Here is a 576,716-nt window from a genome sequence, read left to right on the forward strand (position 1 = left end):
ATATTTGCAGATTTATCTCACGGGAAGGGTCCTGATGGACATATTTCGAGATATTTCTTCTTCTTGTTGTTCTTCTTCTGCACAGCTAAGCTCGAAGTGGCATTTGCAGCTCGCAATAGTGCAGACTTATCTCAAAGAAAGAGGCCACGGTGTTTCTGTATCTCTATTATGTTGGTGCGGCTTCGGATCTTTTAAATATCTCGATATATCTCGAAAACTACGCTTCTGATCAAAAAATATCATAGAACATAAATTGTAGGAAACATAATTCTCTACAAAAAAGCTCTCTGAACATTTTGCCATAGGTCGCTTCGTTTCCGAGATATTTGCAGATTTATCTCAAGGGAAGGGGTCTGACGGACATATTTCGAGATATTTCTTCTTCCTGTTGTTCTTCTTCTGCACAGCTAAGCTCGAAGTGGCATTTGCAGCTCGCAATAGTGCAGAGTTATCTCAAAGAAAGAGGCCACGGTGTTTCTGTACCTCTATTATGTTGGTGCAGCTTCGGAACTTTTAAATATCTTGATATATCTCGAGAACTACGCATCTGACCAAAAAATATCATAGAACATAAAAAGTAGGAAACTTAATTCTTTACAAAAAAGGTCTCTTAACATTTTGCCATAGCTCGCTTCCTTTCCGAGATATTTGCAGATTTATCTCCAGGGAAGTGGCCTGACGGACATATTTCGAGATATTTCTTCTTCTTGTTGTTCTTCTTCTGCACAGCTAAGCTGGAAGCGGCATTTGCAGCTCGCAATAGTGCAGAGTTATCTCAAAGAAAGAGGCCACGGTGTTTCTGTACCTCTGTTATGTTGGTGCAGCTTCGGAACTTTTAAATATCTTGATATATCTCGAGAACTACGCATCTGATCAAAGAATATCATAGAACATAAAAAGTAGGAAACTTAATTCTCTACAAAAAAGGTCTCTTAACATTTTGCCATAGCTCGCTTCGTTTCCGAGATATTTGCAGATTTATCTCAAGGGAAGTGGCCTGACGGACATATTTCGAGATATTTCTTCTTCTTGTTGTTCTTCTTCTGCACAGCTAAGCTGGAAGTGGCATTTGCAGCTCGCAATGGTGCAGAGTTATCTCAAAGAAAGCGGCCACGGTGTTTCTGTACCTCTATTATGTTGGTGCAGCTTCGGAACTTTTAAATATCTTGATATATCTCGAGAACTACGCATCTGATCAAAAAATATCATAGACGGTAAATTGTAGAAAACATAATTCTCTACAAAAAAGGTCTCTGAACATTTTGCCATAGGTCGCTTCGTTTCCGAGATATTTGCAGATTTATCTCAAGGGAAGGGGTCTGACGGACATATTTCGAGATATTTCTTCTTCCTGTTGTTCTTCTTCTGCACAGCTAAGCTCGAAGTGGCATTTGCAGCTCGCAATAGTGCAGAGTTATCTCAAAGAAAGGGGCCACGGTGTTTCTGTATCTCTATTGTGTTGGTGCGGCTTCGGAACTTTTAAATATCTTGATATATCTCGAGAACTACGCATCTGATCAAAAAATATCATAGAACATAAAAAGTAGGAAACTTAATTCTCTACAAAAAAGGTCTCTTAACATTTTGCCATAGCTCGCTTCGTTTCCGAGATATTTGCAGATTTATCTCAAGGGAAGGGGCCTGACGGATATATTTCGAGATATTTCTTCTTCTTGTTGTTCTTCTTCTGCACAGCTAAGCTGGAAGTGGCATTTGCAGCTCGCAATAGTGCAGAGTTATCTCAAAGAAAGGGGCCACGGTGTTTCTGTGTCTCTATTATGTTGGTGCGGCTTCGGAACTTTTAAATATCTCGATATATCTCGAAAACTACGCTTCTGATCAAAAAATATCATAGAACGTAAATTGTAGGAAACATAATTCTCTACAAAAAAGGTATCTCAGCATTTTGCCATACTCCGCTTCGTTTCCGAGATATTTGCAGATTTATCTCAAGGGAAGGGGCCTTACGGACATATTTCGAGATATTTCTTCTTCTTGTTGTTCTTCTTCTGCACAGCTAAGCTGGAAGTGGCATTTGCAGCTCGCAATAGTGCAGAGTTATCTCAAAGAAAGGGGCCACGGTGTTTCTGTATCTCTATTATGTTGGTGCGGCTTCGGAACTTTTAAATATCTCGATATATCTCGAGAACTACGCATCTGATCAAAAAATATCATAGAACATAAAAAGTAGGAAACTTAATTCTCTACAAATAAGGTCTCTTAACATTTTGCCATAGCTCGCTTCGTTTCCGAGATATTTGCAGATTTATCTCAAGGGAAGGGGCCTTACGGACATATTTCGAGATATTTCTTCTTCTTGTTGTTCTTCTTCTGCACAGCTGAGCTCGAAGTGGCATTTGCAGCTCGCAATAGTGCAGAGTTATCGCAAAGAAAGGGGCCACGGTGTTTCTGTATCTCTATTATGTTGGTGCGGCTTGGGAACTTTTAAATATCTTGATATATCTCGAGAACTACGCATCTGATCAAAAAATATCATACAACATAAAAAGTAGGAAACTTAATTCTCTACAAAAAAGGTCTCTTAACATTTTGCCATAGCTCGCTTTGTTTCCGAGATATTTGCAGATTTATCTCAAGGGAAGGGGCCTGACGGACATATTTCGAGATATTTCTTCTTCTTGTTGTTCTTCTTCTGCACAGCTAAGCTGGAAGTGGCATTTGCAGCTCGCAATAGTGCAGGGTTATCTCAAAGAAAGAGGCCACGGTGTTTCTGTACCTCTATTATGTTGGTGCAGCTTCGGAACTTTTAAATATCTTGATATATCTCGAGAACTACGCATCTGATCAAAAAATACGATAGAACGTAAATTGTAGGAAACATAATTCTCTACAAAAAAGGTTTCTTAAGATTTTGCCATAGCTCGCTTCGTTTCCGAGATATTTGCAGATTTATCTCAAGGGAAGGGGTCTGACGGACATACTTCGAGATATTTCTTCTTCTTTTTGTTCTTCTTCTGCACAGCTAAGCTCGAAGTGGCATTTGCAGCTCGCAATAGTGCAGGGTTATCTCAAAGAAAGAGGCCACGGTGTTTCTGTACCTCTATTATGTTGGTGCGGCTTCGGAACTTTTAAATATCTTGATATATCTCGAGAACTACGCATCTGATCAAAAAATATCATAGAACATAAAAAGTAGGAAACTTAATTCTCTACAAAAAAGGTATCTCAACATTTTGCCATACTCCGCTTCGTTTCCGAGATATTTGCAGATTTATCTCAAGGGAAGGGGCCTGACGGATATATTTCGAGATATTTCTTCTTCTTGTTGTTCTTCTTCTGCACAGCTAAGCTGGAAGTGGCATTTGCAGGTCGCAATAGTGCAGAGTTATCTCAAAGAAAGGGGCCACGGTGTTTCTGTGTCTCTATTATGTTGGTGCGGCTTCGGAACTTTTAAATATCTCGATATATCTCGAAAACTACGCTTCTGATCAAAAAATATCATAGAACGTAAATTGTAGGAAACATAATTCTCTACAAAAAAGGTTTCTTAAGATTTTGCCATAGCTCGCTTCGTTTCCGAGATATTTGCAGATTTATCTCAAGGGAAGGGGTCTGACGGACATACTTCGAGATATTTCTTCTTCTTTTTGTTCTTCTTCTGCACACCTAAGCTCGAAGTGGCATTTGCAGCTCGCAATAGTGCAGGGTTATCTCAAAGAGAGAGGCCACGGTGTTTCTGTACCTCTATTATGTTGGTGCGGCTTCGGAACTTTTAAATATCTTGATATATCTCGAGAACTACGCATCTGATCAAAAAATATCATAGAACATAAAAAGTAGGAAACTTAATTCTCTACAAAAAAGGTATCTCAGCATTTTGCCATACTCCGCTTCGTTTCCGAGATATTTGCCGATTTATCTCAAGGGAGGGGTCCTGACGGACATATTTCGGGATGTTTCTTCTTCTTGTTGTTCTTCTTCTGCACAGCTAAACTGGAAGTGGCATTTCCAGCTCGCAATAGTGCAGAGTTATCTCAAAGAAAGGGGCCACGGTGTTTCTGTATTTCTATTATGTTGGTGCGGCTTCGGAACTTTTAAATATCTTGATATATCTCGAGAACTACGCATCTGATCGAAAAATATCATAGAACATAAAAAGTAGGAAACTTAATTCTCTACAAATAAGGTCTCTTACCATTTTGCCATAGCTCGCTTCGTTTCCCAGATATTTGCAGATTTATCTCAAGGGAAGGGGCCTGACGGACATATTTCGAGATATTTCTTCTTCTTGTTGTTCTTCTTCTGCACAGCTAAGCTGGAAGTGGCATTTGCAGCTCGCAATAGTGCAGAGTTATCTCAAAGAAAGGGGCCACGGTGTTTCTGTATCTCTATTATGTTGGTGCGGCTTCGGAACTTTTAAATATCTCGATATATCTCGAAAACTACGCTTCTGATCAAAAAATATCATAGAACATAAATTGTAGGAAACATAATTCTCTACAAAAAAGGTCTCTTAACGTTTTGCCATAGCTCGCTTCGTTTCCGAGATATTTGCCGATTTATCTCAAGGGAGGGGTCCTGACGGACATATTCCGGGATGTTTCTTCTTCTTGTTGTTCTTCTTCTGCACAGCTAAACTGGAAGTGGCATTTCCAGCTCGCAATAGTGCAGAGTTATCTCAAAGAAAGGGGCCACGGTGTTTCTGTATTTCTATTATGTTGGTGCGGCTTCGGAACTTTTAAATATCTTGATATATCTCGAGAACTACGCATCTGATCGAAAAATATCATAGAACATAAACAGTAGGAAACTTAATTCTCTACAAATAAGGTCTCTTAACATTTTGCCATAGCTCGCTTCGTTTCCCAGATATTTGCAGATTTATCTCAAGGGAAGGGGCCTGACGGACATATTTCGAGATATTTCTTCTTCTTGTTGTTCTTCTTCTGCACAGCTAAGCTGGAAGTGGCATTTGCAGCTCGCAATAGTGCAGAGTTATCTCAAAGAAAGGGGCCACGGTGTTTCTGTATCTCTATTATGTTGGTGCGGCTTCGGAACTTTTAAATATCTCGATATATCTCGAAAACTACGCTTCTGATCAAAAAATATCATAGAACATAAATTGTAGGAAACATAATTCTCTACAAAAAAGGTCTCTTAACGTTTTGCCATAGCTCGCTTCGTTTCCGAGATATTTGCAGATTTATCTCAAGGGAAGGGTCCTGACGGACATATTTCGAGATACTTCTTCTTCTTGTTGTTCTTCTTCTGCACAGCTAAACTGGAAGTGCCATTTCCAGCTCGCAATAGTGCAGAGTTATCCCGAAGAAAGGGGCCACGGTGTTTCTGTATCTCTATTATGTTGGTGCGGCTTCGGAACTTTTAAATATCTCGATATATCTCGAAAACTACGCTTCTGATGAAAAAATATCATAGAACATAAATTGTAGGAAACATAATTCTCTACAAAAAAGGTCTCTTAACATTTTGCCATAGCTCGCTTCGTTTCCGAGATATTTGCAGATTTATCTCAAGGGAAGGGTCCTGACGGACATATTTCGAGATATTTCTTCTTCTTGTTGTTCTTCTTCTGCACAGCTAAGCTGGAAGTGGCATTTGCGGCTCGCACTAGTGCAGAGTTATCTCAAAGAAAGGGGCCACGGTGTTTCTGTATCTCTATTATGTTGGTGGGGCTTCGGAACTTTTAAATATCTTGATATATCTCGAGCACTACGCATCTGATCAAAAAATATCAAAGAACATAAAACGTAGGAAACTTAATTCTCTACAAAAAAGGTCTCTTAACATTTTGCCATAGCTCGCTTCGTTTCCGAGATATTTGCAGATTTATCTCAAGGGAAGGGGCCTGACGGACATATTTCGAGATATTTCTTCTTCTTGTTGTTCTTCTTCTGCACAGCTAAGCTGGAAGAGGCATTTGCGGCTCGCACTAGTGCAGAGTTATCTCAAAGAAAGGGGCCACGGTGTTTCTGTACCTCTATTATGTTGGTGCGGCTTCGGAACTTTTAAATATCTCGATATATCTCGAAAACTACGTTTCTGATCAAAAAATATCATAGAACGTAAATTGTAGGAAACATAATTCTCTACAAAAAAGGTCTCTTAACATTTTGCCATAGCTCGCTTCGTTTCCGAGATATTTGCAGATTTATCTCAAGGGAAGGGGCCTGACGGACATATTTCGAGATATTTCTTCTTCTTGTTGTTCTTCTTCCGCACAGCTAAGCTGGAAGTGGCATTTGCAGGTCGCAATAGTGCAGAGTTATCTCAAAGAAAGGGCCACGGTGTTTCTGTATCTCTATTATGTTGGTGCGGCTTCGGAACTTTTAAATATCTTGATATATCTCGAGAACTACGCATCTGATCAAAAAATATCATAGAATATAAAAAGTAGGAAACCTAATTCTCTACAAAAAAGGTCTCTTAACATTTTGCCATAGCTCGCTTCGTTTCCGAGATATTTGCAGATTTATCTCAAGGGAAGGGGCCTGACGGACATATTTCGAGATATTTCTTCTTCTTGTTGTTCTTCTTCTGCACAGCTAAGCTGGAAGTGGCATTTGCAGCTCGCAATAGTGCAGAGTTATCTCAAAGAAAGAGGCCACGGTGTTTCTGTACCTCTATTATGTTGGTGCAGCTTCGGAACTTTTAAATATCTTGATATATCTCGAGAACTACGCATCTGATAAAAAAATATCATAGAACATAAAAAGTAGGAAACCTAATTTTCTACAAAAAAGGTCTGTTAACATTTTGCCGTAGCTCGCTTCGTTTCCGAGATATTTGCAGATTTATCTCAAGGGAAGGGGCCTGACGGACATATTTCGAAATATTTCTTATTCTTGTTGTTCTTCTTCTGCACAGCTAAGCTGGAAGTGGCATTTGCAGCTCGCAATAGTGCAGAGTTATCTCAAAGAAAGAGGCCACGGTGTTTCTGTATCTCTATTATGTTGGTGCGGCTTCGGTACTTTTAAATATCTTGATATATCTCGAGAACTACGCATCTGATCAAAAATATCATACTACATAAAAAGTAGGAAACCTAATTTTCTACAAAAAAGGTCTCTTATCATTTTGCCGTAGCTCGCTTCGTTTCCGAGATATTTGCAGATTTATCTCAAGGGAAGGGGCCTGACGGACATATTTCGAAATATTTCTTATTCTTGTTGTTCTTCTTCTGCACAGCTAAGCTGGAAGTGGCATCTGCAGCTCGCAATAGTGCAGGGTTATCTCAAAGAAAGAGGCCACGGTGTTTCTGTACCTCTATTATGTTGGTGCAGCTTCGGAACTTTTAAATATCTTGATATATCTCGAGAACTACGCATCTGATCAAAAAATATCACCGAACATAAAAAGTAGGAAACCTAGTTTTCTACAAAAAAGGTTTCTCAACATTTTGCCGTAGCTCGCTTCGTTGCCGAGATATTTGCAGATTTATCTCAAGGGAAGGGGCCTGACGGACATATTTCGAAATATTTCTTATTCTTGTTGTTCTTCTTCTACACAGCTAAGCTGGAAGTGGCATTTGCAGCTCGCAATAGTGCAGGGTTATCTCAAAGAAAGAGGCCACGGTGTTTCTGTATCTCTATTATGTTGGTGCGGCTTCGGAACTTTTAAATATCTCGATATATCTCGAAAACTACGCTTCTGATCAAAAAATATCATAGAACATAAATTGTAGGAAACATAATTCTCTACAAAAAAGGTCTCTTAACATTTTGCCATAGCTCGCTTCGTTTCCGAGATATTTGCAGATTTATCTCAAGGGAAGGGGTCTGACGGACATATTTCGAGATATTTCTTCTTCTTGTTGTTCTTCTTCTGCACAGCTAAGCTCGAAGTGGCATTTGCAGCTCGCAATAGTGCAGAGTTATCTCAAAGAAAGAGGCCACGGTGTTTCTGTACCTCTATTATGTTGGTGCAGCTTCGGAACTTTTAAATATCTTGATATATCTTGACAACTACGCATCTGATCAAAAAATATCATAGAAGATAAAAAGTAGGAAACTTAATTCTCTACAAAAAAGGTCTCTTAACATTTTGCCATAGCTCGCTTCGTTTCCGAGATATTTGCAGATTTATCTCAAGGGAAGGGGCCTAACGGACATATTTCGAGATATTTCTTCTTCTTGTTGTTCTTCTTCTGCACAGCTAAGCTGGAAGTGGCATTTGCAGCTCGCAATAGTGCAGAGTTATCTCAAAGAAAGGGGCCCCGGTGTCTCTGTATCTCTATTATGTTGGTGCGGCTTCGGAACTTTTAAATATCTCGATATATCTCGAAAACTACGCTTCTGATCAAAAAATATCATAGAACATAAATTGTAGGAAACATAATTCTCTACAAAAAAGGTCTCTTAACCTTTTGCGATAGCTCGCTTCGTTTCCGAGATATTTGCAGATATATCTCAAGGGAAGGGTCCTGACGGACATATTTCGAGATATTTCTTCTTCTTGTTGTTCTTCTTCTGCACAGCTAAACTGGAAGTGGCATTTCCAGCTCGCAATAGTGCAGAGTTATCCCAAAGAAAGGGGCCACGGTGTTTCTGTATCTCTATTATGTTGGTGCGGCTTCGGAACTTTTAAATATCTCGATATATCTCGAAAACTACGCTTCTGATCAAAAAAGATCATAGAAGGTAAATTGTAGAAAACATAATTCTCTACAAAAAAGGTCTCTTAACATTTTGCCATAGGTCGCTTCGTTTCCGAGATATTTGCAGATTTATCTCAAGGGAAGGGGTCTGACGGACATATTTCGAGATATTTCTTCTTCCTGTTGTTCTTCTTCTGCACAGCTAAGCTCGAAGTGGCATTTGCAGCTCGCAATAGTGCAGAGTTATCTCAAAGAAAGAGGCCACGGTGTTTCTGTATCTCTATTATGTTGGTGCAGCTTCGGAACTTTTAAATATCTTGATATATCTCGAGAACTACGCATCTGACCAAAAAATATCATAGAACATAAAAAGTAGGAAACTTAATTCTCTACAAAAAAGGTCTCTTAACATTTTGCCATAGCTCGCTTCCTTTCCGAGATATTTGCAGATTTATCTCAAGGGAAGTGGCCTGACGGACATATTTCGAGATATTTCTTCTTCTTGTTGTTCTTCTTCTGCACAGCTAAGCTCGAAGTGGCATTTGCAGCTCGCAATAGTGCAGAGTTATCTCAAAGAAAGAGGCCACGGTGTTTCTGTATCTCTATTATGTTGGTGCGGCTTCGGATCTTTTAAATATCTCGATATATCTCGAAAACTACGCTTCTGATCAAAAAATATCATAGAACATAAATTGTAGGAAACATAATTCTCTACAAAAAAGGTCTCTTAACGTTTTGCCATAGCTCGCTTCGTTTCCGAGATGTTTGCAGATTTATCTCAAGGGATGGGTCCTGACGGACATATTTCGAGGTATTTCTTCTTCTTGTTGTTCTTCTTCTGCACAGCTAAACTGGAAGTGGCATTTGCGGCTCGCACTAGTGCAGAGTTATCCCAAAGAAAGGGGCCACGGTGTTTCTGTATCTCTATTATGTTGGTGCGGCTTCGGAACTTTTAAATATCTCGATATATCTCGAAAACTACGCTTCTGATCAAAAAAGATCATAGAAGGTAAATTGTAGAAAACATAATTCTCTACAAAAAAGGTCTCTTAACATTTTGCCATAGGTCGCTTCGTTTCCGAGATATTTGCAGATTTATCTCAAGGGAAGGGGTCTGACGGACATATTTCGAGATATTTCTTCTTCCTGTTGTTCTTCTTCTGCACAGCTAAGCTCGAAGTGGCATTTGCAGCTCGCAATAGTGCAGAGTTATCTCAAAGAAAGAGGCCACGGTGTTTCTGTATCTCTATTATGTTGGTGCAGCTTCGGAACTTTTAAATATCTTGATATATCTCGAGAACTACGCATCTGACCAAAAAATATCATAGAACATAAAAAGTAGGAAACTTAATTCTCTACAAAAAAGGTCTCTTAACATTTTGCCATAGCTCGCTTCCTTTCCGAGATATTTGCAGATTTATCTCAAGGGAAGTGGCCTGACGGACATATTTCGAGATATTTCTTCTTCTTGTTGTTCTTCTTCTTCACAGCTAAGCTGGAAGTGGCATTTGCAGCTCGCAATAGTGCAGAGTTATCTCAAAGAAAGGGGCCACGGTGTTTCTGTATCTCTATTATGTTGGTGCGGCTTCGGAACTTTTAAATATCTCGATATATCTCGAAAACTACGCTTCTGATCAAAAAATATCATAGAACATAAAAAGTAGGAAACTTAATTCTCTACAAAAAAGGTATCTTAACATTTTGCCATACTCCGCTTCGTTTCCGAGATATTTGCAGATTTATCTCAAGGGAAGGGGCCTGACGGACATATTTCGAGATATTTCTTCTTCTTGTTGTTCTTCTTCTGCACAGCTAAGCTGGAAGTGGCATTTGCAGGTCGCAATAGTGTAGAGTTATCTCAAAGAAAGGGGCCACGGTGTTTCTGTATCTCTATTATGTTGGTGCGGCTTCGGAACTTTTAAATATCTTGATATATCTCGAGAACTACGCATCTGATCAAAAAATATCATAGAACATAAAAAGTAGAAAACTTAATTCTCTACAAAAAAGGTCTCTTAACATTTTGCCATAGCTCGCTTCGTTTCCGAGATATTTGCAGATTTATCTCAAGGGAAGGGGCCTGACGGACATATTTCGAGATATTTCTTCTTCTTGTTGTTCTTCTTCTGCACAGCTAAACTGGAAGTGGCATTTCCAGCTCGCAATAGTGCAGAGTTATCTCAAAGAAAGGGGCCACGGTGTTTCTGTATCTCTATTATGTTGGTGCGGCTTCGGAACTTTTAAATATCTTCATATATCTCGAGAACTACGCATCTGATCAAAAAATATTATAGAACATAAAAAGTAGGAAACTTAATTCTCTACAAAAAAGGTCTCTTAACATTTTGCCATAGCTCGCTTCGTTTCCGAGATATTTGCAGATTTATCTCAAGGGAAGGGGCCTGACGGACATATTTCGAGATATTTCTTCTTCTTGTTGTTCTTCTTCTGCACAGCTAAACTGGAAGTTGCATTTCCAGCTGGCAATAGTGCAGAGCTATCTCAAAGAAAGGGGCCACGGTGTTTCTGTATCTCTATTATGTTGGTGCGGCTTCGGAACTTTTAAATATCTTCATATATCTCGAGAACTACGCATCTGATCAAAAAATATCATAGAACATAAAAAGTAGCAAACTTAATTCTCTACAAAAAAGGTCTCTTAACATTTTGCCATAGCTCGCTTCGTTTCCGAGATATTTGCAGATTTATCTCAAGGGAAGGGGCCTAACGGACATATTTCGAGATATTTCTTCTTCTTGTTGTTCTTCTTCTGCACAGCGAAGCTAGAAGTGGCCTTTGCAGCTCGCAATAGTGCAGAGTTATCTCAAAGAAAGGGGCCACGGTGTTTCTGTATCTCTATTATGTTGGTGCGGCTTCGGAACTTTTAAATATCTTGATATATCTCGAGAACTACGCATCTGATCAAAAAATATTATAGAACATAAAAAGTAGGAAACTTAATTCTCTACAAAAAAGGTCTCTTAACATTTTGCCATAGCTCGCTTCGTTTCCGAGATATTTGCAGATTTATCACAAGGGAAGGGGCCTCACGGACATATTTCGAGATATTTCTTCTTCTTGTTGTTCTTCTTCTGCACAGCTAAGCTGGAAGTGGCATTTGCAGCTCGCAATAGTGCAGAGTTATCTCAAAGAAGGGGGCCACGGTGTTTCTGTATCTCTATTATGTTGGTGCGGCTTCGGAACTTTTAAATATCTTGATATATCTCGAGAACTACGCATCTGATCAAAAAATATCATAGAACATAAAAAGTAGCAAACTTAATTCTCTACAAAAAAGGTCTCTTAACATTTTGCCATAGCTCGCTTCGTTTCCGAGATATTTGCGGATTTATCTCAAGGGAAGGGGCCTGACGGACATATCTCGAGATATTTCTTCTTCTTGTTGTTCTTCTTCTGCACAGCTAAACTGGAAGTGGCATTTCCAGCTCGCAATAGTGCAGAGTTATCTCAAAGAAAGGGGCCACGGTGTTTCTCTATCTCTATTATGTTGGTGCGGCTTCGGAACTTTTAAATATCTTGATATATCTCGAGAACTACGCATCTGATCACAAAATATCATAGAACATAAAAAGTAGGAAACTTAATTCTCTACAAAAAAGGTCTCTTAACATTTTGCCATAGCTCGCTTCGTTTCCGAGATATTTGCGGATTTATCTCAAGGGAAGGGGCCTGACGGACATATTTCGAGATATTTCTTCTTCTTGTTGTTCTTCATCTGCACAGCTAAGCTGGAAGTGGCATTTACAGCTCGCAATAGTGCAGAGTTATCTCAAAGAAAGGGGCCACGGTGTTTCTGTATCTCTATTATGTTGGTGCGGCTTCGGAACTTTTAAATATCTTGATATATCTCGAGAACTACGCATCTGATCAAAAAATATCATACAACATAAAAAGTAGGAAACTTAATTCTCTACAAAAAAGGTCTCTTAACATTTTGCCATAGCTCGCTTCGTTTCCGAGATATTTGCAGATTTATCTCAAAGGAAGGGGCCTGACGGACATATTTCGAGATATTTCTTCTTCTTGTTGTTCTTCTTCTGCACAGCGAAGCTGGAACTGGCATTTGCAGCTCGCAGTAGTGCAGAGTTATCTCAAAGAAAGGGGCCACGGTGTTTCTGTATCTCTATTATGTTGGTGCGGCTTCGGAACTTTTAAATATCTTGATATATCTCGAGAACTACGCATCTGATCAAAAAATATCATAGAACATAAAAAGTAGGAAACTTAATTCTCTACAAATAAAGTCTCTTAACATTTTGCCATAGCTCGCTTCGTTTCCGAGATATTTGCGGATTTATCTCAAGGGAAGGGGCCTGACGGACATATTCCGAGATATTTCTTCTTCTTGTTGTTCTTCTTCTGCACAGCTAAGCTGGAAGTGGCATTTGCAGCTCGCAATAGTGCAGAGTTATCTCAAAGAAAGGGGCCACGGTGTTTCTGTATCTCTATTAAGTTGGTGCGGCTTCGGAACTTTTAAATATCTTGATATATCTCGAGAACTACGCATCTGATCAAAAAATATCATGGAACATAAAAAGTAGGAAACTTAATTCTCTACAAAAAAGGTCTCTTAACATTTTGCCATAGCTCGCTTCGTTTCCGAGATATTTGCAGATATATCCCAAGGGAAGGGGCCTGACGGACATATTTCGAGATATTTCTTCTTCTTGTTGTTCTTCTTCTGCACAGCTAAGCTGGAAGTGGCATTTACAGCTCGCAATAGTGCAGAGTTATCTCAAAGAAAGGGGCCACGGTGTTTCTGTATCTCTATTATGTTGGTGCGGCTTCGGAACTTTTAAATATCTTGATATATCTCGAGAACTACGCATCTGATCAAAAAATATTATAGAACGTAAAAAGTAGGAAACTTAATTCTCTACAAAAAAGGTCTCTTAACATTTTGCCATAGCTCGCTTCGTTTCCGAGATATTTGCAGATTTATCTCAAGGGAAGGGGCCTCACGGACATATTTCGAGATATTTCTTCTTCTTGTTGTTCTTCTTCTGCACAGCTAAACTGGAAGTGGCATTTCCAGCTCGCAATAGTGCAGAGTTATCTCAAAGAAAGGGGCCACGGTGTTTCTGTATCTCTATTATGTTGGTGCGGCTTCGGAACTTTTAAATATCTTGATATATCTCGAGAACTACGCATCTGATCAAAAAATATTATAGAACATAAAAAGTAGGAAACTTAATTCTCTACAAAAAAGGTCTCTTAACATTTTGCCATAGCTCGCTTCGTTTCCGAGATATTTGCAGATTTATCTCAAGGGAAGGGGCCTCACGGACATATTTCGAGATATTTCTTCTTCTTGTTGTTCTTCTTCTGCACAGCTAAGCTGGAAGTGGCATTTGCAGCTCGCAATAGTGCAGAGTTATCTCAAAGAAGGGGGCCACGGTGTTTCTGTATCTCTATTATGTTGGTGCGGCTTCGGAACTTTTAAATATCTTGATATATCTCGAGAACTACGCATCTGATCAAAAAATATCATAGAACATAAAAAGTAGCAAACTTAATTCTCTACAAAAAAGGTCTCTTAACATTTTGCCATAGCTCGCTTCGTTTCCGAGATATTTGCGGATTTATCTAAAGGGAAGGGGCCTGACGGACATATCTCGAGATATTTCTTCTTCTTGTTGTTCTTCTTCTGCACAGCTAAAGTGGAAGTGGCATTTCCAGCTCGCAATAGTGCAGAGTTATCTCAAAGAAAGGGGCCACGGTGTTTCTCTATCTCTATTATGTTGGTGCGGCTTCGGAACTTTTAAATATCTTGATATATCTCGAGAACTACGCATCTGATCACAAAATATCATAGAACATAAAAAGTAGGAAACTTAATTCTCTACAAAAAAGGTCTCTTAACATTTTGCCATAGCTCGCTTCCTTTCCGAGATATTTGCGGATTTATCTCAAGGGAAGGGGCCTGACGGACATATTTCGAGATATTTCTTCTTCTTGTTGTTCTTCATCTGCACAGCTAAGCTGGAAGTGGCATTTACAGCTCGCAATAGTGCAGAGTTATCTCAAAGAAAGGGGCCACGGTGTTTCTGTATCTCTATTATGTTGGTGCGGCTTCGGAACTTTTAAATATCTTGATATATCTCGAGAACTACGCATCTGATCAAAAAATATCATACAACATAAAAAGTAGGAAACTTAATTCTCTACAAAAAAGGTCTCTTAACATTTTGCCATAGCTCGCTTCGTTTCCGAGATATTTGCAGATTTATCTCAAAGGAAGGGGCCTGACGGACATATTTCGAGATATTTCTTCTTCTTGTTGTTCTTCTTCTGCACAGCGAAGCTGGAACTGTCATTTGCAGCTCGCAGTAGTGCAGAGTTATCTCAAAGAAAGGGGCAACGGTGTTTCTGTATCTCTATTATGTTGGTGCGGCTTCGGAACTTTTAAATATCTTGATATATCTCGAGAACTACGCATCTGATCAAAAAATATCATAGAACATAAAAAGTAGGAAACTTAATTCTCTACAAATAAAGTCTCTTAACATTTTGCCATAGCTCGCTTCGTTTCCGAGATATTTGCGGATTTATCTCAAGGGAAGGGGCCTGACGGACATATTCCGAGATATTTCTTCTTCTTGTTGTTCTTCTTCTGCACAGCTAAGCTGGAAGTGGCATTTGCAGCTCGCAATAGTGCAGAGTTATCTCAAAGAAAGGGGCCACGGTGTTTCTGTATCTCTATTAAGTTGGTGCGGCTTCGGAACTTTTAAATATCTTGATATATCTCGAGAACTACGCATCTGATCAAAAAATATCATGGAACATAAAAAGTAGGAAACTTAATTCTCTACAAAAAAGGTCTCTTAACATTTTGCCATAGCTCGCTTCGTTTCCGAGATATTTGCAGATATATCCCAAGGGAAGGGGCCTGACGGACATATTTCGAGATATTTCTTCTTCTTGTTGTTCTTCTTCTGCACAGCTAAGCTGGAAGTGGCATTTACAGCTCGCAATAGTGCAGAGTTATCTCAAAGAAAGGGGCCACGGTGTTTCTGTATCTCTATTATGTTGGTGCGGCTTCGGAACTTTTAAATATCTTGATATATCTCGAGAACTACGCATCTGATCAAAAAATATTATAGAACGTAAAAAGTAGGAAACTTAATTCTCTACAAAAAAGGTCTCTTAACATTTTGCCATAGCTCGCTTCGTTTCCGAGATATTTGCAGATTTATCTCAAGGGAAGGGGCCTCACGGACATATTTCGAGATATTTCTTCTTCTTGTTGTTCTTCTTCTGCACAGCTAAACTGGAAGTGGCATTTCCAGCTCGCAATAGTGCAGAGTTATCTCAAAGAAAGGGGCCACGGTGTTTCTGTATCTCTATTATGTTGGTGCGGCTTCGGAACTTTTAAATATCTTGATATATCTCGAGAACTACGCATCTGATCAAAAAATATTATAGAACGTAAAAAGTAGGAAACTTAATTCTCTACAAAAAAGGTCTCTTAACATTTTGCCATAGCTCGCTTCGTTTCCGAGATATTTGCAGATTTATCTCAAGGGAAGGGGCCTCACGGACATATTTCGAGATATTTCTTCTTCTTGTTGTTCTTCTTCTGCACAGTTAAACTGGAAGTGGCATTTCCAGCTCGCAATAGTGCAGAGTTATCTCAAAGAAAGGGGCCACGGTGTTTCTGTATCTCTATTATGTTGGTGCGGCTTCGGAACTTTTAAATATCTTGATATATCTCGAGAACTACGCATCTGATCAAAAAATATCATAGAACATGAAAAGTAGGAAACTTAATTCTCTACAAAAAAGGTCTCTTAACATTTTGCCATAGCTCGCTTCGTTTCCGAGATATTTGCAGATGTATCTCAAGGGAAGGAGCCTGACGGACATATTTCGAGATATTTCTTCTTCTTGTTGTTCTTCTTCTGCACAGCTAAGCTGGAAGTGGCATTTGCGGCTCGCGCTAGTGCAGAGTTATCTCAAAGAAAGGGGCCACGGTGTTTCTGTATCTCTATTATGTTGGTGCGGCTTCGGAACTTTTAAATATCTTGATATATCTCGAGAACTACGCATCTGATCAAAAAATATCATAGAACATAAAAAGTAGCAAACTTAATTCTCTACAAAAAAGGTCTCTTAACATTTTGCCATAGCTCGCTTCGTTTCCGAGATATTTGCGGATTTATCTCAAGGGAAGGGGCCTGACGGACATATCTCGAGATATTTCTTCTTCTTGTTGTTCTTCTTCTGCACAGCTAAACTGGAAGTGGCATTTCCAGCTCGCAATAGTGCAGAGTTATCTCAAAGAAAGGGGCCACGGTGTTTCTGTATCTCTATTATGTTGGTGCGGCTTCGGAACTTTTAAATATCTTGATATATCTCGAGAACTACGCATCTGATCAAAAAATATCATGGAACATAAAAAGTAGAAAACCTAATTCTCTACAAAAAAGGTCTCTTAACATTTTGCCATAGCTCGCTTCGTTTCCGAGATATTTGCGGATTTATCTCAAGGGAAGGGGCCTGACGGACATATTTCGAGATATTTCTTCTTCTTGTTGTTCTTCATCTGCACAGCTAAGCTGGAAGTGGCATTTACAGCTCGCAATAGTGCAGAGTTATCTCAAAGAAAGGGGCCACGGTGTTTCTGTATCTCTATTATGTTGGTGCGGCTTCGGAACTTTTAAATATCTTGATATATCTCGAGAACTACGCATCTGATCAAAAAATATCATACAACATAAAAAGTAGGAAACTTAATTCTCTACAAAAAAGGTCTCTTAACATTTTGCCATAGCTCGCTTCGTTTCCGAGATATTTGCAGATTTATCTCAAAGGAAGGGGCCTGACGGACATATTTCGAGATATTTCTTCTTCTTGTTGTTCTTCTTCTGCACAGCGAAGCTGGAACTGGCATTTGCAGCTCGCAGTAGTGCAGAGTTATCTCAAAGAAAGGGGCAACGGTGTTTCTGTATCTCTATTATGTTGGTGCGGCTTCGGAACTTTTAAATATCTTGATATATCTCGAGAACTACGCATCTGATCAAAAAATATCATAGAACATAAAAAGTAGGAAACTTAATTCTCTACAAATAAAGTCTCTTAACATTTTGCCATAGCTCGCTTCGTTTCCGAGATATTTGCGGATTTATCTCAAGGGAAGGGGCCTGACGGACATATTCCGAGATATTTCTTCTTCTTGTTGTTCTTCTTCTGCACAGCTAAGCTGGAAGTGGCATTTGCAGCTCGCAATAGTGCAGAGTTATCTCAAAGAAAGGGGCCACGGTGTTTCTGTATCTCTATTAAGTTGGTGCGGCTTCGGAACTTTTAAATATCTTGATATATCTCGAGAACTACGCATCTGATCAAAAAATATCATGGAACATAAAAAGTAGGAAACTTAATTCTCTACAAAAAAGGTCTCTTAACATTTTGCCATAGCTCGCTTCGTTTCCGAGATATTTGCAGATATATCCCAAGGGAAGGGGCCTGACGGACATATTTCGAGATATTTCTTCTTCTTGTTGTTCTTCTTCTGCACAGCTAAGCTGGAAGTGGCATTTACAGCTCGCAATAGTGCAGAGTTATCTCAAAGAAAGGGGCCACGGTGTTTCTGTATCTCTATTATGTTGGTGCGGCTTCGGAACTTTTAAATATCTTGATATATCTCGAGAACTACGCATCTGATCAAAAAATATTATAGAACGTAAAAAGTAGGAAACTTAATTCTCTACAAAAAAGGTCTCTTAACATTTTGCCATAGCTCGCTTCGTTTCCGAGATATTTGCAGATTTATCTCAAGGGAAGGGGCCTCACGGACATATTTCGAGATATTTCTTCTTCTTGTTGTTCTTCTTCTGCACAGCTAAACTGGAAGTGGCATTTCCAGCTCGCAATAGTGCAGAGTTATCTCAAAGAAAGGGGCCACGGTGTTTCTGTATCTCTATTATGTTGGTGCGGCTTCGGAACTTTTAAATATCTTGATATATCTCGAGAACTACGCATCTGATCAAAAAATATCATAGAACATAAAAAGTAGGAAACTTAATTCTCTACAAAAAAGGTCTCTTAACATTTTGCCATAGCTCGCTTCGTTTCCGAGATATTTGCAGATGTATCTCAAGGGAAGGAGCCTGACGGACATATTTCGAGATATTTCTTCTTCTTGTTGTTCTTCTTCTGCACAGCTAAGCTGGAAGTGGCATTTGCGGCTCGCGCTAGTGCAGAGTTATCTCAAAGAAAGGGGCCACGGTGTTTCTGTATCTCTATTATGTTGGTGCGGCTTCGGAACTTTTAAATATCTTGATATATCTCGAGAACTACGCATCTGATCAAAAAATATCATAGAACATAAAAAGTAGCAAACTTAATTCTCTACAAAAAAGGTCTCTTAACATTTTGCCATAGCTCGCTTCGTTTCCGAGATATTTGCGGATTTATCTCAAGGGAAGGGGCCTGACGGACATATCTCGAGATATTTCTTCTTCTTGTTGTTCTTCTTCTGCACAGCTAAGCTGGAAGTGGCATTTACAGCTCGCAATAGTGCAGAGTTATCTCAAAGAAAGGGGCCACGGTGTTTCTGTATCTCTATTATGTTGGTGCGGCTTCGGAACTTTTAAATATCTTGATATATCTCGAGAACTACGCATCTGATCAAAAAATATTATAGAACGTAAAAAGTAGGAAACTTAATTCTCTACAAAAAAGGTCTCTTAACATTTTGCCATAGCTCGCTTCGTTTCCGAGATATTTGCAGATTTATCTCAAGGGAAGGGGCCTCACGGACATATTTCGAGATATTTCTTCTTCTTGTTGTTCTTCTTCTGCACAGTTAAACTGGAAGTGGCATTTCCAGCTCGCAATAGTGCAGAGTTATCTCAAAGAAAGGGGCCACGGTGTTTCTGTATCTCTATTATGTTGGTGCGGCTTCGGAACTTTTAAATATCTTGATATATCTCGAGAACTACGCATCTGATCAAAAAATATCATAGAACATGAAAAGTAGGAAACTTAATTCTCTACAAAAAAGGTCTCTTAACATTTTGCCATAGCTCGCTTCGTTTCCGAGATATTTGCAGATGTATCTCAAGGGAAGGAGCCTGACGGACATATTTCGAGATATTTCTTCTTCTTGTTGTTCTTCTTCTGCACAGCTAAGCTGGAAGTGGCATTTGCGGCTCGCGCTAGTGCAGAGTTATCTCAAAGAAAGGGGCCACGGTGTTTCTGTATCTCTATTATGTTGGTGCGGCTTCGGAACTTTTAAATATCTTGATATATCTCGAGAACTACGCATCTGATCAAAAAATATCATAGAACATAAAAAGTAGCAAACTTAATTCTCTACAAAAAAGGTCTCTTAACATTTTGCCATAGCTCGCTTCGTTTCCGAGATATTTGCGGATTTATCTCAAGGGAAGGGGCCTGACGGACATATCTCGAGATATTTCTTCTTCTTGTTGTTCTTCTTCTGCACAGCTAAACTGGAAGTGGCATTTCCAGCTCGCAATAGTGCAGAGTTATCTCAAAGAAAGGGGCCACGGTGTTTCTGTATCTCTATTATGTTGGTGCGGCTTCGGAACTTTTAAATATCTTGATATATCTCGAGAACTACGCATCTGATCAAAAAATATCATGGAACATAAAAAGTAGAAAACCTAATTCTCTACAAAAAAGGTCTCTTAACATTTTGCCATAGCTCGCTTCGTTTCCGAGATATTTGCAGATTTATCTCAAGAGAAGGGGCCTGACGGACATATTTCGAGATATTTCTTCTTCTTGTTGTTCTTCTTCTGCACAGCAAAGCTGGAAGTGGCATTTGCGGCTCGCATTAGTGCAGAGTTATCTCACAGAAAGGGGCCACGGTGTTTCTGTATCTCTATTATGTTGGTCCGGCTTCGGAACTTTTAAATATCTTGATATATCTCGAGAACTACGCATCTGATCAAAAAATATCATAGAACATAAAACGTAGGAAACTTAATTCTCTACAAAAGACGTCTCTTAACATTTTGCCATAGCTCGCTTCGTTTCCGAGATATTTGCAGATTTATCTCAAGGGAAGGGGCCTGACAGACATATTTCGAGATATTTCTTCTTCTTGTTGTTCTTCTTCTGCACAGCAAAGCTGGAAGTGGCATTTGCGGCTCGCATTAGTGCAGAGTTATCTCACAGAAAGGGGCCACGGTGTTTCTGTATCTCTATTATGTTGGTCCGGCTTCGGAACTTTTAAATATCTTGATATATCTCGAGAACTACGCATCTGATCAAAAAATATCATAGAACATAAAACGTAGGAAACTTAATTCTCTACAAAAAAGGTCTCTTAACATTTTGCCATAGCTCGCTTCGTTTCCGAGATATTTGCAGATTTATCTCAAGGGAAGGGGCCTGACAGACATATTTCGAGATATTTCTTCTTCTTGTTGTTCTTCTTCTGCACAGCTAAGCTGGAAGTGGCATTTGCGGATCGCACTAGTGCAGAGTTATCTCAAAGAAAGGGGCCACGGTGTTTCTGTACCTCTATTATGTTGGTGCGGCTTCGGAACTTTTAAATATCTCGCTATATCTCGAAAACTACGCTTCTGATCAAAAAATATCATAGAACATAAATTGTAGGAAACATAATTCTCTACAAAAAAGGTCTCTTAACATTTTGCCATAGCTCGCTTCGTTTCCGAGATATTTGCAGATTTATCTCAAGGGAAGGGGCCTGACGGACATATTTCGAGATATTTCTTCTTCTTGTTGTTCTTCTTCTGCACAGCTAAGCTGGAAGTGGCATTTGCGGTTCGCACTAGTGCAGAGTTATCTCAAAGAAAAGGGCCACGGTGTTTCTGTATCTCTATTATGTTGGTGCGGCTTCGGAACTTTTAAATATCTTGATATATCTCGAGAACTACGCATCTGATCAAAAAATATCATGGAACATAAAAAGTAGAAAACCTAATTCTCTACAAAAAAGGTCTCTTAACATTTTGCCATAGCTCGCTTCGTTTCCGAGATATTTGCAGATTTATCTCAAGGGAAGGGGCCTGACGGACATATTTCGAGATATTTCTTCTTCTTGTTGTTCTTCTTCTGCACAGCTAAGCTGGAAGTGGCATTTGCAGCTCGCAATAGTGCAGAGTTATCTCAAAGAAGGGGGCCACGGTGTTTCTGTATCTCTATTATGTTGGTGCGGCGTCGGAACTTTTAAATATCTTGATATATCTCGAGAACTACGCATCTGATCAAAAAATATCATAGAACATAAAAAGTAGGAAACTTAATTCTCTAGAAAAAAGGTCTCCTAACATTTTGCCATAGCTCGCTTCGTTTCCGAGATATTTGCGGATTTATCTCAAGGGAAGGGGCCTGACGGACATATCTCGAGATATTTCTTCTTCTTGTTGTTCTTCTTCTGCACAGCTAAACTGGAAGTGGCATTTCCAGCTCGCAATAGTGCAGAGTTATCTCAAAGAAAGGGGCCACGGTGTTTCTGTATCTCTATTATGTTGGTGCGGCTTCGGAACTTTTAAATATCTTGATATATCTCGAGAACTACGCATCTGATCACAAAATATCATAGAACATAAATTGTAGGAAACATAATTCTCTACAAAAAAGGTCTCTTAACATTTTGCCATAGCTCGCTTCGTTTCCGAGATATTTGCAGATTTATCTCAAGGGAAGGGGCCTAACGGACATATTTCGAGATATTTCTTCTTCTTGTTGTTCTTCTTCTGCACAGCTAAGCTGGAAGTGGCATTTGCGGCTCGCACTAGTGCAGAGTTATCTCAAAGAAAGGGGCCACGGTGTTTCTGTATCTCTATTATGTTGGTGCAGCTTCGGAACTTTTCAATATCTCGATATATCTCGAAAACTACGCGTCTGATCAAAAAATATCATAGAACATAGATTGTAGGAAACATAATTCTCTACAAAAAAGGTCTCTTAACATTTTGCCATAGCTCGCTTCGTTTCCGAGATATTGGCAGATTTATCTCAAGGGAAGGGGCCTGACGGACATATTTCGAGATATTTCTTCTTCTTGTTGTTCTTCTTCTGCACAGCTAAGCTGGAAGTGGCATTTGCAGCTCGCAATAGTGCAGAGTTATCTCAAAGAAAGGGGCCACGGTGTTTCTGTATCTCTATTATGTTGGTGCGGCTTCGGAACTTTTAAATATCTTGATATATCTCGAGAACTACGCATCTGATCAAAAAATATCATAGAACATGAAAAGTAGGAAACTTAATTCTCTACAAAAAAGGTCTCTTAACATTTTGCCATAGCTCGCTTCGTTTCCGAGATATTTGCAGATGTATCTCAAGGGAAGGAGCCTGACGGACATATTTCGAGATATTTCTTCTTCTTGTTGTTCTTCTTCTGCACAGCTAAGCTGGAAGTGGCATTTGCGGCTCGCGCTAGTGCAGAGTTATCTCAAAGAAAGGGGCAACGGTGTTTCTGTATCTCTATTATGTTGGTGCGGCTTCGGAACTTTTAAATATCTTGATATATCTCGAGAACTACGCATCTGATCAAAAAATATCATAGAACATAAAAAGTAGCAAACTTAATTCTCTACAAAAAAGGTCTCTTAACATTTTGCCATAGCTCGCTTCGTTTCCGAGATATTTGCGGATTTATCTCAAGGGAAGGGGCCTGACGGACATATCTCGAGATATTTCTTCTTCTTGTTGTTCTTCTTCTGCACAGCTAAACTGGAAGTGGCATTTCCAGCTCGCAATAGTGCAGAGTTATCTCAAAGAAAGGGGCCACGGTGTTTCTGTATCTCTATTATGTTGGTGCGGCTTCGGAACTTTTAAATATCTTGATATATCTCGAGAACTACGCATCTGATCAAAAAATATCATGGAACATAAAAAGTAGAAAACCTAATTCTCTACAAAAAAGGTCTCTTAACATTTTGCCATAGCTCGCTTCGTTTCCGAGATATTTGCAGATTTATCTCAAGAGAAGGGGCCTGACGGACATATTTCGAGATATTTCTTCTTCTTGTTGTTCTTCTTCTGCACAGCAAAGCTGGAAGTGGCATTTGCGGCTCGCATTAGTGCAGAGTTATCTCACAGAAAGGGGCCACGGTGTTTCTGTATCTCTATTATGTTGGTCCGGCTTCGGAACTTTTAAATATCTTGATATATCTCGAGAACTACGCATCTGATCAAAAAATATCATAGAACATAAAACGTAGGAAACTTAATTCTCTACAAAAAAGGTCTCTTAACATTTTGCCATAGCTCGCTTCGTTTCCGAGATATTTGCAGATTTATCTCAAGGGAAGGGGCCTGACAGACATATTTCGAGATATTTCTTCTTCTTGTTGTTCTTCTTCTGCACAGCTAAGCTGGAAGTGGCATTTGCGGATCGCACTAGTGCAGAGTTATCTCAAAGAAAGGGGCCACGGTGTTTCTGTACCTCTATTATGTTGGTGCGGCTTCGGAACTTTTAAATATCTCGCTATATCTCGAAAACTACGCTTCTGATCAAAAAATATCATAGAACATAAATTGTAGGAAACATAATTCTCTACAAAAAAGGTCTCTTAACATTTTGCCATAGCTCGCTTCGTTTCCGAGATATTTGCAGATTTATCTCAAGGGAAGGGGCCTGACGGACATATTTCGAGATATTTCTTCTTCTTGTTGTTCTTCTTCTGCACAGCTAAGCTGGAAGTGGCATTTGCGGTTCGCACTAGTGCAGAGTTATCTCAAAGAAAAGGGCCACGGTGTTTCTGTATCTCTATTATGTTGGTGCGGCTTCGGAACTTTTAAATATCTTGATATATCTCGAGAACTACGCATCTGATCAAAAAATATCATGGAACATAAAAAGTAGAAAACCTAATTCTCTACAAAAAAGGTCTCTTAACATTTTGCCATAGCTCGCTTCGTTTCCGAGATATTTGCAGATTTATCTCAAGGGAAGGGGCCTGACGGACATATTTCGAGATATTTCTTCTTCTTGTTGTTCTTCTTCTGCACAGCTAAGCTGGAAGTGGCATTTGCAGCTCGCAATAGTGCAGAGTTATCTCAAAGAAGGGGGCCACGGTGTTTCTGTATCTCTATTATGTTGGTGCGGCGTCGGAACTTTTAAATATCTTGATATATCTCGAGAACTACGCATCTGATCAAAAAATATCATAGAACATAAAAAGTAGGAAACTTAATTCTCTAGAAAAAAGGTCTCCTAACATTTTGCCATAGCTCGCTTCGTTTCCGAGATATTTGCGGATTTATCTCAAGGGAAGGGGCCTGACGGACATATCTCGAGATATTTCTTCTTCTTGTTGTTCTTCTTCTGCACAGCTAAACTGGAAGTGGCATTTCCAGCTCGCAATAGTGCAGAGTTATCTCAAAGAAAGGGGCCACGGTGTTTCTGTATCTCTATTATGTTGGTGCGGCTTCGGAACTTTTAAATATCTTGATATATCTCGAGAACTACGCATCTGATCACAAAATATCATAGAACATAAATTGTAGGAAACATAATTCTCTACAAAAAAGGTCTCTTAACATTTTGCCATAGCTCGCTTCGTTTCCGAGATATTTGCAGATTTATCTCAAGGGAAGGGGCCTAACGGACATATTTCGAGATATTTCTTCTTCTTGTTGTTCTTCTTCTGCACAGCTAAGCTGGAAGTGGCATTTGCGGCTCGCACTAGTGCAGAGTTATCTCAAAGAAAGGGGCCACGGTGTTTCTGTATCTCTATTATGTTGGTGCAGCTTCGGAACTTTTCAATATCTCGATATATCTCGAAAACTACGCGTCTGATCAAAAAATATCATAGAACATAGATTGTAGGAAACATAATTCTCTACAAAAAAGGTCTCTTAACATTTTGCCATAGCTCGCTTCGTTTCCGAGATATTGGCAGATTTATCTCAAGGGAAGGGGCCTGACGGACATATTTCGAGATATTTCTTCTTCTTGTTGTTCTTCTTCTGCACAGCTAAACTGGAAGTGGCATTTCCAGCTCGCGATAGTGCAGAGTTATCTCAAAGAAAGGGGCCACGGTGTTTCTGTATCTCTATTATGTTGGTGCGGCTTCGGAACTTTTAAATATCTTGATATATCTAGAGAACTACGCATCTGATCAAAAAATATCATAGAACATAAAAAGTAGGAAACTTAATTCGCTACAAAAAAGGTCTCTTAACATTTTGCCATAGCTCGCTTCGTTTCCGAGATATTTGCAGATTTATCTCAAGGGAAGGGGCCTGACGGACATATTTCGAGATATTTCTTCTTCTTGTTGTTCTTCTTCTGCACAGCTAAGCTGGAAGTGGCATTTGCGGCTCGCACTAGTGCAGAGTTATCTCAAAGAAAGGGGCAACGGTGTTTCTGTATCTCTATTATGTTGGTGCGGCTTCGGAACTTTTAAATATCTCGATATATCTCGAAAACTACGCTTCTGATCAAAAAATATCATAGAACATAAAAAGTAGGAAACTCAATTCTCTACAAAAAAGGTCTCTTAACATTTTGCAATAGCTCGCTTCGTTTCCGAGATATTTGCAGATTTATCTCAAGGGATGGGGCCTGACGGACATATTTCGAGATATATCTTCTTCCTGTTGTTCTTCTTCTGCACAGCTAAGCTGGAAGTGGCATTTGCAGCTCGCAATAGTGCAGAGTTATCTCAAAGAAAGAGGCCACGGTGTTTCTGTACCTCTAATATGTTGGTGCAGCTTCGGAACTTTTAAATATCTTGATATATCTCGAGAACTACGCATCTGATCAAAAAATATCATACAAGATAAAAAGTAGGAAACTTAATTCTCTACAAAAAAGGTCTCTTAACATTTTGCCATAGCTCGCTTCGTTTCCGAGATATTTGCAGATTTATCTCAAGGGAAGGGGCCTTACGGACATATTTCGAGATATTTCATCTTCTTGTTGTTCTTCTTCTGCACAGCTAAGCTGGAAGTGGCATTTGCAGCTCGCAATAGTGCAGAGTTATCTCAAAGAAAGGGGCCACGGTGTTTCTGTATCTCTATTATGTTGGTGCGGCTTCGGAACTTTTAAATATCTCGATATATCTCGAAAACTACGCTTCTGATCAAAAAATATTATAGAACATAAATTGTAGGAAACATAATTCTCTACAAAAAAGGTCTCTTAACGTTTTGCCATAGCTCGCTTCGTTTCCGAGATATTTGCAGATTTATCTCAAGGGAAGGGTCCTGACGGACATATTTCGAGATATTTCTTCTTCTTGTTGTTCTTCTTCTGCACAGCTAAACTGGGAGTGGCATTTCCAGCTCGCAATAGTGCAGAGTTATCCCAAACAAAGGGGCCACAGTGTTTCTGTATCTCTATTATGTTGGTGCGGCTTCGGAACTTTTAAATATCTTGGTATATCTCGAGAACTACGCATCTGATCAAAAAATATCATAGAAGATAAAAAGTAGGAAACTTAATTCTCTACAAAAAAGGTCTCTTAACATTTTGCCATAGCTCGCTTCGTTTCCGAGATATTTGCAGATTTATCTCAAGGGAAGGGGCCTGACGGACATATTTCGAGATATTTCTTCTTCTTGTTGTTGTTCTTCTGCACAGCTAAGCTGGAAGTGGCATTTGCAGCTCGCAATAGTGCAGAGTTATCTCAAAGAAAGGGGCCACGGTGTTTCTGTATCTCTATTATGTTGGTGCGGCTTCGGAACTTTTAAATATCTTGATATATCTCGAGAACTACGCATCTGATCAAAAAATATCATAGAACATAAATAGTAGGAAACTTAATTCTCTACAAAAAAGGTCTCTTAACATTTTGCCATAGCTCGCTTCGTTTCCGAGATATTTGCAGATTCATCTCAAGGGAAGGGGCCTGACGGACATATTTCGAGATATTTCTTCTTCTTGTTGTTCTTCTTCTGCACAGCTAAGCTGGAAGTGGCATTTGCAGCTCGCAATAGTGCAGAGTTATCTCAAAGAAAGGGGCCACGGTGTTTCTGTATCTCTATTATGTTGGTGCGGCTTCGGAACTTTTAAATATCTTGATATATCTCGAGAACTACGCATCTGATCAAAAAATATCATAGAACATAAATAGTAGGAAACTTAATTCTCTACAAAAAAGGTCTCTTAACATTTTGCCATAGCTCGCTTCGTTTCCGAGATATTTGCAGATTTATCTCAAGGGAAGGGGCCTGACGGACATATTTCGAGATATTTCTTCTTCTTGTTGTTCTTCTTCTGCACAGCTAAGCTGGAAGTGGCATTTGCGGCTCGCACTAGTGCAGAGTTATCTCAAAGAAAGGGGCAACGGTGTTTCTGTATCTCTATTATGTTGGTGCGGCTTCGGAACTTTTAAATATCTCGATATATCTCGAAAACTACGCTTCTGATCAAAAAATATCATAGAACATAAAAAGTAGGAAACTCAATTCTCTACAAAAAAGGTCTCTTAACATTTTGCAATAGCTCGCTTCGTTTCCGAGATATTTGCAGATTTAGCTCAAGGGATGGGGCCTGACGGACATATTTCGAGATATATCTTCTTCTTGTTGTTCTTCTTCTGCACAGCTAAGCTGGAAGTGGCATTTGCAGCTCGCAATAGTGCAGAGTTATCTCAAAGAAAGAGGCCACGGTGTTTCTGTACCTCTATTATGTTGGTGCAGCTTCGGAACTTTTAAATATCTTGATATATCTCGAGAACTACGCATCTGATCAAAAAATATCATACAAGATAAAAAGTAGGAAACTTAATTCTCTACAAAAAAGGTCTCTTAACATTTTGCCATAGCTCGCTTCGTTTCCGAGATATTTGCAGATTTATCTCAAGGGAAGGGGCCTTACGGACATATTTCGAGATATTTCATCTTCTTGTTGTTCTTCTTCTGCACAGCTAAGCTGGAAGTGGCATTTGCAGCTCGCAATAGTGCAGAGTTATCTCAAAGAAAGGGGCCACGGTGTTTCTGTATCTCTATTATGTTGGTGCGGCTTCGGAACTTTTAAATATCTCGATATATCTCGAAAACTACGCTTCTGATCAAAAAATATTATAGAACATAAATTGTAGGAAACATAATTCTCTACAAAAAAGGTCTCTCAACGTTTTGCCATAGCTCGCTTCGTTTCCGAGATATTTGCAGATTTATCTCAAGGGAAGGGTCCTGACGGACATATTTCGAGATATTTCTTCTTCTTGTTGTTCTTCTTCTGCACAGCTAAACTGGGAGTGGCATTTCCAGCTCGCAATAGTGCAGAGTTATCCCAAAGAAAGGGGCCACAGTGTTTCTGTATCTCTATTATGTTGGTGCGGCTTCGGAACTTTTAAATATCTCGATATATCTCGAAAACTACGTCTCTGATCAAAAAATATGATAGAACATAAATTGTAGGAAACATAATTCTCTACAAAAAATGTCTCTTAACGTTTTGCCATAGCTCGCTTCGTTTCCGAGATATTTGCAGATTTATCTCAAGGGAAGGGTCCTGACGGACATATTTCGAGATATTTCTTCTTCTTGTTGTTCTTCTTCTGCACAGCTAAACTGGGAGTGGCATTTCCAGCTCGCAATAGTGCAGAGTTATCCCAAAGAAAGGGGCCACGGTGTTTCTGTATCTCTATTATGTTGGTGCGGCTTCGGAACTTTTAAATATCTTGGTATATCTCGACAATTACGCATCTGATCAAAAAATATCATACAACATAAAAAGTAGGAAACTTAATTCTCTACAAAAAAGGTCTCTTAACATTTTGCCATAGCTCGCTTCGTTTCCGAGATATTTGCAGATATATCTCAAGGGAAGGGGCCTAACGGACATATTTCGAGATATTTCTTCTTCTTGTTGTTCTTCTTCTGCACAGCTAAACTGGAAGTGGCATTTCCAGCTCGCGATAGTGCAGAGTTATCTCAAAGAAAGGGGCCACGGTGTTTCTGTATCTCTATTATGTTGGTGCGGCTTCGGAACTTTTAAATATCTTGATATATCTAGAGAACTACGCATCTGATCAAAAAATATCATAGAACATAAAAAGTAGGAAACTTAAATCTCTACAAAAAAGGTCTCTTAACATTTTGCCATAGCTCTCTTCGTTTCCGAGATATTTGCAGATTTATCTCAAGGGAAGGGGCCTGACGGACATATTTCGAGATATTTCTTCTTCTTGTTGTTCTTCTTCTGCACAGCTAAGCTGGAAGTGGCATTTGCAGCTCGCAATAGTGCAGAGTTATCTCAAAGAAAGGGGCCACGGTGTTTCTGTATCTCTATTATGTTGGTGCGGTTTCGGAACTTTCAAATATCTTGATATATCTCGAGAACTACGCATCTGATCAAAAAATATCATAGAACATAAAAAGTAGGAAACTTAATTCGCTACAAAAAAGGTCTCTTAACATTTTGCCATAGCTCGCTTCGTTTCCGAGATATTTGCAGATTTATCTCAAGGGAAGGGGCCTAACGGACATATTTCGAGATATTTCTTCTTCTTGTTGTTCTTCTTCTGCACAGCTAAACTGGAAGTGGCATTTCCAGCTCGCAATAGTGCAGAGTTATCTCAAAGAGAGGGGCCACGGTGTTTCTGTATCTCTATTATGTTGGTGCGGCTTCGGAACTTTTACATATCTTGATATATCTCGAGAACTACGCATCTGATCAAAAAATATCATAGAACATAAATAGTAGGAAACTTAATTCTCTACAAAAAAGGTCTCTTAACATTTTGCCATAGCTCGCTTCGTTTCCGAGATATTTGCAGATTTATCTCAAGGGAAGGGGCCTTACGGACATATTTCGAGATATTTCTTCTTCTTGTTGTTCTTCTTCTGCACAGCTAAGCTGGAAGTGGCATTTGCAGCTCGCAATAGTGCAGAGTTATCTCAAAGAAAGGGGCCACGGTGTTTCTGTATCTCTATTATGTTGGTGCGGCTTCGGAACTTTTAAATATCTCGATATATCTCGAAAACTACGTCTCTGATCAAAAAATATGATAGAACATAAATTGTAGGAAACATAATTCTCTACAAAAAATGTCTCTTAACGTTTTGCCATAGCTCGCTTCGTTTCCGAGATATTTGCAGATTCAGCTCAAAGGAACTGGCCTGACGGACATATTTCGAGATATTTCTTCTTCTTGTTGTTCTTCTTCTGCACAGCTAAGCTGGAAGTGGCATTTGGAGCTCGCAATAGTGCAGAGTTATCTCAAAGAAAGGGGCCACGGTGTTTCCGTATCTCTATTATGTTGGTGCGGCTTCGGAACTTTTAAATATCTCGATATATCTCGAAAACTACGCTTCTGATCAAAAAATATCATAGAACATAAATTGTAGGAAACATAATTCTCTACAAAAAAGGTCTCTTAACGTTTTGCCATAGCTCGCTTCGTTTCCGAGATATTTGCAGATTTATCTCAAGGGAAGGGTCCTGACGGACATATTTCGAGATATTTCTTCTTCTTGTTGTTCTTCTTCTGCACAGCTAAACTGGGAGTGGCATTTCCAGCTCGCAGTAGTGCAGAGTTATCCCAAAGAAAGGGGCCACAGTGTTTCTGTATCTCTATTATGTTGGTGCGGCTTCGGAACTTTTAAATATCTTGGTATATCTCGAGAACTACGCATCTGATCAAAAAATATCATAGAAGATAAAAAGTAGGAAACTTAATTCTCTACAAAAAAGGTCTCTTAACATTTTGCCATAGCTCGCTTCGTTTCCGAGATATTTGCAGATTTATCTCAAGGGAAGGGGCCTGACGGACATATTTCGAGATATTTCTTCTTCTTGTTGTTGTTCTTCTGCACAGCTAAGCTGGAAGTGGCATTTGCAGCTCGCAATAGTGCAGAGTTATCTCAAAGAAAGGGGCCACGGTGTTTCTGTATCTCTATTATGTTGGTGCGGCTTCGGAACTTTTAAATATCTTGATATATCTCGAGAACTACGCATCTGATCAAAAAATATCATAGAACATAAATAGTAGGAAACTTAATTCTCTACAAAAAAGGTCTCTTAACATTTTGCCATAGCTCGCTTCGTTTCCGAGATATTTGCAGATTCATCTCAAGGGAAGGGGCCTGACGGACATATTTCGAGATATTTCTTCTTCTTGTTGTTCTTCTTCTGCACAGCTAAGCTGGAAGTGGCATTTGCAGCTCGCAATAGTGCAGAGTTATCTCAAAGAAAGGGGCCACGGTGTTTCTGTATCTCTATTATGTTGGTGCGGCTTCGGAACTTTTAAATATCTTGATATATCTCGAGAACTACGCATCTGATAAAAAAATATCATAGAACATAAAAAGTAGGAAACTTAAATCTCTACAAAAAAGGTCTCTTAACATTTTGCCATAGCTCTCATCGTTTCCGAGATATTTGCAGATTTATCTCAAGGGAAGGGGCTTGACGGACATATTTCGAGATATTTCTTCTTCTTGTTGTTCTTCTTCTGCACAGCTAAGCTGGAAGTGGCATTTGCAGCTCGCAATAGTGCAGAGTTATCTCAAAGAAAGGGGCCACGGTGTTTCTGTATCTCTATTATGTTGGTGCGGCTTCGGAACTTTTAAATATCTCGATATATCTCGAAAACTACGTCTCTGATCAAAAAATATGATAGAACATAAATTGTAGGAAACATAATTCTCTACAAAAAATGTCTCTTAACGTTTTGCCATAGCTCGCTTCGTTTCCGAGATATTTGCAGATTTATCTCAAGGGAAGGGTCCTGACGGACATATTTCGAGATATTTCTTCTTCTTGTTGTTCTTCTTCTGCACAGCTAAACTGGGAGTGGCATTTCCAGCTCGCAATAGTGCAGAGTTATCCCAAAGAAAGGGGCCACGGTGTTTCTGTATCTCTATTATGTTGGTGCGGCTTCGGAACTTTTAAATATCTTGGTATATCTCGACAATTACGCATCTGATCAAAAAATATCATACAACATAAAAAGTAGGAAACTTAATTCTCTACAAAAAAGGTCTCTTAACATTTTGCCATAGCTCGCTTCGTTTCCGAGATATTTGCAGATATATCTCAAGGGAAGGGGCCTAACGGACATATTTCGAGATATTTCTTCTTCTTGTTGTTCTTCTTCTGCACAGCTAAACTGGAAGTGGCATTTCCAGCTCGCGATAGTGCAGAGTTATCTCAAAGAAAGGGGCCACGGTGTTTCTGTATCTCTATTATGTTGGTGCGGCTTCGGAACTTTTAAATATCTTGATATATCTAGAGAACTACGCATCTGATCAAAAAATATCATAGAACATAAAAAGTAGGAAACTTAAATCTCTACAAAAAAGGTCTCTTAACATTTTGCCATAGCTCTCTTCGTTTCCGAGATATTTGCAGATTTATCTCAAGGGAAGGGGCCTGACGGACATATTTCGAGATATTTCTTCTTCTTGTTGTTCTTCTTCTGCACAGCTAAGCTGGAAGTGGCATTTGCAGCTCGCAATAGTGCAGAGTTATCTCAAAGAAAGGGGCCACGGTGTTTCCGTATCTCTATTATGTTGGTGCGGCTTCGGAACTTTTAAATATCTCGATATATCTCGAAAACTACGCTTCTGATCAAAAAATATCATAGAACATAAATTGTAGGAAACATAATTCTCTACAAAAAAGGTCTCTTAACGTTTTGCCATAGCTCGCTTCGTTTCCGAGATATTTGCAGATTTATCTCAAGGGAAGGGTCCTGACGGACATATTTCGAGATATTTCTTCTTCTTGTTGTTCTTCTTCTGCACAGCTAAACTGGGAGTGGCATTTCCAGCTCGCAGTAGTGCAGAGTTATCCCAAAGAAAGGGGCCACAGTGTTTCTGTATCTCTATTATGTTGGTGCGGCTTCGGAACTTTTAAATATCTTGGTATATCTCGAGAACTACGCATCTGATCAAAAAATATCATAGAAGATAAAAAGTAGGAAACTTAATTCTCTACAAAAAAGGTCTCTTAACATTTTGCCATAGCTCGCTTCGTTTCCGAGATATTTGCAGATTTATCTCAAGGGAAGGGGCCTGACGGACATATTTCGAGATATTTCTTCTTCTTGTTGTTGTTCTTCTGCACAGCTAAGCTGGAAGTGGCATTTGCAGCTCGCAATAGTGCAGAGTTATCTCAAAGAAAGGGGCCACGGTGTTTCTGTATCTCTATTATGTTGGTGCGGCTTCGGAACTTTTAAATATCTTGATATATCTCGAGAACTACGCATCTGATCAAAAAATATCATAGAACATAAATAGTAGGAAACTTAATTCTCTACAAAAAAGGTCTATTAACATTTTGCCATAGCTCGCTTCGTTTCCGAGATATTTGCAGATTTATCTCAAGGGAAGGGGCCTTACGGACATATTTCGAGATATTTCTTCTTCTTGTTGTTCTTCTTCTGCACAGCTAAGCTGGAAGTGGCATTTGCAGCTCGCAATAGTGCAGAGTTATCTCAAAGAAAGGGGCCACGGTGTTTCTGTATCTCTATTATGTTGGTGCGGCTTCGGAACTTTTAAATATCTCGATATATCTCGAAAACTACGCTTCTGATCAAAAAATATCATAGAACATAAATTGTAGGAAACATAATTCTCTACAAAAAAGGTCTCTTAACGTTTTGCCATAGCTCGCTTTGTTTCCGAGATATTTGCAGATTTATCTCAAGGGAAGGGTCCTGACGGACATATTTCGAGATATTTCTTCTTCTTGTTGTTCTTCTTCTGCACAGCTAAGCTGGGAGTGGCATTTCCAGCTCGCAATAGTGCAGAGTTATCCCAAAGAAAGGGGCCACGGTGTTTCTGTATCTCTATTATGTTGGTGCGGCTTCGGAACTTTTAAATATCTTGGTATATCTCGAGAACTACGCATCTGATCAAAAAATATCATAGAAGATAAAAAGTAGGAAACTTAATTCTCTACAAAAAAGGTCTCTTAACATTTTGCCATAGCTCGCTTCGTTTCCGAGATATTTGCAGATTTATCTCAAGGGAAGGGGCCTGACGGACATATTTCGAGATATTTCTTCTTCTTGTTGTTCTTCTTCTGCACAGCTAAGCTGGAAGTGGCATTTGCGGCTCGAACTAGTGCAGAGTTATCTCAAAGAAAGGGGCCACGGTGTTTCTGTATCTCTATTATGTTGGTGCGGCTTCGGAACTTTTAAATATCTCGATATATCTCGAAAACTACGTCTCTGATCAAAAAATATGATAGAACATAAATTGTAGGAAACATAATTCTCTACAAAAAATGTCTCTTAACGTTTTGCCATAGCTCGCTTCGTTTCCGAGATATTTGCAGATTCAGCTCAAAGGAACTGGCCTGACGGACATATTTCGAGATATTTCTTCTTCTTGTTGTTCTTCTTCTGCACAGCTAAGCTGGAAGTGGCATTTGCAGCTCGCAATAGTGCAGAGTTATCTCAAAGAAAGGGGCCACGGTGTTTCCGTATCTCTATTATGTTGGTGCGGCTTCGGAACTTTTAAATATCTCGATATATCTCGAAAACTACGCTTCTGATCAAAAAATATCATAGAACATAAATTGTAGGAAACATAATTCTCTACAAAAAAGGTCTCTTAACGTTTTGCCATAGCTCGCTTCGTTTCCGAGATATTTGCAGATTTATCTCAAGGGAAGGGTCCTGACGGACATATTTCGAGATATTTCTTCTTCTTGTTGTTCTTCTTCTGCACAGCTAAACTGGGAGTGGCATTTCCAGCTCGCAGTAGTGCAGAGTTATCCCAAAGAAAGGGGCCACAGTGTTTCTGTATCTCTATTATGTTGGTGCGGCTTCGGAACTTTTAAATATCTTGGTATATCTCGAGAACTACGCATCTGATCAAAAAATATCATAGAAGATAAAAAGTAGGAAACTTAATTCTCTACAAAAAAGGTCTCTTAACATTTTGCCATAGCTCGCTTCGTTTCCGAGATATTTGCAGATTTATCTCAAGGGAAGGGGCCTGACGGACATATTTCGAGATATTTCTTCTTCTTGTTGTTGTTCTTCTGCACAGCTAAGCTGGAAGTGGCATTTGCAGCTCGCAATAGTGCAGAGTTATCTCAAAGAAAGGGGCCACGGTGTTTCTGTATCTCTATTATGTTGGTGCGGCTTCGGAACTTTTAAATATCTTGATATATCTCGAGAACTACGCATCTGATCAAAAAATATCATAGAACATAAATAGTAGGAAACTTAATTCTCTACAAAAAAGGTCTATTAACATTTTGCCATAGCTCGCTTCGTTTCCGAGATATTTGCAGATTTATCTCAAGGGAAGGGGCCTTACGGACATATTTCGAGATATTTCTTCTTCTTGTTGTTCTTCTTCTGCACAGCTAAGCTGGAAGTGGCATTTGCAGCTCGCAATAGTGCAGAGTTATCTCAAAGAAAGGGGCCACGGTGTTTCTGTATCTCTATTATGTTGGTGCGGCTTCGGAACTTTTAAATATCTCGATATATCTCGAAAACTACGCTTCTGATCAAAAAATATCATAGAACATAAATTGTAGGAAACATAATTCTCTACAAAAAAGGTCTCTTAACGTTTTGCCATAGCTCGCTTTGTTTCCGAGATATTTGCAGATTTATCTCAAGGGAAGGGTCCTGACGGACATATTTCGAGATATTTCTTCTTCTTGTTGTTCTTCTTCTGCACAGCTAAGCTGGGAGTGGCATTTCCAGCTCGCAATAGTGCAGAGTTATCCCAAAGAAAGGGGCCACGGTGTTTCTGTATCTCTATTATGTTGGTGCGGCTTCGGAACTTTTAAATATCTTGGTATATCTCGAGAACTACGCATCTGATCAAAAAATATCATAGAAGATAAAAAGTAGGAAACTTAATTCTCTACAAAAAAGGTCTCTTAACATTTTGCCATAGCTCGCTTCGTTTCCGAGATATTTGCAGATTTATCTCAAGGGAAGGGGCCTGACGGACATATTTCGAGATATTTCTTCTTCTTGTTGTTCTTCTTCTGCACAGCTAAGCTGGAAGTGGCATTTGCGGCTCGAACTAGTGCAGAGTTATCTCAAAGAAAGGGGCCACGGTGTTTCTGTATCTCTATTATGTTGGTGCGGCTTCGGAACTTTTAAATATCTCGATATATCTCGAAAACTACGTCTCTGATCAAAAAATATGATAGAACATAAATTGTAGGAAACATAATTCTCTACAAAAAATGTCTCTTAACGTTTTGCCATAGCTCGCTTCGTTTCCGAGATATTTGCAGATTCAGCTCAAAGGAACTGGCCTGACGGACATATTTCGAGATATTTCTTCTTCTTGTTGTTCTTCTTCTGCACAGCTAAGCTGGAAGTGGCATTTGCAGCTCGCAATAGTGCAGAGTTATCTCAAAGAAAGGGGCCACGGTGTTTCCGTATCTCTATTATGTTGGTGCGGCTTCGGAACTTTTAAATATCTCGATATATCTCGAAAACTACGCTTCTGATCAAAAAATATCATAGAACATAAATTGTAGGAAACATAATTCTCTACAAAAAAGGTCTCTTAACGTTTTGCCATAGCTCGCTTCGTTTCCGAGATATTTGCAGATTTATCTCAAGGGAAGGGTCCTGACGGACATATTTCGAGATATTTCTTCTTCTTGTTGTTCTTCTTCTGCACAGCTAAACTGGGAGTGGCATTTCCAGCTCGCAATAGTGCAGAGTTATCCCAAAGAAAGGGGCCACGGTGTTTCTGTATCTCTAATATGTTGGTGCGGCTTCGGAACTTTTAAATATCTTGGTATATCTCGACAATTACGCATCTGATCAAAAAATATCATACAACATAAAAAGTAGGAAACTTAATTCTCTACAAAAAAGGTCTCTTAACATTTTGCCATAGCTCGCTTCGTTTCCGAGATATTTGCAGATATATCTCAAGGGAAGGGGCCTAACGGACATATTTCGAGATATTTCTTCTTCTTGTTGTTCTTCTTCTGCACAGCTAAACTGGAAGTGGCATTTCCAGCTCGCGATAGTGCAGAGTTATCTCAAAGAAAGGGGCCACGGTGTTTCTGTATCTCTATTATGTTGGTGCGGCTTCGGAACTTTTAAATATCTTGATATATCTAGAGAACTACGCATCTGATCAAAAAATATCATAGAACATAAAAAGTAGGAAACTTAAATCTCTACAAAAAAGGTCTCTTAACATTTTGCCATAGCTCTCTTCGTTTCCGAGATATTTGCAGATTTATCTCAAGGGAAGGGGCCTGACGGACATATTTCGAGATATTTCTTCTTCTTGTTGTTCTTCTTCTGCACAGCTAAGCTGGAAGTGGCATTTGCAGCTCGCAATAGTGCAGAGTTATCTCAAAGAAAGGGGCCACGGTGTTTCTGTATCTCTATTATGTTGGTGCGGTTTCGGAACTTTCAAATATCTTGATATATCTCGAGAACTACGCATCTGATCAAAAAATATCATAGAACATAAAAAGTAGGAAACTTAATTCGCTACAAAAAAGGTCTCTTAACATTTTGCCATAGCTCGCTTCGTTTCCGAGATATTTGCAGATTTATCTCAAGGGAAGGGGCCTTACGGACATATTTCGAGATATTTCTTCTTCTTGTTGTTCTTCTTCTGCACAGCTAAGCTGGAAGTGGCATTTGCAGCTCGCAATAGTGCAGAGTTATCTCAAAGAAAGGGGCCACGGTGTTTCTGTATCTCTATTATGTTGGTGCGGCTTCGGAACTTTTAAATATCTCGATATATCTCGAAAACTACGTCTCTGATCAAAAAATATGATAGAACATAAATTGTAGGAAACATAATTCTCTACAAAAAATGTCTCTTAACGTTTTGCCATAGCTCGCTTCGTTTCCGAGATATTTGCAGATTCAGCTCAAAGGAACTGGCCTGACGGACATATTTCGAGATATTTCTTCTTCTTGTTGTTCTTCTTCTGCACAGCTAAGCTGGAAGTGGCATTTGCAGCTCGCAATAGTGCAGAGTTATCTCAAAGAAAGGGGCCACGGTGTTTCCGTATCTCTATTATGTTGGTGCGGCTTCGGAACTTTTAAATATCTCGATATATCTCGAAAACTACGCTTCTGATCAAAAAATATCATAGAACATAAATTGTAGGAAACATAATTCTCTACAAAAAAGGTCTCTTAACGTTTTGCCATAGCTCGCTTCGTTTCCGAGATATTTGCAGATTTATCTCAAGGGAAGGGTCCTGACGGACATATTTCGAGATATTTCTTCTTCTTGTTGTTCTTCTTCTGCACAGCTAAACTGGGAGTGGCATTTCCAGCTCGCAATAGTGCAGAGTTATCCCAAAGAAAGGGGCCACGGTGTTTCTGTATCTCTATTATGTTGGTGCGGCTTCGGAACTTTTAAATATCTTGATATATCTAGAGAACTACGCATCTGATCAAAAAATATCATAGAACATAAAAAGTAGGAAACTTAAATCTGTACAAAAAAGGTCTCTTAACATTTTGCCATAGCTCTCTTCGTTTCCGAGATATTTGCAGATTTATCTCAAGGGAAGGGGCCTAACGGACATATTTCGAGATATTTCTTCTTCTTGTTGTTCTTCTTCTGCACAGCTAAACTGGAAGTGGCATTTCCAGCTCGCAATAGTGCAGAGTTATCTCAAAGAGAGGGGCCACGGTGTTTCTGTATCTCTATTATGTTGGTGCGGCTTCGGAACTTTTACATATCTTGATATATCTCGAGAACTACGCATCTGATCAAAAAATATCATAGAACATAAATAGTAGGAAACTTAATTCTCTACAAAAAAGGTCTCTTCACATTTTGCCATAGCTCGCTTCGTTTCCGAGATATTTGCAGATTTATCTCAAGGGAAGGGGCCTGACGGACATATTTCGAGATATTTCTTCTTCTTGTTGTTCTTCTTCTGCACAGCTAAGCTGGAAGTGGCATTTGCGGCTCGCACTAGTGCAGAGTTATCTCAAAGAAAGGGGCAACGGTGTTTCTGTATCTCTATTATGTTGGTGCGGCTTCGGAACTTTTAAATATCTCGATATATCTCGAAAACTACGCTTCTGATCAAAAAATATCATAGAACATAAAAAGTAGGAAACTCAATTCTCTACAAAAAAGGTCTCTTAACATTTTGCAATAGCTCGCTTCGTTTCCGAGATATTTGCAGATTTATCTCAAGGGATGGGGCCTGACGGACATATTTCGAGATATATCTTCTTCTTGTTGTTCTTCCTCTGCACAGCTAAGCTGAAAGTGGCATTTGCAGCTCGCAATAGTGCAGAGTTATCTCAAAGAAAGAGGCCACGGTGTTTCTGTACCTCTATTATGTTGGTGCAGCTTCGGAACTTTTAAATATCTTGATATATCTCGAGAACTACGCATCTGATCAAAAAATATCATAGAAGATAAAAAGTAGGAAACTTAATTCTCTACAAAAAAGGTCTCTTAACATTTTGCCACAGCTCGCTTCGTTTCCGAGATATTTGCAGATTTATCTCAAGGGAAGGGGCCTTACGGACATATTTCGAGATATTTCTTCTTCTTGTTGTTCTTCTTCTGCACAGCTAAACTGGAAGTGGCATTTCCAGCTCGCAATAGTGCAGAGTTATCTCAAAGAAAGGGGCCACGGTGTTTCTGTATCTCTATTATGTTGGTGCGGTTTCGGAACTTTCAAATATCTTGATATATCTCGAGAACTACGCATCTGATCAAAAAATATCATAGAACATAAAAAGTAGGAAACTTAATTCGCTACAAAAAAGGTCTCTTAACATTTTGCCATAGCTCGCTTCGTTTCCGAGATATTTGCAGATTTATCTCAAGGGAAGGGGCCTAACGGACATATTTCGAGATATTTCTTCTTCTTGTTGTTCTTCTTCTGCACAGCTAAACTGGAAGTGGCATTTCCAGCTCGCAATAGTGCAGAGTTATCTCAAAGAGAGGGGCCACGGTGTTTCTGTATCTCTATTATGTTGGTGCGGCTTCGGAACTTTTACATATCTTGATATATCTCGAGAACTACGCATCTGATCAAAAAATATCATAGAACATAAATAGTAGGAAACTTAATTCTCTACAAAAAAGGTCTCTTAACATTTTGCCATAGCTCGCTTCGTTTCCGAGATATTTGCAGATTTATCTCAAGGGAAGGGGCCTGACGGACATATTTCGAGATATTTCTTCTTCTTGTTGTTCTTCTTCTGCACAGCTAAGCTGGAAGTGGCATTTGCGGCTCGCACTAGTGCAGAGTTATCTCAAAGAAAGGGGCAACGGTGTTTCTGTATCTCTATTATGTTGGTGCGGCTTCGGAACTTTTAAATATCTCGATATATCTCGAAAACTACGCTTCTGATCAAAAAATATCATAGAACATAAAAAGTAGGAAACTCAATTCTCTACAAAAAAGGTCTCTTAACATTTTGCAATAGCTCGCTTCGTTTCCGAGATATTTGCAGATTTATCTCAAGGGATGGGGCCTGACGGACATATTTCGAGATATATCTTCTTCTTGTTGTTCTTCTTCTGCACAGCTAAGCTGGAAGTGGCATTTGCAGCTCGCAATAGTGCAGAGTTATCTCAAAGAAAGAGGCCACGGTGTTTCTGTACCTCTATTATGTTGGTGCAGCTTCGGAACTTTTAAATATCTTGATATATCTCGAGAACTACGAATCTGATCAAAAAATATCATAGAAGATAAAAAGTAGGAAACTTAATTCTCTACAAAAAAGGTCTCTTAACATTTTGCCATAGCTCGCTTCGTTTCCGAGATATTTGCAGATTTATCTCAAGGGAAGGGGCCTTACGGACATATTTCGAGATATTTCTTCTTCTTGTTGTTCTTCTTCTGCACAGCTAAGCTGGAAGTGGCATTTGCAGCTCGCAATAGTGCAGAGTTATCTCAAAGAAAGAGGCCACGGTGTTTCTGTACCTCTATTATGTTGGTGCAGCTTCGGAACTTTTAAATATCTTGATATATCTCGAGAACTACGCATCTGATCAAAAAATATCATAGAAGATAAAAAGTAGGAAACTTAATTCTCTACAAAAAAGGTCTCTTAACATTTTGCCATAGCTCGCTTCGTTTCCGAGATATTTGCAGATTTATCTCAAGGGAAGGGGCCTTACGGACATATTTCGAGATATTTCTTCTTCTTGTTGTTCTTCTTCTGCACAGCTAAGCTGGAAGTGGCATTTGCAGCTCGCAATAGTGCAGAGTTATCTCAAAGAAAGGGGCCACGGTGTTTCTGTATCTCTATTATGTTGGTGCGGCTTCGGAACTTTTAAATATCTCGATATATCTCGAAAACTACGCTTCTGATCAAAAAATATTATAGAACATAAATTGTAGGAAACATAATTCTCTACAAAAAAGGTCTCTTAACGTTTTGCCATAGCTCGCTTCGTTTCCGAGATATTTGCAGATTTATCTCAAGGGAAGGGTCCTGACGGACATATTTCGAGATATTTCTTCTTCTTGTTGTTCTTCTTCTGCACAGCTAAACTGGGAGTGGCATTTCCAGCTCGCAATAGTGCAGAGTTATCCCAAAGAAAGGGGCCACGGTGTTTCTGTATCTCTATTATGTTGGTGCGGCTTCGGAACTTTTAAATATCTTGGTATATCTCGAGAACTACGCATCTGATCAAAAAATATCATAGAAGATAAAAAGTAGGAAACTTAATTCTCTACAAAAAAGGTCTCGTAACATTTTGCCATAGCTCGCTTCGTTTCCGAGATATTTGCAGATTTATCTCAAGGGAAGGGGCCTGACGGACATATTTCGAGATATTTCTTCTTCTTGTTGTTGTTCTTCTGCACAGCTAAGCTGGAAGTGGCATTTGCAGCTCGCAATAGTGCAGAGTTATCTCAAAGAAAGGGGCCACGGTGTTTCTGTATCTCTATTATGTTGGTGCGGCTTCGGAACTTTTAAATATCTTGATATATCTCGAGAACTACGCATCTGATCAAAAAATATCATAGAACATAAAAAGTAGGAAACTTAATTCTCTACAAAAAAGGTCTCTTAACATTTTGCTATAGCTCGCTTCGTTTCCGAGATATTTGCAGATTTATCTCAAGGGAAGGGGCCTAACGGACATATTTCGAGATATTTCTTCTTCTTGTTGTTCTTCCTCTGCACAGCTAAGCTGGAAGTGGCATTTGCAGCTCGCAATAGTGCAGAGTTATCTCAAAGAAAGGGGCCACGGTGTTTCTGTATCTCTATTATGTTGGTGCGGCTTCGGAACTTTTAAATATCTTGATATATCTCGAGAACTACGCATCTGATCAAAAAATATCATAGAACATAAATAGTAGGAAACTTAATTCTCTACAAAAAAGGTCTCTTAACATTTTGCCATAGCTCGTTTCGTTTCCGAGATATTTGCAGATTCATCTCAAGGGAAGGGGCCTGACGGACATATTTCGAGATATTTCTTCTTCTTGTTGTTCTTCTTCTGCACAGCTAAGCTGGAAGTGGCCTTTCCAGCTCGCAATAGTGCAGAGTTATCTCAAAGAAAGGGGCCACGGTGTTTCTGTATCTCTATTATGTTGGTGCGGCTTCGGAACTTTTAAATATCTTGATATACCTCGAGAACTACGCATCTGATCAAAAAATATCATAGAACATAAAAAGTAGGAAACTTAAATCTCTACACAAAAGGTCTCTTAACATTTTGCCATAGCTCTCTTCGTTTCCGAGATATTTGCAGATTTATCTCAAGGGAAGGGGCCTGACGGACATATTTCGAGATATTTCTTCTTCTTGTTGTTCTTCTTCTGCACAGCTAAGCTGGAAGTGGCATTTGCAGCTCGCAATAGTGCAGAGTTATCTCAAAGAAAGGGGCCACGGTGTTTCTGTATCTCTATTATGTTGGTGCGGCTTCGGAACTTTTAAATATCTTGATATATCTCGAGAACTACGCATCTGATCAAAAAATATCATAGAACATAAAAAGTAGGAAACATAATTCTCTACAAAAAAGGTCTCTTAACATTTTGCCATAGCTCGCTTCGTTTCCGAGATATTTGCAGATTTATCTCAAGGGAAGGGACCTAACGGACATATTTCGAGATATTCCTTCTTCTTGTTGTTCTTCTTCTGCACAGCTAAACTGGAAGTGGCATTTCCAGCTCGCAATAGTGCAGAGTTATCTCAAAGAGAGGGGCCTCGGTGTTTCTGTATCTCTATTATGTTGGTGCGGCTTCGGAACTTTTAAATATCTTGATATATCTCGAGAACTACGCATCTGATCAAAAAATATCATAGAAGATAAAAAGTAGGAAACTTAATTCTCTACAAAAAAGGTCTCTTAACATTTTGCCATAGCTCGCTTCGTTTCCGAGATATTTGCAGATTTATCTCAAGGGAAGGGGCCTGACGGACATATTTCGAGATATTTCTTCTTCTTGTTGTTCTTCTTCTGCACAGCTAAGCTGGAAGTGGCATTTGCAGCTCGCAATAGTGCAGAGTTATCTCAAAGAAAGAGGCCACGGTGTTTCTGTACCTCTATTATGTTGGTGCAGCTTCGGAACTTTTAAATATCTTGATATATCTCGAGAACTACGCATCTGAAAAAAATATCATAGAGGATAAAAAGTAGGAAACTTAATTCTCTACAAAAAAGGTCTCTCAACATTTTGCCATAGCTCGCTTCGTTTCCGAGATATTTGCAGATTTATCTCAAGGGAAGGGGCCTGACGGACATATTTCGAGATATTTCTTCTTCTTGTTGTTCTTCTTCTGCACAGCTAAGCTGGAAGTGGCATTTGCGGCTCGCACTAGTGCAGAGTTATCTCAAAGAAAGGGGCCACGGTGTTTCTGTATCTCTATTATATTGGTGCGGCTTCGGAACTTTTAAATATCTCGATATATCTCGAAAACTACGCTTCTGATCAAAAAATATCATAGAACATAAATTGTAGGAAACATAATTCTCTACAAAAAAGGTCTCTTAACATTTTGCCATAGCTCGCTTCGTTTCCGAGATATTTGCAGATACAGTATAGACTCGTTATGAGCAAAACGCTCGGGACCGGACTTTTGCTTATAACGTGTAGTTCCACTATTGTTTGATGTTAGCCGACTGCTTCGACATAGAACGGTTTGTTTTCGCTCTGTCCTCTTTTGCACTCAAGGTCCTTTTCTACGTTCGAAGCAGTCGGCTAACATCAAACAATAGTGGAACTACACGTTATAGGCAAAAGTCCGGTCCCGTGCGTTTGGTTGTAACTAGTTTACATGGTAAATATGGTCCGAATTATATCGTGTTTGGTATCATTTTAATTAGAAAAATGTCAGAAATATCATGGAAAAAGTTCTATAAAAAAAAAATGAAAAATAGCAAAGTTAGATTGTTGCATTAGTGTTGCCTCACCGATATCTGATCCAAGATCATGTTACGCTACTCGGCGAGCGAGCTTCGCGATGTCTCGAGCGGTATACCCCCCAGTGGCGGGGATGGTTTCTTTGCAAATATCGTACAGATCTTTTTAGCTTATTACGAGTCTATACTGTATATCTCAAGGGAAGGGGCCTGACGGACATATTTCGAGATATTTCTTCTTCTTGTTGTTCTTCTTCTGCACAGCTAAACTGGAAGTGGCATTTCCAGCTCGCAATAGTGCAGAGTTATCTCAAAGAAAGGGGCCACGGTGTTTCTGTATCTCTATTATGTTGGTGCGGCTTCGGAACTTTTAAATATCTTGATATATCTCGAGAACTACGCATCTGATCAAAAAATATCATAGAACATAAATTGTAGGAAACATAATTCTCTACAAAAAAGGTCTCTTAACGTTTTGCCATAGCTCGCTTCGTTTCCGAGATATTTGCAGATTTATCTCAAGGGAAGGGTCCTGACGGACATATTTCGAGATATTTCTTCTTCTTGTTGTTCTTCTTCTGCACAGCTAAGCTGGAAGTGGCCTTTCCAGCTCGCAACAGTGCAGAGTTATCTCAAAGAAAGGGGCCACGGTGTTTCTGTATCTCTATTATGTTGGTGCGGCTTCGGAACTTTTAAATATCTTGATATACCTCGAGAACTACGCATCTGATCAAAAAATATCATAGAACATAAAAAGTAGGAAACTTAAATCTCTACAAAAAAGGTCTCTTAACATTTTGCCATAGCTCTCTTCGTTTCCGAGATATTTGCAGATTTATCTCAAGGGAAGGGGCCTGACGGACATATTTCGAGATATTTCTTCTTCTTGTTGTTCTTCTTCTGCACAGCTAAGCTGGAAGTGGCATTTGCAGCTCGCAATAGTGCGGAGTTATCTCAAAGAAAGGGTCCACGGTGTTTCTGTATCTCTATTATGTTGGTGCGGCTTCGGAACTTTTAAATATCTTGATATATCTCGAGAACTACGCATCTGATCAAAAAATATCATAGAACATAAAAAGTAGGAAACTTAATTCTCTACAAAAAAGGTCTCTTAACATTTTGCCATAGCTCGCTTCGTTTCCGAGATATTTGCAGATTTATCTCAAGGGAAGGGGCCTAACGGACATATTTCGAGATATTTCTTCTTCTTGTTGTTCTTCTTCTGCACAGCTAAACTGGAAGTGGCATTTCCAGCTCGCAATAGTGCAGAGTTATCTCAAAGAAAGGGGCCACGGTGTTTCTGTATCTCTATTATGTTGGCGCGGCTTCGGAACTTTTAAATATCTCGATATATCTCGAAAACTACGCTTCTGATCAAAAAATATCATAGAACATAAATTGTAGGAAACATAATTCTCTACAAAAAACGTCTCTTAACATTTTGCCATAGCTCGCTTCGTTTCCGAGATATTTGCAGATTCAGCTCAAAGGAACTGGCCTGACGGACATATTTCGAGATATTTCTTCTTCTTGTTGTTCTTCCTCTGCACAGCTAAGCTGGAAGTGGCATTTGCAGCTCGGAATAGTGCAGTGTTATCTCAAAGAAAGGGGCCACGGTGTTTCTGTATCTCTATTATGTTGGTGCGGCTTCGGAACTTTTAAATATCTTGATATATCTCGAGAACTACGCATCTGATCAATAAATATCATAGAACATAAAAAGTAGGAAACTTAATTCTCTACAAAAAAGGTCTCTTAACATTTTGCCATAGCTAGCTTCGTTTCCGAGATATTTGCAGATTTATCTCAAGGGAAGGGGCCTGACGGACATATTTCGAGATATTTCTTCTTCTTGTTGTTCTTCCTCTGCACAGCTAAGCTGGAAGTGGCATTTGCAGCTCGCAATGGTGCAGAGTTATCGCAAAGAAAGGGGCCACGGTGTTTCTGTATATCTATTATGTTGGTGCGGCTTCGGAACTTTTAAAAATCTTGATATATCTCGAGAACTACGCATCTGATCAAAAAATATCATAGAACATAAAAAGTAGGAAACTTAAATCTCTACAAAAAAGGTCTCTTAACATTTTGCCATAGCTCGCTTCGTTTCCGAGATATTTGCAGATTTATCTCAAGGGAAGGGGCCTGACGGACATATTTCGAGATATTTCTTCTTCTTGTTGTTCTTCTTCTGCACAGCTAAGCTGGAAGTGGCATTTGCAGCTCGCAATAGTGCAGAGTTATCTCAAAGAAAGGGGCCACGGTGTTTCTGTATCTCTATTATGTTGGTGCGGCTTCGGAACTTTTAAATATCTCGATATATCTCGAGAACTACGCATCTGATCAAAAAATATCATAGAAGATAAAAAGTAGGAAACTTAATTCTCTACAAAAAAGGTCTCTTAACATTTTGCCATAGCTCGCTTCGTTTCCGAGATATTTGCAGATTTATCTCAAGGGAAGGGGCCTGACGGACATATTTCGAGATATTTCTTCTTCTTGTTGTTCTTCTTCTGCACAGCTAAGCTGGAAGTGGCATTTGCAGCTCGCAATAGTGCAGAGTTATCTCAAAGAAAGAGGCCACGGTGTTTCTGTACCTCTATTATGTTGGTGCAGCTTCGGAACTTTTAAATATCTTGATATATCTCGAGAACTACGCATCTGATCAAAAAATATCATAGAGGATAAAAAGTAGGAAACTTAATTCTCTACAAAAAAGGTCTCTCAACATTTTGCCATAGCTCGCTTCGTTTCCGAGATATTTGCAGATTTATCTCAAGGGAAGGGGCCTGACGGACATATTTCGAGATATTTCTTCTTCTTGTTGTTCTTCTTCTGCACAGCTAAGCTGGAAGTGGCATTTGCGGCTCGCACTAGTGCAGAGTTATCTCAAAGAAAGGGGCCACGGTGTTTCTGTATCTCTATTATATTGGTGCGGCTTCGGAACTTTTAAATATCTCGATATATCTCGAAAACTACGCTTCTGATCAAAAAATATCATAGAACATAAATTGTAGGAAACATAATTCTCTACAAAAAAGGTCTCTTAACATTTTGCCATAGCTCGCTTCGTTTCCGAGATATTTGCAGATACAGTATAGACTCGTTATAAGCAAAACGCTCGGGACCGGACTTTTGCTTATAACGTGTAGTTCCACTATTGTTTGATGTTAGCCGACTGCTTCGACATAGAACGGTTTGTTTTCGCTCTGTCCTCTTTTGCACTCAAGGTCCTTTTCTACGTTCGAAGCAGTCGGCTAACATCAAACAATAGTGGAACTACACGTTATAGGCAAAAGTCCGGTCCCGTGCGTTTGGTTGTAACTAGTTTACATGGTAAATATGGTCCGAATTATATCGTGTTTGGTATCATTTTAATTAGAAAAATGTCAGAAATATCATGGAAAAAGTTCTATAAAAAAAAAATGAAAAATAGCAAAGTTAGATTGTTGCATTAGTGTTGCCTCACCGATATCTGATCCAAGATCATGTTACGCTACTCGGCGAGCGAGCTTCGCGACGTCTCGAGGGGTATACCCCCCAGTGGCGGGGATGGTTTCTTTGCAAATATCGTACAGATCTTTTTAGCTTATTACGAGTCTATACTGTATATCTCAAGGGAAGGGGGCTGACGGACATATTTCGAGATATTTCTTCTTCTTGTTGTTCTTCTTCTGCACAGCTAAGCTGGAAGTGGCATTTCCAGCTCGCAATAGTGCAGAGTTATCTCAAAGAAAGGGGCCACGGTGTTTCTGTATCTCTATTATGTTGGTGCGGCTTCGGAACTTTTAAATATCTTGATATACCTCGAGAACTACGCATCTGATCAAAAAATATCATAGAACATAAAAAGTAGGAAACTTAAATCTCTACAAAAAAGGTCTCTTAACATTTTGCCATAGCTCTCTTCGTTTCCGAGATATTTGCAGATTTATCTCAAGGGAAGGGGCCTGACGGACATATTTCGAGATATTTCTTCTTCTTGTTGTTCTTCTTCTGCACAGCTAAGCTGGAAGTGGCATTTGCAGCTCGCAATAGTGCGGAGTTATCTCAAAGAAAGGGGCCACGGTGTTTCTGTATCTCTATTATGTTGGTGCGGCTTCGGAACTTTTAAATATCTTGATATATCTCGAGAACTACGCATCTGATCAAAAAATATCATAGAACATAAAAAGTAGGAAACTTAATTCTCTACAAAAAAGGTCTCTTAACATTTTGCCATAGCTCGCATCGTTTCCGAGATATTTGCAGATTTATCTCAAGGGAAGGGGCCTGACGGACATATTTCGAGATATTTCTTCTTCTTGTTGTTCTTCTTCTGCACAGCTAAGCTGAAAGTGGCATTTGCAGCTCGCAATAGTGCAGAGTTATCTCAAAGAAAGAGGCCACGGTGTTTCTGTACCTCTATTATGTTGGTGCAGCTTCGGAACTTTTAAATATCTTGATATATCTCGAGAACTACGCATCTGATCAAAAAATATCATAGAGGACAAATTGTAGGAAACATAATTCTCTACAAAAAAGGTCTCTTAACATTTTGTCATAGCTCGCTTCGTTTCCGAGATATTTGCAGATTTATCTCAAGGGAAGGGTCCTGACGGACATATTTCGAGATATTTCTTCTTCTTGTTGTTCTTCTTCTGCACAGCTAAGCTGGAAGTGGCATTTGCGGCTCGCACTAGTGCAGAGTTATCTCAAAGAAAGGGGCCACGGTGTTTCTGTATCTCTATTATATTGGTGCGGCTTCGGAACTTTTAAATATCTCGATATATCTCGAAAACTACGCTTCTGATCAAAAAATATCATAGAACATAAATTGTAGGAAACATAATTCTCTACAAAAAAGGTCTCTTAACATTTTGCCATAGCTCGCTTCGTTTCCGAGATATTTGCAGATACAGTATAGACTCGTTATAAGCAAAACGCTCGGGACCGGACTTTTGCTTATAACGAGTAGTTCCACTATTGTTTGATGTTAGCTGACTGCTTCGACATAGAACGGTTTGTTTTCGCTCTGTCCTCTTTTGCACTCAAGGTCCTTTTCTACGTTCGAAGCAGTCGGCTAACATCAAACAATAGTGGAACTACACGTTATAGGCAAAAGTCCGGTCCCGTGCGTTTGGTTGTAACTAGTTTACATGGTAAATATGGTCCGAATTATATCGTGTTTGGTATCATTTTAATTAGAAAAATATCAGAAATATCATGGAAAACGTTCTATAAAAAAAAAATGAAAAATAGCAAAGTTAGATTGTTGCATTAGTGTTGCCTCACCGATATCTGATCCAAGATCTTGTTACGCTACTCGGCGAGCGAGCTTCGCGACGTCTCGAGGGGTATACCCCCCAGTGGCGGGGATGGTTTCTTTGCAAATATCGTACAGATCTTTTTAGCTTATTACGAGTCTATACTGTATATCTCAAGGGAAGGGGCCTGACGGACATATTTCGAGATATTTCTTCTTCTTGTTGTTCTTCTTCTGCACAGCTAAACAGGAAGTGGCATTTCCAGCTCGCAATAGTGCAGAGTTATCTCAAAGAGAGGGGCCACGGTGTTTCTGTATCTCTATTATGTTGGTCGGCTTCGGAACTTTTAAATATCTTGATATATCTCGAGAACTACGCATCTGATCAAAAAATATCATAGAACATAAAAAGTAGGAAACTTAATTCTCTACAAAAAAGGTCTCTTAACATTTTGCCATAGCTCGCTTCGTTTCCGAGATATTTGCAGATTTATCTCAAGGGAAGGAGCCTAACGGACATATTTCGAGATATTTCTTCTTCTTGTTGTTCTTCTTCTGCACAGCTAAACAGGAAGTGGCATTTCCAGCTCGCAATAGTGCAGAGTTATCTCAAAGAGAGGGGCCACGGTGTTTCTGTATCTCTATTATGTTGGTGCGGCTTCGGAACTTTTAAATATCTTGATATATCTCGAGAACTACTCATCTGATCAAAAAATATCATAGAACATAAATTGTAGGAAACATAATTCTCTACAAAAAACGTCTCTTAACATTTTGCCATAGCTCGCTTCGTTTCCGAGATATTTGCAGATTTATCTCAAGGGAAGGGGCCTGACGGACATATTTCGAGATATTTCTTCTTCTTGTTGTTCTTCTTCTGCACAGCTAAGCTGGAAGTGGCATTTGCCGCTCGCACTAGTACAGAGTTATCTCAAAGAAAGGGGCCACGGTGTTTCTGTATCTCTATTATGTTGGTGCGGCTTCGGAACTTTTAAATATCTCGATATATCTCGAAAACTACGCTTCTGATCAAAAAATATCATAGAAAATAAATTGTAGGAAACATAATTCTCTACAAAAAAGGTCTCTTAACATTTTGCCATAGCTCGCTTCGTTTCCGAGATATTTGCAGATTTATCTCAAGGGAAGGGGCCTGACGGACATATTTCGAGATATTTCTTCTTCTTGTTGTTCTTCTTCTGCACAGCTAAGCTGGAAGTGGCATTTGCAGCTCGCAATAGTGCAGAGTTATCTCAAAGAAAGGGGCCACGGTGTTTCTGTATCTCTATTATGTTGGTGCGGCTTCGGAACTTTTAAATATCTTGATATATCTCGAGAACTACGCATCTGATCAAAAAATATCATAGAACATAAAAAGTAGGAAACTTAATTCTCTACAAAAAAGGTCTCTTAACATTTTGCCATAGCTCGCTTCGTTTCCGAGATATTTGCAGATTTATCTCAAGGGAAGGGGCCTGACGGACATATTTCGAGATATTTCTTCTTCTTGTTGTTCTTCTTCTGCACAGCTAAGCTGGAAGTGGCATTTGCAGCTCGCAATAGTGCAGAGTTATCTCAAAGAAAGGGGCCACGGTGTTTCTGTATCTCTATTATGTTGGTGCGGCTTCGTAACTTTTAAATATCTTGATATATCTCGAGAACTACGCATCTGATCAAAAAATATCATAGAACATAAAAAGTAGGAAACTTAATTCTCTACAAAAAACGTCTCTTAACATTTTGCCATAGCTCTCTTCGTTTCCGAGATATTTGCAGATTTATCTCAAGGGAAGGGGCCTGACGGACATATTTCGAGATATTTCTTCTTCTTGTTGTTCTTCTTCTGCACAGCTAAGCTGGAAGTGGCATTTGCAGCTCGCAATAGTGCAGAGTTATCTCAAAGAAAGGGGCCACGGTGTTTCTGTATCTCTATTATGTTGGTGCGGCTTCGGAACTTTTAAATATCTTGATATATCTCGAGAACTACGCATCTGATCAAAAAATATCATAGAACATAAAAAGTAGGAAACTTAAATCTCTACAAAAAAGGTCTCTTAACATTTTGCCATAGCTCTCTTCGTTTCCGAGATATTTGCAGATTTATCTCAAGGGAAGGGGCCTGACGGACATATTTCGAGATATTTCTTCTTCTTGTTGTTCTTCTTCTGCACAGCTAAGCTGGAAGTGGCATTTGCAGCTCGCAATAGTGCAGAGTTATCTCAAAGAAAGGGGCCACGGTGTTTCTGTATCTCTATTATATTGGTGCGGCTTCGGAACTTTTAAATATCTCGATATATCTCGAAAACTACGCTTCTGATCAAAAAATATCATAGAACATAAATTGTAGGAAACATAATTCTCTACAAAAAAGGTCTCTTAACATTTTGCCATAGCTCGCTTCGTTTCCGAGACATTTGCAGATTTATCTCAAGGGAAGGGTCCTGACGGACATATTTCGAGATATTTCTTCTTCTTGTTGTTCTTCTTCTGCACAGCTAAACTGGAAGTGGCATTTCCAGCTCGCAATAGTGCAGAGTTATCTCAAAGAAAGGGGCCACGGTGTTTCTGTATCTCTATTATGTTGGTGCGGCTTCGGAACTTTTAAATATCTTGATATATCTCGAGAACTACGCATCTGATCAAAAAATATCATAGAAGATAAAAAGTAGGAAACTTAAATCTCTACAAAAAAGGTCTGTTAATATTTCACCATAGCTCTCTTCGTTTCCGAGATATTTGCAGATTTATCTCAAGGGAAGGGGCCTGACGGACATATTTCGAGATATTTCTTCTTCTTGTTGTTCTTCTTCTGCACAGCTAAGCTGGAAGCGGCATTTGCAGCTCGCAATAGTGCAGAGTTATCTCAAAGAAAGGGGCCACGGTGTTTCTGTATCTCTATTATGTTGGTGCGGCTTCGGAACTTTTAAATATCTTGATATATCTCGAGAACTACGCATCTGATCAGAAAATATCATAGAAGATAAAAGGTAGGAAACTTAATTCTCTACAAAAAAGGTCTCTTAACATTTTGCCATAGCTCGCTTCGTTTCCGAGATATTTGCAGATTTATCTCAAGGGAAGGGGCCTGACGGACATATTTCGAGATACTTCTTCTTCTTGTTGTTCTTCTTCTGCACAGCTAAGCTGGAAGCGGCATTTGCAGCTCGGAATAGTGCAGAGTTATCTCAAAGAAAGGGGCCACGGTGTTTCTGTATCTCTAATATGTTGGTGCGGCTTCGGAGCTTTTAAATATCTTGATATATCTCGAGAACTACGCATCTGATCAAAAAATATCATAGAACATAAAAAGTAGGAAACTTAATTCTCTACAAAAAAGGTCTCTTAACATTTTGCCATAGCTCGCTTCGTTTCCGAGATATTTGCAGATTTATCTCAAGGGAAGGGGCCTGACGGACATATTTCGAGATATTTCTTCTTCTTGTTGTTCTTCTTCTGCACGGCTAAGCTGGAAGTGGCATTTGCGGCTCGCAATAGTGCAGAGTTATCTCAAAGAAAGGGGCCACGGTGTTTCTGTATCTCTATTATGTTGGTGCGGCTTCGGAACTTTTAAATATCTTGATATATCTCGAGAACTACGCATCTGATCAAAAAATATCATAGAACATAAAAAGTAGGAAACTTAATGCTCTACAAAAAAGGTCTCTTAACATTTTGCCATAGCTCGCTTCGTTTCCGAGATATTTGCAGATTTATCTCAAGGGGTTGGGCCTGACGGACATATTTCGAGATATTTCTTCTTCTTGTTGTTCTTCTTCTGCACAGCTAAGCTGGAAGTGGCATTTGCAGCTCGCAATAGTGCAGAGTTATCTCGAAGAAAGGGGCCACGGTGTTTCTGTATCTCGATTATGTTGGTGCGGCTTCGGAACTTTTAAATATCTTGATATATCTCGAGAACTACGCGTCTGATCAAAAAATATCATGGAACATAAAAAGTAGGAAACATAATTCTCTACAAAAAAGGTCTCTTAACATTTTGCCATAGCTCGCTTCGTTTCCGAGATATTTGCAGATTTATCTCAAGGGAAGGGGCCTGACGGACATATTTCGAGATATTTCTTCTTCTTGTTGTTCTTCTTCTGCACAGCTAAGCTGGAAGTGGCATTTGCGGCTCGCACTAGTGCAGAGTTATCTCAAAGAAAGGGGCCACGGTGTTTCTGTATCTCGATTATGTTGGTGCGGCTTCGGAACTTTTAAATATCTTGATATATCTCGAGAACTACGCATCTGATCAGAAAATATCATAGAAGATAAAAAGTAGGAAACTTAATTCTCTACAAAAAAGGTCATCTTAACATTTTGCCATAGCTCGCTTCGTTTCCGAGATATTTGCAGATTTATCTCAAGGGAAGGGGCCTGACGGACATATTTCGAGATATTTCTTCTTCTTGTTGTTCTTCTTCTGCACAGCTAAGCTGGAAGTGGCATTTGCGGCTCGCACTAGTGCAGAGTTATCTCAAAGAAAGGGGCCACGGCGTTTCTGTATCTCTATTATGTTGGTGCGGCATCGGAACTTTTAAATATCTCGATATATCTCGAAAACTACGCTTCTGACCAAAAAATATCATAGAACATAAATTGTAGGAAACATAATTCTCTACAAAAAACGTCTCTTAACATTTTGCCATAGCTCACTTCGTTTCCGAGATATTTGCAGATTCAGCTCAAAGGAACTGGCCTGACGGACATATTTCGAGATATTTCTTCTTCTTGTTGTCCTTCCTCTGCACAGCTAAGCTGGAAGTGGCATTTGCAGCTCGGAATAGTGCAGAGTTATCTCAAAGAAAGGGGCCACGGTGTTTCTGTATCTCTAATATGTTGGTGCGGCTTCGGAGCTTTTAAATATCTCGATATATCTCGAAAACTACGCTTCTGATCAAAAAATATCATAGAACATAGACTGTAGGAAACATAATTCTCTACAAAAAAGGTCTCTTAACATTTTGCCATAGCACGGTTCGTTTCCGAGATATTTGCAGATTTATCTCAAGGGAAGGGTCCTGACGGACATATTTCGAGATATTTCTTCTTCTTGTTGTTCTTCTTCTGCACAGCTAAGCTGGAAGTGGCATTTGCGGCTCGCACTAGTGCAGAGTTATCTCAAAGAAAGGGGCCACGGTGTTTCTGTATCTCTATTATGTTGGTGCGGCTTCGGAACTTTTAAATATCTCGATATATCTCGAAAACTACGCTTCTAATCAAATAATATCATAGAACATAAATTGTAGGAAACATAATTCTCTACAAAAAAGGTCTCTTAACATTTTGCCATAGCTCGCTTCGTTTCCGAGATATTTGCAGATATATCTCAAGGGAAGGGGCCTGACGGACATATTTCGAGATATTTCTTCTTCTTGTTGTTCTTCTTCTGCACAGCTAAGCTGGAAGTGGCATTTACAGCTCGCAATAGTGCAGAGTTATCTCAAAGAAAGGGGCCACGGTGTTTCTGTATCTCTATTATGTTGGTGCGGCTTCGGAACTTTTAAATATCTTGATATATCTCGAGAACTACGCATCTGATCAAAAAATATCATAGAACATAAAAAGTGGGAAACTTAATGCTCTACAAAAAAGGTCTCTTAACATTTTGCCATAGCTCGCTTCGTTTCCGAGATATTTGCAGATTTATCTCAAGGGATTGGGCCTGACGGACATATTTCGAGATATTTCTTCTTCTTGTTGTTCTTCTTCTGCACAGCTAAGCTGGAAGTGGCATTTGCAGCTCGCAATAGTGCAGAGTTATCTCAAAGAAAGGGGCCACGGTGTTTCTGTATCTCTATTATATTGGTGCGGCTTCGGAACTTTTAAATATCTCGATATATCTCGAAAACTACGCTTCTGATCAAAAAATATCATAGAACATAAATTGTAGGAAACATAATTCTCTACAAAAAAGGTCTCTTAACATTTTGCCATAGCTCGCTTCGTTTCCGAGACATTTGCAGATTTATCTCAAGGGAAGGGTCCTGACGGACATATTTCGAGATATTTCTTCTTCTTGTTGTTCTTCTTCTGCACAGCTAAACTGGAAGTGGCATTTCCAGCTCGCAATAGTGCAGAGTTATCTCAAAGAAAGGGGCCACGGTGTTTCTGTATCTCTATTATGTTGGTGCGGCTTCGGAACTTTTAAATATCTTGATATATCTCGAGAACTACGCATCTGATCAAAAAATATCATAGAAGATAAAAAGTAGGAAACTTAAATCTCTACAAAAAAGGTCTGTTAATATTTCACCATAGCTCTCTTCGTTTCCGAGATATTTGCAGATTTATCTCAAGGGAAGGGGCCTGACGGACATATTTCGAGATATTTCTTCTTCTTGTTGTTCTTCTTCTGCACAGCTAAGCTGGAAGCGGCATTTGCAGCTCGCAATAGTGCAGAGTTATCTCAAAGAAAGGGGCCACGGTGTTTCTGTATCTCTATTATGTTGGTGCGGCTTCGGAACTTTTAAATATCTTGATATATCTCGAGAACTACGCATCTGATCAGAAAATATCATAGAAGATAAAAGGTAGGAAACTTAATTCTCTACAAAAAAGGTCTCTTAACATTTTGCCATAGCTCGCTTCGTTTCCGAGATATTTGCAGATTTATCTCAAGGGAAGGGGCCTGACGGACATATTTCGAGATATTTCTTCTTCTTGTTGTTCTTCTTCTGCACAGCTAAGCTGGAAGCGGCATTTGCAGCTCGGAATAGTGCAGAGTTATCTCAAAGAAAGGGGCCACGGTGTTTCTGTATCTCTAATATGTTGGTGCGGCTTCGGAGCTTTTAAATATCTTGATATATCTCGAGAACTACGCATCTGATCAAAAAATATCATAGAACATAAAAAGTAGGAAACTTAATTCTCTACAAAAAAGGTCTCTTAACATTTTGCCATAGCTCGCTTCGTTTCCGAGATATTTGCAGATTTATCTCAAGGGAAGGGGCCTGACGGACATATTTCGAGATATTTCTTCTTCTTGTTGTTCTTCTTCTGCACGGCTAAGCTGGAAGTGGCATTTGCGGCTCGCAATAGTGCAGAGTTATCTCAAAGAAAGGGGCCACGGTGTTTCTGTATCTCTATTATGTTGGTGCGGCTTCGGAACTTTTAAATATCTTGATATATCTCGAGAACTACGCATCTGATCAAAAAATATCATAGAACATAAAAAGTAGGAAACTTAATTCTCTACAATAAAGGTCTCTTAACATTTTGCCATAGCTCGCTTCGTTTCCGAGATATTTGCAGATTTATCTCAAGGGAAGGGGCCTGGCGGACATATTTCGAGATATTTCTTCTTCTTGTTGTTCTTCTTCTGCACAGCGAAGCTGGAAGTGGCATTTGCAGCTCGCAATAGTGCAGAGTTATCTCAAAGAAAGGGGCCACGGTGTTTCTGTATCTCTATTATGTTGGTGCGGCTTCGGAACTTTTAAATATCTTGATATATCTCGAGAACTACGCATCTGATCAAATAATATCATAGAACATAAAAAGTAGGAAACTTAATTCTCTACAAATAAGGTCTCTTAACATTTTGCCATAGCTCGCTTCGTTTCCGAGATATTTGCAGATTTATCTCAAGGGAAGGGGCCTGACGGACATATTTCGAGATATTTCTTCTTCTTGTTGTTCTTCTTCTGCACAGCTAAGCTGGAAGTGGCATTTGCAGCTCGCAATAGTGCAGAGTTATCTCAAAGAAAGGGGCCACGGTGTTTCTGTATCTCTATTATGTTGGTGCGGCTTCGGAACTTTTAAATATCTCGATATATCTCCAAAACTACGCTTCTGATCAAAAAATATCATAGAACATAAATTGTAGGAAACATAATTCTCTACAAAAAAGGTCTCTTAACATTTTGCCATAGCTCGTTTCGTTTCCGAGATATTTGCAGATATATCTCAAGGGAAGGGGCCTGGCGGACATATTTCGAGATATTTCTTCTTCTTGTTGTTCTTCTTCTGCACAGCTAAGCTGGAAGTGGCATTTACAGCTCGCAATAGTGCAGAGTTATCTCAAAGAAAGGGGCCACGGTGTTTCTGTATCTCTATTATGTTGGTGCGGCTTCGGAACTTTTAAATATCTTGATATATCTCGAGAACTACGCGTCTGATCAAAAAATATCATAGAACATAAAAAGTAGGAAACATAATTCTCTACAAAAAAGGTCTCTTAACATTTTGCCATAGCTCGCTTCGTTTCCGAGATATTTGCAGATTTATCTCAAGGGAAGGGGCCTGACGGACATATTTCGAGATATTTCTTCTTCTTGTTGTTCTTCTTCTGCAGAGCTAAGCTGGAAGTGGCATTTGCGGCTCGCACTAGTGCAGAGTTATCTCAAAGAAAGGGGCCACGGTGTTTCTGTATCTCTATTATGTTGGTGCGGCTTCGGAACTTTTAAATATCTTGATATATCTCGAGAACTACGCATCTGATCAGAAAATATTATAGAAGATAAAAAGTAGGAAACTTAATTCTCTACAAAAAAGGTCTCTTAACATTTTGCCATAGCTCGCTTCGTTTCCGAGATATTTGCAGATTTATCTCAAGGGAAGGGGCCTGACGGACATATTTCGAGATATTTCTTCTTCTTGTTGTTCTTCTTCTGCACAGCTAAGCTGGAAGTGGCATTTGCGGCTCGCACTAGTGCAGAGTTATCTCAAAGAAAGGGGCCACGGTGTTTCTGTATCTCTATTATGTTGGTGCGGCTTCGGAACTTTTAAATATCTCGATATATCTCGAAAACTACGCTTCTGATCAAAAAATATCATAGAACATAAATTGTAGGAAACATAATTCTCTACAAAAAAGGTCTCTCAACATTTTGCCATAGCTCGCTTCGTTTCCGAGATATTTGCAGATTTATCTCAAGGGAAGGGGCCTAACGGACATATTTCGAGATATTTCTTCTTCTTGTTGTTCTTCTTCTGCACAGCTAAACTGGAAGTGGCATTTCCAGCTCGCAATAGTGCAGAGTTATCTCAAAGAGGGGGGCCACGGTGTTTCTGTATCTCTATTATGTTGGTGCGGCTTCGGAACTTTTAAATATCTTGATATATCTCGAGAACTACGCATCTGATCAAAAAATATCATAGAACATAAATAGTAGAAAACTTAATTCTCTACAAAAAAGGTCTCTTAACATTTTGCCATAGCTCGCTTCGTTTCCGAGATATTTGCAGATTTATCTCAAGGGAAGGGGCCTGACGGACATATTTCGAGATATTTCTTCTTCTTGTTGTTCTTCTTCTGCACAGCTAAGCTGGAAGTGGCATTTGCGGCTCGCACTAGTGCAGAGTTATCTGAAAGAAAGGGGCCACGGTGTTTCTGTATCTCTATTATGTTGGTGCGGCTTCGGAACTTTTAAATATCTCGATATATCTCGAAAACTACGCTTCTGATCAAAAAATATCAGACAACATAAATTGTAGGAAACATAATTCTCTACAAAAAACGTCTCTTAACATTTTGCCATAGCTCGCTTCGTTTCCGAGATATTTGCAGATTCAGCTCAAAGGAACTGGCCTGACGGACATATTTCGAGATATTTCTTCTTCTTGTTGTTCTTCCTCTGCACAGCTAAACTGGAAGTGGCATTTCCAGCTCGCAATAGTGCAGAGTTATCTCAAAGAGAGGGGCCACGGTGTTTCTGTATCTCTATTATGTTGGGGCGGCTTCGGAACTTTTAAATATCTTGATATATCTCGAGAACTGCGCATCTGATCAAAAAATATCATAGAACATAAAAAGTAGGAAACTTAATTCTCTACAAAAAAGGTCTCTTAACATTTTGCCATAGCTCGCTTCGTTTCCGAGATATTTGCAGATTTATCTCAAGGGAAGGGGCCTAACGGACATATTTCGAGATATTTCTTCCTCTTGTTGTTCTTCTTCTGCACAGCTAAACTGGAAGTGGCATTTCCAGCTCGCAATAGTGCAGAGTTATCTCAAAGAAAGGGGCCACGGTGTTTCTGTATCTCTATTATGTTGGTCGGCTTCGGAACTTTTAAATATCTTGATATATCTCGAGAACTACGCATCTGATCAAAAAATATCATAGAACATAAAAAGTAGGAAACTTAATTCTCTACAAAAAAGGTCTCTTAACATTTTGCCATAGCTCGCTTCGTTTCCGAGATATTTGCAGATTTATCTCAAGGGAAGGGGCCTAACGGACATATTTCGAGATATTTCTTCTTCTTGTTGTTCTTCTTGTGCACAGCTAAACTGGAAGTAGCATTTCCAGCTCGCAATAGTGCAGAGTTATCTCAAAGAGAGGGGCCACGGTGTTTCTGTATCTCTATTATGTTGGTGCGGCTTCGGAACTTTTAAATATCTTGATATATCTCGAGAACTACGCATCTGATCAAAAAATATCATAGAAGATAAAAAGTAGGAAACTTAATTCTCTACAAAAAAGGTCTCTTAACATTTTGCCATAGCTCGCTTCGTTTCCGAGATATTTGCAGATTTATCTCAAGGGAAGGGGCCTGACGGACATATTTCGAGATATTTCTTCTTCTTGTTGTTCTTCTTCTGCACAGCTAAACTGGGAGTGGCATTTCCAGCTCGCAACAGTGCTGAGTTATCCCAAAGAAAGGGGCCACGGTGTTTCTGTATCTCTATTATGTTGGTGCGGCTTCGGAACTTTTAAATATCTCGATATATCTCGAAAACTACGCTTCTGATCAAAAAATATCATAGAACATAAACTGTAGGAAACATAATTCTCCACAAAAAAAGTCTCTTAACATTTTGCCATAGCACGGTTCGTTTCCGAGATATTTGCAGATTTATCTCAAGGGAAGGGTCCTGACGGACATATTTCGAGATATTTCTTCTTCTTGTTGTTCTTCTTCTGCACAGCTAAGCTGGAAGTGGCATTTGCGGCTCGCACTAGTGCAGAGTTATCTCAAAGAAAGGGGCCACGGTGTTTCTGTATCTCTATTATGTTGGTGCGGCTTCGGAACTTTTAAATATCTCGATATATCTCGAAAACTACGCTTCTGATCAAAAAATATCATAGAACATGAATTGTAGGAAACATAATTCTCAACAAAAAAGGTCTCTTAACATTTTGCCATAGCTCGCTTCGTTTCCGAGATATTTGCAGATATATCTCAAGGGAAGGGGCCTAACGGACATATTTCGAGATATTTCTTCTTCTTGTTGTTCTTCTTCTGCAGAGCTAAACTGGAAGTGGCATTTCCAGCTCGCAATAGTGCAGAGTTATCTCAAAGAAAGGGGCCACGGTGTTTCTGTATCTCTATTATGTTGGTGCGGCTTCGGAACTTTTAAATATCTTGATATATCTCGAGAACTACGCATCTGATCAAAAAATATCATAGAAGATAAAAAGTAGGAAACTTAATTCTCTACAAAAAAGGTCTCTTAACATTTTGCCATAGCTCGCTTCGTTTCCGAGATATTTGCAGATTTATCTCAAGGGAAGGGGCCTAACGGACATATTTCGAGATATTTCTTCTTCTTGTTGTTCTTCTTCTGCACAGCTAAACTGGAAGTGGCATTTCCAGCTCGCAATAGTGCAGAGTTATCTCAAAGAGGGGGGCCACGGTGTTTCTGTATCTCTATTATGTTGGTGCGGCTTCGGAACTTTTAAATATCTTGATATATCTCGAGAACTACGCATCTGATCAAAAAATATCATAGAACATAAACTGTAGGAAACATAATTCTCTACAAAAAAGGTCTCTTAACATTTTGCCATAGCTCGCTTCGTTTCCGAGATATTTGCAGATTTATCTCAAGGGAAGGGGCCTAACGGACATATTTCGAGATATTTCTTCTTCTTGTTGTTCTTCTTGTGCACAGCTAAACTGGAAGTAGCATTTCCAGCTCGCAATAGTGCAGAGTTATCTCAAAGAGAGGGGCCACGGTGTTTCTGTATCTCTATTATGTTGGTGCGGCTTCGGAACTTTTAAATATCTTGATATATCTCGAGAACTACGCATCTGATCAAAAAATATCATAGAAGATAAAAAGTAGGAAACTTAATTCTCTACAAAAAAGGTCTCTTAACATTTTGCCATAGCTCGCTTCGTTTCCGAGATATTTGCAGATTTATCTCAAGGGAAGGGGCCTGACGGACATATTTCGAGATATTTCTTCTTCTTGTTGTTCTTCTTCTGCACAGCTAAACTGGGAGTGGCATTTCCAGCTCGCAACAGTGCTGAGTTATCCCAAAGAAAGGGGCCACGGTGTTTCTGTATCTCTATTATGTTGGTGCGGCTTCGGAACTTTTAAATATCTCGATATATCTCGAAAACTACGCTTCTGATCAAAAAATATCATAGAACATGAATTGTAGGAAACATAATTCTCAACAAAAAAGGTCTCTTAACATTTTGCCATAGCTCGCTTCGTTTCCGAGATATTTGCAGATATATCTCAAGGGAAGGGGCCTAACGGACATATTTCGAGATATTTCTTCTTCTTGTTGTTCTTCTTCTGCAGAGCTAAACTGGAAGTGGCATTTCCAGCTCGCAATAGTGCAGAGTTATCTCAAAGAAAGGGGCCACGGTGTTTCTGTATCTCTATTATGTTGGTGCGGCTTCGGAACTTTTAAATATCTTGATATATCTCGAGAACTACGCATCTGATCAAAAAATATCATAGAAGATAAAAAGTAGGAAACTTAATTCTCTACAAAAAAGGTCTCTTAACATTTTGCCATAGCTCGCTTCGTTTCCGAGATATTTGCAGATTTATCTCAAGGGAAGGGGCCTAACGGACATATTTCGAGATATTTCTTCTTCTTGTTGTTCTTCTTCTGCACAGCTAAACTGGAAGTGGCATTTCCAGCTCGCAATAGTGCAGAGTTATCTCAAAGAGGGGGGCCACGGTGTTTCTGTATCTCTATTATGTTGGTGCGGCTTCGGAACTTTTAAATATCTTGATATATCTCGAGAACTACGCATCTGATCAAAAAATATCATAGAACATAAATAGTAGGAAACTTAATTCTCTACAAAAAAGGTCTCTTAACATTTTGCCATAGCTCGCTTCGTTTCCGAGATGTTTGCAGATTTATCTCAAGGGAAGGGGCCTGACGGACATATTTCGAGATATTTCTTCTTCTTGTTGTTCTTCTTCTGCACAGCTAAGCTGGAAGTGGCATTTGCGGCTCGCACTAGTGCAGAGTTATCTGAAAGAAAGGGGCCACGGTGTTTCTGTATCTCTATTATGTTGGTGCGGCTTCGGAACTTTTAAATATCTCGATATATCTCGAAAACTACGCTTCTGATCAAAAAATATCAGACAACATAAATTGTAGGAAACATAATTCTCTACAAAAAACGTCTCTTAACATTTTGCCATAGCTCGCTTCGTTTCCGAGATATTTGCAGATTCAGCTCAAAGGAACTGGCCTGACGGACATATTTCGAGATATTTCTTCTTCTTGTTGTTCTTCCTCTGCACAGCTAAACTGGAAGTGGCATTTCCAGCTCGCAATAGTGCAGAGTTATCTCAAAGAGAGGGGCCACGGTGTTTCTGTATCTCTATTATGTTGGGGCGGCTTCGGAACTTTTAAATATCTTGATATATCTCGAGAACTGCGCATCTGATCAAAAAATATCATAGAACATAAAAAGTAGGAAACTTAATTCTCTACAAAAAAGGTCTCTTAACATTTTGCCATAGCTCGCTTCGTTTCCGAGATATTTGCAGATTTATCTCAAGGGAAGGGGCCTAACGGACATATTTCGAGATATTTCTTCCTCTTGTTGTTCTTCTTCTGCACAGCTAAACTGGAAGTGGCATTTCCAGCTCGCAATAGTGCAGAGTTATCTCAAAGAAAGGGGCCACGGTGTTTCTGTATCTCTATTATGTTGGTCGGCTTCGGAACTTTTAAATATCTTGATATATCTCGAGAACTACGCATCTGATCAAAAAATATCATAGAACATAAAAAGTAGGAAACTTAATTCTCTACAAAAAAGGTCTCTTAACATTTTGCCATAGCTCGCTTCGTTTCCGAGATATTTGCAGATTTATCTCAAGGGAAGGGGCCTGACGGACATATTTCGAGATATTTCTTCTTCTTGTTGTTCTTCTTCTGCACAGCTAAGCTGGAAGTGGCATTTGCGGCTCGCACTAGTGCAGAGTTATCTCAAAGAAAGGGGCCACGGTGTTTCTGTATCTCTATTATGTTGGTGCGGCTTCGGAACTTTTAAATATCTCGATATATCTCGAAAACTACGCTTCTGATCAAAAAATATCAGACAACATAAATTGTAGGAAACATAATTCTCTACAAAAAACGTCTCCTAACATTTTGCCATAGCTCGCTTCGTTTCCGAGATATTTGCAGATTCAGCTCAAAGGAACTGGCCTGACGGACATATTTCGAGATATTTCTTCTTCTTGTTGTTCTTCCTCTGCACAGCTAAACTGGAAGTGGCATTTCCAGCTCGCAATAGTGCAGAGTTATCTCAAAGAGAGGGGCCACGGTGTTTCTGTATCTCTATTATGTTGGGGCGGCTTCGGAACTTTTAAATATCTTGATATATCTCGAGAACTGCGCATCTGATCAAAAAATATCATAGAACATAAAAAGTAGGAAACTTAATTCTCTACAAAAAAGGTCTCTTAACATTTTGCCATAGCTCGCTTCGTTTCCGAGATATTTGCAGATTTATCTCAAGGGAAGGGGCCTAACGGACATATTTCGAGATATTTCTTCCTCTTGTTGTTCTTCTTCTGCACAGCTAAACTGGAAGTGGCATTTCCAGCTCGCAATAGTGCAGAGTTATCTCAAAGAAAGGGGCCACGGTGTTTCTGTATCTCTATTATGTTGGTCGGCTTCGGAACTTTTAAATATCTTGATATATCTCGAGAACTACGCATCTGATCAAAAAATATCATAGAACATAAAAAGTAGGAAACTTAATTCTCTACAAAAAAGGTCTCTTAACATTTTGCCATAGCTCGCTTCGTTTCCGAGATATTTGCAGATTTATCTCAAGGGAAGGGGCCTGACGGACATATTTCGAGATATTTCTTCTTCTTGTTGTTCTTCTTCTGCACAGCTAAGCTGGAAGTGGCATTTGCGGCTCGCACTAGTGCAGAGTTATCTCAAAGAAAGGGGCCACGGTGTTTCTGTATCTCTATTATGTTGGTGCGGCTTCGGAACTTTTAAATATCTCGATATATCTCGAAAACTACGCTTCTGATCAAAAAATATCATAGAACATAAATTGTAGGAAACATAATTCTCTACAAAAAAGGTCTCTTAACATTTTGCCATAGCTCGCTTCGTTTCCGAGATATTTGCAGATATATCTCAAGGGAAGGGGCCTAACGGACATATTTCGAGATATTTCTTCTTCTTGTTGTTCTTCTTCTGCAGAGCTAAACTGGAAGTGGCATTTCCAGCTCGCAATAGTGCAGAGTTATCTCAAAGAAAGGGGCCACGGTGTTTCTGTATCTCTATTATGTTGGTGCGGCTTCGGAACTTTTAAATATCTTGATATATCTCGAGAACTACGCATCTGATCAAAAAATATCATAGAAGATAAAAAGTAGGAAACTTAATTCTCTACAAAAAAGGTCTCTTAACATTTTGCCATAGCTCGCTTGGTTTCCGAGATATTTGCAGATTTATCTCAAGGGAAGGGGCCTGACGGACATATTTCGAGATATTTCTTCTTCTTGTTGTTCTTCTTCTGCACAGCTAAGCTGGAAGTGGCATTTGCAGCTCGCAATAGTGCAGAGTTATCTCAAAGAAAGGGGCCACGGTGTTTCTGTATCTCTATTATGTTGGTGCGGCTTCGGAACTTTTAAATATCTTGATATATCTCGAGAACTACGCATCTGATCAAAAAATATCATAGAACATAAAAAGTAGGAAACTTAATTCTCTACAAAAAAGGTCTCTTAACATTTTGCCATAGCTCTCTTCGTTTCCGAGATATTTGCAGATTTATCTCAAGGGAAGGGGCCTGACGGACATATTTCGAGATATTTCTTCTTCTTGTTGTTCTTCTTCTGCACAGCTAAGCTGGAAGTGGCATTTGCCGCTCGCACTAGTGCAGAGTTATCTCAAAGAAAGGGGCCACGGTGTTTCTGTATCTCTATTATGTTGGTGCGGCTTCGGAACTTTTAAATATCTCGATATATCTCGAAAACTACGCTTCTGATCAAAAAATATCAGAGAACATAAATTGTAGGAAAAATAATTCTCTACAAAAAAGGTCTCTTAACATTTTGCCATAGCTCGCTTCGTTTCCGAGATATTTGCAGATTTATCTCAAGGGAAGGGGCCTGACGGACATATTTCGAGATATTTCTTCTTCTTGTTGTTCTTCTTCTGCACAGCTAAGCTGGAAGTGGCATTTGCCGCTCGCACTAGTGCAGAGTTATCTCAAAGAAAGGGGCCACGGTGTTTCTGTATCTCTATTATGTTGGTGCGGCTTCGGAACTTTTAAATATCTCGATATATCTCGAAAACTACGCTTCTGATCAAAAAATATCAGAGAACATAAATTGTAGGAAAAATAATTCTCTACAAAAAAGGTCTCTTAACATTTTGCCATAGCTCGCTTCGTTTCCGAGATATTTGCAGATTTATCTCAAGGGAAGGGTCCTGACGGACATATTTCGAGATATTTCTTCTTCTTGTTGTTCTTCTTCTGCACAGCTAAACTGGGAGTGGCATTTCCAGCTCGCAACAGTGCTGAGTTATCCCAAAGAAAGGGGCCACGGTGTTTCTGTATCTCTATTATGTTGGTGCGGCTTCGGAACTTTTAAATATCTCGATATATCTCGAAAACTACGCTTCTGATCAAAAAATATCATAGAACATAAAAAGTAGGAAACTTAATTCTCTACAAATAAAGTCTCTAAACATTTTGCCATAGCTCGCTTCGTTTCCGAGATATTTGCAGATTTATCTCAAGGGAAGGGGCCTGACGGACATATTTCGAGATGTTTCTTCTTGTTGTTCTTCTTCTGCACAGCTAAGCTGGAAGTGGCATTTGCGGCTCGCACTAGTGCAGAGTTATCTCAAAGAAAGGGGCCACGGTGTTTCTGTATTTCTATTATGTTGGTGCGGCTTCGGAACTTTTAAATATCTTGATATATCTCGAGAACTACGCATCTGATCAAAAAATATCATAGAACATAAAAAGTAGGAAACTTAATTCTCTACAAAAAAGGTCTCTTAACATTTTGCCATAGCTCGCTTCGTTTCCGAGATATTTGCAGATTTATCTCAAGGGAAGGGGCCTGACGGACATATTTCGAGATATTTCTTCTTCTTGTTGTTCTTCTTCTGCACAGCTAAGCTGGAAGTGGCATTTGCAGCTCGCAATAGTGCAGAGTTATCTCAAAGAGAGGGGCCACGGTGTTTCTGTATCTCTATTATGTTGGTGCGGCTTCGGAACTTTTAAATATCTTGATATATCTCGAGAACTACGCATCTGATCAAAAAATATCATAGAACATAAAAAGTAGGAAACTTAATTCTCTACAAAAAAGGTCTCTTAACATTTTGCCATAGCTCGCTTCGTTTCCGAGATATTTGCAGATTCAGCTCAAAGGAACGGGCCTGACGGACATATTTCGAGATATTTCTTCTTCTTGTTGTTCTTCTTCTGCACAGCTAAGCTGGAAGTGGCATTTGCAGCTCGCAATAGTGCAGAGTTATCTCAATGAAAGGGGCCACGGTGTTTCTGTATCTCTATTATGTTGGTGCGGCTTCGGAACTTTTAAATACCTTGATATATCTCGAGAACTACGCATCTGATCAAAAAATATCATAGAACATAAAAAGTAGGAAACTTAATTCTCTACAAAAAAGGTCTCTTAACATTTTGCCATAGCTCGCTTCGTTTCCGAGATATTTGCAGATATATCTCAAGGGAAGGGGCCTGACGGACATATTTCGAGATATTTCTTCTTCTTGTTGTTCTTCTTCTGCACAGCTAAGCTGGAAGTGGCATTTGCAGCTCGCAATAGTGCAGAGTTATCTCAAAGAAAGGGGCCACGGTGTTTCTGTATCTCTATTATGTTGGTGCGGCTTCGGAACTTTTAAATATCTTGATATATCTCGAGAACTACGCATCTGATCAAAAAATATCATAGAACATAAAAAGTAGGAAACCTAATTCTCTACAAAAAAGGTCTCTTAACATTTTGCCATAGCTCGCTTCGTTTCCGAGATATTTGCAGATTTATCTCAAGGGAAGGGGCCTGACGGACATATTTCGAGATGTTTCTTCTTGTTGTTCTTCTTCTGCACAGCTAAGCTGGAAGTGGCATTTGCGGCTCGCACTAGTGCAGAGTTATCTCAAAGAAAGGGGCCACGGTGTTTCTGTATTTCTATTATGTTGGTGCGGCTTCGGAACTTTTAAATATCTTGATATATCTCGAGAACTACGCATCTGATCAAAAAATATCATAGAAGATAAAAAGTAGGAAACTTAATTCTCTACAAAAAAGGTCTCTTAACATTTTGCCATAGCTCGCTTCGTTTCCGAGATATTTGCAGATATATCTCAAGGGAAGGGGCCTGACGGACATATTTCGAGATATTTTTTCTTCTTGTTGTTCTTCTTCTGCACAGCTAAGCTGGAAGTGGCATTTGCAGCTCGCAATCGTGCAGAGTTATCTCAAAGAAAGGGGCCACGGTGTTTCTGTATCTCTATTATGTTGGTGCGGCTTCGGAACTTTTAAATATCTTGATATATCTCGAGAACTACGCATCTGATCAAAAAATATCATTGAACATAAAAAGTAGGAAACCTAATTCTCTACAAAAAAGGTCTCTTAACATTTTGCCATAGCTCGCTTCGTTTCCGAGATATTTGCAGATTTATCTCAAGGGAAGGGGCCTGACGGACATATTTCGAGATGTTTCTTCTTGTTGTTCTTCTTCTGCACAGCTAAGCTGGAAGTGGCATTTGCGGCTCGCACTAGTGCAGAGTTATCTCAAAGAAAGGGGCCACGGTGTTTCTGTATTTCTATTATGTTGGTGCGGCTTCGGAACTTTTAAATATCTTGATATATCTCGAGAACTACGCATCTGATCAAAAAATATCATAGAACATAAAAAGTAGGAAACTTAATTCTCTACAAAAAAGGTCTCTTAACATTTTGCCATAGCTCGCTTCGTTTCCGAGATATTTGCAGATTTATCTCAAGGGAAGGGGCCTGACGGACATATTTCGAGATATTTCTTCTTCTTGTTGTTCTTCTTCTGCACAGCTAAGCTGGAAGTGGCATTTGCAGCTCGCAATAGTGCAGAGTTATCTCAAAGAAAGGGGCCACGGTGTTTCTGTATCTCTATTATGTTGGTGCGGCTTCGGAACTTTTAAATATCTTGATATATCTCGAGAACTACGCATCTGATCAAAAAATATCATAGAACATAAAAAGTAGGAAACCTAATTCTCTACAAAAAAGGTCTCTTAACATTTTGCCATAGCTCGCTTCGTTTCCGAGATATTTGCAGATTTATCTCAAGGGAAGGGGCCTGACGGACATATTTCGAGATGTTTCTTCTTGTTGTTCTTCTTCTGCACAGCTAAGCTGGAAGTGGCATTTGCGGCTCGCACTAGTGCAGAGTTATCTCAAAGAAAGGGGCCACGGTGTTTCTGTATTTCTATTATGTTGGTGCGGCTTCGGAACTTTTAAATATCTTGATATATCTCGAGAACTACGCATCTGATCAAAAAATATCATAGAACATAAAAAGTAGGAAACTTAATTCTCTACAAAAAAGGTCTCTTAACATTTTGCCATAGCTCGCTTCGTTTCCGAGATATTTGCAGATATATCTCAAGGGAAGGGGCCTGACGGACATATTTCGAGATATTTTTTCTTCTTGTTGTTCTTCTTCTGCACAGCTAAGCTGGAAGTGGCATTTGCAGCTCGCAATCGTGCAGAGTTATCTCAAAGAAAGGGGCCACGGTGTTTCTGTATCTCTATTATGTTGGTGCGGCTTCGGAACTTTTAAATATCTTGATATATCTCGAGAACTACGCATCTGATCAAAAAATATCATTGAACATAAAAAGTAGGAAACCTAATTCTCTACAAAAAAGGTCTCTTAACATTTTGCCATAGCTCGCTTCGTTTCCGAGATATTTGCAGATTTATCTCAAGGGAAGGGGCCTGACGGACATATTTCGAGATGTTTCTTCTTGTTGTTCTTCTTCTGCACAGCTAAGCTGGAAGTGGCATTTGCGGCTCGCACTAGTGCAGAGTTATCTCAAAGAAAGGGGCCACGGTGTTTCTGTATTTCTATTATGTTGGTGCGGCTTCGGAACTTTTAAATATCTTGATATATCTCGAGAACTACGCATCTGATCAAAAAATATCATAGAACATAAAATGTAGGAAACTTAATTCTCTACAAAAAAGGTCTCTTAACATTTTGCCATAGCTCGCTTCGTTTCCGAGATATTTGCAGATTTATCTCAAGGGAAGGGGCCTGACGGACATATTTCGAGATATTTCTTCTTCTTGTTGTTCTTCTTCTGCACAGCTAAGCTGGAAGTGGCATTTGCAGCTCGCAATAGTGCAGAGTTATCTCAAAGAAAGGGGCCACGGTGATTCTGTATCTCTATTATGTTGGTGCGGCTTCGGAACTTTTAAATATCTTGATATATCTCGAGAACTACGCATCTGATCAAAAAATATCATAGAACATAAAAAGTAGGAAACTTAATTCTCTACAAAAAAGATCTCTTAACATTTTGCCATAGCTCGCTTCGTTTCCGAGATATTTGCAGATTTATCTCAAGGGAAGGGGCCTGACGGACATATTTCGAGATATTTCTTCTTCTTGTTGTTCTTCTTCTGCACAGCTAAACTGGAAGTGGCATTTCCAGCTCGCAATAGTGCAGAGTTATCTCAAAGAAAGGGGCCACGGTGATTCTGTATCTCTATTATGTTGGTGCGGCTTCGGAACTTTTAAATATCTTGATATATCTCGAGAACTACGCATCTGATCAAAAAATATCATAGAACATAAAAAGTAGGAAACTTAATTCTCTACAAAAAAGGTCTCTTAACATTTTGCCATAGCTCGCTTCGTTTCCGAGATATTTGCAGATTTATCTCAAGGGAAGGGGCCTGACGGACATATTTCGAGATATTTCTTCTTCTTGTTGTTCTTCTTCTGCACAGCTAAGCTGGAGGTGGCATTTGCAGCTCGCAATCGTGCAGAGTTATCTCAAAGAAAGGGGCCACGGTGTTTCTGTATCTCTATTATGTTGGTGCGGCTTCGGAACTTTTAAATATCTTGATATATCTCGAGAACTACGCATCTGATCAAAAAATATCATAGAACATAAAAAGTAGGAAACTTAATTCTCTACAAAAAAGGTCTCTTAACATTTTGCCATAGCTCGCTTCGTTTCCGAGATATTTGCAGATATATCTCAAGGGAAGGGGCCTGACGGACATATTTCGAGATATTTTTTCTTCTTGTTGTTCTTCTTCTGCACAGCTAAGCTGGAAGTGGCATTTGCAGCTCGCAATCGTGCAGAGTTATCTCAAAGAAAGGGGCCACGGTGTTTCTGTATCTCTATTATGTTGGTGCGGCTTCGGAACTTTTAAATATCTCGATATATCTCGAAAACTACGCTTCTGATAAAAAAATATCATAGAACATAAATTGTAGGAAACATAATTCTCTACAAAAAACGTCTCTTAACATTTTGCCAGAGCTCGCTTCGTTTCCGAGATATTTGCAGATTCAGCTCAAAGTAACGGGCCTGACGGACATATTTCGAGATATTTCTTCTTCTTGTTGTTCTTCTTCTGCACAGCTAAGCTGGAAGTGGCATTTGCGGCTCGCACTAGTGCAGAGTTATCTCAAAGAAAGGGGCCACGGTGTTTCTGTATCTCTATTATGTTGGTGCGGCTTCGAACTTTTAAATATCTCGATATATCTCGAAAACTACGCTTCTGATCAAAAAATATCATAGAACATAAATTGTAGGAAACATAATTCTCTACAAAAAAGGTCTCTTAACATTTTGCCATAGCTCGCTTCGTTTCCGAGATATTTGCAGATATATCTCAAGGGAAGGGGCCTGACGGACATATTTCGAGATATTTCTTCTTGTTGTTCTTCTTCTGCACAGCTAAGCTGGAAGTGGCATTTGCGGCTCGCACTAGTGCAGAGTTATCTCAAAGAAAGGGGCCACGGTGTTTCTGTATCTCTATTATGTTGGTGCGGCTTCGGAACTTTTAAATATCTCGATATATCTCGAAAACTACGCTTCTGATAAAAAAATATCATAGAACATAAATTGTAGGAAACATAATTCTCTACAAAAAACGTCTCTTAACATTTTGCCATAACTCGCTTCGTTTCCGAGATATTTGCAGATATATCTCAAGGGAAGGGGCCTGACGGACATATTTCGAGATATTTCTTCTTGTTGTTCTTCTTCTGCACAGCTAAGCTGGAAGTGGCATTTGCGGCTCGCACTAGTGCAGAGTTATCTCAAAGAAAGGGGCCACGGTGTTTCTGTATCTCTATTATGTTGGTGCGGCTTCGGAACTTTTAAATATCTCGATATATCTCGAAAACTACGCTTCTGATAAAAAAATATCATAGAACATAAATTGTAGGAAACATAATTCTCTACAAAAAACGTCTCTTAACATTTTGCCATAGCTCGCTTCGTTTCCGAGATATTTGCAGATTCAGCTCAAAGGAACGGGCCTGACGGACATATTTCGAGATATTTCTTCTTCTTGTTGTTCTTCTTCTGCACAGCTAAGCTGGAAGTGGCATTTGCAGCTCGCAATAGTGCAGAGTTATCTCAATGAAAGGGGCCACGGTGTTTCTGTATCTCTATTATGTTGGTGCGGCTTCGGAACTTTTAAATATCTTGATATATCTCGAGAACTCCGCATCTGATCAAAAAATATCATACAACATAAAAAGTAGGAAACTTAATTCTCTACAAAAAAGGTCTCTTAACATTTTGCCATAGCTCGCTTCGTTTCCGAGATATTTGCAGATATATCTCAAGGGAAGGGGCCTGACGGACATATTTCGAGATATTTTTTCTTCTTGTTGTTCTTCTTCTGCACAGCTAAGCTGGAAGTGGCATTTGCAGCTCGCAATCGTGCAGAGTTATCTCAAAGAAAGGGGCCACGGTGTTTCTGTATCTCTATTATGTTGGTGCGGCTTCGGAACTTTTAAATATCTTGATATATCTCGAGAACTACGCATCTGATCAAAAAATATCATAGAACATAAAAAGTAGGAAACTTAATTCTCTACAAAAAAGGTCTCTTAACATTTTGCCATAGCTCGCTTCGTTTCCGAGATATTTGCAGATTTATCTCAAGGGAAGGGGCCTGACGGACATATTTCGAGATATTTCTTCTTCTTGTTGTTCTTCTTCTGCACAGCTAAGCTGGAAGTGGCATTTGCAGCTCGCAATAGTGCAGAGTTATCTCAAAGAAAGGGGCCACGGTGATTCTGTATCTCTATTATGTTGGTGCGGCTTCGGAACTTTTAAATATCTTGATATATCTCGAGAACTACGCATCTGATCAAAAAATATCATAGAACATAAAAAGTAGGAAACTTAATTCTCTACAAAAAAGGTCTCTTAACATTTTGCCATAGCTCGCTTCGTTTCCGAGATATTTGCAGATTTATCTCAAGGGAAGGGGCCTGACGGACATATTTCGAGATATTTCTTCTTCTTGTTGTTCTTCTTCTGCATAGCTAAACTGGAAGTGGCATTTCCAGCTCGCAATAGTGCAGAGTTATCTCAAAGAAAGGGGCCACGGTGATTCTGTATCTCTATTATGTTGGTGCGGCTTCGGAACTTTTAAATATCTTGATATATCTCGAGAACTACGCATCTGATCAAAAAATATCATATAACGTAAAAAGTAGGAAACTTAATTCTCTACAAAAAAGGTCTCTTAACATTTTGCAATAGCTCGCTTCGTTTCCGAGATATTTGCAGATTTATCTCAAGGGAAGGGGCCTGACGGACATATTTCGAGATATTTCTTCTTCTTGTTGTTCTTCTTCTGCACAGCTAAACTGGAAGTGGCATTTCCAGCTCGCAATAGTGCAGAGTTATCTCAAAGAAAGGGGCCACGGTGTTTCTGTATCTCTATTATGTTGGTGCGGCTTCGGAACTTTTAAATATCTTGATATATCTCGAGAACTACGCATCTGATCAAAAAATATCATAGAACATAAAAAGTAGGAAACTTAATTCTCTACAAAAAAGATCTCTTAACATTTTGCCATAGCTCGCTTCGTTTCCGAGATATTTGCAGATTTATCTCAAGGGAAGGGGCCTGACGGACATATTTCGAGATATTTCTTCTTCTTGTTGTTCTTCTTCTGCACAGCTAAACTGGAAGTGGCATTTCCAGCTCGCAATAGTGCAGAGTTATCTCAAAGAAAGGGGCCACGGTGTTTCTGTATCTCTATTATGTTGGTGCGGCTTCGGAACTTTTAAATATCTTGATATATCTCGAGAACTACGCATCTGATCAAAAAATATCATAGAACATAAAAAGTAGGAAACTTAATTCTCTACAAAAAAGGTCTCTTAACATTTTGCCATAGCTCGCTTCGTTTCCGAGATATTTGCAGATATATCTCAAGGGAAGGGGCCTGACGGACATATTTCGAGATATTTTTTCTTCTTGTTGTTCTTCTTCTGCACAGCTAAGCTGGAAGTGGCATTTGCAGCTCGCAATCGTGCAGAGTTATCACAAAGAAAGGGGCCACGGTGTTTCTGTATCTCTATTATGTTGGTGCGGCTTCGGAACTTTTAAATATCTTGATATATCTCGAGAACTACGCATCTGATCAAAAAATTTCATAGAACATAAAAAGTAGGAAACTTAATTCTCTACAAAAAAGGTCTCTTAACATTTTGCCATAGCTCGCTTCGTTTCCGAGATATTTGCAGATTTATCTCAAGGGAAGGGGCCTGACGGACATATTTCGAGATATTTCTTCTTCTTGTTGTTCTTCTTCTGCACAGCTAAGCTGGAGGTGGCATTTGCAGCTCGCAATCGTGCAGAGTTATCTCAAAGAAAGGGGCCACGGGGTTTCTGTATCTCTATTATGTTGGTGCGGCTTCGGAACTTTTAAATATCTTGATATATCTCGAGAACTACGCATCTGATCAAAAAATATCATAGAACATAAAAAGTAGGAAACTTAATTCTCTACAAAAAAGGTCTCTTAACATTTTGCCATAGCTCGCTTCGTTTCCGAGATATTTGCAGATTTATCTCAAGGGAAGGGGCCTGACGGACATATTTCGAGATATTTCTTCTTCTTGTTGTTCTTCTTCTGCACAGCTAAACTGGAAGTGGCATTTCCAGCTCGCAATACTGCAGAGTTATCTAAAAGAAAGGGGCCACGGTGTTTCTGTATCTCTATTATGTTGGTGCGGCTTCGGAACTTTTAAATATCTCGATATATCTCGAAAACTACGCTTCTGATCAAAAAATATCGTAGAACATAAATTGTAGGAAATATAATTCTCTACAAAAAATATCTCTTAACATTTTGCCATAGCTCGCTTCGTTTCCGAGATATTTGCAGATTCAGCTCAAAGTAACGGGCCTGACGGACATATTTCGAGATATTTCTTCTTCTTGTTGTTCTTCTTCTGCACAGCTAAGCTGGAAGTGGCATTTGCGGCTCGCACTAGTGCAGAGTTATCTCAAAGAAAGGGGCCACGGTGTTTCTGTATCTCTATTATGTTGGTGCGGCTTCGAACTTTTAAATATCTCGATATATCTCGAAAACTACGCTTCTGATCAAAAAATATCATAGAACATAAATTGTAGGAAACATAATTCTCTACAAAAAAGGTCTCTTAACATTTTGCCATAGCTCGCTTCGTTTCCGAGATATTTGCAGATATATCTCAAGGGAAGGGGCCTGACGGACATATTTCGAGATATTTCTTCTTGTTGTTCTTCTTCTGCACAGCTAAACTGGAAGTGGCATTTGCGGCTCGCACTAGTGCAGAGTTATCTCAAAGAAAGGGGCCACGGTGTTTCTGTATCTCTATTATGTTGGTGCGGCTTCGGAACTTTTAAATATCTTGATATATCTCGAGAACTACGCATCTGATCAAAAAATATCATAGAACATAAAAAGTAGGAAACTTAATTCTCTACAAAAAAGATCTCTTAACATTTTGCCATAGCTCGCTTCGTTTCCGAGATATTTGCAGATTTATCTCAAGGGAAGGGGCCTGACGGACATATTTCGAGATATTTCTTCTTCTTGTTGTTCTTCTTCTGCACAGCTAAACTGGAAGTGGCATTTCCAGCTCGCAATAGTGCAGAGTTATCTCAAAGAAAGGGGCCACGGTGTTTCTGTATCTCTATTATGTTGGTGCGGCTTCGGAACTTTTAAATATCTTGATATATCTCGAGAACTACGCATCTGATCAAAAAATATCATAGAACATAAAAAGTAGGAAACTTAATTCTCTACAAAAAAGGTCTCTTAACATTTTGCCATAGCTCGCTTCGTTTCCGAGATATTTGCAGATATATCTCAAGGGAAGGGGCCTGACGGACATATTTCGAGATATTTTTTCTTCTTGTTGTTCTTCTTCTGCACAGCTAAGCTGGAAGTGGCATTTGCAGCTCGCAATCGTGCAAAGTTATCACAAAGAAAGGGGCCACGGTGTTTCTGTATCTCTATTATGTTGGTGCGGCTTCGGAACTTTTAAATATCTTGATATATCTCGAGAACTACGCATCTGATCAAAAAATTTCATAGAACATAAAAAGTAGGAAACTTAATTCTCTACAAAAAAGGTCTCTTAACATTTTGCCATAGCTCGCTTCGTTTCCGAGATATTTGCAGATTTATCTCAAGGGAAGGGGCCTGACGGACATATTTCGAGATATTTCTTCTTCTTGTTGTTCTTCTTCTGCACAGCTAAGCTGGAGGTGGCATTTGCAGCTCGCAATCGTGCAGAGTTATCTCAAAGAAAGGGGCCACGGTGTTTCTGTATCTCTATTATGTTGGTGCGGCTTCGGAACTTTTAAATATCTTGATATATCTCGAGAACTACGCATCTGATCAAAAAATATCATAGAACATAAAAAGTAGGAAACTTAATTCTCTACAAAAAAGGTCTCTTAACATTTTGCCATAGCTCGCTTCGTTTCCGAGATATTTGCAGATTTATCTCAAGGGAAGGGGCCTGACGGACATATTTCGAGATATTTCTTCTTCTTGTTGTTCTTCTTCTGCACAGCTAAACTGGAAGTGGCATTTCCAGCTCGCAATACTGCAGAGTTATCTAAAAGAAAGGGGCCACGGTGTTTCTGTATCTCTATTATTTTGGTGCGGCTTCGGAACTTTTAAATATCTCGATATATCTCGAAAACTACGCTTCTGATCAAAAAATATCGTAGAACATAAATTGTAGGAAATATAATTCTCTACAAAAAATATCTCTTAACATTTTGCCATAGCTCGCTTCGTTTCCGAGATATTTGCAGATTCAGCTCAAATGAACGGGCCTGACGGACATATTTCGAGATATTTCTTCTTCTTGTTGTTCTTCTTCTGCACAGCTAAGCTGGAAGTGGCATTTGCAGCTCGCAATAGTGCAGAGTTATCTCAATGAAAGGGGCCACGGTGTTTCTGTATCTCTATTATGTTGGTGCGGCTTCGGAACTTTTAAATATCTTGATATATCTCGAGAACTACGCATCTGATCAAAAAATATCGTAGAACATAAAAAGTAGGAAACCTAATTCTCTACAAATAAAGTCTCATAACATTTTGCCATAGCTCGCTTCGTTTCCGAGATATTTGCAGATTTATCTCAAGGGAAGGGGCCTGACGGACATATTTCGAGATATTTCTTCTTGTTGTTCTTCTTCTGCACAGCTAAGCTGGAAGTGGCATTTGCGGCTCGCACTAGTGCAGAGTTATCTCAAAGAAAGGGGCCACGGTGTTTCTGTATCTCTATTATGTTGGTGCGGCTTCGGAACTTTTAAATATCTCGATATATCTCGAAAACTACGCTTCTGATAAAAAAATATCATAGAACATAAATTGTAGGAAACATAATTCTCTACAAAAAACGTCTCTTAAGATTTTGCCATAGCTCGCTTCGTTTCCGAGATATTTGCAGATTCAGCTCAAAGTAACGGGCCTGACGGACATATTTCGAGATATTTCTTCTTCTTGTTGTTCTTCTTCTGCACAGCTAAGCTGGAAGTGGCATTTGCGGCTCGCACTAGTGCAGAGTTATCTCAAAGAAAGGGGCCACGGTGTTTCTGTATCTCTATTATGTTGGTGCGGCTTCGAACTTTTAAATATCTCGATATATCTCGAAAACTACGCTTCTGATCAAAAAATATCATAGAACATAAATTGTAGGAAACATAATTCTCTACAAAAAAGGTCTCTTAACATTTTGCCATAGCTCGCTTCGTTTCCGAGATATTTGCAGATATATCTCAAGGGAAGGGGCCTGACGGACATATTTCGAGATATTTCTTCTTGTTGTTCTTCTTCTGCACAGCTAAACTGGAAGTGGCATTTGCGGCTCGCACTAGTGCAGAGTTATCTCAAAGAAAGGGGCCACGGTGTTTCTGTATCTCTATTATGTTGGTGCGGCTTCGGAACTTTTAAATATCTTGATATATCTCGAGAACTACGCATCTGATCAAAAAATATCATAGAACATAAAAAGTAGGAAACTTAATTCTCTACAAAAAAGATCTCTTAACATTTTGCCATAGCTCGCTTCGTTTCCGAGATATTTGCAGATTTATCTCAAGGGAAGGGGCCTGACGGACATATTTCGAGATATTTCTTCTTCTTGTTGTTCTTCTTCTGCACAGCTAAACTGGAAGTGGCATTTCCAGCTCGCAATAGTGCAGAGTTATCTCAAAGAAAGGGGCCACGGTGTTTCTGTATCTCTATTATGTTGGTGCGGCTTCGGAACTTTTAAATATCTTGATATATCTCGAGAACTACGCATCTGATCAAAAAATATCATAGAACATAAAAAGTAGGAAACTTAATTCTCTACAAAAAAGGTCTCTTAACATTTTGCCATAGCTCGCTTCGTTTCCGAGATATTTGCAGATATATCTCAAGGGAAGGGGCCTGACGGACATATTTCGAGATATTTTTTCTTCTTGTTGTTCTTCTTCTGCACAGCTAAGCTGGAAGTGGCATTTGCAGCTCGCAATCGTGCAGAGTTATCACAAAGAAAGGGGCCACGGTGTTTCTGTATCTCTATTATGTTGGTGCGGCTTCGGAACTTTTAAATATCTTGATATATCTCGAGAACTACGCATCTGATCAAAAAATTTCATAGAACATAAAAAGTAGGAAACTTAATTCTCTACAAAAAAGGTCTCTTAACATTTTGCCATAGCTCGCTTCGTTTCCGAGATATTTGCAGATTTATCTCAAGGGAAGGGGCCTGACGGACATATTTCGAGATATTTCTTCTTCTTGTTGTTCTTCTTCTGCACAGCTAAGCTGGAGGTGGCATTTGCAGCTCGCAATCGTGCAGAGTTATCTCAAAGAAAGGGGCCACGGTGTTTCTGTATCTCTATTATGTTGGTGCGGCTTCGGAACTTTTAAATATCTTGATATATCTCGAGAACTACGCATCTGATCAAAAAATATCATAGAACATAAAAAGTAGGAAACTTAATTCTCTACAAAAAAGGTCTCTTAACATTTTGCCATAGCTCGCTTCGTTTCCGAGATATTTGCAGATTTATCTCAAGGGAAGGGGCCTGACGGACATATTTCGAGATATTTCTTCTTCTTGTTGTTCTTCTTCTGCACAGCTAAACTGGAAGTGGCATTTCCAGCTCGCAATACTGCAGAGTTATCTAAAAGAAAGGGGCCACGGTGTTTCTGTATCTCTATTATGTTGGTGCGGCTTCGGAACTTTTAAATATCTCGATATATCTCGAAAACTACGCTTCTGATCAAAAAATATCGTAGAACATAAATTGTAGGAAATATAATTCTCTACAAAAAATATCTCTTAACATTTTGCCATAGCTCGCTTCGTTTCCGAGATATTTGCAGATTCAGCTCAAATGAACGGGCCTGACGGACATATTTCGAGATATTTCTTCTTCTTGTTGTTCTTCTTCTGCACAGCTAAGCTGGAAGTGGCATTTGCAGCTCGCAATAGTGCAGAGTTATCTCAATGAAAGGGGCCACGGTGTTTCTGTATCTCTATTATGTTGGTGCGGCTTCGGAACTTTTAAATATCTTGATATATCTCGAGAACTACGCATCTGATCAAAAAATATCGTAGAACATAAAAAGTAGGAAACCTAATTCTCTACAAATAAAGTCTCATAACATTTTGCCATAGCTCGCTTCGTTTCCGAGATATTTGCAGATTTATCTCAAGGGAAGGGGCCTGACGGACATATTTCGAGATATTTCTTCTTGTTGTTCTTCTTCTGCACAGCTAAGCTGGAAGTGGCATTTGCGGCTCGCACTAGTGCAGAGTTATCTCAAAGAAAGGGGCCACGGTGTTTCTGTATCTCTATTATGTTGGTGCGGCTTCGGAACTTTTAAATATCTCGATATATCTCGAAAACTACGCTTCTGATAAAAAAATATCATAGAACATAAATTGTAGGAAACATAATTCTCTACAAAAAACGTCTCTTAAGATTTTGCCATAGCTCGCTTCGTTTCCGAGATATTTGCAGATTCAGCTCAAAGTAACGGGCCTGACGGACATATTTCGAGATATTTCTTCTTCTTGTTGTTCTTCTTCTGCACAGCTAAGCTGGAAGTGGCATTTGCGGCTCGCACTAGTGCAGAGTTATCTCAAAGAAAGGGGCCACGGTGTTTCTGTATCTCTATTATGTTGGTGCGGCTTCGAACTTTTAAATATCTCGATATATCTCGAAAACTACGCTTCTGATCAAAAAATATCATAGAACATAAATTGTAGGAAACATAATTCTCTACAAAAAAGGTCTCTTAACATTTTGCCATAGCTCGCTTCGTTTCCGAGATATTTGCAGATATATCTCAAGGGAAGGGGCCTGACGGACATATTTCGAGATATTTCTTCTTGTTGTTCTTCTTCTGCACAGCTAAACTGGAAGTGGCATTTGCGGCTCGCACTAGTGCAGAGTTATCTCAAAGAAAGGGGCCACGGTGTTTCTGTATCTCTATTATGTTGGTGCGGCTTCGGAACTTTTAAATATCTCGATATATCTCGAGAACTACGCATCTGATCAAAAAATATCATAGAACATAAAAAGTAGGAAACTTAATTCTCTACAAAAGAGGTCTCTTAACATTTTGCCATAGCTCGCTTTGTTTCCGAGATATTTGCAGATTTATCTCAAGGGAAGGGGCCTGACGGACATGTTTCGAGATATTTCTTCTTCTTGTTGTTCTTCTTCTGCACAGCTAAGCTGGAAGTGGCATTTGCAGCTCGCAATAGTGCAGAGTTATCTCAAAGAAAGGGGCCACGGTGTTTCTGTATTTCTATTATGTTGGTGCGGCTTCGGAACTTTTAAATATCTTGATATATCTCGAGAACTACGCACCTGATCAAAAAATATCATAGAACATAAAAAGTAGGAAGCTTAATTCTCTACAAAAAAGGTCTCTTAACATTTTGCCATAGCTCGCTTCGTTTCCGAGATATTTGCAGATTCAGCTCAAAGGAACGGGCCTGACGGACATATTTCGAGATATTTCTTCTTCTTGTTGTTCTTCTTCTGCACAGCTAAGCTGGAAGTGGCATTTGCAGCTCGCAATAGTGCAGAGTTATCTCAATGAAAGGGGCCACGGTGTTTCTGTATCTCTATTATGTTGGTGCGGCTTCGGAACTTTTGAATATCTTGATATATCTCGAGAACTACGCATCTGATCAAAAAATATCATAGAACATAAATTGTAGGAAACATAATTCTCTACAAAAAACGTCTCTTAACATTTTGCCATAGCTCGCTTCGTTTCCGAGATATTTGCAGATTCAGCTCAAAGGAACGGGCCTGACGGACATATTTCGAGATATTTCTTCTTCTTGTTGTTCTTCTTCTGCACAGCTAAGCTGGAAGTGGCATTTGCAGCTCGCAATAGTGCAGAGTTATCTCAATGAAAGGGGCCACGGTGTTTCTGTATCTCTATTATGTTGGTGCGGCTTCGGAACTTTTAAATATCTTGATATATCTCGAGAACTACGCATCTGATCAAAAAATATCGTAGAACATAAAAAGTAGGAAACTTAATTCTCTACAAATAAAGTCTCATAACATTTTGCCATAGCTCGCTTCGTTTCCGAGATATTTGCAGATTTATCTCAAGGGAAGGGGCCTGACGGACATATTTCGAGATATTTCTTCTTGTTGTTCTTCTTCTGCACAGCTAAGCTGGAAGTGGCATTTGCGGCTCGCACTAGTGCAGAGTTATCTCAAAGAAAGGGGCCACGGTGTTTCTGTATCTCTATTATGTTGGTGCGGCTTCGGAACTTTTAAATATCTTGATATATCTCGAGAACTACGCATCTGATCAAAAAATATCATAGAACATAAAAAGTAGGAAACTTAATTCTCTACAAAAAAGATCTCTTAACATTTTGCCATAGCTCGCTTCGTTTCCGAGATATTTGCAGATTTATCTCAAGGGAAGGGGCCTGACGGACATATTTCGAGATATTTCTTCTTCTTGTTGTTCTTCTTCTGCACAGCTAAACTGGAAGTGTCATTTCCAGCTCGCAATAGTGCAGAGTTATCTCAAAGAAAGGGGCCACGGTGTTTCTGTATCTCTATTATGTTGGTGCGGCTTCGGAACTTTTAAATATCTTGATATATCTCGAGAACTACGCATCTGATCAAAAAATATCATAGAACATAAAAAGTAGGAAACTTAATTCTCTACAAAAAAGGTCTCTTAACATTTTGCCATAGCTCGCTTCGTTTCCGAGATATTTGCAGATATATCTCAAGGGAAGGGGCCTGACGGACATATTTCGAGATATTTTTTCTTCTTGTTGTTCTTCTTCTGCACAGCTAAGCTGGAAGTGGCATTTGCAGCTCGCAATCGTGCAGAGTTATCACAAAGAAAGGGGCCACGGTGTTTCTGTATCTCTATTATGTTGGTGCGGCTTCGGAACTTTTAAATATCTTGATATATCTCGAGAACTACGCATCTGATCAAAAAATTTCATAGAACATAAAAAGTAGGAAACTTAATTCTCTACAAAAAAGGTCTCTTAACATTTTGCCATAGCTCGCTTCGTTTCCGAGATATTTGCAGATTTATCTCAAGGGAAGGGGCCTGACGGACATATTTCGAGATATTTCTTCTTCTTGTTGTTCTTCTTCTGCACAGCTAAGCTGGAGGTGGCATTTGCAGCTCGCAATCGTGCAGAGTTATCTCAAAGAAAGGGGCCACGGTGTTTCTGTATCTCTATTATGTTGGTGCGGCTTCGGAACTTTTAAATATCTTGATATATCTCGAGAACTACGCATCTGATCAAAAAATATCATAGAACATAAAAAGTAGGAAACTTAATTCTCTACAAAAAAGGTCTCTTAACATTTTGCCATAGCTCGCTTCGTTTCCGAGATATTTGCAGATTTATCTCAAGGGAAGGGGCCTGACGGACATATTTCGAGATATTTCTTCTTCTTGTTGTTCTTCTTCTGCACAGCTAAACTGGAAGTGGCATTTCCAGCTCGCAATACTGCAGAGTTATCTAAAAGAAAGGGGCCACGGTGTTTCTGTATCTCTATTATTTTGGTGCGGCTTCGGAACTTTTAAATATCTCGATATATCTCGAAAACTACGCTTCTGATCAAAAAATATCGTAGAACATAAATTGTAGGAAATATAATTCTCTACAAAAAATATCTCTTAACATTTTGCCATAGCTCGCTTCGTTTCCGAGATATTTGCAGATTCAGCTCAAATGAACGGGCCTGACGGACATATTTCGAGATATTTCTTCTTCTTGTTGTTCTTCTTCTGCACAGCTAAGCTGGAAGTGGCATTTGCAGCTCGCAATAGTGCAGAGTTATCTCAATGAAAGGGGCCACGGTGTTTCTGTATCTCTATTATGTTGGTGCGGCTTCGGAACTTTTAAATATCTTGATATATCTCGAGAACTACGCATCTGATCAAAAAATATCGTAGAACATAAAAAGTAGGAAACCTAATTCTCTACAAATAAAGTCTCATAACATTTTGCCATAGCTCGCTTCGTTTCCGAGATATTTGCAGATTTATCTCAAGGGAAGGGGCCTGACGGACATATTTCGAGATATTTCTTCTTGTTGTTCTTCTTCTGCACAGCTAAGCTGGAAGTGGCATTTGCGGCTCGCACTAGTGCAGAGTTATCTCAAAGAAAGGGGCCACGGTGTTTCTGTATCTCTATTATGTTGGTGCGGCTTCGGAACTTTTAAATATCTCGATATATCTCGAAAACTACGCTTCTGATAAAAAAATATCATAGAACATAAATTGTAGGAAACATAATTCTCTACAAAAAACGTCTCTTAAGATTTTGCCATAGCTCGCTTCGTTTCCGAGATATTTGCAGATTCAGCTCAAAGTAACGGGCCTGACGGACATATTTCGAGATATTTCTTCTTCTTGTTGTTCTTCTTCTGCACAGCTAAGCTGGAAGTGGCATTTGCGGCTCGCACTAGTGCAGAGTTATCTCAAAGAAAGGGGCCACGGTGTTTCTGTATCTCTATTATGTTGGTGCGGCTTCGAACTTTTAAATATCTCGATATATCTCGAAAACTACGCTTCTGATCAAAAAATATCATAGAACATAAATTGTAGGAAACATAATTCTCTACAAAAAAGGTCTCTTAACATTTTGCCATAGCTCGCTTCGTTTCCGAGATATTTGCAGATATATCTCAAGGGAAGGGGCCTGACGGACATATTTCGAGATATTTCTTCTTGTTGTTCTTCTTCTGCACAGCTAAACTGGAAGTGGCATTTGCGGCTCGCACTAGTGCAGAGTTATCTCAAAGAAAGGGGCCACGGTGTTTCTGTATCTCTATTATGTTGGTGCGGCTTCGGAACTTTTAAATATCTTGATATATCTCGAGAACTACGCATCTGATCAAAAAATATCATAGAACATAAAAAGTAGGAAACTTAATTCTCTACAAAAAAGATCTCTTAACATTTTGCCATAGCTCGCTTCGTTTCCGAGATATTTGCAGATTTATCTCAAGGGAAGGGGCCTGACGGACATATTTCGAGATATTTCTTCTTCTTGTTGTTCTTCTTCTGCACAGCTAAACTGGAAGTGGCATTTCCAGCTCGCAATAGTGCAGAGTTATCTCAAAGAAAGGGGCCACGGTGTTTCTGTATCTCTATTATGTTGGTGCGGCTTCGGAACTTTTAAATATCTTGATATATCTCGAGAACTACGCATCTGATCAAAAAATATCATAGAACATAAAAAGTAGGAAACTTAATTCTCTACAAAAAAGGTCTCTTAACATTTTGCCATAGCTCGCTTCGTTTCCGAGATATTTGCAGATATATCTCAAGGGAAGGGGCCTGACGGACATATTTCGAGATATTTTTTCTTCTTGTTGTTCTTCTTCTGCACAGCTAAGCTGGAAGTGGCATTTGCAGCTCGCAATCGTGCAGAGTTATCACAAAGAAAGGGGCCACGGTGTTTCTGTATCTCTATTATGTTGGTGCGGCTTCGGAACTTTTAAATATCTTGATATATCTCGAGAACTACGCATCTGATCAAAAAATTTCATAGAACATAAAAAGTAGGAAACTTAATTCTCTACAAAAAAGGTCTCTTAACATTTTGCCATAGCTCGCTTCGTTTCCGAGATATTTGCAGATATATCTCAAGGGAAGGGGCCTGACGGACATATTTCGAGATATTTCTTCTTCTTGTTGTTCTTCTTCTGCACAGCTAAGCTGGAGGTGGCATTTGCAGCTCGCAATCGTGCAGAGTTATCTCAAAGAAAGGGGCCACGGTGTTTCTGTATCTCTATTATGTTGGTGCGGCTTCGGAACTTTTAAATATCTTGATATATCTCGAGAACTACGCATCTGATCAAAAAATATCATAGAACATAAAAAGTAGGAAACTTAATTCTCTACAAAAAAGGTCTCTTAACATTTTGCCATAGCTCGCTTCGTTTCCGAGATATTTGCAGATTTATCTCAAGGGAAGGGGCCTGACGGACATATTTCGAGATATTTCTTCTTCTTGTTGTTCTTCTTCTGCACAGCTAAACTGGAAGTGGCATTTCCAGCTCGCAATACTGCAGAGTTATCTAAAAGAAAGGGGCCACGGTGTTTCTGTATCTCTATTATTTTGGTGCGGCTTCGGAACTTTTAAATATCTCGATATATCTCGAAAACTACGCTTCTGATCAAAAAATATCGTAGAACATAAATTGTAGGAAATATAATTCTCTACAAAAAATATCTCTTAACATTTTGCCATAGCTCGCTTCGTTTCCGAGATATTTGCAGATTCAGCTCAAATGAACGGGCCTGACGGACATATTTCGAGATATTTCTTCTTCTTGTTGTTCTTCTTCTGCACAGCTAAGCTGGAAGTGGCATTTGCAGCTCGCAATAGTGCAGAGTTATCTCAATGAAAGGGGCCACGGTGTTTCTGTATCTCTATTATGTTGGTGCGGCTTCGGAACTTTTAAATATCTTGATATATCTCGAGAACTACGCATCTGATCAAAAAATATCGTAGAACATAAAAAGTAGGAAACCTAATTCTCTACAAATAAAGTCTCATAACATTTTGCCATAGCTCGCTTCGTTTCCGAGATATTTGCAGATTTATCTCAAGGGAAGGGGCCTGACGGACATATTTCGAGATATTTCTTCTTGTTGTTCTTCTTCTGCACAGCTAAGCTGGAAGTGGCATTTGCGGCTCGCACTAGTGCAGAGTTATCTCAAAGAAAGGGGCCACGGTGTTTCTGTATCTCTATTATGTTGGTGCGGCTTCGGAACTTTTAAATATCTCGATATATCTCGAAAACTACGCTTCTGATAAAAAAATATCATAGAACATAAATTGTAGGAAACATAATTCTCTACAAAAAACGTCTCTTAAGATTTTGCCATAGCTCGCTTCGTTTCCGAGATATTTGCAGATTCAGCTCAAAGTAACGGGCCTGACGGACATATTTCGAGATATTTCTTCTTCTTGTTGTTCTTCTTCTGCACAGCTAAGCTGGAAGTGGCATTTGCGGCTCGCACTAGTGCAGAGTTATCTCAAAGAAAGGGGCCACGGTGTTTCTGTATCTCTATTATGTTGGTGCGGCTTCGAACTTTTAAATATCTCGATATATCTCGAAAACTACGCTTCTGATCAAAAAATATCATAGAACATAAATTGTAGGAAACATAATTCTCTACAAAAAAGGTCTCTTAACATTTTGCCATAGCTCGCTTCGTTTCCGAGATATTTGCAGATATATCTCAAGGGAAGGGGCCTGACGGACATATTTCGAGATATTTCTTCTTGTTGTTCTTCTTCTGCACAGCTAAACTGGAAGTGGCATTTGCGGCTCGCACTAGTGCAGAGTTATCTCAAAGAAAGGGGCCACGGTGTTTCTGTATCTCTATTATGTTGGTGCGGCTTCGGAACTTTTAAATATCTTGATATATCTCGAGAACTACGCATCTGATCAAAAAATATCATAGAACATAAAAAGTAGGAAACTTAATTCTCTACAAAAAAGATCTCTTAACATTTTGCCATAGCTCGCTTCGTTTCCGAGATATTTGCAGATTTATCTCAAGGGAAGGGGCCTGACGGACATATTTCGAGATATTTCTTCTTCTTGTTGTTCTTCTTCTGCACAGCTAAACTGGAAGTGGCATTTCCAGCTCGCAATAGTGCAGAGTTATCTCAAAGAAAGGGGCCACGGTGTTTCTGTATCTCTATTATGTTGGTGCGGCTTCGGAACTTTTAAATATCTTGATATATCTCGAGAACTACGCATCTGATCAAAAAATATCATAGAACATAAAAAGTAGGAAACTTAATTCTCTACAAAAAAGGTCTCTTAACATTTTGCCATAGCTCGCTTCGTTTCCGAGATATTTGCAGATATATCTCAAGGGAAGGGGCCTGACGGACATATTTCGAGATATTTTTTCTTCTTGTTGTTCTTCTTCTGCACAGCTAAGCTGGAAGTGGCATTTGCAGCTCGCAATCGTGCAGAGTTATCACAAAGAAAGGGGCCACGGTGTTTCTGTATCTCTATTATGTTGGTGCGGCTTCGGAACTTTTAAATATCTTGATATATCTCGAGAACTACGCATCTGATCAAAAAATTTCATAGAACATAAAAAGTAGGAAACTTAATTCTCTACAAAAAAGGTCTCTTAACATTTTGCCATAGCTCGCTTCGTTTCCGAGATATTTGCAGATTTATCTCAAGGGAAGGGGCCTGACGGACATATTTCGAGATATTTCTTCTTCTTGTTGTTCTTCTTCTGCACAGCTAAGCTGGAGGTGGCATTTGCAGCTCGCAATCGTGCAGAGTTATCTCAAAGAAAGGGGCCACGGTGTTTCTGTATCTCTATTATGTTGGTGCGGCTTCGGAACTTTTAAATATCTTGATATATCTCGAGAACTACGCATCTGATCAAAAAATATCATAGAACATAAAAAGTAGGAAACTTAATTCTCTACAAAAAAGGTCTCTTAACATTTTGCCATAGCTCGCTTCGTTTCCGAGATATTTGCAGATTTATCTCAAGGGAAGGGGCCTGACGGACATATTTCGAGATATTTCTTCTTCTTGTTGTTCTTCTTCTGCACAGCTAAACTGGAAGTGGCATTTCCAGCTCGCAATACTGCAGAGTTATCTAAAAGAAAGGGGCCACGGTGTTTCTGTATCTCTATTATGTTGGTGCGGCTTCGGAACTTTTAAATATCTCGATATATCTCGAAAACTACGCTTCTGATCAAAAAATATCGTAGAACATAAATTGTAGGAAATATAATTCTCTACAAAAAATATCTCTTAACATTTTGCCATAGCTCGCTTCGTTTCCGAGATATTTGCAGATTCAGCTCAAATGAACGGGCCTGACGGACATATTTCGAGATATTTCTTCTTCTTGTTGTTCTTCTTCTGCACAGCTAAGCTGGAAGTGGCATTTGCAGCTCGCAATAGTGCAGAGTTATCTCAATGAAAGGGGCCACGGTGTTTCTGTATCTCTATTATGTTGGTGCGGCTTCGGAACTTTTAAATATCTTGATATATCTCGAGAACTACGCATCTGATCAAAAAATATCGTAGAACATAAAAAGTAGGAAACCTAATTCTCTACAAATAAAGTCTCATAACATTTTGCCATAGCTCGCTTCGTTTCCGAGATATTTGCAGATTTATCTCAAGGGAAGGGGCCTGACGGACATATTTCGAGATATTTCTTCTTGTTGTTCTTCTTCTGCACAGCTAAGCTGGAAGTGGCATTTGCGGCTCGCACTAGTGCAGAGTTATCTCAAAGAAAGGGGCCACGGTGTTTCTGTATCTCTATTATGTTGGTGCGGCTTCGGAACTTTTAAATATCTCGATATATCTCGAAAACTACGCTTCTGATAAAAAAATATCATAGAACATAAATTGTAGGAAACATAATTCTCTACAAAAAACGTCTCTTAAGATTTTGCCATAGCTCGCTTCGTTTCCGAGATATTTGCAGATTCAGCTCAAAGTAACGGGCCTGACGGACATATTTCGAGATATTTCTTCTTCTTGTTGTTCTTCTTCTGCACAGCTAAGCTGGAAGTGGCATTTGCGGCTCGCACTAGTGCAGAGTTATCTCAAAGAAAGGGGCCACGGTGTTTCTGTATCTCTATTATGTTGGTGCGGCTTCGAACTTTTAAATATCTCGATATATCTCGAAAACTACGCTTCTGATCAAAAAATATCATAGAACATAAATTGTAGGAAACATAATTCTCTACAAAAAAGGTCTCTTAACATTTTGCCATAGCTCGCTTCGTTTCCGAGATATTTGCAGATATATCTCAAGGGAAGGGGCCTGACGGACATATTTCGAGATATTTCTTCTTGTTGTTCTTCTTCTGCACAGCTAAACTGGAAGTGGCATTTGCGGCTCGCACTAGTGCAGAGTTATCTCAAAGAAAGGGGCCACGGTGTTTCTGTATCTCTATTATGTTGGTGCGGCTTCGGAACTTTTAAATATCTCGATATATCTCGAAAACTACGCTTCTGATAAAAAAATATCATAGAACATAAATTGTAGGAAACATAATTCTCTACAAAAAACGTCTCTTAACATTTTGCCATAGCTCGCTTCGTTTCCGAGATATTTGCAGATTCAGCTCAAAGGAACGGGCCTGACGGACATATTTCGAGATATTTCTTCTTCTTGTTGTTCTTCTTCTGCACAGCTAAGCTGGAAGTGGCATTTGCAGCTCGCAATAGTGCAGAGTTAGCTCAATAAAAGGGGCCACGGTGTTTCTGTATCTCTATTATGTTGGTGCGGCTTCGGTACTTTTAAATATCTTGATATATCTCGAGAACTACGCATCTGATCAAAAAATATCATAGAACATAAAAAGTAGGAAACTTAATTCTCTACAAAAGAGGTCTCTTAACATTTTGCCATAGCTCGCTTTGTTTCCGAGATATTTGCAGATTTATCTCAAGGGAAGGGGCCTGACGGACATGTTTCGAGATATTTCTTCTTCTTGTTGTTCTTCTTCTGCACAGCTAAGCTGGAAGTGGCATTTGCAGCTCGCAATAGTGCAGAGTTATCTCAAAGAAAGGGGCCACGGTGTTTCTGTATTTCTATTATGTTGGTGCGGCTTCGGAACTTTTAAATATCTTGATATATCTCGAGAACTACGCACCTGATCAAAAAATATCATAGAACATAAAAAGTAGGAAGCTTAATTCTCTACAAAAAAGGTCTCTTAACATTTTGCCATAGCTCGCTTCGTTTCCGAGATATTTGCAGATTCAGCTCAAAGGAACGGGCCTGACGGACATATTTCGAGATATTTCTTCTTCTTGTTGTTCTTCTTCTGCACAGCTAAGCTGGAAGTGGCATTTGCAGCTCGCAATAGTGCAGAGTTATCTCAATGAAAGGGGCCACGGTGTTTCTGTATCTCTATTATGTTGGTGCGGCTTCGGAACTTTTGAATATCTTGATATATCTCGAGAACTACGCATCTGATCAAAAAATATCATAGAACATAAATTGTAGGAAACATAATTCTCTACAAAAAACGTCTCTTAACATTTTGCCATAGCTCGCTTCGTTTCCGAGATATTTGCAGATTCAGCTCAAAGGAACGGGCCTGACGGACATATTTCGAGATATTTCTTCTTCTTGTTGTTCTTCTTCTGCACAGCTAAGCTGGAAGTGGCATTTGCAGCTCGCAATAGTGCAGAGTTATCTCAAAGAAAGGGGCCACGGTGTTTCTGTATTTCTATTATGTTGGTGCGGCTTCGGAACTTTTAAATATCTTGATATATCTCGAGAACTACGCACCTGATCAAAAAATATCATAGAACATAAAAAGTAGGAAGCTTAATTCTCTACAAAAAAGGTCTCTTAACATTTTGCCATAGCTCGCTTCGTTTCCGAGATATTTGCAGATTCAGCTCAAAGGAACGGGCCTGACGGACATATTTCGAGATATTTCTTCTTCTTGTTGTTCTTCTTCTGCACAGCTAAGCTGGAAGTGGCATTTGCAGCTCGCAATAGTGCAGAGTTATCTCAATGAAAGGGGCCACGGTGTTTCTGTATCTCTATTATGTTGGTGCGGCTTCGGAACTTTTGAATATCTTGATATATCTCGAGAACTACGCATCTGATCAAAAAATATCATAGAACATAAATTGTAGGAAACATAATTCTCTACAAAAAACGTCTCTTAACATTTTGCCATAGCTCGCTTCGTTTCCGAGATATTTGCAGATTCAGCTCAAAGGAACGGGCCTGACGGACATATTTCGAGATATTTCTTCTTCTTGTTGTTCTTCTTCTGCACAGCTAAGCTGGAAGTGGCATTTGCAGCTCGCAATAGTGCAGAGTTATCTCAATGAAAGGGGCCACGGTGTTTCTGTATCTCTATTATGTTGGTGCGGCTTCGGAACTTTTAAATATCTTGATATATCTCGAGAACTACGCATCTGATCAAAAAATATCGTAGAACATAAAAAGTAGGAAACTTAATTCTCTACAAATAAAGTCTCATAACATTTTGCCATAGCTCGCTTCGTTTCCGAGATATTTGCAGATTTATCTCAAGGGAAGGGGCCTGACGGACATATTTCGAGATATTTCTTCTTGTTGTTCTTCTTCTGCACAGCTAAGCTGGAAGTGGCATTTGCGGCTCGCACTAGTGCAGAGTTATCTCAAAGAAAGGGGCCACGGTGTTACTGTATCTCTATTATGTTGGTGCGGCTTCGGAACTTTTAAATATCTCGATATATCTCGAAAACTACGCTTCTGATAAAAAAATATCATAGAACATAAATTGTAGGAAACATAATTCTCTACAAAAAACGTCTCTTAACATTTTGCCATAGCTCGCTTTGTTTCCGAGATATTTGCAGATTCAGCTCAAAGTAACGGGCCTGACGGACATATTTCGAGATATTTCTTCTTCTTGTTGTTCTTCTTCTGCACAGCTAAGCTGGAAGTGGCATTTGCGGCTCGCACTAGTGCAGAGTTATCTCAAAGAAAGGGGCCACGGTGTTTCTGTATCTCTATTATGTTGGTGCGGCTTCGAACTTTTAAATATCTCGATATATCTCGAAAACTACGCTTCTGATCAAAAAATATCATAGAACATAAATTGTAGGAAACATAATTCTCTACAAAAAAGGTCTCTTAACATTTTGCCATAGCTCGCTTCGTTTCCGAGATATTTGCAGATATATCTCAAGGGAAGGGGCCTGACGGACATATTTCGAGATATTTCTTCTTCTTGTTGTTCTTCTTCTGCACAGCTAAACTGGAAGTGGCATTTGCGGCTCGCACTAGTGCAGAGTTATCTCAAAGAAAGGGGCCACGGTGTTTCTGTATCTCTATTATGTTGGTGCGGCTTCGGAACTTTTGAATATCTTGATATATCTCGAGAACTACGCATCTGATCAAAAAATATCATAGAACATAAATTGTAGGAAACATAATTCTCTACAAAAAACGTCTCTTAACATTTTGCCATAGCTCGCTTCGTTTCCGAGATATTTGCAGATTCAGCTCAAAGGAACGGGCCTGACGGACATATTTCGAGATATTTCTTCTTCTTGTTGTTCTTCTTCTGCACAGCTAAGCTGGAAGTAGCATTTGCAGCTCGCAATAGTGCAGAGTTATCTCAATGAAAGGGGCCACGGTGTTTCTGTATCTCTATTATGTTGGTGCGGCTTCGGAACTTTTAAATATCTTGATATATCTCGAGAACTACGCATCTGATCAAAAAATATCGTAGAACATAAAAAGTAGGAAACCTAATTCTCTACAAATAAAGTCTCATAACATTTTGCCATAGCTCGCTTCGTTTCCGAGATATTTGCAGATTTATCTCAAGGGAAGGGGCCTGACGGACATATTTCGAGATATTTCTTCTTGTTGTTCTTCTTCTGCACAGCTAAGCTGGAAGTGGCATTTGCGGCTCGCACTAGTGCAGAGTTATCTCAAAGAAAGGGGCCACGGTGTTTCTGTATCTCTATTATGTTGGTGCGGCTTCGGAACTTTTAAATATCTCGATATATCTCGAAAACTACGCTTCTGATAAAAAAATATCATAGAACATAAATTGTAGGAAACATAATTCTCTACAAAAAACGTCTCTTAACATTTTGCCATAGCTCGCTTCGTTTCCGAGATATTTGCAGATTCAGCTCAAAGTAACGGGCCTGACGGACATATTTCGAGATATTTCTTCTTCTTGTTGTTCTTCTTCTGCACAGCTAAGCTGGAAGTGGCATTTGCGGCTCGCACTAGTGCAGAGTTATCTCAAAGAAAGGGGCCACGGTGTTTCTGTATCTCTATTATGTTGGTGCGGCTTCGGAACTTTTAAATATCTCGATATATCTCGAAAACTACGCTTCTGATAAAAAAATATCATAGAACATAAATTGTAGGAAACATAATTCTCTACAAAAAACGTCTCTTAACATTTTGCCATAGCTCGCTTCGTTTCCGAGATATTTGCAGATTCAGCTCAAAGGAACGGGCCTGACGGACATATTTCGAGATATTTCTTCTTCTTGTTGTTCTTCTTCTGCACAGCTAAGCTGGAAGTGGCATTTGCGGCTCGCACTAGTGCAGAGTTATCTCAAAGAAAGGGGCCACGGTGTTTCTGTATCTCTATTATGTTGGTGCGGCTTCGAACTTTTAAATATCTCGATATATCTCGAAAACTACGCTTCTGATCAAAAAATATCATAGAACATAAATTGTAGGAAACATAATTCTCTACAAAAAAGGTCTCTTAACATTTTGCCATAGCTCGCTTCGTTTCCGAGATATTTGCAGATATATCTCAAGGGAAGGGGCCTGACGGACATATTTCGAGATATTTCTTTTTCTTGTTGTTCTTCTTCTGCACAGCTAAGCTGTAAGTGGCATTTGCGGCTCGCACTAGTGCAGAGTTATCTCAAAGAAAGGGGCCACGGTGTTTCTGTATCTCTATTATGTTGGTGCGGCTTCGGAACTTTTAAATATCTCGATATATCTCGAAAACTACGCTTCTGATCAAAAAATATCGTAGAACATAAATTGTAGGAAACATAATTCTCTACAAAAAATGTCTCTTAACATTTTGCCATAGCTCGCTTCGTTTCCGAGATATTTGCAGATTTATCTCAAGGGAAGGGGCCTGACGGACATATTTCGAGATATTTCTTCTTCTTGTTGTTCTTCTTCTGCACAGCTAAGCTGGAAGTGGCATTTGCAACTCGCAATAGTGCAGAGTTATCTCAAAGAAAGGGGCCACGGTGTTTCTGTATCTCTATTATGTTGGTGCGGCTTCGGTACTTTTAAATATCTTGATATATCTCGAGAACTACGCATCTGATCAAAAAATATCATAGAACATAAAAAGTAGGAAACTTAATTCTCTACAAAAAAGGTCTCTTAACATTTTGCCATAGCTCGCTTTGTTTCCGAGATATTTGCAGATTTATCTCAAGGGAAGGGGCCTGACGGACATGTTTCGAGATATTTCTTCTTCTTGTTGTTCTTCTTCTGCACAGCTAAGCTGGAAGTGGCATTTGCAGCTCGCAATAGTGCAGAGTTATCTCAAAGAAAGGGGCCACGGTGTTTCTGTATTTCTATTATGTTGGTGCGGCTTCGGAACTTTTAAATATCTTGATATATCTCGAGAACTACGCATCTGATCAAAAAATATCATAGAACATAAAAAGTAGGAAGCTTAATTCTCTACAAAAAAGGTCTCTTAACATTTTGCCATAGCTCGCTTCGTTTCCGAGATATTTGCAGATTCAGCTCAAAGGAACGGGCCTGACGGACATATTTCGAGATATTTCTTCTTCTTGTTGTTCTTCTTCTGCACAGCTAAGCTGGAAGTGGCATTTGCAGCTCGCAATAGTGCAGAGTTATCTCAATGAAAGGGGCCACGGTGTTTCTGTATCTCTATTATGTTGGTGCGGCTTCGGAACTTTTGAATATCTTGATATATCTCGAGAACTACGCATCTGATCAAAAAATATCATAGAACATAAATTGTAGGAAACATAATTCTCTACAAAAAACGTCTCTTAACATTTTGCCATAGCTCGCTTCGTTTCCGAGATATTTGCAGATTCAGCTCAAAGGAACGGGCCTGACGGACATATTTCGAGATATTTCTTCTTCTTGTTGTTCTTCTTCTGCACAGCTAAGCTGGAAGTGGCATTTGCAGCTCGCAATAGTGCAGAGTTATCTCAATGAAAGGGGCCACGGTGTTTCTGTATCTCTATTATGTTGGTGCGGCTTCGGAACTTTTAAATATCTTGATATATCTCGAGGACTACGCATCTGATCAAAAAATATCGTAGAACATAAAAAGTAGGAAACTTAATTCTCTACAAATAAAGTCTCATAACATTTTGCCATAGCTCGCTTCGTTTCCGAGATATTTGCAGATTTATCTCAAGGGAAGGGGCCTGACGGACATATTTCGAGATATTTCTTCTTGTTGTTCTTCTTCTGCACAGCTAAGCTGGAAGTGGCATTTGCGGCTAGCACTAGTGCAGAGTTATCTCAAAGAAAGGGGCCACGGTGTTACTGTATCTCTATTATGTTGGTGCGGCTTCGGAACTTTTAAATATCTCGATATATCTCGAAAACTACGCTTCTGATAAAAAAATATCATAGAACATAAATTGTAGGAAACATAATTCTCTACAAAAAACGTCTCTTAACATTTTGCCATAGCTCGCTTTGTTTCCGAGATATTTGCAGATTCAGCTCAAAGTAACGGGCCTGACGGACATATTTCGAGATATTTCTTCTTCTTGTTGTTCTTCTTCTGCACAGCTAAGCTGGAAGTGGCATTTGCGGCTCGCACTAGTGCAGAGTTATCTCAAAGAAAGGGGCCATGGTGTTTCTGTATCTCTATTATGTTGGTGCGGCTTCGAACTTTTAAATATCTCGATATATCTCGAAAACTACGCTTCTGATCAAAAAATATCATAGAACATAAATTGTAGGAAACATAATTCTCTACAAAAAAGGTCTCTTAACATTTTGCCATAGCTCGCTTCGTTTCCGAGATATTTGCAGATATATCTCAAGGGAAGGGGCCTGACGGACATATTTCGAGATATTTCTTCTTCTTGTTGTTCTTCTTCTGCACAGCTAAGCTGTAAGTGGCATTTGCGGCTCGCACTAGTGCAGAGTTATCTCAAAGAAAGGGGCCACGGTGTTTCTGTATTTCTATTATGTTGGTGCGGCTTCGGAACTTTTAAATATCTTGATATATCTCGAGAACTACGCATCTGATCAAAAAATATCATAGAACATAAAAAGTAGGAAGCATAATTCTCTACAAAAAAGGTCTCTTAACATTTTGCCATAGCTCGCTTCGTTTCCGAGATATTTGCAGATTCAGCTCAAAGGAACGGGCCTGACGGACATATTTCGAGATATTTCTTCTTCTTGTTGTTCTTCTTCTGCACAGCTAAGCTGGAAGTGGCATTTGCAGCTCGCAATAGTGCAGAGTTATCTCAATAAAAGGGGCCACGGTGTTTCTGTATCTCTATTATGTTGGTGCGGCTTCGGAACTTTTGAATATCTTGATATATCTCGAGAACTACGCATCTGATCAAAAAATATCATAGAACATAAAAAGTAGGAAACTTAATTCTCTACAAAAAAGGTTTCTTAACATTTTGCCATAGCTCGCTTCGTTTCCGAGATATTTGCAGATATATCTCAAGGGAAGGGGCCTGACGGACATATTTCGAGATATTTCTTCTTCTTGTTGTTCTTCTTCTGCACAGCTAAGCTGTAAGTGGCATTTGCGGCTCGCACTAGTGCAGAGTTATCTCAAAGAAAGGGGCCACGGTGTTTCTGTATCTCTATTATGTTGGTGCGGCTTCGGAACTTTTAAATATCTCGATATATCTCGAAAACTACGCTTCTGATCAAAAAATATCGTAGAACATAAATTGTAGGAAACATAATTCTCTACAAAAAATGTCTCTTAACATTTTGCCATAGCTCGCTTCGTTTCCGAGATATTTGCAGATTCAGCTCAAAGGAACGGGCCTGACGGACATATTTCGAGATATTTCTTCTTGTTGTTCTTCTTCTGCACAGCTAAGCTGGAAGTGGCATTTGCGGCTCGCACTAGTGCAGAGTTATCTCAAAGAAAGGGGCCACGGTGTTTCTGTATCTCTATTATGTTGGTGCGGCTTCGGAACTTTTAAATATCTCGATATATCTCGAAAACTACGCTTCTGATAAAAAAATATCATAGAACATAAATTGTAGGAAACATAATTCTCTACAAAAAACGTCTCTTAACATTTTGTCATAGCTCGCTTCGTTTCCGAGATATTTGCAGATTCAGCTCAAAGTAACGGGCCTGACGGACATATTTCGAGATATTTCTTCTTCTTGTTGTTCTTCTTCTGCACAGCTAAGCTGGAAGTGGCATTTGCGGCTCGCACTAGTGCAGAGTTATCTCAAAGAAAGGGGCCACGGTGTTTCTGTATCTCTATTATGTTGGTGCGGCTTCGAACTTTTAAATATCTCGATATATCTCGAAAACTACGCTTCTGATCAAAAAATATCATAGAACATAAATTGTAGGAAACATAATTCTCTACAAAAAAGGTCTCTTAACATTTTGCCATAGCTCGCTTCGTTTCCGAGATATTTGCAGATATATCTCAAGGGAAGGGGCCTGACGGACATATTTCGAGATATTTCTTCTTCTTGTTGTTCTTCTTCTGCACAGCTAAGCTGTAAGTGGCATTTGCGGCTCGCACTAGTGCAGAGTTATCTCAAAGAAAGGGGCCACGGTGTTTCTGTATTTCTATTATGTTGGTGCGGCTTCGGAACTTTTAAATATCTTGATATATCTCGAGAACTACGCATCTGATCAAAAAATATCATAGAACATAAAAAGTAGGAAGCATAATTCTCTACAAAAAAGGTCTCTTAACATTTTGCCATAGCTCGCTTCGTTTCCGAGATATTTGCAGATTCAGCTCAAAGGAACGGGCCTGACGGACATATTTCGAGATATTTCTTCTTCTTGTTGTTCTTCTTCTGCACAGCTAAGCTGGAAGTGGCATTTGCAGCTCGCAATAGTGCAGAGTTATCTCAATAAAAGGGGCCACGGTGTTTCTGTATCTCTATTATGTTGGTGCGGCTTCGGAACTTTTGAATATCTTGATATATCTCGAGAACTACGCATCTGATCAAAAAATATCATAGAACATAAAAAGTAGGAAACTTAATTCTCTACAAAAAAGGTTTCTTAACATTTTGCCATAGCTCGCTTCGTTTCCGAGATATTTGCAGATATATCTCAAGGGAAGGGGCCTGACGGACATATTTCGAGATATTTCTTCTTCTTGTTGTTCTTCTTCTGCACAGCTAAGCTGTAAGTGGCATTTGCGGCTCGCACTAGTGCAGAGTTATCTCAAAGAAAGGGGCCACGGTGTTTCTGTATCTCTATTATGTTGGTGCGGCTTCGGAACTTTTAAATATCTCGATATATCTCGAAAACTACGCTTCTGATCAAAAAATATCGTAGAACATAAATTGTAGGAAACATAATTCTCTACAAAAAATGTCTCTTAACATTTTGCCATAGCTCGCTTCGTTTCCGAGATATTTGCAGATTCAGCTCAAAGGAACGGGCCTGACGGACATATTTCGAGATATTTCTTCTTGTTGTTCTTCTTCTGCACAGCTAAGCTGGAAGTGGCATTTGCGGCTCGCACTAGTGCAGAGTTATCTCAAAGAAAGGGGCCACGGTGTTTCTGTATCTCTATTATGTTGGTGCGGCTTCGGAACTTTTAAATATCTCGATATATCTCGAAAACTACGCTTCTGATAAAAAAATATCATAGAACATAAATTGTAGGAAACATAATTCTCTACAAAAAACGTCTCTTAACATTTTGTCATAGCTCGCTTCGTTTCCGAGATATTTGCAGATTCAGCTCAAAGTAACGGGCCTGACGGACATATTTCGAGATATTTCTTCTTCTTGTTGTTCTTCTTCTGCACAGCTAAGCTGGAAGTGGCATTTGCGGCTCGCACTAGTGCAAAGTTATCTCAAAGAAAGGGGCCACGGTGTTTCTGTATCTCTATTATGTTGGTGCGGCTTCGAACTTTTAAATATCTCGATATATCTCGAAAACTACGCTTCTGATCAAAAAATATCATAGAACGTAAATTGTAGGAAACATAATTCTCTACAAAAAAGGTCTCTTAACATTTTGCCATAGCTCGCTTCGTTTCCGAGATATTTGCAGATATATCTCAAGGGAAGGGGCCTGACGGACATATTTCGAGATATTTCTTTTTCTTGTTGTTCTTCTTCTGCACAGCTAAGCTGTAAGTGGCATTTGCGGCTCGCACTAGTGCAGAGTTATCTCAAAGAAAGGGGCCACGGTGTTTCTGTATCTCTATTATGTTGGTGCGGCTTCGGAACTTTTAAATATCTCGATATATCTCGAAAACTACGCTTCTGATCAAAAAATATCGTAGAACATAAATTGTAGGAAACATAATTCTCTACAAAAAATGTCTCTTAACATTTTGCCATAGCTCGCTTCGTTTCCGAGATATTTGCAGATTTATCTCAAGGGAAGGGGCCTGACGGACATATTTCGAGATATTTCTTCTTCTTGTTGTTCTTCTTCTGCACAGCTAAGCTGGAAGTGGCATTTGCAACTCGCAATAGTGCAGAGTTATCTCAAAGAAAGGGGCCACGGTGTTTCTGTATCTCTATTATGTTGGTGCGGCTTCGGTACTTTTAAATATCTTGATATATCTCGAGAACTACGCATCTGATCAAAAAATATCATAGAACATAAAAAGTAGGAAACTTAATTCTCTACAAAAAAGGTCTCTTAACATTTTGCCATAGCTCGCTTTGTTTCCGAGATATTTGCAGATTTATCTCAAGGGAAGGGGCCTGACGGACATGTTTCGAGATATTTCTTCTTCTTGTTGTTCTTCTTCTGCACAGCTAAGCTGGAAGTGGCATTTGCAGCTCGCAATAGTGCAGAGTTATCTCAAAGAAAGGGGCCACGGTGTTTCTGTATTTCTATTATGTTGGTGCGGCTTCGGAACTTTTAAATATCTTGATATATCTCGAGAACTACGCATCTGATCAAAAAATATCATAGAACATAAAAAGTAGGAAGCTTAATTCTCTACAAAAAAGGTCTCTTAACATTTTGCCATAGCTCGCTTCGTTTCCGAGATATTTGCAGATTCAGCTCAAAGGAACGGGCCTGACGGACATATTTCGAGATATTTCTTCTTCTTGTTGTTCTTCTTCTGCACAGCTAAGCTGGAAGTGGCATTTGCAGCTCGCAATAGTGCAGAGTTATCTCAATGAAAGGGGCCACGGTGTTTCTGTATCTCTATTATGTTGGTGCGGCTTCGGAACTTTTGAATATCTTGATATATCTCGAGAACTACGCATCTGATCAAAAAATATCATAGAACATAAATTGTAGGAAACATAATTCTCTACAAAAAACGTCTCTTAACATTTTGCCATAGCTCGCTTCGTTTCCGAGATATTTGCAGATTCAGCTCAAAGGAACGGGCCTGACGGACATATTTCGAGATATTTCTTCTTCTTGTTGTTCTTCTTCTGCACAGCTAAGCTGGAAGTGGCATTTGCAGCTCGCAATAGTGCAGAGTTATCTCAATGAAAGGGGCCACGGTGTTTCTGTATCTCTATTATGTTGGTGCGGCTTCGGAACTTTTAAATATCTTGATATATCTCGAGGACTACGCATCTGATCAAAAAATATCGTAGAACATAAAAAGTAGGAAACTTAATTCTCTACAAATAAAGTCTCATAACATTTTGCCATAGCTCGCTTCGTTTCCGAGATATTTGCAGATTTATCTCAAGGGAAGGGGCCTGACGGACATATTTCGAGATATTTCTTCTTGTTGTTCTTCTTCTGCACAGCTAAGCTGGAAGTGGCATTTGCGGCTCGCACTAGTGCAGAGTTATCTCAAAGAAAGGGGCCACGGTGTTACTGTATCTCTATTATGTTGGTGCGGCTTCGGAACTTTTAAATATCTCGATATATCTCGAAAACTACGCTTCTGATAAAAAAATATCATAGAACATAAATTGTAGGAAACATAATTCTCTACAAAAAACGTCTCTTAACATTTTGCCATAGCTCGCTTTGTTTCCGAGATATTTGCAGATTCAGCTCAAAGTAACGGGCCTGACGGACATATTTCGAGATATTTCTTCTTCTTGTTGTTCTTCTTCTGCACAGCTAAGCTGGAAGTGGCATTTGCGGCTCGCACTAGTGCAGAGTTATCTCAAAGAAAGGGGCCACGGTGTTTCTGTATCTCTATTATGTTGGTGCGGCTTCGAACTTTTAAATATCTCGATATATCTCGAAAACTACGCTTCTGATCAAAAAATATCATAGAACATAAATTGTAGGAAACATAATTCTCTACAAAAAAGGTCTCTTAACATTTTGCCATAGCTCGCTTCGTTTCCGAGATATTTGCAGATTTATCTCAAGGGAAGGGGCCTGACGGACATATTTCGAGATATTTCTTCTTCTTGTTGTTCTTCTTCTGCACAGCTAAGCTGGAAGTGGCATTTGCAGCTCGCAATAGTGCAGAGTTATCTCAAAGAAAGGGGCCACGGTGTTTCTGTATCTCTATTATGTTGGTGCGGCTTCGGTACTTTAAATATCTTGATATATCTCGAGAACTACGCATCTGATCAAAAAATATCATAGAACATAAAAAGTAGGAAACTTAATTCTCTACAAAAAAGGTCTCTTAACATTTTGCCATAGCTCGCTTCGTTTCCGAGATATTTGCAGATTTATCTCAAGGGAAGGGGCCTGACGGACATGTTTCGAGATATTTCTTCTTCTTGTTGTTCTTCTTCTGCACAGCTAAGCTGGAAGTGGCATTTGCAGCTCGCAATAGTGCAGAGTTATCTCAAAGAAAGGGGCCACGGTGTTTCTGTATTTCTATTATGTTGGTGCGGCTTCGGAACTTTTAAATATCTTGATATATCTCGAGAACTACGCATCTGATCAAAAAATATCATAGAACATAAAAAGTAGGAAGCATAATTCTCTACAAAAAAGGTCTCTTAACATTTTGCCATAGCTCGCTTCGTTTCCGAGATATTTGCAGATTCAGCTCAAAGGAACGGGCCTGACGGACATATTTCGAGATATTTCTTCTTCTTGTTGTTCTTCTTCTGCACAGCTAAGCTGGAAGTGGCATTTGCAGCTCGCAATAGTGCAGAGTTATCTCAATGAAAGGGGCCACGGTGTTTCTGTATCTCTATTATGTTGGTGCGGCTTCGGAACTTTTGAATATCTTGATATATCTCGAGAACTACGCATCTGATCAAAAAATATCATAGAACATAAAAAGTAGGAAACTTAATTCTCTACAAAAAAGGTTTCTTAACATTTTGCCATAGCTCGCTTGGTTTCCGAGATATTTGCAGATTTATCTCAAGGGAAGGGGCCTGACGGACATATTTCGAGATATTTCTTCTTCTTGTTGTTCTTCTTCGGCACAGCTAAGCTGGAAGTGGCATTTGCATCTCGCACTAGTGCAGAGTTATCTCAAAGAAAGGGGCCACGGTGTTTCTGTATCTCTATTATGTTGGTGCAGCTTCGGAACTTTTAAATATCTCGATATATCTCGAGAACTACGCTTCTGATCAAAAAATATCATAGAACATAAATTGTAGGAAACATAATTCTCTACAAAAAAGGTCTCTTAACATTTTGCCATAGCTCGCTTCGTTTCCGAGATATTTGCAGATATATCTCAAGGGAAGGGGCCTGACGGACATATTTCGAGATATTTCTTCTTCTTGTTGTTCTTCTTCTGCACAGCTAAGCTGTAAGTGGCATTTGCGGCTCGCACTAGTGCAGAGTTATCTCAAAGAAAGGGGCCACGGTGTTTCTGTATCTCTATTATGTTGGTGCGGCTTCGGAACTTTTAAATATCTCGATATATCTCGAAAACTACGCTTCTGATCAAAAAATATCGTAGAACATAAATTGTAGGAAACATAATTCTCTACAAAAAATGTCTCTTAACATTTTGCCATAGCTCGCTTCGTTTCCGAGATATTTGCAGATTCAGCTCAAAGGAACGGGCCTGACGGACATATTTCGAGATATTTCTTCTTGTTGTTCTTCTTCTGCACAGCTAAGCTGGAAGTGGCATTTGCGGCTCGCACTAGTGCAGAGTTATCTCAAAGAAAGGGGCCACGGTGTTTCTGTATCTCTATTATGTTGGTGCGGCTTCGGAACTTTTAAATATCTCGATATATCTCGAAAACTACGCTTCTGATAAAAAAATATCATAGAACATAAATTGTAGGAAACATAATTCTCTACAAAAAACGTCTCTTAACATTTTGCCATAGCTCGCTTCGTTTCCGAGATATTTGCAGATTCAGCTCAAAGTAACGGGCCTGACGGACATATTTCGAGATATTTCTTCTTCTTGTTGTTCTTCTTCTGCACAGCTAAGCTGGAAGTGGCATTTGCGGCTCGCACTAGTGCAGAGTTATCTCAAAGAAAGGGGCCACGGTGTTTCTGTATCTCTATTATGTTGGTGCGGCTTCGGAACTTTTAAATATCTCGATATATCTCGAAAACTACGCTTCTGATCAAAAAATATCATAGAACATAAATTGTAGGAAACATAATTCTCTACAAAAAAGGTCTCTTAACATTTTGCCATAGCTCGCTTCGTTTCCGAGATATTTGCAGATATATCTCAAGGGAAGGGGCCTGACGTACATATTTCGAGATATTTCCTCTTCTTGTTGTTCTTCTTCCGCACAGCTAAGCTGGAAGTGGCATTTGCGGCTCGCACTAGTGCAGAGTTATCTCAAAGAAAGGGGCCACGGTGTTTCTGTATCTCTATTATGTTGGTGCGGTTTCGGAACTTTTAAATATCTCAATATATCTCGAAAACTACGCTTCTGATCAAAAAATATCATAGAACATAAATTGTGGGAATCATAATTCTCTACAAAAAAGGTCTCTTAAGATTTTCCCATAGCTCGCTTCGTTTCCGAGATATTTGCAGATATATCTCAAGGGAAGGGGCCTGACGGACATATTTCGAGATATTTCTTCTTGTTGTTGTTCTTCTTCTGCACAGCTAAGCTGGAAGTGGCATTTCCAGCTCGCAATAGCGCAGAGTTATCTCAAAGAAAGGGGCCACGGTGTTGCTGTATCTCTATTATGTTGGTGCGGTTTCGGAACTTTTAAATATCTTGATATATCTCGAGAACTACGCATCTGATCAAAAAATATCATAGAACATAAAAAGTAGGAAACTTAATTCTCTACAAATAAGGTCTCTTAACATTTTGCCATAGCTCGCTTCGTTTCCGAGATATTTGCAGATTTATCTCAAGGGAAGGGGCCTGACGGACATATTTCGAGATATTTCTTCTTCTTGTTGTTCTTCTTCTGCACAGCAAAGCTGGAAGTGGCATTTGCAGCTAGCAATAGTGCAGAGTTATCTCAAAGAAAGGGGCCACGGTGTTTCTGTATCTCTATTATGTTGGTGCGGCTTCGGAACTTTTAAATATCTTGATATATCTCGAGAACTACGCATCTGATCAAAAAATATCATAGAACATAAAAAGTAGGAAACTGAATTCTGTACAAAAAATGTCTCTTAACATTTTGCCATAGCTCGCTTCGTTTCCGAGATATTTGAAGATTTATCTCGAGGGAAGGGGCCTGACGGACATATTTCGAGATATTTCTTCTTCTTGTTGTTCTTCTTCTGCACAGCTAAGCTGGAAGTGGCATTTGCGGCTCGCACTAGTGCAGAGTTATCTCAAAGAAAGGGGCCACGGTGATTCTGTATCTCTATTATGTTGGTGCGGCTTCGGAACTTTTAAATATCTCGATATATCTCGAAAACTACGCTTCTGATCAAAAAATATCATAGAACATAAAAAGTAGGAAACTTAATTCTCTACAAAAAAGGTCTCTTAACATTTTGCCATAGCTCGCTTCGTTTCCGAGATATTTGCAGATTTATCTCAAGGGAAGGGGCCTGACGGACATATTTCGAGATATTTCTTCTTCTTATTGTTCTTCTTCTGCACAGCTAAGCTGGAAGTGGCATTTGCGGCTCGCACTAGTGCAGAGTTATCTCAAAGAAAGGGGCCACGGTGTTTCTGTTCTCTATTATGTTGGTGCGGCTTCGGAACTTTTAAATATCTCGATATATCTCGAAAACTACGCTTCTGATCAAAAAATATCATAGAACATAAATTGTAGGAAACATAATTCTCTACAAAAAACGTCTCTTAACATTTTGCCATAGCTCGCTTCGTTTCCGAGATATTTGCAGATTCAGCTCAAAGTAACGGGCCTGACGGACATATTTCGAGATATTTCTTCTTCTTGTTGTTCTTCTTCTGCACAGCTAAGCTGGAAGTGGCATTTGCGGCTCGCAATAGCGCAGAGTTATCTCAAAGAAAGGGGCCACGGTGTTTCTGTATCTCTATTATGTTGGTGCGGCTTCGGAACTTTTAAATATCTTGATATATCTCGAGAACTACGCATCTGATCAAAAAATATCATGGAACATAAAAAGTAGGAAACTTAATTCTCTACAAAAAAGGTCTCTTAACATTTTGCCATAGCTCGCTTCGTTTCCGAGATATTTGCAGATATATCTCAAGAGAAGGGGCCTGACGGACATATTTCGAGATATTTTTTCTTCTTGTTGTTCTTCTTCTGCACAGCTAAGCTGGAAGTGGCATTTGCAGCTCGCAATCGTGCAGAGTTATCTCAAAGAAAGGGGCCACGGTGTTTCTGTATCTCTATTATGTTGGTGCGGCTTCGGAACTTTTAAATATCTCGATATATCTCGAAAACTACGCTTCTGATCAAAAAATATCATAGAACATAAATTGTAGGAAACATAATTCTCTACAAAAAACATCTCTTAACATTTTGCCATAGCTCGCTTCGTTTCCGAGATATTTGCAGATTCAGCTCAAAGTAACGGGCCTGACGGACATATTTCGAGATATTTCTTCTTCTTGTTGTTCTTCTTCTGCACAGCTAAACTGGAAGTGGCATGTCCAGCTCGCAATAGTGCAGAGTTTTCTCAAAGAAAGGGGCCACGGTGTTTCTGAAGCTCTATTATGTTGGTGCGGCTTCGGAACTTTTAAATATCTTGATATATCTCGAGAACTACGCATCTGATCAAAAAATATCATAGAACATAAAAAGTAGAAAACTTAATTCTCTACAAAAAAGGTCTCTTAACATTTTGCCATAGCTCGCTTCGTTTCCGAGATATTTGCAGATTTATCTCAAGGGAAGGGGCCTGACGGACATATTTCGAGATATTTCTTCTTCTTGTTGTTCTTCCTCTGCACAGCTAAGCTGGAAGTGGCATTTGCAGCTCGCAATAGTGCAGAGTTATCTCAAAGAAGGGGGCCACGGTGTTTCTGTATCTCTATTATGTTGGTGCGGCTTCGGAACTTTTAAATATCTTGATATATCTCGAGAACTACGCATTTGATCAAAAAATATCATAGAACATAAAAAGTAGGAAACTTAATTCTCTACAAAAAAGGTCTCTTAACATTTTGCTATAGCTCGCTTCGTTTCCGAGATATTTGCAGATTTATCTCAAGGGAAGGGGCCTGACGGACATATTTCGAGATATTTCTTCTTCTTGTTGTTCTTCTTCTGCACAGCTAAGCTGGAAGTGGCATTTGCGGCTCGCACTAGTGCAGAGTTATCTCAAAGAAAGGGGCCACGGTGTTTCTGTATCTCTATTATGTTGGTGCGGCTTCGGAACTTTTAAATATCTCGATATATCTCGAAAACTACGCTTCTGATCAAAAAATATCATAGAATATAAATTGTAGGAAACATAATTCCCTACAAAAGACGTCTCTTAACATTTTGCCATAGCTCGCTTCGTTTCCGAGATATTTGCAGATTCAGCTCAAAGGAACGGGCCTGACGGACATATTTCGAGATATTTCTTCTTCTTGTTGTTCTTCCTCTGCACAGCTAAGCTGGAAGTGGCATTTGCAGCTCGCAATAGTGCAGAGTTATCTCAAAGAGAGGGGCCACGGTGTTTCTGTATCTCTATTATGTTGGTGCGGCTTCGGAACTTTTAAATATCTTGATATATCTCGAGAACTACGCATCTGATCAAAAAATATCATAGAGGATAAAAAGTAGGAAACTTAATTGTCTACAAAAAAGGTCTCTTAACATTTTGCCATAGCTCGCTTCGTTTCCGAGATATTTGCAGATTTATCTCAAGGGAAGGGGCCTGACGGATATATTTCGAGATATTTCTTCTTCTTGTTGTTCTTCTTCTGCACAGCTAAGCTGGAAGTGGCATTTGCGGCTCGCACTAGTGCAGAGTTATCTCAAAGAAGGGGGCCACGGTGTTTCTGTATCTCTATTATGTTGGTGCGGCTTCGGAACTTTTAAATATCTCGATATATCTCGAAAACTACGCTTCTGATCAAAAAATATCATAGAACATAAATTGTAGGAAACTTAATTCTCTACAAAAAAGGTCTCTTAACATTTTGCCATAGCTCGCTTCGTTTCCGAGATATTTGCAGATTTATCTCAAGGGAAGGGGCCTGACGGACATATTTCGAGATATTTCTTCTTCTTGTTGTTCTTCTTCTGCACAGCTAAGCTGGAAGTGGCATTTGCGGCTCGCACTAGTGCAGAGTTATCTCAAAGAAAGGGGCCACGGTGTTTCTGTATCTCTATTATGTTGGTGCGGCTTCGGAACTTTTAAATATCTCGATATATCTCGAAAACTACGCCTCTGATCAAAAAATATCATAGAACATAAATTGTAGGAAACATAATTCTCTACAAAAGACGTCTCTTAACATTTTGCCATAGCTCGGTTCGTTTCCGAGATATTTGCAGATTCAGCTCAAAGGAACGGGCCTGACGGACATATTTCGAGATATTTCTTCTTCTTGTTGTTCTTCCTCTGCACAGCTAAGCTGGAAGTGGCATTTGCGGCTCGCACTAGTGCAGAGTTATCTCAAAGAAAGGGGCCACGGTGTTTCTGTATCTCTATTATGTTGGTGCGGCTTCGGAACTTTTAAATATCTTGATATATCTCGAGAACTACGCATCTGATCAAAAAATATCATACTACATCAAAAGTAGGAAACTTAATTCTCTACAAGAAAGGTCTCTAAACATTTTGCCATAGCTCGCTTCGTTTCCGAGATATTTGCAGATTTATCTCAAGGGAAGGGGCCTGACGGACATGTTTCGAGATATTTCTTCTTCTTGTTGTTCTTCTTCTGCACAGCTAAGCTGGAAGTGGCATTTGCGGCTCGCACTAGTGCAGAGTTATCTCAAAGATAGGGGCCACGGTGTTTCTGTATCTCTATTATGTTGGTGCAGCTTCGGAACTTTTAAATATCTTGATATATCTCGAGAACTACGCATCTGATCAAAAAATATCATAGAAGATAAAAAGTAGGAAACTTAATTCTCTACAAAAAAGGTCTCTTAACATTTTGCCATAGCTCGCTTCGTTTCCGAGATATTTGCAGATTCAGCTCAAAGGAACGGGCCTGACGGACATATTTCGAGATATTTCTTCTTCTTGTTGTTCTTCCTCTGCACAGCTAAGCTGGAAGTGGCATTTGCGGCTCGCACTAGTGCAGGGTTATCTCAAAGAAAGGGGCCACGGTGTTTCTGTATCTCTATTATGTTGGTGCGGATTCGGAACTTTTAAATATCTTGATATATCTCGAGAACTACGCATCTGATCAACAAATATCATAGGACATAAAAAGGAGGAAACTTAATTCTCTACAAAAAAGGTCTCTTAACATTTTGCCATAGCTCGCTTCGTTTCCGAGATATTTGCAGATTTCTCTCAAGGGAAGGGGCCTGACGGACATATTTCGAGATATTTCTTCTTCTTGTTGTTCTTCTTCTGCACAGCTAAGCTGGAAGTGGCATTTGCGGCTCGCACTGGTGCAGAGTTATCTCAAAGAAAGGGGCCACGGTGTTTCTGTATCTCTATTATGTTGGTGCGGCTTCGGAACTTTTAAATATCTCGATATATCTCGAAAACTACGCTTCTGATCAAAAAATATCATAGAACATAAATTGTAGGAAACATAATTCTCTACAAAAAAGGTCTCTTAACATTTTGCCATAGCTCGCTTCGTTTCCGAGATATTTGCAGATTCAGCTCAAAGGAACGGGCCTGACGGACATATTTCGAGATATTTCTTCTTCTTGTTGTTCTTCCTCTGCACAGCTAAGCTGGAAGTGGCATTTGCAGCTCGCAATAGTGCAGAGTTATCTCAAAGAGAGGGGCCACGGTGTTTCTGTATCTCTATTATGTTGGTGCGGCTTCGGAACTTTTAAATATCTTGATATATCTCGAGAACTACGCATCTGATCAAAAAATATCATAGAAGATAAAAAGTAGGAAACTTAATTCTCTACAAAAAAGGTCTCTTAACATTTTGCCATAGCTCGCTTCGTTTCCGAGATATTTGCAGATATATCTCAAGGGAAGGGGCCTGACGGACATATTTCGAGATATTTCTTCTTCTTATTGTTCTTCTTCTGCACAGCTAAGCTGGAAGTGGCATTTGCGGCTCGCACTGGTGCAGAGTTATCTCAAAGAAAGGGGCCACGGTGTTTCTGTATCTCTATTATGTTGGTGCGGCTTCGGAACTTTTAAATATCTCGATATATCTCGAAAACTACGCTTCTGATCAAAAAATATCATAGAACATAAATTGTAGGAAACTTAATTCTCTACAAAAAAGGTCTCTTAACATTTTGCCATAGCTCGCTTCGTTTCCGAGATATTTGCAGATTCAGCTCAAAGGAACGGGCCTGACGGACATATTTCGAGATATTTCTTCTTCTTGTTGTTCTTCCTCTGCACAGCTAAGCTGGAAGTGGCATTTGCGGCTCGCACTAGTGCAGGGTTATCTCAAAGAAAGGGGCCACGGTGTTTCTGTATCTCTATTATGTTGGTGCGGATTCGGAACTTTTAAATATCTTGATATATCTCGAGAACTACGCATCTGATCAACAAATATCATAGGACATAAAAAGGAGGAAACTTAATTCTCTACAAAAAAGGTCTCTTAACATTTTGCCATAGCTCGCTTCGTTTCCGAGATATTTGCAGATTTCTCTCAAGGGAAGGGGCCTGACGGACATATTTCGAGATATTTCTTCTTCTTGTTGTTCTTCTTCTGCACAGCTAAGCTGGAAGTGGCATTTGCGGCTCGCACTGGTGCAGAGTTATCTCAAAGAAAGGGGCCACGGTGTTTCTGTATCTCTATTATGTTGGTGCGGCTTCGGAACTTTTAAATATCTCGATATATCTCGAAAACTACGCTTCTGATCAAAAAATATCATAGAACATAAATTGTAGGAAACATAATTCTCTACAAAAAAGGTCTCTTAACATTTTGCCATAGCTCGCTTCGTTTCCGAGATATTTGCAGATTCAGCTCAAAGGAACGGGCCTGACGGACATATTTCGAGATATTTCTTCTTCTTGTTGTTCTTCCTCTGCACAGCTAAGCTGGAAGTGGCATTTGCAGCTCGCAATAGTGCAGAGTTATCTCAAAGAGAGGGGCCACGGTGTTTCTGTATCTCTATTATGTTGGTGCGGCTTCGGAACTTTTAAATATCTTGATATATCTCGAGAACTACGCATCTGATCAAAAAATATCATAGAAGATAAAAAGTAGGAAACTTAATTCTCTACAAAAAAGGTCTCTTAACATTTTGCCATAGCTCGCTTCGTTTCCGAGATATTTGCAGATATATCTCAAGGGAAGGGGCCTGACGGACATATTTCGAGATATTTCTTCTTCTTATTGTTCTTCTTCTGCACAGCTAAGCTGGAAGTGGCATTTGCGGCTCGCACTGGTGCAGAGTTATCTCAAAGAAAGGGGCCACGGTGTTTCTGTATCTCTATTATGTTGGTGCGGCTTCGGAACTTTTAAATATCTCGATATATCTCGAAAACTACGCTTCTGATCAAAAAATATCATAGAACATAAATTGTAGGAAACATAATTCTCTACAAAAGACGTCTCTTAACATTTTGCCATAGCTCGGTTCGTTTCCGAGATATTTGCAGATTCAGCTCAAAGGAACGGGCCTGACGGACATATTTCGAGATATTTCTTCTTCTTGTTGTTCTTCCTCTGCACAGCTAAGCTGGAAGTGGCATTTGCAGCTCGCAATAGTGCAGAGTTATCTCAAAGAAAGGGGCCACGGTGTTTCTGTATCTCTATTATGTTGGTGCGGCTTCGGAACTTTTAAATATCTTGATATATCTCGAGAACTACGCATCTGATCAAAAAATATCATAGGACATAAAAAGTAGGAAACTTAATTCTCTACAAAAAAGGTCTCTTAACATTTTGCCATAGCTCGCTTCGTTTCCGAGATATTTGCAGATTTATCTCAAGGGAAGGGGCCTGACGGACATATTTCGAGATATTTCTTCTTCTTGTTGTTCTTCTTCTGCACAGCTAAGCTGGAAGTGGCATTTGCGGCTCGCACTAGTGCAGAGTTATCTCAAAGAAAGGGGCCACGGTGTTTCTGTATCTCTATTATGTTGGTGCGGCTTCGGAACTTTTAAATATCTCGATATATCTCGAAAACTACGCTTCTGATCAAAAAATATCATAGAACATAAATTGTAGGAAACATAATTCTCTACAAAAGACGTCTCTTAACATTTTGCCATAGCTCGGTTCGTTTCCGAGATATTTGCAGATTCAGCTCAAAGGAACGGGCCTGACGGACATATTTCGAGATATTTCTTCTTCTTGTTGTTCTTCCTCTGCACAGCTAAGCTGGAAGTGGCATTTGCGGCTCGCACTAGTGCAGAGTTATCTCAAAGAAAGGGGCCACGGTGTTTCTGTATCTCTATTATGTTGGTGCGGCTTCGGAACTTTTAAATATCTTGATATATCTCGAGAACTACGCATCTGATCAAAAAATATCATACTACATCAAAAGTAGGAAACTTAATTCTCTACAAGAAAGGTCTCTAAACATTTTGCCATAGCTCGCTTCGTTTCCGAGATATTTGCAGATTTATCTCAAGGGAAGGGGCCTGACGGACATATTTCGAGATATTTCTTCTTCTTGTTGTTCTTCTTCTGCACAGCTAAGCTGGAAGTGGCATTTGCGGCTCGCACTAGTGCAGAGTTATCTCAAAGATAGGGGCCACGGTGTTTCTGTATCTCTATTATGTTGGTGCAGCTTCGGAACTTTTAAATATCTTGATATATCTCGAGAACTACGCATCTGATCAAAAAATATCATAGAAGATAAAAAGTAGGAAACTTAATTCTCTACAAAAAAGGTCTCTTAACATTTTGCCATAGCTCGCTTCGTTTCCGAGATATTTGCAGATTCAGCTCAAAGGAACGGGCCTGACGGACATATTTCGAGATATTTCTTCTTCTTGTTGTTCTTCCTCTGCACAGCTAAGCTGGAAGTGGCATTTGCGGCTCGCACTAGTGCAGGGTTATCTCAAAGAAAGGGGCCACGGTGTTTCTGTATCTCTATTATGTTGGTGCGGATTCGGAACTTTTAAATATCTTGATATATCTCGAGAACTACGCATCTGATCAAAAAATATCATAGGACATAAAAAGGAGGAAACTTAATTCTCTACAAAAAAGGTCTCTTAACATTTTGCCATAGCTCGCTTCGTTTCCGAGATATTTGCAGATTTATCTCAAGGGAAGGGGCCTGACGGACATATTTCGAGATATTTCTTCTTCTTGTTGTTCTTCCTCTGCACAGCTAAGCTGGAAGTGGCATTTGCAGCTCGCAATAGTGCAGAGTTATCTCAAAGAAGGGGGCCACGGTGTTTCTGTATCTCTATTATGTTGGTGCGGCTTCGGAACTTTTAAATATCTTGATATATCTCGAGAACTACGCATTTGATCAAAAAATATCATAGAACATAAAAAGTAGGAAACTTAATTCTCTACAAAAAAGGTCTCTTAACATTTTGCTATAGCTCGCTTCGTTTCCGAGATATTTGCAGATTTATCTCAAGGGAAGGGGCCTGACGGACATATTTCGAGATATTTCTTCTTCTTGTTGTTCTTCTTCTGCACAGCTAAGCTGGAAGTGGCATTTGCGGCTCGCACTAGTGCAGAGTTATCTCAAAGAAAGGGGCCACGGTGTTTCTGTATCTCTATTATGTTGGTGCGGCTTCGGAACTTTTAAATATCTCGATATATCTCGAAAACTACGCTTCTGATCAAAAAATATCATAGAATATAAATTGTAGGAAACATAATTCCCTACAAAAGACGTCTCTTAACATTTTGCCATAGCTCGCTTCGTTTCCGAGATATTTGCAGATTCAGCTCAAAGGAACGGGCCTGACGGACATATTTCGAGATATTTCTTCTTCTTGTTGTTCTTCCTCTGCACAGCTAAGCTGGAAGTGGCATTTGCAGCTCGCAATAGTGCAGAGTTATCTCAAAGAGAGGGGCCACGGTGTTTCTGTATCTCTATTATGTTGGTGCGGCTTCGGAACTTTTAAATATCTTGATATATCTCGAGAACTACGCATCTGATCAAAAAATATCATAGAAGATAAAAAGTAGGAAACTTAATTCTCTACAAAAAAGGTCTCTTAACATTTTGCCATAGCTCGCTTCGTTTCCGAGATATTTGCAGATATATCTCAAGGGAAGGGGCCTGACGGACATATTTCGAGATATTTCTTCTTCTTATTGTTCTTCTTCTGCACAGCTAAGCTGGAAGTGGCATTTGCGGCTCGCACTGGTGCAGAGTTATCTCAAAGAAAGGGGCCACGGTGTTTCTGTATCTCTATTATGTTGGTGCGGCTTCGGAACTTTTAAATATCTCGATATATCTCGAAAACTACGCTTCTGATCAAAAAATATCATAGAACATAAATTGTAGGAAACTTAATTCTCTACAAAAAAGGTCTCTTAACATTTTGCCATAGCTCGCTTCGTTTCCGAGATATTTGCAGATTCAGCTCAAAGGAACGGGCCTGACGGACATATTTCGAGATATTTCTTCTTCTTGTTGTTCTTCCTCTGCACAGCTAAGCTGGAAGTGGCATTTGCGGCTCGCACTAGTGCAGGGTTATCTCAAAGAAAGGGGCCACGGTGTTTCTGTATCTCTATTATGTTGGTGCGGATTCGGAACTTTTAAATATCTTGATATATCTCGAGAACTACGCATCTGATCAACAAATATCATAGGACATAAAAAGGAGGAAACTTAATTCTCTACAAAAAAGGTCTCTTAACATTTTGCCATAGCTCGCTTCGTTTCCGAGATATTTGCAGATTTCTCTCAAGGGAAGGGGCCTGACGGACATATTTCGAGATATTTCTTCTTCTTGTTGTTCTTCTTCTGCACAGCTAAGCTGGAAGTGGCATTTGCGGCTCGCACTGGTGCAGAGTTATCTCAAAGAAAGGGGCCACGGTGTTTCTGTATCTCTATTATGTTGGTGCGGCTTCGGAACTTTTAAATATCTCGATATATCTCGAAAACTACGCTTCTGATCAAAAAATATCATAGAACATAAATTGTAGGAAACATAATTCTCTACAAAAAAGGTCTCTTAACATTTTGCCATAGCTCGCTTCGTTTCCGAGATATTTGCAGATTCAGCTCAAAGGAACGGGCCTGACGGACATATTTCGAGATATTTCTTCTTCTTGTTGTTCTTCCTCTGCACAGCTAAGCTGGAAGTGGCATTTGCAGCTCGCAATAGTGCAGAGTTATCTCAAAGAGAGGGGCCACGGTGTTTCTGTATCTCTATTATGTTGGTGCGGCTTCGGAACTTTTAAATATCTTGATATATCTCGAGAACTACGCATCTGATCAAAAAATATCATAGAAGATAAAAAGTAGGAAACTTAATTCTCTACAAAAAAGGTCTCTTAACATTTTGCCATAGCTCGCTTCGTTTCCGAGATATTTGCAGATATATCTCAAGGGAAGGGGCCTGACGGACATATTTCGAGATATTTCTTCTTCTTATTGTTCTTCTTCTGCACAGCTAAGCTGGAAGTGGCATTTGCGGCTCGCACTGGTGCAGAGTTATCTCAAAGAAAGGGGCCACGGTGTTTCTGTATCTCTATTATGTTGGTGCGGCTTCGGAACTTTTAAATATCTCGATATATCTCGAAAACTACGCTTCTGATCAAAAAATATCATAGAACATAAATTGTAGGAAACATAATTCTCTACAAAAGACGTCTCTTAACATTTTGCCATAGCTCGGTTCGTTTCCGAGATATTTGCAGATTCAGCTCAAAGGAACGGGCCTGACGGACATATTTCGAGATATTTCTTCTTCTTGTTGTTCTTCCTCTGCACAGCTAAGCTGGAAGTGGCATTTGCAGCTCGCAATAGTGCAGAGTTATCTCAAAGAAAGGGGCCACGGTGTTTCTGTATCTCTATTATGTTGGTGCGGCTTCGGAACTTTTAAATATCTTGATATATCTCGAGAACTACGCATCTGATCAAAAAATATCATAGGACATAAAAAGTAGGAAACTTAATTCTCTACAAAAAAGGTCTCTTAACATTTTGCCATAGCTCGCTTCGTTTCCGAGATATTTGCAGATTTATCTCAAGGGAAGGGGCCTGACGGACATATTTCGAGATATTTCTTCTTCTTGTTGTTCTTCTTCTGCACAGCTAAGCTGGAAGTGGCATTTGCGGCTCGCACTAGTGCAGAGTTATCTCAAAGAAAGGGGCCACGGTGTTTCTGTATCTCTATTATGTTGGTGCGGCTTCGGAACTTTTAAATATCTCGATATATCTCGAAAACTACGCTTCTGATCAAAAAATATCATAGAACATAAATTGTAGGAAACATAATTCTCTACAAAAGACGTCTCTTAACATTTTGCCATAGCTCGGTTCGTTTCCGAGATATTTGCAGATTCAGCTCAAAGGAACGGGCCTGACGGACATATTTCGAGATATTTCTTCTTCTTGTTGTTCTTCCTCTGCACAGCTAAGCTGGAAGTGGCATTTGCGGCTCGCACTAGTGCAGAGTTATCTCAAAGAAAGGGGCCACGGTGTTTCTGTATCTCTATTATGTTGGTGCGGCTTCGGAACTTTTAAATATCTTGATATATCTCGAGAACTACGCATCTGATCAAAAAATATCATACTACATCAAAAGTAGGAAACTTAATTCTCTACAAGAAAGGTCTCTAAACATTTTGCCATAGCTCGCTTCGTTTCCGAGATATTTGCAGATTTATCTCAAGGGAAGGGGCCTGACGGACATATTTCGAGATATTTCTTCTTCTTGTTGTTCTTCTTCTGCACAGCTAAGCTGGAAGTGGCATTTGCGGCTCGCACTAGTGCAGAGTTATCTCAAAGATAGGGGCCACGGTGTTTCTGTATCTCTATTATGTTGGTGCAGCTTCGGAACTTTTAAATATCTTGATATATCTCGAGAACTACGCATCTGATCAAAAAATATCATAGAAGATAAAAAGTAGGAAACTTAATTCTCTACAAAAAAGGTCTCTTAACATTTTGCCATAGCTCGCTTCGTTTCCGAGATATTTGCAGATTCAGCTCAAAGGAACGGGCCTGACGGACATATTTCGAGATATTTCTTCTTCTTGTTGTTCTTCCTCTGCACAGCTAAGCTGGAAGTGGCATTTGCGGCTCGCACTAGTGCAGGGTTATCTCAAAGAAAGGGGCCACGGTGTTTCTGTATCTCTATTATGTTGGTGCGGATTCGGAACTTTTAAATATCTTGATATATCTCGAGAACTACGCATCTGATCAAAAAATATCATAGGACATAAAAAGGAGGAAACTTAATTCTCTACAAAAAAGGTCTCTTAACATTTTGCCATAGCTCGCTTCGTTTCCGAGATATTTGCAGATTTATCTCAAGGGAAGGGGCCTGACGGACATATTTCGAGATATTTCTTCTTCTTGTTGTTCTTCCTCTGCACAGCTAAGCTGGAAGTGGCATTTGCAGCTCGCAATAGTGCAGAGTTATCTCAAAGAAGGGGGCCACGGTGTTTCTGTATCTCTATTATGTTGGTGCGGCTTCGGAACTTTTAAATATCTTGATATATCTCGAGAACTACGCATTTGATCAAAAAATATCATAGAACATAAAAAGTAGGAAACTTAATTCTCTACAAAAAAGGTCTCTTAACATTTTGCTATAGCTCGCTTCGTTTCCGAGATATTTGCAGATTTATCTCAAGGGAAGGGGCCTGACGGACATATTTCGAGATATTTCTTCTTCTTGTTGTTCTTCTTCTGCACAGCTAAGCTGGAAGTGGCATTTGCGGCTCGCACTAGTGCAGAGTTATCTCAAAGAAAGGGGCCACGGTGTTTCTGTATCTCTATTATGTTGGTGCGGCTTCGGAACTTTTAAATATCTCGATATATCTCGAAAACTACGCTTCTGATCAAAAAATATCATAGAATATAAATTGTAGGAAACATAATTCCCTACAAAAGACGTCTCTTAACATTTTGCCATAGCTCGCTTCGTTTCCGAGATATTTGCAGATTCAGCTCAAAGGAACGGGCCTGACGGACATATTTCGAGATATTTCTTCTTCTTGTTGTTCTTCCTCTGCACAGCTAAGCTGGAAGTGGCATTTGCAGCTCGCAATAGTGCAGAGTTATCTCAAAGAGAGGGGCCACGGTGTTTCTGTATCTCTATTATGTTGGTGCGGCTTCGGAACTTTTAAATATCTTGATATATCTCGAGAACTACGCATCTGATCAAAAAATATCATAGAAGATAAAAAGTAGGAAACTTAATTGTCTACAAAAAAGGTCTCTTAACATTTTGCCATAGCTCGCTTCGTTTCCGAGATATTTGCAGATTTATCTCAAGGGAAGGGGCCTGACGGACATATTTCGAGATATTTCTTCTTCTTGTTGTTCTTCTTCTGCACAGCTAAGCTGGAAGTGGCATTTGCGGCTCGCACTAGTGCAGAGTTATCTCAAAGAAGGGGGCCACGGTGTTTCTGTATCTCTATTATGTTGGTGCGGCTTCGGAACTTTTAAATATCTCGATATATCTCGAAAACTACGCTTCTGATCAAAAAATATCATAGAACATAAATTGTAGGAAACATAATTCTCTACAAAAGACGTCTCTTAACATTTTGCCATAGCTCGCTTCGTTTCCGAGATATTTGCAGATTCAGCTCAAAGGAACGGGCCTGACGGACATATTTCGAGATATTTCTTCTTCTTGTTGTTCTTCCTCTGCACAGCTAAGCTGAAAGTGGCATTTGCAGCTCGCAATAGTGCAGAGTTATCTCAAAGAAAGGGCCCAGGGTGTTTCTGTATCTCTATTATGTTGGTGCGGCTTCGGAACTTTTAAATATCTTGATATATCTCGAGAACTACGCATCTGATCAAAAAATATCATAGGACATAAAAAGGAGGAAACTTAATTCTCTACAAAAAAGGTCTCTTAACATTTTGCCATAGCTCGCTTCGTTTCCGAGATATTTGCAGATTTATCTCAAGGGAAGGGGCCTGACGGACATATTTCGAGATATTTCTTCTTCTTGTTGTTCTTCTTCTGCACAGCTAAGCTGGAAGTGGCATTTGCGGCTCGCACTAGTGCAGAGTTATCTCAAAGAAAGGGGCCACGGTGTTTCTGTATCTCTATTATGTTGGTGCGGCTTCGGAACTTTTAAATATCTCGATATATCTCGAAAACTACGCTTCTGATCAAAAAATATCATAGAACATAAATTGTAGGAAACATAATTCTCTACAAAAGACGTCTCTTAACATTTTGCCATAGCTCGGTTCGTTTCCGAGATATTTGCAGATTCAGCTCAAAGGAACGGGCCTGACGGACATATTTCGAGATATTTCTTCTTCTTGTTGTTCTTCCTCTGCACAGCTAAGCTGGAAGTGGCATTTGCGGCTCGCACTAGTGCAGGGTTATCTCAAAGAAAGGGGCCACGGTGTTTCTGTATCTCTATTATGTTGGTGCGGATTCGGAACTTTTAAATATCTTGATATATCTCGAGAACTACGCATCTGATCAAAAAATATCATAGGACATAAAAAGGAGGAAACTTAATTCTCTACAAAAAAGGTCTCTTAACATTTTGCCATAGCTCGCTTCGTTTCCGAGATATTTGCAGATTTCTCTCAAGGGAAGGGGCCTGACGGACATATTTCGAGATATTTCTTCTTCTTGTTGTTCTTCTTCTGCACAGCTAAGCTGGAAGTGGCATTTGCGGCTCGCACTGGTGCAGAGTTATCTCAAAGAAAGGGGCCACGGTGTTTCTGTATCTCTATTATGTTGGTGCGGCTTCGGAACTTTTAAATATCTCGATATATCTCGAAAACTACGCTTCTGATCAAAAAATATCATAGAACATAAATTGTAGGAAACATAATTCTCTACAAAAAAGGTCTCTTAACATTTTGCCATAGCTCGCTTCGTTTCCGAGATATTTGCAGATTCAGCTCAAAGGAACGGGCCTGACGGACATATTTCGAGATATTTCTTCTTCTTGTTGTTCTTCCTCTGCACAGCTAAGCTGGAAGTGGCATTTGCAGCTCGCAATAGTGCAGAGTTATCTCAAAGAGAGGGGCCACGGTGTTTCTGTATCTCTATTATGTTGGTGCGGCTTCGGAACTTTTAAATATCTTGATATATCTCGAGAACTACGCATCTGATCAAAAAATATCATAGAAGATAAAAAGTAGGAAACTTAATTCTCTACAAAAAAGGTCTCTTAACATTTTGCCATAGCTCGCTTCGTTTCCGAGATATTTGCAGATATATCTCAAGGGAAGGGGCCTGACGGACATATTTCGAGATATTTCTTCTTCTTATTGTTCTTCTTCTGCACAGCTAAGCTGGAAGTGGCATTTGCGGCTCGCACTGGTGCAGAGTTATCTCAAAGAAAGGGGCCACGGTGTTTCTGTATCTCTATTATGTTGGTGCGGCTTCGGAACTTTTAAATATCTCGATATATCTCGAAAACTACGCTTCTGATCAAAAAATATCATAGAACATAAATTGTAGGAAACATAATTCTCTACAAAAGACGTCTCTTAACATTTTGCCATAGCTCGCTTCGTTTCCGAGATATTTGCAGATTCAGCTCAAAGGAACGGGCCTGACGGACATATTTCGAGATATTTCTTCTTCTTGTTGTTCTTCCTCTGCACAGCTAAGCTGGAAGTGGCATTTGCAGCTCGCAATAGTGCAGAGTTATCTCAAAGAAAGGGGCCACGGTGTTTCTGTATCTCTATTATGTTGGTGCGGCTTCGGAACTTTTAAATATCTTGATATATCTCGAGAACTACGCATCTGATCAAAAAATATCATAGGACATAAAAAGTAGGAAACTTAATTCTCTACAAAAAAGGTCTCTTAACATTTTGCCATAGCTCGCTTCGTTTCCGAGATATTTGCAGATTTATCTCAAGGGAAGGGGCCTGACGGACATATTTCGAGATATTTCTTCTTCTTGTTGTTCTTCTTCTGCACAGCTAAGCTGGAAGTGGCATTTGCGGCTCGCACTAGTGCAGAGTTATCTCAAAGAAAGGGGCCACGGTGTTTCTGTATCTCTATTATGTTGGTGCGGCTTCGGAACTTTTAAATATCTCGATATATCTCGAAAACTACGCTTCTGATCAAAAAATATCATAGAACATAAATTGTAGGAAACATAATTCTCTACAAAAGACGTCTCTTAACATTTTGCCATAGCTCGGTTCGTTTCCGAGATATTTGCAGATTCAGCTCAAAGGAACGGGCCTGACGGACATATTTCGAGATATTTCTTCTTCTTGTTGTTCTTCCTCTGCACAGCTAAGCTGGAAGTGGCATTTGCGGCTCGCACTAGTGCAGAGTTATCTCAAAGAAAGGGGCCACGGTGTTTCTGTATCTCTATTATGTTGGTGCGGCTTCGGAACTTTTAAATATCTTGATATATCTCGAGAACTACGCATCTGATCAAAAAATATCATACTACATCAAAAGTAGGAAACTTAATTCTCTACAAGAAAGGTCTCTAAACATTTTGCCATAGCTCGCTTCGTTTCCGAGATATTTGCAGATTTATCTCAAGGGAAGGGGCCTGACGGACATATTTCGAGATATTTCTTCTTCTTGTTGTTCTTCTTCTGCACAGCTAAGCTGGAAGTGGCATTTGCGGCTCGCACTAGTGCAGAGTTATCTCAAAGATAGGGGCCACGGTGTTTCTGTATCTCTATTATGTTGGTGCAGCTTCGGAACTTTTAAATATCTTGATATATCTCGAGAACTACGCATCTGATCAAAAAATATCATAGAAGATAAAAAGTAGGAAACTTAATTCTCTACAAAAAAGGTCTCTTAACATTTTGCCATAGCTCGCTTCGTTTCCGAGATATTTGCAGATTCAGCTCAAAGGAACGGGCCTGACGGACATATTTCGAGATATTTCTTCTTCTTGTTGTTCTTCCTCTGCACAGCTAAGCTGGAAGTGGCATTTGCGGCTCGCACTAGTGCAGGGTTATCTCAAAGAAAGGGGCCACGGTGTTTCTGTATCTCTATTATGTTGGTGCGGATTCGGAACTTTTAAATATCTTGATATATCTCGAGAACTACGCATCTGATCAAAAAATATCATAGGACATAAAAAGGAGGAAACTTAATTCTCTACAAAAAAGGTCTCTTAACATTTTGCCATAGCTCGCTTCGTTTCCGAGATATTTGCAGATTTATCTCAAGGGAAGGGGCCTGACGGACATATTTCGAGATATTTCTTCTTCTTGTTGTTCTTCTTCTGCACAGCTAAGCTGGAAGTGGCATTTGCGGCTCGCACTGGTGCAGAGTTATCTCAAAGAAAGGGGCCACGGTGTTTCTGTATCTCTATTATGTTGGTGCGGCTTCGGAACTTTTAAATATCTCGATATATCTCGAAAACTACGCTTCTGATCAAAAAATATCATAGAACATAGATTGTAGGAAACATAATTCTCTACAAAAAAGGTCTCTTAACATTTTGCCATAGCTCGCTTCGTTTCCGAGATATTTGCAGATTCAGCTCAAAGGAACGGGCCTGACGGACATATTTCGAGATATTTCTTCTTCTTGTTGTTCTTCCTCTGCACAGCTAAGCTGGAAGTGGCATTTGCAGCTCGCAATAGTGCAGAGTTATCTCAAAGAGAGGGGCCACGGTGTTTCTGTATCTCTATTATGTTGGTGCGGCTTCGGAACTTTTAAATATCTTGATATATCTCGAGAACTACGCATCTGATCAAAAAATATCATAGAAGATAAAAAGTAGGAAACTTAATTCTCTACAAAAAAGGTCTCTTAACATTTTGCCATAGCTCGCTTCGTTTCCGAGATATTTGCAGATATATCTCAAGGGAAGGGGCCTGACGGACATATTTCGAGATATTTCTTCTTCTTGTTGTTCTTCTTCTGCACAGCTAAGCTGGAAGTGGCATTTGCGGCTCGCACTAGTGCAGAGTTATCTCAAAGAAAGGGGCCACGGTGTTTCTGTATCTCTATTATGTTGGTGCGGCTTCGGAACTTTTAAATATCTTGATATATCTCGAGAACTACGCATCTGATCAAAAAATATCATACTACATCAAAAGTAGGAAACTTAATTCTCTACAAGAAAGGTCTCTAAACATTTTGCCATACCTCGCTTCGTTTCCGAGATATTTGCAGATTTATCTCAAGGGAAGGGGCCTGACGGACATATTTCGAGATATTTCTTCTTCTTGTTGTTCTTCTTCTGCACAGCTAAGCTGGAAGTGGCATTTGCAGCTCGCAATAGTGCAGAGTTATCTCAAAGAGAGGGGCCACGGTGTTTCTGTATCTCTATTATGTTGGTGCGGCTTCGGAACTTTTAAATATCTTGATATATCTCGAGAACTACGCATCTGATCAAAAAATATCATAGAAGATAAAAAGTAGGAAACTTAATTCTCTACAAAAAAGGTCTCTTAACATTTTGCCATAGCTCGCTTCGTTTCCGAGATATTTGCAGATTCAGCTCAAAGGAACGGGCCTGACGGACATATTTCGAGATATTTCTTCTTCTTGTTGTTCTTCCTCTGCACAGCTATGCTGGAAGTGGCATTTGCGGCTCGCACTAGTGCAGAGTTATCTCAAAGAAAGGGGCCACGGTGTTTCTGTATCTCTATTATGTTGGTGCGGCTTCGGAACTTTTAAATATCTTGATATATCTCGAGAACTACGCATCTGATCAAAAAATATCATAGGACATAAAAAGGAGGAAACTTAATTCTCTACAAAAAAGGTCTCTTAACATTTTGCCATAGCTCGCTTCGTTTCCGAGATATTTGCAGATTTATCTCAAGGGAAGGGGCCTGACGGACATATTTCGAGATATTTCTTCTTCTTGTTGTTCTTCTTCTGCACAGCTAAGCTGGAAGTGGCATTTGCGGCTCGCACTAGTGCAGAGTTATCTCAAAGAAAGGGGCCACGGTGTTTCTGTATCTCTATTATGTTGGTGCGGCTTCGGAACTTTTAAATATCTCGATATATCTCGAAAACTACGCATCTGATCAAAAAATATCATAGAATATAAATTGTAGGAAACATAATTCCCTACAAAAAAGGTCTCTTAACATTTTGCCATAGCTCGCTTCGTTTCCGAGATATTTGCAGATATATCTCAAGGGAAGGGGCCTGACGGACATATTTCGAGATATTTCTTCTTCTTGTTGTTCTTCTTCTGCACAGCTAAGCTGGAAGTGGCATTTACAGCTCGCAATAGTGCAGAGTTATCTCAAAAGGGGCCACGGTGTTTCTGTATCTCTATTATGCTGGTGCGGCTTCGGAACTTTTAAATATCTTGATATATCTCGAGAACTACGCATCTGATCAAAAAATATCATACAAGATAAAAAGTAGGAAACTTAATTCTCTACAAAAAAGGTCTCTTAACATTTTGCCATAGCTCGCTTCGTTTCCGAGATATTTGCAGATTTATCTCAAGGGAAGGGGCCTGACGGACATATTTCGAGATATTTCTTCTTCTTGTTGTTCTTCTTCTGCACAGCTAAGCTGGAAGTGGCATTTGCGGCTCGCACTAGTGCAGTGTTATCTCAAAGAAAGGGGCCACGGTGTTTCTGTATCTCTACTATGTTGCTGCGGCTTCGGAACTTTTAAATATCTCGATATATCTCGAAAACTACGCTTCTGATCAAAAAATATCATAGAACATACATTGTAGGAAAGATAATTCTCTACAAAAAAGGTCTCTTAACATTTTGCCATAGCTCGCTTCGTTTCCGAGATATTTGCAGATTCAGCTCAAAGGAACGGGCCTGACGGACATATTTCGAGATATTTCTTCTTCTTGTTGTTCTTCCTCTGCACAGCTATGCTGGAAGTGGCATTTGCGGCTCGCACTAGTGCAGAGTTATCTCAAAGAAAGGGGCCACGGTGTTTCTGTATCTCTATTATGTTGGGGCGGCTTCGGAACTTTTAAATATCTTGATATATCTCGAGAACTACGCATCTGATCAAAAAATATCATAGGACATAAAAAGGAGGAAACTTAATTCTCTACAAAAAAGGTCTCTTAACATTTTGCCATAGCTCGCTTCGTTTCCGAGATATTTGCAGATTTATCTCAAGGGAAGGGGCCTGACGGACATATTTCGAGATATTTCTTCTTCTTGTTGTTCTTCTTCTGCACAGCTAAGCTGGAAGTGGCATTTGCGGCTCGCACTAGTGCAGAGTTATCTCAAAGAAAGGGGCCACGGTGTTTCTGTATCTCTATTATGTTGGTGCGGCTTCGGAACTTTTAAATATCTCGATATATCTCGAAAACTACGCATCTGATCAAAAAATATCATAGAATATAAATTGTAGGAAACATAATTCCCTACAAAAAAGGTCTCTTAACATTTTGCCATAGCTCGCTTCGTTTCCGAGATATTTGCAGATATATCTCAAGGGAAGGGGCCTGACGGACATATTTCGAGATATTTCTTCTTCTTGTTGTTCTTCTTCTGCACAGCTAAGCTGGAAGTGGCATTTACAGCTCGCAATAGTGCAGAGTTATCTCAAAAGGGGCCACGGTGTTTCTGTATCTCTATTATGCTGGTGCGGCTTCGGAACTTTTAAATATCTTGATATATCTCGAGAACTACGCATCTGATCAAAAAATATCATACAAGATAAAAAGTAGGAAACTTAATTCTCTACAAAAAAGGTCTCTTAACATTTTGCCATAGCTCGCTTCGTTTCCGAGATATTTGCAGATTTATCTCAAGGGAAGGGGCCTGACGGACATATTTCGAGATATTTCTTCTTCTTGTTGTTCTTCTTCTGCACAGCTAAGCTGGAAGTGGCATTTGCGGCTCGCACTAGTGCAGTGTTATCTCAAAGAAAGGGGCCACGGTGTTTCTGTATCTCTACTATGTTGCTGCGGCTTCGGAACTTTTAAATATCTCGATATATCTCGAAAACTACGCTTCTGATCAAAAAATATCATAGAACATACATTGTAGGAAAGATAATTCTCTACAAAAAAGGTCTCTTAACATTTTGCCATAGCTCGCTTCGTTTCCGAGATATTTGCAGATCTATCTCAAGGGAAGGGGCCTGACGGACATATTTCGAGATATTTCTTCTTCTTGTTGTTCTTCCTCTGCACAGCTAAGCTGGAAGTGGCATTTACAGCTCGCAATAGTGCAGAGTTATCTCAAAGAAAGGGGCCACGGTGTTTCTGTATCTCTATTATGTTGGTGCGGCTTCGGAACTCGAGAACTACGCATCTGATCAAAAAATATCATAGGACATAAAAAGTAGGAAACTTAATTCTCTACAAAAAAGGTCTCTTAACATTTTGCCATAGCTCTCTTCGTTTCCGAGATATTTGCAGATTTATCTCAAGGGAAGGGGCCTGACGGACATATTTCGAGATATTTCTTCTTCTTGTTGTTCTTCTTCTGCACAGCTAAACTGGAAGTGGCATTTCCAGCCCGCAATAGTGCAGAGTTATCTCAAAGAGAGGGGCCACGGTGTTTCTGTGTCTCTATTATGTTGGTGCGGCTTCGGAACTTTCAAATATCTTGATATATCTCGAGAACTACGCATCTGATCAAAAAATATCATAGAAGATAAAAAGTAGGAAACTTAATTCTCTACAAAAAAGGTCTCTTAACATCTTGTCATAGCTCGCTTCGTTTCCGAGATATTTGCAGATTTATCTCAAGGGAAGGGGCCTGACGGACATATTTCGAGATATTTCTTCTTCTTGTTGTTCTTCTTCTGCACAGCTAAGCTGGAAGTGGCATTTGCGGCTCGCACTAGTGCAGAGTTATCTCAAAGAAAGGGGCCACGGTGTTTCTGTATCTCTATTATGTTGGTGCGGCTTCGGAACTTTTAAATATCTCGATATATCTCGAAAACTACGCTTCTGATCAAAAAATATCATAGAACATAAATTGTAGGAAACATAATTCTCTAGAAAAGACTTCTCGTAACATTTTGCCATAGCTCGCTTCGTTTCCGAGATATTTGCAGATTCAGCTCAAAGGAACGGGCCTGACGGACATATTTCGAGATATTTCTTCTTCTTGTTGTTCTTCCTCTGCACAGCTAAGCTGGAAGTGGCATTTGCAGCTCGCAATAGTGCAGAGTTATCTCAAAGAAAGGGGCCACGGTGTTTCTGTATCTCTATTATGTTGGTGCGGCTTCGGAACTTTTAAATATCTTGATATATCTCGAGAACTACGCATCTGATCAAAAAATATCATAGGACATAAAAAGTAGGAAACTTAATTCTCTACAAAAAAGGTCTCTTAACATTTTGCCATAGCTCGCTTCGTTTCCGAGATATTTGCAGATTTATCTCAAGGGAAGGGGCCTGACGGACATATTTCGAGATATTTCTTCTTCTTGTTGTTCTTCTTCTGCACAGCTAAGCTGGAAGTGGCATTTGCGGCTCGCACTAGTGCAGAGTTATCTCAAAGAAAGGGGCCACGGTGTTTCTGTATCTCTATTATGCTGGTGCGGCTTCGGAACTTTTAAATATCTTGATATATCTCGAGAACTACGCATCTGATCAAAAAATATCATACAAGATAAAAAGTAGGAAACTTAATTCTCTACAAAAAAGGTCTCTTAACATTTTGCCATAGCTCGCTTCGTTTCCGAGATATTTGCAGATTTATCTCAAGGGAAGGGGCCTGACGGACATATTTCGAGATATTTCTTCTTCTTGTTGTTCTTCTTCTGCACAGCTAAGCTGGAAGTGGCATTTGCGGCTCGCACTAGTGCAGAGTTATCTCAAAGAAAGGGGCCACGGTGTTTCTGTATCTCTACTATGTTGCTGCGGCTTCGGAACTTTTAAATATCTCGATATATCTCGAAAACTACGCTTCTGATCAAAAAATATCATAGAACATACATTGTAGGAAACATAATTCTCTACAAAAAAGGTCTCTTAACATTTTGCCATAGCTCGCTTCGTTTCCGAGATATTTGCAGATTTATCTCAAGGGAAGGGGCCTGACGGATATATTTCGAGATATTTCTTCTTCTTGTTGTTCTTGTTCTGCACAGCTAAGCTGGAAGTGGCATTTGCGGCTCGCACTAGTGCAGAGTTATCTCAAAGAAAGGGTCCACGGTGTTTCTGTATCTCTATTATGTTGGTGCGGCTTCGGAACTTTTAAATATCTCGATATATCTCGAAAACTACGCTTCTTATCAAAAAATATCATAGAACATAAATTGTAGGATACATAATTCTCTACAAAAGACGTCTCTTAACATTTTGCCATAGCTCGCTTCGTTTCCGAGATATTTGCAGATTTATCTCAAGGGAAGGGGCCTGACGGACATATTTCGAGATATTTCTTCTTCTTGTTGTTCTTCTTCTGCACAGCTAAGCTGGAAGTGGCATTTGCGGCTCGCACTAGTGCAGAGTTATCTCAAAGAAAGGGGCCACGGTGTTTCTGTATCTCTATTATGTTGGTGCGGCTTCGGAACTTTTAAATATCTCGATATATCTCGAAAACTACGCTTCTGATCAAAAAATATCATAGAACATAAATTGTAGGAAACATAATTCTCTACAAAAAAGGTCTCTTAACATTTTGCCATAGCTCGCTTCGTTTCCGAGATATTTGCAGATTTATCTCAAGGGAAGGGGCCTGACGGACATATTTCGAGATATTTCTTCTTCTTGTTGTTCTTCTTCTGCACAGCTAAGCTGGAAGTGGCATTTGCGGCTCGCACTAGTGCAGAGTTATCTCAAAGAAAGGGGCCACGGTGTTTCTGTATCTCTATTATGTTGGTGCGGCTTCGGAACTTTTAAATATCTCGATATATCTCGAAAACTACGCATCTGATCAAAAAATATCATAGAACATAAAAAGTAGGAAACTTAATTCTCTACAAAAAAGGTCTCTTAACATTTTGCCATAGCTCTCTTCGTTTCCGAGATATTTGCAGATTTATCTCAAGGGAAGGGGCCTGACGGACATATTTCGAGATATTTCTTCTTCTTGTTGTTCTTCTCCTGCACAGCTAAACTGGAAGTGGCATTTCCAGCCCGCAATAGTGCAGAGTTATCTCAAAGAGAGGGGCCACGGTGTTTCTGTATCTCTATTATGTTGGTGCGGCTTCGGAACTTTTAAATATCTTGATATATCTCGAGAACTACGCATCTGATCAAAAAATATCATAGAAGATAAAAAGTAGGAAACTTAATTCTCTACAAAAAAGGTCTCTTAACATCTTGCCATAGCTCGCTTCGTTTCCGAGATATTTGCAGATTTATCTCAAGGGAAGGGGCCTGACGGACATATTTCGAGATATTTCTTCTTCTTGTTGTTCTTCTTCTGCACAGCTAAGCTGGAAGTGGCATTTGCGGCTCGCACTAGTGCAGAGTTATCTCAAAGAAAGGGGCCACGGTGTTTCTGTATCTCTATTATGTTGGTGCGGCTTCGGAACTTTTAAATATCTCGATATATCTCGAAAACTACGTTTCTGATCAAAAAATATCATAGAACATAAATTGTAGGAAACATAATTCTCTACAAAAGACTTCTCGTAACATTTTGCCATAGCTCGCTTCGTTTCCGAGATATTTGCAGATTTATCTCAAGGGAAGGGGCCTGACGGACATATTTCGAGATATTTCTTCTTCTTGTTGTTCTTCTTCTGCACAGCTAAGCTGGAAGTGGCATTTGCGGCTCGCACTAGTGCAGAGTTATCTCAAAGAAAGGGGCCACGGTGTTTCTGTATCTCTATTATGTTGGTGCGGCTTCGGAACTTTTAAATATCTCGATATATCTCGAAAACTACGCATCTGATCAAAAAATATCATAGAACATAAATTGTTGGAAACATAATTCCCTACAAAAAAGGTCTCTTAACATTTTGCCATAGCTCGCTTCGTTTCCGAGATATTTGCAGATATATCTCAAGGGAAGGGGCCTGACGGACATATTTCGAGATATTTCTTCTTCTTGTTGTTCTTCTTCTGCACAGCTAAGCTGGAAGTGGCATTTACAGCTCGCAATAGTGCAGAGTTATCTCAAAGAAAGGGGCCACGGTGTTTCTGTATCTCTATTATGCTGGTGCGGCTTCGGAACTTTTAAATATCTTGATATATCTCGAGAACTACGCATCTGATCAAAAAATATCATACAAGATAAAAAGTAGGAAACTTAATTCTCTACAAAAAAGGTCTCTTAACATTTTGCCATAGCTCGCTTCGTTTCCGAGATATTTGCAGATTTATCTCAAGGGAAGGGGCCTGACGGACATATTTCGAGATATTTCTTCTTCTTGTTGTTCTTCTTCTGCACAGCTAAGCTGGAAGTGGCATTTGCGGCTCGCACTAGTGCAGAGTTATCTCAAAGAAAGGGGCCACGGTGTTTCTGTATCTCTACTATGTTGCTGCGGCTTCGGAACTTTTAAATATCTCGATATATCTCGAAAACTACGCTTCTGATCAAAAAATATCATACAACATAAATTGTAGGATACATAATTCTCTACAAAAGACGTCTCTTAACATTTTGCCATAGCTCGCTTCGTTTCCGAGATATTTGCAGATTTATCTCAAGGGAAGGGGCCTGACGGACATATTTCGAGATATTTCTTCTTCTTGTTGTTCTTCTTCTGCACAGCTAAGCTGGAAGTGGCATTTGCGGCTCGCACTAGTGCAGAGTTATCTCAAAGAAAGGGGCCACGGTGTTTCTGTATCTCTATTATGTTGGTGCGGCTTCGGAACTTTTAAATATCTCGATATATCTCGAAAACTACGCTTCTGATCAAAAAATATCATAGAACATAAATTGTAGGAAACATAATTCTCTACAAAAAAGGTCTCTTAACATTTTGCCATAGCTCGCTTCGTTTCCGAGATATTTGCAGATTTATCTCAAGGGAAGGGGCCTGACGGACATATTTCGAGATATTTCTTCTTCTTGTTGTTCTTCTTCTGCACAGCTAAGCTGGAAGTGGCATTTGCGGCTCGCACTAGTGCAGAGTTATCTCAAAGAAAGGGGCCACGTTGTTTCTGTATCTCTATTATGTTGGTGCGGCTTCGGAACTTTTAAATATCTCGATATATCTCGAAAACTACGCTTCTGATCAAAAAATATCATAGAACATAAATTGTAGGAAACATAATTCCCTACAAAAGACGTCTCTTAACATTTTGCCATAGCTCGCTTCGTTTCCGAGATATTTGCAGATTTATCTCAAGGGAAGGGGCCTGACGGACATATTTCGAGATATTTCTTCTTCTTGTTGTTCTTCTTCTGCACGGCTAAGCTGGAAGTGGCATTTGCGGCTCGCACTAGTGCAGAGTTATCTCAAAGAAAGGGGCCACGGTGTTTCTGTATCTCTATTATGTTGGTGCGGCTTCGGAACTTTTAAATATCTCGATATATCTCGAAAACTACGCTTCTGATCAAAAAATATCATAGAACATAAATTGTAGGAAACATAATTCTCTACAAAAGACGTCTCTTAACATTTTGCCATAGCTCGCTTCGTTTCCGAGATATTTGCAGATATATCTCAAGGGAAGGGGCCTGACGGACATATTTCGAGATATTTCTTCTTCTTGTTGTTCTTCTTCTGCACAGCTAAGCTGGAAGTGGCATTTACAGCTCGCAATAGTGCAGAGTTATCTCAAAGAAAGGGGCCACGGTGTTTCTGTATCTCTATTATGTTGGTGCGGCTTCGGAACTTTTAAATATCTTGATATATCTCGAGAACTACGCATCTGATCAAAAAATATCATAGAACATAAAAAGTAGGAAACTTAATTCTCTACAAAAAAGGTCTCTTAACATTTTGCCATAGCTCGCTTCATTTCCGAGATATTTGCAGATTCAGCTCAAAGGAACGGGCCTGACGGACATATTTCGAGATATTTCTTCTTCTTGTTGTTCTTCCTCTGCACAGCTAAGCTGGAAGTGGCATTTGCAGCTCGCAATATTGCAGAGATATCTCAAGGAAAGGGGCCACGGTGTTTCTGTATCTCTATTATGTTGGTGCGGCTTCGGAACTTTTAAATATCTCGATATATCTCGAAAACTACGCTTCTGATCAAAAAATATCATAGAACATAAATTGTAGGAAACATAATTCTCTAGAAAAGACTTCTCGTAACATTTTGCCATAGCTCGCTTCGTTTCCGAGATATTTGCAGATTCAGCTCAAAGGAACGGGCCTGACGGACATATTTCGAGATATTTCTTCTTCTTGTTGTTCTTCCTCTGCACAGCTAAGCTGGAAGTGGCATTTGCAGCTCGCAATAGTGCAGAGTTATCTCAAAGAAAGGGGCCACGGTGTTTCTGTATCTCTATTATGTTGGTGCGGCTTCGGAACTTTTAAATATCTTGATATATCTCGAGAACTACGCATCTGATCAAAAAATATCATAGGACATAAAAAGTAGGAAACTTAATTCTCTACAAAAAAGGTCTCTTAACATTTTGCCATAGCTCGCTTCGTTTCCGAGATATTTGCAGATTTATCTCAAGGGAAGGGGCCTGACGGACATATTTCGAGATATTTCTTCTTCTTGTTGTTCTTCTTCTGCACAGCTAAGCTGGAAGTGGCATTTGCGGCTCGCACTAGTGCAGAGTTATCTCAAAGAAAGGGGCCACGGTGTTTCTGTATCTCTATTATGTTGGTGCGGCTTCGGAACTTTTAAATATCTCGATATATCTCGAAAACTACGCATCTGATCAAAAAATATCATAGAACATAAATTGTAGGAAACATAATTCCCTACAAAAAAGGTCTCTTATCATTTTGCCATAGCTCGCTTCGTTTCCGAGATATTTGCAGATATATCTCAAGGGAAGGGGCCTGACGGACATATTTCGAGATATTTCTTCTTCTTGTTGTTCTTCTTCTGCACAGCTAAGCTGGAAGTGGCATTTACAGCTCGCAATAGTGCACAGTTATCTCAAAGAAAGGGGCCACGGTGTTTCTGTATCTCTATTATGCTGGTGCGGCTTCGGAACTTTTAAATATCTTGATATATCTCGAGAACTACGCATCTGATCAAAAAATATCATACAAGATAAAAAGTAGGAAACTTAATTCTCTACAAAAAAGGTCTCTTAACATTTTGCCATAGCTCGCTTCGTTTCCGAGATATTTGCAGATTTATCTCAAGGGAAGGGGCCTGACGGACATATTTCGAGATATTTCTTCTTCTTGTTGTTCTTCTTCTGCACAGCTAAGCTGGAAGTGGCATTTGCGGCTCGCACTAGTGCAGAGTTATCTCAAAGAAAGGGGCCACGGTGTTTCTGTATCTCTACTATGTTGCTGCGGCTTCGGAACTTTTAAATATCTCGATATATCTCGAAAACTACGCTTCTGATCAAAAAATATCATAGAACATACATTGTAGGAAACATAATTCTCTACAAAAAAGGTCTCTTAACATTTTGCCATAGCTCGCTTCGTTTCCGAGATATTTGCAGATTTATCTCAAGGGAAGGGGCCTGACGGATATATTTCGAGATATTTCTTCTTCTTGTTGTTCTTGTTCTGCACAGCTAAGCTGGAAGTGGCATTTGCGGCTCGCACTAGTGCAGAGTTATCTCAAAGAAAGGGTCCACGGTGTTTCTGTATCTCTATTATGTTGGTGCGGCTTCGGAACTTTTAAATATCTCGATATATCTCGAAAACTACGCTTCTTATCAAAAAATATCATAGAACATAAATTGTAGGATACATAATTCTCTACAAAAGACGTCTCTTAACATTTTGCCATAGCTCGCTTCGTTTCCGAGATATTTGCAGATTTATCTCAAGGGAAGGGGCCTGACGGACATATTTCGAGATATTTCTTCTTCTTGTTGTTCTTCTTCTGCACAGCTAAGCTGGAAGTGGCATTTGCGGCTCGCACTAGTGCAGAGTTATCTCAAAGAAAGGGGCCACGGGTTTCTGTATCTCTATTATGTTGGTGCGGCTTCGGAACTTTTAAATATCTCGATATATCTCGAAAACTACGCTTCTGATCAAAAAATATCATAGAACATAAATTGTAGGAAACATAATTCTCTACAAAAAAGGTCTCTTAACATTTTGCCATAGCTCGCTTCGTTTCCGAGATATTTGCAGATTTATCTCAAGGGAAGGGGCCTGACGGACATATTTCGAGATATTTCTTCTTCTTGTTGTTCTTCTTCTGCACAGCTAAGCTGGAAGTGGCATTTGCGGCTCGCACTAGTGCAGAGTTATCTCAAAGAAAGGGGCCACGGTGTTTCTGTATCTCTATTATGTTGGTGCGGCTTCGGAACTTTTAAATATCTCGATATATCTCGAAAACTACGCATCTGATCAAAAAATATCATAGAACATAAAAAGTAGGAAACTTAATTCTCTACAAAAAAGGTCTCTTAACATTTTGCCATAGCTCTCTTCGTTTCCGAGATATTTGCAGATTTATCTCAAGGGAAGGGGCCTGACGGACATATTTCGAGATATTTCTTCTTCTTGTTGTTCTTCTCCTGCACAGCTAAACTGGAAGTGGCATTTCCAGCCCGCAATAGTGCAGAGTTATCTCAAAGAGAGGGGCCACGGTGTTTCTGTATCTCTATTATGTTGGTGCGGCTTCGGAACTTTTAAATATCTTGATATATCTCGAGAACTACGCATCTGATCAAAAAATATCATAGAAGATAAAAAGTAGGAAACTTAATTCTCTACAAAAAAGGTCTCTTAACATCTTGCCATAGCTCGCTTCGTTTCCGAGATATTTGCAGATTTATCTCAAGGGAAGGGGCCTGACGGACATATTTCGAGATATTTCTTCTTCTTGTTGTTCTTCTTCTGCACAGCTAAGCTGGAAGTGGCATTTGCGGCTCGCACTAGTGCAGAGTTATCTCAAAGAAAGGGGCCACGGTGTTTCTGTATCTCTATTATGTTGGTGCGGCTTCGGAACTTTTAAATATCTCGATATATCTCGAAAACTACGTTTCTGATCAAAAAATATCATAGAACATAAATTGTAGGAAACATAATTCTCTACAAAAGACTTCTCGTAACATTTTGCCATAGCTCGCTTCGTTTCCGAGATATTTGCAGATTCAGCTCAAAGGAACGGGCCTGACGGACATATTTCGAGATATTTCTTCTTCTTGTTGTTCTTCCTCTGCACAGCTAAGCTGGAAGTGGCATTTGCAGCTCGCAATAGTGCAGAGTTATCTCAAAGAAAGGGGCCACGGTGTTTCTGTATCTCTATTATGTTGGTGCGGCTTCGGAACTTTTAAATATCTTGATATATCTCGAGAACTACGCATCTGATCAAAAAATATCATAGGACATAAAAAGTAGGAAACTTAATTCTCTACAAAAAAGGTCTCTTAACATTTTGCCATAGCTCGCTTCGTTTCCGAGATATTTGCAGATTTATCTCAAGGGAAGGGGCCTGACGGACATATTTCGAGATATTTCTTCTTCTTGTTGTTCTTCTTCTGCACAGCTAAGCTGGAAGTGGCATTTGCGGCTCGCACTAGTGCAGAGTTATCTCAAAGAAAGGGGCCACGGTGTTTCTGTATCTCTATTATGTTGGTGCGGCTTCGGAACTTTTAAATATCTCGATATATCTCGAAAACTACGCATCTGATCAAAAAATATCATAGAACATAAATTGTTGGAAACATAATTCCCTACAAAAAAGGTCTCTTAACATTTTGCCATAGCTCGCTTCGTTTCCGAGATATTTGCAGATATATCTCAAGGGAAGGGGCCTGACGGACATATTTCGAGATATTTCTTCTTCTTGTTGTTCTTCTTCTGCACAGCTAAGCTGGAAGTGGCATTTACAGCTCGCAATAGTGCAGAGTTATCTCAAAGAAAGGGGCCACGGTGTTTCTGTATCTCTATTATGCTGGTGCGGCTTCGGAACTTTTAAATATCTTGATATATCTCGAGAACTACGCATCTGATCAAAAAATATCATACAAGATAAAAAGTAGGAAACTTAATTCTCTACAAAAAAGGTCTCTTAACATTTTGCCATAGCTCGCTTCGTTTCCGAGATATTTGCAGATTTATCTCAAGGGAAGGGGCCTGACGGACATATTTCGAGATATTTCTTCTTCTTGTTGTTCTTCTTCTGCACAGCTAAGCTGGAAGTGGCATTTGCGGCTCGCACTAGTGCAGAGTTATCTCAAAGAAAGGGGCCACGGTGTTTCTGTATCTCTACTATGTTGCTGCGGCTTCGGAACTTTTAAATATCTCGATATATCTCGAAAACTACGCTTCTGATCAAAAAATATCATAGAACATAAATTGTAGGATACATAATTCTCTACAAAAGACGTCTCTTAACATTTTGCCATAGCTCGCTTCGTTTCCGAGATATTTGCAGATTTATCTCAAGGGAAGGGGCCTGACGGACATATTTCGAGATATTTCTTCTTCTTGTTGTTCTTCTTCTGCACAGCTAAGCTGGAAGTGGCATTTGCGGCTCGCACTAGTGCAGAGTTATCTCAAAGAAAGGGGCCACGGTGTTTCTGTATCTCTATTATGTTGGTGCGGCTTCGGAACTTTTAAATATCTCGATATATCTCGAAAACTACGCTTCTGATCAAAAAATATCATAGAACATAAATTGTAGGAAACATAATTCTCTACAAAAAAGGTCTCTTAACATTTTGCCATAGCTCGCTTCGTTTCCGAGATATTTGCAGATTTATCTCAAGGGAAGGGGCCTGACGGACATATTTCGAGATATTTCTTCTTCTTGTTGTTCTTCTTCTGCACAGCTAAGCTGGAAGTGGCATTTGCGGCTCGCACTAGTGCAGAGTTATCTCAAAGAAAGGGGCCACGTTGTTTCTGTATCTCTATTATGTTGGTGCGGCTTCGGAACTTTTAAATATCTCGATATATCTCGAAAACTACGCTTCTGATCAAAAAATATCATAGAACATAAATTGTAGGAAACATAATTCTCTAGAAAAGACTTCTCGTAACATTTTGCCATAGCTCGCTTCGTTTCCGAGATATTTGCAGATTCAGCTCAAAGGAACGGGCCTGACGGACATATTTCGAGATATTTCTTCTTCTTGTTGTTCTTCCTCTGCACAGCTAAGCTGGAAGTGGCATTTGCAGCTCGCAATAGTGCAGAGTTATCTCAAAGAAAGGGGCCACGGTGTTTCTGTATCTCTATTATGTTGGTGCGGCTTCGGAACTTTTAAATATCTTGATATATCTCGAGAACTACGCATCTGATCAAAAAATATCATAGGACATAAAAAGTAGGAAACTTAATTCTCTACAAAAAAGGTCTCTTAACATTTTGCCATAGCTCGCTTCGTTTCCGAGATATTTGCAGATTTATCTCAAGGGAAGGGGCCTGACGGACATATTTCGAGATATTTCTTCTTCTTGTTGTTCTTCTTCTGCACAGCTAAGCTGGAAGTGGCATTTGCGGCTCGCACTAGTGCAGAGTTATCTCAAAGAAAGGGGCCACGGTGTTTCTGTATCTCTATTATGTTGGTGCGGCTTCGGAACTTTTAAATATCTCGATATATCTCGAAAACTACGCATCTGATCAAAAAATATCATAGAACATAAATTGTAGGAAACATAATTCCCTACAAAAAAGGTCTCTTATCATTTTGCCATAGCTCGCTTCGTTTCCGAGATATTTGCAGATATATCTCAAGGGAAGGGGCCTGACGGACATATTTCGAGATATTTCTTCTTCTTGTTGTTCTTCTTCTGCACAGCTAAGCTGGAAGTGGCATTTACAGCTCGCAATAGTGCACAGTTATCTCAAAGAAAGGGGCCACGGTGTTTCTGTATCTCTATTATGCTGGTGCGGCTTCGGAACTTTTAAATATCTTGATATATCTCGAGAACTACGCATCTGATCAAAAAATATCATACAAGATAAAAAGTAGGAAACTTAATTCTCTACAAAAAAGGTCTCTTAACATTTTGCCATAGCTCGCTTCGTTTCCGAGATATTTGCAGATTTATCTCAAGGGAAGGGGCCTGACGGACATATTTCGAGATATTTCTTCTTCTTGTTGTTCTTCTTCTGCACAGCTAAGCTGGAAGTGGCATTTGCGGCTCGCACTAGTGCAGAGTTATCTCAAAGAAAGGGGCCACGGTGTTTCTGTATCTCTACTATGTTGCTGCGGCTTCGGAACTTTTAAATATCTCGATATATCTCGAAAACTACGCTTCTGATCAAAAAATATCATAGAACATACATTGTAGGAAACATAATTCTCTACAAAAAAGGTCTCTTAACATTTTGCCATAGCTCGCTTCGTTTCCGAGATATTTGCAGATTTATCTCAAGGGAAGGGGCCTGACGGATATATTTCGAGATATTTCTTCTTCTTGTTGTTCTTGTTCTGCACAGCTAAGCTGGAAGTGGCATTTGCGGCTCGCACTAGTGCAGAGTTATCTCAAAGAAAGGGTCCACGGTGTTTCTGTATCTCTATTATGTTGGTGCGGCTTCGGAACTTTTAAATATCTCGATATATCTCGAAAACTACGCTTCTTATCAAAAAATATCATAGAACATAAATTGTAGGATACATAATTCTCTACAAAAGACGTCTCTTAACATTTTGCCATAGCTCGCTTCGTTTCCGAGATATTTGCAGATTTATCTCAAGGGAAGGGGCCTGACGGACATATTTCGAGATATTTCTTCTTCTTGTTGTTCTTCTTCTGCACAGCTAAGCTGGAAGTGGCATTTGCGGCTCGCACTAGTGCAGAGTTATCTCAAAGAAAGGGGCCACGGTGTTTCTGTATCTCTATTATGTTGGTGCGGCTTCGGAACTTTTAAATATCTCGATATATCTCGAAAACTACGCTTCTGATCAAAAAATATCATAGAACATAAATTGTAGGAAACATAATTCTCTACAAAAAAGGTCTCTTAACATTTTGCCATAGCTCGCTTCGTTTCCGAGATATTTGCAGATTTATCTCAAGGGAAGGGGCCTGACGGACATATTTCGAGATATTTCTTCTTCTTGTTGTTCTTCTTCTGCACAGCTAAGCTGGAAGTGGCATTTGCGGCTCGCACTAGTGCAGAGTTATCTCAAAGAAAGGGGCCACGGTGTTTCTGTATCTCTATTATGTTGGTGCGGCTTCGGAACTTTTAAATATCTCGATATATCTCGAAAACTACGCATCTGATCAAAAAATATCATAGAACATAAAAAGTAGGAAACTTAATTCTCTACAAAAAAGGTCTCTTAACATTTTGCCATAGCTCTCTTCGTTTCCGAGATATTTGCAGATTTATCTCAAGGGAAGGGGCCTGACGGACATATTTCGAGATATTTCTTCTTCTTGTTGTTCTTCTCCTGCACAGCTAAACTGGAAGTGGCATTTCCAGCCCGCAATAGTGCAGAGTTATCTCAAAGAGAGGGGCCACGGTGTTTCTGTATCTCTATTATGTTGGTGCGGCTTCGGAACTTTTAAATATCTTGATATATCTCGAGAACTACGCATCTGATCAAAAAATATCATAGAAGATAAAAAGTAGGAAACTTAATTCTCTACAAAAAAGGTCTCTTAACATCTTGCCATAGCTCGCTTCGTTTCCGAGATATTTGCAGATTTATCTCAAGGGAAGGGGCCTGACGGACATATTTCGAGATATTTCTTCTTCTTGTTGTTCTTCTTCTGCACAGCTAAGCTGGAAGTGGCATTTGCGGCTCGCACTAGTGCAGAGTTATCTCAAAGAAAGGGGCCACGGTGTTTCTGTATCTCTATTATGTTGGTGCGGCTTCGGAACTTTTAAATATCTCGATATATCTCGAAAACTACGTTTCTGATCAAAAAATATCATAGAACATAAATTGTAGGAAACATAATTCTCTACAAAAGACTTCTCGTAACATTTTGCCATAGCTCGCTTCGTTTCCGAGATATTTGCAGATTCAGCTCAAAGGAACGGGCCTGACGGACATATTTCGAGATATTTCTTCTTCTTGTTGTTCTTCCTCTGCACAGCTAAGCTGGAAGTGGCATTTGCAGCTCGCAATAGTGCAGAGTTATCTCAAAGAAAGGGGCCACGGTGTTTCTGTATCTCTATTATGTTGGTGCGGCTTCGGAACTTTTAAATATCTTGATATATCTCGAGAACTACGCATCTGATCAAAAAATATCATAGGACATAAAAAGTAGGAAACTTAATTCTCTACAAAAAAGGTCTCTTAACATTTTGCCATAGCTCGCTTCGTTTCCGAGATATTTGCAGATTTATCTCAAGGGAAGGGGCCTGACGGACATATTTCGAGATATTTCTTCTTCTTGTTGTTCTTCTTCTGCACAGCTAAGCTGGAAGTGGCATTTGCGGCTCGCACTAGTGCAGAGTTATCTCAAAGAAAGGGGCCACGGTGTTTCTGTATCTCTATTATGTTGGTGCGGCTTCGGAACTTTTAAATATCTCGATATATCTCGAAAACTACGCATCTGATCAAAAAATATCATAGAACATAAATTGTTGGAAACATAATTCCCTACAAAAAAGGTCTCTTAACATTTTGCCATAGCTCGCTTCGTTTCCGAGATATTTGCAGATATATCTCAAGGGAAGGGGCCTGACGGACATATTTCGAGATATTTCTTCTTCTTGTTGTTCTTCTTCTGCACAGCTAAGCTGGAAGTGGCATTTACAGCTCGCAATAGTGCAGAGTTATCTCAAAGAAAGGGGCCACGGTGTTTCTGTATCTCTATTATGCTGGTGCGGCTTCGGAACTTTTAAATATCTTGATATATCTCGAGAACTACGCATCTGATCAAAAAATATCATACAAGATAAAAAGTAGGAAACTTAATTCTCTACAAAAAAGGTCTCTTAACATTTTGCCATAGCTCGCTTCGTTTCCGAGATATTTGCAGATTTATCTCAAGGGAAGGGGCCTGACGGACATATTTCGAGATATTTCTTCTTCTTGTTGTTCTTCTTCTGCACAGCTAAGCTGGAAGTGGCATTTGCGGCTCGCACTAGTGCAGAGTTATCTCAAAGAAAGGGGCCACGGTGTTTCTGTATCTCTACTATGTTGCTGCGGCTTCGGAACTTTTAAATATCTCGATATATCTCGAAAACTACGCTTCTGATCAAAAAATATCATAGAACATAAATTGTAGGATACATAATTCTCTACAAAAGACGTCTCTCAACATTTTGCCATAGCTCGCTTCGTTTCCGAGATATTTGCAGATTTATCTCAAGGGAAGGGGCCTGACGGACATATTTCGAGATATTTCTTCTTCTTGTTGTTCTTCTTCTGCACAGCTAAGCTGGAAGTGGCATTTGCGGCTCGCACTAGTGCAGAGTTATCTCAAAGAAAGGGGCCACGGTGTTTCTGTATCTCTATTATGTTGGTGCGGCTTCGGAACTTTTAAATATCTCGATATATCTCGAAAACTACGCTTCTGATCAAAAAATATCATAGAACATAAATTGTAGGAAACATAATTCTCTACAAAAAAGGTCTCTTAACATTTTGCCATAGCTCGCTTCGTTTCCGAGATATTTGCAGATTTATCTCAAGGGAAGGGGCCTGACGGACATATTTCGAGATATTTCTTCTTCTTGTTGTTCTTCTTCTGCACAGCTAAGCTGGAAGTGGCATTTGCGGCTCGCACTAGTGCAGAGTTATCTCAAAGAAAGGGGCCACGTTGTTTCTGTATCTCTATTATGTTGGTGCGGCTTCGGAACTTTTAAATATCTCGATATATCTCGAAAACTACGCTTCTGATCAAAAAATATCATAGAACATAAATTGTAGGAAACATAATTCCCTACAAAAGACGTCTCTTAACATTTTGCCATAGCTCGCTTCGTTTCCGAGATATTTGCAGATTTATCTCAAGGGAAGGGGCCTGACGGACATATTTCGAGATATTTCTTCTTCTTGTTGTTCTTCTTCTGCACAGCTAAGCTGGAAGTGGCATTTGCGGCTCGCACTAGTGCAGAGTTATCTCAAAGAAAGGGGCCACGTTGTTTCTGTATCTCTATTATGTTGGTGCGGCTTCGGAACTTTTAAATATCTCGATATATCTCGAAAACTACGCTTCTGATCAAAAAATATCATAGAACATAAATTGTAGGAAACATAATTCCCTACAAAAGACGTCTCTTAACATTTTGCCATAGCTCGCTTCGTTTCCGAGATATTTGCAGATTCAGCTCAAAGGAACGGGCCTGACGGACATATTTCGAGATATTTCTTCTTCTTGTTGTTCTTCCTCTGCACAGCTAAGCTGGAAGTGGCATTTGCAGCTCGCAATAGTGCAGAGTTATCTCAAGGAAAGGGGCCACGGTGTTTCTGTATCTCTATTATGTTGGTGCGGCTTCGGAACTTTTAAATATCTCGATATATCTCGAAAACTACGCTTCTGATCAAAAAATATCATACAACATAAATTGTAGGAAACATAATTCTCTACAAAAAAGGTCTCTTAACATTTTGCCATAGCTCGCTTCGTTTCCGAGATATTTGCAGATATATCTCAAGGGAAGGGGCCTGACGGACATATTTCGAGATATTTCTTCTTCTTGTTGTTCTTCTTCTGCACAGCTAAGCTGGAAGTGGCATTTACAGCTCGCAATAGTGCAGAGTTATCTCAAAGAAAGGGGCCACGGTGTTTCTGTATCTCTATTATGTTGGTGCGGCTTCGGAACTTTTAAATATTTTGATATATCTCGAGAACTACGCATCTGATCAAAAAATATCATAGAACATAAAAAGTAGGAAACTTAATTCTCTACAAAAAAGGTCTCTTAACATTTTGCCATAGCTCGCTTCGTTTCCGAGATATTTGCAGATTTATCTCAAGGGAAGGGGCCTGACGGACATATTTCGAGATATTTCGTCTTCTTGTTGTTCTTCTTCTGCACAGCTAAGCTGGAAGTGGCATTTGCGGCTCGCACTAGTGCAGAGTTATCTCAAAGAAAGGGGCCACGGTGTTTCTGTATCTCTATTATGTTGGTGCGGCTTCGGAACTTTTAAATATCTCGATATATCTCGAAAACTACGCTTCTTATCAAAAAATATCATAGAACATAAATTGTAGGATACATAATTCTCTACAAAGGACGTCTCTTAACATTTTGCCATAGCTCGCTTCGTTTCCGAGATATTTGCAGATTCAGCTCAAAGGAACGGGCCTGACGGACATATTTCGAGATATTTCTTCTTCTTGTTGTTCTTCCTCTGCACAGCTAAGCTGGAAGTGGCGTTTGCAGCTCGCAATAGTGCAGAGTTATCTCAAAGAAAGGGGCCACGGTGTTTCTGTATCTCTATTATGTTGGTGCGGCTTCGGAACTTTTAAATATCTTGATATATCTCGAGAACTACGCATCTGATCAAAAAATATCATAGAACATAAATTGTAGGAAACATAATTCTCTACAAAAAAGGTCTCTTAACATTTTGCCATAGCTCGCTTCGTTTCCGAGATATTTGCAGATTTATCTCAAGGGAAGGGGCCTGACGGACATATTTCGAGATATTTCTTCTTCTTGTTGTTCTTCTTCTGCACGGCTAAGCTGGAAGTGGCATTTGCGGCTCGCACTAGTGCAGAGTTATCTCAAAGAAAGGGGCCACGGTGTTTCTGTATCTCTATTATGTTGGTGCGGCTTCGGAACTTTTAAATATCTCGATATATCTCGAAAACTACGCTTCTGATCAAAAAATATCATAGAACATAAATTGTAGGAAACATAATTCTCTACAAAAGACGTCTCTTAACATTTTGCCATAGCTCGCTTCGTTTCCGAGATATTTGCAGATTCAGCTCAAAGGAACGGGCCTGACGGACATATTTCGAGATATTTCTTCTTCTTGTTGTTCTTCCTCTGCACAGCTAAGCTGGAAGTGGCATTTGCAGCTCGCAATAGTGCAGAGTTATCTCAAGGAAAGGGGCCACGGTGTTTCTGTATCTCTATTATGTTGGTGCGGCTTCGGAACTTTTAAATATCTCGATATATCTCGAAAACTACGCTTCTGATCAAAAAATATCATACAACATAAATTGTAGGAAACATAATTCTCTACAAAAAAGGTCTCTTAACATTTTGCCATAGCTCGCTTCGTTTCCGAGATATTTGCAGATATATCTCAAGGGAAGGGGCCTGACGGACATATTTCGAGATATTTCTTCTTCTTGTTGTTCTTCTTCTGCACAGCTAAGCTGGAAGTGGCATTTACAGCTCGCAATAGTGCAGAGTTATCTCAAAGAAAGGGGCCACGGTGTTTCTGTATCTCTATTATGTTGGTGCGGCTTCGGAACTTTTAAATATCTTGATATATCTCGAGAACTACGCATCTGATCAAAAAATATCATAGAACATAAAAAGTAGGAAACTTAATTCTCTACAAAAAAGGTCTCTTAACATTTTGCCATAGCTCGCTTCATTTCCGAGATATTTGCAGATTCAGCTCAAAGGAACGGGCCTGACGGACATATTTCGAGATATTTCTTCTTCTTGTTGTTCTTCCTCTGCACAGCTAAGCTGGAAGTGGCATTTGCAGCTCGCAATAGTGCAGAGTTATCTCAAGGAAAGGGGCCGCGGTGTTTCTGTATCTCTATTATGTTGGTGCGGCTTCGGAACTTTTAAATATCTCGATATATCTCGAAAACTACGCTTCTGATCAAAAAATATCATACAACATAAATTGTAGGAAACATAATTCTCTACAAAAAAGGTCTCTTAACATTTTGCCATAGCTCGCTTCGTTTCCGAGATATTTGCAGATATATCTCAAGGGAAGGGGCCTGACGGACATATTTCGAGATATTTCTTCTTCTTGTTGTTCTTCTTCTGCACAGCTAAGCTGGAAGTGGCATTTACAGCTCGCAATAGTGCAGAGTTATCTCAAAGAAAGGGGCCACGGTGTTTCTGTATCTCTATTATGTTGGTGCGGCTTCGGAACTTTTAAATATCTTGATATATCTCGAGAACTACGCATCTGCTCAAAAAATATCATACAAGATGAAAAGTAGGAAACTTAATTCTCTACAAAAAAGGTCTCTTAACATTTTGCCATAGCTCGCTTCGTTTCCGAGATATTTGCAGATTTATCTCAAGGGAAGGGGCCTGACGGACATATTTCGAGATATTTCTTCTTCTTGTTGTTCTTCTTCTGCACAGCTAAGCTGGAAGTGGCATTTGCGGCTCGCACTAGTGCAGAGTTATCTCAAAGAAAGGGGCCACGGTGTTTCTGTATCTCTATTATGTTGGTGCGGCTTCGGAACTTTTAAATATCTCGATATATCTCGAAAACTACGCTTCTGATCAAAAAATATCATAGAACATAAATTGTAGGAAACATAATTCTCTACAAAAAACGTCTCTTAACATTTTGCCATAGCTCGCTTCGTTTCCGAGATATTTGCAGATTCAGCTCAAAGGAACGGGCCAGACGGACATATTTCGAGATATTTCTTCTTCTTGTTGTTCTTCCTCTGCATAGCTAAGCTGGAAGTGGCATTTGCAGCTCGCAATAGTGCAGAGTTATGTCAAAGAAAGGGGCCACGGTGTGTCTGTATCTCTATTATGTTGGTGCGGCTTCGGAACTTTTAAATATCTTGATATATCTCGAGAACTACGCATCTGATCAAAAAATATTATAGAACATAAAAAGTAGGAAACTTAATTCTCTCCAAAAAAGGTCTCTTAACATTTTGCCATAGCTCGCTTCGTTTCCGAGATATTTGCAGATTTATCTCAAGGGAAGGGGCCTGACGGACATATTTCGAGATATTTCTTCTTCTTGTTGTTCTTCTTCTGCACAGCTAAGCTGGAAGTGGCATTTGCGGCTCGCACTAGTGCAGAGTTATCTCAAAGAAAGGGGCCACGGTGTTTCTGTATCTCCATTATGTTGGTGCGGCTTCGGAACTTTTAAATATCTCGATATATCTCGAGAACTACGCATCTGATCAAAAAATATCATACTACATCAAAAGTAGGAAACTTAATTCTCTACAAGAAAGGTCTCTAAACATTTTGCCATAGCTCGCTTCGTTTCCGAGATATTTGCAGATTTATCTCAAGGGAAGGGGCCTGACGGACATATTTCGAGATATTTCTTCTTCTTGTTGTTCTTCTTCTGCACAGCTAAGCTGGAAGTGGCAATTGCAGCTCGCAATAGTGCAGAGTTATCTCAAAGAGAGGGGCCACGGTGTTTCTGTATCTGTATTATGTTGGTGCGGCTTCGGAACTTTTAAATATCTTGATATATCTCGAGAACTACGCATCTGCTCAAAAAATATCACAGAACATAAAAAGTAGGAAACTTAATTCTCTACAAATAAGGTCTCTTAACATTTTGCCATAGCTCGCTTCGTTTCCGAGATATTTGCAGATTTATCTTAAGGGAAGGGGCCTGACGGACATATTTCGAGATATTTCTTCTTCTTGTTGTTCTTCTTCTGCACAGCTAAGCTGGAAGTGGCATTTGCAGCTCGCAATAGTGCAGAGTTATCTCAAAGAAAGGGGCCACGGTGTTTCTGTATCTCTATTATGTTGGTGCGGCTTCGGAACTTTTAAATATCTCGATATATCTCGAGAACTACGCGTCTGATCAATAAATATCATAGAACATAAAAAGTAGGAAACATAATTCTCTACAAAAAAGGTCTCTTAACATTTTGCCATAGCTCGCTTCGTTTCCGAGATATTTGCAGATTTATCTCAAGGGTAGGGGCCTGACGGACATATTTCGAGATATTTCTTCTTCTTGTTGTTCTTCTTCTGCACGGCTAAGCTGGAAGTGGCATTTGCGGCTCGCACTAGTGCAGAGTTATCTCAAAGAAAGGGGCCACGGTGTTTCAGTATCTCTATTATGTTGGTGCGGTTTCGGAACTTTTAAATATCTTGATATATCTCGAGAACTACGCTTCTGATCAAAAAATATCGTAGAACATAAATTGTAGGAAACATAATTCTCTACAAAAGACGTCTCTTAACATTTTGCCATAGCTCGCTTCGTTTCCGAGATATTTGCAGATTTATCTCAAGGGAAGGGGCCTGACGGACATATTTCGAGATATTTCTTCTTCTTGATGTTCTTCTTCTGCACAGCTAAGCTGGAAGTGGCATTTGCAGCTCGCAATAGTGCAGAGTTATCTCAAAGAAAGGGGCCACGGTGTTTCTGTATCTCTATTATGATGGTGCGGCTTCGGAACTTTTAAATATCTTGATATATCTCGAGAACTACGCGTCTGATCAAAAAATATCATAGAACATAAAAAGTAGGAAACATAATTCTCTACAAAAAAGGTCTCTTAACATTTTGCCATAGCTCGCTTCGTTTCCGAGATATTTGCAGATTTATCTCAAGGGAAGGGGCCTGACGGACATATTTCGAGATATTTCTTCTTCTTGTTGTTCTTCTTCTGCACAGCTAAGCTGGAAGTGGCATTTGCGGCTCGCACTAGTGCAGAGTTATCTCAAAGAAAGGGGCCACGGTGTTTCTGTATCTCCATTATGTTGGTGCGGCTTCGGAACTTTTAAATATCTCGATATATCTCGAGAACTACGCATCTGATCAAAAAATATCATACTACATCAAAAGTAGGAAACTTAATTCTCTACAAGAAAGGTCTCTAAACATTTTGCCATAGCTCGCTTCGTTTCCGAGATATTTGCAGATTTATCTCAAGGGAAGGGGCCTGACGGACATATTTCGAGATATTTCTTCTTCTTGTTGTTCTTCTTCTGCACAGCTAAGCTGGAAGTGGCATTTGCAGCTCGCAATAGTGCAGAGTTATCTCAAAGAAAGGGGCCACGGTGTTTCTGTATCTCTATTATGTTGGTGCGGCTTCGGAACTTTTAAATATCTCGATATATCTCGAGAACTACGCGTCTGATCAATAAATATCATAGAACATAAAAAGTAGGAAACATAATTCTCTACAAAAAAGGTCTCTTAACATTTTGCCATAGCTCGCTTCGTTTCCGAGATATTTGCAGATTTATCTCAAGGGTAGGGGCCTGACGGACATATTTCGAGATATTTCTTCTTCTTGTTGTTCTTCTTCTGCACGGCTAAGCTGGAAGTGGCATTTGCGGCTCGCACTAGTGCAGAGTTATCTCAAAGAAAGGGGCCACGGTGTTTCAGTATCTCTATTATGTTGGTGCGGTTTCGGAACTTTTAAATATCTTGATATATCTCGAGAACTACGCTTCTGATCAAAAAATATCGTAGAACATAAATTGTAGGAAACATAATTCTCTACAAAAGACGTCTCTTAACATTTTGCCATAGCTCGCTTCGTTTCCGAGATATTTGCAGATTTATCTCAAGGGAAGGGGCCTGACGGACATATTTCGAGATATTTCTTCTTCTTGATGTTCTTCTTCTGCACAGCTAAGCTGGAAGTGGCATTTGCAGCTCGCAATAGTGCAGAGTTATCTCAAAGAAAGGGGCCACGGTGTTTCTGTATCTCTATTATGATGGTGCGGCTTCGGAACTTTTAAATATCTTGATATATCTCGAGAACTACGCGTCTGATCAAAAAATATCATAGAACATAAAAAGTAGGAAACATAATTCTCTACAAAAAAGGTCTCTTAACATTTTGCCATAGCTCGCTTCGTTTCCGAGATATTTGCAGATTTATCTCAAGGGAAGGGGCCTGACGGACATATTTCGAGATATTTCTTCTTCTTGTTGTTCTTCCTCTGCACAGCTAAGCTGGAAGTGGCATTTGCAGCTCGCAATAGTGCAGAGTTATCTCAAAGAAAGGGGCCACGGTGTTTCTGTATTTCTATTATGTTGGTGCGGCTTCGGAACTTTTAGATATCTTGATATATCTCGAGAACTACGCATCTGATCAAAAAATATCATACGACATAAAAAGTAGGAAACTTAATTCTCTACAAAAAAGGTCTCTTAACATTTTGCCATAGCTCGCTTCGTTTCCGAGATATTTGCAGATTTATCTCAAGGGAAGGGGCCTGACGGACATATTTCGAGATATTTCTTCTTCTTGTTGTTCTTCTTCTGCACAGCTAAGCTGGAAGTGGCATTTGCGGCTCGCACTAATGCAGAGTTATCTCAAAGAAAGGGGCCACGGTGTTTCTGTATCTCTATTATGTTGGTGCGGCTTCGGAACTTTTAAATATCTTGATATATCTCGAGAACTACGCATCTGATCAAAAAATATCATAGAACATAAATTGTAGGAAACATAATTCTCTACAAAAGACGTCTCTAAACATTTTGCCATAGCTCGCTTCGTTTCCGAGATATTTGCAGATTTATCTCAAGGGAAGGGGCCTGACGGACATATTTCGAGATATTTCTTCTTCTTGTTGTTCTTCCTCTGCACAGCTAAGCTGGAAGTGGCATTTGCAGCTCGCAATAGTGCAGAGTTATCTCAAAGAAAGGGGCCACGGTGTTTCTGTATCTCTATTATGTTGGTGCGGCTTCGGAACTTTTAGATATCTTGATATATCTCGAGAACTACGCATCTGATCAAAAAATATCATACGACATAAAAAGTAGGAAACTTAATTCTCTACAAATAAGGTCTCTTAACATTTTGCCATAGCTCGCTTCGTTTCCGAGATATTTGCAGATTTATCTCAAGGGAAGGGGCCTGACGGACATATTTCGAGATATTTCTTCTTCTTGTTGTTCTTCTTCTGCACAGCTAAGCTGGAAGTGGCATTTATGGCTCGCACTAATGCAGAGTTATCTCAAAGAAAGGGGCCACGGTGTTTCTGTATCTCTATTATGTTGGTGCGGCTTCGGAACTTTTAAATATCTTGATATATCTCGAGAACTACGCATCTGATCAAAAAATATCATACTACATCAAAAGTAGGAAATTTAATTCTCTACAAGAAAGGTCTCTAAACATTTTGCCATAGCTCGCTTCGTTTCCGAGATATTTGCAGATTTATCTCAAGGGAAGGGGCCTGACGGACATATTTCGAGATATTTCTTCTTCTTGTTGTTCTTCTTCTGCACAGCTAAGCTGGAAGTGGCAATTGCAGCTCGCAATAGTGCAGAGTTATCTCAAAGAGAGGGGCCACGGTGTTTCTGTATCTGTATTATGTTGGTGCGGCTTCGGAACTTTTAAATATCTTGATATATCTCGAGAACTACGCGTCTGATCAAAAAATATCATAGAACATAAAAAGTAGGAAACATAATTCTCTACAAAAAAGGTCTCTAAACATTTTGCCATAGCTCGCTTCGTTTCCGAGATATTTGCAGATTTATCTCAAGGGAAGGGGCCTGACGGACATATTTCGAGATATTTCTTCTTCTTGTTGTTCTTCTTCTGCACAGCTAAGCTGGAAGTGGCAATTGCAGCTCGCAATAGTGCAGAGTTATCTCAAAGAGAGGGGCCACGGTGTTTCTGTATCTGTATTATGTTGGTGCGGCTTCGGAACTTTTAAATATCTTGATATATCTCGAGAACTACGCATCTGCTCAAAAAATATCACAGAACATAAAAAGTAGGAAACTTAATTCTCTACAAATAAGGTCTCTCAACATTTTGCCATAGCTCGCTTCGTTTCCGAGATATTTGCAGATTTATCTCAAGGGAAGGGGCCTGACGGACATATTTCGAGATATTTCTTCTTCTTGTTGTTCTTCTTCTGCACAGCTAAGCTGGAAGTGGCATTTGCAGCGCGCAATAGTGCAGAGTTATCTCAAAGAAAGGGGCCACGGTGTTTCTGTATCTCTATTATGTTGGTGCGGCTTCGGAACTTTTAAATATCTTGATATATCTCGAGAACTACGCGTCTGATCAAAAAATATCATAGAACATAAAAAGTAGGAAACATAATTCTCTACAAAAAAGGTCTCTTAACATTTTGCCATAGCTCGCTTCGTTTCCGAGATATTTGCAGATTTATCTCAAGGGTAGGGGCCTGACGGACATATTTCGAGATATTTCTTCTTCTTGTTGTTCTTCTTCTGCACGGCTAAGCTGGAAGTGGCATTTGCGGCTCGCACTAGTGCAGAGTTATCTCAAAGAAAGGGGCCACGGTGTTTCAGTATCTCTATTATGTTGGTGCGGTTTCGGAACTTTTAAATATCTTGATATATCTCGAGAACTACGCTTCTGATCAAAAAATATCGTAGAACATAAATTGTAGGAAACATAATTCTCTACAAAAGACGTCTCTTAACATTTTGCCATAGCTCGCTTCGTTTCCGAGATATTTGCAGATTTATCTCAAGGGAAGGGGCCTGACGGACATATTTCGAGATATTTCTTCTTCTTGATGTTCTTCTTCTGCACAGCTAAGCTGGAAGTGGCATTTGCAGCTCGCAATAGTGCAGAGTTATCTCAAAGAAAGGGGCCACGGTGTTTCTGTATCTCTATTATGATGGTGCGGCTTCGGTACTTTTAAATATCTTGATATATCTCGAGAACTACGCGTCTGATCAAAAAATATCATAGAACATAAAAAGTAGGAAACATAATTCTCTACAAAAAAGGTCTCTTAACATTTTGCCATAGCTCGCTTCGTTTCCGAGATATTTGCAGATTTATCTCAAGGGTAGGGGCCTGACGGACATATTTCGAGATATTTCTTCTTCTTGTTGTTCTTCTTCTGCACGGCTAAGCTGGAAGTGGCATTTGCGGCTCGCACTAGTGCAGAGTTATCTCAAAGAAAGGGGCCACGGTGTTTCAGTATCTCTATTATGTTGGTGCGGTTTCGGAACTTTTAAATATCTTGATATATCTCGAGAACTACGCTTCTGATCAAAAAATATCATAGAACATAAATTGTAGGAAACATAATTCTCTACAAAAGACGTCTCTTAACATTTTGCCATAGCTCGCTTCGTTTCCGAGATATTTGCAGATTTATCTCAAGGGAAGGGGCCTGACGGACATATTTCGAGATATTTCTTCTTCTTGTTGTTCTTCCTCTGCACAGCTAAGCTGGAAGTGGCATTTGCAGCTCGCAATAGTGCAGAGTTATCTCAAAGAAAGGGGCCACGGTGTTTCTGTATCTCTATTATGTTGGTGCGGCTTCGGAACTTTTAGATATCTTGATATATCTCGAGAACTACGCATCTGATCAAAAAATATCATACGACATAAAAAGTAGGAAACTTAATTCTCTACAAAAAAGGTCTCTTAACATTTTGCCATAGCTCGCTTCGTTTCCGAGATATTTGCAGATTTATCTCAAGGGAAGGGGCCTGACGGACATATTTCGAGATATTTCTTCTTCTTGTTGTTCTTCTTCTGCACAGCTAAGCTGGAAGTGGCATTTGCGGCTCGCACTAATGCAGAGTTATCTCAAAGAAAGGGGCCACGGTGTTTCTGTATCTCTATTATGTTGGTGCGGCTTCGGAACTTTTAAATATCTTGATATATCTCGAGAACTACGCATCTGATCAAAAAATATCATACTACATCAAAAGTAGGAAACTTAATTCTCTACAAGAAAGGTCTCTAAACATTTTGCCATAGCTCGCTTCGTTTCCGAGATATTTGCAGATTTATCTCAAGGGAAGGGGCCTGACGGACATATTTCGAGATATTTCTTCTTCTTGTTGTTCTTCTTCTGCACAGCTAAGCTGGAAGTGGCAATTGCAGCTCGCAATAGTGCAGAGTTATCTCAAAGAGAGGGGCCACGGTGTTTCTGTATCTGTATTATGTTGGTGCGGCTTCGGAACTTTTAAATATCTTGATATATCTCGAGAACTACGCGTCTGATCAAAAAATATCATAGAACATAAAAAGTAGGAAACATAATTCTCTACAAAAAAGGTCTCTAAACATTTTGCCATAGCTCGCTTCGTTTCCGAGATATTTGCAGATTTATCTCAAGGGAAGGGGCCTGACGGACATATTTCGAGATATTTCTTCTTCTTGTTGTTCTTCTTCTGCACAGCTAAGCTGGAAGTGGCAATTGCAGCTCGCAATAGTGCAGAGTTATCTCAAAGAGAGGGGCCACGGTGTTTCTGTATCTGTATTATGTTGGTGCGGCTTCGGAACTTTTAAATATCTTGATATATCTCGAGAACTACGCATCTGCTCAAAAAATATCACAGAACATAAAAAGTAGGAAACTTAATTCTCTACAAATAAGGTCTCTCAACATTTTGCCATAGCTCGCTTCGTTTCCGAGATATTTGCAGATTTATCTCAAGGGAAGGGGCCTGACGGACATATTTCGAGATATTTCTTCTTCTTGTTGTTCTTCTTCTGCACAGCTAAGCTGGAAGTGGCATTTGCAGCGCGCAATAGTGCAGAGTTATCTCAAAGAAAGGGGCCACGGTGTTTCTGTATCTCTATTATGTTGGTGCGGCTTCGGAACTTTTAAATATCTTGATATATCTCGAGAACTACGCGTCTGATCAAAAAATATCATAGAACATAAAAAGTAGGAAACATAATTCTCTACAAAAAAGGTCTCTTAACATTTTGCCATAGCTCGCTTCGTTTCCGAGATATTTGCAGATTTATCTCAAGGGTAGGGGCCTGACGGACATATTTCGAGATATTTCTTCTTCTTGTTGTTCTTCTTCTGCACGGCTAAGCTGGAAGTGGCATTTGCGGCTCGCACTAGTGCAGAGTTATCTCAAAGAAAGGGGCCACGGTGTTTCAGTATCTCTATTATGTTGGTGCGGTTTCGGAACTTTTAAATATCTTGATATATCTCGAGAACTACGCTTCTGATCAAAAAATATCGTAGAACATAAATTGTAGGAAACATAATTCTCTACAAAAGACGTCTCTTAACATTTTGCCATAGCTCGCTTCGTTTCCGAGATATTTGCAGATTTATCTCAAGGGAAGGGGCCTGACGGACATATTTCGAGATATTTCTTCTTCTTGATGTTCTTCTTCTGCACAGCTAAGCTGGAAGTGGCATTTGCAGCTCGCAATAGTGCAGAGTTATCTCAAAGAAAGGGGCCACGGTGTTTCTGTATCTCTATTATGATGGTGCGGCTTCGGTACTTTTAAATATCTTGATATATCTCGAGAACTACGCGTCTGATCAAAAAATATCATAGAACATAAAAAGTAGGAAACATAATTCTCTACAAAAAAGGTCTCTTAACATTTTGCCATAGCTCGCTTCGTTTCCGAGATATTTGCAGATTTATCTCAAGGGTAGGGGCCTGACGGACATATTTCGAGATATTTCTTCTTCTTGTTGTTCTTCTTCTGCACGGCTAAGCTGGAAGTGGCATTTGCGGCTCGCACTAGTGCAGAGTTATCTCAAAGAAAGGGGCCACGGTGTTTCAGTATCTCTATTATGTTGGTGCGGTTTCGGAACTTTTAAATATCTTGATATATCTCGAGAACTACGCTTCTGATCAAAAAATATCATAGAACATAAATTGTAGGAAACATGATTCTCTACAAAAGACGTCTCTTAACATTTTGCCATAGCTCGCTTCGTTTCCGAGATATTTGCAGATTTATCTCAAGGGAAGGGCCCTGACGGACATATTTCGAGATATTTCTTCTTCTTGTTGTTCTTCCTCTGCACAGCTAAGCTGGAAGTGGCATTTGCAGCTCGCAATAGTGCAGAGTTATCTCAAAGAAAGGGGCCACGGTGTTTCTGTATCTCTATTATGTTGGTGCGGCTTCGGAACTTTTAGATATCTTGATATATCTCGAGAACTACGCATCTGATCAAAAAATATCATACGACATAAAAAGTAGGAAACTTAATTCTCTACAAAAAAGGTCTCTTAACATTTTGCCATAGCTCGCTTCGTTTCCGAGATATTTGCAGATTTATCTCAAGGGAAGGGGCCTGACGGACATATTTCGAGATATTTCTTCTTCTTGTTGTTCTTCTTCTGCACAGCTAAGCTGGAAGTGGCATTTGCGGCTCGCACTAATGCAGAGTTATCTCAAAGAAAGGGGCCACGGTGTTTCTGTATCTCTATTATGTTGGTGCGGCTTCGGAACTTTTAAATATCTTGATATATCTCGAGAACTACGCATCTGATCAAAAAATATCATACTACATCAAAAGTAGGAAACTTAATTCTCTACAAGAAAGGTCTCTAAACATTTTGCCATAGCTCGCTTCGTTTCCGAGATATTTGCAGATTTATCTCAAGGGAAGGGGCCTGACGGACATATTTCGAGATATTTCTTCTTCTTGTTGTTCTTCTTCTGCACAGCTAAGCTGGAAGTGGCAATTGCAGCTCGCAATAGTGCAGAGTTATCTCAAAGAGAGGGGCCACGGTGTTTCTGTATCTCTATTATGTTGGTGCGGCTTCGGAACTTTTAAATATCTTGATATATCTCGAGAACTACGCGTCTGATCAAAAAATATCATAGAACATAAAAAGTAGGAAACATAATTCTCTACAAAAAAGGTCTCTTAACATTTTGCCATAGCTCGCTTCGTTTCCGAGATATTTGCAGATTTATCTCAAGGGTAGGGGCCTGACGGACATATTTCGAGATATTTCTTCTTCTTGTTGTTCTTCTTCTGCACGGCTAAGCTGGAAGTGGCATTTGCGGCTCGCACTAGTGCAGAGTTATCTCAAAGAAAGGGGCCACGGTGTTTCAGTATCTCTATTATGTTGGTGCGGTTTCGGAACTTTTAAATATCTTGATATATCTCGAGAACTACGCTTCTGATCAAAAAATGTCGTAGAACATAAATTGTAGGAAACATAATTCTCTACAAAAGACGTCTCTTAACATTTTGCCATAGCTCGCTTCGTTTCCGAGATATTTGCAGATTTATCTCAAGGGAAGGCGCCTGACGGACATATTTCGAGATATTTCTTCTTCTTGTTGTTCTTCTTCTGCACAGCTAAGCTGGAAGTGGCAATTGCAGCTCGCAATAGTGCAGAGTTATCTCAAAGAGAGGGGCCACGGTGTTTCTGTATCTCTATTATGTTGGTGCGGCTTCGGAACTTTTAAATATCTTGATATATCTCGAGAACTACGCGTCTGATCAAAAAATATCATAGAACATAAAAAGTAGGAAACATAATTCTCTACAAAAAAGGTCTCTTAACATTTTGCCATAGCTCGCTTCGTTTCCGAGATATTTGCAGATTTATCTCAAGGGTAGGGGCCTGACGGACATATTTCGAGATATTTCTTCTTCTTGTTGTTCTTCTTCTGCACGGCTAAGCTGGAAGTGGCATTTGCGGCTCGCACTAGTGCAGAGTTATCTCAAAGAAAGGGGCCACGGTGTTTCAGTATCTCTATTATGTTGGTGCGGTTTCGGAACTTTTAAATATCTTGATATATCTCGAGAACTACGCTTCTGATCAAAAAATATCGTAGAACATAAATTGTAGGAAACATAATTCTCTACAAAAGACGTCTCTTAACATTTTGCCATAGCTCGCTTCGTTTCCGAGATATTTGCAGATTTATCTCAAGGGAAGGGGCCTGACGGAAATATTTCGAGATATTTCTTCTTCTTGATGTTCTTCTTCTGCACAGCTAAGCTGGAAGTGGCATTTGCAGCTCGCAATAGTGCAGAGTTATCTCAAAGAAAGGGGCCACGGTGTTTCTGTATCTCTATTATGATGGTGCGGCTTCGGAACTTTTAAATATCTTGATATATCTCGAGAACTACGCGTCTGATAAAAAAATATCATAGAACATAAAAAGTAGGAAACATAATTCTCTACAAAAAAGGTCTCTTAACATTTTGCCATAGCTCGCTTCGTTTCCGAGATATTTGCAGATTTATCTCAAGGGTAGGGGCCTGACGGACATATTTCGAGATATTTCTTCTTCTTGTTGTTCTTCTTCTGCACGGCTAAGCTGGAAGTGGCATTTGCGGCTCGCACTAGTGCAGAGTTATCTCAAAGAAAGGGGCCACGGTGTTTCAGTATCTCTATTATGTTGGTGCGGTTTCGGAACTTTTAAATATCTTGATATATCTCGCGAACTACGCTTCTGATCAAAAAATATCGTAGAACATAAATTGTAGGAAACATAATTCTCTACAAAAGACGTCTCTTAACATTTTGCCATAGCTCGCTTCGTTTCCGAGATATTTGCAGATTTATCTCAAGGGAAGGGGCCTGACGGACATATTTCGAGATATTTCTTCTTCTTGATGTTCTTCTTCTGCACAGCTAAGCTGGAAGTGGCATTTGCAGCTCGCAATAGTGCAGAGTTATCTCAAAGAAAGGGGCCACGGTGTTTCTGTATCTCTATTATGATGGTGCGGCTTCGGTACTTTTAAATATCTTGATATATCTCGAGAACTACGCGTCTGATCAAAAAATATCATAGAACATAAAAAGTAGGAAACATGATTCTCTACAAAAGACGTCTCTTAACATTTTGCCATAGCTCGCTTCGTTTCCGAGATATTTGCAGATTTATCTCAAGGGAAGGGGCCTGACGGACATATTTCGAGATATTTCTTCTTCTTGTTGTTCTTCCTCTGCACAGCTAAGCTGGAAGTGGCATTTGCAGCTCGCAATAGTGCAGAGTTATCTCAAAGAAAGGGGCCACGGTGTTTCTGTATCTCTATTATGTTGGTGCGGCTTCGGAACTTTTAGATATCTTGATATATCTCGAGAACTACGCATCTGATCATAAAATATCATACGACATAAAAAGTAGGAAACTTAATTCTCTACAAAAAAGGTCTCTTAACATTTTGCCATAGCTCGCTTCGTTTCCGAGATATTTGCAGATTTATCTCAAGGGAAGGGGCCTGACGGACATATTTCGAGATATTTCTTCTTCTTGTTGTTCTTCTTCTGCACAGCTAAGCTGGAAGTGGCATTTGCGGCTCGCACTAATGCAGAGTTATCTCAAAGAAAGGGGCCACGGTGTTTCTGTATCTCTATTATGTTGGTGCGGCTTCGGAACTTTTAAATATCTTGATATATCTCGAGAACTACGCATCTGATCAAAAAATATCATACTACATCAAAAGTAGGAAACTTAATTCTCTACAAGAAAGGTCTCTAAACATTTTGCCATAGCTCGCTTCGTTTCCGAGATATTTGCAGATTTATCTCAAGGGAAGGGGCCTGACGGACATATTTCGAGATATTTCTTCTTCTTGTTGTTCTTCTTCTGCACAGCTAAGCTGGAAGTGGCAATTGCAGCTCGCAATAGTGCAGAGTTATCTCAAAGAGAGGGGCCACGGTGTTTCTGTATCTCTATTATGTTGGTGCGGCTTCGGAACTTTTAAATATCTTGATATATCTCGAGAACTACGCGTCTGATCAAAAAATATCATAGAACATAAAAAGTAGGAAACATAATTCTCTACATAAAAGGTCTCTTAACATTTTGCCATAGCTCGCTTCGTTTCCGAGATATTTGCAGATTTATCTCAAGGGTAGGGGCCTGACGGACATATTTCGAGATATTTCTTCTTCTTGTTGTTCTTCTTCTGCACGGCTAAGCTGGATGTGGCATTTGCGGCTCGCACTAGTGCAGAGTTATCTCAAAGAAAGGGGCCACGGTGTTTCAGTATCTCTATTATGTTGGTGCGGTTTCGGAACTTTTAAATATCTTGATATATCTCGAGAACTACGCTTCTGATCAAAAAATATCGTAGAACATAAATTGTAGGAAACATAATTCTCTACAAAAGACGTCTCTTAACATTTTGCCATAGCTCGCTTCGTTTCCGAGATATTTGCAGATTTATCTCAAGGGAAGGGGCCTGACGGAAATATTTCGAGATATTTCTTCTTCTTGATGTTCTTCTTCTGCACAGCTAAGCTGGAAGTGGCATTTGCAGCTCGCAATAGTGCAGAGTTATCTCAAAGAAAGGGGCCACGGTGTTTCTGTATCTCTATTATGATGGTGCGGCTTCGGAACTTTTAAATATCTTGATATATCTCGAGAACTACGCGTCTGATCAAAAAATATCATAGAACATAAAAAGTAGGAAACATAATTCTCTACAAAAAAGGTCTCTTAACATTTTGCCATAGCTCGCTTCGTTTCCGAGATATTTGCAGATTTATCTCAAGGGTAGGGGCCTGACGGACATATTTCGAGATATTTCTTCTTCTTGTTGTTCTTCTTCTGCGCGGCTAAGCTGGAAGTGGCATTTGCGGCTCGCACTAGTGCAGAGTTATCTCAAAGAAAGGGGCCACGGTGTTTCAGTATCTCTATTATGTTGGTGCGGTTTCGGAACTTTTAAATATCTTGATATATCTCGAGAACTACGCTTCTGATCAAAAAATATCATAGAACATAAATTGTAGGAAACATAATTCTCTACAAAAGACGTCTCTTAACATTTTGCCATAGCTCGCTTCGTTTCCGAGATATTTGCAGATTTATCTCAAGGGTAGGGGCCTGACGGACATATTTCGAGATATTTCTTCTTCTTGTTGTTCTTCTTCTGCGCGGCTAAGCTGGAAGTGGCATTTGCGGCTCGCACTAGTGCAGAGTTATCTCAAAGAAAGGGGCCACGGTGTTTCAGTATCTCTATTATGTTGGTGCGGTTTCGGAACTTTTAAATATCTTGATATATCTCGAGAACTACGCTTCTGATCAAAAAATATCATAGAACATAAATTGTAGGAAACATAATTCTCTACAAAAGACGTCTCTTAACATTTTGCCATAGCTCGCTTCGTTTCCGAGATATTTGCAGATTTATCTCAAGGGTAGGGGCCTGACGGACATATTTCGAGATATTTCTTCTTCTTGTTGTTCTTCTTCTGCACGGCTAAGCTGGAAGTGGCATTTGCGGCTCGCACTAGTGCAGAGTTATCTCAAAGAAAGGGGCCACGGTGTTTCAGTATCTCTATTATGTTGGTGCGGTTTCGGAACTTTTAAATATCTTGATATATCTCGAGAACTACGCTTCTGATCAAAAAATATCATAGAACATAAATTGTAGGAAACATGATTCTCTACAAAAGACGTCTCTTAACATTTTGCCATAGCTCGCTTCGTTTCCGAGATATTTGCAGATTTATCTCAAGGGAAGGGCCCTGACGGACATATTTCGAGATATTTCTTCTTCTTGTTGTTCTTCCTCTGCACAGCTAAGCTGGAAGTGGCATTTGCAGCTCGCAATAGTGCAGAGTTATCTCAAAGAAAGGGGCCACGGTGTTTCTGTATCTCTATTATGTTGGTGCGGCTTCGGAACTTTTAGATATCTTGATATATCTCGAGAACTACGCATCTGATCAAAAAATATCATACGACATAAAAAGTAGGAAACTTAATTCTCTACAAAAAAGGTCTCTTAACATTTTGCCATAGCTCGCTTCGTTTCCGAGATATTTGCAGATTTATCTCAAGGGGAGGGGCCTGACGGACATATTTCGAGATATTTCTTCTTCTTGTTGTTCTTCTTCTGCACAGCTAAGCTGGAAGTGGCATTTGCGGCTCGCACTAATGCAGAGTTATCTCAAAGAAAGGGGCCACGGTGTTTCTGTATCTCTATTATGTTGGTGCGGCTTCGGAACTTTTAAATATCTTGATATATCTCGAGAACTACGCATCTGATCAAAAAATATCATACTACATCAAAAGTAGGAAACTTAATTCTCTACAAGAAAGGTCTCTAAACATTTTGCCATAGCTCGCTTCGTTTCCGAGATATTTGCAGATTTATCTCAAGGGAAGGGGCCTGACGGACATATTTCGAGATATTTCTTCTTCTTGTTGTTCTTCTTCTGCACAGCTAAGCTGGAAGTGGCAATTGCAGCTCGCAATAGTGCAGAGTTATCTCAAAGAGAGGGGCCACGGTGTTTCTGTATCTCTATTATGTTGGTGCGGCTTCGGAACTTTTAAATATCTTGATATATCTCGAGAACTACGCGTCTGATCAAAAAATATCATAGAACATAAAAAGTAGGAAACATAATTCTCTACAAAAAAGGTCTCTTAACATTTTGCCATAGCTCGCTTCGTTTCCGAGATATTTGCAGATTTATCTCAAGGGTAGGGGCCTGACGGACATATTTCGAGATATTTCTTCTTCTTGTTGTTCTTCTTCTGCACGGCTAAGCTGGAAGTGGCATTTGCGGCTCGCACTAGTGCAGAGTTATCTCAAAGAAAGGGGCCACGGTGTTTCAGTATCTCTATTATGTTGGTGCGGTTTCGGAACTTTTAAATATCTTGATATATCTCGAGAACTACGCTTCTGATCAAAAAATATCGTAGAACATAAATTGTAGGAAACATAATTCTCTACAAAAGACGTCTCTTAACATTTTGCCATAGCTCGCTTCGTTTCCGAGATATTTGCAGATTTATCTCAAGGGAAGGGGCCTGACGGACATATTTCGAGATATTTCTTCTTCTTGTTGTTCTTCTTCTGCACAGCTAAGCTGGAAGTGGCAATTGCAGCTCGCAATAGTGCAGAGTTATCTCAAAGAGAGGGGCCACGGTGTTTCTGTATCTCTATTATGTTGGTGCGGCTTCGGAACTTTTAAATATCTTGATATATCTCGGGAACTACGCGTCTGATCAAAAAATATCATAGAACATAAAAAGTAGGAAACATAATTCTCTACAAAAAAGGTCTCTTAACATTTTGCCATAGCTCGCTTCGTTTCCGAGATATTTGCAGATTTATCTCAAGGGTAGGGGCCTGACGGACATATTTCGAGATATTTCTTCTTCTTGTTGTTCTTCTTCTGCACGGCTAAGCTGGAAGTGGCATTTGCGGCTCGCACTAGTGCAGAGTTATCTCAAAGAAAGGGGCCACGGTGTTTCAGTATCTCTATTATGTTGGTGCGGTTTCGGAACTTTTAAATATCTTGATATATCTCGAGAACTACGCTTCTGATCAAAAAATATCGTAGAACATAAATTGTAGGAAACATAATTCTCTACAAAAGACGTCTCTTAACATTTTGCCATAGCTCGCTTCGTTTCCGAGATATTTGCAGATTTATCTCAAGGGAAGGGGCCTGACGGAAATATTTCGAGATATTTCTTCTTCTTGATGTTCTTCTTCTGCACAGCTAAGCTGGAAGTGGCATTTGCAGCTCGCAATAGTGCAGAGTTATCTCAAAGAAAGGGGCCACGGTGTTTCTGTATCTCTATTATGATGGTGCGGCTTCGGAACTTTTAAATATCTTGATATATCTCGAGAACTACGCGTCTGATAAAAAAATATCATAGAACATAAAAAGTAGGAAACATAATTCTCTACAAAAAAGGTCTCTTAACATTTTGCCATAGCTCGCTTCGTTTCCGAGATATTTGCAGATTTATCTCAAGGGTAGGGGCCTGACGGACATATTTCGAGATATTTCTTCTTCTTGTTGTTCTTCTTCTGCACGGCTAAGCTGGAAGTGGCATTTGCGGCTCGCACTAGTGCAGAGTTATCTCAAAGAAAGGGGCCACGGTGTTTCAGTATCTCTATTATGTTGGTGCGGTTTCGGAACTTTTAAATATCTTGATATATCTCGAGAACTACGCTTCTGATCAAAAAATATCATAGAACATAAATTGTAGGAAACATAATTCTCTACAAAAGACGTCTCTTAACATTTTGCCATAGCTCGCTTCGTTTCCGAGATATTTGCAGATTTATCTCAAGGGAAGGGGCCTGACGGACATATTTCGAGATATTTCTTCTTCTTGTTGTTCTTCTTCTGCACGGCTAAGCTGGAAGTGGCATTTGCGGCTCGCACTAGTGCAGAGTTATCTCAAAGAAAGGGGCCACGGTGTTTCAGTATCTCTATTATGTTGGTGCGGTTTCGGAACTTTTAAATATCTTGATATATCTCGAGAACTACGCTTCTGATCAAAAAATATCATAGAACATAAAAAGTAGGAAACATAATTCTCTACAAAAAAGGTCTCTTAACATTTTGCCATAGCTCGCTTCGTTTCCGAGATATTTGCAGATTTATCTCAAGGGTAGGGGCCTGACGGACATATTTCGAGATATTTCTTCTTCTTGTTGTTCTTCTTCTGCACGGCTAAGCTGGAAGTGGCATTTGCGGCTCGCACTAGTGCAGAGTTATCTCAAAGAAAGGGGCCACGGTGTTTCAGTATCTCTATTATGTTGGTGCGGTTTCGGAACTTTTAAATATCTTGATATATCTCGCGAACTACGCTTCTGATCAAAAAATATCGTAGAACATAAATTGTAGGAAACATAATTCTCTACAAAAGACGTCTCTTAACATTTTGCCATAGCTCGCTTCGTTTCCGAGATATTTGCAGATTTATCTCAAGGGAAGGGGCCTGACGGACATATTTCGAGATATTTCTTCTTCTTGATGTTCTTCTTCTGCACAGCTAAGCTGGAAGTGGCATTTGCAGCTCGCAATAGTGCAGAGTTATCTCAAAGAAAGGGGCCACGGTGTTTCTGTATCTCTATTATGATGGTGCGGCTTCGGTACTTTTAAATATCTTGATATATCTCGAGAACTACGCGTCTGATCAAAAAATATCATAGAACATAAAAAGTAGGAAACATGATTCTCTACAAAAGACGTCTCTTAACATTTTGCCATAGCTCGCTTCGTTTCCGAGATATTTGCAGATTTATCTCAAGGGAAGGGGCCTGACGGACATATTTCGAGATATTTCTTCTTCTTGTTGTTCTTCCTCTGCACAGCTAAGCTGGAAGTGGCATTTGCAGCTCGCAATAGTGCAGAGTTATCTCAAAGAAAGGGGCCACGGTGTTTCTGTATCTCTATTATGTTGGTGCGGCTTCGGAACTTTTAGATATCTTGATATATCTCGAGAACTACGCATCTGATCATAAAATATCATACGACATAAAAAGTAGGAAACTTAATTCTCTACAAAAAAGGTCTCTTAACATTTTGCCATAGCTCGCTTCGTTTCCGAGATATTTGCAGATTTATCTCAAGGGAAGGGGCCTGACGGACATATTTCGAGATATTTCTTCTTCTTGTTGTTCTTCTTCTGCACAGCTAAGCTGGAAGTGGCATTTGCGGCTCGCACTAATGCAGAGTTATCTCAAAGAAAGGGGCCACGGTGTTTCTGTATCTCTATTATGTTGGTGCGGCTTCGGAACTTTTAAATATCTTGATATATCTCGAGAACTACGCATCTGATCAAAAAATATCATACTACATCAAAAGTAGGAAACTTAATTCTCTACAAGAAAGGTCTCTAAACATTTTGCCATAGCTCGCTTCGTTTCCGAGATATTTGCAGATTTATCTCAAGGGAAGGGGCCTGACGGACATATTTCGAGATATTTCTTCTTCTTGTTGTTCTTCTTCTGCACAGCTAAGCTGGAAGTGGCAATTGCAGCTCGCAATAGTGCAGAGTTATCTCAAAGAGAGGGGCCACGGTGTTTCTGTATCTCTATTATGTTGGTGCGGCTTCGGAACTTTTAAATATCTTGATATATCTCGAGAACTACGCGTCTGATCAAAAAATATCATAGAACATAAAAAGTAGGAAACATAATTCTCTACATAAAAGGTCTCTTAACATTTTGCCATAGCTCGCTTCGTTTCCGAGATATTTGCAGATTTATCTCAAGGGTAGGGGCCTGACGGACATATTTCGAGATATTTCTTCTTCTTGTTGTTCTTCTTCTGCACGGCTAAGCTGGATGTGGCATTTGCGGCTCGCACTAGTGCAGAGTTATCTCAAAGAAAGGGGCCACGGTGTTTCAGTATCTCTATTATGTTGGTGCGGTTTCGGAACTTTTAAATATCTTGATATATCTCGAGAACTACGCTTCTGATCAAAAAATATCGTAGAACATAAATTGTAGGAAACATAATTCTCTACAAAAGACGTCTCTTAACATTTTGCCATAGCTCGCTTCGTTTCCGAGATATTTGCAGATTTATCTCAAGGGAAGGGGCCTGACGGAAATATTTCGAGATATTTCTTCTTCTTGATGTTCTTCTTCTGCACAGCTAAGCTGGAAGTGGCATTTGCAGCTCGCAATAGTGCAGAGTTATCTCAAAGAAAGGGGCCACGGTGTTTCTGTATCTCTATTATGATGGTGCGGCTTCGGAACTTTTAAATATCTTGATATATCTCGAGAACTACGCGTCTGATCAAAAAATATCATAGAACATAAAAAGTAGGAAACATAATTCTCTACAAAAAAGGTCTCTTAACATTTTGCCATAGCTCGCTTCGTTTCCGAGATATTTGCAGATTTATCTCAAGGGTAGGGGCCTGACGGACATATTTCGAGATATTTCTTCTTCTTGTTGTTCTTCTTCTGCGCGGCTAAGCTGGAAGTGGCATTTGCGGCTCGCACTAGTGCAGAGTTATCTCAAAGAAAGGGGCCACGGTGTTTCAGTATCTCTATTATGTTGGTGCGGTTTCGGAACTTTTAAATATCTTGATATATCTCGAGAACTACGCTTCTGATCAAAAAATATCATAGAACATAAATTGTAGGAAACATAATTCTCTACAAAAGACGTCTCTTAACATTTTGCCATAGCTCGCTTCGTTTCCGAGATATTTGCAGATTTATCTCAAGGGTAGGGGCCTGACGGACATATTTCGAGATATTTCTTCTTCTTGTTGTTCTTCTTCTGCGCGGCTAAGCTGGAAGTGGCATTTGCGGCTCGCACTAGTGCAGAGTTATCTCAAAGAAAGGGGCCACGGTGTTTCAGTATCTCTATTATGTTGGTGCGGTTTCGGAACTTTTAAATATCTTGATATATCTCGAGAACTACGCTTCTGATCAAAAAATATCATAGAACATAAATTGTAGGAAACATAATTCTCTACAAAAGACGTCTCTTAACATTTTGCCATAGCTCGCTTCGTTTCCGAGATATTTGCAGATTTATCTCAAGGGAAGGGGCCTGACGGACATATTTCGAGATATTTCTTCTTCTTGTTGTTCTTCTTCTGCACAGCTAAGCTGGAAGTGGCATTTACAGCTCGCAATAGTGCAGAGTTATCTCAAAGAAAGGGGCCACGGTGTTTCTGTATCTCTATTATGTTGGTGCGGCTTCGGAACTTTTAAATATCTTGATATATCTCGAGAACTACGCTTCTGATCAAAAAATATCATAGAACATAAATTGTAGGAAACATAATTCTCTACAAAAAAGGTCTCTTAATATTTTGCCATAGCTCTCTTCGTTTCCGAGATATTTGCAGATTTATCTCAAGGGAAGGGGCCTAACGGACATATTTCGAGATATTTCTTCTTCTTGTTGTTCTTCTTCTGCACAGCTAAGCTGGAAGTGGCATTTGCAGCTCGCAATAGCGCAGAGTTATCTCAAAGAAAGGGGCAACGATGTTTCTGTATCTCTATTATGTTGGTGCGGCTTCGGAACTTTTAAATATCTTGATATATCTCGAGAACTACGCATCTGATCAAAAAATATCATACTACATCAAAAGTAGGAAACTTAATTCTCTACAAGAAAGGTCTCTAAACATTTTGCCATAGCTCGCTTCGTTTCCGAGATATTTGCAGATTTATCTCAAGGGAAGGGGCCTGACGGACATATTTCGAGATATTTCTTCTTCTTGTTGTTCTTCTTCTGCACAGCTAAGCTGGAAGTGGCAATTGCAGCTCGCAATAGTGCAGAGTTATCTCAAAGAAAGGGGCCACGGTGTTTCAGTATCTCTATTATGTTGGTGCGGTTTCGGAACTTTTAAATATCTTGATATATCTCGAGAACTACGCTTCTGATCAAAAAATATCATAGAACATAAATTGTAGGAAACATAATTCTCTACAAAAGACGTCTCTTAACATTTTGCCATAGCTCGCTTCGTTTCCGAGATATTTGCAGATTTATCTCAAGGGAAGGGGCCTGACGGACATATTTCGAGATATTTCTTCTTCTTGTTGTTCTTCTTCTGCACAGCTAAGCTGGAAGTGGCATTTACAGCTCGCAATAGTGCAGAGTTATCTCAAAGAAAGGGGCCACGGTGTTTCTGTATCTCTATTATGTTGGTGCGGCTTCGGAACTTTTAAATATCTTGATATATCTCGAGAACTACGCTTCTGATCAAAAAATATCATAGAACATAAATTGTAGGAAACATAATTCTCTACAAAAAACGTCTCTTAACATTTTGCCATAGCTCGCTTCGTTTCCGAGATATTTGCAGATTCAGCTCAAAGGAACTGGCCTGACGGACATATTTCGAGATATTTCTTCTTCTTGTTGTTCTTCCTCTGCACAGCTAAGCTGGAAGTGGCATTTGCAGCTCGCAATAGTGCAGAGTTATCTCAAAGAAAGGGGCCACGGTGTTTCTGTATCTCTATTATGTTGGTGCGGCTTCGGAACTTTTAAATATCTTGATATATCTCGAAAACTACGCTTCTGATCAAAAAATATCATAGAACATAAATTGTAGGAAACATAATTCTCTACAAAAAAGGTCTCTTAACATTTTGCCATAGCTCGCTTCGTTTCCGAGATATTTGCAGATATATCTCAAGGGAAGGGGCCTGACGGACATATTTCGAGATATTTCTTCTTCTTGTTGTTCTTGTTCTGCACAGCTAAGCTGGAAGTGGCATTTGCAGCTCGCAATAGTGCAGAGTTATCCCAAAGAAAGGGGCCACGGTGTTTCTGTATCTCTATTATGTTGGTGCGGCTTCGGAACTTTTAAATATCTTGATATATCTCGAGAACTACGCATCTGATCAAAAAATATCATACTACATAAAAAGTAGGAAACTTAATTCTCTACAAAAAAGGTCTCTTAACATTTTGCCATAGCTCGCTTCGTTTCCGAGATATTTGCAGATTTATCTCAAGGGAAGGGGCCTGACGGACATATTTCGAGATATTTCTTCTTCTTGTTGTTCTTCTTCTGCACAGCTAAGCTGGAAGTGGCATTTGCGGCTCGCACTAGTGCAGAGTTATCTCAAAGAAAGGGGCCACGGTGTTTCTGTATCCCTATTATGTTGGTGCGGCTTCGGAACTTTTAAATATCTTGATATATCTCGAGAACTACGCATCTGATCAAAAAATATCATAGAACATAAAAAGTAGGAAACTTAATTCTCTACAAAAAAGGTCTCTTAACATTTTGCCATAGCTCGCTTCGTTTCCGAGATATTTGCAGATTTATCTCAAGGGAAGGGGCCTGACGGACATATTTCGAGATATTTCTTCTTCTTGTTGTTCTTCTTCTGCACAGCTAAGCTGGAAGTGGCATTTGCGGCTCGCACTAGTGCAGAGTTATCTCAAAGAAAGGGGCCACGGTGTTTCTGTATCTCTATTATGTTGGTGCGGCTTCGGAACTTTTAAATATCTCGATATATCTCGAAAACTACGCTTCTGATCAAAAAATATCATAGAACATAAATTGTAGGAAACATAATTCTCTACAAAAAAGGTCTCTTAACATTTTGCCATAGCTCGCTTCGTTTCCGAGATATTTGCAGATATATCTCAAGGGAAGGGGCCTGACGGACATATTTCGAGATATTTCTTCTTCTTGTTGTTCTTCTTCTGCACAGCTAAGCTGGAAGTGGCATTTACAGCTCGCAATAGTGCAGAGTTATCTCAAAGAAAGGGGCCACGGTGTTTCTGTATCTCTATTATGTTGGTGCGGCTTCGGAACTTTTCAATATCTTGATATATCTCGAGAACTACGCATCTGATCAAAAAATATCATAGAACATGAAAAGTAGGAAACTTAATTCTCTACAAAAAAGGTCTCTTAACATTTTGCCATAGCTCTCTTCGTTTCCGAGATATTTGCAGATTTATCTCAAGGGAAGGGGCCTGACGGACATATTTCGAGATATTTCTTCTTCTTGTTGTTCTTCTTCTGCACAGCTAAGCTGGAAGTGGCATTTGCGGCTCGCACTAGTGCAGAGTTATCTCAAAGAAAGGGGCCACGGTGTTTCTGTATCCCTATTATGTTGGTGCGGCTTCGGAACTTTCAAATATCTCGATATATCTGGAAAACTACGCTTCTGATCAAAAAATATCATAGAACATAAATTGTAGGAAACATAATTCTCTACAAAAAACGTCTCTTAACATTTTGCCATAGCTCGCTTCGTTTCCGAGATATTTGCAGATTCAGCTCAAAGGAACTGGCCTGACGGACATATTTCGAGATATTTCTTCTTCTTGTTGTTCTTCCTCTGCACAGCTAAGCTGGAAGTGGCATTTGCAGCTCGCAATAGTGCAGAGTTATCTCAAAGAAAGGGGCCACGGTGTTTCTGTATCTCTATTATGTTGGTGCGGCTTCGGAACTTTTCAATATCTTGATATATCTCGAGAACTACGCTTCTGATCAAAAAATATCATAGAACATAAAAAGTAGAAAACTTAATTCTCTACAGAAAAGGTCTGTTAACATTTTGCCATAGCTCGCTTCGTTTCCGAGATATTTGCAGATTTATCTCAAGGGAAGGGGCCTGACGGACATATTTCGAGATATTTCTTCTTCTTGTTGTTCTTCTTCTGCACAGCTAAGCTGGAAGTGGCATTTGCAGCTCGCACTAGTGCAGAGTTATCTCAAAGAAAGGGGCCACGGTGTTTCTGTATCTCTATTATGTTGGTGCGGCTTCGGAACTTTTAAATATCTCGATATATCTCGAAAACTACGCTTCTGATCAAAAAATATCGTAGAACATAAATTGTAGGAAACATAATTCTCTACAAAAAAGGTCTCTTAACATTTTGCGATAGCTCGCTTCGTTTCCGAGATATTTGCAGATTTATCTCAAGGGAAGGGGCCTGACGGACATATTTCGAGATATTTCTTCTTCTTGTTGTTCTTCTTCTGCACAGCTAAGCTGGAAGTGGCATTTGCGGCTCGCACTAGTGCAGAGTTATCTCAAAGAAAGGGGCCACGGTGTTTCTGTATCCCTATTATGTTGGTGCGGCTTCGGAACTTTTAAATATCTTGATATATCTCGAGAACTACGCTTCTGATCAAAAAATATCATAGAACATAAAAAGTAGGAAACTTAATTCTCTACAGAAAAGGTCTGTTAACATTTTGCCATAGCTCGCTTCGTTTCCGAGATATTTGCAGATTTATCTCAAGGGAAGGGGCCTGACGGACATATTTCGAGATATTTCTTCTTCTTGTTGTTCTTCTTCTGCACAGCTAAGCTGGAAGTGGCATTTGCGGCTCGCACTAGTGCAGAGTTATCTCAAAGAAAGGGGCCACGGTGTTTCTGTATCTCTATTATGTTGGTGCGGCTTCGGAACTTTTAAATATCTCGATATATCTGGAAAACTACGCTTCTGATCAAAAAATATCATAGAACATAAATTGTAGGAAACATAATTCTCTACAAAAAACGTCTCTTAACATTTTGCCATAGCTCGCTTCGTTTCCGAGATATTTGCAGATTCAGCTCAAAGGAACTGGCCTGACGGACATATTTCGAGATATTTCTTCTTCTTGTTGTTCTTCCTCTGCACAGCTAAGCTGGAAGTGGCATTTGCAGCTCGCAATAGTGCAGAGTTATCTCAAAGAAAGGGGCCACGGTGTTTCTGTATCTCTATTATGTTGGTGCGGCTTCGGAACTTTTCAATATCTTGATATATCTCGAGAACTACGCTTCTGATCAAAAAATATCATAGAACATAAAAAGTAGGAAACTTAATTCTCTACAGAAAAGGTCTGTTAACATTTTGCCATAGCTCGCTTCGTTTCCGAGATATTTGCAGATTTATCTCAAGGGAAGGGGCCTGACGGACATATTTCGAGATATTTCTTCTTCTTGTTGTTCTTCTTCTGCACAGCTAAGCTGGAAGTGGCATTTGCAGCTCGCACTAGTGCAGAGTTATCTCAAAGAAAGGGGCCACGGTGTTTCTGTATCTCTATTATGTTGGTGCGGCTTCGGAACTTTTAAATATCTCGATATATCTCGAAAACTACGCTTCTGATCAAAAAATATCGTAGAACATAAATTGTAGGAAACATAATTCTCTACAAAAAAGGTCTCTTAACATTTTGCGATAGCTCGCTTCGTTTCCGAGATATTTGCAGATTTATCTCAAGGGAAGGGGCCTGACGGACATATTTCGAGATATTTCTTCTTCTTGTTGTTCTTCTTCTGCACAGCTAAGCTGGAAGTGGCATTTGCGGCTCGCACTAGTGCAGAGTTATCTCAAAGAAAGGGGCCACGGTGTTTCTGTATCCCTATTATGTTGGTGCGGCTTCGGAACTTTTAAATATCTTGATATATCTCGAGAACTACGCATCTGATCAAAAAATATCATAGAACATAAAAAGTAGGAAACTTAATTCTCTACAAAAAAGGTCTCTTAACATTTTGCCATAGCTCGCTTGGTTTCCGAGATATTTGCAGATTTATCTCAAGGGAAGGGGCCTGTCGGACATATTTCGAGATATTTCTTCTTCTTGTTGCTCTTCTTCTGCACAGCTAAGCTGGAAGTGGCATTTGCGGCTCGCACTAGTGCAGAGTTATCTCAAAGAAAGGGGCCACGGTGTTTCTGTATCTCTATTATGTTGGTGCGGCTTCGGAACTTTTAAATATCTCGATATATCTCGAAAACTACGCTTCTGATCAAAAAATATCATAGAACATAAATTGTAAGAAACATAATTCTCTACAAAAAACATCTCTTAACATTTTGCCATAGCTCGCTTCGTTTCCGAGATATTTGCAGATTTATCTCAAGGGAAGTGGCCTGACGGACATATTTCGAGATATTTCTTCTTCTTGTTGTTCTTCTTCTGCACAGCTAAGCTGGAAGTGGCATTTGCAGCTCGCAATAGTGCAGAGTTATCTCAAAGAAAGGGGCCACGGTGTTTCTGTATCTCTATTATGTTGGTGCGGCTTCGGAACTTTTAAATATCTTGGTATATCTCGAGAACTACGCATCTGATCAAAAAATATCATAGAACATAAATTGTAGGAAACATAATTCTCTACAAAAAAGGTCTCTTAACATTTTGCCATAGCTCGCTTCGTTTCCGAGATATTTGCAGATATATCTCAAGGGAAGGGGCCTGACGGACATATTTCGAGATATTTCTTCTTCTTGTTGTTCTTCTTCTGCACAGCTAAGCTGGAAGTGGCATTTGCGGCTCGCACTAGTGCAGAGTTATCTCAAAGAAAGGGGCCACGGTGTTTCTGTATCCCTATTATGTTGGTGCGGCTTCGGAACTTTTAAATATCTTGATATATCTCGAGAACTACGCATCTGATCAAAAAATATCATAGAACATAAAAAGTAGGAAACTTAATTCTCTACAAAAAAGGTCTCTTAACATTTTGCCATAGCTCGCTTGGTTTCCGAGATATTTGCAGATTTATCTCAAGGGAAGGGGCCTGTCGGACATATTTCGAGATATTTCTTCTTCTTGTTGCTCTTCTTCTGCACAGCTAAGCTGGAAGTGGCATTTGCGGCTCGCACTAGTGCAGAGTTATCTCAAAGAAAGGGGCCACGGTGTTTCTGTATCTCTATTATGTTGGTGCGGCTTCGGAACTTTTAAATATCTCGATATATCTCGAAAACTACGCTTCTGATCAAAAAATATCATAGAACATAAATTGTAAGAAACATAATTCTCTACAAAAAACGTCTCTTAACATTTTGCCATAGCTCGCTTCGTTTCCGAGATATTTGCAGATTTATCTCAAGGGAAGTGGCCTGACGGACATATTTCGAGATATTTCTTCTTCTTGTTGTTCTTCTTCTGCACAGCTAAGCTGGAAGTGGCATTTGCAGCTCGCAATAGTGCAGAGTTATCTCAAAGAAAGGGGCCACGGTGTTTCTGTATCTCTATTATGTTGGTGCGGCTTCGGAACTTTTAAATATCTTGGTATATCTCGAGAACTACGCATCTGATCAAAAAATATCATAGAACATAAATTGTAGGAAACATAATTCTCTACAAAAAAGGTCTCTTAACATTTTGCCATAGCTCGCTTCGTTTCCGAGATATTTGCAGATATATCTCAAGGGAAGGGGCCTGACGGACATATTTCGAGATATTTCTTCTTCTTGTTGTTCTTCTTCTGCGCAGCTAAGCTGGAAGTGGCATTTGCAGCTCGCAATAGTGCAGAGATATCTCAAAGAAAGGGGCCACGGTGTTTCTGTATCTCTATTATGTTGGTGCGGCTTCGGAACTTTTAAATATCTTGATATATCTCGAGAACTACGCGTCTGATCAAAAAATATCATAGAAGATAAAAAGTAGGAAACTTAATTCTCTACAAAAAAGGTCTCTTAACATTTTGCCATAGCTCGCTTCGTTTCCGAGATATTTGCAGATTTATCTCAAGGTAAGGGGCCTGACGGACATATTTCGAGATATTTCTTCTTCTTGTTGTTCCTCTTCTGCACAGCTAAGCTGGAAGTGGCATTTGCAGCTCGCAATAGTGCATAGCTATCTGAAAGAAAGGGGCCACGGTGTTTCTGTATCTCTATTATGTTGGTGCGGCTTCGGAACTTTTAAATATCTTGATATATCTCGAGAACTACGCATCTCATCAAAAAATATCATAGAACATAAAAAGTAGGAAACTTAATTCGCTACAAAAAAGGTCTCTTAACATTTTGCCATAGCTCGCTTCGTCTCCGAGATATTTGCAGATATATCTCAAGGGAAGGGGCCTGACGGACATATTTCGAGATATTTCTTCTTCTTGTTGTTCTTCTTCTGCACAGCTAAGCTGGAAGTGGCATTTACAGCTCGCAATAGTGCAGAGTTATCTCAAAGAAAGGGGCCACGGTGTTTCTGTATCTCTATTATGTTGGTGCGGCTTCGGAACTTTTAAATATCTTGATATATCTCGAGAACTACGCATCTGATCAAAAAATATCATAGAACATAAAAAGTAGGAAACCTAATTCTCTACAAAAAAGGTCTCTTAACATTTTGCCATAGCTCTCTTCGTTTCCGAGATATTTGCAGATTTATCTCAAGGGAAGGGGCCTGACGGACATATTTCGAGATATTTCTTCTTCTTGTTGTTCTTCTTCTGCACAGCTAAGCTGAAAGTGGCATTTGCAGCTCGCAATAGTGCAGAGTTATCTCAAAGAAAGAGGCCACGGTGTTTCTGCACCTCTATTATGTTGGTGCGGCTTCGGAACTTTTAAATATCTCGATATATCTCGAAAACTACGCTTCTGATCAAAAAATATCATAGAACATAAATTGTAAGAAACATAATTCTCTACAAAAAACGTCTCTTAACATTTTGCCATAGCTCGCTTCGTTTCCGAGATATTTGCAGATTTATCTCAAGGGAAGTGGCCTGACGGACATATTTCGAGATATTTCTTCTTCTTGTTGTTCTTCTTCTTCACAGCTAAGCTGGAAGTGGCATTTGCAGCTCGCAATAGTGCATAGTTATCTGAAAGAAAGGGGCCACGGTGTTTCTGTATCTCTATTATGTTGGTGCGGCTTCGGAACTTTTAAATATCTTGATATATCTCGAGAACTACGCATCTGATCAAAAAATATCATAGAACATAAAAAGTAGGAAACTCAATTCGCTACAAAAAAGGTCTCTTAACATTTTCCAATAGCTCGCTTCGTTTCCGAGATATTTGCAGATTTATCTCAAGGGAAGGTGCCTGACGGACATATTTCGAGATATTTCTTCTTCTTGTTGTTCTTGTTCTGCACAGCTAAGCTGGAAGTGGCATTTGCGGCTCGCACTAGTGCAGAGTTATCTCAAAGAAAGGGGCCACGGTGTTTCTGTATCTCTATTATGTTGGTGCGGCTTCGGAACTTTTAAATATCTTGATATATCTCGAGAACTACGCATCTGATCAGAAAATATCATAGAAGATAAAAAGTAGGAAACATAATTCTCTACAAAAAAGGTCTCTTAACATTTTGCCATAGCTCGCTTCGTCTCCGAGATATTTGCAGATATATCTCAAGGGAAGGGGCCTGACGGACATATTTCGAGATATTTCTTCTTCTTGTTGTTCTTCTTCTGCACAGCTAAGCTGGAAGTGGCATTTACAGCTCGCAATAGTGCAGAGTTATCTCAAAGAAAGGGGCCACGGTGTTTCTGTATCTCTATTATGTTGGTGCGGCTTCGGAACTTTTAAATATCTTGATATATCTCGAGAACTACGCATCTGATCAAAAAATATCATAGAACATAAAAAGTAGGAAACCTAATTCTCTACAAAAAAGGTCTCTTAACATTTTGCCATAGCTCTCTTCGTTTCCGAGATATTTGCAGATTTATCTCAAGGGAAGGGGCCTGACGGACATATTTCGAGATATTTCTTCTTCTTGTTGTTCTTCTTCTGCACAGCTAAGCTGAAAGTGGCATTTGCAGCTCGCAATAGTGCAGAGTTATCTCAAAGAAAGAGGCCACGGTGTTTCTGCACCTCTATTATGTTGTTGCAGCTTCGGAACTTTTAAATATCTTGATATATCTCGAGAACTACGCATCTGATCAAAAAATATCATAGAACATAAAAAGTAGGAAACTTAATTCTCTACAAAAAAGTCTCTTAACATTTTGCCATAGCTCGCTTCGTTTCCGAGATATTTGCAGATTTATCTCAAGGGAAGGGGCCTAACGGACATATTTCCAGATATTTCTTCTTCTTGTTGTTCTTCTTCTGCACAGCTAAACTGGAAGTGGCATTTCCAGCTCGCAATAGTGCAGAGTTATCTCAAAGAGAGGGGCACGGTGTTTCTGTATCCCGATTATGTTGGTGCGGCTTCGGAACTTTTAAATATCTTGATATATCTCGAGAACTACGCATCTGATCAAAAAATATCATAGAACATAAAACGTAGGAAACTTAATTCTCTACAAAAAAGGTCTCTTAACATTTTGCCATAGCTCGCTTCGTTTCCGAGATATTTGCAGATGTATCTCAAGGGAAGGGGCCTAACGGACATATTTCGAGATATTTCTTCTTCTTGTTGTTCTTCTTCTGCACAGCTAAGCTGGAAGTGGCATTTGCGGCTCGCACTAGTGCAGAGTTATCTCAAAGAAAGGGGCCACGGTGTTTCTGTATCTCTATTATGTTGGTGCGGCTTCGGAACTTTTAAATATCTCGATATATCTCGAAAACTACGCTTCTGATCAAAAAATATCATAGAACATAAATTGTAGGAAACATAATTCTCTACAAGAAAGGTCTCTTAACATTTTGCCATAGCTCGCTTCGTTTCCGAGATATTTGCAGATTTATCTCATGGTAAGGGGCCTAACGGACATATTTCGAGATATTTCTTCTTCTTGTTGTTCTTCTTCTGCACAGCTAAGCTGGAAGTGGCATTTGCAGCTCGCAATAGTGCATAGTTATCTGAAAGAAAGGGGCCACGGTGTTTCTGTATCTCTATTATGTTGTTGCGGCTTCGGAACTTTTAAATATCTCGATATATCTCGAAAACTACGCTTCTGATCAAAAAATATCATAGAACATAAATTGTAGGAAACATAATTCTCTACAAAAAAGGTCTCTTAACATTTTGCCATAGCTCGCTTCGTTTCCGAGATATTTGCAGATATATCTCAAGGAAAGGGGCCTGACGGACATATTTCGAGATATTTCTTCTTCTTGTTGTTCTTCTTCTGCACAGCTAAGCTGGAAGTGGCATTTACAGCTCGCAATAGTGCAGAGTTATCTCAAAGAAAGGGGCCACGGTGTTTCTGTATCTCTATTATGTTGGTGCGGCTTCGGAACTTTTAAATATCTTGATATATCTCGAGAACTACGCATCTGATCAAAAAATATCATAGAAGATAAAAAGTAGGAAACTTAATTCTCTACAAAAAAGGTCTCTTAACATTTTCCCATAGCTGGCATCGTTTCCGAGATATTTGCAGATATATCTCAAGGGAAGGGGCCTGACGGACATATTCCGAGATATTTCTTCTTCTTGTTGTTCCTCTTCTGCACAGCTAAGCTGGAAGTGGCATTTGCAGCTCGCAATAGTGCAGAGTTATCTCAAAGAAAGAGGCCACGGTGTTTCTGCACCTCTACTATGTTGGTGCAGCTTCGGAACTTTTAAATATCTTGATATATCTCGAGAACTACGCATCTGATCAAAAAATATCATAGAACATAAAAAGTAGGAAACTTAATTCTCTACAAAAAAGGTCTCTTAACGTTTTGCAATAGCTCGCTTTGTTTCCGAGATACTTGCCGATTTATCTCAAGGCAAGGGGCCTGACGGACATATTTCGAGATATTTCTTCTTCTTGTTGTTCTTCTTCTGCACAGCTAAACTGGACGTGGCATTTCCAGCTCGCAATAGTGCAGAGTTATCTCAAAGAGAGGGGCCACGGTGTTTCTGTATCTCTATTATGTTGGTGCGGCTTCGGAACTTTTAAATATCTTGATATATCTCGAGAACTACGCGTCTGATCAAAAAATATCATAGAACATAAAAAGTAGGAAACTTAATTCTCTACAAAAAAGTCTGTTAACATTTTGCCATAGCTCGCTTCGTTTCCGAGATATTTGCAGATTTATCTCAAGGGAATGGGCCTAACGGACATATTTCGAGATATTTCTTCTTCTTGTTGTTCTTCTTCTGCACAGCTAAACTGGAAGTGGCATTTCCAGCTCGCAATAGTGCAGAGTTATCTCAAAGAGAGGGGCCACGGTGTTTCTGTATCTCTATTATGTTGGTGCGGCTTCTTAACTTTTAAATATCTCGATATATCTCGAAAACTACGCGTCTGATCAAAAAATATCATAGAACATAAAAAGTAGGAAACTCAATTCTCTACAAAAAAGGTCTCTTAACATTTTGCAATAGCTCGCTTCGTTTCCGAGATATTTGCAGATTTATCTCAAGGGAAGGGGCCTGACGGACATATTTCGAGATATTTCTTCTTCTTGTTGTTCTTCTTCTGCACAGCTAAGCTGGAAGTGGCATTTGCGGCTCGCACTAGTGCAGAGTTATCTCAAAGAAAGGGGCCACGGTGTTTCTGTATCTCTATTATGTTGGTGCGGCTTCGGAACTTTTAAATATCTCGATATATCTCGAAAACTACCTTTCTGATCAAAAAATATCATAGAACATAAATTGTAGGAAACATAATTCTCTACAAAAAAACGTCTCTTAACATTTTGCCATAGCTCGCTTCGTTTCCGAGATATTTGCAGATTCAGCTCAAAGGAACTGGCCTGACGGACATATTTCGAGATATTTCTTCTTCTTGTTGTTCTTCCTCTGCACAGCTAAGCTGGAAGTGGCATTTGCAGCTCGCAATAGTGCAGAGTTATCTCAAAGAAAGGGGCCACGGTGTTTCTGTATCTCTATTATGTTGGTGCGGCTTCGGAACTTTTAAATATCTTGATATATCTCGAGAACTACGCATCTGATCAAAAAATATCATAGAACATAAAAAGTAGGCAACTTAATTCTCTACAAAAAAGGTCTCTTATCATTTTGCCATAGCTCTCTTCGTTTCCGAGATATTTGCAGATTTATCTCAAGGGAAGGGGCCTGACGGACATATTTCGAGATATTTCTTCTTCTTGTTGTTCTTCTTCTGCACAGCTAAGCTGGAAGTGGCATTTGCAGCTCGCAATAGTGCAGAGTTATCTCAAAGAAAGGGGCCACGGTGTTTCTGTATCTCTATTATGTTGGTGCGGCTTCGGAACTTTTAAATATCTTGATATATCTCGAGAACTACGCGTCTGATCAAAAAATATCATAGAACGTAAAAAGTAGGAAACTCAATTCTGTACAAAAAAGGTCTCTTAAGATTTTGCAATAGCTCGCTTCGTTTCCGAGATATTTGCAGATTTATCTCAAGGGAAGGGGCCTGACGGACATATTTCGAGATATTTCTTCTTCTTGTTGTTCTTCTTCTGCACAGCTAAGCTGGAAGTGGCATTTGCGGCTCGCACTAGTGCAGAGTTATCTCAAAGAAAGGGGCCACGGTGTTTCTGTATCTCTATTATGTTGGTGCGGCTTCGGAACTTTTAAATATCTCGATATATCTCGAAAACTACACTTCTGATCAAAAAATATCATAGAACATAAATTGTAGGAAACATAATTCTCTACAAAAAACGTCTCTTAACATTTTGCCATAGCTCGCTTCGTTTCCGAGATATTTGCAGATTTATCTCAAGGGAAGGGGCCTGACGGACATATTTCGAGATATTTCTTCTTCTTGTTGTTCTTCTTCTGCACAGCTAAACTGGACGTGGCATTTCCAGCTCGCAATAGTGCAGAGTTATCTCAAAGAGAGGGGCCACGGTGTTTCCGTATCTCTATTATGTTGGTGCGGGTTCGGAACTTTTAAATATCTTGATATATCTCGAGAACTACGCATCTGATCAAAAAATATCATAGAACATAAATTGTAGGAAACATAATTGTCTACAAAAAAGGTCTCTTAACATTTTGCCATAGCTCGCTTCGTTTCCGAGATATTTGCAGATTTATCTCAAGGGAAGGGGCCTGACGGACATATTTCGAGATATTTCTTCTTCTTGTTCTTCTTCTTCTGCACAGCTAAACTGGACGTGGCATTTACAGCTCGCAATAGTGCAGAGTTATCTCAAAGAAAGGGGCCACGGTGTTTCTGTATCTCTATTATGTTTGTGCGGCTTCGGAACTTTTAAATATCTCGATATATCTCGAAAACTACGCTTCTGATCAAAAAATATCATAGAACATAAATTGTAGGAAACATAATTCTCTACAAAAAAGGTCTCTTAACATTTTGCCATAGCTCGCTTTGTTTCCGAGATATTTGCAGTTATATCTCAAGGGAAGGGGCCTGACGGACATATTTCGAGATATTTCTTCTTCTTGTTGTTCTTCTTCTGCACAGCTAAGCTGGAAGTGGCATTTACAGCTCGCAATAGTGCAGAGTTATCTCAAAGAAAGGGGCCACGGTGTTTCTGTATCTCTATTATGTTGGTGCGGCTTCTTAACTTTTAAATATCCTGATATATCTCGAGAACTACGCATCTGATCAAAAAATATCATAGAACATAAAAAGTAGGAAACTCAATTCTCTACAAAAAAGGTCTCTTAACATTTTGCAATACTTCGCTTCGTTTCCGAGATATTTGCAGATTTATCTCAAGGGAAGGGGCCTGACGGACATATTTCGAGATATTTCTTCTTCTTGTTGTTCTTCTTCTGCACAGCTAAGCTGGAAGTGGCATTTGCGGCTCGCACTAGTGCAGAGTTATCTCAAAGAAAGGGGCCACGGTGTTTCTGTATCTCTATTATGTTGGTGCGGCTTCGGAACTTTTAAATATCTCGATATATCTGGAAAACTACGCTTCTGATCAAAAAATATCATAGAACATAAATTGTAGGAAACATAATTCTCTACAAAAAACGTCTCTCAACATTTTGCCATAGCTCGCTTCATTTCCGAGATATTTGCAGATTCAGCTCAAAGGAACTGGCCTGACGGACATATTTCGAGATATTTCTTATTCTTGTTGTTCTTCCTCTGCACAGCTAAGCTGGAAGTGGCATTTGCAGCTCGCAATAGTGCAGAGTTATCTCAAAGAAAGGGGCCACGGTGTTTCTGAATCTCTATTATGTTGGTGCGGCTTCGGAACTTTTAAATATCTTGATATATCTCGAGAACTACGCATCTGATCAAAAAATATCGTAGAACATAAAAAGTAGGCAACTTAATTCTCTACAAAAAAGGTCTCTTATCATTTTGCCATAGCTCTCTTCGTTTCCGAGATATTTGCAGATTTATCTCAAGGGAAGGGGCCTGACGGACATATTTCGATATATTTCTTCTTCTTGTTGTTCTTCTTCTGCACAGCTAAGCTGGAAGTGGCATTTGCAGCTCGCAATAGTGCAGAGTTATCTCAAAGAAAGGGGCCACGGTGTTTCTGTATCTCTATTATGTTGGTGCGGCTTCGGAACTTTTAAATATCTTGATATATCTCGAGAACTACGCGTCTGATCAAAAAATATCATAGAACATAAAAAGTAGGAAAATCAATTCTCTACAAAAAAGTTCTCTTAACATTTTGCAATAGCTCGCTTCGTTTCCGAGATATTTGCAGATTTATCTCAAGGGAGGGGGCCTGACGGACATATTTCGAGATATTTCTTCTTCTTGTTGTTCTTCTTCTGCACAGCTAAGCTGGAAGTGGCATTTGCGGCTCGCACTAGTGCAGAGTTATCTCAAAGAAAGGGGCCACGGTGTTTCTGTATCTCTATTATGTTGGTGCGGCTTCGGAACTTTTAAATATCTCGATATATCTCGAAAACTACGCGTCTGATCAAAAAATATCATAGAACATAAAAAGTAGGAAACTCAATTCTCTACAAAAAAGGTCTCTTAACATTTTGCAATAGCTCGCTTCGTTTCCGAGATATTTGCAGATTTATCTCAAGGGAAGGGGCCTGACGGACATATTTCGAGATATTTCTTCTTCTTGTTGTTCTTCTTCTGCACAGCTAAGCTGGAAGTGGCATTTGCGGCTCGCACTAGTGCAGAGTTATCTCAAAGAAAGGGGCCACGGTGTTTCTGTATCTCTATTATGTTGGTGCGGCTTCGGAACTTTTAAATATCTCGATATATCTCGAAAACTACGCGTCTGATCAAAAAATATCATAGAACATAAAAAGTAGGAAACTCAATTCTCTACAAAAAAGGTCTCTTAACATTTTGCAATAGCTCGCTTCGTTTCCGAGATATTTGCAGATTTATCTCAAGGGAAGGGGCCTGACGGACATATTTCGAGATATTTCTTCTTCTTGTTGTTCTTCTTCTGCACAGCTAAGCTGGAAGTGGCATTTGCGGCTCGCACTAGTGCAGAGTTATCTCAAAGAAAGGGGCCACGGTGTTTCTGTATCTCTATTATGTTGGTGCGGCTTCGGAACTTTTAAATATCTCGATATATCTGGAAAACTACGCTTCTGATCAAAAAATATCATAGAACATAAATTGTAGGAAACATAATTCTCTACAAAAAACGTCTCTCAACATTTTGCCATAGCTCGCTTCATTTCCGAGATATTTGCAGATTCAGCTCAAAGGAACTGGCCTGACGGACATATTTCGAGATATTTCTTATTCTTGTTGTTCTTCCTCTGCACAGCTAAGCTGGAAGTGGCATTTGCAGCTCGCAATAGTGCAGAGTTATCTCAAAGAAAGGGGCCACGGTGTTTCTGAATCTCTATTATGTTGGTGCGGCTTCGGAACTTTTAAATATCTTGATATATCTCGAGAACTACGCATCTGATCAAAAAATATCGTAGAACATAAAAAGTAGGCAACTTAATTCTCTACAAAAAAGGTCTCTTATCATTTTGCCATAGCTCTCTTCGTTTCCGAGATATTTGCAGATTTATCTCAAGGGAAGGGGCCTGACGGACATATTTCGATATATTTCTTCTTCTTGTTGTTCTTCTTCTGCACAGCTAAGCTGGAAGTGGCATTTGCAGCTCGCAATAGTGCAGAGTTATCTCAAAGAAAGGGGCCACGGTGTTTCTGTATCTCTATTATGTTGGTGCGGCTTCGGAACTTTTAAATATCTTGATATATCTCGAGAACTACGCGTCTGATCAAAAAATATCATAGAACATAAAAAGTAGGAAACTCAATTCTCTACAAAAAAGTTCTCTTAACATTTTGCAATAGCTCGCTTCGTTTCCGAGATATTTGCAGATTTATCTCAAGGGAGGGGGCCTGACGGACATATTTCGAGATATTTCTTCTTCTTGTTGTTCTTCTTCTGCACAGCTAAGCTGGAAGTGGCATTTGCGGCTCGCACTAGTGCAGAGTTATCTCAAAGAAAGGGGCCACGGTGTTTCTGTATCTCTATTATGTTGGTGCGGCTTCGGAACTTTTAAATATCTCGATATATCTCGAAAACTACGCGTCTGATCAAAAAATATCATAGAACATAAAAAGTAGGAAACTCAATTCTCTACAAAAAAGGTCTCTTAACATTTTGCAATAGCTCGCTTCGTTTCCGAGATATTTGCAGATTTATCTCAAGGGAAGGGGCCTGACGGACATATTTCGAGATATTTCTTCTTCTTGTTGTTCTTCTTCTGCACAGCTAAGCTGGAAGTGGCATTTGCGGCTCGCACTAGTGCAGAGTTATCTCAAAGAAAGGGGCCACGGTGTTTCTGTATCTCTATTATGTTGGTGCGGCTTCGGAACTTTTAAATATCTCGATATATCTCGAAAACTACGCTTCTGATCAAAAAATATCATAGAACATAAATTGTAGGAAACATAATTCTCTACAAAAAAACGTCTCTTAACATTTTGCCATAGCTCGCTTCGTTTCCGAGATATTTGCAGATTCAGCTCAAAGGAACTGGCCTGACGGACATATTTCGAGATATTTCTTCTTCTTGTTGTTCTTCCTCTGCACAGCTAAGCTGGAAGTGGCATTTGCAGCTCGCAATAGTGCAGAGTTATCTCAAAGAAAGGGGCCACGGTGTTTCTGTATCTCTATTATGTTGGTGCGGCTTCGGAACTTTTAAATATCTTGATATATCTCGAGAACTACGCATCTGATCAAAAAATATCATAGAACATAAAAAGTAGGCAACTTAATTCTCTACAAAAAAGGTCTCTTATCATTTTGCCATAGCTCTCTTCGTTTCCGAGATATTTGCAGATTTATCTCAAGGGAAGGGGCCTGACGGACATATTTCGAGATATTTCTTCTTCTTGTTGTTCTTCTTCTGCACAGCTAAGCTGGAAGTGGCATTTGCAGCTCGCAATAGTGCAGAGTTATCTCAAAGAAAGGGGCCACGGTGTTTCTGTATCTCTATTATGTTGGTGCGGCTTCGGAACTTTTAAATATCTTGATATATCTCGAGAACTACGCGTCTGATCAAAAAATATCATAGAACGTAAAAAGTAGGAAACTCAATTCTGTACAAAAAAGGTCTCTTAAGATTTTGCAATAGCTCGCTTCGTTTCCGAGATATTTGCAGATTTATCTCAAGGGAAGGGGCCTGACGGACATATTTCGAGATATTTCTTCTTCTTGTTGTTCTTCTTCTGCACAGCTAAGCTGGAAGTGGCATTTGCGGCTCGCACTAGTGCAGAGTTATCTCAAAGAAAGGGGCCACGGTGTTTCTGTATCTCTATTATGTTGGTGCGGCTTCGGAACTTTTAAATATCTCGATATATCTCGAAAACTACACTTCTGATCAAAAAATATCATAGAACATAAATTGTAGGAAACATAATTCTCTACAAAAAACGTCTCTTAACATTTTGCCATAGCTCGCTTCGTTTCCGAGATATTTGCAGATTTATCTCAAGGGAAGGGGCCTGACGGACATATTTCGAGATATTTCTTCTTCTTGTTCTTCTTCTTCTGCACAGCTAAACTGGACGTGGCATTTACAGCTCGCAATAGTGCAGAGTTATCTCAAAGAAAGGGGCCACGGTGTTTCTGTATCTCTATTATGTTTGTGCGGCTTCGGAACTTTTAAATATCTCGATATATCTCGAAAACTACGCTTCTGATCAAAAAATATCATAGAACATAAATTGTAGGAAACATAATTCTCTACAAAAAAGGTCTCTTAACATTTTGCCATAGCTCGCTTTGTTTCCGAGATATTTGCAGTTATATCTCAAGGGAAGGGGCCTGACGGACATATTTCGAGATATTTCTTCTTCTTGTTGTTCTTCTTCTGCACAGCTAAGCTGGAAGTGGCATTTACAGCTCGCAATAGTGCAGAGTTATCTCAAAGAAAGGGGACACGGTGTTTCTGTATCTCTATTATGTTGGTGCGGCTTCGGAACTTTTAAATATCTTGATATATCTCGAGAACTACGAATCTGGTCAGAAAATATCATAGAAGATAAAAAGTAGGAAACTTAATTCTCTACAAAAAAGGTCTCTTAACATTTTGCCATAGCTCGCTTCGTTTCCGAGATATTTGCAGATTTATCTCAAGGGAAGGGTCCTGATGGACATATTTCGAGATATTTCTTCTTCTTGTTGTTCTTCTTCTGCACAGCTAAACTCGAAGTGGCATTTCCAGCTCGCAATAGTGCAGAGTTATCTCAAAGAGAGGGGCCACGGTGTTTCTGTATCTCTATTATGTTGGTGCGGCTTCGGAACTTTTAAATATCTTGATATATCTCGAGAACTACGCATCTGATCAAAAAATATCATAGAACATAAATTGTAGGAAACATAATTCTCTACAAAAAAGGTCTCTTAACATTTTGCCATAGCTCGCTTCGTTTCCGAGATACTTGCCGATTTATCTCAAGGGAAGGGGCCTGACGGACATATTTCGAGATATTTCTTCTTCTTGTTGTTCTTCTTCTGCACAGCTAAGCTGGAAGTGGCATTTGCAGCTCGCAATTGTGCAGAGTTATCTCAAAGAGAGGGGCCACGGTGTTTCTGTATCTCTATTATGTTGGTGCGGCTTCGGAACTTTTAAATATCTTGATATATCTCGAGAACTACGAATCTGGTCAGAAAATATCATAGAAGATAAAAAGTAGGAAACTTAATTCTCTACAAAAAAGGTCTCTTAACATTTTGCCATGGCTCGCTTCGTTTCCGAGATATTTGCAGATTTATCTCAAGGTAAGGGGCCTGACGGACATATTTCGAGATATTTCTTCTTCTTGTTGTTCTTCTTCTGCACAGCTAAGCTGGAAGTGGCATTTGCAGCTCGCAATAGTGCATAGTTATCTGAAAGAAAGGGGCCACGGTGTTTCTGTATCTCTATTATGTTGGTGCGGCTTCGGAACTTTTAAATATCTCGATATATCTGGAAAACTACGCTTCTGATCAAAAAATATCATAGAACATAAATTGTAGGAAACATAATTCTCTACAAAAAAGGTCTCTTAACATTTTGCCATAGCTCGCTTTGTTTCCGAGATATTTGCAGATATATCTCAAGGGAAGGGGCCTGACGGACATATTTCGAGATATTTCTTCTTCTTGTTGTTCTTCTTCTGCACAGCTAAGCTGGATGTGGCATTTACAGCTCGCAATAGTGCAGAGTTATCTCAAAGAAAGGGGCCACGGTGTTTCTGTATCTCTATTATGTTGGTGCGGCTTCGGAACTTTTAAATATCTTGATATATCTCGAGAACTACGCATCTGATCAAAAAATATCATACAAGATAAAAAGTAGGAAACTTAATTCTCTACAAAAAAGGTTTCTTAACATTTTGCCATAGCTCGCTTCGTTTCCGAGATACTTGCCGATTTATCTCAAGGGAAGGGGCCTGACGGACATATTTCGAGATATTTCTTCTTCTTGTTGTTCTTCTTCTGCACAGCTAAGCTGGAAGTGGCATTTGCAGCTCGCAATTGTGCAGAGTTATCTCAAAGAGAGGGGCCACGGTGTTTCTGTATCTCTATTATGTTGGTGCTGCTTCGGAACTTTTAAATATCTTGATATATCTCGAGAACTACGAATCTGGTCACAAAATATCATAGAAGATAAAAAGTAGGAAACTTAATTCTCTACAAAAAAGGTCTCTTAACATTTTGCCATAGCTCGCTTCGTTTCCGAGATATTTGCAGATTTATCTCAAGGTAAGGGGCCTGACGGACATATTTCGAGATATTTCTTCTTCTTGTTGTTCTTCTTCTGCACAGCTAAGCTGGAAGTGGCATTTGCAGGTCGCAATAGTGCAGAGTTATCTCAAAGAAAGGGGCCACGGTGTTTCTGCATCTCTATTATGTTGGTGCGGCTTCGGAACTTTTAAATATCTCGATATATCTCGAAAACTACGCTTCTGATCAAAAAATATCAGAGAACGTAAATTGTAGGAAACATAATTCTCTACAAAAAAGGTCTCTTAAGATTTTGCCATAGCTCGCTTCGTTTCCGAGATATTTGCAGATTTAACTCAAGGGAAGGGGCCTGACGTACATATTTCGAGATATTTCTTCTTCTTGTTGTTCTTCTTCTGCACAGCTAAGCTGGAAGTGGCATTTGCAGCTCGCAATAGTGCAGAGTTATCTCAAAGAAAGGGGCCACGGTGTTTCTGTATCTCTATTATGTTGGTGCGGCTTCGGAACTTTTAAATATCTTGATATATCTCGAGAACTACGCATCTGATCAAAAAATATCATAGAACATAAAAAGTAGGAAACTTAATTCTCTACAAAAAAGGTCTCTCAACATTTTGCCATAGCTCGCTTCGTTTCCGAGATATTTGCAGATTTATCTCAAGGGAAGGGGCCTGACGGACATATTTCGAGATATTTCTTCTTCTTGTTGTTCTTCTTCTGCACAGCTAAACTGGAAGTGGCATTTCCAACTCGCAATAGTGCAGAGTTATCCCAAAGAAAGGGGCCACGATGTTTCTGCATCTCTATTATGTTGGTGCGGCTTCGGAACTTTTAAATATCTCGATATATCTCGAAAACTACGCATCTGATCAAAAAATATCATAGAACATAAAAAGTAGGAAACATAATTCTCTACAAAAAAGGTCTCTCAACATTTTCCCATAGCTGGCATCGTTTCCGAGATATTTGCAGATTTAGCTCAAGGGAAGGGGCCTGACGACATATTCCGAGATATTTCTTCTTCTTGTTGTTCCTCTTCTGCACAGCTAAGCTGGAAGTGGCATTTGCAGGTCGCAATAGTGCAGAGTTATCTCAAAGAAAGGGGCCACGGTGTTTCTGTATCTCTATTATGTTGGTGCGGCTTCGGAACTTTTAAATATCTCGATATATCTCGAAAACTACGCTTCTGATCAAAAAATATCAGAGAACGTAAATTGTAGGAAACATAATTCTCTACAAAAAAGGTCTCTTAACATTTTGCCATAGCTCGCTTCGTTTCCGAGATATTTGCAGATTTATCTCAAGGGAAGGGGCCTGACGGACATATTTCGAGATATTTCTTCTTCTTGTTGTTCTTCTTCTGCACAGCTAAGCTGGAAGTGGCATTTGCAGCTCGCAGTAGTGCAGAGTTATCTCAAAGAAAGGGGCCACGGTGTTTCTGTATCTCTATTATGTTGGTGCGGCTTCGGAACTTTTAAATATCTTGATATATCTCGAGAACTACGCATCTGATCAAAAAATATCGTAGAACATAAAAAGTAGGAAACTTAATTCTCTACAAATAAGGTCTCTTAACATTTTGCCATAGCTCGCTTGGTTTCCGAGATATTTGCAGATTTATCTCAAGGGAAGGGGCCTGACGGACATATTTCCAGATATTTCTTCTTCTTGTTGTTCTTCTTCTGCACAGCTAAGCTGGAAGTGGCATTTGCAGCTCGCAATAGTGCAGAGTTATCGCAAAGAAAGGGGCCACGGTGTTTCTGTATCTCTATTATGTTGGTGCGGCTTCGGAACTTTTAAATATCTTGATATATCTCGAGAACTACGCATCTGATCAAAAAATATCATAGAACATAAAAAGTAGGAAACCTAATTTTCTACAAAAAAGGTCGCTTAACATTTTGCCGTAGCTCGCTTCGTTTCCGAGATATTTGCACATTTATCTCAAGGGAAGAGGCCTGACGGACATATTTCGAAATATTTCTTATTCTTGTTGTTCTTCTTCTGCACAGCTAAGCTGGAAGTGGCATTTGCAGCTCGCAATAGTGCAGAGTTATCTCAAAGAAAGGGGCCACGGTGTTTCTGTACCTCTATTATGTTGGTGCAGCTTCGGAGCTTTTAAATATCTTGATATATCTCGAGAACTACGCATCTGATCAAAAAATATCATAGAACATAAAAAGTAGGAAACTTAATTCTCTACAAAAAAGGTCTCTCAGCGTTTTGCAATAGCTCGCTTCGTTTCCGAGATATTTGCAGATTTATCTCAAGGGAAGGGTCCTGACGGACATATTTCGAGATATTTCTTCTTCTTGTTGTTCTTCTTCTGCACAGATAAACTGGAAGTGGCATTTCCAGCTCGCAATAGTGCAGAGTTATCCCAAAGAAAGGGGCCACGGTGTTTCCGTATCTCTATTATGTTGGTGCGGCTTCGGAACTTTTAAATATCTTGATATATCTCGAGAACTACGCCTCTGATCGAAAAATATCATACAACATAAAAAGTAGGAAACTTAAGTCTCTACAAAAAAGGTCTCTTAACATTTTGCCATAGCTCGCTTCGTTTCCGAGATATTTGCAGATTTATCTCAAGGGAAGGGGCCTGACGGACATATTTCGAGATATTTCTTCTTCTTGTTGTTCTTCTTCTGCACAGCTAAGCTGGAAGTGGCATTTGCAGCTCGCAGTAGTGCAGAGTTATCTCAAAGAAAGGAGCCACTGTGTTTCTGTATCTCTATTATGTTGGTGCGGCTTCGGAACTTTTAAATATCTCGATATATCTCGAAAACTACGCTTCTGATCAAAAAATATCATAGAACATAAATTGTAGCAAACATAATTCACTACAAAAAAGGTCTCTTAACATTTTGCCATAGCTCGCTTCGTTTCCGAGATATTTGCAGATTCAGCTCAAAGGAACGGGCCTGACGGACATATTTCGAGATACTTCTTCTTCTTGTTGTTCTTCCTCTGCACAGCTAAGCTGGAAGTGGCATTTGCAGCTCGCAATAGTGCAGAGTTATCTCAAAGAAAGGGGCCACGGTGTTTCTGTATCTCTATTATGTTGGTGCGGCTTCGGAACTTTTAAATATCTTGATATATCTCGAGAACTACGCATCTGATCAAAAAATATCATAGAACATAAAAAGTAGGAAACCTAATTTTCTACAAAAAAGGTCTCTTAACATTTTGCCGTAGCTCGCTTCGTTTCCGAGATATTTGCAGATTTATCTCAAGGGAAGGGGCCTGACGGACATATTTCGAAATATTTCTTATTCTTGTTGTTCTTCTTCTGCACAGCTAAGCTGGAAGTGGCATTTGCAGCTCGCGATAGTGCAGAGTTATCTCAAAGAAAGGGGCCACGGTGTTTCTGTACCTCTATTATGTTGGTGCAGCTTCGGAACCTTTAAATATCTTGATATATCTCGAGAACTACGCATCTGATCAAAAAATATCATAGAACATAAAAAGTAGGAAACTTAATTCTCTACAAAAAAGGTCTCTTAACATTTTGCCATAGCTCGCTTCGTTTCCGAGATATTTGCAGATATATCTCAAGGGCAGGGGCCTGACGGACATATTTCGAGATATTTCTTCTTCTTGTTGTTCTTCTTCTGCACAGATAAACTGGAAGTGGCATTTCCAGCTCGCAATAGTGCAGAGTTATCTCAAAGAAAGGGGCCACGGTGTTTCCGTATCTCTATTATGTTGGTGCGGCTTCGGAACTTTTAAATATCTCGATATATCTCGAAAACTACGCTTCTGATCAAAAAATATCATAGAACATAAATTGTAGGAAACATAATTCTCTACAAAAAAGGTCTCCTAACATTTTGCATTAGCTCGCTTCGTTTCCGAGATATTTGCAGATTTATCTCAAGGGAAGGGTCCTGATGGACATATTTCGAGATATTTCTTCTTCTTGTTGTTCTTCTTCTGCACAGCTAAACTGGAAGTGGCATTTCCAGCTCGCAATCGTGCAGAGTTATCTCAAAGAAAGGGGCCACGGTGTTTCTGTATCTCTATTATGTTGGTGCGGCTTCGGAACTTTTAAATATCTTGATATATCTCGAGAACTACGCCTCTGATCGAAAAATATCATAGAACATAAAAAGTAGGAAACTTAAGTCTCTACAAAAAAGGTCTCTTAACATTTTGCCATAGCTCGCTTCGTTTCCGAGATATTTGCAGATTTATCTCAAGGGAAGGGGCCTGACGGACATATTTCGAGATATTTCTTCTTCTTGTTGTTCTTCTTCTGCACAGCTAAGCTGGAAGTGGCATTTGCAGCTCGCAGTAGTGCAGAGTTATCTCAAAGAAAGGAGCCACTGTGTTTCTGTATCTCTACAGTAAAACCTGGATAAATTCAACCAAGATTGGGACCCAGTGGTTGCGTTTATGTAAGCACGGTATCGAAGCTCGGATGACACGCGACGACCAGCCAAGCGTGAACGTAGAAAGGGACAGACAGTGGTGGCAAGAGAGAGGTCCGAAATCAAAGGAAAGAGCCGAAACGTATCGGTGTGACTAATACTAATTGAATCAAAAAACTTTTTTATTTTTGACTTTTTTTGAGTGAAACTTTTACTAGCGCATTGGTGAGATTTTTGTGAGTAAAGTGGCACCAAACACGATATAGTTTCAGTTATAATTACTTGCTAAAATTGATGTTATAAGTTGGCGAAAAGCAAGAGAGATTGAAATCCCAAGCAGTGGCGGTGTCGGCTTTGGTTTCAAAGGTTTCATTTATCCTAGCGAGGAGTCGATTCTGGGCATTTAATGTTTCATTTATTGAAGCGAGGAGTCGATTCCGGGCATTTAATGTTTCATTTATTCAAGCAAGGAATCGATTCTGGGCATTTAATGTTTCATTTATCCAAGCGAGGTGTCGATTCTGAGTTCGTACACATGTTTTCTTTGCAGCCGACATGCCGACTCTGTGTCCGTACACATGTTTTCTTTGCAGCCGACATGCCGATTCTATGTCCGTACACATCTTTTGTATTCAGCCGACATCATTTATATTCAGTCGTGGTGTCAATTCTATATTGTTTATTCTATTACTATTGTTTATTCTATTACTATTGTTTATTCTATTACTATTGTTTATTTATTCTATTATTATTCTTAGCTCGTAAATTACTTTAATTTTCAATAGGAAGAAACTGCCCGGTTTCATGGAAATCACGGAGTTTTCCTAACATCATAAAGCACCTAATTTGCAGTCAATAGTTCCGCAGCTGAAAAATATTCTGAACTCAACCGTGGTAACAATAAGTTTATGAAGCCATCGACCAGTTTACTACTTTCCTAGAAATATTTTCGTGTTGATTGTCTACCTCTGTTGCCTCGGGATTTGTATGTTTCATTTTGGGGTTCTTTATTCCCAATATGTTTTGTCAGAGTTAAAACGGTTCCTCAGTTTATTGCCCGCCACGGTCACTTCGCAACCACGTGGAATTTCCTCGATGTCACAGGGGTAGCTTCGGTACCTGAGACAACCGTTAGTCGAAGGCGGTGACTATCATAGTACCACTGCCAAATATGTTCAACCAATGAGAAAAATCAGTGAGAACCGATTTTACCAATCCGAGTAGGTCACCCCCGCCAAAATCACCCCGTGCGAGGTGACTTCAACGAAAACAAATTGTTACCCGGCACCAGAATCAATCGAACTGTCGATACTTAGTGAATGGTTAAAGTGTTTGAAATGGCGACCAGAAAGAAAGTAACTCTATCCTTAGAGGAACGATTGCAAATCTTAGAGGACTTAAAAACTTTTAGTGTTCCGCTCGTGGCCAAAAAATATAAAGTGAATCGGACAACGATTTGGAGGATAAAAAATAATGCACCAAAAATTATGGAGTTCCTTAACAAAGGGAAGATGCAGCGAAAACGACGAAGAATCAAACCATCTTGTACGATACATTGGAGCAAAATTTGCTGGCTTGGTTCACCGAAAGGAGAACTCTTGGTGATTTCATAACGAATGCCGTAATGATGGACAAAGTAACAGAATTAAAGTGCAGTATGGGGTTGCCGCTCGATTTTAAAGTTAGTAGGGGCTGGTTAGATGGATTTAAAAAAAGACATAATATACGTTTAGTGAAAGTTTATGGGGAAAGTGCAAGTGCTGATCAAGATTCCGCGAAACAATTTTGTGACGATTTTACTAAATTATTGGAAGATGACAGTATAAATATAGATAACATCTACAATATGGATGAAACTGGGCTTTTATGGAAAGCCTTACCATCGAAGACCTTGGCAGGAAGAGAAGAAGGGGTTGTGAAGGGATACAAAAGTCGCAAAGAGCGAATTACGGTGGCGCTATGTGCGAATGCATCTGGGACGCACAAGCTAATGCCGCTAGTGATTAATAAATACGAAAATCCTAGGGCTTTGAAACATTGCAGAAGCAATCTTCCTGTTATTTTTAAATCGCAGAAGAATGCGTGGATAACGCAGCCATTATTTTATGAGTGGTTTGAACATTATTTTAAGCCCAGTGTACGGGCACATCAATTAAGAAACGGACTGACCGGTAAAGTTATATTATTATTAGACAATTGTGGAGGACATAAAGTGCCGGAAGAATTATTAGATAAAGACAATTTTAAGATTATGTATCTTCCTCCTAACACGACCAGTGTAATACAGCCAATGGACCAGGGCATAATAGCCAAAATGAAAGCAGTGTATCGCCATAAAGCGATAAGGAAAGCGATTACATATCAAGGCGGGATAAATGAATTTCAGAAGCAATTTACACTAAAAGATTGTATACAAATTTTGGACGAATCATGGAGGGAAGTATCTGCCAACAATATCATTAATTCCTGGAAAAAAATTATTCCCAATCAGGAAGATTCGTATCGTCGTGCTATGAGGGAAGACATAAGCACCTTAACAAATGAATCATACGTACAAGAAGATATTGTACAATTTATGTCCAATTGTGATGAACAAGAAAGAAGAACATTCATAGACGAGGAAGATAGAGAAGAGCAGGAAGAAGATGAGATGCAAGAAAATGCAGACGAACAACCTAATGAACAAGAGGGGCTGCAACATTTGTTTGAGCGTGTGGACTCGCATCTATCTCTACAACCGCCTGTTATTCGAGATATGTTTAAAGTCATCAAAACCCATGTATTAGGTAATGTTTAATATTCATTATAAGTACAGTTGTATAATTTTATAAAAATTATAAACATAATTTTCATTTTAATAATTAATTTTTATTTTTTAGGCACCAATGATTAACATCCTCGTACTGGATTTTCTTGGTTCTTCTTCTTCACAACTGGACGGATAACAGCATTTGCACTTTCCCCATAAATTTTCACTAAACGTATATTATGTCTTTTTTTAAATCCATCTTACCAGCTCGTACTAACTTTAAAATCGAATGTCAACCCCATACTGTTCTTTAATTCTGTTGTTTTGTCCATAATTACGGCATTCGTTATGAAATCACCAAGAGTTCTTCTTTCGATGAACCAATTCAGCAAATTTTACTGCAATGCGTCGTACAAAGATGATCTGATTATTCGTCGTTTTTACTGCATCTTCCCTTTGTCAACGAACTCCATAACTTTTGATGCGTTATTTTTTATCCTTCAAACCTTATTCATTTCAATATATGACAATTTTTATTATAATGTACCATTTTATTATTATTTTAATAAATAAATATCATTCAACCTATATCGTGTTTGGTATCATTTTAATCAGAAAAATCTCACAAATGCATTAGTAAAAGTTTCATTGAGAAAAAGTTAAAAATAAAAAAGTTTTATCATTGAATTAGTATTAGTCACACGGATATTACGGTCGGATCATATTACACGGTTTCCTCGTCGAGCGGCTCGGCTCGCCTAGGGGGATCCCCCCAAGTGGAGGGGATAGCGATGTTTCATTTATCCAAGCATTCTTTCGTTGAATTTATCCAGGTTTTACTGTATTATGTTGGTGCGGCTTCGGAACTTTTAAATATCTCGATATATCTCGAAAACTACGCTTCTGATCAAAAAATATCATAGAACATAAATTGTAGGAAACATAATTCACTACAAAAAACGTCTCTTAACATTTTGCCATAGCTCGCTTCGTTTCCGAGATATTTGCAGATTCAGCTCAAAGGAACGGGCCTGACGGACATATTTCGAGATACTTCTTCTTCTTGTTGTTCTTCCTCTGCACAGCTAAGCTGGAAGTGTCATTTGCAGCTCGCAATAGTGCAGAGTTATCTCAAAGAAAGGGGCCACGGTGTTTCTGTATCTCTATTATGTTGTTGCGGCTTCGGAACTTTTAAATATCTTGATATATCTCGAGAACTACGCATCTGATCAAAAAATATCATAGAACATAAAAAGTAGGAAACCTAATTCTCTACAAAAAAAGTCTCTTAACATTTTGCCATAGCTCGCTTCGTTTCCGAGATATTTGCAGATTTATCTCAAGGGAAGGGGCCTGACGGACATATTTCGAGATATTTCTTCTTCTTGTTGTTCTTCTTCTGCACAGCTAAGCTGGAAGTGGCATTTGCGGCTCGCACTAGTGCAGAGTTATCTCAAAGAAAGGGGCCACGGTGTTTCTGTATCTCTATTATGTTGTTGCGGCTTCGGAACTTTTAAATATCTTGATATATCTCGAGAACTACGCATCTGATCAAAAAATATCATAGAACATAAAAAGTAGGAAACCTAATCCTCTACAAAAAAGGTCTCTTAACATTTTGCCATAGCTCGCTTCGTTTCCGAGATATTTGCAGATTTATCTCAAGGGAAGGGGCCTGACGGACATATTTCGAGATATTTCTTCTTCTTGTTGTTCTTCTTCTGCACAGCTAAGCTGGAAGTGGCATTTACAGCTCGCAATTGTGCACAGTTATCTCAAAGAAAGGGGCCACGGTGTTTCTGTATCTCTATTATGTTGGTGCGGCTTCGGAACTTTTAAATATCTTGATATATCTCGAGAACTACGCATCTGATCAAAAAATATCATAGAACATAAAAAGTAGGAAACTTAATTCTCTACAAAAAAGGTCTCTTAACATTTTGCCATAGCTCTCTTCGTTTCCGAGATATTTGCAGATTTATCTCAAGGGAAGGGGCCTGACGGACATATTTCGAGATACTTCTTCTTCTTGTTGTTCTTCTTCTGCACAGCTAAGCTGGAAGTGGCATTTGCAGCTCGCAATAGTGCAGAGTTATCTCAAAGAAAGGGGTCACGGTGTTTCTGTATCTCTATTATGTTGGTGCGGCTTCGGAACTTTTAAATATCTTGATATATCTCGAGAACTACGCGCCTGATCAAAAAATATCATAGAACATAGAAAGTAGGAAACATAATTCTGTACAAAAAAGGTCTCTTAACATTTTGCCATAGCTCGCTTCGTTTCCGAGATATTTGCAGATTTATCTCAAGGGAAGGGGCCTGACGGACATATTTCGAGATATTTCTTCTTCTTGTTGTTCTTCTTCTGCACAGCTAAGCTGGAAGTGGCATTTACAGCTCGCAATTGTGCAGAGTTATCTCAAAGAAAGGGGCCACGGTGTTTCTGTATCTCTATTATGTTGGTGCGGCTTCGGAACCTTTAAATATCTTGATATATCTCGAGAACTACGCATCTGATCAAAAAATATCATAGAACATAAAAAGTAGGAAACTTAATTCTCTACAAAAAAGGTCTCTTAACATTTTACCATAGCTCGCTTCGTTTCCGAGATATTTGCAGATTTATCTCAAGGGAAGGGGCCTAACGGGCATATTTCGAGATATTTCTTCTTCTTGTTGTTCTTCTTCTGCACAGCTAAACTGGAAGTGGCATTTCCAGCTCGCAATAGTGCAGAGTTATCTCAAAGAAAGGGGCCACGGTGTTTCTGTATCTCTATTATGTTGGTGCGGCTTCGGAACTTTTAAATACCTTAATATATCTCGAGAACTACGCATCTGATCAAAAAATATCATACAACATAAAAAGTAGGAAACTTAATTCTCTACAAAAAAGGTCTCTTAACATTTTGCCATAGCTCGCTTCGTTTCCGAGATATTTGCAGATTTATCTCAAGGGAAGGGGCCTAACGGACATATTTCGAGATATTTCTTCTTCTTGTTGTTCTTCTTCTGCACAGCTAAGCTGGAAGTGGCATTTACAGCTCCCAATTGTGCAGAGTTATCTCAAAGAAAGGGGCCACGGTGTTTCTGTATCTCTATTATGTTGGTGCGGCTTCGGAACCTTTAAATATCTTGATATATCTCGAGAACTACGCATCTGATCAAAAAATATCATAGAACATAAAAAGTAGGAAACTTAATTCTCTACAAAAAAGGTCTCTTAACATTTTGCCATAGCTCGCTTCGTTTCCGAGATATTTGCAGATATATCTCAAGGGCAGGGGCCTGACGGACATATTTCGAGATATTTCTTCTTCTTGTTGTTCTTCTTCTGCACAGCTAAGCTGGAAGTGGCATTTGCAGCTCGCAATAGTGCAGAGTTATCTCAAAGAAAGGGGCCACGGTGTTTCTGTATCTCTATTATGTTGGTGTGGCTTCGGAACTTTTAAATATCTTGATATATCTCGAGAACTGCGCATCTGATCAAAAAATATCATAGAACATAAAAAGTAGGAAACTTAATTCTCTACAAAAAAGGTCTCTTAACATTTTGCCATAGCTCGCTTTGTTTCCGAGATATTTGCAGATTTATCTCAAGGGAAGGGGCCTAACGGACATATTTCGAGATATTTCTTCTTCTTGTTGTTCTTCTTCTGCACAGCTAAGCTGGAAGTGGCATTTGCAGCTCGCAATAGTGCAGAGATATCTCAAAGAAAGGGGCCACGGTGTTTCTGTATCTCTATTATGTTGGTGCGGCTTCGGAACTTTTAAATATCTTGATATATCTCGAGAACTACGCGTCTGATCAAAAAATATCATAGAACATAAAAAGTAGGAAACATAATTCTGTACAAAAAAGGTCTCTTAACATTTTGCCATAGCTCGCTTCGTTTCCGAGATATTTGCAGATTTATCTCAAGGGAAGGGGCCTGACGGACATATTTCGAGATATTTCTTCTTCTTGTTGTTCTTCTTCTGCACAGCTAAGCTGGAAGTGGCATTTGCGGCTCGCACTAGTGCACAGTTATCTCAAAGAAAGGGGCCACGGTGTTTCTGTATCTCTATTATGTTGGTGCGGCTTCGGAACTTTTAAGTATCTCGATATATCTCGAAAACTACGCTTCTGATCAAAAAATATCATAGAACATAAATTGTAGGAAACATAATTCTCTACAAAAAACGTCTCTTAACATTTTGCCATAGCTCGCTTCGTTTCCGAGATATTTGCAGATTCAGCTCAAAGGAACTGGCCTGACGGACATATTTCGAGATATTTCTTCTTCTTGTTGTTCTTCCTCTGCACAGCTAAGCTGGAAGTGGCATTTGCAGCTCGCAATAGTGCAGAGTTATCTCAAAGAAAGGGGCCACGGTGTTTCTGTATCTCTATTATGTTGGTGTGGCTTCGGAACTTTTAAATATCTTGATATATCTCGAGAACTGCGCATCTGATCAAAAAATATCATAGAACATAAAAAGTAGGAAACTTAATTCTCTACAAAAAAGGTCTCTTAACATTTTGCCATAGCTCTCTTCGTTTCCGAGATATTTGCAGATTTATCTCAAGGGAAGGGGCCTGACGGACATATTTCGAGATACTTCTTCTTCTTGTTGTTCTTCTTCTGCACAGCTAAGCTAGAAGTGGCATTTGCAGCTCGCAATAGTGCAGAGATATCTCAAAGAAAGGGGCCACGGTGTTTCTGTATCTCTATTATGTTGGTGCGGCTTCGGAACTTTTAAATATCTTGATATATCTCGAGAACTACGCATCTGATCAAAAAATACCATAGAACATAAAAAGTAGGAAACTTAATTCTCTACAAAAAAGGTCGCTTAACATTTTGCCATAGCTCGCTTCGTTTCCGAGATATTTGCATATTTATCTCAAGGGAAGGGGCCTGACGGACATATTTCGAGATATTTCTTCTTCTTGTTGTTCTTCTTCTGCACAGCTAAACTGGAAGTGGCATTTCCAGCTCGCAATAGTGCAGAGTTATCGCAAAGAAAGGAGCCACGGTGTTTCTGTATCTCTATTATGTTGGTGCGGCTTCGGAACTTTTAAATATCTTGATATATCTCGAGAACTACGCATCTGATCAAAAAATATCATAGAACATAAAATGTAGGAAACTTAATTCTCTACAAAAAAGGTCTCTTAACATTTTGCAATAGCTCGCTTCGTTTCCGAGATATTTGCAGATTTATCTCAAGGGAAGGGGCCTGACGGACATATTTCGAGATATTTCTTCTTCTCGTTGTTCTTCTTCTACACAGCTAAGCTGTAAGTGGCATTTGCGGCTCGCGCTAGTGCAGAGTTATCTCAAAGAAAGGGGCCACGGTGTTTCTGTATCTCTATTATGTTGGTGCGGCTTCGGAACTTTTAAATATCTTGATATATCTCGAGAACTACGCATCTGATCAAAAAATATCATAGAACATAAAAGGTAGGAAACTTAATTCTCTACAAAAAAGGTCTCTTAACATTTTGCCATAGCTCGCTTCGATTCCGAGATATTTGCAGATTTATCTCAAGGGAAGGGGCCTCACGGACATATTTCGAGATATTTCTTCTTCTTGTTGTTCTTCTTCTGCACAGCTAAGCTGGAAGTGGCATTTGCAGCTCGCAATAGTGCAGAGATATCTCAAAGAAAGGGGCCACGGTGTTTCTGTATCTCTATTATGTTGGTGCGGCTTCGGAACTTTTAAATATCTTGATATATCTCGAGAACTACGCGTCTGATCAAAAAATATCATAGAACATAAAAAGTAGGAAACATAATTCTGTACAAAAAAGGTCTCTTAACATTTTGCCATAGCTCGCTTCGTTTCCGAGATATTTGCAGATTTATCTCAAGGGAAGGGGCCTGACGGACATATTTCGAGATATTTCTTCTTCTTGTTGTTCTTCTTCCGCACAGCTAAGCTGGAAGTGGCATTTGCGGCTCGCACTAGTGCACAGTTATCTCAAAGAAAGGGGCCACGGTGTTTCTGTATCTCTATTATGTTGGTGCGGCTTCGGAACTTTTAAGTATCTCGATATATCTCGAAAACTATGCTTCTGATCAAAAAATATCATAGAACGTAAATTGTAGGAAACATAATTCTCTACAAAAAACGTCTCTTAACATTTTGCCATAGCTCGCTTCGTTTCCGAGATATTTGCAGATTTATCTCAAGGGAAGGGGCCTGACGGACATATTTCGAGATATTTCTTCTTCTCGTTGTTCTTCTTCTGCACAGCTAAGCTGTAAGTGGCATTTGCGGCTCGCGCTAGTGCAGAGTTATCTCAAAGAAAGGGGCCACGGTGTTTCTGTATCTCTATTATGTTGGTGCGGCTTCGGAACTTTTAAATATCTTGATATATCTCGAGAACTACGCATCTGATCAAAAAATATCATAGAACATAAAAAGTAGGAAACTTAATTCTCTACAAAAAAGATCTCTTAACATTTTGCCATAGCTCGCTTCGTTTCCGAGATATTTGCAGATTTATCTCAAGGGAAGGGGCCTGACGGACATATTTCGAGATACTTCTTCTTCTTGTTGTTCTTCTTCTGCACAGCTAAGCTGGAAGTGGCATTTGCAGCTCGCAATAGTGCAGAGTTATCTCAAAGAAAGGGGCCACGGTGTTTCTGTATCTCTATTATGTTGTTGCGGCTTCGGAACTTTTAAATATCTTAATATATCTCGAGAACTACGCATCTGATCAAAAAATATCATAGAACATAAAAAGTAGGAAACTTAATTCTCTACAAAAAAGGTCTCTTAACATTTTGCCATAGCTCGCTTCGATTCCGAGATATTTGCAGATTTATCTCAAGGGAAGGGGCCTCACGGACATATTTCGAGATATTTCTTCTTCTTGTTGTTCTTCTTCTGCACAGCTAAGCTGGAAGAGGCATTTGCAGCTCGCAATAGTGCAGAGATATCTCAAAGAAAGGGGCCACGGTGTTTCTGTATCTCTATTATGTTGGTGCGGCTTCGGAACTTTTAAATATCTTGATATATCTCGAGAACTACGCATCTGATCAAAAAATATCATAGAACATAAAAAGTAGGAAACTTAATTCTCTACAAAAAAGGTCTCTTAACATTTTGCCATAGCTCGCTTCGTTTCCGAGATATTTGCAGATTTATCTCAAGGGAAGGGGCCTGACGGACATATTTCGAGATATTTCTTCTTCTTGTTGTTCTTCTTCTGCACAGCTAAGCTGGAAGTGGCATTTGCGGCTCGCACTAGTGCAGAGTTATCTCAAAGAAAGGGGCCACGGTGTTTCTGTATCTCTATTATGTTGGTGCGGCTTCGGAACTTTTAAATGTCTCGATATATCTCGAAAACTACGCTTCTGATCAAAAAATATCATAGAACATAAATTGTAGGAAACTTAATTCTCTGCAAATAAGGTCTCTTAACATTTTGCCATAGCTCGCTTCGTTTCCGAGATATTTGCAGATGTATCTCAAGGGAAGGGGCCTGACGGACATATTTCGAGATATTTCTTCTTCTTGTTGTTCTTCTTCTGCGCAGCTAAGCTGGAAGTGGCATTTGCAGCTCGCAATAGTGCAGAGATATCTCAAAGAAAGGGGCCACGCTGTTTCTGTATCTCTATTATGTTGGTGCGGCTTCGGAACTTTTAAATATCTTGATATATCTCGAGAGCTACACGTCTGATCAAAAAATATCATAGCACATAAAAAGTAGGAAACATAATTCTCTACAAAAAAGGTCTCTTAACATTTTGCCATAGCTCGCTTCGTTTCCGAGATATTTGCAGATTTATCTCAAGGGAAGTCGCCTGACGGACATATTTCGAGATATTTCTTCTTCTTGTTGTTCTTCTTCTGCACAGCTAAGCTGGAAGTGGCATTTGCGGCTCGCTCTAGTGCAGAGTTATCTCAAAGAAAGGGGCCACGGTGTTTCTGTATCTCTATTATGTTGGTGCGGCTTCGGAACTTTTAAATATCTTGATATATCTCGAGAACTACGCATCTGATCCAAAAATATCATAGAACATAAATAGTAGAAAACTTAATTCTCTACAAAAAAGGTCTCTCAACATTTTGCCATAGCTCGCTTCGTTTCCGAGATATTTGCAGATTTATCTCAAGGGAAGGGGCCTGACGGACATATTTCGAGATATTTCTTCTTCTTGTTGTTCTTCTTCTGCACAGCTAAGCTGGAAGTGGCATTTGCGGCTCGCACTAGTGCAGAGTTATCTCAAAGAAAGGGGCCACGGTGTTTCTGTATCTCTATTATGTTGGTGCGGCTTCGGAACTTTTAAATATCTCGATATATCTCGAAAACTACGCTTCTGATCAAAAAATATCATAGAACATAAATTGTAGGAAACAGAATTCTCTACAAAAAAGGTGTCTTAACATTTTGCCATAGCTCGCTTCGTTTCCGAGATATTTGCAGATATATCTCAAGGGAAGGGGCCTGACGGACATATTTCGAGATATTTCTTCTTCTTGTTGTTCTTCTTCTGCACAGCTAAGCTGGAAGTGGCATTTACAGCTCGCAATAGTGCAGAGTTATCTCAAAGAAAGGGGTCACGGTGTTTCTGTATCTCTATTATGTTGGTGCGATTTCGGAACTTTTAAATATCATGATATATCTCGAGAACTACGCATCTGATCAAAAAATATCATAGAAGATAAAAAGTAGGAAACTTAATTCTCTACAAAAAAGGTCTCTTAACATTTTGCCATAGCTCGCTTCGTTTCCGAGATATTTGCAGATTTATCTCAAGGGAAGGGGCCTGACGGACATATTTCGAGATATTTCTTCTTCTTGTTGTTCTTCTTCTGCACAGCTAAGCTGGAAGTGGCATTTGCGGCTCGCACTAGTGCAGAGTTATCTCAAAGAAAGGGGCCACGGTGTTTCTGTATCTCTATTATGTTGGTGCGGTTTCGCAACTTTTAAATATCTTGATATATCTCGAGAGCTACGCGTCTGATCAAAAAATATCATAGCACATAAAAAGTAGGAAACATAATTCTCTACAAAAAAGGTCTCTTAACATTTTGCCATAGCTCGCTTCGTTTCCGAGATATTTGCAGATTTATCTCAAGGGAAGTCGCCTGACGGACATATTTCGAGATATTTCTTCTTCTTGTTGTTCTTCTTCTGCACAGCTAAGCTGGAAGTGGCATTTGCGGCTCGCTCTAGTGCAGAGTTATCTCAAAGAAAGGGGCCACGGTGTTTCTGTATCTCTATTATGTTGGTGCGGCTTCGGAACTTTTAAATATCTTGATATATCTCGAGAACTACGCATCTGATCCAAAAATATCATAGAACATAAATAGTAGGAAACTTAATTCTCTACAAAAAAGGTCTCTCAACATTTTGCCATAGCTCGCTTCGTTTCCGAGATATTTGCAGATTTATCTCAAGGGAAGGGGCCTGACGGACATATTTCGAGATATTTCTTCTTCTTGTTGTTCTTCTTCTGCACAGCTAAGCTGGAAGTGGCATTTGCGGCTCGCACTAGTGCAGAGTTATCTCAAAGAAAGGGGCCACGGTGTTTCTGTATCTCTATTATGTTGGTGCGGCTTCGGAACTTTTAAATATCTTGATATATCTCGAGAACTACGCATCTGATCCAAAAATATCATAGAACATAAATAGTAGGAAACTTAATTCTCTACAAAAAAGGTCTCTCAACATTTTGCCATAGCTCGCTTCGTTTCCGAGATATTTGCAGATTTATCTCAAGGGAAGGGGCCTGACGGACATATTTCGAGATATTTCTTCTTCTTGTTGTTCTTCTTCTGCACAGCTAAGCTGGAAGTGGCATTTGCAGCTCGCAATAGTGCAGAGTTATCTCAAAGAAAGGGGCCACGCTGTTTCTGTATCTCTATTATGTTGGTGCGGCTTCGGAACTTTTAAATATCTTGATATATCTCGAGAGCTACGCGTCTGATCAAAAAATATCATAGCACATAAAAAGTAGGAAACATAATTCTCTACAAAAAAGGTCTCTTAACATTTTGCCATAGCTCGCTTCGTTTCCGAGATATTTGCAGATTTATCTCAAGGGAAGTCGCCTGACGGACATATTTCGAGATATTTCTTCTTCTTGTTGTTCTTCTTCTGCACAGCTAAGCTGGAAGTGGCATTTGCGGCTCGCTCTAGTGCAGAATTATCTCAAAGAAAGGGGCCACGGTGTTTCTGTATCCCTATTATGTTGGTGCGGCTTCGGAACTTTTAAATATCATGATATATCTCGAGAACTACGCTTCTGATCAAAAAATATCATAGAACGTAAATTGTAGGAAACATTATTCTCTACAAAAAAGGTCTCTTAACATTTTGCCATAGCTCGCTTCGTTTCCGAGATATTTGCAGATTCATCTCAAGGGAAGGGGTCTGACTGACATATTTCGAGATATTTCTTCTTCTTGTTGTTCTTCTTCTGCACAGCTAAGCTCGAAGTGGCATTTGCAGCTCGCAATAGTGCAGAGTTATCTCAAAGAAAGAGGCCACGGTGTTTCTGTACCTCTATTATGTTGGTGCAGCTTCGGAACTTTTAAATATCTTGATATATCTCGAGAACTACGCATCTGATCAAAAAATATCATCGAACATAAAAAGTAGGAAACTTAATTCTCTACAAAAAAGGTCTCTTAACATTTTGCCATAGCTCGCTTCGTTTCCGAGATATTTGCAGATTTATCTCAAGGGAAGGGTCCTGATGGACATATTTCGAGATATTTCTTCTTCTTGTTGTTCTTCTTCTGCACAGCTAAACTGGAAGTGGCATTTCCAGCTCGCAATCGTGCAGAGTTATCTCAAAGAAAGGGGCCACGGTGTTTCTGTATCTCTATTATGTTGGTGCGGCTTCGGAACTTTTAAATATCTCGATATATCTCGAAAACTACGCATCTGATCAAAAAATATCATAGAACATAAAAAGTAGGAAACTTAATTCTCTGCAAATAAGGTCTCTTAACATTTTGCCATAGCTCGCTTCGTTTCCGAGATAGTTGCAGATTTATCTCAAGGGAAGGGGCCTGACGGACATATTTCGAGATATTTCTTCTTCTTGTTGTTCTTCTTCTGCACAGCTAAGCTGGAAGTGGCATTTGCAGCTCGCAATAGTGCAGAGTTATCTCGAAGAAAGGGGCCACGGTGTTTCTGTATCTCTATTATGTTGGTGCGGCTTCGGAACTTTTAGATATCTTGATATATCTCGAGAACTCCGCATCTGATCAAAAAATATCATAGAACATAAAAAGTAGGAAACTTAATTCTCTACAAAAAAGGTTTCTTAACATTTTGCCATAGCTCGCTTCGTTTCCGAGATATTTGCAGATTTATCTCAAGGGAAGGGGCCTGACGGACATATTTCGAGATATTTCTTCTTTTTGTTGTTCTTCTTCTGCACAGCTAAGCTGGAAGTGGCATTTGCAGCTCGCAATAGTGCAGAGTTATCTCAAAGAAAGAGGCCACGGTGTTTCTGTATCTCTATTATGTTGGTGCGGCTTCGGAACTTTTAAATATCTTGATATATCTCGAGAACTACGCATCTGATCAAAAAATATCATAGAACATGAAAAGTAGGAAACTTAATTCTCTACAAAAAAGGTCTCTTAACATTTTGCCATAGCTCGCTTCGTTTCCGAGATATTTGCAGATTTATCTCAAGGGAAGGGGCCTGACGGACATATTTCGAGATATTTCTTCTTCTTGTTGTTCTTCTTCTGCACAGCTAAGCTGGAAGTGGCATTTGCAGCTCGCAATAGTGCAGAGTTATCTCGAAGAAAGGGGCCACGGTGTTTCTGTATCTCTATTATGTTGGTGCGGCTTCGGAACTTTTAGATATCTTGATATATCTCGAGAACTACGCATCTGATCAAAAAATATCATAGAACATAAAAAGTAGGAAACTTAATTCTCTACAAAAAAGGTCTCTTAACATTTTGCCATAGCTCGCTTCGTTTCCGAGATATTTGCAGATTTATCTCAAGGGAAGGGGCCTGACGGACATATTTCGAGATATTTCTTCTTTTTGTTGTTCTTCTTCTGCACAGCTAAGCTGGAAGTGGCATTTGCAGCTCGCAATAGTGCAGAGTTATCTCAAAGAAAGGGGCCACGGTGTTTCTGTATCTCTATTATGTTGGTGCGGCTTCGGAACTTTTAAATATCTCGATATATCTCGAAAACTACGCTCCTGATCAAAAAATATCATAGAACATAAATTGTAGGAAACACAATTCTCTACAAAAAACGTCTCTTAACATTTTGCCATAGCTCGCTTCGTTTCCGAGATATTTGCAGATTCAGCTCAAAGGAACTGGCCTGACGGACATATTTCGAGATATTTTTTCTTCTTGTTGTTCTTCCTCTGCACAGCTAAGCTGGAAGTGGCATCTGCAGCTCGCTCTAGTGCAGAGTTATCTCAAAGAAAGGGGCCACGGTGTTTCTGTATCTCTATTATGTTGGTGCGGCTTCGGAACTTTTAAATATCTTGATATATCTCGAGAACTACGCATCTGATCAAAAAATATCATAGGACATAAAAAGTAGGAAACTTAATTCTCTACAAAAAAGGTCTCTCAACATTTTGCCATAGCTCGCTTCGTTTCCGAGATATTTGCAGATTTATCTCAAGGGAAGGGGCCTGACGGACATATTTCGAGATATTTCTTCTTCTTGTTGTTCTTCTTCTGCACAGCTAAGCTGGAAGTGGCATTTGCGGCTCGCACTAGTGCAGAGTTATCTCAAAGAAAGGGGCCACGGTGTTTCTGTATCTCTATTATGTTGGTGCGGCTTCGGAACTTTTAAATATCTTGATATATCTCGAGAACTACGCATCTGATCCAAAAATATCATAGAACATAAATAGTAGGAAACTTAATTCTCTACAAAAAAGGTCTCTCAACATTTTGCCATAGCTCGCTTCGTTTCCGAGATATTTGCAGATTTATCTCAAGGGAAGGGGCCTGACGGACATATTTCGAGATATTTCTTCTTCTTGTTGTTCTTCTTCTGCACAGCTAAGCTGGAAGTGGCATTTGCAGCTCGCAATAGTGCAGAGTTATCTCAAAGAAAGGGGCCACGCTGTTTCTGTATCTCTATTATGTTGGTGCGGCTTCGGAACTTTTAAATATCTTGATATATCTCGAGAGCTACGCGTCTGATCAAAAAATATCATAGCACATAAAAAGTAGGAAACATAATTCTCTACAAAAAAGGTCTCTTAACATTTTGCCATAGCTCGCTTCGTTTCCGAGATATTTGCAGATTTATCTCAAGGGAAGTCGCCTGACGGACATATTTCGAGATATTTCTTCTTCTTGTTGTTCTTCTTCTGCACAGCTAAGCTGGAAGTGGCATTTGCGGCTCGCTCTAGTGCAGAATTATCTCAAAGAAAGGGGCCACGGTGTTTCTGTATCCCTATTATGTTGGTGCGGCTTCGGAACTTTTAAATATCTCGATATATCTCGAAAACTACGCTTCTGATCAAAAAATATCATAGAACATAAATTGTAGGAAACATAATTCTCTACAAAAAACGTCTCTTAACATTTTGCCATAGCTCGCTTCGTTTCCGAGATATTTGCATATTTATCTCAAGGGAAGGGGCCTGACGGACATATTTCGAGATATTTCTTCTTCTTGTTGTTCTTCTTCTGCACAGCTAAGCTGGAAGTGGCATTTGCGGCTCGCACTAGTGCAGAGTTATCTCAAAGAAAGGGGCCACGGTGTTTCTGTATCTCTATTATGTTGGTGCGGCTTCGGAACTTTTAAATATCTTGATATATCTCGAGAACTACGCTTCTGATCAAAAAATATCATAGAACGTAAATTGTAGGAAACATTATTCTCTACAAAAAAGGTCTCTTAACATTTTGCCATAGCTCGCTTCGTTTCCGAGATATTTGCAGATTCATCTCAAGGGAAGGGGTCTGACTGACATATTTCGAGATATTTCTTCTTCTTGTTGTTCTTCTTCTGCACAGCTAAGCTCGAAGTGGCATTTGCAGCTCGCAATAGTGCAGAGTTATCTCAAAGAAAGAGGCCACGGTGTTTCTGTACCTCTATTATGTTGGTGCAGCTTCGGAACTTTTAAATATCTTGATATATCTCGAGAACTACGCATCTGATCAAAAAATATCATCGAACATAAAAAGTAGGAAACTTAATTCTCTACAAAAAAGGTCTCTTAACATTTTGCCATAGCTCGCTTCGTTTCCGCGATATTTGCAGATTTATCTCAAGGGAAGGGTCCTGATGGACATATTTCGAGATATTTCTTCTTCTTGTTGTTCTTCTTCTGCAAAGCTAAACTGGAAGTGGCATTTCCAGCTCGCAATCGTGCAGAGTTATCTCAAAGAAAGGGGCCACGGTGTTTCTGTATCTCTATTATGTTGGTGCGGCTTCGGAACTTTTAAATATCTCGATATATCTCGAAAACTACGCTTCTGATCAAAAAATATCATAGAACATAAATTGTAGGAAACATAATTCTCTACAAAAAACGTCTCTTAACATTTTGCCATAGCTCGCTTCGTTTCCGAGATATTTGCAGATTCAGCTCAAAGGAACTGGCCTGACGGACATATTTCGAGATATTTTTTCTTCTTGTTGTTCTTCCTCTGCACAGCTAAGCTGGAAGTGGCATCTGCAGCTCGCAATAGTGCAGAGTTATCTCAAAGAAAGGGGCCACGGTGTTTCTGTATCTCTATTATGTTGGTGCGGCTTCGGAACTTTTAAATATCTTGATATATCTCGAGAACTACGCATCTGATCAAAAAATATCATAGGACATAAAAAGTAGAAACTTAATTCTCTACAAAAAAGGTCTCTTAACATTTTGCCATAGCTCGCTTCGTTTCCGAGATATTTGCATATTTATCTCAAGGGAAGGGGCCTGACGGACATATTTCGAGATATTTCTTCTTCTTGTTGTTCTTCTTCTGCACAGCTAAGCTGGAAGTGGCATTTGCGGCTCGCACTAGTGCAGAGTTGTCTCAAAGAAAGGGGCCACGGTGTTTCTGTATCTCTATTATGTTGGTGCGGCTTCGGAACTTTTAAATATCTTGATATATCTCGAGAACTACGCTTCTGATCAAAAAATATCATAGAACGTAAATTGTAGGAAACATTATTCTCTACAAAAAAGGTCTCTTAACATTTTGCCATAGCTCGCTTCGTTTCCGAGATATTTGCAGATTCATCTCAAGGGAACGGGTCTGACGGACATATTTCGAGATATTTCTTCTTCTTGTTGTTCTTCTTCTGCACAGCTAAGCTCGAAGTGGCATTTGCAGCTCGCAATAGTGCAGAGTTATCTCAAAGAAAGAGGCCACGGTGTTTCTGTACCTCTATTATGTTGGTGCAGCTTCGGAACTTTTAAATATCTTGATATATCTCGAGAACTACGCATCTGATCAAAAAATATCATAGAACATAAAAAGTAGAAAACTTAATTCTCTACAAAAAAGGTCTCTCAACATTTTACCTTAGCTCGCTTCGTTTCCGAGATATATGCAGATTTATCTCAAGGGAAGGGGCCTGACGGACATATTTCGAGATATTTCTTCTTCTTGTTGTTCTTCTTCTGCACAGCTAAACTGGAAGCGGCATTTCCAGCTCGCAATAGTGCAGAGTTATCTGAAAGAAAGGGGCCACGGTGTTTCTGTATCTCTATTATGTTGGTGCGGCTTCGGAACTTTTAAATATCTTGATATATCTCGAAAACTACGCTTCTGATCAAAAAATATCATAGAACATAAATTGTAGGAAACATAATTCTCTACCAAAAAGGTCTCTTAACATTTTGCCATAGCTCGCTTCGCTTCCGAGATATATGCAGATTTATCTCAAGGGAAGGGGCCTGACGGACATATTTCGAGATATTTCTTCTTCTTGTTGTTCTTCTTCTGCACAGCTAAGCTGGAAGTGGCATTTGCAGCTCGCAATAGTGCAGAGTTATCTCAAAGAAAGGGGCCACGGTGTTTCTGTATCTCTATTATGTTGGTGCGGCTTCGGAACTTTTAAATATCTTGATATATCTCGAGAACTACGCATCTGATCAAATAATATCATAGAACATAAAAAGTAGGAAACTTAATTCTCCACAAATAAGGTCTCTTAACATTTTGCCATAGCTCGCTTCGTTTCCGAGATATTTGCAGATTTATCTCAAGGGAAGGGGCCTGACGGACATATTTCGAGATATTTCTTCTTCTTGTTGGTCTTCTTCTGCACAGCTAAGCTGGAAGTGGCATTTGCGGCTCGCACTAGTGCAGAGTTATCTCAAAGAAAGGGGCCACGGTGTTTCTGTATCTCTATTATGTTGGTGCGGTTTCGCAACTTTTAAATATCTTGATATATCTCGAGAACTACGCATCTGATCAAAAAATATCATAGAGCATAAAAAGTAGGAAACTTAATTCTCTGCAAATAAGGTCTCTTAACATTTTGCCATAGCTCGCTTCGTTTCCGAGATAGTTGCAGATTTATCTCAAGGGAAGGGGCCTGACGGACATATTTCGAGATATTTCTTCTTCTTGTTGTTCTTCTTCTGCACAGCTAAGCTGGAAGTGGCATTTGCAGCTCGCAATAGTGCAGAGTTATCTCGAAGAAAGGGGCCACGGTGTTTCTGTATCTCTATTATGTTGGTGCGGCTTCGGAACTTTTAGATATCTTGATATATCTCGAGAACTACGCATCTGATCAAAAAATATCATAGAACATAAAAAGTAGGAAACTTAATTCTCTACAAAAAAGGTTTCTTAACATTTTGCCATAGCTCGCTTCGTTTCCGAGATATTTGCAGATTTATCTCAAGGGAAGGGGCCTGACGGACATATTTCGAGATATTTCTTCTTTTTGTTGTTCTTCTTCTGCACAGCTAAGCTGGAAGTGGCATTTGCAGCTCGCAATAGTGCAGAGTTATCTCAAAGAAAGGGGCCACGGTGTTTCTGTATCTCTATTATGTTGGTGCGGCTTCGGAACTTTTAAATATCTCGATATATCTCGAAAACTACGCTTCTGATCAAAAAATATCATAGAACATAAATTGTAGGAAACATAATTCTCTACAAAAAACGTCTCTTAACATTTTGCCATAGCTCGCTTCGTTTCCGAGATATTTGCAGATTCAGCTCAAAGGAACGGGCCTGACGGACATATTTCGAGATACTTCTTCTTCTTGTTGTTCTTCTTCTGCACAGCTAAGCTGGAAGTGGCATTTGCGGCTCGCACTAGTGCAGAGTTATCTCAAAGAAAGGGGCCACGGTGTTTCTGTATCTCTATTATGTTGGTGCGGCTTCGGAACTTTTAAATATCTTGATATATCTCGAGAACTACGCATCTGATCAAAAAATATCATAGAACATGAAAAGTAGGAAACTTAATTCTCTACAAAAAAGGTCTCTTAACATTTTGCCATAGCTCGCTTCGTTTCCGAGATATTTGCAGATTTATCTCAAGGGAAGGGGCCTGACGGACATATTTCGAGATATTTCTTCTTCTTGTTGTTCTTCTTCTGCACAGCTAAGCTGGAAGTGGCATTTGCAGCTCGCAATAGTGCAGAGTTATCTCGAAGAAAGGGGCCACGGTGTTTCTGTATCTCTATTATGTTGGTGCGGCTTCGGAACTTTTAGATATCTTGATATATCTCGAGAACTACGCATCTGATCAAAAAATATCATAGAACATAAAAAGTAGGAAACGTAATTCTCTACAAAAAAGGTCTCTTAACATTTTGCCATAGCTCGCTTCGTTTCCGAGATATTTGCAGATTTATCTCAAGGGAAGGGGCCTGACGGACATATTTCGAGATATTTCTTCTTTTTGTTGTTCTTCTTCTGCACAGCTAAGCTGGAAGTGGCATTTGCAGCTCGCAATAGTGCAGAGTTATCTCAAAGAAAGGGGCCACGGTGTTTCTGTATCTCTATTATGTTGGTGCGGCTTCGGAACTTTTAAATATCTCGATATATCTCGAAAACTACGCTCCTGATCAAAAAATATCATAGAACATAAATTGTAGGAAACATAATTCTCTACAAAAAACGTCTCTTAACATTTTGCCATAGCTCGCTTCGTTTCCGAGATATTTGCAGATTCAGCTCAAAGGAACTGGCCTGACGGACATATTTCGAGATATTTTTTCTTCTTGTTGTTCTTCCTCTGCACAGCTAAGCTGGAAGTGGCATCTGCAGCTCGCAATAGTGCAGAGTTATCTCAAAGAAAGGGGCCACGGTGTTTCTGTATCTCTATTATGTTGGTGCGGCTTCGGAACTTTTAAATATCTTGATATATCTCGAGAACTACGCATCTGATCAAAAAATATCATAGGACATAAAAAGTAGGAAACTTAATTCTCTACAAAAAAGGTCTCTTAACATTTTGCCATAGCTCGCTTCGTTTCCGAGATATTTGCATATTTATCTCAAGGGAAGGGGCCTGACGGACATATTTCGAGATATTTCTTCTTCTTGTTGTTCTTCTTCTGCACAGCTAAGCTGGAAGTGGCATTTGCGGCTCGCACTAGTGCAGAGTTATCTCAAAGAAAGGGGCCACGGTGTTTCTGTATCTCTATTATGTTGGTGCGGCTTCGGAACTTTTAAACATCTTGATATATCTCGAGAACTCCGCTTCTGATCAAAAAATACCATAGAACATAGCTTGTAGGAAACATAATTCTCTACAAAAAAGGTCTCTTAACATTTTGCCATAGCTCGCTTCGTTTCCGAGATAGTTGCAGATTTATCTCAAGGGAAGGGGCCTGACGGACATATTTCGAGATATTTCTTCTTCTTGTTGTTCTTCTTCTGCACAGCTAAGCTGGAAGTGGCATTTGCAGCTCGCAATAGTGCAGAGTTATCTCAAAGAAAGGGGCCACGGTGTTTCTGTATCTCTATTATGTTGGTGCGGCTTCGGAACTTTTAAATATCTCGATATATCTCGAGAACTACGCATCTGATCAAAAAATATCATAGAACATAAAAAGTAGGAAACTTAATTCTCTACAAATAAGGTCTCTTAACATTTTGCCATAGCTCGCTTCGTTTCCGAGATATTTGCAGATTTATCTCAAGGGAAGGGGCCTGACGGACATATTTCGAGATATTTCTTCTTCTTGTTGTTCTTCTTCTGCACAGCTAAGCTGGAAGTGGCATTTGCAGCTCGCAATAGTGCAGAGTTATCGCAAAGAAAGGGCCCACGGTGTTTCTGTATCTCTATTATGTTTGTGCGGCTTCGGAACTTTTAAATATCTTGATATATCTCGAGAACTACGCATCTGATCAAAAAATATCATAGAACATAAAAAGTAGGAAACCTAATTTTCTACAAAAAAGGTCTCTTAGCATTTTGCCGTAGCTCGCTTGGTTTCCCAGATATTTGCAGATTTATCTCAAGGGAAGGGGCCTGACGGACATATTTCGAAATATTTCTTATTCTTGTTGTTCTTCTTCTGCACAGCTAAGCTGGAAGTGGCATTTGCAGCTCGCAATAGTGCAGAGTTATCTCAAAGAAAGGGGCCACGGTGTTTCTGTACCTCTATTATGTTGGTGCAGCTTCGGAGCTTTTAAATATCTTGATATATCTCGAGAACTACGCATCTGATCAAAAAATATCATAGAACATAAAAAGTAGGAAACTTAATTCTCTACAAAAAAGGTCTCTTAACATTTTGCCATAGCTCGCTTCGTTTCCGAGATATTTGCAGATTTATCTCAAGGGAAGGGGCCTGACGGACATATTTCGAGATATTTCTTCATCTTGTTGTTCTTCTTCTGCACAGCTAAGCTGGAAGTGGCATTTGCAGCTCGCAATAGTGCAGAGTTATCTCAAAGAAAGGGGCTACGTGTTTCTGTATCTCTATTATGTTGGTGCCGCTTCGGAACTTTTAAATATCTCGATATATCTCGAAAACTACGCTTCTGATCAAAAAATACCATAGAACATAGCTTGTAGGAAACATAATTCTCTACAAAAAAGGTCTCTTACTATTTTGCCATAGCTCGCATTGTTTCCGAGATATTTGCAGATTTAGCTCAAGGGAAGGGGCCTGACGGACATATTTCGAGATATTTCTTCTTCTTGTTGTTCTTCTTCTGCACAGCTAAGCTGGAAGTGGCATTTGCAGCTCGCAATAGTGCAGAGTTATCGCAAAGAAAGGGGCCACGGTGTTTCTGTATCTCTATTATGTTTGTGCGGCTTCGGAACTTTTAAATATCTTGATATATCTCGAGAACTACGCATCTGAACAAAAAATATCATAGAACATAAAAAGTAGGAAACCTAATTTTCTACAAAAAAGGTCTCTTAACATTTTGCCGTAGCTCGCTTCGTTTCCGAGATATTTGCAGATTTATCTCAAGGGAAGGGGCCTGACGGACATATTTCGAAATATTTCTTATTCTTGTTGTTCTTCTTCTGCACAGCTAAGCTGGAAGTGGCATTTGCAGCTCGCAATAGTGCAGAGTTATCTCAAAGAAAGGGGCCACGGTGTTTCTGTACCTCTATTATGTTGGTGCAGCTTCGGAGCTTTTAAATATCTTGATATATCTCGAGAACTACGCATCTGATCAAAAAATATCATAGAACATAAATTGTAGGAAACATGATTCTCTACAAAAGAGGTCTCTTAACATTTTGCCATAGCTCGCTTCGTTTCCGAGATATTTGCAGATTTATCTCAAGGGAAGGGGCCTGACGGACATATTTCGAGATATTTCTTCTTCTTGTTGTTCTTCTTCTGCACAGCTAAGCTGGAAGTGGCATTTGCAGCTCGCAATAGTGCAGAGTTATCGCAAAGAAAGGGGCCACGGTGTTTCTGTATCTCTATTATGTTTGTGCGGCTTCGGAACTTTTAAATATCTTGATATATCTCGAGAACTACGCATCTGATCAAAAAATATCATAGAACATAAAAAGTAAGAAACCTAATTTTCTACAAAAAATGTCTCTTAACATTTTGCCGTAGCTCGCTTCGTTTCCGAGATATTTGCAGATTTATCTCAAGGGAAGGGGCCTGACGGACATATTTCGAAATATTTCTTATTCTTGTTGTTCTTCTTCTGCACAGCTAAGCTGGAAGTGGCATTTGCAGCTCGCAATAGTGCAGAGTTATCTCAAAGAAAGGGGCCACGGTGTTTCTGTATCTCTATTATGTTGGTGCGGCTTCGGAACTTTTAAATATCTTGATATATCTCGAGAACTACGCATCTGATCAAAAAATATCATAGAACATAAATAGTAGGAAACTTAATTTCCTACAAAAAAGATCTCTTACTATTTTGCCATAGCTCGCATTGTTTCCGAGATATTTGCAGATTTAGCTCAAGGGAAGGGGCCTGACGGACATATTTCGAGATATTTCTTCTTCTTGTTGATCTTCTTCTGCACAGCTAAGCTGGAAGTGGCATTTGCAGCTCGCAATAGTGCGGAGTTATCTCAAAGAAAGGGGCCACGGTGTTTCTGTATCTCTATTATGTTGGTGCGGCTTCGGAACTTTTAAATATCTTGATATATCTCGAAAACTACGCATCTGATCAAAAAATATCATACAACATAAAAAGTAGGAAACTTAATCCTCTACAAAAAAGGTCTCTCAACATTTTGCCATAGCTCGCTTCGTTTCCGAGATATTTGCAGATTTATCTCAAGGGAAGGGGCCTAACGGACATATTTCGAGATATTTCTTCTTCTTGTTGTTCTTCTTCTGCACAGCTAAGCTGGAAGTGGCATTTGCAGCTCGCAATAGTGCAGAGTTATCTCAAAGAAAGGGGCCACGGTGTATCTGTATCTCTATTATGTTGGTGCGGCTTCGGAACTTTTAAATATCTTGATATATCTCGAAAACTACGCTTCTGATCAAAAAATATCATAGAACATAACTTGTAGGAAACATAATTCTCTACAAAAAAGGTCTCTTAACATTTTGCCATAGCTCGCTTCGTTTCCGAGATAGTTGCAGATTTATGTCAAGGGAAGGGGCCTGACGGACATATTTCGAGATATTTCTTCTTCTTGTTGTTCTTCTTCTGCACAGCTAAGCTGGAAGTGGCATTTGCAGCTCGCAATAGTGCAGAGTTATCTCAAAGAAAGGGGCCACGTGTTTCTGTATCTCTATTATGTTGGTGCGGCTTCGGAACTTTTAAATATCTCGATATATCTCGAAAACTACGCTTCTAATCAAAAAATACCATAGAACATAGCTTGTAGGAAACATAATTCTCTACAAAAAAGGTCTCTTAACATTTTGCCATAGCTCGCTTCGTTTCCGAGATAGTTGCAGATTTATCTCAAGGGAAGGGGCCTGACGGACATATTTCGAGATATTTCTTCTTCTTGTTGTTCTTCTTCTGCACAGCTAAGCTGGAAGTGGCATTTGCAGCTCGCAATAGTGCAGAGTTATCTCAAAGAAAGGGGCCACGGTGTTTCTGTATCTCTATTATGTTGGTGCGGCTTCGGAACTTTTAAATATCTCGATATATCTCGAGAACTACGCATCTGACCAAAAAATATCATAGAACATAAAAAGTAGGAAACTTAATTCTCTACAAATAAGGTCTCTTAACATTTTGCCATAGCTCGCTTCGTTTCCGAGATATTTGCAGATTTATCTCAAGGGAAGGGGCCTGACGGACATATTTCGAGATATTTCTTCTTCTTGTTGTTCTTCTTCTGCACAGCTAAGCTGGAAGTGGCATTTGCAGCTCGCAATAGTGCAGAGTTATCGCAAAGAAAGGGGCCACGGTGTTTCTGTATCTCTATTATGTTGGTGCGGCTTCGGAACTTTTAAATATCTTGATATATCTCGAGAACAACGCATCTGATCAAAAAATATCATAGAACATAAAAAGTAGGAAACTTAATTCTCTACAACAAAGGTCTCTTAACATTTTGCCATAGCTCGCTTCGTTTCCGAGATATTTGCAGATTTATCTCGAGGGAAGGGGCCTGACGGACATATTTCGAGATATTTCTTCTTCTTGTTGTTCTTCTTCTGCACAGCTAAGCTGGAAGTGGCATTTGCGGCTCGCACAAGTGCAGAGTTATCTCAAAGAAAGGGGCCTCGGTGTTTCTGTATCTCTATTATGTTGGTGCGGCTTCGGAACTTTTAAATATCTTGATATATCTCGAGAACTACGCATATGATCAAAAAATATCATAGAACATAAAAAGTAGGAAACTTAATTCTCTACAAAAAAGGTCTCTTAACATTTTGCCATAGCTCGCTTCGTTTCCGAGATATTTGCAGATTTATCTCGAGGGAAGGGGCCTGACGGACATATTTCGAGATATTTCTTCTTCTTGTTGTTCTTCTTCTGCACAGCTAAGCTGGAAGTGGCATTTGCGGCTCGCACTAGTGCAGAGTTATCTCAACGAAAGGGGCCACGGTGTTTCTGTATCTCTATTATGTTGGTGCGGCTTCGGAACTTTTAAATATCTTGATATATCTCGAGAACTACGCATCTGATCAAAAAATATCATAGAACATAAAAAGTAGGAAATCTAATTCTCTACAAATAAGGTCTCTTAACATTTTGCCATAGCTCGCTTCGTTTCCGAGATATTTGCAGATTTATCTCAAGGGAAGGGGCCTGACGGACATATTTCGAGATATATCTTCTTCTTGTTGTTCTTCTTCTGCACAGCTAAGCTGGAAGTGGCATTTGCAGCTCGCAATAGTGCAGAGTTATCTCAAAGAAAGGGGCCACGGTGTTTCTGTATCTCTATTATGTTGGTGCGGCTTCGGAACTTTTAAATATCTTGATATATCTCGAGAAGTACGCATCTGATCAAAAAATATCATAGAACATAGAAAGTAGCAAACCTAATTCTCTACAAAAAAGGTCTCTTAACATTTTGCCATAGCTCGCTTCGTTTCCGAGATATTTGCAGATTTATCTCAAGGGAAGGGGCCTGACGGACATATTTCGAGATATTTCTTCTTCTTGTTGTTCTTCTTCTGCACAGCTAAGCTGGAAGTGGCATTTGCGGCTCGCACTAGTGCAGAGTTATCTCAAAGAAAGGGGCCACGGTGTTTCTGTATCTCTATTATGTTGGTGCGGCTTCGGAACTTTTAAATATCTTGATATATCTCGAGAACTACGCATCTGATCAAAAACTATCATAGAACATAAAACGTAGGAAACTTAATTCTCTACAAAAAAGGTCTCTTAACATTATGCCATAGCTCGCTTCGTTTCCGAGATATTTGCTGATTTATCTCAAGGGAAGGGGCCTGACGGACATATTTCGAGATATTTCTTCTTCTTGTTGTTCTTCTTCTGCACAGCTAAGCTGGAAGTGGCATTTGCGGCTCGCACTAGTGCAGAGTTATCTCAAAGAAAGGGGCCACGGTGTTTCTGTATCTCTATTATGTTGGTGCGGCTTCGGAACTTTTAAATATCTTGATATATCTCGAGAACTACGCATCTGATCAAAAAATATCATAGAACATAAATTGTAGGAAACATAATTCTCTACAAAAAACGTCTCTAAACATTTTGCCATAGCTCGCTTCGTTTCCGAGATATTTGCAGATTCAGCTCAAAGGAACGGGCCTGACGGACATATTTCGAGATATTTCTTCTTCTTGTTGTTCTTCTTCTGCACAGCTAAGCTGGAAGTGGCATTTGCAGCTCGCAATAGTGCAGAGTAATCTCAAAGAAAGGGGCCACGGTGTTTCTGTATCTCTATTATGTTGGTGCGGCTTCGGAACTTTTAAATATCTTGATATATCTCGAGAACTACGCATCTGATCAAAAAATATCATAGAACATAAAAAGTAGGAAACTTAATTCTCTACAAAAAAGGTCTCTTAACATTTTGCCATAGCTCGCTTCGTTTCCGAGATATTTGCAGATTTATCTCAAGGGAAGGGGCCTGACGGACATATTTCGAGATATTTCTTCTTCTTGTTGTTCTTCTTCTGCACAGCTAAGCTGGAAGTGGCATTTGCGGCTCGCACTAGTGCAGAGTTATCTCGAAGAAAGGGGCCACGGTGTTTCTGTATCTCTATTATGTTGGTGCGGCTTCGGAACTTTTAAATATCTTGATATATCTCGAGAACTACGCATCTGATCAAAAAATATCATAGAACATAAAAAGTAGGAAACTTAATTCTCTACAAAAAAGGTCTCTTAACATTTTGCCATAGCTCGCTTCGTTTCCGAGATATTTGCAGATTTATCTCAAGGGAAGGGGCCTGACGGACATATTTCGAGATATTTCTTCTTCTTGTTGTTCTTCTTCTGCACAGCTAAGCTGGAAGTGGCATTTGCGGCTCGCACTAGTGCAGAGTTATCTCAAAGAAAGGGGCCACGGTGTTTCTGTATCTCTATTATGTTGGTGCGGCTTCGGAACTTTTAAATATCTTGATATATCTCGAGAACTACGCATCTGATCAAAAAATATCATAGAACATAAATAGTAGGAAACTTAATTCTCTACAAAAAAGGTCCCTCAACATTTTGCCATAGCTCGCTTCGTTTCCGAGATATTTGCACATTTATCTCAAGGGAAGCGGCCTAACGGACATATTTCGAGATACTTCTTCTTCTTGTTGTTCTTCCTCTGCACAGCTAAGCTGGAAGTGGCATTTGCAGCTCGCAATAGTGCAGAGTTATCTCAAAGAAAGGGGCCACGGTGTTTCTGTATCTCTATTATGTTGGTGCGGCTTCGGAACTTTTAAATATCTCGATATATCTCGAAAACTACGCTTTTGATCAAAAAATATCATAGCACATAAATTGTAGGAAACATAATTCTCTACAAAAAACGTCTCTTAACATTTTGCCATAGCTCGCTTCGTTTCCGAGATATGTGCAGATTCAGCTCAAAGGAACGGGCCTGACGGACATATTTCGAGATACTTCTTCTTCTTGTTCTTCTTCCTCTGCACAGCTAAGCTGGACGTGGCATTTGCAGCTCGCAATAGTGCAGAGTTATCTCAAAGAAAGGGGCCACGGTGTTTCTGTATCTCTATTATGTTGGTGCGGCTTCGGAACTTTTAAATATCTTGATATATCTCGAGAACTACGCATCTGATCAAAAAATATCATAGAACATAAAAAGTAGGAAACTTAATTCTCTACAAAAAAGGTCTCTTAACATTTTGCCATAGCTCGCTTCGTTTCCGAGATATTTGCAGATTTATCTCAAGGGAAGGGGCCTGACGGACATATTTCGAGATATTTCTTCTTCTTGTTGTTCTTCTTCTGCACAGCTAAGCTGGAAGTGGCATTTGCAGCTCGCACTAGTGCAGAGTTATCTCAAAGAAAGGGGCCACGGTGTTTCTGTATCTCTATTATGTTGGTGCGGCTTCGGAACTTTTAAATATCTTGATATATCTCGAGAACTACGCATCTGATCAAAAAATATCATAGAACATAAAAAGTAGGAAACTTAATTCTCTACAAAAAAGGTCTCTTAACATTTTGCCATAGCTCGCTTCGTTTCCGAGATATTTGCAGATTTATCTCAAGGGAAGGGGCCTGACGGACATATTTCGAGATATTTCTTCTTCTTGTTGTTCTTCTTCTGCACAGCTAAGCTGGAAGTGGCATTTGCGGCTCGCACTAGTGCAGAGTTATCTCAAAGAAAGGGGCCACGGTGTTTCTGTATCTCTATTATGTTGGTGCGGCTTCGGAACTTTTAAATATCTTGATATATCTCGAGAACTACGCATCTGATCAAAAAATATCATAGAACATAAATAGTAGGAAACTTAATTCTCTACAAAAAAGGTCCCTCAACATTTTGCCATAGCTCGCTTCGTTTCCGAGATATTTGCACATTTATCTGAAGGGAAGCGGCCTAACGGACATATTTCGAGATATTTCTTCTTCTTGGTGTTCTTCTTCTGCACAGCTAAGCTGGAAGTGGCATTTGCGGCTCGCACTAGTGCAGAGTTATCTCAAAGAAAGGGGCCACGGTGTTTCTGTATCTCTATTATGTTGGTGCGGCTTCGGAACTTTTAAATATCTCGATATATCTCGAAAACTACGCTTCTGATCAAAAAATATCATAGCACATAAATTGTAGGAAACATAATTCTCTACAAAAAACGTCTCTTAACATTTTGCCATAGCTCGCTTCGTTTCAGAGATATTTGCAGATTTATCTCAAGGGAAGGGGCCTGACGGACATATTTCGAGATATTTCTTCTTCTTGTTGTTCTTCCTCTGCACAGCTAAGCTGGAAGTGGCAATTGCGGCTCGCACTAGTGCAGAGTTATCTCAAAGAAAGGGGCCACGGTGTTTCTGTATCTCTATTATGTTGGTGCGGCTTCGGAACTTTTAAATATCTTGATATATCTCGAGAACTACGCATCTGATCAAAAAATATCATAGAACATAAAAAGTAGGAAACTTAATTCTCTACAAAAAAGGTCTCTTAACATTTTGCCATAGCTCGCTTGGTTTCCGAGATATTTGCAGATTTATCTCAAGGGAAGGGGCCTGACGGACATATTTCGAGATATTTCTTCTTCTTGTTGTCCTTCTTCTGCACAGCTAAGCTGGAAGTGGCATTTGCGGCTCGGACTAGTGCAGAGTTATCTCAAAGAAAGGGGCCACGTTGTTTCTGTATCTCTATTATGTTGGTGCGGCTTCGGAACTTTTAAATATCTCGATATATCTCGAAAACTACGCTTCTGATCAAAAAACATCATAGAACATAAATTGTAGGAAACATAATTCTCTACAAAAAACGTCTCTTAACATTTTGCCATAGCTCGCTTCGTTTCCGAGATATTTGCAGATTCAGCTCAAAGGAACGGGCCTGACGGACATATTTCGAGATATTTCTTCTTCTTGTTGTTCTTCCTCTGCACAGCTAAGCTGGAAGTGGCATTTGCAGCTCGCAATAGTGCAGAGTTATCTCAAAGAAAGAGGCCACGGTGTTTCTGTACCCCTATTATGTTGGTGCAGCTTCGGAACTTTTAAATATCTTGATATATCTCGAGAACTACGCATCTGATCAAAAAATATCATAGAACATAAAAAGTAGGAAACTTAATTCTCTACAAAAAAGGTCTCTTAACATTTTGCCATAGCTCGTTTCGTTTCCGAGATATTTGCAGATTTATCTCAAGGGAAGGGGCCTGACGGACATATTTCGAGATATTTCTTCTTCTTGTTGTTCTTCTTCTGCATAGCTAAGCTGGAAGTGGCATTTGCGGCTCGCACTAGTGCAGAGTTATCTCAAAGAAAGGGGCCACGGTGTTTCTGTATCTCTATTATGTTGGTGCGGCTTCGGAACTTTTAAATATCTTGATATATCTCGAGAACTACGCATCTGATCAAAAAATATCATAGAACATAAAAAGTAGGAAACTTAATTCTCTACAAAAAAGGTCTCTGAACATTTTGCCATAGCTCGCTTCGTTTCCGAGATATTTGCAGATTCAGTTCAAAGGAACGGGCCTGACGGACATATTTCGAGATATTTCTTCTTCTTGTTGTTCTTCCTCTGCACAGCTAAGCTGGAAGTGGCAATTGCGGCTCGCACTAGTGCAGAGTTATCTCAAAGAAAGGGGCCACGGTGTTTCTGTATCTCTATTATGTTGGTGCGGCTTCGGAACTTTTAAATATCTTGATATATCTCGAGAACTACGCATCTGATCAAAAAATATCATAGAACATAAAAAGTAGGAAACTTAATTCTCTACAAAAAAGGTCTCTTAACATTTTGCCATAGCTCGCTGGGTTTCCGAGATACTTGCAGATTTATCTCAAGGGAAGGGGCCTGACGGACATATTTCGAGATATTTCTTCTTCTTGTTGTCCTTCTTCTGCACAGCTAAGCTGGAAGTGGCATTTGCGGCTCGCACTAGTGCAGAGTTATCTCAAAGAAACGGGCCACGGTGTTTCTGTATCTCTATTATGTTGGTGCGGCTTCGGAACTTTTAAATATCTCGATATATCTCGAAAACTACGCTTCTGATCAAAAAATATCATAGAAAATAAATTGTAGGAAACATAATTCTCTACAAAAAACGTCTCTTAACATTTTGCCATAGCTCGCTTCGTTTCCGAGATATTTGCAGATTCAGCTCAAAGGAACGGGCCTGACGGACATATTTCGAGATATTTCTTCTTCTTGTTGTTCTTCTTCTGCACAGCTAAGCTGGAAGTGGCATTTGCGGCTCGCACTAGTGCAGAGTTATCTCAAAGAAAGGGGCCACGGTGTTTCTGTATCTCCATTATGTTGGTGCGGCTTCGGAACTTTTAAATATCTTGATATATCTCGAGAACTACGCATCTGATCAAAAAATATCATAGAACATAAAAAGTAGGAAACTTAATTCTCTACAAAAAAGGTCTCTTAACATTTTGCCATAGCTCGCTTCGTTTCCGAGATATTTGCAGATTTATCTCAAGGGAAGGGGCCTGACGGACATATTTCGAGATATTTCTTCTTCTTGTTGTTCTTCTTCTGCACAGCTAAGCTGAAAGTGGCATTTGCGGCTCGCACTAGTGCAGAGTTATCTCGAAGAAAGGGGCCACGGTGTTTCTGTATCTCTATTATGTTGGTGCGGCTTCGGAACTTTTAAATATCTCGATATATCTCGAAAACTACGCTTCTGATAAAAAAATATCATAGAACATAAATTGTAGGAAACATAATTCTGTACAAAAAACGTCTCTTAACATTTTGCCATAGCTCGCTTCGTTTCCGAGATATGTGCAGATTCAGCTCAAAGGAACGGGCCTGACGGACATATTTCGAGATACTTCTTCTTCTTGTTGTTCTTCCTCTGCACAGCTAAGCTGGAAGTGGCATTTGCAGCTCGCAATAGTGCAGAGTTATCTCAAAGAAAGGGGCCACGGTGTTTCTGTATCTCTATTATGTTGGTGCGGCTTCGGAACTTTTAAATATCTTGATATATCTCGAGAACTACGCATCTGATCAAAAAATATCATAGAACATAAAAAGTAGGAAACTTAATTCTCTACAAAAAAGGTCTCTTAACATTTTGCCATAGCTCGCTTCGTTTCCGAGATATTTGCAGATTTATCTCAAGGGAAGGGGCCTGACGGACATATTTCGAGATATTTCTTCTTCTTGTTGTCCTTCTTCTGCACAGCTAAGCTGGAAGTGGCATTTGCAGCTCGCAATAGTGCAGAGTTATCTCAAAGAAGGGGGCCACGGTGTTTCTGTATCTCTATTATGTTGGTGCGGCTTCGGAACTTTTAAATATCTTGATATATCTCGAGAACTGCGCATCTGATCAAAAAATATCATAGAACATAAAAAGTGGGAAACTTAATTCTCTACAAAAAAGGTCTCTTAAGATTTTGCCATAGCTCGCTTCGTATCCGAGATATTTGCAGATTTATCTCAAGGGAAGGGGCCTGACGGACATATTTCGAGATATTTCTTCTTCTTGTTGTTCTTCTTCTGCACAGCTAAGCTGGAAGTGGCATTTGCGGCTCGCACTAGTGCAGAGTTATCTCGAAGAAAGGGGCCACGGTGTTTCTGTATCTCTATTATGTTGGTGCGGCTTCGGAACTTTTAAATATCTCGATATATCTCGAAAACTACGCTTCTGATCAAAAAATATCATAGCACATAAATTGTAGGAAACATAATTCTCTACAAAAAACGTCTCTTAACATTTTGCCATAGCTCGCTTCGTTTCCGAGATATTTGCAGATTTATCTCAAGGGAAGGGGCCTGACGGACATATTTCGAGATATTTCTTCTTCTTGTTGTTCTTCTTCTGCACAGCTAAGCTGGAAGTGGCATTTGCGGCTCGCACTAGTGCAGAGTTATCTCAAAGAAAGGGGCCACGGTGTTTCTGTATCTCTATTATGTTGGTGCGGCTTCGGAACTTTTAAATATCTCGATATATCTCGAAAACTACGCTTCTGATCAAAAAATATCATAGAACATAAATTGTAGGAAACATAATTCTGTACAAAAAACGTCTCTTAACATTTTGCCATAGCTCGCTTCGTTTCCGAGATATGTGCAGATTCAGCTCAAAGGAACGGGCCTGACGGACATATTTCGAGATACTTCTTCTTCTTGTTGTTCTTCCTCTGCACAGCTAAGCTGGAAGTGGCATTTGCAGCTCGCAATAGTGCAGAGTTATCTCAAAGAAAGGGGCCACGGTGTTTCTGTATCTCTATTATGTTGGTGCGGCTTCGGAACTTTTAAATATCTTGATATATCTCGAGAACTACGCATCTGATCAAAAAATATCATAGAACATAAGAAGTAGGAAACTTAATTCTCTACAAAAAAGGTCTCTTAACATTTTGCCAAAGCTCGCTTCGTTTCCGAGATATTTGCAGATATATCTCAAGGGAAGGGGCCTAACGGACATATTTCGTGTTATTTCTTCTTCTTGTTGTTCTTCTTCTGCACAGCTAAGCTGGAAGTGGCATTTGCAGCTCGCAATAGTGCAGAGTTATCTCAAAGAAAGGGGCCACGGTGTTTCTGTATCTCTATTATGTTGGTGCGGCTTCGGAACTTTTAAATATCTTGATATATCTCGAGAACAACGCATCTGATCAAAAAATATCATAGAACATAAAAAGTAGGAAACTTAATTCTCTACAACAAAGGTCTCTTAACATTTTGCCATAGCTCGCTTCGTTTCCGAGATATTTGCAGATTTATCTCGAGGGAAGGGGCCTGACGGACATATTTCGAGATATTTCTTCTTCTTGTTGTTCTTCTTCTGCACAGCTAAGCTGGAAGTGGCATTTGCGGCTCGCACTAGTGCAGAGTTATCTCAAAGAAAGGGGCCACGGTGTTTCTGGATCTCTATTATGTTGGTGCGGCTTCGGAACTTTTAAATATCTCGATATATCTCGAAAACTACGCTTCTGATCAAAAAATATCATAGAACATAAATTGTAGGAAACATAATTCTCTACAAAAAAGGTCTCTTAACATTTTGCCATAGCTCGTTTCGTTTCCGAGATATTTGCAGATATATCTCAAGGGAAGGGGCCTGACGGACATATTTCGAGATATTTCTTCTTCTTGTTGTTCTTCTTCTGCACAGCTAAACTGGAAGTGGCATTTCCAGCTCGCAATAGTGCAGAGTTATCTCAAAGAAAGGGGCCACGGTGTTTCTGTATCTCTATTATGTTGGTGCGGCTTCGGAACTTTTAAATATCTTGATATATCTCGAGAACTACGCATCTGATCAAAAAATATCATAGAACATAAAAAGTAGGAAACTTAATTCTCTACAAAAAAGGTCTCTTAACATTATGCCATAGCTCACTTCGTTTCCGAGATATTTGCTGATTTATCTCAAGGGAAGGGGCCTGACGGACATATTTCGAGATATTTCTTCTTCTTGTTGTTCTTCTTCTGCACAGCTAAACTGGAAGTGGCATTTCCAGCTCGCAATAGTGCAGAGTTATCTCAAAGAAAGGGGCCACGGTGTTTCTGGATCTCTATTATGTTGGTGCGGCTTCGGAACTTTTAAATATCTCGATATATCTCGAAAACTACGCTTCTGATCAAAAAATATCATAGAACATAAATTGTAGGAAACATAATTCTGTACAAAAAACGTCTCTTAACATTTTGCCATAGCTCGCTTCGTTTCCGAGATATGTGCAGATTCAGCTCAAAGGAACGGGCCTGACGGACATATTTCGAGATACTTCTTCTTCTTGTTGTTCTTCCTCTGCACAGCTAAGCTGGAAGTGGCATTTGCAGCTCGCAATAGTGCAGAGTTATCTCAAAGAAAGGGGCCACGGTGTTTCTGTATCTCTATTATGTTGGTGCGGCTTCGGAACTTTTAAATATCTTGATATATCTCGAGAACTACGCATCTGATCAAAAAATATCATAGAACATAAGAAGTAGGAAACTTAATTCTCTACAAAAAAGGTCTCTTAACATTTTGCCAAAGCTCGCTTCGTTTCCGAGATATTTGCAGATATATCTCAAGGGAAGGGGCCTAACGGACATATTTCGTGTTATTTCTTCTTCTTGTTGTTCTTCTTCTGCACAGCTAAGCTGGAAGTGGCATTTGCAGCTCGCAATAGTGCAGAGTTATCTCAAAGAAAGGGGCCACGGTGTTTCTGTATCTCTATTATGTTGGTGCGGCTTCGGAACTTTTAAATATCTTGATATATCTCGAGAACAACGCATCTGATCAAAAAATATCATAGAACATAAAAAGTAGGAAACTTAATTCTCTACAACAAAGGTCTCTTAACATTTTGCCATAGCTCGCTTCGTTTCCGAGATATTTGCAGATTTATCTCGAGGGAAGGGGCCTGACGGACATATTTCGAGATATTTCTTCTTCTTGTTGTTCTTCTTCTGCACAGCTAAGCTGGAAGTGGCATTTGCGGCTCGCACTAGTGCAGAGTTATCTCAAAGAAAGGGGCCACGGTGTTTCTGGATCTCTATTATGTTGGTGCGGCTTCGGAACTTTTAAATATCTCGATATATCTCGAAAACTACGCTTCTGATCAAAAAATATCATAGAACATAAATTGTAGGAAACATAATTCTCTACAAAAAAGGTCTCTTAACATTTTGCCATAGCTCGTTTCGTTTCCGAGATATTTGCAGATATATCTCAAGGGAAGGGGCCTGACGGACATATTTCGAGATATTTCTTCTTCTTGTTGTTCTTCTTCTGCACAGCTAAACTGGAAGTGGCATTTCCAGCTCGCAATAGTGCAGAGTTATCTCAAAGAAAGGGGCCACGGTGTTTCTGTATCTCTATTATGTTGGTGCGGCTTCGGAACTTTTAAATATCTTGATATATCTCGAGAACTACGCATCTGATCAAAAAATATCATAGAACATAAAAAGTAGGAAACTTAATTCTCTACAAAAAAGGTCTCTTAACATTATGCCATAGCTCACTTCGTTTCCGAGATATTTGCTGATTTATCTCAAGGGAAGGGGCCTGACGGACATATTTCGAGATATTTCTTCTTCTTGTTGTTCTTCTTCTGCACAGCTAAACTGGAAGTGGCATTTCCAGCTCGCAATAGTGCAGAGTTATCTCAAAGAAAGAGGCCACGGTGTTTCTGTATCTCTATTATGTTGGTGCGGCTTCGGAACTTTTAAATATCTTGATATATCTCGAGAACTACGCATCTGATCAAAAAATATCATAGAACATAAAAAGTAGGAAACTTAATTCTCTACAAGAAAGGTCTCTCAACATTTTGCCATAGCTCGCTTCGTTTCCGAGATATTTGCAGATTTATCTCAAGGGATGGGGCCTGACGGACATATTTCGAGATATTTCATCTTCTTGTTGTTCTTCTTCTGCACATCGAAGCTGGAAGTGGCATTTGCAGCTCGCAATAGTGCAGAGTTATCTCAAAGAAAGCGGCCACGGTGTTGCTGTACCTCTATTATGTTGGTGCAGCTTCGGAACTTTTAAATATCTTGATATATCTCGAGATCTACGCATCTGATCAAAAAATATCATAGAAGATAAAAAGTAGGAAACTTAATTCTCTACAAAAAAGGTCTCTTAACATTTTGCCATAGCTCGCTTTGTTTCCGAGATATTGGCAGATTTATCTCAAGGGAAGGGGCCTGACGGACATATTTCGAGATATTTCTTCTTCTTGTTGTTCTTCTTCTGCACAGCTAAGCTGGAAGTGGCATTTGCAGCTCGCAATAGTGCATAGTTATCTCAAAGAAAGGGGCCACGGTGTTTCTGTATCTCTATTATGTTGCTGCGGCTTCGGAACTTTTAAATATCTTGATATATCTCGAGAACTACGCATCTGATCAAAAAATATCATAGAACATAAAAAGTAGGAAACTTAATTCTCTACAAAAAAGGTCTCTTAACATTTTGCCATAGCTCGTTTCGTTTCCGAGATATTTGCAGATATATCTCAAGGGAAGGGGCCTAACGGACATATTTCGTGTTATTTCTTCTTCTTGTTGTTCTTCTTCTGCACAGCTAAGCTGGAAGTGGCATTTGCAGCTCGCAATAGTGCAGAGTTATCTCAAAGAAAGGGGCCACGGTGTTTCTGTATCTCTATTATGTTGGTGCGGCTTCGGAACTTTTAAATATCTTGATATATCTCGAGAACAACGCATCTGATCAAAAAATATCATAGAACATAAAAAGTAGGAAACTTAATTCTCTACAACAAAGGTCTCTTAACATTTTGCCATAGCTCGCTTCGTTTCCGAGATATTTGCAGATTTATCTCGAGGGAAGGGGCCTGACGGACATATTTCGAGATATTTCTTCTTCTTGTTGTTCTTCTTCTGCACAGCTAAGCTGGAAGTGGCATTTGCGGCTCGCACTAGTGCAGAGTTATCTCAAAGAAAGGGGCCACGGTGTTTCTGGATCTCTATTATGTTGGTGCGGCTTCGGAACTTTTAAATATCTCGATATATCTCGAAAACTACGCTTCTGATCAAAAAATATCATAGAACATAAATTGTAGGAAACATAATTCTCTACAAAAAAGGTCTCTTAACATTTTGCCATAGCTCGTTTCGTTTCCGAGATATTTGCAGATATATCTCAAGGGAAGGGGCCTGACGGACATATTTCGAGATATTTCTTCTTCTTGTTGTTCTTCTTCTGCACAGCTAAACTGGAAGTGGCATTTCCAGCTCGCAATAGTGCAGAGTTATCTCAAAGAAAGGGGCCACGGTGTTTCTGTATCTCTATTATGTTGGTGCGGCTTCGGAACTTTTAAATATCTTGATATATCTCGAGAACTACGCATCTGATCAAAAAATATCATAGAACATAAAAAGTAGGAAACTTAATTCTCTACAAAAAAGGTCTCTTAACATTATGCCATAGCTCACTTCGTTTCCGAGATATTTGCTGATTTATCTCAAGGGAAGGGGCCTGACGGACATATTTCGAGATATTTCTTCTTCTTGTTGTTCTTCTTCTGCACAGCTAAACTGGAAGTGGCATTTCCAGCTCGCAATAGTGCAGAGTTATCTCAAAGAAAGAGGCTACGGTGTTTCTGTATCTCTATTATGTTGGTGCGGCTTCGGAACTTTTAAATATCTTGATATATCTCGAGAACTACGCATCTGATCAAAAAATATCATAGAACATAAAAAGTAGGAAACTTAATTCCCTACAAATAAGGTCTCTTAACATTTTGCCATAGCTCGCTTCGTTTCGGAGATATTTGCAGATTTATCTCAAGGGAAGGGGCCTGACGGACATATTTCGAGATATTTCTTCTTCTTGTTGTTCTTCTTCTGCACAGCTAAGCTGGAAGTGGCATTTGCAGCTCGCAATAGTGCAGAGTTATCTCCAAGAAAGGGTCCACGGTGTTTCTGTATCTCTATTATGTTGGTGCGGCTTCGGAACTTTTAAATATCTTGATATATCTCGAGAACTACGCATCTGATCAAAAAATATCATAGAACATAAAAAGTAGGAAACTTAATTCTCTACAAGAAAGGTCTCTTAACATTTTGCCATAGCTCGCTTCGTTTCCGAGATATTTGCAGATTTATCTCAAGGGATGGGGCCTGACGGACATATTTCGAGATATTTCTTCTTCTTGTTGTTCTTCTTCTGCACATCTAAGCTGGAAGTGGCATTTGCTGCTCGCAATAGTGCAGAGTTATCTCAAAGAAAGCGGCCACGGTGTTGCTGTACCTCTATTATGTTGGTGCAGCTTCGGAACTTTTAAATATCTTGATATATCTCGAGATCTACGCATCTGATCAAAAAATATCATAGAAGATAAAAAGTAGGAAACTTAATTCTCTACAAAAAAGGTCTCTTAACATTTTGCCATAGCTCGCTTTGTTTCCGAGATATTGGCAGATTTATCTCAAGGGAAGGGGCCTGACGGACATATTTCGAGATATTTCTTCTTCTTGTTGTTCTTCTTCTGCACAGCTAAGCTGGAAGTGGCATTTGCAGCTCGCAATAGTGCATAGTTATCTCAAAGAAAGGGGCCACGGTGTTTCTGTATCTCTATTATGTTGGTGCGGCTTCGGAACTTTTAAATATCTTGATATATCTCGAGAACTACGCATCTGATCAAAAAATATCATAGAACATAAAAAGTAGGAAACTTAATTCTCTACAAAAAAGGTCTCTTAACATTTTGCCATAGCTCGCTTCGTTTCCGAGATATTTGCAGATATATCTCAAGGGAAGGGGCCTAACGGACATATTTCGTGTTATTTCTTCTTCTTGTTGTTCTTCTTCTGCACAGCTAAGCTGGAAGTGGCATTTGCAGCTCGCAATAGTGCAGAGTTATCTCAAAGAAAGGGGCCACGGTGTTTCTGTATCTCTATTATGTTGGTGCGGCTTCGGAACTTTTAAATATCTTGATATATCTCGAGAACTACGCATCTGATCAAAAAATATCATAGAACATAAAAAGTAGGAAACTTAATTCTCTACAAAAAAGGTCTCTTAACATTATGCCATAGCTCACTTCGTTTCCGAGATATTTGCTGATTTATCTCAAGGGAAGGGGCCTGACGGACATATTTCGAGATATTTCTTCTTCTTGTTGTTCTTCTTCTGCACAGCTAAGCTGGAAGTGGCATTTGCGGCTCGCACTAGTGCAGAGTTATCTCAAAGAAAGGGGCCACGGTGTTTCTGTATCTCTATTATGTTGGTGCGGCTTCGGAACTTTTAAATATCTTGATATATCTCGAGAACTACGCATCTGATCAAAAAATATCATACAACATAAAAAGTAGGAAACTTAATTCTCTACAAAAAAGGTCTCTTAACATTATGCCATAGCTCACTTCGTTTCCGAGATATTTGCTGATTTATCTCAAGGGAAGGGGCCTGACGGACATATTTCGAGATATTTCTTCTTCTTGTTGTTCTTCTTCTGCACAGCTAAACTGGAAGTGGCATTTCCAGCTCGCAATAGTGCAGAGTTATCTCAAAGAAAGGGGCCACGGTGTTTCTGTATCTCTATTATGTTGGTGCGGCTTCGGAACTTTTAAATATCTTGATATATCTCGAGAACTACGCATCTGATCAAAAAATATCATAGAACATAAAAAGTAGGAAACTTAATTCTCTACAAAAAAGGTCTCTTAACATTTTGCCATAGCTCGCTTTGTTTCCGAGATATTGGCAGATTTGTCTCAAGGGAAGGGGCCTGACGGACATATTTCGAGATATTTCTTCTTCTTGTTGTTCTTCTTCTGCACAGCTAAGCTGGAAGTGGCATTTGCGGCTCGCACTAGTGCAGAGTTATCTCAAAGAAAGGGGCCACGGTGTTTCTGTATCTCTATTATGTTGGTGCGGCTTCGGAACTTTTAAATATCTTGATATATCTCGAGAACTACGCATCTGATCAAAAAATATCATAAAACATAAAAAGTAGGAAACTTAATTCTCTACAAATAAGGTCTCTTAACATTTTGCCATAGCCCGCTTCGTTTCCGAGATATTTGCAGATTTATCTCAAGGGAAGGGGCCTGACGGACATATTTCGAGATATTTCTTCTTCTTGTTGTTATTCTTCTGCACAGCGAAGCTGGAAGTGGCATTTGCAGCTCGCAATAGTGCAGAGTTATCGCAAAGAAAGGGGCCACGGTGTTTCTGTATCTCTATTATGTTGGTGCGGCTTCGGAACTTTTAAATATCTTGATATATCTCGAGAACTACGCATCTGATCAAAAAATATCATAGAACATAAAAAGTAGGAAACTTAATTCTCTACAAGAAAGGTCTCTTAACATTTTGCCATAGCTCGCTTCGTTTCCGAGATATTTGCAGATTTATCTCAAGGGAAGGGGCCTGACGGACATATTTCGAGATATTTCTTCTTCTTGTTCTTCTTCTTCTGCACAGCTAAGCTGGAAGTGGCATTTGCAGCTCGCAATAGTGCATAGTTATCTCAAAGAAAGGGGCCACGGTGTTTCTGTATCTCTATTATGTTGGTGCGGCTTCGGAACTTTTAAATATCTTGATATATCTCGAGAACTACGCATCTGATCAAAAAATATCATAGAACATAAAAAGTAGGAAACTTAATTCTCTACAAAAAAGGTCTCTTAACATTATGCCATAGCTCGCTTCGTTTCCGAGATATTTGCAGATTTATCTCAAGGGAAGGGGCCTGACGGACATATTTCGAGATATTTCTTCTTCTTGTTGTTCTTCTTCTGCACAGCTAAGCTGGAAGTGGCATTTGCAGCTCGCAATAGTGCAGAGTTATCTCAAAGAAAGGGTCCACGGTGTTTCTGTATCTCTATTATGTTGGTGCGGCTTCGGAACTTTTAAATATCTTGATATATCTCGAGAACTACGCATCTGATCAAAAAATATCATACGACATAAAAAGTAGGAAACTTAATTCTCTATAAGAAAGGTCTCTTAACATTTTGCCATAGCTCGCTTCGTTTTCGAGGTATTTGCAGATTTATCTCAAGGGAAGGGGCCTGACGGACATATTTCGAGATATTTCTTCTTCTTGTTGTTCTTCTTCTGCACATCTAAGCTGGAAGTGGCATTTGCAGCTCGCAATAGTGCAGAGTTATCTCAAAGAAAGCGGCCACGGTGTTGCTGTACCTCTATTATGTTGGTGCAGCTTCGGAACTTTTAAATATCTTGATATATCTCGAGATCTACGCATCTGATCAAAAAATATCATAGAAGGTAAAAAGTAGGAAACTTAATTCTCTACAAAAAAGGTCTCTTAACATTTTGCCATAGCTCGCTTTGTTTCCGAGATATTGGCAGATTTATCTCAAGGGAAGGGGCCTGACGGACATATTTCGAGATATTTCTTCTTCTTGTTGTTCTTCTTCTGCACAGCTAAGCTGGAAGTGGCATTTGCGGCTCGCACTAGTGCAGAGTTATCTCAAAGAAAGGGGCCACGGTGTTTCTGTATCTCTATTATGTTGGTGCGGCTTCGGAACTTTTAAATATCTTGATATATCTCGAGAACTACGCATCTGATCAAAAAATATCATAAAACATAAAAAGTAGGAAACTTAATTCTCTACAAATAAGGTCTCTTAACATTTTGCCATAGCCCGCTTCGTTTCCGAGATATTTGCAGATTTATCTCAAGGGAAGGGGCCTGACGGACATATTTCGAGATATTTCTTCTTCTTGTTGTTATTCTTCTGCACAGCTAAGCTGGAAGTGGCATTTGCAGCTCGCAATAGTGCAGAGTTATCGCAAAGAAAGGGGCCACGGTGTTTCTGTATCTCTATTATGTTGGTGCGGCTTCGGAACTTTTAAATATCTTGATATATCTCGAGAACTACGCATCTGATCAAAAAATATCATAGAACATAAAAAGTAGGAAACTTAATTCTCTACAAGAAAGGTCTCTTAACATTTTGCCATAGCTCGCTTCGTTTCCGAGATATTTGCAGATTTATCTCAAGGGAAGGGGCCTGACGGACATATTTCGAGATATTTCTTCTTCTTGTTGTTCTTCTTCTGCACAGCTAAGCTGGAAGTGGCATTTGCAGCTCGCAATAGTGCATAGTTATCTCAAAGAAAGGGGCCACGGTGTTTCTGTATCTCTATTATGTTGGTGCGGCTTCGGAACTTTTAAATATCTTGATATATCGCGAGAACTACGCATCTGATCAAAAAATATCATAGAACATAAAAAGTAGGAAACTTAATTCTCTACAAAAAAGGTCTCTTAACATTATGCCATAGCTCGCTTCGTTTCCGAGATATTTGCAGATTTATCTCAAGGGAAGGGGCCTGACGGACATATTTCGAGATATTTCTTCTTCTTGTTGTTCTTCTTCTGCACAGCTAAGCTGGAAGTGGCATTTGCAGCTCGCAATAGTGCAGAGTTATCTCAAAGAAAGGGTCCACGGTGTTTCTGTATCTCTATTATGTTGGTGCGGCTTCGGAACTTTTAAATATCTTGATATATCTCGAGAACTACGCATCTGATCAAAAAATATCATACGACATAAAAAGTAGGAAACTTAATTCTCTATAAGAAAGGTCTCTTAACATTTTGCCATAGCTCGCTTCGTTTTCGAGGTATTTGCAGATTTATCTCAAGGGAAGGGGCCTGACGGACATATTTCGAGATATTTCTTCTTCTTGTTGTTCTTCTTCTGCACAGCTAAGCTGGAAGTGGCATTTGCAGCTCGCAATAGTGCATAGTTATCTCAAAGAAAGGGGCCACGGTGTTTCTGTATCTCTATTATGTTGGTGCGGCTTCGGAACTTTTAAATATCTTGATATATCTCGAGAACTACGCATCTGATCAAAAAATATCATAGAACATAAAAGGTAGGAAACTTAATTCTCTACAAAAAAGGTCTCTTAACATTTTGCCATAGCTCGTTTCGTTTCCGAGATATTTGCAGATATATCTCAAGGGAAGGGGCCTGACGGACATATTTCGAGATATTTCTTCTTCTTGTTGTTCTTCTTCTGCACAGCTAAGCTGGAAGTGGCATTTGCAGCTCGCAATAGTGCATAGTTATCTCAAAGAAAGGGGCCACGGTGTTTCTGTATCTCTATTATGTTGGTGCGGCTTCGGAACTTTTAAATATCTTGATATATCTCGAGAACTACGCATCTGATCAAAAAATATCATAGAACATAAAAAGTAGGAAACTTAATTCTCTACAAAAAAGGTCTCTTGACATTTTGCCATAGCTCGCTTCGTTTCCGAGATATTGGCAGATTTATCTCAAGGGAAGGGGCCTGACGGACATATTTCGAGATATTTCTTCTTCTTGTTGTTCTTCTTCTGCACAGCTAAGCTGGAAGTGGCATTTGCAGCTCGCAATAGTGCATAGTTATCTCAAAGAAAGGGGCCACGGTGTTTCTGTATCTCTATTATGTTGGTGCGGCTTCGGAACTTTTAAATATCTTGATATATCTCGAGAACTACGCATCTGATCAAAAAATATCATAGAACATAAAAAGTAGGAAACTTAATTCTCTACAAAAAAGGTCTCTTAACATTATGCCATAGCTCGCTTCGTTTCCGAGATATTTGCAGATTTATCTCAAGGGAAGGGGCCTGACGGACATATTTCGAGATATTTCTTCTTCTTGTTGTTCTTCTTCTGCACAGCTAAGCTGGAAGTGGCATTTGCAGCTCGCAATAGTGCAGAGTTATCTCAAAGAAAGGGTCCACGGTGTTTCTGTATCTCTATTATGTTGGTGCGGCTTCGGAACTTTTAAATATCTTGATATATCTCGAGAACTACGCATCTAATCAAAAAATATCATAGAACATAAAAAGTAGGAAACTTAATTCTCTACAAGAAAGGTCTCTTAACATTTTGCCATAGCTCGCTTTGTTTCCGAGATATTGGCAGATTTATCTCAAGGGAAGGGGCCTGACGGACATATTTCGAGATATTTCTTCTTCTTGTTGTTCTTCTTCTGCACAGCTAAGCTGGAATGGCATTTGCGGCTCGCACTAGTGCAGAGTTATCTCAAAGAAAGGGGCCACGGTGTTTCTGTATCTCTATTATGTTGGTGCGGCTTCGGAACTTTTAAATATCTTGATATATCTCGAGAACTACGCATCTGATCAAAAAATATCATACGACATAAAAAGTAGGAAACTTAATTCTCTATAAGAAAGGTCTCTTAACATTTTGCCATAGCTCGCTTCGTTTTCGAGGTATTTGCAGATTTATCTCAAGGGAAGGGGCCTGACGGACATATTTCGAGATATCTCTTCTTCTTGTTGTTCTTCTTCTGCACAGCTAAGCTGGAAGTGGCATTTGCAGCTCGCAATAGTGCATAGTTATCTCAAAGAAAGGGGCCACGGTGTTTCTGTATCTCTATTATGTTGGTGCGGCTTCGGAGCTTTTAAATATCTTGATATATCTCGAGAACTACGCATCTGATCAAAAAATATCATAGAACATAAAAGGTAGGAAACTTAATTCTCTACAAAAAAGGTCTCTTAACATTTTGCCATAGCTCGTTTCGTTTCCGAGATATTTGCAGATATATCTCAAGGGAAGGGGCCTGACGGACATATTTCGAGATATTTCTTCTTCTTGTTGTTCTTCTTCTGCACAGCTAAACTGGAAGTGGCATTTCCAGCTCGCAATAGTGCAGAGTTATCTCAAAGAAAGGGGCCACGGTGTTTCTGTATCTCTATTATGTTGGTGCGGCTTCGGAACTTTTAAATATCTTGATATATCTCGAGAACTACGCATCTGATCAAAAAATATCATAGAACATAAAAAGTAGGAAACTTAATTCTCTACAAAAAAGGTCTCTTGACATTTTGCCATAGCTCGCTTCGTTTCCGAGATATTGGCAGATTTATCTCAAGGGAAGGGGCCTGACGGACATATTTCGAGATATTTCTTCTTCTTGTTGTTCTTCTTCTGCACAGCTAAGCTGGAAGTGGCATTTGCAGCTCGCAATAGTGCATAGTTATCTCAAAGAAAGGGGCCACGGTGTTTCTGTATCTCTATTATGTTGGTGCGGCTTCGGAACTTTTAAATATCTTGATATATCTCGAGAACTACGCATCTGATCAAAAAATATCATAGAACATAAAAAGTAGGAAACTTAATTCTCTACAAAAAAGGTCTCTTAACATTATGCCATAGCTCGCTTCGTTTCCGAGATATTTGCAGATTTATCTCAAGGGAAGGGGCCTGACGGACATATTTCGAGATATTTCTTCTTCTTGTTGTTCTTCTTCTGCACAGCTAAGCTGGAAGTGGCATTTGCAGCTCGCAATAGTGCAGAGTTATCTCAAAGAAAGGGTCCACGGTGTTTCTGTATCTCTATTATGTTGGTGCGGCTTCGGAACTTTTAAATATCTTGATATATCTCGAGAACTACGCATCTAATCAGAAAATATCATAGAACATAAAAAGTAGGAAACTTAATTCTCTACAAGAAAGGTCTCTTAACATTTTGCCATAGCTCGCTTTGTTTCCGAGATATTGGCAGATTTATCTCAAGGGAAGGGGCCTGACGGACATATTTCGAGATATTTCTTCTTCTTGTTGTTCTTCTTCTGCACAGCTAAGCTGGAATGGCATTTGCGGCTCGCACTAGTGCAGAGTTATCTCAAAGAAAGGGGCCACGGTGTTTCTGTATCTCTATTATGTTGGTGCGGCTTCGGAACTTTTAAATATCTTGATATATCTCGAGAACTACGCATCTGATCAAAAAATATCATACGACATAAAAAGTAGGAAACTTAATTCTCTATAAGAAAGGTCTCTTAACATTTTGCCATAGCTCGCTTCGTTTTCGAGGTATTTGCAGATTTATCTCAAGGGAAGGGGCCTGACGGACATATTTCGAGATATCTCTTCTTCTTGTTGTTCTTCTTCTGCACAGCTAAGCTGGAAGTGGCATTTGCAGCTCGCAATAGTGCATAGTTATCTCAAAGAAAGGGGCCACGGTGTTTCTGTATCTCTATTATGTTGGTGCGGCTTCGGAACTTTTAAATATCTTGATATATCTCGAGAACTACGCATCTGATCAAAAAATATCATAGAACATAAAAAGTAGGAAACTTAATTCTCTACAAAAAAGGTCTCTTGACATTTTGCCATAGCTCGCTTCGTTTCCGAGATATTGGCAGATTTATCTCAAGGGAAGGGGCCTGACGGACATATTTCGAGATATTTCTTCTTCTTGTTGTTCTTCTTCTGCACAGCTAAGCTGGAAGTGGCATTTGCAGCTCGCAATAGTGCATAGTTATCTCAAAGAAAGGGGCCACGGTGTTTCTGTATCTCTATTATGTTGGTGCGGTTTCGGAACTTTTAAATATCTTGATATATCTCGAGAACTACGCATCTGATCAAAAAATATCATAGAACATAAAAAGTAGGAAACTTAATTCTCTACAAAAAAGGTCTCTTAACATTATGCCATAGCTCGCTTCGTTTCCGAGATATTTGCAGATTTATCTCAAGGGAAGGGGCCTGACGGACATATTTCGAGATATTTCTTCTTCTTGTTGTTCTTCTTCTGCACAGCTAAGCTGGAAGTGGCATTTGCAGCTCGCAATAGTGCAGAGTTATCTCAAAGAAAGCGGCCACGGTGTTTCTGTACCTCTATTATGTTGGTGCAGCTTCGGAACTTTTAAATATCTTGATATATCTCGAGATCTACGCATCTGATCAAAAAATATCATAGAACATAAAAAGTAGGAAACTTAATTCTCTACAAAAAAGGTCTCTTGACATTTTGCCATAGCTCGCTTCGTTTCCGAGATATTGGCAGATTTATCTCAAGGGAAGGGGCCTGACGGACATATTTCGAGATATTTCTTCTTCTTGTTGTTCTTCTTCTGCACAGCTAAGCTGGAAGTGGCATTTGCAGCTCGCAATAGTGCATAGTTATCTCAAAGAAAGGGGCCACGGTGTTTCTGTATCTCTATTATGTTGGTGCGGCTTCGGAACTTTTAAATATCTTGATATATCTCGAGAACTACGCATCTGATCAAAAAATATCATAGAACATAAAAAGTAGGAAACTTAATTCTCTACAAAAAAGGTCTCTTAACATTTTGCCATAGCTCGCTTCGTTTCCGAGATATTTGCAGATTTATCTCGAGGGAAGGGGCCTGACGGACATATTTCGAGATATTTCTTCTTCTTGTTGTTCTTCTTCTGCACAGCTATGCTGGAAGTGGCATTTGCGGCTCGCACTAGTGCAGAGTTATCTGAAAGAAAGGGGCCACGGTGTTTCTGTATCTCTATTATGTTGGTGCGGCTTCGGAACTTTTAAATATCTCGATATATCTCGAAAACTACGCTTCTGATCAAAAAATATCATAGAACATAAATTGTAGGAAACATAATTCTCTACAAAAAAGGTCTCTTAACATTTTGCCATAGCTCGTTTCGTTTCCGAGATATTTGCAGATATATCTCAAGGGAAGGGGCCTGACGGACATATTTCGAGATATTTCTTCTTCTTGTTGTTCTTCTTCTGCACAGCTAAACTGGAAGTGGCGTTTCCAGCTCGCAATAGCGCAGAGTTATCGGAAAGAAAGGGGCCACGGTGTTGCTGAATCTCTATTATGTTGGTGCGGCTTCGGAACTTTTAAATATCTTGATATATCTCGAGAACTACGCATCTAATCAGAAAATATCATAGAACATAAAAAGTAGGAAACTTAATTCTCTACAAAAAAGGTCTCTTAACATTTTGCCATAGCTCGCTTCGTTTCCGAGATATTTGCAGATTTATCTCAAGGGAAGGGGCCTGACGGACATATTTCGAGATATTTCTTCTTCTTGTTGTTCTTCTTCTGCACAGCTAAGCTGGAAGTGGCATTTGCGGCTCGCCCTAGTGCAGAGTTATCTCAAAGAAAGGGGCCACGGTGTTTCTGGATCTCTATTATGTTGGTGCGGCTTCGGAACTTTTAAATATCTTGATATATCTCGAGAACTACGCATCTGATCAAAAAATATCATACGACATAAAAAGTAGGAAACTTAATTCTCTATAAGAAAGGTCTCTTAACATTTTGCCATAGCTCGCTTCGTTTTCGAGGTATTTGCAGATTTATCTCAAGGGAAGGGGCCTGACGGACATATTTCGAGATATCTATTCTTCTTGTTGTTCTTCTTCTGCACAGCTAAGCTGGAAGTGGCATTTGCAGCTCGCAATAGTGCATAGTTATCTCAAAGAAAGGGGCCACGGTGTTTCTGTATCTCTATTATGTTGGTGCGGCTTCGGAACTTTTAAATATCTTGATATATCTCGAGAACTACGCATCTGATCAAAAAATATCATAGAACATAAAAAGTAGGAAACTTAATTCTCTACAAAAAAGGTCTCTTGACATTTTGCCATAGCTCGCTTCGTTTCCGAGATATTGGCAGATTTATCTCAAGGGAAGGGGCCTGACGGACATATTTCGAGATATTTCTTCTTCTTGTTGTTCTTCTTCTGCACAGCTAAGCTGGAAGTGGCATTTGCAGCTCGCAATAGTGCATAGTTATCTCAAAGAAAGGGGCCACGGTGTTTCTGTATCTCTATTATGTTGGTGCGGTTTCGGAACTTTTAAATATCTCGATATATCTCGAAAACTACGCTTCTGATCAAAAAATATCATAGAACATAACTTGTAGCAGACATAATTCTCTACAAAAAAGGTCTCTTAACATTATGCCATAGCTCGCTTCGTTTCCGAGATATTTGCAGATTTATCTCAAGGGAAGGGGCCTGACGGACATATTTCGAGATATTTCTTCTTCTTGTTGTTCTTCTTCTGCACAGCTAAGCTGGAAGTGGCATTTGCAGCTCGCAATAGTGCAGAGTTATCTCAAAGAAAGCGGCCACGGTGTTTCTGTACCTCTATTATGTTGGTGCAGCTTCGGAACTTTTAAATATCTTGATATATCTCGAGATCTACGCATCTGATCAAAAAATATCATAGAACATAAAAAGTAGGAAACTTAATTCTCTACAAAAAAGGTCTCTTGACATTTTGCCATAGCTCGCTTCGTTTCCGAGATATTGGCAGATTTATCTCAAGGGAAGGGGCCTGACGGACATATTTCGAGATATTTCTTCTTCTTGTTGTTCTTCTTCTGCACAGCTAAGCTGGAAGTGGCATTTGCAGCTCGCAATAGTGCATAGTTATCTCAAAGAAAGGGGCCACGGTGTTTCTGTATCTCTATTATGTTGGTGCGGCTTCGGAACTTTTAAATATCTTGATATATCTCGAGAACTACGCATCTGATCAAAAAATATCATAGAACATAAAAAGTAGGAAACTTAATTCTCTACAAAAAAGGTCTCTTAACATTTTGCCATAGCTCGCTTCGTTTCCGAGATATTTGCAGATTTATCTCGAGGGAAGGGGCCTGACGGACATATTTCGAGATATTTCTTCTTCTTGTTGTTCTTCTTCTGCACAGCTATGCTGGAAGTGGCATTTGCGGCTCGCACTAGTGCAGAGTTATCTGAAAGAAAGGGGCCACGGTGTTTCTGTATCTCTATTATGTTGGTGCGGCTTCGGAACTTTTAAATATCTCGATATATCTCGAAAACTACGCTTCTGATCAAAAAATATCATAGAACATAAATTGTAGGAAACATAATTCTCTACAAAAAAGGTCTCTTAACATTTTGCCATAGCTCGTTTCGTTTCCGAGATATTTGCAGATATATCTCAAGGGAAGGGGCCTGACGGACATATTTCGAGATATTTCTTCTTCTTGTTGTTCTTCTTCTGCACAGCTAAACTGGAAGTGGCGTTTCCAGCTCGCAATAGCGCAGAGTTATCGGAAAGAAAGGGGCCACGGTGTTGCTGAATCTCTATTATGTTGGTGCGGCTTCGGAACTTTTAAATATCTTGATATATCTCGAGAACTACGCATCTGATCAAAAAATATCATAGAACATAAAAAGTAGGAAACTTAATTCTCTACAAATAAAGTCTCTTAACATTTTGCCATAGCTCGCTTCGTTTCCGAGATATTTGCAGACATATCTCAAGGGAAGGGGCCTGACGGACATATTTCGAGATATTTCTTCTTCTTGTTGTTCTTCTTCTGCACAGCTAAGCTGGAAGTGGCATTTGCGGCTCGCACTAGTGCAGAGTTATCTCACAGAAAGGGGCCACGGTGTTTCTGTATCTCTATTATGTTGGTGCGACTTCGGAACTTTTAAATATCCTGATATATCTCGAGAAGTACGCATCTGATCAAAAAATATCATAGAACATAGAAAGTAGGAAACTTAATTCTCTACAAAAAAGGTCTCTTAACATTTTGCCATAGCTCGCTTCGTTTCCGAGATATTTGCAGATTTATCTCAAGGGAAGGGGCCTGACGGACATATTTCGAGATATTTCTTCTTCTTGTTGTTCTTCTTCTGCACAGCTAAGCTGGAAGTGGCATTTGCGGCTCGCCCTAGTGCAGAGTTATCTCAAAGAAAGGGGCCACGGTGTTTCTGGATCTCTATTATGTTGGTGCGGCTTCGGAACTTTTAAATATCTCGATATATCTCGAAAACTACGCTTCTGATCAAAAAATATCATAGAACATAAATTGTAGGAAACATAATTCTCTACAAAAAAGGTCTCTTAACATTTTGCCATAGCTCGTTTCGTTTCCGAGATATTTGCAGATATATCTCAAGGGAAGGGGCCTGACGGACATATTTCGAGATATTTCTTCTTCTTGTTGTTCTTCTTCTGCACAGCTAAACTGGAAGTGGCATTTCCAGCTCGCAATAGTGCAGAGTTATCTCAAAGAATGGGGCCACGGTGTTTCTGTATCTCTATTATGTTGGTGCGGCTTCGGAACTTTTAAATATCTTGATATATCTCGAGAACTACGCATCTGATCAAAAAATATCATAGAACATAAAAAGTACGAAACATAATTCTCTACAAAAAAGGTCTCTTAACATTTTGCCATAGCTCGTTTCGTTTCCGAGATATTTGCAGATATATCTCAAGGGAAGAGGCCTGACGGACATATTTCGAGATATTTCATCTTCTTGTTGTTCTTCTTCTGCACAGCTAAACTGGAAGTGGCGTTTCCAGCTCGCAATAGCGCAGAGTTATCTGAAAGAAAGGGGCCACGGTGTTGCTGTATCTCTATTATGTTGGTACGGCTTCGGAACTTTTAAATATCTTGATATATCTCGAGAACTACGCATCTGATCAAAAAATATCATAGAACATAAAAACTAGGAAACTTAATTCTCTACAAAAAAGGTCTCTTAACATTTTGCCATAGCTCGCTTCGTTTCCGAGATATTTGCAGATTTATCTCGAGGGAAGGGGCCTGACGGACATATTTCGAGATATTTCTTCTTCTTGTTGTTCTTCTTCTGCACAGCTAAGCTGGAAGTGGCTTTTGCGGCTCGCACTAGTGCAGAGTTATCTCAAAGAAAGGGGCCACGGTGTTTCTGTATCTCTATTATGTTGGTGCGGCTTCGGAACTTTTAAATATCTCGATATATCTCGAAAACTACGCTTCTGATCAAAAAATATCATAGAACATAACTTGTAGCAGACATAATTCTCTACAAAAAAGGTCTCTTAACATTTTGCCATAGCTCGCTTCGTTTCCCAGATATTTGCAGATATATCTCAAGGGAAGGGGCCTGACGGACATATTTCGAGATATTTCTTCTTCTTGTTGTTCTTCTTCTGCACAGCTAAACTGGAAGTGGCATTTCCAGCTCGCAATAGTGCAGAGTTATCTCAAAGAATGGGGCCACGGTGTTTCTGTATCTCTATTATGTTGGTGCGGCTTCGGAACTTTTAAATATCTTGATATATCTCGAGAACTACGCATCTGATCAAAAAATATCATAGAACATAAAAAGTAGGAAACTTAATTCTCTACAAAAAAGGTCTCTTGACATTTTGCCATAGCTCGCTTCGTTTCCGAGATATTGGCAGATTTATCTCAAGGGAAGGGGCCTGACGGACATATTTCGAGATATTTCTTCTTCTTGTTGTTCTTCTTCTGCACAGCTAAGCTGGAAGTGGCATTTGCAGCTCGCAATAGTGCATAGTTATCTCAAAGAAAGGGGCCACGGTGTTTCTGTATCTCTATTATGTTGGTGCGGTTTCGGAACTTTTAAATATCTTGATATATCTCGAGAACTACGCATCTGATCAAAAAATATCATAGAACATAAAAAGTAGGAAACTTAATTCTCTACAAAAAAGGTCTGTTAACATTATGCCATAGCTCGCTTCGTTTCCGAGATATTTGCAGATTTATCTCAAGGGAAGGGGCCTGACGGACATATTTCGAGATATTTCTTCTTCTTGTTGTTCTTCTTCTGCACAGCTAAGCTGGAAGTGGCATTTGCAGCTCGCAATAGTGCAGAGTTATCTCAAAGAAAGCGGCCACGGTGTTTCTGTACCTCTATTATGTTGGTGCAGCTTCGGAACTTTTAAATATCTTGATATATCTCGAGATCTACGCATCTGATCAAAAAATATCATAGAACATAAAAAGTAGGAAACTTAATTCTCTACAAAAAAGGTCTCTTGACATTTTGCCATAGCTCGCTTCGTTTCCGAGATATTGGCAGATTTATCTCAAGGGAAGGGGCCTGACGGACATATTTCGAGATATTTCTTCTTCTTGTTGTTCTTCTTCTGCACAGCTAAGCTGGAAGTGGCATTTGCAGCTCGCAATAGTGCATAGTTATCTCAAAGAAAGTGGCCACGGTGTTTCTGTATCTCTATTATGTTGGTGCGGCTTCGGAACTTTTAAATATCTTGATATATCTCGAGAACTACGCATCTGATCAAAAAATATCATAGAACATAAAAAGTAGGAAACTTAATTCTCTACAAAAAAGGTCTCTTAACATTTTGCCATAGCTCGCTTCGTTTCCGAGATATTTGCAGATTTATCTCGAGGGAAGGGGCCTGACGGACATATTTCGAGATATTTCTTCTTCTTGTTGTTCTTCTTCTGCACAGCTATGCTGGAAGTGGCATTTGCGGCTCGCACTAGTGCAGAGTTATCTGAAAGAAAGGGGCCACGGTGTTTCTGTATCTCTATTATGTTGGTGCGGCTTCGGAACTTTTAAATATCTCGATATATCTCGAAAACTACGCTTCTGATCAAAAAATATCATAGAACATAAATTGTAGGAAACATAATTCTCTACAAAAAAGGTCTCTTAACATTTTGCCATAGCTCGTTTCGTTTCCGAGATATTTGCAGATATATCTCAAGGGAAGGGGCCTGACGGACATATTTCGAGATATTTCTTCTTCTTGTTGTTCTTCTTCTGCACAGCTAAACTGGAAGTGGCGTTTCCAGCTCGCAATAGCGCAGAGTTATCGGAAAGAAAGGGGCCACGGTGTTGCTGAATCTCTATTATGTTGGTGCGGCTTCGGAACTTTTAAATATCTTGATATATCTCGAGAACTACGCATCTGATCAAAAAATATCATAGAACATAAAAAGTAGGAAACTTAATTCTCTACAAATAAAGTCTCTTAACATTTTGCCATAGCTCGCTTCGTTTCCGAGATATTTGCAGACATATCTCAAGGGAAGGGGCCTGACGGACATATTTCGAGATATTTCTTCTTCTTGTTGTTCTTCTTCTGCACAGCTAAGCTGGAAGTGGCATTTGCGGCTCGCACTAGTGCAGAGTTATCTCACAGAAAGGGGCCACGGTGTTTCTGTATCTCTATTATGTTGGTGCGACTTCGGAACTTTTAAATATCCTGATATATCTCGAGAAGTACGCATCTGATCAAAAAATATCATAGAACATAGAAAGTAGGAAACTTAATTCTCTACAAAAAAGGTCTCTTAACATTTTGCCATAGCTCGCTTCGTTTCCGAGATATTTGCAGATTTATCTCAAGGGAAGGGGCCTGACGGACATATTTCGAGATATTTCTTCTTCTTGTTGTTCTTCTTCTGCACAGCTAAGCTGGAAGTGGCATTTGCGGCTCGCCCTAGTGCAGAGTTATCTCAAAGAAAGGGGCCACGGTGTTTCTGGATCTCTATTATGTTGGTGCGGCTTCGGAACTTTTAAATATCTCGATATATCTCGAAAACTACGCTTCTGATCAAAAAATATCATAGAACATAAATTGTAGGAAACATAATTCTCTACAAAAAAGGTCTCTTAACATTTTGCTATAGCTCGTTTCGTTTCCGAGATATTTGCAGATATATCTCAAGGGAAGGGGCCTGACGGACATATTTCGAGATATTTCTTCTTCTTGTTGTTCTTCTTCTGCACAGCTAAACTGGAAGTGGCATTTCCAGCTCGCAATAGTGCAGAGTTATCTCAAAGAATGGGGCCACGGTGTTTCTGTATCTCTATTATGTTGGTGCGGCTTCGGAACTTTTAAATATCTTGATATATCTCGAGAACTACGCATCTGATCAAAAAATATCATAGAACATAAAAAGTACGAAACATAATTCTCTACAAAAAAGGTCTCTTAACATTTTGCCATAGCTCGTTTCGTTTCCGAGATATTTGCAGATATATCTCAAGGGAAGAGGCCTGACGGACATATTTCGAGATATTTCATCTTCTTGTTGTTCTTCTTCTGCACAGCTAAACTGGAAGTGTCGTTTCCAGCTCGCAATAGCGCAGAGTTATCTGAAAGAAAGGGGCCACGGTGTTGCTGTATCTCTATTATGTTGGTACGGCTTCGGAACTTTTAAATATCTTGATATATCTCGAGAACTACGCATCTGATCAAAAAATATCATAGAACATAAAAACTAGGAAACTTAATTCTCTACAAAAAAGGTCTCTTAACATTTTGCCATAGCTCGCTTCGTTTCCGAGATATTTGCAGATTTATCTCGAGGGAAGGGGCCTGACGGACATATTTCGAGATATTTCTTCTTCTTGTTGTTCTTCTTCTGCACAGCTAAGCTGGAAGTGGCTTTTGCGGCTCGCACTAGTGCAGAGTTATCTCAAAGAAAGGGGCCACGGTGTTTCTGTATCTCTATTATGTTGGTGCGGCTTCGGAACTTTTAAATATCTCGATATATCTCGAAAACTACGCTTCTGATCAAAAAATATCATAGAACATAACTTGTAGCAGACATAATTCTCTACAAAAAAGGTCTCTTAACATTTTGCCATAGCTCGCTTCGTTTCCGAGATATTTGCAGATATATCTCAAGGGAAGGGGCCTGACGGACATATTTCGAGATATTTCTTCTTCTTGTTGTTCTTCTTCTGCACAGCTAAACTGGAAGTGGCATTTCCAGCTCGCAATAGTGCAGAGTTATCTCAAAGAATGGGGCCACGGTGTTTCTGTATCTCTATTATGTTGGTGCGGCTTCGGAACTTTTAAATATCTTGATATATCTCGAGAACTACGCATCTGATCAAAAAATATCATAGAACATAAAAAGTAGGAAACATAATTCTCTACAAAAAAGGTCTCTTAACATTTTGCCATAGCTCGTTTCGTTTCCGAGATATTTGCAGATATATCTCAAGGGAAGAGGCCTGACGGACATATTTCGAGATATTTCATCTTCTTGTTGTTCTTCTTCTGCACAGCTAAACTGGAAGTGGCGTTTCCAGCTCGCAATAGCGCAGAGTTATCTGAAAGAAAGGGGCCACGGTGTTGCTGTATCTCTATTATGTTGGTACGGCTTCGGAACTTTTAAATATCTTGATATATCTCGAGAACTACGCATCTGATCAAAAAATATCATAGAACATAAAAACTAGGAAACTTAATTCTCTACAAAAAAGGTCTCTTAACATTTTGCCATAGCTCGCTTCGTTTCCGAGATATTTGCAGATTTATCTCGAGGGAAGGGGCCTGACGGACATATTTCGAGATATTTCTTCTTCTTGTTGTTCTTCTTCTGCACAGCTAAGCTGGAAGTGGCTTTTGCGGCTCGCACTAGTGCAGAGTTATCTCAAAGAAAGGGGCCACGGTGTTTCTGTATCTCTATTATGTTGGTGCGGCTTCGGAACTTTTAAATATCTCGATATATCTCGAAAACTACGCTTCTGATCAAAAAATATCATAGAACATAACTTGTAGCAGACATAATTCTCTACAAAAAAGGTCTCTTAACATTTTGCCATAGCTCGCTTCGTTTCCGAGATATTTGCAGATATATCTCAAGGGAAGGGGCCTGACGGACATATTTCGAGATATTTCTTCTTCTTGTTGTTCTTCTTCTGCACAGCTAAACTGGAAGCGGCATTTCCAGCTCGCAATAGTGCAGAGTTATCTCAAAGAAAGGGGCCACGGTGTTTCTGTATCTCTATTATGTTGGTGCGGCTTCGGAACTTTTAAATATCTTGATATATCTCGAGAACTACGCATCTGATCAAAAAATATCATAGAACATAAAAAGTAGGAAACTTAATTCTCTACAAAAAAGGTCTCTTAACATTTTGCCATAGCTCGCTTCGTTTCCGAGATATTTGCAGATTTATCTCAAGGGAAGGGGCCTGACGGACATATTTCGAGGTATTTCTTCTTCTTGTTGTTCTTCTTCTGCACAGCTAAGCTGGACGTGGCATTTCTGGCTCGCACTAGTGCAGAGTTATCTCAAAGAAAGGGGCCACGGTGTTTCTGCATCTCTATTATGTTGGTGCGGCTTCGGAACTTTTAAATATCTTGATATATCTCGAGAACTACGCATCTGATCAAAAAATATCATAGAACATAAAAAGTAGGAAACTTAATTCTCTACAAATAAGGTCTCTTAACATTTTGCCATAGCTCACTTCGTTTCCGAGATATTTGCAGATTTATCTCAAGGGAAGGGGCCTGACGGACATATTTCGAGATATTTCTTCTTCTCGTTGTTCTTCTTCTGCACAGCTAAGCTGGAAGTGGCATTTGCGGCCCGCACTAGTGCAGAGTTATCTCAAAGAAAGGGGCCACGGTGTTTCTGTATCTCTATTATGTTGGTGCGGCTTCGGAACTTTTAAATATCTCGATATATCTCGAAAACTACGCTTCTGATCAAAAAATATCATAGAACATAACTTGTAGGAGACATAATTCTCTACAAAAAAGGTCTCTTAACATTTTGCCATAGCTCGCTTCGTTTCCGAGATATTTGCAGATATATCTCAAGGGAAGGGGCCTGACGGACATATTTCGAGATATTTCTTCTTCTTGTTGTTCTTCTTCTGCACAGCTAAGCTGGAAGTGGCATTTGCAGCTCGCAATAGTGCAGAGTTATCTCAATGAAAGGGGCCACGGTGTTTCTGTATCTCTATTATGCTGGTGCAGCTTCGGAACTTTTAAATATCTTGATATATCTCGAGAACAACGCATCTGATCAAAAAATATCATAGAACATAAAAAGTAGAAAACTTAATTCTCTACAAAAAAGGTCTCTTAACATTTTGCCATAGCTCGCTTCGTTTCCGAGATATATGCAGATTTATCTCAAGGGAAGGGGCCTGACGGACATATTTCGAGATATTTCTTCTTCTTGTTGTTCTTCTTCTGCACAGCTTAGCTGGAAGTGGCATTTGCAGCTCGCAATAGTGCAGAGTTATCTCAAAGAAAGGGGCCACGGTGTTTCTGTATCTCTATTATGTTGGTGCGGCTTCGGAACTTTCAAATATCTCGATATATCTCGAAAACTACGCTTCTGATCAAAAAATATCATAGAACATAACTTGTAGGAGACATAATTCTCTACAAAAAAGGTCTCTTAACATTTTGCCATAGCTCGCTTCGTTTCCGAGATATTTGCAGATATATCTCAAGGGAAGGGGCCTGACGGACATATTTCGAGATATTTCTTCTTCTTGTTGTTCTTCTTCTGCACAGCTAAACTGGAAGTGGCATTTCCAGCTCGCAATAGAGCAGAGTTATCTGAAAGGAAGGGGCCACAGTGTTTCTGTATCTCTATTATGTTGGTGCGGCTTCGGAACTTTTAAATATCTTGATATATCTCGAGAACTACGCATCTGATCAAAAAATATCATAGAACATAAAAAGTAGGAAACTTAATTCTCTACAAAAAAGGTCTCTTAACATTTTGCCATAGCTCGCTTCGTTTCCGAGATATTTGCAGATTTATCTCAAGGGAAGGGGCCTGACGGACATATTTCGAGATATTTCTTCTTCTTCTTGTTCTTCTTCTGCACAGCTAAGCTGGAAGTGGCATTTGCGGCTCGCACTAGTGCAGAGTTATCTCAAAGAAAGGGGCCACGGTGTTTCTGTATCTCTATTATGTTGGTGCGGCTTCGGAACTTTTAAATATCTTGATATATCTCGAGAACTACGCATCTGATCAAAAAATATCATAGAACATAAAAAGTACGACACATAATTCTCTACAAAAAAGGTCTCTTAACATTTTGCCATAGCTCGTTTCGTTTCCGAGATATTTGCAGATATATCTCAAGGGAAGGGGCCTGACGGACATATTTCGAGATATTTCTTCTTCTTGTTGTTCTTCTTCTGCACAGCTAAGCTGGAAGTGGCATTTGCGGCTCGCACTAGTGCAGAGTTATCTCAAAGAAAGGGGCCACGGTGTTTCTGGATCTCTATTATGTTGGTGCGGCTTCGGAACTTTTAAATATCTCGATATATCTCGAAAACTACGCTTCTGATCAAAAAATATCATAGAACATAAATTGTAGGAAACATAATTCTCTACAAAAAAGGTCTCTTATCATTTTGCCATAGCTCGTTTCGTTTCCGAGATATTTGCAGATATATCTCAAGGGAAGGGGCCTGACGGACATATTTCGAGATATTTCTTCTTCTTGTTGTTCTTCTTCTGCACAGCTAAACTGGGAGTGGCATTTCCAGCTCGCAATAGTGCAGAGTTATCTCAAAGAAAGGGGCCACGGTGTTTCTGTATCTCTATTATGTTGGTGCGGCTTCGGAACTTTTAAATATCTTGATATATCTCGAGAACTACGCATCTGATCAAAAAATATCATAGAACATAAAAAGTACGAAACTTAATTCTCTACAACAAAGGTCTCTTAACATTTTGCCATAGCTCGCTTCGTTTCGGAGATATTTGGAGATTTATCTCAAGGGAAGGGGCCTGACGGACATATTTCGAGATATTTCTTCTTCTTGTTGTTCTTCCTCTGCACAGCTAAGCTGGAAGTGGCATTTGCAGCTCGCAATAGTGCAGAGTTATCTCAAAGAAAGGGTCCACGGTGTTTCTGTATCTCTATTATGTTGGTGCGGCTTCAGAACTTTTAAATATCTTGGTATATCTCGAGAACTACGCATATGATCAAAAAATATCATAGAACATAAAAAGTAGGAAACTTAATTCTCTACAAAAAAGGTCTCTTAACATTTTGCCATAGCTCGCTTCGTTTCTGAGATATTTGCAGATTTATCTCGAGGGAAGGGGCCTGACGGACATATTTCGAGATATTTCTTCTTCTTGTTCTTCTTCTTCTGCACAGCTAAGCTGGAAGTGGCTTTTGCGGCTCGCACTAGTGCAGAGTTATCTCAAAGAAAGGGGCCACGGTGTTTCAGTATCTCTATTATGTTGGTGCGGCTTCGGAACTTTTAAATATCTCGATATATCTCGAGAACTACGCATCTGATCAAAAAATATCATAGAACATAAAAAGTAGGAAACTTAATTCTCTACAAAAAAGGTCTCTTAACATTTTGCCATAGCTCGCTTCGTTTCCGAGATATTTGCAGATATATCTCAAGGGAAGGGGCCTGACGGACATATTTCGAGATATTTCTTCTTCTTGTTGTTCTTCTTCTGCACAGCTAACCTGGAAGTGGCATTTCCAGCTCGCAATAGTGCAGAGTTATCTCAAAGAAAGGGGCCACGGTGTTTCTGTATCTCTATTATGTTGGTGCGGCTTCGGAACTTTTAAATATCTCGATATATCTCGAGAACTACGCATCTGATCAAAAAATATCATAGAACATAAAAAGTACGAAACATAATTCTCTACAAAAAATGTCTCTTAACATTTTGCCATAGCTCGTTTCGTTTCCGAGATATTTGCAGATATATCTCAAGGGAAGGGGCCTGACGGACATATTTCGAGATATTTCTTCTTCTTGTTGTTCTTCTTCTGCACAGCTAAGCTGGAAGTGGCATTTGCGGCTCGCACTAGTGCAGAGTTATCTCAAAGAAAGGGGCCACGGTGTTTCTGGATCTCTATTATGTTGGTGCGGCTTCGGAACTTTTAAATATCTCGATATATCTCGAAAACTACGCTTCTGATCAAAAAATATCATAGAACATAAATTGTAGAAAACTTAATTCTCTACAAAAAAGGTCTCTTAACATTTTGCCATAGCTCGCTTCGTTTCCGAGATATATGCAGATTTATCTCAAGGGAAGGGGCCTGACGGACATATTTCGAGATATTTCTTCTTCTTGTTGTTCTTCTTCTGCACAGCTAAACTGGAAGTGGCATTTCCAGCTCGCAATAGTGCAGAGTTATCTCAAAGAAAGGGGCCACGGTGTTTCTGTATCTCTATTATGTTGGTGCGGCTTCGGAACTTTTAAATATCTTGATATATCTCGAGAACTACGCATCTGATCAAAAAATATCATAGAACATAAGAAGTAGGAAACTTAATTCTCTACAAAAAAGGTCTCTTAACATTTTGCCATAGCTCGCTTCGTTTCCGAGATATTTGCAGATTTATCTCAAGGGAAGGGGCCTGACGGACATATTTCGAGATATTTCTTCTTCTTGTTGTTCTTCTTCTGCACAGCTAAGCTGGAAGTGGCATTTGCGGCTCGCACTAGTGCAGAGTTATCTCAAAGAAAGGGGCCACGGTGTTTCTGTATCTCTATTATGTTGGTGCGGCTTCGGAACTTTTAAATATCTTGATATATCTCGAGAAGTACGCATCTGATCAAAAAATATCATAGAACATAGAAAGTAGGAAACTTAATTCTCTACAAAAAAGGTCTCTTAACATTTTGCCATAGCTCGCTTCGTTTCCGAGATATTTGCAGATTTATCTCAAGGGAAGGGGCCTGACGGACATATTTCGAGATATTTCTTCTTCTTGTTGTTCTTCTTCTGCACAGCTAAGCTGGAAGTGGCATTTGCGGCTCGCACTAGTGCAGAGTTATCTCAAAGAAAGGGGCCACGGTGTTTCTGGATCTCTATTATGTTGGTGCGGCTTCGGAACTTTTAAATATCTCGATATATCTCGAAAACTACGCTTCTGATCAAAAAATATCATAGAACATAAATTGTAGGAAACATAATTCTCTACAAAAAAGGTCTCTTAACATTTTGCCATAGCTCGTTTCGTTTCCGAGATATTTGCAGATATATCTCAAGGGAAGGGGCCTGACGGACATATTTCGAGATATTTCTTCTTCTTGTTGTTCTTCTTCTGCACAGCTAAACTGGATGTGGCATTTCCAGCTCGCAATAGTGCAGAGTTATCTCAAAGAAAGGGGCCACGGTGTTTCTGTATCTCTATTATGTTGGTCCGGCTTCGGAACTTTTAAATATCTTGATATATCTCGAGAACTACGCATCTGATCAAAAAATATCATAGAACATAAAAAGTACGACACATAATTCTCTACAAAAAAGGTCTCTTAACATTTTGCCATAGCTCGTTTCGTTTCCGAGATATTTGCAGATATATCTCAAGGGAAGGGGCCTGACGGACATATTTCGAGATATTTCTTCTTCTTGTTGTTCTTCTTCTGCACAGCTAAGCTGGAAGTGGCATTTGCGGCTCGCACTAGTGCAGAGTTATCTCAAAGAAAGGGGCCACGGTGTTTCTGGATCTCTATTATGTTGGTGCGGCTTCGGAACTTTTAAATATCTCGATATATCTCGAAAACTACGCTTCTGATCAAAAAATATCATAGAACATAAATTGTAGGAAACATAATTCTCTACAAAAAAGGTCTCTTAACATTTTGCCATAGCTCGTTTCGTTTCCGAGATATTTGCAGATATATCTCAAGGGAAGGGGCCTGACGGACATATTTCGAGATATTTCTTCTTCTTGTTGTTCTTCTTCTGCACAGCTAAACTGGGAGTGGCATTTCCAGCTCGCAATAGTGCAGAGTTATCTCAAAGAAAGGGGCCACGGTGTTTCTGTATCTCTATTATGTTGGTGCGGCTTCGGAACTTTTAAATATCTTGATATATCTCGAGAACTACGCATCTGATCAAAAAATATCATAGAACATAAAAAGTACGAAACTTAATTCTCTACAACAAAGGTCTCTTAACATTTTGCCATAGCTCGCTTCGTTTCGGAGATATTTGGAGATTTATCTCAAGGGAAGGGGCCTGACGGACATATTTCGAGATATTTCTTCTTCTTGTTGTTCTTCTTCTGCACAGCTAAGCTGGAAGTGGCATTTGCAGCTCGCAATAGTGCAGAGTTATCTCAAAGAAAGGGTCCACGGTGTTTCTGTATCTCTATTATGTTGGTGCGGCTTCAGAACTTTTAAATATCTTGGTATATCTCGAGAACTACGCATATGATCAAAAAATATCATAGAACATAAAAAGTAGGAAACTTAATTCTCTACAAAAAAGGTCTCTTAACATTTTGCCATAGCTCGCTTCGTTTCCGAGATATTTGCAGATTTATCTCGAGGGAAGGGGCCTGACGGACATATTTCGAGATATTTCTTCTTCTTGTTGTTCTTCTTCTGCACAGCTAACCTGGAAGTGGCATTTCCAGCTCGCAATAATGCAGAGTTATCTCAAAGAAAGGGGCCACGGTGTTTCTGTATCTCTATTATGTTGGTGCGGCTTCGGAACTTTTAAATATCTCGATATATCTCGAGAACTACGCATCTGATCAAAAAATATCATAGAACATAAAAAGTACGAAACATAATTCTCTACAAAAAATGTCTCTTAACATTTTGCCATAGCTCGTTTCGTTTCCGAGATATTTGCAGATATATCTCAAGGGAAGGGGCCTGACGGACATATTTCGAGATATTTCTTCTTCTTGTTGTTCTTCTTCTGCACAGCTAAACTGGAAGTGGCGTTTCCAGCTCGCAATAGCGCAGAGTTATCTGAAAGGAAGGGGCCACGGTGTTGCTGTATCTCTATTATGTTGGTACGGCTTCGGAACTTTTAAATATCTTGATATATCTCGAGAACTACGCATCTGATCAAAAAATATCATAGAACATAAAAACTAGGAAACTTAATTCTCTACAAAAAAGGTCTCTTAACATTTTGCCATAGCTCGCTTCGTTTCCGAGATATTTGCAGATATATCTCAAGGGAAGGGGCCTGACGGACATATTTCGAGATATTTCTTCTTCTTGTTGTTCTTCTTCTGCACAGCTAAGCTGGAAGTGGCATTTGCGGCTCGCACTAGTGCAGAGTTATCTCAAAGAAAGGGGCCACGGTGTTTCTGGATCTCTATTATGTTGGTGCGGCTTCGGAACTTTTAAATATCTTGATATATCTCGAGAACTACGCATCTGATCAAAAAATATCATAGAACATAAGAAGTAGGAAACTTAATTCTCTACAAAAAAGGTCTCTTAACATTTTGCCATAGCTCGCTTCGTTTCCGAGATATTTGCAGATTTATCTCAAGGGAAGGGGCCTGACGGACATATTTCGAGATATTTCTTCTTCTTGTTGTTCTTCTTCTGCACAGCTAAGCTGGACGTGGCATTTCTGGCTCGCACTAGTGCAGAGTTATCTCAAAGAAAGGGGCCACGGTGTTTCTGCATCTCTATTATGTTGGTGCGGCTTCGGAACTTTTAAATATCTTGATATATCTCGAGAACTACGCATCTGATCAAAAAATATCATAGAACATAAAAAGTAGGAAACTTAATTCTCTACAAATAAGGTCTCTTAACATTTTGCCATAGCTCACGTCGTTTCCGAGATATTTGCAGATTTATCTCAAGGGAAGGGGCCTGACGGACATATTTCGAGATATTTCTTCTTCTCGTTGTTCTTCTTCTGCACAGCTAAGCTGGAAGTGGCATTTGCGGCCCGCACTAGTGCAGAGTTATCTCAAAGAAAGGGGCCACGGTGTTTCTGTATCTCTATTATGCTGGTGCGGCTTCGGAACTTTTAAATATCTCGATATATCTCGAAAACTACGCTTCTGATCAAAAAATATCATAGAACATAACTTGTAGGAGATATAATTCTCTACAAAAAAGGTCTCTTACCATTTTGCCATAGCTCGCTTCGTTTCCGAGATATTTGCAGATATATCTCAAGGGAAGGGGCCTGACGGACATATTTCGAGATATTTCTTCTTCTTGTTGTTCTTCTTCTGCACAGCTAAGCTGGAAGTGGCATTTGCAGCTCGCAATAGTGCAGAGTTATCTCAAAGAAAGGGGCCACGGTGTTTCTGCATCTCTATTATGTTGGTGCGGCTTCGGAACTTTTAAATATCTTGATATATCTCGAGAACAACGCATCTGATCAAAAAATATCATAGAACATAAAAAGTAGGAAACATAATTCTCTACAACAAAGGTCTCTTAACATTTTGCCATAGCTCGCTTCGTTTCGGAGATATTTGGAGATTTATCTCAAGGGAAGGGGCCTGACGGACATATTTCGAGATATTTCTTCTTCTTGTTGTTCTTCTTCTGCACAGCTAAGCTGGAAGTGGCATTTGCAGCTCGCAATAGTGCAGAGTTATCTCAAAGAAAGGGTCCACGGTGTTTCTGTATCTCTATTATGTTGGTGCGGCTTCAGAACTTTTAAATATCTTGGTATATCTCGAGAACTACGCATATGATCAAAAAATATCATAGAACATAAAAAGTAGGAAACTTAATTCTCTACAAAAAAGGTCTCTTAACATTTTGCCATAGCTCGCTTCGTTTCCGAGATATTTGCAGATTTATCTCGAGGGAAGGGGCCTGACGGACATATTTCGAGATATTTCTTCTTCTTGTTGTTCTTCTTCTGCACAGCTAAGCTGGAAGTGGCTTTTGCGGCTCGCACTAGTGCAGAGTTATCTCAAAGAAAGGGGCCACGGTGTTTCAGTATCTCTATTATGTTGGTGCGGCTTCGGAACTTTTAAATATCTCGATATATCTCGAGAACTACGCATCTGATCAAAAAATATCATAGAACATAAAAAGTAGGAAACTTAATTCTCTACAAAAAAGGTCTCTTAACATTTTGCCATAGCTCGCTTCGTTTCCGAGATATTTGCAGATTTATCTCAAGGGAAGGGGCCTGACGGACATATTTGGAGATATTTCTTCTTCTTGTTGTTCTTCTTCTGCACAGCTAAGCTGGAAGTGGCATTTGCGGCCCGCACTAGTGCAGAGTTATCTCAAAGAAAGGGGCCACGGTGTTTCTGTATCTCTATTATGTTGGTGCCGCTTCGGAACTTTTAAATATCTCGATATATCTCGAAAACTACGCTTCTGATCAAAAAATATCATAGAACATAACTTGTAGGAGACATAATTCTCTACAAAAAAGGTCTCTTAACATTTTGCCATAGCTCGCTTCGTTTCCGAGATATTTGCAGATATATCTCAAGGGAAGGGGCCTGACGGACATATTTCGAGATATTTCTTCTTCTTGTTGTTCTTCTTCTGCACAGCGAAGCTGGAAGTGGCATTTGCAGCTCGCAATAGTGCAGAGTTATCTGAAAGAAAGGGGCCACGGTGTTTCTGTATCTCTATTATGTTGGTGCGGCTTCGGAACTTTTAAATATCTCGATATATCTCGAAAACTACGCTTCTGATCAAAAAATATCATAGAACATAACTTGTAGGAGACATAATTCTCTACAAAAAAGGTCTCTTAACATTTTGCCATAGCTCGCTTCGTTTCCGAGATATTTGCAGATATATCTCAAGGGAAGGGGCCTGACGGACATATTTCGAGATATTTCTTCTTCTTGTTGTTCTTCTTCTGCACAGCTAAACTGGAAGTGGCATTTCCAGCTCGCAATAGTGCAGAGTTATCTGAAAGAAAGGGGCCACGGTGTTTCTGTATCTCTATTATGTTGGTGCGGCTTCGGAACTTTTAAATATCTTGATATATCTCGAGAACTACGCATCTGATCAAAAAATATCATAGAACATAAAAAGTAGGAAACTTAATTCTCTACAAAAAAGGTCTCTTAACATTTTGCCATAGCTCGCTTCGTTTCCGAGATATTTGCAGATTTATCTCAAGGGAAGGGGCCTGACGGACATATTTCGAGATATTTCTTCTTCTCGTTGTTCTTCTTCTGCACAGCTAAGCTGGAAGTGGCATTTGCGGCTCGTACTAGTGCAGAGTTATCTCAAAGAAAGGGGCCACGGTGTTTCTGTATCTCTATTATGTTGGTGCGGCTTCGGAACTTTTAAATATCTTGATATATCTCGAGAACTACGCATCTGATCAAAAAATATCATAGAACATAGAAAGTAGGAAACTTAATTCTCTACAAAAAAGGTCTCTTAACATTTTGCCATAGCTCGCTTCGTTTCCGAGATATTTGCAGATTTATCTCAAGGGAAGGGGCCTGACGGACATATTTCGAGATATTTCTTCTTCTTGTTGTTCTTCTTCTGCACAGCTAAGCTGGAAGTGGCATTTGCGGCTCGCGCTAGTGCAGAGTTATCTCAAAGAAAGGGGCCACGGTGTTTCTGTATCTCTATTATGTTGGTGCGGCTTCGGAACTTTTAAATATCACGATATATCTCGAAAACTACGCTTCTGATCAAAAAATATCATAGAACATAACTTGTAGGAGACATAATTCTCTACAAAAAAGGTCTCTTAACATTTTGCCATAGCTCGCTTCGTTTCCGAGATATTTGCAGATATATCTCAAGGGAAGGGGCCTGACGGACATATTTCGAGATATTTCTTCTTCTTGTTGTTCTTCTTCTGCACAGCTAAACTGGAAGTGGCGTTTCCAGCTCGCAATAGCGCAGAGTTATCTCAAAGAAAGGGGCCACGGTGTTTCTGTATCTCTATTATGTTGGTGCGGCTTCGGAACTTTTAAATATCTTGATATATCTCGGGAACTACGCTTCTGATAAAAAAATATCATAGAACATAAAAAGTAGGAAACTTAATTCTCTACAAATAAAGTCTCTTAACATTTTGCCATAGCTCGCTTCGTTTCCGAGATATTTGCAGATTTATCTCAAGGAAAGGGGCCTGACGGACATATTTCTAGATATTTCTTCTTCTTGTTGTTCTTCTTCTGCACAGCTAAGCTGGAAGTGGCATTTGCAGCTCGCAATAGTGCAGAGTTATCTCAAAGAAAGGGGCCACGGTGTTTCTGTATCTCTATTATGTTGGTGCAGCTTCGGAACTTTTAAATATCTTGATATATCTCGAGAACAACGCATCTGATCAAAAAATATCATAGAACATAAAAAGTAGAAAACTTAATTCTCTACAAAAAATGTCTCTTAACATTTTGCCATAGCTCGCTTCGTTTCCGAGATATATGCAGATTTATCTCAAGGGAAGGGGCCTGACGGACATATTTCGAGATATTTCTTCTTCTTGTTGTTCTTCTTCTGCACAGCTAAGCTGGAAGTGGCATTTGCAGCTCGCAATAGTGCAGAGTTATCTGAGAGAAAGGGGCCACGGTGTTTCTGTATCTCTATTATGTTGGTGCGGCTTCGGAACTTTTAAATATCTCGATATATCTCGAAAACTACGCTTCTGATCAAAAAATATCATAGAACATAACTTGTAGGAGACATAATTCTCTACAAAAAAGGTCTCTTAACATTTTGCCATAGCTCGCTTCGTTTCCGAGATATTTGCAGATATATCTCAAGGGAAGGGGCCTGACGGACATATTTCGAGATATTTCTTCTTCTTGTTGTTCTTCTTCTGCACAGCTAAACTGGAAGTGGCATTTGCAGCTCGCAATAGTGCAGAGTTATCTCAAAGAAAGGGGCCACGGTGTTTCTGTATCTCTATTATGTTGGTGCAGCTTCGGAACTTTTAAATATCTTGATATATCTCGAGAACAACGCATCTGATCAAAAAATATCATAGAACATAAAAAGTAGAAAACTTAATTCTCTACAAAAAATGTCTCTTAACATTTTGCCATAGCTCGCTTCGTTTCCGAGATATATGCAGATTTATCTCAAGGGAAGGGGCCTGACGGACATATTTCGAGATATTTCTTCTTCTTGTTGTTCTTCTTCTGCACAGCTAAGCTGGAAGTGGCATTTGCAGCTCGCAATAGTGCAGAGTTATCTGAAAGAAAGGGGCCACGGTGTTTCTGTATCTCTATTATGTTGGTGCGGCTTCGGAACTTTTAAATATCTCGATATATCTCGAAAACTACGCTTCTGATCAAAAAATATCATAGAACATAACTTGTAGGAGACATAATTCTCTACAAAAAAGGTCTCTTAACATTTTGCCATAGCTCGCTTCGTTTCCGAGATATTTGCAGATATATCTCAAGGGAAGGGGCCTGACGGACATATTTCGAGATATTTCTTCTTCTTGTTGTTCTTCTTCTGCACAGCTAAACTGGAAGTGGCATTTGCAGCTCGCAATAGTGCAGAGTTATCTCAAAGAAAGGGGCCACGGTGTTTCTGTATCTCTATTATGTTGGTGCAGCTTCGGAACTTTTAAATATCTTGATATATCTCGAGAACAACGCATCTGATCAAAAAATATCATAGAACATAAAAAGTAGAAAACTTAATTCTCTACAAAAAATGTCTCTAAACATTTTGCCATAGCTCGCTTCGTTTCCGAGATATATGCAGATTTATCTCAAGGGAAGGGCCTGACGGACATATTTCGAGATATTTCTTCTTCTTGTTGTTCTTCTTCTGCACAGCTAAGCTGGAAGTGGCATTTGCAGCTCGCAATAGTGCAGAGTTATCTGAAAGAAAGGGGCCACGGTGTTTCTGTATCTCTATTATGTTGGTGCGGCTTCGGAACTTTTAAATATCTCGATATATCTCGAAAACTACGCTTCTGATCAAAAAATATCATAGAACATAACTTGTAGGAGACATAATTCTCTACAAAAAAGGTCTCTTAACATTTTGCCATAGCTCGCTTCGTTTCCGAGATATTTGCAGATATATCTCAAGGGAAGGGGCCTGACGGACATATTTCGAGATATTTCTTCTTCTTGTTGTTCTTCTTCTGCACAGCTAAACTGGAAGTGGCATTTCCAGCTCGCAATAGTGCAGAGTTATCTGAAAGAAAGGGGCCACGGTGTTTCTGTATCTCTATTATGTTGGTGCGGCTTCGGAACTTTTAAATATCTTGATATATCTCGAGAACCACGCATCTGATCAAAAAATATCATAGAACATGAAAAGTAGGAAACTTAATTCTCTACAAAAAAGGTCTCTTAACATTTTGCCATAGCTCGCTTCGTTTCCGAGATATTTGCAGATTTATCTCAAGGGAAGGGGCCTGACGGACATATTTCGAGATATTTCTTCTTCTCGTTGTTCTTCTTCTGCACAGCTAAGCTGGAAGTGGCATTTGCGGCTCGCACTAGTGCAGAGTTATCTCAAAGAAAGGGGCCACGGTGTTTCTGTATCTCTATTATGTTGGTGCGGCTTCGGAACTTTTAAATATCTTGATATATCTCGAGAACTACGCATCTGATCAAAAAATATCATAGAACATAAAAAGTAGGAAACTTAATTCTCTACAAATAAGGTGTCTTAACATTTTGCCATAGCTCGCTTCGTTTCCGAGATATTTGCAGATTTATCTCAAGGGAAGGGGCCTGACGGACATATTTCGAGATATTTCTTCTTCTTGTTGTTCTTCTTCTGCACAGCTAAACTGGAAGTGGCATTTCCAGCTCGCAATAGTGCAGAGTTATCTGAAAGAAAGGGGCCACGGTGTTTCTGTATCTCTATTATGTTGGTGCGGCTTCGGAACTTTTAAATATCTTGGTATATCTCGAGAACTACGCATCTGATCAAAAAATATCATAGAACATAAAAAGTAGGAAACTTAATTCTCTACAAAAATGGTCTCTTAACATTTTGCCATAGCTCGCTTCGTTTCCGAGATATTTGCAGATTTATCTCAGGGGAAGGGGCCTGACGGACATATTTCGAGATATTTCTTCTTCTTCTTGTTCTTCTTCTGCACAGCTAAGCTGGAAGTGGCATTTGCGGCTCCCACTAGTGCAGAGTTATCTCAAAGAAAGGGGCCACGGTGTTTCTGTATCTCTATTATGTTGGTGCGGCTTCGGAACTTTTAAATATCTTGATATATCTCGAGAACTACGCATCTGATCAAAAAATATCATAGAACATAGAAAGTAGGAAACTTAATTCTCTACAAAAAAGGTCTCTTAACATTTTGCCATAGCTCGCTTCGTTTCCGAGATATTTGCAGATTTATCTCAAGGGAAGGGGCCTGACGGACATATTTCGAGATATTTCTTCTTCTTGTTGTTCTTCTTCTGCACAGCTAAGCTGGAAGTGGCATTTGCGGCTCGCACTAGTGCAGAGTGAACTCAAAGAAAGGGGCCACGGTGTTTCTGTATCTCTATTATGTTGGTGCGGCTTCGGAACTTTTAAATATCTTGATATATCTCGAGAACTACGCATCTGATCAAAAAATATCATAGAACATAGAAAGTAGGAAACTTAATTCTCTACAAAAAAGGTCTCTTAACATTTTGCCATAGCTCGCTTCGTTTCCGAGATATTTGCAGATATATCTCAAGGGAAGGGGCCTGACGGACATATTTCGAGATATTTCTTCTTCTTGTTGTTCTTCTTCTGCACAGCTAAGCTGGAAGTGGCATTTGCGGCTCGCGCTAGTGCAGAGTTATCTCAAAGAAAGGGGCCACGGTGTTTCTGTATCTCTATTATGTTGGTGCGGCTTCGAAACTTTTAAATATCACGATATATCTCGAAAACTACGCTTCTGATCAAAAAATATCATAGAACATAAATTGTAGGAAACATAATTCTCTACAAAAAACGTCTCTTAACATTTTGCCATAGCTTGTTTCGTTTCCGAGATATTTGCAGATATATCGCAAGGGAAGGGGCCTGACGGACATATTTCGAGATATTTCTTCTTCTTGTTGTTCTTCTTCTGCACAGCTAAACTGGAAGTGGCGTTTCCAGCTCGCAATAGCGCAGAGTTATCTCAAAGAAAGGGGCCACGGTGTTTCTGTATCTCTATTATGTTGGTGCGGCTTCGGAACTTTTAAATATCTTGATATATCTCGGGAACTACGCTTCTGATAAAAAAATATCATAGAACATAAAAAGTAGGAAACTTAATTCTCTACAAATAAAGTCTCTTAACATTTTGCCATAGCTCGCTTCGTTTCCGAGATATTTGCAGATTTATCTCAAGGAAAGGGGCCTGACGGACATATTTCTAGATATTTCTTCTTCTTGTTGTTCTTCTTCTGCACAGCTAAGCTGGAAGTGGCATTTGCGGCTCCCACTAGTGCAGAGTTATCTGAAAGAAAGGGGCCACGGTGTTTCTGTATCTCTATTATGTTGGTGCGGCTTCGGAACTTTTAAATATCTTGATATATCTCGAGAACTACGCATCTGATCAAAAAATATCATAGAACATAGAAAGTAGGAAACTTAATTCTCTACAAAAAAGGTCTCTTAACATTTTGCCATAGCTCGCTTCGTTTCCGAGATATTTGCAGATTTATCTCAAGGGAAGGGGCCTGACGGACATATTTCGTGATATTTCTTCTTCTTGTTGTTCTTCTTCTGCACAGCTAAGCTGGAAGTGGCATTTGCGGCTCGCACTAGTGCAGAGTGAACTCAAAGAAAGGGGCCACGGTGTTTCTGTATCTCTATTATGTTGGTGCGGCTTCGGAACTTTTAAATATCTTGATATATCTCGAGAACTACGCATCTGATCAAAAAATATCATAGAACATAGAAAGTAGGAAACTTAATTCTCTACAAAAAAGGTCTCTTAACATTTTGCCATAGCTCGCTTCGTTTCCGAGATATTTGCAGATTTATCTCAAGGGAAGGGGCCTGACGGACATATTTCGAGATATTTCTTCTTCTTGTTGTTCTTCTTCTGCACAGCTAAGCTGGAAGTGGCATTTGCGGCTCGCGCTAGTGCAGAGTTATCTCAAAGAAAGGGGCCACGGTGTTTCTGTATCTCTATTATGTTGGTGCGGCTTCGAAACTTTTAAATATCACGATATATCTCGAAAACTACGCTTCTGATCAAAAAATATCATAGAACATAAATTGTAGGAAACATAATTCTCTACAAAAAACGTCTCTTAACATTTTGCCATAGCTTGTTTCGTTTCCGAGATATTTGCAGATATATCTCAAGGGAAGGGGCCTGACGGACATATTTCGAGATATTTCTTCTTCTTGTTGTTCTTCTTCTGCACAGCTAAACTGGAAGTGGCGTTTCCAGCTCGCAATAGCGCAGAGTTATCTCAAAGAAAGGGGCCACGGTGTTTCTGTATCTCTATTATGTTGGTGCGGCTTCGGAACTTTTAAATATCTTGATATATCTCGGGAACTACGCTTCTGATAAAAAAATATCATAGAACATAAAAAGTAGGAAACTTAATTCTCTACAAATAAAGTCTCTTAACATTTTGCCATAGCTCGCTTCGTTTCCGAGATATTTGCAGATTTATCTCAAGGAAAGGGGCCTGACGGACATATTTCTAGATATTTCTTCTTCTTGTTGTTCTTCTTCTGCACAGCTAAGCTGGAAGTGGCATTTGCAGCTCGCAATAGTGCAGAGTTATCTGAAAGAAAGGGGCCACGGTGTTTCTGTATCTCTATTATGTTGGTGCGGCTTCGGAACTTTTAAATATCTTGATATATCTCGAGAACTACGCATCTGATCAAAAAATATCATAGAACATAAAAAGTAGGAAACTTAATTCTCTACAAATAAGGTCTCTTAACATTTTGCCATAGCTCGCTTCGTTTCCGAGATATTTGCAGATTTATCTCAAGGGAAGGGGCCTGACGGACATATTTCGAGATATATCTTCTTCTTGTTGTTCTTCTTCTGCACAGCTAAGCTGGAAGTGGCATTTGCAGCTCGCAATAGTGCAGAGTTATCTCAAAGAAAGGGGCCACGGTGTTTCTGTATCTCTGTTATGTTGGTGCGGCTTCGGAACTTTTAAATATCTTGATATATCTCGAGAAGTACGCATCTGATCAAAAAATATCATAGAACATAGAAAGTAGGAAACTTAATTCTCTACAAAAAAGGTCTCTTAACATTTTGCCATAGCTCGCTTCGTTTCCGAGATATTTGCAGATTTATCTCAAGGGAAGGGGCCTGACGGACATATTTCGAGATATTTCTTCTTCTTGTTGTTCTTCTTCTGCACAGCTAAGCTGGAAGTGGCATTTGCGGCTCGCACTAGTGCAGAGATATCTCAAAGAAAGGGGCCACGGTGTTTCTGTATCTCTATTATGTTGGTGCGGCTTCGGAACTTTTAAATATCTCGATATATCTCGAAAACTACGCTTCTGATCAAAAAATATCATACAACATAAATTGTAGGAAACACAATTCTCTACAAAAAACGTCTCTTAACATTTTGCCATTGCTCGCTTCGTTTCCGAGATATTTGCAGATTTATCTCAAGGGAAGGGGCCTGACGGACATATTTCGAGATATTTCTTCTTCTTGTTGTTCTTCTTCTGCACAGCTAAGCTGGAAGTGGCATTTGCGGCTCGCACTAGTGCAGGGTGAACTCAAAGAAAGGGGCCACGGTGTTTCTGTATCTCTATTATGTTGGTGCGGCTTCGGAATTTTTAAATATCACGATATATCTCGAAAACTACGCTTCTGATCAAAAAATATCATAGAACATAAATTGTAGGAAACACAATTCTCTACAAAAAACGTCTCTTAACATTTTGCCATAGCTCGCTTCGTTTCCGAGATATTTGCAGATTTATCTCAAGGGAAGGGGCCTGACGGACATATTTCGAGATATTTCTTCTTCTTGTTGTTCTTCTTCTGCACAGCTAAACTGGAAGTGGCGTTTCCAGCTCGCAATAGCGCAGAGTTATCTCAAAGAAAGGGGCCACGGTGTTTCTGTATCTCTATTATGTTGGTGCGGCGTCGGAACTTTTAAATATCTTGATATATCTTGGGAACTACGCTTCTGATAAAAAAATATCATAGAACATAAAAAGTAGGAAACTTAATTCTCTACAAATAAAGTCTCTTAACATTTTGCCATAGCTCGCTTCGTTTCCGAGATATTGGCAGATTTATCTCAAGGGAAGGGGCCTGACGGACATATTTCGAGATATTTCTTCTTCTTGTTGTTCTTCTTCTGCACAGCTAAGCTGGAAGTGACATTTGCGGCTCGCACTAGTGCAGAGTTATCTCAAAGAAAGGGGCCACGGTGTTTCTGTATCTCTATTATGTTGGTGCGGCTTCGTAACTTTTAAATATCTTGATATATCTCGAGAACTACGCATCTGATCAAAAAATATCATACTACATAAAAAGTAGGAAACTTAATTCTCTACAAGAAAGGTCTCTTAACATTTTGCCATAGCTCGCTTCGTTTTCGAGGTATTTGCAGATTTATCTCAAGAGAAGGGGCCTGACGGACATATTTCCAGATATTTCTTCTTCTTGTTGTTCTTCTTCTGCACAGCTAAGCTGGAAGTGGCATTTGCAGCTCGCAATAGTGCAGAGTTATCTCAAAGAAAGGAGCCACGGTGTTTCTGTATCTCTATTATGTTGGTGCGGCTTCGGAACTTTTAAATATCTTGATATATCTCGAGAACTACGCATCTGATCAAAAAATATCATAGAACATAAAAAGTAGGAAACTTAATTCTCTACAAAAAAGGTCTCTTAACATTTTGCCATAGCTCGCTTCGTTTCCGAGATATTTGCAGATTTATCTCAAGGGAAGGGGCCTGACGGACATATTTCGAGATATTTCTTCTTCTTGTTGTTCTTCTTCTGCACAGCTAAGCTGGAAGTGGCATTTGCGGCTCGCACTAGTGCAGAGTTATCTCAAAGAAAGGGGCCACGGTGTTTCTGTATCTCTATTATGTTGGTGCGGCTTCGGAACTTTTAAATATCTTGATATATCTCGAGAACTACGCATCTGATCAAAAAATATCATAGAACATAAAAAGTAGGAAACTTAATTCTCTACAAAAAAGGTCTCTTAGCATTTTGCCATAGCTCGCTTCGTTTCCGAGATATTTGCAGATTTATCTCAAGGGAAGGGGCCTGACGGACATATTTCGAGATATTTCTTCTTCTTGTTGTTCTTCTTCTGCACAGCTAAGCTGGAAGTGGCATTTGCGGCTCGCACTATTGCAGGGTTATCTCAAAGAAAGGGGCCACGGTGTTTCTGTATCTCTATTATGTTGGTGCGGCTTCGGAACTTTTAAATATCTTGATATATCTCGAGAACTACGCATCTGATCAAAAAATATCATAGAACATAAAACGTAGGAAACTTAATTCTCTACAAAAAAGGTCTCTTAACATTTTGCCATAGCTCGCTTCGTTTCCGAGATATTTGCAGATTTATCTCAAGAGAAGGGGCCTGACGGACATATTTCGAGATATTTCTTCTTCTTGTTGTTCTTCTTCTGCACAGCTAAGCTGGAAGTGGCATTTGCGGCTCGCACTAGTGCACAGTTATCTCAAAGAAAGGGGCCACGGTGTTTCTGTATCTCTAATATGTTGGTGCGGCTTCGGAAATTTAAGTATCTCGATATATCTCGAAAACTACGCTTCTGATCAAAAAATATCATAGAACATAAATTGTAGGAAACATAATTCTCTACAAAAAACGTCTCTTAACATTTTGCCATAGCTCGCTTCGTTTCCGAGATATTTGCAGATATATCTCAAGGGCAGGGGCCTGACGGACATATTTCGAGATATTTCTTCTTCTTGTTGTTCTTCTTCTGCACAGCTAAGCTGGAAGTGGTATTTACAGCTCGCAATAGTGCAGAGTTATCTCAAAGAAAGGGGCCACGGTGTTTCTGTATCTCTATTATGTTGGTGCGGCTTCGGAACTTTTAAATATCTTGATATATCTCGAGAACTACGCATCTGATCAAAAAATATCATAGAACATAAAAAGTAGGAAACTTAATTCTCTACAAAAAAGGTCTCTTAACATTTTGCCATAGCTCGCTTCGTTTCCGAGATATTTGCAGATTTATCTCAAGGGAAGGGGCCTAACGGACATATTTCGAGATATTTCTTCTTCTTGTTGTTCTTCTTCTGCACAGCTAAACTGGAAGTGGCATTTCCAGCTCGCAATAGTGCAGAGTTATCTCAAAGAAAGGAGCCACGGTGTTTCTGTATCTCTATTATGTTGGTGCAGCTTCGGAACTTTTAAATATCTTGATATATCTCGAGAACTACGCATCTGATCAAAAAATATCATAGAACATAAAAAGTAGGAAACTTAATTCTCTACAACAAAGGTCTCTTAACATTGTGCCATAGCTCGCTTCGTTTCCGAGATATTTGCAGATTTATCTCGAGGGAAGGGGCCTGACGGACATATTTCGAGATATTTCTTCTTCTTGTTGTTCTTCTTCTGCACAGCTAAGCTGGAAGTGGCATTTGCGGCTCGCACTAGTGCAGAGTTATCTCAAAGAAAGGGGCCACGGTGTTTCTGGATCTCTATTATGTTGGTGCGGCTTCGGAACTTTTAAATATCTCGATATATCTCGAAAACTACGCTTCTGATCAAAAAATATCATAGAACAGAAATTGTAGGAAACATAATTCTCTACAAAAAAGGTCTCTTAACATTTTGCCATAGCTCGTTTGGTTTCCGAGATATTTGCAGATATATCTCAAGGGAAGGGGCCTGACGGACATATTTCGAGATATTTCTTCTTCTTGTTGTTCTTCTTCTGCACATCTAAGCTGGAAGTGGCATTTGCAGCTCGCAATAGTGCAGAGTTATCTCAAAGAAAGCGGCCACGGTGTTTCTGTACCTCTATTATGTTGGTGCAGCTTCGGAACTTTTAAATATCTTGATATATCTCGAGATCTACGCATCTGATCAAAAAATATCATAGAACATGAAAAGTAGGAAACTTAATTCTCTACAAAAAAGGTCTCTTAACATTTTGCCATAGCTCGCTTCGTTTCCGAGATATTGGCAGATTTATCTCAAGGGAAGGGGCCTGACGGACATATTTCGAGATATTTCTTCTTCTTGTTGTTCTTCTTCTGCACAGCTAAGCTGGAAGTGGCATTTGCGGCTCGCACTAGTGCAGAGTTATCTCAAAGAAAGGGGCCACGGTGTTTCTGTATCTCTATTATGTTGGTGCGGCTTCGTAACTTTTAAATATCTTGATATATCTCGAGAACTACGCATCTGATCAAAAAATATCATACTACATAAAAAGTAGGAAACTTAATTCTCTACAAGAAAGGTCTCTTAACATTTTGCCATAGCTCGCTTCGTTTTCGAGGTATTTGCAGATTTATCTCAAGAGAAGGGGCCTGACGGACATATTTCCAGATATTTCTTCTTCTTGTTGTTCTTCTTCTGCACAGCTAAGCTGGAAGTGGCATTTGCAGCTCGCAATAGTGCAGAGTTATCTCAAAGAAAGGAGCCACGGTGTTTCTGTATCTCTATTATGTTGGTGCGGCTTCGGAACTTTTAAATATCTTGATATATCTCGAGAACTACGCATCTGATCAAAAAATATCATAGAACATAAAAAGTAGGAAACTTAATTCTCTACAAAAAAGGTCTCTTAACATTTTGCCATAGCTCGCTTCGTTTCCGAGATATTTGCAGATTTATCTCAAGGGAAGGGGCCTGACGGACATATTTCGAGATATTTCTTCTTCTTGTTGTTCTTCTTCTGCACAGCTAAGCTGGAAGTGGCATTTGCGGCTCGCACTAGTGCAGAGTTATCTCAAAGAAAGGGGCCACGGTGTTTCTGTATCTCTATTATGTTGGTGCGGCTTCGGAACTTTTAAATATCTTGATATATCTCGAGAACTACGCATCTGATCAAAAAATATCATAGAACATAAAAAGTAGGAAACTTAATTCTCTACAAAAAAGGTCTCTTAGCATTTTGCCATAGCTCGCTTCGTTTCCGAGATATTTGCAGATTTATCTCAAGGGAAGGGGCCTGACGGACATATTTCGAGATATTTCTTCTTCTTGTTGTTCTTCTTCTGCACAGCTAAGCTGGAAGTGGCATTTGCGGCTCGCACTATTGCAGAGTTATCTCAAAGAAAGGGGCCACGGTGTTTCTGTATCTCTATTATGTTGGTGCGGCTTCGGAACTTTTAAATATCTTGATATATCTCGAGAACTACGCATCTGATCAAAAAATATCATAGAACATAAAAAGTAGGAAACTTAATTCTCTACAAAAAAGGTCTCTTAACATTTTGCCATAGCTCGCTTCGTTTCCGAGATATTTGCAGATTTATCTCAAGGGCAGGGGCCTGACGGACATATTTCGAGACATTTCTTCTTCTTGTTGTTCTTCTTCTGCACAGCTAAGCTGGAAGTGGTATTTACAGCTCGCAATAGTGCAGAGTTATCTCAAAGAAAGGAGCCGCGGTGTTTCTGTATCTCTATTATGTTGGTGCGGCTTCGTAACTTTTAAATATCTAGATATATCTCGAAAACTACGCTTCTGATCAAAAAATATCATAGAACATAAATTGTAGGAAACATAATTCTCTACAAAAAAGGTCTCTTAACATTTTGCCATAGCTCGCTTGGTTTCCGAGGTATTTGCAGATATATCTCAGGGGCAGGGGCCTGACGGACATATTTCGAGATATTTCTTCTTCTTGTTGTTCTTCTTCTGCACAGCTAAGCTGGAAGTGGCATTTACAGCTCGCAATAGTGCAGAGTTATCTCAAAGAAAGGGGCCACGGTGTTTCTGTATCTCTATTATGTTGGTGCGGCTTCGGAACTTTTAAATATCTTGATATATCTCGAGAACTACGCATCTGATCAAAAAATATCATAGAACATAAAAAGTAGGAAACTTAATTCTCTACAAAAAAGGTCTCTTAACATTTTGCCATAGCTCGCTTCGTTTCCGAGATATTTGCAGATTTATCTCAAGGGAAGGGGCCTGACGGACATATTTCGAGATATTTCTTCTTCTTGTTGTTCTTCTTCTGCACAGCTAAGCTGGAAGTGGCATTTGCGGCTCGCACTAGTGCAGAGTTATCTCAAAGAAAGGGGCCACGGTGTTTCTGTATCTCTATTATGTTGGTGCGGCTTCGGAACTTTTAAATATCTTGATATATCTCGAGAACTACGCATCTGATCAAAAAATATCATAGAACATAAAAAGTAGGAAACTTAATTCTCTACAAAAAAGGTCTCTTAACATTTTGCCATAGCTCGCTTCGTTTCCGAGATATTTGCAGATTTATCTCAAGGGAAGGGGCCTGACGGACATATTTCGAGATATTTCTTCTTCTTGTTGTTCTTCTTCTGCACAGCTAAGCTGGAAGTGGCATTTGCGGCTCGCACTATTGCAGAGTTATCTCAAAGAAAGGGGCCACGGTGTTTCTGTATCTCTATTATGTTGGTGCGGCTTCGTAACTTTTAAATATCTCGATATATCTCGAAAACTACGCTTCTGATCAAAAAATATCATAGAACATAAATTGTAGGAAACATAATTCTCTACAAAAAACGTCTCTTAACATTTTGCCATAGCTCGCTTCGTTTCCGAGATATTTGCAGATTCAGCTCAAAGGAACTGGCCTGACGGACATATTTCGAGATATTTCTTCTTCTTGTTGTTCTTCTTCTGCACAGCTAAGCTGGAAGTGGCATTTGCGGCTCGCACTAGTGCAGAGTTATCTCAAAGAAAGGGGCCACGGTGTTTCTGTATCTCTATTATGTTGGTGCGGCTTCGGAACTTTTAAATATCTTGATATATCTCGAGAACTACGCATCTGATCAAAAAATATCATAGAACATAAAAAGTAGGAAACTTAATTCTCTACAAAAAAGGTCTCTTAACATTTTGCCATAGCTCGCTTCGTTTCCGAGATATTTGCAGATTTATCTCAAGGGAAGGGGCCTGACGGACATATTTCGAGATATTTCTTCTTCTTGTTGTTCTTCTTCTGCACAGCTAAGCTGGAAGTGGCATTTGCGGCTCGCAGTAGTGCAGAGTTATCTCAAAGAAAGGGGCCACGGTGTTTCTGTATCTGTATTATGTTGGTGTGGCTTCGGAACTTTTAAATATCTTGATATATCTCGAGAACTACGCATCTGATCAAAAAATATCATAGAACATGAAAAGTAGGAAACTTAATTCTCTACAAAAAAGGTCTCTTAACATTTTGCCATAGCTCGCTTCGTTTCCGAGATATTTGCAGATTCATCTCAAGGGAAGTGGCCTGACGGACATATTTCGAGATATTTCTTCTTCTTGTTGTTCTTCTTCTGCACAGCTAAGCTGGAAGTGGCATTTGCAGCTCGCAATAGTGCAGAGTTATCCCAAAGAAAGGGGCCACGGTGTTTCTGTATCTCTATTATGTTGGTGCGGCTTCGGAACTTTTAAATATCTTGATATATCTCGAGAACTACGCATCTGATCAAAAAATATCATACTACATAAAAAGTAGGAAACTTAATTCTCTACAAGAAAGGTCTCTAAACATTTTGCCATAGCTCGCTTCGTTTCCGAGATATTTGCAGATTTATCTCAAGGGAAGGCTCCTGACGGACATATTTCGAGATATTTCTTCTTCTTGTTGTTCTTCTTCTGCACAGCTAAGCTGGAAGTGGCATTTGCGGCTCGCACTAGTGCAGAGTTATCTCAAAGAAAGGGGCCACGGTGTTTCTGTATCTCTATTATGTTGGTGCGGCTTCGGAACTTTTAAATATCTTGATATATCTCGAGAACTACGCATCTGATCAAAAAATATCATAGAACATGAAAAGTAGGAAACTTAATTCTCTACAAAAAAGGTCTCTTAACATTTTGCCATAGCTCTCTTCGTTTCCGAGATATTTGCAGATTTATCTCAAGGGAAGGGGCCTGACGGACATATTTCGAGATATTTCTTCTTCTTGTTGTTCTTCTTCTGCACAGCTAAGCTCGAAGTGGCATTTGCAGCTCGCAATAGTGCAGAGTTATCTCAAAGAAAGAGGCCACGGTGTTTCTGTACCTCTATTATGTTGGTGCAGCTTCGGAAATTTTAAATATCTTGATATATCTCGAGAACTACGCATCTGATCAAAAAATATCATCGAACATAAAAAGTAGGAAACTTAATTCTCTACAAAAAAGGTCTCTTAACATTTTGCCATAGCTCGCTTCGTTTCCGAGATATTTGCAGATTCAGCTCAAAGGAACTGGCCTGACGGACATATTTCGAGATATTTCTTCTTCTTGTTGTTCTTCCTCTGCACAGCTAAGCTGGAAGTGGCATTTGCAGCTCGCAATAGTGCAGAGTTATCTTAAAGAAAGGGGCCACGGTGTTTCTGTATCTCTATTATGTTGGTACGGCTTCGGAACTTTTAAATATGTTGATATATCTCGAGAACTACGCATCTGATCAAAAAATGTCATAGAACATAAAAAGTAGGAAACTTAATTCTCTACAAAAAAGGTCTCTGAACATTTTGCCATAGCTCGCTTCGTTTCCGAGATATTTGCATATTTATCTCAAGGGAAGGGGCCTGACGGACATATTTCGAGATATTTCTTCTTCTTGTTGTTCTTCTTCTGCACAGCTAAGCTGGAAGTGGCATTTGCGTCTCGCACTAGTGCAGAGTTATCTCAAAGAAAGGGGCCACCGTGTTTCTGTATCTCTATTATGTTGGTGCGGCTTCGGAACTTTTAAATATCTCGATATATCTCGACAACTACGCTTCTGATCAAAAAATATCATCGAACATAAAAAGTAGGAAACTTAATTCTCTACAAAAAAGGTCTCTTAACATTTTGCCATAGCTCGCTTCGTTTCCGAGATATTTGCAGATTTATCTCAAGGGAAGTGGCCTGACGGACATATTTCGAGATATTTCTTCTTCTTGTTGTTCTTCTTCTACACAGCTAAGCTGGAAGTGGCATTTGCGGCTCGCACTATTGCAGAGTTATCTCAAAGAAAGGGGCCACGGTGTTTCTGTATCTCTATTATGTTGGTGCGGCTTCGTAACTTTTAAATATCTCGATATATCTCCAAAACTACGCTTCTGATCAAAAAATATCATAGAACATAAATTGTAGGAAACAAAGTTCTCCACAAAAAAGGTCTCTTAACATTTTGCCATAGCTCGCTTGGTTTCCGAGATATTAGCAGATATATCTCAAGGGCAGGGGCCTGACGGACATATTTCGAGATATTTCTTCTTCTTGTTGTTCTTCTTCTGCACAGCTAAGCTGGAAGTGGCATTTGCAGGTCGCAATAGTGCAGAGTTATCTCAAAGAAAGGGGCCACGGTGTTTCTGTATCTATTATGTTGGTGCGGCTTCGGAACTTTTAAATATCTTGATATATCTCGAGAACTACGCGTCTGATCAAAAAATATCATAGAACATAAAAAGTAGGAAACATAATTCTCTACAAAAAAGCTCTCTTAACATTTTGCCATAGCTCGCTTCGTTTCCGAGATATTTGCAGATTCAGCTCAAAGGAACTGGCCTGACGGACATATTTCGAGATATTTCTTCTTCTTGTTGTTCTTCCTCTGCACAGCTAAGCTGGAAGTGGCATTTGCAGCTCGCAATAGTGCAGAGTTATCTCAAAGAAAGGGGCCACGGTGTTTCTGTATCTCTATTATGTTGGTGCGGCTTCGGAACTTTTAAATATCTTGATATATCTCGAGAACTACGCATCTGATCAAAAAATATCATAGAACATAAAAAGTAGGAAACTTAATTCTCTACAAAAAAGGTCTCTTAACATTTTGCCATAGCTCGCTTCGTTTCCGAGATATTTGCAGATTTATCTCAAGGGAAGGGGCCTGACGGACATATTTCGAAATATTTCTTCTTCTTGTTGTTCTTCTTCTGCACAGCTAAGCTGGAAGTGGCATTTGCGGCTCGCACTATTGCAGAGTTATCTCAAAGAAAGGGGCCACGGTGTTTCTGTATCTCTATTATGTTGGTGCGGCTTCGTAACTTTTAAATATCTCGATATATCTCGAAAACTACGCTTCTGATCAAAAAATATCATAGAACATAAATTGTAGGAAACATAATTCTCTACAAAAAAGGTCTCTTAACATTTTGCCATAGCTCGCTTGGTTTCCGAGATATTTGCAGATATATCTCAAGGGCAGGGGCCTGACGGACATATTTCGAGATATTTCTTCTTCTTGTTGTTCTTCTTCTGCACAGCTAAGCTGGAAGTGGCATTTACAGCTCGCAATAGTGCAGAGTTATCTCAAAGAAAGGGGCCACGGTGTTTCTGTAGCTCTATTATGTTGGTGCGGTTTCGGAACTTTTAAATATCTTGATATATCTCGAGAACTACGCATCTGATCAAAAAATATCATAGAACATAAAAAGTAGGAAACTTAATTCTCTACAAAAAAGGTCTCTTAACATTTTGCCATAGCTCGCTTCGTTTCCGAGATATTTGCAGATTTATCTCAAGGGAAGGGGCCTGACGGACATATTTCGAGAAGTTTCTTCTTCTTGTTGTTCTTCTTCTGCACAGCTAAGCTGGAAGTGGCATTTGCGGCTCGCACTAGTGCACAGTTATCTCAAAGAAAGGGGCCACGGTGTTTCTGTATCTCTAATATGTTGGTGCGGCTTCGGAACTTTTAAGTATCTCGATATATCTCGAAAACTACGCTTCTGATCAAAAAATATCATAGAACATAAATTGTAGGAAACATAATTCTCTACAAAAAACGTCTCTTAACATTTTGCCATAGCTCGCTTCGTTTCCGAGATATTTGCAGATTCAGCTCAAAGGAACTGGCCTGACGGACATATTTCGAGATATTTCTTCTTCTTGTTGTTCTTCTTCTGCACAGCTAAGCTGGAAGTGGCATTTGCGGCTCGCACTAGTGCAGAGTTATCTCAAAGAAAGGGGCCACGGTGTTTCTGTATCTCTATTATGTTGGTGCGGCTTCGGAACTTTTAAATATCTTGATATATCTCGAGAACTACGCATCTGATCAAAAAATATCATAGAACATGAAAAGTAGGAAACTTAATTCTCTACAAAAAAGGTTTCTTAACATTTTGCCATAGCTCTCTTCGTTTCCGAGATATTTGCAGATTTATCTCAAGGGAAGGGGCCTGACGGACATATTTCGAGATATTTCTTCTTCTTGTTGTTCTTCTTCTGCACAGCTAAGCTCGAAGTGGCATTTGCAGCTCGCAATAGTGCAGAGTTATCTCAAAGAAAGAGGCCACGGTGTTTCTGTACCTCTATTATGTTGGTGCAGCTTCGGAACTTTTAAATATCTTGATATATCTCGAGAACTACGCATCTGATCAAAAAATATCATCGAACATAAAAAGTAGGAAACTTAATTCTCTACAAAAAAGGTCTCTTAACATTTTGCCATAGCTCGCTTCGTTTCCGAGATATTTGCAGATTCAGCTCAAAGGAACTGGCCTGACGGACATATTTCGAGATATTTCTTCTTCTTGTTGTTCTTCCTCTGCACGGCTAAGCTGGAAGTGGCATTTGCAGCTCGCAATAGTGCAGAGTTATCTTAAAGAAAGGGGCCACGGTGTTTCTGTATCTCTATTATGTTGGTACGGCTTCGGAACTTTTAAATATCTTGATATATCTCGAGAACTACGCATCTGATCAAAAAATGTCATAGAACATAAAAAGTAGGAAACTTAATTCTCTACAAAAAAGGTCTCTTAACATTTTGCCATAGCTCGCTTCGTTTCCGAGATATTTGCAGATTTATCTCAAGGGAAGGGGCCTGTCGGACATATTTCGAGATATTTCTTCTTCTTGTTGTTCTTCTTCTGCACAGCTAAACTGGAAGTGGCATTTCCAGCTCGCAATAGTGCAGAGTCATCTCAAAGAAAGGGGCCACGGTGTTTCTGTATCTCTATTATGTTGGTGCGGCTTCGGAACTTTTAAATATCTTGATATATCTCGAGAACTACGCATCTGATCAAAAAATGTCATAGAACGTAAAAAGTAGGAAACTTACTTCTCTACAAAAAAGGTCTCTTAGCATTTTGCCATAGCTCTCTTCGTTTCCGAGATATTTCCAGATTTATCTCAAGGGAAGGGGCCTGACGGACATATTTCGAGATATTTCTTCTTCTTGTTGTTCTTCTTCTGCTCAGCTAAGCTGGAAGTGGCATTTGCAGCTCGCAATAGTGCAGAGTTATCTCAAAGAAAGGGGCCACGGTGTTTCTGTATCTCTATTATGTTGGTGCGGCATCGGAACTTTTAAATATCTTGATATATCTCGAGACCTGCGCATCTGATCAAAAAATATCGCAGAACATAAAAAGTAGGAAACTTAATTCTCTACAAAAAAGGTCTCTTAACATTTTGCCATAGCTCGCTTCGTTTCCGAGATATTTGCAGATTTATCTCAAGGGAAGGGGCCTGATGGACATATTTCGAGATATTTCTTCTTCTTGTTGTTCTTCTTCTGCACAGCTAAGCTGGAAGTGGCATTTGCGGCTCGCACTAGTGCAGAGTTAGCTCAAAGAAAGGGGCCACGGTGTTTCTGTATCTCTATTATGTTGGTGCGGCTTCGGAACTTTTAAATATCTTGATATATCTCGAGAACTACGCATCTGATCAAAAAATATCATCGAACATAAAAAGTAGGAAACTTAATTCTCTACAAAAAAGGTCTCTTAACATTTTGCCATAGCTCGCTTCGTTTCCGAGATATTTGCAGATTCAGCTCAAAGGAACTGGCCTGACGGACATATTTCGAGATATTTCTTCTTCTTGTTGTTCTTCCTCTGCACGGCTAAGCTGGAAGTGGCATTTGCAGCTCGCAATAGTGCAGAGTTATCTTAAAGAAAGGGGCCACGGTGTTTCTGTATCTCTATTATGTTGGTACGGCTTCGGAACTTTTAAATATCTTGATATATCTCGAGAACTACGCATCTGATCAAAAAATGTCATAGAACATAAAAAGTAGGAAACTTAATTCTCTACAAAAAAGGTCTCTTAACATTTTGCCATAGCTCGCTTCGTTTCCGAGATATTTGCAGATTTATCTCAAGGGAAGGGGCCTGTCGGACATATTTCGAGATATTTCTTCTTCTTGTTGTTCTTCTTCTGCACAGCTAAACTGGAAGTGGCATTTCCAGCTCGCAATAGTGCAGAGTCATCTCAAAGAAAGGGGCCACGGTGTTTCTGTATCTCTATTATGTTGGTGCGGCTTCGGAACTTTTAAATATCTTGATATATCTCGAGAACTACGCATCTGATCAAAAAATGTCATAGAACGTAAAAAGTAGGAAACTTACTTCTCTACAAAAAAGGTCTCTTAGCATTTTGCCATAGCTCTCTTCGTTTCCGAGATATTTCCAGATTTATCTCAAGGGAAGGGGCCTGACGGACATATTTCGAGATATTTCTTCTTCTTGTTGTTCTTCTTCTGCTCAGCTAAGCTGGAAGTGGCATTTGCAGCTCGCAATAGTGCAGAGTTATCTCAAAGAAAGGGGCCACGGTGTTTCTGTATCTCTATTATGTTGGTGCGGCATCGGAACTTTTAAATATCTTGATATATCTCGAGACCTGCGCATCTGATCAAAAAATATCGCAGAACATAAAAAGTAGGAAACTTAATTCTCTACAAAAAAGGTCTCTTAACATTTTGCCATAGCTCGCTTCGTTTCCGAGATATTTGCAGATTTATCTCAAGGGAAGGGGCCTGATGGACATATTTCGAGATATTTCTTCTTCTTGTTGTTCTTCTTCTGCACAGCTAAGCTGGAAGTGGCATTTGCGGCTCGCACTAGTGCAGAGTTAGCTCAAAGAAAGGGGCCACGGTGTTTCTGTATCTCTATTATGTTGGTGCGGCTTCGGAACTTTTAAATATCTTGATATATCTCGAGAACTACGCATCTGATCAAAAAATATCATAGAACATAAAAAGTAGGAAACATAATTCTCTACAAAAAAGGTCTCTTAAGATTTTGCCATAGCTCGCTTCGTTTCCGAGATATTTGCAGATATATCTCAAGGGCAGGGGCCTGACGGACATATTTCGAGATATTTCTTCTTCTCGTTGTTCTTCTTCTGCACAGCTAAGCTGTAAGTGGCATTTGCGGCTCGCGCTAGTGCAGAGTTATCTCAAAGAAAGGGGCCACGGTGTTTCTGTATCTCTATTATGTTGGTGCGGCTTCGGAACTTTTAAATACCTTGCTATATCTCGAGAACTACGCGTCTGATCAAAAAATATCATAGAACATAAAAAGTAGGAAACATAATTCTCTACAAAAAAGGTCTCTTAACATTTTGCCATAGCTCGCTTCGTTTCCGAGATATTTGCAGATTTATCTCAAGGGAAGGGGCCTGACGGACATATTTCGAGATATTTCTTCTTCTTGTTGTTCTTCTTCTGCACAGCTAAGCTGGAAGTGGCATTTACAGCTCGCAATAGTGCAGAGTTATCTCAAAGAAAGGGGCCACGGTGTTTCTGTATCTCTATTATGTTGGTGCGGCTTCGGAACCTTTAAATATCTTGATATATCTCGAGAACTACGCATCTGATCAAAAAATATCATAGAACATAAAAAGTAGGAAACTTAATTCTCTACAAAAAGGGTCTCTTAACATTTTGCCATAGCTCGCTTCGTTTCCGAGATATTTGCAGATTTATCTCAAGGGAAGGGGCCTAACGGACATATTTCGAGATATTTCTTCTTCTTGTTGTTCTTCTTCTGCACAGCGAAACTGGAAGTGGCATTTCCAGCTCGCAATAGTGCAGAGTTATCTCAAAGAAAGGAGCCACGGTGTTTCTGTATCTCTATTATGTTGGTGCGGCTTCGGAACTTTTAAATATCTTGATATATCTCGAGAACTACGCATCTGATCAAAAAATATCATAGAACATAAAAAGTAGGAAACTTAATTCTCTACAAAAAGGGTCTCTTAACATTTTGCCATAGCTCGCTTCGTTTCCGAGATATTTGCAGATTTATCTCAAGGGAAGGGGCCTAACGGACATATTTCGAGATATTTCTTCTTCTTGTTGTTCTTCTTCTGCACAGCGAAACTGGAAGTGGCATTTCCAGCTCGCAATAGTGCAGAGTTATCTCAAAGAAAGGAGCCACGGTGTTTCTGTATCTCTATTATGTTGGTGCGGCTTCGGAACTTTTAAATATCTTGATATATCTCGAGAACTACGCATCTGATCAAAAAATATCATAGAACATAAAATGTAGGAAACTTAATTCTCTACAAAAAAGGTCTCTTAACATTTTGCCATAGCTCGCTTCGTTTCCGAGATATTTGCAGATTTATCTCAAGGGAAGGGGCCTGACGGACATATTTCGAGATATTTCTTCTTCTCGTTGTTCTTCTTCTGCACAGCTAAGCTGTAAGTGGCATTTGCGGCTCGCGCTAGTGCAGAGTTATCTCAAAGAAAGGGGCCACGGTGTTTCTGTATCTCTATTATGTTGGTGCGGCTTCGGAACTTTTAAATATCTTGATATATCTCGAGAACTACGCATCTGATCAAAAAATATCATAGAACATAAAAAGTAGGAAACTTAATTCTCTACAAAAAAGATCTCTTACCATTTTGCCATAGCTCGCTTCGTTTCCGAGATATTTGCAGATTTATCTCAAGGGAAGGGGCCTGACGGACATATTTCGAGATACTTCTTCTTCTTGTTGTTCTTCTTCTGCACAGCTAAGCTGGAAGTGGCATTTGCAGCTCGCAATAGTGCAGAGTTATCTCAAAGAAAGGGGCCACGGTGTTTCTGTATCTCTATTATGTTGGTGCGGCTTCGGAACTTTTAGATATCTTAATATATCTCGAGAACTACGCATCTGATCAAAAAATATCATAGAACATAAAAAGTAGGAAACTTAATTCTCTACAAAAAAGGTCTCTTAACATTTTGCCATAGCTCGCTTCGTTTCCGAGATATTTGCAGATTTATCTCAAGGGAAGGGGCCTCACGGACATATTTCGAGATATTTCTTCTTCTTGTTGTTCTTCTTCTGCACAGCTAAGCTGGAAGTGGCATTTGCAGCTCGCAATAGTGCAGAGATATCTCAAAGAAAGGGGCCACGGTGTTTCTGTATCTCTATTATGTTGGTGCGGCTTCGGAACTTTTAAATATCTTGATATATCTCGAGAACTACGCGTCTGATCAAAAAATATCATAGAACATAAAAAGTAGGAAACATAATTCTGTACAAAAAAGGTCTCCTAACATTTTGCCATAGCTCGCTTCGTTTCCGAGATATTTGCAGATTTATCTCAAGGGAAGGGGCCTGACGGACATATTTCGAGATATTTCTTCTTCTTGTTGTTCTTCTTCTGCACAGCTAAGCTGGAAGTGGCATTTGCGGCTCGCACTAGTGCACTGTTATCTCAAAGAAAGGGGCCACGGTGTTTCTGTATCTCTATTATGTTGGTGCGGCTTCGGAACTTTTAAGTATCTCGATATATCTCGAAAACTACGCTTCTGATCAAAAAATATCATAGAACATAAATTGTAGGAAACATAATTCTCTACAAAAAACGTCTCTTAACATTTTGCTATAGCTCGCTTCGTTTCCGAGATATTTGCAGATTCAGCTCAAAGGAACTGGCCTGACGGACATATTTCGAGATATTTCTTCTTCTTGTTGTTCTTCCTCTGCACAGCTAAGCTGGAAGTGGCATTTGCAGCTCGCAATAGTGCAGAGTTATCTCAAAGAAAGGGGCCACGGTGTTTCTGTATCTCTATTATGTTGGTGGGGCTTCGGAACTTTTAAATATCTTGATATATCTCGAGAACTGCGCATCTGATCAAAAAATATCATAGAACATAAAAAGTAGGACACTTAATTCTCTACAAAAAAGGTCGCTTAACATTTTGCCATAGCTCGCTTCGTTTCCGAGATATTTGCATATTTATCTCAAGGGAAGGGGCCTGACGGACATATTTCGAGATATTTCTTCTTCTTGTTGTTCTTCTTCTGCACAGCTAAGCCGGAAGTGGCATTTGCGGCTCGCACTAGTGCAGAGTTATCTCAAAGAAAGGGGCCACGGTGTTTCTGTATCTCTATTATGTTGGTGCGGCTTCGGAACTTTTAAATATCTCGATATATCTCGAAAACTACGCTTCTGATCAAAAAATATCATAGAACATAAATTGTAGGAAACATAATTCTCTACAAAAAAGGTCTCTTAACATTTTGCCATAGCTCTCTTCGTTTCCGAGATATTTGCAGATTTATCTCAAGGGAAGGGGCCTGACGGACATATTTCGAGATACTTCTTCTTCTTGTTGTTCTTCTTCTGCACAGCTAAGCTGGAAGTGGCATTTGCAGCTCGCAATAGTGCAGAGTTATCTCAAAGAAAGGGGCCACGGTGTTTCTGTATCTCTATTATGTTGGTGCGGCTTCGGAACTTTTAAATATCTTGATATATCTCGAGAACTACGCATCTGATCAAAAAATATCATAGAACATAAAAAGTAGGAAACCTAATTCTCTACAAAAAAGGTCTCTCAACATTTTGCCATAGCTCGCTTCGTTTCCGAGATATTTGCAGATTTATCTCAAGGGAAGGGGCCTGACGGACATATTTCGAGATATTTCTTCTTCTCGTTGTTCTTCTTCTGCACAGCTAAGCTGTAAGTGGCGTTTGCGGCTCGCGCTAGTGCAGAGTTATCTCAAGGAAAGGGGCCACGGTGTTTCTGTATCTCTATTATGTTGGTGCGGCTTCGGAACTTTTAAATATCTTGATATATCTCGAGAACTACGCATCTGATCAAAAAATATCACAGAACATAAAAAGTAGGAAACTTAGTTCTCTACAAAAAAGGTCTCTTAACATTTTGCCATAGCTCGCTTCGTTTCCGAGATATTTGCAGATTTATCTCAAGGGAATGGGGCCTCACGGACATATTTCGAGATATTTCTTCTTCTTGTTGTTCTTCTTCTGCACAGCTAAGCTGTAAGTGGCATTTGCGGCTCGCGCTAGTGCAGAGTTATCTCAAAGAAAGGGGCCACGGTGTTTCTGTATCTCTATTATGTTGGTGCGGCTTCGGAACTTTTAAATATCTTGATATATCTCGAGAACTACGCATCTGATCAAAAAATATCATAGAACATAAAAAGTAGGAAACTTAATTCTCTACAAAAAAGATCTCTTACCATTTTGCCATAGCTCGCTTCGTTTCCGAGATATTTGCAGATTTATCTCAAGGGAAGGGGCCTGACGGACATATTTCGAGATACTTCTTCTTCTTGTTGTTCTTCTTCTGCACAGCTAAGCTGGAAGTGGCATTTGCAGCTCGCAATAGTGCAGAGTTATCTCAAAGAAAGGGGCCACGGTGTTTCTGTATCTCTATTATGTTGGTGCGGCTTCGGAACTTTTAGATATCTTAATATATCTCGAGAACTACGCATCTGATCAAAAAATATCATAGAACATAAAAAGTAGGAAACTTAATTCTCTACAAAAAAGGTCTCTTATCATTTTGCCATAGCTCGCTTCGTTTCCGAGATATTTGCAGATTTATCTCAAGGGAAGGGGCCTCACGGACATATTTCGAGATATTTCTTCTTCTTGTTGTTCTTCTTCTGCACAGCTAAGCTGGAAGTGGCATTTGCAGCTCGCAATAGTGCAGAGATATCTCAAAGAAAGGGGCCACGGTGTTTCTGTATCTCTATTATGTTGGTGCGGCTTCGGAACTTTTAAATATCTTGATATATCTCGAGAACTACGCGTCTGATCAAAAAATATCATAGAACATAAAAAGTAGGAAACATAATTCTGTACAAAAAAGGTCTCCTAACATTTTGCCATAGCTCGCTTCGTTTCCGAGATATTTGCAGATTTATCTCAAGGGAAGGGGCCTGACGGACATATTTCGAGATATTTCTTCTTCTTGTTGTTCTTCTTCTGCACAGCTAAGCTGGAAGTGGCATTTGCGGCTCGCACTAGTGCACAGTTATCTCAAAGAAAGGGGCCACGGTGTTTCTGTATCTCTATTATGTTGGTGCGGCTTCGGAACTTTTAAGTATCTCGATATATCTCGAAAACTACGCTTCTGATCAAAAAATATCATAGAACATAAATTGTAGGAAACATAATTCTCTACAAAAAACGTCTCTTAACATTTTGCTATAGCTCGCTTCGTTTCCGAGACATTTGCAGATTCAGCTCAAAGGAACTGGCCTGACGGACATATTTCGAGATATTTCTTCTTCTTGTTGTTCTTCCTCTGCACAGCTAAGCTGGAAGTGGCATTTGCAGCTCGCAATAGTGCAGAGTTATCTCAAAGAAAGGGGCCACGGTGTTTCTGTATCTCTATTATGTTGGTGGGGCTTCGGAACTTTTAAATATCTTGATATATCTCGAGAACTGCGCATCTGATCAAAAAATATCATAGAACATAAAAAGTAGGACACTTAATTCTCTACAAAAAAGGTCGCTTAACATTTTGCCATAGCTCGCTTCGTTTCCGAGATATTTGCATATTTATCTCAAGGGAAGGGGCCTGACGGACATATTTCGAGATATTTCTTCTTCTTGTTGTTCTTCTTCTGCACAGCTAAGCCGGAAGTGGCATTTGCGGCTCGCACTAGTGCAGAGTTATCTCAAAGAAAGGGGCCACGGTGTTTCTGTATCTCTATTATGTTGGTGCGGCTTCGGAACTTTTAAATATCTCGATATATCTCGAAAACTACGCTTCTGATCAAAAAATATCATAGAACATAAATTGTAGGAAACATAATTCTCTACAAAAAAGGTCTCTTAACATTTTGCCATAGCTCTCTTCGTTTCCGAGATATTTGCAGATTTATCTCAAGGGAAGGGGCCTGACGGACATATTTCGAGATACTTCTTCTTCTTGTTGTTCTTCTTCTGCACAGCTAAGCTGGAAGTGGCATTTGCAGCTCGCAATAGTGCAGAGTTATCTCAAAGAAAGGGGCCACGGTGTTTCTGTATCTCTATTATGTTGGTGCGGCTTCGGAACTTTTAAATATCTTGATATATCTCGAGAACTACGCATCTGATCAAAAAATATCATAGAACATAAAAAGTAGGAAACCTAATTCTCTACAAAAAAGGTCTCTCAACATTTTGCCATAGCTCGCTTCGTTTCCGAGATATTTGCAGATTTATCTCAAGGGAAGGGGCCTGACGGACATATTTCGAGATATTTCTTCTTCTCGTTGTTCTTCTTCTGCACAGCTAAGCTGTAAGTGGCGTTTGCGGCTCGCGCTAGTGCAGAGTTATCTCAAGGAAAGGGGCCACGGTGTTTCTGTATCTCTATTATGTTGGTGCGGCTTCGGAACTTTTAAATATGTTGATATATCTCGAGAACTACGCATCTGATCAAAAAATATCACAGAACATAAAAAGTAGGAAACTTAGTTCTCTACAAAAAAGGTCTCTTAACATTTTGCCATAGCTCGCTTCGTTTCCGAGATATTTGCAGATTTATCTCAAGGGAATGGGGCCTCACGGACATATTTCGAGATATTTCTTCTTCTTGTTGTTCTTCTTCTGCACAGCTAAGCTGGAAGTGGCATTTGCAGCTCGCAATAGTGCAGAGATATCTCAAAGAAAGGGGCCACGGTGTTTCTGTATCTCTATTATGTTGGTGCGGCTTCGGAACTTTTAAATATCTTGATATATCTCGAGAACTACGCGTCTGATCAAAAAATATCATAGAACATAAAAAGTAGGAAACATAATTCTGTACAAAAAAGGTCTCCTAACATTTTGCCATAGCTCGCTTCGTTTCCGAGATATTTGCAGATTCAGCTCAAAGGAACTGGCCTGACGGACATATTTCGAGATATTTCTTCTTCTTGTTGTTCTTCCTCTGCACAGCTAAGCTGGAAGTGGCATTTGCAGCTCGCAATAGTGCAGAGTTATCTCAAAGAAAGGGGCCACGGTGTTTCTGTATCTCTATTATGTTGGTGGGGCTTCGGAACTTTTAAATATCTTGATATATCTCGAGAACTACGCATCTGATCAAAAAATATCATAGAACATAAAAAGTAGGACACTTAATTCTCTACAAAAAAGGTCGCTTAACATTTTGCCATAGCTCGCTTCGTTTCCGAGATATTTGCATATTTATCTCAAGGGAAGGGGCCTGACGGACATATTTCGAGATATTTCTTCTTCTTGTTGTTCTTCTTCTGCACAGCTAAGCTGGAAGTGGCATTTGCAGCTCGCAATCGTGCAGAGTTATCTCAAAGAAAGGGGCCACGGTGTTTCTGTATCTCTATTATGTTGGTGCGGCTTCGGAACTTTTAAATATCTTGATATATCTCGAGAACTCCGCATCTGATCAAAAAATATCATAGAACATAAAAAGTAGGAAACTTAATTCTCTACAAAAAAGGTCTCTTAACATTTTGCCATAGCTCGCTTCGTTTCCGAGATATTTGCAGATATATCTCAAGGGAAGGGGCCTGACGGACATATTTCGAGATATTTTTTCTTCTTGTTGTTCTTCTTCTGCACAGCTAAGCTGGAAGTGGCATTTGCAGCTCGCAATCGTGCAGAGTTATCTCAAAGAAAGGGGCCACGGTGTTTCTGTATCTCTATTATGTTGGTGCGGCTTCGGAACTTTTAAATATCTTGATATATCTCGAGAACTACGCATCTGATCAAAAAATATCATAGAACATAAAAAGTAGGAAACTTAATTCTCTACAAAAAAGGTCTCTTAACATTTTGCCATAGCTCGCTTCGTTTCCGAGATATTTGCAGATTTATCTCAAGGGAAGGGGCCTGACGGACATATTTCGAGATATTTCTTCTTCTTGTTGTTCTTCTTCTGCACAGCTAAGCTGGAAGTGGCATTTGCAGCTCGCAATAGTGCAGAGTTATCTCAAAGAAAGGGGCCACGGTGATTCTGTATCTCTATTATGTTGGTGCGGCTTCGGAACTTTTAAATATCTTGATATATCTCGAGAACTACGCATCTGATCAAAAAATATCATAGAACATAAAAAGTAGGAAACTTAATTCTCTACAAAAAAGGTCTCTTAACATTTTGCCATAGCTCGCTTCGTTTCCGAGATATTTGCAGATTTATCTCAAGGGAAGGGGCCTGACGGACATATTTCGAGATATTTCTTCTTCTTGTTGTTCTTCTTCTGCATAGCTAAACTGGAAGTGGCATTTCCAGCTCGCAATAGTGCAGAGTTATCTCAAAGAAAGGGGCCACGGTGATTCTGTATCTCTATTATGTTGGTGCGGCTTCGGAACTTTTAAATATCTTGATATATCTCGAGAACTACGCATCTGATCAAAAAATATCATATAACGTAAAAAGTAGGAAACTTAATTCTCTACAAAAAAGGTCTCTTAACATTTTGCAATAGCTCGCTTCGTTTCCGAGATATTTGCAGATTTATCTCAAGGGAAGGGGCCTGACGGACATATTTCGAGATATTTCTTCTTCTTGTTGTTCTTCTTCTGCACAGCTAAACTGGAAGTGGCATTTCCAGCTCGCAATAGTGCAGAGTTATCTCAAAGAAAGGGGCCACGGTGTTTCTGTATCTCTATTATGTTGGTGCGGCTTCGGAACTTTTAAATATCTTGATATATCTCGAGAACTACGCATCTGATCAAAAAATATCATAGAACATAAAAAGTAGGAAACTTAATTCTCTACAAAAAAGATCTCTTAACATTTTGCCATAGCTCGCTTCGTTTCCGAGATATTTGCAGATTTATCTCAAGGGAAGGGGCCTGACGGACATATTTCGAGATATTTCTTCTTCTTGTTGTTCTTCTTCTGCACAGCTAAACTGGAAGTGGCATTTCCAGCTCGCAATAGTGCAGAGTTATCTCAAAGAAAGGGGCCACGGTGTTTCTGTATCTCTATTATGTTGGTGCGGCTTCGGAACTTTTAAATATCTTGGTATATCTCGAGAACTACGCATCTGATCAAAAAATATCATAGAACATAAAAAGTAGGAAACTTAATTCTCTACAAAAAAGGTCTCTTAACATTTTGCCATAGCTCGCTTCGTTTCCGAGATATTTGCAGATATATCTCAAGGGAAGGGGCCTGACGGACATATTTCGAGATATTTTTTCTTCTTGTTGTTCTTCTTCTGCACAGCTAAGCTGGAAGTGGCATTTGCAGCTCGCAATCGTGCAGAGTTATCACAAAGAAAGGGGCCACGGTGTTTCTGTATCTCTATTATGTTGGTGCGGCTTCGGAACTTTTAAATATCTTGATATATCTCGAGAACTACGCATCTGATCAAAAAATTTCATAGAACATAAAAAGTAGGAAACTTAATTCTCTACAAAAAAGGTCTCTTAACATTTTGCCATAGCTCGCTTCGTTTCCGAGATATTTGCAGATTTATCTCAAGGGAAGGGGCCTGACGGACATATTTCGAGATATTTCTTCTTCTTGTTGTTCTTCTTCTGCACAGCTAAGCTGGAGGTGGCATTTGCAGCTCGCAATCGTGCAGAGTTATCTCAAAGAAAGGGGCCACGGTGTTTCTGTATCTCTATTATGTTGGTGCGGCTTCGGAACTTTTAAATATCTTGATATATCTCGAGAACTACGCATCTGATCAAAAAATATCATAGAACATAAAAAGTAGGAAACTTAATTCTCTACAAAAAAGGTCTCTTAAGATTTTGCCATAGCTCGCTTCGTTTCCGAGATATTTGCAGATTTATCTCAAGGGAAGGGGCCTGACGGACATATTTCGAGATATTTCTTCTTCTTGTTGTTCTTCTTCTGCACAGCTAAACTGGAAATGGCATTTCCAGCTCGCAATACTGCAGAGTTATCTAAAAGAAAGGGGCCACGGTGTTTCTGTATCTCTATTATGTTGGTGCGGCTTCGGAACTTTTAAATATCTCGATATATCTCGAAAACTACGCTTCTGATCAAAAAATATCGTAGAACATAAATTGTAGGAAATATAATTCTCTACAAAAAATATCTCTTAACATTTTGCCATAGCTCGCTTCGTTTCCGAGATATTTGCAGATTCAGCTCAAATGAACGGGCCTGACGGACATATTTCGAGATATTTCTTCTTCTTGTTGTTCTTCTTCTGCACAGCTAAGCTGGAAGTGGCATTTGCAGCTCGCAATAGTGCAGAGTTATCTCAATGAAAGGGGCCACGGTGTTTCTGTATCTCTATTATGTTGGTGCGGCTTCGGAACTTTTAAATATCTTGATATATCTCGAGAACTACGCATCTGATCAAAAAATATCGTAGAACATAAAAAGTAGGAAACCTAATTCTCTACAAATAAAGTCTCATAACATTTTGCCATAGCTCGCTTCGTTTCCGAGATATTTGCAGATATATCTCAAGGGAAGGGGCCTGACGGACATATTTCGAGATATTTCTTCTTGTTGTTCTTCTTCTGCACAGCTAAACTGGAAGTGGCATTTGCGGCTCGCACTAGTGCAGAGTTATCTCAAAGAAAGGGGCCACGGTGTTTCTGTATCTCTATTATGTTGGTGCGGCTTCGGAACTTTTAAATATCTCGATATATCTCGAAAACTACGCTTCTGATAAAAAAATATCATTGAACATAAATTGTAGGAAACATAATTCTCTACAAAAAACGTCTCTTAACATTTTGCCATAGCTCTCTTCGTTTCCGAGATATTTGCAGATTCAGCTCAAAGGAACGGGCCTGACGGACATATTTCGAGATATTTCTTCTTCTTGTTGTTCTTCTTCTGCACAGCTAAGCTGGAAGTGGCATTTGCAGCTCGCAATAGTGCAGAGTTAGCTCAATAAAAGGGGCCACGGTGTTTCTGTATCTCTATTATGTTGGTGCGGCTTCGGTACTTTTAAATATCTTGATATATCTCGAGAACTACGCATCTGATCAAAAAATATCATAGAACATAAAAAGTAGGAAACTTAATTCTCTACAAAAAAGGTCTCTTAACATTTTGCCATAGCTCGCTTTGTTTCCGAGATATTTGCAGATTTATCTCAAGGGAAGGGGCCTGACGGACATGTTTCGAGATATTTCTTCTTCTTGTTGTTCTTCTTCTGCACAGCTAAGCTGGAAGTGGCATTTGCAGCTCGCAATAGTGCAGAGTTATCTCAAAGAAAGGGGCCACGGTGTTTCTGTATTTCTATTATGTTGGTGCGGCTTCGGAACTTTTAAATATCTTGATATATCTCGAGAACTACGCACCTGATCAAAAAATATCATAGAACATAAAAAGTAGGAAGCTTAATTCTCTACAAAAAAGGTCTCTTAACATTTTGCCATAGCTCGCTTCGTTTCCGAGATATTTGCAGATTCAGCTCAAAGGAACGGGCCTGACGGACATATTTCGAGATATTTCTTCTTCTTGTTGTTCTTCTTCTGCACAGCTAAGCTGGAAGTGGCATTTGCAGCTCGCAATAGTGCAGAGTTATCTCAATGAAAGGGGCCACGGTGTTTCTGTATCTCTATTATGTTGGTGCGGCTTCGGAACTTTTAAATATCTTGATATATCTCGAGAACTACGCATCTGATCAAAAAATATCGTAGAACATAAAAAGTAGGAAACTTAATTCTCTACAAATAAAGTCTCATAACATTTTGCCATAGCTCGCTTCGTTTCCGAGATATTTGCAGATTTATCTCAAGGGAAGGGGCCTGACGGACATATTTCGAGATATTTCTTCTTGTTGTTCTTCTTCTGCACAGCTAAGCTGGAAGTGGCATTTGCGGCTCGCACTAGTGCAGAGTTATCTCAAAGAAAGGGGCCACGGTGTTACTGTATCTCTATTATGTTGGTGCGGCTTCGGAACTTTTAAATATCTCGATATATCTCGAAAACTACGCTTCTGATAAAAAAATATCATAGAACATAAATTGTAGGAAACATAATTCTCTACAAAAAACGTCTCTTAACATTTTGCCATAGCTCGCTTTGTTTCCGAGATATTTGCAGATTCAGCTCAAAGTAACGGGCCTGACGGACATATTTCGAGATATTTCTTCTTCTTGTTGTTCTTCTTCTGCACAGCTAAGCTGGAAGTGGCATTTGCGGCTCGCACTAGTGCAGAGTTATCTCAAAGAAAGGGGCCACGGTGTTTCTGTATCTCTATTATGTTGGTGCGGCTTCGAACTTTTAAATATCTCGATATATCTCGAAAACTACGCTTCTGATCAAAAAATATCATAGAACATAAATTGTAGGAAACATAATTCTCTACAAAAAAGGTCTCTTAACATTTTGCCATAGCTCGCTTCGTTTCCGAGATATTTGCAGATATATCTCAAGGGAAGGGGCCTGACGGACATATTTCGAGATATTTCTTCTTCTTGTTGTTCTTCTTCTGCACAGCTAAACTGGAAGTGGCATTTGCGGCTCGCACTAGTGCAGAGTTATCTCAAAGAAAGGGGCCACGGTGTTTCTGTATCTCTATTATGTTGGTGCGGCTTCGGAACTTTTGAATATCTTGATATATCTCGAGAACTACGCATCTGATCAAAAAATATCATAGAACATAAATTGTAGGAAACATAATTCTCTACAAAAAACGTCTCTTAACATTTTGCCATAGCTCGCTTCGTTTCCGAGATATTTGCAGATTCAGCTCAAAGGAACGGGCCTGACGGACATATTTCGAGATATTTCTTCTTCTTGTTGTTCTTCTTCTGCACAGCTAAGCTGGAAGTGGCATTTGCGGCTCGCACTAGTGCAGAGTTATCTCAAAGAAAGGGGCCACGGTGTTTCTGTATCTCTATTATGTTGGTGCGGCTTCGGAACTTTTAAATATCTCGATATATCTCGAAAACTACGCTTCTGATAAAAAAATATCATAGAACATAAATTGTAGGAAACATAATTCTCTACAAAAAACGTCTCTTAACATTTTGCCATAGCTCGCTTCGTTTCCGAGATATTTGCAGATTCAGCTCAAAGGAACGGGCCTGACGGACATATTTCGAGATATTTCTTCTTCTTGTTGTTCTTCTTCTGCACAGCTAAGCTGGAAGTGGCATTTGCAGCTCGCAATAGTGCAGAGTTATCTCAATGAAAGGGGCCACGGTGTTTCTGTATCTCTATTATGTTGGTGCGGCTTCGGAACTTTTAAATATCTTGATATATCTCGAGAACTACGCATCTGATCAAAAAATATCGTAGAACATAAAAAGTAGGAAACTTAATTCTCTACAAATAAAGTCTCATAACATTTTGCCATAGCTCGCTTCGTTTCCGAGATATTTGCAGATTTATCTCAAGGGAAGGGGCCTGACGGACATATTTCGAGATATTTCTTCTTGTTGTTCTTCTTCTGCACAGCTAAGCTGGAAGTGGCATTTGCGGCTCGCACTAGTGCAGAGTTATCTCAAAGAAAGGGGCCACGGTGTTACTGTATCTCTATTATGTTGGTGCGGCTTCGGAACTTTTAAATATCTCGATATATCTCGAAAACTACGCTTCTGATAAAAAAATATCATAGAACATAAATTGTAGGAAACATAATTCTCTACAAAAAACGTCTCTTAACATTTTGCCATAGCTCGCTTTGTTTCCGAGATATTTGCAGATTCAGCTCAAAGTAACGGGCCTGACGGACATATTTCGAGATATTTCTTCTTCTTGTTGTTCTTCTTCTGCACAGCTAAGCTGGAAGTGGCATTTGCGGCTCGCACTAGTGCAGAGTTATCTCAAAGAAAGGGGCCACGGTGTTTCTGTATCTCTATTATGTTGGTGCGGCTTCGAACTTTTAAATATCTCGATATATCTCGAAAACTACGCTTCTGATCAAAAAATATCATAGAACATAAATTGTAGGAAACATAATTCTCTACAAAAAAGGTCTCTTAACATTTTGCCATAGCTCGCTTCGTTTCCGAGATATTTGCAGATATATCTCAAGGGAAGGGGCCTGACGGACATATTTCGAGATATTTCTTCTTCTTGTTGTTCTTCTTCTGCACAGCTAAACTGGAAGTGGCATTTGCGGCTCGCACTAGTGCAGAGTTATCTCAAAGAAAGGGGCCACGGTGTTTCTGTATCTCTATTATGTTGGTGCGGCTTCGGAACTTTTGAATATCTTGATATATCTCGAGAACTACGCATCTGATCAAAAAATATCATAGAACATAAATTGTAGGAAACATAATTCTCTACAAAAAACGTCTCTTAACATTTTGCCATAGCTCGCTTCGTTTCCGAGATATTTGCAGATTCAGCTCAAAGGAACGGGCCTGACGGACATATTTCGAGATATTTCTTCTTCTTGTTGTTCTTCTTCTGCACAGCTAAGCTGGAAGTGGCATTTGCGGCTCGCACTAGTGCAGAGTTATCTCAAAGAAAGGGGCCACGGTGTTTCTGTATCTCTATTATGTTGGTGCGGCTTCGGAACTTTTAAATATCTCGATATATCTCGAAAACTACGCTTCTGATAAAAAAATATCATAGAACATAAATTGTAGGAAACATAATTCTCTACAAAAAACGTCTCTTAACATTTTGCCATAGCTCGCTTCGTTTCCGAGATATTTGCAGATTCAGCTCAAAGGAACGGGCCTGACGGACATATTTCGAGATATTTCTTCTTCTTGTTGTTCTTCTTCTGCACAGCTAAGCTGGAAGTGGCATTTGCAGCTCGCAATAGTGCAGAGTTATCTCAATGAAAGGGGCCACGGTGTTTCTGTATCTCTATTATGTTGGTGCGGCTTCGGAACTTTTAAATATCTTGATATATCTCGAGAACTACGCATCTGATCAAAAAATATCGTAGAACATAAAAAGTAGGAAACTTAATTCTCTACAAATAAAGTCTCATAACATTTTGCCATAGCTCGCTTCGTTTCCGAGATATTTGCAGATTTATCTCAAGGGAAGGGGCCTGACGGACATATTTCGAGATATTTCTTCTTGTTGTTCTTCTTCTGCACAGCTAAGCTGGAAGTGGCATTTGCGGCTCGCACTAGTGCAGAGTTATCTCAAAGAAAGGGGCCACGGTGTTACTGTATCTCTATTATGTTGGTGCGGCTTCGGAACTTTTAAATATCTCGATATATCTCGAAAACTACGCTTCTGATAAAAAAATATCATAGAACATAAATTGTAGGAAACATAATTCTCTACAAAAAACGTCTCTTAACATTTTGCCATAGCTCGCTTTGTTTCCGAGATATTTGCAGATTCAGCTCAAAGTAACGGGCCTGACGGACATATTTCGAGATATTTCTTCTTCTTGTTGTTCTTCTTCTGCACAGCTAAGCTGGAAGTGGCATTTGCGGCTCGCACTAGTGCAGAGTTATCTCAAAGAAAGGGGCCACGGTGTTTCTGTATCTCTATTATGTTGGTGCGGCTTCGAACTTTTAAATATCTCGATATATCTCGAAAACTACGCTTCTGATCAAAAAATATCATAGAACATAAATTGTAGGAAACATAATTCTCTACAAAAAAGGTCTCTTAACATTTTGCCATAGCTCGCTTCGTTTCCGAGATATTTGCAGATATATCTCAAGGGAAGGGGCCTGACGGACATATTTCGAGATATTTCTTCTTCTTGTTGTTCTTCTTCTGCACAGCTAAGCTGTAAGTGGCATTTGCGGCTCGCACTAGTGCAGAGTTATCTCAAAGAAAGGGGCCACGGTGTTTCTGTATCTCTATTATGTTGGTGCGGCTTCGGAACTTTTAAATATCTCGATATATCTCGAAAACTACGCTTCTGATCAAAAAATATCGTAGAACATAAATTGTAGGAAACATAATTCTCTACAAAAAATGTCTCTTAACATTTTGCCATAGCTCGCTTCGTTTCCGAGATATTTGCAGATTTATCTCAAGGGAAGGGGCCTGACGGACATATTTCGAGATATTTCTTCTTCTTGTTGTTCTTCTTCTGCACAGCTAAGCTGGAAGTGGCATTTGCAACTCGCAATAGTGCAGAGTTATCTCAAAGAAAGGGGCCACGGTGTTTCTGTATCTCTATTATGTTGGTGCGGCTTCGGTACTTTTAAATATCTTGATATATCTCGAGAACTACGCATCTGATCAAAAAATATCATAGAACATAAAAAGTAGGAAACTTAATTCTCTACAAAAAAGGTCTCTTAACATTTTGCCATAGCTCGCTTTGTTTCCGAGATATTTGCAGATTTATCTCAAGGGAAGGGGCCTGACGGACATGTTTCGAGATATTTCTTCTTCTTGTTGTTCTTCTTCTGCACAGCTAAGCTGGAAGTGGCATTTGCAGCTCGCAATAGTGCAGAGTTATCTCAAAGAAAGGGGCCACGGTGTTTCTGTATCTCTATTATGTTGGTGCAGCTTCGGAACTTTTAAATATCTTGATATATCTCGAGAACTACGCATCTGATCAAAAAATATCATGGAACATAAAAAGTAGAAAACTTAATTCTCTACAAAAAAGGTCTCTTAACATTTTGCCATAGCTCGCTTCGTTTCCGAGATATTTGCAGATTTCTCTCAAGGGAAGGGGCCTGACGGACATATTTCGAGATATTTCTTCTTCTTGTTGTTCTTCTTCTGCACAGCTAAGCTGTAAGTGGCATTTGCGGCTCGCACTAGTGCAGAGTTATCTCAAAGAAAGGGGCCACGGTGTTTCTGTATCTCTATTATGTTGGTGCGGCTTCGGAACTTTTAAATATCTCGATATATCTCGAAAACTACGCTTCTGATCAAAAAATATCGTAGAACATAAATTGTAGGAAACATAATTCTCTACAAAAAATGTCTCTTAACATTTTGCCATAGCTCGCTTCGTTTCCGAGATATTTGCAGATTCAGCTCAAAGGAACGGGCCTGACGGACATATTTCGAGATATTTCTTCTTGTTGTTCTTCTTCTGCACAGCTAAGCTGGAAGTGGCATTTGCGGCTCGCACTAGTGCAGAGTTATCTCAAAGAAAGGGGCCACGGTGTTTCTGTATCTCTATTATGTTGGTGCGGCTTCGGAACTTTTAAATATCTCGATATATCTCGAAAACTACGCTTCTGATAAAAAAATATCATAGAACATAAATTGTAGGAAACATAATTCTCTACAAAAAACGTCTCTTAACATTTTGTCATAGCTCGCTTCGTTTCCGAGATATTTGCAGATTCAGCTCAAAGTAACGGGCCTGACGGACATATTTCGAGATATTTCTTCTTCTTGTTGTTCTTCTTCTGCACAGCTAAGCTGGAAGTGGCATTTGCGGCTCGCACTAGTGCAGAGTTATCTCAAAGAAAGGGGCCACGGTGTTTCTGTATCTCTATTATGTTGGTGCGGCTTCGAACTTTTAAATATCTCGATATATCTCGAAAACTACGCTTCTGATCAAAAAATATCATAGAACGTAAATTGTAGGAAACATAATTCTCTACAAAAAAGGTCTCTTAACATTTTGCCATAGCTCGCTTCGTTTCCGAGATATTTGCAGATATATCTCAAGGGAAGGGGCCTGACGGACATATTTCGAGATATTTCTTTTTCTTGTTGTTCTTCTTCTGCACAGCTAAGCTGTAAGTGGCATTTGCGGCTCGCACTAGTGCAGAGTTATCTCAAAGAAAGGGGCCACGGTGTTTCTGTATCTCTATTATGTTGGTGCGGCTTCGGAACTTTTAAATATCTCGATATATCTCGAAAACTACGCTTCTGATCAAAAAATATCGTAGAACATAAATTGTAGGAAACATAATTCTCTACAAAAAATGTCTCTTAACATTTTGCCATAGCTCGCTTCGTTTCCGAGATATTTGCAGATTTATCTCAAGGGAAGGGGCCTGACGGACATATTTCGAGATATTTCTTCTTCTTGTTGTTCTTCTTCTGCACAGCTAAGCTGGAAGTGGCATTTGCAACTCGCAATAGTGCAGAGTTATCTCAAAGAAAGGGGCCACGGTGTTTCTGTATCTCTATTATGTTGGTGCGGCTTCGGTACTTTTAAATATCTTGATATATCTCGAGAACTACGCATCTGATCAAAAAATATCATAGAACATAAAAAGTAGGAAACTTAATTCTCTACAAAAAAGGTCTCTTAACATTTTGCCATAGCTCGCTTTGTTTCCGAGATATTTGCAGATTTATCTCAAGGGAAGGGGCCTGACGGACATGTTTCGAGATATTTCTTCTTCTTGTTGTTCTTCTTCTGCACAGCTAAGCTGGAAGTGGCATTTGCAGCTCGCAATAGTGCAGAGTTATCTCAAAGAAAGGGGCCACGGTATTTCTGTATTTCTATTATGTTGGTGCGGCTTCGGAACTTTTAAATATCTTGATATATCTCGAGAACTACGCATCTGATCAAAAAATATCATAGAACATAAAAAGTAGGAAGCTTAATTCTCTACAAAAAAGGTCTCTTAACATTTTGCCATAGCTCGCTTCGTTTCCGAGATATTTGCAGATTCAGCTCAAAGGAACGGGCCTGACGGACATATTTCGAGATATTTCTTCTTCTTGTTGTTCTTCTTCTGCACAGCTAAGCTGGAAGTGGCATTTGCAGCTCGCAATAGTGCAGAGTTATCTCAATGAAAGGGGCCACGGTGTTTCTGTATCTCTATTATGTTGGTGCGGCTTCGGAACTTTTGAATATCTTGATATATCTCGAGAACTACGCATCTGATCAAAAAATATCATAGAACATAAATTGTAGGAAACATAATTCTCTACAAAAAACGTCTCTTAACATTTTGCCATAGCTCGCTTCGTTTCCGAGATATTTGCAGATTCAGCTCAAAGGAACGGGCCTGACGGACATATTTCGAGATATTTCTTCTTCTTGTTGTTCTTCTTCTGCACAGCTAAGCTGGAAGTGGCATTTGCAGCTCGCAATAGTGCAGAGTTATCTCAATGAAAGGGGCCACGGTGTTTCTGTATCTCTATTATGTTGGTGCGGCTTCGGAACTTTTAAATATCTTGATATATCTCGAGGACTACGCATCTGATCAAAAAATATCGTAGAACATAAAAAGTAGGAAACTTAATTCTCTACAAATAAAGTCTCATAACATTTTGCCATAGCTCGCTTCGTTTCCGAGATATTTGCAGATTTATCTCAAGGGAAGGGGCCTGACGGACATATTTCGAGATATTTCTTCTTGTTGTTCTTCTTCTGCACAGCTAAGCTGGAAGTGGCATTTGCGGCTCGCACTAGTGCAGAGTTATCTCAAAGAAAGGGGCCACGGTGTTACTGTATCTCTATTATGTTGGTGCGGCTTCGGAACTTTTAAATATCTCGATATATCTCGAAAACTACGCTTCTGATCAAAAAATATCGTAGAACATAAATTGTAGGAAACATAATTCTCTACAAAAAATGTCTCTTAACATTTTGCCATAGCTCGCTTCGTTTCCGAGATATTTGCAGATTCAGCTCAAAGGAACGGGCCTGACGGACATATTTCGAGATATTTCTTCTTGTTGTTCTTCTTCTGCACAGCTAAGCTGGAAGTGGCATTTGCGGCTCGCACTAGTGCAGAGTTATCTCAAAGAAAGGGGCCACGGTGTTTCTGTATCTCTATTATGTTGGTGCGGCTTCGGAACTTTTAAATATCTCGATATATCTCGAAAACTACGCTTCTGATAAAAAAATATCATAGAACATAAATTGTAGGAAACATAATTCTCTACAAAAAACGTCTCTTAACATTTTGTCATAGCTCGCTTCGTTTCCGAGATATTTGCAGATTCAGCTCAAAGTAACGGGCCTGACGGACATATTTCGAGATATTTCTTCTTCTTGTTGTTCTTCTTCTGCACAGCTAAGCTGGAAGTGGCATTTGCGGCTCGCACTAGTGCAGAGTTATCTCAAAGAAAGGGGCCACGGTGTTTCTGTATCTCTATTATGTTGGTGCGGCTTCGAACTTTTAAATATCTCGATATATCTCGAAAACTACGCTTCTGATCAAAAAATATCATAGAACGTAAATTGTAGGAAACATAATTCTCTACAAAAAAGGTCTCTTAACATTTTGCCATAGCTCGCTTCGTTTCCGAGATATTTGCAGATATATCTCAAGGGAAGGGGCCTGACGGACATATTTCGAGATATTTCTTTTTCTTGTTGTTCTTCTTCTGCACAGCTAAGCTGTAAGTGGCATTTGCGGCTCGCACTAGTGCAGAGTTATCTCAAAGAAAGGGGCCACGGTGTTTCTGTATCTCTATTATGTTGGTGCGGCTTCGGAACTTTTAAATATCTCGATATATCTCGAAAACTACGCTTCTGATCAAAAAATATCGTAGAACATAAATTGTAGGAAACATAATTCTCTACAAAAAATGTCTCTTAACATTTTGCCATAGCTCGCTTCGTTTCCGAGATATTTGCAGATTTATCTCAAGGGAAGGGGCCTGACGGACATATTTCGAGATATTTCTTCTTCTTGTTGTTCTTCTTCTGCACAGCTAAGCTGGAAGTGGCATTTGCAACTCGCAATAGTGCAGAGTTATCTCAAAGAAAGGGGCCACGGTGTTTCTGTATCTCTATTATGTTGGTGCGGCTTCGGTACTTTTAAATATCTTGATATATCTCGAGAACTACGCATCTGATCAAAAAATATCATGGAACATAAAAAGTAGAAAACTTAATTCTCTACAAAAAAGGTCTCTTAACATTTTGCCATAGCTCGCTTCGTTTCCGAGATATTTGCAGATTTATCTCAAGGGAAGGGGCCTGACGGACATATTTCGAGATATTTCTTCTTCTTGTTGTTCTTCTTCTGCACAGCTAAGCTGGAAGTGGCATTTGCAGCTCGCAATAGTGCAGAGTTATCTCAAAGAAAGGGGCCACGGTGTTTCTGTATCTCTATTATGTTGGTGCGGCTTCGGTACTTTTAAATATCTTGATATATCTCGAGAACTACGCTTCTGATCAAAAAATATCATAGAACATAAATTGTAGGAAACATAATTCTCTACAAAAAAGGTCTCTTAACATTTTGCCATAGCTCGCTTCGTTTCCGAGATATTTGCAGATATATCTCAAGGGAAGGGGCCTGACGGACATATTTCGAGATATTTCTTCTTCTTGTTGTTCTTCTTCTGCACAGCTAAGCTGTAAGTGGCATTTGCGGCTCGCACTAGTGCAGAGTTATCTCAAAGAAAGGGGCCACGGTGTTTCTGTATCTCTATTATGTTGTTGCGGCTTCGGAACTTTTAAATATCTCGATATATCTCGAAAACTACGCTTCTGATCAAAAAATATCGTAGAACATAAATTGTAGGAAACATAATTCTCTACAAAAAATGTCTCTTAACATTTTGCCATAGCTCGCTTCGTTTCCGAGATATTTGCAGATTCAGCTCAAAGGAACGGGCCTGACGGACATATTTCGAGATATTTCTTCTTGTTGTTCTTCTTCTGCACAGCTAAGCTGGAAGTGGCATTTGCGGCTCGCACTAGTGCAGAGTTATCTCAAAGAAAGGGGCCACGGTGTTTCTGTATCTCTATTATGTTGGTGCGGCTTCGGAACTTTTAAATATCTCGATATATCTCGAAAACTACGCTTCTGATAAAAAAATATCATAGAACATAAATTGTAGGAAACATAATTCTCTACAAAAAACGTCTCTTAACATTTTGTCATAGCTCGCTTCGTTTCCGAGATATTTGCAGATTCAGCTCAAAGTAACGGGCCTGACGGACATATTTCGAGATATTTCTTCTTCTTGTTGTTCTTCTTCTGCACAGCTAAGCTGGAAGTGGCATTTGCGGCTCGCACTAGTGCAGAGTTATCTCAAAGAAAGGGGCCACGGTGTTTCTGTATCTCTATTATGTTGGTGCGGCTTCGAACTTTTAAATATCTCGATATATCTCGAAAACTACGCTTCTGATCAAAAAATATCATAGAACGTAAATTGTAGGAAACATAATTCTCTACAAAAAAGGTCTCTTAACATTTTGCCATAGCTCGCTTCGTTTCCGAGATATTTGCAGATATATCTCAAGGGAAGGGGCCTGACGGACATATTTCGAGATATTTCTTTTTCTTGTTGTTCTTCTTCTGCACAGCTAAGCTGTAAGTGGCATTTGCGGCTCGCACTAGTGCAGAGTTATCTCAAAGAAAGGGGCCACGGTGTTTCTGTATCTCTATTATGTTGGTGCGGCTTCGGAACTTTTAAATATCTCGATATATCTCGAAAACTACGCTTCTGATCAAAAAATATCGTAGAACATAAATTGTAGGAAACATAATTCTCTACAAAAAATGTCTCTTAACATTTTGCCATAGCTCGCTTTGTTTCCGAGATATTTGCAGATTTATCTCAAGGGAAGGGGCCTGACGGACATGTTTCGAGATATTTCTTCTTCTTGTTGTTCTTCTTCTGCACAGCTAAGCTGGAAGTGGCATTTGCAGCTCGCAATAGTGCAGAGTTATCTCAAAGAAAGGGGCCACGGTATTTCTGTATTTCTATTATGTTGGTGCGGCTTCGGAACTTTTAAATATCTTGATATATCTCGAGAACTACGCATCTGATCAAAAAATATCATAGAACATAAAAAGTAGGAAGCTTAATTCTCTACAAAAAAGGTCTCTTAACATTTTGCCATAGCTCGCTTCGTTTCCGAGATATTTGCAGATTCAGCTCAAAGGAACGGGCCTGACGGACATATTTCGAGATATTTCTTCTTCTTGTTGTTCTTCTTCTGCACAGCTAAGCTGGAAGTGGCATTTGCAGCTCGCAATAGTGCAGAGTTATCTCAATGAAAGGGGCCACGGTGTTTCTGTATCTCTATTATGTTGGTGCGGCTTCGGAACTTTTGAATATCTTGATATATCTCGAGAACTACGCATCTGATCAAAAAATATCATAGAACATAAATTGTAGGAAACATAATTCTCTACAAAAAACGTCTCTTAACATTTTGCCATAGCTCGCTTCGTTTCCGAGATATTTGCAGATTCAGCTCAAAGGAACGGGCCTGACGGACATATTTCGAGATATTTCTTCTTCTTGTTGTTCTTCTTCTGCACAGCTAAGCTGGAAGTGGCATTTGCAGCTCGCAATAGTGCAGAGTTATCTCAATGAAAGGGGCCACGGTGTTTCTGTATCTCTATTATGTTGGTGCGGCTTCGGAACTTTTAAATATCTTGATATATCTCGAGGACTACGCATCTGATCAAAAAATATCGTAGAACATAAAAAGTAGGAAACTTAATTCTCTACAAATAAAGTCTCATAACATTTTGCCATAGCTCGCTTCGTTTCCGAGATATTTGCAGATTTATCTCAAGGGAAGGGGCCTGACGGACATATTTCGAGATATTTCTTCTTGTTGTTCTTCTTCTGCACAGCTAAGCTGGAAGTGGCATTTGCGGCTCGCACTAGTGCAGAGTTATCTCAAAGAAAGGGGCCACGGTGTTACTGTATCTCTATTATGTTGGTGCGGCTTCGGAACTTTTAAATATCTCGATATATCTCGAAAACTACGCTTCTGATAAAAAAATATCATAGAACATAAATTGTAGGAAACATAATTCTCTACAAAAAACGTCTCTTAACATTTTGCCATAGCTCGCTTTGTTTCCGAGATATTTGCAGATTCAGCTCAAAGTAACGGGCCTGACGGACATATTTCGAGATATTTCTTCTTCTTGTTGTTCTTCTTCTGCACAGCTAAGCTGGAAGTGGCATTTGCGGCTCGCACTAGTGCAGAGTTATCTCAAAGAAAGGGGCCACGGTGTTTCTGTATCTCTATTATGTTGGTGCGGCTTCGAACTTTTAAATATCTCGATATATCTCGAAAACTACGCTTCTGATCAAAAAATATCATAGAACATAAATTGTAGGAAACATAATTCTCTACAAAAAACGTCTCTTAACATTTTGCCATAGCTCGCTTTGTTTCCGAGATATTTGCAGATTCAGCTCAAAGTAACGGGCCTGACGGACATATTTCGAGATATTTCTTCTTCTTGTTGTTCTTCTTCTGCACAGCTAAGCTGGAAGTGGCATTTGCGGCTCGCACTAGTGCAGAGTTATCTCAAAGAAAGGGGCCACGGTGTTTCTGTATCTCTATTATGTTGGTGCGGCTTCGAACTTTTAAATATCTCGATATATCTCGAAAACTACGCTTCTGATCAAAAAATATCATAGAACATAAATTGTAGGAAACATAATTCTCTACAAAAAAGGTCTCTTAACATTTTGCCATAGCTCGCTTCGTTTCCGAGATATTTGCAGATATATCTCAAGGGAAGGGGCCTGACGGACATATTTCGAGATATTTCTTCTTCTTGTTGTTCTTCTTCTGCACAGCTAAGCTGTAAGTGGCATTTGCGGCTCGCACTAGTGCAGAGTTATCTCAAAGAAAGGGGCCACGGTGTTTCTGTATTTCTATTATGTTGGTGCGGCTTCGGAACTTTTAAATATCTTGATATATCTCGAGAACTACGCATCTGATCAAAAAATATCATAGAACATAAAAAGTAGGAAGCATAATTCTCTACAAAAAAGGTCTCTTAACATTTTGCCATAGCTCGCTTCGTTTCCGAGATATTTGCAGATTCAGCTCAAAGGAACGGGCCTGACGGACATATTTCGAGATATTTCTTCTTCTTGTTGTTCTTCTTCTGCACAGCTAAGCTGGAAGTGGCATTTGCAGCTCGCAATAGTGCAGAGTTATCTCAATAAAAGGGGCCACGGTGTTTCTGTATCTCTATTATGTTGGTGCGGCTTCGGAACTTTTGAATATCTTGATATATCTCGAGAACTACGCATCTGATCAAAAAATATCATAGAACATAAAAAGTAGGAAACTTAATTCTCTACAAAAAAGGTTTCTTAACATTTTGCCATAGCTCGCTTGGTTTCCGAGATATTTGCAGATTTATCTCAAGGGAAGGGGCCTGACGGACATATTTCGAGATATTTCTTCTTCTTGTTGTTCTTCTTCGGCACAGCTAAGCTGGAAGTGGCATTTGCATCTCGCACTAGTGCAGAGTTATCTCAAAGAAAGGGGCCACGGTGTTTCTGTATCTCTATTATGTTGGTGCAGCTTCGGAACTTTTAAATATCTTGATATATCTCGAGAACTACGCATCTGATCAAAAAATATCATGGAACATAAAAAGTAGAAAACTTAATTCTCTACAAAAAAGGTCTCTTAACATTTTGCCATAGCTCGCTTCGTTTCCGAGATATTTGCAGATTTATCTCAAGGGAAGGGGCCTGACGGACATATTTCGAGATATTTCTTCTTCTTGTTGTTCTTCTTCTGCACAGCTAAGCTGGAAGTGGCATTTGCGGCTCGCACTAGTGCAGAGTTATCTCAAAGAAAGGGGCCACGGTGTTTCTGTATCTCTATTATGTTGGTGCGGCTTCGAACTTTTAAATATCTCGATATATCTCGAAAACTACGCTTCTGATCAAAAAATATCATAGAACGTAAATTGTAGGAAACATAATTCTCTACAAAAAAGGTCTCTTAACATTTTGCCATAGCTCGCTTCGTTTCCGAGATATTTGCAGATATATCTCAAGGGAAGGGGCCTGACGGACATATTTCGAGATATTTCTTTTTCTTGTTGTTCTTCTTCTGCACAGCTAAGCTGTAAGTGGCATTTGCGGCTCGCACTAGTGCAGAGTTATCTCAAAGAAAGGGGCCACGGTGTTTCTGTATCTCTATTATGTTGGTGCGGCTTCGGAACTTTTAAATATCTCGATATATCTCGAAAACTACGCTTCTGATCAAAAAATATCGTAGAACATAAATTGTAGGAAACATAATTCTCTACAAAAAATGTCTCTTAACATTTTGCCATAGCTCGCTTCGTTTCCGAGATATTTGCAGATTTATCTCAAGGGAAGGGGCCTGACGGACATATTTCGAGATATTTCTTCTTCTTGTTGTTCTTCTTCTGCACAGCTAAGCTGGAAGTGGCATTTGCAACTCGCAATAGTGCAGAGTTATCTCAAAGAAAGGGGCCACGGTGTTTCTGTATCTCTATTATGTTGGTGCGGCTTCGGAACTTTTGAATATCTTGATATATCTCGAGAACTACGCATCTGATCAAAAAATATCATAGAACATAAATTGTAGGAAACATAATTCTCTACAAAAAACGTCTCTTAACATTTTGCCATAGCTCGCTTCGTTTCCGAGATATTTGCAGATTCAGCTCAAAGGAACGGGCCTGACGGACATATTTCGAGATATTTCTTCTTCTTGTTGTTCTTCTTCTGCACAGCTAAGCTGGAAGTGGCATTTGCAGCTCGCAATAGTGCAGAGTTATCTCAATGAAAGGGGCCACGGTGTTTCTGTATCTCTATTATGTTGGTGCGGCTTCGGAACTTTTAAATATCTTGATATATCTCGAGGACTACGCATCTGATCAAAAAATATCGTAGAACATAAAAAGTAGGAAACTTAATTCTCTACAAATAAAGTCTCATAACATTTTGCCATAGCTCGCTTCGTTTCCGAGATATTTGCAGATTTATCTCAAGGGAAGGGGCCTGACGGACATATTTCGAGATATTTCTTCTTGTTGTTCTTCTTCTGCACAGCTAAGCTGGAAGTGGCATTTGCGGCTCGCACTAGTGCAGAGTTATCTCAAAGAAAGGGGCCACGGTGTTACTGTATCTCTATTATGTTGGTGCGGCTTCGGAACTTTTAAATATCTCGATATATCTCGAAAACTACGCTTCTGATAAAAAAATATCATAGAACATAAATTGTAGGAAACATAATTCTCTACAAAAAACGTCTCTTAACATTTTGCCATAGCTCGCTTTGTTTCCGAGATATTTGCAGATTCAGCTCAAAGTAACGGGCCTGACGGACATATTTCGAGATATTTCTTCTTCTTGTTGTTCTTCTTCTGCACAGCTAAGCTGGAAGTGGCATTTGCGGCTCGCACTAGTGCAGAGTTATCTCAAAGAAAGGGGCCACGGTGTTTCTGTATCTCTATTATGTTGGTGCGGCTTCGAACTTTTAAATATCTCGATATATCTCGAAAACTACGCTTCTGATCAAAAAATATCATAGAACATAAATTGTAGGAAACATAATTCTCTACAAAAAAGGTCTCTTAACATTTTGCCATAGCTCGCTTCGTTTCCGAGATATTTGCAGATATATCTCAAGGGAAGGGGCCTGACGGACATATTTCGAGATATTTCTTCTTCTTGTTGTTCTTCTTCTGCACAGCTAAGCTGTAAGTGGCATTTGCGGCTCGCACTAGTGCAGAGTTATCTCAAAGAAAGGGGCCACGGTGTTTCTGTATCTCTATTATGCTGGTGCGGCTTCGGAACTTTTAAATATCTCGATATATCTCGAAAACTACGCTTCTGATCAAAAAATATCGTAGAACATAAATTGTAGGAAACATAATTCTCTACAAAAAATCTCTCTTAACATTTTGCCATAGCTCGCTTCGTTTCCGAGATATTTGCAGATTTATCTCAAGGGAAGGGGCCTGACGGACATATTTCGAGATATTTCTTCTTCTTGTTGTTCTTCTTCTGCACAGCTAAGCTGGAAGTGGCATTTGCAGCTCGCAATAGTGCAGAGTTATCTCAAAGAAAGGGGCCACGGTGTTTCTGTATCTCTATTATGTTGGTGCGGCTTCGGTACTTTAAATATCTTGATATATCTCGAGAACTACGCATCTGATCAAAAAATATCATAGAACATAAAAAGTAGGAAACTTAATTCTCTACAAAAAAGGTCTCTTAACATTTTGCCATAGCTCGCTTCGTTTCCGAGATATTTGCAGATTTATCTCAAGGGAAGGGGCCTGACGGACATGTTTCGAGATATTTCTTCTTCTTGTTGTTCTTCTTCTGCACAGCTAAGCTGGAAGTGGCATTTGCAGCTCGCAATAGTGCAGAGTTATCTCAAAGAGAGGGGCCACGGTGTTTCTGTATCTCTATTATGTTGGTGCGGCTTCGGAACTTTTAAATATCTTGATATATCTCGAGAACTACGCATCTGATCAAAAAATATCATAGAACATAAAAAGTAGGAAACTTAATTCTCTACAAAAAAGGTTTCTTAACATTTTGCCATAGCTCGCTTGGTTTCCGAGATATTTGCAGATTTATCTCAAGGGAAGGGGCCTGACGGACATATTTCGAGATATTTCTTCTTCTTGTTGTTCTTCTTCTGCACAGCTAAGCTGTAAGTGGCATTTGCGGCTCGCACTAGTGCAGAGTTATCTCAAAGAAAGGGGCCACGGTGTTTCTGTATCTCTATTATGTTGGTGCGGCTTCGGAACTTTTAAATATCTCGATATATCTCGAAAACTACGCTTCTGATCAAAAAATATCGTAGAACATAAATTGTAGGAAACATAATTCTCTACAAAAAATGTCTCTTAACATTTTGCCATAGCTCGCTTCGTTTCCGAGATATTTGCAGATTCAGCTCAAAGGAACGGGCCTGACGGACATATTTCGAGATATTTCTTCTTGTTGTTCTTCTTCTGCACAGCTAAGCTGGAAGTGGCATTTGCGGCTCGCACTAGTGCAGAGTTATCTCAAAGAAAGGGGCCACGGTGTTTCTGTATCTCTATTATGTTGGTGCGGCTTCGGAACTTTTAAATATCTCGATATATCTCGAAAACTACGCTTCTGATAAAAAAATATCATAGAACATAAATTGTAGGAAACATAATTCTCTACAAAAAACGTCTCTTAACATTTTGCCATAGCTCGCTTCGTTTCCGAGATATTTGCAGATTCAGCTCAAAGTAACGGGCCTGACGGACATATTTCGAGATATTTCTTCTTCTTGTTGTTCTTCTTCTGCACAGCTAAGCTGGAAGTGGCATTTGCGGCTCGCACTAGTGCAGAGTTATCTCAAAGAAAGGGGCCACGGTGTTTCTGTATCTCTATTATGTTGGTGCGGCTTCGAACTTTTAAATATCTCGATATATCTCGAAAACTACGCTTCTGATCAAAAAATATCATAGAACGTAAATTGTAGGAAACATAATTCTCTACAAAAAAGGTCTCTTAACATTTTGCCATAGCTCGCTTCGTTTCCGAGATATTTGCAGATATATCTCAAGGGAAGGGGCCTGACGGACATATTTCGAGATATTTCTTTTTCTTGTTGTTCTTCTTCTGCACAGCTAAGCTGTAAGTGGCATTTGCGGCTCGCACTAGTGCAGAGTTATCTCAAAGAAAGGGGCCACGGTGTTTCTGTATCTCTATTATGTTGGTGCGGCTTCGGAACTTTTAAATATCTCGATATATCTCGAAAACTACGCTTCTGATCAAAAAATATCGTAGAACATAAATTGTAGGAAACATAATTCTCTACAAAAAATGTCTCTTAACATTTTGCCATAGCTCGCTTCGTTTCCGAGATATTTGCAGATTTATCTCAAGGGAACGGGCCTGACGGACATATTTCGAGATATTTCTTCTTGTTGTTCTTCTTCTGCACAGCTAAGCTGGAAGTGGCATTTGCGGCTCGCACTAGTGCAGAGTTATCTCAAAGAAAGGGGCCACGGTGTTTCTGTATCTCTATTATGTTGGTGCGGCTTCGGAACTTTTAAATATCTCGATATATCTCGAAAACTACGCTTCTGATCAAAAAATATCATAGAACATAAATTGTAGGAAACATAATTCTCTACAAAAAACGTCTCTTAACATTTTGCCATAGCTCGCTTCGTTTCCGAGATATTTGCAGATTCAGCTCAAAGTAACGGGCCTGACGGACATATTTCGAGATATTTCTTCTTCTTGTTGTTCTTCTTCTGCACAGCTAAGCTGGAAGTGGCATTTGCGGCTCGCACTAGTGCAGAGTTATCTCAAAGAAAGGGGCCACGGTGTTTCTGTATCTCTATTATGTTGGTGCGGTTTCGGAACTTTTAAATATCTCAATATATCTCGAAAACTACGCTTCTGATCAAAAAATATCATAGAACATAAATTGTAGGAAACATAATTCTCTACAAAAAAGGTCTCTTAAGATTTTGCCATAGCTCGCTTCGTTTCCGAGATATTTGCAGATATATCTCAAGGGAAGGGGCCTGACGGACATATTTCGAGATATTTCTTCTTGTTGTTGTTCTTCTTCTGCACAGCTAAGCTGGAAGTGGCATTTCCAGCTCGCAATAGCGCAGAGTTATCTCAAAGAAAGGGGCCACGGTGTTGCTGTATCTCTATTATGTTGGTGCGGTTTCGGAACTTTTAAATATCTTGATATATCTCGAGAACTACGCATCTGATCAAAAAATATCATAGAACATAAAAAGTAGGAAACTTAATTCTCTACAAATAAGGTCTCTTAACATTTTGCCATAGCTCGCTTCGTTTCCGAGATATTTGCAGATTTATCTCAAGGGAAGGGGCCTGACGGACATATTTCGAGATATTTCTTCTTCTTGTTGTTCTTCTTCTGCACAGCAAAGCTGGAAGTGGCATTTGCAGCTAGCAATAGTGCAGAGTTATCTCAAAGAAAGGGGCCACGGTGTTTCTGTATCTCTATTATGTTGGTGCGGCTTCGGAACTTTTAAATATCTTGATATATCTCGAGAACTACGCATCTGATCAAAAAATATCATAGAACATAAAAAGTAGGAAACTGAATTCTGTACAAAAAATGTCTCTTAACATTTTGCCATAGCTCGCTTCGTTTCCGAGATATTTGAAGATTTATCTCGAGGGAAGGGGCCTGACGGACATATTTCGAGATATTTCTTCTTCTTGTTGTTCTTCTTCTGCACAGCTAAGCTGGAAGTGGCATTTGCGGCTCGCACTAGTGCAGAGTTATCTCAAAGAAAGGGGCCACGGTGATTCTGTATCTCTATTATGTTGGTGCGGCTTCGGAACTTTTAAATATCTCGATATATCTCGAAAACTACGCTTCTGATCAAAAAATATCATAGAACATAAAAAGTAGGAAACTTAATTCTCTACAAAAAAGGTCTCTTAACATTTTGCCATAGCTCGCTTCGTTTCCGAGATATTTGCAGATTTATCTCAAGGGAAGGGGCCTGACGGACATATTTCGAGATATTTCTTCTTGTTGTTCTTCTTCTGCACAGCTAAGCTGGAAGTGGCATTTGCGGCTCGCACTAGTGCAGAGTTATCTCAAAGAAAGGGGCCACGGTGTTTCTGTATCTCTATTATGTTGGTGCGGCTTCGGAACTTTTAAATATCTCGATATATCTCGAAAACTACGCTTCTGATCAAAAAATATCATAGAACATAAATTGTAGGAAACATAATTCTCTACAAAAAACGTCTCTTAACATTTTGCCATAGCTCGCTTCGTTTCCGAGATATTTGCAGATTCAGCTCAAAGTAACGGGCCTGACGGACATATTTCGAGATATTTCTTCTTCTTGTTGTTCTTCTTCTGCACAGCTAAGCTGGAAGTGGCATTTGCGGCTCGCAATAGCGCAGAGTTATCTCAAAGAAAGGGGCCACGGTGTTTCTGTATCTCTATTATGTTGGTGCGGCTTCGGAACTTTTAAATATCTTGATATATCTCGAGAACTACGCATCTGATCAAAAAATATCATGGAACATAAAAAGTAGGAAACTTAATTCTCTACAAAGAAGGTCTCTTAACATTTTGCCATAGCTCGCTTCGTTTCCGAGATATTTGCAGATATATCTCAAGAGAAGGGGCCTGACGGACATATTTCGAGATATTTTTTCTTCTTGTTGTTCTTCTTCTGCACAGCTAAGCTGGAAGTGGCATTTGCAGCTCGCAATCGTGCAGAGTTATCTCAAAGAAAGGGGCCACGGTGTTTCTGTATCTCTATTATGTTGGTGCGGCTTCGGAACTTTTAAATATCTCGATATATCTCGAAAACTACGCTTCTGATCAAAAAATATCATAGAACATAAATTGTAGGAAACATAATTCTCTACAAAAAACATCTCTTAACATTTTGCCATAGCTCGCTTCGTTTCCGAGATATTTGCAGATTCAGCTCAAAGTAACGGGCCTGACGGACATATTTCGAGATATTTCTTCTTCTTGTTGTTCTTCTTCTGCACAGCTAAACTGGAAGTGGCATGTCCAGCTCGCAATAGTGCAGAGTTTTCTCAAAGAAAGGGGCCACGGTGTTTCTGAAGCTCTATTATGTTGGTGCGGCTTCGGAACTTTTAAATATCTTGATATATCTCGAGAACTACGCATCTGATCAAAAAATATCATAGAACATAAAAAGTAGAAAACTTAATTCTCTACAAAAAAGGTCTCTTAACATTTTGCCATAGCTCGCTTCGTTTCCGAGATATTTGCAGATTTATCTCAAGGGAAGGGGCCTGACGGACATATTTCGAGATATTTCTTCTTCTTGTTGTTCTTCCTCTGCACAGCTAAGCTGGAAGTGGCATTTGCAGCTAGCAATAGTGCAGAGTTATCTCAAAGAAAGGGGCCACGGTGTTTCTGTATCTCTATTATGTTGGTGCGGCTTCGGAACTTTTAAATATCTTGATATATCTCGAGAACTACGCATCTGATCAAAAAATATCATAGAACATAAAAAGTAGGAAACTGAATTCTGTACAAAAAATGTCTCTTAACATTTTGCCATAGCTCGCTTCGTTTCCGAGATATTTGAAGATTTATCTCGAGGGAAGGGGCCTGACGGACATATTTCGAGATATTTCTTCTTCTTGTTGTTCTTCTTCTGCACAGCTAAGCTGGAAGTGGCATTTGCGGCTCGCACTAGTGCAGAGTTATCTCAAAGAAAGGGGCCACGGTGATTCTGTATCTCTATTATGTTGGTGCGGTTTCGGAACTTTTAAATATCTTGATATATCTCGAGAACTACGCATCTGATCAAAAAATATCATAGAACATAAAAAGTAGGAAACTTAATTCTCTACAAATAAGGTCTCTTAACATTTTGCCATAGCTCGCTTCGTTTCCGAGATATTTGCAGATTTATCTCAAGGGAAGGGGCCTGACGGACATATTTCGAGATATTTCTTCTTCTTGTTGTTCTTCTTCTGCACAGCAAAGCTGGAAGTGGCATTTGCAGCTAGCAATAGTGCAGAGTTATCTCAAAGAAAGGGGCCACGGTGTTTCTGTATCTCTATTATGTTGGTGCGGCTTCGGAACTTTTAAATATCTTGATATATCTCGAGAACTACGCATCTGATCAAAAAATATCATAGAACATAAAAAGTAGGAAACTGAATTCTGTACAAAAAATGTCTCTTAACATTTTGCCATAGCTCGCTTCGTTTCCGAGATATTTGAAGATTTATCTCGAGGGAAGGGGCCTGACGGACATATTTCGAGATATTTCTTCTTCTTGTTGTTCTTCTTCTGCACAGCTAAGCTGGAAGTGGCATTTGCGGCTCGCACTAGTGCAGAGTTATCTCAAAGAAAGGGGCCACGGTGATTCTGTATCTCTATTATGTTGGTGCGGCTTCGGAACTTTTAAATATCTCGATATATCTCGAAAACTACGCTTCTGATCAAAAAATATCATAGAACATAAAAAGTAGGAAACTTAATTCTCTACAAAAAAGGTCTCTTAACATTTTGCCATAGCTCGCTTCGTTTCCGAGATATTTGCAGATTTATCTCAAGGGAAGGGGCCTGACGGACATATTTCGAGATATTTCTTCTTGTTGTTCTTCTTCTGCACAGCTAAGCTGGAAGTGGCATTTGCGGCTCGCACTAGTGCAGAGTTATCTCAAAGAAAGGGGCCACGGTGTTTCTGTATCTCTATTATGTTGGTGCGGCTTCGGAACTTTTAAATATCTCGATATATCTCGAAAACTACGCTTCTGATCAAAAAATATCATAGAACATAAATTGTAGGAAACATAATTCTCTACAAAAAACGTCTCTTAACATTTTGCCATAGCTCGCTTCGTTTCCGAGATATTTGCAGATTCATCTCAAAGTAACGGGCCTGACGGACATATTTCGAGATATTTCTTCTTCTTGTTGTTCTTCTTCTGCACAGCTAAGCTGGAAGTGGCATTTGCGGCTCGCAATAGCGCAGAGTTATCTCAAAGAAAGGGGCCACGGTGTTTCTGTATCTCTATTATGTTGGTGCGGCTTCGGAACTTTTAAATATCTTGATATATCTCGAGAACTACGCATCTGATCAAAAAATATCATGGAACATAAAAAGTAGGAAACTTAATTCTCTACAAAAAAGGTCTCTTAACATTTTGCCATAGCTCGCTTCGTTTCCGAGATATTTGCAGATATATCTCAAGAGAAGGGGCCTGACGGACATATTTCGAGATATTTTTTCTTCTTGTTGTTCTTCTTCTGCACAGCTAAGCTGGAAGTGGCATTTGCAGCTCGCAATCGTGCAGAGTTATCTCAAAGAAAGGGGCCACGGTGTTTCTGTATCTCTATTATGTTGGTGCGGCTTCGGAACTTTTAAATATCTCGATATATCTCGAAAACTACGCTTCTGATCAAAAAATATCATAGAACATAAATTGTAGGAAACATAATTCTCTACAAAAAACATCTCTTAACATTTTGCCATAGCTCGCTTCGTTTCCGAGATATTTGCAGATTCAGCTCAAAGTAACGGGCCTGACGGACATATTTCGAGATATTTCTTCTTCTTGTTGTTCTTCTTCTGCACAGCTAAACTGGAAGTGGCATGTCCAGCTCGCAATAGTGCAGAGTTTTCTCAAAGAAAGGGGCCACGGTGTTTCTGAAGCTCTATTATGTTGGTGCGGCTTCGGAACTTTTAAATATCTTGATATATCTCGAGAACTACGCATCTGATCAAAAAATATCATAGAACATAAAAAGTAGAAAACTTAATTCTCTACAAAAAAGGTCTCTTAACATTTTGCCATAGCTCGCTTCGTTTCCGAGATATTTGCAGATTTATCTCAAGGGAAGGGGCCTGACGGACATATTTCGAGATATTTCTTCTTCTTGTTGTTCTTCCTCTGCACAGCTAAGCTGGAAGTGGCATTTGCAGCTCGCAATAGTGCAGAGTTATCTCAAAGAAGGGGGCCACGGTGTTTCTGTATCTCTATTATGTTGGTGCGGCTTCGGAACTTTTAAATATCTTGATATATCTCGAGAACTACGCATTTGATCAAAAAATATCATAGAACATAAAAAGTAGGAAACTTAATTCTCTACAAAAAAGGTCTCTTAACATTTTGCTATAGCTCGCTTCGTTTCCGAGATATTTGCAGATTTATCTCAAGGGAAGGGGCCTGACGGACATATTTCGAGATATTTCTTCTTCTTGTTGTTCTTCTTCTGCACAGCTAAGCTGGAAGTGGCATTTGCGGCTCGCACTAGTGCAGAGTTATCTCAAAGAAAGGGGCCACGGTGTTTCTGTATCTCTATTATGTTGGTGCGGCTTCGGAACTTTTAAATATCTCGATATATCTCGAAAACTACGCTTCTGATCAAAAAATATCATAGAATATAAATTGTAGGAAACATAATTCCCTACAAAAGACGTCTCTTAACATTTTGCCATAGCTCGCTTCGTTTCCGAGATATTTGCAGATTCAGCTCAAAGGAACGGGCCTGACGGACATATTTCGAGATATTTCTTCTTCTTGTTGTTCTTCCTCTGCACAGCTAAGCTGGAAGTGGCATTTGCAGCTCGCAATAGTGCAGAGTTATCTCAAAGAGAGGGGCCACGGTGTTTCTGTATCTCTATTATGTTGGTGCGGCTTCGGAACTTTTAAATATCTTGATATATCTCGAGAACTACGCATCTGATCAAAAAATATCATAGAAGATAAAAAGTAGGAAACTTAATTGTCTACAAAAAAGGTCTCTTAACATTTTGCCATAGCTCGCTTCGTTTCCGAGATATTTGCAGATTTATCTCAAGGGAAGGGGCCTGACGGATATATTTCGAGATATTTCTTCTTCTTGTTGTTCTTCTTCTGCACAGCTAAGCTGGAAGTGGCATTTGCGGCTCGCACTAGTGCAGAGTTATCTCAAAGAAGGGGGCCACGGTGTTTCTGTATCTCTATTATGTTGGTGCGGCTTCGGAACTTTTAAATATCTCGATATATCTCGAAAACTACGCTTCTGATCAAAAAATATCATAGAACATAAATTGTAGGAAACATAATTCTCTACAAAAGACGTCTCTTAACATTTTGCCATAGCTCGCTTCGTTTCCGAGATATTTGCAGATTCAGCTCAAAGGAACGGGCCTGACGGACATATTTCGAGATATTTCTTCTTCTTGTTGTTCTTCCTCTGCACAGCTAAGCTGGAAGTGGCATTTGCAGCTCGCAATAGTGCAGAGTTATCTCAAAGAGAGGGGCCACGGTGTTTCTGTATCTCTATTATGTTGGTGCGGCTTCGGAACTTTTAAATATCTTGATATATCTCGAGAACTACGCATCTGATCAAAAAATATCATAGAAGATAAAAAGTAGGAAACTTAATTGTCTACAAAAAAGGTCTCTTAACATTTTGCCATAGCTCGCTTCGTTTCCGAGATATTTGCAGATTTATCTCAAGGGAAGGGGCCTGACGGACATATTTCGAGATATTTCTTCTTCTTGTTGTTCTTCTTCTGCACAGCTAAGCTGGAAGTGGCATTTGCGGCTCGCACTAGTGCAGAGTTATCTCAAAGAAAGGGGCCACGGTGTTTCTGTATCTCTATTATGTTGGTGCGGCTTCGGAACTTTTAAATATCTCGATATATCTCGAAAACTACGCTTCTGATCAAAAAATATCATAGAATATAAATTGTAGGAAACATAATTCCCTACAAAAGACGTCTCTTAACATTTTGCCATAGCTCGCTTCGTTTCCGAGATATTTGCAGATTCAGCTCAAAGGAACGGGCCTGACGGACATATTTCGAGATATTTCTTCTTCTTGTTGTTCTTCCTCTGCACAGCTAAGCTGGAAGTGGCATTTGCAGCTCGCAATAGTGCAGAGTTATCTCAAAGAGAGGGGCCACGGTGTTTCTGTATCTCTATTATGTTGGTGCGGCTTCGGAACTTTTAAATATCTTGATATATCTCGAGAACTACGCATCTGATCAAAAAATATCATAGAAGATAAAAAGTAGGAAACTTAATTGTCTACAAAAAAGGTCTCTTAACATTTTGCCATAGCTCGCTTCGTTTCCGAGATATTTGCAGATTTATCTCAAGGGAAGGGGCCTGACGGATATATTTCGAGATATTTCTTCTTCTTGTTGTTCTTCTTCTGCACAGCTAAGCTGGAAGTGGCATTTGCGGCTCGCACTAGTGCAGAGTTATCTCAAAGAAGGGGGCCACGGTGTTTCTGTATCTCTATTATGTTGGTGCGGCTTCGGAACTTTTAAATATCTCGATATATCTCGAAAACTACGCTTCTGATCAAAAAATATCATAGAACATAAATTGTAGGAAACATAATTCTCTACAAAAGACGTCTCTTAACATTTTGCCATAGCTCGCTTCGTTTCCGAGATATTTGCAGATTCAGCTCAAAGGAACGGGCCTGACGGACATATTTCGAGATATTTCTTCTTCTTGTTGTTCTTCCTCTGCACAGCTAAGCTGGAAGTGGCATTTGCAGCTCGCAATAGTGCAGAGTTATCTCAAAGAGAGGGGCCACGGTGTTTCTGTATCTCTATTATGTTGGTGCGGCTTCGGAACTTTTAAATATCTTGATATATCTCGAGAACTACGCATCTGATCAAAAAATATCATAGAAGATAAAAAGTAGGAAACTTAATTGTCTACAAAAAAGGTCTCTTAACATTTTGCCATAGCTCGCTTCGTTTCCGAGATATTTGCAGATTTATCTCAAGGGAAGGGGCCTGACGGACATATTTCGAGATATTTCTTCTTCTTGTTGTTCTTCTTCTGCACAGCTAAGCTGGAAGTGGCATTTGCGGCTCGCACTAGTGCAGAGTTATCTCAAAGAAGGGGGCCACGGTGTTTCTGTATCTCTATTATGTTGGTGCGGCTTCGGAACTTTTAAATATCTCGATATATCTCGAAAACTACGCTTCTGATCAAAAAATATCATAGAACATAAATTGTAGGAAACATAATTCTCTACAAAAGACGTCTCTTAACATTTTGCCATAGCTCGCTTCGTTTCCGAGATATTTGCAGATTCAGCTCAAAGGAACGGGCCTGACGGACATATTTCGAGATATTTCTTCTTCTTGTTGTTCTTCCTCTGCACAGCTAAGCTGGAAGTGGCATTTGCAGCTCGCAATAGTGCAGAGTTATCTCAAAGAAAGGGGCCAGGGTGTTTCTGTATCTCTATTATGTTGGTGCAGCTTCGGAACTTTTAAATATCTTGATATATCTCGAGAACTACGCATCTGATCAAAAAATATCATAGAAGATAAAAAGTAGGAAACTTAATTCTCTACAAAAAAGGTCTCTTAACATTTTGCCATAGCTCGCTTCGTTTCCGAGATATTTGCAGATTCAGCTCAAAGGAACGGGCCTGACGGACATATTTCGAGATATTTCTTCTTCTTGTTGTTCTTCCTCTGCACAGCTAAGCTGGAAGTGGCATTTGCGGCTCGCACTAGTGCAGGGTTATCTCAAAGAAAGGGGCCACGGTGTTTCTGTATCTCTATTATGTTGGTGCGGATTCGGAACTTTTAAATATCTTGATATATCTCGAGAACTACGCATCTGATCAAAAAATATCATAGGACATAAAAAGGAGGAAACTTAATTCTCTACAAAAAAGGTCTCTTAACATTTTGCCATAGCTCGCTTCGTTTCCGAGATATTTGCAGATTTATCTCAAGGGAAGGGGCCTGACGGACATATTTCGAGATATTTCTTCTTCTTGTTGTTCTTCCTCTGCACAGCTAAGCTGGAAGTGGCATTTGCAGCTCGCAATAGTGCAGAGTTATCTCAAAGAAGGGGGCCACGGTGTTTCTGTATCTCTATTATGTTGGTGCGGCTTCGGAACTTTTAAATATCTTGATATATCTCGAGAACTACGCATTTGATCAAAAAATATCATAGAACATAAAAAGTAGGAAACTTAATTCTCTACAAAAAAGGTCTCTTAACATTTTGCTATAGCTCGCTTCGTTTCCGAGATATTTGCAGATTTATCTCAAGGGAAGGGGCCTGACGGACATATTTCGAGATATTTCTTCTTCTTGTTGTTCTTCTTCTGCACAGCTAAGCTGGAAGTGGCATTTGCGGCTCGCACTAGTGCAGAGTTATCTCAAAGAAAGGGGCCACGGTGTTTCTGTATCTCTATTATGTTGGTGCGGCTTCGGAACTTTTAAATATCTCGATATATCTCGAAAACTACGCTTCTGATCAAAAAATATCATAGAATATAAATTGTAGGAAACATAATTCCCTACAAAAGACGTCTCTTAACATTTTGCCATAGCTCGCTTCGTTTCCGAGATATTTGCAGATTCAGCTCAAAGGAACGGGCCTGACGGACATATTTCGAGATATTTCTTCTTCTTGTTGTTCTTCCTCTGCACAGCTAAGCTGGAAGTGGCATTTGCAGCTCGCAATAGTGCAGAGTTATCTCAAAGAGAGGGGCCACGGTGTTTCTGTATCTCTATTATGTTGGTGCGGCTTCGGAACTTTTAAATATCTTGATATATCTCGAGAACTACGCATCTGATCAAAAAATGTCATAGAAGATAAAAAGTAGGAAACTTAATTGTCTACAAAAAAGGTCTCTTAACATTTTGCCATAGCTCGCTTCGTTTCCGAGATATTTGCAGATTCAGCTCAAAGGAACGGGCCTGACGGACATATTTCGAGATATTTCTTCTTCTTGTTGTTCTTCCTCTGCACAGCTAAGCTGGAAGTGGCATTTGCAGCTCGCAATAGTGCAGAGTTATCTCAAAGAGAGGGGCCACGGTGTTTCTGTATCTCTATTATGTTGGTGCGGCTTCGGAACTTTTAAATATCTTGATATATCTCGAGAACTACGCATCTGATCAAAAAATATCATAGAAGATAAAAAGTAGGAAACTTAATTCTCTACAAAAAAGGTCTCTTAACATTTTGCCATAGCTCGCTTCGTTTCCGAGATATTTGCAGATATATCTCAAGGGAAGGGGCCTGACGGACATATTTCGAGATATTTCTTCTTCTTATTGTTCTTCTTCTGCACAGCTAAGCTGGAAGTGGCATTTGCGGCTCGCACTGGTGCAGAGTTATCTCAAAGAAAGGGGCCACGGTGTTTCTGTATCTCTATTATGTTGGTGCGGCTTCGGAACTTTTAAATATCTCGATATATCTCGAAAACTACGCTTCTGATCAAAAAATATCATAGAACATAAATTGTAGGAAACTTAATTCTCTACAAAAAAGGTCTCTTAACATTTTGCCATAGCTCGCTTCGTTTCCGAGATATTTGCAGATTTATCTCAAGGGAAGGGGCCTGACGGACATATTTCGAGATATTTCTTCTTCTTGTTGTTCTTCTTCTGCACAGCTAAGCTGGAAGTGGCATTTGCGGCTCGCACTAGTGCAGAGTTATCTCAAAGAAAGGGGCCACGGTGTTTCTGTATCTCTATTATGTTGGTGCGGCTTCGGAACTTTTAAATATCTCGATATATCTCGAAAACTACGCTTCTGATCAAAAAATATCATAGAACATAAATTGTAGGAAACATAATTCTCTACAAAAGACGTCTCTTAACATTTTGCCATAGCTCGGTTCGTTTCCGAGATATTTGCAGATTCAGCTCAAAGGAACGGGCCTGACGGACATATTTCGAGATATTTCTTCTTCTTGTTGTTCTTCCTCTGCACAGCTAAGCTGGAAGTGGCATTTGCGGCTCGCACTAGTGCAGAGTTATCTCAAAGAAAGGGGCCACGGTGTTTCTGTATCTCTATTATGTTGGTGCGGCTTCGGAACTTTTAAATATCTTGATATATCTCGAGAACTACGCATCTGATCAAAAAATATCATACTACATCAAAAGTAGGAAACTTAATTCTCTACAAGAAAGGTCTCTAAACATTTTGCCATAGCTCGCTTCGTTTCCGAGATATTTGCAGATTTATCTCAAGGGAAGGGGCCTGACGGACATATTTCGAGATATTTCTTCTTCTTGTTGTTCTTCTTCTGCACAGCTAAGCTGGAAGTGGCATTTGCGGCTCGCACTAGTGCAGAGTTATCTCAAAGATAGGGGCCACGGTGTTTCTGTATCTCTATTATGTTGGTGCAGCTTCGGAACTTTTAAATATCTTGATATATCTCGAGAACTACGCATCTGATCAAAAAATATCATAGAAGATAAAAAGTAGGAAACTTAATTCTCTACAAAAAAGGTCTCTTAACATTTTGCCATAGCTCGCTTCGTTTCCGAGATATTTGCAGATTCAGCTCAAAGGAACGGGCCTGACGGACATATTTCGAGATATTTCTTCTTCTTGTTGTTCTTCCTCTGCACAGCTAAGCTGGAAGTGGCATTTGCGGCTCGCACTAGTGCAGGGTTATCTCAAAGAAAGGGGCCACGGTGTTTCTGTATCTCTATTATGTTGGTGCGGATTCGGAACTTTTAAATATCTTGATATATCTCGAGAACTACGCATCTGATCAAAAAATATCATAGGACATAAAAAGGAGGAAACTTAATTCTCTACAAAAAAGGTCTCTTAACATTTTGCCATAGCTCGCTTCGTTTCCGAGATATTTGCAGATTTATCTCAAGGGAAGGGGCCTGACGGACATATTTCGAGATATTTCTTCTTCTTGTTGTTCTTCTTCTGCACAGCTAAGCTGGAAGTGGCATTTGCGGCTCGCACTGGTGCAGAGTTATCTCAAAGAAAGGGGCCACGGTGTTTCTGTATCTCTATTATGTTGGTGCGGCTTCGGAACTTTTAAATATCTCGATATATCTCGAAAACTACGCTTCTGATCAAAAAATATCATAGAACATAGATTGTAGGAAACATAATTCTCTACAAAAAAGGTCTCTTAACATTTTGCCATAGCTCGCTTCGTTTCCGAGATATTTGCAGATTCAGCTCAAAGGAACGGGCCTGACGGACATATTTCGAGATATTTCTTCTTCTTGTTGTTCTTCCTCTGCACAGCTAAGCTGGAAGTGGCATTTGCAGCTCGCAATAGTGCAGAGTTATCTCAAAGAGAGGGGCCACGGTGTTTCTGTATCTCTATTATGTTGGTGCGGCTTCGGAACTTTTAAATATCTTGATATATCTCGAGAACTACGCATCTGATCAAAAAATATCATAGAAGATAAAAAGTAGGAAACTTAATTCTCTACAAAAAAGGTCTCTTAACATTTTGCCATAGCTCGCTTCGTTTCCGAGATATTTGCAGATATATCTCAAGGGAAGGGGCCTGACGGACATATTTCGAGATATTTCTTCTTCTTATTGTTCTTCTTCTGCACAGCTAAGCTGGAAGTGGCATTTGCGGCTCGCACTGGTGCAGAGTTATCTCAAAGAAAGGGGCCACGGTGTTTCTGTATCTCTATTATGTTGGTGCGGCTTCGGAACTTTTAAATATCTCGATATATCTCGAAAACTACGCTTCTGATCAAAAAATATCATAGAACATAAATTGTAGGAAACATAATTCTCTACAAAAGACGTCTCTTAACATTTTGCCATAGCTCGCTTCGTTTCCGAGATATTTGCAGATTCAGCTCAAAGGAACGGGCCTGACGGACATATTTCGAGATATTTCTTCTTCTTGTTGTTCTTCCTCTGCACAGCAAGCTGGAAGTGGCATTTGCAGCTCGCAATAGTGCAGAGTTATCTCAAAGAAAGGGGCCACGGTGTTTCTGTATCTCTATTATGTTGATGCGGCTTCGGAACTTTTAAATATCTTGATATATCTCGAGAACTACGCATCTGATCAAAAAATATCATAGGACATAAAAAGTAGGAAACTTAATTCTCTACAAAAAAGGTCTCTTAACATTTTGCCATAGCTCGCTTCGTTTCCGAGATATTTGCAGATTTATCTCAAGGGAAGGGGCCTGACGGACATATTTCGAGATATTTCTTCTTCTTGTTGTTCTTCTTCTGCACAGCTAAGCTGGAAGTGGCATTTGCGGCTCGCACTAGTGCAGAGTTATCTCAAAGAAAGGGGCCACGGTGTTTCTGTATCTCTATTATGTTGGTGCGGCTTCGGAACTTTTAAATATCTTGATATATCTCGAGAACTACGCATCTGATCAAAAAATATCATACTACATCAAAAGTAGGAAACTTAATTCTCTACAAGAAAGGTCTCTAAACATTTTGCCATACCTCGCTTCGTTTCCGAGATATTTGCAGATTTATCTCAAGGGAAGGGGCCTGACGGACATATTTCGAGATATTTCTTCTTCTTGTTGTTCTTCTTCTGCACAGCTAAGCTGGAAGTGGCATTTGCAGCTCGCAATAGTGCAGAGTTATCTCAAAGAGAGGGGCCACGGTGTTTCTGTATCTCTATTATGTTGGTGCGGCTTCGGAACTTTTAAATATCTTGATATATCTCGAGAACTACGCATCTGATCAAAAAATATCATAGAAGATAAAAAGTAGGAAACTTAATTCTCTACAAAAAAGGTCTCTTAACATTTTGCCATAGCTCGCTTCGTTTCCGAGATATTTGCAGATTCAGCTCAAAGGAACGGGCCTGACGGACATATTTCGAGATATTTCTTCTTCTTGTTGTTCTTCCTCTGCACAGCTATGCTGGAAGTGGCATTTGCGGCTCGCACTAGTGCAGAGTTATCTCAAAGAAAGGGGCCACGGTGTTTCTGTATCTCTATTATGTTGGTGCGGATTCGGAACTTTTAAATATCTTGATATATCTCGAGAACTACGCATCTGATCAAAAAATATCATAGGACATAAAAAGGAGGAAACTTAATTCTCTACAAAAAAGGTCTCTTAACATTTTGCCATAGCTCGCTTCGTTTCCGAGATATTTGCAGATTTATCTCAACGGAAGGGGCCTGACGGACATATTTCGAGATATTTCTTCTTCTTGTTGTTCTTCTTCTGCACAGCTAAGCTGGAAGTGGCATTTGCGGCTCGCACTGGTGCAGAGTTATCTCAAAGAAAGGGGCCAGGGTGTTTCTGTATCTCTATTATGTTGGTGCGGCTTCGGAACTTTTAAATATCTCGATATATCTCGAAAACTACGCTTCTGATCAAAAAATATCATAGAACATAAATTGTAGGAAACATAATTCTCTACAAAAAAGGTCTCTTAACATTTTGCCATAGCTCGCTTCGTTTCCGAGATATTTGCAGATTCAGCTCAAAGGAACGGGCCTGACGGACATATTTCGAGATATTTCTTCTTCTTGTTGTTCTTCCTCTGCACAGCTAAGCTGGAAGTGGCATTTGCAGCTCGCAATAGTGCAGAGTTATCTCAAAGAGAGGGGCCACGGTGTTTCTGTATCTCTATTATGTTGGTGCGGCTTCGGAACTTTTAAATATCTTGATATATCTCGAGAACTACGCATCTGATCAAAAAATATCATACTACATCAAAAGTAGGAAACTTAATTCTCTACAAGAAAGGTCTCTAAACATTTTGCCATAGCTCGCTTCGTTTCCGAGATATTTGCAGATTTATCTCAAGGGAAGGGGCCTGACGGACATATTTCGAGATATTTCTTCTTCTTGTTGTTCTTCTTCTGCACAGCTAAGCTGGAAGTGGCATTTGCGGCTCGCACTAGTGCAGAGTTATCTCAAAGAAAGGGGCCACGGTGTTTCTGTATCTCTATTATGTTGGTGCGGCTTCGGAACTTTTAAATATCTCGATATATCTCGAAAACTACGCTTCTGATCAAAAAATATCATAGAACATAAATTGTAGGAAACATAATTCTCTACAAAAGACGTCTCTTAACATTTTGCCATAGCTCGCTTCGTTTCCGTGATATTTGCAGATTCAGCTCAAAGGAACGGGCCTGACGGACATATTTCGAGATATTTCTTCTTCTTGTTGTTCTTCCTTTGCACAGCTAAGCTGGAAGTGGCATTTGCAGCTCGCAATAGTGCAGAGTTATCTCAAAGAAAGGGGCCACGGTGTTTCTGTATCTCTATTATGTTGGTGCGGCTTCGGAACTTTTAAATATCTTGATATATCTCGAGAACTACGCATCTGATCAAAAAATATCATAGAACATAAAAAGTAGGAAACTTAATTCTCTACAAAAAAGGTCTCTTAACATTTTGCCATAGCTCTCTTCGTTTCCGAGATATTTGCAGATTTATCTCAAGGGAAGGGGCCTGACGGATATATTTCGAGATATTTCTTCTTCTTGTTGTTCTTCTTTTGCACAGCTAAACTGGAAGTGGCATTTCCAGCCCGCAATAGTGCAGAGTTATCTCAAAGAGAGGGGCCACGGTGTTTCTGTATCTCTATTATGTTGGTGCGGCTTCGGAACTTTTAAATATCTTGATATATCTCGAGAACTACGCATCTGATCAAAAAATATCATAGGACATAAAAAGTAGGAAACTTAATTCTCTACAAAAAAGGTCTCTTAACATTTTGCCATACCTCGCTTCGTTTCCGAGATATTTGCAGATTTATCTCAAGGGAAGGGGCCTGACGGACATATTTCGAGATATTTCTTCTTCTTGTTGTTCTTCTTCTGCACAGCTAAGCTGGAAGTGGCATTTACAGCTCGCAATAGTGCAGAGTTATCTCAAAGAAAGGGGCCACGGTGTTTCTGTATCTCTATTATGTTGGTGCGGCTTCGGAACTTTTAAATATCTTGATATATCTCGAGAACTACGCATCTGATCAAAAAATATCATACTACATCAAAAGTAGGAAACTTAATTCTCTACAAGAAAGGTCTCTAAACATTTTGCCATAGCTCGCTTCGTTTCCGAGATATTTGCAGGTTTATCTCAAGGGAAGGGGCCTGACGGACATATTTCGAGATATTTCTTCTTCTTGTTGTTCTTCTTCTGCACAGCTAAGCTGGAAGTGGCAATTGCAGCTCGCAATAGTGCAGAGTTATCTCAAAGAGAGGGGCCACGGTGTTTCTGTATCTCTATTATGTTGGTGCGGCTTCGGAACTTTTAAATATCTTGATATATCTCGAGAACTACGCGTCTGATCAAAAAATATCATAGAACATAAAAAGTAGGAAACATAATTCTCTACATAAAAGGTCTCTTAACATTTTGCCATAGCTCGCTTCGTTTCCGAGATATTTGCAGATTTATCTCAAGGGTAGGGGCCTGACGGACATATTTCGAGATATTTCTTCTTCTTGTTGTTCTTCTTCTGCACGGCTAAGCTGGAAGTGGCATTTGCGGCTCGCACTAGTGCAGAGTTATCTCAAAGAAAGGGGCCACGGTGTTTCAGTATCTCTATTATGTTGGTGCGGTTTCGGAACTTTTAAATATCTTGATATATCTCGAGAACTACGCTTCTGATCAAAAAATATCGTAGAACATAAATTGTAGGAAACATAATTCTCTACAAAAGACGTCTCTTAACATTTTGCCATAGCTCGCTTCGTTTCCGAGATATTTGCAGATTTATCTCAAGGGAAGGGGCCTGACGGAAATATTTCGAGATATTTCTTCTTCTTGATGTTCTTCTTCTGCACAGCTAAGCTGGAAGTGGCATTTGCAGCTCGCAATAGTGCAGAGTTATCTCAAAGAAAGGGGCCACGGTGTTTCTGTATCTCTATTATGATGGTGCGGCTTCGGAACTTTTAAATATCTTGATATATCTCGAGAACTACGCGTCTGATCAAAAAATATCATAGAACATAAAAAGTAGGAAACATAATTCTCTACAAAAAAGGTCTCTTAACATTTTGCCATACCTCGCTTCGTTTCCGAGATATTTGCAGATTTATCTCAAGGGAAGGGGCCTGACGGACATATTTCGAGATATTTCTTCTTCTTGTTGTTCTTCTTCTGCACAGCTAAGCTGGAAGTGGCATTTACAGCTCGCAATAGTGCAGAGTTATCTCAAAGAAAGGGGCCACGGTGTTTCTGTATCTCTATTATGTTGGTGCGGCTTCGGAACTTTTAAATATCTTGATATATCTCGAGAACTACGCATCTGATCAAAAAATATCATACTACATCAAAAGTAGGAAACTTAATTCTCTACAAGAAAGGTCTCTAAACATTTTGCCATAGCTCGCTTCGTTTCCGAGATATTTGCAGGTTTATCTCAAGGGAAGGGGCCTGACGGACATATTTCGAGATATTTCTTCTTCTTGTTGCTCTTCTTCTGCACAGCTAAGCTGGAAGTGGCATTTGCAGCTCGCAATAGTGCAGAGTTATCTCAAAGAGAGGGGCCACGGTGTTTCTGTATCTCTATTATGTTGGTGCGGCTTCGGAACTTTTAAATATCTTGATATATCTCGAGAACTACGCATCTGATCAAAAAATATCATAGAAGATAAAAAGTAGGAAACTTAATTCTCTACAAAAAAGGTCTCTTAACATTTTGCCATAGCTCGCTTCGTTTCCGAGATATTTGCAGATATATCTCAAGGGAAGGGGCCTGACGGACATATTTCGAGATATTTCTTCTTCTTGTTGTTCTTCTTCAGCACAGCTAAGCTGGAAGTGGCATTTGCGGCTCGCACTAGTGCAGAGTTATCTCAAAGAAAGGGGCCACGGTGTTTCTGTATCTCTATTATGTTGGTGCGGCTTCGGAACTTTTAAATATCTCGATATATCTCGAAAACTACGCTTCTGATCAAAAAATATCATAGAACATAAATTGTAGGAAACATAATTCTCTACAAAAGACGTCTCTTAACATTTTGCCATAGCTCGCTTCGTTTCCGTGATATTTGCAGATTCAGCTCAAAGGAACGGGCCTGACGGACATATTTCGAGATATTTCTTCTTCTTGTTGTTCTTCCTCTGCACAGCTAAGCTGGAAGTGGCATTTGCAGCTCGCAATAGTGCAGAGTTATCTCAAAGAAAGGGGCCACGGTGTTTCTGTATCTCTATTATGTTGGTGCGGCTTCGGAACTTTTAAATATCTTGATATATCTCGAGAACTACGCATCTGATCAAAAAATATCATACTACATCAAAAGTAGGAAACTTAATTCTCTACAAAAAAGGTCTCTTAACATTTTGCCATAGCTCGCTTCGTTTCCGAGATATTTGCAGATATATCTCAAGGGAAGGGGCCTGACGGACATATTTCGAGATATTTCTTCTTCTTGTTGTTCTTCTTCTGCACAGCTAAGCTGGAAGTGGCATTTACAGCTCGCAATAGTGCAGAGTTATCTCAAAGAAAGGGGCCACGGTGTTTCTGTATCTATTATGTTGGTGCGGCTTCGGAACTTTTAAATATCTTGATATATCTCGAGAACTACGCATCTGATCAAAAAATATCATAGAACATAAAAAGTAGGAAACTTAATTCTCTACAAAAAAGGTCTCTTAACATTTTGCCATAGCTCTCTTCGTTTCCGAGATATTTGCAGATATATCTCAAGGGAAGGGGCCTGACGGACATATTTCGAGATATTTCTTCTTCTTGTTGTTCCTCTTCTGCACAGCTAAACTGGAAGTGGCATTTCCAGCCCGCAATAGTGCAGAGTTATCTCAAAGAGAGGGGCCACGGTGTTTCTGTATCTCTATTATGTTGGTGCGGCTTCGGAACTTTTAAATATCTTGATATATCTCGAGAACTACGCATCTGATCAAAAAATATCATAGAAGATAAAAAGTAGGAAACTTAATTCTCTACAAAAAAGGTCTCTTAACATCTTGCCATAGCTCGCTTCGTTTCCGAGATATTTGCAGATTTATCTCAAGGGAAGGGGCCTGACGGACATATTTCGAGATATTTCTTCTTCTTGTTGTTCTTCTTCTGCACAGCTAAGCTGGAAGTGGCATTTGCGGCTCGCACTAGTGCAGAGTTATCTCAAAGAAAGGGGCCACGGTGTTTCTGTATCTCTATTATGTTGGTGCGGCTTCGGAACTTTTAAATATCTCGATATATCTCGAAAACTACGCTTCTGATCAAAAAATATCATAGAACATAAATTGTAGGAAACATAATTCTCTACAAAAGACGTCTCGTAACATTTTGCCATAGCTCGCTTCGTTTCCGAGATATTTGCAGATTCAGCTCAAAGGAACGGGCCTGACGGACATATTTCGAGATATTTCTTCTTCTTGTTGTTCTTCCTCTGCACAGCTAAGCTGGAAGTGGCATTTGCAGCTCGCAATAGTGCAGAGTTATCTCAAAGAAAGGGGCCACGGTGTTTCTGTATCTCTATTATGTTGGTGCGGCTTCGGAACTTTTAAATATCTTGATATATCTCGAGAACTACGCATCTGATCAAAAAATATCATAGAAGATAAAAAGTAGGAAACTTAATTCTCTACAAAAAAGGTCTCTTAACATTTTGCCATAGCTCGCTTCGTTTCCGAGATATTTGCAGATTTATCTCAAGGGAAGGGGCCTGACGGACATATTTCGAGATATTTCTTCTTCTTGTTGTTCTTCTTCTGCACAGCTAAGCTGGAAGTGGCATTTGCGGCTCGCACTAGTGCAGAGTTATCTCAAAGAAAGGGGCCACGGTGTTTCTGTATCTCTATTATGTTGGTGCGGCTTCGGAACTTTTAAATATCTCGATATATCTCGAAAACTACGCATCTGATCAAAAAATATCATAGAATATAAATTGTAGGAAACATAATTCCCTACAAAAAAGGTCTCTTAACATTTTGCCATAGCTCGCTTCGTTTCCGAGATATTTGCAGATATATCTCAAGGGAAGGGGCCTGACGGACATATTTCGAGATATTTCTTCTTCTTGTTGTTCTTCTTCTGCACAGCTAAGCTGGAAGTGGCATTTACAGCTCGCAATAGTGCAGAGTTATCTCAAAAGGGGCCACGGTGTTTCTGTATCTCTATTATGCTGGTGCGGCTTCGGAACTTTTAAATATCTTGATATATCTCGAGAACTACGCATCTGATCAAAAAATATCATACAAGATAAAAAGTAGGAAACTTAATTCTCTACAAAAAAGGTCTCTTAACATTTTGCCATAGCTCGCTTCGTTTCCGAGATATTTGCAGATTTATCTCAAGGGAAGGGGCCTGACGGACATATTTCGAGATATTTCTTCTTCTTGTTGTTCTTCTTCTGCACAGCTAAGCTGGAAGTGGCATTTGCGGCTCGCACTAGTGCAGTGTTATCTCAAAGAAAGGGGCCACGGTGTTTCTGTATCTCTACTATGTTGCTGCGGCTTCGGAACTTTTAAATATCTCGATATATCTCGAAAACTACGCTTCTGATCAAAAAATATCATAGAACATACATTGTAGGAAAGATAATTCTCTACAAAAAAGGTCTCTTAACATTTTGCCATAGCTCGCTTCGTTTCCGAGATATTTGCAGATCTATCTCAAGGGAAGGGGCCTGACGGACATATTTCGAGATATTTCTTCTTCTTGTTGTTCTTCCTCTGCACAGCTAAGCTGGAAGTGGCATTTACAGCTCGCAATAGTGCAGAGTTATCTCAAAGAAAGGGGCCACGGTGTTTCTGTATCTCTATTATGTTGGTGCGGCTTCGGAACTCGAGAACTACGCATCTGATCAAAAAATATCATAGGACATAAAAAGTAGGAAACTTAATTCTCTACAAAAAAGGTCTCTTAACATTTTGCCATAGCTCTCTTCGTTTCCGAGATATTTGCAGATTTATCTCAAGGGAAGGGGCCTGACGGACATATTTCGAGATATTTCTTCTTCTTGTTGTTCTTCTTCTGCACAGCTAAACTGGAAGTGGCATTTCCAGCCCGCAATAGTGCAGAGTTATCTCAAAGAGAGGGGCCACGGTGTTTCTGTATCTCTATTATGTTGGTGCGGCTTCGGAACTTTCAAATATCTTGATATATCTCGAGAACTACGCATCTGATCAAAAAATATCATAGAAGATAAAAAGTAGGAAACTTAATTCTCTACAAAAAAGGTCTCTTAACATCTTGTCATAGCTCGCTTCGTTTCCGAGATATTTGCAGATTTATCTCAAGGGAAGGGGCCTGACGGACATATTTCGAGATATTTCTTCTTCTTGTTGTTCTTCTTCTGCACAGCTAAGCTGGAAGTGGCATTTGCGGCTCGCACTAGTGCAGAGTTATCTCAAAGAAAGGGGCCACGGTGTTTCTGTATCTCTATTATGTTGGTGCGGCTTCGGAACTTTTAAATATCTCGATATATCTCGAAAACTACGCTTCCGATCAAAAAATATCATAGAACATAAATTGTAGGAAACATAATTCTCTAGAAAAGACTTCTCGTAACATTTTGCCATAGCTCGCTTCGTTTCCGAGATATTTGCAGATTCAGCTCAAAGGAACGGGCCTGACGGACATATTTCGAGATATTTCTTCTTCTTGTTGTTCTTCCTCTGCACAGCTAAGCTGGAAGTGGCATTTGCAGCTCGCAATAGTGCAGAGTTATCTCAAAGAAAGGGGCCACGGTGTTTCTGTATCTCTATTATGTTGGTGCGGCTTCGGAACTTTTAAATATCTTGATATATCTCGAGAACTACGCATCTGATCAAAAAATCTCATAGGACATAAAAAGTAGGAAACTTAATTCTCTACAAAAAAGGTCTCTTAACATTTTGCCATAGCTCGCTTCGTTTCCGAGATATTTGCAGATTTATCTCAAGGGAAGGGGCCTGACGGACATATTTCGAGATATTTCTTCTTCTTGTTGTTCTTCTTCTGCACAGCTAAGCTGGAAGTGGCATTTGCGGCTCGCACTAGTGCAGAGTTATCTCAAAGAAAGGGGCCACGGTGTTTCTGTATCTCTATTATGTTGGTGCGGCTTCGGAACTTTTAAATATCTCGATATATCTCGAAAACTACGCATCTGATCAAAAAATATCATAGAACATAAATTGTAGGAAACATAATTCCCTACAAAAAAGGTCTCTTATCATTTTGCCATAGCTCGCTTCGTTTCCGAGATATTTGCAGATATATCTCAAGGGAAGGGGCCTGACGGACATATTTCGAGATATTTCTTCTTCTTGTTGTTCTTCTTCTGCACAGCTAAGCTGGAAGTGGCATTTACAGCTCGCAATAGTGCACAGTTATCTCAAAGAAAGGGGCCACGGTGTTTCTGTATCTCTATTATGCTGGTGCGGCTTCGGAACTTTTAAATATCTTGATATATCTCGAGAACTACGCATCTGATCAAAAAATATCATACAAGATAAAAAGTAGGAAACTTAATTCTCTACAAAAAAGGTCTCTTAACATTTTGCCATAGCTCGCTTCGTTTCCGAGATATTTGCAGATTTATCTCAAGGGAAGGGGCCTGACGGACATATTTCGAGATATTTCTTCTTCTTGTTGTTCTTCTTCTGCACAGCTAAGCTGGAAGTGGCATTTGCGGCTCGCACTAGTGCAGAGTTATCTCAAAGAAAGGGGCCACGGTGTTTCTGTATCTCTACTATGTTGCTGCGGCTTCGGAACTTTTAAATATCTCGATATATCTCGAAAACTACGCTTCTGATCAAAAAATATCATAGAACATACATTGTAGGAAACATAATTCTCTACAAAAAAGGTCTCTTAACATTTTGCCATAGCTCGCTTCGTTTCCGAGATATTTGCAGATTTATCTCAAGGGAAGGGGCCTGACGGATATATTTCGAGATATTTCTTCTTCTTGTTGTTCTTGTTCTGCACAGCTAAGCTGGAAGTGGCATTTGCGGCTCGCACTAGTGCAGAGTTATCTCAAAGAAAGGGTCCACGGTGTTTCTGTATCTCTATTATGTTGGTGCGGCTTCGGAACTTTTAAATATCTCGATATATCTCGAAAACTACGCTTCTTATCAAAAAATATCATAGAACATAAATTGTAGGATACATAATTCTCTACAAAAGACGTCTCTTAACATTTTGCCATAGCTCGCTTCGTTTCCGAGATATTTGCAGATTTATCTCAAGGGAAGGGGCCTGACGGACATATTTCGAGATATTTCTTCTTCTTGTTGTTCTTCTTCTGCACAGCTAAGCTGGAAGTGGCATTTGCGGCTCGCACTAGTGCAGAGTTATCTCAAAGAAAGGGGCCACGGTGTTTCTGTATCTCTATTATGTTGGTGCGGCTTCGGAACTTTTAAATATCTCGATATATCTCGAAAACTACGCTTCTGATCAAAAAATATCATAGAACATAAATTGTAGGAAACATAATTCTCTACAAAAAAGGTCTCTTAACATTTTGCCATAGCTCGCTTCGTTTCCGAGATATTTGCAGATTTATCTCAAGGGAAGGGGCCTGACGGACATATTTCGAGATATTTCTTCTTCTTGTTGTTCTTCTTCTGCACAGCTAAGCTGGAAGTGGCATTTGCGGCTCGCACTAGTGCAGAGTTATCTCAAAGAAAGGGGCCACGGTGTTTCTGTATCTCTATTATGTTGGTGCGGCTTCGGAACTTTTAAATATCTCGATATATCTCGAAAACTACGCATCTGATCAAAAAATATCATAGAACATAAAAAGTAGGAAACTTAATTCTCTACAAAAAAGGTCTCTTAACATTTTGCCATAGCTCTCTTCGTTTCCGAGATATTTGCAGATTTATCTCAAGGGAAGGGGCCTGACGGACATATTTCGAGATATTTCTTCTTCTTGTTGTTCTTCTCCTGCACAGCTAAACTGGAAGTGGCATTTCCAGCCCGCAATAGTGCAGAGTTATCTCAAAGAGAGGGGCCACGGTGTTTCTGTATCTCTATTATGTTGGTGCGGCTTCGGAACTTTTAAATATCTTGATATATCTCGAGAACTACGCATCTGATCAAAAAATATCATAGAAGATAAAAAGTAGGAAACTTAATTCTCTACAAAAAAGGTCTCTTAACATCTTGCCATAGCTCGCTTCGTTTCCGAGATATTTGCAGATTTATCTCAAGGGAAGGGGCCTGACGGACATATTTCGAGATATTTCTTCTTCTTGTTGTTCTTCTTCTGCACAGCTAAGCTGGAAGTGGCATTTGCGGCTCGCACTAGTGCAGAGTTATCTCAAAGAAAGGGGCCACGGTGTTTCTGTATCTCTATTATGTTGGTGCGGCTTCGGAACTTTTAAATATCTCGATATATCTCGAAAACTACGTTTCTGATCAAAAAATATCATAGAACATAAATTGTAGGAAACATAATTCTCTACAAAAGACTTCTCGTAACATTTTGCCATAGCTCGCTTCGTTTCCGAGATATTTGCAGATTCAGCTCAAAGGAACGGGCCTGACGGACATATTTCGAGATATTTCTTCTTCTTGTTGTTCTTCCTCTGCACAGCTAAGCTGGAAGTGGCATTTGCAGCTCGCAATAGTGCAGAGTTATCTCAAAGAAAGGGGCCACGGTGTTTCTGTATCTCTATTATGTTGGTGCGGCTTCGGAACTTTTAAATATCTTGATATATCTCGAGAACTACGCATCTGATCAAAAAATATCATAGGACATAAAAAGTAGGAAACTTAATTCTCTACAAAAAAGGTCTCTTAACATTTTGCCATAGCTCGCTTCGTTTCCGAGATATTTGCAGATTTATCTCAAGGGAAGGGGCCTGACGGACATATTTCGAGATATTTCTTCTTCTTGTTGTTCTTCTTCTGCACAGCTAAGCTGGAAGTGGCATTTGCGGCTCGCACTAGTGCAGAGTTATCTCAAAGAAAGGGGCCACGGTGTTTCTGTATCTCTATTATGTTGGTGCGGCTTCGGAACTTTTAAATATCTCGATATATCTCGAAAACTACGCATCTGATCAAAAAATATCATAGAACATAAATTGTTGGAAACATAATTCCCTACAAAAAAGGTCTCTTAACATTTTGCCATAGCTCGCTTCGTTTCCGAGATATTTGCAGATATATCTCAAGGGAAGGGGCCTGACGGACATATTTCGAGATATTTCTTCTTCTTGTTGTTCTTCTTCTGCACAGCTAAGCTGGAAGTGGCATTTACAGCTCGCAATAGTGCAGAGTTATCTCAAAGAAAGGGGCCACGGTGTTTCTGTATCTCTATTATGCTGGTGCGGCTTCGGAACTTTTAAATATCTTGATATATCTCGAGAACTACGCATCTGATCAAAAAATATCATACAAGATAAAAAGTAGGAAACTTAATTCTCTACAAAAAAGGTCTCTTAACATTTTGCCATAGCTCGCTTCGTTTCCGAGATATTTGCAGATTTATCTCAAGGGAAGGGGCCTGACGGACATATTTCGAGATATTTCTTCTTCTTGTTGTTCTTCTTCTGCACAGCTAAGCTGGAAGTGGCATTTGCGGCTCGCACTAGTGCAGAGTTATCTCAAAGAAAGGGGCCACGGTGTTTCTGTATCTCTACTATGTTGCTGCGGCTTCGGAACTTTTAAATATCTCGATATATCTCGAAAACTACGCTTCTGATCAAAAAATATCATAGAACATAAATTGTAGGATACATAATTCTCTACAAAAGACGTCTCTTAACATTTTGCCATAGCTCGCTTCGTTTCCGAGATATTTGCAGATTTATCTCAAGGGAAGGGGCCTGACGGACATATTTCGAGATATTTCTTCTTCTTGTTGTTCTTCTTCTGCACAGCTAAGCTGGAAGTGGCATTTGCGGCTCGCACTAGTGCAGAGTTATCTCAAAGAAAGGGGCCACGGTGTTTCTGTATCTCTATTATGTTGGTGCGGCTTCGGAACTTTTAAATATCTCGATATATCTCGAAAACTACGCTTCTGATCAAAAAATATCATAGAACATAAATTGTAGGAAACATAATTCTCTACAAAAAAGGTCTCTTAACATTTTGCCATAGCTCGCTTCGTTTCCGAGATATTTGCAGATTTATCTCAAGGGAAGGGGCCTGACGGACATATTTCGAGATATTTCTTCTTCTTGTTGTTCTTCTTCTGCACAGCTAAGCTGGAAGTGGCATTTGCGGCTCGCACTAGTGCAGAGTTATCTCAAAGAAAGGGGCCACGTTGTTTCTGTATCTCTATTATGTTGGTGCGGCTTCGGAACTTTTAAATATCTCGATATATCTCGAAAACTACGCTTCTGATCAAAAAATATCATAGAACATAAATTGTAGGAAACATAATTCCCTACAAAAGACGTCTCTTAACATTTTGCCATAGCTCGCTTCGTTTCCGAGATATTTGCAGATTTATCTCAAGGGAAGGGGCCTGACGGACATATTTCGAGATATTTCTTCTTCTTGTTGTTCTTCTTCTGCACAGCTAAGCTGGAAGTGGCATTTGCGGCTCGCACTAGTGCAGAGTTATCTCAAAGAAAGGGGCCACGTTGTTTCTGTATCTCTATTATGTTGGTGCGGCTTCGGAACTTTTAAATATCTCGATATATCTCGAAAACTACGCTTCTGATCAAAAAATATCATAGAACATAAATTGTAGGAAACATAATTCCCTACAAAAGACGTCTCTTAACATTTTGCCATAGCTCGCTTCGTTTCCGAGATATTTGCAGATTCAGCTCAAAGGAACGGGCCTGACGGACATATTTCGAGATATTTCTTCTTCTTGTTGTTCTTCCTCTGCACAGCTAAGCTGGAAGTGGCATTTGCAGCTCGCAATAGTGCAGAGTTATCTCAAGGAAAGGGGCCACGGTGTTTCTGTATCTCTATTATGTTGGTGCGGCTTCGGAACTTTTAAATATCTCGATATATCTCGAAAACTACGCTTCTGATCAAAAAATATCATACAACATAAATTGTAGGAAACATAATTCTCTACAAAAAAGGTCTCTTAACATTTTGCCATAGCTCGCTTCGTTTCCGAGATATTTGCAGATATATCTCAAGGGAAGGGGCCTGACGGACATATTTCGAGATATTTCTTCTTCTTGTTGTTCTTCTTCTGCACAGCTAAGCTGGAAGTGGCATTTACAGCTCGCACTAGTGCAGAGTTATCTCAAAGAAAGGGGCCACGGTGTTTCTGTATCTCTATTATGTTGGTGCGGCTTCGGAACTTTTAAATATCTTGATATATCTCGAGAACTACGCATCTGATCAAAAAATATCATAGAACATAAAAAGTAGGAAACTTAATTCTCTACAAAAAAGGTCTCTTAACATTTTGCCATAGCTCGCTTCGTTTCCGAGATATTTGCAGATTTATCTCAAGGGAAGGGGCCTGACGGACATATTTCGAGATATTTCGTCTTCTTGTTGTTCTTCTTCTGCACAGCTAAGCTGGAAGTGGCATTTGCGGCTCGCACTAGTGCAGAGTTATCTCAAAGAAAGGGGCCACGGTGTTTCTGTATCTCTATTATGTTGGTGCGGCTTCGGAACTTTTAAATATCTCGATATATCTCGAAAACTACGCTTCTTATCAAAAAATATCATAGAACATAAATTGTAGGATACATAATTCTCTACAAAGGACGTCTCTTAACATTTTGCCATAGCTCGCTTCGTTTCCGAGATATTTGCAGATTCAGCTCAAAGGAACGGGCCTGACGGACATATTTCGAGATATTTCTTCTTCTTGTTGTTCTTCCTCTGCACAGCTAAGCTGGAAGTGGCATTTGCAGCTCGCAATAGTGCAGAGTTATCTCAAAGAAAGGGGCCACGGTGTTTCTGTATCTCTATTATGTTGGTGCGGCTTCGGAACTTTTAAATATCTTGATATATCTCGAGAACTACGCATCTGATCAAAAAATATCATAGAACATAAATTGTAGGAAACATAATTCTCTACAAAAAAGGTCTCTTAACATTTTGCCATAGCTCGCTTCGTTTCCGAGATATTTGCAGATTTATCTCAAGGGAAGGGGCCTGACGGACATATTTCGAGATATTTCTTCTTCTTGTTGTTCTTCTTCTGCACGGCTAAGCTGGAAGTGGCATTTGCGGCTCGCACTAGTGCAGAGTTATCTCAAAGAAAGGGGCCACGGTGTTTCTGTATCTCTATTATGTTGGTGCGGCTTCGGAACTTTTAAATATCTCGATATATCTCGAAAACTACGCTTCTGATCAAAAAATATCATAGAACATAAATTGTAGGAAACATAATTCTCTACAAAAGACGTCTCTTAACATTTTGCCATAGCTCGCTTCGTTTCCGAGATATTTGCAGATTCAGCTCAAAGGAACGGGCCTGACGGACATATTTCGAGATATTTCTTCTTCTTGTTGTTCTTCCTCTGCACAGCTAAGCTGGAAGTGGCATTTGCAGCTCGCAATAGTGCAGAGTTATCTCAAGGAAAGGGGCCACGGTGTTTCTGTATCTCTATTATGTTGGTGCGGCTTCGGAACTTTTAAATATCTCGATATATCTCGAAAACTACGCTTCTGATCAAAAAATATCATACAACATAAATTGTAGGAAACATAATTCTCTACAAAAAAGGTCTCTTAACATTTTGCCATAGCTCGCTTCGTTTCCGAGATATTTGCAGATATATCTCAAGGGAAGGGGCCTGACGGACATATTTCGAGATATTTCTTCTTCTTGTTGTTCTTCTTCTGCACAGCTAAGCTGGAAGTGGCATTTACAGCTCGCAATAGTGCAGAGTTATCTCAAAGAAAGGGGCCACGGTGTTTCTGTATCTCTATTATGTTGGTGCGGCTTCGGAACTTTTAAATATCTTGATATATCTCGAGAACTACGCATCTGATCAAAAAATATCATAGAACATAAAAAGTAGGAAACTTAATTCTCTACAAAAAAGGTCTCTTAACATTTTGCCATAGCTCGCTTTATTTCCGAGATATTTGCAGATTCAGCTCAAAGGAACGGGCCTGACGGACATATTTCGAGATATTTCTTCTTCTTGTTGTTCTTCCTCTGCACAGCTAAGCTGGAAGTGGCATTTGCAGCTCGCAATAGTGCAGAGTTATCTCAAGGAAAGGGGCCACGGTGTTTCTGTATCTCTATTATGTTGGTGCGGCTTCGGAACTTTTAAATATCTCGATATATCTCGAAAACTACGCTTCTGATCAAAAAATATCATACAACATAAATTGTAGGAAACATAATTCTCTACAAAAAAGGTCTCTTAACATTTTGCCATAGCTCGCTTCGTTTCCGAGATATTTGCAGATATATCTCAAGGGAAGGGGCCTGACGGACATATTTCGAGATATTTCTTCTTCTTGTTGTTCTTCTTCTGCACAGCTAAGCTGGAAGTGGCATTTACAGCTCGCAATAGTGCAGAGTTATCTCAAAGAAAGGGGCCACGGTGTTTCTGTATCTCTATTATGTTGGTGCGGCTTCGGAACTTTTAAATATCTTGATATATCTCGAGAACTACGCATCTGCTCAAAAAATATCATACAAGATGAAAAGTAGGAAACTTAATTCTCTACAAAAAAGGTCTCTTAACATTTTGCCATAGCTCGCTTCGTTTCCGAGATATTTGCAGATTTATCTCAAGGGAAGGGGCCTGACGGACATATTTCGAGATATTTCTTCTTCTTGTTGTTCTTCTTCTGCACAGCTAAGCTGGAAGTGGCATTTGCGGCTCGCACTAGTGCAGAGTTATCTCAAAGAAAGGGGCCACGGTGTTTCTGTATCTCTATTATGTTGGTGCGGCTTCGGAACTTTTAAATATCTCGATATATCTCGAAAACTACGCTTCTGATCAAAAAATATCATAGAACATAAATTGTAGGAAACATAATTCTCTACAAAAAACGTCTCTTAACATTTTGCCATAGCTCGCTTCGTTTCCGAGATATTTGCAGATTCAGCTCAAAGGAACGGGCCAGACGGACATATTTCGAGATATTTCTTCTTCTTGTTGTTCTTCCTCTGCATAGCTAAGCTGGAAGTGGCATTTGCAGCTCGCAATAGTGCAGAGTTATGTCAAAGAAAGGGGCCACGGTGTGTCTGTATCTCTATTATGTTGGTGCGGCTTCGGAACTTTTAAATATCTTGATATATCTCGAGAACTACGCATCTGATCAAAAAATATTATAGAACATAAAAAGTAGGAAACTTAATTCTCTCCAAAAAAGGTCTCTTAACATTTTGCCATAGCTCGCTTCGTTTCCGAGATATTTGCAGATGTATCTCAAGGGAAGGGGCCTGACGGACATATTTCGAGATATTTCTTCTTCTTGTTGTTCTTCTTCTGCACAGCTAAGCTGGAAGTGGCATTTGCGGCTCGCACTAGTGCAGAGTTATCTCAAAGAAAGGGGCCACGGTGTTTCTGTATCTCCATTATGTTGGTGCGGCTTCGGAACTTTTAAATATCTCGATATATCTCGAGAACTACGCATCTGATCAAAAAATATCATACTACATCAAAAGTAGGAAACTTAATTCTCTACAAGAAAGGTCTCTAAACATTTTGCCATAGCTCGCTTCGTTTCCGAGATATTTGCAGATTTATCTCAAGGGAAGGGGCCTGACGGACATATTTCGAGATATTTCTTCTTCTTGTTGTTCTTCTTCTGCACAGCTAAGCTGGAAGTGGCAATTGCAGCTCGCAATAGTGCAGAGTTATCTCAAAGAGAGGGGCCACGGTGTTTCTGTATCTGTATTATGTTGGTGCGGCTTCGGAACTTTTAAATATCTTGATATATCTCGAGAACTACGCATCTGCTCAAAAAATATCACAGAACATAAAAAGTAGGAAACTTAATTCTCTACAAATAAGGTCTCTTAACATTTTGCCATAGCTCGCTTCGTTTCCGAGATATTTGCAGATTTATCTTAAGGGAAGGGGCCTGACGGACATATTTCGAGATATTTCTTCTTCTTGTTGTTCTTCTTCTGCACAGCTAAGCTGGAAGTGGCATTTGCAGCTCGCAATAGTGCAGAGTTATCTCAAAGAAAGGGGCCACGGTGTTTCTGTATCTCTATTATGTTGGTGCGGCTTCGGAACTTTTAAATATCTCGATATATCTCGAGAACTACGCGTCTGATCAATAAATATCATAGAACATAAAAAGTAGGAAACATAATTCTCTACAAAAAAGGTCTCTTAACATTTTGCCATAGCTCGCTTCGTTTCCGAGATATTTGCAGATTTATCTCAAGGGTAGGGGCCTGACGGACATATTTCGAGATATTTCTTCTTCTTGTTGTTCTTCTTCTGCACGGCTAAGCTGGAAGTGGCATTTGCGGCTCGCACTAGTGCAGAGTTATCTCAAAGAAAGGGGCCACGGTGTTTCAGTATCTCTATTATGTTGGTGCGGTTTCGGAACTTTTAAATATCTTGATATATCTCGAGAACTACGCTTCTGATCAAAAAATATCGTAGAACATAAATTGTAGGAAACATAATTCTCTACAAAAGACGTCTCTTAACATTTTGCCATAGCTCGCTTCGTTTCCGAGATATTTGCAGATTTATCTCAAGGGAAGGGGCCTGACGGACATATTTCGAGATATTTCTTCTTCTTGATGTTCTTCTTCTGCACAGCTAAGCTGGAAGTGGCATTTGCAGCTCGCAATAGTGCAGAGTTATCTCAAAGAAAGGGGCCACGGTGTTTCTGTATCTCTATTATGATGGTGCGGCTTCGGAACTTTTAAATATCTTGATATATCTCGAGAACTACGCGTCTGATCAAAAAATATCATAGAACATAAAAAGTAGGAAACATAATTCTCTACAAAAAAGGTCTCTTAACATTTTGCCATAGCTCGCTTCGTTTCCGAGATATTTGCAGATTTATCTCAAGGGAAGGGGCCTGACGGACATATTTCGAGATATTTCTTCTTCTTGTTGTTCTTCCTCTGCACAGCTAAGCTGGAAGTGGCATTTGCAGCTCGCAATAGTGCAGAGTTATCTCAAAGAAAGGGGCCACGGTGTTTCTGTATTTCTATTATGTTGGTGCGGCTTCGGAACTTTTAGATATCTTGATATATCTCGAGAACTACGCATCTGATCAAAAAATATCATACGACATAAAAAGTAGGAAACTTAATTCTCTACAAAAAAGGTCTCTTAACATTTTGCCATAGCTCGCTTCGTTTCCGAGATATTTGCAGATTTATCTCAAGGGAAGGGGCCTGACGGACATATTTCGAGATATTTCTTCTTCTTGTTGTTCTTCTTCTGCACAGCTAAGCTGGAAGTGGCATTTGCGGCTCGCACTAATGCAGAGTTATCTCAAAGAAAGGGGCCACGGTGTTTCTGTATCTCTATTATGTTGGTGCGGCTTCGGAACTTTTAAATATCTTGATATATCTCGAGAACTACGCATCTGATCAAAAAATATCATACTACATCAAAAGTAGGAAACTTAATTCTCTACAAGAAAGGTCTCTAAACATTTTGCCATAGCTCGCTTCGTTTCCGAGATATTTGCAGATTTATCTCAAGGGAAGGGGCCTGACGGACATATTTCGAGATATTTCTTCTTCTTGTTGTTCTTCTTCTGCACAGCTAAGCTGGAAGTGGCAATTGCAGCTCGCAATAGTGCAGAGTTATCTCAAAGAGAGGGGCCACGGTGTTTCTGTATCTGTATTATGTTGGTGCGGCTTCGGAACTTTTAAATATCTTGATATATCTCGAGAACTACGCATCTGCTCAAAAAATATCACAGAACATAAAAAGTAGGAAACTTAATTCTCTCCAAAAAAGGTCTCTTAACATTTTGCCATAGCTCGCTTCGTTTCCGAGATATTTGCAGATTTATCTCAAGGGAAGGGGCCTGACGGACATATTTCGAGATATTTCTTCTTCTTGTTGTTCTTCTTCTGCACAGCTAAGCTGGAAGTGGCATTTGCGGCTCGCACTAGTGCAGAGTTATCTCAAAGAAAGGGGCCACGGTGTTTCTGTATCTCCATTATGTTGGTGCGGCTTCGGAACTTTTAAATATCTCGATATATCTCGAGAACTACGCATCTGATCAAAAAATATCATACTACATCAAAAGTGGGAAACTTAATTCTCTACAAGAAAGGTCTCTAAACATTTTGCCATAGCTCGCTTCGTTTCCGAGATATTTGCAGATTTATCTCAAGGGAAGGGGCCTGACGGACATATTTCGAGATATTTCTTCTTCTTGTTGTTCTTCTTCTGCACAGCTAAGCTGGAAGTGGCATTTGCAGCTCGCAATAGTGCAGAGTTATCTCAAAGAAAGGGGCCACGGTGTTTCTGTATCTCTATTATGTTGGTGCGGCTTCGGAACTTTTAAATATCTCGATATATCTCGAGAACTACGCGTCTGATCAATAAATATCATAGAACATAAAAAGTAGGAAACATAATTCTCTACAAAAAAGGTCTCTTAACATTTTGCCATAGCTCGCTTCGTTTCCGAGATATTTGCAGATTTATCTCAAGGGTAGGGGCCTGACGGACATATTTCGAGATATTTCTTCTTCTTGTTGTTCTTCTTCTGCACGGCTAAGCTGGAAGTGGCATTTGCGGCTCGCACTAGTGCAGAGTTATCTCAAAGAAAGGGGCCACGGTGTTTCAGTATCTCTATTATGTTGGTGCGGTTTCGGAACTTTTAAATATCTTGATATATCTCGAGAACTACGCTTCTGATCAAAAAATATCGTAGAACATAAATTGTAGGAAACATAATCCTCTACAAAAGACGTCTCTTAACATTTTGCCATAGCTCGCTTCGTTTCCGAGATATTTGCAGATTTATCTCAAGGGAAGGGGCCTGACGGACATATTTCGAGATATTTCTTCTTCTTGATGTTCTTCTTCTGCACAGCTAAGCTGGAAGTGGCATTTGCAGCTCGCAATAGTGCAGAGTTATCTCAAAGAAAGGGGCCACGGTGTTTCTGTATCTCTATTATGATGGTGCGGCTTCGGAACTTTTAAATATCTTGATATATCTCGAGAACTACGCGTCTGATCAAAAAATATCATAGAACATAAAAAGTAGGAAACATAATTCTCTACAAAAAAGGTCTCTTAACATTTTGCCATAGCTCGCTTCGTTTCCGAGATATTTGCAGATTTATCTCAAGGGAAGGGGCCTGACGGACATATTTCGAGATATTTCTTCTTCTTGTTGTTCTTCTTCTGCACAGCTAAGCTGGAAGTGGCATTTGCGGCTCGCACTAATGCAGAGTTATCTCAAAGAAAGGGGCCACGGTGTTTCTGTATCTCTATTATGTTGGTGCGGCTTCGGAACTTTTAAATATCTTGATATATCTCGAGAACTACGCATCTGATCAAAAAATATCATACTACATCAAAAGTAGGAAACTTAATTCTCTACAAGAAAGGTCTCTAAACATTTTGCCATAGCTCGCTTCGTTTCCGAGATATTTGCAGATTTATCTCAAGGGAAGGGGCCTGACGGACATATTTCGAGATATTTCTTCTTCTTGTTGTTCTTCTTCTGCACAGCTAAGCTGGAAGTGGCAATTGCAGCTCGCAATAGTGCAGAGTTATCTCAAAGAGAGGGGCCACGGTGTTTCTGTATCTGTATTATGTTGGTGCGGCTTCGGAACTTTTAAATATCTTGATATATCTCGAGAACTACGCATCTGCTCAAAAAATATCACAGAACATAAAAAGTAGGAAACTTAATTCTCTACAAATAAGGTCTCTTAACATTTTGCCATAGCTCGCTTCGTTTCCGAGATATTTGCAGATTTATCTCAAGGGAAGGGGCCTGACGGACATATTTCGAGATATTTCTTCTTCTTGTTGTTCTTCTTCTGCACAGCTAAGCTGGAAGTGGCATTTGCAGCTCGCAATAGTGCAGAGTTATCTCAAAGAAAGGGGCCACGGTGTTTCTGTATCTCTATTATGATGGTGCGGCTTCGGAACTTTTAAATATCTTGATATATCTCGAGAATTACGCGTCTGATCAAAAAATATCATAGAACATAAAAAGTAGGAAACATAATTCTCTACAAAAAAGGTCTCTTAACATTTTGCCATAGCTCGCTTCGTTTCCGAGATATTTGCAGATTTATCTCAAGGGAAGGGGCCTGACGGACATATTTCGAGATATTTCTTCTTCTTGTTGTTCTTCTTCTGCACAGCTAAGCTGGAAGTGGCATTTGCAGCTCGCAATAGTGCAGAGTTATCTCAAAGAAAGGGGCCACGGTGTTTCTGTATCTCTATTATGATGGTGCGGCTTCGGTACTTTTAAATATCTTGATATATCTCGAGAACTACGCGTCTGATCAAAAAATATCATAGAACATAAAAAGTAGGAAACATAATTCTCTACAAAAAAGGTCTCTTAACATTTTGCCATAGCTCGCTTCGTTTCCGAGATATTTGCAGATTTATCTCAAGGGTAGGGGCCTGACGGACATATTTCGAGATATTTCTTCTTCTTGTTGTTCTTCTTCTGCACGGCTAAGCTGGAAGTGGCATTTGCGGCTCGCACTAGTGCAGAGTTATCTCAAAGAAAGGGGCCACGGTGTTTCAGTATCTCTATTATGTTGGTGCGGTTTCGGAACTTTTAAATATCTTGATATATCTCGAGAACTGCGCTTCTGATCAAAAAATATCATAGAACATAAATTGTAGGAAACATAATTCTCTACAAAAGACGTCTCTTAACATTTTGCCATAGCTCGCTTCGTTTCCGAGATATTTGCAGATTTATCTCAAGGGAAGGGGCCTGACGGACATATTTCGAGATATTTCTTCTTCTTGTTGTTCTTCCTCTGCACAGCTAAGCTGGAAGTGGCATTTGCAGCTCGCAATAGTGCAGAGTTATCTCAAAGAAAGGGGCCACGGTGTTTCTGTATCTCTATTATGTTGGTGCGGCTTCGGAACTTTTAGATATCTTGATATATCTCGAGAACTACGCATCTGATCAAAAAATATCATACGACATAAAAAGTAGGAAACTTAATTCTCTACAAAAAAGGTCTCTTAACATTTTGCCATAGCTCGCTTCGTTTCCGAGATATTTGCAGATTTATCTCAAGGGAAGGGGCCTGACGGACATATTTCGAGATATTTCTTCTTCTTGTTGTTCTTCTTCTGCACAGCTAAGCTGGAAGTGGCATTTGCGGCTCGCACTAATGCAGAGTTATCTCAAAGAAAGGGGCCACGGTGTTTCTGTATCTCTATTATGTTGGTGCGGCTTCGGAACTTTTAAATATCTTGATATATCTCGAGAACTACGCATCTGATCAAAAAATATCATACTACATCAAAAGTAGGAAACTTAATTCTCTACAAGAAAGGTCTCTAAACATTTTGCCATAGCTCGCTTCGTTTCCGAGATATTTGCAGATTTATCTCAAGGGAAGAGGCCTGACGGACATATTTCGAGATATTTCTTCTTCTTGTTGTTCTTCTTCTGCACAGCTAAGCTGGAAGTGGCAATTGCAGCTCGCAATAGTGCAGAGTTATCTCAAAGAGAGGGGCCACGGTGTTTCTGTATCTGTATTATGTTGGTGCGGCTTCGGAACTTTTAAATATCTTGATATATCTCGAGAACTACGCGTCTGATCAAAAAATATCATAGAACATAAAAAGTAGGAAACATAATTCTCTACAAAAAAGGTCTCTAAACATTTTGCCATAGCTCGCTTCGTTTCCGAGATATTTGCAGATTTATCTCAAGGGAAGGGGCCTGACGGACATATTTCGAGATATTTCTTCTTCTTGTTGTTCTTCTTCTGCACAGCTAAGCTGGAAGTGGCAATTGCAGCTCGCAATAGTGCAGAGTTATCTCAAAGAGAGGGGCCACGGTGTTTCTGTATCTGTATTATGTTGGTGCGGCTTCGGAACTTTTAAATATCTTGATATATCTCGAGAACTACGCATCTGCTCAAAAAATATCACAGAACATAAAAAGTAGGAAACTTAATTCTCTACAAATAAGGTCTCTCAACATTTTGCCATAGCTCGCTTCGTTTCCGAGATATTTGCAGATTTATCTCAAGGGAAGGGGCCTGACGGACATATTTCGAGATATTTCTTCTTCTTGTTGTTCTTCTTCTGCACAGCTAAGCTGGAAGTGGCATTTGCAGCGCGCAATAGTGCAGAGTTATCTCAAAGAAAGGGGCCACGGTGTTTCTGTATCTCTATTATGTTGGTGCGGCTTCGGAACTTTTAAATATCTTGATATATCTCGAGAACTACGCGTCTGATCAAAAAATATCATAGAACATAAAAAGTAGGAAACATAATTCTCTACAAAAAAGGTCTCTTAACATTTTGCCATAGCTCGCTTCGTTTCCGAGATATTTGCAGATTTATCTCAAGGGTAGGGGCCTGACGGACATATTTCGAGATATTTCTTCCTCTTGTTGTTCTTCTTCTGCACGGCTAAGCTGGAAGTGGCATTTGCGGCTCGCACTAGTGCAGAGTTATCTCAAAGAAAGGGGCCACGGTGTTTCAGTATCTCTATTATGTTGGTGCGGTTTCGGAACTTTTAAATATCTTGATATATCTCGAGAACTACGCTTCTGATCAAAAAATATCGTAGAACATAAATTGTAGGAAACATAATTCTCTACAAAAGACGTCTCTTAACATTTTGCCATAGCTCGCTTCGTTTCCGAGATATTTGCAGATTTATCTCAAGGGAAGGGGCCTGACGGACATATTTCGAGATATTTCTTCTTCTTGATGTTCTTCTTCTGCACAGCTAAGCTGGAAGTGGCATTTGCAGCTCGCAATAGTGCAGAGTTATCTGAAAGAAAGGGGCCACGGTGTTTCTGTATCTCTATTATGATGGTGCGGCTTCGGTACTTTTAAATATCTTGATATATCTCGAGAACTACGCGTCTGATCAAAAAATATCATAGAACATAAAAAGTAGGAAACATAATTCTCTACAAAAAAGGTCTCTTAACATTTTGCCATAGCTCGCTTCGTTTCCGAGATATTTGCAGATTTATCTCAAGGGTAGGGGCCTGACGGACATATTTCGAGATATTTCTTCTTCTTGTTGTTCTTCTTCTGCACGGCTAAGCTGGAAGTGGCATTTGCGGCTCGCACTAGTGCAGAGTTATCTCAAAGAAAGGGGCCACGGTGTTTCTGTATTTCTATTATGTTGGTGCGGCTTCGGAACTTTTAGATATCTTGATATATCTCGAGAACTACGCATCTGATCAAAAAATATCATACGACATAAAAAGTAGGAAACTTAATTCTCTACAAAAAAGGTCTCTTAACATTTTGCCATAGCTCGCTTCGTTTCCGAGATATTTGCAGATTTATCTCAAGGGAAGGGGCCTGACGGACATATTTCGAGATATTTCTTCTTCTTGTTGTTCTTCTTCTGCACAGCTAAGCTGGAAGTGGCATTTGCGGCTCGCACTAATGCAGAGTTATCTCAAAGAAAGGGGCCACGGTGTTTCTGTATCTCTATTATGTTGGTGCGGCTTCGGAACTTTTAAATATCTTGATATATCTCGAGAACTACGCATCTGATCAAAAAATATCATACTACATCAAAAGTAGGAAACTTAATTCTCTACAAGAAAGGTCTCTAAACATTTTGCCATAGCTCGCTTCGTTTCCGAGATATTTGCAGATTTATCTCAAGGGAAGGGGCCTGACGGACATATTTCGAGATATTTCTTCTTCTTGTTGTTCTTCTTCTGCACAGCTAAGCTGGAAGTGGCAATTGCAGCTCGCAATAGTGCAGAGTTATCTCAAAGAGAGGGGCCACGGTGTTTCTGTATCTGTATTATGTTGGTGCGGCTTCGGAACTTTTAAATATCTTGATATATCTCGAGAACTACGCATCTGCTCAAAAAATATCACAGAACATAAAAAGTAGGAAACTTAATTCTCTACAAATAAGGTCTCTTAACATTTTGCCATAGCTCGCTTCGTTTCCGAGATATTTGCAGATTTATCTCAAGGGAAGGGGCCTGACGGACATATTTCGAGATATTTCTTCTTCTTGTTGTTCTTCTTCTGCACAGCTAAGCTGGAAGTGGCATTTGCAGCTCGCAATAGTGCAGAGTTATCTCAAAGAAAGGGGCCACGGTGTTTCTGTATCTCTATTATGATGGTGCGGCTTCGGAACTTTTAAATATCTTGATATATCTCGAGAATTACGCGTCTGATCAAAAAATATCATAGAACATAAAAAGTAGGAAACATAATTCTCTACAAAAAAGGTCTCTTAACATTTTGCCATAGCTCGCTTCGTTTCCGAGATATTTGCAGATTTATCTCAAGGGAAGGGGCCTGACGGACATATTTCGAGATATTTCTTCTTCTTGTTGTTCTTCTTCTGCACAGCTAAGCTGGAAGTGGCATTTGCAGCTCGCAATAGTGCAGAGTTATCTCAAAGAAAGGGGCCACGGTGTTTCTGTATCTCTATTATGATGGTGCGGCTTCGGTACTTTTAAATATCTTGATATATCTCGAGAACTACGCGTCTGATCAAAAAATATCATAGAACATAAAAAGTAGGAAACATAATTCTCTACAAAAAAGGTCTCTTAACATTTTGCCATAGCTCGCTTCGTTTCCGAGATATTTGCAGATTTATCTCAAGGGTAGGGGCCTGACGGACATATTTCGAGATATTTCTTCTTCTTGTTGTTCTTCTTCTGCACGGCTAAGCTGGAAGTGGCATTTGCGGCTCGCACTAGTGCAGAGTTATCTCAAAGAAAGGGGCCACGGTGTTTCAGTATCTCTATTATGTTGGTGCGGTTTCGGAACTTTTAAATATCTTGATATATCTCGAGAACTACGCTTCTGATCAAAAAATATCATAGAACATAAATTGTAGGAAACATAATTCTCTACAAAAGACGTCTCTTAACATTTTGCCATAGCTCGCTTCGTTTCCGAGATATTTGCAGATTTATCTCAAGGGAAGGGGCCTGACGGACATATTTCGAGATATTTCTTCTTCTTGTTGTTCTTCCTCTGCACAGCTAAGCTGGAAGTGGCATTTGCAGCTCGCAATAGTGCAGAGTTATCTCAAAGAAAGGGGCCACGGTGTTTCTGTATCTCTATTATGTTGGTGCGGCTTCGGAACTTTTAGATATCTTGATATATCTCGAGAACTACGCATCTGATCAAAAAATATCATACGACATAAAAAGTAGGAAACTTAATTCTCTACAAAAAAGGTCTCTTAACATTTTGCCATAGCTCGCTTCGTTTCCGAGATATTTGCAGATTTATCTCAAGGGAAGGGGCCTGACGGACATATTTCGAGATATTTCTTCTTCTTGTTGTTCTTCTTCTGCACAGCTAAGCTGGAAGTGGCATTTGCGGCTCGCACTAATGCAGAGTTATCTCAAAGAAAGGGGCCACGGTGTTTCTGTATCTCTATTATGTTGGTGCGGCTTCGGAACTTTTAAATATCTTGATATATCTCGAGAACTACGCATCTGATCAAAAAATATCATACTACATCAAAAGTAGGAAACTTAATTCTCTACAAGAAAGGTCTCTAAACATTTTGCCATAGCTCGCTTCGTTTCCGAGATATTTGCAGATTTATCTCAAGGGAAGGGGCCTGACGGACATATTTCGAGATATTTCTTCTTCTTGTTGTTCTTCTTCTGCACAGCTAAGCTGGAAGTGGCAATTGCAGCTCGCAATAGTGCAGAGTTATCTCAAAGAGAGGGGCCACGGTGTTTCTGTATCTGTATTATGTTGGTGCGGCTTCGGAACTTTTAAATATCTTGATATATCTCGAGAACTACGCGTCTGATCAAAAAATATCATAGAACATAAAAAGTAGGAAACATAATTCTCTACAAAAAAGGTCTCTAAACATTTTGCCATAGCTCGCTTCGTTTCCGAGATATTTGCAGATTTATCTCAAGGGAAGGGGCCTGACGGACATATTTCGAGATATTTCTTCTTCTTGTTGTTCTTCTTCTGCACAGCTAAGCTGGAAGTGGCAATTGCAGCTCGCAATAGTGCAGAGTTATCTCAAAGAGAGGGGCCACGGTGTTTCTGTATCTGTATTATGTTGGTGCGGCTTCGGAACTTTTAAATATCTTGATATATCTCGAGAACTACGCATCTGCTCAAAAAATATCACAGAACATAAAAAGTAGGAAACTTAATTCTCTACAAATAAGGTCTCTCAACATTTTGCCATAGCTCGCTTCGTTTCCGAGATATTTGCAGATTTATCTCAAGGGAAGGGGCCTGACGGACATATTTCGAGATATTTCTTCTTCTTGTTGTTCTTCTTCTGCACAGCTAAGCTGGAAGTGGCATTTGCAGCGCGCAATAGTGCAGAGTTATCTCAAAGAAAGGGGCCACGGTGTTTCTGTATCTCTATTATGTTGGTGCGGCTTCGGAACTTTTAAATATCTTGATATATCTCGAGAACTACGCGTCTGATCAAAAAATATCATAGAACATAAAAAGTAGGAAACATAATTCTCTACAAAAAAGGTCTCTTAACATTTTGCCATAGCTCGCTTCGTTTCCGAGATATTTGCAGATTTATCTCAAGGGTAGGGGCCTGACGGACATATTTCGAGATATTTCTTCTTCTTGTTGTTCTTCTTCTGCACGGCTAAGCTGGAAGTGGCATTTGCGGCTCGCACTAGTGCAGAGTTATCTCAAAGAAAGGGGCCACGGTGTTTCAGTATCTCTATTATGTTGGTGCGGTTTCGGAACTTTTAAATATCTTGATATATCTCGAGAACTACGCTTCTGATCAAAAAATATCGTAGAACATAAATTGTAGGAAACATAATTCTCTACAAAAGACGTCTCTTAACATTTTGCCATAGCTCGCTTCGTTTCCGAGATATTTGCAGATTTATCTCAAGGGAAGGGGCCTGACGGACATATTTCGAGATATTTCTTCTTCTTGATGTTCTTCTTCTGCACAGCTAAGCTGGAAGTGGCATTTGCAGCTCGCAATAGTGCAGAGTTATCTCAAAGAAAGGGGCCACGGTGTTTCTGTATCTCTATTATGATGGTGCGGCTTCGGTACTTTTAAATATCTTGATATATCTCGAGAACTACGCGTCTGATCAAAAAATATCATAGAACATAAAAAGTAGGAAACATAATTCTCTACAAAAAAGGTCTCTTAACATTTTGCCATAGCTCGCTTCGTTTCCGAGATATTTGCAGATTTATCTCAAGGGAAGGGGCCTGACGGACATATTTCGAGATATTTCTTCTTCTTGTTGTTCTTCTTCTGCACAGCTAAGCTGGAAGTGGCATTTGCGGCTCGCACTAATGCAGAGTTATCTCAAAGAAAGGGGCCACGGTGTTTCTGTATCTCTATTATGTTGGTGCGGCTTCGGAACTTTTAAATATCTTGATATATCTCGAGAACTACGCATCTGATCAAAAAATATCATACTACATCAAAAGTAGGAAACTTAATTCTCTACAAGAAAGGTCTCTAAACATTTTGCCATAGCTCGCTTCGTTTCCGAGATATTTGCAGATTTATCTCAAGGGAAGGGGCCTGACGGACATATTTCGAGATATTTCTTCTTCTTGTTGTTCTTCTTCTGCACAGCTAAGCTGGAAGTGGCAATTGCAGCTCGCAATAGTGCAGAGTTATCTCAAAGAGAGGGGCCACGGTGTTTCTGTATCTGTATTATGTTGGTGCGGCTTCGGAACTTTTAAATATCTTGATATATCTCGAGAACTACGCGTCTGATCAAAAAATATCATAGAACATAAAAAGTAGGAAACATAATTCTCTACAAAAAAGGTCTCTAAACATTTTGCCATAGCTCGCTTCGTTTCCGAGATATTTGCAGATTTATCTCAAGGGAAGGGGCCTGACGGACATATTTCGAGATATTTCTTCTTCTTGTTGTTCTTCTTCTGCACAGCTAAGCTGGAAGTGGCAATTGCAGCTCGCAATAGTGCAGAGTTATCTCAAAGAGAGGGGCCACGGTGTTTCTGTATCTGTATTATGTTGGTGCGGCTTCGGAACTTTTAAATATCTTGATATATCTCGAGAACTACGCATCTGCTCAAAAAATATCACAGAACATAAAAAGTAGGAAACTTAATTCTCTACAAATAAGGTCTCTCAACATTTTGCCATAGCTCGCTTCGTTTCCGAGATATTTGCAGATTTATCTCAAGGGAAGGGGCCTGACGGACATATTTCGAGATATTTCTTCTTCTTGTTGTTCTTCTTCTGCACAGCTAAGCTGGAAGTGGCATTTGCAGCGCGCAATAGTGCAGAGTTATCTCAAAGAAAGGGGCCACGGTGTTTCTGTATCTCTATTATGTTGGTGCGGCTTCGGAACTTTTAAATATCTTGATATATCTCGAGAACTACGCGTCTGATCAAAAAATATCATAGAACATAAAAAGTAGGAAACATAATTCTCTACAAAAAAGGTCTCTTAACATTTTGCCATAGCTCGCTTCGTTTCCGAGATATTTGCAGATTTATCTCAAGGGTAGGGGCCTGACGGACATATTTCGAGATATTTCTTCTTCTTGTTGTTCTTCTTCTGCACGGCTAAGCTGGAAGTGGCATTTGCGGCTCGCACTAGTGCAGAGTTATCTCAAAGAAAGGGGCCACGGTGTTTCAGTATCTCTATTATGTTGGTGCGGTTTCGGAACTTTTAAATATCTTGATATATCTCGAGAACTACGCTTCTGATCAAAAAATATCGTAGAACATAAATTGTAGGAAACATAATTCTCTACAAAAGACGTCTCTTAACATTTTGCCATAGCTCGCTTCGTTTCCGAGATATTTGCAGATTTATCTCAAGGGAAGGGGCCTGACGGACATATTTCGAGATATTTCTTCTTCTTGATGTTCTTCTTCTGCACAGCTAAGCTGGAAGTGGCATTTGCAGCTCGCAATAGTGCAGAGTTATCTCAAAGAAAGGGGCCACGGTGTTTCTGTATCTCTATTATGATGGTGCGGCTTCGGTACTTTTAAATATCTTGATATATCTCGAGAACTACGCGTCTGATCAAAAAATATCATAGAACATAAAAAGTAGGAAACATAATTCTCTACAAAAAAGGTCTCTTAACATTTTGCCATAGCTCGCTTCGTTTCCGAGATATTTGCAGATTTATCTCAAGGGTAGGGGCCTGACGGACATATTTCGAGATATTTCTTCTTCTTGTTGTTCTTCTTCTGCACGGCTAAGCTGGAAGTGGCATTTGCGGCTCGCACTAGTGCAGAGTTATCTCAAAGAAAGGGGCCACGGTGTTTCAGTATCTCTATTATGTTGGTGCGGTTTCGGAACTTTTAAATATCTTGATATATCTCGAGAACTACGCTTCTGATCAAAAAATATCATAGAACATAAATTGTAGGAAACATGATTCTCTACAAAAGACGTCTCTTAACATTTTGCCATAGCTCGCTTCGTTTCCGAGATATTTGCAGATTTATCTCAAGGGAAGGGGCCTGACGGACATATTTCGAGATATTTCTTCTTCTTGTTGTTCTTCCTCTGCACAGCTAAGCTGGAAGTGGCATTTGCAGCTCGCAATAGTGCAGAGTTATCTCAAAGAAAGGGGCCACGGTGTTTCTGTATCTCTATTATGTTGGTGCGGCTTCGGAACTTTTAGATATCTTGATATATCTCGAGAACTACGCATCTGATCAAAAAATATCATACGACATAAGAAGTAGGAAACTTAATTCTCTACAAAAAAGGTCTCTTAACATTTTGCCATAGCTCGCTTCGTTTCCGAGATATTTGCAGATTTATCTCAAGGGAAGGGGCCTGACGGACATATTTCGAGATATTTCTTCTTCTTGTTGTTCTTCTTCTGCACAGCTAAGCTGGAAGTGGCATTTGCAGCGCGCAATAGTGCAGAGTTATCTCAAAGAAAGGGGCCACGGTGTTTCTGTATCTCTATTATGTTGGTGCGGCTTCGGAACTTTTAAATATCTTGATATATCTCGAGAACTACGCGTCTGATCAAAAAATATCATAGAACATAAAAAGTAGGAAACATAATTCTCTACAAAAAAGGTCTCTTAACATTTTGCCATAGCTCGCTTCGTTTCCGAGATATTTGCAGATTTATCTCAAGGGTAGGGGCCTGACGGACATATTTCGAGATATTTCTTCTTCTTGTTGTTCTTCTTCTGCACGGCTAAGCTGGAAGTGGCATTTGCGGCTCGCACTAGTGCAGAGTTATCTCAAAGAAAGGGGCCACGGTGTTTCAGTATCTCTATTATGTTGGTGCGGTTTCGGAACTTTTAAATATCTTGATATATCTCGAGAACTACGCTTCTGATCAAAAAATATCGTAGAACATAAATTGTAGGAAACATAATTCTCTACAAAAGACGTCTCTTAACATTTTGCCATAGCTCGCTTCGTTTCCGAGATATTTGCAGATTTATCTCAAGGGAAGGGGCCTGACGGACATATTTCGAGATATTTCTTCTTCTTGATGTTCTTCTTCTGCACAGCTAAGCTGGAAGTGGCATTTGCAGCTCGCAATAGTGCAGAGTTATCTCAAAGAAAGGGGCCACGGTGTTTCTGTATCTCTATTATGATGGTGCGGCTTCGGTACTTTTAAATATCTTGATATATCTCGAGAACTACGCGTCTGATCAAAAAATATCATAGAACATAAAAAGTAGGAAACATAATTCTCTACAAAAAAGGTCTCTTAACATTTTGCCATAGCTCGCTTCGTTTCCGAGATATTTGCAGATTTATCTCAAGGGTAGGGGCCTGACGGACATATTTCGAGATATTTCTTCTTCTTGTTGTTCTTCTTCTGCACGGCTAAGCTGGAAGTGGCATTTGCGGCTCGCACTAGTGCAGAGTTATCTCAAAGAAAGGGGCCACGGTGTTTCAGTATCTCTATTATGTTGGTGCGGTTTCGGAACTTTTAAATATCTTGATATATCTCGAGAACTACGCTTCTGATCAAAAAATATCATAGAACATAAATTGTAGGAAACATGATTCTCTACAAAAGACGTCTCTTAACATTTTGCCATAGCTCGCTTCGTTTCCGAGATATTTGCAGATTTATCTCAAGGGAAGGGGCCTGACGGACATATTTCGAGATATTTCTTCTTCTTGTTGTTCTTCCTCTGCACAGCTAAGCTGGAAGTGGCATTTGCAGCTCGCAATAGTGCAGAGTTATCTCAAAGAAAGGGGCCACGGTGTTTCTGTATCTCTATTATGTTGGTGCGGCTTCGGAACTTTTAGATATCTTGATATATCTCGAGAACTACGCATCTGATCAAAAAATATCATACGACATAAGAAGTAGGAAACTTAATTCTCTACAAAAAAGGTCTCTTAACATTTTGCCATAGCTCGCTTCGTTTCCGAGATATTTGCAGATTTATCTCAAGGGAAGGGGCCTGACGGACATATTTCGAGATATTTCTTCTTCTTGTTGTTCTTCTTCTGCACAGCTAAGCTGGAAGTGGCATTTGCGGCTCGCACTAATGCAGAGTTATCTCAAAGAAAGGGGCCACGGTGTTTCTGTATCTCTATTATGTTGGTGCGGCTTCGGAACTTTTAAATATCTTGATATATCTCGAGAACTACGCATCTGATCAAAAAATATCATACTACATCAAAAGTAGGAAACTTAATTCTCTACAAGAAAGGTCTCTAAACATTTTGCCATAGCTCGCTTCGTTTCCGAGATATTTGCAGATTTATCTCAAGGGAAGGGGCCTGACGGACATATTTCGAGATATTTCTTCTTCTTGTTGTTCTTCTTCTGCACAGCTAAGCTGGAAGTGGCAATTGCAGCTCGCAATAGTGCAGAGTTATCTCAAAGAGAGGGGCCACGGTGTTTCTGTATCTCTATTATGTTGGTGCGGCTTCGGAACTTTTAAATATCTTGATATATCTCGAGAACTACGCGTCTGATCAAAAAATATCATAGAACATAAAAAGTAGGAAACATAATTCTCTACAAAAAAGGTCTCTTAACATTTTGCCATAGCTCGCTTCGTTTCCGAGATATTTGCAGATTTATCTCAAGGGTAGGGGCCTGACGGACATATTTCGAGATATTTCTTCTTCTTGTTGTTCTTCTTCTGCACGGCTAAGCTGGAAGTGGCATTTGCGGCTCGCACTAGTGCAGAGTTATCTCAAAGAAAGGGGCCACGGTGTTTCAGTATCTCTATTATGTTGGTGCGGTTTCGGAACTTTTAAATATCTTGATATATCTCGAGAACTACGCTTCTGATCAAAAAATATCGTAGAACATAAATTGTAGGAAACATAATTCTCTACAAAAGACGTCTCTTAACATTTTGCCATAGCTCGCTTCGTTTCCGAGATATTTGCAGATTTATCTCAAGGGAAGGGGCCTGACGGACATATTTCGAGATATTTCTTCTTCTTGTTGTTCTTCTTCTGCACGGCTAAGCTGGAAGTGGCATTTGCGGCTCGCACTAGTGCAGAGTTATCTCAAAGAAAGGGGCCACGGTGTTTCAGTATCTCTATTATGTTGGTGCGGTTTCGGAACTTTTAAATATCTTGATATATCTCGAGAACTACGCTTCTGATCAAAAAATATCATAGAACATAAATTGTAGGAAACATAATTCTCTACAAAAGACGTCTCTTAACATTTTGCCATAGCTCGCTTCGTTTCCGAGATATTTGCAGATTTATCTCAAGGGAAGGGGCCTGACGGACATATTTCGAGATATTTCTTCTTCTTGTTGTTCTTCTTCTGCACGGCTAAGCTGGAAGTGGCATTTGCGGCTCGCACTAGTGCAGAGTTATCTCAAAGAAAGGGGCCACGGTGTTTCAGTATCTCTATTATGTTGGTGCGGTTTCGGAACTTTTAAATATCTTGATATATCTCGAGAACTACGCTTCTGATCAAAAAATATCATAGAACATAAAAAGTAGGAAACATAATTCTCTACAAAAAAGGTCTCTTAACATTTTGCCATAGCTCGCTTCGTTTCCGAGATATTTGCAGATTTATCTCAAGGGTAGGGGCCTGACGGACATATTTCGAGATATTTCTTCTTCTTGTTGTTCTTCTTCTGCACGGCTAAGCTGGAAGTGGCATTTGCGGCTCGCACTAGTGCAGAGTTATCTCAAAGAAAGGGGCCACGGTGTTTCAGTATCTCTATTATGTTGGTGCGGTTTCGGAACTTTTAAATATCTTGATATATCTCGAGAACTACGCTTCTGATCAAAAAATATCATAGAACATAAAAAGTAGGAAACATAATTCTCTACAAAAAAGGTCTCTTAACATTTTGCCATAGCTCGCTTCGTTTCCGAGATATTTGCAGATTTATCTCAAGGGTAGGGGCCTGACGGACATATTTCGAGATATTTCTTCTTCTTGTTGTTCTTCTTCTGCACGGCTAAGCTGGAAGTGGCATTTGCGGCTCGCACTAGTGCAGAGTTATCTCAAAGAAAGGGGCCACGGTGTTTCAGTATCTCTATTATGTTGGTGCGGTTTCGGAACTTTTAAATATCTTGATATATCTCGAGAACTACGCTTCTGATCAAAAAATATCGTAGAACATAAATTGTAGGAAACATAATTCTCTACAAAAGACGTCTCTTAACATTTTGCCATAGCTCGCTTCGTTTCCGAGATATTTGCAGATTTATCTCAAGGGAAGGGGCCTGACGGACATATTTCGAGATATTTCTTCTTCTTGATGTTCTTCTTCTGCACAGCTAAGCTGGAAGTGGCATTTGCAGCTCGCAATAGTGCAGAGTTATCTCAAAGAGAGGGGCCACGGTGTTTCTGTATCTCTATTATGTTGGTGCGGCTTCGGAACTTTTAAATATCTTGATATATCTCGAGAACTACGCGTCTGATCAAAAAATATCATAGAACATAAAAAGTAGGAAACATAATTCTCTACATAAAAGGTCTCTTAACATTTTGCCATAGCTCGCTTCGTTTCCGAGATATTTGCAGATTTATCTCAAGGGTAGGGGCCTGACGGACATATTTCGAGATATTTCTTCTTCTTGTTGTTCTTCTTCTGCACGGCTAAGCTGGAAGTGGCATTTGCGGCTCGCACTAGTGCAGAGTTATCTCAAAGAAAGGGGCCACGGTGTTTCAGTATCTCTATTATGTTGGTGCGGTTTCGGAACTTTTAAATATCTTGATATATCTCGAGAACTACGCTTCTGATCAAAAAATATCGTAGAACATAAATTGTAGGAAACATAATTCTCTACAAAAGACGTCTCTTAACATTTTGCCATAGCTCGCTTCGTTTCCGAGATATTTGCAGATTTATCTCAAGGGAAGGGGCCTGACGGAAATATTTCGAGATATTTCTTCTTCTTGATGTTCTTCTTCTGCACAGCTAAGCTGGAAGTGGCATTTGCAGCTCGCAATAGTGCAGAGTTATCTCAAAGAAAGGGGCCACGGTGTTTCTGTATCTCTATTATGATGGTGCGGCTTCGGAACTTTTAAATATCTTGATATATCTCGAGAACTACGCGTCTGATCAAGAAATATCATAGAACATAAAAAGTAGGAAACATAATTCTCTACAAAAAAGGTCTCTTAACATTTTGCCATAGCTCGCTTTATTTCCGAGATATTTGCAGATTCAGCTCAAAGGAACGGGCCTGACGGACATATTTCGAGATATTTCTTCTTCTTGTTGTTCTTCTTCTGCACGGCTAAGCTGGAAGTGGCATTTGCGGCTCGCACTAGTGCAGAGTTATCTCAAAGAAAGGGGCCACGGTGTTTCAGTATCTCTATTATGTTGGTGCGGTTTCGGAACTTTTAAATATCTTGATATATCTCGAGAACTACGCTTCTGATCAAAAAATATCGTAGAACATAAATTGTAGGAAACATAATTCTCTACAAAAGACGTCTCTTAACATTTTGCCATAGCTCGCTTCGTTTCCGAGATATTTGCAGATTTATCTCAAGGGAAGGGGCCTGACGGAAATATTTCGAGATATTTCTTCTTCTTGATGTTCTTCTTCTGCACAGCTAAGCTGGAAGTGGCATTTGCAGCTCGCAATAGTGCAGAGTTATCTCAAAGAAAGGGGCCACGGTGTTTCTGTATCTCTATTATGATGGTGCGGCTTCGGAACTTTTAAATATCTTGATATATCTCGAGAACTACGCGTCTGATCAAGAAATATCATAGAACATAAAAAGTAGGAAACATAATTCTCTACAAAAAAGGTCTCTTAACATTTTGCCATAGCTCGCTTCGTTTCCGAGATATTTGCAGATTTATCTCAAGGGTAGGGGCCTGACGGACATATTTCGAGATATTTCTTCTTCTTGTTGTTCTTCTTCTGCGCGGCTAAGCTGGAAGTGGCATTTGCGGCTCGCACTAGTGCAGAGTTATCTCAAAGAAAGGGGCCACGGTGTTTCAGTATCTCTATTATGTTGGTGCGGCTTCGGAACTTTTAAATATCTTGATATATCTCGAGAACTACGCTTCTGATCAAAAAATATCATAGAACATAAATTGTAGGAAACATAATTCTCTACAAAAAAGGTCTCTTAACATTTTGCCATAGCTCTCTTCGTTTCCGAGATATTTGCAGATTTATCTCAAGGGAAGGGGCCTAACGGACATATTTCGAGATATTTCTTCTTCTTGTTGTTCTTCTTCTGCACAGCTAAGCTGGAAGTGGCATTTGCAGCTCGCAATAGCGCAGAGTTATCTCAAAGAAAGGGGCAACGATGTTTCTGTATCTCTATTATGTTGGTGCGGCTTCGGAACTTTTAAATATCTTGATATATCTCGAGAACTACGCATCTGATCAAAAAATATAATAGAACATAAAAAGTAGGAAACTTAATTCTCTACAAAAAAGGTCTCTTAACATTTTGCCATAGCTCGCTTCGTTTCCGAGATATTTGCAGATTTATCTCAAGGGAAGGGGCCTAACGGACATATTTCGAGATATTTCTTCTTCTTGTTGTTCTTCTTCTGCACAGCTAAACTGGAAGTGGCATTTCCAGCTCGCAATAGTGCAGAGTTATCTCAAAGAAAGGGGCCACGGTGTTTCTGTATCTCTATTATGTTGGTGCGGCTTCGGAGCTTTTAAATATCTTGATATATCTCGAGAACTACGCGTCTGATCAAAAAATATCATAGAACATAAAAAGTAGGAAACATAATTCTCTACAAAAAAGGTCTCTTAACATTTTGCCATAGCTCGCTTCGTTTCCGAGATATTTGCAGATTTATCTCAAGGGAAGGGGCCTGACGGACATATTTCGAGATATTTCTTCTTCTTGTTGTTCTTCTTCTGCACGGCTAAGCCGGAAGTGGCATTTGCGGCTCGCACTAGTGCAGAGTTATCTCAAAGAAAAGGGCCACGGTGTTTCTGTATCTCTATTATGTTTGTGCGGCTTCGGAACTTTTAAATATCTTGATACATCTCGACAATTATGCATCTGATCAAAAAATATCACACAACATAAAAAGTAGGAAACTTAATTCTCTACAAAAAAGGTCTCTTAACATTTTGCCATAGCTCGCTTCGTTTCCGAGATATTTGCAGATTTATCTCAAGGGAAGTGGCCTGACGGACATATTTCGAGATATTTCTTCTTCTTCTTGTTCTTCTTCTGCACAGCTAAGCTGGAAGTGGCATTTGCAGCTCGCAATAGTGCAGAGTTATCGCAAAGGAAGAGGCCACGGTGTTTCTGTACCTCTATTATGTTGGTGCAGCTTCGGAACTTTTAAACATCTTGATATATCTCGAGAACTACGCATCTGATCCAAAAATATCATAGAAGATAAAAAGTAGGAAACTTAATTCTCTACACAAAAGGTCTCTTAACATTTTGCCATAGCTCGCTTCGTTTCCGAGATGTTTGCAGATTTATCTCAAGGGAAGGGGCCTAACGGACATATTTCGAGATATTTCTTCTTCTTGTTGTTCTTCTTCTTCACAGCTAAGCTGGAAGTGGCATTTGCAGCTCGCAATAGTGCAGAGTTATCTCAAAGAAAGGGGCCACGGTGTTTCTGTATCTCTATTATGTTGGTGCGGCTTCGGAACTTTTAAATATCTCGATATATCTCGAAAACTACGCTTCTGATCAAAAAATATCATAGAACATAAAAAGTAGGAAACCTAATTTTCTACAAAAAAGGTCTCTTAACATTTTGCCGTAGCTCGCTTCGTTTCCGAGATATTTGCAGATTTATCTCAAGGGAAGGGGCCTGACGGACATATTTCGAGATATTTCTTCTTCTTGTTGTTCTTCTTCTGCACAGCCAAGCTGGAAGTGGCATTTGCAGCTCGCAATAGTGCAGAGTTATCTCAAAGAAAGGGGCCACGGTGTTTCTGTATCTCTATTATGTTGGTGCGGCTTCGGAACTTTTAAATATCTTGATATATCTCGAGAACTACGCATCTGATCAAAAAATATCATAGAACATAAAAAGTAGGAAACTTAATTCTCTACAAATAAGGTCTCTTAACATTTTGCCATAGCTCGCTTCGTTTCCGAGATATTTGCAGATTTATCTCAAGGGAAGGGGCCTGGCGGACATATTTCGAGATATTCCTTCTTCTTGTTGTTCTTCTTCTGCACAGCTAAGCTGGAAGTGGCATTTGCAGCTCGCAATAGTGCAGAGTTATCTCAAAGAAAGAGGCCACGGTGTTTCTGTACCTCTATTATGTTGGTGCAGCTTCGGAACTTTTAAATATCTTGATATATCTCGAGAACTACGCATCTGATCAAAAAATATCATAGAACATAAAAAGTAGGAAACCTAATTTTCTACAAAAAAGGTCTCTTAACATTTTGCCGTAGCTCGCTTCGTTTCCGAGATATTTGCAGATTTATCTCAAGGGAAGGGGTCTGACGGACATATTGCGAGATATTTCTTCTTCTTGTTGTTCTTCTTCTGCACAGCTAAGCTGGAAGTGGCATTTGCAGCTCGCAATAGTGCAGAGTTATCTCAAAGAAAGGGGCCACGGTGTTTCTGTATCTCTATTATGTTGGTGCGGCTTCGGAACTTTTAAATATCTTGATATATCTCGAGAACTACGCATCTGATAAAAAAATATCATAGAACATAAAAAGTAGGAAACTTAATTCTCTACAAATAAGGTCTCTTAACATTTTGCCATAGCTCGCTTCGTTTCCGAGATATTTGCAGATTTATCTCAAGGGAAGGGGCCTGGCGGACATATTTCGAGATATTCCTTCTTCTTGTTGTTCTTCTTCTGCACAGCTAAGCTGGAAGTGGCATTTGCAGCGCGCAATAGTGCAGAGTTATCTCAAAGAAAGGGGCCACGGTGTTTCTGTATCTCTATTATGTTGGTGCGGCTTCGGAACTTTTAAATATCTTGATATATCTCGAGAACTACGCATCTGATCAAAAAATATCATAGAAAATAAAAAGTAGGAAACTTAATTCTCTACAAATAAGGTCTCTTAACATTTTGCCATAGCTCGCTTCGTTTCCGAGATATTTGCAGATTTAGCTCAAGGAAGGGGCCTGACGGACATATTCCGAGATATTTCTTCTTCTTGTTGTTCCTCTTCTGCACAGCTAAGCTGGAAGTGGCATTTGCAGCTCGCAATAGTGCAGAGTTATCTCAAAGAAAGAGGCCACGGTGTTTCTGTACCTCTATTATGTTGGTGCAGCTTCGGAACTTTTAAATATCTTGATATATCTCGAGAACTACGCATCTGATCAAAAAATATCATACAACATAAAAAGTAGGAAACCTAATTTTCTACAAAAAAGGTCTCTTAACATTTTGCCGTAGCTCGCTTCGTTTCCGAGATATTTGCAGATTTATCTCAAGGGAAGGGGCCTGACGGACATATTTCGAGATATTTCTTCTTCTTGTTGTTCTTCTTCTGCGCGGCTAAGCTGGAAGTGGCATTTGCGGCTCGCACTAGTGCAGAGTTATCTCAAAGAAAGGGGCCACGGTGTTTCAGTATCTCTATTATGTTGGTGCGGTTTCGGAACTTTTAAATATCTTGATATATCTCGAGAACTACGCTTCTGATCAAAAAATATCATAGAACATAAATTGTAGGAAACATAATTCTCTACAAAAGACGTCTCTTAACATTTTGCCATAGCTCGCTTCGTTTCCGAGATATTTGCAGATTTATCTCAAGGGAAGGGGCCTGACGGACATATTTCGAGATATTTCTTCTTCTTGTTGTTCTTCTTCTGCACAGCTAAGCTGGAAGTGGCATTTACAGCTCGCAATAGTGCAGAGTTATCTCAAAGAAAGGGGCCACGGTGTTTCTGTATCTCTATTATGTTGGTGCGGCTTCGGAACTTTTAAATATCTTGATATATCTCGAGAACTACGCTTCTGATCAAAAAATATCATAGAACATAAATTGTAGGAAACATAATTCTCTACAAAAAAGGTCTCTTAACATTTTGCCATAGCTCTCTTCGTTTCCGAGATATTTGCAGATTTATCTCAAGGGAAGGGGCCTAACGGACATATTTCGAGATATTTCTTCTTCTTGTTGTTCTTCTTCTGCACAGCTAAGCTGGAAGTGGCATTTGCAGCTCGCAATAGCGCAGAGTTATCTCAAAGAAAGGGGCAACGATGTTTCTGTATCTCTATTATGTTGGTGCGGCTTCGGAACTTTTAAATATCTTGATATATCTCGAGAACTACGCATCTGATCAAAAAATATAATAGAACATAAAAAGTAGGAAACTTAATTCTCTACAAAAAAGGTCTCTTAACATTTTGCCATAGCTCGCTTCGTTTCCGAGATATTTGCAGATTTATCTCAAGGGAAGGGGCCTAACGGACATATTTCGAGATATTTCTTCTTCTTGTTGTTCTTCTTCTGCACAGCTAAACTGGAAGTGGCATTTCCAGCTCGCAATAGTGCAGAGTTATCTCAAAGAAAGGGGCCACGGTGTTTCTGTATCTCTATTATGTTGGTGCGGCTTCGGAGCTTTTAAATATCTTGATATATCTCGAGAACTACGCGTCTGATCAAAAAATATCATAGAACATAAAAAGTAGGAAACATAATTCTCTACAAAAAAGGTCTCTTAACATTTTGCCATAGCTCGCTTCGTTTCCGAGATATTTGCAGATTTATCTCAAGGGAAGGGGCCTGACGGACATATTTCGAGATATTTCTTCTTCTTGTTGTTCTTCTTCTGCACGGCTAAGCCGGAAGTGGCATTTGCGGCTCGCACTAGTGCAGAGTTATCTCAAAGAAACGGGCCACGGTGTTTCTGTATCTCTATTATGTTTGTGCGGCTTCGGAACTTTTAAATATCTTGATACATCTCGACAATTATGCATCTGATCAAAAAATATCACACAACATAAAAAGTAGGAAACTTAATTCTCTACAAAAAAGGTCTCTTAACATTTTGCCATAGCTCGCTTCGTTTCCGAGATATTTGCAGATTTATCTCAAGGGAAGTGGCCTGACGGACATATTTCGAGATATTTCTTCTTCTTCTTGTTCTTCTTCTGCACAGCTAAGCTGGAAGTGGCATTTGCAGCTCGCAATAGTGCAGAGTTATCGCAAAGGAAGAGGCCACGGTGTTTCTGTACCTCTATTATGTTGGTGCAGCTTCGGAACTTTTAAACATCTTGATATATCTCGAGAACTACGCATCTGATCCAAAAATATCATAGAAGATAAAAAGTAGGAAACTTAATTCTCTACACAAAAGGTCTCTTAACATTTTGCCATAGCTCGCTTCGTTTCCGAGATGTTTGCAGATTTATCTCAAGGGAAGGGGCCTAACGGACATATTTCGAGATATTTCTTCTTCTTGTTGTTCTTCTTCTTCACAGCTAAGCTGGAAGTGGCATTTGCAGCTCGCAATAGTGCAGAGTTATCTCAAAGAAAGGGGCCACGGTGTTTCTGTATCTCTATTATGTTGGTGCGGCTTCGGAACTTTTAAATATCTCGATATATCTCGAAAACTACGCTTCTGATCAAAAAATATCATAGAACATAAATTGTAGGAAACTTAATTCTCTACAAATAAGGTCTCTTAACATTTTGCCATAGCTCGCTTCGTTTCCGAGATATTTGCAGATTTATCTCAAGGGAAGGGGCCTGGCGGACATATTTCGAGATATTCCTTCTTCTTGTTGTTCTTCTTCTGCACAGCTAAGCTGGAAGTGGCATTTGCAGCGCGCAATAGTGCAGAGTTATCTCAAAGAAAGGGGCCACGGTGTTTCTGTATCTCTATTATGTTGGTGCAGCTTCGGAACTTTTAAATATCTTGATATATCTCGAGAACTACGCATCTGATCAAAAAATATCATAGAACATAAAAAGTAGGAAACTTAATTCTCTACAAAAAAGGTCTCTTAACATTTTCCCATAGCTGGCATCGTTTCCGAGATATTTGCAGATTTAGCTCAAGGAAGGGGCCTGACGGACATATTCCGAGATATTTCTTCTTCTTGTTGTTCCTCTTCTGCACAGCTAAGCTGGAAGTGGCATTTGCAGCTCGCAATAGTGCAGAGTTATCTCAAAGAAAGAGGCCACGGTGTTTCTGTACCTCTATTATGTTGGTGCAGCTTCGGAACTTTTAAATATCTTGATATATCTCGAGAACTACGCATCTGATCAAAAAATATCATAGAACATAAAAAGTAGGAAACCTAATTTTCTACAAAAAAGGTCTCTTAACATTTTGCCGTAGCTCGCTTCGTTTCCGAGATATTTGCAGATTTATCTCAAGGGAAGGGGCCTGACGGACATATTTCGAGATATTTCTTCTTCTTGTTGTTCTTCTTCTGCACAGCCAAGCTGGAAGTGGCATTTGCAGCTCGCAATAGTGCAGAGTTATCTCAAAGAAAGGGGCCACGGTGTTTCTGTATCTCTATTATGTTGGTGCGGCTTCGGAACTTTTAAATATCTTGATATATCTCGAGAACTACGCATCTGATCAAAAAATATCATAGAACATAAAAAGTAGGAAACTTAATTCTCTACAAATAAGGTCTCTTAACATTTTGCCATAGCTCGCTTCGTTTCCGAGATATTTGCAGATTTATCTCAAGGGAAGGGGCCTGGCGGACATATTTCGAGATATTCCTTCTTCTTGTTGTTCTTCTTCTGCACAGCTAAGCTGGAAGTGGCATTTGCAGCTCGCAATAGTGCAGAGTTATCTCAAAGAAAGAGGCCACGGTGTTTCTGTACCTCTATTATGTTGGTGCAGCTTCGGAACTTTTAAATATCTTGATATATCTCGAGAACTACGCATCTGATCAAAAAATATCATAGAACATAAAAAGTAGGAAACCTAATTTTCTACAAAAAAGGTCTCTTAACATTTTGCCGTAGCTCGCTTCGTTTCCGAGATATTTGCAGATTTATCTCAAGGGAAGGGGTCTGACGGACATATTGCGAGATATTTCTTCTTCTTGTTGTTCTTCTTCTGCACAGCTAAGCTGGAAGTGGCATTTGCAGCTCGCAATAGTGCAGAGTTATCTCAAAGAAAGGGGCCACGGTGTTTCTGTATCTCTATTATGTTGGTGCGGCTTCGGAACTTTTAAATATCTTGATATATCTCGAGAACTACGCATCTGATCAAAAAATATCATAGAACATAAAAAGTAGGAAACTTAATTCTCTACAAATAAGGTCTCTTAACATTTTGCCATAGCTCGCTTCGTTTCCGAGATATTTGCAGATTTATCTCAAGGGAAGGGGCCTGGCGGACATATTTCGAGATATTCCTTCTTCTTGTTGTTCTTCTTCTGCACAGCTAAGCTGGAAGTGGCATTTGCAGCGCGCAATAGTGCAGAGTTATCTCAAAGAAAGGGGCCACGGTGTTTCTGTATCTCTATTATGTTGGTGCGGCTTCGGAACTTTTAAATATCTTGATATATCTCGAGAACTACGCATCTGATCAAAAAATATCATAGAAAATAAAAAGTAGGAAACTTAATTCTCTACAAATAAGGTCTCTTAACATTTTGCCATAGCTCGCTTCGTTTCCGAGATATTTGCAGATTTAGCTCAAGGAAGGGGCCTGACGGACATATTCCGAGATATTTCTTCTTCTTGTTGTTCCTCTTCTGCACAGCTAAGCTGGAAGTGGCATTTGCAGCTCGCAATAGTGCAGAGTTATCTCAAAGAAAGAGGCCACGGTGTTTCTGTACCTCTATTATGTTGGTGCAGCTTCGGAACTTTTAAATATCTTGATATATCTCGAGAACTACGCATCTGATCAAAAAATATCATACAACATAAAAAGTAGGAAACCTAATTTTCTACAAAAAAGGTCTCTTAACATTTTGCCGTAGCTCGCTTCGTTTCCGAGATATTTGCAGATTTATCTCAAGGGAAGGGGCCTGACGGACATATTTCGAAATATTTCTTCTTCTTGTTGTTCTTCTTCTGCACAGCTAAGCTGGAAGTGGCATTTGCAGCTCGCAATAGTGCAGAGTTATCTCAAAGAAAGGGGCCACGGTGTTTCTGTACCTCTATTATGTTGGTGCGGCTTCGGAACTTTTAAATATCTTGATATATCTCGAGAACTACGCATCTGATCAAAAAATATCATAGAACATAAAAAGTAGGAAACTTAATTCTCTACAAAAAAGGTATCTTAACATTTTGCCATAGCTCGCTTCGTTTCCGAGATATTTGCAGATTTATCTCAAGGGAAGGGGCCTGACGGACATATTTCGAGATATTTCTTCTTCTTGTTGTTCTTCTTCTGCACAGCTAAGCTGGAAGTGGCATTTGCAGGTCGCAATAGTGCAGAGTTGTCTCAAAGAAAGGGGCCACGGTGTTTCTGTATCTCTATTATGTTGGTGCGGCTTCGGAGCTTTTAAATATCTCGATATATCTCGAAAACTACGCTTCTGATCAAAAAATATCAGAGAACGTAAATTGTAGGAAACATAATTTTCTACAAAAAAGGTCTCTTAACATTTTGCCGTAGCTCGCTTCGTTTCCGAGATATTTGCAGATTTATCTCAAGGGAAGGGGCCTGACGGACATATTTCGAAATAATTCTTCTTCTTGTTGTTCTTCTTCTGCACAGCTAAGCTGGAAGTGGCATTTGCAGGTCGCAATAGTGCAGAGTTGTCTCAAAGAAAGGGGCCACGGTGTTTCTGTATCTCTATTATGTTGGTGCGGCTTCGGAACTTTTAAATATTTCGATATATCCCGAAAACTACGCTTCTGATCAAAAAATATCAGAGAACGTAAATTGTAGGAAACATAATTCTCTACAAAAAAGGTATCTTAACATTTTGCCATAGCTCGCTTCGTTTCCGAGATATTTGCAGATTTATCTCAAGGGAAGGGGCCTGACGGACATATTTCGAGATATTTCTTCTTCTTGTTGTTCTTCTTGTGCACAGCTAAGCTGGAAGTGGCATTTGCAGGTCGCAATAGTGCAGAGTTGTCTCAAAGAAAGGGGCCACGGTGTTTCTGTATCTCTATTATGTTGGTGCGGCTTCGGAACTTTTAAATATCTCGATATATCCCGAAAACTACGCTTCTGATCAAAAAATATCAGAGAACGTAAATTGTAGGAAACATAATTCTCTACAAAAAAGGTCTCTTAACATTTTGCCATAGCTCGCTTCGTTTCCGAGATATTTGCAGATTTATCTCAAGGGAAGGGGCCTGACGGACATATTTCGAGATATTTCTTCTTCTTGTTGTTCTTCTTCTGCACAGCTAAGCTGGAAGTGGCATTTGCAGCTCGCAATAGTGCAGCGTTATCTCAAAGAAAGGGGCCACGGTGTTTCTGTATCTCTATTATGTTGGTGCGGCTTCGGAACTTTTAAATATCTTGATATATCTCGAGAACTACGCATCTGATCAGAAAATATCATAGAACATAAAAAGTAGGAAACCTAATTTTCTACAAAAATGGTCTCTTAACATTTTGCCATAGATCGCTTCCATTCCGAGATATTTGCAGATTTATCTCAAGGAAGGGGCCTGACGGACATATTCCGAGATATTTCTTCTTCTTGTTGTTCCTCTTCTGCACAGCTAAGCTGGAAGTGGCATTTGCAGCTCGCAATAGTGCAGAGTTATCTCAAAGAAAGAGGCCACGGTGATTCTGTACCTCTATTATGTTGGTGCAGCTTCGGAACTTTTAAATATCTTGATATATCTCGAGAACTACGCATCTGATCAAAATATATCATAGAACATAAAAAGTAAGAAACTTAATTCTCTACAAAAAAGGTATCTTAACATTTTGCCATCGCTCGCTTCGTTTCCGAGATATTTGCAGATTTATCTCAAGGGAAGGGGCCTGACGGACATATTTCGAGATATTTCTTCTTCTTGTTGTTCTTCTTCTGCACAGCTAAGCTGGAAGTGGCATTTGCAGGTCGCAATAGTGCAGAGTTGTCTCAAAGGAAGGGGCCACGGTGTTTCTGTATCTCTATTATGTTGGTGCGGCTTCGGAACTTTTAAATATCTCGATATATCTCGAAAACTACGCTTCTGATCAAAAAATATCAGAGAACGTAAATTGTAGGAAACATAATTCTCTACAAAAAAGGTCTCTTATCATTTTGCCATAGCTCGCTTCGTTTCCGAGATATTTGCAGATTTATATCAAGGGAAGGGGCCTGACGGACATATTTCGAGATATTTCTTCTTCTTGTTGTTCTTCTTCTGCACAGCTAAGCTGGAAGTGGCATTTGCAGCTCGCAATAGTGCAGAGTTATCTCAAAGAAAGGGGCCACGGTGTTTCTGTATCTCTATTATGTTGGTGCGGCTTCGGAACTTTTAAATATCTCGATATATCTCGAAAACTACGCTTCTGATCAAAAGATATCAGAGAACGTAAATTGTAGGAAACATAATTCTCTACAAAAAAGGTCTCTTATCATTTTGCCATAGCTCGCTTGGTTTCCGAGATATTTGCAGATTTATATCAAGGGAAGGGGCCTGACGGACATATTTCGAGATATTTCTTCTTCTTGTTGTTCTTCTTCTGCACAGCTAAGCTGGAAGTGGCATTTGCAGCTCGCAATAGTGCAGCGTTAACTCAAAGAAAGGGGCCACGGTGTTTCTGTATCTCTATTATGTTGGTGCGGCTTCGGAACTTTTAAATATCTTGATATATCTCGAGAACTACGCATCTGATCAAAAAATATCATAGAACATAAAAAGTAGGAAACTTAATTCTCTACAAATAAGGTCTCTTAACATTTTGCCATAGCTCGCTTCGTTTCCAGGATATTTGCAGATTTATCTCAAGGGTAGGGGCCTGACGGACATATTTCGAGATATTTCTTCTTCTTGTTGTTCTTCTTCTGCACAGCTAAGCTGGAAGTGGCATTTGCAGCGCGCAATAGTGCAGAGTTATCTCAAAGAAAGGGGCCACGGTGTTTCTGTATCTCTATTATGTTGGTGCGGCTTCGGAACTTTTAAATATCTTGATATATCTCGAGAACTACGCATCTGATCAAAAAATATCATAGAACATAAATTATAGGAAACATAATTCTCTACAAAAAAGGTCTCTTAACATTTTGCCATAGCTCGCTTCGTTTCCGAGATATTTGCAGATTTATCTCAAGGGAAGGGTCCTGACGGACATATTTCGGGATATTTCTTCTTCTTGTTGTTCTTCTTCTGCACAGCTAAACTGGAAGTGGCATTTGCAGCTCGCAATAGTGCAGAGTTATCTCAAAGAAAGGGGCCACGGTGTTTCTGTATCTCTATTATGTTGGTGCGGCTTCGGAACTTTTAAATATCTTGATATATCTCGAGAACTACGCATCTGATCAAAAAATATCATAGAACATAAAAAGTAGGAAACTTAATTCTCTACAAATAAGGTCTCTTAACATTTTGCCATAGCTCGCTTCGTTTCCAGGATATTTGCAGATTTATCTCAAGGGTAGGGGCCTGACGGACATATTTCGAGATATTTCTTCTTCTTGTTGTTCTTCTTCTGCACAGCTAAGCTGGAAGTGGCATTTGCAGCGCGCAATAGTGCAGAGTTATCTCAAAGAAAGGGGCCACGGTGTTTCTGTATCTCTATTATGTTGGTGCGGCTTCGGAACTTTTAAATATCTTGATATATCTCGAGAACTACGCATCTGATCAAAAAATATCATAGAACATAAATTATAGGAAACATAATTCTCTACAAAAAAGGTCTCTTAACATTTTGCCATAGCTCGCTTCGTTTCCGAGATATTTGCAGATTTATCTCAAGGGAAGGGTCCTGACGGACATATTTCGGGATATTTCTTCTTCTTGTTGTTCTTCTTCTGCACAGCTAAACTGGAAGTGGCATTTGCAGCTCGCAATAGTGCAGAGTTATCTCAAAGAAAGGGGCCACGGTGTTTCTGTATCTCTATTATGTTGGTGCGGCTTCGGAACTTTTAAATATCTTGATATATCTCGAGAACTACGCATCTGATCAAAAAATATCATAGAACATAAAAAGTAGGAAACTTAATTCTCTACAAAAAAGGTATCTTAACATTTTGCCATAGCTCGCTTCGTTTCCGAGATATTTGCAGATTTATCTCAAGGGAAGGGGCCTGACGGACATATTTCGAGATATTTCTTCTTCTTGTTGTTCTTCTTCTGCACAGCTAAGCTGGAAGTGGCATTTGCAGTTCGCAATAGTGCAGAGTTATCTCAAAGAAAGGGGCCACGGTGTTTCTGTATCTCTATTATGTTGGTGCCGCTTCGGAACTTTTAAATATCTCGATATATCTCGAAATCTACGCTTCTGATCAAAAAATATCATAGAACATAAATTATAGGAAACATAATTCTCTACAAAAAAGGTCTCTTAACATTTTGCCATAGCTCGCTTGGTTTCCGAGATATTTGCAGATTTATCTCACGGGATGAGGCCTGACGGACATATTTCGAGATATTTCTTCTTCTTGTTGTTCTTCTTCTGCACAGCTAAACTGGAAGTGGCATTTCCAGCTCGCAATAGTGCAGAGTTATCTCAAAGAAAGGGGCCACGGTGTTTCTGTATCTCTATTATGTTGGTGCGGCTTCGGATCTTTTAAATATCTCGATATATCTCGAAAACTACGCTTCTGATCAAAAAATATCATAGAACGTAAATTGTAGGAAACATAATTCTCTACAAAAAAGGTCTCTTAACATTTTGCCATAGCTCGCTTCGTTTCCGTGATATTTGCAGATTTATCTCAAGGGAAGGGGTCTGACGGACATATTTCGAGATATTTCTTCTTCTTGTTGTTCTTCTTCTGCACAGCTAAGCTGGAAGTGGCATTTGCAGCTCGCAATAGTGCAGAGTTGTCTCAAAGAAAGGGGCCACGGTGTTTCTGTATCTCTATTATGTTGGTGCGGCTTCGGAACTTTTAAATATCTCGATATATCTCGAAAACTACGCTTCTGATCAAAAAATATCAGAGAACGTAAATTGTAGGAAACATAATTCTCTACAAAAAAGGTCTCTTATCATTTTGCCATAGCTCGCTTCGTTTCCGAGATATTTGCAGATTTATATCAAGGGAAGGGGCCTGACGGACATATTTCGAGATATTTCTTCTTCTTGTTGTTCTTCTTCTGCACAGCTAAGCTGGAAGTGGCATTTGCAGCTCGCAATAGTGCAGAGTTATCTCAAAGAAAGGGGCCACGGTGTTTCTGTATCTCTATTATGTTGGTGCGGCTTCGGAACTTTTAAATATCTCGATATATCTCGAAAACTACGCTTCTGATCAAAAGATATCAGAGAACGTAAATTGTAGGAAACATAATTCTCTACAAAAAAGGTCTCTTAACATTTTGCCATAGCTCGCTTCGTTTCCAGGGTATTTGCAGATTTATCTCAAGGGTAGGGGCCTGACGGACATATTTCGAGATATTTCTTCTTCTTGTTGTTCTTCTTCTGCACAGCTAAGCTGGAAGTGGCATTTGCAGCGCGCAATAGTGCAGAGTTATCTCAAAGAAAGGGGCCACGGTGTTTCTGTATCTCTATTATGTTGGTGCGGCTTCGGAACTTTTAAATATCTTGGTATATCTCGAGAACTACGCATCTGATCAAAAAATATCATAGAACATAAATTATAGGAAACATAATTCTCTACAAAAAAGGTCTCTTAACATTTTGCCATAGCTCGCTTCGTTTCCGAGATATTTGCAGATTTATCTCAAGGGAAGGGTCCTGACGGACATATTTCGGGATATTTCTTCTTCTTGTTGTTCTTCTTCTGCACAGCTAAACTGGAAGTGGCATTTGCAGCTCGCAATAGTGCAGAGTTATCTCAAAGAAAGGGGCCACGGTGTTTCTGTATCTCTATTATGTTGGTGCGGCTTCGGAACTTTTAAATATCTTGATATATCTCGAGAACTACGCATCTGATCAAAAAATATCATAGAACATAAAAAGTAGGAAACTTAATTCTCTACAAAAAAGGTATCTTAACATTTTGCCATAGCTCGCTTCGTTTCCGAGATATTTGCAGATTTATCTCAAGGGAAGGGGCCTGACGGACATATTTCGAGATATTTCTTCTTCTTGTTGTTCTTCTTCTGCACAGCTAAGCTGGAAGTGGCATTTGCAGTTCGCAATAGTGCAGAGTTATCTCAAAGAAAGGGGCCACGGTGTTTCTGTATCTCTATTATGTTGGTGCGGCTTCGGAATTTTTAAATATCTCGATATATCTCGAAAACTACGCTTCTGATCAAAAAATATCATAGAACATAAATTGTAGGAAACATAATTCTCTACAAAAAAGGTCTCTTAACATTTTGCCATAGCTCGCTTCGTTTCCGAGATATTTGCAGATTTATCTCAAGGGAAGGTGCCTGACGGACATATTTCGAGATATTTCTTCTTCTTGTTGTTCTTCTTCTGCACAGCTAAGCTGGAAGTGGCATTTGCAGCTCGCAATAGTGCAGAGTTATCTCAGAGAAAGAGGCCACGGTGTTTCTGTAACTCTATTATGTTGGTGCAGCTTCGGAACTTTTAAATATCTTGATATATCTCGAGAACTACGCATCTGATCAAAAAATATCATAGAACATAAAAACTAGGAAACTTAATTCTCTACAAAAAAGGTCTCTTAACATTTTGCAATAGCTCGCTTCGTTTCCGAGATATTTGCAGATTTATCTCAAGGGAAGGTGCCTGACGGACATATTTCGAGATATTTCTTCTTCTTGTTGTTCTTCTTCTGCACAGCTAAGCTGGAAGTGGCATTTGCAGTTCGCAATAGTGCAGAGTTATCTCAAAGAAAGGGGCCACGGTGTTTCTGTATCTCTATTATGTTGGTGCGGCTTCGGAACTTTTAAATATCTCGATATATCTCGAAAACTACGCTTCTGATCCAAAAATATCATAGAACATAACTTATAGGAAACATAATTCTCTACAAAAAAGGTCTCTTAACATTTTGCCATAGCTCGCTTGGTTTCCGAGATATTTGCAGATTTATCTCAAGGGAAGGTGCCTGACGGACATATTTCGAGATATTTCTTCTTCTTGTTGTTCTTCTTCTGCACAGCTAAGCTGGAAGTGGCATTTGCAGCTCGCAATAGTGCAGAGTTATCTCAGAGAAAGAGGCCACGGTGTTTCTGTAACTCTATTATGTTGGTGCAGCTTCGGAACTTTTAAATATCTTGATATATCTCGAGAACTACGCATCTGATCAAAAAATATCATAGAACATAAAAACTAGGAAACTTAATTCTCTACAAAAAAGGTATCTTAACATTTTGCCATAGCTCGCTTCGTTTCCGAGATATTTGCAGATTTATCTCAAGGGAAGGGGCCTGACGGACATATTTCGAGATATTTCTTCTTCTTGTTGTTCTTCTTCTGCACAGCTAAACTGGAAGTGGCATTTCCAGCTCGCAATAGTGCAGAGTTATCTCAAAGAAAGGGGCCACGGTGTTTCTGTATCTCTATTATGTTGGTGCGGCTTCGGATCTTTTAAATATCTCGATATATCTCGAAAACTACGCTTCTGATCAAAAAATATCATAGAACGTAAATTGTAGGAAACATAATTCTCTACAAAAAAGGTCTCTTAACATTTTGCCATAGCTCGCTTCGTTTCCGTGATATTTGCAGATTTATCTCAAGGGAAGGGGTCTGACGGACATATTTCGAGATATTTCTTCTTCTTGTTGTTCTTCTTCTGCACAGCTAAGCTGGAAGTGGCATTTGCAGCTCGCAATAGTGCAGAGTTATCTCAAAGAAAGGGGCCACGGTGTTTCTGTATCTCTATTATGTTGGTGCGGCTTCGGAATTTTTAAATATCTCGATATATCTCGAAAACTACGCTTCTGATCAAAAAATATCATAGAACATAAATTGTAGGAAACATAATTCTCTACAAAAAAGGTCTCTTAACATTTTGCCATAGCTCGCTTCGTTTCCGAGATATTTGCAGATTTATCTCAAGGGAAGGTGCCTGACGGACATATTTCGAGATATTTCTTCTTCTTGCTGTTCTTCTTCTGCACAGCTAAGCTGGAAGTGGCATTTGCAGCTCGCAATAGTGCAGAGTTATCTCAGAGAAAGAGGCCACGGTGTTTCTGTAACTCTATTATGTTGGTGCAGCTTCGGAACTTTTAAATATCTTGATATATCTCGAGAACTACGCATCTGATCAAAAAATATCATAGAACATAAAAACTAGGAAACTTAATTCTCTACAAAAAAGGTATCTTAACATTTTGCCATAGCTCGCTTCGTTTCCGAGATATTTGCAGATTTATCTCAAGGGAAGGGGCCTGACGGACATATTTCGAGATATTTCTTCTTCTTGTTGTTCTTCTTCTGCACAGCTAAGCTGGAAGTGGCATTTGCAGTTCGCAATAGTGCAGAGTTATCTCAAAGAAAGGGGCCACGGTGTTTCTGTATCTCTATTATGTTGGTGCCGCTTCGGAACTTTTAAATATCTCGATATATCTCGAAATCTACGCTTCTGATCAAAAAATATCATAGAACATAAATTATAGGAAACATAATTCTCTACAAAAAAGGTCTCTTAACATTTTGCCATAGCTCGCTTGGTTTCCGAGATATTTGCAGATGTATCTCACGGGATGAGGCCTGACGGACATATTTCGAGATATTTCTTCTTCTTGTTGTTCTTCTTCTGCACAGCTAAACTGGAAGTGGCATTTCCAGCTCGCAATAGTGCAGAGTTATCTCAAAGAAAGGGGCCACGGTGTTTCTGTATCTCTATTATGTTGGTGCGGCTTCGGATCTTTTAAATATCTCGATATATCTCGAAAACTACGCTTCTGATCAAAAAATATCATAGAACGTAAATTGTAGGAAACATAATTCTCTACAAAAAAGGTCTCTTAACATTTTGCCATAGCTCGCTTCGTTTCCGTGATATTTGCAGATTTATCTCAAGGGAAGGGGTCTGACGGACATATTTCGAGATATTTCTTCTTCTTGTTGTTCTTCTTCTGCACAGCTAAGCTGGAAGTGGCATTTGCAGCTCGCAATAGTGCAGAGTTATCTCAAAGAAAGGGGCCACGGTGTTTCTGTATCTCTATTATGTTGGTGCGGCTTCGGAATTTTTAAATATCTCGATATATCTCGAAAACTACGCTTCTGATCAAAAAATATCATAGAACATAAATTGTAGGAAACATAATTCTCTACAAAAAAGGTCTCTTAACATTTTGCCATAGCTCGCTTCGTTTCCGAGATATTTGCAGATTTATCTCAAGGGAAGGGGCCTGACGGACATATTTCGAGATATTTCTTCTTCTTGTTGTTCTTCTTCTGCACAGCTAAACTGGAAGTGGCATTTCCAGCTCGCAATAGTGCAGAGTTATCTCAAAGAAAGGGGCCACGGTGTTTCTGTATCTCTATTATGTTGGTGCGGCTTCGGAACTTTTAAATATCTTGATATATCTCGAGAACTACGCATCTGATCAAAAAATATCATAGAACATAAAAAGTAGGAAACTTAATTCTCTACAAATAAGGTCTCTTAACATTTTGCCATAGCTCGCTTCGTTTCCAGGATATTTGCAGATTTATCTCAAGGGTAGGGGCCTGACGGACATATTTCGAGATATTTCTTCTTCTTGTTGTTCTTCTTCTGCACAGCTAAGCTGGAAGTGGCATTTGCAGCGCGCAATAGTGCAGAGTTATCTCAAAGAAAGGGGCCACGGTGTTTCTGTATCTCTATTATGTTGGTGCGGCTTCGGAACTTTTAAATATCTTGATATATCTCGAGAACTACGCATCTGATCAAAAAATATCATAGAACATAAATTATAGGAAACATAATTCTCTACAAAAAAGGTCTCTTAACATTTTGCCATAGCTCGCTTCGTTTCCGAGATATTTGCAGATTTATCTCAAGGGAAGGGTCCTGACGGACATATTTCGGGATATTTCTTCTTCTTGTTGTTCTTCTTCTGCACAGCTAAACTGGAAGTGGCATTTGCAGCTCGCAATAGTGCAGAGTTATCTCAAAGAAAGGGGCCACGGTGTTTCTGTATCTCTATTATGTTGGTGCGGCTTCGGAACTTTTAAATATCTTGATATATCTCGAGAACTACGCATCTGATCAAAAAATATCATAAAACATAAAAAGTAGGAAACTTAATTCTCTACAAAAAAGGTATCTTAACATTTTGCCATAGCTCGCTTCGTTTCCGAGATATTTGCAGATTTATCTCAAGGGAAGGGGCCTGACGGACATATTTCGAGATATTTCTTCTTCTTGTTGTTCTTCTTCTGCACAGCTAAGCTGGAAGTGGCATTTGCAGTTCGCAATAGTGCAGAGTTATCTCAAAGAAAGGGGCCACGGTGTTTCTGTATCTCTATTATGTTGGTGCCGCTTCGGAACTTTTAAATATCTCGATATATCTCGAAATCTACGCTTCTGATCAAAAAATATCATAGAACATAAATTATAGGAAACATAATTCTCTACAAAAAAGGTCTCTTAACATTTTGCCATAGCTCGCTTGGTTTCCGAGATATTTGCAGATTTATCTCACGGGATGAGGCCTGACGGACATATTTCGAGATATTTCTTCTTCTTGTTGTTCTTCTTCTGCACAGCTAAACTGGAAGTGGCATTTCCAGCTCGCAATAGTGCAGAGTTATCTCAAAGAAAGGGGCCACGGTGTTTCTGTATCTCTATTATGTTGGTGCGGCTTCGGATCTTTTAAATATCTCGATATATCTCGAAAACTACGCTTCTGATCAAAAAATATCATAGAACGTAAATTGTAGGAAACATAATTCTCTACAAAAAAGGTCTCTTAACATTTTGCCATAGCTCGCTTCGTTTCCGTGATATTTGCAGATTTATCTCAAGGGAAGGGGTCTGACGGACATATTTCGAGATATTTCTTCTTCTTGTTGTTCTTCTTCTGCACAGCTAAGCTGGAAGTGGCATTTGCAGCTCGCAATAGTGCAGAGTTATCTCAAAGAAAGGGGCCACGGTGTTTCTGTATCTCTACTATGTTGGTGCGGCTTCGGAATTTTTAAATATCTCGATATATCTCGAAAACTACGCTTCTGATCAAAAAATATCATAGAACATAAATTGTAGGAAACATAATTCTCTACAAAAAAGGTCTCTTAACATTTTGCCATAGCTCGCTTCGTTTCCGAGATATTTGCAGATTTATCTCAAGGGAAGGTGCCTGACGGACATATTTCGAGATATTTCTTCTTCTTGTTGTTCTTCTTCTGCACAGCTAAGCTGGAAGTGGCATTTGCAGCTCGCAATAGTGCAGAGTTATCTCAGAGAAAGAGGCCACGGTGTTTCTGTAACTCTATTATGTTGGTGCAGCTTCGGAACTTTTAAATATCTTGATATATCTCGAGAACTACGCATCTGATCAAAAAATATCATAGAACATAAAAACTAGGAAACTTAATTCTCTACAAAAAAGGTCTCTTAACATTTTGCAATAGCTCGCTTCGTTTCCGAGATATTTGCAGATTTATCTCAAGGGAAGGTGCCTGACGGACATATTTCGAGATATTTCTTCTTCTTGTTGTTCTTCTTCTGCACAGCTAAGCTGGAAGTGGCATTTGCAGTTCGCAATAGTGCAGAGTTATCTCAAAGAAAGGGGCCACGGTGTTTCTGTATCTCTATTATGTTGGTGCGGCTTCGGAACTTTTAAATATCTCGATATATCTCGAAAACTACGCTTCTGATCCAAAAATATCATAGAACATAACTTATAGGAAACATAATTCTCTACAAAAAAGGTCTCTTAACATTTTGCCATAGCTCGCTTGGTTTCCGAGATATTTGCAGATTTATCTCAAGGGAAGGTGCCTGACGGACATATTTCGAGATATTTCTTCTTCTTGTTGTTCTTCTTCTGCACAGCTAAGCTGGAACTGGCATTTGCAGCTCGCAATAGTGCAGAGTTATCTCAGAGAAAGAGGCCACGGTGTTTCTGTAACTCTATTATGTTGGTGCAGCTTCGGAACTTTTAAATATCTTGATATATCTCGAGAACTACGCATCTGATCAAAAAATATCATAGAACATAAAAACTAGGAAACTTAATTCTCTACAAAAAAGGTATCTTAACATTTTGCCATAGCTCGCTTCGTTTCCGAGATATTTGCAGATTTATCTCAAGGGAAGGGGCCTGACGGACATATTTCGAGATATTTCTTCTTCTTGTTGTTCTTCTTCTGCACAGCTAAGCTGGAAGTGGCATTTGCAGTTCGCAATAGTGCAGAGTTATCTCAAAGAAAGGGGCCACGGTGTTTCTGTATCTCTATTATGTTGGTGCCGCTTCGGAACTTTTAAATATCTCGATATATCTCGAAATCTACGCTTCTGATCAAAAAATATCATAGAACATAAATTATAGGAAACATAATTCTCTACAAAAAAGGTCTCTTAACATTTTGCCATAGCTCGCTTGGTTTCCGAGATATTTGCAGATTTATCTCACGGGATGAGGCCTGACGGACATATTTCGAGATATTTCTTCTTCTTGTTGTTCTTCTTCTGCACAGCTAAACTGGAAGTGGCATTTCCAGCTCGCAATAGTGCAGAGTTATCTCAAAGAAAGGGGCCACGGTGTTTCTGTATCTCTATTATGTTGGTGCGGCTTCGGATCTTTTAAATATCTCGATATATCTCGAAAACTACGCTTCTGATCAAAAAATATCATAGAACATAAAAACTAGGAAACTTAATTCTCTACAAAAAAGGTCTCTTAACATTTTGCAATAGCTCGCTTCGTTTCCGAGATATTTGCAGATTTATCTCAAGGGAAGGTGCCTGACGGACATATTTCGAGATATTTCTTCTTCTTGTTGTTCTTCTTCTGCACAGCTAAGCTGGAAGTGGCATTTGCAGTTCGCAATAGTGCAGAGTTATCTCAAAGAAAGGGGCCACGGTGTTTCTGTATCTCTATTATGTTGGTGCGGCTTCGGAACTTTTAAATATCTCGATATATCTCGAAAACTACGCTTCTGATCCAAAAATATCATAGAACATAACTTATAGGAAACATAATTCTCTACAAAAAAGGTCTCTTAACATTTTGCCATAGCTTGCTTGGTTTCCGAGATATTTGCAGATTTATCTCAAGGGAAGGTGCCTGACGGACATATTTCGAGATATTTCTTCTTCTTGTTGTTCTTCTTCTGCACAGCTAAGCTGGAAGTGGCATTTGCAGCTCGCAATAGTGCAGAGTTATCTCAGAGAAAGAGGCCACGGTGTTTCTGTAACTCTATTATGTTGGTGCAGCTTCGGAACTTTTAAATATCTTGATATATCTCGAGAACTACGCATCTGATCAAAAAATATCATAGAACATAAAAACTAGGAAACTTAATTCTCTACAAAAAAGGTATCTTAACATTTTGCCATAGCTCGCTTCGATTCCGAGATATTTGCAGATTTATCTCAAGGGAAGGGGCCTGACGGACATATTTCGAGATATTTCTTCTTCTTGTTGTTCTTCTTCTGCACAGCTAAGCTGGAAGTGGCATTTGCAGGTCGCAATAGTGCAGAGTTGTCTCAAAGAAAGGGGCCACGGTGTTTCTGTATCTCTATTATGTTGGTGCGGCTTCGGAACTTTTATATATCTCGATATATCTCGAAAACTACGCTTCTGATCAAAAAATATCAGAGAACGTAAATTGTAGGAAGCATAATTCTCTACAAAAAAGGTCTCTTATCATTTTGCCATAGCTCGCTTCGTTTCCGAGATATTTGCAGATTTATATCAAGGGAAGGGGCCTGACGGACATATTTCGAGATATTTCTTCTTCTTGTTGTTCTTCTTCTGCACAGCTAAGCTGGAAGTGGCATTTGCAGCTCGCAATAGTGCAGCGTTATCTCAAAGAAAGGGGCCACGGTGTTTCTGTATCTCTATTATGTTGGTGCGGCTTCGGAACTTTTAAGTATCTTGATATATCTCGAGAACTACGCATCTGATCAAAAAATATCATAGAACATAAAAAGTAGGAAACTTAATTCTCTACAAATAAGGTCTCTTAACATTTTGCCATAGCTCGCTTCGTTTCCGAGATATTTGCAGATTTATCTCAATGGTAGGGGCCTGACGGACATATTTCGAGATATTTCTTCTTCTTGTTGTTCTTCTTCTGCACAGCTAAGCTGGAAGTGGCATTTGCAGCGCGCAATAGTGCAGAGTTATCTCAAAGAAAGGGGCCACGGTGTTTCTGTATCTCTATTATGTTTGTGCGGCTTCGGAACTTTTAAATATCTTGATATATCTCGAGAACTACGCATCTGATCAAAAAATATCATAGAACATAAAAAGTAGGAAACCTAATTTTCTACAAAAAAGGTCTCTTAACATTTTGCCGTAGCTCGCTTCGTTTCCGAGATATTTGCAGATTTATCTCAAGGGAAGGGGCCTGACGGACCTATCTCGAAATATTTCTTCTTCTTGTTGTTCTTCTTCTGCACAGCTAAGCTGGAAGTGGCATTTGCAGCTCGCAATAGTGCAGAGTTATCTCAAAGAAAGGGGCCACGGTGTTTCTGTACCTCTATTATGTTGGTGCGGCTTCGGAACTTATAAATATCTTGATATATCTCGAGAACTACGCATCTGATCAAAAAATATCATAGAACATAAAAAGTGGGAAACTTAATTCTCTACAAAAAAGGTATCTTAACATTTTGCCATAGCTCGCTTCGTTTCCGAGATATTTGCAGATTTATCTCAAGGGAAGGGGCCTGACGGACATATTTCGAGATATTTCTTCTTCTTGTTGTTCTTCTTCTGCACAGCTAAGCTGGAAGTGGCATTTGCAGTTCGCAATAGTGCAGAGTTATCTCAAAGAAAGGGGCCACGGTGTTTCTGTATCTCTATTATGTTGGTGCGGCTTCGGAACTTTTAAATATCTCGATATATCTCGAAAACTACGCTTCTGATCCAAAAATATCATAGAACATAACTTATAGGAAACATAATTCTCTACAAAAAAGGTCTCTTAACATTTTGCCATAGCTCGCTTGGTTTCCGAGATATTTGCAGATTTATCTCAAGGGAAGGTGCCTGACGGACATATTTCGAGATATTTCTTCTTCTTGTTGTTCTTCTTCTGCACAGCTAAGCTGGAAGTGGCATTTGCAGCTCGCAATAGTGCAGAGTTATCTCAGAGAAAGAGGCCACGGTGTTTCTGTAACTCTATTATGTTGGTGCAGCTTCGGAACTTTTAAATATCTTGATATATCTCGAGAACTACGCATCTGATCAAAAAATATCATAGAACATAAAAACTAGGAAACTTAATTCTCTACAAAAAAGGTATCTTAACATTTTGCCATAGCTCGCTTCGATTCCGAGATATTTGCAGATTTATCTCAAGGGAAGGGGCCTGACGGACATATTTCGAGATATTTCTTCTTCTTGTTGTTCTTCTTCTGCACAGCTAAGCTGGAAGTGGCATTTGCAGGTCGCAATAGTGCAGAGTTGTCTCAAAGAAAGGGGCCACGGTGTTTCTGTATCTCTATTATGTTGGTGCGGCTTCGGAACTTTTAAATATCTCGATATATCTCGAAAACTACGCTTCTGATCAAAAAATATCAGAGAACGTAAATTGTAGGAAGCATAATTCTCTACAAAAAAGGTCTCTTATCATTTTGCCATAGCTCGCTTCGTTTCCGAGATATTTGCAGATTTATATCAAGGGAAGGGGCCTGACGGACATATTTCGAGATATTTTTTCTTCTTGTTGTTCTTCTTCTGCACAGCTAAGCTGGAAGTGGCATTTGCAGCTCGCAATAGTGCAGCGTTATCTCAAAGAAAGGGGCCACGGTGTTTCTGTATCTCTATTATGTTGGTGCGGCTTCGGAACTTTTAAATATCTTGATATATCTCGAGAACTACGCATCTGATCTAAAAATATCATAGAACATAAAAAGTAGGAAACTTAATTCTCTACAAATAAGGTCTCTTAACATTTTGCCATAGCTCGCTTCGTTTCCGAGATATTTGCAGATTTATCTCAATGGTAGGGGCCTGACGGACATATTTCGAGATATTTCTTCTTCTTGTTGTTCTTCTTCTGCACAGCTAAGCTGGAAGTGGCATTTGCAGGTCGCAATAGTGCAGAGTTGTCTCAAAGAAAGGGGCCACGGTGTTTCTGTATCTCTATTATGTTGGTGCGGCTTCGGAACTTTTAAATATCTCGATATATCTCGAAAACTACGCTTCTGATCAAAAAATATCAGAGAACGTAAATTGTAGGAAGCATAATTCTCTACAAAAAAGGTCTCTTATCATTTTGCCATAGCTCGCTTCGTTTCCGAGATATTTGCAGATTTATATCAAGGGAAGGGGCCTGACGGACATATTTCGAGATATTTTTTCTTCTTGTTGTTCTTCTTCTGCACAGCTAAGCTGGAAGTGGCATTTGCAGCTCGCAATAGTGCAGCGTTATCTCAAAGAAAGGGGCCACGGTGTTTCTGTATCTCTATTATGTTGGTGCGGCTTCGGAACTTTTAAATATCTTGATATATCTCGAGAACTACGCATCTGATCTAAAAATATCATAGAACATAAAAAGTAGGAAACTTAATTCTCTACAAATAAGGTCTCTTAACATTTTGCCATAGCTCGCTTCGTTTCCGAGATATTTGCAGATTTATCTCAATGGTAGGGGCCTGACGGACATATTTCGAGATATTTCTTCTTCTTGTTGTTCTTCTTCTGCACAGCTAAGCTGGAAGTGGCATTTGCAGCGCGCAATAGTGCAGAGTTATCTCAAAGAAAGGGGCCACGGTGTTTCTGTATCTCTATTATGTTTGTGCGGCTTCGGAACTTTTAAATATCTTGATATATCTCGAGAACTACGCATCTGATCAAAAAATATCATAGAACATAAAAAGTAGGAAACCTAATTTTCTACAAAAAAGGTCTCTCGACATTTTGCCGTAGCTCGCTTCGTTTCCGAGATATTTGCAGATTTATCTCAAGGGAAGGGGCCTGACGGACCTATCTCGAAATATTTCTTCTTCTTGTTGTTCTTCTTCTGCACAGCTAAGCTGGAAGTGGCATTTGCAGCTCGCAATAGTGCAGAGTTATCTCAAAGAAGGGGTGTTTCTGTACCTCTATTATGTTGGTGCGGCTTCGGAACTTATAAATATCTTGATATATCTCGAGAACTACGCATCTGATCAAAAAATATCATAGAACATAAAAAGTGGGAAACTTAATTCTCTGCAAAAAAGGTATCTTAACATTTTGCCATAGCTCGCTTCGTTTCCGAGATATTTGCAGATTTATCTCAAGGGAAGGGGCCTGACGGACATATTTCGAGATATTTCTTCTTCTTCTTGTTCTTCTTCTGCACAGCTAAGCTCGAAGTGGCATTTGCAGCTCGCAGTAGCGCAGAGTTATCTCAAAGAAAGAGGCCACGGTGTTTCTGTACCTCTATTATGTTGGTGCAGCTTCGGAACTGTTAAATATCTTGATATATCTCGAGAACTACGCACCTGATCAAAAAATATCATAGAAGGAAAAGAGTAGGAAACTTAATTCTCTACAAAAAAGGTCTCTTAACATTTTGCCATAGCTCGCTTCGTTTCCGAGATATTTGCAGATTTATCTCAAGGGAAGGGGCCTGACGGACATATTTCGAGATATTTCTTCTTCTTGTTGTTCTTCTTCTGCACAGCTAAGCTGGAAGTGGCATTTGCAGGTCGCAATAGTGCAGAGTTATCTGAAAGAAAGGGGCCACGGTGTTTCTGTATCTCTATTATGTTGGTGCGGCTTCGGATCTTTTAAATATCTCGATATATCTCGAAAACTACGCTTCTGATCAAAAAATATCATAGATCGTAAATTGTAGGAAACATAATTCTCTACAAAAAAGGTATCTTAACATTTTGCCATAGCTCGCTTCGTTTCCGAGATATTTGCAGATTTATCTCAAGGGAAGGGGCCTGACGGACATATTTCGAGATATTTCTTCTTCTTGTTGTTCTTCTTCTGCACAGCTAAGCTGGAAGTGGCATTTGCAGCTCGCAATAGTGCATAGTTATCTCAAAGAAAGGGGCCACGGTGTTTCTGTACCTCTATTATGTTGGTGCAGCTTCGGAACTTTTAAATATCTTGATATATCTCGAGAACTACGCATCTGATCAAAAAATATCATAGAACATAAAAAGTAGGAAACTTAATTCTCTACAAAAAAGGTATCTTAACATTTTGCCATAGCTCTCTTTGTTTCCGAGATATTTGCAGATTTATCTCAAGGGAAGGGGCTTGACGGACATATTTCGAGATATTTCTTCTTCTTGTTGTTCTTCTTCTGCACAGCTAAGCTGGAAGTGGCATTTGCAGCTCGCAATAGTGCAGAGTTATCTCAAAGAAAGGGGCCACGGTGTTTCTGTATCTCTATTATGTTGGTGCGGCTTCGGAATTTTTAAATATCTCGATATATCTCGAAAACTACGCTTCTGATCAAAAAATATCATAGAACATAAATTGTAGGAAACATAATTCTCTACAAAAAAGGTCTCTTAACATTTTGCCATAGCTCGCTTCGTTTCCGAGATATTTGCAGATTTATCTCAAGGGAAGGTGCCTGACGGACATATTTCGAGATATTTCTTCTTCTTGTTGTTCTTCTTCTGCACAGCTAAGCTGGAAGTGGCATTTGCAGCTCGCAATAGTGCAGAGTTATCTCAGAGAAAGAGGCCACGGTGTTTCTGTAACTCTATTATGTTGGTGCAGCTTCGGAACTTTTAAATATCTTGATATATCTCGAGAACTACGCATCTGATCAAAAAATATCATAGAACATAAAAACTAGGAAACTTAATTCTCTACAAAAAAGGTCTCTTAACATTTTGCAATAGCTCGCTTCGTTTCCGAGATATTTGCAGATTTATCTCAAGGGAAGGTGCCTGACGGACATATTTCGAGATATTTCTTCTTCTTGTTGTTCTTCTTCTGCACAGCTAAGCTGGAAGTGGCATTTGCAGTTCGCAATAGTGCAGAGTTATCTCAAAGAAAGGGGCCACGGTGTTTCTGTATCTCTATTATGTTGGTGCGGCTTCGGAACTTTTAAATATCTCGATATATCTCGAAAACTACGCTTCTGATCCAAAAATATCATAGAACATAACTTATAGGAAACATAATTCTCTACAAAAAAGGTCTCTTAACATTTTGCCATAGCTCGCTTGGTTTCCGAGATATTTGCAGATTTATCTCAAGGGAAGGTGCCTGACGGACATATTTCGAGATATTTCTTCTTCTTGTTGTTCTTCTTCTGCACAGCTAAGCTGGAACTGGCATTTGCAGCTCGCAATAGTGCAGAGTTATCTCAGAGAAAGAGGCCACGGTGTTTCTGTAACTCTATTATGTTGGTGCAGCTTCGGAACTTTTAAATATCTTGATATATCTCGAGAACTACGCATCTGATCAAAAAATATCATAGAACATAAAAACTAGGAAACTTAATTCTCTACAAAAAAGGTATCTTAACATTTTGCCATAGCTCGCTTCGTTTCCGAGATATTTGCAGATTTATCTCAAGGGAAGGGGCCTGACGGACATATTTCGAGATATTTCTTCTTCTTGTTGTTCTTCTTCTGCACAGCTAAGCTGGAAGTGGCATTTGCAGTTCGCAATAGTGCAGAGTTATCTCAAAGAAAGGGGCCACGGTGTTTCTGTATCTCTATTATGTTGGTGCCGCTTCGGAACTTTTAAATATCTCGATATATCTCGAAATCTACGCTTCTGATCAAAAAATATCATAGAACATAAATTATAGGAAACATAATTCTCTACAAAAAAGGTCTCTTAACATTTTGCCATAGCTCGCTTGGTTTCCGAGATATTTGCAGATTTATCTCACGGGATGAGGCCTGACGTACATATTTCGAGATATTTCTTCTTCTTGTTGTTCTTCTTCTGCACAGCTAAACTGGAAGTGGCATTTCCAGCTCGCAATAGTGCAGAGTTATCTCAAAGAAAGGGGCCACGGTGTTTCTGTATCTCTATTATGTTGGTGCGGCTTCGGATCTTTTAAATATCTCGATATATCTCGAAAACTACGCTTCTGATCAAAAAATATCATAGAACGTAAATTGTAGGAAACATAATTCTCTACAAAAAAGGTCTCTTAACATTTTGCCATAGCTCGCTTCGTTTCCGTGATATTTGCAGATTTATCTCAAGGGAAGGGGTCTGACGGACATATTTCGAGATATTTCTTCTTCTTGTTGTTCTTCTTCTGCACAGCTAAGCTGGAAGTGGCATTTGCAGCTCGCAATAGTGCAGAGTTATCTCAAAGAAAGGGGCCACGGTGTTTCTGTATCTCTATTATGTTGGTGCGGCTTCGGAATTTTTAAATATCTCGATATATCTCGAAAACTACGCTTCTGATCAAAAAATATCATAGAACATAAATTGTAGGAAACATAATTCTCTACAAAAAAGGTCTCTTAACATTTTGCCATAGCTCGCTTCGTTTCCGAGATATTTGCAGATTTATCTCAAGGGAAGGGGCCTGACGGACATATTTCGAGATATTTCTTCTTCTTGTTGTTCTTCTTCTGCACAGCTAAACTGGAAGTGGCATTTCCAGCTCGCAATAGTGCAGAGTTATCTCAAAGAAAGGGGCCACGGTGTTTCTGTATCTCTATTATGTTGGTGCGGCTTCGGAACTTTTAAATATCTTGATATATCTCGAGAACTACGCATCTGATCAAAAAATATCATACAACATAAAAAGTAGGAAACTTAATTCTCTACAAAAAAGGTCTCTTAACATTTTGCAATAGCTCGCTTCGTTTCCGAGATATTTGCAGATTTATCTCAAGGGAAGGTGCCTGACGGACATATTTCGAGATATTTCTTCTTCTTGTTGTTCTTCTTCTGCACAGCTAAGCTGGAAGTGGCATTTGCAGTTCGCAATAGTGCAGAGTTATCTCAAAGAAAGGGGCCACGGTGTTTCTGTATCTCTATTATGTTGGTGCGGCTTCGGAACTTTTAAATATCTCGATATATCTCGAAAACTACGCTTCTGATCCAAAAATATCATAGAACATAACTTATAGGAAACATAATTCTCTACAAAAAAGGTCTCTTAACATTTTGCCATAGCTCGCTTGGTTTCCGAGATATTTGCAGATTTATCTCAAGGGAAGGTGCCTGACGGACATATTTCGAGATATTTCTTCTTCTTGTTGTTCTTCTTCTGCACAGCTAAGCTGGAAGTGGCATTTGCAGCTCGCAATAGTGCAGAGTTATCTCAGAGAAAGAGGCCACGGTGTTTCTGTAACTCTATTATGTTGGTGCAGCTTCGGAACTTTTAAATATCTTGATATATCTCGAGAACTACGCATCTGATCAAAAAATATCATAGAACATAAAAACTAGGAAACTTAATTCTCTACAAAAAAGGTCTCTTAACATTTTGCAATAGCTCGCTTCGTTTCCGAGATATTTGCAGATTTATCTCAAGGGAAGGTGCCTGACGGACATATTTCGAGATATTTCTTCTTCTTGTTGTTCTTCTTCTGCACAGCTAAGCTGGAAGTGGCATTTGCAGTTCGCAATAGTGCAGAGTTATCTCAAAGAAAGGGGCCACGGTGTTTCTGTATCTCTATTATGTTGGTGCGGCTTCGGAACTTTTAAATATCTCGATATATCTCGAAAACTACGCTTCTGATCCAAAAATATCATAGAACATAACTTATAGGAAACATAATTCTCTACAAAAAAGGTCTCTTAACATTTTGCCATAGCTCGCTTGGTTTCCGAGATATTTGCAGATTTATCTCAAGGGAAGGTGCCTGACGGACATATTTCGAGATATTTCTTCTTCTTGTTGTTCTTCTTCTGCACAGCTAAGCTGGAAGTGGCATTTGCAGCTCGCAATAGTGCAGCGTTATCTCAAAGAAAGGGGCCACGGTGTTTCTGTATCTCTATTATGTTGGTGCGGCTTCGGAACTTTTAAGTATCTTGATATATCTCGAGAACTACGCATCTGATCAAAAAATATCATAGAACATAAAAAGTAGGAAACTTAATTCTCTACAAATAAGGTCTCTTAACATTTTGCCATAGCTCGCTTCGTTTCCGAGATATTTGCAGATTTATCTCAATGGTAGGGGCCTGACGGACATATTTCGAGATATTTCTTCTTCTTGTTGTTCTTCTTCTGCACAGCTAAGCTGGAAGTGGCATTTGCAGCGCGCAATAGTGCAGAGTTATCTCAAAGAAAGGGGCCACGGTGTTTCTGTATCTCTATTATGTTTGTGCGGCTTCGGAACTTTTAAATATCTTGATATATCTCGAGAACTACGCATCTGATCAAAAAATATCATAGAACATAAAAAGTAGGAAACCTAATTTTCTACAAAAAAGGTCTCTCGACATTTTGCCGTAGCTCGCTTCGTTTCCGAGATATTTGCAGATTTATCTCAAGGGAAGGGGCCTGACGGACCTATCTCGAAATATTTCTTCTTCTTGTTGTTCTTCTTCTGCACAGCTAAGCTGGAAGTGGCATTTGCAGCTCGCAATAGTGCAGAGTTATCTCAAAGAAGGGGTGTTTCTGTACCTCTATTATGTTGGTGCGGCTTCGGAACTTATAAATATCTTGATATATCTCGAGAACTACGCATCTGATCAAAAAATATCATAGAACATAAAAAGTGGGAAACTTAATTCTCTGCAAAAAAGGTATCTTAACATTTTGCCATAGCTCGCTTCGTTTCCGAGATATTTGCAGATTTATCTCAAGGGAAGGGGCCTGACGGACATATTTCGAGATATTTCTTCTTCTTCTTGTTCTTCTTCTGCACAGCTAAGCTCGAAGTGGCATTTGCAGCTCGCAGTAGCGCAGAGTTATCTCAAAGAAAGAGGCCACGGTGTTTCTGTACCTCTATTATGTTGGTGCAGCTTCGGAACTGTTAAATATCTTGATATATCTCGAGAACTACGCACCTGATCAAAAAATATCATAGAAGGAAAAGAGTAGGAAACTTAATTCTCTACAAAAAAGGTCTCTTAACATTTTGCCATAGCTCGCTTCGTTTCCGAGATATTTGCAGATTTATCTCAAGGGAAGGGGCCTGACGGACATATTTCGAGATATTTCTTCTTCTTGTTGTTCTTCTTCTGCACAGCTAAGCTGGAAGTGGCATTTGCAGGTCGCAATAGTGCAGAGTTATCTCAAAGAAAGGGGCCACGGTGTTTCTGTATCTCTATTATGTTGGTGCGGCTTCGGAACTTTTAAATATCTCGATATATCTCGAAAACTACGCTTCTGATCAACAAATATCAGAGAACGTAAATTGTAGGAAACATAATTCTCTACAAAAAAGGTCTCTTATCATTTTGCCATAGCTCGCTTCGTTTCCGAGATATTTGCAGATTTATATCAAGGGAAGGGGCCTGACGGACATATTTCGAGATATTTCTTCTTCTTGTTGTTCTTCTTCTGCACAGCTAAGCTGGAAGTGGCATTTGCAGCGCGCAATAGTGCAGAGTTATCTCAAAGAAAGGGGCCACGGTGTTTCTGTATCTCTATTATGTTGGTGCGGCTTCGGAACTTTTAAATATCTCGATATATCTCGAAATCTACGCTTCTGATCAAAAAATATCGTAGAACATAAATTATAGGAAACATAATTCTCTACAAAAAAGGTCTCTTAACATTTTGCCATAGCTCGCTTGGTTTCCGAGATATTTGCAGATTTATCTCAAGGGATGAGGCCTGACGGACATATTTCGAGATATTTCTTCTTCTTGTTGTTCTTCTTCTGCACAGCTAAACTGGAAGTGGCATTTCCAGCTCGCAATAGTGCAGAGTTATATCAAAGAAAGGGGCCACGGTGTTTCTGTATCTCTATTATGTTGGTGCGGCTTTGGAACTTTTAAATATCTTGATATATCTAGAGAACTACGCATCTGATCAAAAAATATCATAGAACATAAAAAGTAGGAAACTTAATTCTCTACAAAAAAGGTATCTTAACATTTTGCCCTAGCTCGCTTCGTTTCCGAGATATTTGCAGATTTATCTCAAGGGAAGGGGCCTGACGGACATATTTCGAGATATTTCTTCTTCTTGTTGTTCTTCTTCTGCACAGTTAAGCTGGAAGTGGCATTTGCAGTTCGCAATAGTGCAGAGTTATCTCAAAGAAAGGGGCCACGGTGTTTCTGTATCTCTATTATGTTGGTGCGGCTTCGGAACTTTTAAATATCTCGATATATCTCGAAAACTACGCTTCTGATCAAAAAATATCATAGAACATAAATTATAGGAAACATAATTCTCTACAATGAAGGTCTCTTAACATTTTGCCATAGCTCGCTTCGTTTCCGAGATATTTGCAGATTTATCTCAAGGGAAGGGGCCTGACGGACATATTTCGAGATATTTCTTCTTCTTGTTGTTCTTCTTCTGCACAGCTGAGCTGGAAGTGGCATTTGCAGCTCGCAATAGTGCAGAGTTATCTCAGAGAAAGAGGCCACGGTGTTTCTGTACCTCTATTATGTTGGTGCAGCTTCGGAACTTTTAAATATCTTGATATATCTCGAGAACTACGCATCTGATCAAAAAATAACATAGAACATAAAAAGTAGGAAACTTAATTGTCTACAAAAAAGGTATCTTAACATTTTGCCATAGCTCGCTTCGTTTCCGAGATATTTGCAGATTTATCTCAAGGGAAGGGGCCTGACGGACATATTTCGATATATTTCTTCTTCTTGTTGTTCTTCTTCTGCACAGCTAAACTGGAAGTGGCATTTCCAGCTCGCAATAGTGCAGAGTTATCACAAAGAAAGGGGCCACGGTGTTTCTGTATCTCTATTATGTTGGTGCGGCTTCGGAACTTTTAAATATCTTGATATATCTCGAGAACTACGCATCTGATCAAAAAATATCATAGAACATAAAAAGTAGGAAACTTAATTCTCTACAAAAAAGGTATCTTAACATTTTGCCATAGCTCGCTTCGTTTCCGAGATATTTGCAGATTTATCTCAAGGGAAGGGGCCTGACGGACATATTTCGAGATATTTCTTCTTCTTGTTGTTCTTCTTCTGCACAGCTAAGCTGGAAGTGGCATTTGCAGTTCGCAATAGTGCAGAGTTATCTCAAAGAAAGGGGCCACGGTGTTTCTGTATCTCTATTATGTTGGTGCGGCTTCGGAACTTTTAAATATCTCGATATATCTCGAAATCTACGCTTCTGATCAAAAAATATCATAGAACATAAATTATAGGAAACATAATTCTCTCCAAAAAGGTCTCTTAACATTTTGCCATAGCTCGCTTCGTTTCCGAGATATTTGCAGATTTATCTCAAGGGAAGGGGCCTGACGGACATATTTCGAGATATTTCTTCTTCTTGTTGTTCTTCTCCTGCACAGCTAAACTGGAAGTGGCATTTCCAGCTCGCAATAGTGCAGAGTTATCTCAAAGAAAGGGGCCACGGTGTTTCTGTATCTCTATTATGTTGGTGCGGCTTCGGAACTTTTAAATATCTTGATATATCTCGAGAACTACGCATCTGATCAAAAAATATCATACAACATAAAAAGTAGGAAACTTAATTCTCTACAAAAAAGGTCTCTTAACATTTTGCAATAGCTCGCTTCGTTTCCGAGATATTTGCAGATTTATCTCAAGGGAAGGTGCCTGACGGACATATTTCGAGATATTTCTTCTTCTTGTTGTTCTTCTTCTGCACAGCTAAGCTGGAAGTGGCATTTGCAGTGCGCAATAGTGCAGAGTTATCTCAAAGAAAGGGGCCACGGTGTTTCTGTATCTCTATTATGTTGGTGCGGCTTCGGAACTTTTAAATATCTCGATATATCTCGAAAACTACGCTTCTGATCCAAAAATATCATAGAACATAACTTATAGGAAACATAATTCTCTACAAAAAAGGTCTCTTAACATTTTGCCATAGCTCGCTTGGTTTCCGAGATATTTGCAGATTTATCTCAAGGGAAGGTGCCTGACGGACATATTTCGAGATATTTCTTCTTCTTGTTGTTCTTCTTCTGCACAGCTAAGCTGGAAGTGGCATTTGCAGCTCGCAATAGTGCAGAGTTATCTCAGAGAAAGAGGCCACGGTGTTTCTGTAACTCTATTATGTTGGTGCAGCTTCGGAACTTTTAAATATCTTGATATATCTCGAGAACTACGCATCTGATCAAAAAATATCATAGAACATAAAAACCAGGAAACTTAATTCTCTACAAAAAAGGTCTCTTAACATTTTGCAATAGCTCGCTTCGTTTCCGAGATATTTGCAGATTTATCTCAAGGGAAGGTGCCTGACGGACATATTTCGAGATATTTCTTCTTCTTGTTGTTCTTCTTCTGCACAGCTAAGCTGGAAGTGGCATTTGCAGTTCGCAATAGTGCAGAGTTATCTCAAAGAAAGGGGCCACGGTGTTTCTGTATCTCTATTATGTTGGTGCGGCTTCGGAACTTTTAAATATCTCGATATATCTCGAAAACTACGCTTCTGATCCAAAAATATCATAGAACATAACTTATAGGAAACATAATTCTCTACAAAAAAGGTCTCTTAACATTTTGCCATAGCTCGCTTGGTTTCCGAGATATTTGCAGATTTATCTCAAGGGAAGGTGCCTGACGGACATATTTCGAGATATTTCTTCTTCTTGTTGTTCTTCTTCTGCACAGCTAAGCTGGAAGTGGCATTTGCAGCTCGCAATAGTGCAGAGTTATCTCAGAGAAAGAGGCCACGGTGTTTCTGTAACTCTATTATGTTGGTGCAGCTTCGGAACTTTTAAATATCTTGATATATCTCGAGAACTACGCATCTGATCAAAAAATATCATAGAACATAAAAACTAGGAAACTTAATTCTCTACAAAAAAGGTATCTTAACATTTTGCCATAGCTCGCTTCGATTCCGAGATATTTGCAGATTTATCTCAAGGGAAGGGGCCTGACGGACATATTTCGAGATATTTCTTCTTCTTGTTGTTCTTCTTCTGCACAGCTAAGCTGGAAGTGGCATTTGCAGGTCGCAATAGTGCAGAGTTGTCTCAAAGAAAGGGGCCACGGTGTTTCTGTATCTCTATTATGTTGGTGCGGCTTCGGAACTTTTATATATCTCGATATATCTCGAAAACTACGCTTCTGATCAAAAAATATCAGAGAACGTAAATTGTAGGAAGCATAATTCTCTACAAAAAAGGTCTCTTATCATTTTGCCATAGCTCGCTTCGTTTCCGAGATATTTGCAGATTTATATCAAGGGAAGGGGCCTGACGGACATATTTCGAGATATTTCTTCTTCTTGTTGTTCTTCTTCTGCACAGCTAAGCTGGAAGTGGCATTTGCAGCTCGCAATAGTGCAGCGTTATCTCAAAGAAAGGGGCCACGGTGTTTCTGTATCTCTATTATGTTGGTGCGGCTTCGGAACTTTTAAATATCTTGATATATCTCGAGAACTACGCATCTGATCAAAAAATATCATAGAACATAAAAAGTAGGAAACTTAATTCTCTACAAAAAAGGTATCTTAACATTTTGCCATAGCTCGCTTCGTTTCCGAGATATTTGCAGATTTATCTCAAGGGAAGGGGCCTGACGGACATATTTCGAGATATTTCTTCTTCTTCTTGTTCTTCTTCTGCACAGCTAAGCTCGAAGTGGCATTTGCAGCTCGCAGTAGCGCAGAGTTATCTCAAAGAAAGAGGCCACGGTGTTTCTGTACCTCTATTATGTTGGTGCAGCTTCGGAACTGTTAAATATCTTGATATATCTCGAGAACTACGCACCTGATCAAAAAATATCATAGAAGGAAAAGAGTAGGAAACTTAATTCTCTACAAAAAAGGTCTCTTAACATTTTGCCATAGCTCGCTTCGTTTCCGAGATATTTGCAGATTTATCTCAAGGGAAGGGGCCTGACGGACATATTTCGAGATATTTCTTCTTCTTGTTGTTCTTCCTCTGCACAGCTGAGCTGGAAGTGGCATTTGCAGCTCGCAATAGTGCAGAGTTATCTCAGAGAAAGAGGCCACGGTGTTTCTGTACCTCTATTATGTTGGTGCAGCTTCGGAACTTTTAAATATCTTGATATATCTCGAGAACTACGCATCTGACCAAAAAATATCATAGAACATAAAAAGTAGGAAACTTAATTCTCTACAAAAAAGGTATCTTAACATTTTGCCATAGCTCGCTTGGTTTCCGAGATATTTGCAGATTTATCTCAAGGGAAGGTGCCTGACGGACATATTTCGAGATATTTCTTCTTCTTGTTGTTCTTCTTCTGCACAGCTAAGCTGGAAGTGGCATTTGCAGCTCGCAATAGTGCAGAGTTATCTCAGAGAAAGAGGCCACGGTGTTTCTGTAACTCTATTATGTTGGTGCAGCTTCGGATCTTTTAAATATCTTGATATATCTCGAGAACTACGCATCTGATCAAAAAATATCATAGAACATAAAAACTAGGAAACTTAATTCTCTACAAAAAAGGTATCTTAACATTTTGCCATAGCTCGCTTCGATTCCGAGATATTTGCAGATTTATCTCAAGGGAAGGGGCCTGACGGACATATTTCGAGATATTTCTTCTTCTTGTTGTTCTTCTTCTGCACAGCTAAGCTGGAAGTGGCATTTGCAGGTCGCAATAGTGCAGAGTTGTCTCAAAGAAAGGGGCCACGGTGTTTCTGTATCTCTATTATGTTGGTGCGGCTTCGGAACTTTTATATATCTCGATATATCTCGAAAACTACGCTTCTGATCAAAAAATATCAGAGAACGTAAATTGTAGGAAGCATAATTCTCTACAAAAAAGGTCTCTTATCATTTTGCCATAGCTCGCTTCGTTTCCGAGATATTTGCAGATTTATATCAAGGGAAGGGGCCTGACGGACATATTTCGAGATATTTCTTCTTCTTGTTGTTCTTCTTCTGCACAGCTAAGCTGGAAGTGGCATTTGCAGCTCGCAATAGTGCAGCGTTATCTCAAAGAAAGGGGCCACGGTGTTTCTGTATCTCTATTATGTTGGTGCGGCTTCGGAACTTTTAAATATCTTGATATATCTCGAGAACTACGCATCTGATCAAAAAATATCATAGAACATAAAAAGTAGGAAACTTAATTCTCTACAAATAAGGTCTCTTAACATTTTGCCATAGCTCGCTTCGTTTCCGAGATATTTGCAGATTTATCTCAATGGTAGGGGCCTGACGGACATATTTCGAGATATTTCTTCTTCTTGTTGTTCTTCTTCTGCACAGCTAAGCTGGAAGTGGCATTTGCAGCGCGCAATAGTGCAGAGTTATCTCAAAGAAAGGGGCCACGGTGTTTCTGTATCTCTATTATGTTTGTGCGGCTTCGGAACTTTTAAATATCTTGATATATCTCGAGAACTACGCATCTGATCAAAAAATATCATAGAACATAAAAAGTAGGAAACCTAATTTTCTACAAAAAAGGTCTCTTAACATTTTGCCGTACCTCGCTTCGTTTCCGAGATATTTGCAGATTTATCTCAAGGGAAGGGGCCTGACGGACCTATTTCGAGATATTTCTTCTTCTTGTTGTTCTTCCTCTGCACAGCTGAGCTGGAAGTGGCATTTGCAGCTCGCAATAGTGCAGAGTTATCTCAGAGAAAGAGGCCACGGTGTTTCTGTACCTCTATTATGTTGGCGCAGCTTCGGAACTTTTAAATATCTTGATATATCTCGAGAACTACGCATCTGATCAAAAAATATCATAGAACATAAAAAGTAGGAAACTTAATTCTCTACAAAAAAGGTATCTTAACATTTTGCCATAGCTCGCTTCGTTTCCGAGATATTTGCAGATTTATCTCAAGGGAAGGGGCCTGACGGACATATTTCGAGATATTTCTTCTTCTTCTTGTTCTTCTTCTGCACAGCTAAGCTCGAAGTGGCATTTGCAGCTCGCAGTAGCGCAGAGTTATCTCAAAGAAAGAGGCCACGGTGTTTCTGTACCTCTATTATGTTGGTGCAGCTTCGGAACTGTTAAATATCTTGATATATCTCGAGAACTACGCACCTGATCAAAAAATATCATAGAAGGAAAAGAGTAGGAAACTTAATTCTCTACAAAAAAGGTCTCTTAACATTTTGCCATAGCTCGCTTCGTTTCCGAGATATTTGCAGATTTATCTCAAGGGAAGGGGCCTGACGGACATATTTCGAGATATTTCTTCTTCTTGTTGTTCTTCCTCTGCACAGCTGAGCTGGAAGTGGCATTTGCAGCTCGCAATAGTGCAGAGTTATCTCAGAGAAAGAGGCCACGGTGTTTCTGTACCTCTATTATGTTGGTGCAGCTTCGGAACTTTTAAATATCTTGATATATCTCGAGAACTACGCATCTGATCAAAAAATATCATAGAACATAAAAAGTAGGAAACTTAATTCTCTACAAAAAAGGTATCTTAACATTTTGCCATAGCTCGCTTCGTTTCCGAGATATTTGCAGATTTATCTCAAGGGAAGGGGCCTGACGGACATATTTCGAGATATTTCTTCTTCTTGTTGTGCTTCTTCTGCACAGCTAAGCTGGAAGTGGCATTTGCAGCTCGCAATAGTGCATAGTTATCTCAAAGAAAGGGGCCACGGTGTTTCTGTACCTCTATTATGTTGGTGCAGCTTCGGAACTTTTAAATATCTTGATATATCTCGAGAACTACGCATCTGATCAAAAAATATCATAGAACATAAAAAGTAGGAAACTTAATTCTCCACAAAAAAGGTATCTTAACATTTTGCCATAGCTCTCTTTGTTTCCGAGATATTTGCAGATTTATCTCAAGGGAAGGGGCTTGACGGACATATTTCGAGATATTTCTTCTTCTTGTTGTTCTTCTTCTGCACAGCTAAACTGGAAGTGGCATTTCCAGCTCGCAATAGTGCAGAGTTATCTCAAAGAAAGGGGCCACGGTGTTTCTGTAACTCCATTATGTTGGTGCGGCTTCGGAACTTTTAAATATCTTGATATATCTCGAGAACTACGCATCTGATCAAAAAATATCATAGAACATAAAAAGTAGGAAACTTAATTCTCTACAAATAAGGTCTCTTAACATTTTGCCATAGCTCGCTTCGTTTCCGAGATATTTGCAGATTTATCTCAAGGGTAGGGGCCTGACGGACATATTTCGAGATACTTCTTCTTCTTGTTGTTCTTCTTCTGCACAGCTAAGCTGGAAGTGGCATTTGCAGCGCGCAATAGTGCAGAGTTATCTCAAAGAAAGGGGCCACGGTGTTTCTGTATCTCTATTATGTTGGTGCGGCTTCGGAACTTTTAAATATCTCGATATATCTCGAAATCTACGCTTCTGATCAAAAAATATCATAGAACATAAATTATAGGAAACATAATTCTCTACAAAAAAGGTCTCTTAACATTTTGCCATAGCTCGCTTGGTTTCCGAGATATTTGCAGATTTATCTCAAGGGATGAGGCCTGACGGACATATTTCGAGATATTTCTTCTTCTTGTTGTTCTTCTTCTGCACAGCTAAACTGGAAGTGGCATTTCCAGCTCGCAATAGTGCAGAGTTATATCAAAGAAAGGGGCCACGGTGTTTCTGTATCTCTATTATGTTGGTGCGGCTTTGGAACTTTTAAATATCTTGATATATCTAGAGAACTACGCATCTGATCAAAAAATATCATAGAACATAAAAAGTAGGAAACTTAATTCTCTACAAAAAAGGTATCTTAACATTTTGCCCTAGCTCGCTTCGTTTCCGAGATATTTGCAGATTTATCTCAAGGGAAGGGGCCTGACGGACATATTTCGAGATATTTCTTCTTCTTGTTGTTCTTCTTCTGCACAGTTAAGCTGGAAGTGGCATTTGCAGTTCGCAATAGTGCAGAGTTATCTCAAAGAAAGGGGCCACGGTGTTTCTGTATCTCTATTATGTTGGTGCGGCTTCGGAACTTTTAAATATCTCGATATATCTCGAAAACTACGCTTCTGATCAAAAAATATCATAGAACATAAATTATAGGAAACATAATTCTCTACAATGAAGGTCTCTTAACATTTTGCCATAGCTCGCTTCGTTTCCGAGATATTTGCAGATTTATCTCAAGGGAAGGGGCCTGACGGACATATTTCGAGATATTTCTTCTTCTTGTTGTTCTTCTTCTGCACAGCTGAGCTGGAAGTGGCATTTGCAGCTCGCAATAGTGCAGAGTTATCTCAGAGAAAGAGGCCACGGTGTTTCTGTACCTCTATTATGTTGGTGCAGCTTCGGAACTTTTAAATATCTTGATATATCTCGAGAACTACGCATCTGATCAAAAAATATCATAGAACATAAAAAGTAGGAAACTTAATTGTCTACAAAAAAGGTATCTTAACATTTTGCCATAGCTCGCTTCGTTTCCGAGATATTTGCAGATTTATCTCAAGGGAAGGGGCCTGACGGACATATTTCGATATATTTCTTCTTCTTGTTGTTCTTCTTCTGCACAGCTAAACTGGAAGTGGCATTTCCAGCTCGCAATAGTGCAGAGTTATCACAAAGAAAGGGGCCACGGTGTTTCTGTATCTCTATTATGTTGGTGCGGCTTCGGAACTTTTAAATATCTCGATATATCTCGAAATCTACGCTTCTGATCAAAAAATATCATAGAACATAAAAAGTAGGAAACTTAATTCTCTCCAAAAAGGTCTCTTAACATTTTACCATAGCTCGCTTCGTTTCCGAGATATTTGCAGATTTATCTCAAGGGAAGGGGCCTGACGGACATATTTCGAGATATTTCTTCTTCTTGTTGTTCTTCTCCTGCACAGCTAAGCTGGAAGTGGCATTTGCAGTTCGCAATAGTGCAGAGTTATCTCAAAGAAAGGGGCCACGGTGTTTCTGTATCTCTATTATGTTGGTGCGGCTTCGGAACTTTTAAATATCTCGATATATCTCGAAATCTACGCTTCTGATCAAAAAATATCATAGAACATAAATTATAGGAAACTTAATTCTCTACAAAAAAGGTATCTTAACATTTTGACATAGCTCGCTTCGTTTCCGAGATATTTGCAGATTTATCTCAAGGGAAGGGGCCTGACGGACATATTTCGATATATTTCTTCTTCTTGTTGTTCTTCTTCTGCACAGCTAAACTGGAAGTGGCATTTCCAGCTCGCAATAGTGCAGAGTTATCACAAAGAAAGGGGCCACGGTGTTTCTGTATCTCTATTATGTTGGTGCGGCTTCGGAACTTTTAAATATCTTGATATATCTCGAGAACTACGCATCTGATCAAAAAATATCATAGAACATAAAAAGTAGGAAACTTAATTCTCTACAAAAAAGGTATCTTAACATTTTGCCATAGCTCGCTTCGTTTCCGAGATATTTGCAGATTTATCTCAAGGGAAGGGGCCTGACGGACATATTTCGAGATATTTCTTCTTCTTGTTGTTCTTCTTCTGCACAGCTAAGCTGGAAGTGGCATTTGCAGTTCGCAATAGTGCAGAGTTATCTCAAAGAAAGGGGCCACGGTGTTTCTGTATCTCTATTATGTTGGTGCGGCTTCGGAACTTTTAAATATCTCGATATATCTCGAAATCTACGCTTCTGATCAAAAAATATCATAGAACATAAATTATAGGAAACATAATTCTCTACAAGGAAGGTCTCTTAACATTTTGCCATAGCTCGCTTCGTTTCCGAGATATTTGCAGATTTATCTCAAGGGAAGGGGCCTGACGGACATATTTCGATATATTTCTTCTTCTTGTTGTTCTTCTTCTGCACAGCTAAACTGGAAGTGGCATTTCCAGCTCGCAATAGTGCAGAGTTATCACAAAGAAAGGGGCCACGGTGTTTCTGTATCTCTATTATGTTGGTGCGGCTTCGGAACTTTTAAATATCTTGATATATCTCGAGAACTACGCATCTGATCAAAAAATATCATAGAACATAAAAAGTAGGAAACTTAATTCTCTACAAAAAAGGTATCTTAACATTTTGCCATAGCTCGCTTCGTTTCCGAGATATTTGCAGATTTATCTCAAGGGAAGGGGCCTGACGGACATATTTCGAGATATTTCTTCTTCTTGTTGTTCTTCTTCTGCACAGCTAAGCTGGAAGTGGCATTTGCAGTTCGCAATAGTGCAGAGTTATCTCAAAGAAAGGGGCCACGGTGTTTCTGTATCTCTATTATGTTGGTGCGGCTTCGGAACTTTTAAATATCTCGATATATCTCGAAATCTACGCTTCTGATCAAAAAATATCATAGAACATAAATTATAGGAAACATAATTCTCTCCAAAAAGGTCTCTTAACATTTTGCCATAGCTCGCTTCGTTTCCGAGATATTTGCAGATTTATCTCAAGGGAAGGGGCCTGACGGACATATTTCGAGATATTTCTTCTTCTTGTTGTTCTTCTCCTGCACAGCTAAGCTGGAAGTGGCATTTGCAGTTCGCAATAGTGCAGAGTTATCTCAAAGAAAGGGGCCACGGTGTTTCTGTATCTCTATTATGTTGGTGCGGCTTCGGAACTTTTAAATATCTCGATATATCTCGAAATCTACGCTTCTGATCAAAAAATATCATAGAACATAAATTATAGGAAACTTAATTCTCTACAAAAAAGGTATCTTAACATTTTGACATAGCTCGCTTCGTTTCCGAGATATTTGCAGATTTATCTCAAGGGAAGGGTCCTGACGGGCCTATTTCGAGATATTTCTTCTTCTTCTTGTTCTTCTTCTGCACAGCTAAGCTGGAAGTGGCATTTGCAGCTCGCAGTAGTGCAGAGTTATCTCAAAGAAAGAGGCCACGGTGTTTCTGTACCTCTATTATGTTGGTGCAGCTTCGGAACTGTTAAATATCTTGATATATCTCGAGAACTACGCTCCTGATCAAAAAATATCATAGAACAAAAAGAGTAGGAAACTTAATTCTCTACAAAAAAGGTCTCTTAAAATTTTGCCATAGCTCGCTTCGTTTCCGAGATATTTGCAGATTTATCTCAAGGGAAGGGGCCTGACGGACATATTTCGAGATATTTCTTCTTCTTGTTGTTCTTCTTCTGCACAGCTAAGCTGGAAGTGGCATTTGCAGCTCGCAGTAGTGCAGAGTTATCTCAAAGAAAGAGGCCACGGTGTTTCTGTACCTCTATTATGTTGGTGCAGCTTCGGAACTGTTAAATATCTTGATATATCTCGAGAACTACGCACCTGATCAAAAAATATCATAGAACAAAAAGAGTAGGAAACTTAATTCTCTACAAAAAAGGTATCTTAAGATTTTGCCATAGCTCGCTTCGTTTCCGAGATATTTGCAGATTTATCTCAAGGGAAGGGGCCTGACGGACATATTTCGAGATATTTCTTCTTCTTGTTGTTCTTCTTCTGCACAGCTAAGCTGGAAGTGGCATTTGCAGCTCGCAATAGTGCATAGTTATCTCAAAGAAAGGGGCCACGGTGTTTCTGTACCTCTATTATGTTGGTGCAGCTTCGGAACTTTTAAATATCTTGATATATCTCGAGAACTACGCATCTGATCAAAAAATATCATAGAACATAAAAAGTAGGAAACTTAATTCTCTACAAAAAAGGTATCTTAACATTTTGCCATAGCTCTCTTTGTTTCCGAGATATTTGCAGATTTATCTCAAGGGAAGGGGCTTGACGGACATATTTCGAGATATTTCTTCTTCTTGTTGTTCTTCTTCTGCACAGCTAAGCTGGAAGTGGCATTTGCAGGTCGCAATAGTGCAGAGTTATCTCAAAGAAAGGGGCCACGGTGTTTCTGTATCTCTATTATGTTGGTGCGGCTTCGGATCTTTTAAATATCTCGATATATCTCGAAAACTACGCTTCTGATCAAAAAATATCATAGAACGTAAATTGTAGGAAACATAATTCTCTACAAAAAAGGTCTCTTAACATTTTCCCATAGCTCGCTTCGTTTCCGTGATATTTGCAGATTTATCTCAAGGGAAGGGGCCTGACGGACATATTTCGAGATATTTCTTCTTCTTGTTGTTCTTCTTCTGCACAGCTAAGCTGGAAGTGGCATTTGCAGTTCGTAATAGTGCAGAGTTATCTCAAAGAAAGGGGCCACGGTGTTTCTGTACCTCTATTATGTTGGTGCAGCTTCGGAACTTTTAAATATCTCGATATATCTCGAAATCTACGCTTCTGATCAAAAAATATCATAGAACATAAATTATAGGAAACATAATTCTCTACAAAAAAGGTCTCTTAACATTTTGCCATAGCTCGCTTCGTTTCCGAGATATTTGCAGATTTATCTCAAGGGAAGGGGCCTGACGGACATATTTCGAGATATTTCTTCTTCTTGTTGTTCTTCTTCTGCACAGCTGAGCTGGAAGTGGCATTTGCAGCTCGCAATAGTGCAGAGTTATCTCAGAGAAAGAGGCCACGGTGTTTCTGTACCTCTATTATGTTGGTGCAGCTTCGGAACTTTTAAATATCTTGATATATCTCGAGAACTACGCATCTGATCAAAAAATATCATAGAACATAAAAAGTAGGAAACTTAATTCTCTACAAAAAAGGTATCTTAACATTTTGACATAGCTCGCTTCCTTTCCGAGATATTTGCAGATTTATCTCAAGGGAAGGGGCCTGACGGACATATTTCGATATATTTCTTCTTCTTGTTGTTCTTCTTCTGCACAGCTAAACTGGAAGTGGCATTTCCAGCTCGCAATAGTGCAGAGTTATCACAAAGAAAGGGGCCACGCTGTTTCTGTATCTCTATTATGTTGGTGCGGCTTCGGAACTTTTAAATATCTTGATATATCTCGAGAACTACGCATCTGATCAAAAAATATCATAGAACATAAAAAGTAGGAAACTTAATTCTCTACAAAAAAGGTATCTTAACATTTTGCCATAGCTCGCTTCGTTTCCGAGATATTTGCAGATTTATCTCAAGGGAAGGGGCCTGACGGACATATTTCGAGATATTTCTTCTTCTTGTTGTTCTTCTTCTGCACAGCTAAGCTGGAAGTGGCATTTGCAGTTCGCAATAGTGCAGAGTTATCTCAAAGAAAGGGGCCACGGTGTTTCTGTATCTCTATTATGTTGGTGCGGCTTCGGAACTTTTAAATATCTCGATATATCTCGAAATCTACGCTTCTGATCAAAAAATATCATAGAACATAAATTATAGGAAACATAATTCTCTACAAGGAAGGTCTCTTAACATTTTGCCATAGCTCGCTTCGTTTCCGAGATATTTGCAGATTTATCTCAAGGGAAGGGGCCTGACGGACATATTTCGAGATATTTCTTCTTCTTGTTGTTCTTCTTCTGCACAGCTGAGCTGGAAGTGGCATTTGCAGCTCGCAATAGTGCAGAGTTATCTCAGAGAAAGAGGCCACGGTGTTTCAGTACCTCTATTATGTTGGTGCAGCTTCGGAACTTTTAAATATCTTGATATATCTCGAGAACTACGCATCTGATCAAAAAATATCATAGAACATAAAAAGTAGGAAACTTAATTCTCTACAAAAAAGGTATCTTAACATTTTGCCATAGCTCGCTTCGTTTCCGAGATATTTGCAGATTTATCTCAAGGGAAGGGGCCTGACGGACATATTTCGAGATATTTCTTCTTCTTGTTGTTCTTCTTCTGCACAGCTAAGCTGGAAGTGGCATTTGCAGCTCGCAATAGTGCATAGTTATCTCAAAGAAAGGGGCCACGGTGTTTCTGTACCTCTATTATGTTGGTGCAGCTTCGGAACTTTTAAATATCTTGATATATCTCGAGAACTACGCATCTGATCAAAAAATATCATAGAACATAAAAAGTAGGAAACTTAATTCTCTACAAAAAAGGTATCTTAACATTTTGCCATAGCTCTCTTTGTTTCCGAGATATTTGCAGATTTATCTCAAGGGAAGGGGCTTGACGGACATATTTCGAGATATTTCTTCTTCTTGTTGTTCTTCTTCTGCACAGCTAAGCTGGAAGTGGCATTTGCAGGTCGCAATAGTGCAGAGTTATCTCAAAGAAAGGGCCACGGTGTTTCTGTATCTCTATTATGTTGGTGCGGCTTCGGATCTTTTAAATATCTCGATATATCTCGAAAACTACGCTTCTGATCAAAAAATATCATAGAACGTAAATTGTAGGAAACATAATTCTCTACAAAAAAGGTCTCTTAACATTTTCCCATAGCTCGCTTCGTTTCCGTGATATTTGCAGATTTATCTCAAGGGAAGGGGCCTGACGGACATATTTCGAGATATTTCTTCTTCTTGTTGTTCTTCTTCTGCACAGCTAAGCTGGAAGTGGCATTTGCAGTTCGCAATAGTGCAGAGTTATCTCAAAGAAAGGGGCCACGGTGTTTCTGTATCTCTATTATGTTGGTGCGGCTTCGGAACTTTTAAATATCTCGATATATCTCGAAATCTACGCTTCTGATCAAAAAATATCATAGAACATAAATTATAGGAAACATAATTCTCTACAAAAAAGGTCTCTTAACATTTTGCCATAGCTCGCTTCGTTTCCGAGATATTTGCAGATTTATCTCAAGGGAAGGGGCCTGACGGACATATTTCGAGATATTTCTTCTTCTTGTTGTTCTTCTTCTGCACAGCTGAGCTGGAAGTGGCATTTGCAGCTCGCAATAGTGCAGAGTTATCTCAGAGAAAGAGGCCACGGTGTTTCTGTACCTCTATTATGTTGGTGCAGCTTCGGAACTTTTAAATATCTTGATATATCTCGAGAACTACGCATCTGATCAAAAAATATCATAGAACATAAAAAGTAGGAAACTTAATTCTCTACAAAAAAGGTATCTTAACATTTTGCCATAGCTCGCTTCGTTTCCGAGATATTTGCAGATTTATCTCAAGGGAAGGGGCCCGACGGACATATTTCGATATATTTCTTCTTCTTGTTGTTCTTCTTCTGCACAGCTAAACTGGAAGTGGCATTTCCAGCTCGCAATAGTGCAGAGTTATCACAAAGAAAGGGGCCACGGTGTTTCTGTATCTCTATTATGTTGGTGCGGCTTCGGAACTTTTAAATATCTTGATATATCTCGAGAACTACGCATCTGATCAAAAAATATCATAGAACATAAAAAGTAGGAAACTTAATTCTCTACAAAAAAGGTATCTTAACATTTTGCCATAGCTCGCTTCGTTTCCGAGATATTTGCAGATTTATCTCAAGGGAAGGGGCCTGACGGACATATTTCGAGATATTTCTTCTTCTTGTTGTTCTTCTTCTGCACAGCTAAACTGGAAGTGGCATTTCCAGCTCGCAATAGTGCAGAGTTATCACAAAGAAAGGGGCCACGGTGTTTCTGTATCTCTATTATGTTGGTGCGGCTTCGGAACTTTTAAATATCTTGATATATCTCGAGAACTACGCATCTGATCAAAAAATATCATAGAACATAAAAAGTAGGAAACTTAATTCTCAACAAAAAACGTCTCTTAACATTTTGCCATAGCTCGCTTCGTTTCCGAGATATTTGCAGATTTATCTCAAGGGAAGGGGTCTGACGGACATATTTCGAGATATTTCTTCTTCTTGTTGTTCTTCTTCTGCACAGCTAAGCTCGAAGTGGCATTTGCAGCTCGCAATAGTGCAGAGTTATCTCAAAGAAAAGGTCCACGGTGTTTCTGTACCTCTATTATGTTGGTGCAGCTTCGGAACTGTTAAATATCTTTATATATCTCGAGAACTACGCACCTGATCAAAAAATATCATAGAACAAACAGAGTAGGAAACTTAATTCTCTACAAAAAAGGTCTCTTAACATTTTGCCATAGCTCGCTTCGTTTCCGAGATATTTGCAGATTTATCTCAAGGGAACGGGCCTGACGGACATATTTCGAGATATTTCTTCTTCTTGTTGTTCTTCTTCTGCACAGCTAAACTGGAAGTGGCATTTCCCGCTCGCAATGGTGCAGAGTTATCTCAAAGAAAGGGGCCACGGTGTTTCTGTATCTCTATTATGTTGGTGCGGCTTCGGAACTTTTAAATATCTTGATATATCTCGAGAACTACGCATCTGATCAAAAAATATCATACAACATAAAAAGTAGGAAACTTAATTCTCTACAAAAAAGGTCTCATAACATTTTGCAATAGCTCGCTTCGTTTCCGAGATATTTGCAGATTTATCTCAAGGGAAGGTGCCTGACGGACATATTTCGAGATACTTCTTCTTCTTGTTGTTCTTCTTCTGCACAGCTAAGCTGGAAGTGGCATTTGCAGTTCGCAATAGTGCAGAGTTATCTCAAAGAAAGGGGCCACGGTGTTTCTGTATCTCTATTATGTTGGTGCGGCTTCGGGACTTTTAAATATCTCGATATATCTCGAAAACTACGCTTCTGATCAAAAAATATCATAGAACATAAATTATAGGAAACATAATTCTCTACAAAAAAGGTCTCTTAACATTTTGCCATAGCTCGCTTGGTTTCCGAGATATTTGCAGATTTATCTCAAGGGATGAGGCCTGACGGACATATTTCGAGATATTTCTTCTTCTTGTTGTTCTTCTTCTGCACAGCTAAACTGGAAGTGGCATTTCCAGCTCGCAATAGTGCAGAGTTATATCAAAGAAAGGGGCCACGGTGTTTCTGTATCTCTATTATGTTGGTGCGGCTTTGGAACTTTTAAATATCTTGATATATCTCGAGAACTACGCATCTGATCAAAAAATATCATAGAACATAAAAAGTAGGAAACTTAATTCTCTACAAAAAAGGTATCTTAACATTTTGCCATAGCTCGCTTCGTTTCCGAGATATTTGCAGATTTATCTCAAGGGAAGGGGCCTGACGGACATATTTCTAGATATTTCTTCTTCTTGTTGTTCTTCTTCTGCACAGCTAAGCTGGAAGTGGCATTTGCAGCTCGCAATAGTGCAGAGTTATCTCAAAGAGAGGGGCCACGGTGTTTCTGTATCTCTATTATGTTGGTGCGGCTACGGAACTGTTAAATATCTTGATATATCTCGAGAACTACGAATCTGATCAAAAAATATCGTAGAACATAAAAAGTAGGAAACTTAATTCTCTACAAAAAAGGACTCTTAACATTTTGCCATAGCTCGCTTCGTTTCCGAGATATTTGCAGATATATCTCAAGGGAAGGGGCCTGACGGACATATTTCGAGATATTTCTTCTTCTTGTTGTTCTTCTTCTGCGCAGCTAAGCTGGAAGTGGCATTTGCAGCTCGCAATAGTGCAGAGTTATCTCAAAGAAAGGGGCCACGGTGTTTCTGTATCTCTATTATGTTGGTGCGGCTTCGGAACTTTTAAATATCTTGATATATCTCGGGAACTACGCACCTGATCAAAAAATATCATAGAACATAAAAAGTAGGAAACTTAGTTCTCTACAAAAAAGGTCTCTTAACATTTTGCCATAGCTCGCTTCGTTTCCGAGATATTTGCAGATATATCTCAAGGGAAGGGGCCTGACGGACATATTTCGAGATATTTCTTCTTCTTGTTGTTCTTCTTCTGCACAGCTAAGCTGGAAGTGGCATTTGCAGCTCGCAATAGTGCAGAGTTATCTCAAAGAAAGGGGCCACGGTGTTTCTGTATCTCTATTATGTTGGTGCGGCTTCGGAACTTTTAAATATCTCGATATATCTCGAAAACTACGCTTCTGATCAAAAAATATCATACAACATAAATTGTAGGAAACATAATTCTCTACAAAAAAGGTCTCTTAACATTTTGCCATAGCTCGCTTCGTTTCCGAGATATTTGCAGATTTATCTCAAGGGAAGGGGCCTAACGGACATATTTCGAGATATTTCTTCTTCTTGTTGTTCTTCTTCTGCACAGCTAAACTGGAAGTGGCATTTCCAGCTCGCAATAGTGCAGAGTTATCTCAAAGAAAGGGGCCACGGTGTTTCTGTATCTCTATTATGTTGGTGCGGCTTCGGAACTTTTAAATATCTTGATATATCTCGGGAACTACGCACCTGATCAAAAAATATCATAGAACATAAAAAGTAGGAAACTTAATTCTCTACGAAAAAGGTCTCTTAACATTTTGCCATAGCTCTCTTCGTTTCCGAGATATTTGCAGATTTATCTCAAGGGAAGGGGCCTAACGGACATATTTCGAGATATTTCTTCTTCTTGTTGTTCTTCTTCTGCACAGCTAAACTGGAAGTGGCATTTCCAGCTCGCAATAGTGCAGAGTTATATCAAAGAAAGGGGCCACGGTGTTTCTGTATCTCTATTATGTTGGTGCGGCTTTGGAACTTTTAAATATCTTGATATATCTCGAGAACTACGCATCTGATCAAAAAATATCATAGAACATAAAAAGTAGGAAACTTAATTCTCTACAAAAAAGGTATCTTAACATTTTGCCATAGCTCGCTTCGTTTCCGAGATATTTGCAGATTTATCTCAAGGGAAGGGGCCTGACGGACATATTTCTAGATATTTCTTCTTCTTGTTGTTCTTCTTCTGCACAGCTAAGCTGGAAGTGGCATTTGCAGCTCGCAATAGTGCAGAGTTATCTCAAAGAGAGGGGCCACGGTGTTTCTGTATCTCTATTATGTTGGTGCGGCTACGGAACTGTTAAATATCTTGATATATCTCGAGAACTACGAATCTGATCAAAAAATATCATAGAACATAAAAAGTAGGAAACTTAATTCTCTACAAAAAAGGACTCTTAACATTTTGCCATAGCTCGCTTCGTTTCCGAGATATTTGCAGATATATCTCAAGGGAAGGGGCCTGACGGACATATTTCGAGATATTTCTTCTTCTTGTTGTTCTTCTTCTGCGCAGCTAAGCTGGAAGTGGCATTTGCAGCTCGCAATAGTGCAGAGTTATCTCAAAGAAAGGGGCCACGGTGTTTCTGTATCTCTATTATGTTGGTGCGGCTTCGGAACTTTTAAATATCTTGATATATCTCGGGAACTACGCACCTGATCAAAAAATATCATAGAACATAAAAAGTGGGAAACTTAGTTCTCTACAAAAAAGGTCTCTTAACATTTTGCCATAGCTCGCTTCGTTTCCGAGATATTTGCAGATATATCTCAAGGGAAGGGGCCTGACGGACATATTTCGAGATATTTCTTCTTCTTGTTGTTCTTCTTCTGCACAGCTAAGCTGGAAGTGGCATTTGCAGCTCGCAATAGTGCAGAGTTATCTCAAAGAAAGGGGCCACGGTGTTTCTGTATCTCTATTATGTTGGTGCGGCTTCGGAACTTTTAAATATCTCGATATATCTCGAAAACTACGCTTCTGATCAAAAAATATCATACAACATAAATTGTAGGAAACATAATTCTCTACAAAAAAGGTCTCTTAACATTTTGCCATAGCTCGCTTCGTTTCCGAGATATTTGCAGATTTATCTCAAGGGAAGGGGCCTAACGGACATATTTCGAGATATTTCTTCTTCTTGTTGTTCTTCTTCTGCACAGCTAAACTGGAAGTGGCATTTCCAGCTCGCAATAGTGCAGAGTTATCTCAAAGAAAGGGGCCACGGTGTTTCTGTATCTCTATTATGTTGGTGCGGCTTCGGAACTTTTAAATATCTTGATATATCTCGGGAACTACGCACCTGATCAAAAAATATCATAGAACATAAAAAGTAGGAAACTTAATTCTCTACGAAAAAGGTCTCTTAACATTTTGCCATAGCTCTCTTCGTTTCCGAGATATTTGCAGATTTATCTCAAGGGAAGGGGCCTAACGGACATATTTCGAGATATTTCTTCTTCTTGTTGTTCTTCTTCTGCACAGCTAAACTGGAAGTGGCATTTCCAGCTCGCAATAGTGCAGAGTTATCTCAAAGAAAGGGGCCACGGTGTTTCTGTATCTCTATTATGTTGGTGCGGCTTCGGAACTTTTAAATATCTCGATATATCTCGAAAACTACGCTTCTGATCAAAAAATATCATAGAACATAAATTATAGGAAACATAATTCTCTACAAAAAAGGTCTCTTAACATTTTGCCATAGCTCGCTTCGTTTCCGAGATATTAGCAGATATATCTCAAGGGAAGGGGCCTGACGGACATATTTCGAGATATTTCTTCTTCTTGTTGTTCTTCTTCTGCACAGCTAAGCTGGAAGTGGCATTTGCGGCTCGCACTAGTGCAGAGTTATCTCAAAGAAAGGGGCCACGGTGTTTCTGTATCTCTATTATGTTGGTGCGGCTTCGGAACTTTTAAATATCTTGATATATCTCGGGAACTACGCACCTGATCAAAAAATATCATAGAACATAAAAAGTAGGAAACTTAGTTCTCTACAAAAAAGGTCTCTTAACATTTTGCCATAGCTCGCTTCGTTTCCGAGATATTTGCAGATATATCTCAAGGGAAGGGGCCTGACGGACATATTTCGAGATATTTCTTCTTCTTGTTGTTCTTCTTCTGCACAGCTAAGCTGGAAGTGGCATTTGCAGCTCGCAATAGTGCAGAGTTATCTCAAAGAAAGGGGCCACGGTGTTTCTGTATCTCTATTATGTTGGTGCGGCTTCGGAACTTTTAAATATCTCGATATATCTCGAAAACTACGCTTCTGATCAAAAAATATCATACAACATAAATTGTAGGAAACATAATTCTCTACAAAAAAGGTCTCTTAACATTTTGCCATAGCTCGCTTCGTTTCCGAGATATTTGCAGATTTATCTCAAGGGAAGGGGCCTAACGGACATATTTCGAGATATTTCTTCTTCTTGTTGTTCTTCTTCTGCACAGCTAAACTGGAAGTGGCATTTCCAGCTCGCAATAGTGCAGAGTTATCTCAAAGAAAGGGGCCACGGTGTTTCTGTATCTCTATTATGTTGGTGCGGCTTCGGAACTTTTAAATATCTTGATATATCTCGGGAACTACGCTCCTGATCAAAAAATATCATAGAACATAAAAAGTAGGAAACTTAATTCTCTACGAAAAAGGTCTCTTAACATTTTGCCATAGCTCTCTTCGTTTCCGAGATATTTGCAGATTTATCTCAAGGGAAGGGGCCTAACGGACATATTTCGAGATATTTCTTCTTCTTGTTGTTCTTCTTCTGCACAGCTAAACTGGAAGTGGCATTTCCAGCTCGCAATAGTGCAGAGTTATCTCAAAGAAAGGGGCCACGGTGTTTCTGTATCTCTATTATGTTGGTGCGGCTTCGGAACTTTTAAATATCTCGATATATCTCGAAAACTACGCTTCTGATCAAAAAATATCATAGAACATAAATTATAGGAAACATAATTCTCTACAAAAAAGGTCTCTTAACATTTTGCCATAGCTCGCTTCGTTTCCGAGATATTAGCAGATATATCTCAAGGGAAGGGGCCTGACGGACATATTTCGAGATATTTCTTCTTCTTGTTGTTCTTCTTCTGCACAGCTAAGCTGGAAGTGGCATTTGCGGCTCGCACTAGTGCAGAGTTATCTCAAAGAAAGGGGCCACGGTGTTTCTGTATCTCTATTATGTTGGTGCGGCTTCGGAACTTTTAAATATCTCGATATATCTCGAAAACTACGCTTCTGATCAAAAAATATCATAGAACATAAATTGTAGGAAATATAATTCTCTACAAAAAAGGTCTCTTAACATTTTGCCATAGCTCGCTTCGTTTCCGAGATATTTGCAGATATATCTCAAGGGAAGGGGCCTGACGGACATATTTCGAGATATTTCTTCTTCTTGTTGTTCTTCTTCTGCACAGCTAAGCTGGAAGTGGCATTTGCGGCTCGCACTAGTGCAGAGTTATCTCAAAGAAAGGGGCCACGGTGTTTCTGTACCTCTATTATGTTGGTGCGGCTTCGAAACTTTTAAATATCTCGATATATCTCGAAAACTACGCTTCTGATCAAAAAATATCATAGAACATAAATTGTAGCAAACATAATTCTCTACAAAAACTGTCTCTTAACATTTTGCCATAGCTCGCTTCGTTTCCGAGATATTTGCAGATATATCTCAAGGGAAGGGGCCTGACGAACATATTTCGAGATATTTCTTCTTCTTGTTGTTCTTCTTCTGCACAGCTAAGCTGGAAGTGGCATTTGCAGCTCGCAATAGTGCAGAGTTATCTCAAAGAAAGGGGCCACGGTGTTTCTGTATCTCTATTATGTTGGTGCGGCTTCGGAACTTTTAAATATCTCGATATATCTCGAAAACTACGCTTCTGATCAAAAAATATCATAGAACATAAATTGTAGGAAACATAATTCGCTACAAAAAAGGTCTCTTAACATTTTGCCATAGCTCGCTTCGTTTCCGAGATATTTGCAGATATATCTCAAGGGAAGGGGCCTGACGGACATATTTCGAGATATTTCTTCTTCTTGTTGTTCTTCTTCTGCACAGCTAAGCTGGAAGTGGCATTTGCAGCTCGCAATAGTGCAGAGTTATCTCAAAGAAAGGGGCCACGGTGTTTCTGTATCTCTATTATGTTGGTGCGGCTTCGGAACTTTTAAATATCTTGATATATCTCGAGAACTACGCATCTGATCAAAAAATATCATAGAACATAAAACGTAGGAAACTTAATTCTCTACAAAAAAGGTCTCTTAACATTTTGCCATAGCTCGCTTCGTTTCCGAGATATTTGCAGATTTATCTCAAGGGAAGGGGCCTGACGGACATATTTCGAGATATTTCTTCTTCTTGTTGTTCTTCTTCTGCACAGCTAAGCTGGAAGTGGCATTTGCGGCTCGCACTAGTGCAGAGTTATCTCAAAGAAAGGGGCCACGGTGTTTCTGTATCTCTATTATGTTGGTGCGGCTTCGGAACTTTTAAATATCTCGATATATCTCGAAAACTACGCTTCTGATCAAAAAATATCATAGAACATAAATTGTAGCAAACATAATTCTCTACAAAAAAGGTCTCTTAACATTTTGCCATAGCTCGCTTCGTTTCCGAGATATTTGCAGATATATCTCAAGGGAAGGGGCCTGACGGACATATTTCGAGATATTTCTTCTTGTTGTTCTTCTTCTGCACAGCTAAGCTGGAAGTGGCATTTGCAGCTCGCAATAGTGCAGAGTTATCTCAAAGAAAGGGGCCACGGTGTTTCTGTATCTCTATTATGTTGGTGCGGCTTCGGAACTTTTAAATATCTCGATATATCTCGAAAACTACGCTTCTGATCAAAAAATATCATAGAACATAAAAAGGAGGAAACTTAATTCTCTACAAATAAAGTCTCTTAACATTTTGCCATAGCTCGCTTCGTTTCCGAGATATTTGCAGATTTATCTCAAGGGAAGGGGCCTGACGGACATATTTCGAGATATTTCTTTTTGTTGTTCTTCTTCTGCACAGCTAAGCTGGAAGTGGCATTTGCGGCTCGCACTAGTGCAGAGTTATCTCAAAGAAAGGGGCCACGGTGTTTCTGTATCTCTATTATGTTGGTGCGGCTTCGGAACTTTCAAATATCTCGATATATCTCGAAAACTACGCATCTGATCAAAAAATGTCATAGAACATGAATTGTAGCAAACATAATTCTCTACAAAAAAGGTCTCTTAACATTTTGCCATAGCTCGCTTCGTTTCCGAGATATTTGCAGATTTATCTCAAGGGAAGGGGCCTGACGGACATATTTCGAGATATTTCTTCTTCTTGTTGTTCTTCTTGTGCACAGCTAAACTGGAAGTGGCATTTCCAGCTCGCAATAGTGCAGAGTTATCTCAAAGAAAGGGGCCACGGTGTTTCTGTATCTCTATTATGTTGGTGCGGCTTCGGTACTTTTAAATATCTTGATATATCTCGAGAACTACGCATCTGATCAAAAAATATCATAGAACATAAAAAGTAGGAAACTTAATTCTCTACAAAAAAGGTCTCTTAACATTTTGCCATAGCTCGCTTCGTTTCCGAGATATTTGCAGATTTATCTCAAGGGAAGGTGCCTGACGGACATATTTCGAGATATTTCTTCTTCTTGTTGTTCTTCTTCTGCACAGCTAAACTGGAAGTGGCGTTTCCAGCTCGCAATAGTGCAGAGTTATCTCAAAGAAAGGGGCCACGGTGATTCTGTATCTCTATTATGTTGGTGCGGCTTCGGAACTTTTAAATATCTTGATATATCTCGAGAACTACGCATCTGATCAAAAAATATCATAGAACATAAAACGTAGGAAACTTAATTCTCTACAAAAAAGGTCTCTTAACATTTTGCCATAGCTCGCTTCGTTTCCGAGATATTTGCAGATATATCTCAAGGGAAGGGGCCTGACGGACATATTCCGAGATATTTTTTCTTCTTGTTGTTCTTCTTCTGCACAGCTAAGCTGGAAGTGGCATTTGCAGCTCGCAATCGTGCAGAGTTATCTCAAAGAAAGGGGCCACGGTGTTTCTGTATCTCTATAATGTTGGTGCGGCTTCGGAACTTTTAAATATCTTGATATATCTCGAGAACTACGCATCTGATCAAAAAATATCATAGAGCATAAAAAGTAGGAAACTGAATTCTCTACAAAAAAGGTCTCTTAACATTTTGCCATAGCTCGCTTCGTTTCCGAGATATTTGCAGATTCAGCTCAAAGTAACGGGCCTGACGGACATATTTCGAGATATTTCTTCTTCTTGTTGTTCTTCTTCTGCACAGCTAAGCTGGAAGTGGCATTTGCGGCTCGCACTAGTGCAGAGTTATCTCAAAGAAAGGGGCCACGGTGTTTCTGTATCTCTATTATGTTGGTGCGGTTTCGGAACTTTTAAATATCTCGAAAACTACGCTTCTGATCAAAAAATAACGTAGAACATAAATTGTAGGAAACATAATTCTCTACAAAAAAGGTCTCTTAACATTTTGCCATAGCTCGCTTCGTTTCCGAGATATTTGCAGATTCAGCTCAAAGTAACGGGCCTGACGGACATATTTCGAGATATTTCTTCTTCTTGTTGTTCTTCTTCTGCACAGCTAAGCTGGAAGTGGCATTTGCGGCTCGCACTAGTGCAGAGTTATCTCAAAGAAAGGGGCCACGGTGTTTCTGTATCTCTATTATGTTGGTGCGGTTTCGGAACTTTTAAATATCTCGATATATCTCGAAAACTACGCTTCTGATCAAAAAATATCGTAGAACATAAATTGTAGGAAACATAATTCTCTACAAAAAATGTCTCTTAACATTTTGCCATAGCTCGCTTCGTTTCCGAGATATTTGCAGATTTATCTCAAGGGAAGGGGCCTGACGGACATATTTCGCGATATTTCTTCTTCTTGTTGTTCTTCTTCTGCACAGCTTAGCTGGAAGTGGCATTTGCAGCTCGCAATAGTGCAGAGTTATCTCAAAGAAAGGGGCCACGGTGTTTCTGTATCTCTATTATGTTGGTGCGGCTTCGGAACTTTTAAATATCTTGATATATCTCGAGAACTACGCATCTGATCAAAAAATATCATAGAACATAAAAAGTAGGAAACTTAATTCTCTACAAAAAAGGTCTCTTAACATTTTGCCATAGCTCGCTTCGTTTCCGAGATATATGCAGATATATCTCAAGGGAAGGGGCCTGACGGACATATTCCGAGATATTTTTTCTTCTTGTTGTTCTTCTTCTGCACAGCTAAGCTGGAAGTGGCATTTGCAGCTCGCAATCGTGCAGAGTTATCTCAAAGAAAGGGGCCACGGTGTTTCTGTATCTCTATTATGTTGGTGCGGCTTCGGAGCTTTTAAATATCTTGATATATCTAGAGAACTACGCATCTGATCAAAAAATATCATAGAACATAAAAAGTAGGAAACCTAATTCTCTACAAAAAAGGTCTCTTAACATTTTGCCATAGCTCGCTTCGTTTCCGAGATATTTGCAGATTTATCTCAAGGGAAGGGGCCTGACGGACATATTTCGAGATATTTCTTCTTGTTGTTCTTCTTCTGCACAGCTAAGCTGGAAGTGGCATTTGCGGCTCGCACTAGTGCAGAGTTATCTCAAAGAAAGGGGCCACGGTGTTTCTGTATCTCTATTATGTTGGTGCGGCTTCGGAACTTTTAAATATCTCGATATATCTCGAAAACTACGCTTCTGATCAAAAAATATCATAGAACATAAATTGTAGGAAACATAATTCTCTACAAAAAACGTCTCTTAACATTTTGCTATAGCTCGCTTCGTTTCCGAGATATTTGCAGATTCAGCTCAAAGTAACGGGCCTGACGGACATATTTCGAGATATTTCTTCTTCTTGTTGTTCTTCTTCTGCACAGCTAAACTGGAAGTGGCATTTGCAGCTCGCAATAGTGCAGAGTTATCTCAAAGAAAGGGGCCACGGTGTTTCTGTATCTCTATTATGTTGGTGCGGCTTCGGAACTTTTAAATATCTTGATATATCTCGAGAACTACGCATCTGATCAAAAAATATCATAGAACATAAAACGTAGGAAACTTAATTCTCTACAAAAAAGGTCTCTTAACATTTTGCCATAGCTCGCTTCGTTTCCGAGATATTTGCAGATATATCTCAAGGGAAGGGGCCTGACGGACATATTCCGAGATATTTTTTCTTCTTGTTGTTCTTCTTCTGCACAGCTAAGCTGGAAGTGGCATTTGCAGCTCGCAATCGTGCAGAGTTATCTCAAAGAAAGGGGCCACGGTGTTTCTGTATCTCTATAATGTTGGTGCGGCTTCGGAACTTTTAAATATCTTGATATATCTCGAGAACTACGCATCTGATCAAAAAATATCATAGAGCATAAAAAGTAGGAAACTGAATTCTCTACAAAAAAGGTCTCTTAACATTTTGCCATAGCTTGCTTCGTTTCCGAGATATTTGCAGATTCAGCTCAAAGTAACGGGCCTGACGGACATATTTCGAGATATTTCTTCTTCTTGTTGTTCTTCTTCTGCACAGCTAAGCTGGAAGTGGCATTTGCGGCTCGCACTAGTGCAGAGTTATCTCAAAGAAAGGGGCCACGGTGTTTCTGTATCTCTATTATGTTGGTGCGGTTTCGGAACTTTTAAATATCTCGATATATCTCGAAAACTACGCTTCTGATCAAAAAATATCGTAGAACATAAATTGTAGGAAACATAATTCTCTACAAAAAATGTCTCTCAACATTTTGCCATAGCTCGCTTCGTTTCCGAGATATTTGCAGATTTATCTCAAGGGAAGGGGCCTGACGGACATATTTCGAGATATTTCTTCTTCTTGTTGTTCTTCTTCTGCACAGCTTAGCTGGAAGTGGCATTTGCAGCTCGCAATAGTGCAGAGTTATCTCAAAGAAAGGTGCCACGGTGTTTCTGTATCTCTATTATGTTGGTGCGGCTTCGGAACTTTTAAATATCTTGATATATCTCGAGAACTACGCATCTGATCAAAAAATATCATAGAACATAAATTGTAGGAAACATAATTCTCTACAAAAAAGGTCTCTTAACATTTTGCCATAGCTCGCTTCGTTTCCGAGATATATGCAGATATATCTCAAGGGAAGGGGCCTGACGGACATATTCCGAGATATTTTTTCTTCTTGTTGTTCTTCTTCTGCACAGCTAAGCTGGAAGTGGCATTTGCAGCTCGCAATCGTGCAGAGTTATCTCAAAGAAAGGGGCCACGGTGTTTCTGTATCTCTATTATGTTGGTGCGGCTTCGGAGCTTTTAAATATCTTGATATATCTCGAGAACTACGCATCTGATCAAAAAATATCATAGAACATAAAAAGTAGGAAACCTAATTCTCTACAAAAAAGGTCTCTTAACATTTTGCCATAGCTCGCTTCGTTTCCGAGATATTTGCAGATTTATCTCAAGGGAAGGGGCCTGACGGACATATTTCGAGATATTTCTTCTTGTTGTCTTCTTCTGCACAGCTAAGCTGGAAGTGGCATTTGCGGCTCGCACTAGTGCAGAGTTATCTCAAAGAAAGGGGCCACGGTGTTTCTGTATCTCTATTATGTTGGTGCGGTTTCGGAACTTTTAAATATCTCGATATATCTCGAAAACTACGCTTCTGATCAAAAAATATCGTAGAACATAAATTGTAGGAAACATAATTCTCTACAAAAAATGTCTCTTAACATTTTGCCATAGCTCGCTTCGTTTCCGAGATATTTGCAGATTTATCTCAAGGGAAGGGGCCTGACGGACATATTTCGAGATATTTCTTCTTCTTGTTGTTCTTCTTCTGCACAGCTTAGCTGGAAGTGGCATTTGCAGCTCGCAATAGTGCAGAGTTATCTCAAAGAAAGGGGCCACGGTGTTTCTGTATCTCTATTATGTTGGTGCGGCTTCGGAACTTTTAAATATCTTGATATATCTCGAGAACTACGCATCTGATCAAAAAATATCATAGAACATAAAAAGTAGGAAAATTAATTCTCTACAAAAAAGGTCTCTTAACATTTTGCCATAGCTCGCTTCGTTTCCGAGATATATGCAGATATATCTCAAGGGAAGGGGCCTGACGGACATATTCCGAGATATTTTTTCTTCTTGTTGTTCTTCTTCTGCACAGCTAAGCTGGAAGTGGCATTTGCAGCTCGCAATCGTGCAGAGTTATCTCAAAGAAAGGGGCCACGGTGTTTCTGTATCTCTATTATGTTGGTGCGGCTTCGGAGCTTTTAAATATCTTGATATATCTCGAGAACTACGCATCTGATCAAAAAATATCATAGAACATAAAAAGTAGGAAACCTAATTCTCTACAAAAAAGGTCTCTTAACATTTTGCCATAGCTCGCTTCGTTTCCGAGATATTTGCAGATTTATCTCAAGGGAAGGGGCCTGACGGACATATTTCGAGATATTTCTTCTTGTTGTTCTTCTTCTGCACAGCTAAGCTGGAAGTGGCATTTGCGGCTCGCACTAGTGCAGAGTTATCTCAAAGAAAGGGGCCACGGTGTTTCTGTATCTCTATTATGTTGGTGCGGCTTCGGAACTTTTAAATATCTCGATATATCTCGAAAACTACGCTTCTGATCAAAAAATATCATAGAACATAAATTGTAGGAAACATAATTCTCTACAAAAAACGTCTCTTAACATTTTGCTATAGCTCGCTTCGTTTCCGAGATATTTGCAGATTCAGCTCAAAGTAACGGGCCTGACGGACATATTTCGAGATATTTCTTCTTCTTGTTGTTCTTCTTCTGCACAGCTAAACTGGAAGTGGCATTTGCAGCTCGCAATAGTGCAGAGTTATCTCAAAGAAAGGGGCCACGGTGTTTCTGTATCTCTATTATGTTGGTGCGGCTTCGGAACTTTTAAATATCTTGATATATCTCGAGAACTACGCATCTGATCAAAAAATATCATAGAACATAAAAAGTAGGAAACTTAATTCTCTACAAAAAAGGTCTCTTAACATTTTGCCATAGCTCGCTTCGTTTCCGAGATATTTGCAGATTTATCTCAAGGGAAGGGGCCTGACGGACATATTTCGAGATATTTCTTTTTGTTGTTCTTCTTCTGCACAGCTAAGCTGGAAGTGGCATTTGCGGCTCGCACTAGTGCCGAGTTATCTCAAAGAAAGGGGCCACGGTGTTTCTGTATCTCTATTATGTTGGTGCGGCTTCGGAACTTTTAAATATCTCGATATATCTCGAAAACTACGCTTCTGATCAAAAAATATCATAGAACATAAATTGTAGGAAACATAATTCTCTACAAAAAAGGTCTCTTAACATTTTGCCATAGCTCGCTTCGTTTCCGAGATATTTGCAGATTTATCTCAAGGGAAGGGGCCTGACGGACATATTTCGAGATATTTCTTCTTGTTGTTCTTCTTCTGCACAGCTAAGCTGGAAGTGGCATTTGCGGCTCGCACTAGTGCAGAGTTATCTCAAAGAAAGGGGCCACGGTTTTTTCTGTATCTCTATTATGTTGGTGCGGCTTCGGAACTTTTAAATATCTCGATATATCTCGAAAACTACGCTTCTGATCAAAAAATATCATACAACATAAATTGTAGGAAACATAATTCTCTACAAAAAAGGTCTCTTAACATTTTGCTATAGCTCGCTTCGTTTCCGAGATATTTGCAGATTCAGCTCAAAGTAACGGGCCTGACGGATATATTTCGAGATATTTCTTCTTCTTGTTGTTCTTCTTCTGCACAGCTAAACTGGAAGTGGCATTTGCAGCTCGCAATAGTGCAGAGTTATCTCAAAGAAAGGGGCCACGGTGTTTCTGTATCTCTATTATGTTGGTGCGGCTTCGGAACTTTAAAATATCTTGATATATCTCGAGAACTACGCATCTGATCAAAAAATATCATAGAACGTAAAAAGTAGGAAACTTCATTCTCTACCAAAAAGGTCTCTTAACATTTTGCCATAGCTGGCTTCGTTTCCGAGATATTTGCAGATTCAGCTCAAAGTAACGGGCCTGACGGACATATTTCGAGATATTTCTTCTTCTTGTTGTTCTTCTTCTGCACAGCTAAGCTGGAAGTGGCATTTGCGGGTCGCACTAGTGCAGAGTTATCTCAAAGAAAGGGGCCACGGTGTTTCTGTATCTCTATTATGTTGGTGCGGCTTCGGAACTTTTAAATATCTCGATATATCTCGAAAACTACGCTTCTGATCAAAAAATATCGTAGAACATAAATTGTAGGAAACATAATTCTCTACAAAAAATGTCTCTTAACATTTTGCCATAGCTCGCTTCGTTTCCGAGATATTTGCAGATTTATCTCAAGGGAAGGGGCCTGACGGACATATTTCGAGATATTTCTTCTTCTTGTTGTTCTTCTTCTGCACAGCTAAGCTGGAAGTGGCATTTGCAGCTCGCAATAGTGCAGAGTTATCTCAAAGAAAGGGGCCACGGTGTTTCTGTATCTCTATTATGTTGGTGCGGCTTCGGAACTTTTAAATATCTTGATATATCTCGAGAACTACGCATCTGATCAAAAATTATCATAGAACATAAAAAGTAGGAAACTTAATTCTCTACAAAAAAGGTCTCTTAACATTTTGCCATAGCTCGCTTCGTTTCCGAGATATTTGCAGATATATCTCAAGGGAAGGGGCCTGACGGACATATTTCGAGATATTTTTTCTTCTTGTTGTTCTTCTTCTGCACAGCTAAGCTGGAAGTGGCATTTGCAGCTCGCAATCGTGCAGAGTTATCTCAAAGAAAGGGGCCACGGTGTTTCTGTATCTCTATTATGTTAGTGCGGCTTCGGAACTTTTAAATATCTTGATATATCTCGAGAACTACGCATCTGATCAAAGAATATCATAAAACATAAAAAGTAGGAAACTGAATTCTCTACAAAAAAGGTCTCTTAACATTTTGCCATAGCTCGCTTCGTTTCCGAGATATTTGCAGATATATCTCAAGGGAAGGGGCCTGACGGACATATTCCGAGATATTTTTTCTTCTTGTTGTTCTTCTTCTGCACAGCAAAGCTGGAAGTGGCATTTGCAGCTCGCAATCGTGCAGAGTTATCTCAAAGAAAGGGGCCACGGTGTTTCTGTATCTCTATTATGTTGGTGCGGCTTCGGAACTTTTAAATATCTTGATATATCTCGAGAACTACGCATCTGATCAAAAAATATCATAGAACATAAAAAGTAGGAAACTGAATTCTCTACAAAAAAGGTCTCTTAACATTTTGCCATAGCTCGCTTCGTTTCCGAGATATTTGCAGATTTATCTCAAGGGAAGGGGCCTGACGGACATATTTCGAGATATTTCTTCTCCTTGTTGTTCTTCTTCTGCACAGCTAAACTGGAAGTGGCGTTTCCAGCTCGCAATAGTGCAGAGTTATCTCAAAGAAAGGGGCCACGGTGTTTCTGTATCTCTATTATGTTGGTGCGGCTTCGGAACTTTTAAATATCTTGATATATCTCGAGCACTACGCATCTGATAAAAAAATATCATAGAACATAAAAAGTAGGAAACCTAATTCTCTACAAAAAAGGTCTCTTCACATTTTGCCATAGCTCGCTTCGTTTCCGAGATATTTGCAGATATATCTCAAGGGAAGGGGCCTGACGGACATATTCCGAGATATTTTTTCTTCTTGTTGTTCTTCTTCTGCACAGCAAAGCTGGAAGTGGCATTTGCAGCTCGCAATCGTGCAGAGTTATCTCAAAGAAAGGGGCCACGGTGTTTCTGTATCTCTATTATGTTGGTGCGGCTTCGGAACTTTTAAATATCTCGATATATCTCGAAAACTACGCTTCTGATCAAAAAATATCATAGAACATAAATTGTAGGAAACATAATTCTCTACAAAAAACGTCTCTTAACATTTTGCTATAGCTCGCTTCATTTCCGAGATATTTGCAGATTTATCTCAAGGGAAGGGGCCTGACGGACATATTTCGAGATATTTCTTCTTCTTGTTGTTCTTCTTCTGCACAGCTAAGCTGGAAGTGGCATTTGCGGCTCGCACTAGTGCAGAGTTATCTCAAAGAAAGGGGCCACGGAGTTTCTGTATCTCTATTATGTTGGTGCGGTTTCGGAACTTTTAAATATCTCGATATATCTCGAAAACTACGCTTCTGATCAAAAAATATCATAGAACATAAATTGTAGGAAACATAATTCTCTACAAAAAAGATCTCTTAACATTTTGCCATAGCTCGCTTCGTTTCCGAGATATTTGCAGATATATCTCAAGGGAAGGGGCCTGACGGACATATTTCGAGATATTTCTTCTTCTTGTTGTTCTTCTTCTGCACAGCTAAGCTGGAAGTGGCATTTGCGGGTCGCACTAGTGCAGAGTTATCTCAAAGAAAGGGGCCACGGTGTTTCTGTATCTCTATTATGTTGGTGCGGCTTCGGAACTTTTAAATATCTCGATATATCTCGAAAACTACGCTTCTGATCAAAAAATATCGCAGAACATAAATTGTAGGAAACATAATTCTCTACAAAAAATGTCTCTTAACATTTTGATATAGCTCGCTTCGTTTCCGAGATATTTGCAGATTTATCTCAAGGGAAGGGGCCTGACGGACATATTTCGAGATATTTCTTCTTCTTGTTGTTCTTCTTCTGCACAGCTAAGCTGGAAGTGGCATTTGCAGCTCGCAATCGTGCAGAGTTATCTCAAAGAAAGGGGCCACGGTGTTTCTGTATCTCTATTATGTTGGTGCGGCTTCGGAACTTTTAAATATCTCGATATATCTCGAAAACTACGCTTCTGATCAAAAAATATCGTAGAACATAAAAAGTAGGAAACTTAATTCTCTACAAATAAAGTCTCTTAACATTTTGCCATAGCTCGCTTCGTTTCCGAGATATTTGCAGATTCAGCTCAAAGTAACGGGCCTGACGGACATATTTCGAGATATTTCTTCTTCTTGTTGTTCTTCTTCTGCACAGCTAAGCTGGAAGTGGCATTTGCGGCTCGCACTAGTGCAGAGTTATCTCAAAGAAAGGGGCCACGGTGTTTCTGTATCTCTATTATGTTGGTGCGGTTTCGGAACTTTTAAATATCTCGATATATCTCGAAAACTACGCTTCTGATCAAAAAATATCATAGAACATAAATTGTAGGAAACATAATTCTCTACAAAAAAGATCTCTTAACATTTTGCCATAGCTCGCTTCGTTTCCGAGATATTTGCAGATATATCTCAAGGGAAGGGGCCTGACGGACATATTTCGAGATATTTCTTCTTCTTGTTGTTCTTCTTCTGCACAGCTAAGCTGGAAGTGGCATTTGCGGGTCGCACTAGTGCAGAGTTATCTCAAAGAAAGGGGCCACGGTGTTTCTGTATCTCTATTATGTTGGTGCGGCTTCGGAACTTTTAAATATCTTGATATATCTCGAGAACTACGCATCTGATCAAAAAATATCATAGAACATAAAAAGTAGGAAACTTAATTCTCTACAAAAAAGGTCTCTTAACATTTTGCCATAGCTCGCTTCGTTTCCGAGATATTTGCAGATTTATCTCAAGGGAAGGGGCCTGACGGACATATTTCGAGATATTTCTTCTTCTTGTTGTTCTTCTTCTGCACAGCTAAGCTGGAAGTGGCATTTGCGGCTCGCACTAGTGCAGAGTTATCTCAAAGAAAGGGGCCACGGTGTTTCTGTATCTCTATTATGTTGGTGCGGTTTCGGAACTTTTAAATATCTCGATATATCTCGAAAACTACGCTTCTGATCAAAAAATATCATAGAACATAAATTGTAGGAAACATAATTCTCTACAAAAAAGGTCTCTTAACATTTTGCCATAGCTCGCTTCGTTTCCGAGATATTTGCAGATATATCTCAAGGGAAGGGGCCTGACGGACATATTTCGTGATATTTCTTCTTCTTGTTGTTCTTCTTCTGCACAGCTAAGCTGGAAGTGGCATTTGCGGCTCGCACTAGTGCAGAGTTATCTCAAAGAAAGGGGCCACGGTGTTTCTGTATCTCTATTATGTTGGTGCGGCTTCGGAACTTTTAAATATCTCGATATATCTCGAAAACTACGCTTCTGATCAAAAAATATCGTAGAACATAAATTGTAGGAAACATAATTCTCTACAAAAAATGTCTCTTAACATTTTGCCATAGCTCGCTTCGTTTCCGAGATATTTGCAGATTTATCTCAAGGGAAGGGGCCGGACGGACATATTTCGACATACTTCTTCTTCTTGTTGTTCTTCTTCTGCACAGCTAAGCTGGAAGTGGCATTCGCAGCTCGCAATAGTGCAGAATTATCTCAAAGAAAGGGGCCACGGTGTTTCTGTATCTCTATTATGTTGGTGCGACTTCGGAACTTTTAAATATCTTGATATATCTCGAGAACTACGCATCTGATCAAAAAATATCATAGAACATAAAAAGTAGGAAACTTAATTCTCTACAAAAAAGGTCTCTTAACATTTTGCCATAGCTCGCTTCGTTTCCGAGATATTTGCAGATTTATCTCAAGGGAAGGGGCCTGACGGACATATTTCGAGATATTTCTTCTTGTTGTTCTTCTTCTGCACAGCTAAGCTGGAAGTGGCATTTGCGGCTCGCACTAGTGCAGAGTTATCTCAAAGAAAGGGGCCACGGTGTTTCTGTATCTCTATTATGTTGGTGCGGCTTCGGAACTTTTAAATATCTCGATATATCTCGAAAACTACGCTTCTGATCAAAAAATATCAGAGAACATAAATTGTAGGAAACATAATTCTCTACAAAAAAGGTCTCTTAACGTTTTGGCATAGCTCGCTTCGTTTCCGAGATATTTGCAGATATATCTCAAGGGAAGGGGCCTGACGGACATATTTCGAGATATTTCTTCTTCTTGTTGTTCTTCTTCTGCACAGCTAAGCTGGAAGTGGCATTTGCGGCTCGCACTAGTGCAGAGTTATCTCAAAGAAAGGGGCCACGGTGTTTCTGTATCTCTATTATGTTGGTGCGGCTTCGGAACTTTTAAATATCTCGATATATCTCGAAAACTACGCTTCTGATCAAAAAATATCGTAGAACATAAATTGTTGGAAACATAATTCTCTACAAAAAATGTCTCTTAACATTTTGCCATAGCTCGCTTCGTTTCCGAGATATTTGCAGATTTATCTCAAGGGAAGGGGCCTGACGGACATATTTCGAGATATTTCTTCTTGTTGTTCTTCTTCTGCACAGCTAAGCTGGAAGTGGCATTTGCGGCTCGCACTAGTGCAGAGTTATCTCAAAGAAAGGGGCCACGGTGTTTCTGTATCTCTATTATGTTGGTGCGGCTTCGGAACTTTTAAGTATCTTGATATATCTCGAGAACTACGCATCTGATCAAAAAATATCATAGAACATAAAAAGTAGGAAACTTAATTCTCTACAAAAAAGGTCTCTTAACATTTTACCATAGCTCGCTTCGTTTCCGAGATATTTGCAGATATATCTCAAGGGAAGGGGCCTGACAGACATATTTCGAGATATTTCTTCTTCTTGTTGTTCTTCCTCTGCACAGCTAAGCTGGAAGTGGCATTTGCAGCTCGCAATAGTGCAGAGTTATCTCAAGGAAAGGGGCCACGGTGTTTCTGTATCTCTATTATGTTGGTGCGGCTTCGGAACTTTTAAATATCTTGATATATCTCGAGAACTACGCATCTGATCAAAAAATATCATAGAACATAAAAAGTAGGAAACTTAATTCTCTACAAAAAAGGTCTCTTAACATTTTGCCATAGCTCGCTTCGTTTCCGAGATATTTGCATATTTATCTCAAGGGAAGGGGCCTGACGGACATATTTCGAGATATTTTCTCTTCTTGTTGTTCTTCTTCTGCACAGCTAAGCTGGAAGTGGCATTTACAGCTCGCAATAGTGCAGAGTTATCTCAAAGAAAGGGGCCACGGTGTTTCTGTATCTCTATTATGTTGGTGCGGCTTCGGAACTTTTAAATATCTTGATATATCTCGAGAACTACGCATCTGATCAAAAAATATCATAGAACATAAAAAGTAGGAAACTTAATTCTCTACAAAAAAGGTCTCTTAACATTTTGCCATAGCTCTCTTCGTTTCCGAGATATTTGCAGATTTATCTCAAGGGAAGGGGCCTGACGGACATATTTCGAGATACTTCTTCTTCTTGTTGTTCTTCTTCTGCACAGCTAAGCTGGAAGTGGCATTTGCAGCTCGCAATAGTGCAGAGTTATCTCAAAGAAAGGGGCCACGGTGTTTCTGTATCTCTATTATGTTGGTGCGGCTTCGGAACTTTTAAATATCTTAATATATCTCGAGAACTACGCATCTGATCAAAAAATATCATAGAACATAAAAAGTAGGAAACTTAATTCTCTACAAAAAAGGTCTCTTAACATTTTGCCATAGCTCGCTTCGTTTCCGAGATATTTGCAGATTTATCTCAAGGGAAGGGGCCTGACGGACATATTTCGAGATATTTCTTCTTCTTGTTGTTCTTCTTCTGCACAGCTAAGCTGGAAGTGGCATTTGCGGCTCGCACTAGTGCACAGTTATCTCAAAGAAAGGGGCCACGGTGTTTCTGTATCTCTATTATGTTGGTGCGGCTTCGGAACTTTTAAGTATCTCGATATATCTCGAAAACTACGCTTCTGATCAAAAAATATCATAGAACATAAATTGTAGGAAACATAATTCTCTACAAAAAACGTCTCTTAACATTTTGCCATAGCTCGCTTCGTTTCCGAGATATTTGCAGATTCAGCTCAAAGGAACTGGCCTGACGGACATATTTCGAGATATTTCTTCTTCTTGTTGTTCTTCCTCTGCACAGCTAAGCTGGAAGTGGCATTTGCGGCTCGCACTAGTGCAGAGTTATCTCAAAGAAAGGGGCCACGGTGTTTCTGTATCTCTATTATGTTGGTGCGGCTTCGGAACTTTTAAATATCTTGATATATCTCGAGAACTACGCGTCTGATCAAAAAATATCATAGAACGTAAAAAGTAGGAAACATAATTCTGTACAAAAAAGGTCTCTTAACATTTTGCCATAGCTAGCTTCGTTTCCGAGATATTTGCAGATTTATCTCAAGGGAAGGGGCCTGACGGACATATTTCGAGATATTTCTTCTTCTTGTTGTTCTTCTTCTGCACAGCTAAGCTGGAAGTGGCATTTACAGCTCGCAATAGTGCAGAGTTATCTCAAAGAAAGGGGCCACGGTGTTTCTGTATCTCTATTATGTTGGTGCGGCTTCGGAACTTTTAAATATCTTGATATATCTCGAGAACTACGCATCTGATCAAAAAATATCATAGAACATGAAAAGTAGGAAACTTAATTCTCTACAAAAAAGGTCGCTTAACATTTTGCCGTAGCTCTCTTCGTTTCCGAGATATTTGCAGATATATCTCAAGGGAAGGGGCCTGACGGACATATTTCGAGATATTTCTTCTTCTTGTTGTTCTTCTTCTGCACAGCTAAGCTGGAAGTGGCATTTGCAGCTCGCAATAGTGCAGAGTTATTTCAAAGAAAGGGGCCACGGTGTTTCTGTATCTCTATTATGTTGGTGCGGCTTCGGAACTTTTAAATATCTTGATATATCTCGAGAACTACGCATCTGATCAAAAAACATCATAGAACATAAAAAGTAGGAAACTTAATTCTCTACAAAAAAGGTCGCTTAACATTTTGCCATAGCTCGCTTCGTTTCCGAGATATTTGCATATTTATCTCAAGGGAAGGGGCCTGACGGACATATTTCGAGATATTTCTTCTTCTTGTTGTTCTTCTTCTGCACAGCTAAGCTGGAAGTGGCATTTGCGGCTCGCACTAGTGCAGAGTTATCTCAAAGAAAGGGGCCACGGTGTTTCTGTATCTCTATTATGTTGGTGCGGTTTCGGAACTTTTAAATATCTCGATATATCTCGAAAACTACGCTTCTGATCAAAAAATATCATAGAACATAAATTATAGGAAACATAATTCTCTACAAAAAAGGTCGCTTAACATTTTGCCGTAGCTCTCTTCGTTTCCGAGATATTTGCAGATATATCTCAAGGGAAGGGGCCTGACGGACATATTTCGAGATATTTCTTCTTCTTGTTGTTCTTCTTCTGCACAGCTAAGCTGGAAGTGGCATTTGCGGCTCGCACTAGTGCAGAGTTATCTCAAAGAAAGGGGCCACGGTGTTTCTGTATCTCTATTATGTTGGTGCGTCTTCGGAACTTTTAAATATCTCGATATATTTCGAAAACTACGCTTCTGATCAAAAAATATCATAGAACATAAATTGTAGGAAACATAATTCTCTACAAAAAACGTCTCTTAACATTTTGCCATAGCTCGTTTCGTTTCCGAGATATTTGCAGATTCAGCTCAAAGGAACTGGCCTGACGGACATATTTCGAGATATTTCTTCTTCTTGTTGTTCTTCCTCTGCACAGCTAAGCTGGAAGTGGCATTTGCAGCTCGCAATAGTGCAGAGTTTTCTCAAAGAAAGGGGCCACGGTGTTTCTGTATCTCTATTATGTTGGTGCGGCTTCGGAACTTTTAAATATCTTGATATATCTCGAGAACTACGCATCTGATCAAAAAATATCATAGAACATAAAAAGTAGGAAACTTAATTCTCTACAAAAAAGGTCTCTTAACATTTTGCCATAGCTCGCTTCGTTTCCGAGATATTTGCATATTTATCTCAAGGGAAGGGGCCTGATGGACATATTTCGAGATATTTCTTCTTCTTGTTGTTCTTCTTCTGCACAGCTAAGCTGGAAGTGGCATTTACAGCTCGCAATAGTGCAGAGTTATCTCAAAGAAAGGGGCCACGGTGTTTCTGTATCTCTATTATGTTGGTGCTGCTTCGGAACTTTTAAATATCTTGATATATCTCGAGAACTACGCATCTGATCAAAAAATATCATAGAACATGAAAAGTAGGAAACTTAATTCTCTACAAAAAAGGTCTCTTAACATTTTGCCATAGCTCTCTTCGTTTCCGAGATATTTGCAGATTTATCTCAAGGGAAGGGGCCTGACGGACATATTTCGAGATATTTCTTCTTCTTGTTGTTCTTCTTCTGCACAGCTAAGCTCGAAGTGGCATTTGCAGCTCGCAATAGTGCAGAGTTATCTCAAAGAAAGAGGCCACGGTGTTTCTGTACCTCTATTATGTTGGTGCAGCTTCGGAACTTTTAAATATCTTGATATATCTCGAGAACTACGCATCTGATCAAAAAATATCATCGAACATAAAAAGTAGGAAACTTAATTCTCTACAAAAAAGGTCTCTTAACATTTTGCCATAGCTCGCTTCGTTTCCGAGATATTTGCAGATTCAGCTCAAAGGAACTGGCCTGACGGACATATTTCGAGATATTTCTTCTTCTTGTTGTTCTTCCTCTGCACAGCTAAGCTGGAAGTGGCATTTGCAGCTCGCAATAGTGCAGAGTTATCTCAAGGAAAGGGGCCACGGTGTTTCTGTATCTCTATTATGTTGGTGCGGCTTCGGAACTTTTAAATATCTTGATATATCTCGAGAACTACGCATCTGATCAAAAAATATCATAGAACATAAAAAGTAGGAAACTTAATTCTCTACAAAAAAGGTCTCTTAACATTTTGCCATAGCTCGCTTCGTTTCCGAGATATTTGCATATTTATCTCAAGGGAAGGGGCCTGACGGACATATTTCGAGATATTTCTTCTTCTTGTTGTTCTTCGTCTGCACAGCTAAGCTGGAAGTGGCATTTACAGCTCGCAATAGTGCAGAGTTATCTCAAAGAAAGGGGCCACGGTGTTTCTGTATCTCTATTATGTTGGTGCTGCTTCGGAACTTTTAAATATCTTGATATATCTCGAGAACTACGCATCTGATCAAAAAATATCATAGAACATGAAAAGTAGGAAACTTAATTCTCTACAAAAAAGGTCTCTTAACATTTTGCCATAGCTCTCTTCGTTTCCGAGATATTTGCAGATTTATCTCAAGGGAAGGGGCCTGACGGACATATTTCGAGATATTTCTTCCTCTTGTTGTTCTTCTTCTGCACAGCGAAGCTGGAAGTGGCATTCACAGCTCGCAATAGTGCTGAGTTATCTCAAAGAAAGGGGCCACGGTGTTTCTGTATCTCTATTATGTTGGTGCGGCTTCGGAACTTTTAAATATCTTGATATATCTCGAGAACTACGCATCTGATCAAAAAATATCATAGAACATAAAAAGTAGGAAACCTAATTTTCTACAAAAAAGGTCTCTTAACATTTTGCCATAGCTCTCTTCGTTTCCGAGATATTTGCAGATTTATCTCAAGGGAAGGGGCCTGACGGACATATTTCGAGATATTTCTTCTTCTTGTTGTTCTTCTTCTGCACAGCTAAGCTCGAAGTGGCATTTGCAGCTCGCAATAGTGCAGAGTTATCTCAAAGAAAGAGGCCACGGTGTTTCTGTACCTCTATTATGTTGGTGCAGCTTCGGAACTTTTAAATATCTTGATATATCTCGAGAACTACGCATCTGATCAAAAAATATCATCGAACATAAAAAGTAGGAAACTTAATTCTCTACAAAAAAGGTCTCTTAACATTTTGCCATAGCTCGCTTCGTTTCCGAGATATTTGCAGATTCAGCTCAAAGGAACTGGCCTGACGGACATATTTCGAGATATTTCTTCTTCTTGTTGTTCTTCCTCTGCACAGCTAAGCTGGAAGTGGCATTTGCAGCTCGCAATAGTGCAGAGTTATCTCAAGGAAAGGGGCCACGGTGTTTCTGTATCTCTATTATGTTGGTGCGGCTTCGGAACTTTTAAATATCTTGATATATCTCGAGAACTACGCATCTGATCAAAAAATATCATAGAACATGAAAAGTAGGAAACTTAATTCTCTACAAAAAAGGTCTCTTAACATTTTGCCATAGCTCTCTTCGTTTCCGAGATATTTGCAGATTTATCTCAAGGGAAGGGGCCTGACGGACATATTTCGAGATATTTCTTCCTCTTGTTGTTCTTCTTCTGCACAGCTAAGCTCGAAGTGGCATTTGCAGCTCGCAATAGTGCAGAGTTATCTCAAAGAAAGAGGCCACGGTGTTTCTGTACCTCTATTATGTTGGTGCAGCTTCGGAACTTTTAAATATCTTGATATATCTCGAGAACTACGCATCTGATCAAAAAATATCATCGAACATAAAAAGCAGGAAACTTAATTCTCTACAAAAAAGGTCTCTTAACATTTTGCCATAGCTCGCTTCGTTTCCGAGATATTTGCAGATTTATCTCAAGGGAAGGGGCCTGACGGACATATTTCGAGATATTTCTTCTTCTTGTTGTTCTTCTTCTGCACAGCTAAGCTCGAAGTGGCATTTGCAGCTCGCAATAGTGCAGAGTTATCTCAAAGAAAGAGGCCACGGTGTTTCTGTACCTCTATTATGTTGGTGCAGCTTCGGAACTTTTAAATATCTTGATATATCTCGAGAACTACGCATCTGATCAAAAAATATCATCGAACATAAAAAGTAGGAAACTTAATTCTCTACAAAAAAGGTCTCTTAACATTTTGCCATAGCTCGCTTCGTTTCCGAGATATTTGCAGATTCAGCTCAAAGGAACTGGCCTGACGGACATATTTCGAGATATTTCTTCTTCTTGTTGTTCTTCCTCTGCACAGCTAAGCTGGAAGTGGCATTTGCAGCTCGCAATAGTGCAGAGTTATCTCAAAGAAAGGGGCCACGGTGTTTCTGTATCTCTATTATGTTGGTGCGGCTTCGGAACTTTTAAATATCTTGATATGTCTCGAGAACTACGCATCTGATCAAAAAATATCATAGAACATGAAAAGTAGGAAACTTAATTCTCTACAAAAAAGGTCTCTTAACATTTTGCCATAGCTCTCTTCGTTTCCGAGATATTTGCAGATTTATCTCAAGGGAAGGGGCCTGACGGACATATTTCGAGATATTTCTTCCTCTTGTTGTTCTTCTTCTGCACAGCTAAGCTCGAAGTGGCATTTGCAGCTCGCAATAGTGCAGAGTTATCTCAAAGAAAGAGGCCACGGTGTTTCTGTACCTCTATTATGTTGGTGCAGCTTCGGAACTTTTAAATATCTTGATATATCTCGAGAACTACGCATCTGATCAAAAAATATCATCGAACATAAAAAGCAGGAAACTTAATTCTCTACAAAAAAGGTCTCTTAACATTTTGCCATAGCTCGCTTCGTTTCCGAGATATTTGCAGATTTATCTCAAGGGAAGGGGCCTGACGGACATATTTCGAGATATTTCTTCTTCTTGTTGTTCTTCTTCTGCACAGCTAAGCTCGAAGTGGCATTTGCAGCTCGCAATAGTGCAGAGTTATCTCAAAGAAAGAGGCCACGGTGTTTCTGTACCTCTATTATGTTGGTGCAGCTTCGGAACTTTTAAATATCTTGATATATCTCGAGAACTACGCATCTGATCAAAAAATATCATCGAACATAAAAAGTAGGAAACTTAATTCTCTACAAAAAAGGTCTCTTAACATTTTGCCATAGCTCGCTTCGTTTCCGAGATATTTGCAGATTCAGCTCAAAGGAACTGGCCTGACGGACATATTTCGAGATATTTCTTCTTCTTGTTGTTCTTCCTCTGCACAGCTAAGCTGGAAGTGGCATTTGCAGCTCGCAATAGTGCAGAGTTATCTCAAAGAAAGGGGCCACGGTGTTTCTGTATCTCTATTATGTTGGTGCGGCTTCGGAACTTTTAAATATCTTGATATGTCTCGAGAACTACGCATCTGATCAAAAAATATCATAGAACATAAAAAGTAGGAAACTTAATTCTCTACAAAAAAGGTCTCTTAACATTTTGCCATAGCTCGCTTCGTTTCCGAGATATTTGCATATTTATCTCAAGGGAAGGGGCCTGACGGACATATTTCGAGATATTTCTTCTTCTTGTTGTTCTTCTTCTGCACAGCTAAGCTGGAAGTGGCATTTACAGCTCGCAATAGTGCAGAGTTATCTCAAAGAAAGGGGCCACGGTGTTTCTGTATCTCTATTATGTTGGTGCTGCTTCGGAACTTTTAAATATCTTGATATATCTCGAGAACTACGCATCTGATCAAAAAATATCATCGAACATAAAAAGCAGGAAACTTAATTCTCTACAAAAAAGGTCTCTTAACATTTTGCCATAGCTCGCTTCGTTTCCGAGATATTTGCAGATTCAAGTCAAAGGAACTGGCCTTTCGGACATATTTCGAGATATTTCTTCTTCTTGTTGTTCTTCCTCTGCACAGCTAAGCTGGAAGTGGCATTTGCAGCTCGCAATAGTGCAGAGTTATCTCAATGAAAGGGGCCACGGTGTTTCTGTATCTCTATTATGTTGGTGCGGCTTCGGAACTTTTAAATATCTTGATATGTCTCGAGAACTACGCATCTGATCAAAAAATATCATAGAACATAAAAAGTAGGAAACTTAATTCTCTACAAAAAAGGTCTCTTAACATTTTGCCATAGCTCGCTTCGTTTCCGAGATATTTGCATATTTATCTCAAGGGAAGGGGCCTGACGGACATATTTCGAGATATTTCTTCTTCTTGTTGTTCTTCTTCTGCACAGCTAAGCTGGAAGTGGCATTTACAGCTCGCAATAGTGCAGAGTTATCTCAAAGAAAGGGGCCACGGTGTTTCTGTATCTCTATTATGTTGGTGCTGCTTCGGAACTTTTAAATATCTTGATATATCTCGAGAACTACGCATCTGATCAAAAAATATCATCGAACATAAAAAGCAGGAAACTTAATTCTCTACAAAAAAGGTCTCTTAACATTTTGCCATAGCTCGCTTCGTTTCCGAGATATTTGCAGATTTATCTCAAGGGAAGTGGCCTGACGGACATATTTCGAGATATTTCTTCTTCTTGTTGTTCTTCTTCTGCACAGCTAAGCTGGAAGTGGCATTTGCAGCTCGCAAGAGTGCAGAGTTATCCCAAAGAAAGGGGCCACGGTGTTTCTGTATCTCTATTATGTTGGTGCGGCTTCGGAACTTTTACATATCTCGATATATCTCGAAAACTACGCTTCTGATCAAAAAATATCATAGAACATAAATTGTAGGAAACATAATTCTCTACAAAAAAGGTCTCCAACATTTTGCCATAGCTCGCTTCGTTTCCGAGATATTTGCAGATTTATCTCAAGGGAAGGGGCCTGACGGACATATTTCGAGATATTTCTTCTTCTTGTTGTTCTTCATCTGCACAGCTAAGCTGGAGGTGGCATTTGCGGCTCGCACTAGTCCAGAGTTATCTCAAAGAAAGGAGCCACGGTGTTTCTGTATCTCTATTATGTTGGTGCGGCTTCGGAACTTTTAAATATCTCGATATATCTCGAAAACTACGCTTCTGATCAAAAAATATCATAGAACATAAATTGTAGGAAACATAATTCTCTACAAGAAACGTCTCTTAGCATTTTGCCATAGCTCGCTTCGTTTCCGAGATCTTTGCAGATTCAGCTCAAAGGAACGGGCCTGACGGACATATTTCGAGATACTTCTTCTTCTTGTTGTTCTTCTTCTGCACAGCTAAGCTGGAAGTGGCATTGGCAGCTCGCACTAGTGCAGAGTTATCTCAAAGAAAGGGGCCACGGTGTTTCTGTATCTCTATTATGTTGGTGCGGCTTCGGAACTTTTAAATATCTCGATATATCTCGAAAACTACGCTTCTGATCAAAAAATATCATAGAACATAAATTGTAGGAAACATAATTCTCTACAAAAAAGGTCTCTCAACATTTTGCCATAGCTCGCTTCGTTTCCGAGATATTTGCAGATATATCTCAAGGGAAGGGGCCTGACGGACATATTTCGAGATATTTCTTCTTCTTGTTGTTCTTCTTCTGCACAGCTAAGCTGGAAGTGGCATTTGCAGCTTGCAATAGTGCAGAGTTATCTCAAAGAAAGGAGCCACGGTGTTTCTGTATCTCTATTATGTTGGTGCGGCTTCGGAACTTTTAAATATCTCGATATATCTCGAAAACTACGCTTCTGATCAAAAAATATCATAGAACATAAATTGTAGGAAACATAATTCTCTACAAGAAACGTCTCTTAGCATTTTGCCATAGCTCGCTTCGTTTGCGAGATCTTTGCAGATTCAGCTCAAAGGAACGGGCCTGACGGACATATTTCGAGATACTTCTTCTTCTTGTTGTTCTTCTTCTGCACAGCTAAGCTGGAAGTGGCATTGGCAGCTCGCACTAGTGCAGAGTTATCTCAAAGAAAGGGGCCACGGTGTTTCTGTATCTCTATTATGTTGGTGCGGCTTCGGAACTTTTAAATATCTCGATATATCTCGAAAACTACGCTTCTGATCAAAAAATATCATAGAACATAAATTGTAGGAAACATAATTCTCTACAAAAAAGGTCTCTCAACATTTTGCCATAGCTCGCTTCGTTTCCGAGATATTTGCAGATATATCTCAAGGGAAGGGGCCTGACGGACATATTTCGAGATATTTCTTCTTCTTGTTGTTCTTCTTCTGCACAGCGAAGCTGGAAGTGGCATTCACAGCTCGCAATAGTGCTGAGTTATCTCAAAGAAAGGGGCCACGGTGTTTCTGTATCTCTATTATGTTGGTGCGGCTTCGGAACTTTTAAATATCTTGATATATCTCGAGAACTACGCATCTGATCAAAAAATATCATAGAACATAAAAAGTAGGAAACCTAATTTTCTACAAAAAAGGTCTCTTAACATTTTGCCATAGCTCGCTTCGTTTCCGAGATATTTGGAGATTTATCTCAAGGGAAGGCGCCTGACGGACATATTTCGAGATATTTCTTCTTCTTGTTGTTCTTCTTCTGCACAGCTAAGCTGGAAGTGGCATTTGCGGCTCGCACTAGTGCAGAGTTATCTCAAAGAAAGGGGCCACGGTGTTTCTGTATCCCTATTATGTTGGTGCGGCTTCGGAACTTTTAAATATCTCGATATATCTCGAAAACTACGCTTCTGATCAAAAAATATCATAGAACATAAATTGTAGGAAACATAATTCTCTACCAAAAACGTCTCTTAACATTTTGCCATAGCTCGCTTCGTTTCCGAGATATTTGCAGATTCAGCTCAAAGGAACTGGCCTGACGGACATATTTCGAGATATTTCTTCTTCTTGTTGTTCTTCCTCTGCACAGCTAAGCTGGAAGTGGCATTTGCAGCTCGCAATAGTGCAGAGTTATCTCAAAGAAAGGGGCCACGGTGTTTCTGTATCTCTATTATGTTGGTGCGGCTTCGGAACTTTTAAATATCTTGATATATCTCGAGAACTACGCATCTGATCAAAAAATATCATAGAACGTAAAAAGTAGGAAACTTAATTCTCTACAAAAAAGGTCTCTTAACATTTTGCCATAGCTCGCTTCGTTTCCGAGATATTTGCAGATTTATCTCAAGGGAAGGGGCCTGACGGACATATTTCGAGATATTTCTTCTTCTTGTTATTCTTCTTCTGCACAGCTAAGCTGGAAGTGGCATTTGCGGCTCGCACTAGTGCAGAGTTATCTCAACGAAAGGGGCCACGGTGCTTCTGTATCTCTATTATGTTGGTGCGGCTTCGGAACTTTTAAATATCTTGATATATCTCGAGAACTACGCCTCTGATCGAAAAATATCATAGAACATAAAAAGTAGGAAACTTAATTCTCTACAAAAAAGGTCTCTTAACATTTTGCCATAGCTCGCTTCGTTTCCGAGATATTTGCAGATTTATCTCAAGGGAAGGGGCCTGACGGACATATTTCGAGATATTTCTTCTTCTTGTTGTCCTTCTTCTGCACAGCTAAGCTGGAAGTGGCATTTGCGGCTCGCACTAGTGCAGAGTTATCTCAAAGAAAGGAGCCACGGTGTTTCTGTATCTCTATTATGTTGGTGCGGCTTCGGAACTTTTAAATATCTCGATATATCTCGAAAACTACGCATCTGATCAAAAAATATCATAGAACATAAAAAGTAGGAAACTTAATTCTCTACAAAAAAGGTCTCTGAACATTTTGCCATAGGTCGCTTCGTTTCCGAGATATTTGCAGATTTATCTCAAGGGAAGGAGCCTAACGGAAATATTTCGAGATATTTCTTCTTCTTGTTGTTCTTCTTCTGCACAGCTAAGCTGGAAGTGGCATTTGCGGCTCGCACTAGTGCAGAGTTATCTCAAAGAAAGGGGCCACGGTGTTTCTGTATCCCTATTATGTTGGTGCGGCTTCGCAACTTTTAAATATCTCGATATATCTCGAAAACTACGCATATGATCAAAAAATATCATCGAACATAAAAAGTAGGAAACATAATTCTCTACAAAAAAGGTCTCTTAACATTTTGCCATAGCTCGCTTCGTTTCCGAGATATTTGCAGATTTATCTCAAGGGAAGTGGCCTGACGGACATATTTCGAGATATTCCTTCTTCTTGTTGTTCTTCTTCTGCACAGCTAAACTGGAAGTGGCATTTCCAGCTCGCAATCGTGCAGAGTTATCTCAAAGAAAGGGGCCACGGTGTTTCTGTATCTCTATTATGTTGGTGCGTCTTCGGAACTTTTAAATATCTCGATATATCTCGAAAACTACGCTTCTGATCAAAAAATATCATAGAACATAAATTGTAGGAAACATAATTCTCTACAAAAAACGTCTCTTAACATTTTGCCATAGCTCGCTTCGTTTCCGAGATATTTGCAGATTCAGCTCAAAGGAACTGGCCTGACGGACATATTTCGAGATATTTCTTCTTCTTGTTGTTCTTCCTCTGCACAGCTAAGCTGGAAGTGGCATTTGCAGCTCGCAATAGTGCAGAGTTATCTCAAAGAAAGGGGCCACGGTGTTTCTGTATCTCTATTATGTTGGTGCGGCTTCGGAACTTTTAAATATCTTGATATATCTCGAGAACTACGCATCTGATCAAAAAATATCATAGAACGTAAAAAGTAGGAAACTTAATTCTCTACAAAAAAGGTCTCTTAACATTTTGCCATAGCTCGCTTCGTTTCCGAGATATTTGCAGATTTATCTCAAGGGAAGGGGCCTGACGGACATATTTCGAGATATTTCTTCTTCTTGTTATTCTTCTTCTGCACAGCTAAGCTGGAAGTGGCATTTGCGGCTCGCACTAGTGCAGAGTTATCTCAACGAAAGGGGCCACGGTGCTTCTGTATCTCTATTATGTTGGTGCGGCTTCGGAACTTTTAAATATCTTGATATATCTCGAGAACTACGCCTCTGATCGAAAAATATCATACAACATAAAAAGTAGGAAACTTAATTCTCTACAAAAAAGGTCTCTTAACATTTTGCCATAGCTCGCTTCGTTTCCGAGATATTTGCAGATTTATCTCAAGGGAAGGGGCCTGACGGACATATTTCGAGATATTTCTTCTTCTTGTTGTCCTTCTTCTGCACAGCTAAGCTGGAAGTGGCATTTGCGGCTCGCACTAGTGCAGAGTTATCTCAAAGAAAGGAGCCACGGTGTTTCTGTATCTCTATTATGTTGGTGCGGCTTCGGAACTTTTAAATATCTCGATATATCTCGAAAACTACGCTTCTGATCAAAAAATATCATAGAACATAAATTGTAGGAAAGATAATTCTCTACAAAAAACGTCTCTTAACATTTTGCCATAGCTCGCTTCGTTTCCGAGATATTTGCAGATTCAGCTCAAAGGAACGGGCCTGACGGACATATTTCGAGATATTTCTTCTTCTTGTTGTTCTTCTTCTGCACAGCTAAGCTGGAAGTGGCATTTGCAGCTCGCACTAGTGCAGAGTTATCTCAAAGAAAGGGGCCACGGTGTTTCTGTATCTCTATTATGTTGGTGCGGCTTCGGAACTTTTAAATATCTCGATATATCTCGAAAACTACGCTTCTGATCAAAAAATATCATAGAACATAAATTGTAGGAAACATAATTCTCTACAAAAAAGGTCTCTTAACATTTTGCCATAGCTCGCTTCGTTTCCGAGATATTTGCAGAATTATCTCAAGGGAAGGGGCCTGACGGACATATTTCGAGATATTTCTTCTTCTTGTTGTTCTTCTTCTGCACAGCTAAGCTGGAAGTGGCATTTACAGCTCGCAATAGTGCAGAGTTATCTCAAAGAAAGGGGCCACGGTGTTTCTGTATCTCTATTATGTTGGTGCGGCTTCGGAACTTTTAAAAGTCTTGATATATCTCGAGAACTACGCATCTGATCAAAAAATATCATAGAACATAAAAAGTAGGAAACTTAATTCTCTACAAAAAAGGTCTCTGAACATTTTGCCATAGGTCGCTTCGTTTCCGAGATATTTGCAGATTTATCTCAAGGGAAGGAGCCTAACGGAAATATTTCGAGATATTTCTTCTTCTTGTTGTTCTTCTTCTGCACAGCTAAGCTGGAAGTGGCATTTGCGGCTCGCACTAGTGCAGAGTTATCTCAAAGAAAGGGGCCACGGTGTTTCTGTATCCCTATTATGTTGGTGCGGCTTCGGAACTTTTAAATATCTCGATATATCTCGAAAACTACGCATTTGATCAAAAAATATCATACAACATAAAAAGTAGGAAACTTAATTCTCTACAAAAAAGGTCTCTCAACATTTTGCCATAGCTCGCTTCGTTTCCGAGATATTTGCAGATTTATCTCAAGGGAAGGGGCCTGACGGACATATTTCGAGATATTTCTTCTTCTTGTTGTTCTTCTTCTGCACAGCTAAGCTGGAAGTGGCATTTGCGGCTCGCACTAGTGCAGAGTTATCTCAAAGAAAGGGGCCACGGTGTTTCTGTATCTCTATTATGTTGGTGCGGCTTCGGAACTTTTAAATATCTCGATATATCTCGAAAACTACGCTTCTGATCAAAAAATATCATAGAACATAAATTGTAGGAAAGATAATTCTCTACAAAAAACGTCTCTTAACATTTTGCCATAGCTCGCTTCGTTTCCGAGATATTTGCAGATTCAGCTCAAAGGAACGGGCCTGACGGACATATTTCGAGATACTTCTTCTTCTTGTTGTTCTTCCTCTGCACAGCTAAGCTGGAAGTGGCATTTGCAGCTCGCAATAGTGCAGAGTTATCTCAAAGAAAGGGGCCACGGTGTTTCTGTATCTCTATTATGTTGGTGCGGCTTCGGAACTTTTAAATATCTTGATATATCTCGAGAACTACGCATCTGATCAAAAAATATCATAGAACATAAAAAGTAGGAAACTTAGTTCTCTACAAAAAAGGTCTCTTAACATTTTGCCATAGCTCGCTTCGTTTCCGAGATATTTGCAGATTTATCTCAAGGGAAGGGGCCTGACGGACATATTTCGAGATATTTCTTCTTCTTGTTGTTCTTCTTCTGCACAGCTAAGCTGGAAGTGGCATTTACAGCTCGCAATAGTGCAGAGTTATCTCAAAGAAAGGGGCCACGGTGTTTCTGTATCTCTATTATGTTGGTGCGGCTTCGGAACTTTTAAATATCTTGATATATCTCGAGAACTACGCATCTGATCAAAAAATATCATAGAACATAAAAAGTAGGAAACTTAATTCTCTACAAAAAAGGTCTCTTAACATTTTGCCATAGGTCGCTTCGTTTCCGAGATATTTGCAGATTTATCTCAAGGGAAGGGGCCTAACGGACATATTTCGAGATATTTCTTCTTCTTGTTGTCCTTCTTCTGCACAGCTAAACTGGAAGTGGCATTTCCAGCTCGCAATAGTGCAGAGTTACCTCAAAGAGAGGGGCCACGGTGTTTCTGTATCTCTATTATGTTGGTGCGGCTTCGGAACTTTTAAATATCTTGATATATCTCGAGAACTACGCATCTGATCAAAAAATATCATAGAAGATAAAAAGTAGGAAACTTAATTCTCTACAAAAAAGGTCTGTTAACATTTTGCCATAGCTCGCTTCGTTTCCGAGATATTTGCAGATATATCTCAAGGGAAGGGGCCTGACGGACATATTTCGAGATATTTCTTCTTCTTGTTGTTCTTCTTCTGCACAGCTAAGCTGGAAGTGGCATTTACAGCTCGCAATAGTGCAGAGTTATCTCAAAGAAAGGGGCCACGGTGTTTCTGTATCTCTATTATGTTGGTGCGGCTTCGGAACTTTTAAATATCTTGATATATCTCGAGAACTACGCATCTGATCAAAAAATATCATAGAAGATAAAAAGTAGGAAACTTAATTCTCTACAAAAAAGGTCTCTTAACATTTTGCCATAGCTCGCTTCGTTTCCGAGATATTTGCAGATTTATCTCAAGGGAAGGGGCCTGACGGACATATTTCGAGATATTTCTTCTTCTTGTTGTTCTTCTTCTGCACAGCTAAGCTGGAAGTGGCATTTGCGGCTCGCACTAGTGCAGAGTTCTCTCAAAGAAAGGGGCCACGGTGTTTCTGTATCCCTATTATGTTGGTGCGGCTTCGGAACTTTTAAATATCTCGATATATCTCGAAAACTACGCTTCTGATCAAAAAATATCATAGAACATAAATTGTAGGAAACATAATTCTCTACAAAAAAGGTCTCTTAACATTTTGTCATAGCTTGCTTGGTTTCCGAGATATTTGCAGATATATCTCAAGGGAAGGGGCCTGACGGACATATTTCGAGATATTTCTTCTTCTTGTTGTTCTTCTTCTGCACAGCTAAACTGGAAGTGGCATTTCCAGCCCGCAATAGTGCAGAGTTATCTCAAAGAGCGGGGCCACGGTGTTTCTGTATCTCTATTATGTTGGTGCGGCTTCGGAACTTTTAAATATCTTGATATATCTCGAGAACTACGCATCTGATCAAAAAATATCATAGAAGATAAAAAGTAGGAAACTTAATTCTCTACAAAAAAGTCTCCTAACATTTTGCCATAGCTCGCTTCGTTTCCGAGATATTTGCAGATTTATCTCAAGGGAAGGGGCCTGACGGACATATTTCGAGATATTTCTTCTTCTTGTTGTTCTTCCTCTGCACAGCTAAGCTGGAAGTGGCATTTGCGGCTCGCACTAGTGCAGAGTTATCTCAAAGAAAGGGGCCACGGTGTTTCTGTATCCCTATTATGTTGGTGCGGCTTCGGAACTTTTAAATATCTCGATATATCTCGAAAACTACGCTTCTGATCAAAAAATATCATAGAACATAAATTGTAGGAAACATAATTCTCTACAAAAAACGTCTCTTAACATTTTGCCATAGCTCGCTTCGTTTCCGAGATATTTGCCGATTCAGCTCAAAGGAACTGGCCTGACGGACATATTTCGAGATATTTCTTCTTCTTGTTGTTCTTCCTCTGCACAGCTAAGCTGGAAGTGGCATTTGCAGCTCGCAATAGTGCAGAGTTATCTCAAAGAAAGGGGCCACGGTGTTACTGTATCTCTATTATGTTGGTGCGGCTTCGAAACTTTTAAATATCTTGATATATCTCGAGAACTACGCATCTGATCAAAAAATATCATAGAACATAAATTGTAGGAAACATAATTCTCTACAAAAAAGGTCTCTTAACATTTTGTCATAGCTCGCTTCGTTTCCGAGATATTTGCAGATATATCTCAAGGGAAGGGGCCTGACGGACATATTTCGAGATATTTCTTCTTCTTGTTGTTCTTCTTCTGCACAGCTAAACTGGAAGTGGCATTTCCAGCTCGCAATAGTGCAGAGTTATCTCAAAGAGAGGGGCCACGGTGTTTCTGTATCTCTATTATGTTGGTGCGGCTTCGGAACTTTTAAATATCTTGATATATCTCGAGAACTACGCATCTGATCAAAAAATATCATAGAAGATAAAAAGTAGGAAACTTAATTCTCTACAAAAAAGGTCTCTTAACATTTTGCCATAGCTCGCTTCGTTTCCGAGATATTTGCAGATTTATCTCAAGGGAAGGGGCCTGACGGACATACTTCGAGATATTTCTTCTTCTTGTTGTTCTTCCTCTGCACAGCTAAGCTGGAAGTGGCATTTGCGGCTCGCACTAGTGCAGAGTTATCTCAAAGAAAGGGGCCACGGTGTTTCTGTATCCCTATTATGTTGGTGCGGCTTCGGAACTTTTAAATATCTCGATATATCTCGAAAACTACGCTTCTGATCAAAAAATATCATAGAACATAAATTGTAGGAAACATAATTCTCTACAAAAAACGTCTCTTAACATTTTGCCATAGCTCGCTTCGTTTCCGAGATATTTGCCGATTCAGCTCAAAGGAACTGGCCTGACGGACATATTTCGAGATATTTCTTCTTCTTGTTGTTCTTCCTCTGCACAGCTAAGCTGGAAGTGGCATTTGCAGCTCGCAATAGTGCAGAGTTATCTCAAAGAAAGGGGCCACGGTGTTTCTGTATCCCTATTATGTTGGTGCGGCTTCTGAACTTTTAAATATCTCGATATATCTCGAAAACTACGCTTCTGACCAAAAAATATCATAGAACATAAATTGTAGGAAACATAATTCTCTACAAAAAACGTCTCTTAACATTTTGCCATAGCTCGCTTCGTTTCGGAGATATTTGCAGATTCAGCTCAAAGGAACTGGCCTGACGGACATATTTCGAGATATTTCTTCTTCTTGTTGTTCTTCCTCTGCACAGCTAAGCTGGAAGTGGCATTTGCGGCTCGCACTAGTGCAGAGTTATCTCAAAGAAAGGGGCCACGGTGTTTCTGTATCCCTATTATGTTGGTGCGGCTTCGGAACTTTTAAATATCTCGATATATCTCGAAAACTACGCTTCTGATCAAAAAATATCATAGAACATAAATTGTAGGAAACATAATTCTCTACAAAAAACTTCTCTTAACATTTTGCCATAGCTCGCTTCGTTTCCGAGATATTTGCCGATTCAGCTCAAAGGAACTGGCCTGACGGACATATTTCGAGATATTTCTTCTTCTTGTTGTTCTTCCTCTGCACAGCTAAGCTGGAAGTGGCATTTGCAGCTCGCAATAGTGCAGAGTTATCTCAAAGAAAGGGGCCACGGTGTTTCTGTATCCCTATTATGTTGGTGCGGCTTCTGAACTTTTAAATATCTCGATATATCTCGAAAACTACGCTTCTGACCAAAAAATATCATAGAACATAAATTGTAGGAAACATAATTCTCTACAAAAAACGTCTCTTAACATTTTGCCATAGCTCGCTTCGTTTCGGAGATATTTGCAGATTCAGCTCAAAGGAACTGGCCTGACGGACATATTTCGAGATATTTCTTCTTCTTGTTGTTCTTCCTCTGCACAGCTAAGCTGGAAGTGGCATTTGCGGCTCGCACTAGTGCAGAGTTATCTCAAAGAAAGGGGCCACGGTGTTTCTGTATCCCTATTATGTTGGTGCGGCTTCGGAACTTCTAAATATCTCGATATATCTCGAAAAATACGCTTCTGATCAAAAAATATCATAGAACATAAATTGTAGGAAACATAATTCTCTACAAAAAACGTCTCTTAACATTTTGCCATAGCTCGCTTCGTTTCCGAGATATTTGCCGATTCAGCTCAAAGGAACTGGCCTGACGGACATATTTCGAGATATTTCTTCTTCTTGTTGTTCTTCTTCTGCACAGCTAAACTGGAAGTGGCATTTACAGCTCGCAATAGTGCAGAGTTATCTCAAAGAAAGGGGCCACGGTGTTTCTGTATCTCTATTATGTTGGTGCGGCTTCGGAACTTTTAAATATCTTGATATATCTCGAGAACTACGCATCTGATCAAAAAATATCATAGAACATAAAAAGTGGGAAACTTAATTCTCTACAAAAAAGGTCTCTTAACATTTTGCCATAGCTCGCTTCGTTTCCGAGATATTTGCAGATTTATCTCAAGGGAAGGGGCCTAACGGACATATTTCGAGATATTTCTTCTTCTTGTTGTTCTTCTTCTGCACAGCTAAGCTGGAAGTGGCATTTACAGCTCGCAATAGTGCAGAGTTATCTCAAAGAGAGGGGCCACGGTGTTTCTGTATCTCTATTATGTTGGTGCGGCTTCGGAACTTTTAAATATCTTGATATATCTCGAGAACTACGCATCTGATCAAAAAATATCATAGAACATGAAAAGTAGGAAACTTAATTCTCTACAAAAAAGGTCTCTTAACATTTTGCCATAGCTCGCTTCGTTTCCGAGATATTTGCAGATTTATCTCAAGGGAAGGGGCCTAACGGACATATTTCGAGATATTTCTTCTTCTTGTTGTTCTTCTTCTGCACAGCTAAACTGGAAGTGGGATTTACAGCTCGCAATAGTGCAGAGTTATCTCAAAGAAAGGGGCCACGGTGTTTCTGTATCTCTATTATGTTGGTGCGGCTTCGGAACTTTTAAATATCTTGATATATCTCGAGAACTACGCCTCTCATCGAAAAATATCATAGAACATAAAAAGTAGGAAACTTAGTTCTCTACAAAAAAGGTCTCTTAACATTTTGCCATAGCTCGCTTCGTTTCCGAGATATTTGCAGATTTATCTCAAGGGAAGGGGCCTGACGGACATATTTCGAGATATTTCTTCTTCTTGTTGTTCTTCTTCTGCACAGCTAAGCTGGAAGTGGCATTTGCAGCGCGCAATAGTGCAGAGTTATCTCAAAGAAAGGGGCCACGGTGTTTCTGTATCTCTGTTATGTTGGTGCGGCTTCGGAACTTTTAAATATCTTGATATATCTCGAGAACTACGCATCTGATCAAAAAATATCATAGAAGATAAAAAGTAGGAAACTTAATTCTCTACAAAAAAGGTCTCTTAACATTTTGCCATAGCTCGCTTCGTTTCCGAGATATTTGCAGATTTATCTCAAGGGAAGGGGCCTGACGGACATATTTCGAGATATTTCTTCTTCTTGTTGTTCTTCTTCTGCACAGCTAAGCTGGAAGTGGCATTTGCGGCTCGCACTAGTGCAGAGTTATCTCAAAGAAAGGGGCCACGGTGTTTCTGTATCCCTATTATGTTGGTGCGGCTTCGGAACTTTTAAATATCTCGATATATCTCGAAAACTACGCTTCTGATCAAAAAATATCATAGAACCTAAATTGTAGGAAACATAATTCTCTACAAAAAAGGTCCCTTAACATTTTGCCATAGGTCACTTCGTTTCCGAGATATTTGCAGATATATCTCAAGGGAAGGGGCCTGACGGACATATTTCGAGATATTTCTTCTTCTTGTTGTTCTTCTTCTGCACAGCTAAGCTGGAAGTGGCATTTACAGCTCGCAATAGTGCAGAGTTATATCAAAGAAAGGGGCCACGGTGTTTCTGTATCTCTATTATGTTGGTGCGGCTTCGGAACTTTTAAATATCTTGATATATCTCGAGAACTACGCATCTGATCAAAAAATATCATAGAACATGAAAAGTAGGAAACTTAATTCTCTACGAAAAAGGTCTCTTAACATTTTGCCATAGCTCTCTTCGTTTCCGAGATATTTGCAGATTTATCTCAAGGGAAGGGGCCTGACGGACATATTTCGAGATATTTCTTCTTCTTGTTGTTCTTCTTCTGCACAGCTAAACTGGAAGTGGCATTTCCAGCTCGCAATAGTGCAGAGTTATCTCAAAGAGAGGGGCCACGGTGTTTCTGTATCTCTATTATGTTGGTGCGGCTTCGGAACTTTCAAATATCTTGATATATCTCGAGAACTACGCATCTGATCAAAAAATATCATAGAAGATAAAAAGTAGGAAACCTAATTCTATACAAAAAAGGTCTCTTAACATTTTGCCATAGCTCGCTTCGTTTCCGAGATATTTGCAGATTCAGCTCAAAGGAACTGGCCTGACGGACATATTTCGAGATATTTCTTCTTCTTGTTGTTCTTCTTCTGCACAGCTAAGCTGGAAGTGGCATTTACAGCTCGCAATAGTGCAGAGTTTTCTCAAAGAGAGGGGCCACGGTGTTTCTGTATCTCTATTATGTTGGTGCGGCTTCGGAACTTTTAAATATCTTGATATATCTCGAGAACTACGCATCTGATCAAAAAATATCATAGAAGATAAAAAGTAGGAAACTTAATTCTCTACAAAAAAGGTCTCTTAACATTTTGCCATAGCTCGCTTGGTTTCCGAGATATTTGCAGATTTATCTCAAGGGAAGTGGCCTGACGGACATATTTCGAGATATTTCTTCTTCTTGTTGTTCTTCTTCTGCACAGCTAAGCTGGAAGTGGCATTTGCGGCTCGCACTAGTGCAGAGTTATCTCAAAGAAAGGGGCCGCGGTGTTTCTGTATCTCTATTATGTTGGTGCGGTTTCGGAACTTTTAAATATCTCGATATATCTCGAAAACTACGCTTCTGATCAAAAAATATCATAGAACATAAATTGTAGGAAACATAATTCTCTACAAAAAACGTCTCTTAACATTTTGCCATAGCTCGCTTCGTTTCCGAGATATTTGCAGATATATCCCAAGGGAAGGGGCCTGACGGACATATTTCGAGATATTTCTTCTTCTTGTTGTTCTTCTTCTGCACAGCTAAGCTGGAAGTGGCATTTGCAGGTCGCAATAGTGCAGAGTTATCTCAAAGAAAGGGGCCACGGTGTTTCTGTATCTCTATTATGTTGGTGCGGCTTCGGAACTTTTAAATATCTCGATATATCTCGAAAACTACGCTTCTGATCAAAAAATATCATAGAACGTAAATTGTAGGAAACATTATTCTCTACAAAAAAGGTCTCTTAACATTTTGCCATAGCCCGCTTCGTTTCCGAGATATTTGCAGATTTATCTCAAGGGAAGGGTCCTGATGGACATATTTCGAGATATTTCTTCTTCTTGTTGTTCTTCTTCTGCACAGCTAAACTGGAAGTGGCATTTCCAGCTCGCAATCGTGCAGAGTTATCTCAAAGAAAGGGGCCACGGTGTTTCTGTATCTCTATTATGTTGGTGCGGCTTCGGAACTTTTAAATATCTTGATATATCTCGAGAACTACGCCTCTGATCGAAAAATATTATAGAACATAAAAAGTAGGAAACTTAATTCTCTACAAAAAAGGTCTCTTAACATTTTGCCATAGCTCGCTTCGTTTCCGAGATATTTGCAGATTTATCTCAAGGGAAGGGGCCTGACGGACATATTTCGAGATATTTCTTCTTCTGCACAGCTAAGCTGGAAGTGGCATTTGCAGCGCGCAATAGTGCAGAGTTATCTCAAAGAAAGGGGCTACGGTGTTTCTGTATCTCTGTTATGTTTGTGCGGCTTCGGAACTTTTAAATATCTTGATATATCTCGAGAACTACGCATCTGATCAAAAAATATCATACTACATAAAAAGTAGGAAACTTAATTCTCTACAAGAAAGGTCTCTTAACATTTTGCCATAGCTCGCTTCGTTTCCGAGATATTTGCAGATTTATCTCAAGGGAAGGGGCCTGACGGACATATTTCGAGATATTTCTTCTTCTTGTTGTTCTTCTTCTGCACAGCTAAGCTGGAAGTGGCATTTGCGGCTCGCACTAGTACACAGTTATCTCAAAGAAAGGGGCCACGGTGTTTCTGTATCTCTATTATGTTGGTGCGGCTTCGGAACTTTTAAATCTCTCGATATATCTCGAAAACTACGCTTCTGATCAAAAAATATCATAGAACGTAAATTGTAGGAAACATAATTCTCTACAAAAAACGTCTCTTAACATTTTGCCATAGCTCGCTTCGTTTCCGAGATATTTGCAGATTTATCTCAAGGGAAGGGGCCTGACGGACATATTTCGAGATATTTCTTCTTCTTGTTGTTCTTCTTCTGCACAGCTAAGCTGGAAGTGGCATTTGCAGCTCGCAATAGTGCAGAGTTATCTCAAAGAGAGGGGCCACGGTGTTTCTGTATCTCTATTATGTTGGTGCGGCTTCGGAACTTTTAAATATCTTGATATATCTCGAGAACCACGCATCTGATCAAAAAATATCATACTACATAAAAAGTAGGAAACTTAATTCTCTACAAGAGAGGTCTCTAAACATTTTGCCATAGCTCGCTTCGTTTCCGAGATATTTGCAGATTTATCTCAAGGGAAGGGGCCTGACGGACATATTTCGAGATATTTCTTCTTCTTGTTGTTCTTCTTCTGCACAGCTAAGCTGGAAGTGGCATTTGCAGCTCGCAATAGTGCAGAGTTATCTCAAAGAGAGGGGCCACGGTGTTTCTGTATCTCTATTATGTTGGTGCGGCTTCGGAACTTTTAGATATCTTGATATATCTCGAGAACTACGCATCTGATCAAAAACTATCATACAAGATAAAAAGTAGGAAACTTAATTCTCTACAAAAAAGGTCTCTTAACATTTCGCCATAGCTCGCTTCGTTTCCGAGATATTTGCAGATTTATCTCAAGGGAAGGGGCCTGTCGGACATATTTCGAGATATTTCTTCTTCTTGTTGTTCTTCTTCTGCACAGCTAAACTGGAAGTGGCATTTACAGCTCGCAATAGTGCAGAGTTATCTCAAAGAAAGGGGCCACGGTGTTTCTGTATCTCTATTATGTTGGTGCGGCTTCGGAACTTTTAAATATCTTGATATATCTCGAGAACTACGCATCTGATCAAAAAATATCATAGAACATAAAAAGTGGGAAACTTAATTCTCTACAAAAAAGGTCTCTTAACATTTTGCCATAGCTCGCTTCGTTTCCGAGATATTTGCAGATTTATCTCAAGGGAAGGGGCCTAACGGACATATTTCGAGATATTTCTTCTTCTTGTTGTTCTTCTTCTGCACAGCTAAGCTGGAAGTGGCATTTACAGCTCGCAATAGTGCAGAGTTATCTCAAAGAGAGGGGCCACGGTGTTTCTGTATCTCTATTATGTTGGTGCGGCTTCGGAACTTTTAAATATCTTGATATATCTCGAGAACTACGCATCTGATCAAAAAATATCATAGAACATCAAAAGTAGGAAACTTAATTCTCTACAAAAAAGGTCTCTTAACATTTTGCCATAGCTCTCTTCGTTTCCGAGATATTTGCAGATTTATCTCAAGGGAAGGGGCCTGACGGACATATTTCGAGATATTTCTTCTTCTTGTTATTCTTATTCTGCACAGCTAAGCTGGAAGTGGCATTTGCAGCTCGCAATAGTGCAGAGTTATCTCAAAGAAAGGGGCCACGGTGTTTCTGTATCTCTATTATGTTGGTGCGGCTTCGGAACTTTTAAATATCTTGATATATCTCGAGAACTACGCATCTGATCAAAAAATATCATAGAAGATAAAAAGTAGGAAACTTAATTCTCTACAAAAAAGGTCTCTTAACATTTTGCCATAGCTCGCTTCGTTTCCGAGATATTTGCAGATTTATCTCAAGGGAAGGAGCCTGACGGACATATTTCGAGATATTTCTTCTTCTTGTTGTTCTTCTTCTGCACAGCTAAGCTGGAAGTGGCATTTGCGGCTCGCACTAGTGCAGAGTTATCTCAAAGAAAGGGGCCACGGTGTTTCTGTATCTCTATTATGTTGGTGCGGCTTCGGAACTTTTAAATATCTCGATATATCTCGAAAACTACGCTTCTGATCAAAAAATATCATAGAACATAAATTGTAGGAAACATAATTCTCTACAAAAAACGTCTCTTAACATTTTGCCATAGCTCGCTTCGTTTCCGAGATATTTGCAGATTCAGCTCAGAGGAACTGGCCTGACGGACATATTTCGAGATATTTCTTCTTCCTGTTGTTCTTCCTCTGCACAGCTAAGCTGGAAGTGGCATTTGCAGCTCGCAATAGTGCAGAGTTATCTCAAAGAAAGGGGCCACGGTGTTTCTGTATCTCTATTATGTTGGTGCGGCTTCGGAACTTTTAAATATCTCGATATATCTCGAAAACTACGCTTCTGATCAAAAAATATCATAGAACATAAATTGTAGGAAACATAATTCTCGACAAAAAAGGTCTCTTAACATTTTGCCATAGCTCGCTTCGTTTCCGAGATATTTGCAGATATATCTCAAGGGAAGGGGCCTGACGGACATGTTTCGAGATATTTCTTCTTCTTGTTGTTCTTCTTCTGCACAGCTAAGCTGGAAGTGGCATTTACAGCTCGCAATAGTGCAGAGTTATCTCAAAGAAAGGGGCCACGGTGTTTCTGTATCTCTATTATGTTGGTGCGGCTTCGGAACTTTAAAATATCTTGATATATCTCGAGAACTACGCATCTGATCAAAAAATGTCATAGAACATAAAAAGTAGGAAACTTAATTCTCTACAAAAAAGGTCTCTTAACATTTTGCCATAGCTCTCTTCGTTTCCGAGATATTTCCAGATTTATCTCAAGGGAAGGGGCCTGACGGACATATTTCGAGATATTTCTTCTTCTTGTTGTTCTTCTTCTGCACAGCTAAGCTGGAAGTGGCATTTGCAGCTCGCAATAGTGCAGAGTTATCTCAAAGAAAGGGGCCACGGTGTTTCTGTATCTCTATTATGTTGGTGCGGCTTCGGAACTTTTAAATATCTCGATATATCTCGAAAACTACGCTTCTGATCAAAAAATATCCTAGAACATAAATTGTAGGAAACATAATTCTCTACAAAAAAGGTCTCTTAACATTTGGCCATAGCTCTCTTTGTTTCCGAGATATTTCCAGATTTATCTCAAGGGAAGGGGCCTGACGGACATATTTCGAGATATTTCTTCTTCTTGTTGTTCTTCTTCTGCACAGCTGAGCTGGAAGTGGCATTTGCAGCTCGCAATAGTGCAGAGTTATCTCAAAGAAAGGGGCCACGGTGTTTCTGTATCTCTATTATGTTGGTGCGGCTTCGGAACTTTTAAATATCTCGATACATCTCGAAAACTACGCTTCTGATCAAAAAATATCATAGAACATAAATTGTAGGAAACATAATTCTCGACAAAAAAGGTCTCTTAACATTTTGCCATAGCTCGCTTGGTTTCCGAGATATTTGCAGATATATCTCAAGGGAAGGGGCCTGACGGACATGTTTCGAGATATTTCTTCTTCTTGTTGTTCTTCTTCTGCACAGCTAAGCTGGAAGTGGCATTTACAGCTCGCAATAGTGCAGAGTTATCTCAAAGAAAGGGGCCACGGTGTTTCTGTATCTCTATTATGTTGGTGCGGCTTCGGAACTTTTAAATATCTTGATATATCTCGAGAACTGCGCATCTGATCAAAAAATATCATAGAACATAAAAAGTAGGAAACTTAATTCTCTACAAAAAAGGTCTCTTAACATTTTGCCATAGCTCGCTTCGTTTCCGAGATATTTGCAGATTTATCTCAAGGGAAGGGGCCTAACGGACATATTTCGAGATATTTCTTCTTCTTGTTGTTCTTCCTCTGCACAGCTAAGCTGGAAGTGGCATTTGCGGCTCGCACTAGTGCAGAGTTATCTCAAAGAAAGGGGCCACGGTGTTTCTGTATCTCTATTATGTTGGTGCGGCTTCGGAACTTTTAAATATCTTGATATATCTCGAGAAATACGCATCTGATCAAAAAATATCATAGAACATAAAAAGTAGGAAACTTAATTCTCTTCCAAAAATGTCTCTTAACATTTTGCCATAGCTCGCTTCGTTTCCGAGATATTTGCAGATTTATCTCAAGGGAAGGGGCCTAACGGACATATTTCGAGATATTTCTTCTTCTTGTTGTTCTTCTTCTGCACAGCTAAGCTGGAAGTGGCATTTGCAGCTCGCAATAGTGCAGAGATATCTCAAAGAAAGGGGCCACGGTGTTTCTGTATCTCTATTACGCTGGTGCGGCTTCGGAACTTTTAAATATCTTGATATATCTCGAGAACTACGCGTCTGATCAGAAAATATCATAGAACATAGAAAGTAGGAAACATAATTCTCTACAAAAACGGTCTCTTAACATTTTGCCATAGCTCGCTTCGTTTCCGAGATATTTGCAGATATATCTCAAGGGAAGGGGCCTGACGGACATATTTCGAGATATTTCTTCTTCTTGTTGTTCTTCTTCTGCACAGCTAAGCTGGAAGTGGCATTTGCGGCTCGCACTAGTGCACAGTTATCTCAAAGAAAGGGGCCACGGTGTTTCTGTATCTCTATTATGTTGGTGCGTCTTCGGAACTTTTAAATATCTCGATATATCTCGAAAACTACGCTTCTGATCAAAAAATATCATAGAACATAAATTGTAGGAAACATAATTGTCTACAAAAAACGTCTCTTAACATTTTGCCATAGCTCGCTTCGTTTCCGAGATATTTGCAGATTCAGCTCAAAGGAACTGGCCTGACGGACATATTTCGAGATATTTCTTCTTCTTGTTGTTCTTCCTCTGCACAGCTAAGCTGGAAGTGGCATTTGCAGCTCGCAATAGTGCAGAGTTATCTCAAAGAAAGGGGCCACGGTGTTTCTGTATCTCTATTATGTTGGTGCGGCTTCGGAACTTTTAAATATCTTGATATATCTCGAGAACTACGCATCTGATCAAAAAATATCATAGAACATAAAAAGTAGGAAACTTAATTCTCTACAAAAAAGGTCTCTTAACATTTTGCCATAGCTCGCTTCGTTTCCGAGATATTTGCATATTTATCTCAAGGGAAGGGGCCTGACGGACATATTTCGAGATATTTCTTCTTGTTGTTGTTCTTCTTCTGCACAGCTAAGCTGGAAGTGGCATTTGCGGCTCGCACTAGTGCAGAGTTATCTCAAAGAAAGGGGCCACGGTGTTTCTGTATCTCTATTATGTTGGTGCGGCTTCGGAACTTTTAAATATCTCGATATATCTCGAAAACTACGCTTCTGATCAAAAAATATCATAGAACATAAATTGTAGGAAACATAATTCTCTACAAAAAAGGTCTCTTAACATTTTGCCATAGCTCGCTTCGTTTCCGAGATATTTGCAGATATATCTCAAGGGAAGGGGCCTGACGGACATATTTCGAGATATTTCTTCTTCTTGTTGTTCTTCTTCTGCACAGCTAAGCTGGAAGTGGCATTTACAGCTCGCAATAGTGCAGAGTTATCTCAAAGAAAGGTGCCACGGTGTTTCTGTATCTCTATTATGTTGGTGCGGCTTCGGAACTTTCAAATATCTTGATATATCTCGAGAACTACGCATCTGATCAAAAAATATCATAGAACATGAAAAGTAGGAAACTTAATTCTCTACAAAAAACGTCTCTTAACATTTTGCCATAGCTCGCTTCGTTTCCGAGATATTTGCAGATTCAGCTCAAAGGAACTGGCCTGACGGACATATTTCGAGATATTTCTTCTTCTTGTTGTTCTTCTTCTGCACAGCTATGCTGGAAGTGGCATTTGCAGCTCGCAATAGAGCAGAGTTATCTCAAAGAAAGGGGCCACGGTGTTTCTGTATCTCTATTATGTGGTTGCGGCTTCAGAACTTTTAAATATCTTGATATATCTCGAGAACTACTCGTCTGATCAAAAAATATCATAGAACATAAAAAGTAGGAAACTTAATTCTCTACAAAAACTGTCTCTTAATATTTTGCCATAGCTCGCTTCGTTTCCGAGATATTTGCAGATATATCTCAAGGGAAGGGGCCTGACGGACATATTTCGAGATATTTCTTCTTCTTGTTGTTCTTCTTCTGCACAGCTAAGCTGGAAGTGGCATTTGCGGCTCGCACTAGTGCACAGTTATCTCAAAAAAAGGGGCCACGGTGTTTCTGTATCTCTATTATGTTGGTGCGTCTTCGGAACTTTTAAATATCTCGATATATCTCGAAAACTACGCTTCTGATCAAAAAATATCATAGAACATAAATTGTAGGAAACATAATTCTCTACAAAAAACGTCTCTTAACATTTTGCCATAGCTCGCTTCGTTTCCGAGATATTTGCAGATTCAGCTCAAAGGAACTGGCCTGACGGACATATTTCGAGATATTTCTTCTTCTTGTTGTTCTTCCTCTGCACAGCTAAGCTGGAAGTGGCATTTGCAGCTCGCAATAGTGCAGAGTTATCTCAAAGAAAGGGGCCACGGTGTTTCTGTATCTCTATTATGTTGGTGCGGCTTCGGAACTTTTAAATATCTTGATATATCTCGAGAACTACGCATCTGATCAAAAAATATCATAGAACATAAAAAGTAGGAAACTTAATTCTCTACGAAAAAGGTCTCTTAACATTTTGCCATAGCTCGCTTCCTTTCCGAGATATTTGCAGATTTATCTGAAGGGAAGGGGCCTAACGGACATATTTCGAGATATTTCTTCTTCTTGTTGTTCTTCTTCTGCACAGCTAAGCTGGAAGTGGCATTTGCGGCTCGCACTAGTGCAGAGTTATCTCAAAGAAAGGGGCCGCGGTGTTTCTGTATCTCTATTATGTTGGTGCGGCTTCGGAACTTTTAAATATCTTGATATATCTCGAGAACTGCGCATCTGATCAAAAAATATCATAGAACATAAAAAGTAGGAAACTTAATTCTCTACAAAAAAGGTCTCTTTACATTTTGCCATAGCTCGCTTCGTTTCCGAGATATTTGCAGATTTATCTCGAGGGAAGGGGCCTAACGGACATATTTCGAGATATTTCTTCTTCTTGATGTTCTTCTTCTGCACAGCTAAACTGGAAGTGGCATTTCCAGCTCGCAATAGTGCAGAGTTATCTCAAAGAAAGGGGCCACGGTGTTTCTGTATCTCTATTATGTTGGTGCGGCTTCGGAACTTTTAAATATCTTGATATATCTCGAGAACTACGCATCTGATCAAAAAATATCATAGAACATAAAAAGTAGGAAACTTAATTCTCTACAAAAACTGTCTCTTAATATTTTGCCATAGCTCGCTTCGTTTCCGAGATATTTGCATATTTATCTCAAGGGAAGGGGCGTGACGGACATATATCGAGATGTTTCTTCTTCTTGTTGTTCTTCTTCTGCACAGCTAAGCTGGAAGTGGCATTTGCAGCTCGCAATAGTGCAGAGTTATCTCAAACAGAGGGGCCACGGTGTTTCTGTATCTCTATTATGTTGGTGCGGCTTCGGAACTTTTAAATATCTTGATATATCTCGAGAACTACGCATCTGATCAAAAAATATCATAGAAGATAAAAAGTAGGAAACTTAATTCTCTACAAAAAAGGTCTCTTAACATTTCGCCATAGCTCGCTTCGTTTCCGAGATATTTGCAGATTTATCTCAAGGGAAGGGGCCTGACGGACATATTTCGAGATATTTCTTCTTCTTGTTGTTCTTCTTCTGCACAGCTAAGCTGGAAGTGGCATTTGCAGCTCGCAATAGTGCAGAGTTATCTCAAAGAGAGGGGCCACGGTTTTTCTGTATCTCTATTATGTTGGTGCGGCTTCGGAACTTTTAAATATCTTGATATATCTCGAGAACTACGCATCTGATCAAAAAATATCATAGAAGATAAAAAGTAGGAAACTTAATTCTCTACAAAAAAGGTCTCTTAACATTTCGCCATAGCTCGCTTCGTTTCCGAGATATTTGCAGATATATCTCAAGGGAAGGGGCCTGACGGACATATTTCGAGATATTTCTTCTTCTTGTTGTTCTTCTTCTGCACAGCTAAGCTGGAAGTGGCATTTACAGCTCGCAATAGTGCAGAGTTATCTCAAAGAAAGGGGCCACGGTGTTTCTGTATCTCTATTATGTTGGTGCGGCTTCGGAACTTTTAAATATCTTGATACATCTCGAGAACTACGCATCTGATCAAAACATATCATAGAACATGAAAAGTAGGAAACTTAATTCTCTACAAAAAAGGTCTCTTAACATTTTGCAATAGCTCTCTTCGTTTCCGAGATATTTGCAGATTTATCTCAAGGGAAGGGGCCTGACGGACATATTTCGAGATATTTCTTCTTCTTGTTGTTCTTCTTCTGCACAGCTAAGCTGGAAGTGGCATTTGCAGCTCGCAATAGTGCAGAGTTATCTCAAAGAAAGGGGCCACGGTGTTTCTGTATCTCCATTATATTGGTGCGGCTTCGGAACTTTTAAATATCTTGATATATCTCGAGAACTACGCGTCTGATCAAAAAATATCATAGAACATAAAAAGTAGGAAACCTAATTCTCTACAAAAACGGTCTCTTAACATTTTGCCATAGCTCGCTTCGTTTCCGAGATATTTGCATATTTATCTCAAGGGAAGGGGCCTGACGGACATATTTCGAGATATTTCTTCTTCTTGTTGTTCTTCTTCTGCACAGCTAAGCTGGAAGTGGCATTTGCGGCTCGCACTAGTGCAGAATTATCTCAAAGAAAGGGGCCACGGTGTTTCTGTATCTCTATTATGTTGGTGCGGCTTCAGAACTTTTAAATATCTTGATATATCTCGAGAACTACGCATCTGATCAAAAAATATCATAGAAGATAAAAAGTAGGAAACTTAATTCTCTACAAAAAAGGTCTCTTAAGATTTCGCCATAGCTCGCTTCGTTTCCGAGATATTTGCAGATTTATCTCAAGGGAAGGGGCCTGACGGACATATTTCGAGATATTTCTTCTTCTTGTTGTTCTTCTTCTGCACAGCTAAGCTGGAAGTGGCATTTGCAGCTCGCAATAGTGCAGAGTTATCTCAAAGAGAGGGGCCACGGTTTTTCTGTATCTCTATTATGTTGGTGCGGCTTCGGAACTTTTAAATATCTTGATATATCTCGAGAACTACGCATCTGATCAAAAAATATCATACAAGATAAAAAGTAGGAAACTTAATTCTCTACAAAAAAGGTCTCTTAACATTTCGCCATAGCTCGCTTCGTTTCCGAGATATTTGCAGATATATCTCAAGGGAAGGGGCCTGACGGACATATTTCGAGATATTTCTTCTTCTTGTTGTTCTTCTTCTGCACAGCTAAGCTGGAAGTGGCATTTACAGCTCGCAATAGTGCAGAGTTATCTCAAAGAAAGGGGCCACGGTGTTTCTGTATCTCTATTATGTGGTTGCGGCTTCAGAACTTTTAAATATCTTGATATATCTCGAGAACTACTCGTCTGATCAAAAAATATCATAGAACATAAAAAGTAGGAAACTTAATTCTCTACAAAAACTGTCTCTTAATATTTTGCCATAGCTCGCTTCGTTTCCGAGATATTTGCAGATATATCTCAAGGGAAGGGGCCTGACGGACATATTTCGAGATATTTCTTCTTCTTGTTGTTCTTCTTCTGCACAGCTGAGCTGGAAGTGGCATTTGCGGCTCGCACTAGTGCACAGTTATCTCAAAAAAAGGGGCCACGGTGTTTCTGTATCTCTATTATGTTGGTGCGTCTTCGGAACTTTTAAATATCTCGATATATCTCGAAAACTACGCTTCTGATCAAAAAATATCATAGAACATAAATTGTAGGAAACATAATTCTCTACAAAAAACGTCTCTTAACATTTTGCCATAGCTCGCTTCGTTTCCGAGATATTTGCAGATTCAGCTCAAAGGAACTGGCCTGACGGACATATTTCGAGATATTTCTTCTTCTTGTTGTTCTTCCTCTGCACAGCTAAGCTGGAAGTGGCATTTGCAGCTCGCAATAGTGCAGAGTTATCTCAAAGAAAGGGGCCACGGTGTTTCTGTATCTCTATTATGTTGGTGCGGCTTCGGAACTTTTAAATATCTTGATATATCTCGAGAACTACGCGTCTGATCAAAAAATATCATAGAACATAAAAAGTAGGAAACTTAATTCTCTACAAAAAAGGTCTCTTAACATTTTGCCATAGCTCGCTTCCTTTCCGAGATATTTGCAGATTTATCTGAAGGGAAGGGGCCTAACGGACATATTTCGAGATATTTCTTCTTCTTGTTGTTCTTCTTCTGCACAGCTAAGCTGGAAGTGGCATTTGCGGCTCGCACTAGTGCAGAGTTATCTCAAAGAAAGGGGCCGCGGTGTTTCTGTATCTCTATTATGTTGGTGCGGCTTCGGAACTTTTAAATATCTTGATATATCTCGAGAACTGCGCATCTGATCAAAAAATATCATAGAACATAAAAAGTAGGAAACTTAATTCTCTACAAAAAAGGTCTCTTTACATTTTGCCATAGCTCGCTTCGTTTCCGAGATATTTGCAGATTTATCTCGAGGGAAGGGGCCTAACGGACATATTTCGAGATATTTCTTCTTCTTGATGTTCTTCTTCTGCACAGCTAAACTGGAAGTGGCATTTCCAGCTCGCAATAGTGCAGAGTTATCTCAAAGAAAGGGGCCACGGTGTTTCTGTATCTCTATTATGTTGGTGCGGCTTCGGAACTTTTAAATATCTTGATATATCTCGAGAACTACGCATCTGATCAAAAAATATCATAGAACATAAAAAGTAGGAAACTTAATTCTCTACAAAAACTGTCTCTTAATATTTTGCCATAGCTCGCTTCGTTTCCGAGATATTTGCATATTTATCTCAAGGGAAGGGGCGTGACGGACATATATCGAGATGTTTCTTCTTCTTGTTGTTCTTCTTCTGCACAGCTAAGCTGGAAGTGGCATTTGCAGCTCGCAATAGTGCAGAGTTATCTCAAACAGAGGGGCCACGGTGTTTCTGTATCTCTATTATGTTGGTGCGGCTTCGGAACTTTTAAATATCTTGATATATCTCGAGAACTACGCATCTGATCAAAAAATATCATAGAAGATAAAAAGTAGGAAACTTCATTCTCTACAAAAAAGGTCTCTTAACATTTCGCCATAGCTCGCTTCGTTTCCGAGATATTTGCAGATTTATCTCAAGGGAAGGGGCCTGACGGACATATTTCGAGATATTTCTTCTTCTTGTTGTTCTTCTTCTGCACAGCTAAGCTGGAAGTGGCATTTGCAGCTCGCAATAGTGCAGAGTTATCTCAAAGAGAGGGGCCACGGTTTTTCTGTATCTCTATTATGTTGGTGCGGCTTCGGAACTTTTAAATATCTTGATACATCTCGAGAACTACGCATCTGATCAAAACATATCATAGAACATGAAAAGTAGGAAACTTAATTCTCTACAAAAAAGGTCTCTTAACATTTTGCCATAGCTCTCTTCGTTTCCGAGATATTTGCAGATTTATCTCAAGGGAAGGGGCCTGACGGACATATTTCGAGATATTTCTTCTTCTTGTTGTTCTTCTTCTGCACAGGTAAGCTGGAAGTGGCATTTGCAGCTCGCAATAGTGCAGAGTTATCTCAAAGAAAGGGGCCACGGTGTTTCTGTATCTCTATTATATTGGTGCGGCTTCGGAACTTTTAAATATCTTGATATATCTCGAGAACTACGCGTCTGATCAAAAAATATCATAGAACATAAAAAGTAGGAAACCTAATTTTCTACAAAAACGGTCTCTTAACATTTTGCCATAGCTCGCTTCGTTTCCGAGATATTTGCATATTTATCTCAAGGGAAGGGGCCTGACGGACATATTTCGAGATATTTCTTCTTCTTGTTGTTCTTCTTCTGCACAGCTAAGCTGGAAGTGGCATTTGCGGCTCGCACTAGTGCAGAGTTATCTCAAAGAAAGGGGCCACGGTGTTTCTGTATCTCTATTATGTTGGTGCGGCTTCAGAACTTTTAAATATCTTGATATATCTCGAGAACTACGCATCTGATCAAAAAATATCATAGAAGATAAAAAGTAGGAAACTTAATTCTCTACAAAAAAGGTCTCTTAAGATTTCGCCATAGCTCGCTTCGTTTCCGAGATATTTGCAGATTTATCTCAAGGGAAGGGGCCTGACGGACATATTTCGAGATATTTCTTCTTCTTGTTGTTCTTCTTCTGCACAGCTAAGCTGGAAGTGGCATTTGCAGCTCGCAATAGTGCAGAGTTATCTCAAAGAGAGGGGCCACGGTTTTTCTGTATCTCTATTATGTTGGTGCGGCTTCGGAACTTTTAAATATCTTGATATATCTCGAGAACTACGCATCTGATCAAAAAATATCATACAAGATAAAAAGTAGGAAACTTAATTCTCTACAAAAAAGGTCTCTTAACATTTCGCCATAGCTCGCTTCGTTTCCGAGATATTTGCAGATATATCTCAAGGGAAGGGGCCTGACGGACATATTTCGAGATATTTCTTCTTCTTGTTGTTCTTCTTCTGCACAGCTAAGCTGGAAGTGGCATTTACAGCTCGCAATAGTGCAGAGTTATCTCAAAGAGAGGGGCCACGGTTTTTCTGTATCTCTATTATGTTGGTGCGGCTTCGGAACTTTTAAATATCTTGATATATCTCGAGAACTACGCATCTGATCAAAAAATATCATAGAAGATAAAAAGTAGGAAACTTAATTCTCTACAAAAAAGGTCTCTTAACATTTCGCCATAGCTCGCTTCGTTTCCGAGATATTTGCAGCTATATATCAAGGGAAGGGGCCTGACGGACATATTTCGAGATATTTCTTCTTCTTGTTGTTCTTCTTCTGCACAGCTAAGCTGGAAGTGGCATTTACAGCTCGCAATAGTGCAGAGTTATCTCAAAGAAAGGGGCCACGGTGTTTCTGTATCTCTATTATGTTGGTGCGGCTTCGGAACTTTTAAATATCTTGATACATCTCGAGAACTACGCATCTGATCAAAACATATCATAGAACATGAAAAGTAGGAAACTTAATTCTCTACAAAAAAGGTCTCTTAACATTTTGCCATAGCTCTCTTCGTTTCCGAGATATTTGCAGATTTATCTCAAGGGAAGGGGCCTGACGGACATATTTCGAGATATTTCTTCTTCTTGTTGTTCTTCTTCTGCACAGCTAAGCTGGAAGTGGCATTTGCAGCTCGCAATAGTGCAGAGTTATCTCAAAGAAAGGGGCCACGGTGTTTCTGTATCTCTATTATATTGGTGCGGCTTCGGAACTTTTAAATATCTTGATATATCTCGAGAACTACGCGTCTGATCAAAAAATATCATAGAACATAAAAAGTAGGAAACCTAATTCTCTACAAAAACGGTCTCTTAACATTTTGCCATAGCTCGCTTCGTTTCCGAGATATTTGCATATTTATCTCAAGGGAAGGGGCCTGACGGACATATTTCGAGATATTTCTTCTTCTTGTTGTTCTTCTTCTGCACAGCTAAGCTGGAAGTGGCATTTGCGGCTCGCACTAGTGCAGAGTTATCTCAAAGAAAGGGGCCACGGTGTTTCTGTATCTCTATTATGTTGGTGCGGCTTCAGAACTTTTAAATATCTTGATATATCTCGAGAACTACGCATCTGATCAAAAAATATCATAGAAGATAAAAAGTAGGAAACTTAATTCTCTACAAAAAAGGTCTCTTAAGATTTCGCCATAGCTCGCTTCGTTTCCGAGATATTTGCAGATTTATCTCAAGGGAAGGGGCCTGACGGACATATTTCGAGATATTTCTTCTTCTTGTTGTTCTTCTTCTGCACAGCTAAGCTGGAAGTGGCATTTGCAGCTCGCAATAGTGCAGAGTTATCTCAAAGAGAGGGGCCACGGTTTTTCTGTATCTCTATTATGTTGGTGCGGCTTCGGAACTTTTAAATATCTTGATATATCTCGAGAACTACGCATCTGATCAAAAAATATCATACAAGATAAAAAGTAGGAAACTTAATTCTCTACAAAAAAGGTCTCTTAACATTTCGCCATAGCTCGCTTCGTTTCCGAGATATTTGCAGATATATCTCAAGGGAAGGGGCCTGACGGACATATTTCGAGATATTTCTTCTTCTTGTTGTTCTTCTTCTGCACAGCTAAGCTGGAAGTGGCATTTACAGCTCGCAATAGTGCAGAGTTATCTCAAAGAAAGGGGCCACGGTGTTTCTGTATCTCTATTATGTTGGTGCGGCTTCGGAACTTTTAAATATCTTGATACATCTCGAGAACTACGCATCTGATCAAAACATATCATAGAACATGAAAAGTAGGAAACTTAATTCTCTACAAAAAAGGTCTCTTAACATTTTGCCATAGCTCGCTTCGTTTCCGAGATATTTGCAGATTCATCTCAAGGGAAGGGGTCTGACGGACATATTTCGAGATATTTCTTCTTCTTGTTGTTCTTCTTCTGCACATCTAAGCTCGAAGTGGCATTTGCAGCTCGCAATAGTGCAGAGTTATCTCAAAGGAAGGGGCCACGGTGTTTCTGTATCTCTATTATGTTGGTGCGGCTTCGGAACTTTTAAATATCTTGATATATCTCGAGAACTACGCATCTGATCAAAAAATATCATACTACATAAAAAGTAGGAAACTTAATTCTCTACAAGAAAGGTCTCTAAACATTTTGCCATAGCTCGCTTCGTTTCCGAGATATTTGCAGATTTATCTCAAGGGAAGGGGCGTGACGGACATATATCGAGATATTTCTTCTTCTTGTGGTTCTTCTTCTGCACAGCTAAGCTGGAAGTGGCATTTGCAGCTCGCAATAGTGCAGAGTTATCTCAAACAGAGGGGCCACGGTGTTTCTGTATCTCTATTATGTTGGTGCGGCTGCGGAACTTTTAAATATCTTGATATATCTCGAGAACTACGCATCTGATCAAAAAATATCATACCGCATAAAAAGTAGGAAACTTAATTCTCTACAAGAAAGGTCTCTAAACATTTTGCCATAGCTCGCTTCGTTTCCGAGATATTTGCATATTTATCTCAAGGGAAGGGGCGTGACGGACATATATCGAGATGTTTCTTCTTCTTGTTGTTCTTCTTCTGCACAGCTAAGCTGGAAGTGGCATTTGCAGCTCGCAATAGTGCAGAGTTATCTCAAACAGAGGGGCCACGGTGTTTCTGTATCTCTATTATGTTGGTGCGGCTTCGGAACTTTTAAATATCTTGATATATCTCGAGAACTACGCATCTGATCAAAAAATATCGTAGAAGATAAAAAGTAGGAAACTTAATTCTCTACAAAAAAGGTCTCTTAACATTTCGCCATAGCTCGCTTCGTTTCCGAGATATTTGCAGATTTATCTCAAGGGAAGGGGCCTGACGGACATATTTCGAGATATTTCTTCTTCTTGTTGTTCATCTTCTGAACAGCTAAGCTGGAAGTGGCATTTGCAGCTCGCAATAGTGCAGAGTTATCTCAAAGAGAGGGGCCACGGTTTTTCTGTATCTCTATTATGTTGGTGCGGCTTCGGAACTTTTAAATATCTTGATATATCTCGAGAACTACGCATCTGATCAAAAAATATCATAGAAGATAAAAAGTAGGAAACTTAATTCTCTACAAAAAAGGTCTCTTAACATTTCGCCATAGCTCGCTTCGTTTCCGAGATATTTGCAGATATATCTCAAGGGAAGGGGCCTGACGGACATATTTCGAGATATTTCTTCTTCTTGTTGTTCTTCTTCTGCACAGCTAAGCTGGAAGTGGCATTTACAGCTCGCAATAGTGCAGAGTTATCTCAAAGAAAGGGGCCACGGTGTTTCTGTATCTCTATTATGTTGGTGCGGCTTCGGAACTTTTAAATATCTTGATACATCTCGAGAACTACGCGTCTGATCAAAAAATATCATAGAACATAAAAAGTAGGAAACTTAATTCTCTACAAAAACGGTCTCTTAACATTTTGCCATAGCTCGCTTCGTTTCCGAGATATTTGCAGATATATCTCAAGGGAAGGGGCCTGACGGACATATTTCGAGATATTTCTTCTTCTTGTTGTTCTTCTTCTGCACAGCTAAGCTGGAAGTGGCATTTGCGGCTCGCACTAGTGCACAGTTATCTCAAAGAAAGGGGCCACGGTGTTTCTGTATCTCTATTATGTTGGTGCGTCTTCGGAACTTTTAAATATCTCGATATATCTCGAAAACTACGCTTCTGATCAAAAAATATCATAGAACATAAATTGTAGGAAACATAATTCTCTACAAAAAACGTCTCTTAACATTTTGCCATAGCTCGCTTCGTTTCCGAGATATTTGCAGATTCAACTCAAAGGAACTGGCCTGACGGACATATTTCGAGATATTTCTTCTTCTTGTTGTTCTTCCTCTGCACAGCTAAGCTGGAAGTGGCATTTGCAGCTCGCAATAGTGCAGAGTTATCTCAAAGAAAGGGGCCACGGTGTTTCTGTATCTCTATTATGTTGGTGCGGCTTCGGAACTTTTAAATATCTTGATATATCTCGAGAACTACGCATCTGATCAAAAAATATCATAGAACATAAAAAGTAGGAAACTTAATTCTCTACAAAAACTGTCTCTTAATATTTTGCCATAGCTCGCTTCGTTTCCGAGATATTTGCATATTTATCTCAAGGGAAGGGGCGTGACGGACATATATCGAGATGTTTCTTCTTCTTGTTGTTCTTCTTCTGCACAGCTAAGCTGGAAGTGGCATTTGCAGCTCGCAATAGTGCAGAGTTATCTCAAACAGAGGGGCCACGGTGTTTCTGTATCTCTATTATGTTGGTGCGGCTTCGGAACTTTTAAATATCTTGATATATCTCGAGAACTACGCATCTGATCAAAAAATATCATAGAAGATAAAAAGTAGGAAACTTAATTCTCTACAAAAAAGGTCTCTTAACATTTCGCCATAGCTCGCTTCGTTTCCGAGATATTTGCAGATTTATCTCAAGGGAAGGGGCCTGACGGACATATTTCGAGATATTTCTTCTTCTTGTTGTTCTTCTTCTGCACAGCTAAGCTGGAAGTGGCATTTGCAGCTCGCAATAGTGCAGAGTTATCTCAAAGAGAGGGGCCACGGTTTTTCTGTATCTCTATTATGTTGGTGCGGCTTCGGAACTTTTAAATATCTTGATATATCTCGAGAACTACGCATCTGATCAAAAAATATCATAGAAGATAAAAAGTAGGAAACTTAATTCTCTACAAAAAAGGTCTCTTAACATTTCGCCATAGCTCGCTTCGTTTCCGAGATATTTGCAGATATATCTCAAGGGAAGGGGCCTGACGGACATATTTCGAGATATTTCTTCTTCTTGTTGTTCTTCTTCTGCACAGCTAAGCTGGAAGTGGCATTTACAGCTCGCAATAGTGCAGAGTTATCTCAAAGAAAGGGGCCACGGTGTTTCTGTATCTCTATTATGTTGGTGCGGCTTCGGAACTTTTAAATATCTTGATACATCTCGAGAACTACGCATCTGATCAAAACATATCATAGAACATGAAAAGTAGGAAACTTAATTCTCTACAAAAACGGTCTCTTAACATTTTGCCATAGCTCGCTTCGTTTCCGAGATATTTGCATATTTATCTCAAGGGAAGGGGCCTGACGGACATATTTCGAGATATTTCTTCTTCTTGTTGTTCTTCTTCTGCACAGCTAAGCTGGAAGTGGCATTTGCGGCTCGCACTAGTGCAGAATTATCTCAAAGAAAGGGGCCACGGTGTTTCTGTATCTCTATTATGTTGGTGCGGCTTCAGAACTTTTAAATATCTTGATATATCTCGAGAACTACGCATCTGATCAAAAAATATCATAGAAGATAAAAAGTAGGAAACTTAATTCTCTACAAAAAAGGTCTCTTAAGATTTCGCCATAGCTCGCTTCGTTTCCGAGATATTTGCAGATTTATCTCAAGGGAAGGGGCCTGACGGACATATTTCGAGATATTTCTTCTTCTTGTTGTTCTTCTTCTGCACAGCTAAGCTGGAAGTGGCATTTGCAGCTCGCAATAGTGCAGAGTTATCTCAAAGAGAGGGGCCACGGTTTTTCTGTATCTCTATTATGTTGGTGCGGCTTCGGAACTTTTAAATATCTTGATATATCTCGAGAACTACGCATCTGATCAAAAAATATCATACAAGATAAAAAGTAGGAAACTTAATTCTCTACAAAAAAGGTCTCTTAACATTTCGCCATAGCTCGCTTCGTTTCCGAGATATTTGCAGATATATCTCAAGGGAAGGGGCCTGACGGACATATTTCGAGATATTTCTTCTTCTTGTTGTTCTTCTTCTGCACAGCTAAGCTGGAAGTGGCATTTACAGCTCGCAATAGTGCAGAGTTATCTCAAAGAAAGGGGCCACGGTGTTTCTGTATCTCTATTATGTGGTTGCGGCTTCAGAACTTTTAAATATCTTGATATATCTCGAGAACTACTCGTCTGATCAAAAAATATCATAGAACATAAAAAGTAGGAAACTTAATTCTCTACAAAAACTGTCTCTTAATATTTTGCCATAGCTCGCTTCGTTTCCGAGATATTTGCAGATATATCTCAAGGGAAGGGGCCTGACGGACATATTTCGAGATATTTCTTCTTCTTGTTGTTCTTCTTCTGCACAGCTAAGCTGGAAGTGGCATTTGCGGCTCGCACTAGTGCACAGTTATCTCAAAAAAAGGGGCCACGGTGTTTCTGTATCTCTATTATGTTGGTGCGTCTTCGGAACTTTTAAATATCTCGATATATCTCGAAAACTACGCTTCTGATCAAAAAATATCATAGAACATAAATTGTAGGAAACATAATTCTCTACAAAAAACGTCTCTTAACATTTTGCCATAGCTCGCTTCGTTTCCGAGATATTTGCAGATTCAGCTCAAAGGAACTGGCCTGACGGACATATTTCGAGATATTTCTTCTTCTTGTTGTTCTTCCTCTGCACAGCTAAGCTGGAAGTGGCATTTGCAGCTCGCAATAGTGCAGAGTTATCTCAAAGAAAGGGGCCACGGTGTTTCTGTATCTCTATTATGTTGGTGCGGCTTCGGAACTTTTAAATATCTTGATATATCTCGAGAACTACGCGTCTGATCAAAAAATATCATAGAACATAAAAAGTAGGAAACTTAATTCTCTACAAAAAAGGTCTCTTAACATTTTGCCATAGCTCGCTTCCTTTCCGAGATATTTGCAGATTTATCTGAAGGGAAGGGGCCTAACGGACATATTTCGAGATATTTCTTCTTCTTGTTGTTCTTCTTCTGCACAGCTAAGCTGGAAGTGGCATTTGCGGCTCGCACTAGTGCAGAGTTATCTCAAAGAAAGGGGCCGCGGTGTTTCTGTATCTCTATTATGTTGGTGCGGCTTCGGAACTTTTAAATATCTTGATATATCTCGAGAACTGCGCATCTGATCAAAAAATATCATAGAACATAAAAAGTAGGAAACTTAATTCTCTACAAAAAAGGTCTCTTTACATTTTGCCATAGCTCGCTTCGTTTCCGAGATATTTGCAGATTTATCTCGAGGGAAGGGGCCTAACGGACATATTTCGAGATATTTCTTCTTCTTGATGTTCTTCTTCTGCACAGCTAAACTGGAAGTGGCATTTCCAGCTCGCAATAGTGCAGAGTTATCTCAAAGAAAGGGGCCACGGTGTTTCTGTATCTCTATTATATTGGTGCGGCTTCGGAACTTTTAAATATCTTGATATATCTCGAGAACTACGCGTCTGATCAAAAAATATCATAGAACATAAAAAGTAGGAAACCTAATTTTCTACAAAAACGGTCTCTTAACATTTTGCCATAGCTCGCTTCGTTTCCGAGATATTTGCATATTTATCTCAAGGGAAGGGGCCTGACGGACATATTTCGAGATATTTCTTCTTCTTGTTGTTCTTCTTCTGCACAGCTAAGCTGGAAGTGGCATTTGCGGCTCGCACTAGTGCAGAGTGATCTCAAAGAAAGGGGCCACGGTGTTTCTGTATCTCTATTATGTTGGTGCGGCTTCAGAACTTTTAAATATCTTGATATATCTCGAGAACTACGCATCTGATCAAAAAATATCATAGAAGATAAAAAGTAGGAAACTTAATTCTCTACAAAAAAGGTCTCTTAGGATTTCGCCATAGCTCGCTTCGTTTCCGAGATATTTGCAGATTTATCTCAAGGGAAGGGGCCTGACGGACATATTTCGAGATATTTCTTCTTCTTGTTGTTCTTCTTCTGCACAGCTAAGCTGGAAGTGGCATTTGCAGCTCGCAATAGTGCAGAGTTATCTCAAAGAGAGGGGCCACGGTTTTTCTGTATCTCTATTATGTTGGTGCGGCTTCGGAACTTTTAAATATCTTGATATATCTCGAGAACTACGCATCTGATCAAAAAATATCATACAAGATAAAAAGTAGGAAACTTAATTCTCTACAAAAAAGGTCTCTTAACATTTCGCCATAGCTCGCTTCGTTTCCGAGATATTTGCAGATATATCTCAAGGGAAGGGGCCTGACGGACATATTTCGAGATATTTCTTCTTCTTGTTGTTCTTCTTCTGCACAGCTAAGCTGGAAGTGGCATTTACAGCTCGCAATAGTGCAGAGTTATCTCAAAGAGAGGGGCCACGGTTTTTCTGTATCTCTATTATGTTGGTGCGGCTTCGGAACTTTTAAATATCTTGATATATCTCGAGAACTACGCATCTGATCAAAAAATATCATAGAAGATAAAAAGTAGGAAACTTAATTCTCTACAAAAAAGGTCTCTTAACATTTCGCCATAGCTCGCTTCGTTTCCGAGATATTTGCAGATATATCTCAAGGGAAGGGGCCTGACGGACATATTTCGAGATATTTCTTCTTCTTGTTGTTCTTCTTCTGCACAGCTAAGCTGGAAGTGGCATTTACAGCTCGCAATAGTGCAGAGTTATCTCAAAGAAAGGGGCCACGGTGTTTCTGTATCTCTATTATGTTGGTGCGGCTTCGGAACTTTTAAATATCTTGATACATCTCGAGAACTACGCATCTGATCAAAACATATCATAGAACATGAAAAGTAGGAAACTTAATTCTCTACAAAAAAGGTCTCTTAACATTTTGCCATAGCTCTCTTCGTTTCCGAGATATTTGCAGATTTATCTCAAGGGAAGGGGCCTGACGGACATATTTCGAGATATTTCTTCTTCTTGTTGTTCTTCTTCTGCACAGCTAAGCTGGAAGTGGCATTTGCAGCTCGCAATAGTGCAGAGTTATCTCAAAGAAAGGGGCCACGGTGTTTCTGTATCTCTATTATATTGGTGCGGCTTCGGAACTTTTAAATATCTTGATATATCTCGAGAACTACGCGTCTGATCAAAAAATATCATAGAACATAAAAAGTAGGAAACCTAATTCTCTACAAAAACGGTCTCTTAACATTTTGCCATAGCTCGCTTCGTTTCCGAGATATTTGCATATTTATCTCAAGGGAAGGGGCCTGACGGACATATTTCGAGATATTTCTTCTTCTTGTTGTTCTTCTTCTGCACAGCTAAGCTGGAAGTGGCATTTGCGGCTCGCACTAGTGCAGAGTTATCTCAAAGAAAGGGGCCACGGTGTTTCTGTATCTCTATTATGTTGGTGCGGCTTCAGAACTTTTAAATATCTTGATATATCTCGAGAACTACGCATCTGATCAAAAAATATCATAGAAGATAAAAAGTAGGAAACTTAATTCTCTACAAAAAAGGTCTCTTAAGATTTCGCCATAGCTCGCTTCGTTTCCGAGATATTTGCAGATTTATCTCAAGGGAAGGGGCCTGACGGACATATTTCGAGATATTTCTTCTTCTTGTTGTTCTTCTTCTGCACAGCTAAGCTGGAAGTGGCATTTGCAGCTCGCAATAGTGCAGAGTTATCTCAAAGAGAGGGGCCACGGTTTTTCTGTATCTCTATTATGTTGGTGCGGCTTCGGAACTTTTAAATATCTTGATATATCTCGAGAACTACGCATCTGATCAAAAAATATCATACAAGATAAAAAGTAGGAAACTTAATTCTCTACAAAAAAGGTCTCTTAACATTTCGCCATAGCTCGCTTCGTTTCCGAGATATTTGCAGATATATCTCAAGGGAAGGGGCCTGACGGACATATTTCGAGATATTTCTTCTTCTTGTTGTTCTTCTTCTGCACAGCTAAGCTGGAAGTGGCATTTACAGCTCGCAATAGTGCAGAGTTATCTCAAAGAAAGGGGCCACGGTGTTTCTGTATCTCTATTATGTTGGTGCGGCTTCGGAACTTTTAAATATCTTGATACATCTCGAGAACTACGCATCTGATCAAAACATATCATAGAACATGAAAAGTAGGAAACTTAATTCTCTACAAAAAAGGTCTCTTAACATTTTGCCATAGCTCGCTTCGTTTCCGAGATATTTGCAGATTCATCTCAAGGGAAGGGGTCTGACGGACATATTTCGAGATATTTCTTCTTCTTGTTGTTCTTCTTCTGCACATCTAAGCTCGAAGTGGCATTTGCAGCTCGCAATAGTGCAGAGTTATCTCAAAGGAAGGGGCCACGGTGTTTCTGTATCTCTATTATGTTGGTGCGGCTTCGGAACTTTTAAATATCTTGATATATCTCGAGAACTACGCATCTGATCAAAAAATATCATACTACATAAAAAGTAGGAAACTTAATTCTCTACAAGAAAGGTCTCTAAACATTTTGCCATAGCTCGCTTCGTTTCCGAGATATTTGCAGATTTATCTCAAGGGAAGGGGCGTGACGGACATATATCGAGATATTTCTTCTTCTTGTGGTTCTTCTTCTGCACAGCTAAGCTGGAAGTGGCATTTGCAGCTCGCAATAGTGCAGAGTTATCTCAAACAGAGGGGCCACGGTGTTTCTGTATCTCTATTATGTTGGTGCGGCTGCGGAACTTTTAAATATCTTGATATATCTCGAGAACTACGCATCTGATCAAAAAATATCATACCGCATAAAAAGTAGGAAACTTAATTCTCTACAAGAAAGGTCTCTAAACATTTTGCCATAGCTCGCTTCGTTTCCGAGATATTTGCATATTTATCTCAAGGGAAGGGGCGTGACGGACATATATCGAGATGTTTCTTCTTCTTGTTGTTCTTCTTCTGCACAGCTAAGCTGGAAGTGGCATTTGCAGCTCGCAATAGTGCAGAGTTATCTCAAACAGAGGGGCCACGGTGTTTCTGTATCTCTATTATGTTGGTGCGGCTTCGGAACTTTTAAATATCTTGATATATCTCGAGAACTACGCATCTGATCAAAAAATATCATAGAAGATAAAAAGTAGGAAACTTAATTCTCTACAAAAAAGGTCTCTTAACATTTCGCCATAGCTCGCTTCGTTTCCGAGATATTTGCAGATTTATCTCAAGGGAAGGGGCCTGACGGACATATTTCGAGATATTTCTTCTTCTTGTTGTTCTTCTTCTGAACAGCTAAGCTGGAAGTGGCATTTGCAGCTCGCAATAGTGCAGAGTTATCTCAAAGAGAGGGGCCACGGTTTTTCTGTATCTCTATTATGTTGGTGCGGCTTCGGAACTTTTAAATATCTTGATATATCTCGAGAACTACGCATCTGATCAAAAAATATCATAGAAGATAAAAAGTAGGAAACTTAATTCTCTACAAAAAAGGTCTCTTAACATTTCGCCATAGCTCGCTTCGTTTCCGAGATATTTGCAGATATATCTCAAGGGAAGGGGCCTGACGGACATATTTCGAGATATTTCTTCTTCTTGTTGTTCTTCTTCTGCACAGCTAAGCTGGAAGTGGCATTTACAGCTCGCAATAGTGCAGAGTTATCTCAAAGAAAGGGGCCACGGTGTTTCTGTATCTCTATTATGTTGGTGCGGCTTCGGAACTTTTAAATATCTTGATACATCTCGAGAACTACGCGTCTGATCAAAAAATATCATAGAACATAAAAAGTAGGAAACTTAATTCTCTACAAAAACGGTCTCTTAACATTTTGCCATAGCTCGCTTCGTTTCCGAGATATTTGCAGATATATCTCAAGGGAAGGGGCCTGACGGACATATTTCGAGATATTTCTTCTTCTTGTTGTTCTTCTTCTGCACAGCTAAGCTGGAAGTGGCATTTGCGGCTCGCACTAGTGCACAGTTATCTCAAAGAAAGGGGCCACGGTGTTTCTGTATCTCTATTATGTTGGTGCGTCTTCGGAACTTTTAAATATCTCGATATATCTCGAAAACTACGCTTCTGATCAAAAAATATCATAGAACATAAATTGTAGGAAACATAATTCTCTACAAAAAACGTCTCTTAACATTTTGCCATAGCTCGCTTCGTTTCCGAGATATTTGCAGATTCAACTCAAAGGAACTGGCCTGACGGACATATTTCGAGATATTTCTTCTTCTTGTTGTTCTTCCTCTGCACAGCTAAGCTGGAAGTGGCATTTGCAGCTCGCAATAGTGCAGAGTTATCTCAAAGAAAGGGGCCACGGTGTTTCTGTATCTCTATTATGTTGGTGCGGCCTCGGAACTTTTAAATATCTTGATATATCTCGAGAACTACGCTTCTGATCAAAAAATATCATAGAACGTAAATTGTAGGAAACATTATTCTCTACAAAAAAGGTCTCTTAACATTTTGCCATAGCTCGCTTCGTTTCCGAGATATTTGCAGATTCATCTCAAGGGAAGAGGTCTGACGGACATATTTCGAGATATTTCTTCTTCTTGTTGTTCTTCTTCTGCACAGCTAAGCTGGAAGTGGCATTTGCAGCTCGCAATAGTGCAGAGTTATCTCAAAGAAAGGGGCCACGGTGTTTCTGTATCTCTATTATGTTGGTGCGGCTTCGGAACTTTTAAATATCTTGATATATCTCGAGAACTACGCATCTGATCAAAAAATATCATAGAACATAAAAAGTAGGAAACTTAATTCTCTACAAAAAAGGTCTCTTAACATTTTGCCATAGCTCGCTTCGTTTCCGAGATATTTGCAGATTTATCTCAAGGGAAGGGGCCTAACGGACATATTTCGAGATATTTCTTCTTCTTGTTGTTCTTCTTCTGCACAGCTAAGCTGGAAGTGGCATTTGCGGCTCGCACTATTGCAGAGTTATCTCAAAGAAAGGGGCCACGGTGTTTCTGTATCTCTATTATGTTGGTGCGGCTTCGGAACTTTTAAATATCTCGATATATCTCGAAAACTACGCGTCTGATCAAAAAATATCATAGAACATAAAAAGTAGGAAACTTAATTCTCTACAAAAAAGGTCTCTTAACATTTTGCCATAGCTCGCATCGTTTCCGAGATATTTGCAGATTTATCTTAAGGGAAGGGGCCTGACGGACATATTTCGAGATATTTCTTCTTCTTGTTGTTCTTCTTCTGCACAGCTAAGCTGGAAGTGGCATTTGCGGCTCGCACTAGTGCAGAGTTATCTCAAAGAAAGGGGCCACGGTGTTTCTGTATCTGTATTATGTTGGTGCGGCTTCGGAACTTTTAAATATCTTGATATATCTCGAGAACTACGCATCTGATCAAAAAATATCATAGAAGATAAAAAGTAGGAAACTTAATTCTCTACAAAAAAGGTCTCTTAACATTTTGCCATAGCTCGCTTCGTTTCCGAGATATTTGCAGATTTATCTCAAGGGAAGGGGCCTGACGGACATATTTCGAGATATTTCTTCTTCTTGTTGTTCTTCGTCTGCACAGCTAAGCTGGAAGTGGCATTTGCGGCTCGCACTAGTGCAGAGTTATCTCAAAGAAAGGGGCCACGGTGTTTCTGTATCTCTATTATGTTGGTGCGGCTTTGGAACTTTTAAATATCTTGATATATCTCGAGAACTACGCATCTGATCAAAAAATATCATAGAGGATAAAAAGTAGGAAACTTAATTCTCTACAAAAAAGGTCTCTTAACATTTCGCCATAGCTCGCTTCGTTTCCGAGATATTTGCAGATTTATCTCAAGGGAAGGGGCCTGTCGGACATATTTCGAGATATTTCTTCTTCTTGTTGTTCTTCTTCTGCACAGCTAAGCTGGAAGTGGCATTTGCGGCTGGCACTAGTGCAGAGTTATCTCAAAGAAAGGGGCCACGGTGTTTCTGTATCTCTATTATGTTGGTGCGGCTTCGGAACTTTTAAATATCTCGATATATCTCGAAAACTACGCTTCTGATCGAAAAATATCATAGAACATAAATTGTAGGAAACATAATTCTCTACAAAAAACGTCTCTTAACATTTTGCCATAGCTCGCTTCGTTTCCGAGATATTTGCAGATTCAGCTCAAAGGAACGGGCCTGACGGACATATTTCGAGATACTTCTTTTTCTTGTTGTTCTTCCTCTGCACAGCTAAGCTGGAAGTGGCATTTGCAGCTCGCAATAGTGCAGAGTTATCTCAAAGAAAGGGGCCACGGTGTTTCTGTATCTCTATTATGTTGGTGCGGCTTCGGAACTTTTAAATATCTTGATATATCTCGAGAACTACGCATCTGATCAAAAAATATCATAGAACATAAAAAGTAGGAAACTTAATTCTCTACATAAAAGGTCTCTTAACATTTTGCCATAGCTCGCTTCGTTTCCGAGATATTTGCAGATTTATCTCAAGGGAAGGGGCCTAACGGACATATTTCGAGATATTTCTTCTTCTTGTTGTTCTTCTTCTGCACAGCTAAACTGGAAGTGGCATTTCCAGCTCGCAATAGTGCAGAGTTATCTCAAAGAAAGGAGCCACGGTGTTTCTGTATCTCTATTATGTTGGTGCGGCTTCGGAACTTTTAAATATCTTGATATATCTCGAGAACTACGCATCTGATCAAAAAATATCATAGAACATAAAAAGTAGGAAACTTAATTCTCTACAAAAAAGGTCTCTTAACATTTTGCCATAGCTCGCTTCGTTTCCGAGATATTTGCAGATTTATCTCAAGGGAAGGGGCCTGACGGACATATTTCAAGATATTTCTTCTCCTTGTTGTTCTTCTTCTGCACAGCTAAGCTGGAAGTGGCATTTGCGGCTCGCACTATTGCAGAGTTATCTCAAAGAAAGGGGCCACGGTGTTTCTGTATCTCTATTATGTTGGTGCGGCTTCGGAACTTTTAAATATCTCGATATATCTCGAAAAGTACGCTTCTGATCAAAAAATATCATAGAACATAAATTGTAGGAAACATAATTCTCTACAAAAAACGTCTCTTAACATTTTGCCATAGCTCGCTTCGTTTCCGAGATATTTGCAGATTCAGCTCAAAGGAACGGGCCTGACGGACATATTTCGAGATACTTCTTTTTCTTGTTGTTCTTCCTCTGCACAGCTAAGCTGGAAGTGGCATTTGCAGCTCGCAATAGTGCACAGTTATCTCAAAGAAAGGGGCCACGGTGTTTCTGTATCTCTATTATGTTGGTGCGGCTTCGGAACTTTTAAATATCTTGATATATCTCGAGAACTACGCATCTGATCAAAAAATATCATAGAACATAAAAAGTAGGAAACTTAATTCTCTACAAAAAAGGTCTCTTAATATTTTGCCATAGCTCGCTTCGTTTCCGAGATATTTGCAGATTTATCTCAAGGGAAGGGGCCTGACGGACATATTTCAAGATATTTCTTCTTCTTGTTGTTCTTCTTCTGCACAGCTAAGCTGGAAGTGGCATTTGCGGCTCGCACTATTGCAGAGTTATCTCAAAGAAAGGGGCCACGGTGTTTCTGTATCTCTATTATGTTGGTGCGGCTTCGGAACTTTTAAATATCTCGATATATCTCGAAAAGTACGCTTCTGATCAAAAAATATCATAGAACATAAATTGTAGGAAACATAATTCTCTACAAGAAACGTCTCTTAACATTTTGCCATAGCTCGCTTCGTTTCCGAGATATTTGCAGATTCAGCTCAAAGGAACGGGCCTGACGGACATATTTCGAGATACTTCTTTTTCTTGTTGTTCTTCCTCTGCACAGCTAAGCTGGAAGTGGCATTTGCAGCTCGCAATAGTGCACAGTTATCTCAAAGAAAGGGGCCACGGTGTTTCTGTATCTCTATTATGTTGGTGCGGCTTCGGAACTTTTAAATATCTTGATATATCTCGAGAACTACGCATCTGATCAAAAAATATCATAGAACATAAAAAGTAGGAAACTTAATTCTCTACAAAAAAGGTCTCTTAACATTTTGCCATAGCTCGCTTCGTTTCCGAGATATTTGCAGATTTATCTCAAGGGAAGGGGCCTAACGGACATATTTCGAGATATTTCTTCTTCTTGTTGTTCTTCTTCTGCACAGCTAAGCTGGAAGTGGCATTTGCGGCTCGCACTATTGCAGAGTTATCTCAAAGAAAGGGGCCACGGTGTTTCTGTATCTCTATTATGTTGGTGCGGCTTCGGAACTTTTAAATATCTTGATATATCTCGAGAACTACGCATCTGATCAAAAAATATCATAGAACATAAAAAGTAGGAAACTTAATTCTCTACAAAAAAGGTCTCTTAACATTTTGCCATAGCTCGCTTCGTTTCCGAGATATTTGCAGATTTATCTCAAGGGAAGGGGCCTAACGGACATATTTCGAGATATTTCTTCTTCTTGTTGTTCTTCTTCTGCACAGCTAAGCTGGAAGTGGCATTTGCGGCTCGCACTATTGCAGAGTTATCTCAAAGAAAGGGGCCACGGTGTTTCTGTATCTCTATTATGTTGGTGCGGCTTCGGAACTTTTAAATATCTTGATATATCTCGAGAACTACGCGTCTGATCAAAAAATATCATAGAACATAAAAAGTAGGAAACATAATTCTCTACAAAAAAGGTCTCTTACCATTTTGCCATAGCTCGCTTCGTTTCCGAGATATTTGCAGATTTATCTCAAGGGAAGGGGCCTGACGGACATATTTCGAGATATTTCTTCTTCTTGTTGTTCTTCTTCTGCACAGCTAAGCTGGAAGTGGCATTTCCGGCTCGCACTAGTGCAGAGTTATCTCAAAGAAAGGGGCCACGGTGTTTCTGTATCTCTATTATGTTGGTGCGGCTTCGGAACTTTTAAATATCTCGATATATCTCGAAAACTACGCTTCTGATCAAAAAATATCATAGAACATAAAAAGTAGGAAACTTAATTCTCTACAAAAAAGGTCTCTTATCATTTTGCCATAGCTCGCTTCGTTTCCGAGATATTTGCAGATTTATCTCAAGGGAAGGGGCCTGACGGACATATTTCGAGATATTTCTTCTTCTTGTTGTTCTTCTTCTGCACAGCTAAGCTGGAAGTGGCATTTGCGGCTCGCACTAGTGCAGAGTTATCTCAAAGAAAGGGGCCACGGTGTTTCTGTATCTGTATTATGTTGGTGCGGCTTCGGAACTTTTAAATATCTTGATATATCTCGAGAACTACGCATCTGATCAAAAAATATCATGGAAGATAAAAAGTAGGAAACTTAATTCTCTACAAAAAAGGTCTCTTAACATTTCGCCATAGCTCGCTTCGTTTCCGAGATATTTGCAGATTTATCTCAAGGGAAGGGGCCTGTCGGACATATTTCGAGATATTTCTTCTTCTTGTTGTTCTTCTTCTGCACAGCTAAGCTGGAAGTGGCATTTGCGGCTCGCACTAGTGCAGAGTTATCTCAAAGAAAGGGGCCATGGTGTTTCTGTATCTCTATTATGTTGGTGCGGCTTCGGAACTTTTAAATATCTCGATATATCTCGAAAACTACGCTTCTGATCAAAAAATATCATAGAACATAAATTGTAGGAAACATAATTCTCTACAAAAAACATCTCTTAAGATTTTGCCATAGCTCGCTTCGTTTCCGAGATATTTGCAGATTCAGCTCAAAGGAACGGGCCTGACGGACATATTTCGAGATACTTCTTTTTCTTGTTGTTCTTCCTCTGCACAGCTACGCTGGAAGTGGCATTTGCAGCTCGCAATAATGCAGAGTTATCTCAAAGAAAGGGGCCCCGGTGTTTCTGTATCTCTATTATGTTGGTGCGGCTTCGGAACTTTTAAATATCTTGATATATCTCGAGAACTACGCATCTGATCAAAAAATATCATAGAACATAAAAAGTAGGAAACTTAATTCTCTACAAAAAAGGTCTCTTAACATTTTGCCATAGCTCGCTTCGTTTCCGAGATATTTGCAGATTTATCTCAAGGGAAGGGGCCTAACGGACATATTTCGAGATATTTCTTCTTCTTGTTGTTCTTCTTCTGCACAGCTAAACTGGAAGTGGCATTTCCAGCTCGCAATAGTGCAGAGTTATCTCAAAGAAAGGAGCCACGGTGTTTCTGTATCTCTATTATGTTGGTGCGGCTTCGGAACTTTTAAATATCTTGATATATCTCGAGAACTACGCATCTGATCAAAAAATATCATAGAACATAAAAAGTAGGAAACTTAATTCTCTACAAAAAAGGTCTCTTAACATTTTGCCATAGCTCGCTTCGTTTCCGAGATATTTGCAGATTTATCTCAAGGGAAGGGGCCTGACGGACATATTTCAAGATATTTCTTCTCCTTGTTGTTCTTCTTCTGCACAGCTAAGCTGGAAGTGGCATTTGCGGCTCGCACTATTGCAGAGTTATCTCAAAGAAAGGGGCCACGGTGTTTCTGTATCTCTATTATGTTGGTGCGGCTTCGGAACTTTTAAATATCTCGATATATCTCGAAAAGTACGCTTCTGATCAAAAAATATCATAGAACATAAATTGTAGGAAACATAATTCTCTACAAAAAACGTCTCTTAACATTTTGCCATAGCTCGCTTCGTTTCCGAGATATTTGCAGATTCAGCTCAAAGGAACGGGCCTGACGGACATATTTCGAGATACTTCTTTTTCTTGTTGTTCTTCCTCTGCACAGCTAAGCTGGAAGTGGCATTTGCAGCTCGCAATAGTGCACAGTTATCTCAAAGAAAGGGGCCACGGTGTTTCTGTATCTCTATTATGTTGGTGCGGCTTCGGAACTTTTAAATATCTTGATATATCTCGAGAACTACGCATCTGATCAAAAAATATCATAGAACATAAAAAGTAGGAAACTTAATTCTCTACAAAAAAGGTCTCTTAATATTTTGCCATAGCTCGCTTCGTTTCCGAGATATTTGCAGATTTATCTCAAGGGAAGGGGCCTAACGGACATATTTCGAGATATTTCTTCTTCTTGTTGTTCTTCTTCTGCACAGCTAAGCTGGAAGTGGCATTTGCGGCTCGCACTATTGCAGAGTTATCTCAAAGAAAGGGGCCACGGTGTTTCTGTATCTCTATTATGTTGGTGCGGCTTCGGAACTTTTAAATATCTTGATATATCTCGAGAACTACGCGTCTGATCAAAAAATATCATAGAACATAAAAAGTAGGAAACATAATTCTCTACAAAAAAGGTCTCTTACCATTTTGCCATAGCTCGCTTCGTTTCCGAGATATTTGCAGATTTATCTCAAGGGAAGGGGCCTGACGGACATATTTCGAGATATTTCTTCTTCTTGTTGTTCTTCTTCTGCACAGCTAAGCTGGAAGTGGCATTTCCGGCTCGCACTAGTGCAGAGTTATCTCAAAGAAAGGGGCCACGGTGTTTCTGTATCTCTATTATGTTGGTGCGGCTTCGGAACTTTTAAATATCTCGATATATCTCGAAAACTACGCTTCTGATCAAAAAATATCATAGAACATAAAAAGTAGGAAACTTAATTCTCTACAAAAAAGGTCTCTTATCATTTTGCCATAGCTCGCTTCGTTTCCGAGATATTTGCAGATTTATCTCAAGGGAAGGGGCCTGACGGACATATTTCGAGATATTTCTTCTTCTTGTTGTTCTTCTTCTGCACAGCTAAGCTGGAAGTGGCATTTGCGGCTCGCACTAGTGCAGAGTTATCTCAAAGAAAGGGGCCACGGTGTTTCTGTATCTGTATTATGTTGGTGCGGCTTCGGAACTTTTAAATATCTTGATATATCTCGAGAACTACGCATCTGATCAAAAAATATCATGGAAGATAAAAAGTAGGAAACTTAATTCTCTACAAAAAAGGTCTCTTAACATTTCGCCATAGCTCGCTTCGTTTCCGAGATATTTGCAGATTTATCTCAAGGGAAGGGGCCTGTCGGACATATTTCGAGATATTTCTTCTTCTTGTTGTTCTTCTTCTGCACAGCTAAGCTGGAAGTGGCATTTGCGGCTCGCACTAGTGCAGAGTTATCTCAAAGAAAGGGGCCATGGTGTTTCTGTATCTCTATTATGTTGGTGCGGCTTCGGAACTTTTAAATATCTCGATATATCTCGAAAACTACGCTTCTGATCAAAAAATATCATAGAACATAAATTGTAGGAAACATAATTCTCTACAAAAAACATCTCTTAAGATTTTGCCATAGCTCGCTTCGTTTCCGAGATATTTGCAGATTCAGCTCAAAGGAACGGGCCTGACGGACATATTTCGAGATACTTCTTTTTCTTGTTGTTCTTCCTCTGCACAGCTACGCTGGAAGTGGCATTTGCAGCTCGCAATAATGCAGAGTTATCTCAAAGAAAGGGGCCCCGGTGTTTCTGTATCTCTATTATGTTGGTGCGGCTTCGGAACTTTTAAATATCTTGATATATCTCGAGAACTACGCATCTGATCAAAAAATATCATAGAACATAAAAAGTAGGAAACTTAATTCTCTACAAAAAAGGTCTCTTAACATTTTGCCATAGCTCGCTTCGTTTCCGAGATATTTGCAGATTTATCTCAAGGGAAGGGGCCTGACGGACATATTTCGAGATATTTCTTCTTCTTGTTGTTCTTCTTCTGCACAGCTAAGCTGGAAGTGGCATTTACAGCTCGCAATAGTGCAGAGTTATCTCAAAGAAAGGGGCCACGGTGTTTCTGTATCTCTATTATGTTGGTGCGGCTTCGGAACTTTTAAATATCTTGATATATCTCGAGAACTACGCGTCTGATCAAAAAATATCATAGAACATAAAAAGTAGGAAACATAATTCTCTACAAAAAAGGTCTCTTAACATTTTGCCATAGCTCGCTTCGTTTCCGAGATATTTGCAGATTTATCTCAAGGAAAGGGGCCTGACGGACATATTTCGAGATATTTCTTCTTCTTGTTGCTCTTCTTCTGCACAGCTAAGCTGGAAGTGGCATTTGCGGCGCGCCCTAGTGCACAGTTATCTCAAAGAAAGGGGCCACGGTGTTTCTGTATCTCTATTATGTTGGTGCGGCTTCGGAACTTTTAAATATCTTGATATATCTCGAGAACTGCGCATCTGATCAAAAAATATCATAGAACATAAAAAGTAGGAAACTTAATTCTCTACAAAAAAGGTCTCTTAACATTTTGCCATAGCTCGCTTCGTTTCCGAGATATTTGCAGATTTATCTCAAGGGAAGGGGCCTAACGGACATATTTCGAGATATTTCTTCTTCTTGTTGTTCTTCTTCTGCACAGCTAAACTGGAAGTGGCATTTCCAGCTCGCAATAGTGCAGAGTTATCTCAAAGAAAGGGGCCACGGTGTTTCTGTATCTCTATTATGTTGGTGCGGCTTCGGAACTTTTAAATATCTTGATATATCTCGAGAACTACGCATCTGATCAAAAAATATCATAGAACATAAAAAGTAGGAAACTTAATTCTCTACAAAAAAGGTCTCTTAACATTTTGCCATAGCTCGCTTCGTTTCCGAGATATTTGCATATTTATCTCAAGGGAAGGGGCCTGACGGACATATTTCGAGATATTTCTTCTTCTTGTTGTTCTTCTTCTGCACAGCTAAGCTGGAAGTGGCATTTGCGGCTCGCACTAGTGCAGAGTTATCTCAAAGAAAGGGGCCACGGTGTTTCTGTATCTCTATTATGTTAGTGCGGCTTCGGAACTTTTAAATATCTCGATATATCTCGAAAACTACGCTTCTGATCAAAAAATATCATAGAACATAAATTGTAGGAAACATAATTCTCTACAAAAAACGTATCTTAACATTTTGCCATAGCTCGCTTCGTTTCCGAGATATTTGCAGATTCAGCTCAAAGGAACGGGCCTGACGGACATATTTCGAGATACTTCTTCCTCTTGTTGTTCTTCCTCTGCACAGCTAAGCTGGAAGTGGCATTTGCAGCTCGCAATGGTGCAGAGTTATCTCAAAGAAAGGGGCCACGGTGTTTCTGTATCTCTATTATGTTGGTGTGGCTTCGGAACTTTTAAATATCTTGATATATCTCGAGAACTACGCATCTGATCAAAAAACATCATAGAACATAAATTGTAGGAAACATAATTCTCTACAAAAAAGGTCTCTTAACATTTTGCCATAGCTCGCTTCGTTTCCGAGATATTTGCAGATTTATCTCAAGGGAAGGGGCCTGACGGACATATTTCGAGATATTTCTTCTTCTTGTTGTTCTTCTTCTGCACAGCTAAGCTGGAAGTGGCATTTGCGGCTCGCACTAGTGCAGAGTTATCTCAAAGAAAGGGGCCACGGTGTTTCTGTATCTGTATTATGTTGGTGCGGCTTCGGAACTTTTAAATATCTAGATATATCTCGAAAACTACGCTTCTGATCAAAAAATATCATAGAACATAAATTGTAGGAAACATAATTCTCTACAAAAAACGTCTCTTAACATTTTGCCATAGCTCGCTTCGTTTCCGAGATATTTGCAGATTCAGCTCAAAGGAACTGGCCTGACGGACATATTTCGTGATATTTCTTCTTCTTGTTGTTCTTCCTCTGCACAGCTAAGCTGGAAGTGGCATTTGCAGCTCGCAATAGTGCAGAGTTATCTCAAAGAAAGAGGCCACGGTGTTTCTGTACCTCTATTATGTTGGTGCTGCTTCGGAACTTTTAAATATCTTGATATATCTCGAGAACTACGCATCTGATCAAAAAATATCATCGAACATAAAAAGTAGGAAACTTGATTCTCTACAAGAAAGGTCTCTAAACATTTTGCCATAGCTCGCTTCGTTTCCGAGATATTTGCAGATTTATCTCAAGGGAAGAGGCCTGACGGACATATTTCGAGATATTTCTTCTTCTTGTTGTTCTTCTTCTGCACAGCTAAGCTGGAAGTGGCATTTGCAGCTCGCAATAGTGCAGAGTTATCTCAAAGAGAGGGGCCACGGTGTTTCTGTATCTCTATTATGTTGGTGCGGCTTCGGAACTTTTAAATATCTTGATATATCTCGAGAACTACGCATCTGATCAAAAAATATCATAGAACGTAAATTGTAGGAAACATAATTCTCTACAAAAAAGGTCTCTTAACATTTTGCCATAGCTCGCTTCGTTTCCGAGATATTTGCAGATTTATCTCAAGGGAAGGGGCCTAACGGACATATTTCGAGATATTTCTTCTTCTTGTTGTTCTTCTTGTGCACAGCTGAGCTGGAAGTGGCATTTGCAGGTCGCAATAGTGCAGAGTTATCTCAAAGAAAGGGGCCACGGTGTTTCTGTATCTCTATTATGTTGGTGCGGCTTCGGAACTTTTAAATATCTCGATATATCTCGAAAACTACGCTTCTGATCAAAAAATGTCATAGAGCGTAAATTGTAGGAAACATTATTCTCTACAAAAAAGGTCTCTTAACATTTTGCCATAGCTCGCTTCGTTTCCGAGATATTTGCAGATTCATCTCAAGGGAAGGGGTCTGACGGACATATTTCGAGATATTTCTTCTTCTTGTTGTTCTTCTTCTGCACAGCTAAGCTGGAAGTGGCATTTGCAGCTCGCAATAGTGCAGAGTTATCCCAAAGAAAGGGGCCACGGTGTTTCTGTATCTCTATTATGTTGGTGCGGCTTCGGAACTTTTAAATATCTTGATATATCTCGAGAACTACGCATCTGATCAAAAAATATCATAGAACATAAAAAGTAGGAAACATAATTCTCTACAAAAAAGGTCTCTTAACATTTTGCCATAGCTCGCTTCGTTTCCGAGATATTTGCAGATTTATCTCAAGGAAAGGGGCCTGACGGACATATTTCGAGATATTTCTTCTTCTTGTTGTTCTTCTTCTGCACAGCTAAGCTGGAAGTGGCATTTGCGGCTCGCACTAGTGCAGAGTTATCTCAAAGAATGAGGCCACGGTGTTTCTGTACCTCTATTATGTTGGTGCAGCTTCGGAACTTTTAAATATCTTGATATATCTCGAGAACTACGCATCTGATCAAAAAATATCATCGAAGATAAAAAGTAGGAAACTTAATTCTCTACAAAAAAGGTCTCTTAACATTTTGCCATAGCTCGCTTCGTTTCCGAGATATTTGCAGATTTATCTCAAGGGAAGTGGCCTGACGGACATATTTCGAGATATTTCTTCTTCTTGTTGTTCTTCTTCTGCACAGCTAAGCTGGAAGTGGCATTTCCAGCTCGCAATAGTGCAGAGTTATCTCAAAGAAAGGGGCCACGGTGTTTCTGTATCTCTATTATGTTGGTGTGGCTTCGGAACTTTTAAATATCTTGATATATCTCGAGAACTACGCATCTGATCAAAAAACATCATAGAACATAAATTGTAGGAAACATGATTCTCTACAAAAAAGGTCTCTTAACATTTTGCCATAGCTCGCTTCGTTTCCGAGATATTTGCAGATTTATCTCAAGGGAAGGGGCCTGACGGACATATTTCGAGATATTTCTTCTTCTTGTTGTTCTTCTTCTGCACAGCTAAGCTGGAAGTGGCATTTGCGGCTCGCACTAGTGCAGAGTTATCTCAAAGAATGAGGCCACGGTGTTTCTGTACCTCTATTATGTTGGTGCAGCTTCGGAACTTTTAAATATCTTGATATATCTCGAGAACTACGCATCTGATCAAAAAATATCATCGAAGATAAAAAGTAGGAAACTTAATTCTCTACAAAAAAGGTCTCTTAACATTTTGCCATAGCTCGCTTCGTTTCCGAGATATTTGCAGATTCAGCTCAAAGGAACGGGCCTGACGGACATATTTCGAGATACTTCTTCTTCTTGTTGTTCTTCCTCTGCACAGCTAAGCTGGAAGTGGCATTTGCAGCTCGCAATAGTGCAGAGTTATCTCAAAGAAAGGGGCCACGGTGTTTCTGTATCTCTATTATGTTGGTGTGGCTTCGGAACTTTTAAATATCTTGATATATCTCGAGAACTACGCATCTGATCAAAAAACATCATAGAACATAAATTGTAGGAAACATAATTCTCTACAAAAAAGGTCTCTTAACATTTTGCCATAGCTCGCTTCGTTTCCGAGATATTTGCAGATTTATCTCAAGGGAAGGGGCCTGACGGACATATTTCGAGATATTTCTTCTTCTTGTTGTTCTTCTTCTGCACAGCTAAGCTGGAAGTGGCATTTGCGGCTCGCACTAGTGCAGAGTTATCTCAAAGAAAGGGGCCACGGTGTTTCTGTATCTCTATTATGTTGGTGCGGCTTCGGAACTTTTAAATATCTCGATATATCTCGAAAACTACGCTTCTGATCAAAAAATATCATAGAGCATAAATTGTAGGAAACATAATTCTCTACAAAAAACGTATCTTAACATTTTGCCATAGCTCGCTTCGTTTCCGAGATATTTGCAGATTCAGCTCAAAGGAACGGGCCTGACGGACATATTTCGAGATACTTCTTCTTCTTGTTGTTCTTCCTCTGCACAGCTACGCTGGAAGTGGCATTTGCAGCTCGCAATAGTGCAGAGTTATCTCAAAGAAAGGGGCCACGGTGTTTCTGTATCTCTATTATGTTGGTGCGGCTTCGGAACTTTTAAATATCTCGATATATCTCGAAAACTACGCTTCTGATCAAAAAATATCATAGAGCATAAATTGTAGGAAACATAATTCTCTACAAAATACGTATCTTAACATTTTGCCATAGCTCGCTTCGTTTCCGAGATATTTGCAGATTCAGCTCAAAGGAACTGGCCTGACGGACATATTTCGAGATACTTCTTCTTCTTGTTGTTCTTCCTCTGCACAGCTAAGCTGGAAGTGGCATTTGCAGCTCGCAATAGTGCAGAGTTATCTCAAAGAAAGGGGCCACGGTGTTTCTGTATCTCTATTATGTTGGTGCGGCTTCGGAACTTTTAAATATCTCGATATATCTCGAAAACTACGCTTCTGATCAAAAAATATCATAGAACATAAATTGTAGGAAACATAATTCTCTACAAAAAAGGTCTCTTAACATTTTGCCATAGCTCGCTTCGTTTCCGAGATATTTGCAGATTTATCTCAAGGGAAGGGGCCTGACGGACATATTTCGAGATATTTCTTCTTCTTGTTGTTCTTCTTCTGCACAGCTGAGCTGGAAGTGGCATTTGCAGGTCGCAATAGTGCAGAGTTATCTCAAAGAAAGGGGCCACGGTGTTTCTGTATCTCTATTATGTTGGTGCGGCTTCGGAACTTTTGAATATCTCGATATATCTCGAAAACTACGCTTCTGATCAAAAAATATCATAGAACGTAAATTGTAGGAAACATTATTCTCTACAAAAAAGGTCTCTTAACATTTTGCCATAGCTCGCTTCCTTTCCGAGATATTTGCAGATTCATCTCAAGGGAAGGGGTCTGACGGACATATTTCGAGATATTTCTTCTTCTTGTTGTTCTTCTTCTGCACAGCTAAGCTCGAAGCGGCATTTGCAGCTCGCAATAGTGCAGAGTTATCTCAAAGAAAGAGGCCACGGTGTTTCTGTACCTCTATTATGTTGGTGCAGCTTCGGAACTTTTAAATATCTTGATATATCTCGAGAACTACGCATCTGATCAAAAAATATCATCGAACATAAAAAGTAGGAAACTTAATTCTCTACAAAAAAGGTCTCTTAACATTTTGCAATAGCTCGCTTCGTTTCCGAGATATTTGCAGATTTATCTCAAGGGAAGTGGCCTGACGGACATATTTCGAGATATTTCTTCTTCTTGTTGTTCTTGTTCTGCACAGCTAAGCTGGAAGTGGCATTTGCAGCTCGCAATAGTGCAGAGTTATCCCAAAGAAAGGGTCCACGGTGTTTCTGTATCTCTATTATGTTGGTGCGGCTTCGGAACTTTTAAATATCTTGATATATCTCGAGAACTACGCATCTGATCAAAAAATATCATACTACATAAAAAGTAGGAAACTTAATTCTCTACAAGAAAGGTCTCTAAACATTTTGCCATAGCTCGCTTCGTTTCCGAGATATTTGCAGATTTATCTCAAAGGAACGGGCCTGACGGACATATTTCGAGATACTTCTTCTTCTTGTTGTTCTTCCTCTGCACAGCTAAGCTGGAAGTGGCATTTGCAGCTCGCAATAGTGCAGAGTTATCTCAAAGAAAGGGGCCACGGTGTTTCTGTATCTCTATTATGTTGGTGTGGCTTCGGAACTTTTAAATATCTTGATATATCTCGAGAACTACGCATCTGATCAAAAAACATCATAGAACACAAATTGTAGGAAACATAATTCTCTACAAAAAAGGTCTCTTAACATTTTGCCATAGCTCGCTTCGTTTCCGAGATATTTGCAGATTTATCTCAAGGGAAGGGGCCTGACGGACATATTTCGAGATATTTCTTCTTCTTGTTGTTCTTCTTCTGCACAGCTAAGCTGGAAGTGGCATTTGCGGCTCGCACTAGTGCAGAGTTATCTCAAAGAAAGAGGCCACGGTGTTTCTGTACCTCTATTATGTTGGTGCAGCTTCGGAACTTTTAAATATCTTGATATATCTCGAGAACTACGCATCTGATCAAAAAATATCATCGAAGATAAAAAGTAGGAAACTTAATTCTCTACAAAAAAGGTCTCTTAACATTTTGCCATAGCTCGCTTCGTTTCCGAGATATTTGCAGATTCATATCAAGGGAAGTGGCCTGACGGACATTTTTCGAGATATTTCTTCTTCTTGTTGTTCTTCTTCTGCACAGCTAAGCTGGAAGTGGCATTTCCAGCTCGCAATAGTGCAGAGTTATCTCAATGAAAGGGGCCACGGTGTTTCTGTATCTCTATTATGTTGGTGCGGCTTCGGAACTTTTAAATATCTTGATATATCTCGAGAACTACGCATCTGATCAAAAAATATCATAGAACATAAAAAGTAGGAAACTTAATTCTCTACAAAAAAGGTCTCTTAACATTTTGCCATAGCTCGCTTCGTTTCCGAGATATTTGCATATTTATCTCAAGGGAAGGGGCCTGACGGACATATTTCGAGATATTTCTTCTTCTTGTTGTTCTTCTTCTGCACAGCTAAGCTGGAAGTGGCATTTGCGGCTCTCACTAGTGCAGAGTTATCTCAAAGAAAGGGGCCACGGTGTTTCTGTATCTCTATTATGTTGGTGCGGCTTCGGAACTTTTAAATATCTCGATATATCTCGAAAACTACGCTTCTGATCAAAAAATATCATAGAACATAAATTGTAGGAAACATAATTCTCTACAAAAAAGGTCTCTTAACATTTTGCCATAGCTCGCTTCGTTTCCGAGATATTTGCAGATTTATCTCAAGGGAAGGGGCCTGACGGACATATTTCGAGATATTTCTTCTTCTTGTTGTTCTTCTTCTGCACAGCTAAGCTGGAAGTGGCATTTGCGGCTCGCACTAGTGCAGAGTTATCTCAAAGAAAGGGGCCACGGTGTTTCTGTATCTCTATTATGTTGGTGCGGCTTCGGAACTTTTAAATATCTCGATATATCTCGAAAACTACGCTTCTGATCAAAAAATATCATAGAGCATAGATTGTAGGAAACATAATTCTCTACAAAAAACGTATCTTAACATTTTGCCATAGCTCGCTTCGTTTCCGAGATATTTGCAGATTCAGCTCAAAGGAACGGGCCTGACGGACACATTTCGAGATACTTCTTCTTCTTGTTGTTCTTCCTCTGCACAGCTAAGCTGGAAGTGGCATTTGCAGCTCGCAATAGTGCAGAGTTATCTCAAAGAAAGGGGCCACGGTGTTTCTGTATCTCTATTATGTTGGTGCGGCTTCGGAGCTTTTAAATATCTCGATATATCTCGAAAACTACGCTTCTGATCAAAAAATATCATAGAGCATAAATTGTAGGAAACATAATTCTCTACAAAAAACGTATCTTAACATTTTGCCATAGCTCGCTTCGTTTCCGAGATATTTGCAGATTCAGCTCAAAGGAACTGGCCTGACGGACATATTTCGAGATACTTCTTCTTCTTGTTGTTCTTCCTCTGCACAGCTAAGCTGGAAGTGGCATTTGCAGCTCGCAATAGTGCAGAGTTATCTCAAAGAAAGGGGCCACGGTGTTTCTGTATCTCTATTATGTTGGTGCGGCTTCGGAACTTTTAAATATCTTGATATATCTCGAGAACTACGCCTCTGATCAAAAAATATCATAGAACATAAAAAGTAGGAAACTTAATTCTCTACAAAAAAGGTCTCTTAACATTTTGCCATAGCTCGCTTCGTTTCCGAGATATTTGCAGATTTATCTCAAGGGAAGGGGCCTGACGGACATGTTTCGAGATATTTCTTCTTCTTGTTGTTCTTCTTCTGCACAGCTAAGCTAGAAGTGGCATTTGCGGCTCGCACTAGTGCAGAGTTATCTCAAAGAAAGGGGCCACGGTGTTTCTGTATCTCTATTATGTTGGTGCGGCTTCGGAACTTTTAAATATCTCGATATATCTCGAAAACTACGCTTCTGATCAAAAAATATCCTAGAACATAAATTGTAGGAAACATAATTCTCTACAAAAAAGGTCTCTTAACATTTGGCCATAGCTCTCTTTGTTTCCGAGATATTTCCAGATTTATCTCAAGGGAAGGGGCCTGACGGACATATTTCGAGATATTTCTTCTTCTTGTTGTTCTTCTTCTGCACAGCTGAGCTGGAAGTGGCATTTGCAGCTCGCAATAGTGCAGAGTTATCTCAAAGAAAGGGGCCACGGTGTTTCTGTATCTCTATTATGTTGGTGCGGCTTCGGAACTTTTGAATATCTCGATATATCTCGAAAACTACGCTTCTGATCAAAAAATATCATAGAACATAAAAAGTAGGAAACTTAATTCTCTACAAAAAAGGTCTCTTAACATTTTGCCATAGCTCGCTTCGTTTCCGAGATATTTGCAGATTTATCTCAAGGGAAGGGGCCTGACGGACATATTTCGAGATATTTCTTCTTCTTGTTGTTCTTCTTCTGCACAGCTGAGCTGGATGTGGCATTTGCAGGTTGCAATAGTGCAGAGTTATCTCAAAGAAAGGGGCCACGGTGTTTCTGTATCTCTATTATGTTGGTGCGGCTTCGGAACTTTTGAATATCTCGATATATCTCGAAAACTACGCTTCTGATCAAAAAATATCATAGAACGTAAATTGTAGCAAACATTATTCTCTACAAAAAAGGTCTCTTAACATTTTGCCATAGCTCGCTTCGTTTCCGAGATATTTGCAGATTCATCTCAAGGGAAGGGGTCTGACGGACATATTTCGAGATATTTCTTCTTCTTGTTGTTCTTCTTCTGCACAGCTAAGCTCGAAGCGGCATTTGCAGCTCGCAATAGTGCAGAGTTATCTCAAAGAAAGGGGCCACGGTGTTTCTGTATCTCTATTATGTTGGTGCGGTTTCGGAACTTTTAAATATCTTGATATATCTCGAGAACTACGCATCTGATCAAAAAATATCATAGAACATAAAAAGTAGGAAACTTAATTCTCTACAAAAAAGGTGTCTCAACATTTTGCCATAGCTCGCTTCGTTTCCGAGATATTTGCAGATTTATCTCAAGGGAAGGGGCCTGACGGACATATTTCGAGATATTTCTTCTTCTTGTTGTTCTTCTTCTGCACAGCTGAGCTGGAAGTGGCATTTGCAGGTCGCAATAGTGCAGAGTTATCTCAAAGAAAGGGGCCACGGTGTTTCTGTATCTCTATTATGTTGGTGCGGCTTCGGAACTTTTAAATATCTTGATATATCTCGAGAACTACGCATCTGATCAAAAAATATCATAGAACATAAAAAGTAGGAAACTTAATTCTCTACAAAAAAGGTCTCTTAACATTTTGCCATAGCTCGCTTCGTTTCCGAGATATTTGCAGATTTATCTCAAGGGAAGGGGCCTGACGGACATATTTCGAGATATTTCTTCTTCTTGTTGTCCTTCTTCTGCACAGCTAAACTGGAAGTGGCATTTCCAGCTCGCAATAGTGCAGAGTTATCTCAAAGAAAGGGGCCACGGTGTTTCTGTATCTCTATTATGTTGGTGCGCTTTCGGAACTTTTAAATATCTTGATATATCTCGAGAACTACGCATCTGATCAAAAAATATCATAGAACATAAAAAGTAGGAAACTTAATTCTCTACAAAAAAGGTCTCTTAACATTTTGCCATAGCTCGCTTCGTTTCCGAGATATTTGCAGATTTATCTCAAGGGAAGTGGCCTGACGGACATATTTCGAGATATTTCTTCTTCTTGTTGTTCTTCTTCTGCACAGCTAAACTGGAAGTGGCATTTCCAGCTCGCAATAGTGCAGAGTTATCCCAAAGAAAGGGGCCACGATGTTTCTGTATCTCTATTATGTTGGTGCGGCTTCGGAACTTTTAAATATCTCGATATATCTCGAAAATTACGCTTCTGATCAAAAAATATCATAGAACATAAATTGTAGGAAACATAATTCTCTACGAAAAAGGTCTCTTAACATTTTGCCATAGCTCGCTTCGTTTCCGAGATATTTGCAGATTTATCTCAAGGGAAGGGGCCTGACGGACATATTTCGAGATATTTCTTCTTCTTGTTGTTCTTCTTCTGCACAGCTGAGCTGGAAGTGGCATTTGCAGGTCGCAATAGTGCAGTTATCTCAAAGAAAGGGGCCACGGTGTTTCTGTATCTCTATTATGTTGGTGCGGCTTCGGAACTTTTAAATATCTCGATATATCTCGAAAACTACGCTTCTGATAAAAAAATATCATAGAACGTAAATTGTAGGAAACATTATTCTCTACAAAAAAGGTCTCTTAACATTTTGCCATAGCTCGCTTCGTTTCCGAGATATTTGCAGATTCATCTCAAGGGAAGGGGTCTGACGGACATATTTCGAGATATTTCTTCTTCTTGTTGTTCTTCTTCTGCACAGCTAAGCTCGAAGCGGCATTTGCAGCTCGCAATAGTGCAGAGTTATCTCAAAGAAAGAGGCCACGGTGTTTCTGTACCTCTATTATGTTGGTGCAGCTTCGGAACTTTTAAATATCTTGATATATCTCGAGAACTACGCATCTGATCAAAAAATATCATCGAACATAAAAAGTAAGAAACTTAATTCTCTACAAAAAAGGTCTCTTAACATTTTGCCATAGCTCGCTTCGTTTCCGAGATATTTGCAGATTTATCTCAAGGGAAGTGGCCTGACGGACATATTTCGAGATATTTCTTCTTCTTGTTGTTCTTCTTCTGCACAGCTAAACTGGAAGTGGCATTTCCAGCTCGCAATAGTGCAGAGTTATCCCAAAGAAAGGGGCCACGATGTTTCTGTATCCTATTATGTTGGTGCGGCTTCGGAACTTTTAAATATCTCGATATATCTCGAAAATTACGCTTCTGATCAAAAAATATCATAGAACATAAATTGTAGGAAACGTAATTCTCTACAAAAAAGGTCTCTTAACATTTTGCCATAGCTCGCTTCGTTTCCGAGATATTTGCAGATTTATCTCAAGGGAAGGGGCCTGACGGACATATTTCGAGATATTTCTTCTTCTTGTTGTTGTTCTTCTGCACAGCTAAGCTGGAAGTGGCATTTGCAGCTCGCAGTAGTGCAGAGTTATCTCAAAGAAAGAGGCCACGGTGTTTCTGTACCTCTATTATGTTGGTGCAGCTTCGGAACTTTTAAATATCTTGATATATCTCGAGAACTACGCATCTGATCAAAAAATATCATCGAACATAAAAAGTAGGAAACTTAATTCTCTACAAGAAAGGTCTCTAAACATTTTGCCATAGCTCGCTTCGTTTCCGAGATATTTGCAGATTTATCTCAAGGGAAGGGGCCTGACGGACATATTTCGAGATATTTCTTCTTCTTGTTCTTCTTCTTCTGCACAGCTGAGCTGGAAGTGGCATTTGCAGGTCGCAATAGTGCAGTTATCTCAAAGAAAGGGGCCACGGTGTTTCTGTATCTCTATTATGTTGGTGCGGCTTCGGAACTTTTAAATATCTCGATATATCTCGAAAACTACGCTTCTGATCAAAAAATATCATAGAACGTAAATTGTAGGAAACATTATTCTCTACAAAAAAGGTCTCTTAACATTTTGCCATAGCTCGCTTCGTTTCCGAGATATTTGCAGATTCATCTCAAGGGAAGGGGTCTGACGGACATATTTCGAGATATTTCTTCTTCTTGTTGTTCTTCTTCTGCACAGCTAAGCTCGAAGCGGCATTTGCAGCTCGCAATAGTGCAGAGTTATCTCAAAGAAAGAGGCCACGGTGTTTCTGTACCTCTATTATGTTGGTGCAGCTTCGGAACTTTTAAATATCTTGATATATCTCGAGAACTACGCATCTGATCAAAAAATATCATCGAACATAAAAAGTAGGAAACTTAATTCTCTACAAAAAAGGTCTCTTAACATTTTGCCATAGTTCGCTTCGTTTCCGAGCTATTTGCAGATTCATCTCAAGGGAAGGGGTCTGACGGACATATTTCGAGATATTTCTTCTTCTTGTTATTCTTCTTCTGCACAGCTAAGCTCGAAGTGGCATTTGCAGCTCGCAATAGTGCAGAGTTATCTCAAAGAAAGAGGCCACGGTGTTTCTGTACCTCTATTATGTTGGTGCAGCTTCGGAACTTTTAAATATCTTGATATATCTCGAGAACTACGCATCTGATCAAAAAATATCATAGAACATAAAAAGTATGAAACTTAATTCTCTACAAAAAAGGTCTCTTAACATTTTGCCATAGCTCGCTTCGTTTCCGAGATATTTGCAGATTTATCTCAAGGGAAGGGGCCTGACGGACATATTTCGAGATATTTCTTCTTCTTGTTGTTCTTCTTCTGCACAGCTAAGCTGGAAGTGGCATTTGCGGCTCGCACTAGTGCAGAGTTATCACAAAGAAAGGGGCCACGGTGTTTCTGTATCTCTATTATGTTGGTGCGGCTTCGGAACTTTTAAATATCTCGATATATCTCGAAAACTACGCTTCTGATCAAAAAATATCATAGAACCTAAATTGTAGGAAACATAATTCTCTACAAAAAACGTCTCTTAACATTTTGCCATAGCTCGCTTCGTTTCCGAGATATTTGCAGATTCAGCTCAAAGGAACTGGCCTGACGGACATATTTCGAGATATTTCTTCTTCTTGTTGTTCTTCCACTGCACAGCTAAGCTGGAAGTGGCATTTGCAGCTCGCAATAGTGCAGAGTTATCTCAAAGAAAGGGGCCACGGTGTTTCTGTATCTCTATTATGTTGGTGCGGCTTCGGAACTTTTAAATATCTTAATATATCTCGAGAACTACGCATCTGATCAAAAAATATCATAGAACATAAAAAGTAGGAAACTTAATTCTCTACAAAAAAGGTCTCTTAACATTTTGCGATAGCTCGCTTCGTTTCCGAGATATTTGCAGATTTATCTCAAGGGAAGGGGCCTGACGGACATATTTCGAGATATTTCTTCTTCTTGTTGTTCTTCTTCTGCACAGCTAAGCTGGAAGTGGCATTTGCAGCTCGCACTAGTGCAGAGTTATCTCAAAGAAAGGGGCCACGGTGTTTCTGTATCTCTATTATGTTGGTGCGGCTTCGGAACTTTTAAATATCTCGATATATCTCGAAAACTACGCTTCTGATCAAAAAATATCATAGAACATAAAAAGTAGGAAACTTAATTCTCTACAAAAAAGGTCTCTTAACATTTTGCCATAGCTCCCTTCGTTTCCGAGATATTTGCAGATTTATCTCAAGGGAAGGGGCCTAACCGACATATTTCGAGATATTCCTTCTTCTTGTTGTCCTTCTTCTGCACAGCTAAACTGGAAGTGGCATTTCCAGCTCGCAATAGTGCAGAGTTATCTCAAAGAAAGGGGCCACGGTGTTTCTGTATCTCTATTATGTTGGTGCGGTTTCGGAACTTTTAAATATCTTGATATATCTCGAGAACTACGCATCTGATCAAAAAATATCATAGAACATAAAAAGTAGGAAACTTAATTCTCTACAAAAAAGGTCTCTTAACATTTTGCCATAGCTCGCTTCGTTTCCGAGATATTTGCAGATTTATCTCAAGGGAAGTGGCCTGACGGACATATTTCGAGATATTTCTTCTTCTTGTTGTTCTTCTTCTGCACAGCTAAACTGGAAGTGGCATTTCCAGCTCGCAATAGTGCAGAGTTATCCCAAAGAAAGGGGCCACGATGTTTCTGTATCTCTATTATGTTGGTGCGGCTTCGGAACTTTTAAATATCTCGATATATCTCGAAAATTACGCTTCTGATCAAAAAATATCATAGAACATAAATTGTAGGAAACATAATTCTCTACAAAAAAGGTCTCTTAACATTTTGCCATAGCTCGCTTCGTTTCCGAGATATTTGCAGATTTATCTCAAGGGAAGGGGCCTGACGGACATATTTCGAGATATTTCTTCTTCTTGTTGTTCTTCTTCTGCACAGCTGAGCTGGAAGTGGCATTTGCAGGTCGCAATAGTGCAGTTATCTCAAAGAAAGGGGCCACGGTGTTTCTGTATCTCTATTATGTTGGTGCGGCTTCGGAACTTTTAAATATCTCGATATATCTCGAAAACTACGCTTCTGATCAAAAAATATCATAGAACGTAAAAAGTAAGAAACTTAATTCTCTACAAAAAAGGTCTCTTAACATTTTGCCATACCTCGCTTCGTTTCCGAGATATTTGCAGATTTATCTCAAGGGAAGTGGCCTGACGGACATATTTCGAGATATTTCTTCTTCTTGTTGTTCTTCTTCTGCACAGCTAAACTGGAAGTGGCATTTCCAGCTCGCAATAGTGCAGAGTTATCCCAAAGAAAGGGGCCACGATGTTTCTGTATCCTATTATGTTGGTGCGGCTTCGGAACTTTTAAATATCTCGATATATCTCGAAAATTACGCTTCTGATCAAAAAATATCATAGAACATAAATTGTAGGAAACATAATTCTCTACAAAAAAGGTCTCTTAACATTTTGCCATAGCTCGCTTCGTTTCCGAGATATTTGCAGATTTATCTCAAGGGAAGGGGCCTGACGGACATATTTCGAGATACTTCTTCTTCTTGTTGTTCTTCTTCTGCACAGCTAAGCTGGAAGTGGCATTTGCAGTTCGCAATAGTGCAAAGTTATCTCAAAGAGAGGGGCCACGGTGTTTCTGTATCTCTATTATGTTGGTGCGGCTTCGGAACTTTTAAGTATCTTGATCTATCTCGAGAACTACGCATCTGATCAAAAAATATCATAGAAGATAAAAAGTAGGAAACTTAATTCTCTACAAAAAAGGTCTCTTAACATTTCGCCATAGCTCGCATCGTTTCCGAGATATTTGCAGATTTATCTCAAGGGAAGGGTCCTGTCGTACATATTTCGAGATATTTCTTCTTCTTGTTGCTCTTCTTCTGCACAGCTAAGCTGGAAGTGGCATTTGCGGCTCGCACTAGTGCAGAGTTATCTCAAAGAAAGGGGCCACGGTGTTTCTGTATCTCTATTATGTTCGTGCGGCTTCGGAACTTTTAAATATCTCGATATATCTCGAAAACTACGCTTCTGATCAAAAAATATCATAGAACATAAATTGTAGGAAACATAATTCTCTACAAAAAACGTCTCTTAACATTTTGCCATAGCTCGCTTCGTTTCCGAGATATTTGCAGATTTATCTCAAGGGAAGTGGCCTGACGGACATATTTCGAGATATTTCTTCTTCTTGTTGTTCTTCTTCTGCACAGCTAAGCTGGAAGTGGCATTTGCGGCTCGCACTAGTGCAGAGTTATCTCAAAGAAAGGGGCCACGGTGTTTCTGTATCCCTATTATGTTGGTGCGGCTTCGGAACTTTTAAATATCTCGATATATCTCGAAAACTACGCTTCTGATCAAAAAATATCACAGAACATAAATTGTAGAATACATAATTCTCTACAAAAAACGTCTCTTAACATTTTGCCATAGCTCGCTTCGTTTCCGAGATATTTGCAGATTCAGCTCAAAGGAACTGGCCTGACGGACATATTTCGAGATATTTCTTCTTCTTGTTGTTCTTCCTCTGCACAGCTAAGCTGGAAGTGGCATTTGCAGCTCGCAATAGTGCAGAGTTATCTCAAAGAAAGGGGCCACGGTGTTTCTGTATCTCTATTATGTTGGTGCGGCTTCGGAACTTTTAAATATCTCGATATATCTCGAAAACTACGCTTCTGATCAAAAAATATCATAGAACATAAAAAGTAGGAAACTTAATTCTCTACAAAAAAGGTCTCTTAACATTTTGCCATAGCTCGCTTCGTTTCCGAGATATTTGCAGATATATCTCAAGGGAAGGGGCCTGACGGACATATTTCGAGATATTTCTTCTTCTTGTTGTTCTTCTTCTGCACAGCTGAGCTGGAAGTGGCATTTGCAGGTCGCAATAGTGCAGTTATCTCAAAGAAAGGGGCCACGGTGTTTCTGTATCTCTATTATGTTGGTGCGGCTTCGGAACTTTTAAATATCTCGATATATCTCGAAAACTACGCTTCTGATCAAAAAATATTATAGAACGTAAATTGTAGGAAACATTATTCTCTACAAAAAAGGTCTCTTAACATTTTGCCATAGCTCGCTTCGTTTCCGAGATATTTGCAGATTCATCTCAAGGGAAGGGGTCTGACGGACATATTTCGAGATATTTCTTCTTCTTGTTGCTCTTCTTCTGCACCCCTAAGCTGGAAGTGGCATTTGCGGCTCGCACTAGTGCAGAGTTATCTCAAAGAAAGGGGCCACGGTGTTTCTGTATCTCTATTATGTTGGTGCGGCTTCGGAACTTTTAAATATCTCGATATATCTCGAAAACTGCGCTTCTGATCAAAAAATATCATAGAACATAAATTGTAGGAAACATAATTCTCTACAAAAAACGTCTCTTAACATTTTGCCATAGCTCGCTTCGTTTCCGAGATATTTGCAGATTTATCTCAAGGGAAGTGGCCTGACGGACATATTTCGAGATATTTCTTCTTCTTGTTGTTCTTCTTCTGCACAGCTAAGCTGGAAGTGGCATTTGCGGCTCGCACTAGTGCAGAGTTATCTCAAAGAAAGGGGCCACGGTGTTTCTGTATCCCTATTATGTTGGTGCGGCTTCGGAACTTTTAAATATCTCGATATATCTCGAAAACTACGCTTCTGATCAAAAAATATCACAGAACATAAATTGTAGAATACATAATTCTCTACAAAAAACGTCTCTTAACATTTTGCCATAGCTCGCTTCGTTTCCGAGATATTTGCAGATTCAGCTCAAAGGAACTGGCCTGACGGACATATTTCGAGATATTTCTTCTTCTTGTTGTTCTTCCTCTGCACAGCTAAGCTGGAAGTGGCATTTGCAGCTCGCAATAGTGCAGAGTTATCTCAAAGAAAGGGGCCACGGTGTTTCTGTATCTCTATTATGTTGGTGCGGCTTCGGAACTTTTAAATGTCTCGATATATCTCGAAAACTACGCTTCTGATCAAAAAATATCATAGAACATAAATTGTAGGAAACATAATTCTCTACAAAAAAGGTCTCTTAACATTTTGCCATAGCTCGCTTCGTTTCCGAGATATTTGCAGATATACCTCAAGGGAAGGGGCCTGACGGACATATTTCGAGATACTTCTTCTTCTTGTTGTTCTTCCTCTGCACAGCTAAGCTGGAAGTGGCATTTGCAGCTCGCAATAGTGCAGAGTTATCTCAAAGAAAGGGGCCACGGTGTTTCTGTATCTCTATTATGTTGGTGTGGCTTCGGAACTTTTAAATATCTTGATATATCTCGAGAACTACGCATCTGATCAAAAAACATCATAGAAGACAAATTGTAGGAAACATAATTCTCTACAAAAAAGGTCTCTTAACATTTTGCCATAGCTCGCTTCGTTTCCGAGATATTTGCAGATTTATCTCAAGGGAAGGGGCCTGACGGACATATTTCGAGATATTTCTTCTTCTTGTTGTTCTTCTTCTGCACAGCTAAGCTGGAAGTGGCATTTGCGGCTCGCACTAGTGCAGAGTTATCTCAAAGAAAGAGGCCACGGTGTTTCTGTACCTCTATTATGTTGGTGCAGCTTCGGAACTTTTAAATATCTTGATATATCTCGAGAACTACGCATCTGATCAAAAAATATCATCGAAGATAAAAAGTAGGAAACTTAATTCTCTACAAAAAAGGTCTCTTAACATTTTGCCATAGCTCGCTTCGTTTCCGAGATATTTGCAGATTCATATCAAGGGAAGTGGCCTGACGGACATTTTTCGAGATATTTCTTCTTCTTGTTGTTCTTCTTCTGCACAGCTAAGCTGGAAGTGGCATTTCCAGCTCGCAATAGTGCAGAGTTATCTCAATGAAAGGGGCCACGGTGTTTCTGTATCTCTATTATGTTGGTGCGGCTTCGGAACTTTTAAATATCTTGATATATCTCGAGAACTACGCATCTGATCAAAAAATATCATAGAACATAAAAAGTAGGAAACTTAATTCTCTACAAAAAAGGTCTCTTAACATTTTGCCATAGCTCGCTTCGTTTCCGAGATATTTGCATATTTATCTCAAGGGAAGGGGCCTGACGGACATATTTCGAGATATTTCTTCTTCTTGTTGTTCTTCTTCTGCACAGCTAAGCTGGAAGTGGCATTTGCGGCTCTCACTAGTGCAGAGTTATCTCAAAGAAAGGGGCCACGGTGTTTCTGTATCTCTATTATGTTGGTGCGGCTTCGGAACTTTTAAATATCTCGATATATCTCGAAAACTACGCTTCTGATCAAAAAATATCATAGAACATAAATTGTAGGAAACATAATTCTCTACAAAAAAGGTCTCTTAACATTTTGCCATAGCTCGCTTCGTTTCCGAGATATTTGCAGATTTATCTCAAGGGAAGGGGCCTGACGGACATATTTCGAGATATTTCTTCTTCTTGTTGTTCTTCTTCTGCACAGCTAAGCTGGAAGTGGCATTTGCGGCTCGCAATAGTGCAGAGTTATCTCAAAGAAAGGGGCCACGGTGTTTCTGTATCTCTATTATGTTGGTGCGGCTTCGGAACTTTTAAATATCTCGATATATCTCGAAAACTACGCTTCTGATCAAAAAATATCATAGAGCATAGATTGTAGGAAACATAATTCTCTACAAAAAACGTATCTTAACATTTTGCCATAGCTCGCTTCGTTTCCGAGATATTTGCAGATTCAGCTCAAAGGAACGGGCCTGACGGACACATTTCGAGATACTTCTTCTTCTTGTTGTTCTTCCTCTGCACAGCTAAGCTGGAAGTGGCATTTGCAGCTCGCAATAGTGCAGAGTTATCTCAAAGAAAGGGGCCACGGTGTTTCTGTATCTCTATTATGTTGGTGCGGCTTCGGAACTTTTAAATATCTCGATATATCTCGAAAACTACGCTTCTGATCAAAAAATATCATAGAACATAAAAAGTAGGAAACTTAATTCTCTACAAAAAAGGTCTCTTAACATTTTGCCATAGCTCGCTTCGTTTCCGAGATATTTGCAGATTTATCTCAAGGGAAGGGGCCTGACGGACATATTTCGAGATATTTCTTCTTCTTGTTGTTCTTCTTCTGCACAGCTGAGCTGGATGTGGCATTTGCAGGTTGCAATAGTGCAGAGTTATCTCAAAGAAAGGGGCCACGGTGTTTCTGTATCTCTATTATGTTGGTGCGGCTTCGGAACTTTTGAATATCTCGATATATCTCGAAAACTACGCTTCTGATCAAAAAATATCATAGAACGTAAATTGTAGCAAACATTATTCTCTACAAAAAAGGTCTCTTAACAATTTGCCATAGCTCGCTTCGTTTCCGAGATATTTGCAGATTCATCTCAAGGGAAGGGGTCTGACGGACATATTTCGAGATATTTCTTCTTCTTGTTGTTCTTCTTCTGCATAGCTAAGCTCGAAGCGGCATTTGCAGCTCGCAATAGTGCAGAGTTATCTCAAAGAAAGGGGCCACGGTGTTTCTGTATCTCTATTATGTTGGTGCGGTTTCGGAACTTTTAAATATCTTGATATATCTCGAGAACTACGCATCTGATCAAAAAATATCATAGAACATAAAAAGTAGGAAACTTAATTCTCTACAAAAAAGGTGTCTCAACATTTTGCCATAGCTCGCTTCGTTTCCGAGATATTTGCAGATTTATCTCAAGGGAAGGGGCCTGACGGACATATTTCGAGATATTTCTTCTTCTTGTTGTTCTTCTTCTGCACAGCTGAGCTGGAAGTGGCATTTGCAGGTCGCAATAGTGCAGAGTTATCTCAAAGAAAGGGGCCACGGTGTTTCTGTATCTCTATTATGTTGGTGCGGCTTCGGAACTTTTAAATATCTTGATATATCTCGAGAACTACGCATCTGATCAAAAAATATCATAGAACATAAAAAGTAGGAAACTTAATTCTCTACAAAAAAGGTCTCTTAACATTTTGCCATAGCTCGCTTCGTTTCCGAGATATTTGCAGATTTATCTCAAGGGAAGGGGCCTGACGGACATATTTCGAGATATTTCTTCTTCTTGTTGTCCTTCTTCTGCACAGCTAAACTGGAAGTGGCATTTCCAGCTCGCAATAGTGCAGAGTTATCTCAAAGAAAGGGGCCACGGTGTTTCTGTATCTCTATTATGTTGGTGCGCTTTCGGAACTTTTAAATATCTTGATATATCTCGAGAACTACGCATCTGATCAAAAAATATCATAGAACATAAAAAGTAGGAAACTTAATTCTCTACAAAAAAGGTCTCTTAACATTTTGCCATAGCTCGCTTCGTTTCCGAGATATTTGCAGATTTATCTCAAGGGAAGGGGCCTGACGGACATATTTCGAGATATTTCTTCTTCTTGTTGTTCTTCTTCTGCACAGCTAAGCTGGAAGTGGCATTTGCGGCTCGCAATAGTGCAGAGTTATCTCAAAGAAAGGGGCCACGGTGTTTCTGTATCTCTATTATGTTGGTGCGGCTTCGGAACTTTTAAATATCTCGATATATCTCGAAAACTACGCTTCTGATCAAAAAATATCATAGAGCATAGATTGTAGGAAACATAATTCTCTACAAAAAACGTATCTTAACATTTTGCCATAGCTCGCTTCGTTTCCGAGATATTTGCAGATTCAGCTCAAAGGAACGGGCCTGACGGACACATTTCGAGATACTTCTTCTTCTTGTTGTTCTTCCTCTGCACAGCTAAGCTGGAAGTGGCATTTGCAGCTCGCAATAGTGCAGAGTTATCTCAAAGAAAGGGGCCACGGTGTTTCTGTATCTCTATTATGTTGGTGCGGCTTCGGAACTTTTAAATATCTCGATATATCTCGAAAACTACGCTTCTGATCAAAAAATATCATAGAACATAAAAAGTAGGAAACTTAATTCTCTACAAAAAAGGTCTCTTAACATTTTGCCATAGCTCGCTTCGTTTCCGAGATATTTGCAGATTTATCTCAAGGGAAGGGGCCTGACGGACATATTTCGAGATATTTCTTCTTCTTGTTGTTCTTCTTCTGCACAGCTGAGCTGGATGTGGCATTTGCAGGTTGCAATAGTGCAGAGTTATCTCAAAGAAAGGGGCCACGGTGTTTCTGTATCTCTATTATGTTGGTGCGGCTTCGGAACTTTTGAATATCTCGATATATCTCGAAAACTACGCTTCTGATCAAAAAATATCATAGAACGTAAATTGTAGCAAACATTATTCTCTACAAAAAAGGTCTCTTAACAATTTGCCATAGCTCGCTTCGTTTCCGAGATATTTGCAGATTCATCTCAAGGGAAGGGGTCTGACGGACATATTTCGAGATATTTCTTCTTCTTGTTGTTCTTCTTCTGCACAGCTAAGCTCGAAGCGGCATTTGCAGCTCGCAATAGTGCAGAGTTATCTCAAAGAAAGGGGCCACGGTGTTTCTGTATCTCTATTATGTTGGTGCGGTTTCGGAACTTTTAAATATCTTGATATATCTCGAGAACTACGCATCTGATCAAAAAATATCATAGAACATAAAAAGTAGGAAACTTAATTCTCTACAAAAAAGGTGTCTCAACATTTTGCCATAGCTCGCTTCGTTTCCGAGATATTTGCAGATTTATCTCAAGGGAAGGGGCCTGACGGACATATTTCGAGATATTTCTTCTTCTTGTTGTTCTTCTTCTGCACAGCTGAGCTGGAAGTGGCATTTGCAGGTCGCAATAGTGCAGAGTTATCTCAAAGAAAGGGGCCACGGTGTTTCTGTATCTCTATTATGTTGGTGCGGCTTCGGAACTTTTAAATATCTTGATATATCTCGAGAACTACGCATCTGATCAAAAAATATCATAGAACATAAAAAGTAGGAAACTTAATTCTCTACAAAAAAGGTCTCTTAACATTTTGCCATAGCTCGCTTCGTTTCCGAGATATTTGCAGATTTATCTCAAGGGAAGGGGCCTGACGGACATATTTCGAGATATTTCTTCTTCTTGTTGTCCTTCTTCTGCACAGCTAAACTGGAAGTGGCATTTCCAGCTCGCAATAGTGCAGAGTTATCTCAAAGAAAGGGGCCACGGTGTTTCTGTATCTCTATTATGTTGGTGCGCTTTCGGAACTTTTAAATATCTTGATATATCTCGAGAACTACGCATCTGATCAAAAAATATCATAGAACATAAAAAGTAGGAAACTTAATTCTCTACAAAAAAGGTCTCTTAACATTTTGCCATAGCTCGCTTCGTTTCCGAGATATTTGCAGATTTATCTCAAGGGAAGTGGCCTGACGGACATATTTCGAGATATTTCTTCTTCTTGTTGTTCTTCTTCTGCACAGCTAAACTGGAAGTGGCATTTCCAGCTCGCAATAGTGCAGAGTTATCCCAAAGAAAGGGGCCACGATGTTTCTGTATCTCTATTATGTTGGTGCGGCTTCGGAACTTTTAAATATCTCGATATATCTCGAAAATTACGCTTCTGATCAAAAAATATCATAGAACATAAATTGTAGGAAACATAATTCTCTACGAAAAAGGTCTCTTAACATTTTGCCATAGCTCGCTTCGTTTCCGAGATATTTGCAGATTTATCTCAAGGGAAGGGGCCTGACGGACATATTTCGAGATATTTCTTCTTCTTGTTGTTCTTCTTCTGCACAGCTGAGCTGGAAGTGGCATTTGCAGGTCGCAATAGTGCAGTTATCTCAAAGAAAGGGGCCACGGTGTTTCTGTATCTCTATTATGTTGGTGCGGCTTCGGAACTTTTAAATATCTCGATATATCTCGAAAACTACGCTTCTGATCAAAAAATATCATAGAACGTAAATTGTAGGAAACATTATTCTCTACAAAAAAGGTCTCTTAACATTTTGCCATAGCTCGCTTCGTTTCCGAGATATTTGCAGATTCATCTCAAGGGAAGGGGTCTGACGGACATATTTCGAGATATTTCTTCTTCTTGTTGTTCTTCTTCTGCACAGCTAAGCTCGAAGCGGCATTTGCAGCTCGCAATAGTGCAGAGTTATCTCAAAGAAAGGGGCCACGGTGTTTCTGTACCTCTATTATGTTGGTGCAGCTTCGGAACTTTTAAATATCTTGATATATCTCGAGAACTACGCATCTGATCAAAAAATATCATCGAACATAAAAAGTAAGAAACTTAATTCTCTACAAAAAAGGTCTCTTAACATTTTGCCATAGCTCGCTTCGTTTCCGAGATATTTGCAGATTTATCTCAAGGGAAGTGGCCTGACGGACATATTTCGAGATATTTCTTCTTCTTGTTGTTCTTCTTCTGCACAGCTAAACTGGAAGTGGCATTTCCAGCTCGCAATAGTGCAGAGTTATCCCAAAGAAAGGGGCCACGATGTTTCTGTATCCTATTATGTTGGTGCGGCTTCGGAACTTTTAAATATCTCGATATATCTCGAAAATTACGCTTCTGATCAAAAAATATCATAGAACATAAATTGTAGGAAACGTAATTCTCTACAAAAAAGGTCTCTTAACATTTTGCCATAGCTCGCTTCGTTTCCGAGATATTTGCAGATTTATCTCAAGGGAAGGGGCCTGACGGACATATTTCGAGATATTTCTTCTTCTTGTTGTTGTTCTTCTGCACAGCTAAGCTGGAAGTGGCATTTGCAGCTCGCAGTAGTGCAGAGTTATCTCAAAGAAAGAGGCCACGGTGTTTCTGTACCTCTATTATGTTGGTGCAGCTTCGGAACTTTTAAATATCTTGATATATCTCGAGAACTACGCATCTGATCAAAAAATATCATCGAACATAAAAAGTAGGAAACTTAATTCTCTACAAGAAAGGTCTCTAAACATTTTGCCATAGCTCGCTTCGTTTCCGAGATATTTGCAGATTTATCTCAAGGGAAGGGGCCTGACGGACATATTTCGAGATATTTCTTCTTCTTGTTCTTCTTCTTCTGCACAGCTGAGCTGGAAGTGGCATTTGCAGGTCGCAATAGTGCAGTTATCTCAAAGAAAGGGGCCACGGTGTTTCTGTATCTCTATTATGTTGGTGCGGCTTCGGAACTTTTAAATATCTCGATATATCTCGAAAACTACGCTTCTGATCAAAAAATATCATAGAACGTAAATTGTAGGAAACATTATTCTCTACAAAAAAGGTCTCTTAACATTTTGCCATAGCTCGCTTCGTTTCCGAGATATTTGCAGATTCATCTCAAGGGAAGGGGTCTGACGGACATATTTCGAGATATTTCTTCTTCTTGTTGTTCTTCTTCTGCACAGCTAAGCTCGAAGCGGCATTTGCAGCTCGCAATAGTGCAGAGTTATCTCAAAGAAAGAGGCCACGGTGTTTCTGTACCTCTATTATGTTGGTGCAGCTTCGGAACTTTTAAATATCTTGATATATCTCGAGAACTACGCATCTGATCAAAAAATATCATCGAACATAAAAAGTAGGAAACTTAATTCTCTACAAAAAAGGTCTCTTAACATTTTGCCATAGTTCGCTTCGTTTCCGAGCTATTTGCAGATTCATCTCAAGGGAAGGGGTCTGACGGACATATTTCGAGATATTTCTTCTTCTTGTTATTCTTCTTCTGCACAGCTAAGCTCGAAGTGGCATTTGCAGCTCGCAATAGTGCAGAGTTATCTCAAAGAAAGAGGCCACGGTGTTTCTGTACCTCTATTATGTTGGTGCAGCTTCGGAACTTTTAAATATCTTGATATATCTCGAGAACTACGCATCTGATCAAAAAATATCATAGAACATAAAAAGTATGAAACTTAATTCTCTACAAAAAAGGTCTCTTAACATTTTGCCATAGCTCGCTTCGTTTCCGAGATATTTGCAGATTTATCTCAAGGGAAGGGGCCTGACGGACATATTTCGAGATATTTCTTCTTCTTGTTGTTCTTCTTCTGCACAGCTAAGCTGGAAGTGGCATTTGCGGCTCGCACTAGTGCAGAGTTATCTCAAAGAAAGGGGCCACGGTGTTTCTGTATCTCTATTATGTTGGTGCGGCTTCGGAACTTTTAAATATCTCGATATATCTCGAAAACTACGCTTCTGATCAAAAAATATCATAGAACATAAATTGTAGGAAACATAATTCTCTACAAAAAAGGTCTCTTAACATTTTGCCATAGCTCGCTTCGTTTCCGAGATATTTGCAGATTTATCTCAAGGGAAGGGGCCTGACGGACATATTTCGAGATATTTCTTCTTCTTGTTGTTCTTCTTCTGCACAGCTGAGCTGGAAGTGGCATTTGCAGGTCGCAATAGTGCAGTTATCTCAAAGAAAGGGGCCACGGTGTTTCTGTATCTCTATTATGTTGGTGCGGCTTCGGAACTTTTAAATATCTCGATATATCTCGAAAACTACGCTTCTGATCAAAAAATATCATAGAACGTAAAAAGTAAGAAACTTAATTCTCTACAAAAAAGGTCTCTTAACATTTTGCCATACCTCGCTTCGTTTCCGAGATATTTGCAGATTTATCTCAAGGGAAGTGGCCTGACGGACATATTTCGAGATATTTCTTCTTCTTGTTGTTCTTCTTCTGCACAGCTAAACTGGAAGTGGCATTTCCAGCTCGCAATAGTGCAGAGTTATCCCAAAGAAAGGGGCCACGATGTTTCTGTATCCTATTATGTTGGTGCGGCTTCGGAACTTTTAAATATCTCGATATATCTCGAAAATTACGCTTCTGATCAAAAAATATCATAGAACATAAATTGTAGGAAACATAATTCTCTACAAAAAAGGTCTCTTAACATTTTGCCATAGCTCGCTTCGTTTCCGAGATATTTGCAGATTTATCTCAAGGGAAGGGGCCTGACGGACATATTTCGAGATACTTCTTCTTCTTGTTGTTCTTCTTCTGCACAGCTAAGCTGGAAGTGGCATTTGCAGTTCGCAATAGTGCAAAGTTATCTCAAAGAGAGGGGCCACGGTGTTTCTGTATCTCTATTATGTTGGTGCGGCTTCGGAACTTTTAAGTATCTTGATCTATCTCGAGAACTACGCATCTGATCAAAAAATATCATAGAAGATAAAAAGTAGGAAACTTAATTCTCTACAAAAAAGGTCTCTTAACATTTCGCCATAGCTCGCATCGTTTCCGAGATATTTGCAGATTTATCTCAAGGGAAGGGTCCTGTCGTACATATTTCGAGATATTTCTTCTTCTTGTTGCTCTTCTTCTGCACAGCTAAGCTGGAAGTGGCATTTGCGGCTCGCACTAGTGCAGAGTTATCTCAAAGAAAGGGGCCACGGTGTTTCTGTATCTCTATTATGTTCGTGCGGCTTCGGAACTTTTAAATATCTCGATATATCTCGAAAACTACGCTTCTGATCAAAAAATATCATAGAACATAAATTGTAGGAAACATAATTCTCTACAAAAAACGTCTCTTAACATTTTGCCATAGCTCGCTTCGTTTCCGAGATATTTGCAGATTTATCTCAAGGGAAGTGGCCTGACGGACATATTTCGAGATATTTCTTCTTCTTGTTGTTCTTCTTCTGCACAGCTAAGCTGGAAGTGGCATTTGCGGCTCGCACTAGTGCAGAGTTATCTCAAAGAAAGGGGCCACGGTGTTTCTGTATCCCTATTATGTTGGTGCGGCTTCGGAACTTTTAAATATCTCGATATATCTCGAAAACTACGCTTCTGATCAAAAAATATCACAGAACATAAATTGTAGAATACATAATTCTCTACAAAAAACGTCTCTTAACATTTTGCCATAGCTCGCTTCGTTTCCGAGATATTTGCAGATTCAGCTCAAAGGAACTGGCCTGACGGACATATTTCGAGATATTTCTTCTTCTTGTTGTTCTTCCTCTGCACAGCTAAGCTGGAAGTGGCATTTGCAGCTCGCAATAGTGCAGAGTTATCTCAAAGAAAGGGGCCACGGTGTTTCTGTATCTCTATTATGTTGGTGCGGCTTCGGAACTTTTAAATATCTCGATATATCTCGAAAACTACGCTTCTGATCAAAAAATATCATAGAACATAAAAAGTAGGAAACTTAATTCTCTACAAAAAAGGTCTCTTAACATTTTGCCATAGCTCGCTTCGTTTCCGAGATATTTGCAGATATATCTCAAGGGAAGGGGCCTGACGGACATATTTCGAGATATTTCTTCTTCTTGTTGTTCTTCTTCTGCACAGCTGAGCTGGAAGTGGCATTTGCAGGTCGCAATAGTGCAGTTATCTCAAAGAAAGGGGCCACGGTGTTTCTGTATCTCTATTATGTTGGTGCGGCTTCGGAACTTTTAAATATCTCGATATATCTCGAAAACTACGCTTCTGATCAAAAAATATTATAGAACGTAAATTGTAGGAAACATTATTCTCTACAAAAAAGGTCTCTTAACATTTTGCCATAGCTCGCTTCGTTTCCGAGATATTTGCAGATTCATCTCAAGGGAAGGGGTCTGACGGACATATTTCGAGATATTTCTTCTTCTTGTTGCTCTTCTTCTGCACCCCTAAGCTGGAAGTGGCATTTGCGGCTCGCACTAGTGCAGAGTTATCTCAAAGAAAGGGGCCACGGTGTTTCTGTATCTCTATTATGTTGGTGCGGCTTCGGAACTTTTAAATATCTCGATATATCTCGAAAACTGCGCTTCTGATCAAAAAATATCATAGAACATAAATTGTAGGAAACATAATTCTCTACAAAAAACGTCTCTTAACATTTTGCCATAGCTCGCTTCGTTTCCGAGATATTTGCAGATTTATCTCAAGGGAAGTGGCCTGACGGACATATTTCGAGATATTTCTTCTTCTTGTTGTTCTTCTTCTGCACAGCTAAGCTGGAAGTGGCATTTGCGGCTCGCACTAGTGCAGAGTTATCTCAAAGAAAGGGGCCACGGTGTTTCTGTATCCCTATTATGTTGGTGCGGCTTCGGAACTTTTAAATATCTCGATATATCTCGAAAACTACGCTTCTGATCAAAAAATATCACAGAACATAAATTGTAGAATACATAATTCTCTACAAAAAACGTCTCTTAACATTTTGCCATAGCTCGCTTCGTTTCCGAGATATTTGCAGATTCAGCTCAAAGGAACTGGCCTGACGGACATATTTCGAGATATTTCTTCTTCTTGTTGTTCTTCCTCTGCACAGCTAAGCTGGAAGTGGCATTTGCAGCTCGCAATAGTGCAGAGTTATCTCAAAGAAAGGGGCCACGGTGTTTCTGTATCTCTATTATGTTGGTGCGGCTTCGGAACTTTTAAATGTCTCGATATATCTCGAAAACTACGCTTCTGATCAAAAAATATCATAGAACATAAATTGTAGGAAACATAATTCTCTACAAAAAAGGTCTCTTAACATTTTGCCATAGCTCGCTTCGTTTCCGAGATATTTGCAGATATACCTCAAGGGAAGGGGCCTGACGGACATATTTCGAGATATTTCTTCTTCTTGTTGTTCTTCTTCTGCACAGCTGAGCTGGAAGTGGCATTTGCAGGTCGCAATAGTGCAGTTATCTCAAAGAAAGGGGCCACGGTGTTTCTGTATCTCTATTATGTTGGTGCGGCTTCGGAACTTTTAAATATCTCGATATATCTCGAAAACTACGCTTCTGATCAAAAAATATTATAGAACGTAAATTGTAGGAAACATTATTCTCTACAAAAAAGGTCTCTTAACATTTTGCCATAGCTCGCTTCGTTTCCGAGATATTTGCAGATTCATCTCAAGGGAAGGGGCCTGACGGACATATTTCGAGATATTTCTTCTTCTTGTTGTTCTTCTTCTGCACAGCTAAGCTGGAAGTGGCATTTGCAGCGCGCAATAGTGCAGAGTTATCTCAAAGAAAGGGGCCACGGTGTTTCTGTATCTCTATTATGTTGGTGCGGCTTCGGAACTTTTAAATATCTTGATATATCTCGAGAACTACGCATCTGATCAAAAAATATCATAGAACATAAATTGTAGGAAACATAATTCTCTACAAAAAAGGTCTCTTAACATTTTGCCATAGCTCGCTTCGTTTCCGAGATATTTGCAGATTTATCTCAAGGGAAGGGGCCTGACGGACATATTTCGAGATATTTCTTCTTCTTGTTGTTCTTCTTCTGCACAGCTAAGCTGGAAGTGGCATTTGCAGCGCGCAATAGTGCAGAGTTATCTCAAAGAAAGGGGCCACGGTGTTTCTGTATCTCTATTATGTTGGTGCGGCTTCGGAACTTTTAAATATCTTGATATATCTCGAGAACTACGCATCTGATCAAAAAATATCATACTACATAAAAAGTAGAAAACTTAATTCTCTACAAGAAAGGTCTCTAAACATTTTGCCATAGCTCGCTTCGTTTCCGAGATATTTGCAGATTTATCTCAAGGGAAGGGGCCTGACGGACATATTTCGAGATACTTCTTCTTCTTGTTGTTCTTCTTCTGCACAGCTAAGCTGGAAGTGGCATTTGCAGTTCGCAATAGTGCAGAGTTATCTCAAAGAGAGGGGCCACGGTGTTTCTGTATCTCTATTATGTTGGGGCGGCTTCGGAACTTTTAAGTATCTTGATCTATCTCGAGAACTACGCATCTGATCAAAAAATATCATAGAAGATAAAAAGTAGGAAACTTAATTCTCTACAAAAAAGGTCTCTTAACATTTCGCCATAGCTCGCATCGTTTCCGAGATATTTGCAGATTTATCTCAAGGGAAGTGGCCTGACGGACATATTTCGAGATATTTCTTCTTCTTGTTGTTCTTCTTCTGCACAGCTAAGCTGGAAGTGGCATTTGCGGCTCGCACTAGTGCAGAGTTATCTCAAAGAAAGGGGCCACGGTGTTTCTGTATCTCTATTATGTTGGTGCGGCTTCGGAACTTTTAAATATCTCGATATATCTCGAAAACTACGCTTCTGATCAAAAAATATCATAGAACATAAATTGTAGGAAACATAATTCTCTACAAAAAAGGTCTCTTAACATTTTGCCATAGCTCGCTTGGTTTCCGAGATATTTGCAGATATATCTCAAGGGAAGGGGCCTGACGGACATACTTCGAGATATTTCTTCTTCTTGTTGTTCTTCTTCTGCACAGCTAAGCTGGAAGTGGCATTTACAGCTCGCAATAGTGCAGAGTTATCTCAAAGAAAGGGGCCACGGTGTTTCTGTATCTCTATTATGTTGGTGCAGCTTCGGAACTTTTAAATATCTTGATATATCTCGAGAACTACGCATCTGATCAAAAAATATCATAGAACATGAAAAGTAGGAAACTTAATTCTCTACAAAAAAGGTCTCTTTACATTTTGCCATAGCTCGCTTCGTTTCCGAGATATTTGCAGATTTATCTCAAGGGATGGGGCCTGACGGACATATTTCGAGATATTTCTTCTTCTTGTTGTTCTTCTTCTGCACAGCTAAGCTGGAAGTGGCATTTGCAGCTCGCACTAGTGCAGAGTTATCTCAAAGAAAGGGGCCACGGTGTTTCTGTATCTCTATTATGTTGGTGCGGCTTCGGAACTTTTAAATATCTCGATATATCTCGAAAACTACGCTTCTGATCAAAAAATATCGTAGAACGTCAATTATAGGAAACATAATTCTCTACAAAAAAGGTCTCTTAACATTTTGCGATAGCTCGCTTCGTTTCCGAGATATTTGCAGATTTATCTCAAGGGAAGGGGCCTGACGGACATATTTCGAGATATTTCTTCTTCTTGTTGTTCTTCTTCTGCACAGCTAAGCTCGAAGTGGCATTTGCAGCTCGCAATAGTGCAGAGTTATCTCAAAGAAAGAGGCCACGGTGTTTCTGTACCTCTATTATGTTGGTGCAGCTTCGGAACTTTTAAATATCTTGATATATCTCGAGAACTACGCATCTGATCAAAAAATATCATCGAACATAAAAAGTAGGAAACTTAATTCTCTACAAAAAAGGTCTCTTAACATTTCGCCATAGCTCGCATCGTTTCCGAGATATTTGCAGATTTATCTCAAGGGAAGGGGCCTGTCGGACATATTTCGAGATATTTCTTCTTCTTGTTGCTCTTCTTCTGCACAGCTAAGCTGGAAGTGGCATTTGCGGCTCGCACTAGTGCAGAGTTATCTCAAAGAAAGGGGACACGGTGTTTCTGTATCTCTATTATGTTGGTGCGGCTTCGGAACTTTTAAATATCTCGATATATCTCGAAAACTACGCTTCTGATCAAAAAATATCATAGAACATAAATTGTAGGAAACATAATTCTCTACAAAAAACGTCTCTTAACATTTTGCCATAGCTCGCTTCGTTTCCGAGATATTTGCAGATTTATCTCAAGGGAAGTGGCCTGACGGACATATTTCGAGATATTTCTTCTTCTTGTTGTTCTCCTTCTGCACAGCTAAGCTGGAAGTGGCATTTGCGGCTCGCACTAGTGCAGAGTTATCTCAAAGAAAGGGGCCACGGTGTTTCTGTATCCCTATTATGTTGGTGCGGCTTCGGAACTTTTAAATATCTCGATATATCTCGAAAACTACGCTTCTGATCAAAAAATATCACAGAACATAAATTGTAGAATACATAATTCTCTACAAAAAACGTCTCTTAACATTTTGCCATAGCTCGCTTCGTTTCCGAGATATTTGCAGATTCAGCTCAAAGGAACTGGCCTGACGGACATATTTCGAGATATTTCTTCTTCTTGTTGTTCTTCCTCTGCACAGCTAAGCTGGAAGTGGCATTTGCAGCTCGCAATAGTGCAGAGTTATCTCAAAGAAAGGGGCCACGGTGTTTCTGTATCTCTATTATGTTGGTGCGGCTTCGGAACATTTAAATGTCTCGATATATCTCGAAAACTACGCTTCTGATCAAAAAATATCATAGAACATAAATTGTAGGAAACATAATTCTCTACAGAAAAGGTCTCTTAACATTTTGCCATAGCTCGCTTCGTTTCCGAGATATTTGCAGATTTATCTCAAGGGAAGGGGCCTGACGGACATATTTCGAGATATTTCTTCTTCTTGTTGTTCTTCTTCTGCACAGCTAAGCTGGAAGTGGCATTTGCAGCGCGCAATAGTGCAGAGTTATCTCAAAGAAAGGGGCCACGGTGTTTATGTATCTCTATTATGTTGGTGCGGCTTCGGAACTTTTAAATATCTTGATATATCTCGAGAACTACGCATCTGATCAAAAAATATCATCGAACATAAAAAGTAGGAAACATAATTCTCTACAAAAAAGGTCTCTTAACATTTTGCCATAGTTCGCTTCGTTTCCGAGCTATTTGCAGATTCATCTCAAGGGAAGGGGTCTGACGGACATATTTCGAGATATTTCTTCTTCTTGTTGTTCTTCTTCTGCACAGCTAAGCTCGAAGTGGCATTTGCAGCTCGCAATAGTGCAGAGTTATCTCAAAGAAAGAGGCCACGGTGTTTCTGTACCTCTATTATGTTGGTGCAGCTTCGGAACTTTTAAATATCTTGATATATCTCGAGAACTACGCATCTGATCAAAAAATATCATCGAACATAAAAAGTAGCAAACTTAATTCTCTACAAAAAAGGTCTCTTAACATTTTGCCATAGCTCGCTTCGTTTCCGAGATATTTGCAGATTTATCTCAAGGGAAGTGGCCTGACGGACATATTTCGAGATATTTCTTCTTCTTGTTGTTCTTCTTCTGCACAGCTAAGCTGGAAGTGGCATTTGCAGCGCGCAATAGTGCAGAGTTATCTCAAAGAAAGGGGCCACGGTGTTTCTGTATCTCTATTATGTTGGTGCGGCTTCGGAACTTTTAAATATCTTGATATATCTCGAGAACTACGCATCTGATCAAAAAATATCATACTACATAAAAAGTAGAAAACATAATTCTCTACAAGAAAGGTCTCTAAACATTTTGCCATAGCTCGCTTCGTTTCCGAGATATTTGCAGATTTATCTCAAGGGAAGGGGCCTGACGGACATATTTCGAGATACTTCTTCTTCTTGTTGTTCTTCTTCTGCACAGCTAAGCTGGAAGTGGCATTTGCAGTTCGCAATAGTGCAGAGTTATCTCAAAGAGAGGGGCCACGGTGTTTCTGTATCTCTATTATGTTGGTGCGGCTTCGGAACTTTTAAGTATCTTGATCTATCTCGAGAACTACGCATCTGATCAAAAAATATCATAGAAGATAAAAAGTAGGAAACTTAATTCTCTACAAAAAAGGTCTCTTAACATTTCGCCATAGCTCGCATCGTTTCCGAGATATTTGCAGATTTATCTCAAGGGAAGGGGCCTGTCGGACATATTTCGAGATATTTCTTCTTCTTGTTGCTCTTCTTCTGCACAGCTAAGCTGGAAGTGGCATTTGCGGCTCGCACTAGTGCAGAGTTATCTCAAAGAAAGGGGCCACGGTGTTTCTGTATCTCTATTATGTTGGTGCGGCTTCGGAACTTTTAAATATCTCGATATATCTCGAAAACTACGCTTCTGATAAAAAAATATCATAGAACATAAATTGTAGGAAACATAATTCTCTACAAAAAACGTCTCTTAACATTTTGCCATAGCTCGCTTCGTTTCCGAGATATTTGCAGATTTATCTCAAGGGAAGGGGCCTGACGGACATATATCGAGATATTTCTTCTTCTTGTTGTTCTTCTTCTGCACAGCTAAGCTGGAAGTGGCATTTGCAGCTCGCAATAGTGCAGAGTTATCTCAAAGAGAGGGGCCACGGTGTTTCTGTATCTCTATTATGTTGGTGCGGCTTCGGAACTTTTAAGTATCTTGATCTATCTCGAGAACTACGCATCTGATCAAAAAATATCATAGAAGATAAAAAGTAGGAAACTTAATTCTCTACAAAAAAGGTCTCTTAACATTTCGCCATAGCTAGCATCGTTTCCGAGATATTTGCAGATTTATCTCAAGGGAAGGGGCCTGTCGGACATATTTCGAGATATTTCTTCTTCTTGTTGCTCTTCTTCTGCACAGCTAAGCTGGACGTGGCATTTGCGGCTCGCACTGGTGCAGAGTTATCTCAAAGAAAGGGGCCACGGTGTTTCTGTATCTCTATTATGTTGGTGCGGCTTCGGAACTTTTAAGTATCTTGATATATCTCGAGAACTGCGCATCTGATCAAAAAATATCATAGAACATAAAAAGTAGGAAACTTAATTCTCTACAAAAAAGGTCTCTTAACATTTTGCCATAGCTCGCTTCGTTTCCGAGATATTTGCAGATTCAGCTCAAAGGAACTGGCCTGACGGACATATTTCGAGATATTTCTTCTTCTTGTTGTTCTTCTTCTGCACAGCTAAGCTGGAAGTGGCATTTGCGGCTCGCACTGGTGCACAGTTATCTCAAAGAAAGGGGCCACGGTGTTTCTGTATCTCTATTATGTTGGTGCGTCTTCGGAACTTTTAAATATCTCGATATATCTCGAAGACTACGCTTCTGATCAAAAAATATCATAGAACATAAATTGTAGGAAACATAATTCTCTACAAAAAACGTCTCTTAACATTTTGCCATAGCTCGCTTCGTTTCCGAGATATTTGCATATTTATCTCAGGGGAAGGGGCTTGACGGACATATTTCGAGATGTTTCTTCTTCTTGTTGTTCTTCTTCTGCACAGCTAAGCTGGAAGTGGCATTTGCGGCTCGCACTAGTGCAGAGTTATCTCAAAGAAAGGGGCCACGGTCTTTCTGTATCTCTATTATGTTGGTGCGGCTTGGGAACTTTTAAATATCTTGATATATCTTGAGAACTACGCATCTGATCAAAAAATATCATAGAACATAAAAAGTAGGAAACTTAATTCTCTACAAAAAAGGTCTCTTAACATTTTGCCATAGCTCGCTTCGTTTCCGAGATATTTGCAGATTTATCTCAAGGGAAGGGGCCTGACGGACATATTTCGAGATATTTCTTCTTCTTGTTGTTCTTCTTCTGCACAGCTGAGCTGGAAGTGGCATTTGCAGGTCGCAATAGTGCAGAGTTATCTCAAAGAAAGGGGCCACGGTGTTTCTGTATCTCTATTATGTTGGTGCGTCTTCGGAACTTTTAAATATCTCGATATATCTCGAAAACTACGCTTCTGAACAAAAAATATCATAGAACATAAATTGTAGGAAACATAATTCTCTACAAAAAACGTCTCTTAACAGTTTGCCATAGCTCGCTTCGTTTCCGAGATATTTGCAGATTTATCTCAAGGGAAGGGGCCTGACGGACATATATCGAGATATTTCTTCTTCTTGTTGTTCTTCTTCTGCACAGCTAAGCTGGAAGTGGCATTTGCAGCTCGCAATAGTGCAGAGTTATCTCAAAGAGAGGGGCCACGGTGTTTCTGTATCTCTATTATGTTGGTGCGGCTTCGGAACTTTTAAGTATCTTGATCTATCTCGAGAACTACGCATCTGATCAAAAAATATCATAGAAGATAAAAAGTAGGAAACTTAATTCTCTACAAAAAAGGTCTCTTAACATTTCGCCATAGCTAGCATCGTTTCCGAGATATTTGCAGATTTATCTCAAGGGAAGGGGCCTGTCGGACATATTTCGAGATATTTCTTCTTCTTGTTGCTCTTCTTCTGCACAGCTAAGCTGGACGTGGCATTTGCGGCTCGCACTAGTGCAGAGTTATCTCAAAGAAAGGGGCCACGGTGTTTCTGTATCTCTATTATGTTGGTGCGGCTTCGGAACTTTTAAGTATCTTGATATATCTCGAGAACTGCGCATCTGATCAAAAAATATCATAGAACATAAAAAGTAGGAAACTTAATTCTCTACAAAAAAGGTCTCTTAACATTTTGCCATAGCTCGCTTCGTTTCCGAGATATTTGCAGATTCAGCTCAAAGGAACTGGCCTGACGGACATATTTCGAGATATTTCTTCTTCTTGTTGTTCTTCTTCTGCACAGCTAAGCTGGAAGTGGCATTTGCGGCTCGCACTGGTGCACAGTTATCTCAAAGAAAGGGGCCACGGTGTTTCTGTATCTCTATTATGTTGGTGCGTCTTCGGAACTTTTAAATATCTCGATATATCTCGAAGACTACGCTTCTGATCAAAAAATATCATAGAACATAAATTGTAGGAAACATAATTCTCTACAAAAAACGTCTCTTAACATTTTGCCATAGCTCGCTTCGTTTCCGAGATATTTGCATATTTATCTCAGGGGAAGGGGCTTGACGGACATATTTCGAGATATTTCTTCTTCTTGTTGTTCTTCTTCTGCACAGCTAAGCTGGAAGTGGCATTTGCGGCTCGCACTAGTGCAGAGTTATCTCAAAGAAAGGGGCCACGGTGTTTCTGTATCTCTATTATGTTGGTGCGGCTTGGGAACTTTTAAATATCTTGATATATCTTGAGAACTACGCATCTGATCAAAAAATATCATAGAACATAAAAAGTAGGAAACTTAATTCTCAACAAAAAAGGTCTCTTAACATTTTGCCATAGCTCGCTTCGTTTCCGAGATATTTGCAGATTTATCTCAAGGGAAGGGGCCTGACGGACATATTTCGAGATATTTCTTCTTCTTGTTGTTCTTCTTCTGCACAGCTGAGCTGGAAGTGGCATTTGCAGGTCGCAATAGTGCAGAGTTATCTCAAAGAAAGGGGCCACGGTGTTTCTGTATCTCTATTATGTTGGTGCGGCTTCGGAACTTTTAAATATCTCGATATATCTCGAAAACTACGCTTCTGATCAAAAAATATCGTCGAACATAAAAAGTAGGAAACATAATTCTCTACAAAAAAGGTCTCTTAACATTTTGCCATAGCTCGCTTCGTTTCCGAGATATTTGCAGATTTATCTCAAGGGAAGTGGCCTGACGGACATATTTCGAGATATTTCTTCTTCTTGTTGTTCTTCTTCTGCACAGCTAAGCTGGAAGTGGCATTTGCGGCTCGCACTAGTGCAGAGTTATCTCAAAGAAAGGGGCCACGGTGTTTCTGTATCTCTATTATGTTGGTGCGGCTTCGGAACTTTTAAATATCTTGATATATCTCGAGAACTACGCATCTGATCAAAAAATATCATAGAACATGAAAAGTAGGAAACTTAATTCTCTACAAAAAAGGTCTCTTAACATATTGCCATAGCTCGCTTCGTTTCCGAGATATTTGCAGATTTATCTCAAGGGAAGGGGCCTGACGGACATATTTCGAGATATTTCTTCTTCTTGTTGTTCTTCTTCTGCACAGCTGAGCTGGAAGTGGCATTTGCAGGTCGCAATAGTGCAGAGTTATCTCAAAGAAAGGGGCCACGGTGTTTCTGTATCTCTATTATGTTGGTGCGGCTTCGGAACTTTTAAATATCTCGATATATCTCGAAAACTACGCTTCTGATCAAAAAATATCATAGAACGTAAATTGTAGGAAATATTATTCTCTACAAAAAAGGTCTCTTAACATTTTGCCATAGCTCGCTTCGTTTCCGAGATATTTGCAGATTCATCTCAAGGGAAGGGGTCTGACGGACATATTTCGAGATATTTCTTCTTCTTGTTGTTCTTCTTCTGCACAGCTAAGCTCGAAGTGGCATTTGCAGCTCGCAATAGTGCAGAGTTATCTCAAAGAAAGGGGCCACGGTGTTTCTGTATCCCTATTATGTTGGTGCGGCTTCGGAACTTTTAAATATCTCGATATATCTCGAAAACTACGCTTCTGATCAAAAAATATCATAGAACATAAATTGTAGGAAACATAATTCTCTACAAAAAACGTCTCTTAACATTTTGCCATAGCTCGCTTCGTTTCCGAGATATTTGCAGATTCAGCTCAAAGGAACTGGCCTGACGGACATATTTCGAGATATTTCTTCTTCTTGTTGTTCTTCTTCTGCACAGCTAAGCTGGAAGTGGCATTTGCGGCTCGCACTGGTGCACAGTTATCTCAAAGAAAGGGGCCACGGTGTTTCTGTATCTCTATTATGTTGGTGCGTCTTCGGAACTTTTAAATATCTCGATATATCTCGAAGACTACGCTTCTGATCAAAAAATATCATAGAACATAAATTGTAGGAAACATAATTCTCTACAAAAAACGTCTCTTAACATTTTGCCATAGCTCGCTTCGTTTCCGAGATATTTGCATATTTATCTCAGGGGAAGGGGCTTGACGGACATATTTCGAGATATTTCTTCTTCTTGTTGTTCTTCTTCTGCACAGCTAAGCTGGAAGTGGCATTTGCGGCTCGCACTAGTGCAGAGTTATCTCAAAGAAAGGGGCCACGGTGTTTCTGTATCTCTATTATGTTGGTGCGGCTTCGGAACTTTTAAATATCTTGATATATCTCGAGAACTACGCATCTGATCAAAAAATATCATAGAACATAAAAAGTAGGAAACTTAATTCTCTACAAAAAAGGTCTCTTGACATTTTGCCATAGCTCGCTTCGTTTCCGAGATATTTGCAGATTTATCTCAAGGGAAGTGGCCTGACGGACATATTTCGAGATATTTCTTCTTCTTGTTGTTCTTCTTCTGCACAGCTAAGCTGGAAGTGGCATTTGCGGCTCGCACTAGTGCAGAGTTATCTCAAAGAAAGGGGCCACGGTGTTTCTGTATCTCTATTATGTTGGTGCGGCTTCGGAACTTTTAAATATCTTGATATATCTCGAGAACTACGCATCTGATCAAAAAATATCATAGAACATGAAAAGTAGGAAACTTAATTCTCTACAAAAAAGGTCTCTTAACATATTGCCATAGCTCGCTTCGTTTCCGAGATATTTGCAGATTTATCTCAAGGGAAGGGGCCTGACGGACATATTTCGAGATATTTCTTCTTCTTGTTGTTCTTCTTCTGCACAGCTGAGCTGGAAGTGGCATTTGCAGCTCGCAATAGTGCAGAGTTATCTCAAAGAAAGGGGCCACGGTGTTTCTGTATCTCTATTATGTTGGTGCGGCTTCGGAACTTTTAAATATCTCGATATATCTCGAAAACTACGCTTCTGATCAAAAAATATCATAGAACGTAAATTGTAGGAAATATTATTCTCTACAAAAAAGGTCTCTTAACATTTTGCCATAGCTCGCTTCGTTTCCGAGATATTTGCAGATTCATCTCAAGGGAAGGGGTCTGACGGACATATTTCGAGATATTTCTTCTTCTTGTTGTTCTTCTTCTGCACAGCTAAGCTCGAAGTGGCATTTGCAGCTCGCAATAGTGCAGAGTTATCTCAAAGAAAGGGGCCACGGTGTTTCTGTATCCCTATTATGTTGGTGCGGCTTCGGAACTTTTAAATATCTCGATATATCTCGAAAACTACGCTTCTGATCAAAAAATATCATAGAACATAAATTGTAGGAAACATAATTCTCTACAAAAAACGTCTCTTAACATTTTGCCATAGCTCGCTTCGTTTCCGAGATATTTGCAGATTCAGCTCAAAGGAACTGGCCTGACGGACATATTTCGAGATATTTCTTCTTCTTGTTGTTCTTCTTCTGCACAGCTAAGCTGGAAGTGGCATTTGCGGCTCGCACTGGTGCACAGTTATCTCAAAGAAAGGGGCCACGGTGTTTCTGTATCTCTATTATGTTGGTGCGTCTTCGGAACTTTTAAATATCTCGATATATCTCGAAGACTACGCTTCTGATCAAAAAATATCATAGAACATGAATTGTAGGAAACATAATTCTCTACAAAAAACGTCTCTTAACATTTTGCCATAGCTCGCTTCGTTTCCGAGATATTTGCATATTTATCTCAGGGGAAGGGGCTTGACGGACATATTTCGAGATATTTCTTCTTCTTGTTGTTCTTCTTCTGCACAGCTAAGCTGGAAGTGGCATTTGCGGCTCGCACTAGTGCAGAGTTATCTCAAAGAAAGGGGCCACGGTGTTTCTGTATCTCTATTATGTTGGTGCGGCTTCGGAACTTTTAAATATCTTGATATATCTCGAGAACTACGCATCTGATCAAAAAATATCATAGAACATAAAAAGTAGGAAACTTAATTCTCTACAAAAAAGGTCTCTTGACATTTTGCCATAGCTCGCTTCGTTTCCGAGATATTTGCAGATTTATCTCAAGGGAAGGGGCCTGACGGACATATTTCGAGATATTTCTTCTTCTTGTTGTTCTTCTTCTGCACAGCTGAGCTGGAAGTGGCATTTGCAGGTCGCAATAGTGCAGAGTTATCTCAAAGAAAGGGGCCACGGTGTTTCTGTATCTCTATTATGTTGGTGCGGCTTCGGAACTTTTAAATATCTCGATATATCTCGAAAACTACGCTTCTGATCAAAAAATATCATAGAACGTAAATTGTAGGAAATATTATTCTCTACAAAAAAGGTCTCTTAACATTTTGCCATAGCTCGCTTCGTTTCCGAGATATTTGCAGATTCATCTCAAGGGAAGGGGTCTGACGGACATATTTCGAGATATTTCTTCTTCTTGTTGTTCTTCTTCTGCACAGCTAAGCTCGAAGTGGCATTTGCAGCTCGCAATAGTGCAGAGTTATCTCAAAGAAAGAGGCCACGGTGTTTCTGTACCTCTATTATGTTGGTGCAGCTTCGGAACTTTTAAATATCTTGATATATCTCGAGAACTACGCTTCTGATCAAAAAATATCGTCGAACATAAAAAGTAGGAAACATAATTCTCTACAAAAAAGGTCTCTTAACATTTTGCCATAGCTCGCTTCGTTTCCGAGATATTTGCAGATTTATCTCAAGGGAAGTGGCCTGACGGACATATTTCGAGATATTTCTTCTTCTTGTTGTTCTTCTTCTGCACAGCTAAGCTGGAAGTGGCATTTGCGGCTCGCACTAGTGCAGAGTTATCTCAAAGAAAGGGGCCACGGTGTTTCTGTATCTCTATTATGTTGGTGCGGCTTCGGAACTTTTAAATATCTTGATATATCTCGAGAACTACGCATCTGATCAAAAAATATCATAGAACATGAAAAGTAGGAAACTTAATTCTCTACAAAAAAGGTCTCTTAACATATTGCCATAGCTCTCTTCGTTTCCGAGATATTTGCAGATTTATCTCAAGGGAAGGGGCCTGACGGACATATTTCGAGATATTTCTTCTTCTTGTTGTTCTTCTTCTGCACAGCTGAGCTGGAAGTGGCATTTGCGGCTCGCACTAGTGCAGAGTTATCTCAAAGAAAGGGGCCACGGTGTTTCTGTATCTCTATTATGTTGGTGCGGCTTCGGAACTTTTAAATATCTCGATATATCTCGAAAACTACGCTTCTGATCAAAAAATATCATAGAACATAAATTGTAGGAAACATAATTCTCTACAAAAAAGGTCTCTTAACATTTTGCCATAGCTCGCTTCGTTTCCGAGATATTTGCATATTTATCTCAGGGGAAGGGGCCTGACGGACATATTTCGAGATATTTCTTCTTCTTGTTGTTCTTCTTCTGCACAGCTGAGCTGGAAGTGGCATTTGCGGCTCGCACTAGTGCAGAGTTATCTCAAAGAAAGGGGCCACGGTGTTTCTGTATCTCTATTATGTTGGTGCAGCTTCGGAACTTTTAAATATCTCGATATATCTCGAAAACTACGCTTCTGATCAAAAAATTTCGTAGAACATAAATTGTAGGAAACATAATTCTCTACAAAAAAGGTCTCTTAACATTTTGCGATAGCTCGCTTCGTTTCCGAGATATTTGCAGATTTATCTCAAGGGAAGGGGCCTGACGGACATATTTCGAGATATTTCTTCTTCTTGTTGTTCTTCTTCTGCACAGCTGAGCTGGAAGTGGCATTTGCGGCTCGCACTAGTGCAGAGTTATCTCAAAGAAAGGGGCCACGGTGTTTCTGTATCTCTATTATGTTGGTGCGGCTTCGGAACTTTTAAATATCTCGATATATCTCGAAAACTACGCTTCTGATCAAAAAATATCGTAGAACATAAATTGTAGGAAACATAATTCTCTACAAAAAAGGTCTCTTAACATTTTGCCATAGCTCGCTTCGTTTCCGAGATATTTGCATATTTATCTCAGGGGAAGGGGCTTGACGGACATATTTCGAGATATTTCTTCTTCTTGTTGTTCTTCTTCTGCACAGCTGAGCTGGAAGTGGCATTTGCAGGTCGCAATAGTGCAGAGTTATCTCAAAGAAAGGGGCCACGGTGTTTCTGTATCTCTATTATGTTGGTGCGGCTTCGGAACTTTTAAATATCTCGATATATCTCGAAGACTACGCTTCTGATCAAAAAATATCATAGAACATAAATTGTAGGAAACATAATTCTCTACAAAAAACGTCTCTTAACATTTTGCCATAGCTCGCTTCGTTTCCGAGATATTTGCAGATTCAGCTCAAAGGAACTGGCCTGACGGACATATTTCGAGATATTTCTTCTTCTTGTTGTTCTTCCTCTGCACAGCTAAGCTGGAAGTGGCATTTGCAGCTCGCAATAGTGCAGAGTTATCTCAAAGAAAGGGGCCACGGTGTTTCTGTATCTCTATTATGTTGGTGCGGCTTCGGAACTTTTAAATATCTTGATATATCTCGAAAACTACGCTTCTGATCAAAAAATATCATAGAACATAAATTGTAGGAAACATAATTCTCTACAAAAAAGGTCTCTTAACATTTTGCCATAGCTCGCTTCGTTTCCGAGATATTTGCAGATATATCTCAAGGGAAGGGGCCTGACGGACATATTTCGAGATATTTCTTCTTCTTGTTGTTCTTGTTCTGCACAGCTAAGCTGGAAGTGGCATTTGCAGCTCGCAATAGTGCAGAGTTATCCCAAAGAAAGGGGCCACGGTGTTTCTGTATCTCTATTATGTTGGTGCGGCTTCGGAACTTTTAAATATCTTGATATATCTCGAGAACTACGCATCTGATCAAAAAATATCATACTACATAAAAAGTAGGAAACTTAATTCTCTACAAAAAAGGTCTCTTAACATTTTGCCATAGCTCGCTTCGTTTCCGAGATATTTGCAGATTTATCTCAAGGGAAGGGGCCTGACGGACATATTTCGAGATATTTCTTCTTCTTGTTGTTCTTCTTCTGCACAGCTAAGCTGGAAGTGGCATTTGCGGCTCGCACTAGTGCAGAGTTATCTCAAAGAAAGGGGCCACGGTGTTTCTGTATCCCTATTATGTTGGTGCGGCTTCGGAACTTTTAAATATCTTGATATATCTCGAGAACTACGCATCTGATCAAAAAATATCATAGAACATAAAAAGTAGGAAACTTAATTCTCTACAAAAAAGGTCTCTTAACATTTTGCCATAGCTCGCTTCGTTTCCGAGATATTTGCAGATTCAGCTCAAAGGAACTGGCCTGACGGACATATTTCGAGATATTTCTCCTTCTTGTTGTTCTTCCTCTGCACAGCTAAGCTGGAAGTGGCATTTGCAGCTCGCAATAGTGCAGAGTTATCTCAAAGAAAGGGGCCACGGTGTTTCTGTATCTCTATTATGTTGGTGCGGCTTCGGAACTTTTCAATATCTTGATATATCTCGAGAACTACGCTTCTGATCAAAAAATATCATAGAACATAAAAAGTAGGAAACTTAATTCTCTACAGAAAAGGTCTGTTAACATTTTGCCATAGCTCGCTTCGTTTCCGAGATATTTGCAGATTTATCTCAAGGGAAGGGGCCTGACGGACATATTTCGAGATATTTCTTCTTCTTGTTGTTCTTCTTCTGCACAGCTAAGCTGGAAGTGGCATTTGCAGCTCGCACTAGTGCAGAGTTATCTCAAAGAAAGGGGCCACGGTGTTTCTGTATCTCTATTATGTTGGTGCGGCTTCGGAACTTTTAAATATCTCGATATATCTCGAAAACTACGCTTCTGATCAAAAAATATCGTAGAACATAAATTGTAGGAAACATAATTCTCTACAAAAAAGGTCTCTTAACATTTTGCGATAGCTCGCTTCGTTTCCGAGATATTTGCAGATTTATCTCAAGGGAAGGGGCCTGACGGACATATTTCGAGATATTTCTTCTTCTTGTTGTTCTTCTTCTGCACAGCTAAGCTGGAAGTGGCATTTGCGGCTCGCACTAGTGCAGAGTTATCTCAAAGAAAGGGGCCACGGTGTTTCTGTATCCCTATTATGTTGGTGCGGCTTCGGAACTTTTAAATATCTTGATATATCTCGAGAACTACGCATCTGATCAAAAAATATCATAGAACATAAAAAGTAGGAAACTTAATTCTCTACAAAAAAGGTCTCTTAACATTTTGCCATAGCTCGCTTGGTTTCCGAGATATTTGCAGATTTATCTCAAGGGAAGGGGCCTGTCGGACATATTTCGAGATATTTCTTCTTCTTGTTGCTCTTCTTCTGCACAGCTAAGCTGGAAGTGGCATTTGCGGCTCGCACTAGTGCAGAGTTATCTCAAAGAAAGGGGCCACGGTGTTTCTGTATCTCTATTATGTTTGTGCGGCTTCGGAACTTTTAAATATCTCGATATATCTCGAAAACTACGCTTCTGATCAAAAAATATCATAGAACATAAATTGTAGGAAACATAATTCTCTACAAAAAAGGTCTCTTAACATTTTGCCATAGCTCGCTTTGTTTCCGAGATATTTGCAGTTATATCTCAAGGGAAGGGGCCTGACGGACATATTTCGAGATATTTCTTCTTCTTGTTGTTCTTCTTCTGCACAGCTAAGCTGGAAGTGGCATTTACAGCTCGCAATAGTGCAGAGTTATCTCAAAGAAAGGGGCCACGGTGTTTCTGTATCTCTATTATGTTGGTGCGGCTTCGGAACTTTTAAATATCTTGATATATCTCGAGAACTACGAATCTGGTCAGAAAATATCATAGAAGATAAAAAGTAGGAAACTTAATTCTCTACAAAAAAGGTCTCTTAACATTTTGCCATAGCTCGCTTCGTTTCCGAGATATTTGCAGATTTATCTCAAGGGAAGGGTCCTGATGGACATATTTCGAGATATTTCTTCTTCTTGTTGTTCTTCTTCTGCACAGCTAAACTCGAAGTGGCATTTCCAGCTCGCAATAGTGCAGAGTTATCTCAAAGAGAGGGGCCACGGTGTTTCTGTATCTCTATTATGTTGGTGCGGCTTCGGAACTTTTAAATATCTTGATATATCTCGAGAACTACGCATCTGATCAAAAAATATCATAGAACATAAATTGTAGGAAACATAATTCTCTACAAAAAAGGTCTCTTAACATTTTGCCATAGCTCGCTTCGTTTCCGAGATACTTGCCGATTTATCTCAAGGGAAGGGGCCTGACGGACATATTTCGAGATATTTCTTCTTCTTGTTGTTCTTCTTCTGCACAGCTAAGCTGGAAGTGGCATTTGCAGCTCGCAATTGTGCAGAGTTATCTCAAAGAGAGGGGCCACGGTGTTTCTGTATCTCTATTATGTTGGTGCGGCTTCGGAACTTTTAAATATCTTGATATATCTCGAGAACTACGAATCTGGTCAGAAAATATCATAGAAGATAAAAAGTAGGAAACTTAATTCTCTACAAAAAAGGTCTCTTAACATTTTGCCATGGCTCGCTTCGTTTCCGAGATATTTGCAGATTTATCTCAAGGTAAGGGGCCTGACGGACATATTTCGAGATATTTCTTCTTCTTGTTGTTCTTCTTCTGCACAGCTAAGCTGGAAGTGGCATTTGCAGCTCGCAATAGTGCATAGTTATCTGAAAGAAAGGGGCCACGGTGTTTCTGTATCTCTATTATGTTGGTGCGGCTTCGGAACTTTTAAATATCTCGATATATCTGGAAAACTACGCTTCTGATCAAAAAATATCATAGAACATAAATTGTAGGAAACATAATTCTCTACAAAAAAGGTCTCTTAACATTTTGCCATAGCTCGCTTTGTTTCCGAGATATTTGCAGATATATCTCAAGGGAAGGGGCCTGACGGACATATTTCGAGATATTTCTTCTTCTTGTTGTTCTTCTTCTGCACAGCTAAGCTGGAAGTGGCATTTACAGCTCGCAATAGTGCAGAGTTATCTCAAAGAAAGGGGCCACGGTGTTTCTGTATCTCTATTATGTTGGTGCGGCTTCGGAACTTTTAAATATCTTGATATATCTCGAGAACTACGCATCTGATCAAAAAATATCATACAAGATAAAAAGTAGGAAACTTAATTCTCTACAAAAAAGGGTTCTTAACATTTTGCCATAGCTCGCTTCGTTTCCGAGATACTTGCCGATTTATCTCAAGGGAAGGGGCCTGACGGACATATTTCGAGATATTTCTTCTTCTTGTTGTTCTTCTTCTGCACAGCTAAGCTGGAAGTGGCATTTGCAGCTCGCAATTGTGCAGAGTTATCTCAAAGAGAGGGGCCACGGTGTTTCTGTATCTCTATTATGTTGGTGCGGCTTCGGAACTTTTAAATATCTTGATATATCTCGAGAACTACGAATCTGGTCACAAAATATCATAGAAGATAAAAAGTAGGAAACTTAATTCTCTACAAAAAAGGTCTCTTAACATTTTGCCATAGCTCGCTTCGTTTCCGAGATATTTGCAGATTTATCTCAAGGTAAGGGGCCTGACGGACATATTTCGAGATATTTCTTCTTCTTGTTGTTCTTCTTCTGCACAGCTAAGCTGGAAGTGGCATTTGCAGGTCGCAATAGTGCAGAGTTATCTCAAAGAAAGGGGCCACGGTGTTTCTGCATCTCTATTATGTTGGTGCGGCTTCGGAACTTTTAAATATCTCGATATATCTCGAAAACTACGCTTCTGATCAAAAAATATCAGAGAACGTAAATTGTAGGAAACATAATTCTCTACAAAAAAGGTCTCTTAAGATTTTGCCATAGCTCGCTTCGTTTCCGAGATATTTGCAGATTTAACTCAAGGGAAGGGGCCTGACGTACATATTTCGAGATATTTCTTCTTCTTGTTGTTCTTCTTCTGCACAGCTAAGCTGGAAGTGGCATTTGCAGCTCGCAATAGTGCAGAGTTATCTCAAAGAAAGGGGCCACGGTGTTTCTGTATCTCTATTATGTTGGTGCGGCTTCGGAACTTTTAAATATCTTGATATATCTCGAGAACTACGCATCTGATCAAAAAATATCATAGAACATAAAAAGTAGGAAACTTAATTCTCTACAAAAAAGGTCTCTCAACATTTTGCCATAGCTCGCTTCGTTTCCGAGATATTTGCAGATTTATCTCAAGGGAAGGGGCCTGACGGACATATTTCGAGATATTTCTTCTTCTTGTTGTTCTTCTTCTGCACAGCTAAACTGGAAGTGGCATTTCCAACTCGCAATAGTGCAGAGTTATCCCAAAGAAAGGGGCCACGATGTTTCTGTATCTCTATTATGTTGGTGCGGCTTCGGAACTTTTAAATATCTCGATATATCTCGAAAACTACGCATCTGATCAAAAAATATCATAGAACATAAAAAGTAGGAAACATAATTCTCTACAAAAAAGGTCTCTTAACATTTTCCCATAGCTGGCATCGTTTCCGAGATATTTGCAGATTTAGCTCAAGGGAAGGGGCCTGACGACATATTCCGAGATATTTCTTCTTCTTGTTGTTCCTCTTCTGCACAGCTAAGCTGGAAGTGGCATTTGCAGGTCGCAATAGTGCAGAGTTATCTCAAAGAAAGGGGCCACGGTGTTTCTGTATCTCTATTATGTTGGTGCGGCTTCGGAACTTTTAAATATCTCGATATATCTCGAAAACTACGCTTCTGATCAAAAAATATCAGAGAACGTAAATTGTAGGAAACATAATTCTCTACAAAAAAGGTCTCTTAACATTTTGCCATAGCTCGCTTCGTTTCCGAGATATTTGCAGATTTATCTCAAGGGAAGGGGCCTGACGGACATATTTCGAGATATTTCTTCTTCTTGTTGTTCTTCTTCTGCACAGCTAAGCTGGAAGTGGCATTTGCAGCTCGCAGTAGTGCAGAGTTATCTCAAAGAAAGGGGCCACGGTGTTTCTGTATCTCTATTATGTTGGTGCGGCTTCGGAACTTTTAAATATCTTGATATATCTCGAGAACTACGCATCTGATCAAAAAATATCGTAGAACATAAAAAGTAGGAAACTTAATTCTCTACAAATAAGGTCTCTTAACATTTTGCCATAGCTCGCTTGGTTTCCGAGATATTTGCAGATTTATCTCAAGGGAAGGGGCCTGACGGACATATTTCCAGATATTTCTTCTTCTTGTTGTTCTTCTTCTGCACAGCTAAGCTGGAAGTGGCATTTGCAGCTCGCAATAGTGCAGAGTTATCGCAAAGAAAGGGGCCACGGTGTTTCTGTATCTCTATTATGTTGGTGCGGCTTCGGAACTTTTAAATATCTTGATATATCTCGAGAACTACGCATCTGATCAAAAAATATCATAGAACATAAAAAGTAGGAAACCTAATTTTCTACAAAAAAGGTCGCTTAACATTTTGCCGTAGCTCGCTTCGTTTCCGAGATATTTGCAGATTTATCTCAAGGGAAGAGGCCTGACGGACATATTTCGAAATATTTCTTATTCTTGTTGTTCTTCTTCTGCACAGCTAAGCTGGAAGTGGCATTTGCAGCTCGCAATAGTGCAGAGTTATCTCAAAGAAAGGGGCCACGGTGTTTCTGTACCTCTATTATGTTGGTGCAGCTTCGGAGCTTTTAAATATCTTGATATATCTCGAGAACTACGCATCTGATCAAAAAATATCATAGAACATAAAAAGTAGGAAACTTAATTCTCTACAAAAAAGGTCTCTCAGCGTTTTGCAATAGCTCGCTTCGTTTCCGAGATATTTGCAGATTTATCTCAAGGGAAGGGTCCTGACGGACATATTTCGAGATATTTCTTCTTCTTGTTGTTCTTCTTCTGCACAGATAAACTGGAAGTGGCATTTCCAGCTCGCAATAGTGCAGAGTTATCCCAAAGAAAGGGGCCACGGTGTTTCCGTATCTCTATTATGTTGGTGCGGCTTCGGAACTTTTAAATATCTTGATATATCTCGAGAACTACGCCTCTGATCGAAAAATATCATACAACATAAAAAGTAGGAAACTTAAGTCTCTACAAAAAAGGTCTCTTAACATTTTGCCATAGCTCGCTTCGTTTCCGAGATATTTGCAGATTTATCTCAAGGGAAGGGGCCTGACGGACATATTTCGAGATATTTCTTCTTCTTGTTGTTCTTCTTCTGCACAGCTAAGCTGGAAGTGGCATTTGCAGCTCGCAGTAGTGCAGAGTTATCTCAAAGAAAGGAGCCACTGTGTTTCTGTATCTCTATTATGTTGGTGCGGCTTCGGAACTTTTAAATATCTCGATATATCTCGAAAACTACGCTTCTGATCAAAAAATATCATAGAACATAAATTGTAGCAAACATAATTCACTACAAAAAAGGTCTCTTAACATTTTGCCATAGCTCGCTTCGTTTCCGAGATATTTGCAGATTCAGCTCAAAGGAACGGGCCTGACGGACATATTTCGAGATACTTCTTCTTCTTGTTGTTCTTCCTCTGCACAGCTAAGCTGGAAGTGGCATTTGCAGCTCGCAATAGTGCAGAGTTATCTCAAAGAAAGGGGCCACGGTGTTTCTGTATCTCTATTATGTTGGTGCGGCTTCGGAACTTTTAAATATCTTGATATATCTCGAGAACTACGCATCTGATCAAAAAATATCATAGAACATAAAAAGTAGGAAACCTAATTTTCTACAAAAAAGGTCTCTTAACATTTTGCCGTAGCTCGCTTCGTTTCCGAGATATTTGCAGATTTATCTCAAGGGAAGGGGCCTGACGGACATATTTCGAAATATTTCTTATTCTTGTTGTTCTTCTTCTGCACAGCTAAGCTGGAAGTGGCATTTGCAGCTCGCAATAGTGCAGAGTTATCTCAAAGAAAGGGGCCACGGTGTTTCTGTACCTCTATTATGTTGGTGCAGCTTCGGAGCTTTTAAATATCTTGATATATCTCGAGAACTACGCATCTGATCAAAAAATATCATAGAACATAAAAAGTAGAAAACTTAATTCTCTACAAAAAAGGTCTCTTAACGTTTTGCAATAGCTCGCTTCGTTTCCGAGATATTTGCAGATTTATCTCAAGGGAAGGGTCCTGACGGACATATTTCGAGGTATTTCTTCTTCTTGTTGTTCTTCTTCTGCACAGCTAAACTGGAAGTGGCATTTCCAGCTCGCAATCGTGCAGAGTTATCGCAAAGAAAGGGGCCACGGTGTTTCTGTATCTCTATTATGTTGGTGCGGCTTCGGAACTTTTAAATATCTTGATATATCTCGAGAACTACGCATCTGATAAAAAAATATCATAGAACATAAAAAGTAGGAAACCTAATTTTCTACAAAAAAGGTCGCTTAACATTTTGCCGTAGCTCGCTTCGTTTCCGAGATATTTGCAGATTTATCTCAAGGGAAGGGGCCTGACGGACATATTTCGAAATATTTCTTATTCTTGTTGTTCTTCTTCTGCACAGCTAAGCTGGAAGTGGCATTTGCAGCTCGCAATAGTGCAGAGTTATCTCAAAGAGAGGGGCCACGGTGTTTCCGTATCTCTATTATGTTGGTGCGGGTTCGGAACTTTTAAATATCTTGATATATCTCGAGAACTACGCATCTGATCAAAAAATATCATAGAACATAAATTGTAGGAAACATAATTGTCTACAAAAAAGGTCTCTTAACATTTTGCCATAGCTCGCTTCGTTTCCGAGATATTTGCAGATTTATCTCAAGGGAAGGGGCCTGACGGACATATTTCGAGATATTTCTTCTTCTTGTTCTTCTTCTTCTGCACAGCTAAACTGGACGTGGCATTTACAGCTCGCAATAGTGCAGAGTTATCTCAAAGAAAGGGGCCACGGTGTTTCTGTATCTCTATTATGTTTGTGCGGCTTCGGAACTTTTAAATATCTCGATATATCTCGAAAACTACGCTTCTGATCAAAAAATATCATAGAACATAAATTGTAGGAAACATAATTCTCTACAAAAAAGGTCTCTTAACATTTTGCCATAGCTCGCTTTGTTTCCGAGATATTTGCAGTTATATCTCAAGGGAAGGGGCCTGACGGACATATTTCGAGATATTTCTTCTTCTTGTTGTTCTTCTTCTGCACAGCTAAGCTGGAAGTGGCATTTACAGCTCGCAATAGTGCAGAGTTATCTCAAAGAAAGGGGCCACGGTGTTTCTGTATCTCTATTATGTTGGTGCGGCTTCTTAACTTTTAAATATCCTGATATATCTCGAGAACTACGCATCTGATCAAAAAATATCATAGAACATAAAAAGTAGGAAACTCAATTCTCTACAAAAAAGGTCTCTTAACATTTTGCAATACTTCGCTTCGTTTCCGAGATATTTGCAGATTTATCTCAAGGGAAGGGGCCTGACGGACATATTTCGAGATATTTCTTCTTCTTGTTGTTCTTCTTCTGCACAGCTAAGCTGGAAGTGGCATTTGCGGCTCGCACTAGTGCAGAGTTATCTCAAAGAAAGGGGCCACGGTGTTTCTGTATCTCTATTATGTTGGTGCGGCTTCGGAACTTTTAAATATCTCGATATATCTGGAAAACTACGCTTCTGATCAAAAAATATCATAGAACATAAATTGTAGGAAACATAATTCTCTACAAAAATGTCTCTCAACATTTTGCCATAGCTCGCTTCATTTCCGAGATATTTGCAGATTCAGCTCAAAGGAACTGGCCTGACGGACATATTTCGAGATATTTCTTATTCTTGTTGTTCTTCCTCTGCACAGCTAAGCTGGAAGTGGCATTTGCAGCTCGCAATAGTGCAGAGTTATCTCGAAGAAAGGGGCCACGGTGTTTCTGAATCTCTATTATGTTGGTGCGGCTTCGGAACTTTTAAATATCTTGATATATCTCGAGAACTACGCATCTGATCAAAAAATATCATAGAACATAAAAAGTAGGCAACTTAATTCTCTACAAAAAAGGTCTCTTATCATTTTGCCATAGCTCTCTTCGTTTCCGAGATATTTGCAGATTTATCTCAAGGGAAGGGGCCTGACGGACATATTTCGATATATTTCTTCTTCTTGTTGTTCTTCTTCTGCACAGCTAAGCTGGAAGTGGCACTTGCGGCTCGCACTAGTGCAGAGTTATCTCAAAGAAAGGGGCCACGGTGTTTCTGTATCTCTATTATGTTGGTGCGGCTTCGGAACTTTTAAATATCTCGATATATCTCGAAAACTACGCGTCTGATCAAAAAATATCATAGAACATAAAAAGTAGGAAACTCAATTCTCTACAAAAAAGGTCTCTTAACATTTTGCAATAGCTCGCTTCGTTTCCGAGATATTTGCAGATTTATCTCAAGGGAAGGGGCCTGACGGACATATTTCGAGATATTTCTTCTTCTTGTTGTTCTTCTTCTGCACAGCTAAGCTGGAAGTGGCATTTGCGGCTCGCACTAGTGCAGAGTTATCTCAAAGAAAGGGGCCACGGTGTTTCTGTATCTCTATTATGTTGGTGCGGCTTCGGAACTTTTAAATATCTCGATATATCTCGAAAACTACGCTTCTGATCAAAAAATATCATAGAACATAAATTGTAGGAAACATAATTCTCTACAAAAAAACGTCTCTTAACATTTTGCCATAGCTCGCTTCGTTTCCGAGATATTTGCAGATTCAGCTCAAAGGAACTGGCCTGACGGACATATTTCGAGATATTTCTTCTTCTTGTTGTTCTTCCTCTGCACAGCTAAGCTGGAAGTGGCATTTGCAGCTCGCAATAGTGCAGAGTTATCTCAAAGAAAGGGGCCACGGTGTTTCTGTATCTCTATTATGTTGGTGCGGCTTCGGAACTTTTAAATATCTTGATATATCTCGAGAACTACGCATCTGATCAAAAAATATCATAGAACATAAATTGTAGGAAACATAATTCTCTACAAAAAACGTCTCTTAACATTTTGCCATAGCTCGCTTCGTTTCCGAGATACTTGCCGATTTATCTCAAGGGAAGGGGCCTGACGGACATATTTCGAGATATTTCTTCTTCTTGTTGTTCTTCTTCTGCACAGCTAAGCTGGAAGTGGCATTTGCAGCTCGCAATTGTGCAGAGTTATCTCAAAGAGAGGGGCCACGGTGTTTCTGTATCTCTATTATGTTGGTGCGGCTTCGGAACTTTTAAATATCTTGATATATCTCGAGAACTACGAATCTGGTCAGAAAATATCATAGAAGATAAAAAGTAGGAAACTTAATTCTCTACAAAAAAGGTCTCTTAACATTTTGCCATGGCTCGCTTCGTTTCCGAGATATTTGCAGATTTATCTCAAGGTAAGGGGCCTGACGGACATATTTCGAGATATTTCTTCTTCTTGTTGTTCTTCTTCTGCACAGCTAAGCTGGAAGTGGCATTTGCAGCTCGCAATAGTGCATAGTTATCTGAAAGAAAGGGGCCACGGTGTTTCTGTATCTCTATTATGTTGGTGCGGCTTCGGAACTTTTAAATATCTCGATATATCTGGAAAACTACGCTTCTGATCAAAAAATATCATAGAACATAAATTGTAGGAAACATAATTCTCTACAAAAAAGGTCTCTTAACATTTTGCCATAGCTCGCTTTGTTTCCGAGATATTTGCAGATATATCTCAAGGGAAGGGGCCTGACGGACATATTTCGAGATATTTCTTCTTCTTGTTGTTCTTCTTCTGCACAGCTAAGCTGGAAGTGGCATTTACAGCTCGCAATAGTGCAGAGTTATCTCAAAGAAAGGGGCCACGGTGTTTCTGTATCTCTATTATGTTGGTGCGGCTTCGGAACTTTTAAATATCTTGATATATCTCGAGAACTACGCATCTGATCAAAAAATATCATACAAGATAAAAAGTAGGAAACTTAATTCTCTACAAAAAAGGTTTCTTAACATTTTGCCATAGCTCGCTTCGTTTCCGAGATACTTGCCGATTTATCTCAAGGGAAGGGGCCTGACGGACATATTTCGAGATATTTCTTCTTCTTGTTGTTCTTCTTCTGCACAGCTAAGCTGGAAGTGGCATTTGCAGCTCGCAATTGTGCAGAGTTATCTCAAAGAGAGGGGCCACGGTGTTTCTGTATCTCTATTATGTTGGTGCGGCTTCGGAACTTTTAAATATCTTGATATATCTCGAGAACTACGAATCTGGTCACAAAATATCATAGAAGATAAAAAGTAGGAAACTTAATTCTCTACAAAAAAGGTCTCTTAACATTTTGCCATAGCTCGCTTCGTTTCCGAGATATTTGCAGATTTATCTCAAGGTAAGGGGCCTGACGGACATATTTCGAGATATTTCTTCTTCTTGTTGTTCTTCTTCTGCACAGCTAAGCTGGAAGTGGCATTTGCAGGTCGCAATAGTGCAGAGTTATCTCAAAGAAAGGGGCCACGGTGTTTCTGCATCTCTATTATGTTGGTGCGGCTTCGGAACTTTTAAATATCTCGATATATCTCGAAAACTACGCTTCTGATCAAAAAATATCAGAGAACGTAAATTGTAGGAAACATAATTCTCTACAAAAAAGGTCTCTTAAGATTTTGCCATAGCTCGCTTCGTTTCCGAGATATTTGCAGATTTAACTCAAGGGAAGGGGCCTGACGTACATATTTCGAGATATTTCTTCTTCTTGTTGTTCTTCTTCTGCACAGCTAAGCTGGAAGTGGCATTTACAGCTCGCAATTGTGCAGAGTTATCTCAAAGAAAGGGGCCACGGTGTTTCTGTATCTCTATTATGTTGGTGCGGCTTCGGAACCTTTAAATATCTTGATATATCTCGAGAACTACGCATCTGATCAAAAAATATCATAGAACATAAAAAGTAGGAAATTAAATTCTCTACAAAAAAGGTCTCTTAACATTTTGCCATAGCTCGCTTCGTTTCCGAGATATTTGCAGATTTATCTCAAGGGAAGGGGCCTAACGGGCATATTTCGAGATATTTCTTCTTCTTGTTGTTCTTCTTCTGCACAGCTAAACTGGAAGTGGCATTTCCAGCTCGCAATAGTGCAGAGTTATCTCAAAGAAAGGGGCCACGGTGTTTCTGTATCTCTATTATGTTGGTGCGGCTTCGGAACTTTTAAATACCTTAATATATCTCGAGAACTACGCATCTGATCAAAAAATATCATACAACATAAAAAGTAGGAAACTTAATTCTCTACAAAAAAGGTCTCTTAACATTTTGCCATAGCTCGCTTCGTTTCCGAGATATTTGCAGATTTATCTCAAGGGAAGGGGCCTAACGGACATATTTCGAGATATTTCTTCTTCTTGTTGTTCTTCTTCTGCACAGCTAAGCTGGAAGTGGCATTTACAGCTCCCAATTGTGCAGAGTTATCTCAAAGAAAGGGGCCACGGTGTTTCTGTATCTCTATTATGTTGGTGCGGCTTCGGAACCTTTAAATATCTTGATATATCTCGAGAACTACGCATCTGATCAAAAAATATCATAGAACATAAAAAGTAGGAAACTTAATTCTCTACAAAAAAGGTCTCTTAACATTTTGCCATAGCTCGCTTCGTTTCCGAGATATTTGCAGATATATCTCAAGGGCAGGGGCCTGACGGACATATTTCGAGATATTTCTTCTTCTTGTTGTTCTTCTTCTGCACAGCTAAGCTGGAAGTGGCATTTGCAGCTCGCAATAGTGCAGAGTTATCTCAAAGAAAGGGGCCACGGTGTTTCTGTATCTCTATTATGTTGGTGTGGCTTCGGAACTTTTAAATATCTTGATATATCTCGAGAACTGCGCATCTGATCAAAAAATATCATAGAACATAAAAAGTAGGAAACTTAATTCTCTACAAAAAAGGTCTCTTAACATTTTGCCATAGCTCGCTTTGTTTCCGAGATATTTGCAGATTTATCTCAAGGGAAGGGGCCTAACGGACATATTTCGAGATATTTCTTCTTCTTGTTGTTCTTCTTCTGCACAGCTAAGCTGGAAGTGGCATTTGCAGCTCGCAATAGTGCAGAGATATCTCAAAGAAAGGGGCCACGGTGTTTCTGTATCTCTATTATGTTGGTGTGGCTTCGGAACTTTTAAATATCTTGATATATCTCGAGAACTGCGCATCTGATCAAAAAATATCATAGAACATAAAAAGTAGGAAACTTAATTCTCTACAAAAAAGGTCTCTTAACATTTTGCCATAGCTCTCTTCGTTTCCGAGATATTTGCAGATTTATCTCAAGGGAAGGGGCCTGACGGACATATTTCGAGATACTTCTTCTTCTTGTTGTTCTTCTTCTGCACAGCTAAGCTAGAAGTGGCATTTGCAGCTCGCAATAGTGCAGAGATATCTCAAAGAAAGGGGCCACGGTGTTTCTGTATCTCTATTATGTTGGTGCGGCTTCGGAACTTTTAAATATCTTGATATATCTCGAGAACTACGCATCTGATCAAAAAATACCATAGAACATAAAAAGTAGGAAACTTAATTCTCTACAAAAAAGGTCGCTTAACATTTTGCCATAGCTCGCTTCGTTTCCGAGATATTTGCATATTTATCTCAAGGGAAGGGGCCTGACGGACATATTTCGAGATATTTCTTCTTCTTGTTGTTCTTCTTCTGCACAGCTAAACTGGAAGTGGCATTTCCAGCTCGCAATAGTGCAGAGTTATCGCAAAGAAAGGAGCCACGGTGTTTCTGTATCTCTATTATGTTGGTGCGGCTTCGGAACTTTTAAATATCTTGATATATCTCGAGAACTACGCATCTGATCAAAAAATATCATAGAACATAAAATGTAGGAAACTTAATTCTCTACAAAAAAGGTCTCTTAACATTTTGCAATAGCTCGCTTCGTTTCCGAGATATTTGCAGATTTATCTCAAGGGAAGGGGCCTGACGGACATATTTCGAGATATTTCTTCTTCTCGTTGTTCTTCTTCTACACAGCTAAGCTGTAAGTGGCATTTGCGGCTCGCGCTAGTGCAGAGTTATCTCAAAGAAAGGGGCCACGGTGTTTCTGTATCTCTATTATGTTGGTGCGGCTTCGGAACTTTTAAATATCTTGATATATCTCGAGAACTACGCATCTGATCAAAAAATATCATAGAACATAAAAGGTAGGAAACTTAATTCTCTACAAAAAAGGTCTCTTAACATTTTGCCATAGCTCGCTTCGATTCCGAGATATTTGCAGATTTATCTCAAGGGAAGGGGCCTCACGGACATATTTCGAGATATTTCTTCTTCTTGTTGTTCTTCTTCTGCACAGCTAAGCTGGAAGTGGCATTTGCAGCTCGCAATAGTGCAGAGATATCTCAAAGAAAGGGGCCACGGTGTTTCTGTATCTCTATTATGTTGGTGCGGCTTCGGAACTTTTAAATATCTTGATATATCTCGAGAACTACGCGTCTGATCAAAAAATATCATAGAACATAAAAAGTAGGAAACATAATTCTGTACAAAAAAGGTCTCTTAACATTTTGCCATAGCTCGCTTCGTTTCCGAGATATTTGCAGATTTATCTCAAGGGAAGGGGCCTGACGGACATATTTCGAGATATTTCTTCTTCTTGTTGTTCTTCTTCCGCACAGCTAAGCTGGAAGTGGCATTTGCGGCTCGCACTAGTGCACAGTTATCTCAAAGAAAGGGGCCACGGTGTTTCTGTATCTCTATTATGTTGGTGCGGCTTCGGAACTTTTAAGTATCTCGATATATCTCGAAAACTATGCTTCTGATCAAAAAATATCATAGAACATAAATTGTAGGAAACATAATTCTCTACAAAAAACGTCTCTTAACATTTTGCCATAGCTCGCTTCGTTTCCGAGATATTTGCAGATTTATCTCAAGGGAAGGGGCCTGACGGACATATTTCGAGATATTTCTTCTTCTCGTTGTTCTTCTTCTGCACAGCTAAGCTGTAAGTGGCATTTGCGGCTCGCGCTAGTGCAGAGTTATCTCAAAGAAAGGGGCCACGGTGTTTCTGTATCTCTATTATGTTGGTGCGGCTTCGGAACTTTTAAATATCTTGATATATCTCGAGAACTACGCATCTGATCAAGAAATATCATAGAACATAAAATGTAGGAAACTTAATTCTCTACAAAAAAGGTCTCTTAACATTTTGCCATAGCTCGCTTCGTTTCCGAGATATTTGCAGATTTATCTCAAGGGAAGGGGCCTGACGGACATATTTCGAGATATTTCTTCTTCTCGTTGTTCTTCTTCTACACAGCTAAGCTGTAAGTGGCATTTGCGGCTCGCGCTAGTGCAGAGTTATCTCAAAGAAAGGGGCCACGGTGTTTCTGTATCTCTATTATGTTGGTGCGGCTTCGGAACTTTTAAATATCTTGATATATCTCGAGAACTACGCATCTGATCAAAAAATATCATAGAACATAAAAGGTAGGAAACTTAATTCTCTACAAAAAAGGTCTCTTAACATTTTGCCATAGCTCGCTTCGATTCCGAGATATTTGCAGATTTATCTCAAGGGAAGGGGCCTCACGGACATATTTCGAGATATTTCTTCTTCTTGTTGTTCTTCTTCTGCACAGCTAAGCTGGAAGTGGCATTTGCAGCTCGCAATAGTGCAGAGATATCTCAAAGAAAGGGGCCACGGTGTTTCTGTATCTCTATTATGTTGGTGCGGCTTCGGAACTTTTAAATATCTTTATATATCTCGAGAACTACGCGTCTGATCAAAAAATATCATAGAACATAAAAAGTAGGAAACATAATTCTGTACAAAAAAGGTCTCTTAACATTTTGCCATAGCTCGCTTCGTTTCCGAGATATTTGCAGATTTATCTCAAGGGAAGGGGCCTGACGGACATATTTCGAGATATTTCTTCTTCTTGTTGTTCTTCTTCCGCACAGCTAAGCTGGAAGTGGCATTTGCGGCTCGCACTAGTGCACAGTTATCTCAAAGAAAGGGGCCACGGTGTTTCTGTATCTCTATTATGTTGGTGCGGCTTCGGAACTTTTAAGTATCTCGATATATCTCGAAAACTATGCTTCTGATCAAAAAATATCATAGAACATAAATTGTAGGAAACATAATTCTCTACAAAAAACGTCTCTTAACATTTTGCCATAGCTCGCTTCGTTTCCGAGATATTTGCAGATTTATCTCAAGGGAAGGGGCCTGACGGACATATTTCGAGATATTTCTTCTTCTCGTTGTTCTTCTTCTGCACAGCTAAGCTGTAAGTGGCATTTGCGGCTCGCGCTAGTGCAGAGTTATCTCAAAGAAAGGGGCCACGGTGTTTCTGTATCTCTATTATGTTGGTGCGGCTTCGGAACTTTTAAATATCTTGATATATCTCGAGAACTACGCATCTGATCAAAAAATATCATAGAACATAAAAAGTAGGAAACTTAATTCTCTACAAAAAAGATCTCTTAACATTTTGCCATAGCTCGCTTCGTTTCCGAGATATTTGCAGATTTATCTCAAGGGAAGGGGCCTGACGGACATATTTCGAGATACTTCTTCTTCTTGTTGTTCTTCTTCTGCACAGCTAAGCTGGAAGTGGCATTTGCAGCTCGCAATAGTGCAGAGTTATCTCAAAGAAAGGGGCCACGGTGTTTCTGTATCTCTATTATGTTGTTGCGGCTTCGGAACTTTTAAATATCTTAATATATCTCGAGAACTACGCATCTGATCAAAAAATATCATAGAACATAAAAAGTAGGAAACTTAATTCTCTACAAAAAAGGTCTCTTAACATTTTGCCATAGCTCGCTTCGATTCCGAGATATTTGCAGATTTATCTCAAGGGAAGGGGCCTCACGGACATATTTCGAGATATTTCTTCTTCTTGTTGTTCTTCTTCTGCACAGCTAAGCTGGAAGAGGCATTTGCAGCTCGCAATAGTGCAGAGGTATCTCAAAGAAAGGGGCCACGGTGTTTCTGTATCTCTATTATGTTGGTGCGGCTTCGGAACTTTTAAATATCTTGATATATCTCGAGAACTACGCATCTGATCAAAAAATATCATAGAACATAAAAAGTAGGAAACTTAATTCTCTACAAAAAAGGTCTCTTAACATTTTGCCATAGCTCGCTTCGTTTCCGAGATATTTGCAGATTTATCTCAAGGGAAGGGGCCTGACGGACATATTTCGAGATATTTCTTCTTCTTGTTGTTCTTCTTCTGCACAGCTAAGCTGGAAGTGGCATTTGCGGCTCGCACTAGTGCAGAGTTATCTCAAAGAAAGGGGCCACGGTGTTTCTGTATCTCTATTATGTTGGTGCGGCTTCGGAACTTTTAAATGTCTCGATATATCTCGAAAACTACGCTTCTGATCAAAAAATATCATAGAACATAAATTGTAGGAAACTTAATTCTCTGCAAATAAGGTCTCTTAACATTTTGCCATAGCTCGCTTCGTTTCCGAGATATTTGCAGATGTATCTCAAGGGAAGGGGCCTGACGGACATATTTCGAGATATTTCTTCTTCTTGTTGTTCTTCTTCTGCGCAGCTAAGCTGGAAGTGGCATTTGCAGCTCGCAATAGTGCAGAGATATCTCAAAGAAAGGGGCCACGCTGTTTCTGTATCTCTATTATGTTGGTGCGGCTTCGGAACTTTTAAATATCTTGATATATCTCGAGAGCTACACGTCTGATCAAAAAATATCATAGCACATAAAAAGTAGGAAACATAATTCTCTACAAAAAAGGTCTCTTAACATTTTGCCATAGCTCGCTTCGTTTCCGAGATATTTGCAGATTTATCTCAAGGGAAGTCGCCTGACGGACATATTTCGAGATATTTCTTCTTCTTGTTGTTCTTCTTCTGCACAGCTAAGCTGGAAGTGGCATTTGCGGCTCGCTCTAGTGCAGAGTTATCTCAAAGAAAGGGGCCACGGTGTTTCTGTATCTCTATTATGTTGGTGCGGCTTCGGAACTTTTAAATATCTTGATATATCTCGAGAACTACGCATCTGATCCAAAAATATCATAGAACATAAATAGTAGAAAACTTAATTCTCTACAAAAAAGGTCTCTCAACATTTTGCCATAGCTCGCTTCGTTTCCGAGATATTTGCAGATTTATCTCAAGGGAAGGGGCCTGACGGACATATTTCGAGATATTTCTTCTTCTTGTTGTTCTTCTTCTGCACAGCTAAGCTGGAAGTGGCATTTGCGGCTCGCACTAGTGCAGAGTTATCTCAAAGAAAGGGGCCACGGTGTTTCTGTATCTCTATTATGTTGGTGCGGCTTCGGAACTTTTAAATATCTCGATATATCTCGAAAACTACGCTTCTGATCAAAAAATATCATAGAACATAAATTGTAGGAAACAGAATTCTCTACAAAAAAGGTGTCTTAACATTTTGCCATAGCTCGCTTCGTTTCCGAGATATTTGCAGATATATCTCAAGGGAAGGGGCCTGACGGACATATTTCGAGATATTTCTTCTTCTTGTTGTTCTTCTTCTGCACAGCTAAGCTGGAAGTGGCATTTACAGCTCGCAATAGTGCAGAGTTATCTCAAAGAAAGGGGTCACGGTGTTTCTGTATCTCTATTATGTTGGTGCGATTTCGGAACTTTTAAATATCTTGATATATCTCGAGAACTACGCATCTGATCAAAAAATATCATAGAAGATAAAAAGTAGGAAACTTAATTCTCTACAAAAAAGGTCTCTTAACATTTTGCCATAGCTCGCTTCGTTTCCGAGATATTTGCAGATTTATCTCAAGGGAAGGGGCCTGACGGACATATTTCGAGATATTTCTTCTTCTTGTTGTTCTTCTTCTGCACAGCTAAGCTGGAAGTGGCATTTGCGGCTCGCACTAGTGCAGAGTTATCTCAAAGAAAGGGGCCACGGTGTTTCTGTATCTCTATTATGTTGGTGCGGTTTCGCAACTTTTAAATATCTTGATATATCTCGAGAGCTACGCGTCTGATCAAAAAATATCATAGCACATAAAAAGTAGGAAACATAATTCTCTACAAAAAAGGTCTCTTAACATTTTGCCATAGCTCGCTTCGTTTCCGAGATATTTGCAGATTTATCTCAAGGGAAGTCGCCTGACGGACATATTTCGAGATATTTCTTCTTCTTGTTGTTCTTCTTCTGCACAGCTAAGCTGGAAGTGGCATTTGCGGCTCGCTCTAGTGCAGAGTTATCTCAAAGAAAGGGGCCACGGTGTTTCTGTATCTCTATTATGTTGGTGCGGCTTCGGAACTTTTAAATATCTTGATATATCTCGAGAACTACGCATCTGATCCAAAAATATCATAGAACATAAATAGTAGGAAACTTAATTCTCTACAAAAAAGGTCTCTCAACATTTTGCCATAGCTCGCTTCGTTTCCGAGATATTTGCAGATTTATCTCAAGGGAAGGGGCCTGACGGACATATTTCGAGATATTTCTTCTTCTTGTTGTTCTTCTTCTGCACAGCTAAGCTGGAAGTGGCATTTGCAGCTCGCAATAGTGCAGAGTTATCTCAAAGAAAGGGGCCACGCTGTTTCTGTATCTCTATTATGTTGGTGCGGCTTCGGAACTTTTAAATATCTTGATATATCTCGAGAGCTACGCGTCTGATCAAAAAATATCATAGCACATAAAAAGTAGGAAACATAATTCTCTACAAAAAAGGTCTCTTAACATTTTGCCATAGCTCGCTTCGTTTCCGAGATATTTGCAGATTTATCTCAAGGGAAGTCGCCTGACGGACATATTTCGAGATATTTCTTCTTCTTGTTGTTCTTCTTCTGCACAGCTAAGCTGGAAGTGGCATTTGCGGCTCGCTCTAGTGCAGAATTATCTCAAAGAAAGGGGCCACGGTGTTTCTGTATCCCTATTATGTTGGTGCGGCTTCGGAACTTTTAAATATCATGATATATCTCGAGAACTACGCTTCTGATCAAAAAATATCATAGAACGTAAATTGTAGGAAACATTATTCTCTACAAAAAAGGTCTCTTAACATTTTGCCATAGCTCGCTTCGTTTCCGAGATATTTGCAGATTCATCTCAAGGGAAGGGGTCTGACTGACATATTTCGAGATATTTCTTCTTCTTGTTGTTCTTCTTCTGCACAGCTAAGCTCGAAGTGGCATTTGCAGCTCGCAATAGTGCAGAGTTATCTCAAAGAAAGAGGCCACGGTGTTTCTGTACCTCTATTATGTTGGTGCAGCTTCGGAACTTTTAAATATCTTGATATATCTCGAGAACTACGCATCTGATCAAAAAATATCATCGAACATAAAAAGTAGGAAACTTAATTCTCTACAAAAAAGGTCTCTTAACATTTTGCCATAGCTCGCTTCGTTTCCGAGATATTTGCAGATTTATCTCAAGGGAAGGGTCCTGATGGACATATTTCGAGATATTTCTTCTTCTTGTTGTTCTTCTTCTGCACAGCTAAACTGGAAGTGGCATTTCCAGCTCGCAATCGTGCAGAGTTATCTCAAAGAAAAGGGCCACGGTGTTTCTGTATCTCTATTATGTTGGTGCGGCTTCGGAACTTTTAAATATCTCGATATATCTCGAAAACTACGCATCTGATCAAAAAATATCATAGAACATAAAAAGTAGGAAACTTAATTGTCTGCAAATAAGGTCTCTTAACATTTTGCCATAGCTCGCTTCGTTTCCGAGATAGTTGCAGATTTATCTCAAGGGAAGGGGCCTGACGGACATATTTCGAGATATTTCTTCTTCTTGTTGTTCTTCTTCTGCACAGCTAAGCTGGAAGTGGCATTTGCAGCTCGCAATAGTGCAGAGTTATCTCGAAGAAAGGGGCCACGGTGTTTCTGTATCTCTATTATGTTGGTGCGGCTTCGGAACTTTTAGATATCTTGATATATCTCGAGAACTACGCATCTGATCAAAAAATATCATACAACATAAAAAGTAGGAAACTTAATTCTCTACAAAAAAGGTTTCTTAACATTTTGCCATAGCTCGCTTCGTTTCCGAGATATTTGCAGATTTATCTCAAGGGAAGGGGCCTGACGGACATATTTCGAGATATTTCTTCTTCTTGTTGTTCTTCTTCTGCACAGCTAAGCTGGAAGTGGCATTTGCGGCTCGCACTAGTGCAGAGTTATCTCAAAGAAAGGGGCCACGGTGTTTCTGTATCTCTATTATGTTGGTGCGGTTTCGCAACTTTTAAATATCTTGATATATCTCGAGAGCTACGCGTCTGATCAAAAAATATCATAGCACATAAAAAGTAGGAAACATAATTCTCTACAAAAAAGGTCTCTTAACATTTTGCCATAGCTCGCTTCGTTTCCGAGATATTTGCAGATTTATCTCAAGGGAAGTCGCCTGACGGACATATTTCGAGATATTTCTTCTTCTTGTTGTTCTTCTTCTGCACAGCTAAGCTGGAAGTGGCATTTGCGGCTCGCTCTAGTGCAGAGTTATCTCAAAGAAAGGGGCCACGGTGTTTCTGTATCTCTATTATGTTGGTGCGGCTTCGGAACTTTTAAATATCTTGATATATCTCGAGAACTACGCATCTGATCCAAAAATATCATAGAACATAAATAGTAGGAAACTTAATTCTCTACAAAAAAGGTCTCTCAACATTTTGCCATAGCTCGCTTCGTTTCCGAGATATTTGCAGATTTATCTCAAGGGAAGGGGCCTGACGGACATATTTCGAGATATTTCTTCTTCTTGTTGTTCTTCTTCTGCACAGCTAAGCTGGAAGTGGCATTTGCAGCTCGCAATAGTGCAGAGTTATCTCAAAGAAAGGGGCCACGCTGTTTCTGTATCTCTATTATGTTGGTGCGGCTTCGGAACTTTTAAATATCTTGATATATCTCGAGAGCTACGCGTCTGATCAAAAAATATCATAGCACATAAAAAGTAGGAAACATAATTCTCTACAAAAAAGGTCTCTTAACATTTTGCCATAGCTCGCTTCGTTTCCGAGATATTTGCAGATTTATCTCAAGGGAAGTCGCCTGACGGACATATTTCGAGATATTTCTTCTTCTTGTTGTTCTTCTTCTGCACAGCTAAGCTGGAAGTGGCATTTGCGGCTCGCTCTAGTGCAGAATTATCTCAAAGAAAGGGGCCACGGTGTTTCTGTATCCCTATTATGTTGGTGCGGCTTCGGAACTTTTAAATATCATGATATATCTCGAGAACTACGCTTCTGATCAAAAAATATCATAGAACGTAAATTGTAGGAAACATTATTCTCTACAAAAAAGGTCTCTTAACATTTTGCCATAGCTCGCTTCGTTTCCGAGATATTTGCAGATTCATCTCAAGGGAAGGGGTCTGACTGACATATTTCGAGATATTTCTTCTTCTTGTTGTTCTTCTTCTGCACAGCTAAGCTCGAAGTGGCATTTGCAGCTCGCAATAGTGCAGAGTTATCTCAAAGAAAGAGGCCACGGTGTTTCTGTACCTCTATTATGTTGGTGCAGCTTCGGAACTTTTAAATATCTTGATATATCTCGAGAACTACGCATCTGATCAAAAAATATCATCGAACATAAAAAGTAGGAAACTTAATTCTCTACAAAAAAGGTCTCTTAACATTTTGCCATAGCTCGCTTCGTTTCCGAGATATTTGCAGATTTATCTCAAGGGAAGGGTCCTGATGGACATATTTCGAGATATTTCTTCTTCTTGTTGTTCTTCTTCTGCACAGCTAAACTGGAAGTGGCATTTCCAGCTCGCAATCGTGCAGAGTTATCTCAAAGAAAGGGGCCACGGTGTTTCTGTATCTCTATTATGTTGGTGCGGCTTCGGAACTTTTAAATATCTCGATATATCTCGAAAACTACGCATCTGATCAAAAAATATCATAGAACATAAAAAGTAGGAAACTTAATTGTCTGCAAATAAGGTCTCTTAACATTTTGCCATAGCTCGCTTCGTTTCCGAGATAGTTGCAGATTTATCTCAAGGGAAGGGGCCTGACGGACATATTTCGAGATATTTCTTCTTCTTGTTGTTCTTCTTCTGCACAGCTAAGCTGGAAGTGGCATTTGCAGCTCGCAATAGTGCAGAGTTATCTCGAAGAAAGGGGCCACGGTGTTTCTGTATCTCTATTATGTTGGTGCGGCTTCGGAACTTTTAGATATCTTGATATATCTCGAGAACTACGCATCTGATCAAAAAATATCATAGAACATAAAAAGTAGGAAACTTAATTCTCTACAAAAAAGGTTTCTTAACATTTTGCCATAGCTCGCTTCGTTTCCGAGATATTTGCAGATTTATCTCAAGGGAAGGGGCCTGACGGACATATTTCGAGATATTTCTTCTTTTTGTTGTTCTTCTTCTGCACAGCTAAGCTGGAAGTGGCATTTGCAGCTCGCAATAGTGCAGAGTTATCTCAAAGAAAGAGGCCACGGTGTTTCTGTATCTCTATTATGTTGGTGCGGCTTCGGAACTTTTAAATATCTTGATATATCTCGAGAACTACGCATCTGATCAAAAAATATCATAGAACATGAAAAGTAGGAAACTTAATTCTCTACAAAAAAGGTCTCTTAACATTTTGCCATAGCTCGCTTCGTTTCCGAGATATTTGCAGATTTATCTCAAGGGAAGGGGCCTGACGGACATATTTCGAGATATTTCTTCTTCTTGTTGTTCTTCTTCTGCACAGCTAAGCTGGAAGTGGCATTTGCAGCTCGCAATAGTGCAGAGTTATCTCGAAGAAAGGGGCCACGGTGTTTCTGTATCTCTATTATGTTGGTGCGGCTTCGGAACTTTTAGATATCTTGATATATCTCGAGAACTACGCATCTGATCAAAAAATATCATAGAACATAAAAAGTAGGAAACTTAATTCTCTACAAAAAAGGTCTCTTAACATTTTGCCATAGCTCGCTTCGTTTCCGAGATATTTGCAGATTTATCTCAAGGGAAGGGGCCTGACGGACATATTTCGAGATATTTCTTCTTTTTGTTGTTCTTCTTCTGCACAGCTAAGCTGGAAGTGGCATTTGCAGCTCGCAATAGTGCAGAGTTATCTCAAAGAAAGGGGCCACGGTGTTTCTGTATCTCTATTATGTTGGTGCGGCTTCGGAACTTTTAAATATCTCGATATATCTCGAAAACTACGCTCCTGATCAAAAAATATCATAGAACATAAATTGTAGGAAACACAATTCTCTACAAAAAACGTCTCTTAACATTTTGCCATAGCTCGCTTCGTTTCCGAGATATTTGCAGATTCAGCTCAAAGGAACTGGCCTGACGGACATATTTCGAGATATTTTTTCTTCTTGTTGTTCTTCCTCTGCACAGCTAAGCTGGAAGTGGCATCTGCAGCTCGCTCTAGTGCAGAGTTATCTCAAAGAAAGGGGCCACGGTGTTTCTGTATCTCTATTATGTTGGTGCGGCTTCGGAACTTTTAAATATCTTGATATATCTCGAGAACTACGCATCTGATCAAAAAATATCATAGGACATAAAAAGTAGGAAACTTAATTCTCTACAAAAAACGTCTCTTAACATTTTGCCATAGCTCGCTTCGTTTCCGAGATATTTGCATATTTATCTCAAGGGAAGGGGCCTGACGGACATATTTCGAGATATTTCTTCTTCTTGTTGTTCTTCTTCTGCACAGCTAAGCTGGAAGTGGCATTTGCGGCTCGCACTAGTGCAGAGTTATCTCAAAGAAAGGGGCCACGGTGTTTCTGTATCTCTATTATGTTGGTGCGGCTTCGGAACTTTTAAATATCTTGATATATCTCGAGAACTACGCTTCTGATCAAAAAATATCATAGAACGTAAATTGTAGGAAACATTATTCTCTACAAAAAAGGTCTCTTAACATTTTGCCATAGCTCGCTTCGTTTCCGAGATATTTGCAGATTCATCTCAAGGGAAGGGGTCTGACTGACATATTTCGAGATATTTCTTCTTCTTGTTGTTCTTCTTCTGCACAGCTAAGCTCGAAGTGGCATTTGCAGCTCGCAATAGTGCAGAGTTATCTCAAAGAAAGAGGCCACGGTGTTTCTGTACCTCTATTATGTTGGTGCAGCTTCGGAACTTTTAAATATCTTGATATATCTCGAGAACTACGCATCTGATCAAAAAATATCATCGAACATAAAAAGTAGGAAACTTAATTCTCTACAAAAAAGGTCTCTTAACATTTTGCCATAGCTCGCTTCGTTTCCGCGATATTTGCAGATTCATCTCAAGGGAAGGGTCCTGATGGACATATTTCGAGATATTTCTTCTTCTTGTTGTTCTTCTTCTGCACAGCTAAACTGGAAGTGGCATTTCCAGCTCGCAATCGTGCAGAGTTATCTCAAAGAAAGGGGCCACGGTGTTTCTGTATCTCTATTATGTTGGTGCGGCTTCGGAACTTTTAAATATCTCGATATATCTCGAAAACTACGCTTCTGATCAAAAAATATCATAGAACATAAATTGTAGGAAACATAATTCTCTACAAAAAACGTCTCTTAACATTTTGCCATAGCTCGCTTCGTTTCCGAGATATTTGCAGATTCAGCTCAAAGGAACTGGCCTGACGGACATATTTCGAGATATTTTTTCTTCTTGTTGTTCTTCCTCTGCACAGCTAAGCTGGAAGTGGCATCTGCAGCTCGCAATAGTGCAGAGTTATCTCAAAGAAAGGGGCCACGGTGTTTCTGTATCTCTATTATGTTGGTGCGGCTTCGGAACTTTTAAATATCTTGATATATCTCGAGAACTACGCATCTGATCAAAAAATATCATAGGACATAAAAAGTAGAAACTTAATTCTCTACAAAAAAGGTCTCTTAACATTTTGCCATAGCTCGCTTCGTTTCCGAGATATTTGCATATTTATCTCAAGGGAAGGGGCCTGACGGACATATTTCGAGATATTTCTTCTTCTTGTTGTTCTTCTTCTGCACAGCTAAGCTGGAAGTGGCATTTGCGGCTCGCACTAGTGCAGAGTTGTCTCAAAGAAAGGGGCCACGGTGTTTCTGTATCTCTATTATGTTGGTGCGGCTTCGGAACTTTTAAATATCTTGATATATCTCGAGAACTACGCTTCTGATCAAAAAATATCATAGAACGTAAATTGTAGGAAACATTATTCTCTACAAAAAAGGTCTCTTAACATTTTGCCATAGCTCGCTTCGTTTCCGAGATATTTGCAGATTCATCTCAAGGGAACGGGTCTGACGGACATATTTCGAGATATTTCTTCTTCTTGTTGTTCTTCTTCTGCACAGCTAAGCTCGAAGTGGCATTTGCAGCTCGCAATAGTGCAGAGTTATCTCAAAGAAAGAGGCCACGGTGTTTCTGTACCTCTATTATGTTGGTGCAGCTTCGGAACTTTTAAATATCTTGATATATCTCGAGAACTACGCATCTGATCAAAAAATATCATAGAACATAAAAAGTAGAAAACTTAATTCTCTACAAAAAAGGTCTCTCAACATTTTACCTTAGCTCGCTTCGTTTCCGAGATATATGCAGATTTATCTCAAGGGAAGGGGCCTGACGGACATATTTCGAGATATTTCTTCTTCTTGTTGTTCTTCTTCTGCACAGCTAAACTGGAAGCGGCATTTCCAGCTCGCAATAGTGCAGAGTTATCTGAAAGAAAGGGGCCACGGTGTTTCTGTATCTCTATTATGTTGGTGCGGCTTCGGAACTTTTAAATATCTTGATATATCTCGAAAACTACGCTTCTGATCAAAAAATATCATAGAACATAAATTGTAGGAAACATAATTCTCTACCAAAAAGGTCTCTTAACATTTTGCCATAGCTCGCTTCGCTTCCGAGATATATGCAGATTTATCTCAAGGGAAGGGGCCTGACGGACATATTTCGAGATATTTCTTCTTCTTGTTGTTCTTCTTCTGCACAGCTAAGCTGGAAGTGGCATTTGCAGCTCGCAATAGTGCAGAGTTATCTCAAAGAAAGGGGCCACGGTGTTTCTGTATCTCTATTATGTTGGTGCGGCTTCGGAACTTTTAAATATCTTGATATATCTCGAGAACTACGCATCTGATCAAATAATATCATAGAACATAAAAAGTAGGAAACTTAATTCTCCACAAATAAGGTCTCTTAACATTTTGCCATAGCTCGCTTCGTTTCCGAGATATTTGCAGATTTATCTCAAGGGAAGGGGCCTGACGGACATATTTCGAGATATTTCTTCTTCTTGTTGGTCTTCTTCTGCACAGCTAAGCTGGAAGTGGCATTTGCGGCTCGCACTAGTGCAGAGTTATCTCAAAGAAAGGGGCCACGGTGTTTCTGTATCTCTATTATGTTGGTGCGGTTTCGCAACTTTTAAATATCTTGATATATCTCGAGAACTACGCATCTGATCAAAAAATATCATAGAGCATAAAAAGTAGGAAACTTAATTCTCTGCAAATAAGGTCTCTTAACATTTTGCCATAGCTCGCTTCGTTTCCGAGATAGTTGCAGATTTATCTCAAGGGAAGGGGCCTGACGGACATATTTCGAGATATTTCTTCTTCTTGTTGTTCTTCTTCTGCACAGCTAAGCTGGAAGTGGCATTTGCAGCTCGCAATAGTGCAGAGTTATCTCGAAGAAAGGGGCCACGGTGTTTCTGTATCTCTATTATGTTGGTGCGGCTTCGGAACTTTTAGATATCTTGATATATCTCGAGAACTACGCATCTGATCAAAAAATATCATAGAACATAAAAAGTAGGAAACTTAATTCTCTACAAAAAAGGTTTCTTAACATTTTGCCATAGCTCGCTTCGTTTCCGAGATATTTGCAGATTTATCTCAAGGGAAGGGGCCTGACGGACATATTTCGAGATATTTCTTCTTTTTGTTGTTCTTCTTCTGCACAGCCAAGCTGGAAGTGGCATTTGCAGCTCGCAATAGTGCAGAGTTATCTCAAAGAAAGGGGCCACGGTGTTTCTGTATCTCTATTATGTTGGTGCGGCTTCGGAACTTTTAAATATCTCGATATATCTCGAAAACTACGCTTCTGATCAAAAAATATCATAGAACATAAATTGTAGGAAACATAATTCTCTACAAAAAACGTCTCTTAACATTTTGCCATAGCTCGCTTCGTTTCCGAGATATTTGCAGATTGAGCTCAAAGGAACTGGCCTGACGGACATATTTCGAGATATTTTTTCTTCTTGTTGTTCTTCCTCTGCACAGCTAAGCTGGAAGTGGCATCTGCAGCTCGCAACAGTGCAGAGTTATCTCAAAGAAAGGGGCCACGGTGTTTCTGTATCTCTATTATGTTGGTGCGGCTTCGGAACTTTTAAATATCTTGATATATCTCGAGAACTACGCATCTGATCACAAAATATCATAGGACATAAAAAGTAGGAAACTTAATTCTCTACAAAAAAGGTCTCTTAACATTTTGCCATAGCTCGCTTCGTTTCCGAGATATTTGCATATTTATCTCAAGGGAAGGGGCCTGACGGACATATTTCGAGATATTTCTTCTTCTTGTTGTTCTTCTTCTGCACAGCTAAGCTGGAAGTGGCATTTGCGGCTCGCACTAGTGCAGAGTTATCTCAAAGAAAGGGGCCACGGTGTTTCTGTATCTCTATTATGTTGGTGCGGCTTCGGAACTTTTAAATATCTTGATATATCTCGAGAACTACGCTTCTGATCAAAAAATATCATAGAACGTAAATTGTAGGAAACATTATTCTCTACAAAAAAGGTCTCTTAACATTTTGCCATAGCTCGCTTCGTTTCCGAGATATTTGCAGATTCATCTCAAGGGAAGGGGTCTGACGGACATATTTCGAGATATTTCTTCTTCTTGTTGTTCTTCTTCTGCACAGCTAAGCTCGAAGTGGCATTTGCAGCTCGCAATAGTGCAGAGTTATCTCAAAGAAAGAGGCCACGGTGTTTCTGTACCTCTATTATGTTGGTGCAGCTTCGGAACTTTTAAATATCTTGATATATCTCGAGAACTACGCATCTGATCAAAAAATATCATCGAACATAAAAAGTAGGAAACTTAATTCTCTACAAAAAAGGTCTCTTAACATTTTGCCATAGCTCGCTTCGTTTCCGAGATATTTGCAGATTTATCTCAAGGGAAGGGTCCTGATGGACATATTTCGAGATATTTCTTCTTCTTGTTGTTCTTCTTCTGCACAGCTAAACTGGAAGTGGCATTTCCAGCTCGCAATCGTGCAGAGTTATCTCAAAGAAAGGGGCCACGGTGTTTCTGTATCTCTATTATGTTGGTGCGGCTTCGGAACTTTTAAATATCTCGATATATCTCGAAAACTACGCTTCTGATCAAAAAATATCATAGAACATAAATTGTAGGAAACATAATTCTCTACAAAAAACGTCTCTTAACATTTTGCCATAGCTCGCTTCGTTTCCGAGATATTTGCAGATTCAGCTCAAAGGAACGGGCCTGACGGACATATTTCGAGATACTTCTTCTTCTTGTTGTTCTTCTTCTGCACAGCTAAGCTGGAAGTGGCATTTGCGGCTCGCACTAGTGCAGAGTTATCTCAAAGAAAGGGGCCACGGTGTTTCTGTATCTCTATTATGTTGGTGCGGCTTCGGAACTTTTAAATATCTTGATATATCTCGAGAACTACGCATCTGATCAAAAAATATCATAGAACATGAAAAGTAGGAAACTTAATTCTCTACAAAAAAGGTCTCTTAACATTTTGCCATAGCTCGCTTCGTTTCCGAGATATTTGCAGATTTCTCTCAAGGGAAGGGGCCTGACGGACATATTTCGAGATATTTCTTCTTCTTGTTGTTCTTCTTCTGCACAGCTAAGCTGGAAGTGGCATTTGCAGCTCGCAATAGTGCAGAGTTATCTCGAAGAAAGGGGCCACGGTGTTTCTGTATCTCTATTATGTTGGTGCGGCTTCGGAACTTTTAGATATCTTGATATATCTCGAGAACTACGCATCTGATCAAAAAATATCATAGAACATAAAAAGTAGGAAACTTAATTCTCTACAAAAAAGGTCTCTTAACATTTTGCCATAGCTCGCTTCGTTTCCGAGATATTTGCAGATTTATCTCAAGGGAAGGGGCCTGACGGACATATTTCGAGATATTTCTTCTTTTTGTTGTTCTTCTTCTGCACAGCTAAGCTGGAAGTGGCATTTGCAGCTCGCAATAGTGCAGAGTTATCTCAAAGAAAGGGGCCACGGTGTTTCTGTATCTCTATTATGTTGGTGCGGCTTCGGAACTTTTAAATATCTCGATATATCTCGAAAACTACGCTCCTGATCAAAAAATATCATAGAACATAAATTGTAGGAAACATAATTCTCTACAAAAAACGTCTCTTAACATTTTGCCATAGCTCGCTTCGTTTCCGAGATATTTGCAGATTCAGCTCAAAGGAACTGGCCTGACGGACATATTTCGAGATATTTTTTCTTCTTGTTGTTCTTCCTCTGCACAGCTAAGCTGGAAGTGGCATCTGCAGCTCGCAATAGTGCAGAGTTATCTCAAAGAAAGGGGCCACGGTGTTTCTGTATCTCTATTATGTTGGTGCGGCTTCGGAACTTTTAAATATCTTGATATATCTCGAGAACTACGCATCTGATCAAAAAATATCATAGGACATAAAAAGTAGGAAACTTAATTCTCTACAAAAAAGGTCTCTTAACATTTTGCCATAGCTCGCTTCGTTTCCGAGATATTTGCATATTTATCTCAAGGGAAGGGGCCTGACGGACATATTTCGAGATATTTCTTCTTCTTGTTGTTCTTCTTCTGCACAGCTAAGCTGGAAGTGGCATTTGCGGCTCGCACTAGTGCAGAGTTATCTCAAAGAAAGGGGCCACGGTGTTTCCGTATCTCTATTATGTTGGTGCGGCTTCGGAACTTTTAAACATCTTGATATATCTCGAGAACTCCGCTTCTGATCAAAAAATACCATAGAACATAGCTTGTAGGAAACATAATTCTCTACAAAAAAGGTCTCTTAACATTTTGCCATAGCTCGCTTCGTTTCCGAGATAGTTGCAGATTTATCTCAAGGGAAGGGGCCTGACGGACATATTTCGAGATATTTCTTCTTCTTGTTGTTCTTCTTCTGCACAGCTAAGCTGGAAGTGGCATTTGCAGCTCGCAATAGTGCAGAGTTATCTCAAAGAAAGGGGCCACGGTGTTTCTGTATCTCTATTATGTTGGTGCGGCTTCGGAACTTTTAAATATCTCGATATATCTCGAGAACTACGCATCTGATCAAAAAATATCATAGAACATAAAAAGTAGGAAACTTAATTCTCTACAAATAAGGTCTCTTAACATTTTGCCATAGCTCGCTTCGTTTCCGAGATATTTGCAGATTTATCTCAAGGGAAGGGGCCTGACGGACATATTTCGAGATATTTCTTCTTCTTGTTGTTCTTCTTCTGCACAGCTAAGCTGGAAGTGGCATTTGCAGCTCGCAATAGTGCAGAGTTATCGCAAAGAAAGGGCCCACGGTGTTTCTGTATCTCTATTATGTTTGTGCGGCTTCGGAACTTTTAAATATCTTGATATATCTCGAGAACTACGCATCTGATCAAAAAATATCATAGAACATAAAAAGTAGGAAACCTAATTTTCTACAAAAAAGGTCTCTTAGCATTTTGCCGTAGCTCGCTTGGTTTCCCAGATATTTGCAGATTTATCTCAAGGGAAGGGGCCTGACGGACATATTTCGAAATATTTCTTATTCTTGTTGTTCTTCTTCTGCACAGCTAAGCTGGAAGTGGCATTTGCAGCTCGCAATAGTGCAGAGTTATCTCAAAGAAAGGGGCCACGGTGTTTCTGTACCTCTATTATGTTGGTGCAGCTTCGGAGCTTTTAAATATCTTGATATATCTCGAGAACTACGCATCTGATCAAAAAATATCATAGAACATAAAAAGTAGGAAACTTAATTCTCTACAAAAAAGGTCTCTTAACATTTTGCCATAGCTCGCTTCGTTTCCGAGATATTTGCAGATTTATCTCAAGGGAAGGGGCCTGACGGACATATTTCGAGATATTTCTTCATCTTGTTGTTCTTCTTCTGCACAGCTAAGCTGGAAGTGGCATTTGCAGCTCGCAATAGTGCAGAGTTATCTCAAAGAAAGGGGCTACGTGTTTCTGTATCTCTATTATGTTGGTGCCGCTTCGGAACTTTTAAATATCTCGATATATCTCGAAAACTACGCTTCTGATCAAAAAATACCATAGAACATAGCTTGTAGGAAACATAATTCTCTACAAAAAAGGTCTCTTAACATTTTGCCATAGCTCGCTTCGTTTCCGAGATAGTTGCAGATTTATCTCAAGGGAAGGGGCCTGACGGACATATTTCGAGATATTTCTTCTTCTTGTTGTTCTTCTTCTGCACAGCTAAGCTGGAAGTGGCATTTGCAGCTCGCAATAGTGCAGAGTTATCTCAAAGAAAGGGGCCACGGTGTTTCTGTATCTCTATTATGTTGGTGCGGCTTCGGAACTTTTAAATATCTCGATATATCTCGAGAACTACGCATCTGATCAAAAAATATCATAGAACATAAAAAGTGGGAAACTTAATTCTCTACAAATAAGGTCTCTTACTATTTTGCCATAGCTCGCATTGTTTCCGAGATATTTGCAGATTTAGCTCAAGGGAAGGGGCCTGACGGACATATTTCGAGATATTTCTTCTTCTTGTTGTTCTTCTTCTGCACAGCTAAGCTGGAAGTGGCATTTGCAGCTCGCAATAGTGCAGAGTTATCGCAAAGAAAGGGGCCACGGTGTTTCTGTATCTCTATTATGTTTGTGCGGCTTCGGAACTTTTAAATATCTTGATATATCTCGAGAACTACGCATCTGAACAAAAAATATCATAGAACATAAAAAGTAGGAAACCTAATTTTCTACAAAAAAGGTCTCTTAACATTTTGCCGTAGCTCGCTTCGTTTCCGAGATATTTGCAGATTTATCTCAAGGGAGGGGGCCTGACGGACATATTTCGAAATATTTCTTATTCTTGTTGTTCTTCTTCTGCACAGCTAAGCTGGAAGTGGCATTTGCAGCTCGCAATAGTGCAGAGTTATCTCAAAGAAAGGGGCCACGGTGTTTCTGTACCTCTATTATGTTGGTGCAGCTTCGGAGCTTTTAAATATCTTGATATATCTCGAGAACTACGCATCTGATCAAAAAATATCATAGAACATAAATTGTAGGAAACATGATTCTCTACAAAAGAGGTCTCTTAACATTTTGCCATAGCTCGCTTCGTTTCCGAGATATTTGCAGATTTATCTCAAGGGAAGGGGCCTGACGGACATATTTCGAGATATTTCTTCTTCTTGTTGTTCTTCTTCTGCACAGCTAAGCTGGAAGTGGCATTTGCAGCTCGCAATAGTGCAGAGTTATCGCAAAGAAAGGGGCCACGGTGTTTCTGTATCTCTATTATGTTTGTGCGGCTTCGGAACTTTTAAATATCTTGATATATCTCGAGAACTACGCATCTGATCAAAAAATATCATAGAACATAAAAAGTAAGAAACCTAATTTTCTACAAAAAATGTCTCTTAACATTTTGCCGTAGCTCGCTTCGTTTCCGAGATATTTGCAGATTTATCTCAAGGGAAGGGGCCTGACGGACATATTTCGAAATATTTCTTATTCTTGTTGTTCTTCTTCTGCACAGCTAAGCTGGAAGTGGCATTTGCAGCTCGCAATAGTGCAGAGTTATCTCAAAGAAAGGGGCCACGGTGTTTCTGTATCTCTATTATGTTGGTGCGGCTTCGGAACTTTTAAATATCTTGATATATCTCGAGAACTACGCATCTGATCAAAAAATATCATAGAACATAAATAGTAGGAAACTTAATTTCCTACAAAAAAGATCTCTTACTATTTTGCCATAGCTCGCATTGTTTCCGAGATATTTGCAGATTTAGCTCAAGGGAAGGGGCCTGACGGACATATTTCGAGATATTTCTTCTTCTTGTTGTTCTTCTTCTGCACAGCTAAGCTGGAAGTGGCATTTGCAGCTCGCAATAGTGCAGAGTTATCTCAAAGAAAGGGGCCACGGTGTTTCTGTATCTCTATTATGTTGGTGCGGCTTCGGAACTTTTAAATATCTTGATATATCTCGAAAACTACGCATCTGATCAAAAAATATCATACAACATAAAAAGTAGGAAACTTAATCCTCTACAAAAAAGGTCTCTCAACATTTTGCCATAGCTCGCTTCGTTTCCGAGATATTTGCAGATTTATCTCAAGGGAAGGGGCCTAACGGACATATTTCGAGATACTTCTTCTTCTTGTTGTTCTTCTTCTGCACAGCTAAGCTGGAAGTGGCATTTGCAGCTCGCAATAGTGCAGAGTTATCTCAAAGAAAGGGGCCACGGTGTATCTGTATCTCTATTATGTTGGTGCGGCTTCGGAACTTTTAAATATCTTGATATATCTCGAAAACTACGCTTCTGATCAAAAAATATCATAGAACATAACTTGTAGGAAACATAATTCTCTACAAACAAGGTCTCTTAACATTTTGCCATAGCTCGCTTCGTTTCCGAGATAGTTGCAGATTTATGTCAAGGGAAGGGGCCTGACGGACATATTTCGAGATATTTCTTCTTCTTGTTGTTCTTCTTCTGCACAGCTAAGCTGGAAGTGGCATTTGCAGCTCGCAGTAGTGCAGAGTTATCTCAAAGAAAGGGGCCACGGTGTTTCTGTATCTCTATTATGTTGGTGCGGCTTCGGAACTTTTGAATATCTCGATATATCTCGAGAACTACGCATCTGATCAAAAAATATCATAGAACATAAAAAGTAGGAAACTTAATTCTCTACAAATAAGGTCTCTTAACATTTTGCCATAGCTCGCTTCGTTTCCGAGATATTTGCAGATTTATCTCAAGGGAAGGGGCCTGACGGACATATTTCGAGATATTTCTTCTTCTTGTTGTTCTTCTTCTGCACAGCTAAGCTGGAAGTGGCATTTGCAGCTCGCAATAGTGCAGAGTTATCTCAAAGAAAGGGGCCACGTGTTTCTGTATCTCTATTATGTTGGTGCGGCTTCGGAACTTTTAAATATCTCGATATATCTCGAAAACTACGCTTCTAATCAAAAAATACCATAGAACATAGCTTGTAGGAAACATAATTCTCTACAAAAAAGGTCTCTTAACATTTTGCCATAGCTCGCTTCGTTTCCGAGATAGTTGCAGATTTATCTCAAGGGAAGGGGCCTGACGGACATATTTCGAGATATTTCTTCTTCTTGTTGTTCTTCTTCTGCACAGCTAAGCTGGAAGTGGCATTTGCAGCTCGCAATAGTGCAGAGTTATCTCAAAGAAAGGGGCCACGGTGTTTCTGTATCTCTATTATGTTGGTGCGGCTTCGGAACTTTTAAATATCTCGATATATCTCGAGAACTACGCATCTGACCAAAAAATATCATAGAACATAAAAAGTAGGAAACTTAATTCTCTACAAATAAGGTCTCTTAACATTTTGCCATAGCTCGCTTCGTTTCCGAGATATTTGCAGATTTATCTCAAGGGAAGGGGCCTGACGGACATATTTCGAGATATTTCTTCTTCTTGTTGTTCTTCTTCTGCACAGCTAAGCTGGAAGTGGCATTTGCAGCTCGCAATAGTGCAGAGTTATCGCAAAGAAAGGGGCCACGGTGTTTCTGTATCTCTATTATGTTGGTGCGGCTTCGGAACTTTTAAATATCTTGATATATCTCGAGAACAACGCATCTGATCAAAAAATATCATAGAACATAAAAAGTAGGAAACTTAATTCTCTACAACAAAGGTCTCTTAACATTTTGCCATAGCTCGCTTCGTTTCCGAGATATTTGCAGATTTATCTCGAGGGAAGGGGCCTGACGGACATATTTCGAGATATTTCTTCTTCTTGTTGTTCTTCTTCTGCACAGCTAAGCTGGAAGTGGCATTTGCGGCTCGCACAAGTGCAGAGTTATCTCAAAGAAAGGGGCCTCGGTGTTTCTGTATCTCTATTATGTTGGTGCGGCTTCGGAACTTTTAAATATCTTGATATATCTCGAGAACTACGCATATGATCAAAAAATATCATAGAACATAAAAAGTAGGAAACTTAATTCTCTACAAAAAAGGTCTCTTAACATTTTGCCATAGCTCGCTTCGTTTCCGAGATATTTGCAGATTTATCTCGAGGGAAGGGGCCTGACGGACATATTTCGAGATATTTCTTCTTCTTGTTGTTCTTCTTCTGCACAGCTAAGCTGGAAGTGGCATTTGCGGCTCGCACTAGTGCAGAGTTATCTCAACGAAAGGGGCCACGGTGTTTCTGTATCTCTATTATGTTGGTGCGGCTTCGGAACTTTTAAATATCTTGATATATCTCGAGAACTACGCATCTGATCAAAAAATATCATAGAACATAAAAAGTAGGAAATCTAATTCTCTACAAATAAGGTCTCTTAACATTTTGCCATAGCTCGCTTCGTTTCCGAGATATTTGCAGATTTATCTCAAGGGAAGGGGCCTGACGGACATATTTCGAGATATATCTTCTTCTTGTTGTTCTTCTTCTGCACAGCTAAGCTGGAAGTGGCATTTGCAGCTCGCAATAGTGCAGAGTTATCTCAAAGAAAGGGGCCACGGTGTTTCTGTATCTCTATTATGTTGGTGCGGCTTCGGAACTTTTAAATATCTTGATATATCTCGAGAAGTACGCATCTGATCAAAAAATATCATAGAACATAGAAAGTAGGAAACTTAATTCTCTACAAAAAAGGTCTCTTAACATTTTGCCATAGCTCGCTTCGTTTCCGAGATATTTGCAGATTTATCTCAAGGGAAGGGGCCTGACGGACATATTTCGAGATATTTCTTCTTCTTGTTGTTCTTCTTCTGCACAGCTAAGCTGGAAGTGGCATTTGCGGCTCGCACTAGTGCAGAGTTATCTCAAAGAAAGGGGCCACGGTGTTTCTGTATCTCTATTATGTTGGTGCGGCTTCGGAACTTTTAAATATCTTGATATATCTCGAGAACTACGCATCTGATCAAAAAATATCATAGAACATAAAAAGTAGGAAACTTAATTCTCTACAAAAAAGGTCTCTTAACATTATGCCATAGCTCGCTTCGTTTCCGAGATATTTGCTGATTTATCTCAAGGGAAGGGGCCTGACGGACATATTTCGAGATATTTCTTCTTCTTGTTGTTCTTATTCTGCACAGCTAAACTGGAAGTGGCATTTCCAGCTCGCAATAGTGCAGAGTTATCTCAAAGAAAGGGGCCACGGTGTTTCTGTATCTCTATTATGTTGGTGCGGCTTCGGAACTTTTAAATATCTTGATATATCTCGAGAACTACGCATCTGATCAAAAAATATCATAGAACATAAAAAGTACGAAACTTAATTCTCTACAACAAAGGTCTCTTAACATTTTGCCATAGCTCGCTTCGTTTCCGAGATATTTGCAGATTTATCTCAAGGGAAGGGGCCTGACGGACATATTTCGAGATATTTCTTCTTCTCGTTGTTCTTCTTCTGCACAGCTAAGCTGGAAGTGGCATTTGCGGCCCGCACTAGTGCAGAGTTCTCTCAAAGAAAGGGGCCACGGTGTTTCTGTATCTCTATTATGTTGGTGCGGCTTCGGAACTTTTAAATATCTCGATATATCTCGAAAACTACGCTTCTGATCAAAAAATATCATAGAACATAACTTGTAGGAGACATAATTCTCTACAAAAAAGGTCTCTTAACATTTTGCCATAGCTCGCTTCGTTTCCGAGATATTTGCAGATTTATCTCAATGGAAGGGGCCTGACGGACATATTTCGAGATATTTCTTCTTCTTGTTGTTCTTCTTCTGCACAGCTAAGCTGGAAGTGGCATTTGCGGCTCGCACTAGTGCAGAGTTATCTCAAAGAAAGGGGCCACGGTGTTTCTGTATCTCTATTATGTTGGTGCGGCTTCGGAACTTTTAAATATCTTGATATATCTCGAGAACTACGCATCTGATCAAAAACTATCATAGAACATAAAACGTAGGAAACTTAATTCTCTACAAAAAAGGTCTCTTAACATTATGCCATAGCTCGCTTCGTTTCCGAGATATTTGCTGATTTATCTCAAGGGAAGGGGCCTGACGGACATATTTCGAGATATTTCTTCTTCTTGTTGTTCTTCTTCTGCACAGCTAAGCTGGAAGTGGCATTTGCGGCTCGCACTAGTGCAGAGTTATCTCAAAGAAAGGGGCCACGGTGTTTCTGTATCTCTATTATGTTGGTGCGGCTTCGGAACTTTTAAATATCTTGATATATCTCGAGAACTACGCATCTGATCAAAAAATATCATAGAACATAAATTGTAGGAAACATAATTCTCTACAAAAAACGTCTCTAAACATTTTGCCATAGCTCGCTTCGTTTCCGAGATATTTGCAGATTCAGCTCAAAGGAACGGGCCTGACGGATATATTTCGAGATATTTCTTCTTCTTGTTGTTCTTCTTCTGCACAGCTAAGCTGGAAGTGGCATTTGCAGCTCGCAATAGTGCAGAGTAATCTCAAAGAAAGGGGCCACGGTGTTTCTGTATCTCTATTATGTTGGTGCGGCTTCGGAACTTTTAAATATCTTGATATATCTCGAGAACTACGCATCTGATCAAAAAATATCATAGAACATAAAAAGTAGGAAACTTAATTCTCTACAAAAAAGGTCTCTTAACATTTTGCCATAGCTCGCTTCGTTTCCGAGATATTTGCAGATTTATCTCAAGGGAAGGGGCCTGACGGACATATTTCGAGATATTTCTTCTTCTTGTTGTTCTTCTTCTGCACAGCTAAGCTGGAAGTGGCATTTGCGGCTCGCACTAGTGCAGAGTTATCTCGAAGAAAGGGGCCACGGTGTTTCTGTATCTCTATTATGTTGGTGCGGCTTCGGAACTTTTAAATATCTTGATATATCTCGAGAACTACGCATCTGATCAAAAAATATCATAGAACATAAAAAGTAGGAAACTTAATTCTCTACAAAAAAGGTCTCTTAACATTTTGCCATAGCTCGCTTCGTTTCCGAGATATTTGCAGATTTATCTCAAGGGAAGGGGCCTGACGGACATATTTCGAGATATTTCTTCTTCTTGTTGTTCTTCTTCTGCACAGCTAAGCTGGAAGTGGCATTTGCGGCTCGCACTAGTGCAGAGTTATCTCAAAGAAAGGGGCCACGGTGTTTCTGTATCTCTATTATGTTGGTGCGGCTTCGGAACTTTTAAATATCTTGATATATCTCGAGAACTACGCATCTGATCAAAAAATATCATAGAACATAAATAGTAGGAAACTTAATTCTCTACAAAAAAGGTCCCTCAACATTTTGCCATAGCTCGCTTCGTTTCCGAGATATTTGCACATTTATCTCAAGGGAAGCGGCCTAACGGACATATTTCGAGATACTTCTTCTTCTTGTTGTTCTTCCTCTGCACAGCTAAGCTGGAAGTGGCATTTGCAGCTCGCAATAGTGCAGAGTTATCTCAAAGAAAGGGGCCACGGTGTTTCTGTATCTCTATTATGTTGGTGCGGCTTCGGAACTTTTAAATATCTCGATATATCTCGAAAACTACGCTTTTGATCAAAAAATATCATAGCACATAAATTGTAGGAAACATAATTCTCTACAAAAAACGTCTCTTAACATTTTGCCATAGCTCGCTTCGTTTCCGAGATATGTGCAGATTCAGCTCAAAGGAACGGGCCTGACGGACATATTTCGAGATACTTCTTCTTCTTGTTCTTCTTCCTCTGCACAGCTAAGCTGGACGTGGCATTTGCAGCTCGCAATAGTGCAGAGTTATCTCAAAGAAAGGGGCCACGGTGTTTCTGTATCTCTATTATGTTGGTGCGGCTTCGGAACTTTTAAATATCTTGATATATCTCGAGAACTACGCATCTGATCAAAAAATATCATAGAACATAAAAAGTAGGAAACTTAATTCTCTACAAAAAAGGTCTCTTAACATTTTGCCATAGCTCGCTTCGTTTCCGAGATATTTGCAGATTTATCTCAAGGGAAGGGGCCTGACGGACATATTTCGAGATATTTCTTCTTCTTGTTGTTCTTCTTCTGCACAGCTAAGCTGGAAGTGGCATTTGCAGCTCGCAGTAGTGCAGAGTTATCTCAAAGAAAGGGGCCACGGTGTTTCTGTATCTCTATTATGTTGGTGCGGCTTCGGAACTTTTGAATATCTCGATATATCTCGAGAACTACGCATCTGATCAAAAAATATCATAGAACATAAAAAGTAGGAAACTTAATTCTCTACAAATAAGGTCTCTTAACATTTTGCCATAGCTCGCTTCGTTTCCGAGATATTTGCAGATTTATCTCAAGGGAAGGGGCCTGACGGACATATTTCGAGATATTTCTTCTTCTTGTTGTTCTTCTTCTGCACAGCTAAGCTGGAAGTGGCATTTGCAGCTCGCAATAGTGCAGAGTTATCTCAAAGAAAGGGGCCACGTGTTTCTGTATCTCTATTATGTTGGTGCGGCTTCGGAACTTTTAAATATCTCGATATATCTCGAAAACTACGCTTCTAATCAAAAAATACCATAGAACATAGCTTGTAGGAAACATAATTCTCTACAAAAAAGGTCTCTTAACATTTTGCCATAGCTCGCTTCGTTTCCGAGATAGTTGCAGATTTATCTCAAGGGAAGGGGCCTGACGGACATATTTCGAGATATTTCTTCTTCTTGTTGTTCTTCTTCTGCACAGCTAAGCTGGAAGTGGCATTTGCAGCTCGCAATAGTGCAGAGTTATCTCAAAGAAAGGGGCCACGGTGTTTCTGTATCTCTATTATGTTGGTGCGGCTTCGGAACTTTTAAATATCTCGATATATCTCGAGAACTACGCATCTGACCAAAAAATATCATAGAACATAAAAAGTAGGAAACTTAATTCTCTACAAATAAGGTCTCTTAACATTTTGCCATAGCTCGCTTCGTTTCCGAGATATTTGCAGATTTATCTCAAGGGAAGGGGCCTGACGGACATATTTCGAGATATTTCTTCTTCTTGTTGTTCTTCTTCTGCACAGCTAAGCTGGAAGTGGCATTTGCAGCTCGCAATAGTGCAGAGTTATCGCAAAGAAAGGGGCCACGGTGTTTCTGTATCTCTATTATGTTGGTGCGGCTTCGGAACTTTTAAATATCTTGATATATCTCGAGAACAACGCATCTGATCAAAAAATATCATAGAACATAAAAAGTAGGAAACTTAATTCTCTACAACAAAGGTCTCTTAACATTTTGCCATAGCTCGCTTCGTTTCCGAGATATTTGCAGATTTATCTCGAGGGAAGGGGCCTGACGGACATATTTCGAGATATTTCTTCTTCTTGTTGTTCTTCTTCTGCACAGCTAAGCTGGAAGTGGCATTTGCGGCTCGCACAAGTGCAGAGTTATCTCAAAGAAAGGGGCCTCGGTGTTTCTGTATCTCTATTATGTTGGTGCGGCTTCGGAACTTTTAAATATCTTGATATATCTCGAGAACTACGCATATGATCAAAAAATATCATAGAACATAAAAAGTAGGAAACTTAATTCTCTACAAAAAAGGTCTCTTAACATTTTGCCATAGCTCGCTTCGTTTCCGAGATATTTGCAGATTTATCTCGAGGGAAGGGGCCTGACGGACATATTTCGAGATATTTCTTCTTCTTGTTGTTCTTCTTCTGCACAGCTAAGCTGGAAGTGGCATTTGCGGCTCGCACTAGTGCAGAGTTATCTCAACGAAAGGGGCCACGGTGTTTCTGTATCTCTATTATGTTGGTGCGGCTTCGGAACTTTTAAATATCTTGATATATCTCGAGAACTACGCATCTGATCAAAAAATATCATAGAACATAAAAAGTAGGAAATCTAATTCTCTACAAATAAGGTCTCTTAACATTTTGCCATAGCTCGCTTCGTTTCCGAGATATTTGCAGATTTATCTCAAGGGAAGGGGCCTGACGGACATATTTCGAGATATATCTTCTTCTTGTTGTTCTTCTTCTGCACAGCTAAGCTGGAAGTGGCATTTGCAGCTCGCAATAGTGCAGAGTTATCTCAAAGAAAGGGGCCACGGTGTTTCTGTATCTCTATTATGTTGGTGCGGCTTCGGAACTTTTAAATATCTTGATATATCTCGAGAAGTACGCATCTGATCAAAAAATATCATAGAACATAGAAAGTAGGAAACTTAATTCTCTACAAAAAAGGTCTCTTAACATTTTGCCATAGCTCGCTTCGTTTCCGAGATATTTGCAGATTTATCTCAAGGGAAGGGGCCTGACGGACATATTTCGAGATATTTCTTCTTCTTGTTGTTCTTCTTCTGCACAGCTAAGCTGGAAGTGGCATTTGCGGCTCGCACTAGTGCAGAGTTATCTCAAAGAAAGGGGCCACGGTGTTTCTGTATCTCTATTATGTTGGTGCGGCTTCGGAACTTTTAAATATCTTGATATATCTCGAGAACTACGCATCTGATCAAAAAATATCATAGAACATAAAAAGTAGGAAACTTAATTCTCTACAAAAAAGGTCTCTTAACATTATGCCATAGCTCGCTTCGTTTCCGAGATATTTGCTGATTTATCTCAAGGGAAGGGGCCTGACGGACATATTTCGAGATATTTCTTCTTCTTGTTGTTCTTATTCTGCACAGCTAAACTGGAAGTGGCATTTCCAGCTCGCAATAGTGCAGAGTTATCTCAAAGAAAGGGGCCACGGTGTTTCTGTATCTCTATTATGTTGGTGCGGCTTCGGAACTTTTAAATATCTTGATATATCTCGAGAACTACGCATCTGATCAAAAAATATCATAGAACATAAAAAGTACGAAACTTAATTCTCTACAACAAAGGTCTCTTAACATTTTGCCATAGCTCGCTTCGTTTCCGAGATATTTGCAGATTTATCTCAAGGGAAGGGGCCTGACGGACATATTTCGAGATATTTCTTCTTCTCGTTGTTCTTCTTCTGCACAGCTAAGCTGGAAGTGGCATTTGCGGCCCGCACTAGTGCAGAGTTCTCTCAAAGAAAGGGGCCACGGTGTTTCTGTATCTCTATTATGTTGGTGCGGCTTCGGAACTTTTAAATATCTCGATATATCTCGAAAACTACGCTTCTGATCAAAAAATATCATAGAACATAACTTGTAGGAGACATAATTCTCTACAAAAAAGGTCTCTTAACATTTTGCCATAGCTCGCTTCGTTTCCGAGATATTTGCAGATTTATCTCAATGGAAGGGGCCTGACGGACATATTTCGAGATATTTCTTCTTCTTGTTGTTCTTCTTCTGCACAGCTAAGCTGGAAGTGGCATTTGCGGCTCGCACTAGTGCAGAGTTATCTCAAAGAAAGGGGCCACGGTGTTTCTGTATCTCTATTATGTTGGTGCGGCTTCGGAACTTTTAAATATCTTGATATATCTCGAGAACTACGCATCTGATCAAAAACTATCATAGAACATAAAACGTAGGAAACTTAATTCTCTACAAAAAAGGTCTCTTAACATTATGCCATAGCTCGCTTCGTTTCCGAGATATTTGCTGATTTATCTCAAGGGAAGGGGCCTGACGGACATATTTCGAGATATTTCTTCTTCTTGTTGTTCTTCTTCTGCACAGCTAAGCTGGAAGTGGCATTTGCGGCTCGCACTAGTGCAGAGTTATCTCAAAGAAAGGGGCCACGGTGTTTCTGTATCTCTATTATGTTGGTGCGGCTTCGGAACTTTTAAATATCTTGATATATCTCGAGAACTACGCATCTGATCAAAAAATATCATAGAACATAAATAGTAGGAAACTTAATTCTCTACAAAAAAGGTCCCTCAACATTTTGCCATAGCTCGCTTCGTTTCCGAGATATTTGCACATTTATCTCAAGGGAAGCGGCCTAACGGACATATTTCGAGATACTTCTTCTTCTTGTTGTTCTTCCTCTGCACAGCTAAGCTGGAAGTGGCATTTGCAGCTCGCAATAGTGCAGAGTTATCTCAAAGAAAGGGGCCACGGTGTTTCTGTATCTCTATTATGTTGGTGCGGCTTCGGAACTTTTAAATATCTCGATATATCTCGAAAACTACGCTTTTGATCAAAAAATATCATAGCACATAAATTGTAGGAAACATAATTCTCTACAAAAAACGTCTCTTAACATTTTGCCATAGCTCGCTTCGTTTCCGAGATATGTGCAGATTCAGCTCAAAGGAACGGGCCTGACGGACATATTTCGAGATACTTCTTCTTCTTGTTCTTCTTCCTCTGCACAGCTAAGCTGGACGTGGCATTTGCAGCTCGCAATAGTGCAGAGTTATCTCAAAGAAAGGGGCCACGGTGTTTCTGTATCTCTATTATGTTGGTGCGGCTTCGGAACTTTTAAATATCTTGATATATCTCGAGAACTACGCATCTGATCAAAAAATATCATAGAACATAAAAAGTAGGAAACTTAATTCTCTACAAAAAAGGTCTCTTAACATTTTGCCATAGCTCGCTTCGTTTCCGAGATATTTGCAGATTTATCTCAAGGGAAGGGGCCTGACGGACATATTTCGAGATATTTCTTCTTCTTGTTGTTCTTCTTCTGCACAGCTAAGCTGGAAGTGGCATTTGCAGCTCGCACTAGTGCAGAGTTATCTCAAAGAAAGGGGCCACGGTGTTTCTGTATCTCTATTATGTTGGTGCGGCTTCGGAACTTTTAAATATCTTGATATATCTCGAGAACTACGCATCTGATCAAAAAATATCATAGAACATAAAAAGTAGGAAACTTAATTCTCTACAAAAAAGGTCTCTTAACATTTTGCCATAGCTCGCTTCGTTTCCGAGATATTTGCAGATTTATCTCAAGGGAAGGGGCCTGACGGACATATTTCGAGATATTTCTTCTTCTTGTTGTTCTTCTTCTGCACAGCTAAGCTGGAAGTGGCATTTGCGGCTCGCACTAGTGCAGAGTTGTCTCAAAGAAAGGGGCCACGGTGTTTCTGTATCTCTATTATGTTGGTGCGGCTTCGGAACTTTTAAATATCTTGATATATCTCGAGAACTACGCATCTGATCAAAAAATATCATAGAACATAAATAGTAGGAAACTTAATTCTCTACAAAAAAGGTCCCTCAACATTTTGCCATAGCTCGCTTCGTTTCCGAGATATTTGCACATTTATCTGAAGGGAAGCGGCCTAACGGACATATTTCGAGATATTTCTTCTTCTTGGTGTTCTTCTTCTGCACAGCTAAGCTGGAAGTGGCATTTGCGGCTCGCACTAGTGCAGAGTTATCTCAAAGAAAGGGGCCACGGTGTTTCTGTATCTCTATTATGTTGGTGCGGCTTCGGAACTTTTAAATATCTCGATATATCTCGAAAACTACGCTTCTGATCAAAAAATATCATAGCACATAAATTGTAGGAAACATAATTCTCTACAAAAAACGTCTCTTAACATTTTGCCATAGCTCGCTTCGTTTCAGAGATATTTGCAGATTTATCTCAAGGGAAGGGGCCTGACGGACATATTTCGAGATATTTCTTCTTCTTGTTGTTCTTCCTCTGCACAGCTAAGCTGGAAGTGGCAATTGCGGCTCGCACTAGTGCAGAGTTATCTCAAAGAAAGAGGCCACGGTGTTTCTGTATCTCTATTATGTTGGTGCGGCTTCGGAACTTTTAAATATCTTGATATATCTCGAGAACTACGCATCTGATCAAAAAATATCATAGAACATAAAAAGTAGGAAACTTAATTCTCTACAAAAAAGGTCTCTTAACATTTTGCCATAGCTCGCTTGGTTTCCGAGATATTTGCAGATTTATCTCAAGGGAAGGGGCCTGACGGACATATTTCGAGATATTTCTTCTTCTTGTTGTCCTTCTTCTGCACAGCTAAGCTGGAAGTGGCATTTGCGGCTCGGACTAGTGCAGAGTTATCTCAAAGAAAGGGGCCACGTTGTTTCTGTATCTCTATTATGTTGGTGCGGCTTCGGAACTTTTAAATATCTCGATATATCTCGAAAACTACGCTTCTGATCAAAAAACATCATAGAACATAAATTGTAGGAAACATAATTCTCTACAAAAAACGTCTCTTAACATTTTGCCATAGCTCGCTTCGTTTCCGAGATATTTGCAGATTCAGCTCAAAGGAACGGGCCTGACGGACATATTTCGAGATATTTCTTCTTCTTGTTGTTCTTCCTCTGCACAGCTAAGCTGGAAGTGGCATTTGCAGCTCGCAATAGTGCAGAGTTATCTCAAAGAAAGAGGCCACGGTGTTTCTGTACCCCTATTATGTTGGTGCAGCTTCGGAACTTTTAAATATCTTGATATATCTCGAGAACTACGCATCTGATCAAAAAATATCATAGAACATAAAAAGTAGGAAACTTAATTCTCTACAAAAAAGGTCTCTTAACATTTTGCCATAGCTCGTTTCGTTTCCGAGATATTTGCAGATTTATCTCAAGGGAAGGGGCCTGACGGACATATTTCGAGATATTTCTTCTTCTTGTTGTTCTTCTTCTGCATAGCTAAGCTGGAAGTGGCATTTGCGGCTCGCACTAGTGCAGAGTTATCTCAAAGAAAGGGGCCACGGTGTTTCTGTATCTCTATTATGTTGGTGCGGCTTCGGAACTTTTAAATATCTTGATATATCTCGAGAACTACGCATCTGATCAAAAAATATCATAGAACATAAAAAGTAGGAAACTTAATTCTCTACAAAAAAGGTCTCTGAACATTTTGCCATAGCTCGCTTCGTTTCCGAGATATTTGCAGATTCAGTTCAAAGGAACGGGCCTGACGGACATATTTCGAGATATTTCTTCTTCTTGTTGTTCTTCCTCTGCACAGCTAAGCTGGAAGTGGCAATTGCGGCTCGCACTAGTGCAGAGTTATCTCAAAGAAAGGGGCCACGGTGTTTCTGTATCTCTATTATGTTGGTGCGGCTTCGGAACTTTTAAATATCTTGATATATCTCGAGAACTACGCATCTGATCAAAAAATATCATAGAACATAAAAAGTAGGAAACTTAATTCTCTACAAAAAAGGTCTCTTAACATTTTGCCATAGCTCGCTGGGTTTCCGAGATACTTGCAGATTTATCTCAAGGGAAGGGGCCTGACGGACATATTTCGAGATATTTCTTCTTCTTGTTGTCCTTCTTCTGCACAGCTAAGCTGGAAGTGGCATTTGCGGCTCGCACTAGTGCAGAGTTATCTCAAAGAAACGGGCCACGGTGTTTCTGTATCTCTATTATGTTGGTGCGGCTTCGGAACTTTTAAATATCTCGATATATCTCGAAAACTACGCTTCTGATCAAAAAATATCATAGAAAATAAATTGTAGGAAACATAATTCTCTACAAAAAACGTCTCTTAACATTTTGCCATAGCTCGCTTCGTTTCCGAGATATTTGCAGATTCAGCTCAAAGGAACGGGCCTGACGGACATATTTCGAGATATTTCTTCTTCTTGTTGTTCTTCCTCTGCACAGCTAAGCTGGAAGTGGCATTTGCAGCTCGCAATAGTGCAGAGTAATCTCAAAGAAAGGGGCCACGGTGTTTCTGTATCTCTATTATGTTGGTGCGGCTTCGGAACTTTTAAATATCTTGATATATCTCGAGAACTACGCATCTGATCAAAAAATACCATAGAACATAAAAAGTAGGAAACTTAATTCTCTACAAAAAGGTCTGTTAACATTTTGCCATAGCTCGCTTCGTTTCCGAGATATTTGCAGATTTATCTCAAGGGAAGGGGCCTGACGGACATATTTCGAGATATTTCTTCTTCTTGTTGTTCTTCTTCTGCACAGCTAAGCTGGAAGTGGCATTTGCGGCTCGCACTAGTGCAGAGTTATCTCAAAGAAAGGGGCCACGGTGTTTCTGTATCTCCATTATGTTGGTGCGGCTTCGGAACTTTTAAATATCTTGATATATCTCGAGAACTACGCATCTGATCAAAAAATATCATAGAACATAAAAAGTAGGAAACTTAATTCTCTACAAAAAAGGTCTCTTAACATTTTGCCATAGCTCGCTTCGTTTCCGAGATATTTGCAGATTTATCTCAAGGGAAGGGGCCTGACGGACATATTTCGAGATATTTCTTCTTCTTGTTGTTCTTCTTCTGCACAGCTAAGCTGAAAGTGGCATTTGCGGCTCGCACTAGTGCAGAGTTATCTCGAAGAAAGGGGCCACGGTGTTTCTGTATCTCTATTATGTTGGTGCGGCTTCGGAACTTTTAAATATCTCGATATATCTCGAAAACTACGCTTCTGATAAAAAAATATCATAGAACATAAATTGTAGGAAACATAATTCTGTACAAAAAACGTCTCTTAACATTTTGCCATAGCTCGCTTCGTTTCCGAGATATGTGCAGATTCAGCTCAAAGGAACGGGCCTGACGGACATATTTCGAGATACTTCTTCTTCTTGTTGTTCTTCCTCTGCACAGCTAAGCTGGAAGTGGCATTTGCAGCTCGCAATAGTGCAGAGTTATCTCAAAGAAAGGGGCCACGGTGTTTCTGTATCTCTATTATGTTGGTGCGGCTTCGGAACTTTTAAATATCTTGATATATCTCGAGAACTACGCATCTGATCAAAAAATATCATAGAACATAAAAAGTAGGAAACTTAATTCTCTACAAAAAAGGTCTCTTAACATTTTGCCATAGCTCGCTTCGTTTCCGAGATATTTGCAGATTTATCTCAAGGGAAGGGGCCTGACGGACATATTTCGAGATATTTCTTCTTCTTGTTGTCCTTCTTCTGCACAGCTAAGCTGGAAGTGGCATTTGCAGCTCGCAATAGTGCAGAGTTATCTCAAAGAAGGGGGCCACGGTGTTTCTGTATCTCTATTATGTTGGTGCGGCTTCGGAACTTTTAAATATCTTGATATATCTCGAGAACTGCGCATCTGATCAAAAAATATCATAGAACATAAAAAGTGGGAAACTTAATTCTCTACAAAAAAGGTCTCTTAAGATTTTGCCATAGCTCGCTTCGTTTCCGAGATATTTGCAGATTTATCTCAAGGGAAGGGGCCTGACGGACATATTTCGAGATATTTCTTCTTCTTGTTGTTCTTCTTCTGCACAGCTAAGCTGGAAGTGGCATTTGCGGCTCGCACTAGTGCAGAGTTATCTCGAAGAAAGGGGCCACGGTGTTTCTGTATCTCTATTATGTTGGTGCGGCTTCGGAACTTTTAAATATCTCGATATATCTCGAAAACTACGCTTCTGATCAAAAAATATCATAGCACATAAATTGTAGGAAACATAATTCTCTACAAAAAACGTCTCTTAACATTTTGCCATAGCTCGCTTCGTTTCCGAGATATTTGCAGATTTATCTCAAGGGAAGGGGCCTGACGGACATATTTCGAGATATTTCTTCTTCTTGTTGTTCTTCTTCTGCACAGCTAAGCTGGAAGTGGCATTTGCGGCTCGCACTAGTGCAGAGTTATCTCAAAGAAAGGGGCCACGGTGTTTCTGTATCTCTATTATGTTGGTGCGGCTTCGGAACTTTTAAATATCTCGATATATCTCGAAAACTACGCTTCTGATCAAAAAATATCATAGAACATAAATTGTAGGAAACATAATTCTGTACAAAAAACGTCTCTTAACATTTTGCCATAGCTCGCTTCGTTTCCGAGATATGTGCAGATTCAGCTCAAAGGAACGGGCCTGACGGACATATTTCGAGATACTTCTTCTTCTTGTTGTTCTTCCTCTGCACAGCTAAGCTGGAAGTGGCATTTGCAGCTCGCAATAGTGCAGAGTTATCTCAAAGAAAGGGGCCACGGTGTTTCTGTATCTCTATTATGTTGGTGCGGCTTCGGAACTTTTAAATATCTTGATATATCTCGAGAACTACGCATCTGATCAAAAAATATCATAGAACATAAGAAGTAGGAAACTTAATTCTCTACAACAAAGGTCTCTTAACATTTTGCCATAGCTCGCTTCGTTTCCGAGATATTTGCAGATTTATCTCGAGGGAAGGGGCCTGACGGACATATTTCGAGATATTTCTTCTTCTTGTTGTTCTTCTTCTGCACAGCTAAGCTGGAAGTGGCATTTGCGGCTCGCACTAGTGCAGAGTTATCTCAAAGAAAGGGGCCACGGTGTTTCTGGATCTCTATTATGTTGGTGCGGCTTCGGAACTTTTAAATATCTCGATATATCTCGAAAACTACGCTTCTGATCAAAAAATATCATAGAACATAAATTGTAGGAAACATAATTCTCTACAAAAAAGGTCTCTTAACATTTTGCCATAGCTCGTTTCGTTTCCGAGATATTTGCAGATATATCTCAAGGGAAGGGGCCTGACGGACATATTTCGAGATATTTCTTCTTCTTGTTGTTCTTCTTCTGCACAGCTAAACTGGAAGTGGCATTTCCAGCTCGCAATAGTGCAGAGTTATCTCAAAGAAAGGGGCCACGGTGTTTCTGTATCTCTATTATGTTGGTGCGGCTTCGGAACTTTTAAATATCTTGATATATCTCGAGAACTACGCATCTGATCAAAAAATATCATAGAACATAAAAAGTAGGAAACTTAATTCTCTACAAGAAAGGTCTCTTAACATTTTGCCATAGCTCGCTTCGTTTC

Source organism: Osmia lignaria, unplaced genomic scaffold (genome assembly GCF_051020975.1).
Source record: "Osmia lignaria lignaria isolate PbOS001 unplaced genomic scaffold, iyOsmLign1 scaffold0016, whole genome shotgun sequence".
Lineage (NCBI taxonomy): Eukaryota > Metazoa > Arthropoda > Insecta > Hymenoptera > Megachilidae > Osmia > Osmia lignaria.